At 34.2% G+C, this 576,716-nt stretch overlaps 1 pseudogene; it reads left to right on the top strand.

Annotated features, from left to right (window-relative positions):
- Window positions 1–458,294: 458,294 nt before the first annotated feature.
- Window positions 458,295–458,738, top strand: LOC124075665 (golgin subfamily A member 7-like; annotated as a pseudogene).
- Window positions 458,739–576,716: the final 117,978 nt, after the last annotated feature.

Consider the following 576,716-nt stretch of genomic DNA (forward strand, 5'->3'; position numbering starts at 1 on the left):
CTCTGGAAATGCTTAATTATTAATATCTTCCTATGGTTTGGTTTCTTTCAATGTTTCTTTCCATTATTTTATCCTATATTGGGTTTTCTGAATATCTAAATGTATTGTTTCAGAAAGGGAATTTTGAGACTCTATTTTTGTGTGCATCTCTTATAGCCATTTAGTTAAATTAGCCAGCTTTTTTTTCAGTCCAAATATTCAGGAAAACTGATAATTAATATAACAAAGTGGTGAAAAGGAGGGAGTTTTGGAGTCAGGAAGAGCTGGAGTTCGTCCCCTGATCCATTACTTAATAGCATATGTCTCATATGTTGTCAAGCATTTTAAAAGCTTTCTTGCTGGATTCTTGAAACAAATCTGTGAGTTCAGTATTCTACTTTACTGATAATGGTATAAATTCAGATAAGTTTAGTGATGTTTCCATGAGAACAATGCTAGCTATTTAATATCAAACCCATGCTTTTTGTATTATATTTTACTGCCTTTATGATTGTTAGTCTATAGATGTGATAAGCATTGAAATTTTGTCTGCTTTACCTTGCTAAATGCTTAAGATGTCTATTAGTGCAGTGGAGGGTAAAATGAAAGCAGCACCTGATTTTTTTTCATTTATGATTCTTCCATACCACCAAAGGGCTTGCCAACTTTTAAGACACTTTATTTTATTGTCTATGACACAAGCTGTATCAGTTTTTTCCATTCAAGGAAAAATTTCTCATTTTATCATTGACATTCTGAATTTTTACATTTGGTTCCCAGTGTGTTCATTGTATCACAAAAGTTTCTCAAAATGGATCAAGCTAAGAGTGGAATGTATCACACAGATGTAGGTGGCTATTGTCTGAAATAAAATGAAAATGTTTTTGAAATCATCTTCTGTTGTAATTCTGTTTCCATTACAATATTTTGGTCATTTATTTTGACTTTTCAAAGCAAATATCTCAAATTTTCAACAACAACATTTTCCTCTGGAATGTATGTACTTTAGGAAAAAGGAATGTTGAGGGAGCCCGATATCCTTAGTATGAATATTTCAATTACACTTAAGAAAAAATAAATTCTCAGGACTTCCTACAGATCAATTGATTCTACAGGTAATGTTGTACCTATTTTTTGAAACTCTTTTTAAATAATGGAGGGAAACATTGGCTAGTTTCTTTGAAAGTAGGGGAATGAATCTGAAAGCGTTCAAAATCTGTAGTAGCCTCAATAGACCATCACCATGCATTTTCCAGTGTAGGTATTTGTGGAGGAGTCTCCATAGTATGTGTACCAATTATCCAGAAGTTGTGGTGTTTCAAAAAAGCAATCTAGAATTTTAGTAGCACCAATATGAAAAGAATTCCATTTGCAGAATTAAAAACTTATGAAGATCATTATATGCACAATTTGTGAGATAAGATTTTGTTATTTCTTTCAAAAAACAAAACAGAAAAAAAACAACACTGTATTTTGTTCTGTGTTTTAGACTTACCCAAACAACTGATACCCATATATTTTCTAGAGAATTTGTATTTGATCTAAGAATATCTGAAACACTTAAATGTATTAACTGTGGTACTTGATACACAAGTTTTTATTAATATCAAACTCTCTCCTATTTTTTAAAGATTTCTTAGCGTTGTTGCACGAACATCGATGATTTCAGTCATTCCAATGTCCTTAATATCTCTAGTAACACACTTTCTAAATAACCTAATGATACTACCCATAAGTGTCCATTATTGAATTATAAATGTAAGTTCAATGACCACTTCTCCTATTTAGAATTTACTCTTTGAATTATACAAAAAATTCCACAAAATAAGAATAACTTGGAGTCATTTTCTGTGTTAGTTGCGATGCTTCATTTTCAAGAAAAAAGGAACATATCCTAGCAAAAATTTAAATAGTGATTATTTATTGGATACCTACTGTATGACAGATGCTTTCCTAATATTACATCATTTAATCTTAACAACGGACTAAAAAGTATTATTACACACATTTTACAGATAAATAAATTGAAGCTTTTGTGTTCTTGTTACATATTTAGTTCCATATGGGTAATATGTAGGAGAGTAAGAATTGAAAGGCAGTTATATCTGGCTCCAAACTTGTCTTTGAATCAAATTGAATTTATTTATTTAATTATGTTAAATGGGAAAATTCCTGAAGAATTCGTGTTCTTGATAAGGTCTGGGTTGTTTTCTTTTAATAAATTGGCTGCTTGGATCTCAAAAAGTGAACTTTCATTTCTTTTCAAAGTTAAAAATATTGTTTATTTTTCATAAACTTAATTTTTGTGTGACTATTCTCTTTTGTGGCCTCTTGATTGTGAGACTGACGGAAAGAAGGGAGGATCATGGTATTATTTCTATGAATTTTGTCATATGGCATTTGCTTTATTTGAATTAAACCTGGATATTTTGTAATCCTCAGTTCTTATGCATATTTCTATTCTAGAATGCTTAATGCAAGTTGTTTAAAGCAAGCCTGGGTATTCAAGAAGCATATCATACCAGAAAAAAAAGCCTGTTTATTTTTAGAATGATTAGACTACATTGTATAAGTCTTTATGAAGAATTCTTTATTTTTCTCAGGAATATCATTCTTTTAAAAAGAGTAAATTGAATAAGATTGGGTGAAATTTGAGTTGGTTAAATACAGGAAACTGAATAGTGAAAGTCAAGAATAAACTTTCACACAAGAACCAGCGCATTTTCATTTTATTGTAAAATATAGAAAATTTCAGACTTTAAATTTATCATCTATTAGTAATCTACTGAGAGAGGCAAAGAAGTATAAATGGCCATGGTTACCTTTATTAAAGTTTTAATTCCAAGTACACTGATAAATGCAGTTTTTGCAAAAATGGAAATTCATCTATGAATTATTCCATAAAGAAATGGTGATATTTTCTTACACACTTTGATTCCTCACATTATATATGCAGATTTTCTTCCTTGTAGCTTCCATGCACTTTCCAAAACATGAGAAAAAAATTCCAAGCAAATTTTTCTGTCTTTTGAAGTTTTCTTCCATTGACTCTTGGGTCCTCCTGTCTAACTCAACTTGATGCAGTTCAGCCAGAGGATGGTACTTCACTGTCATGATTACTTTCATTTCATTACTCACTGTGGGCAATAGTGACCCAATGTAAAAGTAACTGCTTGTCAGATGTGATTTAAAGGGGAATAAAAGATATGCTGCTCAAGATAGTTCCTACTGTCAAAGTATCTGATGTGATTTTCACCCCCTGCAATTCCTTTGGCTTGGGTCTTGAAGAAGTTTTTCAAATGCATATTTACTATGGGCGTGGGAAGTTATTACAAGCCATTAATTTTCTTCTTGATTTATTAGTCAATGTAATGTTGAAATACCTACTATAATGATAAAGTGCATGGCTTGATGAGGTAGAGAAAGACAAATTAAGAGAATAAAGATCAAGTGTCAGCCCTTAAGGAACTTCATTGGGGAGTTAAGGTAACTTGTTACGTGAATATAATCCTAACTAATAACATAAGCAAGTTTGGATTTGGCTTGAGGATAGAAAACAAATTCTTGAGAAAATGAATTATGGACAAAATTTGGACACTTCTTTGGAAGGAGCCTGAAGATAGGGAATGCAGGGGCAAAGGGAAATATAGATGTTTTGAATAGTTTGTGTGTGTGTGTCTCTGTGTGTGTGTGCATTTTGCATTCTAGGGGAGATTAAAATTTCAAAGCAAGCTTACAGTGTTTTCCTGTGCTTGCTGGTTCTAGGGTCTGTAAAATTCATCTATAATTGTATATTGCTTGTTGATACTGCCTGTCCAAGAAGGGGAATGACTTCTGCCCATCCACTAAACTCTAGAGGATGCTAGGTGGCCTTTGGAATAAAAAATATTATTTATATAACAATTTTGGTGAGAAATAAATAAGAGAATTGAATTTCCAAGAGAGTTTGCCTTCTCTTTGATGCATTTTCCATCTATTCTGCATGCCGTGGAAAGCCTGCTAAATTTTAGCAAATTTTAGACATATATTTACTTGTAAATAACACTTAAAACACATTTGTATGGGGATATAAAATGGTGCAGTTTCTGTGGGAAACAGTTTTGAAGTTCCCCCAAAGTTAAATATAAAATTTCCATGAAAGCAAGCAATTCATTTTCTTGCTATGTACCCAAAATAATAAAAAAAAATTAGAGACTTGGTCTGGTATTTGTACATAAATGTTCTTAGCAGTATTATTCAAAATAGCCAAATGTTGGTGATAATACCAGTCTTATTGAATGGGTGAATGGATAAACCAAATGTGGCATGTACATATAATAGAGCATTATTGCCTAATAAATAAATAATTTTTGACACATGCTACTACATGAATGAACTTTGAAGACACTTTGCTAAGTGAAATAAGCTAGACACAAATGACAAATATTGTGTGACTCCAGTAATGTGAGCTGTCAGGCAAGCAATGTAAAACTCATAGATACATAAATTAGAATGGTGGTGACCATGGCCTATGGAAAAAGGGGGATGAGAAGTTATTATTTTAATGGGTACAGAGTCTCAGTGTGGGATGATGAATAATTTCTGGAGATGGATGATGGTGATTGTTGCACACATGTAAATATATTTAATGCATTGCTAAGTTTTAGATTATGTACATTTTACTTCAATAGTTTTAAATTTTCAGTTATAGATGGACACAATACCTTTATTTTATTTATTTATGTTTATGTGGTGCTAGGGATGGAACCCACTGCCTCAACATGTGCTAGGCAATTGCTCTACCACTGAGCTATAAGCTAGCCCCAACCACAATATTTTTTTAATATTTATCTTTTAGTGATAGGTGGACACAATATCTTTATTTTATTTTTATGTGGTGCTGAGGATCTAACCAGGTGCCTCACGCATGGTAGGCAAGCATACCTCTGAGCCACAACCCCAGCCCCCAACCACAATATTTTTAATTAAAAATATTTTTCTAAGCTTTCCTAAAAAAGCAGAAAATTCTTTGGCATATATGCATTATAAATTTTGTATGGAGACAGAAATGTATACATTTAAAGTTATTTCCTTGAGGGCAAATCTGATAAGTTTCTTCTTTATCATTGAGTACTGTTTTGATGCCATGGAAAAATTACAGAAAGATAAGGCATATTTTTTCCTTCAAATAACTTATAAATTTTACTAGGTTGATAACAATAACATACAGAGGGTGCTATAATTTGGATGTGGTTTGTTACTTATGGTTAATATTTTGGGATCTTAGTCCTCCCTCAGTTTGTTGATAGTGGGAGGTGGGATGTAGTAGGAGGTCCTTAGATCATTGAAACTTTTATAAGGGATTAAAGTAGCTCTCATGGGTCTCCTTAGCTCTTTTGAGAGTGAGTTATTATAAGAATGAGCCGTATCCCCGATCACTCTGTGCTTACTGTTTCAAGATGTGGTCTATTTGTCCTGCATATGCTCTGCCATATGTGAATGGAGAACTTGCCAGAGTGGGCATTATATTGTTTGAATTTTTAGCCTCCCACACTGCAAACTACACAGACCTCTTTTTTCTGTAAAGTAATGCTGCCTCAGATATTTTGTCATAGTTATAAAAACAGAATAACCCAGAAGATACAAAGAAAACTGAAGACCCTACATGCTAAATATCACATATCTGAATAGCTTGAAAAGATACAGTATAGAATTTAATGTCATGGGAAGCCAGTAGAAGTGAGACTAGAGAGGTAAAGATGGATTTGGCTTATATTTAAGATAATGAGAATAAATTTTTGACAATCTAGCATAGTAAATATCAGGAAATATAATTTAATAAGTCAGTTGGGGTCAGATCATGAAACACCTTAAGATACAGGCAATTTATTGAGATTAAGTGGTATCTGGCTGATTATAACTGATCTAATCTCTCTTCAGTTCCCACTAAAATCTTTTGAAGACAGATACAAATTAAAATTCACAACTTCTTGGAAACTAGGATGATTAATCAATCAATTTTTTTTTAAATAGGGAGAAATATGTCCACCAATAGACCTTTGGAATTGGGTCTAGGAACACAATTGTCCAATAGATGCTAAATTGTTATGGATAAAACTGACCTGTTAATCTGAAAGAAAATAAGCGTACCCATTTTCCCTTTTCTTCTTTGATTCAGCATTATAATTTTTGTAACAACCATAAAATGACAAATGTATTTCATTATATAAGACATGCTTTTTCAGTCATCTACCTACCATTTTCTTTCAGCCTCTACCAATACCTGATTTCTATGTACAGTTAGAAACTACAACTTTATGCCCATTATGACAAAATCATTATGCAGAGAGAAATTTATAATTCCTCATGTCTGTAGTTCTTTGAAGTAAGACAACATGGGCCAGTATGGCATAGACAATTAATTATCTTCCAAATACTCATATATTCACAGTACTGAATAATTTGGGGAAGTAGTTATCCTGCCTCAGATATTTTTCCCTCCTGAAACTATATTCCTTATTTTTCTTGCATATAAATGGTCATTTTACTAGCCAAAAAGTGAATGAAAGTGGTATGTTTTATAACACTTATTATGAAGAGTTGATAAAGGTATTTGTTCAACATAAAAATGGATAGAGAAAAAATCAAGGGAAGTTTGCATATATTATCTGTTAGACAATTTTAGATGTAGGAAGATTCATTTTCATTCCAGAATGTATAAGAGGAGAAAAAGCAGCCTCTTTAACAAATGGTGTTGGGAAAGCTTGTTATTCATATATAGAAGAATCAGAGTAGGCCTTTATTTTTCACCCTGTGCAAAAATAAACTCAAAATGGATCAAAGACCTAGGAATTAAACTAGAAATTAGAAGAAGTTATAGGGTTAATATTACAGAATATAGGCACAGGCAGTGACTTTCTCCATTGGATCCCTAAAGCTCAGGAAAAAAAGTTGAGTTAATAAATAGAATGACATCAAATTACAAAGATTATGAGCAGCAAAGAAAACAGGATTATGAAGAATAAGGAAAATCTTTGCCAGATATTCTTCTGATACAGGGTTAATATCTGGTATATATAAAGAACTCAAAAACTTAACATCAAAAACCCCACCAAGTCACAATTAATAAATGGGCAAATAAATTAAACAGATTCTTCTCAGAAGAAGAAATACAAATGATCAATGAAAAATGTTCAATGTCATTGTCAATTAGGGAAATGCAAATCAAAACTACACTGAAATTTTACCCCACACCAGTCAGATTGGTCATCATCAAGAGTGCAAACAATAATTATTGGAGAGGATGTGAAGCAAAAGGTACAATTTTACACTTTCAGTGGGATTGTAAATTACTACAACAACTATGGAAATCACTATGGAGTTTCTTCAAAAATTTAGGCATGATACTGCCTATGCCATTCCATGATATTTATCCTAAAGAATTAAAGTCATAATACTACAGTGATACATGCATACCCTTGTTTATAGGAGCATAATTCTCATAGGCAAACAATGGGACCAGCTCACTGTCCATCAACAGATGAATGGATAAAGCAAATGTGGTATATACACAAGATGAAATTTTATGCAGTAATAAAGAAAAATGAATTGTGCCATTTTCAGGAAAATAGATCAAACTTGAGACTATTATGTTAACCAAAGTAAACTAAACTCATAAGGTCAAGGATCATGTGTTTTCTCTCATATATGCAAGAGGAAGAAAAAAGAAGAAGAAAGGTGGGGCTGATAGTATGAAAAGCAAAGGAAGATAAGTAGAATAGAGGAAAGGGACCAGGATGTAAGAGGAAAGATAAGGGGGAAATACTGGGAAATGATATTGACTAAATTATATTGTTATATTGTGTGCATATATATGTACACAATATGTAACAAATCACACCCTTATGTACAACTACAATACACCAATACAAAAAAGTGGAGGAGAAAAAGACTGTATAAGACAATTAATAGTCAACTTGGAGATAATTGCCATGCAATATATATATATATATATATATATAGATATAGATATAGATATAGATATAGATATAGATATATATAGATATATAGATATATAGAGATATAGATATAGATATATAGAGATATAGATATAGATATAGATATATAGATAGATATATAACAATCATAACTTGTGGGATATACTCAGAAAGCAGCTTTGTCTTCTTTTCCTATGATCTATTTAAGTATATCCTGTGAGATGATGTCTTTCCCTGCTCTAGGGTAAAAATCAAGGGAAGTTCCATAATTTTTGTGGTTACTTTTAAGTAATGCAAGACTCATTTCAGTAATTAAGCAGCAGGTTTCTCTACCTTGCATTTTATTCCTCTTACTATTTCTTGATAATTTTTTTTTTGTCCTTCTTCATTGTAATAGAAAGGCAGAAGCAGAGGATAAATGGGCACAGAAAGAGATACTCTATATACTATATTGTCATGAGAGGCATAGACATTTACTGAGGGTGGTGGCTGTTTAAGCTTGATACTTTCTTTCATGAAATGCCTTATTAGCTTTTTCAGAAACCATCTCATGTCTAGAAATACAACACTAGCAATTCTCCTGAAGCCTTTCAATCATTTACTCTGGCTTTTTCTTTGCAGTTCCTTTTTTATCTCACAGGAATCTGGCAATTCACCCCCTTATTAAATATGACTTTCATATGACCTATCTTGGCTGGACTCTAAGGATCTTCATGCAGGCTCTTTCTCCCTGTGTGAAATGATGTACAGCATACAATTATGTATTCTTTGTTCTAACAAGTGCAGACATTTCTCAAATACACCGACTTCCCTTTGCTCTGGTTCCTAAAAATTTATTTCTTAATTTTTCTCTTTGTTCTGTTATATGGGCAACTAACTAACATGTTTTGCCCTTTAAGTTGTCCAGAGAGTGTGAAAAATGCATCAATCCAATATCAATTAGATTCCAAGGGGCATATTTCAAATTCTCCATGTGATTGAAAGATTCTTTACTTTGACTTGTGATAAGAGGCAAGCACCCAACATTACTCACACTTTCAGAATGTGGTATTCATAGCATACCAATAGCTCTTTCAAAGTATCCCCTTCTTAATTAAAAATTGTTTTGTAAAATTCTCCAATCTTTTTTATGGGATGAAAATGAGATATTCAATGAGGATCCTTACAATAGTATTTAGTCATCTTTATAAATTGTACATGGTGGACTTCTACCATGGAATGTGGCATTTAATTTTTAGAACTTCAGCCAAAATTCAAACATAAATATTTCCATTTTATCATCATATTACAAAAATTATCAAAACAAAGCAACAAAATGGTGATAGAACAAGAGGAAGAGGATATTGCATAGTAGAAGAGTACAATTCTAAAAATAATCTAATTAAACAGTCAGAAGTCTTTTTATAAAACATCATGGTATCATGCAAAAGGATACTCCTTCAAGATACGGATATGATTTTCATTTTAGTTTTATAGACAATGAAATTCCTAAAGAGATAACCAAGAAACTTGTAGTAGACTTGATTGGCTCAAAGTTGCATTATTCATAACAATATGATTTGTAACTCTGACAAAACAGGGATAAACTGTCATTTCCAATCCAAGGAGTACAGATCAAAACCAAAGAATCAATTGTGAAGGTCCTATAGATGGGAGGGAAAGGCTCTTTTTTCATGTGTCAAAAAATGGTCCATGTAATCTCTGTTCAACAGAACAAGACTCAAAAAGGCGAGCTACTTTGGATTACCTAATTGAAGTTGTTGTTTGGAGAGATAACCTTTCCAAACTTCAAGGCTCATTGTTATCAAGAATGGAGTTAATGACACTGAAAATGGAGACAGAGTAGTCAATGACTGGAGCTGTAACACTTATATGAGGAAGGTATTATCAATAGTAGTATTATTCATATTTTGTTAGCCATCTTGGCAACAGCAGACAATGTAATCTCAGAAAAGTCTGCCTAATAGAGCAGCAGTGGTCATAATAGCAATTATAGCAGAAAAATTCAGCATTCACCAATGTTGTGTCATTCATGCATTTTCCAGGACAGAAATTTGGAGGGCTATGGACAGGATGAAAATATTATTTATTATCTAAAAATAGCACTTTTTAAGAGTGAAAGAGGGCACATTAATAATTATTCTGGTATAAAAGACATAAACTAAGACACCCTGAGAAACTGGGGTATAATGTAGTCCTGAAATGGAGTTCAAGTACTTTTTTCATAATTGGGGCTCTTAATCAACAAATGATAGCCATTAGACAGGATTACAGTAACTTAGAGCGTGAGTGGCTAAGGCATACACAAGTGAGGCCACCATATCTACTTTTAAGATGAGCAATAAGGAATCAATAAAGACCATTTTCTGTTCCTGTTCCCTCTTGTTGAATTATTTTTCAAGACATCTAGCTTTTATTTTTAGTCATGAATTATCTGTATGTGTATGCTCCTGTTCCACATAAATTTATTGTAATTTTTAATCTCAGTTTTGAATTAAAGAATATGGAGGTGTTTAACTCACTGCCTTTGAAAAACACTTAACTTTTCAGTGATTTTTTGAAGAGTTGATTGATTTCAGTAGTATGAAGGGAGATGCAGATGACTGGATCATTGGAAGAATAACAGCAAAAAATAAGTAGCTTAATTTTGATGTGGAGGATTATGAATAGCTCTTACAGAGTTTGAAAGTGTTGGAAACTTCAATTGAATTTAGTAATATTTAGTGCCTATTCTTACTATATATTATCTGACTTTGATGCATTTATAATCTCTTTGGAAACCTGTGCATGAAACAATTAGTGCACCAGGCAGGATAATCAAATATCAAAGTATGAATTTCAGATAATAACAGTATGGAATAGGCTAGACAGTGGTAGAAGAATGAAAAGGAATTTTCACCATAATATCTCACCTCATACTGACATTTCATCACTTTGTAAACATGGTTAAAGATACTGACAGAGGTGACATACTTTGCCTTAAACAATTATGCTCCTCTATTTCCATAGTTTGGAGTTGTCATCTTAAGATAGCTGTCTGGCCAATGATGACATATCCCCATAGTAACCTTTGCATTCAGTTGTGACAATGTGACCAGCTTTTCACTAATGATATGTGTGCAGAAATTATGTCTGTCACTTAGGGGATAGCTTATTTTGATGAAGCTGGTGTGCTTTTCCTTCACTTAATTCCTAGGTCTGACAGGATATGATACAAAAATTTTAAGGCTACAGTAAGGAAACTAGGTCCCTGAATCACCACATGGAAGAAAGATACATGCTGACAAATAACAACTGCATTTGATTCCAAAGAAAAATTAAATCTATTTTGTTAAAACATTGAATCTTTTAGGGTATCTTTTGATGGCAATTACTATTGCCCTAAATAACATAGGTGCTAAGTTTTATGGTAGTCCTCACAAACAAGCCATCTTACAGTTCCCTGGGATTTAATTGCTTACTGATTTATATGCCCCATTATTCAATATAATTAGAAAGTGCATTAGTTTCCTCTACATGTTTCCCTAATAATAAAGGAATCTAAATGAATAGAAAAAAATACTGATTTTTCTTTCCATCAAACCCTACAGTATCCTTACTTATTTTAAAGTAATTTGAAGCTGGCTGAATTCAACAGTTGATCTCTACACAGGTATGCAAAATGAAAGTGAAGCAGTCTAGAGAACACCCAAGAGTATGTAATCAAAATATTTTTTGAAGACTTTGAAAGAGTAATTCTTTTTATCTGAATAATTTTTTTATCTTGTCTAAAAAATGGTATATTAAAAGATGGCAAGCCAGAGGAAGGCAGCATTCTATGTTGCTCTGTGACCCAGATCTCACGTAGTTGGAATACTGAATCTCAAAGAGTGTAAGAGGACCCCTACACAGCTGATTTCCATAGAAATCACCAGCACTGTGACCCCCACACTGGGCTCTGAGCCTCAACATTCGAATAGAATTCCAGACTTCTGGCTCCCTAAACCCAAACCCCGCAGTTCTAGCCCCCACATGGCTCTCAAGCAGCCTAGCACAGTCACCTATCAGCACCTCTGCAGAACTCCAGACTGTGCTCCATTCCAATGCAGGTCACTCAGCTACTACCTGCCCACAGCACAACGCCATCGCCGGGCTCCCCCCACCTCACCAGACACCCTGGTACTGGAAGAAGACTGACTCCATCTTGGATAACCTTTCTCAACATATTTGGAGGAGGCAGCTCTCAGAATGGATCTACATCTGGCCAGGTACAAGGTATCCAACTCCCCCCCGCCCAGTGGTGATAACTCAGTACAGTGACCACCCAACTCAAAAAAAGCTCTTAGTTGGGCAGGTGTGCACTGCGACCAGGGCACCACCCACCTGGTGTGAGCCTGGGAGTGAGAGGTCCCACAGTTGGGAACTGCTAAGTGAGAGAGAGATGGGACTAAATTTTGGAAACTAACAGACCAGGAACTGGGAAATCTCCAGGCAAGAGAGGAAGATAATACTGGGCCCTCAAGTCAGACGAGCAGTCCCAAAAAGAGACCAGTGAATTACGATCTCCCTGCAGGGACTGGTGGGTGGCACTCCCTGCTTCTAGATGCCCTACACCAGGACCAGTCTTCCCACCTTGGTTACCTACACCATCCTGAGCTTAAAACAGACAACACCACATATTGGATAAGAAGTGAAACAAAAAAGATATGGATCTCTAAAACTAGCAACAACCTTGGTTTCTTCTTTGGATTATTATTTTTATTTTTTTCTCTTTCCCTCTTACCCCTCTATCCTCCATCCCTCACATCCCCAACATATGTGAAACCAAGAACTTTGTATGAAATAGGATTTTGAGAACTGAGTCTTCTGAATAATATAATATAGGGGTATTGTATATGTCCCCCCTTTTTTCTCTTTTTTCTTCTTTCATTTTTCTTTCCCCCTCCAGATTTTACTATTTTAACATCTTGTATTTTTCAAAATACATATGTCTGTTTGTTTTATATACTCTTCTATCTTCCCACATAATTGTTTACCCCAATTTACTTCCTGTCTGTTCTCTTACTACTAACCCTGTTCATTAGATTTCTCTTTCACATTTTCTAAGATATTTTAACACTATATCCTCACATCCTTCCTTCTCAGCACATTGTCCTATGTCCACTGTCAGAAACTCTAAACCTTTTTATGAAAATAATGATTATATTTTAGGTAATAATTAAATCCAACATTTCTGTACATTGAAACTAAACTGTAAACATCTTAATTACAACAAATTGTTCCTAAGTGATATATTATTGATATTGAGGTCTGTTAACATTGTCCTTCCCCACAATGGAGGGATCTTGGAACCCTACAAGAGCACTACAAACCTATAGGGTAAAAAGAATAACACCCCAGATCCACAGAGCTGGAAAGAAGACACATAAGCAACATGAAAAGACAAGGGAAGAAAGTATCCCCAAACAAATCAAGACAGCATATCATTAGAATCATTGGCAGCCACAGCTGAGAAAATGACTGAGAAGGAGTTCAAGATATACATGGTTAAAATGTTCTGTGAACTCAAGGCAGATATGAGAGCAAATACAAGCAGTGAAAGATCACTTCAACAAGGAGCTACATAAATAAATGCAAGGAGCAAAAGATCACCTCAACACGGAGATAGAGCTTCTAAAAAAACCCAACAAACAAACAAACAACAACAACAAAACAAACAGAAATCTGTGAAATGAAAGAAACAATAAACCAAATTAAAAGCTCAAATGAAATTATCACCAACAGAGTAGACCACTTGGAAGATATGATATCAGACTCTGAAGATAAAATATATAATTTTGAAAAGAACATAGATCACACAGCAATAATGGTAAGAAACTACAAGCCATACACTCAAGAAATATGGGATAGCATAAAAGACCAAATTTAAGAGTTATTGAGATAGAGGAAGGCATAGAGGTCCAAACCAAAGAAATGAACAATCTATTCAATGAAATAATGTCAGAAACTTTCCAAACATGAATAATGATTTGGAAATCCAAATTCAAGAAGCTTATAGGATGCTGAATGTAAAAAATCACAACAGATCCACACCAAGGCACATTATAATGAAAATGCCAAACCTACAGAATAAGGAAAGAATTTAAAAAGCCACAATAAAAAGGAATCAGATTACATATAGGGGAAAACCAATTAGGATAATGGCTGATTTTTCAACAAAGACCTTGAAAGCTAGAAGATCCTGGAACAACATACATCAAGCTCTGATAAAATGGGTGCCAACCAAGACTCTTGTATCCAGCAAAATTAAGCTTTATATTTGAAGATGAAATAAAAACCTTCTATGATAAACAAAAGTTAAAATAATTTATAGCTAGTAAACCAGCAATTAAAAACATCCTTGGCAAAATATTCAATGAAAGCAAATGAAAAACAACAATGAAAATTAGCAGAGGGAGGATGTAACTTAAAGGAAAAACTAATCAAGGAAGAAAATCAAGTCAAGTTAAATAAGAAAGAATAAACAAATATGCTAGGAATACAAACCATGTCTCAACAATAACCCTGAATGTTCATGGCTTAAACTCACCAATCAAAACAACAGGCTAGCAGACTCATCTGATAGAAAAAGACATACACAGACTTTAAGGTGAAAGGTTGGGGAAAATCATACCAATCACATGGACTGCAGAAGCAAGTAGGAGTTTCCATCTTCATATCAAATAAAGTAGATTTCAAGCCAAAGTTAATCAAAAGGGATAAATATGGACATTACATACTGCTCAACATAACCATACACCAATAAGATTTAACAATCATAAATATATATGCCCCAAACAATGGTACAGCTCTGTTCATCAAACAAATTCTTCTCCAGTTCAAGAATCAAATTTACCACAACACAACAGTCTTGAGTGACTTTAACACACCTCTCTCACCACTGGATAGATTTTTGAAACAAAAGTTAAATAAAGAAACTATAGAACTCAATAACACAATCAATAACTTAGACTTAACTGATATATATATATATATATATATATATATATATATATATATATATATATATATATATATATAATATTTCAAACTGCATCAAGCGGATAAATTTTCTTCTCAGCAGCACATGGATCCTTCTCTAAAATAGACCATATAATATGCCACAAAGCAATTCTTAGAAAATACAAAAAGTAGAGATACTGCCATGCATTTTATCATATCATAATGGAATAAGATTAGAAATAAACAACAAAATAAAAACTTTCTCCATCACCTAGAGACTAAACAATATGCTACTGAATGAACAATGGGAAGCAGAAGACATCAAGGAGGAGATTAAAAAATACTTAGAGGTAAATGAGAACATAGACACAATATATAGAAATATCTGGGATACTATGAAAGCAGTACTAAGAGGAAAATTTATTGCATGGAGCTCATTCCTTAAAAGAAGACAAAGTCAACAAATAAATAACCTCACATTACATATCAAAACCCTATAAAAAGAAGAATAAATCATCAGCAAAAGCAGTAGAAGGCAATAAATAATTAAAATTAGAGCTGAAATCAATGAAATTGAAACAAAAGAAAGAATTGAAAAAATTAACAAAACAAAAAATTGGTTCTTTGAAAAAAAATTAAATTGGCAGACCCTTAGCTACACTAATGAAGAGAAGGGGAGAGAAAACTAAAATTACCAGCATACGTGATGAAAATTTTAATATCCTAACAGACACTACAGAAATAAAGGGATAATTAGAAATTATTTTGAAAACTTATACCACAATAAAATAGAAGACATTGAAGGCATTGACAAATTTCTTATGTCATACGATTTGCTCAGATTGAATCAGGAAGATATACACAATTTAAACAAATCAATATTAAGTGATGAAACAGAAGATGCCATTATAAGCTTACCAACCAAGAAAAGACCACGACCAGATAGATACACAGCCGAGCTCCACAAGACTTTTAAAGAAGAATTAATACCAATACTCTACAATTTATTTCAGGAAATAGGAAAAGAGGCAGCACTTCCAAAATCATTGAATGAGGCCAGTATCCCCCTGATCCCAAAACCAAGCAAAGAAACATCAATGAAAGAAAACTTTAGACCAATTTCTCTAATGAACATAGATGCAAAAATTCTCAATTAAATTCTGGCAAATTGAATACAAAAACATATCAAAAAGATCATGCACCATGATCAAGTGGGATTCATCGCAGGAATGCAAGATTCATTCTACAGATGAAAATCAACAAATGTAATTCATCACATCAATAGACTCAAAGATAAAAATCATATGATCATCTCAATAGATACAGAAAAAACAATTGAAAAAATACATCACCTTTACATGTTCAAAACACCAGAAAAACTAGGGATAACAGGAACATACCTCAACATCGTAAAGGCTATGTATGCTAAGCCTCAGACCAACATCATTCTAAATGGAGAAAAATTGAAGGCATTCCCTCTAAAAACTAGAACAAGACAGGGATGCCCTCTTTCACCAATTCTATTCAATGTAGTTCTTGAAACACTATCCAGAGCAATAAGACAGACAAAAGAAATTAAAGGATATGTATAGGAAAAGAAGAAATTAAATTCACAATATTTGCTAATGATATGATTCTATACCTAGAAGACCCCAAAATCTCCACTAGAAAACTTCTAAAATTAGTAAATGAATTCAGCAAAGTAGCAGGATAGAAAATCAACACCCATAAATCAAAGGCATTTCTGTATATATCAGTGACAAATCCTCTGAGAAGGAAATGAGGAAAACTACGCCATTTACAATAACTTTAAAGGAAAAAATACTTGAGAATCAACTTAATGAAAAAGGTAAAAGATCTATACAAGGAAAACCACAGAACCCTAAAAAAAGAAATCAAAGAGCACCTTAGAAGATGGAAAGATCTCCATTGATCTTGGATAGGCAGAATTAATATTATCAAAATGACCATACTTCCAAAAGCACTATACATATTTAATTCAATTCCAATCAAAATACCAAAGGCATTCCTCATAGAAATAGAAAAAGCAACCATGAAATTCATCTGGAAAAATAAAAGACCCAGAATAGCTAAAGCAATCCTTATCAGGAAGAATGAAGCAGGTGACATCACTATACCAGACCTTGAACTATACTACTGAGTAACAGTAACAAAAACAGCATGGTATTGGCACCAAAACAGACTAGAAGACCAATGGTACAAAGATTCCTAGAGCACAAGAATTAAAACCAAGTATCAATAAATGAAATGAATTCAAACTAAAGAGTTTCTTCTCAGCAAAAGAAACAATCTGTGAGGTGAACAGAGAGCCTATATCCTGGGAGCAAATTTTTAACCCTCACACATCATATAGAGCACTAATCTCTAAGGTATATAAAGAACTCAAAAAGCTAAGCACCAAAAAATAACCCAATCATCAAATGGGCCAAGGACCTGAACAGACACTTCTCAGAAGAGGATATACAATCAATCAACAAATATATGAAAAAATGTTCATCATGTCTAGTAATTAGAGAAATGCAAATCAAATCTAAGATTTCACCTCACTCCAGTCAGAATGACATCTATTATGAAGACAAACAACAATAAGTGTTGGAGAAGATGCGGTGGAAAAGATACACCCATACATTGCTTGTGGGACTGCAAATTGGTGTAGCCAATATGGAAAGCAATATAGAGATTCCTTGGAAATCTGGGAATGGAACCATCATTTGATCCATCTATTCCTCTCCTCGGTATATACACAAAGGACTTAAACACAACATACTACAGGGACACAGCCACATCAATGTTTATAGCAGCACAATTCACAATGGCTAAACTGTGGAGCCAACCTAGATGCCCTTCAGTGGATGAACAGATAAAAAATGTGGCATATATACATAATGGAATTTTACTTAGCATTAAAATAGAAAAAAATCATGGCATTTGCAGGTAAATGAATGGCATTGGAGAAGATAATACTAAGTATAAAAGTTAGCCAATCCCCCTCAAAAACAAATGCCAAATGTTTTCTCTGATATAAGGAGGCTGATTCATAGTGGGGTAGGGAGGGGGAGCTTGGGAGGAGGCAGGGGGTTACCATGGATGGTGGAATGTAATAGACATCATTATCCAAAGTACATGTATGAATTGGTGTCAACATACTTTATATACTACCAAAGATATGAAAAATTGTGCTCTATATGTGTAATAAGAATTGTAATGCATTCCACTGTCATTTATTTTTTTAAAAATCAATAAAAATGGTATATTAAATTCAACATTAGGATATGTGCTTGCTCTTAACCGGCTTTTAATGTAAAAATTTAAAAATTCTTCCTTTGCTTTTAGATGTATTGACTGACAATTGTACTAGTTTTTTGTTAATTATAAGATTTTAACTAAAGACTAGACCATGGGCTAAGAAATTTTACCTTATTTGCTAAGCATTACAATAGCATCAAAAGAGTTCAAATAGTAGAAATTTTATACTGAGAGAAGATTCATATTTGGCAGATTGATCTGGAAATGTTGTCATGTCAGATTTGAATTGGTAGGAGAGTAATAGATTATTGCAATAGTCCTGGCAAGAGATAATAAGCAAACTTTACTAAGGTACATATAAGCAGATTTGAATAGAGGAAAATCTCATGTTCCTAACTTGGATGACTTGAAATATAATTCTCTCTGCATTAATCTTTAAATTTAACATAAACCCAGTAAAATTTTGAATAGGATTTTCTTATTCTTTATATATTAGAAAAATGATTCTTGAGTTTGTCTGGGATTCAAAAAAAATAACCAAATACCCTTTCAATAATAGATGGACATTTTGGAATGGAATAAGAAGAAGAACCTTATCCTATCATATATTAAAATATAAAAATATTAAGAGTCATTAGTGCTTGATTCAGTAAAAAAATAACTTAGTAATCACCAGAATGATAGAAATTGCCTCAAACATATGTTAGTTTATGACAATGGAATATATAAGAAGCAGCATTGAAATATAAAAAAAAAATTAGAGCAAATTGTTATTTGTAAACTTTAAAGATGAAAAGCAGTGATTAACAAGATGGTTCCCCATTATGTGGGAATTTATTAGGAATGCAAATTCTCAGGCACCACCCTTAAATCAGAAACTCTGGGGGGTGGGACCCTGCAATTTGTGTCTTTAAAAATGTTCCAGATGATTCCACTATATGATAAAGTTTCAGAATCACCATACTATACTATGCTGCAATACCAAATCAAATATGAAATCTCAGCTGTTTATGAAAACCAAAGCTTATTTCACACTTAAAACACATGTGCATTTGTGATTGGCGATGGATCATATATCTGTTCCACATAGTTAACTTGAGTACCCTTGCTGACAGAAATACTAATATATATTTGTACTCTGGTATATGTGGTTTCCTAAGACAAAACAAAATGGAACGAGATAGATGCAATGTTGTGAGTTGATATTTTTGTTCTTTCCTATAACCCACTAGAACTACCCATATGATGTTTCAAATAGTAAAGATTCCAGGAAATAAGGGAAAATAGCTGAAGTGTTTGGTGATCATTATTATCTCTGCCACAGATCTCTAAATCACACCTGATCCAAATATCACAGATGGAAAATATATTTAAAAGCTGAAATCATGCCATAGGAAAATACAGGTTAGTGTTTATAAAATATATGTCATGGGGAAAGCATTTAGAAGTACAGGAAAAATTCAAACAAAAAGAAATTATAAAAGTTTAGAAAGATTTATTTTCTCCATGACAGATACTTTACAAATGTTAAGTTACATTTTCTGATACTGTAGGTCTTACTTTAAATAGAGAGACCTTTCCAAACAACTCCATTCATATTAGGTACCCTGTCATTCTTCAGAGCAGCATGCTATTTATATTTTCTATGGCACCAATAATAATCCATAATTATTTTTGTTACCTGATTTTTCCAACCAGAAGTTAAGTTTGATGAGGTGTGCATTTGTTTTGTTCAAAGTATATCCCTACCAATTCACACAGTGCCTGCTGCATCATGAATATAATAAAAAAATTGAGAAGAAGAAGGAAGGAAATAATCAAGGGAAGAAAGAAGAGAGTAAAGAGGAAGAAAGAGTAGGGTAGAGAGAAAGGAAAATAATAAAGAAAAGTCTGGAAGGAGTTACACTAAAATATGAATAATCTTCTTTCTGAAAAGCAAGATGTTAAATAATTTTAATTTTTTCACATTACTTTTGTCCGTTTTCTGTTTTTTTTTTTTTTGTGTGTGTGTGTGCAATGAGATGGTTATTTTTATAAGAAGAACAAGGAGCACAAGGAATTTTGTTTTGATAAGAAAAAAGGCTATGAAAAATAATGAGGACATGATTAAGATAGTGATGGTAGGAACTGTAAAGAAATGGTTAATGTTAAGAGTCTTCAGAGTTAGAATGAATAGGATTTAGCAGATAAGTGTGGGAGAACCTGAAGAGAGGAAGAAGTCAAAGATGATACTCATATTCGAAGAAGTATAGAATTGGAGAATGCTTCACAGTTTTTCCCCCTGAACATAATTCTCCTCTTAATCTTTCTCTTCATTTCAGAATGGAATAACACTTTTTTTTCTTAAAAGGATATTTCCAATGAAAGTGACTTAGTTTGGAAACTGATATCAGAGAGATGGAATAGTCACTATTCTCCTCCGGAATAGTGACTATGGGTATAAGACAGAGAAGGATTGGTGGAGTTATGGAGAACAGAATTATCAGGTTTGATATATACAGAGAAAGAGGGAGGGGGATGGGCAGACTTACAGAGGGACAGTAAATTGAATGGGAGTCAGAGGGAGGAAGAAGAAAGAATCTTTACAGCCAAGTTTCTTGCTTGTGCCACTTTGCAGATGATGGTAATGCTTCCTAGAAAAGAAAATATCAGCTTTGAAAGGTTTTTCTGATCTATTTGGTTTGGGAAAATATCATCTCAGTTTGGGAGTTAAGTTAGAGGTAATGCTGTAGGCTTCTGGCTTGAGCAAAGGGTACTATTAACTTGGTATAGCAGTCAAAGGAGGAGAATGATACTTGGTAATTTTTTGTGTCTTTTGGGACATACAATGTAAATATCTGCTTTAGCTGGATCTGTGTATCTTGGGTCCAGGAAAAATTGGGGGCTGTAAATAGTGATTTGGGGGGTCATCAAGTTCTAGGTGTTAAATGAAACAGAGATCTTTATAAGCCATATCATTTAGCCTTGACCTTTCTTCAAAAGACTCCAATCTCCCCCACCTTAATAATATCAAGTTTCTACTATTGTCAAAGTACTCTGGTATTGAAAACACCCCAGCACAGCAACTAGGCATGTTACAGAAACTACCACCTATGCTTGTTAGAATAAATTTTGTGATTCCTGAGAATTATTTCTTTATTTTTCTCTCTGGTCTGATGATATTTTCTCACTGACCGTCACATGAAATTGGGAAAAAGAGTAATATTATAAGATCATATTTTATTGTTGTCTCAATTCTGAATTCATTCTGCTAAGTAGAAGTGAAAGAAATGTCACCAAGAGTAACACTTTTTAGTAGAGGTGAGGTGTTTGCTAAATTATTTCAATCCTATACTATTATGTTATATAAACCCTACTTCTCAGTTGTGGTGAGGGTGAAATACAGGGAATACAATAAATAATAATAAATTAATCATGAACAGGACTTTAGCAAGGAAAAGGCTGGCAAGAAGTACAGGTGATATTTTCTTTTCATGCAGCTTCTTGCTCCCTATACAACCTGATGTTTATAAGGAGAAAATTATCCCATTCATTTCCTGATTAAGAGTAATTTAGTTTAATAACATTGTCTCTTTTATTCATTGATTGTCAGAAAAATATATTAAAGCAAAGAAGTCTTTCATTTATCTTGTTGCAAAATGCTTGTATCTTTTTATTTTTGAAGGCAATTGTCTTTGCATTATTTCTCAGTCGTGACCTTAAAGGTCAAAACATTGTATTTAGCAAACAAAGGCTCTTCTACCCTTCCCCGCAACTCTACTTCTGTCTCAGGGACTGCCAGAGTGATTAAGAAGAGATATTTAGTTCCATACCTAAGAGAAGTTACATGGCTCATTGTCTGTGAGGCTTTTGCAGGAATATCATCTTAGTCCATACTTCCCAAAGATGTAACTTTTCAATTATCTTATCCCAATGAGTGGCCTTATATTGATTATATATGTTGTCTAAAAACAACTAGGAGCTTTGAAAGCAAAATATTTACTTTTTAATCTTCCTCTCTTGCAGGATCATCTTTGTTTCTTTCTTAATAGTATTATAGGATTTGGGGACCTTATTAAAGTAAAAATTTGTTATTTGGGAAATTGGATACACCATAATTAGTCAAACATTCTACCAGTCCAAGAGATCATTAATGTCATACCTGGCTATTTTCTCCTTGTAAGATTTCTTACTTATTGGCTATGACCTATGAAGTGAATGAAACAACAGATCACAATCTGTTTCCCCTCCCCCTTGAGGTCTTCAAACATTTGAACAAACTTTGACCAATACTTAGTGTTTATTTTTGTATTATTATTTATTTTGTATTTATGTTGTTAGAGTAAAATGGATTTAATTGTAAAATGATAGATTGTAAATACTAGTTGATTCATTTAGACTTATAATTTTTATAATAATATAGAATGCAATGCATTAAAATAATGCTATTAAGTAATTAAAGTGAAGGGGTATATGATATTTACCTTCTTTAAAAGCACCTAGATTTCTCTTCCTTTTAATAAATAAAGGACTTTTTAAGCTCAGTTTCCTCAGAGTAATGAAAATTTGCCTATTAAACCAAGATTTAGGGGTACTGATTTCCCATAAGTAATTCTAGTATAACACTAAGATCTTTCATTCCATTTTTTAAAAAAAAATATTTACTTTTTACTTGTAGTTGTCAATAGCTTTATTTTATTTATTTATTTTTATGTGGTGCTGAGGATCACACCCAGGGCCTCACACGTGCTATGTGAGTGCTTTACTTCTGAGCCACAACCCCAGCCCCCATGCCATATCTTAACATAGGATTCCTATTAAGTCTAGATTACATCACTTTCACATACATACAGAATCAATTTGAACAACATCTTCATTTGGAAAATGCTAAGTAATTTAATATGCATATTAGTGGTGGTCTTCATTTGCTTATATTCTTTGTGCTTTCTATAATGGTAATTCTTTTCATCAGATCATTATCTGTTACTAGATTATGCACCATTGAGTTTCTTCTATTTCTCTTCCAAAGGTTCAGGCAAATGTCTTGCTCATTCAAGGGACTCAGAATTACCACACCAAATAGATTCATTCATTTGGTCATTAATACATATTTCAAGTGTTAACACATGAAGTGAAAAATCCAGGAGAACTATAATGAAAGTTAGATTCCTATTGGTAAGCAAAGTGTATTGTCTATTGAAGACACTAATTTCACCCCAGGGTGCAGTCTTGGAGCCTTTCAGTCTAATTAGAATTCATTTCCATATTCTTTATCAATTCCTTCTTCAGCTGAAATCCTCTCAAATGACCTTTTTTCTTCACTTAAGACTCACCCAAAGACTTTATTTTTCCCCAAACAATTATTCAAATGCAACTGCATTTTTCCAGTAAACACATTCTAAGAATTAATGACCTTGTTGGCGATCATCTGCTAAGAGGGAGAAAGGCAATTGACTGTACTAAGCTTGTTTTAAGTGTTGAAAACATTTTCCACAGACTTCCAGTTTGGGAAGATCAAGTGGGAGGCATGTTTCTAGGGCTTCTGAGGGTAAGAGAATTGAGTGTGTGCTTAGGACCTTGCAGGTGAATCAACTACATTTGGTATTATTTAGAACATGTATGAACTGGATGAAAACATTCAATCCCCTATCTGAAAGAAAAAAAATAATGGGTGGTGGCGGTGGTGGTAGCAAGTAGCCATGTGCTCACATGCTTTGTACAGGGCTCTAGCAAGGAAAACTGTCTATACATAAATAAATTATTCTTTGAGATCATCAAAGCTACTTGTATGCATAGCTCCTGAAGGCTTATCTCAGCTGGTTTCACTGAGTCCTTTGGCTGTTATTATTCTGGGTCATTCAGATGACTTCTAAAACCGTCTCTGGAAAACTTTATTAATGTTTAATAGTATATGCTAATTATCAGACAAAATATTTTATTCAATCCTATTATTTGACCTGTAGGTGAAAAACTAATTTGTCATCAATTTTCAGAGGGAGCTACCTGGGTGGGTTATGGGGACCTGTGAATAATCTGAACAGAAGATCAAAGGGAACAAATATATATCCCTCTCTTGGAAGTGTTGCAGAAACAGTATTTGATCTCTTCCATAGTTCCTGTTGTGATATTGTGCCCTTCAGAAGTGGAAGGAGAAAATCAAGGTGATTAATATTGAGGAAAGAAGAAAGAACTGGTGAAATGGAAGTTCTCAGTCATTTTTTAAGTTACTTTCATATACCAAAATGGGAAATTATCTTGAAGATGAACTTGAAAGGTTTATGAATTTCTACCTACCAAATTACAACCAAATTTATAGTAAGAAGGAATTTAAAAATACTGTGTATGTCCTATCTTTCTAATATTGTAAGTTTTTTCATTGGTGTATCTTTGTGGTTGGAAATGACAGGATATTTACCTTCATGTTACCAGGAGTGATACATAATGCTTTTTTTAAAGGTCCTAACATTAGTTGTGAACTTCGTATTACTCATTTTCAAGTTAGCCATACTACCCTATTTATCTTGCCCTATTGAATAGTTTATCTTTCCCTATTGAATACATCAACAATACCAGGAAAACTATAATACAGATTATTACTGTGACATCACTTAACACTGGGGCTTATAACTCAAGATTGACTCCATTTTTCATAACCCAAACAAAGTCAAATAGTTGATTTAAGCTTAAAGTCATTGAGAAGAAGAATTCATTACCATTAAAATAAAAAAGTTAGGTTGTTAATTAAACACATTATGAAAACTAAAATATGGGTTAAAGATTTTCCCAAACTGAAACATCATCTTTAATGAGTTATGATATGCACAAGATAATAAAAAGTCTCACTTGACAAAAATCTTATCAATGATTTTCCATAGTAAATGTAGATGTCAAAAATGCTAATCCAGAGAAACTGTCAAGAACTTTAAATTTTTTTGCAGACTTGCAGATTATAATTATAGTTCAGCATTTTTCACAGGTTAAAACTCTCTTGTACTTTTGCAACTTATTGTTATTTTGCCACCTTTCACTCTAAGTACCACTTTCAAGTTAATTGGCCTAGTTGTGAAACACAAACTATTTGTATTTTTCATTATACTTTTGGGGTGCTGTACACATAGAACAAGTATTATTACAAAAAATAAAACTATGAACACTAACAATTATTGGTTGTTGAAATTTTAAACTTAAACTTGGAAATTTAATTAAGGAAGTTGAAGGGAAATTGCTCTTTAATAACAGAATATGAATTGAAAGAGATCAATATTCCCTACAGAGTATGTAGCCTTTGCTAGGAAGACTGTGTCTGAGATTTGGAAAAAGACAAAAACTATGTATTTGAAGAAAACTTGCAGCCATCAATGCAATTTGACAAATGGATATCAGATACTCATAATACAAAACTGAATAAGTCACAAAATTTGCTTTTGAGCCATAAATAATAAATAATTCATAATAAAAGTACATTCACACTCAGTATTCCTTACCACTCTACTTGGCTTTTTTGGTGGTAATTATAGCATTCTTGTATTTCATATACTTTACTTTTATGGGGTCTTTCCACACTAAAATCAAAGCTTTGTGAAAATAAGATTTTATGTCCATTTTGTTCTTGTTTAATTCTTAGAGAAGAGTCTGGCCCATAGGAAATAATAAATTTTGTTGAACTGGTGAATAGATGAATGAATAGTACATAGAAGAATGTAATGAGTATACATAACCATTGAAACTCCATATCATGTATAACCACAAGAAAGGGATTGTATGGCTGGGTTGTGGCTCAGTGGTAACAAGTGTGAGGAACTGGGTTTGATCCTCAGCACCAAATACAAATAAATGAAATAAAGGTATGCTGTCCATCTATAACTAAAAAATATTAAAAACAGAATGGGAGGGCTGGGGATGTGGCTCAAGCGGTAGCACGCTCGGTTGGCATGTGCGAGGTGCTGGGTTCAATCATCAGCACCGCATACAAACAAGATAAAGATGTTGTGTCCACCGAAAAACAAATATTAAAAAAAATTCTCTCTCTCTCTCTCTTTAAAAAAAATTATAAAACAAAAACAGAATGGGATCTAATTAGAATAAGTTATACTTCATATATATATATATATATATATATATATATAATATGTCAAAATGCACTTTACTATTATATATACCTAAAAAGAACAAATAAAAAATGTAAAAAATAGAGATTGTACAATTTTTCAATGCTACCAACTGTATGTGTTCATTTTTTTTCTGTCACATCATCCCTAGCATTTATTATTATTTGTATTCTTGGTGGCTAGCATTCTAACTGGAGTGAGTTGAATTCTCAGTGAAGTTTTGATTTGCATTTCCTCAATTGCTAAAGAGGTTGAATATTACAAATGTAATAAATTTAAATATCCTTTAAATATAAAATGTGTGTATGTGGTTCATGTCAAAACCATTGTCTTTGAAACTGTAACTTGCATGGCTCCTAATCTCTGTATTAAAACAATTATTTTGCTTTTCAAATTACCAAAAATATCTACTACATTAAAGGTGTCCTTTAATTTAAAACATTTCATTATCATTTTTTTTTACACATAAAGACCTTGGAAGCATCACTATATCTGACTGTATTACTTAAATATTCACATATTCATATGTATATACGTAATGACAGTAAAACCATGAAAACTCATAAGCAGCAATTATCTGTGTATGAAAATATACAATATATTGGTATATATCTCCAGCCCTTTTTATATTTTATTTTGAGGCAGGGTCTCACTAAATTGCTTAGAACCTCATTAAGTACCTGAGATTGGCATGGAACTTTTGTTATTTTTTTAAAAAATTAATTTTTTTTAATTATTTATACATGACAGTAGAATGCATTTTGACACATATACACAAATGGAGCACACTTCTCATTCCTCTGGATGTACATAGTGCAGTCATACTAGAAGTGTAGTCATATATGTATATAGGGTAATAATGTCTGTCTCATTCCACCATCCTTCCCAGCCCCACACTCTGTCCCCTCCCTCACTACCCTCTGCCCAATCCAAAGTCCCTCCATTCCCAGCCCCCTGACCTGGTCATTATGGATCAGTATCTGTTTATCAGAGAAAACATTCAGCCTTTGGTTTTTTGGTTTGGCTTATTTTGCTTAGCATGATATTCTATAGTTCAATCCATTTACCTGCAAATGCCATAATTTAATTCTTCCTTTTTTAAAAAAATATTTTTAAATTGTAGTTGGACACAATACCTTTTTATTTTATTTGTTTATTTTAATGTGGTGCTGAGGATCAAACCTAGCACCTCACACATGCTAGGCGAGTCTTCCAGTGCTGAGCCACAATCCCAGCCCATCTTCCTTTTTTAAACATTTTATTCATTTATGTTTATGTGGTGCTGAGGATTGAACCCAGTGCCTCATGCATGCGAGGCAAGCACTCTACCACGGAGTTACAAGCCCAGCCCAATTTCATTCTTCTTTAAGGCTGAGTAATATTTCATTGTGCATATGTACCACATTTTCTTTATCCATTCATCTGTTGAAGGTCACCTCATTGGTTCATAGTTTAGCTATTGTGAATTGAACTGCTATAAAAAACTGATGTGGCTATGTCACTGTAGTGTGCTGATTTTATGACCTTTGGGTATAAACCAAGGAGTGGGATAGTTAGGTCAAGGCCTTGAACTTTTCTTCCTCCTGTCTCAGCCTCCAGAGCTGCTGGAATCACAGGTGGATGTTGAGAGCCACAGCCGAAGGGGCCCCAGCAAACTTCCAGCTGCCAGCAAACTTCCAGCTGCCAGCTGATGATTGGCTCACAGTGGCCCCAGCAACTTCTAGCTGCCAACTGATTGGCTCCTCTGTGGTGATGCTCATTGGGCTGTTTCCCCACCCTTTCAGACCATGGAGCTGCTCATTGGGGGACTTTTTTTGGCTCCGCCCACAGAAACCAGCCAATTGGCCTCAAGAGCAGGAGGAGGGGGGAGGTTGAGAGGCTTGTGGGAAACCGGTGGTGGCAGTTGGGCTCTGAGGGTTTTTCCTGAGGAGCTGTTTTGTTTGGCGTGTGTGGTTATAAAAATAAAGTTCGTTTCTTTTGACAAGTGGCTCCTGAATTGTGCCCAGCCAGACTGCGGCAGGTGTATGTCACTGCACATGGCTAAAGGTAGATTTTTTAAAAACTTTCCTGATCATTTAATTTCTTTGGCTCTCTTTTAATGTACTTCTTGCTTTGGTAAAGGATTTAAAAGTGAAAATCACATAAATTAATTTAATGACCGAACTTTATTTATGAAAAATAACTTTCTAGGTAGTCATTGTACTTTGTGTGCTTAGTTTGTGGTATATTAAATTGTGAAGTTTGGAAGTAGAAGATGGTGGCGAGGGGAGTGCATTGCCCCCGTGTGCCGCGTCACTGTGTGGGAGAATGACGAGTCAGGACTGCTAAAGGCTATCTTGTAAGGAATTTCCAGCAATAGTGGGGTGCTCCGGAACCTGGAGGAAGGATTTCCATCGCACGAGGATCGGCTGCGGGGTCTCAAACGCGAGAGATTTGTCGCACGGAGGGTAACACTGTTTATTCAGCAAATCGCCCCGTGGCTAGAGTCTGCAGCGCGCGCTGGGAAACGAAGAGATAGCGACGCAGGGATATAGCGCTGCAGTTTCTGCCAGCCGTGCAAGCACCGTACTCAGTGCTGAATTCTGGGTTCGAGATGGGGGAAGGAAGCAGTCCAATTCGGTTCTCCACATGGGTCAGATCACAGAGGAGGCCAACGGCCACCATCTTGGAGAGCTGACGTCACCATCCCTGTTTTCGACTGACCGCAGCTCATTCAGCCATAGAACAGGCAATTTCAGGCTGCCATTCGCCTGCGGTTTGCAGACAGATTACTCAGGCTCAGTGCTAGATGACCCGCGGAGACTGCTTCTTGGAGCCTGCTCTTATCAGAGCATACACCGAGCACGGAGCAGCTGAGTTCCGGCTCCCGGAACTGCTCTGGCCCAGGGCTAAGGAGCCCGCGGAAACTGCTTCTCGGTCCAGGTCCTGCTGAGTACTGTGGAGGTAAATACCAACCGAGCCTTCGTGAGCAGTCGCAACAAGACTGAGACGGGGCCTGTGAGGGCCGGTCAGGACTCAACCGTTGCTTTGGTCACCCGGCAAAGGGAACAAAGTGCTGCCATTCGCATAGGATACCAACATGGCAGAGATCTGATGTCATCAGAAAGTGGCGGATGAGAGAACTTCATCAATACCAGCGGCGACAGAAACAGTTGGTCTCCTGGTAGGGAGGGTGAGTCACAGACACCCGAGTCTCTCTCGCTTTGTCTTCGAGCCAGAGGGGAGGAGCCGGGCCACTGCCCGCGCCTGGAGCAGGCCCAGCGGCTCGCCGGCGGGGTGGTCGTGTGACCCCAATTGGAGAGGGGGCGGAGCGGATCCACCGCCCGTGCCTGCAAGGTAAGCAGACCTGCGACAGACTGGCGGGTCAGACCCAGCGGCCTGCCAGCGTGGTACACACGTCACCCCAACTGGAGTAGGGGCAGAGCAGAGCCTTCACCTGCACCCGGATCAGGCCCCGCCAGTGTGGTGGTCACGTGACCCCAATTGGCGTGGGGGCGTAGCGGAACCGCCACCCGTGCCCGCAGGGTGGGCAGACCTGCGACCAACCTGAAGATCAGGCCCAGCGGTCCGCGGGCGTGGTATGAGGGGCAGGGCAGAGCCGCCACCCACGCCTGCAAGGTAGGCAGACCTGCGACAGACTGGCGGATCAGGCCCAGCGACCTGCCGGCGTGGTAGTCACGACACCCCAATTGGAGTAGGGGCAGAGCAGAGCAGCCACCCGTGCCCGAAAGGTGGGCAGACCTGTGACCGACCAACGGGACAGGCCCAGTGGCCTGCCGGTGCGACAGACACGTCACCCCATTTGGAGTAGGGGCAGAGCAGAGCCACTGCCAGCGCCTGCAAGGTAGGCAGACCTGTGACAGACCGGCAGAACAGGCCCAGGGGTCCGCGGGCGTGGTAGACACCTCACACCAATTGGAGGAGGGGCAGAGAAGAGCCCCCGCCCGTGCCTGCAAGGTAGGCAGACCGCTGCCCGACCCTGCAAGGGAGACTTTTCAACTATACAAGAGCAATATAAATATATAGGGGAAAAAAAACATTTCAAAAACACAACAGTTTCACCAAGCAGAAAGAAACACAAGCAGTATGAAAAGACAAGGAAAGAAAGGACCACAAGCAATGCAGGTCAACTCAACTTTAGAAGAGGTAACAGCTGCAGCAGATGGAATGTCAGATAAAGAATTCAGGATATACATGCTTCAGATGATCTGGAGTCTCAAGGAAGACATTAGACAGCAAAATCAGACAATGAAAGTTCACTTCGACAATGAATTACGCAAACAAATCCAGGAAGCAAAGGATCAAATATACAGGGAGATACAGGTTATAAAAAACAAACAAACAGAAATCCTACAAATGCAGGAAGCAATAAACCAACTTAAAAACTCAATGGAGAATACTACCAGCAGAGTAGAACACTTAGAAGATAGAACATCAGACAATGAAGACAAAGTATTTCAACTGGAAAAGAACATAGACAGCTCAGCAAGACTGTTAAGAAACCATGAGCAGAACATCCAAGAAATATGGGATAACATTAAGAGACCAAACTTAAGAGTTATTGGGATACAGGAAGGTATAGAGGTCCAAACCAAAGGAATGAGCACTCTGTTCAATGAAATAATATGAGAAAACTTCCCAGACTTGAAGAATGAGACAGAATCCCAAATCCTAGAAGCCTACAGGACGCCGAATGTGCAAAATCATAAGAGATCCACACCTAGACACATTATAATGAAGATGCCCAACATAGAGAATAAGGAGAGAATTTTAAAAGCTACAAGAGAAAGGAAGCAGATTACATTTAGGGGTAAGCCAATCAGGATAACAGCTGATCTTTCAACACAGACTCTGAAAGCTAGAAGATCCTGGAATAACATATTTCAAATACTGAAAGAAAATGGGTTCCAACCAAGAATTGTGTATCCAGCGAAATTAAGCTTCAGGATGGAAGATGAAATTAAAACCTTCCACGATAAACAAAAGTTTAAAGAATTTGCAGCTAGAAAACCATCTCTTCAAAACATCCTTGGCAAAACATTACAGGAAGAGGAAATGGAAAATAACAATGAAAACCAACAGTGGGAGGTAGGACAGTAAAGGGGGAAAATAATCAAAGAGGAAAACAAACCATGTTTAGTAACATAAATAAACAAATATGGCTGGAAGAACAACCCATATCTCAATAATAACCCTAAATGTTAATGGCTTAAACTCACCAATTAAGAGACACATGCTAGTAGAATGGATCATAAAACAAGACCCAACAATATGTTGCCTACAGGAGACGCATTTGATAGGAAAAGACATACATAGGCTGAAGGTGAAAGGTTGGGAAAAATCAGATCAGTCATATGGACTTCGGAAACAAGCAGGAGTGTCCATACTCATATAAAATAAAATAGATTTCAAGCCAAAGTTAATCAAAAGGGATAAAGGGGGACACTACATACTGCTCAAGGGAACCATACACCAACAAGACATAACAATCATAAATATATATGCCCCAAACAATGGTGCAGCTATGTTCATCAAACAAACTCTTCTCAAGTTCAAGAGTCTAATAGACCACCATACAATAATCATGGTAGACTTCTACACACCTCTCTCACCAATGGACAGATCTTCCAAACAAAAGTTGAATAAGGAAACTATAGAACTCAATAACACAATTAATAACCTAGACTTAATTGACATATATAGAATATACCACCCAACATCAAGCAGTTACACTTTTTTCTCACCAGCACACGGATCCTTCTCAAAAATAGATCATATATTATGTCACAGGGCAACTCTTAGACAATATAAAGGAGTAGAGATAATACCATGCATCTTATCTGATCATAATGGAATGGAACTGAAAATCAACGATAAAAGAAGGAAGGAAAAATCATTCATCACTTGGAGAATGAACAATAGGTTACTGAATGATCAATGGGTTATAGAAGACATCAAGGAGGAAAGTAAAAAATTCTTAGAGATAAATGAAAACACAGACACAACATATCGGAATCTATGGGACACATTGAAAGCAGTTCTAAGAGGAAAATTCATTGCTTGGAGTTCATTCCTTAAAAAAAGAGAAAAACAACAAATAAATGATCTCATACTTCATCTCAAAATCCTAGAAAAAGAAGAGCAAAGCAACAGCAAAAGAAGTAGAAGGCAAGAAATAATTAAAATCAGAGCTGAAATTAATGAAATCGAAACAAAAGAAACAATTGAAAAAATTGACAAAACTAAAAGTTGGTTCTTTGAAAAAATAAACAAAATCGACAGACCCTTAGCCATGCTAGCAAAGAGAAGAAGAGAGAGAACTCAAATTACTAGCATACGGGATGAAAAAGGCAATATCACAACAGACACTTCAGAAATACAGAAGATAATCAAAAACTATTTTGAATCCTTATACTCCAATAAATTAGAAGATAGTGAAGGCATAGATAAATTTCTTAAGTCATATGATCTGCCCAGATTGAGTCAGGAGGATATAGACAACCTAAGCAGACCAATATCAATTGAGGAAATAGAAGAAACCATCAAAAGACTACCAACTAAGAAAAGCCCAGGACCGGATGGCTATACAGCAGAGTTTTACAAAACCTTTAAAGAGGAACTAATACCAATACTTTTCAAGCTACTTCAGGAAATAGAAAAAGAGGGAGAACTTCCAAATTCATTCTATGAGGCCAACATCACCCTGATACCTAAACCAGACAAAGACACTTCAAAGAAAGAAAACTACAGACCAATATCTCTAATGAACCTAGATGAAATAATCCTCAGTAAAATTCTGGTGAATCGGATACAAAAACATATCAAAAAAATTGTGCACCATGATCAAGTAGGATTCATCCCTGGGATGCAAGGCTGGTTGAATATACGGAAATCAATAAATATTATTCACCACATCAATAGACTTAAAAATAAGAACCATATGATCATCTCGATAGATGCGGAAAAAGCGTTCGACAAAGTACAGCATCCCTTTATGTTCAAAACTCTAGAAAAACTAGGGATAATAGGAACATACCTCAATATTGTAAAAGCAATCTATGCTAAGCCTCAGGCTATCATCATTCTGAATGGAGAAAAATTGAAGGCATTCCCTCTAAAATCTGGAACAAGACAAGGATGCCCTCTCTCTCCACTTCTGTTCAACATAGTTCTCGAAACACTGGCCAGAGCAATTAGAGACACGAAAGAAATTAAAGGCATCAAAATAGGAAAAGAAGAACTTAAATTATCACTATTTGCAGGTGACATGATTCTATACCTAGCAGACCCAAAAGGGTCTAAAAAGAAACTATTAGAGCTAATAAATGAATTCAGCAAAGTGGCAGGATATAAAATCAACACGCATAAATCAAAGGCATTCCTGTATATCAGCGACAAATCCTCTGAAATGGAAATGAGGACAACCACTCCATTCACAATATCTTCAAAAAAAATAAAATACTTGGGAATCAACCTAACAAAAGAGGTGAAAGACTTATACAATGAAAACTACAGAACCCTAAAGAGAGAAATAGAAGAAGATCTTAGAAGATGGAAAAATATACCCTGTTCATGGATAGGCAGAACTAACATCATCCAAATGGCGATATTACCAAAAGTTCTCTATAGGTTTAATGCAATGCCAATCAAAATCCCAACGGCATTTCTTGTAGAAATAGAGAAAGCAATCATGAAATTCATATGGAAAAATAAAAGACCCAGAATAGCAAAAACAATGCTAAACAGGAAGTGTGAATCAGGCGGTATAACGATAACAGACTTCAAACTATACTACAGAGCAATAGTAACAAAAACAGCATGGTACTGGTACCAAAACAGGCGGGTGGACCAATGGTACAGAATAGAGGACACAGAAACCAATCCACAAAACTACAACTATCTTATATTTGATAAAGGGGCTAAAAGCATGCAATGGAGGAAGGATAGCATCTTCAACAAATGGTGCTGGGAAAACTGGAAATCCATATGCAACAAAATGAAACTGAATCCCTTTCTCTCGCCATGCACAAAAGTTAATTCAAAATGGATCAAGGAGCTTGATATCAAGTCAGAGACACACCGTCTGATAGAAGAAAAAGTTGGCTACGATCTACATACGGTGGGGTCGGGCTCCAAATTCCTCAATAGGACACCCATAGAACAAAAGTTAATAACTAGAATCAACAAATGGGACTTACTCAAACTAAAAAGTTTTTTCTCAGCAAAAGAAACAATAAGAGAAGTAAATAGGGAGCCTACATCCTGGGAACAAATCTTTACTCCTCACACTTCAGATAGAGCCCTAATATCCAGAGTATACAAAGAACTCAAAAAATTAGACAATAAGATAACAAACAACCCAATCAACAAATGGGCCAAGGACCTGAACAGACACTTCTCAGAGGAGGACATACAGTCAATCAACAAGTACATGAAAAAATGCTCACCATCTCTAGCAGTCAGAGAAATGCAAATCAAAACCACCCTAAGATACCATCTCACTCCAGTAAGATTGGCAGCCATTATGAAGTCAAACAACAACAAGTGCTGGAGAGGATGTGGGGAACCACCATTTGACCCAGCTATTGCCCTTCTCAGACTATTCCCTGAAGACCTTGAAAGAGCGTACTACATGGATACTGCTACATGGATGTTCATAGCAGCACAATTCACAATCGCTAGACTGTGGAACCAACCCAGATGCCCTTCAATAGATGAATGGATAAAAAAAAAATGTGGCATTTATGCACAATGGAGTATTACGTAGCACTAAAAATGACAAAATCATGGAATTTGCAGGGAAATGGATGGCACTAGAGCAGATTATGCTTAGTGAAGCTAGCCAATCCCTAAAAAACAAATACCAAATGTCTTCTTTGATATAATGAGAGCAACTAAGAACAAAGCAGGGAGGAAGAGCAGGAAGAAAAGATTAACATTAAACAGATGCATGAGGTGGGAAGGAAAGGGAGAGAAAAGGGAAATTGCATGGTAATGGAGGGAGATCCTCATTGTTATACAAAATTACATATAAGAGGTTGTGAGGGGAATGGGAAAATAAAAAAGGAGAGAATTGAATTACAGTAGATGGGGTAGAGAGAGAAGAGGGGAGGGGAGGGGAGATAGTAGAGGATAGGAAAGGCAGCAGAACACAACAGACACTAGTATGGCAATATGTAAATCAATGGATGTGTAACTGATGTGATTCTGCAATCTGTATATGGGGTAAAAATGGGAGTTCATAACCCACTTGAATTAAAGTGTGAAATATGATATGTCAAGAACTATGTAATGTTTTGAACAACCAACAATAAAAAATTAAAAAAAAAAAACATAAAAAATAAAAAAAGAAGTGATTTGAAGTTTCTGGCTTAAGAAAGGCCTTTTTGACCAAATTGGTTTAACAGCAGTGTGTAGGTGCAATTTGTTCTAAAACATGTTTGTTTATCTGTATTATTGCAGAATTGGTTCATCCTTTCTCAATTAAAAAGTACTTGATGTTCTAGAGAAAAAAAATTGTGAAGTTTGTCAAATAGAGCCCCCAAATTTCACATATTTAAAAATTATTTATTTATAGTGTAGATATCCTTCTATTTAGTAGAGTTTTGTGTTTCTTAAATTTATTCTACTTATTTAATATTCATTAAATAATCAGTGATATATTAGATATAGCATACATGTTAAAATTAGACTTGTGCTCAAATTACCATTTGTGAAAATTGGGACAAGTTAACCTTGTTGACTCTTCCTGGTTTTAGCTTCCCAATCGTTACTTACTTGAATAGTCATGCTGTATTTTATACTCCAACACTGGTTGAGCACCCAATATATGTATATGTTTGAAAAATTGTTACTGCTTAATTTAAATAGTACTGCCAAATGAATCATTAGGAATATGCTTATTAACTATTGCCAAGTAAAAGGGTGAAACTTATTCTGGGACTTATTGGGGTGTAGTATCCCCAGTTTGTATAACTTATGTCATATATTTGGCAGTTGTCTTCTTTGTTGCCTTCTTTCAAAGGAAAAACTATCAAAACAATAATTTAGACTGTCATAATGCCAAGGTTTGACACTAACATGAAGAATAGTCATTATGGAAAAGAATTCAAGACAAGTAAGGAAAGGAGCATTTAAATGACTGACTAAACAGCTCTTTCGCTTCGCTCCGGGCGGAGAAGCTGAATGTGTAATCAGCAGTGGATTGTAAGTACCCGAGGCAAAGAAAGCTCAGTGCGCCCCGCCTTTTTTTTTTTTCTTCTTTTTTTTTTTTGAATATTTTTTATACAGGGAGAGTTTGTGGATTGGGATTGCTGGCGGGGCTGTGGTTTCTGTGCCGAAAATCCACTCCGTGGGAGCCGCCATTGGCTTTCTGCTTGCTGTCTTGATGGCTCTGTATACACTGTCCGGCAGCCGCACCTAGAGGTTGGAGCTGGGCTGCGTGCCGAGCCCTGTCCTCCGAAGGCTGGACTGCAGCCTCGAGCGTCTCTGTGGCCTGGTCGCCGCTGCACCTTCGGGCAGAGCCTGCTCTGGGGTCGTTCGGCACCCCCCTGCCAGGGGACCCGTGCTCCGGAGGAGGGGGACGGAGAGCCGCGGCGGCAGCCGCTTGGGCCCCTGGGGCCTGGCACCGGGCTGAAGAGCTGCGGAGGCCAGGGCGGCTCTGCTACGGTCGCAGACAAGCGCGGACGCTCGTCAGCGCGGCCCAGAGTTTCATTTCTAGAAATCTGGACTGGAAACAGAAGCAGCAGTTTGTATAATCCCAAGAACTTGCTTATACCAGGAAGCTGTAAGGGCAACATGAATATTACTGAGGAGATGTAACATGGTGGCAGGCGCAGAGAGATCAAGTCTCTGACATCTTCAACTGCGCGGGCATAGGGAGCCGTAAACTGTCTAAATGCTGTTTGCTCAGGACCACTAGGCAATGCTGAGCTGACGTGGATCTGGGGTGTACAGGCTGGGCCCCTCAGAACACACACACAGAGCCCGAATCGGAGGCAATTAAGCTCCGGTTCGCCTGCTTCGTGTGACTCAGCACTAACGATCCCGCTGAAATAATTGGCCGGCCCTTAGGAACTTACAGAGGTAAAAGCCAACCGAGCCTTCATAGGCAGTGGCCACAGGACTGAAACGGAGATTGGGAGAGACAGTCAGGACCCACCCGTTGCATTGGTCATCCGGCAAAGGGAACAAACGGTCACCATTTGCATGGGATATCACCATGGCAGAGAAATGGCGTCACGGGCGGAGGAGATAACTGCATTGAAACCAGTGCGACAGGTGTGTAATCCCCTAGCCATCTCTCTCCACACAGCGGGGAAACCTTAAGGGCCACTCCCAGCTCTCCTGTGAACGCAATAACCAGACCGAGGGAATCAGGAGTGGCGCGGGACTCGCGGCGCGGAACTCCCGGCTACCGCTCCCACCAGTGCTGACAACTGAGGGCTCTTGCACCAGCTACCGGGGGCGTGGCTACAGGAGGGCAAGCAAATTCGCTGGGGGATCTCAGCCCCAAGCTCTACAAACTTAGGGTCTGAGGGAGGCAAACAGGGAGAGTGAGCCCAGGTGTTCATGAAAACAGGGCTCCCAGGAGCAGCAGACCTGGCGTGTAGACAGTATTGTGGTGAGCGCCACAGGTGAGCACGGCCTGGCTTGAGGAAACACAAGACAAGGCCCTAGACACTCAGGATTGGAGACCCGCCCAGTCTAGGAGAAAGAGCTGCTGCACAGTGAATGGTTCCCTCCTACTGAGAGGAGAAGCTTGGCCCAGTGGGCACAGCTCCACCTATTGGAAGAGAAGTTAATAGAACTCTAGGACTGCATTTATTATTATTATTATTATCATTTTTTTTTCTTTTCTTTTTCTTCTTTTTCTTTCATTTTCAATTTTTATTTGTTGTTGTTCTTTAATTTTTTTTCAATGTTTCTATTTTTTTAAATTTTTTTTATTTTATTATTATTATTTTTTTTAATTTTAATTTTCATTTTTTATTATCACTATTATTTTTGTTAAAAATTTTTTTTCGTCTTTTCTTTCTTTCTTTATTATCTGATCTTTGTTATTCTTGTTTCTTTTGTCTTTTCATTTCTTTTCAATCTTCTTATTCCCCCTTCCTTGAATTCTACCTGCCTACTCTCATTCTCTTTAGTGACTTCTTCCCTTCCCTTCTAATATCTTTCCTCTCAAGCATCAAATAAATCTATAAGAGTAAACAGTAACTCAGCAGTCAAACAGAACAAGAAGTAACATGAGCAGCATAAAAAAGCAAGGAAGAAAAGGAGTACAAACAATGAAGGACAGCCTAAATACTCAGGAGGACCTAGAGTCAGCAGAAAAATGGTCATATAAAGAACTCAAGGAATACCTTAGACAGATGGAATGGAACCTTAAAGAAGATACAAGACAGCAAATCCAAACAGTGAAAGAACACTTTGAAAATGAATTACATAGACAGATAAAAGAAGAAGTTAAGCATCTTTATCAGGAGATTGAGATTATAAAAAAAAACCAAACAATAATTCTAGAAATGAAGGAAACGATAAACCAAATTAAAAACTCAATTGAGAGTATCACTAACAGAGTGGAGCAAGTAGAAGCCAGAACATCAGATAATGAAGACAAAATATATCATCTTGAAAAGAGCCTAGCCAACTCAGAAAGGCTGGTTAAAAACCACGAGAAAAACATCCAAGAGATATGGGATAACATAAAGAAACCAAACCTACGAGTCATCGGGATAGAAGAAGGTACAGAGATTCAAGCCAAGGGAATGAGTAACCTGCTGAAAGAAATAATTACAGAAAACTTTCCAGAAATAAAAAAGGAAACGGATATACAAATTGTAGATGCATACAGGACACCGAGCACACAAAATCACAGTAGACCAACGCCAAGACACATTGTTATGAAGATATCCAATATACAGAACAAAGAGAAAATACTAAAAGCTACAAGAGAAAGGAGGCAGATTACATTCAGGGGGGTAAACCAATAAGGTTAACAACGGATTTTTCATCACAGACGCTGAAAGCGAGAAGATCCTGGAACAACGTATTTCAAACACTGAAAGACAATGGATGCCAACCAAGAATTCTGTATCCAGCAAAATTAAGCTTCAGGTACGATAACGAAATAAAAATCTTTCATGATAAACAAAAGCTAAAAGAATTTGCAGCCAGAAAACCAGCATTGCAAAGCATCTTGAGCAAAACACTACACGAGGAAGAAATGAAAAACAATAACCAAAACCATCAGTGGGAAGTGCCTCTATAAAGACAGAGGGCGGGGGGAAAGCTAACCATGGAGAAACAAACTAAATTAAAAAAAAAAAAGAAGATAAATAATCAAACATGGCTGGAAGTACAAACCATATATCAATAGTAACTCTAAACATTAATGGCTTAAACTCTCCAATAAAGCGACATAGGCTGGTAACATGGATTAAAAAAACAAATCCAACAATATGCTGCCTCCAGGAGACACATCTGATTGGAAAAGACATACACAGGCTGAAGGTGAAAGGTTGGGAAAAAATATACCATGCACACGGTCCTCGTAAGCAAGCAGGGGTGGCCATCCTCATATCGAATAAAATTGACTTCAAGACTAAATTAATCAAAAGGGATAAGGAAGGACATTATATGCTGTTAAAAGGAACCATTCACCAACAAGACATAACAATTATCAATATTTATGCACCAAATAATGGTGCTGCGACGTTCATAAAACAAATTCTCCTCAAGTTCAAGAATCAAATAGACCACAACACAATAATTATGGGTGACTTCAACACACCTCTCTCACAATTGGACAGATCCTCCAAACAAAAGCTGAATAAAGAAACTATAGAACTCAATATCACAATCAACAACCTAGACTTAACTGACATATATAGAATATATCAACCATCATCAAGTGGATATACTTTTTTCTCAGCAGCACATGGATCCTCCTCAAAACTAGACCATATATTATGCCATAGGGCAACCCTCAGTAAATATACAGGGGTGGAGATAATACCATGCATTTTATCTGATCATAATGGAATGAAACTGGAAATCAATGATAAAAGATGGAAGGAAAAATCCTACATCACATGGAAAATGAACAATATGTTACTGAATGATCAATGGGTTACAGAAGACATAAAGGAAGAAATCAAAAAATTCTTAGAGATAAATGAAAATACAGACACAACATATCGGAATCTATGGGACACAATGAAAGCAGTTTTAAGAGGGAAATTCATCGCTTGGAGGTCATTCCTCAAAAAAAGGAAAAACCAACAAATAAATGAGCTCACACTTCATCTCAAAGCCCTAGAAAAGGAAGAGCAAAACAACAGCAAATGTAGCAGAAGGCAAGAAATAATTAAAATCAGAGCGGAAATCAATGAAATTGAAACAAAAGAAACTATTGAAAAAATTAACAAAACTAAAAGTTGGTTCTTTGAAAAAATAAATAAGATCGACAGACCCTTAGCCATGCTAACGAAGAGAAGAAGAGAGAGAACTCAAATCACTAACATACGGGATGAAAAAGGCAATATCACAACAGACACTACAGAAATACAGAAGACAATTAGAAATTATTTTGAAAACCTATATTCCAATAAAATAGAAGATAGTGAAGACATTGATAAATTCCTTAAGTCATGATTTGCCCAGACTGAGTCAGGAGGATACTCACAACTTAAACAGACCAATAACTATAGATGAAATAGAAGAAGCAATCAAAAGACTTCCAACCAAGAAAAGCCCAGGACCGGATGGGTATACAGCGGAGTTTTACAAAACCTTTAAGGAAGAATTAATACCAATACTTTTCAAGTTATTTCAGGAAATAGAAAAAGAAGGAGCTCTGCCAAATTCATTCTATGAGGCCAACATCACCCTGATTCCGAAACCAGACAAAGACACCTCAAAGAAAGAAAACTACAGACCAATATCTCTGATGAACATAGATGCAAAAATCCTCAATAAAATTCTGGCGAATCGGATACAAAGGCACATCAAAAAAATTGTGCACCATGATCAAGTAGGATTCATCCCTGGGATGCAAGGATGGTTCAATATACGGAAATCAATAAATGTTATTCACCACATCAATAGACTTAAAAATAAGAACCATATGATCATCTCAATAGACGCAGAAAAAGCATTCGACAAAGTACAGCATCCCTTTATGTTCAAAACATTAGAAAAACTAGGGATAACAGGAACTTACCTCGACATTGTAAAAGCTATCTATGCTAAGCCTCAGGTTAGCATCATTCTGAATGGAGAAAAATTGAAGGCATTCCCCCTAAAATCTGGAACAAGACAGGGATGCCCTCTATCACCACTTCTATTCAATATAGTTCTCGAAACACTGGCCAGAGCAATTAGACAGACGAAAGAAATTAAAGGCATAAAAATAGGAAAGGAAGAACTTAAATTATCACTATTTGCAGATGACATGATTCTATACCTAGAAGACCCAAAAGGGTCTACAAAAAAACTACTAGAACTAATAAATGAATTCAGAAAAGTGGCAGGATATAAAATCAACACGCATAAATCAAAGGCATTTCTGTATATCAGCGACAAAACTTCTGAAACGGAAATGAGGAAAAACACTCCATTCACAATATCCTCAAAAAAAATAAAATACTTGGGAATCAACCTAACAAAAGAGGTGAAAGATTTATATAATGAAAACTACAAAACCCTAAAAAGAGAAGTAGAAGAAGATCTTAGAAGATGGAAAAATATACCCTGTTCATGGATAGGCAGAACTAACATCATCAAAATGGCGATATTACCAAAAGTTCTCTATAGGTTTAATGCAATGCCAATCAAAATCCCAACGGCATTTCTTGTAGAAATGGATAAAGCAATCATGAAATTCATATGGAAAAATAAAAGACCCAGAATAGCAAAAGCAATTCTAAGCAGGAAGTGCGAATCAGGCGGTATAGCGATACCAGACTTAAAACTATATTACAGAGCAATAGTAACAAAAACAGCATGGTACTGGTACCAAAACAGGAGGGTGGACCAATGGTACAGAATAGAGGACACAGAGACTAATCCACAAAGCTACAACTATCTTATATTTGATAAAGGAGCTAAAAGCATGCAATGGAGGGAGGATAGCATCTTCAACAAATGGTGCTGGGAAAACTGGAAATCCATATGCAACAAAATGAAACTGAATCCCCTCCTCTCGCCATGCACAAAAGTTAACTCAAAGTGGATCAAGGAGCTAGATATCAAATCAGAGACTCTGCGTCTGATAGAAGAAAAAGTTGGCTCCAATCTACATATTGTAGGGTCGGGCTCCAAATTCCTCAATAGGACACCCATAGCACAAAAGTTGATAACAAAAATCAACAAATGGGACTTACTTAAACTGAAAAGTTTTCTCTCAGCAAGAGAAACAATAAAAGAGGTAAATAGGGAGCCTACATCCTGGGAACAAATTTTTACTCCTCACACTTCAGATAGAGCCCTAATATCCAGAGTATACAAAGAACTCAAAAAATTAAACAATAAGAAAACAAATAACCCAATCAACAAATGGGCCAAAGACCTGAACAGACACTTCTCAGAGGAGGACATACAATCAATCAACAAGTACATGAAAAAATGCTCACCATCTCTAGCAGTCAGAGAAATGCAAATCAAAACCACCCTAAGATACCATCTCACTCCAGTAAGATTGGCAGCCATTATGAAGTCAAACAACAACAAGTGCTGGAGAGGATGTGGGGAAAAGGGTACTCTTGTACATTGCTGGTGGGACTGCAAACTGATGCGGCCAATCTGGAAAACAGTATGGAGACTCCTGGGAAAGCTGGGAATGGAACCACCATTTGACCCAGCTATTGCCCTTCTTGGACTTTTCCCTGAAGACCTTAAAAGAGCGTACTACAGGGATACTGCTACATGGATGTTCATAGCAGCACAATTCACAATTGCTAGACTGTGGAACCAACCCAGATGCCCTTCAATAGATGAATGGATAAAAAAAATGTGGCATTTATACACCATGGAGTATTACGCAGCACTAAAAAATGACAAAATCATAGAATTTGCAGGGAAATGGATGGCACTAGAGCAGATTATGCTTAGTGAAGCTAGCCAATCCCTAAAAAACAAATACCAAATGTCTTCTTTGATATAATGAGAGCAACTAAGAACAGAGCAGGGAGGAAGAGCAGGAAGAAAAGATTAACATTAAACAGATACATGAGGTGGGATGGAAAGGGAGAGAAAAGGGAAATTGCATGGTAATGGAGGGAGACCCTCATTGTTATACAAAATTACATATAAGAGGTTGTGAGGGGAATGGGAAAATAAACAAGGAGAGATATGAATTACAGTGGATGGGGTAGAGAGAGAAGATGGGAGGGGAGGGAGGGGGGATGGTAGAGGATAGGAAAGGTAGCAGAATACAACAGTTACTAATAGGGCATTATGTAAAAATGTGGATGTGTAACCGATGTGATTCTGCAATCTGTATTTGGGGTAAAATTGGGAGTTCATAACCAACTTGAATCTAATGTATGAAATATGATATGTCAAGAGCTTTATAATGTTTTGAACAACCAATAAAAAAAATTAAAAAAAAAAAAATGACTGACTAAACAGAAGTGAACTTTCTGAGAAATGCACGATAGAGCCATGACAATTCCAATTGTAGGAATTTCTGATTTTTGCTTGTTTCTGTTCTGCCTTACTCACTCTATTATTACTCTCAAGAAAGAAAATGGTTTAATACATATACTCATTGTCACAAAATCATTTTCTCCAAATGGGAAGATTTCTTTTCTTCTTGCTTCAGGAGAAAAATAAGCTCTACAGTAAAGATTCATTTTTGTAATATTTGCCTTTTCTGTAGAAACACAAAAGCTATCTTCTCTCTCTACAGGCAGAATATTGTACAGTAAAAACTGCCCAAATATCTGGAAACCATTTATAGCCTGATTTTTGACCATTTTGAAATTTCATCACTTAATAGACAATAAAATGATTCTGCTTACTCTACTGATATTTACTTTTAAAGACTTCCTAAAGTGAAAAATGTTAATTTTTTTTAAGTCACAAGTCCAAGTTTTCAGATTAGTGTACATGCATCTTCCCTCTCATTGCTCCATGAGTTTATGTGAAGGCAGGTCAAGTTCATTCCAGACCCTAGTACACATTTGTCACTATTGCTAAATTGACCTTAAAGGTGGTTATAATTGGTCTTTTTGTTGTTCATAAATACCTTGAGTTGAGTAGATGTAGGTATGCAACTCTATATCTCTTGTTAAAGACCTTACAGTTAAGAGTCAATTATATTCTCTTTGGTGGATTATATTTAATATTGTTTGGGATTTCTTTTAAATTGTTTTGGCTTTTTGTCATTCTTAAAATTAAATCCTTATTACTTACAATAACCTATAAAATCTAGATTATAGAGTCCCTATAACATACCTCTCCAATCCCAGCTACTACCAGTTTCCTCTTTGCTTATTGAACCTCAGCCATGTTGACTTTTCTGACTTTTAGACACACCAAACTCATTCTCACATAGTAATCCTCTCACTTTCCAATCTTCCTGCCCAGAATACTGTGCCCTCTGATCCTGAATGATGTCCTTTTTATCCAGCTCAAATTTCAATATTATTGTCATAGAGATGCCTTCCCCGACCACACAATATAAACTCATGTTTACCCAGTCATACCCACCAATGAAAGTCATTGTTGCTTATTTATTCGTATTTGGAATTTCTTAATAACATTTATACCTATTTGTATTTATATTATTTTTGTTTTCCCCCATTATAATGTAAACCCAGTAAAAGTGGAATATTTTTGTCTTGTTCACAGCTATCTTTAATACCTGGTTAGTGTATGTGTGATATAGTAGACACACATAAATTTACTGAATTCATTAAGACATTTGAAAGTTAATTATATACCCCCCACTCAATTTATAGGTTTGGAAGATGATTAATATGTTGTGAGTTCTTGAGTCAGATGCCAGAAGCAAAGACTCCTGACACTGATACAGAAGAGCCAGCTTTGATGTATTCCAATCTCATCATCTTAGAATTGTAGGTGCAGAGAGGAAGATAGCTAATGCAGCCTGTGGTGTAACTTCTATAATTCTCAATTCCATTAAAATCCCTCTGTTATTCTTTCCACCAATACTGAGTATAGACCTAGAGAACCTCTCCTTCATCATTTTCTTTTCTAATCCATTCTTTACTCTAGACAGAGTGAATTTCCAAACAAATGTAAATGCAATAACATTCACATGACTAATTCCCTTCAATGGATAACATTCAAAATCATTACCTTATTTTTAGAGTCTTTGCACAATCTGTCTTTCTACCCTCCAGACACTCTCATCTTCTTTTTGTTCCTGGAACATGCTGTGCCCTTTCTCTTAGTTTTAGGCCTTCACATATGCTATTCCTTCAACTTAAAACACTCTTTCCTCAGCCTTATAACTTTTCCTAATTTATCCTTCAAACCTCAAATGAAATGTTACTTTCCCCCAATGGCTTCCCTTATGCTCCAGACTTGTTCAAAATTGAATATATATGTCCATAGGCCCCATAATTCATAATTATGCTCAATACACTTCATTTTGATTTCAGAATAGAGAAGAGGGGATAAGTATGTTATATTTGCTGTTGAAACCTTAGCATAAAACCTGGCAAAGAATGGGTGCTCAATAATTATTTAATGACATTATTTAATAATGTGTTTGGAGTTTAATCATTCAGACCTTGATATACAAAGAGGTTTAATTTCATAACAAGAATTAGCTTTAGAAAAGGTCAGAGACTACTCTTCTTTTTCTGCTATTACATTCCACATTATTTCATTTTTCTCCTCTGATACAAGTCTTCTTTTCACTTGCTTCCTCTACTTTTTATTTTTTCAAAAAAGCTCTGAGATATTTGAAATTGCCTCTTTTTTTTCAGATGATATCATCTTTATTCATCCCTTATTTGGCATTTTAAAGAGACCTTCTTACAAGAAGACAAATATAAGAACACTTATAACATTTGCTATAATACTTCCTATTTTTTTGTGTTTTAATTTTAGAACATCAATGTAGAATCAGAATGTGTGTATGAGGCCAGGGGTATTTTCTTCTTTGTTTATAACTTTTGTCTATAGTTTGAGAACAATGCCTGGCAAACCATAGATGTTAAGCAAATATTTGTTGAGTTTTTTCTACTTACTATACAAGGATAAAAGATTCTAGAGGATAAAAGATCCACATCTTCTTGTTAGTACTAGGCTTTCTTCTGGATGTTGTTTCGGATTTCTAGAGACAGATTTTATCACTTCAGAATTAATGAAAGCAAATACTAGGCTTGGAGGACTCTGAAAATCCTCAGGGCTGATTCAAAAGTTGTCAAAACCCTATGTTCACCATGCCTCACTCACATTAATCTAGAACCATATTTCTTTGGGTTGTGTGATAAATAGTGTTTTTAAAGCGGTAGTAATGGCTTAGGTCTATATAGTATGTGACCATATCAGTTTTGATAGGTGTTGGTGTATTTCATTAATCTTACTTTTATCAAAGATAGGTTCCATTGCAGATTGATGTGTTGTACCTCTTAGAATATCCTATTTGATATGTCAGAACATTTTACATACTTTTTGAGTACTTTTGAATGAAGATTAACTCACATTTTATTGAGTGAGAACAAACTGAAAATGAAATATGAGTGGTCAAAAATCATAGGACATTATATGCCTATCTTAAATGTCAGGTATTCACTTATTCATAGGAATTTCAGCAATCTTGTATAATCCAGTGAAATAATATTCGCTTTCCCAATTTTCTCTCATCTCCTCTCTTCAAATAAAATATAAATACAGCTAAATATTGGAAATATTGTTTATCTCTTCTCTAAAAGTATCCCCCACCATATTGAAGAAGAGTGAACAGATAAATACATGACCTTTTTATTTAAATACATGAATATTAAGATGTACATATGTCATGTTGGGGTTCTGAAGTTCCTTGTTCAGGCCATTGTCTATAGATTTCCAAAAAAAAAAATATCTAGATGCAAAGAGGCTTCTAAATATTTGTTTGTCTATATGATATTAAATAACTATGGTAAACATGGTTTTGAATATCAAAACTCTTCAGAACAGTCTAAAATTTGGTGCTTTCTATTATGATATTAGGGGCTAGTTTGATTCAAAATACAAGAAAATAAACAAGTTTTTGTATGAAAAGCCAAATAATTAGTACTGAGAAAGGGAAAACACATTTTGAATGAAAGCATATTACACTACCATACATATTTATGGCATAATTTTTATCTCTTATCATGATTACAATGGGAGAAGAAAATTGAAGAAACTCATAATACTTATTTGAAATGCTAAAAAGATATCTTTATGCCTTCTCCTTGATAATATTTGGAAGCAGTTGGTCTCATTAGAAATAGTTAAGTTTTAAAAAAAATATATAGCTATATTCATAAGGATTTCTTAAAATGTAAACAGGCCTAGAGGGTTGTAATGATGCAAAGGAAAGTTTCTATCTCTACATTAGGTAGCATTCTCATTAAACCTGAGGTTAAAGACAAAGATAATAAAATGACATTAATAATTAGTATAGAGGTACAGGTTGAATAAGAAACCCCAGAAAAGTGATTGCATTTCTGTAGCTTTTATGTATGTGACATATGTTTAAATGTAATTTTCAAACAAGTGAGTAGTTAAGCCTAGGTATTTTTTGGAAAGATATCCATTATAATAATATTATGTTAAAGAATTATGACATCTATTATTTTCTTTCTCTATTAGGACTTTGACTATGACAAGTCTTGATCTTTGGGACACCAGAGTAGAATTAACACACATGTAACCACCTGATGATGACTTATCTACAATTGCAGCAAAGTACTTTAATTGATAACAGCTTGTTGAAGTCTAGTTTAATATAGAGAGAACTCAAGGATTTTTTCCCTCCCACCTCAAGTGCAGAAGTAATTATTAGGTTATTTCCAAATCATTTTTTTACTTATAGCAGGTGAGAGAAGTTGTGAATAAAAGATACAGAAAATTTAGAATTAGCACTTATGGAAAATATTTGTAACATACATAAGAATAAAAGCACTCAAAAATCTAATGCTGGTAAATTTGGAAAAAAAAAAACAAACAGAATTGATTCCAGAACAGAAAAAAGTTGACTAGTAACCATGAAGAATTTGAGAAAAGTAAATTTTAAAGGAATTTCATTTAAAAAAAAATTCTGATCCAAATGGTTTCACGATTAATTTGTGTTAAATCTTCAAAGAAATGAAAATTCCCATATATTACTATTTATATTTATAGAAAGTAAACTTTTGAAAAACATAGAAAAAGTTCATTAAAAGAAGCATAACTGCAATATATAATTTTGGTAATAATAATCCTTATCATTAGTGCACTATACATATGTATATATGATTACACTATATATTAAGCCATGACATAATATAAGTGGATATTTATATAATATTTGGAGTATGAGATAGCTTTCTGAGCATGACATCTAAAGCAGAAACCATATAAGAACATTTAAAACAATGATATATTAGGCTACAGATACTTAAAAAATATTCAATGAAACAAAGAAAAATGTGAAGCTGGGAAAATATTTGAATCATAGATAACATATAGGGATAATATCCCAAATATGAATTTTTTGGTGGAAATCAATTAAAAATTATAAAATATGTAAAAAGAAAATTGAATGAGGGGACATAAACAAAACTTGCTAATAATGACAATTAATCTATAGAAAATTGCAACCCGTAAATAATCAATTTTCAAATTTAATAATGAAATGTAGTATTTTAACTATTAATCTGGAAAAAGAATTTGAAAACATAGCTAATTCTGGCAAGAAAATTGTAAATTTGGCACTCATATACACTGATAATGAAGTGTAAATCAGTACAAACCATCCTGAGGGAAACTTGGCTACACACACACACATACACACACACATATATATATATCATATATATATACTTATTTATATATCCATATATATGATATCATATATATAATATATGATATATAATTATAATATACATTATATACCATATCACATATTTTATACATATATATTATATCATTTTTTATACATATATCATATTTTATACATATATATTATATTAAATATATTATATATATATATATATATATATATATATATATATATATATATATATATAATATCCTTAAACAGTCTTACACCCTTTGACCTAGTAATTCTACTGATTGACATTTATTTCATAGATACAACCAGATATAAGTAGAAAGACGTATTTAAAAGGCCATTGACTACAACAATATATTATTAGCAAGTATTTGAAATCATCTTAAATATCCCCAGAATAGGTATTTTTATATGAATTATTACATAGTGAAATGATGGAATATTGACAGCATTAAATAGCTTGTTTTGAAAAGTGAAACAAGATAGTTTAGTAGAAAAACACACAACCTAACCCTTCTATGAAAAAATAACCAAAACAATGAACAAATGACTACTTTCCAACTGGAGTAGGAATGAATATGCTAACTGTTGTGGGGATTCTGTGGAGTACATAGACTTTGGAGAGTCACATAGAGAAGGGAATGAAATCCTCTGACTCTACCACCCCATCTCTCTATCCTAGAAGCAAGAGGGACTTCTCTAGGGGAAAAGTTAAGGGAAATGCAATTAGCAGTCTCAATAAAAACCACAAATACATACACTCTTTGCTGCTGGAGAATCCTTCAGTTTTCACTGTCCCTGAATCTGTGAGTAGCCTTCACAAACACAGTTACTTTGATCTGAAGAAGGAGCCCATGATACGCCTCCTTCTTCTTGGCACAGGCTGCTTCTCTATGGCACCATCTTGAGACTGGATCTATTGTTGGAAGACATACTGCTCTGGAGACTAGTAAGCACAGTATTATTGCTCCATCACTGAGGCTCCTCTTCCACTGCATTATACTGAAATTGGTGTCTGCATTTTCTGGGGAGCCTAGGCCAAGCAGAGGAGCCAAGACTGCTGTGGCAGAGACTAGCCAGTCCCCTATACCTGGAAGCCCATGAGGACCAAGTACACAGCATGGCAAGGATTTCTAACCATCTAGGAGAGACTAGCTGATTATCAATATGACATCCAGTGAGGAGGTTACTCTTTATCCAGTGGAGAGCTGCCCTTACATACCTGTATCACATAACACTCCAACTTACAACAGGAAGGACATGCTGAACCTGGCAACATAGCTGCACATCTGAACCCTAGGCCACTGAGGCATTCATTGGCATTTTTGATGTGAATATGGCTAAAGTAAACCACATGAAGACTACACAACTGCATCTACCTGGATCCCAAAAGAACACACTTGATCCAACTAAAACCTTACATCTACCAGTAAAAATATTTCCCTATGGAAGACATTCCATAAAATTGAAAGTTATGACCACTCCATCATATATGCAAATATCAACATAGGGATGCCAGAAGCATGAGAACAAAAGGAAAGAATAATGCTTCAAAGATGACTCCATATAAAGGAAAATTTCTATATTATCAGAAAAAGAAGTAAAAACAATGATCCTAAGGAAACTCACTGAGATAAAAAACAATACAGATAAGAAATTCAATAAAATCAGGAAAAAATTTAGGATTTGAATGAAACAAGAAAATACACATCTAAAAAACCGAAGATTTTAATGCATGAAATAAAAAATATAGCTGAAATTTTCAAGAGAATCTAGATGAAACAGAAAGAAATGTTTCTAAACCTGAAGACAGGTCTTTTAAAATTACACAGTTGGGGGGGTGGGGGACAAAAAAGAAAGAAAAGAAAAACAAAATGAAGAAAGTCTATGGAACACCATTAAGGGAACAACTCCTTACATTATGGAGTTTTAGTGGAGAAAAGATGGAGAAGGGTACAGAAGCCCATTTAATGGAATAACAGCTGAAAAGTTTCTAAGTCTCAGGATATACATGGATGTCCAGATTCTTGAAACTTAAGGACCACAATTATATTCGACCCCAAAAGATCATGTATATAACATATTATAATTAAACTGTTAAAACTCAAAGACAAAGATAATTATTAAAGCCACTAGAGAAAAATGTGCTGTCACATACAAGGAAATCTACATTAGAATAACAGCTGATTTCTTAGCAAAATCCTTGCATACCAGGAGAGAATGGGAAAATATAGTCAGATTGTTAAAAGAAAAAAATGCCTTTCAACAATATTATATCCAGGATGGGGTTGTAGTTCAGTGGAAGAGTGCTTGCCTACCATTTGTGATGCTCTGGTTTGATTCTCAGAACCACTTATAAATACACAAACAAACAAACAAACAAATAAAATAAAGGCTCACAACTAAAAATATTTTACAAAAAGAATACTATATCCAGTATATTGGTTAATGTTGTATTATTTCAACAAAATACCTGAGACAACTAACTTATAAACTGAAAAGTTTTATTCAGCTCACATTTTTGGGGATTCAAAGGCATGGCAACTGCAATAACTCAGTTCTGGTAAGGTGATGAATGGTGGCATATTATGGTGGGAACATGTGTAGAAAAAAACAGTCATATCTTTAGAGTAAACAGTATTGATGAGCTGGTTCTTACATTCACTTTTGAGGGCTGCCTCCAATGACCAATCTACCTCCCACTAGACCCTAACTCCCAAATGTTTCTCCACTTCCCATTAGTGCAAACCTGTGTAAAAACCCTGCAATCATGGGCCTTTGGAGGACACCCAAAGGAATATATAAAGGATAGCACCCAGAAAAGTTATCTTTCAGAAATTAAGAAAAAATAAAACACAAGCAAAAGCTGAAGGAATTCATTACTACTACAGTAAGAAATGTAAGGACATGCTTAAACTAGAAGTGAAAAACATGATAATTACTATTATGAAAACATGTAAAAGTCTAAAACTCATTGGTAAAGTTCAACTAATGATCAAATTTGGAATACTCCTTTACTATAAAGGTGATATGGAAACTTTCATATCTCTAGAACAAAGAAATAACTGTATGTATATATATATACACACACACACACACACACACACACACACCTTGATTTGAAAGTTATGCAATATCCATATATCAACACATAATATGTTATCTCATAAACATAATTATTATATGTCAATTTAAAAATATATATATTTATGTATATAAAGTGGAAAAATGTAGAAATTATCAATGCTAATACAAAAGAGAAACAAAATGAAGAGTTGCTTTTTAAGTTCATAAAATTATATAACAGTAAGATTTAAACCACAAGTAAACAAAATTATAGATGTAAAAGAATACATTACAATTGATACCATAAAAATACAGAAGATCATTAAAGATTATCATAAATAATCCAACAAACTGGAAAATCTAGGAGATAAACAAATTCCTGAACATATACAACATACCAAGTCTGAATTATGAAGAAGAGAAACTGAACAGATTAATAATTAGCAACAAGCTTGAATTATTAATAATCTTCCATTTAAAGAGAAGCATAAGACCAGATAACTTCACTGTTGAATTCCACAAAATAGTTAAAAAAATTAATACCAATTTTTCTCAAACTGTTTCAAGAAATTGAAGTAGAGAAAATCCTCCCACTCTTCTTTAATGTCTGCCTCACTCTGAAACTAAACCATACAGAGATACAAAAGAAAAAAAAAAAAAAACTTTAAACCTATATCCCTGGTGAACATAAAGACAAACTACTCAACAAAATACTGGTAAACTAAATCTCATGGTGCATTTAAAAGAGATTTCCAACTGGGTGTGGTGGCATACGTCTGTAATCCTAGGGACCTGGGAAGCTGAGGCAGGAAGATTGAAAGTTTGAGACCAGCCTCAGCAACTTAGTAAGGCCCTAAGAATTGAGTGATGGCTTGTATCTAAATAAAATATTTAAAAATATAAAAAAGACATAAAAGATATCCAAATAGAAATAAGGAAGTTAAGTTGCCCTTGTTTGCAGATGGCATGACCATATATATATATATATATATATATATATATATATATATATATATATATATAATATATATATATATATATATATATAACACTAAAGATTCCACTGAAAAATCATTATAACTAATAAACGAATTTAATAAAGTGGAAGAATAAATTCAAAATATAAAAATCAGTAGCACCTCTACATGACAATTGCAAACTAGCTGAAAAAAGTGAAGAAAGCCATCCCATTTAAAATAGCTATAGAAATAAAAACCTAGGAATAAATCTAGCAAAGGAAGTGAAAGATCTGCACAATGAAAACTATAAACTATTTGTGAAAATAAATTAAAGAGGATCCAAGAAATGGAAAGTAATATTGTTGAAATGTCCATCTCATCAAGAGTGACCTACAGATTCAATGTAATCCCCATCATAGCACCAATGACATTCTTCACAGAAATGGGAAATACAATACTAAAATTTGTATGAAACCACAAAAGATCCTGGGTAGTCAAAACAATTTTAAGCAAAATGAACAAAGATCGAAGCATCATATTACTTAACCTCAAAATGTACTACTTCACAATAAAAAGCCAAATTAGAATGGTATTGATATAAACACAGACATATTGAACAGACTAGAGAACTAAGAATTAAACCCATGTATTTATAGTCAAATGATTTTTGATGAAGATGGTAATGACATACATTGCAGAAAGGTGAGCCTTTGCAACAAATGTTGCTGAGAATTGTAGATATCAACATTACAAAAATTAAATTAGACTCCTGTTTCTTAAAAGCTACAAATTCAAATGGACTAAAGAAAAATATAAGATCAGAAACCATTAAATTCCTGGAAAAAAACACATGGGAATGGAAATGTTTTATGACATTGCTCAGGGCAAGGATTTTATGGATAGAACCTCACAAGTAGGCAACAACAGCAAGAAAAATATGAAAACGTGAATATGTCAAACTTAGAAGCTTTTTCACAGCAAAAGAAAGATCAACAGAGTGAAGAGATATCCTACAGAATAGAAAAAATATTTCAAACTCCGTGTATTAGAAGGAATTAATATCCAGAATATATAAAGTATTCAAAAATGTTGGTAGCAAAAATAAAATAGAAATAATCTGATTTAAAAATGAGCAGGAGGGGTTGGGGTGGTGGCTCAGTGGTAGGGAGGGCACTCATCTAGCACATGTGAGGCACTGGGTTCGATCCTCAACACCACATAAAAATAAATAAACAAATAACATATAGGTATTGTGTCCATCTATAACTAAAAAATGTATTACAAAAAATGAGCAAGAGCTAAACAGACATTTCTCAGAATAAGACATGTAAAAGTCCAATAGGTTATGAAAAGATCATTGATCATCAGGAAAATTTAAATCAAACCATAATCAAAACCACAATGAAATATCTTCTCACCCCATTTATAAAGGTTATTATTTTTTTTAAAAAAGACAAGAAATAACAAATACTGGTGAGTATGTGGAAGAAGGTAAGCTTATTCATTGTTGGTGGGAATGTAAGTTAGTACAGATAATTTGGAAAAAAAAATTTTGGAAATTCCTGAAGAAAACTAAAAATACAACTATCATGTGATCCAGCAATCCTGTTATTAAACACAAACCCAACAGAATTGAAATCATCATTCTTAAGAAATACTTATGCATACCCATGTTTATTGCAGCAGTATACACCATAGCCAAGGTTTGGAATGAATCAAAATGTCCAACAATGAAATGGATAAAGAAAATGAGGCAACTTTTACACAATATATACACAATTGGATACTATTCAGCCATAATAAAGATGAACATCTGTCAATTGTCACAATGTTGATGGACCTGGCAAACATTATATTAAGCCAAATAAGTTTAACACAGAAAGAGAATACTGTAAGATCATATTCCTATGGAGAATCTAAAACACTAACTACCTGGAAGTAGGTATGTAGAATAATTGTTTTTCAGAGAAGTGTGAAAAAACAGAGGGAGAGGTTGTCAATGGACAAAGTTACAAGTAGAAAAGAGGAATTACTTCCAGTATTCTATTCACACAATAGGGTGTATATAGTTAACAATAATACATTGTATTTTCTAAAGTTGTAGAAAATAGGTTTTTGAGTATTTTCACTACAAATGATAAGAGGTAATGAGTAGGCTGGTTACACTGATTCGTTCATTATATAATGTACACATATACTGAATCATCACATTATATTTCATAAATATGTACAATTATTATATGCCAATTTTAAAACATAGTCACATAGAAAAAAGGGATGTCAATTATTGTAAGCATTTATTTTTAAAAAGCATGTTTTAAAATATGTAATTCTGGGGCTAGGGTTGTAGCTTAGTGGTAGAGCACTTGCCAAGCACATGTGAGGCACTGGGTTCGATCCTCATAAAAATAAATAAAATAAAGACATAAAAAATATGTAATTCTGGCGAAATATATATATGAAACAATTTAGTTAAATAAAATAAAATACAAAACATAGGATTGAACGTGTATTTATGTATACATATATATTTAGAAAATAATATAGAAATAAATTTTTAAGGCTGTCTTTCTGGTGGGGTTTTGAGTAACTTATATTTTCCTTGCATATTTTCTAAAAGTTTTTCAAAGGATTTTTGCTATTTTCTGTTTTTTGTTTGTTTTGTTTTTTAAGTGTTGATTCATGATGTTCACACTGAACAGCTGAAATCAACATCCTCTATGGAAATTCCATAATAAAGCCAAATGTGAATCTATTCTGAGCCTGCGTACAACTATTGAGCTACTCAAAATTCATTAAAACTTTATTATTCACAAAGATAATAAAACTTCAGAAAAAATCCCTCAGCAAAGGTTCAGCCCAAATAAATGTTTTTAAAATATATTGGTGAAGACTAAGTATAGTTAGGAGAAACATAAATTTAACAAGTCAGCCCATAATTGCATCTACCAGCACAGAAAGAGGTAAGTGGGAATCTTCAGATGGCAAACTTGGAGAAATCACATTTTGCTGCTTCCTAGGTCTTTTGTTTTTCATTTAGCTTTTCTTTTTCATAACACATTAATTTTTTTGATCAGATCCATTTTGCTACAAGGATGGATTTGATAGTTTAGCATTGTATTATCCGGAGTAAGTCCACTAGACCATGCATTCAAGGTAATTTCATTTTATCTAGAAGTATAATTGAAGAATTACATTTTCAATGTTAGAAGATCTCTAAAATTGTTCCTAACATGAAACCTGGTCAACGGGATACAATCCTATTTAATAGTGCTTTTGATAGCATTCATTTAAAACCCCAGCGCCAACTTCTGGGGGAAAAGGGACCTTGAATGAAATTAGTTTCTAAAGGAACAAAGAAGGTAACATGCTTTTTTCTCTCAGAATTGATGGCCATCTTAAAATGTCAGATCTGCCTGCCTTTAAATAGCACATTCATGGAAAAATGAGCTATTTTTGCATAGCATAAAAAAATACACATGAGTGGTCATAGAACTTCCACAGGACAAGTACCTATTTCATCTCATCTTTATGTTATCAGAAAGTCGGCTTTTATTAAAGGCTATTGCAATATTGGCAAAGAGAAAAAAATGGCTAAGTGATTTGATTGAAGTTTTAATAATAATGGGATTAAAATACAGTTTAGTAATCTGTATTTTAATTTTAGCCTTTTAAAAATAAAGATGCATAGCTATAGGGCATAATTGAGTTACTTTATTCCTATTATGGAGACCAAGCCATCTATATTCTATATAAGAAGTAATTGATGCAAAAACTGATTTAAAGGTATTTACTTGTCTTGACAAATTAAATGTTGTTAGAGGCTACAGTTTGGAGTGTGCATTTGGTTTTTCCTTCACAATACAGTAAGAAAATGAAAAACATGATTAGTACTGAAGTAAAATGGACAAGAAACACATTTTAAAATCATCAAAAGTTTATGTTTTCTCATTAAGAAGAAAACAAAAAGAAGGTGGTTAAGACAAATGCAGGAGCCATGCATCTTCTTCTTGTGTGAACAAACTTTTGTAGATTATGAAAATGTGTGGTGCGGGGGAGAAAGAAAGTAAACGTAGGAGAGGGAGCCAAAGTCAGCAGGATGCAAGGAATGGAATATAGATAGGGCTAAATAAAATTCAGAATCATGTTTCCTTAATGCATCTGAGTAACTGTAGCTGGATAGTTGTGTGGTCAATAGGTCAGGGCAGGGCACTGTGTTGTAGTCACTGTAACACATGGTGTAAACATTTCTTACCTCCCTTGGTTCTTATTGCATTTAATGCTGCTTGGTAAACTATAACTTTCAATAGCTGGGTTAGCCATTGTTATTCTACAGTTTCAAAATTCATTTGGCAAAGTACCATCCCAAGAGTCCTCATGTGTGATATTGTGGAAGCCATTCATTTGGAATCTAGAAAGGCCAGTGGATGGATTGAAACAAAGTTTTGAGGACAATGGAAGTCAAGTGTGAATGCCAAATTGATCTTTATACTGACCCAATTTCAGCCAATGGATTGAGCACATTGAGTGTGTTATAAGTGCTACTTAATGCTGACTTATGTGTGAGTATCTGATGTTTATGTCACAGTATAAGTGATGAATATTTGCACCAGGATTTAGGAAGCTGTCCACCACCCCCCAGACACACAGAATTTTCTTCAACTCAGCTATGTGAGAAAAGACATGATTCAAAAATGCATGGTAGTGGAGAGTTTATGTGGTGAGAATTCAAGTAGATTAAATAGAAAATGTGTCACAAATAGTTCTGGGTGGGTCAATATCTTTGTTTTTGAGTCATATCTCCATTTCCTCCATTATTTCCCCAACCCCACTCATCCCAATGGGATATATTATTTTATCCTGTGACATGATAATCAGTAACCAAAACTCACGATGGACCACAAAAAATATGGCATTGTTAATTTGTAAAATGGCATTTTTCCTTTGCAAATAAGTTCAGTTCAATAAATATGTATTGTGTGTCAATTTTATTTCAGTACAATGCTAAAAATTAAGGGTACTTATGTGAGTACACATAGCTTTGGTATTGGGGTGCATATAATCTAGAAATAGTATAAAACACTAGTGAATTTAATTTTAACCTGATAACTTACAGGATGAACCATTAGCCACATGATAATGTTGTTGCTTATGATAATATCCCAATCACCTCATTCATTGTATTATATATGGTAAATTCTCAGTAAGTATTGAATAAGTTAACATATGTATACAATGGGTATCACAGGATTAGATAGGAGGGCATATAATAATTTGGGATTTTTGGAAACTTTCTTGGAAGGGATGATGGCTAAATTGAGTCTTGAACATTAAAACTCAAAGTTAAAAATGTAAAGGGGCTCTAATTAAAAGGAATAGCATGAGAACTGGCAAGGAAGCATGAAATAAAACATTAAGTGTGAAAAGCTAAAAGCATTTTGGTAATACCAATGTATGATATATTTATACAGTCTATAATTTTTTTATGAGATTGGGAATTTTGAGTGAGAAAAGGAGGAGGCATATCTATGCATTTTTTTGATCATTGTGAAGTATAGCATTCTGTATCTTAGAATGTAAATGTTAGCAGTGATACAAATCAGGTCAAATTATTTTAAATATCTATTTTCATACAAAAATACACGGTTACAAATTGATGATAATACTGCTATGAACACAGGACTTATCCTAGAGACAAGGATGAGTTTTATCAAACTACTAACTCCAGCTTTCCATTGCTAATTGTCTTAATAGTGATTTCAGAAGTTACATAAGGGAAAATATGCTTTCATAGAGCCAGATGGACCCAAACATAGTCCAGAGTTTGACCACAGAGCCAGAAATTTTAGAATTACTCATGCAATTATATTTTCCTCTCCAGAATTTGAAGGATATTATGTCTATGTAGTGGTTATAGTTTGTTTTCAGTTCAATCAGTTCCTCTTTGAAATGAGCTTCAGTAATGGGTCAGATGTGTGATAATTCAGATACTTCCTGAGATATGAATTCCAAAGACAGCTGCAGAGTTTTTTTTAGCATGAATCATTTATTTTTTAAATACACAAATAACACATGATCATTTTAGAAAAACAAGAAAATATAGATAAGCAGAAAAATTTAAATCATCCTATATCTCAATATTCAGAGTTAACTGTCACTATCATACTGGTATATAACTATCTAGAAATATGTGTGTGAGAGAGTGAAAGAGTTTTACTAATAAAAATAAAATTATACTATCTATATTGTTCCATGAAGTGCTTTTCTACTTAATATTCTGTTTTATAGGTATTTTCACATTCTATAAGATTATGTGTTCATTTTTATGACTTCATAATATTCCATTCCTTATATGTAACAATTTATATAAAGTGTTACTTATTTCTTATCATGCACTCTTAGGTTATTTCAGTTTCTCAGAAATATGAGCATACTTCCATGAACAAATTTGGGTAAATATATTTGAATTCTTGTGCTAGTATATTATAATAAAATTTTCAAAGCAATATCTATCAATAAGGGTGAATGATCTGCATGTTTACCTTATTTACAAAGCAAACATATTAGCTTGCTCTACTTTTATGTTGATACAAAACAAGAATTACCCAGGTCAGAGACAGAGGGCAGTTCAATATTAATAACACTAACAGTAACCAAAGTGTAAGTATTCATTTATGTCTGTACACATGTACATACATGTATGTATGTGGCAATTCTTTAATTCTTCTTAAACTCTTTATACATATACCGTATCTTAGAGAGAGCCAGATGATATCACACACAGTCAGTTGCATTATAAGATTGAAACCTGAGCTTAGGGAACATGAATCTTTTATAATAGTTAGTAATAATGCTTGCCCTTTGCTCTAGATTGATATACTATCTTCATCATCCAGGGTTATAAGAAAACCTGCCTCTTTTCACTGGAGGAAAACATTATCTTTGTCTTCCACTATATAAATATTCTTGGAAAGTTAGTCAAGGACAAAGGATAATCAGGCCTCAATTTCAAAATGTATAGTAATGTGAGCAACTGATGCAGAGGAGAATTGTGCATGACATAATTATTACATTAGAATGTATGCACAATACAAGAATGGTCAAAATGGTTCTTTTAAAAAGTTTATGCTAATTCCCACCCCTACTGATGACTTGTGAAAGTTCCAAATTTTCCACGCCCAAAGTTACATTGGATTTGTCAACCTTTTAAATTTTACTTTATGATTGGGGGAAATGGCATTTCATATTATAAATTTTTAAATATCTTTTCTACCTATTGAAATTAAATATATTTTCATATTTGTTTAAAATTTGTATATATTCTATTATGAATTGCCCTTTTATGTCCATTTTCTATCTTTTCTATTGGTATTTTTATGTTTTTCTTCTTAATTCATAAGTGTCTTTAGTGTATTCAAGTATGAACATGTATATCATGTGTTGCAAATTCATGCTATAAATACCTCTGTTTTTGTCTTTTATTTTCTTAGCTGCAGAAATTTGAAGCATGATTTGTATTCATTAAAAAAACTTATGCCTCTTTTCAGAAATTGTAACTTCCTTTTCACAAATAGTTCTGTGTTTAAAAATGAGTTTGGTACCATTCTGTAGGATGATATGCATGCAGTCTTCAGATATCTGCTGAATTTATAATCAGTTCAAATACCAATATTTCCTTGAATTTATAAGTAGTTCTTTTGTTTTTTCCTCTAAAGTTTCAGGTTCAGTGTAGTCAGATATCTTGTTACATCAGTAAGAACATACAATATTATAAACTATGGGGGGTCCAAAAAGTTTAGCCCCTCAGAGTTCTTTTAATTCCAAAAAAATCCATGCTCAGTGAATTTCTTTAGCAAGTTTCATGACCTAGCCATCTGACAACATTCAACAAAATTAAATATCTTATCCTCTTCTGCTTCTTCCAAATATCTCATAAACAGACTATGGTTAGCGGCACAAACACAAAGAAAATTCAGTGTCTCGATTGCTTCTTTCACATGACTTTACCTTATGAAGCACAAGCCTGCCTGATAAATGATGGGGTGGAAAATATGTACAGAACCTTTCCTTTTTCACTTGAATGAGCTCTTGAAATGTTCTCTTTTATTGCAAGTGCTTCATCTATAGAAAGTGAATTCAACTTTTATATGTCTGGAGGAAAGTTTTTGGATTATTTGACAGGTGGCTAAATACTAGGTATATCATGCATGCTGGAAACCTTGTTAATAGATGTCAGGGAGGTCTATGATGAAAAGATGAACTATTCAATAAATAAAGCTGGAAAAAATAATTATCTAGATGAGAAAAATAAAAATGAATCCTTGCCTTAAACTATATAAGAAAACTCGAGATAAATTAAGAGTTTCAGTGTATAAAACAAGCTTAATCACTAATTGCATAAATTTCAAATAACTTTCACCTTGGGGTAGGTGAAGAATTTCATAAAGCTGAAAATATGCTAACCATTAAATAAAATATTGAACAGTTTGACTATGTTAAGATTAAAAAATTATTTTCATTAAAATATACCTTAAATATAGTGAAAAGACAACTTACTCTGAGAAGATATTTGCAGTACACAGTTGTCAAAGTTCTGATATCAACTATATACATAATACTCCTAAATACCAATCAGTACAGAATGACAGAGAGCACAAATAGAAAAAGGAGAAAAATATGTCATTTCATATAATATTAAAAATATAGATGGTTAATAAACACATACAGAGTCTTGACCTCCTTAGTAGTATAATACTATAATATGAAATATGTAATGTATATTATATAATACATATAATAATTATTAATTATTAATTATTAATTACATAATTATTATATGTATTATATATTATACATTTTATATATACTGACCAAAAAGAAATAACATATAATATTAATTTGAATGGAAAACTGCAAAGAATTCTGGTAATATTAGTATTTGGCTCTACAAGATCTTGATATGTTGCTGGGAAAAGTATAAAATGGTATAAACACTTTGGAATATTTTTGGGCCTCTTGTGAAGTTGAATATTCATGTACCCTATTATTCAGGAATTTTACTCCTAGATATACACACAAAATCATTTTTTGAACTAGCACAAAAATGTTCATTGTAGCACCACCTGTAATAGCATAGAGCAAAAGGAAAAAAAAAGAATATAAAAAAAGCCTAGAAATAATTAATTACCCATTAGTAGGAGAATAGGTGCACATTCATTGCAAAAAGCAAGACACAGTTGATCGCATAGGATGTGACCCTTTATAAATCCAACTAAAATTAAGCAATTCATATTTTGGCATGCATAAGTATGAGTTAAACCTTATTTTAAAATTCAAGGAAATGACAAAAAATTCAAGATATAATTATGTTCATTAGAGGAAGGTAGGGAACAAACTGGCAGAGAAGTACAAAGGTACTTAAGAGTTAGTATCATCATACTAGCTCTCAGATAGGGTGGTCAGCCCAGTTGAATTTGTTAGACAATAAAAAAATAAAACCAATATTTATAGAAATGAAACAATTTCCTCACATAACCTAGGCTGTGATATTAATTGTACTCAATCCTTTCTGGCCATTAGCCATGGGTACCTATACAAGGGATGAAAAGGACTCCAAATAAAGAAATAAAAGTCTTCCCCAGACTCCTAGGGCCTCACACATGCTAGGGAAGTCCTCTAACACTAAGGCACTTCCCACCTCTTTTTAAGATTGACAGGCTGACATCAAATTTGTGATCCTCCTGAGTAGCTAATATTACAAGTTCACATGACCATGTCCAACTTGGAGTAAACTTTTACCTCTAAGAGTGCAAAGTGTGATTATGGGAGGTTTGAATTAAATTATATATATACACACACACACACACACACATAAATTCCACTACTTGGAAAACTATGTGAAAATTGACAGTTTTGAGGGTATGTAACAAGAAATGGAAAGTAGAAAACAAATGTTCTAATGTTGTTTGAGTCACTGGTACCATCAGCTTAAAATTAAATTCTACTGCTAGATCTCCTTGTTAAATGAGCCAATAAACTACAGTTTTTATACAACTTTTTTTTCAACTAGGATTCCTAGCACCTGAACCCAAATATTATTCACCAATACACTCAGAGAATGTGAATGTCAAATGATCAGAATAAGAGATGTGTTGAAACATAACCCTCCTCACCATAGCTTCAGACTGTTCCCCTGTAATTGTGGAACCAGGCAATCTTGATTACCTGCATCACTTCACTTTTTATGCTAACTGTAAATCCTTACTTCTGTGTCAGCACTAACAAACTACTCAGTCAGAACAGAGCCTAAACTACATACTAACATTAAAGGAGGGAGAAGTAATAAAGGATGTACTCCTTGATATTGTGAAACCTACAATTAACCATGATATAGTTCAGATAAATATCTTGATTTATAATTTGGAAAGTCAGATCTAGTGAGGTGAAACAATTTTTCTAAATTCATACATATAGTTGTATAAATACCTGGAACTTGAATCCAGGTCTCTGCAATTCCATGCTGTTTCCACTATATTACATTGACTTCTTCCCTTCTACACTAAAACATAAACACTAATTATCTATTTGTCTATTACTATTAAAATTAATACTGAAGTATAATTTAAATAAATGAGACCAGCTAAAGTAAATGAATGGATTTTGCCTAACTTGAACTCTTTTATCTTCCACTTAATAGAGAAATAACACTAGACTGAGAATCAAGAGAGGGGTTTTTGTCTTGGCTTCAGCCATAGCTAACTGAATGTCCTATAGAAAGCACTTATCTTTGCCGACTTTCAGTTTCCTCATCTAAGGAGGGGTTGTACTATATGTTCTAAAATTTATATTGACAAGTAGTTCTTCCGTTTGTGGTCCTGAGTTTGCTAGCTTCATAATTCAGGTTTTAAATGTCTGAATACTGTCAAACTGTACTTGTTCTTAACAGTGATCTTATCTAACCCTATCTCTCCTTACCAGGGTCCCTTCTATTAATGGCAACAGTTGGAATTTTAAAATGAACAAGTGTTTTTCTATAGTAATGAAATGACCACCTATTAGAAATTACTTCATGATTTCCTCCAATTTGTAAAGGTTTTTGTGATTGTCAACTTTCTTAGCATTTATGCTTACTGTTCGTCCATTTCATCCTTCAAACAGTTAAGCTTGGATTACTAAATTTTCTCTTTCTTGGTTCTACATTCCTTTATAAAAATATTCTAAAATAACTTTCTGAAGCCAGCATATAATTTACACACACACACACACTCACACACACACACACACACACACACACACACACACACACACATATATATATATATATATATATATACACATATATATGTGTATATATAGATAGATAGATAGATAGATAGATAGAGAGATATAGATACACATGTGTATTAAGTCTGGGACTTCCTAAAGTAACGTTAATCATTCCTCCTACCCTTTGTATTCTAAAGTTTTCAAACACTTTGAACAGAAACATTAAAAATCAGTTTTATGTAACAGATTTCTCACACCTTTCCACTGAGATTTAAGTGAAAGGAAACAAACAATCAAAAAAAAAAAGAATGAAGGCAACTTATTGAAATGAAAGTTTTGATAAAATGTCACTGTACTATGTCAAAACTATGTTCATGAAAAAAACAAGAAAAAATAAGAGGAAGACACATGCCGCAGTCTGGCTGGGCACAAATAACTGAGCCGCCACACAGCCTTGTAGGTTCAAACAGCAACCTTTATTCCCTGACTCTCACCAGCCCTCTCCGCACACTTCCCGGGAGCACACTGCCTCCATCAGGCTCCGCGCCAATTCTCTCAGAATCCCGCAGAACTCCTTGGGAACTCCAAAGTAGCGGGCGCCAAGGCAGCAGGATCCGCCCTTAATACTGGAGCTGCCCTAATCCCAGAGCAGGGTCACCTTTCAACCATTCCCTCTAGCAAAATGCCAGGTGTCATTCTGACTAAACTGTGGCTCTCAACAGATACAGATGTTCAATTTGTGATAGTGAGATGTTCTATTATTTTATCTTCCAGCATTCACTCACTAAAGACTGCATTCTACAGTTCCTCCCCTTTCCCACTTTTCCTCCCTCCCCCTCAATCCTCTTCCTGTACTCTACTCTTCTCCTTTTTATTTTCATAGGATCCCCCAATTTTAAATTTCTTAGTTTCACTATCTTCTATATATGAAAGTAAACATTTGACACCTGAGCTTCTGAGTCTAGCTTATTTCAGTAATAAGTTACCATGATATTCTCCTGTTTCATCCATTTATCAACAAATTACACAATACAATGATTCTTTATGGCTGAGTAAAACTCCATTTTGTATATGTGGCATATATTATTGATACATTTGTCTGTTGATAGGCACCTGGGCTGGTTCCATAACTTGGCTATTTTGAGTGTGCTGCTATAAACATTGATGTGCATGTATTAGTAGAGTGAGCTGATTTTAGTTCTTTTGAATAAATACCAAGGAGTGGGAAACATATGTAATATTATGGTTTCCATTTCTAATCTTTTGGGGAAATCACCATACAACTTTCCAGAGTGGTTGCACTAATTTGCAGTCCCACAACAATGTTTGTACCTTTACCCCCCTCATCCTATCCAGAATGTATTGTGATTTACTTTGTTAATTATTGGCATTTTAACTGTAGTAAGATGAACCTTTTTGAGTTTAAAGTACACTTACATTATAGCAAGCTGTTAAAAATTCCATCTCACTATGGAATGGGGAACATGTCACAATGGAAAAAAAGTATCTACATTTTGACAAAATAATACAACTTTTCAATTCTTGACATTTCTGCTCAAAAGTTGTTCCTAGATTGGTTCCTTCAGTTACATGAACAAGGTTCCAAATGTAGTCATTGAACACTTTGGATTAGTTAACACATTTTATAAAATAGTTTGTCATTTGAGACATGAAAAGAAAAAAATCCAGTGAAGTACAAGAATGGACTTCATTTTTAAGAAAGAAAAAATGTATAGGGAGAGTGAGAGGTAGAGAAATGTATGGAATTAGCTCATGGAAAGAGTTATTAAAAAGATTAAAACAACAAAAATGTGCTATTATATTAATATTTAATACCACTCATCCAATTAATTCAGAATATATTACAAGCATTAGCTTAAAGCTAAATGAAACTTCACCTTAAACAGATAATGTCTAGTAACAGATATTTTCTCCAACAGACTTTTGTAAATGTGTGTAGGATAAATTGGTAGGTAAGCTGACAGTTTTTAGCCTTTGTCTTATTTGACAGTACATTGTTGGAATTTTAGTCTTTAATTATTAATTATTAACTTTACTGTGTTTAAAAAATTAACATGAGAGATATTTACTATTCTTTATAATTAGATATAGTGATTAAAGCATGTTTTATATTATGCTGGTGTTTTCCTCTTAAATAACTCATGGGCAGAAAACAGCAGCTGGATTTGATGATGTGGTTAGTGTTATAATCTTCGAAGGAAGGTAATATGTACAATCTTTCTACATTTAAAAGATCTCATTGTAACATGCTTCACAAGCTGAAAATTATGTATAAAATTGAATTATAAATGAGAACAAAATAATCTTTGCTGTGCACAATGATAGCAGTTATCTGTGTACTCTGTCCACTATATCGTGTTAAATAATCATCTTCATAAACTGGAATGCCTGTATTGTATTTTGTTTGGAGTTTTCATATATCTGAGACAAGCAAATGCATTACTTTCAATGTCTGGTTAGTCAGATGAGAGAATTTGGGTATAATAAACAGTGTAATAGATTGCAAAATTATAAAGAGAATGAAAATATCCTGTGTGATGAAGCAAATTTTGTCATTATTCTCTGATTGGAAATCTGATTTGCCTTATTAGCATTTGCAGGTAAATAAAGGGGTTTACATAAATAAGGAGTTTGGTTTGGATTATGTAGATAAAGATGACCCTCACACTCCCATGCACATAAAAAAGGATAATTATTGACTGAGCATACTGGCATAAATGTTGGATAGACTTGCACATAAAACACCAATGTGTTGTATAAATACTTATACATAGGGTTTTAGAAGTGAAAACTAAAGACAGAGTGTGATTTAGCAAAGATGCCTTCCTTGGTTTTATTTCTTTTTATTTTTGAGTTAATTCTTTTTAGATATACACAATAGTAGAGTATATTTTGACATACATACATGGAGTAAAGCTTATTCTAATTAAGATCTCATTCTTGTGGTTGTACATGATGTGGAGTTTCACTGGTTGTGTATTCATATATGGACATAGGCTACCTTGGTTTTAATTGAGAGAAAAAAGCAATTCATCATCAGAAATGTAATGTTTACTAAAGCATAAAGGCAAATACAGCAAGATTAATAGACTATTTTATAGTAGATAAAAGCTCATAAGAATAACCAAACTAGAGGCTGGGGATGGAGCTCAGCAGTAGAATGTTTGTCTAGCATATGCAAGACCCTGGGTTTGATTCCTGGTACCACATAAGGAAAAAAAAAAAACACATCAGTACCGAATATTTCCTTAACACTATGCTAGGCATTTTGTCAGAATCATGCCATATTTTATCTCAGAAAATCCTCAAATAACACTGTGAAGTAGGCACGACCATTTCTAGCATTTTATAGACCAAGAAATTGAAACCCAAAGAATATTGGGATTAAAGGATTTGCCTATGGTTGTGTGGTTATTAGACTGAAGAGCCATAGGAATATGCCTGGAAATGGCAGTGTGGATATTTGCTGGGAATTATAAATTAGAGCAGTGAAAGGGAGCCAGATGATCTAGTTTTCTCTCAATGCTAGTCAGGCCACAGATGGCTTACCAATCTGTCTTTCTTTCAATTAACCATTTGGTATAATTTGAAGGCAACTCCCCTTCCTAGTTCCATAGATGTCCCCTAGCAGAAGATTGGCTCAAATAGACAGAAGACCAATTGTGCATGACTTCTGACAATTTCTGGGCATCTTACTGATGCGCTTCTTTTTTCTAACAATACTCTCTGAGACACAAATTAAAAAAAAATGTGAGCTATCTCAAAGCATAGGTTTAAAGTGTAAGTTAAATACAATTGATAATGGCTGCAAGTGAAGAATGAATAATAAATTAGCTCATGAAAACCAAGAGTTTATTTAGGGATTATCTGAGAATGGAAATTATAAAAAAAAATTAAAAGCAAAGGATGAAAATGAAAGATCCACATTTTAAGTGTCAGTAGCAGAGCCTTCTACAAATTCCAAGCAATCACATTTCTGTTTGAAAGTAAACTATTTTTTCTTCCTGTTGATCCTCTGTAACTATCATTCTAATGGTTTCTACAGCCTGATCTGTTAGTGCTCAATGATGAGAAACCTAATCTGTTTTTAAAGGTAGAATCATTTTGCAGAGTGTAATGATGAGTTGAAAGCTATAACTAAGGTCATAGATTATGCCACCTGGGCTAAAGATTTATAATAATGCTACTCCTGTGTTTTAGCACTTTTAGTATAAGAGAGAGGTGGCTCTGATCTCAACTTTGCCATGGAATATATTGAATTAATAATTACCCTCAGTTCATCTTCTTTGATCTGGACTATTTTAGCTAGAGAGCTTTCAGATGAAACTTCTTGATATTATTAATGATATTTTAATTCCTACTCTTATGCCTCCTCCTTGCAAGTATTTTTTTTTTACAATTAATTCACCCTCAGAAGTCACTTCTGAAAGGAAAAAATGGAGGGTAGATCACTGTGAGAAAAACATTGTATCTTATGATGCAACTTAAAATGGTTCATCATTTTTGTAAAGTTAAAAAAATAAGTCTTCCCCAAACTTACTGATTGACTAGAACTTCTTTCATTTTGTTAAAAGTATCCCAGTGCAATTTCTACTACGTGGACTAAGATAGCTCAGTAGTAACAATAGTAATATCAACAGTAGCAACAGTAGCAAACTGTTATTAGAACTCACTATATGTCAAAGAGAATTCAAAAAATTCATGACGTGTACTGATTTAATAGTTAATAGGAGGCAGAGAAAAAAATGTGGCATTAGGTTATAATCCCTCACCAGTTCCTGGATACAGGTTCTTTTCAGCATTATCCACTGTTGGGAAAAGATTTAGATAACTTCCATTTCCTCATCTTACAAAGGAATTTTATTAGATATGTTTTGACACCACCCCTGATAGAAATGGGTAGGTCAAACACGGTTATATGCAGGAATAATGCAGGCCAATATGGGCCCTTAACTGCACAGCAAAGTCTTCCATGGCCTCTATTAAAGCTTTTATTGCTCCTATTTTCTCTTGTGTGGTTAGAAATGAGAAAATAACTACGTGAATGCTAAGGAAGAACATAAAAGACAGACATACTACCAGCAATAAGACAAAGAGTGTTCATTTGTAAGTAAGTGGTTTACTCAAAAAGATACGTCTTTGAAAGTTAACTTTGCTCAGGTAAATGCCTAGTTATGGATTGATTGTGCACTCAAGGAAGAAAGAAATTACCCCAGTACTGTTGACGTTCAGTCTGGAGAATTTCTTCAAGCAAGGATCATGACTTTTTCTTCACTATTATAGAACTTATCTGACCGTCATATTGCTGAGGCTGTGATTGTAAAACTCTGATTTTTCTCAATAGGAAAACTGTCCTGCACTAAGTTTTATTCCTTGAAAGAGGAAATGGGAAGAGAATAAAATAGAATTTTTCAAAAATAAAAGTAATTCCTTGAAAAACATCACTTCTCAGGTGATCTTTGAAAGTCCCCTCCACAGCCAGTTTGAGACAATATGCCAATAGGAGCTGATAGTATTACATGCACTGAGACAATATAGAACACAGAATCCACTAGATTTGTGATTTTATACAGCACAAAACACACTTTGTGTTTAGAAAAAATATCACTATGTTTAAGGCAAATTATATAATGGCACTAGTCTTTTTCCCCCATGGCACTCCAGTCATACTTTGTTAAGGCAAGCCTACTAGAACTTTGCTTAGAAGTGTTATATTCAACAGTCACTCATGTCTTCAGCTAAGAGAGAGTCTCTTCTTGCCTTAAGTCACTCTTCTCTAAGTTCCTTCAGTATGAACACTTTAATACTTTTAAACTGCTCCTCAAAGAACAGAATTTGTCAGTATCAGAAGAAGATGCATATAAAAGAAGTAAGGAATTAGGTCAGGTGAGAAGGATGCATTAAGGAGCAAAGGACCAGAATGATTAAGTTTTCTAGGAAAATAAATTTATGATATATATTCAGAATGCAGAATGTTTGTTTATACTCTTATAAGTGTTAACTATGTTCTAAGTAAACTTGAGTAAAAACTCCAGATTCTACGTGGGAAAAATATTATTCTTTTGCATAAATCAAACAATTTGCTCAAGATAAATAGTTGTAGAATATGAGTGAGAGCAATATGTATAATGTGTTTTGACAGAGGTGAGTTATCAAAAACTGGATCTAGTTTTAAGTAGTTATATGATCAGTATGGCACATTAGTCCAGAAAAGATTTTATAGGCAAAAGACTGTGTAATATTAAAATTTGGATGGAATACCATTATATACAGATGCTGATGAAAAGAAAAAAAGAAGTTGAAAGACCAGTGGTCCTGAAAGCTTACCTTTAATGAACAATAAAATAATAGTAGACCATTATCTGTTGTATTACTTTCAGAAGATTCATAAACTGATATAGGGCCCCAAAAAGAAATGAGCAGAAAACACCATGCACTCTTTGTACAGGAATTGCAGAACCATTATTATGGAAAACCTGAATGTGCAGTGGGGTAAATAATACATTTAAAAGGTGCTGACTTAGGAATGAGATTCCAACTTCTATCAAGGTAAAGCAAATGAGTGGTTGAAGGGAGGTGTGGTACAAATTTATAAGATAGCCCTGGGAATATAAAATTGAAGAAGTCTATATGAATGGAGGTGACAGACTGCTATGTACAGGAATTATAGCAGTGGCATAGAACTTTAGCTATTTTTAGTCTGAAGTAGCAAAGGGCTGCAGTGCACCTGCACCAATTCTGGGAGAAAATATTTGCACAGAAACCCACATGTGCAAATTCATGGTTGGTAATCAGTGCAGCAGATTATCTTATCTCTGGAATTGCACATTGTTCAGGGGACAAGCAAGCATTCTGAAGAGTCCTTTGAAACCTCTGGTCTGTGTTCCTCATGAGGAAAAACTAAAATTCTTCAACTGCCTCAGTGATCTAGTCTGCAACTCCCCTCTACTAAGGGATTTGTATTTCATGCTCAGAGAGCCAAGGCAGATGGGAATTATTCACAATTTGGAAAAACAAGGAAGCTTCAATTAATGGGCTGCTGGCAGGCAACCTCTGCAGTACACATTTTACTCCCACATACATTTTGTTCACTTATACACACTCATGCATATGATTTCTTTTACCTTTTAAAGAGAGGATCACACTTTAGTAATGACAGAATGTTTTTGAACAGAATTCAATATGTGTTATGTCTTAGCAGTTTAATTTAGAGGTAACAAAGTGGGGAGATATGCAAATCCAATTTCAGAAACAAAGATGAACTACTGACATATTTGGTAAAGGCAAGTCCAATTTCAAAACCACACAGTCTTTCTCTCAATGTGTGAAAGACCTAATTATATTTAAGTTTAATATTATGTAGGACCAAATAACAACTATTTATGCTTGATACATGTATTGGGGGAACGGGGAGGATATGATGGCAAATACATTCTAATTTCCACTGTTATTCAATAGGTTATATCAGAAGGAGTTGAAACTTCTGTTTCACTATTGGGATGACACTAGCTTTTGTTTTTTTTGCCAGATTACAGGGAAGCTACTGGATAAAGAGTTATAGAATACCTAATAATATAACAGTATTAAAATTCATAGTTCATCTTGGGTGGGATGCCACATGCCTATAATCCCAGCTTCTTGGAAGGCTGAGGCAGGAGGATCGCAAGTTTGAGGCTAGCCTCAGCAATTTTGTGAGACCCTCAACCCTAGAAACTTACTGAAACCCTATCTAAAAAATTTAAAAAAAGGGTCTGGGATGTAACTCCATGCTAAAGCAACCCTGAATTCAATCCCCAGTAACAACAAAAAGATTGAAAGAAAGAAAAATAATTCCTAGTTTTTCCCTACTGAATTGCTTTGCTTTATTATTTTTCTTTCTTGCAAGAGCACAATGTTTTTGGTTTTTTTTGAGAGAGAGAGAGAATTTCAATATTTCTTTTTCAGTTTTTGGCAGACACAACAACTTTGTTTGGATGTGGTGCTGAGGATCGAACCCGGGCCGCACACATGCCAGGAGAGCGCGCTACCGCTTGAGCCACATCCCCAGCCCAAGAGCATAATGTTAAAGGAGAATAAATTTCTGGGAAATAGACTTAGGAAAATATTTATTATTAGATAATATGTTTTATTATGAAAATATTAGGCAAAAGCATGGTTAATAACTGTTTGCATCTTGAGAAATAATTAAGATTTGAGAAGTTAAAAGAGACCACCTATTCAGTGGTATAATGCTGTTTATAGTGAAGTTATGCCATCTATTTCCCTGCTACGCATGCCAGTTCTGTAATGCAGCTTTCTATACTCAAATAAACTCTGCTCTAAGTTCCAAGAAGTTATATTTCAGAAGACAAAACTATAGAAATTACTAAATGCACTCAGAGCTATTTGAAATTAACACTCCAGAATTGATGAAAGAATGTAGGCCATAGGCTTCAAGACAGGCTCTTTTTTTAAAAGACATTTTTAGTTGTAGATGGACACAATACCTTTATTTTCTTTAGTTATTTTTATGTGGTGCTAAGGATAGAACACAGTGCCTCACACAGGCTAGGCAAGAGCTCTACCACTGCGCCAAAACCCCAGCCCAAGCCAAGTTATTCTTAAAGTGATGCTGACTTTATTTGGAATCCTGAAGGTGGCTCTATCTTTCAAAGAAGAAAATGTTAGCAAATGTAAAGCCAATTGGAGAAGATGGCAGAGGCAAAAGATTGCCCTCGCAAAAAGCAAAGTGATAAGCAGGAGAATTCTAAGAAAATTCAATATTAAAAGAATAGAAAGAAATATTAAGCTAGCTCAGAAAAGATCAATGGAAACAATAAGCTTTTTATTTTGTTTTTGTATTAAGGACTTTATTAAAAATGAAAAAGTAAACACACCAAGACCTGTATATCACAGAGAAAGAGGAATGAAACCTGGAGGAAGGGAAATTTCCAAATCAGTTAGCAGCTTACTACCAGGACAAATTGCCCCAATTTTTGAAAAATTTAAAAGCTTTGAAACTGATAAGCCATGGCTTGGTGACCATGATCACTGAACAATATTTGCTACTCGTTTCTGGGACTCTGATTATTCTTCCATACTGGAGTGACATATCTGCCACTGATCTTCTATTTTACATAAGTTTTTCTGGCCCTTTTGTTGTTACAGTCTTTAAATCACACAGTGCTTTTATGAAATAGGGAATGCTCTAAAAGGCAACTTGCAGGATGATTGCTATACAAAAGGAATGAGCTTGAAATAATGCTGATTAATGCCACTGATTTAGCAGGAATGTCTCCACTTTGTTCATTACACATTTGTTTTTTTAATTCACTCCACTAGGAATTTTGTCTCTGGCTTTGGTGTTATAATCTTCTATTCTCTTCTGTTATCAGTTTGACACTGAACTTTCACAAAAGAAAGTCTAAAATTCAGAGGAATGCCTTTCTTTTTGTCTGCCTTAATGGGACTATGGTTCACCAATTAGTGGGAAGAATAATTATGTTGGAAGAATGGATGGACATTTTAACTGCAGTGAGAAAATAATATTTTCCATAAAATGAGAATAATCTGAAGTTGATTTCTTTTCTTGTTTTAGGAAAAAACGTTCATCATCTTTTCCTCTATTTTCTGATTTACTGTAAATTTCTTCTCTCACTGTCAGAAGCAGGAGAACAGATACTTGTAGAAGTAGTTTCAATGATTTATCTACATTTCACATGCAAAAACAGTCTACCAAATATGTTTTTATGATCAGATACAGAAAACAGGCAATTGACTTCTCCTATGATTAAGTGTTAAGCAACATTAAATACAGTATGCAAAACACAGCTTGTTCTTTTTATCAATATTTTCAAAAGAGTCTACTTAATAGTAATTATTCAAAGGCAGACAGAGTTGTTGAGAGCCACAGCCTGAGGGGCCCCAGCAAACTTCCAGCTGCCAGCAAACTTCCAGCTGCCGGCTGATGATTGGCTCACAGCAGCCCCAGCAACATCTAGCTGATTGGCTCCTCGGCCCCAGCAACATCTAGCTGATTGGCTCCTCTGCGGTGATGCTCATTGGACTGTTTCCCTGCCCTTTCAGACCACGGAGCTGCTCATTGGGGGACTTTTTTGGCTCCGCCCACGTGACCCAGCCAATCGGCCTCAAGAGCAGGAGGATTGTGGGAGGTGGGGAGAAGCTTGGGTGGGAGAGAGAGGCTTGTGGAAAGCCGGTGGTGGCAGTTGAGGCTCTGAGGGTTTTTCCTGAGAGACTATTTTGTTTGTCGTGTGTGGTTCGAAAAATAAAGTTAGTTTCTTTTGACAAGTGGCTCCTGATTGTGCCCAGCCAGACTGCGGCATTTGGTGGCTCGCACGGGGAGCGACTGAGGGTAAGTGAAACTGCTCGCCCCTGAGGGCAGGGCGAGAGGATGGGTAGCCATTTTAAGATTCTTCTTTTGTTATTTTGTTTCACTTTTGTTTTAAGTTGCCTGTCCCTGGAGATGAGTGAGACGGAAGAAAAACCGCTCACATCTGAGGAAAAACTATTTACGTCTGAGGAACAGATAGGGAGAAAGGACGGATGCCCATGTCAGGAGGATAGAAAGGCTATAATGACTTTTTGTTGTTCCCTTTTTATTTCATTCTGTCTCGGTTTTGTTTGGCGTCATCTTGTTGGGTTGTATTATAGTAGAAATACGGGATCAGAAATTAGTAAAAAACAAACTGAAAGAGTGTTAAGTAAATTGTTAGAGGAAGGAGGCATCCCAGTAAAATCAAGAGCAGTCAGGGCATACGTTGATACAATACAAAAATGTAGCCCATGGCTTTTTAAGGAGGAGTTGTTAAATATATCACAATGGAACCATCATGGTGAAGATTTAAAAAGAATAGAAAAGAAAAGCCCAGGGACTCTGCCAGTTGGCACATTGCCATTGTGGACGTTCATATCTTGTTTGCTTAGTCCAAAGCCTTCAGTTCAGACAATGGTAGAGGAAGGAGAAGACATAATGATTCACGTAAAAGAGAAGGTCTCTCAAGTTAGTCAGACAGAGAAAGAAAGTGTAAAACAGAAAAAGCCATCAGGGGGAAAGGTACAACAGGAGACTGCTACTAACACCTTTCTATCACCAGAGGGTGTAAGTGTCCAACCAACAGCACCACCTCTACAGGAGACTGCTACTAACACCTTTCTATCACCAGAGGGCGAAAGTGTCCAACCAACAGCGCCACCTCCATATGCTGGGAGGCCCCCAACCCCCACAGTTGATAGTTGGGATCCTGAGACAAGATCTCAAATATTAACATGCCCTGTATTTGAGGCAGGAGGGCAGCGATTTTACCAAGTTTTAAATTTCAAAACAGTGAAGCAGCTAAAAGAGGCTGTAACAACCTATGGTCCTCAAGCACCCTTCACTGTAAGCTTGGTCGAATCCATTAACAACTTGAACATGACGCCAGCAGATTGGGCTAATATGTGTAAAGCTGTGCTAAATGGAGGACAATACCTGTTATGGAAGGTTGCCAATGAGGAATTTTGCAAGGAGACGGCTAGGCGAAATGCAGCAGCTGGTTATCCTCAGAGAAATCTAGATATGTTGTTAGGAAAGGGACCTTATGAGGATCAGCAGCAACAAATTGCATATGATCCTGGCGTATATGCACAAATTGCTGCAGATGCAATTAAGGCATGGAAGACTTTACAAGGACATGGAGGTTTACAAGGTCAATTATCTAAGGTAATACAAGGAGCTAATGAACCTTATGCTGAATTTGTAGATAGGCTTATTCAAACAGCTACCAGAGTTTTTGGGAATACAGAACAAGCAATGCCATTACTAAAACACCTGGCTTATGAGCAAGCAAATCGTTGGTGCAGAGATATCATTAGACCATGGAAACATGAAGATTTAAACACATATATTAAATTATGTAGAGACATTAATGAACAAGAGCAAGTCGTGGCAGCTGCAGTAAAACAGGCTTTAGATGCCAGAGACATTAATGAACAAGGGCAAATTGTGGCAGCTGCAGTAAAACAGGCTTTAGATGCCAGGCCAAGAACATGCTACAATTGTGAACAAACAGGACATTTTAAAAGGAATTGCCCCATTGGAGGAGGGTTTAACAAAACTAGGTATCAAAGGAGTAGAATACCAGGTATTTGCCCACGATGCCGTAGAGGGAGACATTGGGCTAATGAATGCCGTTCTCAAACCACCATAGAGGGTACTCCATTATCAAAAAACGAACAAGGACCAGGTGTTTATCCACGATATCGTGGAGAAAGGCATCGGGCTCCATTGCCAAAAAACGGACAGGGGGGCCCAATGCTCCGGGGCCCAAAACCACAAATATACGGAGCACTGGAGGAACCCAGCAACCCCATCAGGGTAGTGCCCAGGACACATTGTCCATCAGATCCCTCATCAGACAAACCAGAGGGAGCGCAGGGTTGGACATCTGCGCCTCCGCCAGAGCAGTACTAACTCCAGAGATGGGAGTTCAAATCATTCCCACAGGGGTGAAAGGACCTCTTCCCAAAGGAACAGTAGGCTTATTATTGGGACGCAGCTCTTCTACTCTAAAAGGACTTATGATAAGTCCTGGGGTAATTGATCCCGATTATGAAGGTGAAATAAAAATTATAGCCAGTTCTCCAAAGGGTATATCAGTAATTTCACCAGGAGATAGAATAGCACAGTTACTAATAATATCCAGCCTACATGATAAATTTTCCAGTCGTACTGTAGAAAGAGGTTCCAAGGGATTAGGCTCCACAGGTGTAGATTGGGCTATGCTTTCTTTAAATTTAGATTCTCGCCCCATGCTAAAACTAAATATTCAAGGACATGAATTTAATGGGCTACTGGATACAGGTGCAGACCTTAGCATCATCTCTCGTCAAGAATGGCCAAAACATTGGCCATTACAACAAGCCACTCAAACGCTTCGAGGCCTAGGAGTGGCGACTAATCCCCATAGAAGTGCAATGGTATTAGATTGGAAGGATCCTGAAGGATGTGAAGGAACTATACAGCCATATGTATTGGATCATCTTCCCGTAAATTTATGGGGACGAGATGTCCTAGATCAATTAGGTTTGACATTAACAAATAACATCAACCAAAATGCACCCACTATTATGACTAGACAAGGTTTTAGGAAAGGAAAAAGATTAGAAAAACAAAAACAAGGTATAGCAGCACCAATACAAATAGATCAAGGAACAGACAGACATGGGTTGGATTTTCAGAAAGGGCCACTGAGACAATAAAAATTACTTGGAAATCAGAAAGACCAGTATGGGTTCCTCAGTGGCCCCTGACTAAAGAAAAGATACAAGCAGCCCATGACCTGGTCAAACAACAATTAGCAGAAGGACATATACAACCTTCTGTATCTCCCCATAATACTCCCATTTTTGTCATCAAAAAGAAATCTGGTAAATGGAGATTATTGCAAGATTTAAGAGCCATTAATAATGAGATGGTTATTATGGGACCTGCTCAATCAGGGATTCCTCAGTTGTCTGCTTTGCCAAAAACCTGGTATGTTTTAGTTATAGATATTAAAGATTGTTTTTTTTCAATTCCAATTCATCCTGAGGATAGTCCACGTTTTGCATTTACTATCCCTGCACTGAATCATGAAGGTCCTGATCAGAGATATGAATGGAAAGTACTCCCTCAAGGGATGGCTAACAGCCCAACTATGTGTCAAATTTATGTTAACAAAGTAATCCAGCCACTTAGAAATCAAAATCCTGAACTACAAATATTTCACTATATGGATGATGTATTATTAGCACACAAAGATAAAAACACATTGCTAGAATGTTATGCCACACTTACAAACTTATTAAAAAATTATAATCTAGAGATAGCAATAGATAAAGTACAATTAAATTTTCCAATTAATTATTTAGGAGTTCTATTATCCTCAACCATGGTCCGTCCACCAAAAATTCAAATACGAGTAGATCAACTCAAATCACTTAATGACTTTCAAAAGTTATTAGGAGACATAAATTGGATAAGGCCTTATTTAGGTATACCAACAGGAGAGTTGGGACCTTTATTTGATATCCTAAAAGGTCCATCAGATCCAAATTCACCCCGAATGTTAACGCCTGAAGCAAGAAAGGCATTAAAAATCATTGAAACATATATGGAAAATATGCATTTGGATAGAATTGATATAAGTTTGCCTTTATTATTTATTGTACTACCAACAAAAAATATTCCTACAGGAGTATTTTGGCAAGAAGGTCCATTATTATGGATACATTTATCTTATTCTCCTAACACTATTCTTACTAGGTATCCTGAGGCTGTAGGACAATTAATACTCAAAGGAATAAAAGCAGCAAAGGGAGTGTTTGGAATTTCTCCCAATAAAATTATTACTCCATATACTATGAATCAAATTGATGAGTTAGCTAATGAGTTAAATACTTGGGCAATAATCATGTGTAAATCTAATGTTTCATTTGATAACCACTTACCATCTAATCCTTTATTGTCTTTTTGGTCATTGCATCCTGTAATTTTTCCAAAAATGACAAGAAAAACACCTATCATAAATGCTCCAAATATATTCACTGATGGGTCAAATAATGGTACAGCAGCAGTAGTTACCCCTGATCAAACTTTTACATTTTTAGTACCCAAACAATCAGCTCAAAAGGTAGAGCTTAATGCAGTTTTACAAGCTTTTGTGATGTTTAAAGATTCTGTATTTAATTTATTTTCTGATAGTCAGTATGTAGTTAATGCTATAGTATCTCTTGAAGATGCTGGTAGGATTTCCCCTTCTTCTACTGTTTTCTCTTTGCTTTCCACTATACAAAGTCTAATCTGGGACAGAAAAGATCCATTCTTTATAGGACATATCAGGGCACATACAGGATTGCCTGGAGCCCTTAGTTTGGGCAATGATTTAGCAGATAAAACTACACATGACATACATATTTTCTCTACACTAGAAGAAGCTATTAATTTTCATAAAAAGTTCCATGTCAATGCTAATACTTTACAAAAGCACTTTAAAATAACTAAGGAACAAGCTAGACAAATAATAAAACAATGTCAAAATTGTGTGACCTTTTTACCACAAGTTAATCTTGGAGTCAATCCTAAAGGATTGATACCTAACCATATTTGGCAGATGGACGTCACACACTTGCCAGAATTTGGAAAATTAAAATATTTGCATGTTACAGTTGATACTTCTTCTGGATTTTTGATGGGCTCCCTTCATGCCGGAGAAAAAACTAAAGATGTTATAGCTCATTGCTTACAAAATTTTGCCACTGTGGGTGTTCCAAAACAGTTAAAAACAGATAATGCCCCTGGTTATACTTCTACCTCTTTTAAACAATTTTGCTCAACATTTGGCATTACTCATATAACAGGAATCCCATACAATCCACAGGGACAAGGCATAGTTGAAAGAGCTCATCAAACTATTAAAATGTACTTATTAAAGCAAAAAGAAGGAATTGGGAAGGGGTATATATTCCCCAAAGATAAACTTAAAATAACCCTTTTTACTCTAAACTTTTTAAATTTGGATTCATCAGGACTTAGTGCTGCGGAAAGGCATATGTGTCCAAAAAATGTACATAAGCCCAAGGTACTTTGGAAGGATATTCTAACAGGACAATGGAAAGGTCCTGACCCAGTAATTGTCTGGAGTCGGGGGTCTGTTTGTGTGTTTCCACAGGGAGAACAGCAGCCGATTTGGATTCCAGAAAGATTAACTAAAGCGATTTCTACAGACCAAAAAGAAGATGATTTGGCTCAAATCCATAACAACTGATATCCAAAACTCCAGTTTGGCTATTCTTACATCTGCAACAGAACCAGGATGCTTTTTTCAATATCTATTTTATTATTGCCCTTTGCCATATCATGAAGTTCTATTTTGTTTTTTGAGCTCATACAGACCTAGGTTAATGTTTTGCTGATCAGTTCTATTTTTTGACTATAGAGTTTTTAAACATTGCAATGGAGATTTCACCTGTAAAAAGTTATAAGGCCTTTACTATATTGTTATGTGTTGTATGTATTATATTATGTGTGCACACTTGTGTTTTGTGTTATATGTTTGAATGTACGTATGTCCATATATCATATATGATGAGCGCTCATGATAAAATGGATCCAAATATTTTTTTTTTCACGTGATTTATATGGTTTAATTTAAATTGGGTAAACAACTGTTGAGGATTGTTTTAATATGTAAACACAAAAGAAGGTTAACAGATCTGTTTGTTTACTTTCACCTTTCCTTTTCATTATATTTAATAATTCTCTTAAAGACAATGTAAATTGTTAAGAAAATTGTTTTCTTTTAGTGCCTTCTGTAATGTTACATAATTTTTTCTTTAGCCATTATTGCCAGAATTCCTATCTTCATCCCAGTGCCGGTGAAGACAATGTAAATTGTTAAGAAAATTGTTTTCTTTTAGTGCCTTCTGTAGTGTTACATAATTTTTTCTTTAGCCATTATTGCCAGAATTCCTATCTTCATCCCAGTGCCGGTGAAGACAATGTAAATTGTTAAGAAAATTGTTTTCTTTTAGTGCCTTCTGGAATGTTACATAATTTTTTCTTTAGCCATTATTGCCAGAATTCCTATTTTCATCCCAGTGCTGGTGAAGTCAAAGATAAAACCAATCTACAGCTTCTACAATAGCCATCACTGAACTGCTTGCAGAACTTGCCTGGACACATTGTGAGCTCACCTGTATGCATTGTGAACTATCTGTTGGTGCAGCGACTTATGGTAGTGTTGGGGTATTTTTGCTGATGATGTCACCGGTGGTACAATTTTTCAAAGGAGCCCTCAATTGGCTTAATGTCATGGCATTTTGCATCCTCCTCTACTAGTGATGGTCTAAAATTTGGGGGCCAACAGAGGTGAGGCAAAGAACCTCACCCCCCCACAGGTGCAAAGGCCTATCCACAAGTATGGCTGTATGCTGGACCGGTAGTCAGTGACGGGTATGATCCAATTGCAGTGGTACCAACCTAAGACAGGAGGCTGACGCCTAGAGGTCAGTTCATCCGATGACGGGTAAGGACCATATGTTGAATTGGACTGCCTAACAGGCACGGTCCCTAAGCCACATGCTTGTTGTTTAAACAGAGAGGGGGAGATGTTGAGAGCCACAGCCTGAGGGGCCCCAGCAAACTTCCAGCTGCCAGCAAACTTCCAGCTGCCGGCTGATGATTGGCTCACAGCAGCCCCAGCAACATCTAGCTGATTGGCTCCTCGGCCCCAGCAACATCTAGCTGATTGGCTCCTCTGCGGTGATGCTCATTGGACTGTTTCCCTGCCCTTTCAGACCACGGAGCTGCTCATTGGGGGACTTTTTTGGCTCCGCCCACGTGACCCAGCCAATCGGCCTCAAGAGCAGGAGGATTGTGGGAGGTGGGGAGAAGCTTGGGTGGGAGAGAGAGGCTTGTGGAAAGCCGGTGGTGGCAGTTGAGGCTCTGAGGGTTTTTCCTGAGAGACTATTTTGTTTGTCGTGTGTGGTTCTAAAAATAAAGTTAGTTTCTTTTGACAAGTGGCTCCTGATTGTGCCCAGCCAGACTGCGGCACAGAGTGAACCTCAAAACCTTTAATGAGAAGAGAAAAATGTACAGAAATGTCATTGCATTGTCTATCATACAGGAGCCCCCCCTCTAGTATATTAGTATATTTTTTCAGGACCAATATCTTGGAATGCCTCCAGTCATGATTAACAACATCAGAAATCACAGCAATTGCCATCTATGTATCACAATAATGCCAAGTCCAGTCACAGTACGGATATGGGAGAAGGTAAGCAGATGCTCATAAATAACGAGGTTTCTGCAAAAAGCTATAATGGAAGGACATTTGCATTTTACAGTGAAGAAACCCTCCCATTTAAGGTTTTGCAAGTATTGTAAAAAATCACTTAATATTATGCATGAGTGTCTAAATTTATTTAACTTACAGATTGCTTTGATCTATTAAAATAGCAAATATTTTAATGTATGTGTCAAATAAAATTATAGCAGTTTTGTTTATTTGCTGGTGATACAAGAATTGTCTCCAGTTTTTAGACACAGTCTCAACAATGAAATTACATATATTTACATATTTAACAGTCATTTATTATTAGTTAATATATATTTTTTTTTAATTTCAGGAGTTATGCAAAGGCCAGAAATAAAAATATAATTTCTCACAGCACTTTTGGGTTCAAGAAGTTGTGAACATTTTAGGTGAATGTCTGATCATAACAGCATCTCAGCTTACATTTCAGAATCATGAAAGAGCTTTTCAGTTTGGAGAAGGTTTATATTCTTAGTGAACTCTCATTCTCCAGAGTCCCAGACTAAGTGGAGCTGACATTAACTCTTCAGAAGTTGTTTATACCCATAGTGTTTCCTGATCAGTAAATTTTAATCAACAATTTAATATTATGCATTTATGCATGTGCAAATGCTAACATATTCCCTTCTTAAGCCAAGCCAAAAAGTACTGCCAATAACTATTTCCTCACATTTGGGACAGATTATATATATATATTTAGTACTGGCAATTGAACCCAGGGTGATTAACTACTGAGCCATATCCTCAGAACATTGTTTTTATTTTGAAACAGGGTCTCACTAAGTTGCTCAGGGTCTTGCTATGCTGATGAAGCTGGCTTTGAACTTTTGATCCTCCTGTCTCAGCCTGCTCAGCTGCTGAGATTACAGGCATGCACCACAGCACCTGGCCCAGATCACATACCATAATTATGCATTGATTTAAATTGTTTCAAAATGCTTTTCTTTAAAGGTAAAGTTTAAATTCACTTGATAAACTTTAGGTATTAGAAATGAATGCTAGAAGTGGAGAATGTTGGGAATAAAGCAACCTAGTTTGGGGGGCCTGCCTTAGTCTTTATACACAGTTCTAGAGTATGGACTGGAATCACCATTTGAAACTGAGTAACAAGAATAGTGACTGGGGCTGGGGATGTGGCTCAAGTGGTAGCCTGCTCACCTGGCATGCGTGTGGCCCGGGTGTGATCCTCAGCACCACATACAAACAAAGATTTTGTGTCCGCCAAAAACTAAAAAATAAATATTAAAAAAATTCTCTCTCTCTCTCTCTCTCTCTCTCTTAAAAATAAAGAATAGTGGCTGTACTTTCCCTATGAATCATCAGGTGTGTGTTCTGAGAAATTTCACAATCTTTTTTTCTTCTTTTTACCTTTTTAAAATTTTATGATATATATATATATATATATATATATATATATATATATATATATATATATATACTTATATATGATAGTAAAATGCATTACAATTCTGTTCTTTTTTCTTTTTATTTATATATGACAATGAAATGCATTACAATCCTTATTACACATATAGATCACAATTTTCTTATTTCTGGTTGTATACAAAGTATATTCATACCAATTCCTGTCTTCATACAACATGTACTTTGGATAATGATGTCCATCACATTCCACCATTATTTCTTACCCCATGCCCCCTCTCTTTCCCTCCAACCCCTCTGCCCTACCTAGAGTTCCTCTATTCCTCCCATGCTCCCTCTCCCTATCCCACTATGAATCAGCCTCCTTATATCAAAGAAAACATTTGGCATTTGGATTTTTGGGATTGGCTAACTTCACTTAGCATTATCTTCTCTAACTACATCCATTTACCTGCAAATGCCATGATTTTATTCTCTTTTACTGTGGAATAATATTCCATTGCGTATATATGTCACATTTTTTTAATCCATTCATGCATTGAAGGGCATCTAGGTTGGTTCCACAGTTTATCTATTGTGAATTGTGCTGCTACAAACATTGTTGTGGCTGTGTCCCTATAGTATGCTGTTTTTAAGTCCTTTGGGTATAGACCAAGGAGAGGGGTAGCTGGGTCAAATGGTGGTTCCATTCCAAATTTTTAAAGAAATCTCCATACTACTTTGCATATTGACTGCACCAGTTTGCAGTCCCCCCAGCAGTGTATGAGTGTACCTTTTCCCCACATCCTCACCAACATTCATTTATTGTTGTTTGTCTTCATAATAGCTCCCATTCTGACTGGAGTGAGGTGAAATCTTAGAGTAGTTTTGATTAGCATTTCTGTAATTGCTAGTGATGATGAACATTTTTTCATATATTTGTTTATTGATTGCATATCATCTTCTGAGAAGTGTCTCTTCAGGTCCTTGACCCATTTATTGATTGGGTTATTTGTGGGATGTTTTTTGTGCTTAGCTTTTTGAGTTCTTTATATACCCTAGAGATTAGTGTTCTACTGATGTGCAATTAGAAAAAGTTGCTCCCAAGCTCTAGGCTCTCTATTCACAACACAGATTGTTTCTTTTGCTGAGAAAAAACTCTGTAGTTTGAATCCACCCCATTTACTGATTCTTGCTTTTAATTTTTGTGCCAAAGGAGTCTTATTAAGGATGTTGGGGCCTAATCCCCCCTGATGAAGATTAGGGCCAGTTTTTCTTCTATTAGACAGAGTATCTCTAGATTTATTCCTAGGTCCTTGATCCGTTTTGAATTGAGTTATGTGCATGGTGAGAGATAGAGGTTTAATTTCATTTTGTTACATATGGATTTCCAGTTTTCCTAGCACCATTTGTTTAAGAGGCTATCTTTTCTCCAATGCATGTTTTTGACGCCTTTGTCTAATATAAGATAATTGTACTTTTGTGGGTTAGTCTCTGTGTCCTCTATTCTGTACCATTGGTCTACCTGTCTGTTTTGGTGTTGATACCATGCTGTTTTTGTTACTATTACTCTGTAGTATAGTTTAAGTTCTGGTATAGTGATGCCACCTGCTTCACTCTTCCTGCTAAGGATTGCTTTAGCTATTCTGAGTCTCTTATTTTTCCAGATGAGTTTCATGATTGTTTTTCTATTTCTATGAGGAATGTCATTGGGATTTTGGTCAGAATTGCATTGAATCTGTATAGTGCTTTTGGTAGTATGGTCATTTTGATAATATTGATTCTGCCTATCCAAGAGCAAGTTAGACCTTTCCATCTTCTAAGGTCTTCTTTGAATTCTTTCTTTGGGGTTCTGTAGTTTTCATTCTATAGATATTTCATCTCTTTCGTTAAGTTGATTTCCAAGTATTTTGATTTTTTGAGGCTATTGTAAATGGGGTAGTTTTCCTCATTTTCCTTTCAGAGGATTTGTCACTAATATCTAGATATACATTTGATTTATGGGTGTTGACTTTTTGTCTTGCTTTTACGCTGAATTCATTTACTAGTTCTAGAAGTTTTCTGGTGGAAATTTTTTGCTCTTCTAGGTATAGAATCATGTCATCAGCAAGTAGTGTTCATTTGAGTTCTTTTTTCTTATGTATTACCCTTTAATTTATTAGTCTTTCTAATTGCACTAGCCAGTGTTTCAAGAACTATGTTAAATAGAAATGGTGAACGAGGGAATGCCTGTTTTGTTCCAGTTTTTAAAGGGAATGTTTTCAATATTTTTCCATTTTGAAAGAAGTTGGCCTGCAGCGTAGCATAGATAGCCTTTATGATATTGAGATATGTTCCTGTTATCCTTAGTTTTTCTATTGTTTTGAACATGAGGGAGTGCTGTGTTTTGTCAAATGATTTTTCTGCATCTATTGAAATCATCATATAATTCTTATCTTTGAGTCTATTGATGTGATGAATTACATTTATTGATTTCCTTCTGTGTTGAACCATCCTTGCATTCCTTGGATGAATCCCACTTGATGGGGGTGCATGATCTTTTTGATATGATATTTTGTTTGATTTGCCAGAATTTTATTGATAATTTTTGCATCTATGCTCATTAGAGATATTGGTGTGCAGTTTTATTTCTTTGATGTGTCTTTGTCTCTTTTGGGGATCAGGGAGATATTGGCTTCAAGAATGATTTTGGAAGTGCTGCCTCTTTTTCTATATCCTGAAATAAATTGAAGAGTATTGGTATTAGTTCCTCTTTAAAGGTCTTGTAGAACACAGTTGTGTATCCTTCCAGTCCTGGACTTTCCTTGGTTGGTAGATTTTGATGGTGTCTTCCTTTTTGTTGATTGAAATTGATCTGTTTATATTGTGTATATCATCCTGATTCAATTTGGGCAAATCATATGACTCTAGAAATTTGTCGATACCTTTGATATTTCCTATTTTATTGGAGTGCAAGTCTTCAAAATAATTTATAATTATTTTCTGTATTTCTGTAGTGTCTGCTTTGATATTTCCTGTTTAATCACGTGTGGTATGTATTTGAGTTTTCTCTCCCCTTTTTATCAGTAGCATGACTAATGGTCTGTGAATTATTTATTTGTTCAAAGAAACAACTTGTGGTTTTGACAATTTTTCAATTGTTTCTTTTGTTTCAATTTCAATGATTTCAGCTCTGGTTTTAATTATTTCCTGTATTCTACTGCTTTTGGTGTTGGTTTGTTCTTCTTTTTCTAGGGCTTTGAGATATAATGTTAACTAATTTATTTGTTGACCTTTTCTTCTTTTTAGAAATGAAATCCATGCATTGAACTTTCCTCTTAGAACTGCCTTGTGTCCCAGATTTCAATAATGTTGTATCAGTGTTCTCATTCACCTCTAAATTTTTAAATCTTCTCCTGATTTCTTCTGCATATTATTTAGTAGCATATTATTTAGTCTCCAGGTGTTGGAGTAGCTTTTATTTCTTATTTTATAATTGATTTCTAATTTCATTCCATTATGGTCTGATATAATGCAGGGTAGTATCTCTACCTTTTTTATTTGCTAAGAATTGCTTTGTGGCATAGTATATGGTCTTTTTTACAGAAGGACCTATATACTGCTGAAAAGAAAGTACTTTCTCTCATTGAAGGATGAAATATTCAATATATGTCAGTTAAGTCTAAGTTATTGATTATATTTTTGAGTTCTATAGTTTCTTTGTTTAGCTTTTGTTGGAAGTTCTGTCTAGTGATGAAAGAGGTGTGATAAAGTCTCCTAAAATTATTGTCTTGTGGTCTATTTGACTCTAACTTGAGAAGAGTTTGTTTGATTAACATAGATGCTCCATTTTGGGGGACATATATATTTATAATTGTTAAGTCTTGTTGGTGTATGGTTCCTTTGAGCAGAATGCATTGTCCTTCTTTATACTTCTTGATTGAGTTTAGCTTGAAGTCTACTTTATTTGATGAGGTTGAAAACCCTTGCTTTCTTCCACTGTCCATGTGAGTGGTATGATTTTTCCCAACCCTTCACCTTCAGTCTGTGGATGTCTTTTCCTATAAGATGAGTCTCTTGGAAGCAGTATATTTTGGGGTCTTTTTTTAATCCAGTCTGCTAGTCTATGTCTTCTGATTGGTGAATTTAGGCCATTAACATTCAGGGTTATTATTGAGATGTGATTTATATTCCCAGCTATTTTTGTTTATTTTGGGTATTTAACGTGACTTGTTTTCTCCTCTGAATAGATTTTTCTTTAGTGTAATACATCTCTCTGCTTATTTTCATTATTTTTTTTTATTTCCTCTCTATGGGATATTTTGCTGAGGATGTTATGTAGTGCAGGCTTTCTAGTTGTAAATTCTTTTAACTTTTGTTTATCATGGAAGGTTTTTATTTCATCATCAAATCTAAAGCTTAGTTTTTCTGGATATAAAGATCTTGGTTGGCATCCATTTTCTTTCAGAACTTGGTATGTGGTTTCCATGAATGTTCTCATGGCTTTGAGGGTCTGGCTTGAACAATCTGCTGAGATATGAATTGGTCTCCTGCTCTATGTGTTCTGATTCCTCTCTTGTGGATTTTAAGATTCTATCTTTATTCTTATAGGGTAGAATGGGCTCCCATGGTAGTCTGTGAGCCTGGGTTCTGCACACGCTGGTGTGGGTGGATCTCATATTTCACAATCTTGGTCAGTTACTGACATTAATCTTTTTTAAAGAGTCCAACATGTTGTGAACATTCTTATTTTGTCTGATCAGTTTTCTCTGAAATCCAGTGCCAGATACCATCAGATACATTGAGCTACTTAGATGTAAAACTATGATGTTTAAACATCAAAAAAGTCTAAATTTGCAAAGTAGTACTTTATCTTATTAAATGATATTTTATGTGTCTGTGTAGTACTGGAGATTGAACCCAGGGGCTTGTACAAGCAACTGCTACACTGCGGACATCTTTAGACATTTTTCACAATTTCATTTTGAGACAGATTTCTATTAAGTAGCCCAGGCTGGCCTTGAGCTTTCAATACTCCTACCTCATCCTTCTGAGTAGAAGTAGCTTGGATTTTAGGTATATGCTACTATACCTAGGTAAACTATATGCTTTCAGTGGAAGACACCAATCAGCACTCACTGAGATAATAATGTCCTAGTGCCATGAACTGCTGGTCTCTTAAAATGCACCAAATCCAACATCATTATCATCTTAATCATCACTGTCTTCATGAGCATATATTCATTGAGCATGCCATTATGTGCCTGATACCATATCAGAATGTTGGAACACACTTACTAAAGTTAGTTTTAAAATATGTCACTTCATGCAAAGTACGGCTTCATGTATGCTAAAAATATAATCAGAAACACATACACATTGAATGGTAAAAAAAATAAATATTGAGATTGAATAGTGTTGTACATATTGTGATATTGCTTCATGAATTTTTAAATTATTCTTATTAATTGTATACCTCACCAGGAAATACCCAGACATAATCACATAAGTGTGGAATAACACTAGCTCCTCTCAATATACTCTGCCTTTATTGGCAAGAGGTTACTGGTAAATGGCTTCTGTAGAGGGAAGGAAACAATCAGAAAAGGTAACATACAGCCCACTAAACAGGAAAAAAATATTTACCAACAATTTATTTAACAAAGTGTTCATGTCCATAATGTATAAAAAACTCAAAAAACTTAACAACAAATACCCCCAAATTCAATTTTTAAAATGGGCAAAAGAATTATAGACACTCTACTCAATAAAAGAAATACAAATGGACAACAAATGAAAAAATGCTTAATATCATTAGCTGATATCATTAGCTTTATATCATTAGTTATCAGGGAAATGCAAATAAAAACTACAATGAAATATCCTCTCACCCTAATTAGAATGTTCATTATAAAAAAATGACAAATACTGTTAAGGATAGGGAGGAAAAGGAAGTCTCATACAATTTTGGTGGGTATGTAAATTAGTATAGTCATTGTGGAGAACAGTATGGAGTTCCTCATAAAACTAAAAAATAGATCTACCATATGATTTCTCTATCCCCCACCTGGGTATATATCAAATTAATTGGAAATTGGTGCATCAAAGAGATACATGCATACCCATGTTTGCTGCTGCACTCTTCACAATAGCTAAGGCATGGAATCAACTGAGACACCCATCAACAGATACCTGGGTAAAGAAAATGTTCAGCGTGCACCCAATGGAGTATTGTTCATTCATAAAGAAGAATGAAATCCTGTCATTTGCAGCAACATTGAAGGGGCTGTAGAATACTATCTTAAGTGAAATAAGCCAGATAACACAGACAAATACTGCATGTTCTTTTCATACATGGAAGTTAAGGTGAAAAAAAATTAAAGCTGAATGTAGAATAGTGATTACTAGACGTTGAAAAGTATGTGCCTAACAGGGATAGTAAATATAGAGACGCTGAGTTTGACTAGTGCGTGCTATATGCATATGTTGAAATACCACACTGAAACACATTAATATGTGAACTCAATGCATATTAATAATTTATTTAGTTTTAAAAATGGAAAGAAAACTTTGTTGGCTTTTAAAAAACAGAAGAGGAAGGGAAAGGGTATAAAGCAAAAATTAAGATATGAGAGGGGTAAAGGAATAATTGGAAAAGGAGAGGACTGCTATGCAGCATGACATCATGGATTCATTTTCCTTTTTCTTCTCTGGGCATTTTTTTCTTTATCCCTTCCCAGGTGTAGACAGTTTTCCAGGTGTTGCTCCTGTGACTGCTTACTCTGATAACTATGAACCATCAAATACTCTGTGGAACCAACAGAGAGAATAGGATAGAAGAATGTTCTGATCATTATAGAAGCATTTGTCAAGGCTAAGCTCTACTTTTATTTTTATTAGGTCTGGGATAATTTTGAGATCTTAGATATTTTCTAAACAAAATTTGAGTAGTTTTTTTGGAGGGAATACAGCTTAGTTTATTGAAAAAAAAATGGCCCATCTAGTCAGTGAAAACTTGTCTAAATTCAGATTATGTGATCATGACCAAATGACTTAAACTTGTTGTACATCACTTTCTTTATCTGCAAAATGTCAAGGTATAATGAGGAAAACCACTTGCCTTAGAGAGTGATCATTAAGAATAATCATAATAACCACATACTATATTAAACCTAGTGCTTGCCAAATAGTTAAAATTAAATAAATGTTGTACTACATGCATCTTAATATTTAAGAATCTTTAGTCCATGATTAATCATTACATATTTGTGCATGTAATATGACAATGTTATTTACATTTTGGTTTCTATTGTAAATTAGTAACTTAATTGTAATTTAATAATTTGAATATGAAGAGCTATGAATCATTTCCGGTGATTTTTTTTCCTGGGGCAATCCAGAGAGGATAAAACAAATATCAGGAATATTTAATATCACAAACAAGTTTAGTCAACTGGAACAAAATTTGAGGAGAGATGCATTAGAAGATTGCACCCCAGAAAAGAAATATTGGTTTGCATTTCTATACCTGGTACTATACTCTAGGAATAAATAAAATAATAAATAAATAAATAAATAAATAAAATATCAAAATCAAAAGCCAAATGAAATCAATGTTTGTGTAATATATCTCTACAACCTTGTAGGAGAGTGTGAACAATTTAAAGATGATCCATCATTTTAAATATAGCTCTAAATATGACTTTGTGTATACTTGTAGGTAGACACAGAATATACTCATCTATATTCTAGGTCCATATTGTGCATATGCTATACACACTGACATACTTAGACTCAGGTTCATATTACATAGCAGATACAATCTGAAATAAATTTCACACTTTTTGCTGTTTTGAATTTATTTATTTTTAAACATTTATTTCTTTTAGTTGTACACAGTACCTTTTTAAGAAAAAAAACTTATTTATTTTTATGTGGTGCTGAGGATCAAACCAAGGCTCTCTCACGTGCTAGATGAGTGCTCTACCACTGAGCCACAACCCCATTCCCTTGAATTTATTTTTGCATTAAATATCATTAAGCAAGATTGGTGTATTGGCTGAACTTCAAACTATTTTATTATGATAAATTTATTGATACTTATTTTATTTTATTATTTAATTGATTTTATTTTTTTAAATACATGACAGTGGAATGTATTACAATTCTTAATACACATATATACCACAATTTTTCATACCTCTGTATATAAAGTATGTTGACACCCAATTCATGTCTTCATACATGTACTTTGTATAATGATGTCCATAACATTTCACCATCTTTGCTAATCCCCTACCTCCTCCCTTTTCCTCCCACCCCTCTTCCCTATCTAGAATTCATCTATTCCTCCCATGCTCCCCCTCCCCACCCCACTATGAGTCAGCCTCTTTATGTCAGAGAAAACATTTGGCATTTGTTTTTTTTTTTTTTTTTTTTTTGGATTCACTGAGCATTATCTTCTCCAGCACCATCCATTTACCTGCAAATGCCTTGGTTTTATTCTCTTTTATTGCTGAATAAAATTCCATTGTGTATATATGCCACATTTTTTATATCCATTCATCCACTGAAGGGCATCTAGGTTGGCTCCAGAGTTTAGCTATTGTGAAATGTGCTGCTATATACATTGATGTGGCTGAGTCACTGTAGTATGCTGTTTTTAAGTCCTTTGGGTATTGTCTGAGGAGAGGGATAGCTAAGTCAAATGGTGGTTCTACTCTCAGATTTCCAAGAATCTCCATACTTCTTTCCATATTGGCTGCACCAATTTGCAGTCCCACCAGCACTGTATGAGTGTACCTTTCCCCCCACATTCTCGCCAACACTTATTGTTGTTTGTCTTCAAAATAACTTCCATTCTGACTAGAGTGAGATGATATCTTAGAGTAGCTTTGATTTGCACTTCTTTTATTGCTAGAGATGATGAGCATTTATTCATATATTTGTTGATTTATTGTATATCCTCTTCTGAGAAGTGTCTGTTCAGATCCTAGGTCTATTTGTTGATTGGGTTATTTGATAGCTAAAGCAATCCTTAGCAGGAAGAGTGAAGCAGACCAGACCTTAAACTATACTACAGAGCAATAGTAACAAAACAGCATGGTATTGGCACCAAAATAGACTGGTAGACCAATGGTACAGAATAGAGGATACAGAGACTAACCCACAAAACTACAATTATATTATATTAGACAAAGGTACCAAAAACATGCACTGGAGAAAAGATCGCCTCTTAGAAAAATGGTGCTGGGAAAACTGGAAATCCATATGCAACAAAATGAAATTAAACCCATATCTCTCACCATGCACAAAACTCAACTCAAAATGTATCAAGGACCGAGGAATTATACCAGAGATTCTGTGTCTAATAGAAGAAAAAGTAGACCCTAATCTTCATCATCTAGAATTAGTCCCCAACTTCCTTAACCAAACTCCTATAGCACAAGAATTAAAATCAAGAATCAATAAATGGGATGAAATCAAACTAAAATGTTTCTTCTTGGCAAAAGAAACAACCTGTGAGGTAAACAGCCAGCCTACATCCTAGGAGCAAATTTTTACCCCTTACACATCTGATAGAGCACTAATCTCTAGGGTATATAAAGAACTCAAATGATACTTATTTTTATTTATGGGAGAAGTTTTAGAATTGCTACTTATTTTCTATGTGGCTTTGTTTAAGATATTTTGATCTTCATAGTTCTCTCTTTCTTACAGTGTCACAGGAAGGGCTGGGTGAAATACTTTTCCATGTCATTTCATAACTTAAAAATGCTAAATATATTGCTGCACTTGCCTCAAAATAATCTTTAGTCAGGATGATAGATCAAAAGATAGTTGAAAACAATTCAAATTGTTTTGAAAGGTCTTTAAAAATCCAAAGTGGGTATATCAACACAAGATATTGTGAAACTTTAATCACTTAATTAGTTAAATAAATGAAGAGCTTAAACATGGAGATTGAATATTTGTTGATCCAAATTTAACTGCTCCTTCTGGTCATACCACCATTGCTTTCCTTACTACTTACTCTCTACCAAGTATAACAGGCTGTGATAATAATAAAAGTAGTAGTAAGTAGTAGTAGTATTATCAGCAGAAGCAATAATAGTAGGAATATCTACTATTAATTGAACATACTGGGTATCAATAAGTGTGTGATTTTATATATATATATATATATATATATATATATATATATATATATATATTTGAGTCAATATACATTTATATCTCAAATTACAAAGTACACATCACAGCCCCTAATATACCAATGAAGAGAAATCTGAGGGTATGTAGGTAAACATCTTGTTTAAGTTTTAAGTGTAGTCAATATGAGATTTGAGGTTCTGTCCAGGACAATTTTATTCAAAATGTGTTTCTAGTCACTCTGACTTAAGGCCATTGAACATCTTCTCTACTTTCCTTATTTATTATTTCCCCTCCTACTTCTGTAAGTTTTCGCTTGTTTGTTTTAGATTACTAGTCTTAAAAACTACTGACATAAACAAAGCTTGAGGGTAAAATAACTAGCAGATGTTTTCCTCTGGTCAAATGCTGAGTTATGAAAATATGGTTTGCAAGACATTCACAGATTATGTTTTCTTACATATTTATAACTTTTGCAATCCTCTCTTTCCCTGATAACTTTTATATAATTAAGAAAAAGTATCTTAAAATACACTTAGTATTTTTAGAAAAAACTGACAAGCTATAGGTTCAGTAAGTGTAATTTAAAAGGAGATGTTTTTAATTCCAAATATGAGCACATAGACACATCCACATTTTGTATTTCTTTTGCTTCTGGGAAGTCCTGAGCCAGATTCACTGATTGAAGTTTTATGTTTTCCAATTTATAAAATATTTACCAAAGGCATAATGGACTTTTTACAGAGGATATGTCAAGCTAGTTGAGACATTGGTTTATGGCAGATAGCTACCACCTGTCATAACTGAGATGGTGGTTATTGGCTTTGTTTTCTGCCAAAAACTTGAATTTAAATTTCAAGTGAAAAAGTTAAATTAGATATGCAGATCCTTTATCATCCTGACACTGAAGTTAATCTTTAAGACTAACACAGAGGGAGGATTAGAGATTTTAATTGATTAAATAATAAACAGTAGACATTTATTATAATTGGATAAATGCTAATATTTTATGGAGAAATTTGAATATTCCTTGAATATTCCATATTCTAATATGTAAGAGAAGGAAAACTATCTGCTTTTTAGTTAAAAAAGAGTATAATTTGGGGGATTAAATGGTAAAAATACTGTGTCATAGTCCTGGAAATATGAAGGCCCAAGTGTCTGCTTTCATTGTTCTTGATGGGCTTAATGTTCCACTCCCCCTTTTTCTTTCTCGACCATTATCACTTACCATTACAATTCTCATCCATTCATCCAAAAGCCCTTTATTGAGCACCTGCTAAGTTTGTGGTGAGGGTTTTGAAATGAAAACAAGACAGAAAAAAGGAAAAAAAAAACTGCCTTTAATTGGTTTTCTCAATATTATGCACCACCTCATTCATTCATTAATGAATATGCCAATCATACTGTCCACTCTGTTAACAAATTCTAAGTCGTAAACTCAGAATTTCCTTGCCTAAGAATTTTCAAAATATCATATTGCAATGAGTCAACCAAGCTTGCCATTTTTCTATAAATTATCATTCATTGGTACTGAACAATAGTTGCCATCTATGACTTCATTTCCTCTTTCTTTTCCACAATCTCTGATCATTGATGCTCTTTCTTTCCCTTTCCTCAACTTGAGTCACCAAAGGTCTGAGAAACCAATCGGGGGATGTTTGTCAAGGCAGAACATAAAATTTTTGTGGGAAAAGTATGTATTTGTGTGTGACTGACTACATTTCATTACTTTCAGCCATGACCATCTGTCTGTAATCTAAGGAGGGCAGTTGATATATTTTACTTGCTATTAAATAACAAATTTGTTCTAATTTAGATGGAAAGCCTTGATTATAAGACTGACTCCTTTTTAACATATCACTAATCACCATATTGGCTGTTAATTTTTAAGTATAGTTAAATCCCATTAATTTGAAACATGGGGGACTAAAAAGATGGACTCTGAATTAAGCAGAATATCTATTGTTTCATTCAAGAATAGAGCATGTGGTTAGCTAAGAAATCACATTTGCCCAATGGTTACTATTTACTAACTGGAATGATACTTTGTTCCACAATAAAGTCTGCAGCAATGAATGGAATTAAGACATTAGATGTCTTATAGTTTCAAATATAACTGTGCCACAGTCATGAATCATATTTGAAAGTTAAGAAATCTGTAGATTTAAAAGTAATTCACTTTATGGTGGTTACAGGGGCTGGGGAGAAAAGGATAAGAAAATGTTCATCAATGGGTACTAAAGTTGTGGTCAGATAAAAGAAGTTCTGCTGTGCTATTGCACAATAGGGTTACTACAGATAGTGATTTTGTGTCTTGTATCTCAAAAAGCTAGAATAAAAGATTTTGAATATATTTTCTGTAGATAAGTGATAAATGTTTGAGTAAATAGGTATATTTAACCTGATTACACAATGTATATATGTATAAAACCTTATCTAGTACCCCATTAATATGTACAATTTTGGTGTTTTTAATATATCAGTTAAAAATAAATGTAATTTAACACAATCAGTGAAACTCCATATCATGTACGACCACAAGAATGGAATCTTGATTAGAATAAGTTATGCTCCATGTAAGAATAATGGGTCAAAATATGTTCTTCTCTCCTGTATATCTAAAAAGAATAAAAATGTAATTAAAAATGACATTAAAATTATTTCACTTTAAAAAACCTATGCAAATCATTGTATTCCAATAATTTCTGGGTAATAATAATGGTGGTGTGTTTTGTTGAAATGGGATTACCACACTAACCAGAAGTTCATTTAACAGAAAAAAGTGCACTATATTTAGAAGCTTAGAAACATGACTCAGGGATGTGATCTCAGGATAGAAGTTGATGGTCAGGAGACTGAATATCTAGGAATTATGCTATTGGTTGCACAGTCTTCTACAATTTTTCTTGTAAAGGGTAGTCTTTCAAGGTCAAGAGAAGTACCAAAATATGACAGTTTCTTATTTGGCCACAGATGGTATAGCTGAAAGACCTAGAGTACAAGTGTATTTTCCCCTCTCTATAGAAATCAGTATTTAAAACAATTTTCAAAGGATAACTTGTTTTCTTTTCTACTTAGGTTGACCTGTGAATACCATGAACTGTTATTTATTAGAATATTTGTTGTATAGAGGATTCAACAAAAGCTGTTTATTGAGATTAAAAAAAATTAGTTCAGCTTTTTGTACAGGCAAGACCTCTCTGTTTAACAGATGGCTCAGCAGTTGTAAGAAAATTATTCACAACCCAAAAGTAGCATAAACAATAATTTTAAAACACTGTTTGTTCTCAATTTACATATTTTGAAAAGAGAAAGTGATTCTGTACTGTCTTCCTTTCTTCCTTTGAGTAAACAATGCATTTTTGAACTTGACAGTAGGCCAATCATGTGTCTTGATGGACACTGGGCTGATGCAGTCTTATTAACATTCTATGAACTATGAACCCTTTGACAAAAATTAGCTTCTGAAATAATGCCAAACTATACTTATTGTCATTAAATTACCAAACAGGAAAATAGAAATTAGTTGGGGAAACTATCTATTTTATCATGGAGTTCTATTGCTCATTTGATGTGTGTGTGTGTGTGTGTGTGTCTGCATATGTATGCATGCACATGGGCAGTGGGTGTGGGAAGGTTCTTCCAATAAATACCAGTGGCAAATTCTCTTAGATGAAGTGCACATTAGATCTTTTAATTTCACTTGAGATGTACATTAGATGGAATTATAAAGACTTTCAGTGGGAATATCACTTTATAAAAATACTATTTCCTGTTTTGCTTGAAAGAGAAAAATCTGCTTCCTGTATTTTCACTTTCTAATCATAGTACCACATGAAAGTCTTATTTTCTCTTATGTAAGTAGAACTTTGTGTTTCTATGTATAGTTACCTGTCCTGAGCAGTAAGTCCCAAGACCATTTGTGACCCAGCAATAGATTTTCTTTTATTTTTTGTATCTTTTTGACTTTTTTGATTTTTCCCAGTGACTCCTGTTCCAGGAGGAATTGACCATGAACAGGAATAGAATTTTTCTGCATGTGAAGCAAACTAGTCATAATTGGCATATGTCCAACTCTAGTTTACTCTGTCCTAATCAAATCATCTACCATCAGGATTTTTCATCTTTTAAAAGTTATGCTTTTTCTTACTTTGACTAGAGTATGCATATTCAACCATAAACCAAATGTATAGTTCATTTATATTACATCAAATAGTATCATAGTTATATAGATTTCCTACTTGAATTAATCTTAAAAAATTTTATCCAGGGTATTGCTTTCAATCATGATAATGCTCATAGTATCTCAGACATAGAAGAGAAATCCAGAATATATTTCTGCAAACTATTCTGTTTCTGAAACCTCAAACTTTTATCCTAGATCAGTGGAATAGAGGCAGTGTATAAAGGGGTGGGAGAGGAATGGGAAAATGAGAGAAGCTTCAGAATTAAATTGACCAAATTACACTATGCACATAAATGAATATAACATAATGAATTCCACCTTGATGTATATTTATAAAACACCAATTAAAAGTGATAAATAGATACAAGGAAAACCAGCAGAGTAGGAGAAGGAGAACAGTGGGAGAGATGGGGGGAGAGACAAGAAGAAGGAGGAAGGGAAATGAAATGCAACAAATTATATTTCATACATATATAATTATGTCAAAATGAACTTGTCATTATCTATAATGCACTACTCAAAACATGTAGAAAGTTTCTTCTTATTGTCATAAATACCAGGCAGACCTTGTATTTGTCAACTTAGAGTGTTGCTTTCATTTGTCGTCATTTTCCTTTTGGAGGAGGTACCCAAATCACTTATCAATATATCTTCAGGAAATCTCTTTTTTCAGAAGTTAGAAAGATAAAATACACACACCAGTTAGGGATCTATTCTCTTCATTGCTGAATGATACTCTCAATCTCTTTTGAACTTTTTCTTAACTGTAGACACTTAGAAATATCATGAATACTGTTAATACCAAGGGTTTGCTCCCTTCACAATACATTAGCTCTATTGTGATCCTGGCCATAGACTGCAACTGCAATCTTCGTCAACTATTAAAATGCACATTATGAACTTCAGGGGGGATCTTGGAAGAAATGTAAATGGATTGCATGCTGACTCTTTTACTTCAAGAAACATGTGCTTAACTGATAGATTCAGTTGTACTATTTCCTTATAAAAGACAGCCCATGCAATTACTGCAGTGGAAGAGGACTTCTGTAATATATGTATTTATTTGGCATGTGTTCCTTATATATACACAATATTTAAACATCATGAGTACTAAAAAAGCCCCTTTCTCATATATAACATACAGGGCTAATGAAGTTACTTGCTACTCAATCATGTTCTCAAAACATCTCCAAGGATAAGCATTCAGGCTAATTCCTGTGATGACTTTGAAATTGCTATTTGTGTCAGCAATGAACCTAAGTTAGCAGGGCTCAGCAAAAGAAAGGCATATTTTCCTGCCAAATCAATGCCAGGCATTGTGTTTTACATCTCTCCCAAACTGGTACTTTGGGAAAAGAGTTATAGTGGCTATCAATCACTAGCAGCAGCCACCAAATCAGATTGATTCTCATAGTTAAAACTACCTTACCAATTGAAGACCTGTGAACACTGTTGTTTTCCAAATTATCTGCAGTTTAGATATTTCCTTACCTCTATTCCTATCCTAAGATGCTACAGTAACCTATTGATTTTTCTACAAGCCATGTTTCTTTGCTAGGATATTTCCTCTGCTTTTGTTAATTGGTGCATTGGTTGTCAGTCATAAATAGATCCACAGGTAAAGAAGTAGTGCTCTACCAACTCATGCAACAACTTGAAACCTACATAATTTTTCTCTGATACCAATAAGAGGTAAAAATATCTATTATTTTGCCTTATTTCCTCATTTTTAGTTAAAAATTGAAAGGCAGTATTGATATAGTAGAAAAAGAAACATTCACCATAACTTTTAGTGTACTGCCTTTATTGCTATCTAGTTTAAAGACCTTAAACATAAGAGTCATATAAATTCTCATAGCCTCAGTTTCCTTCTTTTTCAGATAATAGCACAACCTTGATGGTGCTTTGAAGAAACAATATATTATCATAAACAACAGGCAATATTGGTAATATTATTTTTAAAAAATCCTCTGCATGATACATTTGTGCATTCTTTAAAGAAGATTTAATTACTTATGCGTCATTTTCCTTTCTATTTCTTTTCCCCCATTATGAAGAAACTGCTAATACTGTATCTTACATTCTCTTAATTCTTTCCAAAGAGGTCATAATTCTGAAAAGTTTTTATTTTGGAGAGAGTTCATTATTATGCTTAGATTTGAAATACAGGTATTCTCTAAGAACCATTCCTGTCTTATCAAATATATCTTGCAAAATAAAGCAATAGAAAGGACTATATTCTGAGCCTTTTACTACAATGGAATACAATTTTCTGAAAGTGACAAGCATTTTTATTCTGCTGTTTCTATTCCATTTAGGCTGGCAAATGCCTGAGGGAGATGGCATTTTGTTCTCTGCTTGTGCTCCACTTCTTGTCTTGCTTCATAGTCTCTGATGGAAAAGGCTCAGGAAGGATCAGCAGTAGGAGGTTTTGCAATGTAAGCACGTGTGTCATTCTCTGCAGTTTGGTGGAATCAAGCCTCTAACACATTCAGAATGGATACATTGAGCTAAGACTCTCTAATTTGATGGAATTAACCAAATTGTATTTGGGAGACTGGAGATGTATAGAAAATTTTGGGAAAGTGGTGAACACAGGCATTCATAAGAATGCTTGCTCCCTTGTTTGTTTTCCAAATTGATTGGACTTAAAATAATCCACCTTGCTATATGTGGCATAGATAGGGGAGTAAGGATTTTTAATGCACTGTTTTTATGCACTTACTTCCAGTTTGTTCCACTCTGGGCACAAATATCCTAACTATCCTTGTCAATTAGGAGCTAATTTAGGAATCATTTGGATGCAAAGAACAAACATCTATTCACATTAAGATTATGATAGGCAGTCTCATGAACATCCATCCTTCTAACTTATCAGGTCAGAAAGAGTAAGTGGTAAGTGAGAAATACATATGGATAATTATAAGAACAGGAAATAAGTGAGAGAAGGACTATGCAGGGATTGACTTTGGAAGTGGGGAATTGAAAAGAAAAACTTCTCTCCCTTATTAGACAATATGATCTTTTCTTCCCTGCTTCTCTATGTATATTTTTTCCATCATCCACTTAAAGGTATTTTTTACCTTTTAGTGTATAAATCTTGCATTTATTTTATTAGGCTTATTTCTACATATTTTATTATATTGATGCTATTAAAAGGTAGTTTTATTTGCTTATATTTAATTTTCAGATAATTCATTCTAGATACACAATAGATGTGCTATCTTCATCTTGTATACTGTACTTTTGCTGAACATATTTAGTAGCTCAAAATATTTTATAGATTCCCTAGGAGTTTCTATATATAAGATCATGTCATCTGTGACTGGAAGGAGATTTATTTCTTATTTTTCAGTCTGGATACCTGTGACTTCATTTCATTTCCTAATTGTCTGGCTATAACTTTCAGTACAATGTGGAGTAGCAGTGGTAAATTGGGCATCCTAGTCTTGTCATTCTTATTTTTTTTAAATTGACCTATACAATTGTACTTGTTATGTATATTATGTTTGGAAATACACACAATGGAAAGACTAAATTTAACTAATTTACATATACATAATCTCACATAGTTATAATTTTTTGTGATGAAAACACTTAACATCCAATCTCTTAGTTTTCAAGAATGTAAACTATTGTGATTAACTTTATTCACTATATTATACAATAAATATCTTGAATTTATTCCTCCTAACTGAATTTTTGTCCCTTCTGTCAATATCTCCCTAATCCTCTCCTTTATTCTCCAGATCACTACAATGTTAGTCTCTACTTCTGTGAGATCAACTTTTTCAGTTTCCACATAGGAGATTATGTTATTTGTCTTTGTGTTGCTACAATAGGTCTCTTAACATCATCTCTTCCAGATTCACTCATTTTATTAAAAATGGCAATATTTTCTTCTTTTTTATAACCATAAAATATTTCATTCTCTCTCTCTCTCTCTCTCTCTCTCTCTCTCTCTCTCTCTGTGTGTGTGTGTGTGTGTGTGTGTGTGTGTGTGTGACTGTGTATGTATTATATATTCTTCTTCTCTTTATTTGTTAATGGAACTTATCTTGTTCTTGATCCTAAGGGAAAGTCCAATAATTTATGATTAGATATGATGTTAGCTGTGAGTTTTTCCTAGATTCTTCGTATCAGGCCTAGGAAGTTCCCTTCTAAGATTTTTGAGTGTTTTATCATCAAAGGGTGTTGGATTTTGTCAAATATTTTCTAGCAAACAATTATTTGGTTTTGATTTTTATACTGCTGATGTGACAAAAAGTACATTTTGGATATTTTGTCTTCTCCAAAATTCACATTGGAACTTTATCCTCAATGCAGCAGTACTAAGTGGTGTAGTTTTTAGGGTAGTCATTCAGTCATAATGCCTAAACACTGATGAATGATATTAGAACCCTTTATAAAAGGGTTCAAGTTTGAAGGAAGCACTTTCTTGTCCTTCCATTCTTCTCATCTCTTCCACTATACAAATATACTATTTTCATCCTCTCCAGAGTATGTAGAAACAAATCACCATCTTGGAAGCAAAGGTCAGCCCTCATCAGATTCCATATGCTAATGCCTTGATCTTGGACTCCCAGCCTTTAGAAGTGTGAAAAATATATTTCTGTTTTTCATGAATTAATTTTGTAACAGCACTACAAACACACTGAATCGGTGTATTAGATTGATTTGATTTTTAATTGTTAGATAACCTTGCATTTCGAGAATAAATCCCATTTGCTCATAAGGTATAATCTTCTATAATCCATTTTATATATTCAATTTTATATATTTGGATTGCTAGTATTTGGTTGAGAATTTTTGCATATGTATTGATAGGGTATGTTGGTTTCTATTTTACTTTTTTAGTAGTATACTTATTTAGTTTGGGTATCTGGGTAATATTGGCTTCATAGAATGAATTAGAGGTGATACCTCCACTTCTAATTTTTGGAAGGGTTTGAGAAGGATTAGTGCTAATTCTTGTAATGGTTGGAAAAATTGTTAGTGAATTTATCTGGGCTTGGGACTTTTGGAGTTACTCAATTTCTAATTAAATATTTTCAATTATTATATATCTATTTGATTTTCCATTTCTTCTTGAGTCAGTTTCAATTGCTTGTGCCTTTCTAGGAATTTGTCCACTTTATTCAAATGATCTAATTTATTGATGTAGTTTCTTATTTTATTCCTTTATAATGCTTTTTATTTCATAAGATTCGTAGTAATAGTCCCTCTTTAATTTTTTATTATTTTATTTATTTCACTCTCAACTTACTTTCTTCATTGTGCTTCCATTGTGTTTGTTTTCCTTGGCTCTTAGAATGGAAGTATGAAAAATTGATTTAAGACCTTTTGCAGCACTACATGATTTGTATGTATGTGTGTGTGTCTCATTGTATATGTCTATCACTTCTAGGAATTCTGGTGTTTCAGATTTTCTAAGAAGATTGTAAGACAATAACTGAAATATCTGTCCATTCCATCTACACATGTTCATGGGAGGTTTTGTTTGAAATTCATTAATTTATTTAAAACATGTAAGAATAACTTTAAAATGATTAAATTCACAATATAGCTGTAGAATATTATATAATTTAATGAATTCAAATTAAACATGAATGCTCACATGCAGACACATTATATACATGTGAAAACCTCGAATCTTACAGAATGTTATTTTGATATGGAGTAACAATTTGTCTTCATTAGGGATTGAATCACTTCATAGCCATGTAAGTCCATAAAATTTAATATTCTGTGCCAATTTTAGACCTCAAATTTATAATTCCTCAATACTCCATTATAACCCTTTTCAATTTGTATTCCATAGCAGATTACTTGGAGTGGCCACTTCCTTATAATTTAAGTATTTATTATCAATATAGAGAATCTTATCCCTCTGCTTTTAACAGTGCAAGGTGTTCTCCTAAATATTGTGTTTACTAATTTTGTTTCTAAGGAGATTATTATACTTTCACATACAGTTTGTAGCTCCTTAGAACCAGGATAATGTTTTTTTTTTTTTTTTTGCTATGGTTATATGGCCATTTGAAGTGGTTTCTATTTTTAATTCTATATGCCATATGTACCATTTTAAGAGTCTCTCTATATACCCATCTATGTATCTATGTCTATATCTATATAATTCTTTCTATATGTCTATATATCCATCTATCTATCTGCATATATATATATATATATATATATATATGCATATAGATACAGATGTAGATGTAAATGGATGAATTGATAGACAAATAGATGGATGGATGGATATATATATATATATATATATATATATATAGAGAGAGAGAGAGAGAGAGAGAGAATATATATATATATATATATATATATATATATATATATAGAGAGAGAGAGAGAGAGAGAGAGAGAGAGACTACTAAAACCTGCAGTGTATTTCTTCTTAATCACATTCTCTTTCAGATGTGAATAAAACTAAATTTTTAATAAGCACAAATTTTGTAATCATTGTTACCTTATTTTTCTATATAGTCTGGGACAATTGCTTGGGTCAATAAATGATGTATTATGCAGTTTAATTTTAAATTTATATAAATGGAACTATATAATTTATATTGTTTTGTATCCAGCTTCTTTGGATCAACTTTATCTTGTAAGGCCTATTAATATTGTTAGTGTTTCATCATTGAAATACCTGTTCATGTTTGTTTTTTAATTTTCTGTCTTCTTGTTCATCTTATTTTTATTGATTTTCAGTATATACACACATTTTGGATTCTAATCATTATTTGTTTTGATATTATATGGTAACTTTTATTATATATACTTTTATGACTGGCTTATATAACTTGGTATAATGCTATATACATCAGTTTTTATCACTATAACAAAATAACTGAGTTAGGCTAATTTGATAAATAAAAAATATTTTCTTCTCTCAGAGTTCTAGGGGTTCAAAGTCCAAGATTGGGCTATGCCATTGACTCAGGGTTTTTTCCTCTATTTTTAAATTTGATCTAATTAGTTCTGTGTGACAGTAGAAAGCACTTTGACACATTACACATAAAGGGAGTATAATTTATCATTCTTCTGGTTGTACATGATGTAGAATCACAGTAGTGGGTAGTCATATAGGTACATAGGTAATAATGTCGGATTCATTCTATGATCCTTCCTACCCCCATACTCTATGCCTCTCTCACTCCCTTCTACCTTCTTCAAAATAACTTTATTTTTCCATAGCCCCCTTTATTGTTTAGTATCTGCATATCAGAGAAAACATTCAACCTTTGGTTTGGGGGAATTGGCTTATTTTATTTAGCATGATAGTCTCCTACTCCATTCACTTACTGACAAATGCCATAATTTCACTCTTTAAGGCTAAGTAATATTCCATTGTGTGTGTGTGTGTGTGTGTGTATATATATATACACACACAACAACAACATTTTAAAACTGAACACCAAAAAAAAAATAACCAATCAATAAGTGGGCTAAGGAACTGAAAAGACACTTCACAGAAGAAGGAATACGGAATACTGTTCATCAACAAATATATATACATTTTCTTTATCCTATCCATTCATTAGTTGAAGGAAACTTAGGTTATTTCCTTAGTTTAGCTACTGTAAGTTGAGTTGAGCTGCTGTAAACATTGATGTGGCTACATCCCTGTAGTATGCTAATTTTAAGTCCTTTGGGTATAAACTGAGCAGTGGGATAGCTGGGTCAAATGGTGGTTCCATTCCAAGTTATCTAAAGAATCTGCATACCATTTCCATAATGGTTGCATCAAATTACAGTTGCACCAGCAATGTATGAATGTACCTTTCCCCCCACATCTTTGCCAAGATTTTTTGTTACATGTATTCTTGATAATTGCCATTCTGAATGCAGTGACATAAAATTTTAGAGTAGTTTTGATTTGCATTTCTCTAATTTCTAGAGATTTTGAACATTTGTTTCATATATTTGTTGATGAATAGTATTCCTTCTTCTGTGAAGTGTCTTTTCAGTTCCTTAGCCCACTTATTGATTGGGTTATTTTTTTTTTTTTGGTGTTCAGTTTTAAAATGTTGATGTATGTTTCTGTTATCCCTAGATTTTCTAGTATTTTGAACATAAAGGGGTGCTGCATTTTGTCAAATGCTTTTTCTGCATCTATTGAGATGATCATAGGATTATTGATTTTATGTCTTTTGATGAGTTGAATTATATTTACTGGTTTCTGTATGTTGAACCAAAATTGCATCCCTGGGATGAACCCCACTAGATCACAGTGCACTGTCTTTTTAATATGTTTTATATGCAATTTATCAGAACGTTATTGAGAATTTTTGCATCTATATTCTTCAGGGATATTGGTAGGAAGTTTTCTTTCCTTGATGTGTCTTTGTCTGGTTTTGGTATTAGGGTAATATTAACCTCATAGAATGAGTTTTGAGGGGTTCCTTCCTTTTCTATTTTATGGAATAATTTGAGAAGTATTTAGTGTTAATTTAGAGCTCAGCTGAGAATTCATCTTGTTCTCAGATTTTCTTGATTGGGAAGCTTTAAATGGTGTTTTCTATTTCATTCCTTGAAATTGATCTGTTTAAATTGTGTATTTCCTCCTGATTCAGTTGGATAGTTCATATGTTTCTAGAAATTTCTCAATCTATCAATGTCTTTTAGATTTTCTATTTTATTGTCATATACATTTTCAAAATATTTTCTAATTATCTACCATATTTCAGTAGTGTCCATTGTGATATTTCCTTTTTCATCATATATGTAAGTAATTTGACTTTTCTCTGCTTTTCTTTTTATTAGCATGCCTAGATGTTTATCAATTTTATTTATTTTTTCAAAGAACCAACCTTTTATTTGTCAATTTTTATAATTGTTGTTTTTTGTTTGTTTCAATTTCATTGATTTGAGCTCTGATTTTAATTATTTTCTGTCTTCTACTGCTTTTGGTGTTGATTTGCCCTTCTTTTTTGAGGGATTTTAGATGTAATGTTAAGTCATTTACTGGTTGACTTTTTATTATTTTCATTCCTCTCAGTACTGTCTTCATAGTGTCACAGAGATTTGGATATGTTGAATCTCTATACTCATTTACCTCTAAGTATTTTTTTTAAAGTTTCATCCTTGATTTCTTCTGCTCTCCATACATAATTCAATAGTGTATTATTTAGTCTCCAGATGTTATATTAGCTTTTATTTTTTTGGGGGGTACTGAAGATTGACTTCAGGGGCATTCGACTATGGGGCCACATCTGCAGCCCAATTTTTAAAATTTTATCTAGAGACAGAGTCTCACTGAGTTGCTTAGCACCTTGCTTTTGCTGAGGCTGGAATTGAACTTGTGATCTTCCTGACGCAGCCTCCCAAGCCACTGGGATTACAGGCATTCACCAAGGCAACCATGATCTATTTTTAATCTTATCATTGAATTCTAATTTCATTCCATTATTGTTCTATAGAATACAGGGTATTATCTCCACGTTTTTTGTATTTACTAAGAGTTGCTTTGTGACATATGATACAGTCTATTTTAGAGAAGGATCTGTGTGCTGCTGAGAAGAAAGTTTATTTGCTCATTGATGGATGAAATATTCCATATATGTCTGTTGAGACTAAATTATTGATTTTTTATTTTGTTCTATAGTTTATTTATTTATTTTGTTAGAAGATCTGTCCAGTAGTGAGAGATGTTTATTAAAGTCTCCTAGTAATATTTTGTTGTGGTCTATTTGATTCTTAAAATTGAGGTTTGTTTGATGTACATAGATGTTCCATGGTTTGGGACATACAGTTTTTATGTCTTCCTGATGTATAATTCCCTTACATAGTATGAAATATTCTTCTTTATTGCTTCTGATTAACATTAGCTTAATGTCCACTTTATCTGATATGATATTTGAAACCCCTGCTTGTGTACTTGATCCATGTGAGTGGTATGTTTTTTCCCATTCTTTCACTGCTTCAGTCAGTGGATTTCTCTATGAGGTGAGTCTCTTGGAGACAGCATATTGTTGGGTCTTGTTGTTTAATAAACAATACCAGTATATGTCTTCTTATTGAACAGTTTAGGCTATTAACATTCAAGGTTGTTATTAAGGGTTGATTTATACCAGTCATTTCGGTTTATTTCTGGCTTTTAATTTCACTTAGTTTCTCCTTTGATTAATTATTCCTTTAGTGTATTTTCTCCTTTTGCTGGTTTTCCTTTTTCATTTTATCCTCATACAATATTTTGCTGAGAATATTCAGTAGTGCAGACTTTCTAGTTGTGAATTCTTTTAACTTTTATTTATCATGGAAAACCTTCATTTCATTCTCATATCCAAAGCTTAAATTTGCTGCATATAAAATTCTTGGTTGGCATTGATTTTATTTCAGAGCTTGAAATATATTATTTCAGGAACTCCTGACTTTGAGGGTCTGCATTGAGAAATCAGCTGAGATCCTAATTGGTTCCCCCATATATAATTTGATTTTTTTCTCTTGTGGCCTTTACCATTCTATCCTTATTCTATATGTTTTTCATTTTATTTATAATGTGACTTGGTGTGAGTCTGCTGTAATTTTGTATATTTGGGGTTCTGTAAGCCTCTTGTAGTTAATTTTCCATTTAATTCTTTGGGAGTTGAGAAATTTTCTGATATTATCTCATTGAAAAAATTGTGCATTCCTTTGGGTTGTATCTCTGCTCCTTTTTCTATTTGGATAAATCTTAAATTTGTTCTTTTCACATTATGCATAATTATTGGAAGTTCTGTTCATGGTTTCTTATCATCTTCTTTGCATGGCCAACTTTATTTCTAAGATTATATATTTTGTCTTCATTGCCTGAGGGTCTGTCTTCCAAGTGGTCTAGTCTGTTGGTGATGTTTTTCATTTAATTTTAATTTTGTATTTGGTTCAGTGATTCTTCATTTCAAGGATTCATGCTTTTATTTCAGAATCTCTTTCTCTTTATTGAAGTAATATTTCATTGCTTATATTTTTGAATTACATTCCTTATATCATCCTTTATTTCACAGATCAGTTTATTTTTTAAAATATTTATTTTAGTGATAGTTGGACACAATACCTTTCTTTTATTTATTAATCTTTATATGGTGCTGAGGATTGAACCCAGGACCTCGCACATGTGAGAGGAACGCTCTACCACTGAGCCAAAACCCCAGTTCCTCACAGATCAGTTTAACTATGTACATTCTTAACTCCATCTCTGACATTTATTATACTGTGTTGTCAATTGATTCTGTTATTGAAACATCTTGGTTCATTTGGAATGTTTTTTCCCTTGTTTTTTCATGTTGTTTGTGTGTTTTCCTATCTAGCACTCGGGATCTGATGTAATATAGTTTTTACACTGTAGGCTTATAGTGTCCCTGAGGTTTTCCAGTAAGGGAGAGGTGAATATTAACAGCACCCAATGTGAACAATATACAGCCTTAACCCTAATAGCTCCTATTAAAATATTTACTGTTCTGTCACAATAATTAGAAATGATGTGTTCAATTATTGTCTACAATATAAACAGTAAATTTTCTTAAAAGGTGATTTTAAATGTTGGATAAAGATAAAACAGAAGTGATGTAGGATGTGATGTTCATTAGGGAGGAGGAAAGAAGATAGAAGTAAACATTTATATGAAGAATAAAAGAGAAATTGATAGAGATTGGCTGTTATCAGGAGAAAGGGAAGAAAGAGAATTGAAACAGATAAGTGAGAGGAAAAATATATACAGAATAAAAAATTAAAAATAAAAGAATAAAGTAAAAATATAAGAATACACAACAAAATTGTAAAATATTATTCATGCATCCCAGACTTCAATAAACTGGTGCATGAAAAATACTTGGTTCAAATATGCTAGATATGTTAGAAAGGAGAAAAAAAATCTCAATGGAAAATTGAATAATTGTTTCTGTTGGTGTTCAAAAGTTTCTCAGCTTCCTTTCTCTGTTAATTTATACAGTTGTCTGGAGCTTGAGGTGGCTCCTGTCCAGTGGGTGGCTGACTGATTGGCTGGGTGAGCTTATAACAAGATGTCCTCAAACCTGTTTTCAACCTTAGAACCCATTGTAGCCAGCCCCTTTCACCCTGCATACTTCTGGACTCGCAGAGCTAGTGATAGCCTGGCTCTCACCAGCCCTTTCCAACTTGTGCTCCCCTGGGGCAAGATGCACCCATTCTCCAACTTTTCATGGGATTGTCAGACCCAGTCTAGCCCACACAGACCCAGTCATTATCTGATGGATCTGTGCTTCAGATACCCCAGCCAGGCTCAGCCACCTTGCAGTCCCAAGATCTCAATGCCTTTCCAACTTGCAGAGAGACCATTAAGGATGTGCTAACACAGAGAAGTGACCCTGAGCAAAGGCAGCAAGATGTCAACCACCAGCACTCACAGCAGGAAGCCCCAGGTGCAGCCAAATCCACAGGTACCCCGACACTGTACCTCCAGGTCCTGGCCAGTGTCAGCAACATAGGTGGCTGTGCTCTGAGATGGCAGAGGTGGCAAACCTGCAGGCACCCTGGCAATGGATTTCCTGATGGTGGCAGCACCCTGAGGCTGGACCTCTGGGCAAGGGCAGTGGCATCAGTGGCAGCAGTAGCAGCAGAGGCTCTAATCATTATTAGTTATATTGTTTATTGAAGGATTTTTTCTATTTTGTAGCTATCCTATTCCTTCCTTTTTTATGTTTTGATAAGTGCAAGTTTTAATTTAATTGAATTTGTCCATCTTTTCTTTTACACCTTATAGGGTTTTTGTTTTTATTTAAAAGTTTGTCTATATTTTCTTCTAAAAGTCAATAGTTTTTCTTTTATATTTAAGTTTCAAATGCATATGGAATTAATTTTTGTGTATAATAAGTAAATATCTATTTTTATTACTTTTTCTACTATGAATTAATATGTTTCTCCAAAACCTTATTGAATGCCCAGTGATTTCCATACTTTTCAACCATGGGTAATGTTTAGAAATGCATTTCTCATTGTAATCCAGCACTAATCATTATTTATACACACAGAGGCACTATCTATATTTTCATTAACTATCACTTACTCATATGCTTTAGTCAGCTTTGTATCATTGTGTACAGAAGTCCTCACAAGAACAGCTTAGAGGAGTTAAATGTAATTTCGGCCTATGGTCTCAGAGATTTAGTTCAGTTTGGGCTGACTCCATTGCTGTGGGCTCTAGGTAAGGTAGAGCAATATGGCAGAAGGGTATATCAGAGGAAGGCTGCTCAATAACCTACCAGAAGAAAGCAGAGAGAAGTAAGGGAATAAGCGTCACAGGAAACACCAGTGACGTACCTCCTCCAGCAAAGCCCACATACCTGCAGTCAACAACACCCTGCTAGACTATTCAAGGTAGGATGGACTGAACAGTTATAGTTCTCATAGCCTATGGTTTCACTTTTTGAACATTTCTGCATTAATTCAGGAGCTTTAGAGGAACACCTCATATCAAAACACCATACTTACATAAGTATTATCTTCTACTTTTAATTAAAACTTTTATTGAGACAATTGTAGGTTCATATGCAGTTTTAAGCAATACTTCACAGAAACTCTATGTACACTTAGTTTCCTCTTTGGTATACTTTTGCAGTTATGTCTGACTGAATAATTTTATTGTAATTAAATGGTGAGTCGGTCTTGGAAAATACCTTTCCTACTAATCTCTAATGCCAAATATATCTTATAAAGCTTACAGACATGCATGCATATTTTTGGCAGTATAGTCTATCCAATTATGTATTGGACTATCACTGCATCTTTGAAATGATGTCTGATAGCACACTGTCACCCTACAGTTATCTTTTTAAAAATAAACATGGCTTTCAATGTCCTAAGTTTGTTCATATGAATTTTAGAATAACTGCCAAGTTTCATGATGAAATCACAGTGAATTATGAATAATTTTTTTGAGAATTTACATGTACATTATAGCATATTTTCCTATACAAAAATAGTGTAACCACTTCCATTTATTAATAATTTTATAATAACTTTCCAAAATAATATGTTCCTACATAAATTTTTTAAAAAATTATTTAATTTATTTCCAGGTACTATATTGTTGTACTTATCTTTATTTATATTAATTTTATTATTGCTACAATAGCTTTAAAAATAACATGATATGGGGCTGAATTTTATGGTTTAGTGGTAGAGTGCTTGCCTAGCACATGTGATGCATGGGGTTCAATCCTCAGTACAACACAAAGTTAAAATGAATAAAATAAAGATATTGTGTACATTTACAACTAAAAATTTTCCTTGTGCATGGAGCTATTCATATTTTTCCATTAATTTTTTAAGATACTGAAGCATATTAATAAGCTTTAATATATTAACAGATTTTCTTATATTGACTCAATCTTACAATCTGATAATAAATATAGTATGGTTACAGCTTATCATCTTTTTGTTATATTGATGGTTTTGTTAACATTTTAAGATGTTTCCATTTATATTATTAAGTGAAATTGGCTTTAATTTTCCTTTCTCATATTGCCTTTACACTGATATAATGGTTCTATTTTATAAAATGAGTAGTGGAAATTTTTCTTTTTTTTTCATTTTGAAAGATCTTAGCTAATATTATAATTATTTGGTACTGCAATGTTTGTAAAACTTGCTAGTAAAGCCATCTGGACTGGAAGTTCTTATTGTGGGAATACCTTTAACTTGTTGTTTTTAAGTAAATGAGTGTAAACCTATTCCAGTTTTCTATTTCTTTCATGGGGGGATTTTTAAGGATATGCTACCTTTATTGAATAAACAAGTTATTTTTCTTCCTAGAAAGTTGTGCCTACTCCTTGACAGTGAGAAACACTTATCTAGTATTTACTATTTCTATTAACAAGTCTATCTTTACCCTTATATTGAGGGAAATTGAAACATTAACAATAAGAGAATGGTGCAGGAGCAGGTTACATGTTTCTTGACTTCTACTCTGTTTTTCTATATCTTAGTGATATTTTTAATCTTATGTAGTGTTTCTTTGATTAAGGTAGGTTCAGACTGGATGTATTTAGTCACATAATACAAAGTGATGACATATTGGAGGAAATTATGATGTAGATTATAAAGAAATTCTTTTTTTCATTTACTGTTATTAGGTGAGGGCACTCTTTAATTTTCCTTCATAGTGGAGACAACTACAATTATCTGTAATCTGACTTATTCCTTTCTAGAGAAGGACAAATAGCTTAATTCTGTTATTAAATTTTAATACACAGAACTTACAGATCCCTGGTATTTCCTCTAATCTTACCTTAGGAGTGAGCATGTATACAGAAAGCAGGTTTTCTCTTTTGGCCCTCTATAAATTATAAAGTGGTCTGCTCCTTTAAGGGGAGAGTATGGTCTTCTGGCAAAGCCATAACTGAGTATGGAAGTCTAACTACTTTATGCATCCAGTAACAGAAATTTTTGTATATAAACTATAATAATAATAATTAAAGTAATATTTTGAGTGTCATCTGTTTTACGATTTCTCTTCTAATATGTTCAAAAAATGATGGGAAAATATGGAAAAGGGCTCTGTCAAACACTAATACTTGAATGTTAGCTATTCCCCCCTCTCTCTTTATTTTCTCTCTCTCTCCTTCTCTTTCTCCTGTTGATCAGACACCACTGCAATAAAAATCTCTTGGTCACTCCGAATGTTGTGGTCACTTTCCTTTAATCTGGTGCTGAAACCCAGGAAGAGGGTGAAACCCATCTTTTGGGTCCCTCTTCCTTTGGAAGTGACACTCACTGGGTGGCCTGAACACATTTTCTCAACCGTTAGAACTACATCCACCACCAGCCTTTGATTGGTATGTTTCCCCTTCTTGGAGTCCTAAACCCAATAGTGGTCTCAGGAAGATTTGACACTTGATTATCCAGAAAACCTCTTCACCCACTTGTGGGGAGGAAAACACCCTACCACAGCCTTCAAGGCCATGGTGGTCCTCAGGGACTCCATTCTCCTTCAGATTCGACTCTTGCGTCCAAAATTATTTTCCTTCCCCTTCCCTGGCATAGACTTTATATGTCACTCTCAAAGGACTATATAACACATAATGGGAACACATAATGAAGAACTAAAAATCACACCCCACCCAGGCCTTCATGGTCACGGTGTCCCTCATAAAGTCCTCCCACATTTAAGACTCGGCCACTAGAGATATGTTTACCCTCCCCTTCCTCTCTCCTTTCTCTGGCCCCTCCAGGAGGGGTCCCACAAAACCTTAGCCAAGGTCTCCCATGGCTCTGGCCCTGTCCAGGATGGCAGCTTCCACTGTCAGAAATTGGTGATGACCAATCTCTGCAGCTTGAACCTGCCACTGGGCACTGTCTGATTTTGGCTCTAGAGGGGATGCAACTTTTCCAATAAATCAACTCCTTCCCCCTCCTCTTATACTATGTTTGTGACATGACTAATATGTCCTGTCTGCCAGCCAACTCTCCCTTACAATTTATTTTAGCCAACCTCAAAACCCTCTCCTTGACACCAGATATTAAACCCCCAAATTGATCAAATATAGCACCCAGTTTTGGTCCACTTATCCACTAGACAGTCAAAGCAAATAGCCCCCTTTTGTAAGGGATGCCCTCTATTCTAAGGGATCTTTACAACTACTGTGAGCATTTAAAAAAATGGGTAGAGATCCAATATATCCAAGCTTTCTTCTTGCTCTGATCCAATCCTGCTCTCTCCACCTCTTGCAAACCTCTACAAATTCTTCTAGCTTGCAAATCCCCCCCCCAACCACTGATCTCCAACTTTCTTCTCCTCCGGACTTACACACTACTTTTGACCCTGCTGATGAACCCCCACTCTATCGCCCAGCTCAAATAGGTTCTCACTCTCAATCTTCTGCCTGAGCCCCTCTACCATCTCCCCCACCTCCACAACCTCCATTATCTCCTCCAACAACTAGATCCAAAACCGTACACCACTGCCCTTCCTCAGAACATTGCCCCCCTTGCATGAAATAGCAGGTACTGAAGGTAACCATCCACCCACTCACTCCTCTCTTCTTCTGTCAGTGCCCACACCCAGTCCCATCAGGCCCTCTGACAAGCTAACCCAAAGCTCAAAGGAGCTGAGGAGGGCCCTCAGACCCCTATGTGAGATCTGGTGAAAATGGCCTCTAAAGTTTCTTTGTCACAATTGAAAACAAGGTTACTAAGAATTTAAAGTCCCTTACAGGCTTCCTAGGATATTCACTCCCATCCTCTCCTCTGCTCTACCTGTCATACTGCTCAAGATTTCCTTGCTAGGGAAAAATCCCAAACCCCTTTTCCATTATTCTTTTACATCTCCTTCCTTATTCTAAATCCACCTGAGCTGCTCTCAGCCCCACATTATGGTCTTACCCCTCCCTATCCAGGCCCACAGAAAAGACTTAACTGACCTTCTCCAGAAATCTTCACCATGGATGATTTTAGGACTTTCAGCAAAAGAGTCTCTGCAAAAGAATTCAATGTAGATAAACTTCCTATTTTTCTGTTGCCCTGTTTTACTTGGCCACTGGCTAGAAAAAATAAGCACTCCAGATGCTAGACACTCCCTTTCTAGTTTTCCACAAATATATGTAAACAAGGACTCTGGCCTTGAGTTAGGGCTTCACAGTGTTGTTGACATTTCTAAGATAAGATACCAACTGGGTTCCATGGTAATAGCTGGCAGGGGGAGGAAAGGAAGGGGGAAAGAAAAGCTCTCCCCTTCTAAGGTGTTGTCCTTGAAGGGTTAACTTGTCCAAAACAGTGAAAAAAACCCTGCTTTTATGTGAACTTCTGCAGACTGTGAACCTCTGAGCCCCCTCCCCTTACATGCTGGGTATAAAATTCCGAAACTACCTGAACTCAGAGTTCAGGGGATTGATTGATTACAGCAGAAACTGTGCCCTCTGAGCCTGCCTGCAGCTAAATAAAACTGTTTCCTGCTATCTACAGTGCCTTGCCTTGTCTGTCCCTACAAAAGTATAATTATATATACTTAAATATTGTTTATGTTTTCATGAAATGGTAAATGTATGTGATTAATTGTGTACTGTAAATAACAAAATATTTCTTATTAAAATGAAATAATTTGCCTAAATTTAAAAATTTACAAGGATTGTTTCAAAATGTGAATAAACAAGGGGTTAACATATGGGAAAGAGAAATTAGAACGTTCTAGGTATGGAAACCATATTTAATAGAAGAAAAAAAAGTGTTTTGGGATAAAAGTCTATATGATTAAGTAAATATTAGAGTCTAAGTAAGTGATAAAGAAAGTCTGTGTAATTTGGCTATGTATGAAAGTTTTTTGAGAAAGTAATCTTGAAGGAATTAAGAATTATACAACTATGGTTAAACACTAACTATTATTTTGAAATATTGTAATATGTTATTTCTTTAATGCTGGGGTTTTTAGCCCCCCCACCTGTTCCCTCCTGACCTACAGGAGAGATTGGGAGAGCACTCCCCAACCAGGACGAACCAAGAAAGTAAAGTGTTGACTGACCTCCTGCACCCAGCCCTCCCTCCCTTGCCGGAGGACAATCAGACACATCAGGGAGACCAGTCAAAGCAGGATCTCAGTTTATTGAGAAAACACACACACAGCTAATATAATGTACAGGATCCAATTAGGATAAAGGTCAGCAGGGTGGAGAGAGTTCACGTGTACACCCATCCTACAGGCAGTAATAGGAGACATGAGCTGTCCACAAGGGCGGAAGGGTTCTGAGACTATCCTAGAGATGGTCTGATTTTTTTTCACCCCATGGCAACACTTCTGGCAGATTGCCAGGTGCTATCTTAGTCACATCTATCTTGCTACTCAGGAAGTGGGTAGCAAGTTAGGTTTCCTCTTTTCTGATGCAACATGCCCCACATGTTGCATACCCTACATCAAGCTAGGTTTCCTCCTTTCTGATGCAACATGCCCCACATGTTACATCATGCCCTACATTTTAAGAGCTAAACTTGATTAACATAAAAACATCAATGTAATTGTGGTACTATTAATCTTCTTTGTATATTAAATGTGCTCATATTTTCTAGGTATACAAGTCTTTAAGGTAGAAGCTTTAAAACAGAATTATATAAAGCTGGTGTTATCCAAAAGGTTGAAAGGTGATTTTACTTTTATAAAAACAACATATTGGAGATTTATTTATATCATTTAATGTTCTATAAATGTACCTGTTATCAATAAGATTAATATAAAGTACTATACACTGGGGTACAATTTAAATGGAATATCATATTTTGTTAGCTAATATTCATGTGACCTTGAGAAAAAATATATGTAAATTTATAAAATTATATTTAAGAAACAAAGATCAGCTTCAATACTAGAACACTTTACCTAAGATTTATAAAGAACCCTACCTTACCTGAGATAAGGCTCTACCTCCTATCTTACTACATGTCAGAATGACTCCAAAGTAGGCCAGACTTTAATTAAAGCCCATTACTCTTAATTTAAGACTGGTGAGACTGACTTGCTGGATGCTTAAGATCAAAATTTAAATTAAAGTTAAATTAAAAGGCCAAGAAAACCAATATTTGGCTCTTACCCTCTGAGTCAATTGGAATCCAGTGAACATGGAACTTCTCTAGAGTTTTGCAGCTCTGGGCCACACAATCTTCCAATTAGGAAGATTAATGAGACCACTGGAGAATGAAAAGCCAATCAGTACACTTGCTGTGAATAGGAGGGTCATTGGAAAAAGGAGACATCCCTGATGTTTCCAAGGGAAGCCACATGGTCAAGCAAGACCTGGACCCATCCTAGCATAAATGGCACTAGCAGAACTAAGAAGCTGCTCTCAAGTTCCTCCATGAGTGACCCCTATGGGAACACGGCTGACTCTTAACAATAGACAGAAGCAAAGTCAATTTGACCAGCCTCATCTTTAACACCTACCAAGAACAGTTAAACCAAAGCACAGTCATTCTTGGAGGTAATGAAGGACAATAACAGCTAGAAAAGAGGAGACAGCAACTAGCTAACAGTATTCATGTGGAATATTCAGTCAAGTATGGTCTTGGCTTCTCCCCCTCACAGGACTCCTATGTCTTCTTTATGTTTCTCCTAATAGGGCCATGTCTATTAAATTGCCCACAAAAGTTCCAGCAAGATCAGATACACAGGGCTGGGGATGTGGCTCAAGCGGTAGCGCGCTCGCCTGGCATGCGTTCGGCCCGGGTTCGATCCTCAGCACCACATACAAAAAACGAAGATGTTGTATCCGCCGATAACTAAAAAATAAATATTAAAATTTAAAAAAAAAAAAAAAAAAAAAAAAAAGATCAGATACACAAATTCACCAACCATTTGGTCAATCAACTATTTCTTCAAGATTACCAGCAGCTGATTCCCAAGACGGAGACATATGACTCATGACCAACTCCTCCAGCTCCAGAGACTCTCCCCCCACCTAAAACCCTCTCTGACCCCTTTTCTAGTTTTTATAACCCCTCTTTTACTTACTAGCAGAACTCCACTTGTTCTGTCAGCTCTATAGTATCCCCACAAAGAGGCATCAAAACTAAACTCCTCACACATCAGATGAAGAGCCACCAGCCAGGTGGCAGTTCGACTTCACTTACATGCCTAGGCACAAAAAGATTCACTTCCTACTTACTTTGATTGGTACATTTTCAGATTAAATAGATGCCTTTCCTACCTCCATGGAAATCGCTACCACTATCGCCTCCATCCTCATTGAACAGATTATTCCCAGGTTCGGACTTCCCGCCTCCATCCAATCAGACAACAGTCAGTCCTTCACTTGTCAGGTTGTTCAACTAGTCTCCAAAGGCCTCAACATTATTTGGGGGCTCCACATCCCCTACCAACCCCAATCCTTGGGTAAGGTTCAGAGGGCTAACAGCATTCTCAAGGATCATCTCACTAAACTTACTATTGAACTCAGGCTCTCTTAGCCCAGTCTCCTGTCATTGACCCTCACCTGAATTTGGGCAACCCCGAGAGCTCCCTTAGGCTGTAACCACTTTGAGCAACTCTATGGGTGCCCTTTCTTAATCAACCAAAGATTTCCAATTACTCCTCCTCCCCCTGTGTCCTACCTGCCCTCATACGTCTATGAAAAATCCTAAGGGACACACAGACCAGTGCCTTCCTGTGCCATTGATTGCCTCAATCCCAGCACAACCAGAAACTGAATTGGACCCTTTTCAAGTGGGTGATGCAGTATTACTTCAGGAACTGTATCCTCAATCATTGTAAGCTTGCTGGAAAGTATCCCATACAGTCATATTTACTACCTCAATGGCAGCCAAGCTTTTGGGCCACTTCCCCTAGTACCGTGTCTTCAGCCTTAAAAAAGCACCTGTTCCAAATGTCCAGTCCTGACTTCCACCACACTGGGGCCCACCAAACTCAAGATTTCTCACCAACCCTCTCCTTCTTTTACTAATTATTAATCTCTCTCAAGCTTCTATCCCAACTCACAGATGGAACGTCTACATCCAAGTGATATGGCACCAGAATGGCACCACTCTCAGTTTGTGGGTCAAGGTGATTGCTCCTCCATTGGCTGCAATCAGGCCGTCACCCTTAACATTACTGGATTCAACCAAGCTGCTTTCAATATTTCCTAGAGTCCCTACAACAGGACCAGTGGCTGATACAAAGAATCTCCATGGCTCAGGAATGTTTTGATGCCATTGACAACCTATGGCTTCAAGGAACCTTTATGGACTTTGCCCCTTCAGAGATAACTATCTATAGCCACTGGATTTTATCTCTAGCTTACCTTGGTATACCCAAGCCTGTCGCCAAACATTCCCCTGCTCTCCCAGGTAGGCCCCATGTTGCTACCCTCTCAGCAGGAAGAAGCCAGATATAATTACACTGTCCCCATGCCACTTAGAAAAATAAAAAGGGAGGAATGTTAGTTGTGGAGCATACTGAACAATTGTTAGCTGCAGGGTGGTATGAACACTCGACCCTCACCCATCTCATTCCTTATTGCTTGTTTACCTCAAGTCTGAACACTGAACCCCACTCAAGACTGAACACTGGAACCCCACCCATCTGATGAAATGGAAACCCACATCTGGCCCCTGCCCGGTCTGCCTGAGGGCAGAAGATGACACCCTTAGCAACTACTTTATGACCCAATTGCTGTACACCAACAAGGCAGCTTGCAGACCCAGAGGCCCCATTAGATTTTTGGCTATAAAAACTCTCCTCTGCTGGGCTACCCTCTCTCTCTCTCTCTCTCTCTCTCTCTCTCTCTCTCTCTCTCTCTTCTCCTCTTTCTCCTGTCTATTAGACACTGCCACAATAAAGATCTATTAGTCCCTCTGAGTGTCCTGGTCACTTTTTACTAGTTTCTCAAGACAATACAATGATCTTGATATATCATACATTTGATTTAAATAGTGTATGAATTCTCATTTTTCCACATGTACAAATTGCAGGATCACATTGGTTATACATCCATGTGTATACATTCAGCAATCCTAGTGTCAGTTGTATTCTACTGCCCTCCCTATCCCCCCTCCCCTCCCCTCCCATCACTATTGTCTACCCATTCTACTGTAACACTTATCTCTCTCTTTTTTTCCCTTCCCCCTCACACCATTGTATATGTATTTTTTGAACTCATGAGGGTCTCCTTCCGTCTTCTGTGCAATTCCCCTTCTCCCTCCCTTTCCCTCCTACCTCTTTTCCTTGTTTTGTGGTAATCTTCTTCTCATGCTCTTCCTTCCTACTCTGTTTTGAGTCACCTCCCTTATATCAGAGAAGACATTCAGCATTTGTTTTTAGGGACTGGCTAACTTCGCTTAGCATAATCTGCTCTAGTGCCATCCATTTCCCTGCAAATGCCATGATTTTGTTATTTTTTAGTGCTGAATAATATTCAATTGTGTATAAATGCCACATTTTTTTATCCATTCATCTGTTGAAGGGCATTTGGGTTGGTTCCACAGTCTAGCTATTGTGAATTGTGCTGCTATGAACATCGATGTAGCAGTATCCCTATAGTATGCTCTTTTAAGGTCTTTAGGGAATAGTCAGAGAAGGGGGATACTGGATCAAATGGTGGTTCCATTCCCAGCTTTCCAAGGAATCTCCATACTGCTTTCCAAATTGGCCACACCAATTTGCAGTCCCACCAGCAATGTACAAGTGTACACTTTCCCCCACATCCTCGCCAGCACTTGTTGTTGTTTGACTTCATAATGGCTGCCAATCTTACTGGAGTGAGATGGTATCTTAGGGTGGTTTTGATTTGCATTTCTCTGACTGCTAGTGATGGTGAGCATTTTTTCATGTACTTGTTGATTGATTGTATGTCCTCCTCTGAGAAGTGTCTGTTCAAGTCCTTGGCCCATTTGTTGATTGGGTCATTTTTTTTTTTTGTTGTTGTTGTTGTTTAACTTTTTGAGTTCTTTGTATACTCTGGAGATTAGTGCTCTATCTGAAGTATGAGGGGTAAAAATTTGGTCCCAGGATGTGGGCTCCCTATTTACGTCTCTTATTGTTTCTCTTGCTGAGAAAAGACTTTTTAGTTTGAGTAAGTCCCATTTGTTGATTCTTGTTTTTAACTCTTGTGCTATGGGTGTCCTATTAAGGAATTTGGAGCCTGACCCTACAAGATGTAGATTAGGGCCAACTTTTTACTTCCAATTTGAAAAAATAAATTTCAATTTTAATGTCAGTATAAAAGCAATAGGGGAATAAACATAATTAAGAGATTAACTTAGAAGATAGCCAAAGCTCTTTGACATAGTAGACCCTATTTTTGTAAAAGGAAGTTCTAGAAGGCAAAAATAGAATGATATAAAAAGGAAATTAAATTAATCCATGTTATGGTTTGGATATGAGGTTTCTCCCTAAAGCTTACATGTGAGAATGCGAAGATGTATCAGAGGAGAAATAATTGGATTTTGAGAGTCTTAACCCAATCAGTGAATTGATCACTAATGGGATTAATTGAGTGGTAACTAGAGGCAGGTGGGGTGATGCTGGAGGAAGTGGTTAATTAGGGGCATGGCTATGGGATATATATTTTATATCTGGAGTTGGAATCTCTCACTTTGCTTCTTGATCACCATTATGTGAGATGCTTTCCTTAGCCACCTTCTCCTGCCATTATGTTCAGCCTCACCCAGAGTCCAGGAATTGAGCGGCCTTCTCTGGACTAATACCTTTGATCCTATGAGGCCTTAAATAAACTTTTCCTCCCCTACAATTGTGCTGTTCAGATCATTTAGTCACAGCAGTGAAAAAGCTGACTAAAACATATCTTACTTCTCTGGAAAGGAGTTAATTAAAGTGGGAATTATTCAAATTTCAACCAGATCAGAAAATGACTAAAGCCCAGTATAATCTATCAGAGCCCAAAATGAATGTTCTTAACAATTATCAGGTATGATTCTCCAGTACAATGCCAGTATCCAGGAGATTATTGAATGATTGTAGATAAATAATGCAGGGGGCAAAAAGAGCAATAAAAAAGCAACTTATAGTTAGGAATAAATACACCACATTATTATAGAAAATATGGAAAGACGTGATGGGACAAAAGTGCAACGTTAGTTGTACAAGAGGGTGAAAGAATTATTAGGTTAGTTTCAAGGAAATACATTTATTTAAGTGGGAATTTAATGATATCCTGTACCACAAGGGAACAAGTGTGAAAAATTTAATGAATTAGAACTGAAAAGGAATGCACACTAAAAGTCAGACATTATAAAGTTGTGTGAAACAGGATAATGATAGAACAAGTCCAGACTTTGGTTAAATATTTGGTCTGATGGGAGTATATCTCTTGGGTACTATTATCCAACTCTAGGTGGACATGATTTGTTTGAAGAACAGATTCTTTTGACAAGCCCAACTTTTATTGATTTCCTTTTTTTTCAATCTGGGATCCCACAAGATAAAATCTAGAGAAATGTTAAGAAAACAAATATCTCTGTGAGAAATCTGATAGAAAACAAAAGGAAAGAAAGCACCCAAATTCAGTAAAGAGTATTAACTCCATCTATATTAGAGAAGAAAAGGGATCAACCTAGATACAAGTTAAAATTAGTCCTACTGAAATACATAGAGGAACAACAGAGGGGTATATAATTTATTCATATTTCACACCAAAGGAGAAACAGAAAATAGATGTAAATGCACTGTGTTTCAGAATATTCAAAAGCAGAGGAAAGGCATCAGCTTAAAGAGCACAAGAGAGAATTATTTATTAATACTCTGTTTTGGGAGGATAAGCTTCAAAAACATCTACATGAACTTGATTTCAGAAATCTGTACTGAGTGATCCTCCAGGAGAGGCAAATATTGGAATAAGGTGAATTCTTCTTTAAAAGAAATGTTTCATAAAATGTGATGTTTCCTTATTAGGAGATGGTGGATGAAGCCACTGTTATATAGGCCTTATGTTTATTTTCAGAACATAACGAAAGCTACGTCACCAGGCTGAGATCACTATCAATATAGTGTTGGGATGTTGCAGACATACAGCTTAAAGCGAAAATGAAAATTAATAATTCTTGAAATCACAAATAGATAAATAAATACATGTAGATAAATACTGGTCTATACATATGCACTCCTAGGGCATCTGGAAGAAAAAACACTAAATTAGTATAAAATTTCTAAAAAGAAAAAAACTCCTAAAGAAAATAATTTAATCACAAAGAAACAAAACATTATACAAACACACATAACAATGATACATCTTTAGTGATACTCAGCTGTCACAATAGGAGGATAAACATAAGAACAGGACTTAATACAATAATATGAAAAATCCTTAAACAAGTACATTTTAATAAAAATTTAAGAAAGTAAACAATAAAGAAGAATCATAATAAAGAAGTATCATGAACAATGATAGATTAAAAAAAATACTACATAGAATGTTTAAAAGGAAGTTAAGCAGACTAGCTAAAAAGCAGGTTAAACAAACCTGAGGAGATAATTATTGACCCAGAAGGTCAATAATAGACAATGACCCAGAAAACTCTATATAAAGATAAAATTATGTAAAATATGAAAGATAATTAACAGACAGTGAACATACATTAGGAAACTACAACATATCTAATAGCTTCAGAAGAACATAGAAACTAGAATGGGTTAAAGGAGGGCTCTTATCAGAATTAACTAGTTTTAAAAGGCATATATTATTGTGAAAAATATAAATGTTTCAACACCTTTAATTTTTCAGTTAATGTATGTGTGTTAAAAGTTTAAGGTGAACAACAAAAAGATTTGGAGGATTTCAAAACGGTTATAAACTGAGGGAAGAGGAAAGAAGGGCTGAACAAAGATTCTTCTATCCAATAGTAAGCATGGGGAAGTATTAGGACAAAATCAGATTGGAAAATAAATAAAAATAGGTCATTCATGAATATGTCTGAAAGAATATATATTAGCATGTAAAAGACAAGATCATCAGGTGTATAAAAAAACAAGATGAACTTATATGTCATTTATTAAAACATGGTTGGGCATGATGGCACACACCTGTAATCCCATTGGCTTGGGAGGCTGAGGCAGGAGGATCATGAGTTCAAAGCCAGCCTCAGCAATTTAGAGAGCTGCTAAGCAACTCAGTGAGACCCTGTGCCTAGTAAAATACAAAACAGGGCTGGGGATGTGGCTCAGTGGTTTATCTTTATTTTATTTTTATGTGGTGCTGAGTATGTAACCCAGTGCCTCACACATGGTAGGTGAGTGGTCTAACTCTGAGCCACTACCCCAGCCCACATATGAAGCTCTTATAAATATTAACCATATATTAGGCCATAAATCAAGTCTCAACTAGTAATAAATATCATTTTTGATCATAATGCAATAAACATTATAAATCAAAAATAAAAATATAAGAAAGTCATTGTTATTCATTAGGAAACAAAACACCTATAAAAGAAATATACAAGAAATAAGGAAAATATAGTATCAAAATAGCAAAAACAGTATCAAAATTTGTAGAAATTAAAATCATGCTTAGAAGGGCATACATTATCTTTAATGATGCAATTGCAATAAAAACTAAGTTTTAGAATAAAGGGACTTAATCACTCAAATTATGGAGTTAGGGAAATATCATGGTAAACTGGATGAAAGAGAAAATACAAAGTGATTAAAGTGAGAACAGGCATCCATAAAATGATTTACAAAAACAAAACAAAACAAAGCAAACAACAACAAAAATATGTACAAGGACCTGTGTTTGGTCCCCAGCACCACAAAGAAAAAAATATTAATAAAGTAGATACACATTTTGAAATATTGATTAAAAAGGAGAATCACCAAATACCAAAATAAATATAAGCAACAAGCATAGATATAAATAGATCATAGATATTTAAATTAATAGGATAAGACTATGAGACCTTTCGCCAATATGTTTGAAACTACACATGAGATGTATGAATTTTTTTAAAGAGAGAGAGAGAGAGAGAGAGAGAGAGAGAGAGAGAGATAAGAGAGAGAGAGAGAGGGAGGGAGAGTTTTTTAATATTTATTTTTCAGTTTTAGGTGGACACAACATCTTTATTTTATTTTTATGTGGTTCTGAGGATCGAACCCAGCACCCAGCGCATGCCAGGCAAGCGTGTTACCGCTTGAGCCACATCCCCAGCCCAAGAGATGTATGAATATTATGAAGTTTTATATATATATATATATATATATATATATATATATATATATATATATATATATATATTAGTGTAATCAAAGAAAAAAGTGAATAAACTTTCTTTTAATAAAGGTTAATAAAGGAGCTTAACAAACAAAACCCTCTAGGTTTACCAAATTTTAAAGACCATTGTATTATTCAGATTTCCATTACTGTAACAATTACCTGAGATTATTGGTTTATAAAGAGAAAGGTTTATTTTGGCTCACAGTTTTAGAGGTTTCAGGAAATAGTCATTTGGCTCTAATGCTTTGGACCTATGCTGTGGAATCATCATGGAAACACATGATTGAGCAAAGTTGCTCATATCATGATTGATGAGGAAAAAAAAAAGACAAAAGGGACTGGGATTCTACAATCTCCTTTGAAAACACTCCCTGAATGACCTGAAGACCTTTTACTAGTCCCTCCCTCTTAGTTTTCAGCTCCTCTCAACAGGACCCATCTAGGAACAAAGCCTTAACACAAGGGTGTTTGGGGGACATTCTAGATTGAGCAACCTTGATCCCTAAAGTTTGTATCAATTTTAGAACACAAAATTCATCTACTCCATCTCCAGAAGTCCCCAAATTCTTAACTCTTTCAGCATTGCTTGAAAGATCACATCCTAACTTTTCTTTGTTTATCTTTCTATCTATATCTATTTATTATAATTAGTTATACGTGACCATAGAATGCATTTTGACACATTGTACACAAATGGAGCACAACTTATCTTCCTGCTGCCTATACACGATGCTGTATAAACTCAGTTCATAGCTGAGTTTACAGTCTTTTGAGACTCAAGGCAAACTCAGCTATGAACTTCTGTAAAAGTAAATACAACTAAACAGTATAATTTATAAATTTCCCAGGTATAATTGTGGAATAGGCTCAGAGTAAACATTGCTATTTCAAAAAAGAGGAACAAAATAATATCACAGATGGATCATACCAAGACAAGCCCCAAATCCAACAGGATAAATCCTACAGCTACATGTCTAGCATCCAGGGTAAAATATAGTGGGATGTGAGCTCCCAAGGACTTGAGCAGCCCCATACCTATGGTTTTGCTGGTTGCAGCCCATATGGCTTCTCTCTTGGGCTAGCTTTGCATATTGCTTATAGCTTTTTATAAACAGTGTTCCATATTGTTGGCATCTCTTCCATCCTGGCCATTACACTGCAGCTTTCTGAGATCCCAGTTTCATTACTACAGCTTCACGTACTGCCCTTTCCTAAACATTTTAGAAGTACTGTTCATAATTGTTTGGTCCCATTGCTTTGGGCTTATGATGAGATATTTGGATAGGAATGTGTAGTGGAGCAAAAGTGCACAACTCATGGTGAAGAAGTGAAAAAATGAGAGAAAGAGACTAGGACCCCACAATCCTTTCAAGGATATACCCCCAATGATCTGAAGCCTCTCACTAGGCACTACCTCTTAAAGGTCCCCTCACCTCCTAAACACACTAAACTGAGGACTAAACATTTGACACATGGGCCATTGGAGGTCATTCTAGATCCAACCTATACCAACCACATAATTTCTATCTTTGGTACATAGTTCTAAATATATAAAAAGACATGGCATTTTGTAATTCATTTATGAAACTATTATAATACAGAGATGAAAAATGAAGAATATAATATACCAATCTAATTCATGGAAATAGAAATGATAATCCTAATAAAACATTAATAATCTAGCTCCATTAATATATTTTAAAATATATCTTGACCAAATTGTGTGTGTTCTAGGAATATAGACATTTGTTAACATCAAAATAAATGTTATTCTAAGTCTTCCAATTTTATCAATATGACATGCTGTACATATAAGAAACAGCCCCAATATAGAACATCTAAAATTTGTGGAAACAATATAAAGTTAATTTGTAAGTATATGGATTAATGGATAAGAAATTCAAATGTATCCTTGAAGGCTATTAAAAATGAAAAAGTATAAATTTGTGAAGAAAAAGAAGCATTGGAGTAGCCATTTGTTTCTGAAATGTCTGATATCTAGAAATAGAATTTCAGATAACTCGTTTTAGGCAGATTCAAAAACTTCATTTATGAAATTAACATGTGTATAATACAAAATGCATATAAGTATTATTTTTAAAGAAACAGAAAGATATAAAAAGTATAACAAAGGAATAGGGTCTCTAAAAGTTACAGGTGAATTTGAGAAATCAGAAATCCACAAATATATCCATATGCAAAAGATTATATGCCTATGGTGTGAGTGTGTGTATATTATATATATACACACACATATATATATATATATATATATATATATATATATATATGTGTATATATGTATATATATATATATATATATATATAGAGAGAGAGAGAGAGAGAGAGAGAGAGAGAGAGAGAGAGAGAAAGAGAGATTGAGTGATCAAGTTAAATAGTTTATTGGGCACAAAAATACGAAGGCTCCAAAATAAATATGAAAAATATGAAAGAGTTCAGTAGAGAGGAATAGGGATAGGAAATATGAAAGACAGATTGAGGGTCAGAAAACATAGAATAAGAAGATTTAACATAAATCTAATTTGAGAAACAGATAATTATGAAATTGGGGAGAGGCAATATTTGAAAAATAACTGACATTTTGTAGATTGATGAGAACCATGAATCTTCAATTTCAAAGTGTTAAGAAAACTAATTGATTCTCAAAAAAAGAAAAAGAACAAAAGAAATTTAAATTTTACATTCTAAAGCAAAACCTCAGAATTAGAAAGATAGCAATTAAGCATCTAGTAAGAAAGATTAACTTAAAAGAAAGAAAAGAAAAGTGTGTAACCCCAGTGACTTGATAGGTAGAGGCAGGAGGATCACATGTTTGAGGCCAGCCTTGGCAACTTAATGATGTTTTAATTTAAAATAGTAAGAACTTGGGGCTGGGGATGTGGCTCAAGTGGAGTGTGCTCGCCTGGCATGAGCGAGGCACTGGGTTCGATCCTCAACACCACATAAAAATAAAAGATATTGTGTCCACCTAAAAAGAAACTAAAAAATAAATATTAAAAAAATAGTAAGAACTGGGATGTATCTCAGTGGTAAAACACCTTTGGGTTCAATTTCCAGTACTACAATGAAGAAAAGAAAAAGAAAAAAAAATATTGTTACCTGACTTCTCAACAGCAGCAATGGAAGCTAGAAAAATAGTGAAATGATATTTCAAGAGTCAAAAAACATGTAACTGTGAAACTTAGATTTGTATATCTAAGCAAAAAGAATTACAACAGAATGAAGATTTATTCTGACAAACATAAACTTTGATGTTTTCTACAACTGTTGCTCATGAAAGAAAATTCTAAAACTTTCTTTTTATGAAGAAGAAAAGTGCTCTCAGAATGAAGATCAGATATACAAAAACCATTGTAAGAGAATAATAAATGTAGGAATAAAGTGGAATATTCTTTGACCATATGAAACAGTTTTAAGCATTAATATTCATAAACTATTCTGGCATTAAACAAAACTCCTAAATATATGTGTCTTACAATATAAAATGATTATTTCTCCCTATTATTCAATGTATTATTTGAAGCTATGCTTGGCGTGTGTTCATTTTCTTGAATACCAACTGAAAAAAAACAGGCCCATTGTGAACATATTACTCTCATGACAAGGGAAAGAGGGAAAATCAAACAATGTGGTAGCATATAGAAGATCTGCATCAACTGGCACCCTTACCCTCCTATTTAAATCTCATTGACTAAAGAAAATAACATGACCAAACCTGACAGTGGAGCAGGGAAGAAAATTCATACCATTTTATTTACTTTTTACTGTTTTAATCATTATATAATTTAAAAATAGAATATGTATTTTCTTGTTTTATTAATGGATTTACTTTGTCCTGTGAAAACTGGAACCAAATTGAATCACGCTATGAGTACAATAATAGAGCTCAAGAAGCCTGATTATCATCTAAGTATTATTACAGTACAACTTGTATAAGGGTTTTAATCTTTCTGTACCTGAAACAAGTTGTTATTCTTGGCATTGCTCAGAGTAAAGTTTATCAATTAAAGAAAACTAAAGCTATGTTATCTAGTCCTGAGAATTTATAAAAGCAAATCAACAAACAGTTTGAAAAGTCAAATAAAGACAAAAAATATTACCAGTCAATATAAATGTTAATTGGCCAAGCACTCAAAATGTAGCTAGAACTATTTTACTGGATGGGCAACAAAGAATACAGAGCAGATAAACTATTTCATAACACAATCATGCTTGTAAAATAATTTACACTTTGTTGTCATGTTAACAGAGAATTTTACACTTCACTGAAAAGTCATTAAGACAATTACCAGGTCATTAGTGTACATTATAAGTCTTAGTCTTGAAACTCTATTCTATAAAGAATTCTTTTTGACAAGACAGTTTAGCTCCTAGCATATGCTGAGTCAGAATGTAATCTACTCCAATCATTTCTACTCACCTAACAGCTAGCCTTCAGAGAATGCTAACGGAGTGTTTGAGAATGTTCAGTAAACCCACAAAATTTATTTAATGATGCCTAAGAGATTCATTCAAATTTCTTAAAAGGAAATCCCCATAAGCTGACACATGGGATTTCTAGCATAGTGAGACTCCTGAGTGTTTATGTCTTTAAAAAATATCAGTTATTAATGTTCTTTTAAATGCATACAACTATAAAAGAAATGCTTTATAATTTGATTGACCATTTAACTCATATTAACATTTTTAAAAGCAATAAAACAAATAGTGAAAATTCCATTAGAGAAACTGTGTATAATATTTTTTAAAATTTAGTAAAACTATACATATACATAGTATTTTATGAACTGATTTGTACATTGCACAACATATCATAATGATCTTGGGAATTGCTCTATATCAAGTATACACATATATTTACTATCTGGTTATCATTCTATTTTATGATTTGATAATGCCATAATTTATTTAATGATTAATATTTGGGTGGCTTACCTTTATGATCAGTGACACAATAAAAGTCTATATACATATAAATTTTGATGTGCTTTCATAAGTACGTGTATGTATTCCCCAGGTTTTGATATGTCCTCTAGGTTCAACATATGTCAAGAAGTTATGTCATGTATAAAGGAGTTACAAAAACACATTTGAAGCAGTGCAAAAGTAAGGATGACATTCTTTATAAAGAAAGATGCACATACATTCAGACCACAAAAATATTAAGCAAGAGTTTTCTGATACCAGTATGTCATCTTCACAAGATTCCTTAGAGATGTGCAAGAAAGGTGACACGTTATGACCACTTTCTACTGAAATATAAAACTTTCCTAACCAAAGATATAGTACTTGCTAACCTATGTGAAACATGAGTTTTGTATTTATATAATACTGTTATTTATTTTTTCAAAGACTATAACCAATAGTTGCATAGTCAGTATTTTTGAAGGGATTACTTTGTTTAAAGTATAGTAGCTTTCAGAGGGAAAACGTTCAGAAAAGTTTCTAAATACACATCACATATTCTCTCAGCTTCCCAAGTAAACCAAAGTATCCAAAGTAATTGTTTTTCAGTTCCCAATTTAAAAGAATGGTTATTTTAGTAATAAGAAAAAAAAATAAAGAATATTCTACCAGCTACCAGGAAAAGGAGGTTAGAAATTAGTGACTGTTTATAAGTATATTTTGGGTATCTGCAACTTATCTCATTGTAGTATGTACCTGAATGGGAATAGATTTCAGTTAGAAGATATTAAATTGGCTCTGGAGGAAGGCCCCCAGAACTTCTGATTTATGTCACTCCTTTCTAGCCACTCATTGAGCCAAACATGACCTTGCTTGTTGTGCACAGCCAGTCCTGTATGACTTGTGTGGTTATAAGAAGCTGCCCATAGTTTAGCATCTAGTGGATCATGAAAACACTGGCTCCTGTTAGGAAAGACTTGCTCAGCCTTGCAAAAACCCAGGGAAGCCTGGGGATTCAGTACTCCTCAAAATGTGTATATACTTTTTTTTTCTTTTTTTTGTGGCTATAGTACAATCCCAGATATTTTTTTCTGACATAGCTACAGACATATATATATATATATATATATATATATATATATATATATATATATATATATATATATATATATATAGTTATAAATTAGGTAACGAGGCCAAAATCACAAGTATATACCATCTTGTTACTTACCTTGTTATTGCTCTATATCAAGACACAATGCTCTGTTTCTCTTGCCTTTTCAACTTTCAGAGTCTCTAGTTGTTCTCTTTGTATTATGGTCATATGGATCTGCAGAACAATGTGGTATTAATGTATAGGTGAGTTTGTTATACAACACATTTATTTCTCATGGTTTTTGGTAAGTATTACCACCAACATCTTCAGTCAGTGTTCCATGCTGGATTATTGGAAGGAACCCATACTCCAAATTTCCAAGGCCTTTTCTTCATTTAAAGTAAAAAATCAAGTGTCAAGAGACTAACATTGCAACACAATTGGCTGAGGCATCTCTGACTCCTGACACAGATTATCCTACTGTAAGTCTGTAATTTTAAATGACCTGAAGATGAGGCTGAACAAAGGAAAGTGCTATTTTATCTGAGTGCTGTAACAAAAATACGCCTTTTTTCCAAAAGTCTGACATGCTAAACCAATTCATGTACATGAATTCATGAAATTCATTCAATAATCAGTCACCAAAAGAGGTTTCTTCTGTACTAGAGTAGTTCATCATTGACAGATGAACTTAGTCACACTATGCAGAACTCAAGAGTAAAGTGAAGTATTGATCATGTGAAAGATAAAATCCTTCTAATTTTTTGATAAATAAGTTCATATATTTAATTTTATTCTGTTATTAAATTCTATGTTTGCTTATTAATTTATTTAATTGATTTTATAATCATGTCCATATGCCTGTTAAGTAATTTTTAAAATCAATTAGGTATTTATTGCCTCAGGGTATAAAGAAGTTAACAGTTAAACATAGCCAACTCAATAAAAATGCTGCAGTGGTTAAGTATGTACTATAATTCTGTATGCAACCCCTGCTGTTCTTAGCATTGAGTTAGAAGTAAAGATTATATAACACCTGGTCTTTGAACAGTAAAAATACCAAAAAGAGCAGTGACTATGATTTTCACATATATTTTACAGTTTATGAAGCTCTTTATCGTAGTTCTCATTTTTACTGTGTATTAACTTGAAGATAGTTTTGTCTCTTATCATCTCATGAAGGAATAGTTTAAAAGTAAGGTACATCCTGTACTATAATATGAATAAAATAAAATTCCATATTATCTGAGGAGGTTAATGGGTCTAATATGTGGAAAATCATCAACTGTTCATTTCCTGACATATAAATCTGGTACATTATAGTGTGAGCCCTCACTTAACCAAATTATAAAAACACATGAGGAAAGAACGTTATCTCATTTATGCAATGAAAATTATTTTAAAATATTTTAAATATAGTTCCATTTCAATCTAATTAGGTTTAAATTTCTACTATGACATAGTTTATAAAACATATTTATATCTTGGTAAACATTTAGAGCATTTCAACTGGATCCACTGGGGTATAGGGGTCTGATATGTAGTGCAAAACTAGCTGAATCTTATGATCCTAGCTTCAAGTACTATTTTTTTGTCTTCCAGCAATAAAATTTTGTTTCAAAATATAGTACTTTCATATTTTTATGGAAGGACCTATGTTGGAATTTGTTGAAAGGGAATAAAATGTTCCTTGAATATATAGCAAGTTTAAGCAAAAACATAATTATAAATATTACATTTTATCAATATACTAACTTTAAACATCCTGCTAGCAAATGGAATGCCATTCACAGATAAGAGCTTCAATCAGAAGTTAATAGCTATTCTTTGTTTTAAAGATATTTCTCAAAAGCACACTCAACCAAATTTGTTTCCCCAGGGTGTACATATTGTGGGTAGTGGTGAAGAGAAAGAAAAACTATGGAAAAATTTAAAAAAAAAACATAGAGGAAACACAGCACCACTTGGTTTGTCACAGGATATGGTACTAGTGTCATTTGTATGGGAAGTTAATGTTGAATTGACTCTTCAAGAGCTTAAGAAGTAGCTGAGCACAGTGGCACAAAACTGTAATCCTATCTAGTTGGGAGACTGAAGAAAAAGGCAAGTTCAAGTCTAGCCTCAACAACTGAGTGAGACCCTGTCTCAAAATTAAAAATAAAAAGTACTGGCATAGTATATCTGTGGTGGAGCACCCCTGGGTTCAATCCCCAGAACAAAAAAAGGGGTGAGTAATAGGTGACTAGAAGTGTTGTCCACATGGAGAGATGTCTTACAGTTCTGTGATAGAATCAATATCAAATTATCGATAGGTATTTAAAAATTGGGGAAGTACCTCAGTGTTAAGTGCCCCTCTGTTCAATTTCCAGTACCAAAATGAGGGGAAAAAAAGTAAGAATTAATTGGGTACTTGTTGCTCTGGGGAAGCAATTTTACACATTTTGGGAATTCTTGCCTTTCTTCGTACAGACATATTGTTTAGGCAAATCCTCCTTGTGCTAGGCTTAAGTAATTTATTAAGTTGTTGTAGATACCTGCAGCTAAGGTCTTTCAGCACTATCTCTGTACCATTCTTATAATCCTATTCATTGTTAGCTTCTTCTGATTATTCTACAAAAGATTGCATAATTTTTACCCTTGTGTGCAGAATATATATATATATATATATATATATATATATATATATATAGAGAGAGAGAGAGAGAGAGAGAGAGAGACCGTATTTTGTGTGGTAAAGCATGCTTTAGTAAAATTAAGAGAACTGAAATAATATTTGATATGTGTTCTGGTTACAGAGGACTTTAAAAATATTAAGGAAACATGAAAATATTTGGCAATGAAACTACACAACTCAATGCCCTGTGATTAAAAAAAAATCACCAAAAGGGTGGGTGGGTGTTCGGAGAGATTGGACGGAGCCCGGTGGAGGGAGTGTGTGTTCCCGTGTGTGTGCAAGGCTTTGTGGCGGCTCGGTTATTTGTGCCCAGCCAGACTGCAGCAATTTACCAAACACCGAAGGAAAAAAACAATTGCAATTCTACCCAGATTTTTCCAAAGTATGGAAAAGGTAGCAATACTTCTTAATTCACTATCCTGATAAAAGAAGCAGAAAAACATATGCCTGAAGAAAACACCAATGAATATCTCCCATGAAATGATGGAATTCTTCAAAAAGTTTCAGGAGGGGGTCAAGATATTAGACCCCATTATATATATATATATATATATATATATATATATATATATATATATATATATAAAATTATATATATATTTATATATATATTTATAAATATATATATAATTGTATATATATAATTATATATCAATATGTATGTGTATATATGTATTATATGAATATATATTAAAATATGTAAAATGTTGTTCATGGGAATGCAAAGTTGTACCAATATACACAAAATAATTTGTTCAATTCTATACATAAGAGTCAAAAGGCTTGTGATAATCTCAACAAATGTAAAAGAAGCATTTGTTATAAATTAGCTCCTAGAGTTAATTTTAATATATTCTTGTATGCAATTTGACATTAGTAATAAATTTTCAATCTATGTTCATTAGAAATATTGTTCTTATGTTTTTCTTTCCCTGATGTGTCTTTGTCTGTTTCGGTATCAGGGTGATACTAGCTTCATAGAATGAATTTAGAAGGGTTTCTACCTTTTCTAATTCAAGAAATAATATGAGAAGTATTGGTGAAAGTTTTTCTTTGAAGGTCTCATAGAACTCAGCTGAGAATCCATACAATCCTAGGCATTCCTTTGTTAGTAGGCTTTTGATGGTGTCTTTAATTTAATTGCTTGAAACTGATCTATTTATATTTTCTATGCCTTGCTGATTCAACTTGGGTAGGACATATGTCTCTAGAAATGTGGTGATGTCTTCAAGATTTTCTATTTTATTGGAGTTTAGATTTTCAAAATAGTTTCTGATTATAGTCTGCATTTCTGTAGTGTCCATGGTGATATTTCCTTTCTCATCTCAACTTTTAGCAATTAGAGTTTTTTCTCTCTTTTTCTTTGTTAGCTTTGTTAAGAGTTTATCAATTTTATTCATTTTTTCAAAGAACCATTTTTTGTTTTGTTGACTTTTTAAATTGTTTTTTGATTCAATTTCATTGATTTTGGCTCTAATATTTATTTTTTGTGTTCTACTGCTTTTGGTATTGATTTGTCCTTCTTTTTCTAGGGCTTTGCAATGTAATGTTAGTTTATTATTTTGTGACTTTTTATTCTTTAATGAATGAGCTCAATATAATGAACTTTCCTCCTAGAACTGCCTTCATATTGTCCCAGAAGTTTTGATATGTTGTATTGTATTACTGATCTCATTTACAGGTAAGTATTTTTTTTAATTTCATCCTTGATTTCTTCAGATATCCATACATCATTCAATAATGTATTGCTTAGTCTCCAGGTGTTTTGGTAGCTTCTATTTTTAGTGGGTTGTTGGGATTGAATTCAGGGGCAGACAACCACTGAATACATACTTATCCAATTAAAAAATATTTAGAGATAGAGTCTCACTGAGTTGTTTAGTGCCTCACTTTTGCTAAGGCTGGCTTTGAACTTGAAATTCTCCTGCCTCAGCCTCCCGAACTGCTGGAATTACAGGCATGCACCACTACTATTGTTAATTTTATCATTGATTTCTAATTTCATTCCATTATGTTCTGATAGAATTCAGGGTATTATCTCCATTTTTTTATTTACTAAGAGTTGCTTTGTGGCATAAGATATGGTCTATTTTAGAGAAGAATTGTATATTTGGGGTCCCGTATGCCTCCTGTGTGACATGATTTGTTTGAAGAACATGTGAGGCTGAAAAGAAAGTTTATTTGCTCATTGATGGATGGAATGTTCTATATATACCCATTAAGTATAAATTATTGATTTCATTATTTAGTTCTATAGTTTATTTATTTTTTGTTTGAAAAATCTGTACAGTAATGTGAGAGTTTTGTTAATGTTGCCCAGTATTATTGTGTTGTGGTGTATTTATTCTTGAAATTGAGAAGGAATTGTTTGATGTACATAGATGATCCATTGTTTGGGGCATAAATATTTAAAATTTTTATGTCTTTATGATGTATAATTCCCTTACATAGTATGAAATATCCTTCTTTGTCTGGCTTGATGTCAACTTTATCTGATATGAGGATCAACTCCCTTTCCCTGCTTGTTTACATGATCCATGTGAGTGATATGTTTTTCCCATCCTTTTATATCTGTCTGTGGATATCTTTGCACATGAGGTGAGTCTCATGGAGACAGGTTATGATTGGGTCTGGTTTTGTATTTTTTTATTTTTGTAGTTATATTGAACAGAATGCCTTTATTTAATTTGATTAGTTTTATATGATACTGAAGATTGAACCCAGTGCCTCATGCATGCTAGACAAGTGCTCTGTCACTGAACTACAGACATATCCCTGGATTTTTGTTTTTTTTGTTTTTAATCCAATATGAAAAGTCTATCTTTAAATTGATGATTTTAGGCCACCTGCAGTCAATAATATTATTGATAAATCTTTTTTATTCCCTATCACTTTGATTTATTTTTGGTTTTAAGTTAGTTTATCCTTTGATTGACTATTATTCTAGTGTCATTTCTTCCGATGCTAGTTTAAAGTTTATTTTTTTCATTTCTTCTTCATAAATTATTTTATTGAGTATGTTTTCTAGTACACTGTTTCTAGTTGTGAATTCTTTTAACTTTTATCATGGAGGAATTTTATTTCATCTTCAATCTTGAAGTTTAATTTTTCAGGTATAGTACTTTTGTTTGGTATCCATTTTCTTTCAGGGCTTGCTGTACATTATTCCAAGACCTCCTAGCTTTGAGGGTCTGGTTGATAAATCAGCTGAGATCTTGACTGATTTCCATCTAAGAGTAACCTGCATTTTTCTCTGATAGCATTTAAAATTCTATTTTTATTCTCTATGTTAGGCATTTTCATAATAATGTGCCTTGTTGTACATTTTTTGTAATTTTGTATGTTTGGGGTCCTGTATGTCTCCTGTTTTTGACTTTTTCATTGCAGGCTTAAGATTTGGGAATTTTCATATATTATTTCACTGAAAATATTGTGTATTTGGTTTTTATCTCTGAGCCTTTATCTATCCTGATAAATCATGATTGGTCTTTCCATGTTATCCCATATTTCTTGGAATTTCTGCTCATGGTCTCATAATATCTTTTCTCTATGGTCAACTTTATTTTGAAGATTATATGTTTTGTTTTCATTGCTTGAAACTTTCTTCCCAAGTGGTCTATTTTGCTAGTGATGCTTTCCAATGAAAGTTTAATTTAGTTTATACTTTCCTTTATTTGGAGGGTTTCTTCTTTTTTTCTTTTTTTTCAGAATCTATATTTATTGAAGTGGTTTTTTTCATTCCTGTATTACTGCCTATTGTCACTCCTTACATCATCCTTTACCTTGCAGATCAGTCTCACTATGAACATTCTAAACTCCTTCTCTGACATTTCTTCAACTGCTTTGTGAATGATTTTCTGAAGTATTTTGGTTTGTTTGGGGTGATTTTTTTTTCTCTTGCCTTTTCATATTGTATGTATGTCCACCCATCTAAAAGTATACTTTTGAGGCAGTAAAATTCTAGCATTTGGACTAAATATTGCCACTAAACGTTTCCAGTGCCCCATAGTTTAGGGGGATGACAGAGAGTAACAACAACTAATTCATACAATTTAGAGCATTAAACCAAATAATTTCTTCTATGTCATGTATAATATTAATTCACCAATAAACAAAAATGATATGATCCATTATTGCCCTAGGTAAAAACAGTAACTTTAAAAAGGTTTTATAATTTCATGTGTTGAAGAATGATAGAACAGAAATAATGTAGAATGTGATGATCATCAGAGAGGATGTGATAAAATAGAAGTAAAACAAGTAAGGAAGAGTGATGGAAATCAATATAGATTGACTCTTCCTGGAAGAAAAGAGAAAGAGTCAAGGGAAACCAATAAGTGAGGGAATAAATGTAGAAAATAAAACTTAAAAAAACAAAAAATAAAAGAATATAAGAACAAAACCAATATATACTAATCAAACATCTCATTCCTCAAAATACTGATATATGAAAAATAACTGCCTTTTAAAATACTAGAAATGAGAAAAAAAGAAACATATGAATATGTATAAGTGCCATGAACCAGTCAGGTCATACTTGAACAGAGAAAATAATAAAGAAAAAAAAAAGATAGTGATGAAAAGTTAAAGAACGTTTCTGTTGGAGTTTAAAATATTATCAGCTTCTCTTCTCAGCTGTGTTAGGTGAGGTTTCTGGAGTATGAGAAAAAAAATCCATTAGGTGGTGGCTGCTGGAGCTGGGATTTAGGCATAGGTAGGTTCCAGGCTATTAATTGAATTTCATTTGGTCTGAAGATTTTAAAGCAGTGCACTTTCCAGTCACAGTGGTTGCCAGCCCACGCTGGAAGATTTTCTCCCAGGAAGATTCCCTTGTGCAGTGAAACAACCAATCCTTGATTCCATCAATCACTGATGGACCTGAGGTTTTATGTTCTCTCAGGTTCAGTCTCCAAACTCAATCAAATCATCCCTTGACATTTCAAATTCCTGGCCAGGCTTATCACTCCTAACCAAAACTCAAGTGACCAGTCTGGGGGGATGGGCTGCTTTGGTTTCCCTTACCTGTATTCTCCTCAGTAAACTCATCTCCAGGTATGATTTTCTTCTGGTTACTTAGGCACAGTCTATGTTGTGTGTTGTGGGTTTGTCCGGCCTGTATTTTAGGCAATGCTCAGTTGCCAAGAATTGTTTTCCCCCAGTTACCAGCCTCTACACTGAACCTACAAAATGTTTCCTTCCTCTGTTCCCCTTGGCAGCTGAGAGAGAAGAGTCTTCTTTCCTGCATAAGAATATGATGCAGCAGAGTTTTCAGGTTAGTTGGTCAGTGTCTTTGATCTCTGATCTCTTCGTACCCATACATACCTTAGGCCTCCTGAAACTCTGGGTTCATTTAATTGGTTTATTCCTCCACTATTTTTCTATGGGGTGGGGGTATCACAACAGTAGACAGTGCCAGAAACCCTGGGGATTTGCTCCTTATTTTGTTACATCCAAATTCCTGAGTCCCCAATCTGCTTTGAATGTCCAGTATCAATTCCCAGGAAAAGTTCCCATTTCTCAACTTTCTGAGAAGCTGTTTGCTTTCTGGTTTTCACACCATGGAGAATCCAGGAAAGTGACCTTCTCTATTCTGCCATTTTGTTTTTCATCCAAAAGTGTTACTTTCAATGGGAGCATTCTCTAGCCCTTTCCATTTCTTCCATGTGAGGAGACAGCAACAAAGTGTTATCCTCAAAACAGAAAACATACTCACCAGACTTCATTACTAACACTTTGGTCTTGGACTTCTTAGTTGCCAGAAATGTAATAAAATGTATTTCCTTTGTTTATACATTATCTTCTCTGTGGCATTTTGTTATAATAGCACAAACAGACTGAGACAACATTTAATATAAAAATATAAAAAGTATGGGGCTGGGGTTGTGGCTCAGTGGAAGAGTACCTCCCTAGCATGTGCAAGGCTTTGGGTCGAACCTCAGCACCATATAAATAAATAAAGGTATTGTGTCCAACTACAACTAAAAAAATATTAAAAAATTACATTTGTTTTAATATATATATATATATATATATATATATATATATATAACAAGTATGACTTTAATTACATAAAATGTAGGGTTAGTGTAGAGTAAAATTATAGTTTGCAATGATAAATACTTCATGTTCTCAGTTATATTTCAAAGATAAAAAATTGATTACAAAGAAATAAAGAATATTGGTTAGCAGAGCCTGAAAAGGGTATAGTAGAAGAGGGATGGTGAGAAGATGGTTAATGGGTAGAGGGTCACAGTTATGTAGGAGAAACAATTTCTCATATTCTATATCATAGAGGATAATTATGGTGAAAATATTATTTCAATGTTTCTAAATAGTGGAGATAATTTTTAATGTTTCTACCACGAAGAAATGATAAAAGTCTGAGGTTACAGGTATTCCAATTATGCTTATCTGATTATTATGTATGGATGTATTGAAATGTCACACTATAGCTCATAAATATGAGAAATTAAAAAAAATGAATCTAAATGAGTATACAGTGGAATATAAGTCAATTGAGTTAGGAAGGAAGAGAGAATTTTTTGGTAGAAAATTTGAGGTGCATATTTAAACTGTGTTTGTAAGTCAGGAAGAAATCCTGGTTGGAAATGGAATTTGGAATCATCATGATTTAAATTGTGTTGAAGTCTGTGGTTTCAGATAAGTTCACCCACAAAAAATTATTGAAAAGAAATAAAAACAGGGATGTATATGAGTATTTAAGAGACTGTCAGAGAGTGATAAGTACAGAAATCTTACTGAGAAATATTGTTCTGGGGGGGAAGAGAACCAAGAGGAATATTACAAAATCTCGGTGAATCTGAGAGTGAAGAATGTAAGACTTACTATTGAGTATATATAAGGAGTCAAAAATAAGGAGAAATACAAGGTGACTTACAGTTTTGGAAACTGATAGACTGAGATATTTGTGGTGTCACAAACTATACTGAAAATATTAGAGAGGAAAATGTCTTAAGAGTTTTGGTTTGGTATGTAACATTTAACATAAAGAGAATTAAAATGACATTCAAACAATGTAGTCTCATTGGCAATGATAGGTACAGACTTGACAAAGAGGTCCTTAATACTTGAATAGCTCTGGGGATGGGTGCTAGAACTAATCGGATTAAATAATGAGACTTTGTTACATCTGATTTAAGCTTAGGGACATAACCAGAGATCATAATTAGACTGCTTATGAATAGCTTCTATTACTATTCTCTGACACTTCTGATTCAGCTCATGGATAAATGTCTGAAGTGCAGAAATATAAAAATGAAAATAACAAGCATGTGTAGGTGTGTGTGTTTCAGATAAACTTGGACTTATAACTGAATACATAATTATTGCCATGCATATATCCAGCTCTGAAATATAAATATATGCATGCATAATCATATATACGAGTAAGTTTTCAAAATAATTGTAATAATTATTTTCAGTTATTTAAGATTTCGATGATATTTTCTCCAAATGGCTTAATTCACTCATAAGTTCACTGGGTACTAAAGGCAATTACAGAGCTCTATGCTAAAGAGACTCATAGTTCTTCAGTTGTAATTGCAAATATATTTGCAAGCAACCTGTGCAGTACCTGCAATTCTCATGACCTGTGTCATAAAGTTTTATTTTATATTTTATGTAAGAATCCAAAAGGACTTAGAGTTTTCTGTTTGTTTGTTTGTTTGTATTTTTACTGGTGATTGAACGCAGGGCACTTTCTTATGGAGCCACATCCCTAGACATTTTAATTTTTTAACTTTTTATTCCTTTTTATTTAATTTATTTTATTATTTTTATGTGGTGTTGAGGATTGAACTCAGTGCTTCACATGTGCAAGGCAAGTGCTCCACCAATGAACTACAACCACAGCCCCTTCATTTTCTTATTTTGAGACAGGGTCTTGCTAAGCTGCTGAGGGCCTCGCTAAGTTGCTGAGGCTGGGTTTGAATTTATGATCCTCCTTCCTTAGCCTTCAGAGCCACTGGGATTATAGACCATCATGCCTGACTGATTTAGAAGTACTTAAATCCACTCTGGAAATCAGCAAATTATCTTCTAAATTAATATTCTTTATGTATTTGTTTTCTCATTTAATCCTTATTTCTATAAATTTCATAGAATATGAAGAAAAGAAGATTTCAGTATGTGTGCATGTGTTTGTGTGTGTGTGAGTGTGTTGGGGGTGATGTGACATGGGGAAGAAAGTCTTCTCTTTGTTTACCTGTCAAATTACTATCTTAATGATATTAAATTTGAATTCCATTTTATGAACATTCCAGACCTCCAAAGGGTTCCTTTAAGGATCTCCTGTAGCATGTGGTGACGGGACAATATAGTTTGATTTTTCATCATATTCTGGCTGGTGTTATGATTTGCTTTACTTTTATTTATTTTATTTCCTGAATAAACACTGTATCTTTTGATTTTAAAGGACGATGCTGGGCTGGGGTTGTAGCTTAGTGGTAGAGCACTCGCCTAGCACATGTGAGGCCCTGGGTTCAATCCTCAGCAGCACATAAAAATAAATAAAATAAAGGTATTAGAAAAAAAAGGATGATGCCATAAACTCTTCAATCTTCTCTATAAACGCACATTGTACTGAATATCTAAGGTGATACATTAATTTGTGAACAAGCAATTCATTCAATAGTTAAGCCCTTTAAGCATAAATAATTTATTTATTTCTTTTATTTTTACATGAGAACAATGTCTCTATATTGGTTTTCTAGATTAAAACCTTCCTAACCTTTGAAATCAAATTTTTGATGTCAGATATCATTGTGACATTTATCCAAATAAGTCTTCTTTATTGGATATTTAGACCTTTCTATTTTTTTTCTCATAGTAAAATAAGCTAAAACCTTTTTAGGAGTTCACCCCATTAAGTCATTTCTTTGTTTCTGTCAAATTCAGTTTTTATAACTTTATTTGTATATATTAAACTACACATGATGACATTTCTGGTATTCTGCACTTTTCTCTTGATATATGTTGCCCTGACCCTCTGAAATGTAATCTGTTGTTAAGGTAAACTTTTAACAAAATTTCCAAGGGATGCTTCTGAGGCCAGTGTTATTTATGAAAGCTTTTGAAAACATAGCTAAGTTTCTCAGAAGAAGAAATGAAAACATTTAAATATTGTCATTGTTACAAAGAGAGTAAAGTAAGAAAAAATTGAACTTAAAATCAGTAGTAATTTTAGTGAACTTATTTGGAGTACTAAATTTTAGAATGGAAGACTAATGTTTTGATACTTAGGTTAAAAGACACATTTGAAATATCTTTTATCCTTCCTTCATGTATAAAAACAGCTAGGTAAGTTCCTACATAAATGAAGAATGCATATAGTATTTGGATATTATTAAGCTTGCTGTAGCACATAGTTATTTTAAAACTATGGTATGTATTGTTTGTAGAAAATTTTTGCATTATGTTAATTTTAATCTTCAGTTGATGTCAACAGTTCAAATAATAGATTTTCTGTTTAATTTCTTGTATACTTACCATTAATTTTAATATATGAGGGATGTTCATGAAAATTCTTTTTTTTTAAAGAGAGAGACAGAGAATTTTAATATTTATTTTTTAGTTATTGGCGGACACAACATCTTTGTATGTGGTGCTGAGGATCGAACCCGGGCCGCACGCATGCCAGGCGAGCATGCTACCGCTTGAGCCACATCCCCAGCCCCCTCATGAAAATTCTTAAAGGTAGTATTTCAACTTTTCTCCCATAAATACTTTCCAAAACTCCACATAGTTTTATTTTTTTAATTTTCAGAGTGTTGGGTATGTGGATTTAGTGTTTCATATGTAAAGTCAGTAAAAGACTAAAAAAAAATTGAATAGAAAATCATGGCAAGAAAAGATTTCATAAGAACAACAAATTGGCATTCTATCAACATTACTTAAGATCAGATTTGATACATACAGGTTTAGTAACTAGCATAGTGGCTGAGATGTATACCATCAATAAATTTTTATTACATAAATGAAAAACAAAACTTATCATTAATGAAAGGGGCATTTATTAATTTGCCAAAACTTTAAGGAAGGAGAGCAGCTGTTTTTTTATTTGTCTGTATAAGATTTTTCTATAATTTCAAAGTCATCTTATTTCCAAGAGAATACAAGTACTTTTATAGATAACAAAACAAAAACAATGTTTAATAAGCACAAATATTTAGTGGCTGAATGGATTATCAGTTTCTTAATGAGAGCTACATACTGTTTTATGAATTATAAATGGTAGCAAATATTGGTCATGGAATTGAGTCTTACTCTTTTTTATTATTTTTATATTACTATTTTTGCTTTTTAAATATTTTTAATTACACATGTACATTGGTGAAAATTTTATATAGAATTAAAGGGTATATGAATAAAGGAAATCTCCTCCCCATCTAAAACACCTCCTTCAACTTTGTCAACAATTCTTGGATTGCTTTTCAGGAATGCCCCATGCATTCACACAAGGATCCTCTCAGTATTGCTCTGCTAATCAAAAATTTTCATTTAATGGTATTGTAGATCATCTCATGTCAGTACAGAGCTACATCATTATTTTTACTAGTTGCTTAATGTTTTATTACAAGAGAGCTGACAAATACTTAGATTATTTTCTGAACATAAGTCTTTGTTCACATGTGCAAAGATATCTAGAGGATAAGTTGATAAAATTAGAATTGCTATATGCATTTTGAATGTTGATAAATTTTGTCACATTGCCATTAAAGAGATGCTAATGCCTTGCCTAGCACCAAGTAGTATATGAGAGTTGTTGCCATGTTCCTAAAACTGACATATCATTGGAGGTTTGATATGTTGTCATTTAAAGAAAAATTTTGACCATATCAAGGCTTGCAGTAACTGACATTTTATTATAATAAAACTGTAGATGGCCTTACCTACTATACCTTTGGCAAAAAAGAAATGACTTTATAAGAATTAACAGTTTAGTATTGCACAACTATTACTTAAAGTCAGGTTTGATACACATTTTAAATGGTTAGCATAGTGACTGGGATATATAGACTATCAGTCAATATATATTATATTAATGGAATTAGCTTATTTTAAAAGGTTAAGTCTTATGTTTTTAATTTTATAAAATAAATTAAAATTCAAGTTTATATTTTAGAACAGAGAGGTTATTGACTTGCAAATATGGTTAAGGTTGCATAGTGTTTAGAGGGTAGAAAAGATCTTGTATATTTTCGTTGTATACTTTTAGGAATATTTTTCATATTATGCAAAACAAATGTTTTTTTTTTTTTCCACTTTGGTCAAGAACAATCTCTATTTTCTGTGGGTAAAGTTTATTTCCATCCAATTTACTATTTCCTTTAGTATCCTTTTACTACATGTTTCTTTTTTTTTTTCATTGTAAATAAGTGTTACATTTAAGGAAATACCAGAGAAGTGTCAGTCTGCCAACTGCATAGAATTTGCTGAACCCAGGGCCTTGCACATGCTAGGGGAGTGCTCTACTGCTGAGCCACAACCCCAGCCCCTAGAAATTTTTATAACAAATTTATGGAGTAAATTTAGGTCCACTGATTCTACAATATAAAAGGTAGGGGCATCTTGTGTGCACCTTTACTTTCTCCCTTCCATTTTACTTCTTATATTTACTATACTAAACAAAAATTTTTCTGGAACTAATGGGGATTTTTAAAAAACTGACTTCTTTTTCACCACAGATACTTCAAAAAGCACTGATTTAGATGATATTTATAAGGGATTTAGCTGTAATCATATTTTGGGGAGATTTTTCTGATAAAATTCCAATTGCCTTTGTTTTTTATTAAAATATATGTCAAAGAAGCAACAATTCCAGGTAACATTTTTCCCAGTTTGATAAGATTTAGTGTCTAATGTGTTCCTATTATGTTATTTCAAAGTTTTATTTCTATGTTAGGTTCTTTTCAGTTCTAAACATTGGATGTATTACAGAAATATTTTAATGTAATTATAATTTTTAAATGTAAACAAACAATCCAACTTAAACATCAATTTGTTTTAAAGCAATATGATTTCTCAAAGCTGTTGACAGTCATGATAACTCTGTGTTATTTCAGTACAAGTGATTTCCCTCATTTGTACCAGCTTGTTTTTTTTTTTTCCTAAACTAAAAATAGTTTTAACTTTTTTTTTTTTGTATTTTTACATTGAGTTGCTTGAATGCCTTATTTTGAACTCCCTGTTTTGATTGGTGTTTTATAGTCTATTACTGTTGTTGTTTTTGCTGTTGTTCTTTCAAATATCAAGTTTCCCCAGTGTACTATTTGTAGTTTGGCAAGAGAAAGGTTTTATTGGATGCATTTATGCTTTCTCCCCCTTTCATTCCATAATCAAGCACCCTGAATCCATTGGAAAACTTATTCTGTGTTGGAAACTGTACTTATGAATCACTTTTTGCCATTTTAGGCTGCTTACTTTAAAGTATGAATGACAATTTTCCACTAAATCTGCTCTTATAATAATAAAAAAATCTTGCAATCAAATAGTAACTCTAACAAATATCTCAAATTATGTAGAAATTTATATATTAAATTCCCACATTAATATAATAGGTAAAGCTTATTATTATGTATGTGCATTAGCATTCCACAGTGAAATAACTGTCTTAGCAATCTGGGGGACTTTTATTTGCAACCTAAGCACTAGACATTGGCTACTTCAGAGATTCTTTTTAAACTTTAAACATAAATTCAGATTATGTATTGATATTATTTCATAACTTAGGGAAGTAAAATTTAGAATCCATTGATTGGGTTCTCATTAAGTTACAATCAGTGTACTAGGCACAATGGGTTTAGGAATAATTCAAATATGAATAAATGACTTTTGCCAGTGTATTTACATCAGTCCTCAGCAAATGAAACCCATAAAATGCCAAACATTGACCACATGTCTTCATTTGTAAACTAACAAATTTTTATGCTGAGCCCATCTCAAAGTCTGTAATCAATGATTAAAATAGCTATAGGTAAGTTAATGCTGGAAAAGCTAAAGATTACTTGTTATGTTCCTTGCTTTCTAGTTGGCAGAGTTGATAGGGAAACATGAGCTGACTCACACAGTGTAAAGTTGAAGAAAAAGCTAAGAAATATATTATTAACACTAGAAAATGATATTCGGAAAAAAATCTAAGGGTGAAATGTTGGTTCCTATGAGATTTTGATGTATCGAATAGCATTTTAAAGACAAAAGTATTTGAATAAAAGAAAGAAATGTAGGTTGACTGATAAGAAACTTGCAAAGCTATGAATAATAGATCAGAGAACAGTGATTAGAGCAATTTGACAAATTGTTGCAGATAGAAATTAGATAAATATTTGTCTTAGTCACTAAAGATGAATGTCAAAAAGTAAGTTCAATCTGAAATCTATTTCTTTTTTTAAGTACTCTATGTTATAGTGGTGATTATTTAAAAATGGCCATTTAGGTTTAATTATACATATAAGGATATGTGTAAAAGAGTTTAGGAAACTATAAATGCTATGTATGTGCTTGGAATTTGATATATAATATCTTACAAATTTATAGGAGGAATACTAGGTTATTTGACAAGATTAGAGACAAGTTACAAGAGGAAATTGGTGACCACTTTAACTTGTAAAAACCAGTACTGATTTCTGTAGATTAATAAAATGAAGAGACATAATTATGTAAACCACAAAATAGTAAAGATGACATTTTTCTAAATGTCTGGATATAAATAACATACTATTGAACAAAGGTCATTAGGCAACCCGTTTAAATACTCAATTTCAATTTGTGGTTTTCTATTTTGGATCTATAGAATCACACAATGTGTTCTTCATAATCTCATCAGAATATTTTTTATTCTTCATATTTCATCATTTGTCTTCTAGGGGAAATGTTAGGACTGAAAAAAGGGAGCCTTCAGTGTTTTAATAACTTTATACACCAATGATTCTGAGAGGTTCTACATCCTGAATTTGGAGTAGTAGAGGAGCAATAAATTTGAATTTTTTCCCTTTCATTTTCCTTAGATTAGATTATATATTTTCTATTTACAGAACCCCAAAGAAAATAATATTAATTTTTTTTCTGGGCAGCAATTTAATACTTGTGGGCTCATATCAAACCAAACTGGCTTATTAATGAAGTAGACTCAGTAATTCTATTCTCTTCAGTCTTCTTCACTATATCCTGTTTTATCATTGAAGTTTGGGGAGGAGAAGGAAAGAAATATTTTTACCTTCTTAGGAATAAATGATGACAGACATGATGCACATTGACATTTCTCTGTGTGATATGTGATAACACATAGGGGGATAAAAGCAGCTTACACTGGGCAATTGCTGGAATTAGGTTCTATTCTATTTAAACTTGATCAATATGATTTTACTTGTTTTCAGCCATGCTTTGTATGAACATTTAGGGATTTGAGTTTGAGATTTATGTAGTTTATTTGGAATATCATGAAATATGATCAATCTTACTACAGGCAATTATAGCTATCTCAGCTGGTAGAATCAATAACAATAATAATACCTTACATTCACATAGAGTTTACAGAGCAATTTCTTACAAAGAGTACATACAGAATCATCACAATAGTAAAGGAAATAGGTATACTACACTAAAATGAAGTTAAAAGATCATTGGAATCAGAGATACTAGCACTGAATCTTGGTTCTGGATGCTTAAATATGCTACTTTGAGTAGGTTACTTAATCTCTGTGAACTCCCCTTTCTTGTATTGTGTAAAATAAGAATGATAATGAAAACCCCATCTGGCCCAGTTGTTATGAAGAACACATTATCTCATATATTTATAGCACCTGATTCCAAAACAGTTGGTATATACTGCTATGTAAGCAGAGCAAACTGTAGTTAATCTTTATTTACAAATGAAACATTGGAGGCCCCAAAAAGTTGTGACTTGCCCAGTGTGTGGACAGAACTTGCAATCATGTTCATACTTCAATTCCAGAGCTTTACATTATAGCACACTGCATGTATAGAGTTTCTGTAGTTTGGAATGTGGTGAATGAATTGTTGTAATAATATAATTTGATGCAATTTACTTTTTTCATGCTCCATTGTTTGATTTCAATCAGTCACCTTTTTCTTTCATTTGACTATTATCAATCATGGCTTTTTCCTGCAATTCTCAACAACAAATAGAATGTGATGGAAGTGGTCCTGACTTCTGAGACTAGGTCATAAGAGGTAATGAGGCTTTTGCTTTGTTTACACTTTGAATTCTGAGTTTTCAGGTAAGTGATCTGAGGGCACTGAGATCCTATGTTGTATAGCTTAATCTACATGGAGAGATCATGAGTAGACACTTTGGTTGAAAGTGCCTGTTGAACTCAGCCCTACAGCTATTTTTGCCAAGGCACCAGACATATGAGTCATCTTGGACCCTCCAGGCCAACCTGTCTGCCATCTAAATACAAGTGAATAAATTTGGTTAAAGCCAAGAAAGCAGAAAAATAAAAAGACTTGTTAAACTTGGCCTTGCCAGAATTTCTGACTTACAGAATCTATAAGATATAATAAAGATGTTGTTTAAGCCTCTAAATTTGGGGGTAGTTAGATATACAGCAATCAGTTATTGAAACAGGGTCTTTATATATGCAATTCTATCTTTGTGGGATGCTTTTCTTTCTCTGTTACTTGTAGCACATTCCTTTTCTTACTTTGACAGTGATATGAGGTCATAGAAATATCTTTATCATCATCAAGGAAAAAAACAGAAGGCAAGGAAATATCCTACTGAAACAATAAGAAGTACAAAGGAATAGAGACATAATGGCAAGATGTGGATGATATCATAGACATCTACAACAGAAGAAGAAAAGAATATGATGAGTAAAAAGAAGGTTTAAATTACAAAGTTATTTGGCAATAATACTAGTGAGTGTGAGTGTTGTAAATGACAAAATGAAGCAATTTTATAGTTTAAAGTTTTCCCTCTTTTAGGTGATTAGAACACTGAGAGCATTTGATTTAGGTATGATACTGTGGCCATTATATAGGTTCATCTTTGTTTTCCCACAGCCTAATTAGACACCATAAGGCACTAGTAAAAATAATAATGATAAATAATATTTATTGAGGATATTTACCAAACTATCTAATTTAATCATCCTCCCATACCTGCAAGGTAAGCATATTGTTGGCTTCATCTCCACTTGAAAAAATAAGAAAGCTAAATATGAACAAAATCAATGCACATACTTAAAATCTCAAATTCTGACTCCAAAGCTTAAGCCTTTTCCAGTAAAACCTACAACTGCCATATCCACAGAATAGGTAGTCCAGCTCTGGATTTATTTCATTTTAATATTTATTTTTCTTCCATAACCACAGATAGTATCATCAAGCTAGAGAGATGATTTTCAAAGTCATATGAATGACCTCATGAGGCAGGGACAGGGTTGAGAACAACTGGCAAAACATAAGTAGCTAAAAGTAAACCTATGAACATTATTGGAGGTATGAGGAGTCATAAATATTTCATTTTTAATTCCAGATATCTAAAAAATGTCCCTCAAAGATTCTATTAACATAATTCAGTTTGATTTCAATCTTCTGGAAATAAAAGCCATTTAACATGCTACACTTCTAGGGAGTTTCTGTAGTGATTTGCAACCTGAGGTCTGTAAGTTTGCTGTGTTGATGTTTTCAATTTGCAGTCTATGCATCTGCAAGTTGCCATTGGGGATGTTTTCATTTATACTATACTTCTACTATGCTGAAGTTGAAGTTTGCTCTGTATATATTTCTAAATTTCATGTATATTTGCAAATTTCCTATTTTTCTGGATCAAAGCCTATAACTGTAGTTGGCTTGCAGATGGAGTCATTGGCTGGTGGAGAAAGTTGAAATAAGGAATCAATGAAATTTGGTGTGCAGCATGCTTTCTTTTGAAGGTTCACTGCTGTAATCCTCAGTACATATGTGTTTTCCAATGGAAATGTGAGTACAGGAAAGAACTACCACTAAATGAAATGCCACATTTTTCTAAGCTCAAGCATCTTTAATAGCAAAATATTTTAAAATTGTTTCTATAGCAGAAGAAGTAAGAGTACTTCATTTTGTTGGCCAAAATATCTTTCCTGCTTTTAATTTATCCTTAGATATAGTGGCTTTCAAGCACTTTTGATCATGATCCATTTAATGAAATATATTTTAAAATAAGACTCAACACATAAATGTATACATAATTTCAGTGCATATTTTGGGAAAAATAATTCCCTTACTGATGTGTTCTGTTCTGTTCTATTATTCTATTATTTTCTATTTTTATATTTATTTCACTATTGTCTAAAATATTGAATTTCAAGAAGAAATGCTACTCCAAGCAACTAAAATAATTTAATGATCTCTCTCCAACCGTAATACCAGAAAGTTTTGTTTTATTTATGAAAGAGCTCATGAAGTGGCATCTAATTTGTAAAAGAGGATGAATCTAAATAAAATCAGAATAAAATAGGAACAGTAGAAGGACACCCGAAGATTCTCTTTTATAAATGAGAGAAAATATTTAAAATTTAAGAAAGACAAACACTATAGTATAGTTGTATATGGAAGGACTCATTTTTGGATTTCAGAATTTTCCCTTGTGAACCAGGTGAAAGGAAACATTATAACACCCATAATATACTTATATAATAAGATCACAAATTTTGTGGTCAATTAGCAGTTTACTTCTGTTTTTCAAGGTATTATACATTCACAGATAATTTGGAAAATGCAAAATATTATAAAGGGGAAAATTCAAAACCACCTTTAATTTTACCTCCTATTAATAATAAGATTTAATAACTTTAATATATCTCTTCCCCAGACCTCTCATTCTTTATATATGTATGTGTATATATATATATATATATATATATATATATATATATATATATATATATTCTTTCTTTCTTTAATGAAAATTGAAGGCATACCCATATGTTATCTACATTTTACTCAAAATTGTATCATAATGGTTTTCATGGCATTAAACTTTCTTTGGAATGTTTGGTGATTTTTATGTTTTTGTTTATTTTTTGTATTTATTGCAGTGCTGGGGAACAAACTGAAAAATAATTTGAATGTGAACATTATATTACAGTAGAGAATTGTAATACATTCATTTCTATGTTGATATGTGCCCTATACATCTATTTCTATGTTGTTAAACATAAGTTGTTTTTATTTGCTCACTCAAATTCATATCTCATTTTTTAATATTTATTTTTTAGTTGTAGTTGGAAACAATACCTTTTATTTATTGTTTTATATGGTGCTGAGGATGGAACCCAGGGCCTCAAACCTGCTGGGCAAACCTCTCTATTGCTGAACACTACCCCAGCCCCAAATTCATATCTCATTTTAAATAATGCTGCACTGAACATTACTATACATATATACTAGAAGATTCCTCTGATTTTTAAACTCATGTTTTCAAGGATTTAGAATTAATGCACCAATAAGTACAATTATTTGAACGTCTGTAAGTATCTACCAAATTTATTCCAGAGAAGGTATACCAATTTATGTTCCCACAAATGGTATGAGATTACTTTGACTTTTTGTCTTTTTAAATGAGTAAAACATTATTATTGAGAAAATGGCCAATTTCATGCCCACTTACTTTTACTTTTGATTTTCTACAAAATTTTACAAACATAAACTATATTTTCTATATTCATAAATTTGAGTAAACTATATTTGATTTCTTTTCATATACATTAAAATATTAAGAGACTGAACTGTGACCACCCACAGAACAGGCCCAGCGGCCTGCTGAGGGGCATAGCCTCCCCCCACCCCCCCGCACCTGCCAGGTAGGCGGAACTGTGACCACCGACAGAAAAGGCCCAGTGGCCCGCGGAAGGGCAGAGCTTCCAATCACTCCTGCAAGGTAGGCGGGCCTGTGACCCACCGGCAGAACAGGAGCAGCGGCCTGCTGAGAGGCAGAGCCGCCCTCTCCCCCTGTGCCGGCAAGGTAGATGGAACTGTGACCACCCACAGAACAGGCCCAGCGGCCTGCTGAGGGGCAGAGCCGCCCCCCACCCCCCGCGCCTGCCAGGTAGGCGGAACTGTGACCACCGACAGAAAACGCCCAGTGGCCCGCGGAGGGGCAGAGCTGCCAACCACTCCTCCAAGGTAGGCGGGCCTGCGACCCACCGGCAGAACAGGCGCAGCGGCCTGCTGAGAGGCAGAGACGCCCCCTCCCCCCGCGCCTGTCGCGACCCCTTGCCCGCAAGGAAGACGCAACTCGGGAATCTTCTTTCAACAGTTTATTCAGGCCCTTGATATTTCTTCTTCTCTCTCTCTGATGCCCCTCCCAGCCTTAATAAAGCATCCCAAGCCCCAATGCAAAGCTGCCGCGTGGAGCTTTCTCACAGGGTGGTGAAAAATCATGTGCCAACTCTCCCAGATAAGGAGTTGTTTGTCACAGACCACAGCGGAGCCAGCGTCATCTTGTAATGGCGACCATAATCTGCAGAAACGGCAGAAGCGGCTCACCACACGCGCCTGCAAGGTAAACGGAACTGTGACCACCAACAGAACAGGCCAGACCTGCAACTGACAGACAGAACAGGCCCAGTGGCCTGAGGAAGGGTAGAGCCGAACCCCCCCCGCGCCTGCAAGGTAGGTGGACCTGTGACCCACTGGCAGAACAGCCCCAGAGGCCTGCAGAGGGGCAGTGCCGCTGCCTGCGCCTGCAAAGTAGGCAGAACTGCGACCACCGACAGAAAAAGCCTAGCGGCCCGCAGAGGGACAGAGCCGCCGCCCGCACCTGCAAGGTAGGCGGACCTGCTACCTACCAGCAGAGCAGGCCCAGCGGCATGCCGGTGTGGTAGGCACATTGCCTCAATTGGAGGAGGGGCAAAGCCGCCGCCCTCGCCTGCGAGGGAGACTTTGCAACTATACAAGACCAATATAAATATATAGGGGGAAAATTCAATAGCACAACAGTTTCACAAAGTAGAAAGAAATGCGAACAGTATGAAGAGACAAGGAAAGAAAGGACCACAAGTAATGCAGGTCAACTCAACATTAGAAGAGGTAACAGCTGCAGCAGATGGAATGTCAGATAAAGAATTCAGGATATACATGCTTCAGATGATCTGGAGTCTCAAGGAAGACATCAGACAGCAAAATCAGACAATGAAAGATCACTTCAACAATGAATTACATAAACAAATCCAAGAAGCAAAAGATCAACTATACAGGGAGATAGAGGTTATAAAAAACAAACAAACAGAAATCCTTGAAATGCAGGAAGCAATAAACGAACTTAAAAACTCAATTGAGAATACTACCAGCAGAGTAGAACACTTAGAAGATAGAACATCAGACAATGAAGATAAAGTATTTCAACTTGAAAAGAACATAGACAGCTCAGCAAGACTGTTAAGAAACCATGAGCAGAACATCCAAGAAATATGGGATAACATCAAGAGACCAAATTTAAGAGTCATTGGGATACAGGAAGGGACAGAGTTTCAAACCAAAGGAATGAGCAATCTATTCAATGAAAAAATACGAGAAAACTTCCCAGACTTGAAGAACGAGACAGAATCCCAAATCCTAGAAGCCTACAGGACGCCGAATGTGCAAAATCATAAGAGACCCACACCTAGACACATTATAATGAAGATGCCCAACATAGAGAATAAGGAGAGAATTTTAAAAGCTACAAGAGAAAGGAAGCATATCACATTTAGGGGTAAGCCAATTAGGATAACAGCTGATCTTTCAACACAGACTCTGAAAGCTAGAAGATCCTGGAATAACATATTTCAAACACTGAAAGAAAATGGGTTCCAACCAAGAATTGTGTTTCCAGCGAAATTAAGCTTCAGGATGGAAGATGAAATTAAAACCTTCCACGATAAAAGTTTAAAGAATTTGCAGCTAGAAAACCATCTCTTCAAAACATCCTTGGCAAAACATTACAGGAAGAGGAAATGGAAAATAACAATGAAAACCAACAGTGGGAGGTAGGACAGTAAAGGGGGGAAAAATAATCAAAGAGGAAAACAAACCATGTTTAGTAACATAAATAAACAAATATGGCTGGAAGAACAACCCATATCTCAATAATAACCCTAAATGTTAATGGCTTAAACTCACCAATTAAGAGACACAGGGTAGTAGAATGGATCACAAAACAAGACCCAACAATATGCTGCCTACAGGAGATGCATTTGATAGGAAAAGACATACATAGGCTGAAGGTGAAAGGTTGGGAAAAATCATATCACTCATATGGACTTCTGAAACAAGCAGGAGTGTCCATACTCATATCAAATAAAATAGATTTCAAGCCAAAGTTAATCAAAAGGGATAAAGAGGGACACTACACACTGCTTAAGGGAACCATACACCAACAAGACATAACAATCATAAATATATATGCCCCAAACAATGGTGCAGCTATGTTCATCAAACAAACTCTTCTCAAGTTCAAGAGTCTAATAGAACACCATACAATAATCATGGGAGACTTCAACACACCTCTCTCGCCACTGGACAGATCTTCCAAACAAAAGTTGAATAAGGAAACTATAGAACTCAATAACACAATTAATAACCTAGACTTAATTGACATATATAGAATATACCACCCAACATCAAGCAGTTACACTTTTTTCTCACCAGCACACGGATCCTTCTCAAAAATAGGTCATATATTATGTCACAGGGCAACTCTTAGACAATATAAAGGAGTAGAGATAATACCATGCATCCTATCTGATCATAATGGAATGGAACTGAAAATCAACGATAAAAGAAGGAAGGAAAAAGCATACATCACTTGGAGAATGAACAATAGGTTACTGAATGATCAATGGGTTATAGAAGACATCAAGGAGGAAATTAAAAAATTCTTAGAGATTAATGAAAACACAGACACAACATATCGGAATCTATGGGACACATTGAAAGCAGTTCTAAGAGGAAAATTCATTGCTTGGAGTTCATTCCTTAAAAAAAGAAAAAAACCAACAAATAAATGATCTCATACTTCATCTCAAAATCCTAGAAAAAGAAGAGCAAAGCAACAGCAAAAGAAGTAGAAGGCAAGAAATAATTAAAATCAGAGCTGAAATTAATGAAATCGAAACAAAAGAAACAATTGAAAAAATTGACAAAACTAAAAATTGGTTCTTTGAAAAAATAAACAAAATCGACAGACCCTTAGCCATGCTAGCGAAGAGAAGAAGAGAGAGAACTCAAATTACTAGCATACGGGATGAAAAAGGCAATATCACAACAGACACTTCAGATATACAGAAGATAATCAAAAATTATTTTGAATCCTTATACTCCAATAAATTAGAAGATATTGAAGGCATCGATAAATTTCTTAAGTCATATGATCTGCCCAGATTGAGTCAGGAGGATATAGACAACCTAAACAGACCAATATCAATTGAGGAAATAGAAGAAACCATCAAAAGACTACCAACTAAGAAAAGCCCAGGACCAGATGGGTATACAGCAGAGTTTTACAAAACCTTTAAAGAGGAACTAATACCAATACTTTTCAAGCTACTTCAGGAAATAGAAAAAGAGGGAGAACTTCCAAATTCATTCTACGAGGCCAACATCACCCTGATACCTAAACCAGACAAAGACACTTCAAAGAAAGAAAACTACAGACCAATATCTCTAATGAACCTAGATGCAAAAATCCTCAATAAAATTCTGGCGAATCGGATACAAAAACATATCAAAAAAATTGTGCACCATGATCAAGTAGGATTCATCCCTGGGATGCAAGGCTGGTTCAATATATGGAAATCAATAAATGTTATTCACCACATCAATAGACTTAAAAATAAGAACCATATGATCATCTCAATAGATGCGGAAAAAGCATTCGACAAAGTATAGCATCCCTTTATGTTCAAAACTGTAGAAAAACTAGGGATAACAGGAACATACCTCAATATTGTAAAAGCAATCTATGCTAAGCCTCAGGCTAGCATCATTCTGAATGGAGAAAAATTGAAGGCATTCCCTCTAAAATCTGGAACAAGACAGGGATGCCCTCTCTCACCACTTCTGTTCAACATAGTTCTCGAAACACTGGCCAGAGCAATTAGACAGACGAAAGAAATTAAAGGCATCAAAATAGGAAAAGAAAAACTTAAATTATCACTATTTGCAGGTGACATGATTCTATACCTAGCAGACCCAAAAGGGTCTAAAAAGAAACTATTAGAGCTAATAAATGAATTCAGCAAAGTGGCAGGATATAAAATCAACACGCATAAATCAAAGGCATTCCTGTATATCAGCAACAAATCCTCTGAAATGGAAATGAGGACAACCACTCCATTCACAATATCTTCAAAAGAAATAAAATACTTGGGAATCAACCTAACAAAAGAGGTGAAAGACTTATACAATGAAAACTACAGAACCCTAAAGAGAGAAATAGAAGAAGATCTTAGAAGATGGAAAAATATACCCTGTTCATGGATAGGCAGAACTAACATCATCAAAATGGTGATATTACCAAAAGTTCTCTATAGGTTTAATGCAATGCCAATCAAAATCCCAACGGCATTTCTTGTAGAAATAGAGAAAGCAATCATGAAATTCATATGGAAAAATAAACGACCCAGAATAGCAAAAACAATGCTAAGCAGGAAGTGTGAATCAGGCGGTATAGCGATACCAGACTTCAAACTATACTACAGAGCAATAGTAACAAAAACAGCATGGTACTGGTACCAAAACAGGCGGGTGGACCAATGGTACAGAATAGAGGACACAGAAACCAATCCACAAAACTACAACTATCTTATATTTGATAAAGGGGCTAAAAGCATGCAATGGAGGAAGGATAGCATCTTCAACAAATGGTGCTGGGAAAATTGGAAATTCATATGCAACAAAATGAAACTGAATCCCTTTCTCTCGCCATGCACAAAAGTTAATTCAAAATGGATCAAGGAGCTTGATATCAAATCAGAGACACACCGTTTGATAGAAGAAAAAGTTGGCTAAGATCTACATACTGTGGGGACGGGCTCCAAATTCCTCAATAGGACACCCATAGCACAAAAGTTAATAACTAGAATCAACAAATGGGACTTACTCAAACTAAAAAGTTTTTTCTCAGCAAAAGAAACAATAAGAGAGGTAAATAGAGAGCCTACATCCTGGGAACAAATCTTTACTCCTCACACTTCAGATAGAGCCCTAATATCCAGAGTATACAAAGAACTCAAAAAATTAGACAATAAGAGAACAAACAACACAATCAACAAATGGGCCAAGGACCTGAACAGACACTTCTCAGAGGAGGACATACAATCAATCAACAAGTACATGAAAAAATGCTCACCATCTCTAGCAGTCAGAGAAATGCAAATCAAAACTACCCTAAGATACCATCCCACTCCAGTTAGATTGGCAGCCATTATGAAGTCAAACAACAACAAGTGCTGGCGAGGATGTGGGGAAAAGGGTACACTTGTACATTGCTGGTGGGACTGCAAATTGGTGCAGCCAATTTGGAAAGCAGTATGGAGATTTCTTGGAAAGCTGGGAATGGAGCCACCATTTGACCCAGCTATTCCCCTTCTCGGTCTATTCCCTAAAGACCTAAAAAGAGCATGCTACAGGTACACTGCTACATCGATGTTCATAGCAGCACAATTCACAATAGCAAGACTGTGGAACCAACCTAGATGCCCTTCAATAGATGAATGGATAAAAAAATGTGGCATTTATACATAATGGAGTATTACTCTGCATTAAAAAATGACAAAATCATAGAATTTGCAGGGAAATGGATGGCATTAGAGCAGATTATGCTAAGTGAAGCTAGCCAATCCCTAAAAAACAAATGCCAAATGTCTTCTTTGATATAAGGAGAGTAACTAAGAACAGAGTAGGGTCGAAGAGCATGAGAAGAAGATTAACATTAAACAGGGATGAGAGGTGGGAGGGAAAGGGAGAGAGAAGGGAAATTGCATGGAAATGGAAGGAGACCCTCAGAGTTATACAAAGTACATACAAGAGGAAGTGAGGGGAAAGGGAAAAATAATACAAGGGGGACAAATGAATGTCAGTAGAGGGGGCAGAGAGAGAAGAGGGGAGGGGAGAGGGGATAGTAGAGGATAGGAAAGGCAGCAGAACACAACAGACACTAGTATGGCAATATGAAAACCAATGGATGTGTAACTGATGTGATTCTGCAATCTGTATATGGGGTAAAAATGGGAGTTCATAACCCACTTGAGTCAAATGTATGAAATATGATATGTCAAGAACTATGTAATGTTTTGAACAGCCAACAATAAAAAATTAAAAAAAAATAAATAAAATAAAATATTAAGCATTTTATCCTCTCAGCACTTCCCAATATATGCCAATATATTTTTGGATTTTAGACGTGGATTTACATATTTATATTATATTATGTTATATTTATATATTTATATTATAGTATATTATAATATATTATATAATTTATATTTGCATATTTATATTACTCTATATTATAATTATTTTATTATTACACTATTTTTAATCTTTATATATTTTTCTTTTCATGTTTTTATAAGGATATTATATTTATACCTAGTAGTGTGGTTCATTTTGACATATCCATAAATTCATATAATATAATTAGTTCCATATTATTATTATTATTTTTTGTTTTTTGTGGGGTATCAGTTATTGAACTCAGGAGCATTTGACCACTGAGCCATATATCCAGCTCTATTTTGTATTTTATTTAGAGACAGGGTCTCACTGAGTTGCCTAGCACCTTGCTACTTTTGAGGCTGGCTTTGAACTTGTTATCCTCCTGCTTCAGCCTCTGGAGCCACTGGGATTACAAGCATGCACCACTGTGCATGCTCAATGTTATGTTTTATATATCTCTTAGAATTAATTTTATTTAAGCATATTAATATATTTTCATACACTTAATTGCTATAAATGAAGATCAAAAAACTGATCTTGAGACTCTACTTTTATCCAGTACTTTTTATTATACACACACACACACACACACACACACTTAGATGCTGATCTCTGGTGTATTAGAGAGTTCTTGGAATAAAATTTGGATACTGATTATTCCCTTTCACCCCTTGTAATGTTGCATCACTGAAAACCATAATTTACATAAGGAATTAAACAGGAGGTACTTAAGAGGATTAGATGGAAGTTACCATCTATGACTTTAAAACTTCTATGATGGTAGATACTTAGATACTGAAAATATATTTTCTGATCTATCATCCCACCTTTGAGTCACTAATGTAGTGTTATACAATTATAATAAGCCAACACCTTGCATATCTATATTTTACTTGGCCACATCATTATTATAGATATTTAACATCTTTATTATTATTTTTATTTGTTGTACTTAATTGTACATTACAACAGAATGCATTTGAATTCATCATACACAAATGGAGTGCATATTTCAATTCTCTGGTTATACACAGTGTGGAGACGCACAATTTGTGCAATCACACATATACCTAGGGTAATAATGTCCACCTCATCTACCATCTTTCCTACCCCATAGCCCCTCCTCTTCCTCCCTTTTGCCAAATCCAAAGTCCCTTTGAACTTCCTATGCCCCCCCATAAAAGATTATCATCCACTAATCAGAGAAAACATTTGGCTTTTATCTATTGGGATTGGCTTACTTCGCTTAGCATGATATTCTCCAACTCCATCCATTTAACTGCAAACGTCATAATTTTATTTTTTTAATGCTGAGTAATATTCCATTGTGTATATTTACCTCCGTTTCTTTATCCATTCTTCTATTGGTGGGCATCTAGGTTTGTTCCACAGTTTAGCTATTGTGCATCCAGCTGCTATAAAATTAGTGTGGCTATGTCACTATAGGGTGCTAAATCAAATGTATTTCTATACATAAGAGATGATTCAACTGAAAGAGAAATTAGGAAAACATATTGCCTAAAGCAATTATTCCAACATGATGACCTTCTAACTTCTTTTTTTTTAATTTTTTATTGTTGGTTCTTCAAAACATTACAAATTTCTTGATATATCATATTTCACACTTTGATTCAAGTGGGTTATGAACTCCCATTTTTACCCCATATACAGATTGCAGAATCACAACTGTTACACATCCATTGATTTACATATTGCCATACTAGTGTCTGTTGTGTTCTGCTGCCTTTCCTATCCTCTACTATCCCCCCTCCCCTCCCCTCCCCTCCCCTCTTCTCTCTCTACCCCCTCTACTGTCATTCATTTCTCCCCCTTGTATTATTTTCCCTTTCCCCTCACTTCCTCTTGTATGTACTTTTTTATAACCCTGAGGGTCTCCTTCCATTTCCATGCAATTTCACTTCTCTCTCCCTTTCCCTCCCACCTCTCATCCCTGTTTAATGTTAATCTTCTTCTCATGCTCTTCATCCCTACTCTGTTCTTAGTTACTCCCCTTATATCAAAGAAGACATTTGGCATTTGTTTTTTAGGGATTGGCTAGCTTCACTTAGCATAATCTGCTCTAATGCCATCCATTTCCCTGCAAATTCTATGATTTTGTCATTTTTTAATGCAGAGTAATACTCCATTGAGTATAAATGCCACATTTTTTTTTTATCCATTCGTCTATTGAAGGACATCTAGGTTGGTTCCACAGTCTTGCTATTGTGAATTGAGCTGCTATGAACATGGATGTAGCAGTGTCCCTGTAGCATGCTCTTTTTAGGTCTTTAGGGAATAGCCCGAGAAGGGGAATAGCTGGGTTTCACTTAGCATGGTATTTTCCATTTTATACATGTACTGGAAAATGCCATAATTTTATGGCTGAATAAAAGTTCATTTTATATACATATATACCACAATTTCTTAATTCACTCATCTAGTAATGGGCATCTGGGTTGATGCCATAATTGAGCTATCGTGAATTGTGCTACTCTAAACATTGGGGTGGCTGTATCACTATAGTATAATGATTTTAGTTCTTTTGGGACAATACCACATAGTTGGATAGCTGGGTCATATGGTGGTTCATTTTTTGAGAGATCTCCATACTGTTATCTAGAGGGGTTATACTAATCTGCAGTTCCACCAACAATGTACACGTGCACCTTTTTCCCCAATAAAACTCACCAGTAATTTTCATTGTTTGTATTCTTGATCATTGCCATTCAGATGAAATATTTGTGCAGTTTTGATTCGCATTTCCCTGACTACTAGAGATGATGAAAATTTTTTCAAGTAAATTTTGGTCATTTGTGTTTCTTCTTTTGAGAAGTTTCTGTTAGTTATTTTGCCCATTTATTGGTTGCATTATATTTTTTGATTTTATTTGAGTTCTTTGTATATTCTGGTTATTAATCCTCTATTGGATGATTAGCTGGCCAAGATTTTCTACATAATGTAGGCTCAGTTTTCACACTCTTAATCATTTACTTTGCTGTGAAGAAGCAGTTTTAGTTTGATGGCATCCCACTTATTGATCCTTGATTTTATTTCTTGTGCTGTGGAAGTCTTGTTAAAGAAGACAAGTGCTAGGACCTATATGTTGAAATGTTGAGTCCATGTTTTTTAAAGCACTTATAAAGTTTTTGATCTATTTCCTAAGTCTCTGGTCTATTTTTTTTGAGTTTTGTGCAAGGTGGATAGAGAGGTCTAATTTCATTTTTCTACATATAAGTATCCAGGTTTTTCAGCATGATTGTTAAAAAGGCTTTTTTTTTTGTCCAAGATGAATTTTTGCACCTTTGTGAAATATAAGATGACTATATGTATTTAAATTTGTCTCTGTGTCTTCTATTATATACCATTGATCTCATATCATTTTTAAAGCCAACATAATAGTGTTTTTGGTACTATAACTCTGGGGTATAATTTCAGATCAGGTATTTGATCTGAAATTATACCCCAGATATAATTTATATACCCAACAACCTCCTGATTTGATTTTCTTTCTTAGTGTTGTTTTGACTATTCTGGGTCTCTTATTCTTCTAAAGGAATTGAAAATGATTTATTTTTTTCTAATTCTCTGAAGAAAATTATTGATAATTTTATGGGGATTGCATTGAATCTTTATGTTGATTTTGGTGGTATGGTCATTTTGACAATATTGATTCTGCATATCCAAGAATATTGGAGGTTTTTCTTTCTTCTAAGATCTTCTTCAGTTTATTTCTTCAGTGTTCTATAACTTGCATTGTAGAGCTCTTTTATCTCCTGATTATATTAATTTCCTATTTTTTAGACTATTGTGAATTGTGTGGTTTCACTGATTTCTTCCTTGGCCAAAAAGCTGTTGGATTATAGGAAAACTATTGATTTATGAGTGTTGATCTTATATTTTGTTATTTTATTAAATTCATTTATAAGCTTTAGAACTCTTCAGGTGAAGTTTTTTGGGACTTTCAAATATAGGATTATATATTCAGCAAACAGAGATAGTTTCACTTCCTCTTTTCCTACATGTATCCATTTGGTTTCCTTATCTTGCCTGATAGGACTGGCCAATGTTTTGCTGGCTATCTTGAATAAGAATGGTGAGAGTGGACAGCTTTATCTTGTCCCCAACTTTACAGGAAATTCTTTTAGTTTTTCTTCACTTAATATACTATTGGATTTTGTTTTATCATAAATGGCCTTTATGATATTCAGGTAAGTTCCTTCGATCCCTAACTTCTCCAGTGTTTTTAATATGAAAGGGTATTGAATTTCATTGAAGACCTTTTCTGTATCTATTGAGATGATCATGTGATTTTGGTTCTTAATTGTGCTTAAGTGGTAAATTACATTTATTTTATTTAAAAAAAATTGTTGTAGATGGACACAATATCTTTGTTTTATTTATTTATTTTTATGCGGTATTAAGCTTGATCCCAGTGCCTCATATGTGCTAGGCAAGCACTCTACCACTGAGTCACAACCCCAGCCCACCTTTTTTGATTTTTGTATGTTGAACCAACCTTGCATTCCTGGAATGAAACCCACTTTATCATTGTGTATTATTGTTCTGATGTATTTTTGGATGTGGTTTGCTAAATCTAAGCCAGGAAATAATAAAGTAGCTTGGAATCAACACAGAAGAAAGTCAATGTGTGAGCACATTAACTAAGGACTTGAGGATTCCCATTATGATGCATGCAAGAACATTGATCAAAGAGCAATTTGACAAACTGGGAATAATCTATTTTCTTCCCCTTTAAGATTCCAGAATTCTGGCAGGCATGTTTGTGCCTCCAAGCAAGGTATTAGATGACTTTCCTGTGGGGAAAGTAAATAACCTAAGAAAAGAGATCTACAGATGCTGACTTTTCAGAGTTCCCCAAACAACTCAGTCATATTGCCACAAATGAAACCAAACATTTATTTATTCATCCATGAACAAAGTTTCTAATTAGTTTTCGTTGTGTTTTACTCTTAAATATGAGGGTACAGTGATAATCACCAGGTATTTGTGGAGCATATATGACAAAAAGGTTTATTTTCTTTCTTTTTTTTTGTTATATAGACAAAATAGAAAATAAAGAAAATGTAGAATATAGAAAAAAGGCTTTTAAAAAATGATTACTATTCTCACAGAAATAGGGATAAATAACAGAAGTCTATGAAAATAAAAGATTCAGGCAACTCAAAGGGGTTCTTGTAATATAAACAATGAGATATCAGATATTAAAAATTCAATAGAAGGGTTAGGAGGTAAAGTTGCAACTTTTCTATCAAAGTGCTACATGCTATGATACAATAACTGGTCAATGTCATCAAATTCTGAGTTATATTTTTTTTAAATAATTTGAGTTCTATACACCATCAGCCTAATAATTAAATGCCTGAAGGGAGTATAAATCTTTTCATATATGCAAGATCTCACAGTTTTACCTACCATGTACACTTATAAGAATCTACTGAATGTTGTGATAGTACTTGAAAAAGAGACAATTGTTTGTAAAAAGAGATACAGGAAAGCCAACAAATAAAATCAGAATGGAAATTCCTAGAATGATATGAAAGGGGGAAAGGTAGTATATTCAATAGACTTATTATACCACTTGCCCAAACTGGAGCAGGAAAATGAAGTGTTCTTTAAAAAGCTGCCTTCAAGAAAAGTGATTAAATTTTGGATCACTTCATGAGCTGAAAAAATTAAGAGGAGAATTGCACGTCTTGTGGAGAGTTTGAGGATATGTGAAAAATATGTAGAAAATCTTTGCAAATAAACAAATGCAAGTATTAACTCGGGGGATAACAAGTGTTATACATGAAAGGAAATGTAATATTATTTTACAATTTTCTAGCTTATAATAGTATAAACAATGAAAGTTGGTTTTTTACCAATAAACCTAGACAGAGAATATAAAAAAGTAAGAGTGCATGTGAGTCTTGTATGCATTTGTTCATAAGCACACACATGCATATATATGCAAAAGAGGTTAATGTCTTCCATGGTAGAAAGTCAATGCATAATTTTTAGAAATGAAAATAGTAGAAATAGCAGTCTGAATGTTATTCAGAAATATGGCAATAAATGCTAAAAGACACAGCTCAAAAAAGAGACTTTTATAGATTTTGGTCCCAAAAAAGATGAAGTAGAAGTTGCTGAAGTAGAAAGTGGTGCTTTCATAAGTTTTATGCAACATTTAGTTTTTAAAATATGTACATAGAATATGTTAATAATATCAATTAAGAGGAAGAAAACACATAGTATAGTACGTTTGCCAATCTTGAAGTGAACTAACCTCATTCATACCAAATTATTGTCTTTAGTATTCATTCTTTTTTAACATATATTTTTGAGAATATTAGATGCATATTAATCACTTTCCTAAATGTCAAAAAGTGTTACAACTTCAATTGACATAGACATCATTGATGGAGTCTCACCCAAACTCCTCTATTACTCTTCTCTACAACAGGTGTTCTGAATATTGTAGCATTTGGAGCACTTCATACTAAAATATCATGTAAATGGATAGGTAATGAAGTGAGAATCACACAAGATTTACCGTCTTAATAGTACAGGATAAATTGAAATGTAAGAAATTATTTGAAATAAAAGTAACTTAAATATTACTTTATTCTCATGGTTTATTGGCAAGACAGTTTTATCATGGCACTTCATATGAAACCTTAAGGGAGCCCAAATAGCCAAAATAGTTTTGAAAATGATGAACAAAGTTGTAGAGCTCACAATTCCTAATTTCAAACCATATAGCAGAGGTATAGTAATCAAAACAGTATGGTACTGCCATAATGACAAGTACATCAATGGAGTAGAATAGGCAGCCAGAAATAAGTCCCATGCATATGGTTAAAATTTTTCCAAAAAGTGCAATACCATTAAATGGAAAAGGTACAGTTTCTTTAGCAGGTGGTATTGAGAACACTGGCTACTTATATACAATAATGTGAAATTGGATCCTTATCTTACCTGTATACAAAAACTAACACAAATGAATTAAAGATTTACATAAAGACTATTAAATATCTTTTTGGAGATAGCTTTTAGAAAAAATACTTTTAGAAGATGATAGTGGAAAGTCTTCTGATATTGAACTTGCCAGTGATTTCTTGGAAATGACATCAAAAGCAACAAAAGCGAAAACAGATGAATAGAAAAACAAAATTTAAAAATCTGTACATCAAAGGACAAAATCATGAGTAAAATGGAAATGACACCTAAAATGGAATATAATATTTTCAAATAATATATGTATCTCATTAGTTAATGTTCAGAATATATAAATAACTCCTCTACATCAGTAACAAAATTTCAAATAACTAGATATAAATATATGTAAAGGACTTGAATGAGAATTTATCCAGTGATGATAGATACACAAATGATCACAAACATAAAAAAAAAGATGCTCAATATCATTAGATAAATTCTCAGCAAAATTACAATGAGATCTTACCCCAACCCATCAGAATGGCTGCTAAGAAAATGAAAGAAAAAAAATCAAGTGGTGATGTGAATATGAAGATATTATACTTTTCAGCATCCTACTTATGGGTATAAACCCAAAATAACTGAAAGAAAGGCATTTGTGCACCTATGTTCAAAGCTACTCATGAGTCAAGAGGTTTAAGGAACCAAAATATCTGCCAAAGTGTGCTTGGTTGAAGAAATAGTGATACATACACACAGTGGATCATTATTCACCTTCAAAAATGCAAAATCTGTCATATGCTACACCATGGATAAACCCTGAGAACCTTCTGAAATGGAAATAAACCAACCACATAAAGACAAAAGGTCTATAATTTCACTAGTACAAGGTATTTAAAGTAGTCAAATTCATAGAAAAAAAAAGTAGGAAATGATTACCAGGGACTGGGGAGAATGAGGAGAAGGGTTTTTAAATGTATATAGAATTTAAGATTTACAATAAGAAAAAGTTCTGGAAGGCTTTTTTTATTTTTTTTATTTATTTTTTTTTAATATTTATTTATTTATTTATTTTAGTTTTCAGCTGACACAACATCTTTGTGTGTATGCGGTGCTGAGGATTGAACCCGGGCCGCACGCATGCCAGGCCAGCGCGCTACCGCTTCAGCCACATCCCCAGCCCAAGGAAGGCTTTTTTTAAAAAAACGTGAATGTATTTAACACTACTTATCTATATGTTAAGAATGGATAAGATGGTAAATTTTTATGTGTTTTTGGTACAATAAAAATTTAGTATAGCTAAAGAATTGTTTTCATGGCCCCCCAAAGTGATAATACTTGGGTTTTTACATGGACTTTAAAAAATATCATTGCATAAACTACATATGTATAGATGTGTGCTCATAGCTGCCCTCTGTTGAGAACATTTACCTTTACTTTGGAAAAACAGTTTGCCCTTTGTGACTTCATTAAGTCATATGGAATCATACAGAATAATATTCAAGCTGTTAGTAAATAATCAACCAAGCATGTCTGCCTTTGTTACTGATCTAGCAGCTGTGCAGTGGAGATGAGATGCAAGAGCTTGACTTGTATCTTAGTAAGAAAGAGTAAGGTCTTTTTTCTTATGTCTTCAGGACAGAGTCCTAATAGCACAGAGCAAATCTCATGAGAATTTTCCTTGTTGGTTCTAAAATCAATATAGACAATTTTCTTATAAAAATCGTATCATCCTTATTTCCTCCAAAGTTGCTTATTCTGCAGAATATATAATATTCAAACATCATATATTCAGACATTCGTATCTTCTTCACTGTCTCATGCATGAAAGGTGCCCAATAAATATTTATTTTATACATGAATGCATGAATTATTAGTTTTGTTTTTTTTAAATGCAGAACAAGTTTTATTCTAAACAGAACACTGGATTAAAAGTCAGGTAGTCACGATATTAGTCCAGGACTTTTAAGATCTAGCCATGACAGTTATTTTAATTTTTGAAAGTCAAAAATGCCTTAAATGGAATAGTCATCATTTGTAATATATGAATAGTGTTAATGAAGAAGCAACAAAAATGTCATATTCCAATTAGAGATTTGATTTATATGTATTCATAAACCATAGGGTAATATAAAATATAGTGTGATATTATTTTTGAGAATTTGTGACATGCACTGTTTTCTACAAAGTTGCTCTGGGAAATAAAAAGAAAGCATGATGCTTTGCCATTCATTCAAATACCAATGGACTCATCTAATTTTGAAGGTTATCTTTTTTGTTTTTGAAAAAGAGGTTAGTGACAGGAAATTAGATAGATAGCCACATATATTAAAACATTAAGCTATATTGTTTTGCTCAATCCTGGAAAATTTATTTTGTTTTGTCTAGGAAAATAAAAAGTGCTATCAATTTCAACTACCTTCTATAAGATGGTAACTATCACATATGATAATTGTGGAGTCTGACCAAACTGTTCTATAAGATTTAGAAAGGGGGTCAAAGACTGGTAATTAAAATCCTGAAACATGTATGATACATCTTTGGTGAGTTGATATAATATGCTACTGATTTTTTTGAATTTATTTTTATGTTATTTTTTATTTATATATGACAGAAAATGCATTACAATTCTTATTACATAAATAGAGCACAATTTTTCATATATTTGGTAAATGTGTCTTTGCATGACAATGTAAATCCTTTAGATCATAGCCTATTTCCAGTTCATCAGCAATACAGAGTTTATAAGATTTTCTATGAACATATTCCATGGGCATACTCCACTATCTGAGGATTCATGAAGCATATGAGTGGGAATAATACTTTGAACCAAAATATCTGGAGAACTATTATAGGTCAATGGGAAAGAACATAAGTGCATGATGAACAGATGATGGTGCATTACTTAATTTATTATTGCTCTTATTCTTCAGTAATAGCAGTATTTAGATTTTAATATTCTTTCAGTCTATTTGCAGAATATCTTGGTTAACACTTAAAGATTTGTAAATTACTTTCAACTAACCAAACAAAACATAACCACAAAAATATTAATGACATAAAAGTACATTTATATTATATGTACATATATTACAGAACAGGGACAAGCAACAAAATCAAATATTTTAATATGACTTATTTCTTTGTAGAACATTTTTCTAGTAGGTATCTGTCAATTGAGCTGATGAGTAAAGAAATGTGAAGAGATAGTTGTCATCAATGAGGAAAAATTTCAGGTAAAGGCATAGTAAGTGTTATTAAGATCAGCAGTTATCAAGCTGATTAGTAAAGGAAGAATTGTAGAGGGAGTCTAATGAAAGGGTAACCAAGGGCTTCACAAAATCTATACAAAAAAATCCCACAGTCTGAAAACTAAGATAAAAAATGAAGGAGACTGGGTGGAAGACTGAGAAGTGATGTTTAGGTAAATCCAGTTTTTGCAGAACTCAGGTCCTAAATAAGTTCAAATAAGGGAAACCATAAAATTTCATGTACATTGACTAAATCATTGCTTAAGATGTGGTGTATTTTAATATTATTATCTCAGCTTATCTCCATACAAAATAAAATAACAACCCCTCATGTAGGACCCCATTCTAAATAAAATCCTTGTTTGTTTATTTGGTGTTTTTTTTTCTATAGTAATATCTCTGAAAATATGGTCTACCTCATTACTCTGTCCTACTGTCAAAGACAAATACAGAATAACTTTGAGAGACTATTTGATGAAAAACCGCCCTCTTTTTCAGTTTGTCACTGATTGGGACTAAGAGTTCAATTTTTACTTTAATTTTTAGGAAGTTTAGAATTAAACCACAGACTCAAAGATAGCAATGATATGAGTCTTTAGAGCCTAAAATTTGACTTTTATATTGTGTTTTCATGTTGGGCTCTTTCCCATTATTTGAAATACCTATTTTCTTCCTTTATTCTTTTCTGCCTACTTTTCTTCCTGCCTTCCTTCCTTCCTTTCTATTGGGCAGTGCTGGGGATCAAACCAGGATTCCATGCATGTTAGGCAAGTGCTTTACCATTGAGCTACATTCCCTGCATGAAATAATTTTTTAATTCTTTATGCATAATTCATGTTTTAAAATATTTTATTGTATATCTTTATGTTAAGGATGTTTAAATATTTTTTCAAACTGATTGCATGTATATATTAATACTTTTTAAAATGTCAAATTATTAGGGCATTTTGTAATGAGAGTAGGATTAAAAACAGCAGATTGTGATAGACTTGCTATTCTTCAAATTATTACATGATCTCCCCAACTCCCCCTAAAATTAAGCAACCCAGCTTTGAAGCCCAAACCACATATCAAATCAGTGATTTAATACTATTTTTCTAATTCTTATTTTTATTTTAGTATTTAAAATCAGATTTTATGTTGTATATTCACTTTATAAAAATTTAAGAAAATAAAGATATATTGTGTTTCTTCCTATATCAATTATTTGTTCATATCTTTCACTTTTTTATGAGGTAAGGTCATTGTATTTTTCTTATATTGTTAATATTTTAAGAAATCAAGTTTATCATTTTTCAATATCTGAGGTGATATATGTGCCAATATCCATAATATCATCATTACACATTATATAGATGTATTCAAATGTCATACTGTACCCCATACATTTATAAAATTACTGTGTCCACTTGAAATAAAAATATAGTTTAACAAATTTTTTTTATTAAAAATATTGAAAATTATACACTTTGGGGTATTCTGTTTGCAGAAAATATTACAATAGTCATTTATTTACCTCTTTTTTAACCATATTTTTGGCACATATTTTTCTCAATATGCAAATAATTGTGTATTTTCATTCATTTATCCATTCATTCACTCAAAACACCATTCTACCAATATCATGGATCACAAAAAAGAATAAGAATCTAATTATAACAACATCAGAGCATGTTATAATCCGAGGTAATTGATTTTGAACATAGTCATTTAACCTGAGAATTTCTAAGGCATAGCATTTAAAAATCATAAAGTCATAAAATATTGAAGTCATTGAGTGGTAGTCCCTCAAATGTCTGTGGTGAATTTTCTCTTTCATTGTTATATAATTTCTTTTTTGTCTCTTTGTAGTGGCACCCCCTTCTCCACAAAACATCTTAACTAAGCTTCTCCAGAAATCTTCATCACAACTGATTTTAAGACTATAAGCAGAAGAGTCTCTACAAAAAAAAGTTCAATATAGTTAAACTTCCTATTTTCCTGTTGCTCTAATTTACTCACCCACTGGCCAGGAAGAAATCAACACTCCAGGTGCTGAATGCCCCTTTACTTGTTTTTCACAAATTTGTATCCAGTATCTAGTTTGTAGAAGTGTGTTTGCAAAAGCAAAATGTGATTAAAAAAAAAAAAAAGCCAAATTCTTTAACAAGGCCTCTGGCCTTCAGCTGGGCTTCACAGAGTTGTGTACATTTCTAAGATAAGACAAGTTACCAATTGGGCTCCATGGTAACAGCTGGCAGGGGGAGGAAAGAAAGGGGAGAAGAAGCTCTCTCCTTCTCAGGTATTGTCCTTGAAAGGTTAACTTGTCCTGAACAGTGAAAGAAAAAATCTGCTTTTGTGTGAATTTTTGCAGACTGTGAAATTCTTAGTCCCTCCCCTTACATGCTGGGTATAAATTAAAAAAAAAATATTATCTTTTTTTTAGTTGTAGTTGAACACAATACCTTTATTTTATTTGGTGCTGAGGATGGAACCCAGTGCCTCACATGTGAAAGGCACCGCTGAGCCACAACCCCAGCCCCATTGGGTATAAAATTTTGAAACTACCTGAACTCGGGATTCAGGGGATTGATTGATTACAGCAAAATCTGTGCCCTCGGAGCCTGGCTGCAGCCAAATAAAACTGTTTCCTGCTATCTTTGGTGCCTTGCCTTGTCTGTCCCTACAACATCTTTAGCAGTTTTGGTTAAACATCTGACATTTGCTGATATAAACATTGCTACCCCTGCTTTTTTGTACATCATTTACATGGAATATCTTTTTAAATTCTTTCACTATTGGCCTATGTGTTTATTTCTAAAATGAGTCTATTGTAAATAGTATATAGTTGAATCCTGTTTCTTTATTCATTCAACCACTCTATGTCCTTTGATTGGAGAGTAAAGCCCTTAACATTTAAAGCAATCTTTGATAGAGAAGGATTTAATATTACTATTTTGACAATTATTTTCTGTTCTATAGTTTTTTGGCACCATTTATCCAAATTCTATATTCTTCTGTTGTATTTCAATGATTTCATAGTGTCATGCTGTGATTAATTTCTTGTTTTCAATTCTAAGTATTCTATAGGGTCTCCATAAAATATCTCATGGTTATAATATTCTATTTTTAGCTAATAATAGCTTAAATTCAACTGAATATAAAACCTTTGTATTTCTCCATTTGACACTTTGTTACATTCATTCATTAATTAATTTTATTGTATATAACCTATCATATTTTATATTTATCCTTTGTCTTTTAAATTGTATATCAGAATTAAAAGTTATTTATGCACCACTGCTATAGTATTAACACTATTCTGATTTTGTCTATATATTCACCTTTACCAGACAACTGTATACTTTCTTATTATTTTGTGTTTTTATTTAGTGTCTAATTGTTTCAACTTGAGAATCTTTTTAGCATCTATTATAGGGCATATCTATCTTGTGGTGGTCAAATTCTCAGTTGGTTTATCTTTGAAAGTATTTATCTATCTTTTATTTTAATATATATATATATATATATATATATATATATATATATATCCACCCTTTTTTTTATATATATATATATATATATATATATATATATATATATATATATATATATATATATATATATATTTATATGTGGTGCTGAGAATCAAATTTAGTGCCTCATACATGGTAGGTATTCATATCAAACTTGGAGTTTCTGCCAAATTTTGTGATGATTTCAGGGAGGAATCTATGGTGTGAGGGTATAAATTTTCCTAAAACAAAATTTTTCTTTGTCAAATCAATGTTTCCACAACTCCGGGCTCCATCCTTTAGTTTTGGAGAATAATTTTGCAAGGTATTCTTAGTTCATTGCCCTCCCCCCCCCCCATTTCACCACTTGCTAACTGTTTCTAATCTGCAAGTTTTCTGCTAAGAAATCTACTGATAGTCTTACAAAACTTCCCTTGTTCTCCTTCACTTTGTCAAATTTTATTATAATATGTCTCTTTGTAGACTTCTTTTGTTTCACTGTATTTCCAGCCTTCTGAACCTTAATCTGGTATCCATGTCCTTCAGATTTGGGAAGTTTTGTCCTTGATATCTTTAAATAGGTTGGACCTGTTTTCCCCCTTTTGTTTCCTGCTAATTCCTTAATGCATGTACTTTTTAGCCTTATGGTGTTTTTAAGTCTGTCTGTTTCCTTTGATTTCTTGTACTTTGAATGAATAATTTCAAATATCTTGTCTTCAAGTTCTCCGATTTTCATTTACTTGGTTAAATCTGATATTGAACCCTTCTAGTAAACTTGTCATTTCAGTTGTATTCTTCAATTTCAAAGTTCTCTTTTTAATATATATTCTATCTCTTGTTTTACTGTCATTTTGCTCATGGTTGATTTTTCTGAGCTTAATAAGTTTATTTCTAAAGGTTACATGAATTCTTTATTGGTTAACTCTTACAAAACTATTTTTTTAGTGTTGGTTTTGAAGATTTATTTTGTTCCTTTAATTGGGTCATTTCTTCCTATTTCATAATGTTCTTTAGAATATCGTGTTAGTATTTGTGCACTTGAAAAATAGCCACCTCATCATTCTTTATGGCCTGACTTTCTTCAGTGAAAGTCTTATAAATTTGACAAGGGATTTTGAGGGCCTCTCAACATTTTGTATGGATGTGTACTCCTTGAACACATGTATGTAGATTGATATGTTGATTTATTTTTAAAAAAATATTTAGTTGTATATGGACACAATACCTTTATTTTATTTATTTATTTTTTATGTGGTTGTGGGGATGGAACCCAGTGCCTCATGTGTGATAGGTAAGCACTCTAACGCTGAGTCACAACCCTGGCTCATGATGTGTTGAGTTATTTTTAAGATCGTATAATTTCTGATTCCCTCTGGTGTATGTTTGCTGTACTATGAATCCTCCAAAGGCTCCTTAACTATTATACATCTTGTCAGTGCTCGGAGTTAATTTTGACATAAACAGCTCCTAGTACAGTCTGCTGAAAGACCAGAACATCAATAACATGATCCACTCTTTTCTGTTCCTCCTAAGAGACAGCCTACTGGGGTAGAACTGGATCTGCCTCCTGTTCTGTATATCCTCTGAAATAGAAGTACATCATCACCCACTTTATTTTGGTGGCAGCAGTTGCTCATATGTCTAGATTATTTCAGGTCCCATCAGTGTTGCTCCAGGATAGGTGAGACTAAAAAAATTCCCTTGGGCTTCTTTCCTTTCCTCAAAAGTCAGAATATTGAATGTATGGTCTGGTTTCTCTTTTCCTGTCTAGGGAAAGCCAATAACTTGGAGTTTCTGCCAAACTTTGTGATGATTTCAGGGAGGAATCTATGGTATGAGGGTGGTATAAATTTTCCTAAAACAAATTTTTCTTTGTCAAATCCATGTGTCCATGAGAGGAAGGGGAATGTGGAGTTTTTTATTTGAAAATCTTGTTGACCTATTTGAAGCTCTTTTTCCTTAAAAGCAGCAAAAAGTTTATTTGTGATACTAAACCTGAGTCATCAACTTTTAATATATTTTGTATTTCTCAGTTTTCCTTTACATATTTACTGTTACATTTTCTGGAAGAGTAAAATTTATTGTTCAATTGACATGTTAACTGTATAAAATTGTCCTTTTGTCTTATCTAGTTAGATCTCATTTTTAATTTCATCAACTATTAATACTGGAAATATTTTTTTCTTTTCATTATTGCTTATTATATATTTGCATATTTATTCATTTTTTAATCTTCTTGAATTATTTCACTTTCAGGATTTATCTTATAAGTAGCCAAGATTAATAATACATTTTTAAACTTAGAGTAGTTACCTTTCAATAGAGGGTAAATTTCATGTTTATATTTACAACTGATATGCCTGATCTTTGCATTTATCAATCAAAATCAGTCTTTATATCATATGCATTTTTATAGTTTCTAGTTCCTGAATTTTAATTCCTTTTTCTTCTCTCTAGTGTTTGTCTTTGATATATTTATCATATATTCTCTGAAATGTATCATAATGAAGATGATTTTGGTGCCTTTTTTCACATTTGGCTTGGTACAGTGCAATTTATTATTGGTTTTTCCTTTTAAGACTTTGTAAAGTATTAGCATTCACATATCAGTGAGAACAGTCAACCTTTGATTTTTTTGAAATTGGCTTATTTTCTTAACATAATAGTCTCCAGATCCGTCCATTTTCTAGTATATGTCATAAAGTCATTTTTTTGGTTGAGTAGTCCATTTAAAAAACTGTTGTAGTTGTAGATGGACAGCAAGCCTTTATTTTATTTGTGTACTTTTTTATGTAGTACTTTTTTATGTGGTGTCTCCCATGTGCAAGGCAAGCACTCTGCCCTCTGAGCCTGGCTGCGGCCAAATAAAACTGTTTCCTGCTATCTTCAGTGCCTTGCCTTTTCTGTCCCTACAACATCTTTAGCAGTTTTGGTTAAACATCTGACATTTGCTGATATAAACATTGCTACCCCACCCCCAATATTTTATTTTTATATGGACCACATTTTTTTATTTGTTCATCTGTTGTAGGGCACCTAAGTTGATTCCGTAGCTTAGCTATTGTGGTTTTTGCTGCTATAAACACTGACATGGCTGTGTCACTGTGTGTCGGGGATGGGGGAAAGAATAGAAATTCAGTGGATTAGAAAAAGGGGAATGAAGGGAAGTGAGGTGGTGTGGGAATAGGAAAGACAGTGAAATGAACCTAACATAATTTTGTGTGTCCATATATGAATACACCACAGTGAAACTGAACATCATATGCAACCACAAGACTAGGATCCTAATTAGAATAAGATGTACTCCATAACTGTATAAATAAGTCAAATTATACTCTATTGCCATGTATAACTTAAAAGAACAAAGTTTAAAATCATTAAAAAAACTTTGTAAAGTTTCTTATGGTCTCATATATGAATTCTATGGAACCACAGTTTGACTTCATAGAAATCTTTCAGTCCCTTGAAATTACTTGCACATAGTTCAGTTTTTATTAGCATATTTAAAAATTTTTTTTAAAAAATATATTTTAGTTTTTTTAATAGTTGGACATAATACTTTTATTTTATTTATTTATTTTTATGCGGTGCTGAAGGTTGAACTCATTGCCTCACATGTACTAGATAAGCACTCTACTGCTGAGCCACAACCCCAGCCCCTTTATTAGAATATTTTTCATGGAGAGTTCTTTTATTGAATCATGGAAAGTGCAAAGTGCCAGTAATTCCCTAAATGTTAAGAAAAACTACTTGAGATATTGTGATAATTTCTTCTTTGGAAAATAATGTTTTATAACATTATTGGTTTCATATTCTGCTGTGTTTGTTGTGTTCTTATTGCATCCATTTGTTGCCTAAAATATCAATTTTAAATTTTATATAATAATGTGTGTTTCCTAAATTCTTTTCTTATTTTATCCATATTGTGTTTTTTTTTTTCTAGATTCATTCTGGTCCATTCTCTTCCTAGGGCTTTCTGGTACTGTTTCACATATGCTCTACCTTATAGTCTATCATTGATGATAATAAGTACATATATTTTATACTATCATCTGATTGTTATTGCAAAAAATACTTTAAGATGTATGTCTTTCTCTAAGTTGTCATGGTAATGTTCATTTTTACTCTTGTTTATGCATTTTTTTCAGATGCTCCATATCAGATTTAAAAATTAATGCTTTATTCAGTAGATATTTCTTGAACATAGAGGAATACAGTTTCTTTCACCTTTCTCACTGTATAATATTATTGTCATTCTCTACTCAAAGCTAGAATTGAAGTTCACTTCACAGAGACATTAGCTGAATTTGAATTACATTTATTTATTTGGTTTCTATTAAAACCATTAGGATATTATCTAATTATGGCTCCCATAGGTTTTGGTTTTTGTTAAACTTAAGAATTAGATGTCATTTTAAATTGTATTTTCATCAGTGTCTGTGAACATGTACACCAACAATTAGTTCTCCAAATGTTCCTTCAATCTTCAACTTTGTTTACAATATTTCTTGTAAGCTTGGCATACCTATACACTTGCTTTAATCCATCTGTGCTCTATATCTTGCCAAGCAAGATTCTGGTGGATGTGGGTTAGAAATGGAATTGTAAAATAATTGTGACATGGTACAGCTGAACTCTAGATCTGGTTGGGTAAAAATATACTTTTTAAACATTTGGAAGGTAGCCACCTGCTTTTCCTGGTCAGTATAGTACTTCTGTACCAGGTCTAAAGGTGAATGAAATTCCATGTGTGTGCGTGCATGTGTGTGATATCTTCTGATCTGTTTCAGATGTTTGAGGGTGAGGTACTGCCGCAGTCTGGCTGGGCACAAATGCCGCAGTCTGGCTGGGCACACAATCACGAGCCACCACACAGCTTGTAGATTCAAACAGCAACTCTTTATTCCAGAACTCACACCAGCCGTCTACAATCACGTTCTGGGGAAATCCACGTTCTCTGCCCAAATCCACGTTCTCTGCCCAAATCCACCTTCTCTCCCAAATTCACCTCCACTGGGCTTCTATCTCCAAAATATATTGTCTGAATCCCGTGAGAACTCAAGGGGAACTCAGGCAGCAGGATACGCCCTATTCCCAGCAGGAATAATCTTAAACCTTAAACCTGGAACCTAAACTGGGAACGCCCTAAACAAGATTATCTTAAAACCGGGAACACCCTAATCTGCCTTGGTCCTTGAGCAAGGTCACTTACATTCAATGTCACTGCAACATGTCAGCAACATGGGGTACGCTGGCAAGGAAATTGTCATACCTACTTGGCTAATGGCTCCCAGCAAGGTACTTTTTAATTCTTTCCTATCAATAATGTAGTATGTTAGTCTGTGACCACTGGTCTTTTTAAAATTTTCTTATTATCATTAGGGTTTCTTCTGCTTGTGTTAGAGATGCTTTCATGGTAAAACTAGGTATAATTAACTATTGTCTCACTTTTTCCTGATATGTCTGTTATTATCATTACATTTTTTTATATTTAATTTCTTTCTGTCATTTTGTTTTAAATATATGAATGTCAAGTCTCATGTCTTTATGTTAGAATTCATTTAAGTCATTATTGATGTATTGCAGCTTTTAAAATCTTTTTAAAATATTGTACAAATTTAAAGTCTTGTCCCAGGTTTATTGAGATGTTTCAGAATATTTATATGTTTCCTTGTGAAATTATACTTAATACCTAGTTTTCTGAATTGCTGGAATTCTACAACATTTTGAATACCCATGGAAAGACTATATATATATTTGTAAATTGCTAGCTGATTTATTGATCCTTGTGAACCACTCCATCCACTCTAATAAATAAAAGAAGAAGCCAGGTGCAGTGGTGCATGCCTGTAATCCCAGCAGCTCTGGAGGCTGAAACAGGACAATCATGAGTTCAAAGACAGCCTCAGCAAATGTGAGGCACTAAGTAACTTAGTGAGTTGTGGTGTCTAAATAAAATACAAAAAGGGGCTGGGAATGTGGCTCATTGGTTGAGTGCCTCTGAGTTCAATCCCTGGTACCAAAATAATAATAATGATAATAATAATAATAATAATAATAATAATAATAATAATAATAATAATTAAAAAAATAAAATCTATGCACCAATCATATAATAGTAACAAAGCACCAAACTGGGTGACATTAAAGATACAATAATGGCAATTTAGAGAGTATTTGCTTCTGGCCAAATAATAGACCTTATTTTATCATCATTGAAATCATTTGAGGTAAGTCCTATCATTATTTTATTGTTAAAAATATATATAATAAGCTGGGGCTGTGGATCAGCAATAGTGCATTTGCCTGGCAAGTGTGAAGCACTGGATTTTATTCTCAACACCACATATAAATAAATAAAGGAAGGTCTAGGGCTGGGGTTGTGGCTCAGTGGTAAAGCATTCACCTAGCACATGTGAGGCCCAGTGTTTGATCCTCAGCACCTTATAAAAATAGATAAATGAAATCAAGATATTGTGTCCAAATGCAACCAAAAAATACACATTTTAAAAAACAGAAATATGACAATTTCAAGTATCTTGCCTTAGTTACACAAGAGGTACAGAGGCAGGATTTAAATCCAATTTGCCTGGCACTTAAATCTATGTTCTAATTGACTACAGTATACAGAGTCTCATTACATTTTATTTCATCTCAGACATTTTTTAATGTATTTTTTAGTAGTAGGTGGACACAGTAACTTTATATTATTGTTATGTGGTGCTGAGGATCGAACCCAGTGCCTCACACATTCCAGGTGAGTGCTCTACCACTGAGTCACAGCCCCAGCCCTCATCTCAGACATTTGAAACCAGAAATCTTAAAACTTATAACTACATACATACATAAAATTTTAAATAATTTTCTTCCTTTAATGGTTCATACACGTAGATTTGAGAAGTGATTCTCTTTTTGCTACAGTTTTGTGGTGTGGGGGCAGAGCAGGGTTGATATTAGCTGGTGTTCTTTGATCTTATGGAGAGTTTAGTAAACTGTAAACAAATTATAAAGTGAGTCCAAAGACACAAAGTCATTAGAAGAGAAGTGTTGGGTCTAGAAGGAAGAAAAATTAACAATAAACAAACAAACAACAGTCAAACAAAGGACTACTTATGTGAGGGCTCAGAAAAAAATATTTGAAGAAATAAAGTCAGTGGTAAAAAATAAGTTGGAGTTAAGAGAAGAATGATGAAATTTCAAGTAAAAGGAACAGAATGTTCAAAGTTCATGTGTCTAGAAAAAGCACGTCATATTCAAAAGACCATATGAAGCTTACTATATGGCTCGAAAAGAAAGCAAGATGGAGAGAGGCCTGAAATAAAATTTTAAAGATAAGAATCATAAGGTTCTGGGCAATGTATACCATGTTAAGGAGTTTGACTTTACCCAGAGGGCAATGAAAAACATAATAAAGCTGTAGAGAAGGAAATGGCATGTTAACATTTGTCTTTTAGAAAAAAAAATGGTCCTAAAAGATACAGCAAGCATCATTATTGAGGAAAATGAGAAGTACTACAGGAACTGCTTGAGTACTAGGCAAGTACAAGATAGACTATAAACCATGGTTCAGTTTTGGAGAAAAATGAGAAACATATTGATGCCAGATAGAAATTTTCATGTAGAACTCTTATTCTGCATATAGATTTCAGACAATGATACCAGTGTCATATGGAAAAAAATAAGCTAAAGATATCCTGTTTGGGGTTTAAGTAGATTTATGCCATATTTTCTTCAATGGTAAAGATTAATGTTCATGGAATTGCCACCTAAATATTGAAGAGGAGTCATGCTATGCCATTATGTAATATCTTATATGTCATTTATTTTGATGCAGTGGGTTTAAAAAACAAAAATTTAAATGTTGGTTAGTGAAAGTTAACTACACCTAGAACACATATAGATTATTGTTAGTCTTTGATGATTTTATTCTTGTATTAAAGAGGCCAGAAGGTCAGTGCCCTAAAATCAGTATTCTGCATTAGCAACCTAGCTGCATTTAGAACAGAGAAACCTTAAAGCTTAAAATGCTGCCTTCTACAGGTTCTCAAGGGATTTCATTACTAGAATGATGTAATCATTCAGTCAAGCCTTTAGGGCCTCAGAGTGATGGAGAAAAATACTCAACTAACCCATTGAGTCCTTTAGCTGCCACTGATAGACTGGCACCACATAATATTCCAGGTACAGAAACTGCCTTACAACCACAGAAGCCTTACCACATTAACATTGCAGATTCAGCCAGTTTGAAGACTGAAAGAAATGGTTGTACTTAATGTGTGGCAGTGGAACCTTTCAGTTTTACTCTTGAAACTCCTCAATAATAATAATAATAATAATAATAATAATAATAATATGAAACTAACAACTATACATATAATTTTCTTCTGAGCAAAACTATAGATTTATGTAAAATTACTCCTTGTCTTTTAACCATGTATGAGACAGCAATGTTTGTCTATAATGATTTCTTATTGACATAATGACAACTTTTAGCTAAGCAGTTAAGACTACATATTTCCCAATGGCTTCCCTATATACTGTAAATTGAAATGTACATTAAAGCAGTCAATCTTAGGTTTTCAGCATCAGCAAAGGGTAATTGACTGTATTTATTTTTAAATTTTGATATCTTGCAGAGTTTAGACTACAGTGAGTATGAGTGTCATTAAAATGTGTTGGCCATAGACTGGGCACATGAATATATGTACACATGTTGAATACAAAATACAGGAGGTCTGCAGTTGCTGAATTATGATTATATATTTTTAATTTCATCTTTGTATTTTTAGTATCTAGCATAGTGTCAGGCAAACAGAAGGTGCTAACCAAATTTTTGATGGGGTAATAAATAATCAAATAAATTAACAAATAGATAAACTTAAGAGTGACCAAAATACCTGAAATAATTTTCTGCATTATATAATGTCATTTTTAAACCAAGATATAAAGAAACATGTTATTGGAAGTTGGGTGTAGCCGGACAAATAAGTTCTTTTTTTTTTTTTTCACTTTGGTATCGTCTAAAGATACTGCTACAGCATAAATTCATATGGAGGTTTGGGATTTGTTTGGGGCTTGCAGAAAACAGAGAAACAGGGACATAGTGATATTTTTCTGCCTTTTGACATTATGTGACCACAACAATATGTGAATTCATTCTAATTTTTTGTACATCAGCTGGAGCATGTTTTTGGAAATTGAAAACAGCACTGGTTCTCTCTTCTCCAATAAATCTACTTAGCTATGTGGGATGATTGTGTATCATTTCTATAAACTTGTAATCATTGTAAGTGAAACTTCCCATATTTATTTTCAGCCAGGGATTGCCCTTTGCATTGGAAGGAAATTTTAAGCAGTTGATTCTATAATGTTTAAAGTTATTTGAGCAAGTACAACTATCTGAAATCAGCAGAGATGAGAGAAAAAGATTAACAAGTTTGCAGATTTTTCTGGAGCACATTCTTAAAACGTGTGATTTTTTTTTAGATAAAACATACTAATATTTGGGTGGCTACACCAGTTACTACATTTTGCACATGTATTAGGCCTAAGCTAATATTTGTTGTTGAAAGTATTGGAATTCTCTGTTCATGCTATAATAGCATGATAATGGAAAAGATGAAGAGTTACAGGTTTTAGAATATAACTAAATGTGGTAACCTCAAAGTGATTATATACAGTGAATTCCAGAAGTTTCAATTTATGATGGAGTCTCTTACCATTGTCACTTCCCTCAGCTTAAAATAGATTAGCCTAGGCAGGTCCCCAAATAATATATATGGGTTACTTTTTTAAATATTTATTTTTTATTTGTACACAATACATTTATTTTTTTTTAATTTTTATGTGGTGCTAAGGATCAAATCCAGGGCCTCACACATGTTAGGCGAGTGCCCTACCGCTGAGCCGCAACCCCAGCCCCATGGGTTACTTTTAATCAGACAGAACTTGAAGATTATTACAAACCTAGTTGGAAAACTCATTTATGGGCAAATTAGACTTCTTAGCCTTCTGGGTGCTCATGTACCCAATCAGATTAAAAATGGAGGCCATTAATTAGTATCTGTCATCCTCATTTCCCACACAATATTCATAATTTCAATACCTCATAAAATTTTGCACCAGCTGCAACAAGATTCTGTGATTCAGGCACCTTACCATCATAATAGTAAAAATTAACATTTGTTTAGCACTTAAAATGTTAAAAATTGTGCTTAGAACTTCTTGTGCATTATTTAGTTAATTCACAAAATGGTGTTAGGATATATCTACTATTATTATTCCCTGTGGTACATGGATTGTCATGCACTAACTGTTCCTTGATTCCTATGTCTACATCATTTGTAAAATGTATTTGTTGTTCTTCCCATCAAGTGGTAGAGTACAGTCTATATTCACATTCTTTAAATATGAGTTTTCTTTTTTATCCAATATGGTCAATATAATGTATCAGACATGATACTGCTCCAGTTTAGAGTCTAAGACTCACGAAACATCTTTTACCTTCCTCCACTGTTTTTATGTGATCAAGGTTGGGCTTAACCCATACTCAGAGATTTAAGGTTCATATATTTTGTTTCATATGTGGAAGATAGAGTGAAAAAGGTGTGAAGGGTTCTAAGAAAATAGAAAAGAGGCCAGTAGGTAAACAAAGAGATAAAGGGGATAGAGAAGAGAAGGACCAGTGGAGGTACTAAAGAAATAACTTAATCAAATTATATGAATAAGTCACAATAAATCCCACTATTATGTATATTATGCACCAATAAAAATAGAAAACAAACAATCAAAAGTCTGGGCTTACTAACTGGAGGATAAGAGGCCATGAGGCAGACAGCCCACTAAGATTTCCTACCTGGGTAACATCAGCCCCAGAAGAACACCCTCCTAGCTAACCCATACCTGAATGTAGTTGCCTAAAATATCTACTTGAGATAAGAAGGAGCACTAAGCAGAGCCCAATCTAAATTACCATGACTGTTTAGTTTAATAGTTGCTTAAACCACTAAGACTTGGGATGCTTTATTACACAAAACCGAGTAACCAATTCAACTCCATTTTACCAAGTAGGAAATTGAACTCAGAAAAGCTCAATAATTTTCCTGGGATCGCATAATTAACAAATATGAGCTGGGACTTGATTCTGGGTCTGCTTAACAACAAAGACTGAGCTCTAAATTATCTCAGCACATCATGGCATTGGGGTGTTTGCATGATTAATCATAATATTTTAAGTGATGCCATGTAATGTTGTTTCAATGCTTATATGTCTGATCTATGCTGAAGACAAAGTGCTATGAAGAAGAATGTGTGCATAAGTACATATTTGTGTGTGCATGAGTGTAAAGTGACCCATTGCATAAAACTACTTTGAACCAAAAAGTAGTATAGACATTTGGAAATACAGAAACCCCAAAAGAAAAGCACTGCGTGTACACACACACACACACACACATACACACACAGATATTTTTGTTGTCAGTGCAGCACTAAGAACGTCTATCTATTTAGAAACAGTTTTTAAAAAATCCTTTAGAAATATGAATTCTGGACAGCTGCTCTTATTGCGATGATGGTGCTAAATTAAAATGACATCCTGAACACCCATTCACAAGACTTAGACAAAAATAGCATTGCAATACAGAAACAGGAATGATTTAATGTTAGAGAAGATGATTTTTCAAATTTTGAGAAGAAAAAGTTCATTATTCAGACACCATTTTCTCATTCCAGACTATGCTTCCTGAATCTTTTCTCTAAGGAGCATTCAAAGACTTCGCAAAAGATATCATGGGCCTTACTTAGGTTAGAGTGACAGACAAACTCCAAGAAATGTAAGGAATATAAATATTTATAAGTTTGAATTGGAACTGGCATGAAAATCCATGAACCTGAGGATTGAAGACTCATAGATAGCAGCTGAAAAGAGGTAACTGGAGAGAATAGATGTGATATAAAAATGGGCAGAAGGGGCTGGAGTTGTAGCTTAGTGGTAAAGTGCTTGCCTATCATGTGTGAGACACTGGGTTTGATGCTCAGCACCACATAAACATAAATAAACAAAACAAAGGTATTATGTCCATCAACAACTACAACAACTAAAAAATATTTTAAAAAATGGGCAGGGACTTCAAGTCATCAGTCCAGATGAAGAACATGCATGATATATAGCTAATGAGGATGACAAAGCTAGCAAGAAGATGTATTGTGGGGGGCTTCATTAATTGTCTTCATCTAAAGGAAACCTTCATGACTAAACTTGGAGTATTGTAAAGTATGCTACAGTTTCCAAAAACAAAAAGGTACAAATTTCTCTCTTCATCATTCTACCAAGAAGTCGGCATGATAACCCATTCATGTAGGAATTTATTTTGATATTTAAACAGATGAAACAACACACTCACTGATGAATATAAATAAAGTATATTTAATACTTAAAACAAGCTGTGGATTTCCAAGAGCAGAATCACTTAATCAGGGATCCAGTGAAAAGACAGGCAAAGAGAGGGGGTTGGAGATGGCTTTAGGCTTTTGTTATCTTTAGAGAGTAGAGCTGTGGTGACAGATTATCCATATTCAGGTAGAAGTTGTGCTATTTGTAGTTCCTGCTGGCTTGAAGAGTCTAAGTGGATTTTTTTTTATTTGAATTGCCCCAGATCCACATATAGCAGGACAGATGTGTGGGGACCTAAAACCTAATGGCCAAACATCACCAATGGAGCAAACCTCTTTATCATATCCCAAAACACTTTTTTATAAATTATGGTTAAGGGGGTGAACTTTAATGCATTCTCTCTCTCTCTCTCTCTCTCTCTCTCTCTATCTCTCTCTCTCTCTCTCTCTCTATATATATATATATATATATATATAATTTTATTTTATTTATTTTTATGTGGTTCTGGGGATCGAACCTAGTACCTCACAAGTGCGAGGCAAGCACTCTACCACTGAGCTATAACCCCAGCCCCCTTTTCTGCATTTTGATAAACCTCAAGGATGTTGGATTTGTTAGCATGGAAATTTTCAAAATAGGATAAAGAAACACTCATCCTATTTAAGGTTGAAGAAATTGAGTCTATAGTAGGAAGAAAACACTCATTGACTGAAAGATACCTCTTTAAAAATATTTAGAGGAGTATCCTTTGAAAAGGGAGTAAACTTACTCTGTCATTATTAGAAAATTGGCTTTGGACCAATGAGTCTGCAAGTAGATTAAGGGTTATCATGAGAAAGTTCAATAATAATAACTAGAATGGAGATGGAATTGGATGTCTCAGGGGAAAAAGTGTTCTTCATTCCAAAAGATACTCAAGTTGAGGCTGGCTGATCACTTGAGAGGGATGTTTTAGAAAGAATCAAAGCATCGCTTGGGTAGTTGAGCAAACTGAGTTCTACATCTAGCTAAGATAATTTTGCTTTATTCTCTCTTCCCTGGTAGGTTCCCTCATAGATTTAGTGACTTTTTAATAATGCTTTGTATTATTATTATTTCCATAATAATAACACTAATGGATAAGTAAAAGCCATACAGTTCAATATCCTTGTTCCTCTACTTTTGAGGAATCTTTCACTATAAGCTTTGAAAGCAAATCAAAGATGGCTTTGATTCTAGATGGATATTTTGAGCTGTGATTTAGTGATTGGAGAGAAGAATAAGCTGCATACTAGGCTGCAGTTCTCATTTATACTTCATTGTGAATGAATCACAGAAACAATTTTTATGTGAGAACTTATTTCAATGGGAGAAATGGACAAGCATTTAAGAAAACTAAATGCTTAATGTTGGGAGCAAACAAGAACAAAAAGAAGATTCTGAAAAAAACAGAGGCAGAATATACTTACCCATTGGCCAGAGGTATGTGGGTAGTAGCTCTCATGTTTGATTTCCTTTTAGAAAACCACATCTTCTGCAAATTCCAGAGCCTTGATTGTCTTTAATCTAATACTTGAAATCTCCTGCTTTTTTTCCATTCTATTCACTATAAAGACACCATGTGCATCCCTGACCATTAAACTTCTGAGATTTGGCTCTGATTTGTTATAACTCTTTCATGAAAAAAATTATCAAAAGTTTTCCCTTTTTTACTGAACAAAATATGAAACTCATATCTTGATTTGTGATACCATTTATGGTTTGGTTCCTTTTTCCATTCTATTCTTACATCCCATGGCTTAACTTCATATTTATGCTGCTCATTCTGGCTGAACTATCTATCAGTTGTTTACTAAAAATACTATGTACTTCAGTGAGTGTAATTTAATTACTAATATCCTATCTACTCCTGTCCCTGTTTATAAAAATATTACCTATATCTTGTAAAACTGAAATAAAACAATACCTTGCCAATTTTGCCTTGTTTAACTTGTAAACCCCTATCATACCTCCCTGCCCACAGAGCTACCAATATTTTCTTTTTCTAATAAATTAGGTTACTATATTTTCATTTCTTTTATGTTAGTTATGTTTTCTTTTTTGTGTCTTTGTATTTCAGAACTAGGCTGAAATCTACAAAATCGGTAATAATCATTTTTGACTCACAGAAATAGCACTTATATGGTTCAAATTAACATATGATTTTTTTCTTCTATTAGACTCTAAGCTCCTTAAATCTCCCCAAAGCAACTACCAAATCTCCCCTCTAATCCTCTTCTCTGGCATAAAAATTGTTTGTTAAAGTAAATGTCTATATTATGTGCAAATTGGATCCCAATATTTAAGAATTGTCAGTTGATCACATGTAAGTAGATGTTTTTTTTTCTCTTCAAGGTCATTAAATATAATGGTTTGTATATATTTGATAAAATTTGAGTAAAAATAAAATTTGATTGAATCAGAAGATACAATTTTATGCATCACTCACCATTAAAGGTAACTTTATTTTAGGATTTTATTATTTTAATTGCCAAATCTTCTTGGTGTATAATTTGTTTGATGCCTCTTAAGAATATTTCAATTTGCATCATATCCCATACAATGTTCATACTCTTTCAGGTTTTGTAAAATATAGATATCTCCTGGAGCTTCACCTTAATTGTAAGCACAGAGCAGCAATTCCTTTATCTGTATTCCCTTTTTATTTTCTCTGGTGACCAGCATTCATTTCCTAGTACTCTTCCTCACCCTTGCTCCTAACCCTGATTGTATTTCACTTTCAAGTAGTTTTGCCAGTGTGTCTAGGCACAAGGGTTTCCAATTCTTTGTTGTTTGTCTTTTCCATGTCTACCATAGTGCCATGCATATCATACACCCTGAGTTATTAATGTTTGCTAAATAGGGGAAGAAAAGAAGGAAGAAAGTTAGGGAAGGAGACACTGAGCAAAGGAGAAGAGGAGGGCAGGCAGAAAGGAAAGGAACAGGAAATAAGGAGATAGGAAGGAGCCATGCCATTCCAAAAGGAAAGTCGTCATCTAGTAAGTTCTATCTCTTCTTGCCAGTCTGCAGTTTTGCTTTGGTTCCTCAGTTTAGGTTGAAAATCTCAGTAAGACAGAATAAAACGTAAACTTCTCTTGGGAAATAGAAGCAACAGAATAGAATATTTTTCATTTGGATGCCAGGATTTAAAGTTTTAAAGATGATTTTATAGCATCGCCCCTATTATGAACAGATCACTAAGGAAATCAACTCTTAGGACTTAGGACAAAAGCAGAGATGCTACTGAGAAACATCACATAATTGAAAGCTGAAAAGACTTTGGTGCATGAACTGAGTAACAGAAGATTGACAATAGGATTTTTTTACAGGAATATAAACAAAATCTTAACTATAAAACAAAGCAACCAGATTGCTGACCCTAAAGCTTTACGCCTCTAGGGCCATGGTTACTACAGATTTCTTCCCTTCTCCAGCTTCAACAGTCCCAAGAATACAGGAAATAATGTCTTCAAATGCTATTAGCAATGTATTCAGAACTTATGAGTGTGAAAGGCAGAAGATTCTTTTTTCAAGCTAAATACCGCTCAGAAAGTTCTTCCCAGTAGACAGTTTAGCAAAATGCTGGCTCTGGCAGGCAGTTCTCCAGGTGACACACCTTTTATTTGGGCATTCAGTCATCCATTGGCCTCTTGGTCTGGGGGTTAATAACACATGATTAAGTAGAAAAAAATCTCCCTTTGGAGAAAAAAATTGAATTTCTGTCAATCAATCCCTTTTACTTCAGGTTAAAAGAACTTTCTCAAAAAGGGCATACCCTAGCCACAGGACTGGCAATCCCCACAATGTTGATTAAGCACAAAGGTTTCAGCTTTTTAACTTGGCACCTTTAGTTTGCTTCAAATGGAACTCTGCGGGTAGAAAAGATGCACAGCATCTATGTATATAGGAAAACGAAACTCTCCTACGGAGATTTTATTGCTCAGTGGCACTACTTATCTTACATTATAAGATTAGTAAAGATATTATAGGCTGCAAAACAGGATTCTTCCATTTTCCTCTTTATGAAATTACAAATTATTACTTTTTAAAAGTTACTCCATCACTGATAGGTAAAATTATTTTCATCCTTTTCAAGCTAGATAAGATGGGCCTGATGCATCTAACAATGAAGAAACCGCTAGATTATATGGACATGATGGAACTTTGTTCTTTGCACCAAGAGATACAATATTTTTTTTTAATGAAGTAGACCCTGAGCTTATAGATCAGGTCTGATTCTTCAGGTTTTCTCATGATGCTGTCTATGCATCTGTATTTCATTTGATGGATTGTATTGTTTCCTGCTTTTCAAGGTAAGTGCATGTCACACAAGCCTAAATATATTAATGGAAACCAGAAATAGGGACATAAACCAGAAATGGGAGGCATTGCACTTCCAGGACCAGAATAAATAGATATTAAGAGTGTTAGAACCCAGAGTTTGAAATTAGGTCAAATGTCAATACTAGATAGAGCCAGAAGTATGAACAACATTGAAGGCAGAGATCATATCCAGGCAATGGGGTAAAGCACTGTGAGTGATCTGTGGAACATTCATACAGTATCAAAAATAGAAATTGAGGGCTGGGGGTTCTGACTCAGTGGTACACTGCTTGCCTGTCATGTGTGAGGCCTTGGGTTTGATCCTCAGCAGCAATTATAAATAAATAAATTAAATTAAAAATCCATTGACAACTAAAAAAAAAACCAAAATAAAACATAAATTCACACAGACTTGTCTCCAGAACTAAGTTTTACTACCATAGATAATAATAACTAATTTATCTACAATGAAAAGGACTAAGAAGTCTCAAGTGTGCAGTAATGTGTCATACTTGGAAGAGATTTAGTGTTATGATTTTGATATGGGATGTTCCCCCAAAGCTCATGAGATACAACAGAGGAATGCTCAGAAGTGAAATTATTATGAAAAATGTAACTTAATCATTGGATTAATCTATTTGATTAATTAATAATTTGAAGAGATTACTGTGTGGTAGGTGTAGGTAGGTATGGCATTGCTAGAGGAAGTAGGTCACTGAGGACATGCCCTTGAGGATTCTATTTTGTTTCTGGTTACTCATGCTTTCTGTTTCTTTTTGTCTCTTCTATCTGTCTGTCATGAGATGAGAAGCTCTTATCTGCCACACACTTCCACCATGATATTCTGCTTCACCTTGTGCCCAGAGCAATTCAGCTGACAAAGCAATAATTAAACCTCTGAAACCATGGGCTCAAAATTTACTTTCATCTTCTAAGTTGTTTTTCTCAGTTGTTTTAATCCCAGTGATGAAAGTTGACTAACACATTGAATTTCATCATAAAGCTAGACATTCATAGATTCATTGATCAATATATAGCAGCTAGCTCAGACAGTTCCCTTTAATTTCTAATATAGAGAATGACTGTAGCTAGGACCCAGAGATAGCTATTCCCTGCCTTACCTCAATTCAAGACTGCCCAGGAAATAGCAGTGTTTAGTTATCATAGTTTAGGAGTGAAATTAAATAGTTTATAAAGAGCTGGTGTGTTCCAAAAAAGTAACAGAAATGTTTCCTTTATCCACATCAACTTTCAAAAGATTAATACTAGCCTAGGCTCCATCTCAGAGACTGAAGTAAGAAAGTAAACTCAATATTTTGACCTGCATCTTGTGCTAGGCACTGTCAGGCTCCTTCAATTACATTATCTCATTCAATCTTCACAAACAGCCCTTCAAGCGCTGTATTTTTATGAATTAAACATATTGTTTCATAATTGCTTTCATAGTGCTTATAGTCCCTAAGTCACTATGCAATGGGCAATTTTTGCAGATCTTTAAAAAACAACAACAAGATGCAGATTAGCCTTTGGAACATGAAATGACGCCTGCAAACACAACAACATTGTTGCATTCCTTTAATGTTCTCATAAAAGCTGTTAAGTGTAACAGAAGTTTGGGATAATTATTGTAGTAGGCTATTTCCAATAATGTTAGAGGATTTCACAAATTCAGTTACTGCCAGTAAATGTTTGCAGTCATTTTTTTGCATTGCATAGTCATTTGCTTGGAATTAAATATTTTTGACATGGTATACCGTAGATAGAGATGAGTGCTTTGAAAAAAATGTATCTGTGTGTCCATTGGTATATATAATTGCATGCATTAACAAACATGCATAGTATCCCTTTCCCAGAGCAAATGAAGGATAAATTTCTTTGCCCCATTCTCCCTAACCCAACACATACACCAAATAAAAAACCCAGATGTGCAATCACTTCAAATTTCAAACTCATTTTAGATTCTACACAATGTTTAGTACACAGCAATCCCTTATGGTTGATGTATTGCAGTCAGCCTTGATACGTATTATCTAAATTGTTATTAAATATCTTTTTTAGCTTGTAAGAAAGACAAAACCAGGGCTGGAAATGAAGTTGCTACTAAATATATTAAGTGTGCAAAGGTGCAGAAAATTAGGTCTAACCTAAGCTTCCTTGGTCCAATTTCCTGGGTGCCAGTGACTTGTTAGGTAACAGTGTCTTTCAGATTATCCATCCATAAACTGCATGTGAAAATACTATTTAAAGTATGAGTGTGTGCATTACTTGACATTTGTAATATGTTTTCATATCCTGGTATAAAAGGCACAAGCTATGTACTTTTTTGTTCCTTTTGTTTTGGCATAATTGCTTATCTAATTCTGTTGGATTAAACACAGAAGGTAATGGTTTGTGGAAAGTATTGAAAAAGAATAGTGCTAAATAATTGTTAAATTGTTCTTCTATCTTAAATTGACTGAGTATAAAGATTGCCTTTGGGCTGGGTTTTGCCTGTGTTGGTTATCTTGAACACAATATGGCTCTGGATGAATTGAAGGGAGAATACAGCATTTCAGGTTTCTTCTGGTAGGAGCCCTAACTAGATGCTTATTCTATAAAGGTTTTTGTTCATCTCATAATCAACCCTGTGATTGGTGACTGGTTTCATTTTTAAGAATTTATAACTTGTTTTAAAAATGTTCTATAGCACTTCAGCCAATCAATGTCTAAATCCTTTGAACCAGTACTCGCTACTAGGAAGTGAAGCATTGACAAATAATGGCTGAGAGTTCAAACTGTGAATAAATTTGGAGTTGATTTTCTGCTAGATCATTTGCCAGCTGTGTGACCTCAGAGAAGATTTTGAAGCTCTGGATGCTTCCATTTCCTTATCTGTAAAATGGGATAAAAATAATACAGAGTTATGATGATTAAACAAGAGAATCCATACAAACTGTTTAACATAATGATTGACAATCACTTTTACATACATGATAATACTTATTGTTATGCATCTATAGTCGCCTTCTTCTCAGAGTAAAAGATCCCTTATATATAAGGGGGAAATCTCCAAAATGTTATTTCAAGTGTTTGATGTTGTGTTAGTTATGTCACTGCTCTCATCTCAGTTTCTCTGTAAAACAAATATACACTTATTTCAAAATTTTGTTATTAAACGCAAACAATTCATGTTTTATATTGCTTAGAACAGTACTGGAAACATAGATAGAATATAATTTTTAGCTATTCTTTAGGCTAAATTTAAAGTTTTGGGAACAAACCAAACCAAATAAAAAGCTTTCTCCAATAACACAAGAAATTATTTTTCTAGGCTATGCATATTCCCTCACTTCCTGAATTATTCCATTTTTTACTCAACATGTTTAGTAGGAAAATTTTTATCCTCAATTCCAGAGTCTTTTTCGCAGTTCCTAGTTTTATTCATATCATTTGCCTGCCATCTTTGGTCTGGTATATATTGGGCGACTGTTGGTACACTTAATGACCCTTGGTGATTTTCCAAAGAATGGGTAGATAGATTAGTACAATTTTCACTAGAATCTTTAAAATATTTCATTTTCCATTGTAGACTTATTCCTGCCACATAAAGTCTGCTAAGTGGAATTCTTATAAGATACTTCACTTCATCATTGCATCATCTTCAATTTTCTAAAAATCTATCTTAAAATCCACCCTTTTTGGAAACTTTTCTTGATTAGAAATTATAGTCTATAGGCTAAGTATTCAAATTCTTCAGTAGGACAAACCTCTTTTTCATTTCTACTGCTACTGCTTTAGTTCAGTCCTCAATCTTCTTTTTATATAAGACTCATGCCATAGCTAGCATCTTAATGGTTTCTTACATACTAATATTTCTCCACTTCTATCTGTTATATAACACCATTGCTAGAGTGATGGTTAAACAAATCAGGCACTGTCATTTTTTTGTTGTTACATTTATATTTCATTTTTATTTTTTGATGCATAATAAGCAGGTAAAATATTGGAATTCATTATGCCATATTTATACATACAATTTAATCATTCTCATGTCCCACTTTTCTCTCCTCATCACTCCTATTGATCCCCTTGCTCTACTCTACTGGTCTTCATTCTATTATGAATTTTATTATTATTATTATTTTAATTATTGTACTATAATTACATATAAATGCAGGATTCATATTGGTGTATTTGTATATGGACCTATCATAATTTGGTCAACTTCATTCCCTAGTAGTCTCCATGACCTCTCCTCCTCCTTCCCTCTCAATTCCCCATCCTGTACTCTATTGGTGTCCCTTCTGTTTTCATGAGCTACTAATTTTTGTCTTTTTTTCCTGTCTCTCTCTGGATTCTGCATATGAGAGAAAACATTTGACCCTTCACTTTCTGTGTCTGCTTATTTCACTTAGCATAACAATCTTGGATGTGTGGAGAAAAGGTACACTTATACATTTTTAGTGGGACTGTAAATTAATAAAACCGCTGTGGAAATCAATATGAAGATTCCTCAAAAGACTAGGAATAGAACCATCATATGACCCAGGTATTCCACTCCTTGGTATTTATTCAAAAGAACTACCATTCTTCTATAATCTTTCAGTAGCTCTCCATCTACTACAGGATAAGAACTAACCTGAGATAGAATCTGAATTCTTAAACTTAACTGCTAGACAATTATATTGTCATTAAAAGAAATGAAATAGAAAACATTGTAGAAAGGATAGATTTGGCAGTAGATGGGGAATAATGATTGAGAAATGATTTAAGTGATTTAGAGTGCCTCTAAAATTTCAACTTTAAATATTTTGTTTTTTATTTCTGACTCCACCACACAATCTAATATGGCTCCTTTTACCTGCAGTAGATAAATACTTAGAGGATCATTTTCAAGCATGTTTGGTAAATATATTTGATAGAACTATTTGATTGGTTGATAATATAAAATTGAAGATAATGCTCAGATTATGACTTAGAAAATTGAGTGTATAAAAACAACTGGACTATCCAGTTATCTAGTTGCCTGCTGAAAATAAAAGTTTTGAGTTCATTGAAGAAAGGTACACATAAAATTAGAAATACAGGTTTGTGAGTCAATGATACATTTGCTGTATTAAATATATGGGTGTGGATGACCTCATCCAACTAAAAAAGTGCTGCATATAATTTCTTTGAAAATATGTGCTTCCTTAACTCCTACTATAGTGTCCCAGTTAATTAAATTGTTTTCCCTTAGATACCCGAGTGGGAAAGCAGATTTGAATTGAATTAATCTATGTTTATTTCTACCTCTTTGGTTTTTAGTATGGTATTATGCTGTGGACATTCAGTAAACAATATGACACCAAAGGGAAATTTGCAGATGAGTACTTTGGTGTACTTTGAGAAATAACTCCTCATACATGACCAATAATTCATTTTGAGATTTTATAACTTTGAAGCCATCATAAGTGTATTATACTAAAATAAGTTTACTCTGAAGGAAAAGATGTACCTTTGCTCTGAATGGGGACACATCTTTCATTCTCTGAATGACAGTATGCCTTAGTAAAAAAATTATGTGATTTTTATTGATGAATTGGAACAAGACCCAAAGAGTCATTTATTATCCATGTCTAATAATCTTTAGTTTTAGGGAAAAAATGCAATGAGAACTTAAAACAAGTTTGTGTGTTTAATTTTTTTCTGCACACATATCTTTTGATCCTTTTTTTCCTTTGGAATACATCCAGTAAGGACTATTAGTGGCAAAAAAAAAAGTATTTACTAATGATATACCTTAAAAGAAAAAAAAATTATAGCTGCCTAGTTGGAAAAGACCCTTCTACAGCTCACTTATAGATTTTCAAAGTGAAAGGTTCCAGAAATGGAAAAATAAATGACAGTTCTATATTAGCAACACAGTCAGCCCTAGGGAAATGTATGCATATGTTAAGTGAAAGAAAACTCTGAATAATTTGTCTAGTTTACAATGTGAGACCTGTTTCAGCTTGTAATCACTCACAATGCTTATATTACATATATTATTCTTCTATCAATAGGAAAAAAATAAGTGTGATACCTATATATTCAAATGTGATCCATGTTTTGTAGCTTCCATAACTCTAAAATGGAAGTTCTATCACACATTAAGTATTACTACAAATAAATGTTTTCAGCTTGATTTCTGATTCTGGGAAAATAACCAATCATTATTCAGTTACCATGATGACCCATTCAAATATCCCTATGAATTAGAGAGATAGACTCTCTTCTATAGACCTAGTCTAAATGTAGGCATAGTTAATGACTTTTAAAGTTTGTTTATTTATTTATTTATTTATTTATTTATATTTGCCTTTTTGTTGGTTATTTTTAGTTATACATGATGGTAGAATATATCCTGTCATAATTATAAAAATATGGAGCTACACAGATACTTGTCAAAAGAAGAACTATGAACAGTCCACAAATATATGAAAAATACTCAATATTTCTAGCAATTAGAGAAGCACAAATTAAAACTGCCTTCACTTACTTGTTAATTCAATAATTATTTATTGATCACTGCTGATGTTGAAAGCGTATTTTATGTAAACAAATACTCTAATGCAAGTCAGAATGTTCTCATTGCTGTAAAACTGGTACAAATAAAATGCTTCTGGAGTATACAGAGAGTAGTAATCCCATTAATAAAGGCATAAATGAGAGTAGCTATTGAGTATATTCCTAAATTTCCTTTGAAGAAAATGTATAAGTATTGCAAAATGGTTATCAATTATTCATTAATTTGAATTAATTAGAAGTAACATCCTGTAAAAGATAGTATAGACAGATAACAAAGGACAACATTATTGGAAGTTTTGACAAAATAATACATAGACTCAAATTAGTGACAGGGAGTTATTGAGTATTTCTGAGTATAAGAATGTCATAATAAGGTTGGTTTTCTAGTTGTGTTTCTTGGGAAACAATATCAGCAATGAACTCCAATGAGAAGAAATTGGAGTTAGGGTGATTATTGCAATGAAAGTAGGGACCAAGATTCTGGTGATAGACATAAAATGTCAGGGAAATTGAAAGTGTCATTAGGACTATGGACAACAGAAAAGGTTGGGATTAAGAAATAATACCCATATCTCACACATCCCCAGATTCCCAGCCCCCTGCTTTTACTACTACTATTCCCCCTCCCCCTCTCCCTGCCTCCCTCTCCTCCTCCTCCTCCTCCTCCTCCTCCTCCTCCTTCTTCTTCTTCTCCTCCTTCTTCTCCTTCTTCTCCTTTCTTCTTCTTCTTCTTCTTCTTCTTCTTCTTCGAGACAACTTCTCACTATATTCCTTAGGGTCTTGCTAAATTGCTGAGGCTGGACTTGAAATTGCTATCTCAGCTTCCTGAGTCATTGAGATTACAGGCATGCACCACCATGCCCAACTCACATATAACTCTTTAAAGATCACCTCCCCTTCCCCTAGTGTCTTGGAATCCCTAGTAAATTCTCTTCACTCCAGTATATTACAATATCCAGTGTTACACTGTGAACATAGGTAAGAAACAGTGCCCAAAGTGTTTGACTATTAGTTTAACAAGAGCAACAAATGATCACCACCTGGGAAAGTCAAACTTTCTTCCAGATATTCTGATTATCTTATTTAATGGTGCTTTTTAAAAGTTTTTTTTTTATTTGTTCATTATATATATATATAACAGTAGAGTGTTTTTTAACACAGTATACTTACATGGCATATAACTTATTCTAATTAGGATCCCATTCTTGTTGTTGTACAGGATGGTGAAATTCACTGTCCTATGTTCATATACAAACATAATACTTTTTAATAGTAACTTGTAGGCTAAGTTTGTTTGTTTATTGCTGTACTGTGTAACAAATGGATAGAAACATTTTAGGATCCATAATCTTTATGGAGAACCAAGCAACAAGAAATATTAGGTAATGCCACTTTTTTCATCCATAAAGACTAAAATAGCGGGAATATAATAAAATCCATCACCATGCCTTCAAATTATGTGGCTCAATTTTATGTCCTTCTTCCTTCAAGAGCGTATCGTGTATCTTCTGTTCCTTTCACTTCTTTTCCTGCCAGAAAAATCTCTCAACTTGTAGACAAATAGAAGCTTTTTGTTTCAGAGATTCTTTAAAAGGTGAGATTTTTAGGGATTATTTATGCCTCTGGACATAATTATATCATTCCTTCTACTCTCTCTCATTGTTTAGTTATGGAGTAAGTTTATATGTTTGAAAAATCAAGGTATAGTTGAGGACTACCTAGTTCTCAAAGGTGGGCCATGAGTGCCCTATGGCCCCAGGCTCTTTTGAGGGCTTTAAATATTTTTAGTTATTAAAGTCAACTTCTGTTAGCAATAGGACATGGGTGCACAACAGCCCAGTAGTTATACTGTATTTCTTACTACTGAAGTACTAAACGACTGATTAAAAGGCCTGCTGTGTGTTGTCTCCAAGTTGCATTTTCCCTTGTGTGCATTCAGCAGCACCAAGAGACCAGTATCTATTTCACACTCCAGTTCAAAGCAGCTTACCACATCCTACTCCTTCCACCTGTGAAATGTGTTGTTTTGGTTGGTGCTTTGTGATTATGACCCATGAATTACTTATGCTCATATTGGGTGTTGCCTATAGTTACTACCAAGGTGCCCTTAAACCTTTTGCTCCTTTTCCTTATATTATTACCTTGACTTCTAGTGAAAGGGCTATAATTCACTTAGCTAATAAACTTGTTAAGCTACTGTACAATATTTATCCATCTTCATTAATGAAAGAAAAATAATAGGCTTTTTTTAATGGGAAAGTTCATTGCTGCCACTGTCTCAGGCAAAATGCATTTCTTTATCCTTGTGTCAGTGGATTAGACATATAAAACAATACAGAATGTAGAGATTTAGAGATGAAAGAGGGTAAGATATGAGTTAAGGAGGAAAGAAATTGTCAGTATAATCTCAGCCTATGGCTATTGAGTGGGGTGGGAGATATTATCAGAGGGAGAGTGATTTCAGACAAAACCAATGTAGGCATTAGGAATAAACATTCAAAATGACCTGATAGAACTCTAGTATGAGAACAACTAATTACTTTTTAGCTGCCATCATCTGAACCAATACACTACTTAGTGGTTTATGGGTAGTGTCCAGTTTCCAGAATTATTGACATCAGTGGCAGGCTGTGGTACCTATGCCCAGTGACGGCAACAGTGGTACCTGCATAGGACTAGCCATGCATCATGATTTTTGGTAGTCTTTCTAGGTGGCTAGCCTCCAAACTTAGCACTCTATTTTGTTCTTAATCATAGTTGGCTTCTGTTATTCTATAGTGGAAAAACAAGTATAATGGTACCTTATGCATTGTTTGCTCCATGTGATACAGGGTCATGAGGAAGAATTTCTCCAATTCATGAAGAAATATTTCTTCATCAGTCACTCATATTTTTAAAACTTTAATAATTCAAAATAATATTTACTTCCGTGTTTTAATTCTCTATTTTATACCCTAACAATTAGTGGGGAGGGGTTAGGAAAGATGTAACAGAGATACAAGCACTGTCTCTAAGAGATCAGATAAAAAGAGACAAAAACATTGTTTTTTCATCCATAGCCTGAAGTTAGGACATTGATCTAGAATAATATTAATTAGTCATAATAGTAATTTATTAATATAAACAAGAGTTGTAGTCTAAAAAACAATATTTATTGTGCACTTCCCACTATCAGGGCAGTCAGTGTTCTTTATTTGCTTATTCAAGTTAAAAACAACTTTAAGAGACAGGTGCTATTATCATTTCCATTTATAGATGATGAAACTGCAGTTAAAAAAGATAAGGAACCAATTCAAGGTCATACAAATAAGTGAAGAAACTAAAATTAGAAATTAGATTTGTATGTTTTAAAAACACAATCTCTAACAACTCTACCACTTGGAAATAAGAATATGTATCATAACGCTTAAAAAAATCAGGTAGATATTAAAAAATAAGGAGAAGTTGAAAAGAAACTACTGTTTCTTATGTGCCAGTTACTGTACCTGTTACTTCCCATTTACAACTATATATGTATAATTTATATTGAAGTCATTGGTTCAGAGATAGTAAATATCTTGTGTAATATCACAGAACTATTAAGTAATCAAGGCAGAACACAAACTCAACGTCTGAATAAAATTAAAAATGTGATTATTATTAGTATCAATAAATCTTTTCTCTTTTATTTATCTTTTTTGGAAATTACTCAGAGTGCTAAGAAAGCCATCATTGCCAATGCATACAATTTCTTGTTTTTTGCCTTTAATGAGTTATTGGAGAGAGAGACACACACAACATGCCAGCTCTATGTGGAGACATTCCAAATTGTGGTCTCTCAATAAAAAGAGACCTTAGGTTTAGATAACACATTATATTTCATTTATTTCAACTCTCAGTCAAATTTTATTTCTCTTTAATAAGGAGACATTAATCTGAATAATTTTCTAGGTGTTTTATTCCCCTACAAAACATCTGTTATATCTGAGGGATCAAGTAGTGAAATACAATGTTGGAAAATAATCTTGAGAGCATTTATAGAGTTTTGAGTTTAGAAATTTTTCCTCCATATTTCCAAGGTTTGATGTAGCATTGTATATGCCACACTAAATTAACTTCTTTAAACTCTTTGGTCTTTTGAGTGTGACATTAAAATTCTTCTACATACTGTGATAAAACAGCAAATAGGAGTTCAGAAGGTTACTCCCCATCTGCTCTGTTTTCTCCAAACTCCTCAATTCAGAACCTGTTATTGAATGGCTTCTTTTCTTTTCTGTTATTGTTGTATTATTACAGAAACAACAATATTTTAATGTGTAAGAATTGAATGCACTTATGGTAAAGTACAAAATACTTGGGGAGTGTGAGCCAAGGAAAGTAGATGTGAGGTCAGCACAGAGTAGAAAAATGCAGGCTTATAAGTCAGTTGCCTGGGTCAGTATTATTACTTCCACACATTAGACTATTAAAATAATTCATGGGTACTAGTATTTTCTTTTTATTTCATTGTTATTTAGATTGTGAATTGTGAAACTTCCTTGTTATTCTCTGTATCTGTAAATAACATTGTTTTGATATTGAGAATAAAAGAGCCTACAAGTGATTCTGTCTAGGAGCTATATATGGCAATATGTGCTCAGTAAATTTTGCCTGACTTTTAAACTCCAGATATGTAGTGTATTAAATGATATAAATATTTAAGTTTCTGAGAAGTCCCCCTAAACTAGTAAAAACTTGGAAAGTGGGTTCAATAGACATGGATGCCTCCACTTGTATAAAGCTTGGTTATGCCTTAGTGTTAAGCTTCAATAACAACAAAATATATGAGAAAGTAGAAAGAACAAATTTGAAGAACTACTATGGTATGAAGAGATATATAAGTGAGAGGATTAATGATCTAGAGAATTTCTTATTTAATCAAACAATTTTGAATATCAGAAAATGTAAATTTCTAATGATTCATTAAATAGACATTTACTTATCATATATTATACATTGGACATAAATTAAGTTTCAGGTTTGCAACACAATGATCTTGTGAACAGAACAATCTTGATGTATCCTCTTTTGGAGCGCACATTTCAGTGGAGGAGATAGATGATAAATTAATAATTATATACATAATAAAATAATAGGACATGATAACTGGCATGAAGAAAAATAAAGCAGTCAAAGAGAATAAAGAATAGGGAGAGACATCACGTGGGGGCAGGCCCAATTCCTTAATAAGACTCCTATAGCACAAGAGTTAAAACTAAGAATCAACAAATAGGATAAATTCAAACTAAACAGTTTTTTTTTTCTCAGCAAGAGAAATAATATGTGAGGTGAATAGGGAGCCTACATCCTGGGAACAAATTTTTACCCCTCACACATCAGATAGAGATCTAATCTCTAGGGTATACAAAGAACTCAAAAAGATAAACAGCAAAAAATAAATAACCCAATCAACAAATGGGCCAAGGACCTGAACAGACACTTCTCAGAAGAGGATATACAATCAATCAACAAATACATGAAAAAATGCTGACCATATCTAGCAATCAGAGAAATGCAAATTAAAACTACTCTAAGATACCATCTCAATCCAGTAAGAATGGCAGCTATTATGAAGTCAAACAACAATAAGTGTCAGCGAGGATGCGGGGAAAAGGGTACACTCATACATTGCTGGTGGGACTGCAAATTGGTGCAGCCAATATGGAAAGCAGTAGGGAGATTCCTTGGAAAGCTGGGAATCAAACCAACATTTGACTTAGCTATTCCTCTTCTCAGACTATACCCAAAAGAACTAAAAAGAGCATACTACAGGGACAAAGGAGCATCAATGTTCATAGCAGCACAATTCACAATAGCTAGACTGTGGAACCAACCTAGATGCCCTTCAATGGATGAATGGAATATTCAAATGTGGCATTTATACACAATGGAATATTACTCAGCACTAAAAAATAACAAGATCATGGCATTTGCAGGGAAATGGATGGCATTAGAGCATATTATGCTAAGTGAAGTTAGCAAATCCCTAAAAATAAATGCTGACTGTCTTCTCTGATATAAGGGGGTTGATTCAAAATGGGATAGGAAGGAAGAGCATGAGAAGAAGATTACCACTAAATAGGGAAGAGAGGTGGGAGGGAAAAGGAGGGAGAAGGGGAATTGCATGGAAGATGGGAGGAGACCCTCATCGTTATACAGAATACATGTATGATGATGTGAGGAGACAAAGAAAAAAAAGTGTGTCACATTAGATTGTGTAGAGAGAAGTGATGGGAGGGGAGGGGAAGGGGGGATAGGAAGGACAGCAGAATAAAATAGACATTATTATTACTGTATGTATATACGTGAAAGTGTGACCAATGTGATTCTGCAACCTGTACAATCAGAAAAATGAGAAATTATACCCCATTTGATTCAAATGTATGAAATGTCAAGATCATTGTAAGGTCATGTGTAGCTAATAAAAAAAAGAATAGGGAGAGAAAGGGAAGAATACGTTTTGGAGGTAATTTTCTGAGGGAGCAGCGTAATGAGCAAGTCATATGTGATCTGCAACACAAATGATCTAAAGGGAATGGCTATAGGAAGAACTAAGGGAAGAGCTTTATGGCCAGAGGTAGAAATAATTTTGTGTTGATTGGTGGGCAGATAGATGACCAGTATGGCTGGACACAGTAAGAGAGACAGTGAAAAAAGATAAAGTTAGATAGTAAGGGAGTGTCAGATCCTACATAGATTATAATAACACTTTAGAAAATCTAGAAAAATTTTCGTAAATATTATGGGAAACATATTACGAATCCATATATCAAACCTGTGTAACTTGATTAGCTTGTTATAAAGGCTACCTGACCAGATTTTTGCTGATCAATCTATATTAGTTTTTCTCCCACTCCTTTATTGATTTATTTTACTAGGTGTTTAATTAATATGCATAAAGGTGAGATTCACTGTGGTATACTTATTCATGTACATAGTGCTATTTTGTGAAATTAATTGTGCATTTCTTCCCTTTCCCATCCCTCCTCTCTCCCTCTCAATCTCCTTCTACTCCATGTATCTTCCCTTGTCTATTTCTTTAAAAAACATTTTATTAGAGCATTATAATTATACATAATATTTGTGTCCATTTTGACAAAATAATGTGTGCAAGGAATGTGATTTCAATTCCTCTCCCTCCCCTTTCCCTTACCTCCTTCCTCCCCTATTCTCTTTCCTTTTCTCTATTTCTCTTCCTTTCACTCCTTTATTTATCTTTATGATATATGACACTATAGTTTACCCCTTTACTTTGCTGTAGCTTCCTCATATGAGGAAAAAAAACATTCAAAATATGATTTTCTGGTTCTGGCTTATTTCATTTAGCATGATGTTCTCCAGTTCTGTCCATTTACCAGCAAATGCCAAAATGTTATTCTTCTTCTTTTATTTATTTTATCGGTTCTTTTTATAGTTATTCATAACAGTAGAATTCATTTTGACATAATTATACAAACATGGAATATACTTATTATAATTAGAACCCATTTTAATAAATGTACATGATGCTGAGATTCACTATCATGTATTCATATATGTACATAGGAAAATTATTTCAGATTCTTTCCATTGTCTTTCCTTTTCCCATTTCCCTCTCTAGTCTTCATTCCCCTTTTTCAAATCTGCTCAATATCTATTCTGACATTCTTCCCCTTATTGTTGGTTAACTTCCCCTTATCAGTGAAAACATTTGACCTTTGGCTTTTTGGGACTGGCTTACTTCACTTAGAATGATAGTCTCCAGATTCATACATTTACTTGCAGATTTCATAAAGTCATTTTGTTTATGGATACGCAATCCTCCACTGTTTACATTATACCACATTTTCTTTATCAATTTATCTATTGATGGGCATCCCTAGTTTGGATCCCTAACTTGGCTATTGTGAGTCGCACTGCTCTAGATACTGAAATGATTATATCACTATAATATGCTGATTTTAGTTCTTTTGCAAAAATACAAGGCAGTGGAATAGTTGAGTCATATGGTGGTTCCACTCCTAGTTTTTTCAGGACTCTCCAGATTGCTTTTCAGAGTAGTTGTATAAACTTTCAGTCCTATCAACAATGTATGATTGTGGGCAAAAAGTTATGAGTGTATCTGTTTCTCCAAATCATCAATAGCATTTATTATTATTTGTATTCTTGATAATTGTCATTTACATTGGAGTAACATGAAATGTCAGTATAGTCTCTGTTTGTATTTCCTTGTTTGAAAGGGATGTCTAACATTTTGTTATATATTTGTTGGCCAGTATGTTTCTTCTTTTGAGAAATATCCATTTAGTACCTTTAGTACCTTTGTTTACTTTTAAAATTAGCTTTTTTTCCCTTACAATTGAGTTGTTTGTGTTCCTCATATATTTTGGACATTAACACTATATCAGATGTATAATTTGAAAATACTTTTCCCTTTCCATAGGTTTTAGCTTCACTCTGTGAACTCGTTGCTTTTCTGACAATAGCTTTTTAGTTTGATGTAATACCATTTTTCTATTTCTGCCTCGTTTGCCTGTGCTGTTGGGACCATATAAAAAAAAATCATTGCCCAGAACAATGTTATGAGATTTCCCCAATGATCTGTTTTAGTAATTTTGTAGTTTCAGATTTTATTTTTAAGTATTTATTCTTTCTGGAGCTTTTTGCTTGTGTGTGTGTGATGTGAAATGAATAGTTCTTTGTTAATGAATAGAAACACTATTATCTTAGTCAATATTTTTGTATTTTGGAATTGTATTCTACAACTTTACTGAATTTGTTTATTATTTTAATACCATTTTGGTAGATTTTTTAGGGATATATATATATATATATATATATATATATATATATATATATTCATCTCCAAAGACATTTGAATTTCTTCCCTTTTAATTTACATGATTTTTATTTATTTATGTTACTTAATTTCTCTGGTTACGATCTACAGAAACTGTGGTAGTCGGCATCCATTCTTTTTGTTAATTTTTTTGTTCCACTTTTTCTCATCATCTATGATGTTATCTATGCATTTATCATATATATATATATATATATATATATATATATATATATATATATATATATCTCCTTAATTTTGTTTAGGAACATTCATCTTGAGGACATGGATTTAGGTCAGATATTTTTATTTTCTGTGAATATTTTAATAGTTTTATGGTTATTTTAGACCCTTTGTTCATTTTTTGCTTTCTTCTTTTGTCATTAGGAGATTTATTTTGGTAATATACCTTGGTTTTTTACATTTTATCCCTTGATTTTTGACAGTTTGATCATGGATTGGTATAGTTTTGTTTGTACTGAGTATAACTGGTGAATTTTAGCCTTTCTGTACCTGGATATTTATCTTTTTTTTCTGGTTTTAAAATTTGATGCCATTATTTTTTCTTTCTAGTTATTTGTTTCTCTCTTAAACATCCAAAATTTCAACATTTGCCCTTTTCATATTGTACCATAAATCTTTTATTCTTTTCTGATTTCTTTATATTTTTGTTTCTTTTTTCAACTGACTATGTATTTTCAAATAACTTGTTTCTCAATTCAAAGTTTCTTTCTTTTTTTGATAAATTCTGTTGTTGATGCCCTCTATTTTAATTGTTTTGTATTCTTCATCTCCAGAACTTGTATGATTTTTTAAAAAAATTTCAATATCTCTATTTATTTAGAAATTTGGGGAATTTTTAGTTTTCTTGAAATTTTTCTTTGTGTTTTTTGAAGTATCCTGATATTTCTGAAAGCAAGTATTTTGATTTTTTTGTCAGGTAGTTCATATATCTCCATTCTACTGGGTCCATTACTGGTGCTTTATTTATTTATTTTTTGTAATGTCATATTTCCCTCATTGTTCTTTATCATTTTGGTCATGTGATCATATCTGCACATTTAGTAAAATAAGGACTTATTATATTATTTGGTTCCTGAAATCATCCAGGTAAACCTTTTACCAGTAAGCTTGTGCAGAGATTTCTGATAGGGTACCTGACATGGTCTTTAGTTGGGTTTCCTGCCAGAGCACTTGGCAGTCCTGGTTGGTACTTGAGTAAACAGGGCAGTAGTCCATTAATCCAATCAGCTGGTACCATTCAGTTCATTAATCCCCCTGATTTGGGATTAACTGAGTGGTAACTGAAGGCTGCTAGGTTGAGGCAGGAGGAGGTGGGTATTGGGGGCCAGCTTTGGGGGTATATATTATATATTTTGTGAGCTGAGCTTAATATCTCTCTCTCTCTCTCTCTCCTTCTTGGCATGATGTCCTCTACTTCTTTTGTCCACTATATTCTTCCACTATAGTGTTCTGCCTCTCCTTGACCCCCAAGGAATGGAGCCAACTGTCTATGGCCTGAGATCTCTGAAACCATGAGCACCCAAATGGACTGAGGTCTCTGAAACCGCGAGCCCTGCAATAAACTTTTCCTCCTATAAATTTGTTCTTGTCATGTCTTTTAGTCACAACAGTGAAAACTCTGATTTAAGTACCCGACTTAAGCCTGGACCCACAAGGACTGGCAATGAACCTGAGTCTAGAAGAATGGGCCTGAAGTTGACTTCTGAGGTGTGGAGCATTGGTCCTGGATTCATACAGCATGTGGGTTAGTGGTGCCTGAGTATGTGGCAGCTTTCCTAAATCCTGGGTTCACAGGGTCTGACCTGGCAGTAGGATTGGCCTTGAGCCTGATTGCAGGGTTGGCCTGAAATTGAGGTAAAACTGGACTCTGATCCATGGAAACAAGTCTTGGTCCTGAATTCATGGGAGCTGACCTAGAGCCAAGGTATATAGGGATAATCCTAGAAACTCAGTCAGTGGGGGCTGGTACATTCAGTTCAGCCTGGAGCCTGAAGCCTGACTGATGCTAGGGAATGTGTGGATTCTGAAATAGCAAGGGTTGATATGGAGCCTAAAGTTATAGTTTTGGGCCTGATGCCTTGAGTCACAGGGTTGACTATAGGCTGTGTGTACGGATGCTATTGTAGAGACCTGGTCTAGCAGGACTGACCTGGGTTCTGATTCTGCATGGGATAGACATTAACCTGCATCCACAGACTCAGCACTACAATATTGACTTTTAGGGGAAATCTTCAAGCTTGTTTCAATGTATACTGGCCTGAAAGTTCAGTATATAGGAGCTATCTTGAAGCTGGGGTGGGCCCAAAGTCTCGGGCCACTAGGGTTGACTTGGCAAAAGGAAAATCATGAATGCTCAGTCCACAGGTACTGTTCTAGAGTCTGAATCCCTGGGGATATTCTCGGCGCTGATTTTGGTGGCGAAGCCCTGGTGTTAAGGTTTAAGGCAAAGTACATTGCTTACATCCTTCTCTTTCTCCCAAGTATATGATACTTCTGTCCATACTGTACCTGGTGTTGAGAAAGAGTTAACATAGGTAATATTGGACTGTTCTTATATCATGGTCAATGTGTATTTTCTTTCTGTGCTACACTCTGGCATTATAATCTCTCATTTGATTTTCTCAGCTCTTGAGATAGTATTCTCATACATGGGTAATTGTTCAAATTGATGTTTCTATGGAGTACATGTATTGGTGTTATGGTTTTACATGGCATCACTGTGTTCTCTGAGGCTTCATATGTTGAAATTTAATCTCCATTGTAAGGAATTAAAAGGGTGGAAACCTAATCTGACTGTAGTATTTAGAGGAGAGGTTTTGAGAGATTATTTGGACCAGAAAAGGTCAGTAGGGTAGAGCTCCCATGCATGAATCCAGGTGGCTTCATCAGGAGAGAGAGAAAGACAAGAGACTCACATACACATGCATGCACTTTATTGCTTGACATGTGTATCCCTGTGTCAACTTAGTATGCCACTCACAGGAAGGTCATCACCAGATGTTGGAGCTTTATCTTGGATATGAAGAACTGTGAACAAAAATAAAATTCTGTTATTTGTAATTTATCCATTCTGTGGCATTGTCTTATAGGCAACATAAAATGGACTAATACAGCTGAACTGTCCTATTCACCACCTTCTGACATTTGCCTACAAATAAGGGTCCCTAAATTTTAGAAGTAGCAAATTCAATAATTTTTAAGTCCAAGGAATGAATTTTAAAAGACTGTTTACATCCTCTCTCTCTCTCTCTCTCTCTCTCATTCTTTTCTCCATTTGACTCACTATCTAAAATGGAAGACTATAATCCCATCTTTTTGTTTGGTGTGGGCTCTGTTTTGGCATCTGATGTTGCTTTAGGTAATTAGAGAAGAAAAGCTGCATGATGATTTAAAGTGTTGGTTCCTTGATTGGGCCTTTCTTAAGTATGGAAAAGAGAGAGAGAGAGAGAAAAAAAAAAACAGACACATGAAGTTCCTGGGGAAAACAATCATTATAAAGGTTTACAAATTTGGAAATTTTACTATTGTATTTCAACTCACCACTCTGGCTATCTCACCTTCTAGAATGAGAACTAGCATCACTTAACCACCCACAAGTTAATGTTGAGAAATATCTCATGTAATTGCTGAATAGCTTTCAAATCTGCTGGGTTTTGAAAGGTATAATTAAAACTTATTATTCTCCCTTTCTTGGTCTACCAGCTGTCGGATCATAGGAAGAAAGAAAACAAGATTTTTTCTTCAACCAGTGAAAGCATTTACTAGATTTAAAGAGAAATTGTTCCTTTATGTATTAAAAACCTCATATCTCTTTTGATAAAGAGATGATTGAGTTGCACTCAGATGAAACTTTAAACACTTAAACTGAGAAAGCCAATGAAAAGATTTTCAGTGATATCATTTTCTATAAATAGCTTTTCATAAAACAAGAAGGCTCAAAATTGAAGTGGAAACCTATGAGATTCTTTTCCTCTTTATACCATCATGCTTACTATGTATCCATATTAGTATATCTTTGTTATCATTTTTTTGTGGTGCTGGGGATTGAACCCAGGGCCTTTTGCATGCAAGCCAAGTATCCTGACAACTGAGCTATATCCCTAGCTCTCTCCTTTTCCCTTCTTTATCATTGTTAAACTCTTTTCTATTTTTTGGAATTTTTCCACTTTTTTCCTACCAATAGTGGGAAGTATTAAAATGATTTAGAGTTACTGATTAACATACATGTTTTTCTTTTTCCTACCAGTAAAGATGGGTTGAGGTTTCCTCAATACAATGCAATCCTAAATCAAGGTAGCAATGTCATTCTTCAAGACCTAGAAGAAGCAATCCTAACATTATCAAGGTAAAATAGACAAAGTAGTCTTGAAAAAAAGGCTGGAGGCATCAAAATACCAAATCTCAAGTTATACTTCAGACCTATAGCAACAGAAATAGCATGACATTGACATAAAAACAGACAAGTGGATAAGTGAAAGAGAATAAAAGACACAGAAATAAACCCACACACCTAGAGTCAACAGATTCTTGACAAAGGCATCAAAAACATACATTGAAGAAATATAGCCTCTTCAATATATTGTGCTGAGAAAACTGAATATCCACATGCAGAAGATTGAAATTTGACCCTTATGTCTTATGTTGTTTGATAATCAACTCAGAATGTGTTAAACACGCATATGTAAGACCTGCAACAACTTAAAGGAAGCATAGGGGAAACACTTCGAAACACTGGAACAGGCAATAAGTTTCTGAATAAGATCCCCAAATGACCTAAGTTTTCTAAAGGTACTGCAATCTTACATAAACTTCTAATTTTTCTGTGAGTTACATGAGCATCTGTAATAAATATTCCCTATCTTCTCATTCTTGGTATACAGTAGGATTGCACTTCCCAGCCACCTTGAAGTTAAGCATGGACATGTAATTGATTCTAACTAATGAAATGTGAGAATAACCAACAAGGGTCTCTTCAAGATAGGAAACCATAATAGCTAGTGTATAATTTTTTATTTCCTTTCTTGTTTTTCTGTTGACATAGTCTCTCTGTTATTGTGAGTTCCTGGATGATTCTAAATTTGAAACACCTTCTGAATTGTGATAAACAAAAACATTGAGTGAAAAAATAAAAATAAAAACCCAACATTTATTGTGTTTTTTTTTTTTATTTTTATAAGCCACAGAGCTTTAAGGTTGGAGGTTTTCTTGCTATTCATGCTGCCTGATAGAGTATCGTCCTCTCTGAATGTAGAGGAGACCATACATTGATTTTAGAAATTTTGGTATGTTATTTTATATTACTATATCTCTTTAAATCACTGCTACAGTGATTATTCATACTGTCTTTTCCCCACAGCTTGGGAAATCACTAGTCTAAGCTATTCAAACCATTTCCATGTATGTTTCAAACAAAGAACACTGGAATATTGCTAGCATGAATGAATATTTTCTCAATCACTGTGAAATAGGTTTTTAAACTGCTCTGTATTCCTTGACAAATCATTGACATTAAAACCTCCATTAAAAGTAAAACTCAAAATTAGATTGTTTTTGGGCATGTCTTGATTTCCAATCGAAAGAAAAATTATATGATAAAAGCACATGTAATAAAAAACAATTTCTTCAGAAGATGAAACTGTCAGATAGATCTCATGAGTGCATTCAGATGAGTGAAAGTCATTTATGCTGACAATGAAATGAATAAAAAGCTGCCTTCAGTGGGAGAATTGGTCCCACTTAAAATCTTATAAAAGGCTCAAAGAATCTGAAATAAGATTTAATATCTTTATTTAGCTAACACATGTCTTACCCTATAGTCATTGTTGCTGATATTAATTTTCGTCTTACCTATAATTAATCAGATTTATGCTTTTTTTTCCCTTTGGTCCCCTCTGTCCCCTCTGGCACCATCCTTTTAGCCTACAGGCAGTTCAAGAGAACCCTATTTAAAAGAAAAGTAATAACGAGCACACAATACTCTATGATCATGACAATATCCTATCCACTCTTTAATCCTCAAAGCAATCCATAAGTTGGATATTAATATTATTTTCGTCCTCATTTTATTTTTTGAAAACTGGGACTCAGTAATTTTGAGTTTCTTGTCAAATTTTCTATAAATAATAAGTGACAAAGTCGGTTTGAAACTCACATCATGTATTCTGGATTCATACCCATAGTCCTCCAAAGGTCCCAAATGGAATATCCAGAGGGGCTACAATATATGACCGTAATGTGGTAAATGCATTTATTCCCAAGAATCCAGCTACATGCTTTAATGCTAGAAATATACTACACATATACGAAGCCTAGTTGCAAGTGGTAGGGAGCAGTTGGAGTTGTGTTGATTTGGAGATGACATATCTTGCTTAAGTTTAGCCAAAGGAAAAAATAATTTTCAAACCAGGCTTTTTTGTCTTCCAAGAATCTTTTTATCCCCTGAATGCCAACATTTTAAGTGTATTCCATCTACTTAAAAAGAAAGGAGAATCAAAGGCCACAATTCTGAAATGTTGTGGTTTATTTCCTTCAGGGTGGCCTAAAGATGTATTGAAACTTAAGTTAGAATCTGTGAGTAATAGTCTCTCAAAGAATTAATTTTATCCCCTACCTGCTGCATGCATGTGTGCATGTGTGCACATATGTATGTATTATTCCACAGATAAAAAGCAAGTTTCTGTTCTTTTGTTTCTGCATGGTATGTATATATGTCTGATTGTTCTTTTTATTGTTCTTGACTCTGATAATAGTTAACAATTGCACTCACAAGTTTCTGTCTATAGTTGAATAGAATTTTAATTAATGATTCTTAATCATCCACAGGTGGCAGATAGAGCATTGATTAGCATTATTGTCTTTCCTTTATGTCCCTCTGTAAAGTTTTCCCGAGTTCATTTGAGAAAGGAGGAAATACATTATTCATTCCTAAGTGCACTAATTTGATAAACATTTTCAGATAACCCTGGGTCAATTGAAATTTGACATATGGGGCAACTGCCTATAGAAAGTCACACAGAGGCATTTGCATTGCAATTTTCTTCTCTGTCATGTCAATGGGCCATAACCCCATTGGAAAAGGTAGATCCCTAGAGGTGAGTAGGTTGTTAAGTACCTATGCTCATTCATTCCAAAAAAAAAAAACAGTGCCAATAAATGTACATTAGGAAGTAGAGAGATTTATTTATCATAGGTTAAAACACATCATCACTTAGTAATAGCTTTTGGTTAATACTGATCTGACTTGGATTTGAAGAAATGACTCAGAGTTTAATGAGTCTATTACCATTATCCATTCTTTCTTCTTTTGTTTTCTTTAGAAACACAACCCAGTATCTTTCTGTTCAAATCTTATGTCATATTTATCCACTTAGTCCTTATATAGTAGTCTCCCAAGAAAGAATTGCTGCAACTTTTCTATACTGAATATTGAGTAAGAGGATTTTTTTTGCTCAGGTTGTAATATGGAACTAAAGCTTCCTTTTTACAAAAGCACTGACTCTTCACTTGTTCCTGCAACTGTGATGGGTTATTGAAAGCTGGATAAAAGCTTGGCATCTCTGCCTTAATTTTGTATCTGTCTCTTTCTACCTCTAACTTTGGGTCATATCCCTGATCAAGTTTGCACATAGATATGTTAATCATATAAGAAGGGGTTGGGGATGTGGCTCAAGCAGTAATGCGCTCCTCTGGCATGCGCAGGGTGCTGGGTTCCATACTCAGCACCACATAAAAATAAAATAAAGATGTGTCCACCAAAAACTGAAAATAAATATTTAAAAAATTCTCTCTCTCTCTCTCTCTCTCTCTCTCTCTCTCTCTCTCTCTCTTTTAAAAGAAATATAAGAAGTGTTCATGTAAAGCTGATAACCCCCCCCCCTTAAAGACTGAACATACCAATATAAAACCAACTGAGAGATTTTTAAGCTTCTGGTAAGGTGAGTCTTGCAGGCTGTTTTCCCAATGATGGGACTACCCCATGACTGGAACTGAAGCTACCCTCCTAAGCAGAAATAATCATCTTATAATTGGAACAGTATTGATTTTCTCCTATATCAGTGATTTTTTTGGACTACCAAAACCTCACAGAACAAGATTTGAGATAATGATCAACTAGGTCACAGTTCCACCAAGGATGCTTAACTATGCATACTTCTTGAACACCTTCTTGATTTTGTTTCTTCCCCTATTTAAACCTGAAAGTATTTCTGGTACCCCTAAAGCCAGGGCTGAGGTTGCTAGTCTCCTTTCTTGGTATAGCCTTACTGAATAAATTCATTTCTTACTTCAACATTACTATTTCCTTTTGATTTGGGGGGTTAGTGGTCATACCTAGTCTGTTGGGAATCTCCAAAGTGAGACCCCCTCCACACAGGCCTGAGATTCTGCTAAAAAGGTCAGTCAGTAGTTCAACATACCCAAGAAATAAGACTAGGATTGGCTTAAATTGTGACAAACTATGTTCCATAGCAAAAGATAATCTTGTAACAAACAGACTAGAAAATATTAAATATGCTCTATATGAATGTTTTCTCTATGAAGCACCTCAAGTCATGAATGTAAATCTTTTAGAGTAACAGCAATTTCTGCCAAATAGTACAACAGTACTTGAAATGCCTTTCCTCAAAAGGTGGTGGTGTGTTATGAACTGTCAGCTAAAATTATCAAGGAAAATATAATCATTGGCAATTGGATTATGTGATGCTTTCTAGAACAAGTTTTAATTTTTTCTGCATCTGAATCCTAATTTAAAGATCCCAGGGAGCCAATAATTTATAACTATCAATCATCAATGGAGACCAAAAAACAACTGTTCTCAAATTGATTTTCACTATATTTCAATTGTTATCTTAAGTGATTTTTCAACTGATTATTTGATATTGGTTAAAATAATAATGTGTTCAATGCATCTATTCATAGTTTTTTCCTCTTATCATCAGACTGATTAAGAAGTATTAGTAAAAACAAGGACTCGTGAAAACAATCTGCACAGATGTAATAACTAAAATGAGTAAAGTTCTCATATACATTCTCGTGTCACTGGTGATTTAATGGTGCTGTGAAAGCTAATATTCAAGGCTATTGATTCTTAGCATTGTTCCCTGTAAGATTACTTCCTCTATCACAAATACCATATATTGGGGGGATTCAAGATGGCAGGCTAGAGAAAGGCTGCATTCTGTGTCACTCCATGAACTGGGATTCAAGTAGTAGGAATGCTGTTTCTCTGTGAACCTCAGACAGCTGCTCCTGCACAGGAATCAAGGCTGCCATGTTGCATGGGTCTCCAGGCCTCAGCATCAGTGCACAACTCCCAACTACTAGTCCATGCAGGACTTCTGGGTGCCCAAGTAAGATCATCAGCATTAGCCCCTGAGAAAGACTCCTGGCCACCCACCTGTACAAGAATCACAGCTGCCTCTGCCATGTAGAACATCTGACCACAGCCCATATGAAAGAACTCCAGGCACCATTCCCATGTGGACCCCATCTACCAATGTGAGGCTCCCCCAGCTGCTTCCATCTTGGGGCACTGCAACCACTGCCATAGTTCCCTACATGCAGTAGCCTGCACCTGTGGACACTGCCCTGGGTATGGAGACAGCCAACCAGCCACAATACTGCATGCCACAGAGCTGCATCTCTGAACCCACTACTCAACAACACCACCTGGACCCACCCAACCCTACACCTCATTGCTGAAAGCAGCCATCTCTATCTTGGGATACCTTCATTGCTATCTTTAGTTGGGGCAACTTCCAGCTTGGAACACTGGCTGAGGATTAGAAGCAATATTAAGGTACCAAAAGTCATCAACTCCCACCTCTCCCTGGCAGCCACTAACTTGACATAGTGCTTGAGGCTACACAGCTGGTCCATAGCTTGCAAAACTGGGTCATGAAATGTCCAATACACAACAGCTCTCTACAACAGGTGCATATCCTCCAGAGCCCACAAGACCTTCATAGAGAAAGGTTCCTGATGGGGAATTAGAAAGGGAAGGGATGAGGGAGATATAGTTTAGAGATGAAATTAGAAACCAGTAATTGCAAGGTCTACAGGTGATGTAAGGAGATAAGACCAGGTGCCCGCATCACATAAGCGGGACTCAGAGGAGACCCTTGGGGTGCAGTCTCACATCAGGGACCGGCAAGTGCTATACCCCACATCCAGGATCTCTGCCCCCAAGATATGACAGAGAAGGAGTTCAGGATATACAAAATTAAAATGTTCTGTGAATAAAGGATGATATAAGAGAGCAAATATAGGCAGCAAAAAATATTATGATAAAGAGTTACATAAGCAATAATGACACCCTAATAATGTTCACCATCCTGAGGGTGGAGATATCAGAAAACAACAGACAAACCCCACCTATTGAAGGAGAAGGGAAGCAGGAAAGATACTGAACTGCAACAAAAACAATCCATATATTTTTCTTTGATTTTTTTTCACTCTCTTCTCCTGAATTCACATCCCCAACATTTATGAAACCAAGTACTTCTCATGAATTAGGCTATTGAGGATTGGGACTTCTTAATAGTATATTACAGTTGTTTTGTGTATTCTTTTGTCTCTTATTTTATTTTTTTTATTTTTCATAATATTTATGTTGTGTTTTTTACTCCACTGTCTTCCCAATTACTAGTCTTACAAAAATGACTTTCTCTCTCTTCTCATGCTACCAACCATCTTCTTTAGATTCCTCTTTCACACTTCCTAGGATCTAATAACACTATATCCTCATCTCCTACTGCCTCAATATCTCGTTGAACAATTCAATCCTGGTTATTTGTCCACCATCAGAAACTGTAGACCCTTTTGCAAACCTACTTTTATATTGTAGATAATAATCAAACTCACCATTTCTGTGTATTGTGATAAAAACATAAACTTCTTAATAGCAGATATTTGGTTTAAGGCTGTATATTGTTTGTATTGGTATGTGTTCACATTGTTCTCCTCCTTGAAGGAGAGGTATTGGTAACACTGCAAGGACACTATAAACCTATAGTGAAAAAATTGCAATGCCTGGGATCCACACTGCTGGAAGGGAAGACACACATACAACATGAAAAAAAAACAAGGGAAGAAAGTACCCCCAGCAAACCAAGATATTTCATTATTAGAATCCCTATCCAGCACAAGAGAAGAAATGACAGAGAAAGAGTTCAGGATATACAAAATTAAAATGTTCTGTGAATTAAAGGATGATATAAGAGAGCAAATATAGGTAGCAAAAAATTATTATGATAAAGAGCTACATAAGCAAATACAGAAAGCAAAAGATTATGTCAATAAGGTGACAGAGGTTCTGAAACAAAACATACAAACAGAAATACTTGAAATGAAAGAAAACAATGAACCAAATTAAAAACTCGATAGAAAACACCACAAAAGATTAGATCACTTGGAAGACAGGACCTCAGACAATGAAGAAAATATATATAATCTTGAAAAGAATTTAGACCACAAAGTGAAAATGGTAAGAAACCATGAGCAGAATATTTAAGAATTATGAGATAACATAAAATAAATAAATTTAAGGATTATTGGGATAGAGGAAGACATAGAGCTCCAAACTGAAAGAATGAACAAAATATTCAATGAAATAATATCAGAAAAATTTTCAAACATGAAGAATAAATTGGAAGATCAAATGCAAGGGGCTTACAGGAGAGCAAATGTACAAAATTACAACAGATCCACACCAAGATACATTATAATAAAAATGCCTAGCATACAGAAGAAGGAGAGAATTTTAAAAGCCACAAGAGACAGCAATCAGATTACATATAGGAAGAAAACAACTAGGATATCTGCAGATTGTTAAATGCAGACCCTAAAAGATAGAAGATCCTGGAACAATATATATCAAGCTCTAAAAGAAAATGAATGCCAACCAAGAATCTTATATCCAAGAGAATAAAGCTTTAGAGTTGATGATGAAATAAAAACCTTCCATGATTAACAAAAGATGAAAGAATTTACAACTAAGCCTGCACTACAGAACATCCTCAGCAAAATATTCCATGAGGAGGAAGTGAGAAACAACAATGAAAATTAGCAGAGGGAGGTATTACACTAAATGAAAAAAACAATCATTAGGCTGGGGTTGTGGCTCAGTGGTAGAGTGCTTGCTTAGCATGCATGAGGCACTGGGATCTATCCCCAGCACCATATAGAAATAAAAACAAATAAAATTATAAAAAAGGTATTGTGTCCATCTACTAAAAAAATTAAAAAGTAATCAAAGGAGAAACCAAGTCAAGTTAAAAATAAAAAATAAAATAAACAGCAATGGCTGGAAATAGAAATCATGTCTCAATAATTACTCTGAATGTTAATTGCCTAAACTCACCAATCAAAAGACATAGACTGGCATATTGAATTTTAAAAAAAGACCAAACAAGATGATACCTTAAAGAGACTCCTCTCATAGGAAAAGATACCCATAGTTTGAAGGTGAAAGCTTAGGAAAAACCATACCACTCACATGGACTGTTGAAACATGTCGGGGTCTATATCCTCATATTGAATAAAGTAGATTTCAAGCCAAAATTAATCAAAAGGGATTAAAAAAGGACATTTTATACTGCTATATAGAACCATAGAGAATCAAAACATAACAATTATAAATATATATACCCAAAACAATGGAGCTTCTGCATTCAAGAAACAAACTCTTCTCAAGTTAAAGAGTAAAATAGACCACAGCACAATTCTGGTCTATTTTAGCAACTTTAATACACCTCTTTCACCACTGGATAAATCTTCCAAACAAAAGCTAAACAAAGAAACTACAGAACTCATTAATACATTCAATAACTTAGACTTAACAGAAATATATAGAATATTCCATCCATCTACAAGTGAATACACATTTTTAGAAGAAAATGGATCCTTCTCTAAAATAGACTATATATTATTCCACTAAGAAACTCTTAGAAAATACAAAAAATAGATATTCTACCCTGCATTTTATCAGATCATAATGTAATGAAATTAGAAATCACTGATAAGGGCTGGGGTTGTGGCTCAGCGACAGAGCACTTGCCTAGCATGTGCCAGGCCCTGGGTTCAATCGACAGCATCACATAAAAATAAAAAAAATAAAATAATGGTATAGTGTCCAACTATAAGAAATCACTGATAAAATAAACGATAGAAGCTACTCCAACACTTGGAGACTAAATAATATGCTATTGAATGAACACTGAGTTGCAAAAGATATCAAAGAGAAGATTAAAAAATTCTTAGAAATAAATGAGAACACTGATAAAACATATCAAAATCTCTGGGACACTATGAAGGCAGTACTAAGAGGAAAGTTCATTGCATGGAGTTCATTCCTTAAAAGAAGAAAAAGACACTAATACATGACATAACATTACATCTCAAAGCCCTAGAAAAAGAAGAACAAACCAACATCCAAAGCAGTAGAAGACAGAAATAATTAAAACCAGAGCTGAAATCAATGAAATTAAAACAGAAGAAACAATTTTAAAAATTGAGAAAAAAGTAGTTTCTTTGAAAAATAAATAAAATTAATAACACCTTAGCCACACTAATGAAGAGGAGAGAGAAAAATCAAATTAATAACATCCCTAATAAAAAAGGAAATATTATGACAGACAATATAGAAATACAGAAGATAATTATAAATTATTTTGAAAATTTATATTCCAATAAAATAGAAAATATTAAAGGCAGTTAAAAATTTCTAGTTATATGATTTTCCTCAATGGAATCAGATGATATACACAAGTTAAACAGATGAATTTCAAGCAAAGAAATAGAAGATGCTATCAGAAGCCTACCAACCAAGGAAAGTCCAGCACCAGATCACTACAGAGCTGGGTTCTACAAGATCTTCAAAGAAGATCTAATACCAATACTCATCAAATTATTTCATGAAATATAAAAAGAGGGAACACTTACAAACCCATTCTATGAGGCCAATATAATTCTGATTCCAAAATCAGACACAGACACATCAAATAAACAAAACTTCAGTCTAATATCTCTAATGAACATAGATGCACAAATTCTCAATAAAATTCTGGCAAATTGAATACAAAAATATATCAAGAAGATAGTGCACCATGATCAAGTGGGGTTCACCCCAGGGATGCAAGTTTTGTTCAAATCAATAAATGTAATTCATCACATCAATAGACTTAAACATATAAATCATATGATCATCTCGATAGATGCAGAAAGAGCATTGGACAAATACAGCACCCTTTCATGTTTGAATACTAGAAAATCTAGGGATAACAGGAACATATCTCAACACATAAAAGCTGTCTATGCTAAGCCCCAGGCCAACAACATTCTAAATGGAGAAAAATTGAAAGCATTCCTTCCAAAAATTGGAACAAGTCACAGATTCCCTCTTTCACCAATTCTATTTAAGATTGTTCTTGAAATTCTAGCCAGAGCAATTATACAGTTGAAAATAATAAAATGGATATGGATAGAAAAAGAAAACCTCAAATTATGACTTTTTGCTGATGATATAATTCTATACCCAGAAGATCCAGCACATTCTACCTCAAAACTTCTAAAACTTATAAATGAATTCATCAAAGTAGCAAGATACAACATCAACACTGATAAATAAAAGGCGTTTCTGTATATCAGTGACAAATCCTCTGAAAGAAAAATGAGGAAAACTACCCCATTTACAATACCATAAAACTATGCAGGATTCACCTTAACAAAAGAGGTTAAAGAAATTTTACATTGAAAATTACAGAATTCTAAAGAAAGAAATCAAAGAAGACCTTAGAAGATGGAAATCTCTCCCTTGTTCTAGGATAGGCAGAATTAAGATTGTCAAAATGACCCTACTACTAAAAGCACTATACAGATATAATGCTATTTATTTAATGCTATTCTAATCAAAATCTCAATGGATTCCTCATAGAAATAGAAAAAGCAGCCATGAAATTCATCTGAAAACATAAGAGATCAAGAATAGCTAAAGTACTCCTTAGCAAGAAGAGTGAAGCAGGTTGCATCACTATACCAGAACTTAACCAATGCTATAGAGCACAGTAACAAAAACATCATGGCATTGGTGCCAAAATAGATTTGTAAATTAATTGGTGCCAAAATAGATTTGTAATTAGTTTCCCACTATGGGAACAACAAATACTGGGAGACCCCAACACTAACCATAGTGGGAAGCTAATACCACCTTTAGGGCAGAGGAAAATAATGTCAATAACAAAAGACTGAAAGGTGGAGGCAGAGTGAAATAAAGGGTTCCCCTCTCTCTCCCTGCCTCAGCTTTACTCTAGTTCCATCTCCCAATCCCTTGTGATTGACCCCCAATTGACTGAAATCCATAGAAAACTGATCAAGAGATCCAAGAGGATAGTGATTTGGCGTCAGTCTCGTAAGGCACACACCAGGACAAAGATAAGAGGCAAGTGCACCAGGAAGGCAAGTAGATAAAAAGTAACACAGAATGATTTTACTCAGGAAGAAAAAAATATCCCAACAATTTAGAAAATGCATTTGTCGTCAATATAAATTTTATGAATTATTTTTTATAGTCATATGCTTAAAATGTCTTTATTCCAGCCCTGTCACTCAGACAAGCTTTGCCTAATCTGATCCAGGCAGATAGCTATTTAGTCAATTTCTCCATAAATGTCACTAGAACGAAATACTACCATTTTCCATAGTACAACATTTGCAACCATTTTCAACTAATTTAATAGGTGATCAATTTTTTTATGTCCTATTAGATTATGTAGTATGCTTTTAAATACTTATTCTAAGTAATTTCACCAATAAAATGTGTATTGGATTTCTATACCTGCATAATAAATTTCCCCACACTTAGCAGCTTCAAACAATGCAAAGTTATTATCTCACAGTTTCTGTAGATCAGGATTCCATCAGGGTATAGCCAGTTTTTCTTCTCAGGGCAACACCGGCCAGACATTTAGGTTTGTCTTGGCTAAGTTTTTATCTGGAAGGCTGTGTGAGAAAATACTTTATCAAATTCATTTCTCTTCTTGGAAGAATTGGTTTCTGGCAATCATAGGACTGTGATTGTAGTTTGGATTTGAAATGACCCACAAATGCTTATGTGTTGAAGGCTTGTTTCCTAATGCATCAATGACCAAAGTTGTGTCTTTGGGGAAGTAATTAGATTATGAGATCTTTCATCTCATCAAATTATTAAACCTTGGAGGCATTCACAGTTGAATGGATTGTTTGGAGGTTGTGGAAACTGTAGTATGTAGGATCTATTTGAAGGGAGTGGGTACTCAGGGGTGTGCCCTTGAGGATTTTATCATGTCCCTAGCCCCTTCCCTTCTTTCTTAGTTTCCTGGCTACAATGAGGTGTTCTACCGCATCTGCTACATGCTACCACAACCATGATATTCTGCCTTGCCTCAGGTCCAAAGCATTGGAACCAGTGAATCGTAGACTGAAACCTCTGAAAATATCCGTGAGCAAAAATAAATATTTCTTCCTTTAAGCTGATTTTCTTAGGTATCTAATCACAGCTTTGGAAAGCTGACTTACACAGATGAAGGTTTGTTTTCTTATTGGCTTTTAGTCAGGGGCACCTCGGCCGCTAACTATTTTCCACATACCTCATTACATGGCCTCCTGTATCTTCAAGTCATCAACAGTACACCGAATTTTTCTCATGGTTTTAATTTCTGATTTCACCATTCTAAACTATGGGTCCACATTTAAAGAACTCATGTGACTAAATCAGGCCCACTTTAGTAATCTCCCTATTTAAATGTCAAATAATTTGGGATCTTAATTTTATCTGCAAAATCCATTTTGCCTTATAGTGTAATATTATCAAGAGACTGATATTGCATCACTTTCAAGAGTTCTACCCACACTTGTGGGAGGGGATAATACAGGTAATGCACAGCAGGTGCCGGAAATTTGGAGAGACATTTTAGACATGTGAATCTCAAATTATGAGAAGTCAAAATTTCTTATTTATATAATATAATAACCTCCTCCCTTAAGTCATAATTTCCCTGTTTTGCAGCCTTCAGATAAAAAAATCTATTAGATGGTGCTCATTTTTGATATGCAGTATACTGTTTTTCTAATTTCTGAGTAAATAATTTCAACTGTCTTAACTCTTTTTCATAGATTTACTTTTCAAGGCCTTTCACATTTCCATTCATTTTCTTGCAATATTCTTTGATTTTTATATATCTCTCTTATATTGGTGATTCCAGGGTTTTTTTTAAAGTTACCCACACTATAATAATTGTTAAATAGATTTGCAATTTTTCTTAAGCAGCTTATTAATGTTCTGGTTCTTTATGTATAACCATTAGAAAACTGCATTTAATTATTAAGGATAACTTTTTTATCAATTTATTGAAAATGTTGATGAATATGATAATTTTGTTTTGTTTTTTTGCCTACAAAAAAACCCACTTTATTTTATTTATTTATTTATTCTATATTTTATATATGACAGCAAAATGCATTTCAATTCATAGTACACATAGAGAGCACAGTTTTTCATATCTCTGATTATTCACAAAGTAGAATCATAACATTCATATTTTCATACATGTACTTAGGGTAATTATGTCCATTTCATTCCAAATTTACCAAATAAATGCAACCAACAGAGGAATGAGTGAGAGGACAAAGAGAAAATCAGGAATTATATAATTAGTGAGAATTCTCCATGGAGGGAGAAAAGGCATTCCTGCCTCATAGCATCCCCAATTAGTCTTTGAAAAGTAGCCTTGCCAACTAAAACCTAGAAAAAAATAATGTCTATCCATACTTTGCTGCTTACCCAAGGATGCATGTGGAAAACCAAACCAGCATCTTCATGTGTTTTAACTGTAAGCTTTCAGAGAACAACCAAGTACCATCTTTTAAAATAATCTGCATTCTCCAAATTAGTATTTAAGAGTAATTAAGTTGTTGAACAAAGATACTATTTATTTGGGCCACACATTGGTGTCAACAGTCCCTTTGCCTGATCAATGACATTAGATAAAGCTTCCTAGACCAAATGGTGTTTTATATTCTTATGTATTTCCCATAATTTCTAGTCAAAATCATCATACGTATTTATTTGAGGAGCTGTATGTGTAGATAACTACAAGAATGGATTTCTCAGATGCCTTTAAAAGTTTTTTTTAAATACCAGAGATGTGATATTTAGTTAATGAATCTGAAGCAATGCCCTGTTAAATCAAGAAATAAAATAATACAAAGATATCAGTGTAATTAGTTAACTTTCATTCTAAACTTTAAAAAAATACATTTCAGTAGATCACATTTAGGTTTTTAATGACAAAATCCAGTTACTTCAAATAGAACGTTAAAGGTCTGGCAAGTAGTAGAACAAATGGGGAAGAAACATTGAGAGAGGTGATTCTTCTTCAGCACTATTTCCCAGTTGCTGGCCTGGTAATTGTTTTAATTTATTCAAGGTATAATTTTGGGGAAACTCTAGAGTAGGTAAGTTATGTTTATTTTTACTTTTATAGTGCCAGAAATGATTTTCTTGCTTATTTCCAGCAATCACATCTTTTATTATAATCCAATTTTATGGAGTCATCACTTGCTTCTTGAAGGCTGGTGACATTCTCCTGCCCTTCTATAGACTTTCTGATTTTTGACACTCTGTACACTTCTGACCTAGTTAGTTATAACTTTCTCTGATGTCTAATTTTCTGTAATGTTTCCTTTAAACTTTTGACCCTGTTTGGTGATGGTAGTGCTCATATTAAGTAGAGAATTTGATAATCACAGTGTAGCATTTAGATATTTTTGTTACCACTCATCCCATCAGTCTATTGCTTGAGGCTCTTTTTTCCTCTAATGGGGATCATCTGAAGTCTGTGCCATATTGTATCTCGTTTTGAACTGCAGAACTGAGAGTGTATCATTACATACTGGATTTCTTGGACTCTTCTCCTGAAACCTATTTCACTTCATCTCAAAACTGCATTTATTATACAGTAATGTAATTACATACATCAATCATAAGAGTATTTGAAATGCTCACTTCAAATGTCTGAAAGAGTAGGTATTTTCACCAAGGTTTTAAATATAGCCAATACTATCTGTATCTACATGTTGTATACCTAGTTAGTACACAGATTTTATATCTTAAAAGGTGTAAGTGTTTACAAGAAGGAGAAACAAAAACTGAATTTTGTTGTATTGCCTATAGCACAGGGTTTGCATGGCTTACTGCAATTTTTATTATGAGTAATGTTTATGTCCTTAGAGACTTGTAGCATTTGGAAGGACTTTTATCCTTCCTCTTTCTCTAATAATCAAAGAACATCTGACAATTACAGTGCCCTTTGCATCCCAGGGAGTTTTACAAACTATGCATATCCTGGAATTACTCATTCCAACACTGAAAGTCATATATCTCTGGTGATCTGGTGATTGAGTCTAGGGAATCTTTCACAACCACAACTACCCAGACTTTTAAGTTGGCTTATTCTGAAAACAACACATACTTCAATTTTTCAACAATTTTACTGTATGGTATGAAGAAAGGACAAGGTCCTGTGTTCAAACTTGATACCATTACCTAGAAGGTATTTTTTTTGAGATTGAATATCAACTTTCTCTTTGTGTAAAAGAGTTTGATTACATCTATTAATTTTTGACTAATGTATTAGCTAAGGTAACACTAACTGATGTAATAAATGTAATAATTCCAATGGCTTTGTACAATAGAATATAAAGTCTAATGTTGATGAAAGCAAGGTATACTTGATATGATAATTTAAAAACTCAGGTTGTTAGAGGCTCTTCAGCCTTCAACAAGTGGCAATGACCTCCATCTAACAACTAGAGGGATGGTGAAATATTTTATAGGAGATTTTTAAAAGGCCAAGACTGGAATTGGCATATATCACATCCACCTACATTACAGTGGCCATTCTTCCATAAAATTATCATCCTTAACTATAATTGAGACTGAAAAGTGTAGACAAGCTGTGTACCTAGGAAGATAGGAATATGGGTTTTGTGAACAGAAATTTTATCTCTGTCATACCTAGTATGTACTTGACATGATAAATAGTGATTTTACTAACATGGTATTGTTTATTCCCACAGGAACTCTGCAGGACTGGTTTATTACCTTTTTAATAGATTGGAAAACTATGGCTCAAACTGTGATGTAACTCATTTAATATAATTTAACCAGTAACTGGCAAAGCCATGTATGGTGTCAAAGTCCATACAAATCATAAGGTTCAAGTTTCTTTCACTCACATAAGAACATGTGTCATAATCTATGATCTTCTTCATCTTACCTTTCCTCAAGATGGAAACTTTAGAACTTTTTTTAATTGGCTATTCAACTGTTTCATGATTTAATGAATAAAATGTCATTCTTTGCATGCTACATGAGCACATTTGTAATTAATTATTTTAGAATGTGTGGAAAAACTCTATGTAAATGCAAATCTCTCACAATATCACTGCCTAGCATAAGTACTGCTAACCTACAGTCATATTCCTAGGTACCTAAATATATATTTGCCACAGTCTGGCTGGGCACAATTCAGGAGACACTTGTCAAAAGAAACGAACTTTATTTTTAGAACCATACACGCCAAACCACACAGCTCCTAAGGAAAAACCCTCAGAGCCCAACTGCCACCACCAGCTTCCCACAAGCCTCTCAACCTCCCCCACTCCTCCTGCTCTTGAGGCTGATTGGCTGGGTCGCGTGGGCAGAGCCAAAAAAAGTCCCCCAATGAGCAGCTCCGTGGTCTGAAAGGGCGGGGAAACAGCACAATGAGCATCACCGCAGAGGAGCCAATCAGTTGGCAGCTAGAAGTTTGCTGGGGCCGCTGTGAGCCAATCATCAGCTGGCAGCTGGAAGTTTGCTGGCAGCTGGAAGTTCGCTGGGGCCCCTTCTGCTGTGGCTCTCAACATCTACCCCTATCTGTTTAAACAACAAGTGTGTGGCTTAGGGACCGTACCTGCCTTAGGTTGTCCAATAGTACATATGGTCCTTACCATTCATCGGATGAGCTGACCTCAAGGCCTCAGCCTCCTGTCTTAGGTTGGTACCACTTAAATTGGATCTTACTCATCATTGACTACTGGTCCAGCACATAGTCACACCTGTGGATAGGTCTTTGTACCAGCGGGGGGGTGAGGTTCTTTGCCTCACCTCTGTTGGCCCCCAAATTTTAGTTGAACGACCATGAGAAGCAGAAGGGAGGAAGATACACCAAGCCAATTGATGGCTCCTTTTAGAAAAATTGTACCACCGATGACACCATCAGCAAAAATACCCCAACACTACCACAAGTCGCTGCACCAAAAGATAGTTCACAATTCAGACAAGTGAGTTCACAATGCATACAAGTGATACATAGTCCAGGCAAGTTCTGCAAGCAGTTCAGTGATGGCTATTGCAGAAGCTATAGATTGGTTTTATCTTTGTCTTCACCGGCACTGGGATGAAGATAGGAATTCTGGCAATAATGGCTAAAGAAAAAATTATGTAACATTCCAGAAGGCACTAAAAGAAAACAATTTTCTTAACAATTTACATTATCTTGAACAGAATTATTAAAAATAATGAAAAGGAAAGGTGAAAGTAAACAGATCTGTTAATCTCCTTTTTTGTTCACATATTAAAAAAATCCTCAACAGCTGTTTACCCAATTTAAATTAAACCATTTAAATCACGTGAATAAAAGAAAAATTTGGATCCATTTTTTCATGAGCGCTCATCATATATGATATATGGACATACGTACATACAAACACACAACATAAAACACAAGTGTGCACACATAATATAATACAACAGATAACATAATAGTAAAGGCCTTATAACTTTTTACAGGTGAAATCTCCGTTGCAATGTTTAAAAACTCTATAGTCAAAAAATAGAACTGATCAGCAAAGCATTAACCTAGGTCTGTATGAGCTCAAAAAACAAAATAGAACTTCATGATGTGGGAAAGGGTAATAATAAAATAGATATTGAAAAAAGCATCCTGGTTCTGTCAAAGATGTAAGGATAGCCAAACTGGAATTTTGGATATCAGCTGTTACGGATTTGAGCCAAATCATCTTCTTTTTGGTCTGTAGAAATTGCTTTAGTTAATCTCTCTGGAATCCAAATTGGCTGCTGTTCTCCCTGTGGAAACACACAAACAGAACCCCGACTCCAGACAATTACTGGGTCAGGACCTTTCCATTGTCCTGTTAGAAAATCCTTCCAAAGTACCTTGGGCTTATGTACATTTTTTGGACACATATGCCTTTCCGCAGCACTAAGCCCTGATGAATGCAAATTTAAAAAGTTTAGAGTAAAAAGGGTTATTTTAAGTTTATCTTTGGGGAATATATACCCCTTCCCAATTCCCTCTTTTTGCTTTAATATGTACATTTTAATAGTTTGATGAGCTCTTTCAACTATGCCTTGTCCCTGTGGATTGCATGGGATTCCTGTTACATGAGTAATGCCAAATGATAAGCAAAATTGTTTAAAAGAGGTAGAAGTATAACCAGGGGCATTATCTGTTTTTAACTGTTTTGGAACGTCCACAGTGGCAAAATATTGTAAGCAATGAGCTATAATATCTTTAGTTTTTTCTCCGGCATGAAGGGAGCCCATCAAAAATCCAGAAGAAGTATCAACTGTAACGTGCAAATATTTCAATTTTCCAAATTCTGGCAAGTGTGTGATGTCCATCTGCCAAAAATGGTTTGGTATCAGTCCTCTAGGATTGATTCCAAGATTAACTTGTGGTAAAAAGGTCACACAATTTTGACATTGTTTTATTATTTGTCTAGCTTTTTCCTTAGTTATTTTAAAACGCTTTTGTAAAGTATTAGCATTGACATGGAACTTTTTATGAAAATTTGTAGCTTCTTCTAGTGTAGAGAAAATATGTATGTCATGTGTAGTTTTATCTGCTAAATCATTGCCCGAACTAAGGGCTCCAGGCAACCCTGTATGTGCCCTGATATGTCCTATAAAGAATGGATCTTTTCTGTCCCAGATTAGACTTTGTATAGTGGAAAGCAAAGAGAAAATAGTAGAGGAAGGGGAAATTCTACCAGCATCTTCAAGGGATATTATAGCATTAACTATATACTGACTATCAGAAAATAAATTAAATATACAATCTTTAAACATCACAAAAGCTTATAATACTGCATTAAGCTCTACCTTTTGAGCTGATTTTTTGGGTACTAAAAATGTAAAAGTTTGATCAGGTGTAACTATTGCTGCTGTACCATTATTTGACCCATCAGTGAATATATTTGGAGCATTCATGATAGGTGTTTTTCTTGTCATATTTGGAAAAATTACAGGATGCAATGAACAAAAAGACCATAAAGGATTAGATGGTAAGTGGTTATCAAATGAAACATTAGATTTGCACATGATTATTGCCCAAGTATTTAACTCATTAGCTAACTCATCAATTTGATTCATAGTATATGGAGTAATAATTTTATTGGGAGAAATTCCAAACACTCCCTTTGCTGCTTTTATTCCTTTGAGTATTAATTGTCCTACAGCCTCAGGATATCTAGTAAGAATAGTGTTAGGAGAATAAGATAAATGTATCCATAATAATGGACCTTCTTGCCAAAATACTCCTGTAGGAATATGTTTTGTTGGTAGTACAATAAATAATAAAGGCAAACTTATATCAATTCTATCCAAATGCATATTTTCCATATATGTTTCAATGATTTTTAATGCCTTTCTTGCTTCAGGCGTTAACATTTGGGGTGAATTTGGATCTGATGGACCTTTTAGGATATCAAATAAAGGTCCCAACTCTCCTGTTGGTATACCTAGATAAGGCCTTATCCAATTTATGTCTCCTAATAACTTTTGAAAGTCATTAAGTGATTTGAGTTGATCTACTCGTATTTGAATTTTTGGTGGATGGACCATGGTTGAGGATAATAGAACTCCTAAATAATTAATTGGAAAATTTAATTGTACTTTATCTATTGCTATCTCTAGATTATAATTTTTAATAAGTTTGTAAGTGTGGCATAACATTCAAGCAATGTGTTTTTATCTTTGTGTGCTAACAATACATCATCCATATAGTGAAATATTTGTAGTTCAGGATTTTGATTTCTAAGTGGTTGGATTACTTTGTTAACATAAATTTGACACATAGTTGGGCTGTTAGCCATCCCTTGAAGGAGTACTTTTCATTCATTTCTCTGATCAGGACCTTCATGATTCAGTGCAGGGATAGCAAATGCAAAACTTGGACTATGCTCAGGATGAATTGGAATTGAAAAAAATCTTTAATATCTATAACTAAAACATACCAGGTTTTTGGCAAAGCAGACAATTAAGGAATCCCTGATTGAGCAGGTCCCATAATAACCATCTCATTATTAATGGCTCTTAAATCTTGCAATAATCTCCATGTACCAGATTTCTTTTTGATGACAAAAATGGGAGTATTATGGGGAGATACAGAAGGTTGTATATGTCCTTCCACTATTTGTTGTTTGAACAGGTCATGGGTTGCTTGTATCTTTTCTTTAGTCAGGGGCCACTGAGGAACCCATACTGGTCTTTCTGATTTCCAAGTAATTTTTATTGTCTCAGTGGCCCTTTCTGAAAATCCAACCCATGTCTGTCTGTTCCTTGATCTATTTGTATTGGTGCTGCTATACCTTGTTCTTGTTTTTCTAATCTTTTTCCTTTCCTAAAACCTCATCTAGTCATAATAGTAGGTGCATTTTGATTGATGTTATTTGTTAATGTCAAACCTAATTGATCTAGGACATCTCGTCCCCATAAATTTACGGGAAGATGATCCAATACATATGGCTGTATAGTTCCTTCACATCCTTCAGGATCCTTCCAATCTAATACCATTGCACTTCTATGGGGATTAGTCGCCACTCCTAGGCCTCGAAGCGTTTGAGTGGCTTGTTGTAATGGCCAATGTTTTGGCCATTCTTGATGAGAGATGATGCTAAGGTCTGCATCTGTATCCAGTAGCCCATTAAATTCATGTCCTTGAATATTTAGTTTTAGCATGGGCCGAGAATCTAAATTTAAAGAAAGCATAGCCCAATCTATACCTGTGGAGCCTAATCCCTTGGAACCTCTTTCTACAGTATGACTGGAAAATTTATCATGTAGGCTGGGTATTATTAGTAACTGTGCTATTCTATCTCCTGGTGAAATTACTGATATACCCTTTGGAGAACTGGCTATAATTTTTATTTCACCTTCATAATCGGGATCAATTACCCCAGGACTTATCATAAGTCCTTTTAGAGTAGAAGAACTGCGTCCCAATAATAAGCCTACTGTTCCTTTAGGAAGAGGTCCTTTTACCCCTGTGGGAATGTTTTGAACTCCCATCTCTGGAGTTAGTACTGTTCTGGCAGAGGAGCAGATGTCCAACCCTGCGCTCCCTCTGGTTTGTCTGATGAGGGATCTAATGGACAATGTGTCCTGGGCACTACCCTGATGAGAATTCTGGGTTCCTCCAGTGCTCTGTATATTTGTGGTTTTGGGCCCTGGAGCATTCGACCCTCCTGTCCATTTTTTGGCAATGGAGCCAATTAAAATTAAAAGCTACTTGTCTACATTGCATTTTAAGAAGCCTCCTTTGTAAACTAAAATGCTTATGATGAATAGGTCCCATTTCATACTTTTCCAAAATATTACATTTAGTAAATACTACTGCAAAATATACCATTCTTGCTGGGCATGGTGGCACACATCTGTAATCTGAACAGCTTAGGACATTGTGGAAAAAGGATTGCAAGATCAAAGCCAGTCTCAGCAACATATTGAGGCCCTAAACAAAGTAGCAAGATTGTATCTCAAAATTTATATATATATATATATATATATATATATATATATATATATATATATGTAATTTTAAAAAGGGCTGGTGATGTGGCACATTGATTAAAATGCCTCTGGGTTCAATGTCTGGTACCTCAAAAATTAAAAATAAAAATAAAACATGTATATGTTTTATTTTTAATTTTTTAAAACCACCATGGGATCAAGGTTGACAGTACACGCAGGTCAATCCGGCCACCTGCAGACACCTGCCAAAACACAGCCTCTGGCACAGACTGTCCCTAACAACCAACTGACTACTGATGGAGGTCAGGCCCTGACCAGATTTGCCCACACCAGCCTGCATGGGACTCAGGCTCCCAGTAGGCCCCGTTCCATCCTGTTATCAGCAGACACCTGCCAGATCCCAGCCTTTGGCAAAGGACCAACCCTTCAGACCAACAGACTACCACAGGAGTTCAGGCCCAGCCCAGACCTGCCCTCGCCAATTTGCACAGGACATAGATCCAGGGTAGATCCGAGTTTGCCCCCCACCACCACCTGGGAGCCTAAGCCTAACCCACTTCCATCTTGGGACAATGCATTGATCTTCATAGCCTTCTCCATGCAGTAGCCCCCTACATTCTTGACAGTAGACAGGGTCTAAAAGCAGGTGCATCTCAAACCAGGCATCTCAAAGAGAGTGTAAGGCCCACCCTTACAGCCCCATCTCTGTAAGACATTGTATCTATCTTGGGGCACCTTAACTATTATCTCAAGTTACCTTGGCTATTGCTGCCACTACCTTTAGTTGATGAAATGTCAGAGAAGGAGTTCAGAAGGTTCATAATTAAAATGATCTGTGAGTTAAAGAGTGACCTAAATTAGCAAAAAAGGCAAAAATTGATCACTCCAGCAAAAATATAAGAGCAAATACAGGTAGCAAAACAATACTTAAAGAAAGAGATAGAGACTCTGATAAAAAAAAAGTAACAAATTCTTGAAATGAAGGATACAATAAACCAAATAAAAAACTCAATGGAAAGCATAACCAACAGACTAGATCACTTGGAAGAAAGAACATCAGATAATGAAGACAAAGTATACAATCTGGAAAAGAAAGTTGATCACACAGTGAAGAAAGTTAGAAACCATGAACAGAACATCCAAGAATTATGGGACTGCATCAAAAGACCAAATCTAAGAGTTATTGTGAAAGAAGGCCAGAGTTTCAAACCAAAGGAATGCACGATCTCTTCAATGAGACAATATAAGAAAGTTTCTCAAGCATGAATAATGAATTGGAAAACCAAATACAAGAGGCTTACAGGACACAAAATGTACAAAATTACAACAGATCTACCACACTATAATGAAAATGCCTAGCATACAGAATAATGATAGAATTTTAAAAGCCACAAGAAGGAGGAATCAGATCACATATAAGGGGAGACCAATTTGTACCTCAGCAGATTATTCAACCCAGACCCTTAAAGCCAGGAGATCGTGGAACAACATACACCAAGCTCTGAACGAAAATCGATGCCAACCAATAATCTTATATCCAACAAAATTAAGCTTTAGATTTTATGATGAAATAAAAGCCTTCCATGATAAGCAAAAGTTAAAAGAATATACAACTAAAAACCCTGCATGACAAAACATCCTCAGCAAAATACTCCAAAAAGGGGAAATGAAAAACAATAATGAAAATCAGCAAATGGAGATATTACACTAAAGAAAAATGTAACCAGAGGAGAAACCAAGTCACGTTAAATACCAAAAGTAGAAAAAAATGTTTGGGAATACAAATCATGTCTCAATAATAACCCTGAATGTTAATGGCCTAAACTCACCAATCAAAAGACAGACTAGAAGATTGTATCAAAAAAAAAATCCCAACAATATGCTGCCTCTAAGAGACTCATCCCATAGGAAGACATCCACAGACTGAAGGTAAAGGGGTGGGAGACATCATACTACTCACATGGACTGCAGAAACAAGCAGGGATTTCCATACTCATATCAAATAAAGTAGACTACAAGATAAACTTAATCAAAAGGGATAAACAAGGAATCTAAATACTGCTCAAGGGAACCATACACCAACCAGACTTAACAATTATAAATATATATGCCCCCAAACAACGGAGCATCTAAGCTCATCAAACAAACTCTTCTCAAGTTTAAGAGTCACATAGATCACAACACAATAATTTTGGGTGACCTTAACAAACTTTTTTCACCACTTGATAGATCTTCCAAACAAAAATTGAACAAAGAAACTGTAGAACTCAATAATATGTTCAATAATTTAGACTTAACTGATATAAATAGAATATTTCATTCTTCAATGAGTGCATACACTTTCTTCTCAGCAGCACATGTATCCTTCTCCAAAATAGACCACAAATTATGCACAAAGCAACTCTTAGCGAATATAAAACTGTAGAGATATTACCCTGCATGGTATCAGATCATAATGGAATTAAATTAGAAATTAATGATAAAATAAGAAATAAAAGCTACTCCAACAATTGGAGACTAAGTAATATGCAGAAGACATCAAGAGAGAGATTAAAAAACTCTTAGAGGTGAATGAGTACACAGATTTAACTTATTGAAATCTCTGGGACAGTATAAAAATAGTTCTAAGAGGAAAGCTTCATTGCATGGAGTTTATTGCTTAAAAGAAGAAAAAGTCAACAAATAAATGACTTAATATTACATCTTGAAGCCCTAGAAAAGGAGAACAAATAAACACCAAAAACAGTAGAAGACAAGAAGTAATTAAAATCCGAGTTAAAATCAATAAAATTGAATAAAAAGAAACAATTGAAAAATTGACAGAACAAAAAGTTGGTTCTTTGAAAAAAAATGAGAAACCCTTAGCCATGCTAATGAAGAGAAGGAGAGAGAAAGTTCAAATTACTGACCCACAGGATGAAAAAGTAAATATCATGACAGACACTACAGAAATACAGAAGATAATTAAAAATATTGTGATATATTGTACAAAAATAAAATACAAAATATCGAAGGCATCAAAAAAATTTTAGAGTCATGTTATTTGCCCAAATTGAATCAGCACGATATTCACAACTTCAACAGATCAATTTCAAGCGATGAAATAGAAGACACCATCAGAAATCTACCAACCAAGAGAAGCCCAGGACCCCATGGATACACAGCCGAGTTTTAAATACCTTCAAAGAAGAAGTAATACCAATAATCTTTAATCTGTTTCAGGACATAGAAAAAGAGGCAGCACTTCCGAACTCATTCTATGAGTCCAATATCACCCTGATCCCAAAACCAGGCAAAGACACATCAAAGAAAGAAAACTTCACACCAATATCTCCAATGAACATAGATGCAAAATTTATCAATAAAATTCTGGCAAATTGAATAAAAATGTCATGCACCACAATCAAGTGGGATTCATCCCAAGGATGTTGGTTCAACATATGGAAATCAATCACATAAATAGATTTAAAGATAAGAATCATAATGATCATCTCAATAGATACAAAAAAAGCATTTGACAAAACACAGCACTCCTTCATGTTCAAAATACTAGAAAAATTAGGGATAACAGGAACATATATCTTCTAATTAACTCTTGTTCTATGGGTGTCCTACTAAGGAATTTGGAGCCCGACCCCATAATATGTAGATCAGAGCCAACTTTTTCTTCTATCAGACGCAGAGTCTCTGATTTGATATCAAGCTCCTTGATCCATTTTGAGTTAACTTTTGTGCATGGCGAGAGAAGGGGATTCAGTTTCATTTTGTTGCATATGGATTTCCAGTTTTCCTAGCACCATTTGTTGAAGATGTTATCCTTCCTCCATTGCATGCTTTTAGCACCTTTATCAAATATAAGATAGTTGTAATTTTGTGGATTAGTCTCTGTGTCCTCTATTCTGTACCATTGGTCCACCCGCCTGTTTTGGTACCAGTACCATGCTGTTTTTGTTGCTATTGCTCTGTAGTATAGTTTGAAATCTGGTATCGCTATGCCGCCCGATTCACACTTCCTGTTTAGAGTTGCTTTTGCTATTCTGAGTCTTATATTTTTCCATATGAATTTCATGATTGCTTTCTCTATTTCTACAAGAAATGCCATTGGGATTTTGATTGGCATTGCATTAAACCTACAGAGAACTTTTGGTAATATCGCCATTTTGATGATGTTAGTTCTGCCTATCCATGAACAGGGTATATTATTCCATCTTCTAAGATCTTCTTCTATTTCTCTCTTTAGGGTTCTGTAGTTTTCATTGTATAGATCTTTCACCTCTTTTGTTAGGTTGATTCCCAAATATTTTATTTTTTTTGAGGATATTGTGAATGGGGTGTTTTTCCTCATTTCCGTTTCAGAAGTTTTGTCGCTGATATACAGAAATGCCTTTGATTTATGCGTGTTGATTTTATATTCTGCCACTTTGCTGAATTCATTTATTAGTTCTAGTAGTTTCATTGTAGACCCTTTTGGGTCTGTTAGATATAGTATCATATCATCCGCAAATAGTGATAATTTAAGTTCTTCTTTTCATATTTTTATGCCTTTAATTTTGTTCGTCTGTCTAATTGCTCTGGCCAGTGTTTCGAGAACTATATTGAATAGAAGTGGTGATAGAATCAACAAAAAGGACTTACTTAAACTAAATTTTTTTTCTCAGCAAGAGAAACAATAAGAGAGGTAAATAGGGAGCCTACATCATGGGGACAAATTTTTACTCCTCACACTTCAGATAGAGCCCTAATATCCAGAGTATACAAAGAACTAAAAAAAATAAACAATAAGATAACAAATAACCCAATCAACAAATGGGCCAAGGACTTGAACAGACACTTCTCAGAGGAGGACATACAATCAATCAACAAGTACATGAAAAAATGCTCACCATCTCTAGCAGTCAGAGAAATGCAAATCAAAACCACCCTAAGATACCATCTCACTCCAGTAAGATTGGCAGCCATTATGAAGTCAAACAACAACAAGTGCTGGCGAGGATGTGGGGAAAAGGGTACTCTTGTACATTGCTGGTGGGACTGCAAATTGGTGCCGCCAATTTGGAAAGCAGTATGGAGATTCCTGTGAAAGCTGGGAATGGAACCACCATTTGACCCAGCTATTCCCCTTCTAGGTCTATTCCCTAAAGACCTAAAAAGAGCGTGCTACTGGGACACTGCTACATCCATGTTCAGAGCAGTACAATTCACAGTAGCAAGACTGTGGAACCAACCTAGATGCCCTTCAATAGACGAATGGATAAAAAAAATGTGGCATGTATACACAATGGAGTATTACTCTGCATTAAAAAAATGACAAAATCATAGAATTTGCAGGGAAATGGATGGCATTAGAGCAGATTATGCTAAGTGAAGCTAGCCAATCCCTAAAAAACAAATGCCAAATGTCTTCTTTGATATAATGAGAGCAACTAAGAACAGAGCAGGGTGGAAGAGCAGGAGGAAAAGATTAACATTAAACATAGACATGAGGTGGGAGGGAAAGGGAGAGAAAAGGGAAATTGCATGGAAATGGAAGGAGACCCTCATTGTTACACAAAATTACATATAATAGATTGTGAGGGGAATGGGGGAAAAAACAAGGAGAGAAATGAATTACAGTAGATGGGGTAGAGAGAGAAGATGGGAGGGGCGGGGAGGGGGGATAGTAGAGGATAGGAAAGGTAGCAGAATACAACAGTTACTAATATGGCATTATGTAAAAATGTGGATGTGTAACCAATGTGATTCTGCAATCTGTATTTGGGGTAAAAATGGGAGTTCATAACCCACTTGAATCTAATGTATGAAATATGATATGTCAGGAGCTTTGTAATGTTTTGAACAATCAATAAAAAAATAAAAAAAAACAGGAACATATATCAACATCATAAAGGCTGTCTATGCTAAGCCCCAGAACATCTTCATTCTAAATGAAAAAAAAATGAAAACATTCCCTCTAAAAACTGGAACAAGATAGGGATGCCCTCTTTCACTCCTTCTATCTAACATTTTTTAAACACTGGCCAGAGCAATTAGACAGATGAAAGAAATTAAAGGGATACACATAGGAAAAGAAGACGACAAATTGACACTATTTGCTGGTGACAGATTCTATACCCAGAAGACCATAAAATTTCCACCAGAAATCTTCTAAAACTAGTAAATGAATTCAGCAAAATTTGATCAGATTTAACACAATTCTGATCAAAATCCCAATGACATTCCTCAGAAATAGAAAAGGCAATCATGAAATTCATCTGGAAAAATAAGAGACCCAGAATAGCTAAAGCAATCATAGCAGGAAGAGTGAAGCAGGTGGCATCACTATATCAGACCTTAAACTATATTACAGAGCAATAGTAACAAAAACAACATGGTATTAGCACCAAAGCAGACTGGTATACCAATGGTACAGAATAGAGGACACAGAGACTAACCATAGAAGTAAAATTATCTTATATTACACAAAGGCATCAAAAATATGCATTGTAGAAAAGAGAGCCTCTTGAAAAAATGGTGCTGGGAAAACTGGAAATCCTTATACAACAAAATGAAATTAAACCCCTATCTCTCACCATGCAAAAACTCAACACAAAATGGATCCAGGACCTGGGAATAAAACCAGAGACCCTCATCTAATAGAAGAAAAATTAGGACCTAATCGCCCTAATGTGGGATTAGGCTCCAACTTCCTTAATAAGACTCCTTTGGTGCAAGAATTAAAATCAAGAAACAATAAATGGGATGGATTCAAACTAAAAAGTTTATTCTCAGAAAAAGAAACAATTTGTGAGGTGAATAGTGAGCCTACATCTTGGGAGCAAATCTTTACCCCTCACACATCAAATAGAGCACAATTACTAGGGTATATAAAGAATTTAAAAAGCTAAAAATCAAAATAAATAAATAGATAGATAGATAGATAGATAGATAACCAATCAATAAATGGACCAAAGGAACTGAACAGACACTTCTCAGGAGATGATATACAATCAATCAATAAATATATGAAAAAATGTTCATCAGCGCTAGCAATTAGAGAAATGCAAATGAAAAACACTCTAAGATTTCATCTCACTCCAGTCAGAATGGCAGCTATTATGAAGACAAACAACAACAAGTGTTGGCGAGGTTGTGGGGAAAAAGGTACACTCATACACTGCTGTTGGGACTGCAAATTTTTGCAGACAATATGGAAAGCAGTATAGAGATTTCTTTGAAAATCAGGAATGGAACCGCCATTTGACCCAACTATGCCTCTCCTTAGTTTATACCCAAAGGACTTAAAACCAGCATACTACAGTGATGCAGCCCCATCATTAGTTTACAGCAGCACAATTCACAATAGCTAAACTATGGAATGAGCCTATATGTTCTACAGTATATGAATGTATAAAAATGTGGCATATATACACAGTGGAATATTACTCAGCAATAAGAGAGAATAAAATGATGGCATTTGCAGGTAAATGGATGGACTTAGAGAAGATAATGCTAAGTGAAGTTAGCCAATCCCCCAAAATCAAATGCCAAATGTTTTCTATGATATAAGGAGGCTGATTCATAGTGGGGTGGGGAAGGGAAGCATCGGAGAATAGACAAACTCTAGATAGGGCAAAGAGGTGGGAGGGGAAGGAAGGGGGCATGGGGTAAGTAATGATGGTAGGATGTGATGGACATTATTATCCGAAGTTCATGTATGAAGACATGAATTGGTGTGAATATACTTTGTATGCAACCAGAGATATGAAAAATTTGTACTCTATATGTATAATATGAATTGTAATGTATTACATTGTCATATATAAATAAAACAATGCAAAAATAAAAATATATATTATATATAAAAATTCTTATGTATATTATATTTTATATTACTCTTTTGATATTATATATATATATATATATATATATATATATTTATATATATAACCATTCTTATCCTGTGTCATTATTTATTCAATCAAGAATTAACTTTTGAGAACTTCTGTATTTTCTGTATTTTTAAAAATTATGCTGGTACAAAGTTATTAAATTATACTCAATTCCATCATATTTATTTTGCCTTATTTTGAAAATGAACTCCTGGTTCATTTTAATCTTATATGACTTCTTCTAGATCAGCAAATTATTTGTGTATGGACTTCAGGGGTGGTGAGGCCTGAGATAGTTTTCATAAGTCTTTTGGTCACTTCAGAGAAATGTTGGCTATTAACAAGAATTTCTTTTATTACAATGAAGCATTGAGAATTGGATTTATGTAAGAATTTCTATGGACATTTTAGGATGAAAGATGTCCCCTTTTTAAAGCCAATTTAAAATCATGTAGCTTTATAAAGTACATCGATATCACTAACTTGCCATAGGTAGAAGAAGCTAATTGATTTTGCTGCCACCTGTGAGACAAGTAAGCAGCAAGTCTCATATTGCTTACTGGTTGCCTTGACAGGGTACGTGTTTAGCAATAGCAAACTGAGGAAAAATTATCTTAGTTTCATATTGCTTGATTACTCCTAATGGCTTATTTCAACAAACAGTTCTGCCCTGTGGAACAGACTGAATGACTAATGTCTGTTAGTACAGACTCCAGCAGAATGCTATTCTCAACATCAAGAAAAACAGTTGCTGAGCTGTCCACAGAATGCATGACACCACAGAATGCTTGCCACCATGGGTTTTACACAATTTGTGTTAGACATAGAGCATACTCGCAACACATTTAAAATATTACCAAACCTTCATAGTATATAAATATGGAAGTGAAGCAACACACATATGCGCATGTGTGTGTAAACACATACACACTGATATAATTCATGTACAGAGAGAACATCCTTACCAATGCAAGAGAGTGTTTTCTAATTCAGTTAAGCACAGTAACACAAGTAATAAGGTACTCTTATATATCGTTGGTAGGGAAGGAATGTAACTTGTTGCAAGCCTTTTGGAAAGCAACTGGGAGGTAGTATCAAACTTTAAAATTTACTATGCAATGACTTAGCACACACTTATTCTTAGATAAAGTAATAGATAACAGTGAGTAAAAATACTTAACATAAAAGAAGAGATGTTGGAGTATTATTTACAATAGCAAAACCAAACCAGGCAAATCCTGGTAGGAAATTAAAATGTCTATTAATAAGGGAATTATCTAGTTATTCAGTGGAATATTGTGTAGCTATTAGAAAAGAATGGAGTAGAGCTATATGTGCTGATCTGACTATTGTCTATATCTTATTGATGGTGAAAAATTACAACTCGATCTCATTTTAATATAAAACACATAGTTGCAAATCTGTATCTAAACATCTCTATATTGATGTTAATTCCAATATAAACTTATGTTATATCCACAAAATCATAAGAAAGTTTAGGAAGGACAAAAACCAAATTTCTAATAGTACTGTCCTTTTGTGAGTAGGAATAGAAGAGCTTGAGTTTTGGAGTTCAGAGTTTTACACACATACACACACAAACATGCATATGTATGGACATAATAGCTGCATTTGTACATTCAAGCATATTATATATTAAAGACCTGAAGGTATTTTTTATTAACTCTTTAAATTTCTCACTATAATTGACATTCATTTATTCATTCATGCTACGGTTGTCAGAGACCTGCTTTTCACTTAAAATTTGTCAAAATATAAAGCCATGTGGAGACTGCTATTACTAAATCATTATGAGTATTTAGATAAGATTGTTTAAAATTCAGTTTAGAATTTATAATTTTGGGTATTGAGAAAGAATGACATGGGTGAATAAAATCAACATAAATCCCACACATTTAATTTTACTTAATGTTTACCATCTCCTAATATATCATATCATTTACCAAGACTATAAAAAAAGTAGTCCACTACTAGATTGGTTAGTATTTCATTCCACTCCTTTTACTTGCATGCTCTCTGACACCAGTGTTAATGAGCATCACAGTGGCTAAGCACATTGAAAGAGAAGGATTTGCAATTCTTAATAAGCTACAAATCAAATAATAAGATGAGAGTAATCAGTCCTCTTGCGTAAATAAGAATTGATTCTCCCTTGCAAGCAGTGGACAGAAATCTGGTAGTTGTACTTTAAACCTAAAAGGGATTAGATATGAGCTCTGTAAAATACTGAGTATATTTTAAAGGGAGAGAAAGAGAGAGGAGAGAGAGAGAGAGAGAGAGAGAGAGAGAGAGAGAGAGAGAGAGAGAGAATTTTTTAAATATTTATTTTTCAGTTTTCGGTGGACACAAAATCTTTATTTTTATGTGGTGCTGAGGATTGAACCCAGCGCCCCGCACATGCCAGACAAGCACGTTACCACTTGAGCCACATCCCCAGCCCAATACTGAGTATTAAAGATTGCTTTTTTTTATATCACTAAGTAGAATTCACTTTGTGGTGATAATGAGTATAAACAACTACAAAAAAAGTTCTTCAATATTTTGCTGGTATTAATGAAACACATCCATGCAATAGGAAAAATAAAAAAAAATATAAATAAAATAGAAACATTTTCATTTACAATAAAAATGTTTAAAAGTGAAACACCACATGCAAAAAGATACTTTTTGTGACAAAGTGTCCATATTCTAGGTGGCCCATCCTGTGTTGGCCAAAAGTTTGACAAAATTATCCTTTTTCCTTGCCATGTTATAGAGATGTGTTGACTTCGTTTTCATTGTTAGTATAGACATATTTTGAGTAATAGAGAGTTGACTTAGAAATAAACCACAAGTTCACTTATGGCCATGTGATGGAGAATCTCAATATGGATCTGCCAGTCCTAATAAAATCAATATTTGGGAAGGAATTTCCCTAGGGAGATTCCATCTCTCATTTAGATGTATGAAGCGATTACATATACTTGAGTTACCATTAATAATGCAACTGACAGTTAAACATGACTGTGAGCACTTTATGCACTGAAAATTCATCTTAAGTAACTTATTTAATTATCACATCTCTGTGAAATAGTTACTATCATTATCTCTAATTCATAGATATGAAAATGGAGTTTAGTGTAGTTGGGTAACTTGCTGAAAATTACATGATAATTTAGAGGTTATGTAAGATTACAAACTCAGGTCTGTTGAACTCCAAATCATATACTTTTAATTACGGAGTACCTTACTTTGCCTCAATAGCAGATATATTATTTAAGGATATTATGGGTTAAATAGACTTTGATAACTGGCATAAATGGGTTAAAGGCAATTTATAGCCACTCCATCTCAAGGTTGCAGTCACCATCAAATTCTATGGCCCATTTAGACCTAAATGTGACTCACCTCACTCTTTACCAGCCTTAAGGTTTTGCCTTATCCTTTCTTGTGATATTCCCACACACCATCAATATCCTTAAAAATATTAAAAAAAAAACTTTCCTCAAAATGCCCAATTTATTTGAGTTGTGTTTGTGCCTAGATACTGATCAATATAAATATATATATATCTGAAAATAACGTGCTTAGTTGAAGAAGGTGATCTTCTCAGGAAACAAAAAATCAACTGTTTTAGGTTATGATTTATGTTATGGTTTAGATCGAACAAATATCAAAGGCCCATGTGTGAAAGGCCTGTGGCACTACTAGGTTTTTGAACCTTTAAGATTTAGAGCATAGTAGAAGGTATTATGGCCAATAGCAGTATGCTCTTGAGGGAGATGGGGACCCTGGAACATACGTGTACCCATACATTTTCTTTCTGACCATGAGATGAGTGGTTTTTGCTCAGCCATATACTCCCCTTATGGTGTCTGAACTTAAAATAGGCCCAAAAGCAGTGGGCTTAACTGACCATGGACTGAAAACTTCAAAAATGGGAGCTGAATTAAACCTTTCCTCTTTATAAGTCAATCAGCTTAGGTATTTTGTTACAGCAATGGAAGATAGACTAAAACTTAAGTGTTTAGAATTAAGAGATATTTCTTGATAGTATTTCTAAGCAAATGTTTAAGATTCAAATTTTTACTTTACTTGGAACTTCTTTTCCTCCCATTGCATCTGTTTAAATCCATGGAATAATCCTAAAACATCAACATAAGTGAAGAAGCATGTTGCTTCTGGAGGTAGCTGTCAGTTAAAAGGCTCAGTAAAAAATTGGGCCTCTATGTGTTTTTTTTTAATAGAAAATTGAAATTTCCCTTTGTCAAAAGCATATAATTTATCTATGTTGTGACTAGACAAATGAGGCTGATCTCTTTTGTTTTCATGAACTGTCTATCATATTACACATGGGCACAAAGCTCTGACTTGATTTTTTCCCACTGTACTTTTTAAATTAATGTATTTGTTTTTCTATACTTATTTATGAGAAGCAACATGGTGGGGAAAATTGCTGGATTTTCTTTTCTTCTCTGTCAGATCCTTGCTCCTAAAATTTCACAAGGGTAATCCCAATCCTTTTAATTCTTAAGGTTTGGGGAAGCTTAATATATATCATGATATGAATTTTCTAAGTAAACTTTATAGTGCTATGCAGGTGTTTTTGATGCTACTGCTGCAGCTGCAATTGATGATGTTAAGGGAAATGTCTCCATTATGCTTCCCTTTTACATTTTAAGTTCTAGTTGGGGAGGTAACAATCAGCAATAATAGGCTATGTACCCTGCTGTCATTTTAAATACTTCATTAACTTCTTACTAAATCAAATATAGCATTAGGCAAAGTTTATATCTTTTTAAAAGACCAAAAGTATCATAAAACTAGTTCAAAACTAATTAGGAAGAGAAGTAAGTTATGGTCCATCCTATTTCCAGGAGTGATTATCTACATATTAGATGTAATTACTGGAAAGAAATATATTTTCTTTCTTTCCTTAGGCATGAATGAATGAGAATTGAGGTTGGGACATGGCTGTTGAAACTTCCAAGTAAGCTGTCATTTGGAAGTTAACCTCCAGTGCCCAGAGTGAAGATGGTGAAAGAACACTTTTTGTTAGTTTCATATAACCCAGAGTGTTACTGGAATGGCCCAGCCTTTCCTGTGAAAGGGCTTCTCTTCTTATTGTCATTTTGCTTTCTTTTATTCAATATTCCCTCAATCTCATGGTTTTTATGCATGTTGCCCATTAAGTGGGTAGTTCTAAGACAACAGCAGTTATATAAGAAAATTAAAGTAGCAACACATATAACCCAGTTTAATTCTTTCATTATAATAATCAAGAAAAGCATAGACCATTATTTTGTGTGGGTTTTACATGCTTTTTTACATGCTGTTTTACATGCTTTAAATTTTATGTGCATAATAAGTTTCATTCTTTTTTCAATGGTAGAGAATATGACAATTGAACCTAAGCTGACTTTCATTAAAGATATGTCCTAAAAGTTTTTAAAAGATACTTCACACCTGCAGGTACTAGTCTAGATGTGAAATGAATTATTGAGAGCAAAAAATAATTATGAAACCAAAATTATGTTGTTTAATAACAAGAGCCAGCTCTGATTATTATAGGTAGATAGACATTTGAGAGTGGTTTGTTCAAAGAAAATTTAACATGATGAGGTGTCAATGAACTTTATAATGATGAGGTGTTATTTTAGTATAACTGCAAAATTTTATGTGAAATTAAGAAAAGTAATATAAGAAAACCATATGTAGAAAATGTTTACATTTCTAAGATCTAATACTAGGAAGGAGAGGAGAATATGTGTGAATGATACAAAAATGTGCTGGGCATGCAGGTGGCAGAAACATTCTTAAGAATTTCTTCCAGGGAGTCAGGGGAGGCAAAGCTATGAAGAAGTAAGATTGCATTTCTTTGAAATCTGCATATTCTGCAGCCCTTAAGCCATTACCTGCAGCTGAGGAGTTCCAATAAAAGTGATTTAAAAACTCATTCTGGCTGCCTCCAGATGCCAGCCCCCTGGGGTTGCCACCACACATTATTTAATATGAGCTTGATGGTTTCCATCCCCTTCCTGATGCCTGATTCAGCTCTTCTAAAGGCAGTTCCTTCTGTCTGTAACCAACAAGGAGTTGCTAATGATTGGAATTTAAAAAAATTCTATTAGTTTTTGTCATCTATATCTTCTATATTATCCCTGATTTGTTTTTATTTCTCAATTATATTTACATATATGTTTTTCTAAAGTTATACCAGAATCTTGGTTCATTGGGTTCTATTTTAGCATGCCACTTGACAAAATATTCTGTCAAGTGAATAAAAGATGAAAAAATGACCATGATAGTAGACATGTCTTGCCTTGGAATAAGAAAAGATACTTTAATTTGTAAAATAGAATTTTTACCAGTAAATATTAGATGTGATTTTTTTTTCTTTTAAAATAGACTATTACTATGCATGTGACTACAAATAATATACTGTATTACACATGATGTTTCTGATATTCTTTACCAATACATTATCAGTGCAGGATTAATTTAACTGTGATTGGTGGAGAAGGAATAATTCCTCAAGCTGTGCTCTAAGTATTGGTTTACATGTATGCCTCTCTCACCATGAGTTCTGGGATTATGGATGACTTTTATTTACCTTTGTGTTCCCACATTGCCTTGTCTATCAAAGACATACATTCAATAACACTGGATGAATAAATGAGTGGTTTGGGTAAAATATTCCTTATTGTAAGCTTGGTACTATATTACTGAGTTTTGCAATTGATAAATGACAATGATGGCCATGCCATTTCACATTTCCTACCAAACTGGAAAACTCTTCATGTTTTGGTTGATATTAATTCAATAACTGTAGAGATATTTCTGTTTTATATCCACAATTCTTCACATTCCATCTTTGGAATACATCACAATCATATCAACCACATTTTAAAATCTATATTTTTTGTGTTTCTGTTAGACACTGCACAAATACATATAATAAGGAAAAGCCAGGTGCACAGTTCCCTTCCAATGTGATTTTGCTCTGCCAATGACCTTTTAAAAAATTCCTATGCATCTGTGATGGGAATCAGATCTGTAAAGCTTCTTGATTTTAGGCAGGAAAAAACTTAAGTTTTTGGTTGAGCGGTATCTAAAAGCTCCATAATTTAAAAGCCCCTGTGTCCTGTCTTGTACAGTCATATATTTTCACAAATACAACATGTGTGCTTTTCATTTGCTGCTTTCCTGGTTCTTTTATGTTTCATTACCCTTATAGGTGGGCTGCAATAGTATCTTTTGGCTTTAGATATACTACTTTTAAGAAATCAATGAATACAATTTCTGTGACTTTTGGTAAAGTCAACTTTTACATTGTAAAGGAAATGAATAAATAAGACTAAATTAAATAAATAGTTACCATAATATTTTTCAGAAATGTATAATTAACATTTTAAGAAATACTGATCATCATCTTTTCTAAAATGTTACTTTTCTTATCAAACTGAAAAAGCTGCCCTATATTTAACTTCTTTGCTTCCTCTTCTTCCCTTTTAAGCTTCTTTAGTGAGGAGATGCTTGTGGGTCTAGAGCAGAGAAAAATAAAACCTCTAAGTATCTGGTTTTCTATCAGGGATATTATAGGACTCTTTAAGTTACTTCCTGTGAGTCTAATTGAATAGCTATCAGTGTGCACAGAGTGATTTATTTCTATTATACTTAGAAGTAAGTCTGCATTGCTCTGAAAAAGTGTGCCTTGATAGTTTTATATATCTCCATTTTATTAATATCATTCATTTTTAAAAAGAAGAATGCAGACAATCTGTCATCTAAGTTGATCTTGGGCCTCTTAATGATTCTGAATGCAAACACCAGATTGAAATATCTTTGATGCTTTGCTTTTCAATGGCTCTGGGCAAAGCAAGAGCAAAGGGTTGTACAGTGAAGCCAGTTCCAAGCCCTTGTGTGTGTTCTCTCTCCTCAGTATTCCTCTTTGCCAATTTGGCACTTCATCTGCGCTAATCGAATCCGTCAGGGATTGACAGGTGGTGAGTGGGTAGTACTATTCCAATGTAGTTAGCATAATTGTAGCATTTAGCGTAATTCTTAGGAAATTGTATGGTATTATTTTAATAAGTGAATTAACAAAAGTGAGACAGTCATTTTGTAGTTCCCCCATTCATTATTTAAAGCAATACTCATCCTGGTTGACCATGCTGGTGTCAGGACATGCATTACTTATAATGCAAGCATATTATTAAGAAACAATGCCATATAAAAATTAGATAATTTCTTGATTTTTAGATCCAGTGAAAGAGGAAACGTTACAAAATGTGCATGTTTTAAGACATTTCAAAACATACACCTAAATCTTTTTAAATACAAAATTCATATTCTGTGTGCTATATTATCTATGTCCTAAGATTCCATGTATGTCTTTAGATAAATTACTTTTATTCTTTCTTATTTTATACTATTTATGTGGTAAAATTATGGTAAAAATGAAAAGGTGGTTGTGTGGTTTAGTGTTGTCTGTAATAGACTTTAAAAGCTCTTACAAACACATAAATAATTCCTTATTTTTGAGACATAGACTGATGGAAGTGGTAGGTCGTTTAATATGTTCAATTTATAGAAAAAGAACAATTGAAAACACATAAAAAAGAGGTTTGGGATACACATACACTTCAAATGCTATCTTTTGGCTTTTTTTTTACAAGAGTATGTCTTGGCATAAAGTGTCATTGATCCATATGCCTATATAAGAGGAATGTCTTTGATTAACAAGAAGTTCCAGGAAATCGTTGCAGAAAGCAGTATAAAGTTGTATATCTTCACTTTTTAAATTATTCCTAGAAGCCTATGGAGCAACCAACTCTTTCATATAAAGGCCACTAGGAAAAAGGATACAGAACACCTGAATGAGTATAGAGATAATTTGCTACATTTTTGTTTGTTCATCATCCAACTAATTATTATGTAATGTCCTAATTGGATACAACATTCCCATCTTCTGTTCAGAATCAAAGTCTGTAGATTCCTTTCATTGCCTCCTGGCACCCAGATAACGTGTACATAAGCTAGGGTAAGCTAATTGGAAGTTATATTACCAGATTGTGAATCTAAAGTGAGTAACAAGGATGAAAAGACTGAATTAATTTAGAGCATCTTCTACTATGTCTGGCAGTAGTTGTAGTGGTGTTCAGAGGAGGCAGAGGACTAGAATTCTGAGTGCTTTTATACAGGCCAGATTACTATGGCTAAAAGATTAAAGATTATTGTGGATTATTTATGTTTATCCCTCCAAATCTCATTTCATTCCTACCAGTCTTAGAAGTATGTTATCCCAGACACTATAGAAGTATCCAATGAATAATTTTTATAAAATTTCCTAAAATTTTAAAACTTTGAATTCTTTAGTGTTCATCACTATTATTATAAATAAGTTATGAGTAATAACACATATCATGTACTGCTTCCCAATGTTCTCACACTATTGAGGTTTAACAAGCTATAGATGACATTTTTTTGTAGATTTCAGGAACCCATTAAGGCCAAGTTAGCACTTAAGAGGAAATTGATACATTTGGCATAACTAAAGTAAAGTGTGAGTTTACCACATATATATTATTACTTATATTGTGAGGAAATGGTTCATTTTCTTTTATAGAATAAATAGTTGAAAGAAAAGATTTTTGTAATAATAGATATAGCTTAATCTATAGGGTACAAGCTTAAGAAATCTGATCCTGCCAATATACTAGAGGAGTAGGGTCAAAGGGAGAGGACTGGAGGCCTAAAGAAGTACTGGGAAATGAAGTCTATGACATTATTCTGAATACATTTCTAGAACCAATAAATGAATTCAGCAAAGTACTAGGATACAAAATCAACACCCATAAATCAAACGCATTCCTACACATCAGCAATGAATCCACTGAAAGAGAAATTAGAAAAACTACTCCATCCACAATAGCTTCAAAAAAATACCTGGGAATCAATCTAACAAAAAAGGTGAAAGACCTCTACAATGAAAACTACAGAACACTGAAGAAAGACATTAAAAAAAAACCTCAGAAGATGGAAAGATCTCTCATGTTCCTGGATAGACAGAATTAATATTGTCAAAATGGCCATACTACCAAAATTGTTATACAAATTAATGCAATTCCTATTAAAATCCCAATGAAATTCTTCATAGAAATAGAAAAAGTAATCTAGAAATTTATTTGGAAAAATAAGAGACCCAGAATATCTAAAGTAATGCTTAGCAAGAAAAGTGAAGCAGGAGGCATCACAATACCAGACCTTAAACTATACTACAGAGCTATAGTAATAAAAACTGCATGGTATTGGCACCAAAATAGACTTATAGACCAATGGTACAGAATAGAGGACACAGAGATAAATCTACATAAATATGGTTATGTCATACTAGACAAAGGTGCCAAAAACATTCATTGGAGTAAAGATAGCCTATTAAACAAATGGTGCTGGCAACAATGGAAATCCATATGCAGCAAAATAAAATTAAACCACTATCTCTCACTCTGCAAAAACATGAACTCAAAGTGGATCAAAGACATGCACTAGAATGAAGACCCTGCACCTAATAGAAGAGAAAAGTAGGCCCAAATCTTCACCATGTTGGTCTAGGATCTGACTTCCTTAACAAGACTCCTAAAACACAAGAAGTAAAATCAAAAAATTAATAAATGGTATGGATTCAAATTAAAAACCTCCTTCTCAGCAAAGGAAACAATTAATAAAGTGAGCAGAGAGCTTACAGATTGGGAGAAAATCTTTACCACGTGAACCTCTGATAAAGTATTAATCTCCAGGATATATATAAAAAATTAACACCAATAAAACAAATAACCCAGTCAATAAATGGGCTAAGGAACTGAACAGACACTTCACAGAAGAAGAAACACATCAACAGATATATGAAAAAGTGTCCAACATCTCTAGCAATTAGAGAAATGAAAATCAAGACTACTCTGAGATTTCATCTCACTCCTGTCAAAATGGCAATCATCAAGAAGACAGGCAACAATAAATGTTGGCGGGAATGTGGTGAAAAAAGGTCCCCTAATACATTGCTGGTGGGACTTCAAATTGGTGCAAACACTATGGAAAGCATTCTGAAGATTCCTCAGAAAATTGTGAATGGAACCACCATTTGATCCAGCTATCCCACTCCTTGATTTATACCCAAATGACTTAGGTTTCCCTCAGTAGATGAATGAATAAAGAAAATGTGGTATATATACTCAATGGAATATTACTCACCTTTAAAGAAGAGTAAAATTAAGGTATTTGCCAATCAATGGTTGGAGTTGAAGAATATAATGTTAAGCAAAATAAGCCAATCCCACAAAGCCAAAGGCTAAATGTATTCTTTAATATGCAGATGCTAATTCAAAATAAGTCAGCAGGCACTAGGGAAGAATAGCATTACCTTAGATTAGGTATAAGAAAATGATGGGAGGGAAGAGGAGGGGATGTGGGGATAGAAAAAATAGTAGAATGAAACAAACATTATTACTGTATGTATATATGTGACTACATGACCAATATGATTCTACAACATGTACACTCAGAACAATCAGAAATTATATCCCATGTATGTATGGTATATCAAAGTGCATAAATGCATTCTACTGTCATATATAACTAATTAAAACAAATAAAAAATTTAAAAAAGAAACATATTAGAAAAAAGATATAGAAAGACTAATGAAAGATTTACTAATAATAAGACTGGAGAAAATTGTAATATCAGAAAAAATTACAATTTAAGACATAAATATTAGAAAGGAAAATGAGGATGTTATATATTGGCTAAACAGATAACATATTGAGAAAAATAGTGATTATGAACATGTATAACTCTGACAATATAACATCAAAATACATAAAGTAACAACTGTCAGAGCTAAGAAGTAAATTAAAAAATCATAGTCTTAAAAATATATAGCACAATGAATTCCAATTTACATACAATACTAATGCACCAACTAAAAATATAAGAACTATAGATGAACACCTTTGGAGGAATACCTGTGAGAAGGTGCACAAATGAACACACACAGACACAGAAAGTGCAAGCAGACAGACAGGAGGAGCAGAAAGAAGTGAAGTGGTGAAGAAGTGCAGAAGTTAAGCGTCCGCTCCTCCCTGCCTGAGAGTTTATTAACTCAAAGAACATGTACCTCCTGTTACCATGACTATATTCTAATTAGTACTTCTATAACCCTGAGTGCTAGCTAACTGAGATAAGGTCCAGATTAGAACGAACATGGGGCCCCCATTCTCCAGGTGCATCACCATGGAGACCAGATAGTGCCTGCATAGTTCTCTTATTACCTCAGAGGGAGGCGGCTGGGCATCCCAGGTCTAGGAAGCAGGGGACACTTGTGAAGGACAATGCTAGGGCAGCCAGGCATCCCGTGCTTTGGCACAGAAGTTTCCTAGTTGCCAGGTATTAGCAGATAGTGCTGGCATAGCTGTCTCATTAACTCAAGGGGAAACAGCTAGGCATTCCAGTCGTGGGAATCAGGGCGCCAGCCAAACCCTCCCCTGCAGTTTGCTATTTTCACAGTCATAATACGTACAAATAACAGAAGGGATTCTAGTAGAGAAGAGCAAGGGGATCAGAGGGAAGGAGGAAAGGTGATAGGATGTTCTTAGGAATGGGGTTGATAAAACTATGGTATGTGTATGAATAAATATTGCATAATTAATTCCACTATTATGTATAAGTATAGTGCACTAATACAAAACAAATGTGGTTCTGGTTTTTAATCTCAACTCTGTTCTTTACCATTCATGTCCTAAGCAAGTTATTTAAGTTCCCTTATTTTAAAAAAGAGGATCATTGGGCTGGGGATGTGGCTCAAGCAGTAGCACGCTTGCCTGGCATGCGTGCGGTCCCGGGTTCGATCCTCAGCACCACATGCAAACAAAGATGTTGTGTCCGCCGAAAACTAAAAAATAAAATATTAAAAGTTCTCTCTCTCTCTTTAAAAAAAATTTTTAAAAAAGAGGATCATAAGAAATGTTGTGAAGGCTACATGATATAATGCAATAAAGTACATAGCAACAAGTAGAACTTGGCACATAATTATTATTTAATTAATAATCATTACAACTAAACATGTGATGAGTGTATAGAATGAGGCAGGAACTGTATCACTCTATTTTTGTTCTAAGCGCAAACAATCTTCAAGGTAAAATTATGAAGTAAATACTGGTTATATCCCAATTTATAGATAAGTCATAAGTAAAGTGAATTGCAGAAAGGTTACAAAACAGCTTCAAAGTCATACAACAATTCTGTCCTTACAAATGCCAGGAAATGAGAACTCCTAAATGTCCAAAAAATAATGACTAAACAAAGGAAATATGATATATAAATACAATGGAATACTATTCAGCCATAAAGAGAATGAAATCTTGTCATTTGTCAACACAGATGGAACTGGACATCATTATGTTAAGTGAATTACATCAGGGACAGAAAAAGTAATGTTAGATGACCTTCATATGTGGAATTTATAAAAGGTGATGTCATAGAAGTTGAGAGTAGAGTAGTGGTTACTAGAGGCTATGGGAAAAAGTTGATCAATAAATACTAAATTATGGGAGCAAGAAATTCTGGTGTGCTATTTTGCAGTAGGGTTACTATGGATAAAAGTAATGTCTAGTACATTTCAAAAAGCTAAAATAAAGGATTTTGAATGTTTCACTACAAATAAATGATAAATTTTTGGTGAAATAGATTTGTTTAAATTGATTTGAAGATTATAGAATTTATGTGTGTACTGAAACATCACATGGTATCTAATTAATACATACAATTTATGTTTTTATGTACTAGTTATAAAACATTTAATTATTTTTTAAATATCAATTTTAAAAAGATCTTCAGCTGATCAGTAAGCACATTAAAGCTTGAGAAGCACAATCTAAAACACGACAGTGAGGATTCAGCATCTACTTTCACTATAATATTGTCAGAGAATATTTAAAATATCTCATGCCTAGGTACTGATTCATTGTCATCAATGCCTTATATGAGTATTTGTCTATGTATTTGAGAAATGAAATAAATTAATGGTAAATGATTCTATGAAGGACAGCATAGGGTTAGCAGAACAATCATTAAGCTTAGAGTTATTCTTAATCCCGAACACACCACTAGCTATATGAATTTGAACAAATTGCCTTATCTCTCTCGTTGTCATTTCTTTCACTTTTGAAACTGGATTACTACTACCTGCGTCATAGTTGGTTAAGAAATTGGACTTACATTATTGTACCAGAATGCTTAAGTAAATCTAAGTTTGATCAAAAATAGTTGCATCCTTCCTATTTTTCTGCTTAAATTTGTGTCTCTGGTTTTTCATCCCTTTGTATTTGGTAGCTCTAGTTGCAATTATTTCATTTTTTATCCTCTGTGAATTACATAGTCATTGTCCAAAAACTTACAAACAATTCCAAGGTAATTTGTGAATAAAACCATAAATATATTATCCTGCTCTCAGTGTCAAGGACTTAAATAGAAACCTCCACGTGCATCCCTTCATTGTGGAAATTACCCTATGGATCTGAGACATTTTGAGACCACTCAAATTATCTTTTGATAAATCATATGTATGCTATTTGGAAAATGCATTACCCTCAGGTTAGGAGAAAATAGAAAAGGACTCCTTTGGAAAAGGTATATGATGATGATGTTAATGAAACCAAGATGATGTGTTCTACCACTGTTTGTAAGTGAGGAACTGTTTTGTGAGATGGAAAGTCATATTATCTCTGGTCTCATGTTAGACTTAGGCAGAATGAAGAATTCCAAAGATTATTTATCCTCATTAGATTTTTAAGCATGTAGCCATGGGCACTGCTGACACACCTGGATAAATATCCCTGTGGCAAAGGCAGACAGGCAAGTCATCAGTACTGTCAGTCATCAGCATCTAATTCACTACCATTTCATAAAATGATAAAAAAATTAAAAGCTTTTCTAAAAGGAGAGGGATTTGAAGTTGGCTTTGTACCAGGCCCTGTAGCTATGCTTATGAATCAGTGTTGCTTCTTCTCTTGGGTGCTAGCCCATTCCGGAATCCATGCCACCTGTTGTTGCTTCTGTTTTTTATTAAAGCTTCTCTTTTTGTAAAGGGTGTGAGTAGTTCTGATTGACAAGCGATTTTTTAAAGTTGTTTAGAGTGATTTCAGATGAGGAACAAATACAGCTCTTTTTCAGTGTTGTAGACATGTCATTAGGCCACACAGCCTGATAGGTGGCTGAATATAACTCTAAACCTAAGTGCAGGCTGGAACTTGGGTTAGGCAAGAATGACCTGTAAGAGATGACTATCCTAAACCCTTTAGTCATTTTTTCAGACCTCTTTAGGAAATGCCTTCAAATGTGTTTGAAAAATGCACAAAACTTGAGAAACAAAATTGACTATTTCTTGATTGTATTGTTTATTTTTAAAATTTAATGACTAATCTCATGTTTCTAACACATAGTATGAATTGTATTTGGTGGATGGGGATTCTGTTCAATATTTAGTCTAAATAAAAAGTCTTGTGATAAGAAAAAAAATATCTGGGATATATATCTCATCTGCACAAATCAGATCCTCCAGTTTCAAATTTATTGGTCATCATATGAAAATATGCAATTAAAAAGCAGCTATTGCTAAGACATGAAAGTTTGTAGGAACAATTTATGTAGCTGAAATATCTAACTCTATAGAGGATCACAAACTAAAATTTCACTCTAAGCCAAAAAAATACATATTAAATTCAGTGGATTTCTTGAAATACATTCTATAGTTTCCTTTTTACCAGACGGAACCTTTAGGATGAGCACATGATGGCTATAAATTATTGTTAATATGTTCCTGACTCTGCTATCCATTTCATACCCATGCATCATTTTATTGAGCTCTTTATCCATGTACAAATATGAAATATTATTCCCCACTATAAGGAACAATGGTATGCTTTCAAGACAAACGTACTCTTTTTCATATCCATATGATTTTTATGCAATAATAATGTGTATGTAAGATCAAAGATAGAAACTACTGTTATTTTCTTCTGTAATACTTTTATATAGGAAACAAAGAGACTATTAATCTTGAAATATTACTGTCTAATTATCATAAATTATTACTGTTCATCATCATTCATTCCCATTTACAGATAAAATATCTCTTGTATAGATACTTTAATATTTCCTGATCTAGACACATCTCCAGTCTTTGTAGCTGGATTCTACCAAATTTGTGAAGCTATTAACTAAAATTGAATCTTTTCAAACATTCATGGAGATGAGAAAGAAAAAGCAAATAATTATATAGAACTCTTTAGTCTTATATATCACTCACGTATAAATAGTACTGTTTTTCTTTAAATACAATATATGATGAATAGTTATGCATGCACAAGTGTTTCTCTCTCTTCTCTCTCTCTCTCTGTCTCTCTCTCTCTCTCTCTCTCTCTCTCTCTCTCTCTCTCTCTCTCTCTCTCTCTCTCCCCACACACACATATGCATGGAAAACATTAGTCATTTAATATTTGTATTGAGTGGCTTCAGTGCTAAAACAATATTTCTTCTAAAAACCTCTGAATCTATCGTTCCATTCCTCACCAGTAGTTAGTATTGGAAGTTTTTCAGGGGTCTCCTCTGTTTTAAACTCCCTTGTTCTTTTCACCTACATGTCAGAAAAAGGAGAGAGAGAATACTGAGTTACTGGCATAGTATAACTTGTTACCAGGACCAACTAGTGTTACTTTGTAACTCAAAATCATTGTGCATGGGACACTAAAACTCAATAACGAGAATTTACATTATTAAACAAAATGCATTGCACCCCAGGAGATTTTTTTGTGACTTGTTGTGAGGAAGTAGGTAATGTATCAGCAATAGTTCTAAGGTCTAGTACCAACACACTCAAAATGAAGACATAAGGAGAGCAGAACAGAGACAATACAACAGTGAAACCTCAAACCACTGAACATATTTTCCTTAAATTGCAATGGGGCTGTCTAAAAACCCACATAAAGGAGTTCTTTCTACTTTCTCTTTTTATTGTAATCAGTTAACATCTTAGCCATTGTATTTAATACAGATTCAAAATAATTTATTGTCATTCAAGTTCCACTGGGAACATTTGGACTTTTGTTTTCTGTCTCCTCAAAAACAGTCCTAAAGTGTAAAAAAATTAAAAATAAGAGAGCTCATTCTATGAATATCTTTCACTAGATTTTACCCGGCAATATTTCTGGGTCTCAGCTTGTTCATCTGGGAAATGAAGAGATGAAAATATTGAATGACATTATTTCTTTATTCTATTTCTAATATTCTGTGAGAGTCACAATTCTACTTTCAAGTTTTGTATCCTTTTATTATAATAATAAATATGGATAATAATTGAATATGTGTATCATTGTTTTTTCTGTCCTTAATAACATTTCTTGGCAATCCCAGCAGGGCATAGCGTTAAGTGTAATCTGACTTTTGTAAAATTTCACTTATTTTGCAGTGATGTTAAAAATCTCTTCCCAACTTAAATAGCAGTTTCCTGGTGCTTCATGCTAATAAACCACTCTCTGTTACCCTTATGTTACCAAGGTGCCCAACTAGTGGTAGATCTCATCGTGTTGGCTATGATGAAGTTTGTAAACATAAGGGAATGTGAGAAAAATGGTCACAGTCGCTCTTTTCCCACTTCATATAACTTGGGTTAGAGTTCAAGAATGAAGTAATCTTTTAAGCATCAGGAATAGAAATGACAAAAAAATAAGAAATTTTATTCTTTGAGATTGATAGAAATGAAGGTGAGAACAAGCTTATTCCTAGAATCTTAGAAATCTATGTGTGTGTATAAAGTTGCATTTTGGGGAAAGGAGTTCATTTCACATCATTGATAGGAGGATGTAGCCTATATATGGTCTCTCTAAACATTTAATCCTGTTCTAAAGTTGAATGTCCTTAATATGGCTTATAAGCTGTTACAGATCTATCCTCTGTCTTTATCTCCAGCCTTGTTCTCAACCATTATTCTTTCCTTATTCCTAAGAGCCCCACTTCTTATAGTCTATGATGTTGCCAGTATCAACTTCTTTTTCACTTTCTCCCACTGCACCATAATATGCATTGTCTCTAGGCTTGGACATTCCTGTAGAACTCTTTTCACAATCTTTTCATCTAGTTGAATATATTTGTTCTCAGTAGTGAGGTCAACATTTCCTCCGAAGTTTTACCCAACTTTTCTCTAAAACTGGGTACCATTCTGAAGGGGATACTGTTTGTTTACATTTTCATGTTTCCCATTCTTTTTCTATAGCAATTATATTCCTTTCTATTAGTTTAATCCATATGAACATCCAATATTATGGTTTTAAATGCTTTCTACATAACAATGGATCTCAATTCACTCTCCTATCCTGACTTCTACCTTAAATTCTAGTTTCATATTATCTAATTGCTTATTCAACATCTCTTTTGGGGGGATATTAAAAGATGGCTCAATAGTAAGTAGCATGTCCAAATAAAAATTAGAATTTTTTATTTACTTTGAATCTGTTTTATTCTTCCCAATGCTAATTAATAACAAATCAATTTCTTTCAGTTTTTTCAGGACAGAAACCTTGAAATCATCCTTGGCTTCTCTCTTTCCCTTAGACTGACAATCAATTCACCTGCAAAACCTCTTGGCTCTATCTTCAAATATGTACAAACACTAATAACTTGTTGTATCTATTAATAATTGTTAGATTTTTATTTTTTAAATACTATTGATTCGTATTAATTATACATAGTAGTGGTATTCATTATGATATGTTTATATATGCACTTACATAATTTTATCACTTTCATTCCCCAATAGTTTCCCTTTCCCTTCTCTCCTCCCTCTCATCCCCTCCTCTATTCTACTAGTCTCCCTTCTCTCTTTACAAGATCCTTTTTTTCTGTATCTTACACATATGGAGGAAAACATGTGACCTCTGAGTCTGGTTTATTTCATTCAACATGATGCTCTCCAGTTCCATCCATTTTCTCACAAATGACTTTATTTGGTTTTACTTTATGGATGAATAATGAATAACTCCATTGTGTATGTATACCACAGTTTCATTAATCATCTATTGATGGACACCTAGTTTAGTTCCATAACTTGGCTCTTGTGTGTTGCACTGCTATAAAACTTGGCATGCATGTATTTCTAAAGTAAGTTGACTTTAATTCCTTTAAATACTTTAACTCAGTATTTACTACTGAGTGGTGGTATATATGGGTCATATAATGGTTCCATTCCTAGTCTTTTGAGGGAAAAATAAACCCTGATTTTCATAGTGGCTGTACTACTTTGTATCCCCACCAACAGCAAACACTTATTATTTCTTACTGCCTCCATTGTTACTACATGACTTAGACCATCATCTTTTCTCATGGGGGTTATTGTAACAACATTTTAACTCACCTCCCTGCTTCCACTCATTGACCACTTCAAAAAATCCTCAATGCAGAAACCTGAGTAATAAGTTAAAATCCAGTTTCTATTAGACCAATGCTCTTTTTTTCTAAACAGTAGTTAGAATAAAACATGATGCCCTAAAAATGGTCCATAAAACCCTGTTATCTTCTCCTCTGATTTAACATTTTACTAAAGGCACTTTTTCATTGCTATTCTAGAACTACTAACTTAAAGGTTGACTTGTTCTTTAAGTATGGCAGACACCTTTTTTTTTTTCCTTCAGGGTTTTGTACTTTCTGTTTCATCTGACTCAAGGTAGTCTTCATCCAATAGTTGCATGGCTCACATATTAACCTACTTTAAGTCTCTGGACTAGTGATCCCTTATAAGATAAGGAATTGTGTCTTTTTATTACTGTCATATTCTTGTGTCTGAGGATATAGTAGCTGTCATGGCAGCTGAATGAATTAAAAAACAACTTTAATGCTTCCTGGAGTCAATTTCAGAATGCTATGGCTGGTTTTAGTGGCATGAAGTTACATGAATATCTTTATTCCATGCAGTGGAAGTAGATGAGTTCCTAAAGAATTAAGTTATTTTAAAAAATAATTTCTGCAGAAACATTAACATATGTGATGGTTAGGCTGGAAAGAATAATTTGAATTTAACTTTATGTATGAAAGAAAATAAGTGATTTTTTTTTGTTTAACTTGAAGCTCATCTGGGAATTTCATGTTTACCATGGATAACACTGTAACTAGTATAAATTAATTCCTGATACTCAACAAGCAACATTTTGAAATACAATCCATTCATAAAGTGGGGATTGATACTCTCTAAAGGATAAAATTTGGAATTTCAGGTGTTATTACCCAACTTAATCTTTTAGGGAATTTGGATTTTCATTTACTAGAAAATATAGCATATAAATTTTGAACAGTGCCCATATTTTCTTCTAGCTATCCTTCCATATATCTTTTATTTCTAAAATAATATATGTAAAGCAAAATATCTCTAAAAAATTGCTCTTTTCATTAACAATGATACAACCCATAGGAATAGGGAAGTGAAATTAAGAGAACAGATTTTGGCTTCAAGATGAAAAACAAGGAAAAAATATTTGAAAAAATCATACAATTAATGGAAAGTCAATGGTTCTAATATGATATTCAAAAACAAAAATGCAACTGTGAAGGCAAAATAGGCAATATTTCTAATACTTTAAAGTTTGACAGTAAGTTAAGGTTTAATGGGAGACTTACTTGTTATGAAAACCCAAAGGATAGAAAATCACCTAACTTTTATCAAGTTACCACTTGAATTTTCTACAGAAAAAAAAATAATAATGAACCCCTTTTACATGTTTAAACTATGTTTCCAAGGACTTTGTGGGTTTTACTGACTTTGAGTAGTGAATGAGCTTATAGGGTCTGAAGAGAAGTGAAATACAAACCCAGCAAAAGCAGAAAACTATTTCAAGATCTCTCAATATGTAGTAGGCATTGAATAAAAGGAGAATGCATCCATATATGTATAGAGAAGAAGAAGAAGAAGAAGAAGAAGAAGAAGAAGAGGAGGAGGAAGAAGAAGAAGAAGAAGAATGATGTAGTATATTCCCTGAGGCCTTAGAATGACCAGTATTATACATTTTTTTCTCTTTCTTTTTTTTTTAAATCAAAGAAGTAAAACCTGAATATATGTCTTGGAAAAGTTTTAAAAGTATAGATATATTTAGAATGAAACTTAAAAGAAATTAAATAGAAATTGATTCTATTGTCAATCTCACTCCCTTCTCTTGAGTTGATTACTTTTATTTTATACATAATACCTTTATTTTACTTATTTGAGTGGTACTGAGGATCGAACCCAGTGCCCCACACATGTGAGGCAAACTCTCTACCACTGAGCCACAACCCAAGCCTGAGGTGATGACTTTTTATGATTTTAAGTGAGTATCCTTCATATCTATTTCCTATGTATTTATATGAAGATACATTTTTCTGTTTCTGGGTATATTAGGCAATCCATCCTGATAGCACAATAATTTCTGTGCCTTTCTTCTCTTTTGAAAAATATGATTAAAATATTATAATTATGAATATTTATTAACATAAGAAGGATGTTCATATATAATAAATAGTATTGTAGAAAATTTCAAGACATTAAAATCATATATTGGAGTCTTTCAAGAAGCATTAATTACCCATCATGCCAGGTTTATGTGGGAGAAGATTAATGAGAATTAAAATCTAGGTGTTTCTTTTTTTTCTTTTCTTCTTCTACTCCTTCTCCTTCTCCTTCTCCTTCTCCTTCTCCTTCTCCTTCTTCTTCTTCATAACAGGGATTGAACTCAGGGGCACTCAACCACTGAGCCACAACCTCAGCTCTATTTTGTATATTTTTTTAGAGATGGGGTCTCACTGAGTTGCTTAGCTCCTTGTCTTTGCTGAGACTGGTTTTGAACTTGTGGATCCTCCTGTCTCAGCCTCCCCAGCCAATGGGATTAAAGGCATGCGCCATGCACCACTGTGCCAGCCCCAGCCACTTTTATTTTAATAGCTTTTAAAAAATGTGTAGTTGTAGATGGAAAGAATGCCTTTATTTTGTTTGTTTATTTTTATGTGGTGCTAAGGATCAAACCCAGTGCCTCATGCATGCTAGGCAAATGCTCTACCACTGAGCTACAGCTCCAGCACCCCTAGCCACTTTTTGATAGTGAGAATTCATTAAACGTAAGAAGGTGGAGGGTAAGACTCATGATATTTCAGTTGAGGATAGCAGAATGAAAAAAAGAGGAATAAGGTTGATGAGTATAAAGGAAAGATAAAGCTCAGAAAAATGGAAAGCAATAAGTTTGGACAGATAAGTAGGAATGATATTTTAGAGGATATTCATAATCCGGTAAATCCATTTTGTCTTCATGTAGATGTCAATGTGGAGCATATTCATGCTTGTAGGTATATCAGGGAATTAATCCTGATAGCACTAAATATAGTGGATTGAAGGTCTCAGGTGAGAGAGCCTGATTCTAGAAAAATAGTGAAGTGGCAGTGGCAATCATTCAGATATGGGTTGTGGGACATTTTGGACTAATATGGTGGGAATGGAGAGGGAAAATTGAAAGGATTTAGTGACAAGTTTTAGTGTGAGATGAAGGAAAAGAACAACTCAAAGATGACACCAGAGTTCTACATTTCAAAGTTGTGGTCATCTTAGAAGTAGAAAAGCTGGAAGGGAAATTGGCAATGGGCAAGGACAGAAAGGAAGGAAAGTTTGATTGACTTATAGAGAAACATGACTGAAGTACTCAGCTTAAAAAAAAAAAAAAACAACATATAGTTTACTTTGCTAAATTACAAAAAAGCCCTCTGTCTTTATTATCTTCCTTACTGTTCTCTAGATACTCAAATAGCAAAAAATCCATATTTAATGACAAGACAATTATTGGGGAGTTTTAAAAAAGCGCTGGGTCTTGTGGGGTTTTTGAAATCCCACAATGGTTCTAACTATGCCTTACTAGACCAGATTCAGCATTAAATATCATAGAGGCCTCTAAAGAGTATCTTATGTCATTGTATCTCAAGTCTTTTCCTAGTCCTAGAGACATTTCATATTTCTAGTATATAAAAGAACACTAGAGAAGATAGGTAGCCAGATGGCATAATACCTAGCTGAAGAGAGACAAGAACTTCATAGAGGAGTCTTCATTATGTTGTGAAATTTGAAAAGAGACCTTCAGACCCAGGCCTCTGGGGATATTACATCCCAGAATGTATCAGATGAAAAAAATGTTGTTTATATCCCTTTCTCTCTCTCTCTCTCTCTCTCTCTCTCTCTCTCTCTCTCTCTCTCTCTCTCTCTCTCACCCACACACACACACACACACACACACACACACACACACACACACAGATTTCTATCAGCCAAGAGACAAACATATTGGATGAAGATCTTTAGTTAAAATCCAGAAGTATATAAGACATGGCTATTTTTAAATTCCAGTGTTGTTTCTGTGGTAAAATAAGACAATTTGTCATTGAATTGAAGTGAAGTGCTTCTGACCTTTGAGCAGACAAGACACACAAGCAAAATCTCCCCCAACCCCCAACACACAGTTTCATTTCCAAAATACTGGAAACTATGTCCAGAATATTGTTTTGGAAAAATCACATTCAGCTTTTTAAGCAAAGAACATCTCAATGGTAACAAAAATAATCTAACCAAAATACATGACCAAACCATTACATTGTTCTAATTTTAGTGATGTTAAAAACATGTGAACTCTGAACTGCAGGTGGCTGAGTGATGTTGCTAGGCAACTTTTATTTGTATATATGAGACTGGTTCATTTGAGTCAATTCTGCATTTTGCTTAAATTTGTCATTTAAAGCAAATAGAAGGTTGGACATACTGAATCCAATCCAATATTGATAGGTGGGTGAGACATTTACAGGTGTACACATTGTTTGGTATTCTTTTTTAAGAATCCACATAGGTATACAACTACATTGTTACAGATAAAAAATGACAACATGAAATATAGAAGCCATTTTTCTCTGAAGAAGAGGAGCTTATAAATTTACTTGGTCCAACGTATCTCCTACTTCAGCAATACATCAACCTGTGCAGTCCCATCAGTCTGAATCAATTAGAAATTACTCACAAAGTAAATTACATTGAAAAGCTTTGATTTGTTACCAGAGTTTGTTACCATTCTCTTCAATCTTAAGAGACTGAAAGTAAAAAAAGTAATAATGTGACAGTGATAGTGAAATGTAACTTTTATTGAGATTGATGATAACCTATTTGCTACAATATTTGCTTTTAATAATTTAATTTTTCAAACACTGTAGAGAGAGCCATAAATATTTGATTATGAAGCTTCTACAATTTATATAACTTTGGTTTGCACAGTTTCTTGATGTTTTGAACATACCTATATCACTTTTAAAATAATCTCATTGACAATATGGCTTTAGTTTTAAATTAGTTCCTTAATTGCTTCCTTCCATTGGAGCAGCACATGCCTTATGCACTACATGCACCAAGTAGTGCTGAATTAAATTGAAGAATAACAACTTTTGCAAAACTTAATGGAATGACTTGAGGGGCTACATATTAGCTTTCATTTTCACAAAAAGATTTTAGAGTTTCCTTTTACTAGCAGCATTCAACAATATTTCAAGTTATCTGTAAGAAATGAGTACTGAAAAAATATACTTAGTGAATGGCATCATAAATATGCTTAAATTTATGTTTAACTACATCACTTAAACATCAAAATGTTTAAGAAGAACACAGTGTCATCTAAATATGAATAGGATTTTTGTACTTAGATAACACAATTTTGAGGTTTTAAAAAATAACCAAATGAGGGCTGGGGTTGTGCCTCAGTGGTAGACCGCTTGCCTAGCATGTCTGAGGCAATAGATTCAATTCTCAGCACCACATATAAGTAAATAAAATTAAGTTCCATGACAACTAAGAACAATTATAAAAAAATTACCAAATGATGGCTCTACATTTTAAATCATACACCTATTATACCTGTAAAATATACTGGTTGCATTTGTAATTGATTCTGAAAATGTGAATGTCAAAATCTCATGCATTTATAAAATCTGTCATACAAACAAGGGAAATAAATAAATAAGAAAGTTTACTGGTAATTTTTGCCTCATTAGGGTCCTGTAGGGATCCTTCTTGCGTCAGAAAGCTTTGCTTGCTTGAGGGTGAAAGTCTGAAGAATGGAGACCATCACAAGATATCTTGCAAGGCTTAGATTAATTTGCATAGCTACTGTAGATAGTTCTTGTTGCCAATTGGTAAATTTCTGAGCAGAAAACAGGACAATCCTTAAGGAAGTCAACTTAATAATTGGCTATAATTATTTTTGCTGATTCTCACTTCTATCTCTAGATTGATAGACTACTATTTTCACTATGCTTCTTTTTATTATGATTTTTATTTCTTGCTTTTCAGCATCTGAGTGCCCTTTTGTAAGAAAGTCTTGAGCTTAGAGGAAGATTAGTAATCTACTACTAAAAATAAAATGTTGTCTGAAGAACATAAAGGAATGAAGTTTTGAGTTGAGAAGAGAAATTTTGAGAAGAGAGTATAGCTGGTTCCCAGAATTCAAATCACTACCATTTAGACTTATTCTACATCGAAAAAAAGAGAGGAACTTAAACAGATAGAAAGTTGGAAATTACAGGGAAGCATATCTCAGTTGAGCAAAAGAAGAACTTTCTAAAACTTAGCATTGAAATATTCTGCTTTTCATAGAATGTGACTTTCCTCATCCTGGTAAATGATTTAACTAAGGTTCAATAATTTTCTGACTGGAATGTTAAATAAAGGATTTTGATGCTGGGTGGGTAGGTATTTAGTTTGGATCAAATCTGAGTTCAATTTTGTTTCTCAGATTCAACTAAATTAGACCCCATTTATTTCAAAATGTGCCCTGACATTCTTGACCCCTAATTTCATATTAATTCTTGAAAATAATAAGTATTGTAGTAGGATGAAATATCAATATAAGAGACTGCTCATGTGCAGAGTGCTTTTGTTTTGTTTTGAGCAAGGCATGTATCCTGGACAAATGTTGAAGTTCTGTCTTTCATAAAGAGAAAATAATAGGAAATGAAAGACAACAAACAAGGGAAATTAATAAGTTAAGGTCCTAAAGGTATGTAAGTATCAAATACATTTCCAAAATAGCACATGAATAATAAGTCATGAGTGACTTAAGGGCATTAACTTGGTACAGTTTGATAGAAAATGTGTCAGAATTCATTTGAATTCCATTGCTCATTTATAGAAAACAAAAGGATTCCATTTTGCTTTAAAGGACATTCTTGTCACTAAAATCCACTGTAGAGTGCAGCACACAAATTAGAAGTCATGCTGCTATCTGTGCTTTTCTAATTAGCAAAACATTTCAATTGAAGTTTTACTTGTTTGCTAATTTGAGTCCATAAAGGGGACAGGGGTCTGAAATTCCATTTGGAGAATCAGCCAAAGGCTTAAATAAAGGTTACAACTGGATCATATCTTATTTAATATAAGAAGGTTCATCACCACAACTCATGAAGTTAACTATATGTTTGAAACAACGATATTTTTTCTCTCTTTATTATTCCTGTACTTCTTAAATTTTAGTACATCTCCAGGTAAAGTAGCTGGTCAAAAACTTAGTAAGGTTTTAGTGTGGGACAGTTACCCAATGATATTATTTACTATAACTGTTGAAAAGAATATGTTAAAGTTATAAAATGTGAGACTGAAAAGAATGCATTTGCTGAAATCTCAGGGAAATTATGAGTTAAAATAAACTAAGTAAAACAAAAAACAAAAACGAATGGCCCGTATACTTTAATAATGCTATTTCCATTAAATCATTTTTACATTTCCTCTGAATCATCTTCAAGGATGACAAATTATTGTATGAAGAACATTAAGTATGCATTTACTTTTTTGCAATGTAGAATCACCTCATGAATATACAATATTCAAGTGGAACTTTAGAAAGGGCACTATAAAAATAATTGAGGAATTGCTTAAATTACTAAATGATTTTAATGTTACAATTTCATTGCTTGTAAATATTATATGGAAAATGAATCAGAACTACTTTCTGACAGAAAATTCTTGGGATTGTACTACTTCAGTTACTTCCATTATAATGTTTAAAAGCTGAGATTTTTATTCTGACTGTCATGGCTTGAATCTGCAATCAAATAAGGAATTAAACCTTTGTATGCCTCCACTTCTTTATCTTTAAAATGGATATAATAATACTAATTAACTCAAAGACTTTAATCAAAGTCAAATGAGTTAATCTATGAAGAGCATTTATTAGTGTCTGAAGCAAAGTAAAAACTCAGTAAATGCTCATTGTTTTCATTCATGAATATATCTTTTTACCTTTGCCTTTGTGGGGCAATTCTGCCTCCCTGACTTTCCAGCTACCCTGTCTGTACTTGCAAACCAAATAAAATTCATGTTCTAGAAGGCAAAATTTAAAGTTTTCCATATCTGGGCTCTCTTGAGCACTTTAGATTTATCTAAAAAATAGTATACAACTCAGAGATTGCAAACACTTTCTTAATTAAATGGAAAGTTATCCACACTAAAGATTTTTCAATTATCATCATGAAAGGTAAAATTTTGCAAGTATACAGAAGAACACCCCCATACACATATATTTACCATACTTTTTAAAGAAGAACAAAAATTACCCTAGATTTAAATAGTCCTGGACTCCATTACCTACATATAAAATTCAGTATAAAATGTACACAAAGGTTTTCCTATCACATAAATTTTATTTCTAGATATGTGAGATATTTGTATTCTACTCCTAGACTCTCAATTTTCTCCTATTGCTCAAGGAATTTTCTATAGAACTATACTCTGTAATTGGTTCCATCAAAATTGTCTTGGATTCATTCTCTCAGAACCTTGATTATTACTGATAAATTAAGTTCTGCTAATTGGTTAATGACTGCCAAATTGTTAATTTGTATATTTTCCTGTGGCAACACGCCTCATTGTACTCGAGGCCTTTAGGACACAATGAGAAACATTATCTCTGAATCACAATTTTGATATCTATAAAAGTTTAGAATTAAATTCTGTTTTCTTATATCACAGGATTGCTAAAGATTCATTGAAATATTTATAAAAATTTGATAGCTATAAATTTCTATGTAAGTACAAGGATCACTCTCTCCCTTACTCATTCAGTCACCCAGTATTTATTGTATGTTCATAAAATATGCTAGGTACTATTCTGTGGCCTTGGGTTATTTCAGTGAACAAAGGAATCTACCCTTACGGAGTTTCTGTGGAGTACAACTCTCAAACAACACACAGAATTAAATCATATTGTGCTTTAGAAAGAAATAGCTGCTATAGAAAAGAAAGTATAACATTGTTAAAGGGATAGGGACTATGAAATATAGAGCAAATACCAGCACCATATCAAAGAAGTGATCTGATCTGACTTTGTCAAAAGTACATTATAAGGGACTGGGATTGTGGCTCAGTTTTAGAGTGCTCACCTAGCATGTGTGAGGCACAAGTTTCCATTCTCAGCATCACATAAAAATAATTAAGTAAAATAAAGGTATTGTGCCCATCTACAAATAAAAATATTTTTAAAAAGTATATTATAGAAGGCAACAAAGGGAAGTAACAGAAAAGTCAGTTCAGAGGTTGCACACTAATCTAGATGAGCGATAATAGTGGTATTAGTGAAAATAGTGAAAGTGGTCAAGTTCTGGATATAATTTTAAAGATTTTGCTAAATGGCCATTCTGGCTAATTACACAATGAGGTATGAGAAAAGCACAGGATTAAAAACTCCTCTAAAGATTTTGACCTAATGATAGGAAGTTGTAATTACTGAATGGTGGAAGGTTGACAGTGGAGAACAAGAAAGGGAGAATCAAATCAAAAGTTTAGTTTTGAAGGTGAATTGCCTACTAGACAATGAAGTGGAGATGTTATATTGTCAGTTGGATAAATGAGTTTTGACTTTGGGAGAGATATCAGGACTTTAAGATGTTATTTAAAACTTTAAGAGTAGATGACATCACCAAATCAAACCGATCCCTGAGCAATTCCAACAGTAAGTAGTTGAGAAAGAGGAAAAATTAGCAAAGGACACCAGGAGGCAATAAACGAGCAGCTAAGAGGTAAATCATGATACTGCGGATCCTTGGAAGCTAAGTGAAGAAAATATCAAGAAGGGTATGATCAACTGTCAAACACTGCTGATAAGTGAAGTTACATAAGAACTGAGAACTGAATAGATGAATTGTAGATAGGGAAGAGGGGTGGGAGGAAAAGGGAGGGGGCAGGGAGTTAGTAAGGGTGGTGGAATGTGATGGTCATCATTATACAAAGCACATGTACAAAGAATTGAATTGGGTGTCAACATACTTTATATATATACAGAGATATGAAAAATTGTGGTATATTTGTGTAATAAGAAGTGTAATGCAAAAAAACAAAGTACATTTATAAAGGCATGAATTGGTGTGAACATACTCTATATACAAAGATATGAAAAATTGTACTGTATATGTTTAATAAGAATTGTAATGCATTCTGCTTTGTGTATTTAAAAAAAAATAAAATCAATAAAACTTAAAAAAAGAACTGAGAACTGAAGATTTCAACTAAAGCAGTTTAGGCACAATAGTTGAAAAGTGTGATCTTGTCTGAGAGAATGCAAAGAGAGGAATTAAAGAACAACATTTTCAGGGAATTTTGCTATTAAATGGAACATAGAATTTGGATTGCTACTAGCAATGAATATGATGTCACGAGAGAATTTTACAATATACTTTTAGGAAGAGCAAAATAAGGAAATAACAAAAACATGTTGATGGTAATTATTTATAAGAAGAAGAAAATTTTATTACATAGAAAAGTGATGAATAATTGCTGGAGCAAAGTTCCTTAGTACATGAAAGGGAAGAGATCTAGTGCACAAGTGGAGGGATTGACCTTCAATAAAAGTGTGGATAGTTCATCCATGATAACATTTGGGACAGGAGAATATTAATAATTCTGATGAAAGATTCTGATCTTTGGAATTTCTAATCCTGTGGAAGTCTGTGCAGGAAATATTTCACAACACTGAGTCTTGAAGCAATTTACCATGTAGTAACAGTAAGCCAGTTCTTCCACTAAGTAGTTGAGTAATTTTAGATTTTTGTACTTAATATGTTTTAGTATCATCCAGAAATGAAGGAATGGATCTCTAAGGTACTTTTCATCTATAATAGTTTGTGATGTTATGATGTGTACTAGTCTAGATGTAATTGGTGGAAAGTTTTCTCTCTGGAAACTTTATATTATTATGTTAATTTGGTACATGGCTTTGGGTAGGGCACAGCAAAACCAACCTCAGTTACTTGTTGAAAGGAGACCTACATTTTAGAAAGAGATGGAGATAGAGATAGTTTATAGAGGAAAGGTGGATGGGTAGATAGATGGATAAATAGATGGCAGATAGATTAATGGAGACAGAGAGAAAATTTCCTTCAGTTCTCCATGTGTTAAAAAGACACAGTACCAATAGTATTCCTCTTTTTCTCATAGAAATATTGTTGGGTAGATGAGAGAAATTTTTAAGAGATGGATGAAATATATTCAGAGATATTTAATAGAACTTCCAAACACTGGAAATAGTTAATTATATGGAATATTTCCAGGTCATCTGGTCTTTTATCCCTACAAACAGATTTTAATCTTCAGAATTTCTTCTTTTTTACGTATTTCTGGACACTAAATTTTCCTCATGAAATTGACCTACTTATATTCATGCTTAATTGCTGTCTTAAAGAATTTATTCAAAACTTGATTACGCTTTTCATAAAATAGTTCAGCTTTTGTTTGTTTATTCCAAGATTTCTAATTTTAGATGTAGTCCTGGGAGACAGTGAATACCCTCAATTCAGCACAGTATAGCTCCAAGCTACTTTTATAATTCTTTCCATAATTTCAGACTCCTACTAAGGGGTTATTGAGGCATGCTCCCTTCTGTTGAAAACAAATTTATTGGTTCAAATTCTCATCCTAAATATATGGGAAAATTGTTAGGATGTGATCTTGTCTGTTTTATTTTAACCTTTACTTTGAACCCAAGCTTGATATGTTAACATCAAGAGCTATCATTTTTCTGGGACTGGAATTGTTTTGCTTCACATATAATACTGAAAAGGAGGGAAAAGGAGAGGAAATCTTGGTTAACTGCAGGCAGAGTGGAGACAGATGCTGCATGCACTTGAAGGGTTTCTCAGATCTATTGCTGGGTCCCTCTCAAAGTAAACACTGCTGACCTTGAGATTCCTCACCATTACTCTTCTTTCAGAAAATTCATTAAATAGTACCATTGAAACCTGACCACTGTGCTTCTTGCCCTCCTTGTTTTTTTGTGATGGTAGTGGGATTTAGTATCTTTCTGTTTGAAACAAAGGGCAAGTAGCAGACTCCCTGAAATTTCAGAAAAATTTGAGTTAGTCTGGTTTTCTGACAAAATGAAGTGGGAGAATTGATGCTGGTTGAAAGGAATAACTGGTTAAGGAGAGACATAAAGTCACATTTATTACCTAATCTTTGGAAACCAGTACTGGTATAGCTAGTTTCTAAAGGAGAAAATTTATATCCCAAACCAGAATGAAAAATTTGTAGATCATTCCAATTCTAAATTTCTATTATTTTATTTTACAAGAAATATAGTCATATCCACTTAATAGTCTTATAATATCTAAAAGAATAAGATGCTAGCCAAAAGTCATTTGTTTATTTTTTAAATAACATTACTTATTTATTTTTATGTGGTGCTGAGGATGGAAACCAGTGCCTCACATGTGTTAAGCAAACACTCTACACTAAACCACAAACCTAGTCCTCATTTGTTTATTAATCATATAATTAATTCATACGTTCAGAATTGCTTATTGAATACTATGCAACTGTTAAATTGACATGGTTTTAGAATATCTGCATATATTAACTTAAAAATATTAATGTATTTAAGCTAGTGAAAAAGGTTCTGTGCAACACAAAAATAGTACAATCTTACTTAACAAAAGCTGATATAGATATGTGTGTGTATATGTAAACATTTAAATGTAGATAAAAATAGAAACAAAAAGATACTCTATTGTTAACAATGGCCATCTCTTGAGAACCGGATAGGAGTCAAAGTAAGGAAGAATTAATTTTGAGTTTATATATTTTAGCCAGGCACAGTATCACATGCCTGCAATCACAAGGACTGGGAAAGCTGAGGATCATATGTTCAAGATTAGTCTCAGCAACTTTAGCACCAAGATTAAAGAACTTTAGCACCAAAATTAAAAGAACAAGGTGTGGGATATAAAAATGAATAGGTGTATCATTGCTATGTAGAAATTTACTATACAGAAACCTTAGTGGCATGGGAGAAGTGTGAATTCAGCCAACAAAAAACAGATTGGAAATTTGAAGCCTCAGCATATTGATAGATTAAAGGAAAAATTAGAGATAATGGCATCTTTCTGTGGGGAAATAGCACAATCTTCTTGTACATCAGTTCTTACATCAATAAGATGTAAAAGGTAATTAAAATTAAATTATAAATCTGTGAAAGTGTCATGAAGAAAATTATAATACATAAAATTATTATTTCTGAAGTTCTACTCTGGCATAGATTTAGATCTTAAACTGGTATCCTTGGATAAATATTAGTATTCCAGAAAACTGAAATTGTACACAAAATATTGTTTTAAATGATGAAAAGTTAACCAGCTTTGATCATGTTCTCAAAGATCCCTGAAAAAGTGCTTGTCATCATGTGGACTACTGACCACCTGCAATTGAATCTGTTGCAAACACAGATTTTCTACAAATGAATTAAAATCTCTAGAGATGGAAATTGGAAATATCTATGTATTGGCAGTGAGATGAAAAATCACTTATCCAGAGGCATTGAGGGCTACACATTCTTTACAACCTCCTTTGAATGTTCAGGGTTTTTTTTTTTTTTGTCAGACTTTTAACCAGAGGTGGGAAAGAAATAATTTAAAATATTAGATTCCTGGCAAACACTATATTAACATGGGTCAAATGTTTATTTTGGCACAGGATGTAAACCTATATTACAATTGACCACAACTGATTGGTAAAATGTGTGGAAAACTGGCTCCTTTTGGAATGCATCTCTAAACACAACCCTGAGAAATGAATTTAGTAGTCACAGAGTCTGAATAACTTAGAGATTCTACATGATGTAAACTGAGAAATTATGATATATGGCTAATCTTAATTTTTAATTAGTTTAAGAACCATTACCCCAAAATTGTCTTCTAATATTCTACCTGTGATGTTAATTTAACCTACAATTTTGAAGAATTCCTAGAACCCTGCACTAAGTACTAGATTGTCAGAGCATTTCCTCCTTTCATCTTCCTTTTTCAACGAGGGGCATGCCTGATACTTTGCACAAGATTATACTGAGAACATGTATACATTGCACTAATGACTCTTATTAAGGATTACTCTTCTTAAAGTTATTTGATTTTACCATTAGAATGGGGATGTTTTAAAAAGAAAACATCATCCTCGTGTATCAAGGAAATGTTTCTATTTTATAGCGACTTTATAGCAGTGGGGTATATAATTTTGAATGATATATTTTATATATTATAAGGATAACAGGGTAAGATTCAAATGAATGAGGCCATTTGAGTTGTTAACGTCTAACCCCTTGCTCAAGCAAGAATTACTTTTTGAGTGGATGACATATCTAACCTTGTTTTCAATCCTGTATCAAATATCTGAGTGGTCTGAGTCTTAACAATGACCAAGTTATAATATCAATATACTTAACTCATGGTAATATTGAAGCTTCTTTGTGTTGTTGTCATTGTTAGTAGCAGTAGTAGTATTAATATTAGGAAGCCTAAGTGTTTAGCATGGTATTACAGTACTGAAGTGAGAAAAAGTTTTACATAGTCATACCAGCATCATTAGTATTTCAGATGAATATATTGTGTCTTCAGTGTCCTATGGTTGGCTAAGAGATGTGTATATTAATTCCCTAACTTATAAAACAGTTGATAATATATTGAAAGATATTTCAAGTCTTTTTGCCTTTAGTGAACAGAATCCTCTTTACTTCATTACTGATAAACTTAGAATTGTAACTATTTGGATCAAGCTATTTCTATCTATCCTTCCTTCATCTAAGATCAACATATTCATTTTCCAAAATCATGTTGGTGCTGGGAGATGGGAGATAAATATACTTTTGTTGGTGATTATGGGTAAGGAGGTGATTCTAATAGATATTAAAGTACTTTTCAGTTGAATCATATGACTCCATTTCATTTAAAGGTTTCTGCCTTTTGGAGTATTTAAAATAATGTGTTAAACATAAAATCAACACTTTATCATTTGAATTTTGTATGTGAATTTGAATATTAGCATAGATTATTTTTCTAAATTTGCTCCAGCTTTTGTTAACTGATAGTTTAAGACATTTTAATTCTAAAGTTGGAAGAAATACAGCTAAATATCACCCAAGGTGAAAAAAAATGTGCCAAGATTTAAAGAGATATATTTACAGAAGTCATGTACAAGAGATGAGGAAATCAAATTTTTCTCTCTACCATCTTCTTATTTATAATATTAATATTATAACCTCAAAGTTGATAAAGTTTCAGTCAATTGTGTAACCACCTGTGTTTAATATGTGTTAAATATATATAACAAAAACTTATTACCATTCATAAAAATTGAATATTTTCTATGAATATATTTTCTTAATGTATTCCTACATCTTCAAATATTATTATTGTGTGTTGGGACACTTTGGGGAGCAGAGAAGGAAGTCTGTAAGTTTACAATGAAAGTCAATATAAAATATTATTTGATGTACATAAATTAACTTTTCAGGAAAATGTTTAAATATTGCCTTATTTTAAGGAAAATACTAATCCAATATGTTAACCATGGAATCTGAATACCCAATAACTTTAAATTTCTGTTTGGAATTTTATCAAATATTTTGTTTATGTATTTCAGATGGGGAGTCAGAACGTGAATAACACTGTTTTACAGTACTTATAATTGACTAATTCAATTTTACTATATTTAGGGCTAGGAAAAAAATTTGTAAGAACATATAAACACAAGCAAAAATTACTTTATGACTGGAAAGAAAATGGACAATAGAGCTCTCACATTCAGTGGACTTAAAATTGGCTGATTGGGATTCAAAATGTAATGTCAGTTGAGTCATTACTTCATAAGCTGCAATGCCATTCTCTAATAATGCTCATTAATGTTGGAATGGACCTTTTAAACTCCAAAGTGTTTGTCAATATTAACCCATCTTCCTACTACAATGAAATCATAATTGAGTTGGTGCTTGTATTCCCATTTTACAGAGAATGGGAGGGAGCCCAAATGCACATGGCCATACAGAACTGGTAAATAATTTGAATGAAAAAGTTCACTAATAGCATGAAAAGACTAATGGACAAGGTTAAAATATCTCCATTTAGTAGTCCATTCAAACCCCCATGATATTAGGGCACTGAGAAAGCTTTGTGTGTCAGGTTTCTGTGGATGTTTACCCTTCCTAAACATATGTTAGGGAACAGGGATTTAGGAACAGAGCCTAAGTCAAGGCAGAGTTAGGCTCATTTGTATGTCCCTGCACCCTCCTGGAAGAATTCCACATGGTAATAATGCTATCTCACACTTGCATAGTATGGAGTGTGTGTGTGTGTGTGAGTGTGTGTATGTGTGTGTGTGCATTTGTTATGCTATTATCTGGGTCTGAAATGTTCCTATGTTAAAGGATTGATCCTCAGTTTGGCATTCTTAAGAGGTAGTGGAATCTTTAAGAGCTGAGGCCTATTAGGAGGAAGTTAGGTCAACAGGGACATGCCCTTGGGAGGGATATTGGGACCCTGGTCCCTTTCTGTTTCTCCTTTTGCTTCCTATATGCATAAGGTGAACAGCTCATCTACCATATCCTCTCACAGTAATGTACTTTCTTCCATCTCAGGCCCAAAGGAACCGGGACAACCAAACATGGACTAAAGGCTTTGAAACCTTAAGCCAAAATAAACCTTTCCTCCTTTAAGTGTATTTATCTCAGGTATTTTGTTATAGTAATTGAAATCTAGCTAACCCATTATATTTATTATATTATTACATTGTGTTTTTCTACATGTCATTTTATTTCCTTCCCAGAGTTAATAAGTACTGGAATACTTCCTAAATATAGTCAGAAAGTTCCGTTAGGAAGTACTACTTATATACTCAAAATACTTTAGAGAGAAGTAAAATTTTTTCAACTCAGTGGTTGAAAACAATCTATCAATTACTGGCTTCTAATAAGGTTTATTGTGTAATGTAACCATATAAAATTAATTTATGAGTGTAGATATAACTTGAGAAATATTTTTCTGCACATAGGTGGTAACTCTCCTCCTACAGACCAGCTCAAAGAGACAAAATCTACAGTGTACCTGGTAATACTCAATACTGATATTTTCTTGTATAGGTTTAATTTTCAGGTGTGTTAATTTAGTTCATTATGCTAAATAGTCGATATTTCTTGCTTGATAGCAAATCTATACGTTAACTTAGCCAAATTAACCATAACTAGGATTGCATGTTGAAACAGGTGATTTTTTTAGCCAATCCTTTCTAAAAGAAATGCAGGATGTAATAAGGTGTAGCAAATGTATGACACACACAGAAGGGACAACAGCTGTAAAAGGGAGACCTGGAGGCCTTGATAGATAGTTGGAAAAGAGAATAAACCGTTAATTTTCATTGTTATTACAATGGAAGTAAAAAATTTAACAACTCCTTTATTTTGTCAATTTTTTTTGTACAGAGTATCAAGTTTGGACCCTTTTAAAGTTTGACTAAAGCAAGAGTCTACTTCTGTAAAGAAAGGAAACTCTTGTTTTAAAGTGTAGAATTTTTATTTTTAAACAATAAAAAATTATTTATTTTTTTAAATATGCAAACTGCTGGTTCCTCTGAATGGGTAAGATAGTGTAAGTGTTCAGTCATGTCTGACCATCTGAGTTCTTTTGGTTTTAAAAACTGAATTGAAATACAAATAAAGAAGATTTCTCAGCATTTATTTTTAGAGTAGAAAATAAATTCTCTCTCTTGCTTTCTTTCTCACTTTCCACATGTATACACATGTATATCCCTATGTTCCTATGTAAATCCTTTTGTTTGAATCAGATATTCTTTATCTTTATCATAGTAATCAACACATGCCAGCCCAACACATTACAGAATTTCCTTTTAGACAAGGCTATAACCATTGGTCAAAATGAGTAAAGTCACTCACATTTGACTCTCTTCAAAAATCATCTCTGCATCACTATAGTCATACCCAGATATAAGAAGACTTCTAAGGAGCAAGATACGTCATCTAGAGTTGAACTAACTGGTTGGAAGAAATGAAGATCTTTTGTTATAAGATTAGTTGAAGCCTGGTTATACCTTCATTGCCCAGGACAAGGTTTGGTGGGTACTTTTGTTAGTGATAAAGTCATTACGATGTCCCTGATTATCCCCATTATCTAGCAACCTGGCCCCAGATTCTTTTTGGTAGGAAATAATAGCAAATACTTATAAGGATTTTACTAAAGACCAGATGGTATTATAAGCATATACTATACATTTACTTATTGAATGTTTACAAGTCTTGAAATGGGGGACTGTATGCATCCACATTTTCATGATAAGGAAACTATGGCATAGAAGGGTAATTGTGTTATCACTAAGATTGCCCTCATACCATGTGGCTCTTTAATGATGTATGCTTTTTAAACCTGTGCAGTTACACCATTTTTAGCCATCTCAATAAGTCAGCTAAGCAAAAGAAAGAAAGTGAGGGAGAGAGAAAGTGGTGTGGCCTGAAGTTTTAGCACACTGTCTGCTTCCATTTAGACTAGGCTTATCAGAGCAGCTTCCACGAATGATCATAGCTTAGATGCATGTGGTTCAAACAATTGAATAGGGAAAAGAATTAAAGTAGGTAGCAAAAGAAGGAACTAAAAGGAAAAAGAAATGAACCCTCCATCCTAGTAGACTCAAAGACATTATAAAAGAATAAAATAAAGGTATGGGTAGTCATAGATGGTTTTATGTGTGAACCCATAATCATGCCTTTTGGCATACCTTCATGATACTGTTCCTTAAACCAGTTAAAATTTTAAAACCTAGTGTACCTCAGGTAGAGCTCTCCACAATGATAAATAGACAGGAATTTAAGTTAGCATCTTCTTGACATGGACAATTCAATATCACAGCCACTCCATGATTTCCCTTAGGTAATCTCAGTATGTCTGGCAATGCAGTACTCCCAAGAGCAGCATTATAGTCTATAACTGTCTGGCATTGCTGTTAGCATCACATGCAATTAATCTCTTTTCTGCCCACCCACTCCAACTCATATTTTAGATACAAAATACTTCATTAAATTCCCAAGTCAGTTATTGAGCTACTATTGCATGTCTAGTGCTCTGGTAAGCATAGAGATATCACTAAGTAGCATAGGCTTGTTGGAATTTCAACTGTGAAACCTTTTAGTCCATGGAGCAAATAATCAGAAAAGATTGTATACATTGAAAAAATCTCTATTCAAGTTCAAATGTATATTGGTACACTTCCAAGGTCTCTGACTTCAAGCTTTATTTTTTTTGTATTCACTTTTCTCAAGTTGATTGTGACTGCTGGAGACAAGTTGTTTCAGTCCAAGTACAGTGTTTTAGGACGTTAAAGTGGTATTTTCATAGTGAATTATCAACCACCAAAAGTGTCCTGCAGCCAAATGCCACAGTGATCCCATTAGTTTGGTTCCTTCTTTGCCCCATCCCCAGAGTCTTGTGTACTTTGATTATAAGATGTTCACTTGGAGAGTTACACAACATAACATATTCCATGGCTTGGTGAAGAGAAATGTTTTAAAGCACTTTTTAAAAGCCTTTATCCAGTGACCCGAAAATACTGGTTTGTTAACATTTGGATTTTGGTATGAAGAATACAGATCTGGTTTGTTCTATGGATTTGTGACTTTGATTTCTCCCAAGATTAGGAATGAGTCTAGATTGTGATTAAACAACAACAACTAAACTAAAACAAAATTTTAAAAGTTAATTTAAATTTTGTATTAATCATTCAAACAATAAAGACTTATTGGGTTTTCAAAGGTATACTTTCATAATTATAAGTACAGTTTATCTAATAAATTTTCTTCAACAATACCATGAATAATAAACACATACATTCACATACACGCACAAAGTGTGTTTCAAAAGTGACAAACACATACATTCAATACTTATTTTCAGTCTGTTGAGAAATTATTCAGTGATTGTAATGAAAATTGTCAATGTATTGCTTTTCTGCATTATTCAAGGTGAAATATCAGTTCACTTTCGAGAAAATGTGATCTTTTCTGTACTTTTCCTCATTTAGTGTGACTGAGAAATATAGTTTGCACTACATTTTGCATAATGAACATGGCAACTTTATAGAAAACTAAGTGTTTTGATCAAGCCTCTCTTGTTGCATAATTCTTTTGGAACTACATATTATATCAATATGAATTCAGAAAACTTTGGGTTTATTGTTTTAATGAAAGAGTATTTATTTATCACTTTTGTAATGAGGATTTTCTGATTAGGACTAACCAAGAAGAGGCAAGGGTATTTCATAAAGATGACAAGTCTAACAAATATATTTGCAAATATAATGTTAGCTATCAGAAGATATCTATTAATTGCTGAGTCAAGAGCAGTCAGTCAAGGTTCATGGGCAATCAGATATTCTACTCTAACTAAATAATTAAAAGTTTATTGGCATGTAAGATACTCTTTGATTTCTCATTCTACAAATGCAGCCCAAGAGGACTAGTTTCATGGCAAATATTCAAGACTCATATATAAGAACTTTAGTGGTCATTATTTAATAGCAGATATTAAAGACAATTATGTCCAGTGATAATGAAGCAATAATTAGTTTGGGATTGTTCAGTTTCTCAATGACATTTCCCATCACAAACAAAAAAATGATAATAAAAAAAGAAAATTGGCATCAGGATTGCAAGATAGAAATGAATGGGAGTAGAGCAAGTGCAAAAAGTTGAAATATCTCAATCTCTCTCTCTCTCTCTCTCTCTCTCTCTCTCTCTCTCTCTCTCTCTCTCTCACACACACACACACACACACACACTTTAATATCTATGTATCTCTATCTATCTATCTATCTATCTATGTATCTATCTACCTATCTTCTATCTATATCCTGCACTGCACAATAGAATTGCCAGACAGACCTATACTGAGATGTTTAAATGGGAAATTTTGGTAGAGGTGGTTCGGAGGGAAGAAAAAGTGTTAGAGTCAGGTTGTAATGTTTTTAACACTCTTCTATATGTATTTTAACAGTGATCCAGAGTTGAAAGAATCTTATAGAGCAGTATTCATCAAACTTTAATATGCATATTAATCACTTCGTAATCTTATTAAAATTCACATACTGATTTGGTAGTTCTGAGGGCAGAATCAGAGACTCTACAATTTTTAAGCAACTTTTAGATGATGATGATCATGTTAGTGTACAAAATTTAGAGAATATCATCCACCAGTGGGTGAGCATGTGAAACTGTAGGTGAAGAGGATAACAGGGACATTTCATGTGTAAGTGACAGGGGAAGAATGTTGGATGAATCCAAGCACACTGTTTTGGGTTCATCTTGATACGAATTAATGATAGAAGACCTTTATGATTTGGGTACATTTTAGCTTTTGTTCAAAATGCAAGGGCATGCAAAGAGTCTATTAAATTCTTGAGCAGCTATTTTAAACTGCTGTATATTATAAAGTCTTCTTTAGTTAGAGCTCTGCAGGATTCCTTCCTGAAAATAAGATTTCAAACTTTCATTATCACAAAAATAGCAAACAATCACCACCAGAACATGTGAACAACTGATTTCCTCATTGGTCAGAAACACATCTATTTCAAAGTCAGTGACCACTAATTTTTTTTAATGGTTTCTAAAATTTGGTATAAAAATAAATACCATGCTCTGAAAAAAAGAAAAAGCAAACTCATTTTTAACGAGGTATCCAAATTTAATACAAAAACATATCTCTGAAAAATGACCATTCCTGGCACACATTCCCCTTGCTCTGCGACTTTAGGTAAATTACTTAAACTACTGAGAGAGAGAGAGAGAGAGAGAGAGAGAGAGAGAAGAGATATTTTTGGCATTAGGTCGTAAATGTGCAAAACTATTAATATTTTATAGAAACTCTTTATAATCTTTGTCTCTGGAGACATGACTAAAACCTACATTACTGGGCTAGACATGTTCTAGCCTTCCTTTACTGTATGTAGCTATATTTTGGGAAACATGATTTGGCCATCAGTCAGTGTCTTTTTTGAGCTACGTGCCTACTTGGCTCAGAAATACAGTCTATCAAACACGGAGCTATGGTTTCATGTACACCACATTGATGATTCCTAAACATATTTTGAGATTCTACTTGCTGGTTCAGGAACTGTCAGCATTCATTCGATCAGTTTGACCAAAGAAAAGGAGAAGGAAGTTCTCTGAGAATAAAATTTGCTTATTTCACAATTTTATCTATTCATAAAACTTTTTTCCAGCAAGTAAACAGTCAGGAACTACCATTCTTATCCATTGTGATAGATTATTTATATGCTTCTCCTGAATATCTATCAGATGTAAATGAGACAATTTTTGTGAATTGCCTAGATCAATAACCAGCACATAGTATGTTAAAAATAGTAGACCCTATGCATTCCCCTTGCCATCAACACCCAGCCCTACAACTGTTATATGATTTTTTGGAAAGTTACTTTTTTAGTCTAAATTTTCTGTCTTATACAATAAGAACATTCTTCTTATTATACTTTGTTACATTTTTTGTAAAACTTAAAGAAAACAATTTAGGCATATGTACATAGTACCTAAGTCATTGTAGGAATTGAATAACTTTCAAGAATCAGTGTCATCATTTCAAGTTAGTTAAGATAGAATTTGTACAATTACATTTTATTTGAAGTCTATATTACAAACTTATGATCACAGTATGTGAGATTTTCAAATGATTTATATACAACTAACAGTCACTTTCATAAGATGTGTATACCTATAATATTTGAATTAAGGTTCTAGCTGCTATTGGCAGTAAGATTTTTTTTTTTGCAGTTCTGCCCCTTTCCTTTGTATTTTTCTTAGTGCTTTAGACAAAAAGCAGCATAAATGAAAGTCTGTTTGATCATGAAACAATTAGAATGGAGTGGTACTCTGTTTGAGCAATTACTTTTGTATGAATATGTTGATATACTGTTAACACCTTTCTTTGTTCAGTTTGTTTATAACTGATCCATTTTTGTTCATGGTGGGGCAGCTGCATATGATGTCTTTCTGACATACAAAATATGTAGCTATGTCCAGCCCAAGGGAAATATGTAAGTGCAAGTATTATTTTAATATTCAAGTTTAAATAGTTCTAGGTTACTGATATTTGTAATCTCATCTGCCATTTTTAGTTTTAGAAGAAGATATAGTATAGGAGTTCAAAAGACAGTCTATGAAATCAGACTGTCTTAGTTAAGAGTGCCTTATCTGAAGTTGCTGCCTTTGTGACCAAAGGCAAGTAATTTAATCTCTAATTACCACTGTCCATTCAAGATAAATTGGTCCTAATATTGGAAATTGTCATCTAGAGCCAGGTGTGGTGGTCCATGCTTGTGATTCCAGTGATTTGAAAGGATGAGGCAGGAAGAACACAAGTTTGAGGCCAGCCTCAATAACTTACTGATATCCTCAGCAATTTGGCAAGAACTTATCTCAAAATAAAAATTAAAAGGACTGGGGATGTAGCTCAGTGGTAAACCACCCCTGGGATCAATCTGCAATACACACACTGCACAAAAAAAGAAAGAAGGAAGGAAAGAAGGAAGAGGAGAGAGGGAGAGGGAGAGGGAGAGGGAGGAGGGGGGGAGGGAGGGAGGAAGGAAGGAAAAGAAGGAAGGAAACATTATATAGTATTTTGAGGAGATTAAATAAATTATTGTACATATGCAGTTCAACATATGGTAAGTAATACATTTCATTTATGATGGTGATGACAATGAGAAAAAAATCAAACAATTGCAGTGGCCCAGGAGAAGTCAAAGGTTTTCTTTACAATACTGAGTTTTTATAGTCCTATAGAAAGCAATCATAGCTTATACTTTATAAATATTTTAGGTTTGAGATTTGATGCTTTTATATTAAAGCAAAACTCTATCCTTCAGCTTTCCTAAAAGACACAGTGAGTGGCCTTTTTAATTCAGGGCTCCATTTCTTTGACAATCAGTACATTCTAGGCTAGTATATTCCCTGTGTAACAGAACATTATGACAAATTTCAGTACTTTGTTGCCAGTGGGAATCACTGTGGTTCATGAGAATATGGCCTTTGCTGGCCTTTTCTCCTTTCCTAGCACTCATGGGAATATATAACATGTGAAAGCTGCTTTCTTACCACAGAGTTAACTTTTAAAAAATATAATTAGCACATTAAAAAAATCCACTGAGATTGTATTTTCACACAGAAACTAATATTCCTGTAAGTTACAAAAGGAACTTGGAGATACATACATATACATATGAGCAGATACACCTTACCAACCTATCTGGCAGAAGTTACGCATTATCTTGTGCTTAACTCAGGGACTGAGTTATGAGTTATCCTCCTTATTCTCACAGGAAATTCATCAATGTAATGCAGTTGTTAAAAGTCCTTCACAAAATCTATAATTTTGGACAGGCTTCACTCAGACACATCTGAATAAAAATATGTTCTGTCATATTGCTGAATATTCTTAGTGTGGTAACCCTCATTAAACTTCATTTTCTTTATACTGGGGAGTAATTATATTTTCCATGTAACAAATTTAACACGACACCTGTTACATAATGAGTACTCAGTGAATGGTTGTTACTCTTTTTACTGTAATCTTCATATGTTTTGCTTCCTGGATTGCTTTTCATTTCACATACTCTTTAGCATAGCAAACAGGGGGGAGAGAGATCCATTCCCTCTCTCTGTTTAATGTCAGTTATACCCTCTTTTTTTAAAAAAAATAGAGCTTTATATTTACACACAGTAGTGGGGATCATCCTGACAAACTCATATATGTATAGAATTGTATTTCAGTTCATGATGCCCTGCTTTTCCCTCCTGTCCTCCCTCCCCTCTCCCATTCTCCTTTCTCTACTCTTACTAGAGTTTGGTCTTCTATTTATATTTGATTGGTTCTTTTTACTGATGTGTAAAAATGAAGTTCTCTGATAATGACTTTTTAAGGAATTCATTCTGCATTGCTTCACCTTACCAGTCTTTCCATTCTGCCTATGGATCCCCTTCTTTTACATTCCTGATCTTCCCTTTATCTTTATGATATTCTATCCTGCCCTCTCCCTTTCAATTATTTTACTCCAGCTTCTGCCTATGAGAGAAAACATTCAATCTTTGAGTTTGCATAATTTCACTTAGCATAATGATCTCCATTTACATCCATTTACTGCCAAATGCCATAATTTTATTCTTTTTTCTGCCTGAGTATATATATATATATATATTATATATATATAATTCTATATATATCCTAGAATGTTTTACTTATCAACAGGCATCCTAGATGATTCCATAATTTAGATATTGTAAATTGTGCTGTTATGAAAATTTAGGTGGCTGTATCATTGTGGTATAATCAATTTTAGATCTTTTAGGAAAATACCAAAGAGTGGAATAGCCAGGTTTTATGGTGGTTCTATCCCTATTTTGTTGAGGAATCTCCATACATCTTTTCAGAGTGCCTCTGCTAGTCTGCAGGCTTACCAGCAATGATTTGAGTTTGCCTTTCCCCCCTCATCCTCACTAGCTTTTATTATTGTTTGTGTTCTTGATCATTGCTATTCTGAATGGAATAAGATGAAATTTTAGTGTAGTTTTTATTTGCATTTCCATGATTGCTTGAAATGTTGAAATACAACTGTGTTTCTTCTTTTCAGAAGTTTCTATTTAGTTCTTTTGCTTATTTATTGATTAGATTAATTGTTTTTTCAGGGTTAAGTTTTTTGAGTTCTTTATATATTCTGGATATTAATTCCCTATTAGCGTATTTGCTGGCCAAGATTTTCTTCTATTCTGCTGGCTGCCTTCACACTCTTAATCATTTACTTTGCTCTGCAAAAGCTTTTTAGTTTGATGGCATCACACTTATTGATTTTTTGTTTTATTTCTTATGCTTTGGTGGTCTTGTTAAGGAAGTCAGTACCAGCACCTGTATGATGGAGTGTTGACCCTATGTTTTCTTCTATCAGTTGCAACGTTTCTAGTTTAATTCTGAAGTCTTTGAACTATTTAGATTTGAGTTTTGTGCTGGCTGAGAGATAGGGTTCTAGTTTCCATTTTTCTGCATATAGCTATCAAGATTCTCTGGTACCACTTGTTAAAAGGTTGTCTTTTCTCCAAAATATATTTTGGCACTTTTGCCCAGTATCATATGTCTATAGGTACGTGAATTTGTTTCTGTGTCTTATATTATCTTTCATTGGTCTTCAAGTCAAGTTTGCCAAACCTTTTTTGTTACCTTATTTTCCCTTTTTAGATGGCCAGAGAATTGCCTCTACTGGTTTTCTGTGATGCCTTTTCCATTCTACAGCTTATTTGCATATAAAGGGGCAAACACATTCTATGGTTCCTGACATGCATTTGCATTGCAAAATATTTTATTTACTATGATTATATCTATTATTATTACTGATTGTGATTTGATGAGTGAAGTTCAGTTTTCTTTCCAGAAAAGCTAGAAACATGTTACAACACCCTCTAAAATAATTCTTACTACTGTATCAAATATATATATATATATACATACATATATGTGTGTGTATATATATATATATATATATATATATATATATATATATACACATATGAGCAGTCCTACCCAAGGCTCTTCATATGTGTATATATTTGGTACATATGTACATATATGTATATATGTATGTGCCTGTGTGTATGTATACACACACACACACACACACATACACACACACACCATGTGGGTTAAAGACTGAATTGAGATTATGAGATTACATGAAATTTATTTCCTTTTAGACTTTAAACTTGAAGAAAAAAGGGATCCTGATATTAGTAAAGGATCTAGAATGGTAGTTACCCAGTGCAATTATTTATCCATTTTCCCAGTATCTTATCTTAAGCAAAAACCAAACCTACTCTTTAAATTAGGAGCACAAAACCCTACTGTGATTAGGTGAGGGCAGAGAAAATTAGGCAGTCCAGGAAGTTTCAGAATAGAATATTAAAATACCTTTCGCTCATTTACTTTCATGCTGAAAATGTAGAATACTTGAATGGCAACTAAGTAAAATTGGACAGGACCATTCAGAAGGTTCAAGAGAACATTCTCTTTAACACTTGACTGTCTTTCTAATCTGTATAGAGAGGATGTTCTAATCATTAATAAATGGTGTAAATATTGGCCAAGCCAAACCACTAGTATTATATCACAGAAACAAATGTTCTATGTTTTTTTGCCTTGATTTAGTTTTGCTTTGAGTGTATTTAATTAATCAATTAAAGTAGTGAATCAGATTGCTTATCTATTTGGCTCATATATGCTCAAGGTCAGGCTCTATCACCAGATGCCATCTTGCCTGCAGTATCTCTATTGACTTCAAAGATGCCACCAAAGTGACAAAGAGTTTTTAAAGACTGTTTTAAGTATTTCCCAAAAAACTTGATGCCTTTTCCCTTAACTTAAACAATAACTAACTGCACCTGTGGAGCACTGCCCCTCCTGATGGCTATAATTTCTTGCCTGAAAAGCCCTGTCTAACTTCACATAACAAGAAGAATAAAATAGACAGAAAGCAAATAACCAGAGTTCTAGTTTCAGAGCTTACCTCGGGTCTTCCACTCCTGCTAGTTCCCAGCACAGATTCTTAATTTTTAATGTTATATTTGGCATTCCTGAATTAAATTGCTTGTTTTCATTTGATGCCAGTACCATTCACATGACGGTGTCACTGGTGTTGACAATGGGGTCAAGTCCTGTTCCCTTGGTGTTGAAGATTGCCAAGGTAAGAGTAAAACGTTTTATTTAAAGAATAGAACAGAGACAGAGAAGGGCAGAGGCTCCTCTGCAGAGGAGGGAGTCCAAGTAGCTGCCCAAGGAAGCAGGGGTATACTGCCCCTTTCATGCACTTTAGGTTTCTTTTCTTCTTATGTCCCTTCTCCTCCCATCCTTCCTATGTGACCCACAAGGTAGAGTGATCCAAAGGCAGAAATGAAGCTGCCTAGGGGTAAAGGCAGGAAGGGAGTCCTACCCAGGGTTGTTCATTAACAACTCCTTGTTGGGTGGAACAATTCCTTGGAGGCAGGTAACTTTGGCAACAGGTTGGAGGAGGAGAAGTTGTATGTATTAACATTTTATTTCCTTTCCTTTCAAACTAGCCTCCAACTTCTGGATCATATTTTTTTAGGTACCATTTTTCAGAGAACAGACATGTCACCATACAAAAATTGTTGACTATCCACAGAAGATCTATCTGTTCTCTGAAAAAAAATGAGTACTGTAGGACACAACCAAACTATTTATTTACATGTCTTCTGTATAATGGAATAGTACTCCAGAATTTTTAATTTGCTATATATTTTATTCTTGATTTTATTTGAAAATATCTGTCTACAATGTAAATCTTATAAAAGTATAAACTATAAGCAAAATCAATTTGTGCAATGCATACAACTTTAAGATCTAGTTCTAATAATAGTTCTTTGTTCTGAGGTATGTGATAGTTTTAATCCATTCATGAAGGAAAGAGCTGGATGATGTGCCCATGTTCCCTCTCAAATAAAAATAAACTTAATCTTAATTATCTTATCATTTGTCTCTGGCTCAGAAATAGGTTCTATGGTACCTGCAACAGTGAAAATAGGCTAGGAAGTTATATTGTGGCAACAAACCATACTAACATTTACATAGCTTAAAGTATCAACGTTTATTTCCCATTTTCCCAGACTAGTGGAGGTCCTGCAATTCAGAGTATTGCCAGTTTACTATGGTAGAGAAAATGAAATAAATCAATAAATCACACTTTGTCTATTAAATCTTCTATCTCAAAATGACATGAGTTATTTTTCTCATATTTCCATAAATAAACAAGCCACATAGTAAAATTTAATTACTAGGAGACAGAATTCAGTAATTTTACTATTAGTGTGGAGGAAGAACTAGAAATTGTTGATGAAAAGTACTAATGACTGACAAAATTCCCTTCTCCTAACCCACCCATGCTAGAAGAGAAATCTATGATGTTTCTCAAATTATCTGTATTTAATTGAAGTGACATATTTTTAGTGCTGACCACTCTCAAAGTTTGACATTGAGTCATGGTTCATAGTATCATCTGATTTCTCCTTTTTCCTATGATCAGGGTAACTTATTAAATAACTTCTTTAGAGTATTTTAGTTCCCATTCCCACCTCCTCCCACCCAAGTCTTGTAATCAGACATCTGCTTAGTAAGTGATAACATCAAGGGCTCAATTTTCAAAATTAGGTGCTTAATTAGATTGCTAACCAACTGGGTAGGGACTGCTTTGAACTGCTTCATATTCTATAGAGTACCTCAAGAAATTGCTTGCAGTGCTGTTGTTATTCACCAAATCCTTAATTTGATAACCCAGATATGGATTTGACTATTTATATGCTTTACTGCCTATTTGAGGGCTTCAAAGTGGGCTGTGACTATCTGGAGGACATAGAGGTACAGATTGGCCATCTTCAATGAAATACTAATCTTCACGTATATCACACTAGTGTGTTGTGAGTTGTTGTGTTTATTCCATTTTATGGGAGCATCTTCTTTCATAGATTTTTGCCTGCTTCGAACCTCTATGGGCTACAAACCAACTTCAATGAAATTAGAAACTGTTTATTGGATGTAAATGTATTCAATCAATAATTTAACACTGTAATAGGTCCTTTGTCATCAAATAAAAACTGCAGATAGTCCCTCATTATAACCTCACTCTAAGCAAAATTATCATGAAAATGAGGATAACATGATCCATACATTCTTGTTAACATCATTTTTTTTTCAATGAGATGATAAACACCCTGCATTGTTAAATTGATATACATATATGAAAGATCATCCTTCCCAGATTCTCCTGTAACTGTATTTTAGTTAAAGGCATATGTGAAAGATTTGTTTTGGGAGTTGAAATTGTCACAAATGGTTGCTGGTCAATCTATGTAAAGATGGTAAATGAGTGTAAGTATGAATTTGAAGTTAAACTAATTCTTAATTAGGGAAATATCTGCAATTTTATTGCTCATCCATATCTTTTGTATATTTCCTTATAGTTTGTCAAATTTGAACTTGGTTGGATTTATTTTCCAGTAAATTTGTTTTCCTATGGAGTGAAATTGGCGATTGGTAAAATGTATTAAAACTTTTGTAATATGTCAGTTAAAACAACAGATAGTAGGATTATTTAGTAATGTGGTTATATTCCCATTACTTCTTCTTTGTTCTTGAGGCACTAATATGTTGAGTAGAGTGAGCTGTGTGCATGTATTTATGTGTGTGTATGTGTGTGTATATGTGTGTGTCTTTTCTAATTTCTATTATATTAAGAGGAAAGATGATCCTTCAGAGACCATTTTGCTGAAGAAAAGTTGAACTGCGATCATCCAAGCACAGAGTTGCCGTTCTCTCTGGATAAAGGTTCAGCAATATTGACCTTAGTTAATGGTAAGCTTGATGTGTATTACAGTAACTGCTACTTGAGGGTGTTGCCATAGACACAGATATCAGTGTATCTTCAGGAGGACTTATACAATGAAAGAAATACTTAGAGAACATAAAGTATATAGCACTGGATATTTTAAAACCTATCATTCCATGTTCACATAGACATGTGTTTCAAAAGTTGTGCTATATTGTATGGACTCCCATTTATTGAATGATTGATATAAGTAAAAATTGTGCTAAATATTTTGAAGACATTATCTCCCTTAATTTTCCTAAGAAACATGTGAAATCAATACCAGTATGACTCTCATATTTTGCATGAAGAAACTGAAACTCATGGAAATAACTTATCCATGATTATGCAGCCAGTAATGATATAAGTGGAATTCATCTCTAGTCTGCATTATCACAAAGTTGTTTTATAAACCACTCCAATATACTGTTATAGGTTGAAAATCTATAGTAATTTCTAATCTCCTGTTAAAAATAAGAAGTCCCCAAATACAACAATGCCAGACACATAGTGCTTACAACTATTAAAATAATTAATAAGTTTTATTTTCCTAAATGGGGTATATATAATTCTAAGATGGCCCTCATGATTTGCCATTGCTACCCAACAAATATGCTTCCTGTTCAGTACCTGGGATTGGGAATATTATGGAACTTTGGTTCTTATTTCCATTCTTAGGTTATATTTCATGACACAGTTGACCTGAAGATAGGGAAATTACCTGGATACACCTGACCTAATCACATAAACCTTTTAAAAACTGAGTTTTCTCTGGATAATTAAAGAAGAGGGCATAAAGTTTGAAATATGAGAATTTGACACCTTGTTAATAAGAATATGAAGGAGAACTTAATGTAAGGAATGTAGGTGAGCTTTACTAGTTCTAAGTGGCATCTAGTTTACAACCAGTAAGGCAATAGGTACATCAATTCTACAATTGCAAAGAACTGAATTCTGCAAACAAGAATAAGCTTGAAAGGGGATTTTTCTCTAGAGCCTCAGAATAAAAAAATCTCAGTCCAATACTACTCAGATTTCAGCCTTGTGAGACCCTGAGCTAAGAACTTGGTGATATGATACCAGGCTTCTAACCTACAAAATCATGAGCTAATAAATGATTGCTGTTTTAAGAAATCATTTAATTTATTACAATAAATTATACACTATGTAACTGTATAATATATGGTCTTTATTTATTGTTTGTTTTTATTTTTCACGATTACATGTTAGCTTTTTCTATGAAATGACTCTGTCAACATTTTATAATTCCATACATTGAAACTATCAGAGATTAAGGAGAGTTTTTATTAGAAGTCTTTATACATTTGTGAAAATAGCCCAATATTCCTAGGATCAACAATAAATTGAAAGAATCATATGTACTTTTTCCTTTTAACTCACAGCATTTTACTAACCTGTGTTAATCACCCTGGTCTACCATGTTTTGTATAGGTCTTTTGAGAAGTTGTAATCACACATCCAGCTATAACACTATTAACTGAATCTTTGGTAGCTATTACTACAATATATAATACACAACATAAGTACTGTCTAGAAATACTTATGTCTAAGAATTCAATCTGATAATTATACTGAGTGTTAGGAGTTATGGAACATATGATCTATGGTGTCACAGTTTGGCTGTTTATTATAATTTTAAATACACATACACATATATGCTAAAGGGGCAAGGTGGGGATTTCAACAGGGATAGAAGACAACAAATGTATCAGGAATAGTGTAGAAGTTGGTAAAACTGGTGCAGCTTTTGGGTTTTGCTTCAACATGACTTGGTTTGAAACTTAGATTCCAGAAATGTCATTCCAAGTGATAGTGTCAGAGGTTGAGTGAATATAGCTTTGTTTTTATCCTAATGGGAATTTTCTGGGCTGAGAGCTAGAAAGTAAATCTTCTTTTAACTTGTAAACTGAGCAAATTTGATCTGGAAATCATTGAAAGAGAATAAATATGGATCCCCAGGATGCCATTTTTATAGAGTTATTTTTCTGTCCATAAATACACTTTGTGAAAAGCGAAAAAAAGTGGCAGCTTTACTGAATACCATACCTGCAGTTTGGTTGAAAGTCTAGTTACAACGTTGTCAATACCCGGTGACTTTCTCCCATGGCACCAGTATTGCTTAAAATCTAGGATGGATTCTTGTAATTGTAAGACTAATTCATTCAAAGGTCCTGACTCTGTATAGAAAGAAAATAAAAGTGATAATAGAATAGCATGGGTTGAGTTATCACATGATCTGGAAACTGTTAAGAAAATATGAAAATGTATATTGTTGGTATTATTTAGTTTTAGCCAGAGAACTTAGAATTATCTTTTCCTCTGGGAAATTCAGTATTATTTTTTTCACTGTGTGTGTGCTATATTAGTCAGGATTTCCTATATTTAAGCTGAACCAGAAGATAGTAGTCTGGTCATATGATCAATATTTTTTAGCCTAAAGGTCACCACATGATTTCAGTCACATAAATTATTCAGAAAACAGTTTAAGGCTCTCTGAGTATTCTCAGTTTCTGCTTTCATTTACTGACCTATGTCTTTTGACCTGCATTACTCAAAACTTCAAAATAAGAAGTAACCTTAATTTTCCATGAGAACATTTTCCTACTTACACAGTAGGCTAAAAGGACTAGGTAATAGTTATATTGCAAAGAATTTATAGGCAAAAGTTATGCTGTATATTTCAGGTAGGATTTTGTTTAGTTGTAGTCATAAAAGTAAAGTAAGGAAAGACAGATACTTGAAAATAGGAGGTTAAATACAAGTAGACACTGATATGATTTTTGGTTACTAGTTCAATTATTTTATTAGATAATTGTGGCCTGGATTTAATAATAGTATTATAAGCATTACATAAATGAACAGATAAATTCAACTAGTGAGTCTCATCAGAGGACTTGGTGAGCAATCCTTTGATATCTAGGAAGGGATATGGTAAAAAGAAGGCTGACCCTAGTCCTAAACCAAATTCATTTTTTAAAATGAGAAAAGTATTTAGCTCAGATCTTCTTCTGATTTTGTTACACTTGTATTTCCCTTCACCTGACATCATTAAATATCAATATACCTCTAAAATTGGGATTCATAAACTATAACCAATTGACCTAATTAGATACACAACCAATTTTTAGCATAGTCAGAACAGTCCATTCACATCTATGGCTATTTCCCATTATTACATAAGAGTAGTTGAAACTGTATTTTCCTCAAATCTAAAATACTTTCCTTGTAATCCCTTACCAAAAAAAGCTTGCTAAATTCTGTACTAAAATATTACCTTTCCTTGACCTTCATTCTCATCAGCCTCGCTAGGACTAATTATGTCCAGAAGATAATGTCTTTAAATAGCTGATTTTCAGTACTCTGAAACTTACTACTATATTACCCTTACTTCAAGTGAAATTCCTCCACTTTACTTAATTTTTAGGTATATGATTTAGTTTATATACTTGTCTTTAAATAATTTGGCTTTGTAGTCTGTCTCGACTCCTCTACCTAGATGTTGCCTTGCTTTGTTCTCCATCCCCCTGCCCTACATCCTGTTACTGAAACCAAGCATGGTAACTGGACTTCTGCTATCCACTGAGTAACATTTTTTGGCTCTTGCTTACCTAGAGTCCAGTATCACTACTTCACAGATGTTTTGTATTCATTAATTGATGCATATGGTCACTCATATCCTTGTCTCTGTTCCAAGATATGGCTACCATTTACTTTTAATATTGTGTATTGGATAATGGATTGGGCTCATAGCACCACTGACTGAGTTGATTAAAATGAACGTTTCTCATCTAGGTGTATAGTTCTAATTTCACATCCCTGTCCTCCATGTTTACTGCATCCTGTCCAATCGCAAGTTTCAGGCTAAGTAAGAAACAATGATAAATGCTGTGTTCACAATTTCATGAGAGAAAGAATGATTTGCATATAGGCACAGACTTATGCAAAGACAGCATATACATGTAGAGAGCAAAACAATTTCATTATTTCTTACTGGTAATGGAGTTTAACCTTGTCACATTATTTATTATTTCAACATTGATGATAATAGTTGAATGTCATAATCAGTTACTTTCACTAGCAGGAAAAGTAAGTAACTTAAAATATTTTGTTAGAGAGCCTTGTTCCTCAAGGGGAAACAGTTTTAGGTTAATTTAGAGAGTGAGCATTCTCTGGTGGTGATGTTGTACCAGGTTAAAAAAAATAGATTGGGTTGGAAAGCACATGAATTGTTTGCAACAAAGTGGAAAATCTCACTAAAACGCAAGAGGAAAAACTTCCAGGTAATTTAAATGACTGTCTACCAGTCCTTCCTGAGATGCATGTATACCTGACTATTCAAAAGTTCCAAATGGCATATGGGTATTCATAGAATATATTATTATGTATATATTTCAAAAGATAAGGCTCCCCTTGTGTGCAAGTGGTAGTAATAACTAGTCAATAAGAAATCTCTTTCTGTGGGATGGCTGATAGACTTTTTCAAAGGAAGTAGCTACTTTAACTTTGTAGAAAAAACAAACAAACAGTATACTATATAATGAGAGAACCTCTGGGTATGTTCTCAATGTCATTCATCTCTGTTGCTTTAGAGGCACTCTTATGAGAGAAATAGTTTTCATCTCATTTATAGGAGGTAAGAGAGAAACATTGCCACTGCTTTCTGAAACTTAAGAGTTTCACTGAGAATTCTTTTTGGTATGTGAATAGAATATCTGATTTAATCTGTTTGTTCAACTCATTATGTGTTATTTCATTATATTTCTTGGAGTAAAACTGTTTAAACAAGTCTTAAATTAAGCCTACCTTGATAGAAACTAATAAACAAAATATTCATGATTTTGGTATCAAATCTTAGAATCTGGTATGGGAGCAACTTCCTTTCCTCCAGTGGAATATTGAAATATGTGCCAGAGGAATCTTGAAGTCTTGACCCATTCTTGTAGAGGTAAAGACATGCTCTGTAGGAGCTGCTGGGATGAGCCTAAATAAGCAGACCTTGGGTCTTCTTCTATAAGTATATTCTCATGTTAATTCAGACATCATTTCAAAACCTAAAAAAATAGCTATTTAGTATACAACTTAACTTTCCAAGAAATCTTCAACAGGAAACCCTGGAGTAAACAGCATAGAAAACAATGGCAAATTCTTGGCCAAAGGCAAATCAAGAAAAATTAAGACACACACATACACAAAAATGGTATTTATGAAAAGTATACTCCTACTTTGTATAGAAAACCCACTCTTGGAGTTCAGTTGAGTAGTTGAAGGGAATAGAAGGGAAGGGAGAAGGGACAGGAAAAGGGAAGAATGGTGGAGTGAAATGAGCAAATTACTATGTACATATATAACACAATCGTTTTAACCTTTATGTCTATCAATAAAGCAACAATTAAAATAAACTGTAAGTCAAAGGAAGGCCAGTGGAATAAAGGTAGGAGAACAGGGGGAGGGAGGAGGACAGGGAAAGACTAAGTACTGGGGACTAAATTAGGGCAAATTTTATTCTATGCATGTATGTTTATGTCAAAATGAACATCAATATTATGCATAACTACAATGAACTAATAAAAAGGTATACCAACATATGGCTAATCACTTCAAATTCTGTATGTATAAAAATGACAATCTTTTCAAAAAATACCTACCATTTTCTACCTTTGTATAAATAATACAACCATTCTAACAAGCTAGGACCCACAGGATCACTGTGAAAGTTTTCATCTCTCATTCTTTCAATCTACATTTTCAAGGAATTCTGTTTATTTTTCCTCCAAATGTGTACTTTTCATGCCATTGTATGTATATATATATATATATATATATATATATATATATATTTTTTTTTTTTTTTTTTTTTTTTCCTTAGAATGTGTCTTTTGGTGGGTGATAGTTCTTTCACACTTGTATTGGAATCTTGATGAACAGTATTTCTAGATCATAATTTAGCCAGTTTACTAATTACTGTTTATTATTTCCTCATTTTATTTTTGCATTTTATTTATATGTATTGATGGAATTTGTTGTTACATGTTCATACATGTACACAACATAACAATATAATTTGGCAATATCAATTTCCAGCAATTTTCCCCTACCTCTTTGCCTCCTGCCCCTTGGTCCATGTCCTCTACTAATCTCACTTTTATTTTTAGCAGATTCCCCTCACCCTTGTTTTCCTTTTTCCTCTCTAGCTTCCACATATGAAAGAAAACATACCACACTTAATCTTCTGAATTTGACCTATTTCACTCAACATTGTCTTCTCTAATTCCATACATTTTCCTGAAAATGCCATATTTCATTTTTCTGTATTTATTTCTTTTAGTTGTACACAATGCCTTTGTTTTTATTTATTTATTTTTTATGTTGTATTGAGGATCTAACCCAAGGCCTCGCACGCGCTAGACGAGCATTCTTCTCCTGAACCACAACCCCAGTCACATAATTTCATTTATCTTTATGGCCAAATAAAACTCCATTATGCATATATACCACATTTTATTTATTTATTTATCCATTTATAGATACCTAGTCTGTTTCTATAGTTTTTCTCTCGTGAAATATGCTGCTATAAACATGCTTATGCATGTGTCACTATAGGAAGATGCCTTTAATTTTTGAAGATTAAATTCTAAGAAGTGGTATAACTGGTTCATATGGTGTTTCCATGCCTAGTCTTTTGAGGAATCTCCATACTATTTTACATATGGGTTGTACCAATTTACATTCCCACTAACAGTGTAAAAGTGTTCTTTTTTCCCACATCCTCTCCAGCATTTATTATTATTGATGGCTGCCATTCTGACTGGTGTAAGATGATATTTCAGTGTAGATTTGATTTGTATTTCTGTAACTTCTAATGATGTTGAACATTTTTATGACTGGTAATTCTCAAGTTCTATATGAAAGTATGCACCTACTCAAAGGTCATGAAAATATTTTCTCCTACTTTCCTGTAAATTTCTTATTGTTTTCTCTTTTATATTTAACTATTCTGTTTATCTGACCCCTTTTGTTTATAATGATAATTAACAAAAATTTTCCCCATTTTGAATATCAAATTGATCCAGTTCCATTCACAAAAAAAAATCAGACTTTCCAATGTAGTTTCATTTTCAGCGTATACTAGGCAGTTCATGTAGGCATATTTCAATTGCTGGACCCTCTTATATGTTGCAGTAGTCTACTTGCCCATTTTTGTTTCAGTATCATCCTTTCTTTATTTATACAGAGGTCAAGTCTTTGGTAGCATAAACCCTTCAGTTTCTTTTATATCTCTTGACTGTCCTTTGCTACTTACATTTCTATGTGAATTTTAAAAACACTTCATCAGACACAGCAAAAAGGTTGTTGGGGTTGTAATTGGTTTGCTTTGAATCTATAGATCATTTATTTTTGAGAAATGACATTGTAACAATGTGAAGTTCTCTCATCCATTACCTTTAATTTATGCATATTGTTACTCAATGGTTATCAGTGATGTTTTACAGTTTTCAATGTAGAAGTTTTATACATCTTTGTCTTGAAGTATTTATGTTACTTGACATTATAATGTTGTTTTAAATAATATTATATTTAAAGTATACTTTTGTTACAAGCATGTGGAAAATTTGACATTTTGTGTTGATATTTTTAATTAACTAACCTTTGTGAATTATTTTATTAATTCTAAGTTTCCAGAATTTTTTTTTAGATTTTGTATATACACTGACAAGTTCTCTTGTTAGTCTTATTATTTTACCAATGTTTATGTCTTTGAGTATAATTCTATTTAATAATAAATGAAGCAATAATGGTGGACATCCTTGATTGGCAGTAACTTCAGGGGTAATGTTTAAATAAATAACCATTGAATGTGTAATATCTATAAATTTTAGTGGACATTATTTATCACAATAGAGAAACTACCTTCTTTTCCTAATTTTCTGGGAGTTTTACCATAAATCAGTGTTCAATGTTGACAGATATTTCGTCTGAATCTATCAAGATGATCATGTTTTTATCTTCATTTATTATGTTAATATACAGAAGTATACTGGTTCATTTTCCAATGTAAAACCAACCTTGAATTCTTTCAATAAATGAGTCAATCATGATGTATTATGCCTTGTAATTTTCAGTGGATTACATTTGCTAATGTTGTGTTAAGGTACTTTTCCCTTTAAGTTTAATATGGCCAATATCCTTTGTCTTATGATATCATTGTCAGGTTTTGGTGTTATGATTTTGCTAGCTTCATGTAAATAATTGTAAAATGTTTCATTATTCCCATTCTTCTTAAAGAATATATTAGTATTATTTATTTCTTAAATATTTATAAGAATTTAGCAGTGAAAGATCCAGGATAAGCACTTTTTTGGGCTAGTTTTTCAACTGTTTATTCAATTTTTTAATAAATCATCTTTCGGGGAGGGAAGATGGCGGCGAGGGGAGTGCATTGCACCCGTGTGCCGCATCAATGTGCGGGAGAATGACGAGTTAGAACGGCTAAAGGCTATCTTGTTAGGAATTTCCAGCAAAAGTGGGTGCTCTGGAACCTGGAGGAAGGATTTCCATAGCATGAGGATCGGCTACGGGGGCTCAAACACGAGAGATTTGTCCGCACGGAGGGTCACACTGCTTGTTCGGCAAATTGCTCCGCGGCTAGAGTCTGTGGTGCGCGCTGGGAAACAAGGAGATAGTGACGCAGGGATACAGTGCTGCAGTTTCTGCGGGCTTCTGCCAGCTGTGCAAGCACCGTACTCAGTGCTGAATAGTGGGTTTGAGACGGGGGAAGGAAGTGGTCCAATTCGGTTCTCCACACCAGTCAGAACAAAGAGGAGGCCAGAGGCCACCATCTTGGAGAGCTGACTTCACCATCCCTGTTTTCGACTGATCGCAGCTCATTCAGCCATAGAACAGGGAATTTCAGGCTGCCATTCACCTGCGGCTTGCAGACAAATTACTCAGGCTAAGTGCTAAATAACCCGCAGAAACTGCTTCTTGGAGCCTGCTCTTATCAGAGCATGCACCGAGCACGGAGCGGCCGAGTTCCGGCTCCCGGAACTGCTCTGGCCCAGGGCTAAGGAGCCCACAGAAACTGCTTCTCGGTCCGGGTCCTGCTGAGTACTGTGGACGTAAATACCAACTGAGCCTTCATGGGCAGTGGCAACGGGACTGAGACGGGGCTTGTGAGGGCCGGTAAGGACTCACCTGTTGCTTTGGTCACCCGGCAACGGGAACGAAATGCTGCCATTTGCATGGGATACCAACATGGCAGAGATCTGATGTCATCAGAAAGTGGCGGAGGAGAGAACTTCATCAATACCAGCGGTGACAGAAACAGTTGGTCTCCTGGTAGGGAGGGTGAGTCACAGACACCCGAGTCTCTCTTGCTTTGTAGTCGAGCCAGAAGGGTGGAGCGGGGCCGCCACCTGTGCCCGGAGCAGGCCCAGCGGCTCGCCAGCGTGGTGGTCGCGTGACCCCAATTGGAGTGGGGGCGGAGCGGAGCTGCCACCCGCACCCGCCAGGTGGGCAGACCTGCGACTGACCAGCAACACAGGCCCAGCGGTCCACGGGCGTGGTAGGAGGGGCAGGGCAGAGCCGCCACCCGTGCCTACAAGGTAGGCAGACCTGCGAAAGACCGGCGGATAAGGCCCAGCAGCCTGCCAGTGTGGTACACACGTCACCCCAACTGGAGTAGGGGCAGAGCAGAGCCTTCGCCCGTGCCCGGATCAGTCCCAGCGGCCCGCTGGTGTGGTGGTCACGTGACCCCAATTGGAGTGGGGGTGGAGCGGAGCTGCCACCCGTGCCCGCAGGGTGGGCAGACCTGCGACCAACCTGAAAAACAGGCCCAGCGGTCTGCGGGCGTGGTAGGAGGGGCAGGGCAGAGCCGCCGCCCGCACCTGCAAGGTAGAGAGACCTGCGACAGACCAGCGGATCAGGCCCAGCGGCCTGCCAGCGTGGTACACACGTCACCCCAATTGGAGTAGGGGCAGAGCAGAGCCGCCGCCTGCTCCCGGAACAGGCCCAGTGACATGCCTGCGTGGTAGTCACGACACCCCAATTGGAGTAGGGGCAGAGTAGAGCCGCCACCTGAGCCCGAAAGGTGGGCAGACCTGCGACCGACCAGCGGAAGAGGCCCAGTGGCCTGCCGGCGCGACAGACACGTCACCCCATTTGGAGTAGGGGCAGAGCAGAGCCGCCGCCCGTTCCCGCAATGTAGGCAGACCTGCGACCGACTGGTGGAACAGGCCCAGCGGCCGGCCGGGGTGGTAGGCACGTCACTCCAGTTGGAGTAGGAGGAGAGCAGAGCCTTCGCCCGCGCCCAGAACAGGCCCAGAGGTCCGCGGGTGTGGTAGACAAGTCACACCAATTGGAGGAGGGGCAGAGCAGAGCCGCCGCCCGCGCCTGCAAGGTTGGCAGACCTGCAACTGACCCATGGATCAGGCCCGGTGGCCTGCCAGCGTGGTACACACGTCACCCCAGTTGGAGTAGAGGCAGAGCAGAGCTTTCGCCCGCGCCCGGGACAGGCCCAGCGGCCTGCCAGGGAGGTAGTCACATCACCCCAATTGGAGTAAGGGCAGAGCAGAGCTGCCTCCCGCGCCTGCAAGGTAGGCAGAACTGCGACCGACCGGCAGGACAGGCCCAGGGGTCCGCGGGCGTGGTAGACACATCACACAAATTGGAGGAGGGGCAGAGCAGAGCTGCCGCCCGCGCCTGTAAGGTAGGCAGACCGCCTCCCGACCCTGCAAGGGAGACTTTTCAACTATACAAGAGCAATATAAATATATAGGGTGAAAAAATTTTCAAAAACACAACAGTTTCACCAAGCAGAAAGAAACGCAAGCAGTATGAAAAGACAAGGAAAGAAAGGACCACAAGCAATGCAGGTCAACTGAACTTTAGAAGACGTAACAGCTGCAGCAGATGGAATGTCAGATAAAGAATTCAGGATATACATGCTTCAGATGATCTGGAGTCTCAAGGAAGACATTAGACAGCAAAATCAGACAATGAAAGATCACTTTGACAATGAATTACGCAAACAAATTCAGGAAGCAAAAGATCAACTACACAGGGAGATAGAGGTTATAAAAAACAAACAAACACAAATCCTAGAAATGCAGGAAGCAATAAACCAACTTAAAAACTCAATGGAGAATACTATCAGCAGAGTAGAACACTTAGAAGACAGAACATCAGACAATGAAGACAAAGTATTTCAACTTGAAAAGAACATAGACAGCTCAGCAAGACTGTTAAGAAACAATGAGGAGAACATCCAAGAAATACGTGATAACATAAAGACACCAAACTTAAGAGTCATTGGGATACAGGAAGGGACAGAGTTTCAAACCAAAGGAATGAGCAATCTATTCAATGAAAAAATACGAGAAAACTTCCCAGACTTGAAGAACGAGACAGAATCCCAAATCCTAGAAGCCTACAGGACGCCGAATGTGCAAAATCATAAGAGACCCACACCTAGACACATTATAATGAAGATGCCCAACATAGAGAATAAGGAGAGAATTTTAAAAGCTACAAGAGAAAGGAAGCAGATTACATTTAGGGGTAAGCCGATCAGGATAACAGCTGATCTTTCAACACAGACTCCGAAAGCTAGAAGATCCTGGAATAACATATTTCAAACACTGAAAGAAAATGGGTTCCAACCAAGAATTGTGTATCCAGCGAAATTAAGCTTCAGGATGGAAGATGAAATAAAAACCTTACATGATAAACAAAAGTTAAAAGAATTCGCAGCTAGAAAACCATCTCTTCAAAACATCCTTGGCAAAACATTACAGGAAGAGGAAATGGAAAATAACAATGAAAACCAACAGTTCGAGGTAGGACACTAAAGGGGGGAAAATAATCAAAGAGGAAAACAAACCATGTTTAGTAACATAAATAAACAAATATGGCTGGAAGAACAATCCATATCTCAATAATAACCCTAAATGTTAATGGCTTAAACTCACCAATTAAGAGACACAGGCTAGTAGAATGGATCATAAATAAGACCCAACAATATGCTACCTACAGGAGACGCATTTGATAGGAAAAGACATACATAGGCTGAAGGTGAAAGGTTGGGAAAAATCATATCACTCATATGGACTTCGGAAACAAGCAGGAGTGTCCATACTCATATCAAATAAAATGGATTACAAGCCAAAGTTAATCAAAAGGGATAAAGGGGGACACTACATACTGCTCAAGGGAACCATACACCAACAAGACATAACAATCATAAATATATATGCCCCAAACAATGGTGCAGCTATGTTCATCAAACAAACTCTTCTCAAGTTCAAGAGTCTAATAGACCACCATACAATAATCATGGGAGACTTCAACACACCTCTCTCACCACTGGACAGATCTTCCAAACAAAAGTTGAATAAGGAAACTATAGAACTCAATAACACAATTAATAACCTAGACTTCATTGACATATATAGAATATACCACCCAACATCAAGCAGTTACACTTTTTTCTCACCAGCACACGGATCCTTCTCAAAATTAGATCATATATTATGTCACAGGGCAACTCTTAGACAATATAAAGGAGTAGAGATAATACCATGCATCTTATCTGATCATAATGGAATGAAACTGAAAATCAACGATAAAAGAAGGAAGGAAAAATCATTCATCACTTGGAGAATGAACAATAGGTTACTGAATGATCAATGGGTTATAGAAGACATCAAGGAGGAAATTAAAAAATTCTTAGAGATAAATGAAAACACAGACACAACATATCGGAATCTATGGGACATATTGAAAGCAGTTCTAAGAGGAAAATTCATTGCTTGGAGTTCATTCCTTAAAAAAAGAAAAAACCAACACATAAATGATCTCATACTTCATCTCAAAATCCTAGAAAAAGAAGAGCAAAACAACAGCAAAAGAAGTAGAAGGCAAGAAATAATTAAAATCAGAGCTGAAATTAATGAAATCGAAACAAAAGAAACAATTGAAAAAATTGACAAAACTAAAAGTTGGTTCTTTGAAAAAATAAATAAAATTGACAGAACCTTAGCCATGCTAGCGAAGAGAAAAAGAGAGAGAACTCAAATTACTAGCATACGGGATGAAAAAGGCAATATCACAAGAGACACTTCAGAAATACAGAAGATAATCAAAAATTATTTTGAATCCTTATACTCCAATAAATTAGAAGATAGTGAATGCATCGATAAACTTCTTAAGTCATATGATCTGCCCAGATTGAGTCAAGAGGATATAGACAACCTAAGCAGACCAATATCAATTGAGGAAATAGAAGAAACCATCAAAAGACTACCAACTAAGAAAAGCCCAGGACCGGATGGGTATACAGCAGAGTTTTACAAAAACTTTAAAGAGGAACTAATACCAATACTTTTCAAGCTACTTCAGGAAATAAAAAAAAGAGGGAGAACTTCCAAATTCATTCTATGAGGCCAACATCACCCTGATACCTAAACCAGACGAAGACACTTCAAAGAAAGAAAACTACAGACCAATATCTCTAATGAACCTAGATGCAAAAGTCCTCAATAAAATTCTGGTGAATCGGATACAAAAACATATCAAAAAAATTGTGCACCATGATCAAGTAGGATTCATCCCTGGGATGCAAGGCTGGTTCAATATACGGAAATCAATAAATGTTATTCACCACATCAATCGACTTAAAAATAAGAACCATATGATCATCTGGATAGATGCAGAAAAAGCATTCGACAAAGTACAGCATCCCTTTATGTTCAAAACTCTAGAAAAACTAGGGATAACAGGAACATACCTCAATATTGTAAAAGCAATCTATGCTAAGCCTCAGGCTAGCATCATTCTGAATGGAGAAAAACTGAAGGCATTCCCTCTAAAATCTGGAACAAGACAGGGATGCTCTCTCTCACAACTTCTGTTCAACATAGTTCTCGAAACACTGGCCAGAGCAATTAGACAGACGAAAGAAATTAAAGGCATAAAAATAGGAAAAGAAGAACTTAAATTATCACTATTTGCAGTTGATATGATTCTATACCTAGCAGACCCAAAAGTGTCTACAAAGAAACTACTAGAGCTAATAAATGAATTCAGCAAAGTGGCAGGCTAAAAAATCAACACGCATAAATCAAAGGCATTCCTGTATATCAGCGACAAATCCTCGGAAATGGAAATGAGGACAACCACTCCATTCACAATATCCTCAAAAATAAAATAAAATACTTGGGAATCAACCTAACAAAATAGGTGAAAGACTTATACAATGAAAACTACAGAATCCTAAAGAGAGAAATAGAAGAAGATCTTGGAAGATGGAAAAATATACCCTGTTCATGGATAGGCAGAACTAACATCATCAAAATGGCGATATTACCAAAAGTCCTCTATAGGTTTAATGCAATTCCAATCAAAATCCCAACGGCATTTCTTGTAGAAATAGAGAAAGCAATCATGAAATTCATATGGAAAAATAAAAGACCCAGAATAGCAAAAACAATGCTAAGCAGGAAGTGTGAATCAGGCGGTATAGCGATACCAGACTTCAAACTGTACTACAGAGCAATAGTAACAAAAACAGCATGGTACTGGTACCAAAACAGGCGGGTGGAACAATGGTACAGAATAGAGGACACAGAAACCAATCCACAAAACTGCAACTATCTTATATTTGATAAAGGGGCTAAAAGCATGCAATGGAGGAAGGATAGCATCTTCAACAAATGGTGCTGGGAAAATTAGAAATCCATATGCAACAAAATGAAACTGAATCCCTTTCTCTCGCCATGCACAAAAGTTAATTCAAAATGGATCAAGGAGCTTGATAGCAAATCAGAGACATGGCGTCTGTTAGAAGAAAAAGTTGGCTACGATCTACATACTGTGGGGTCGGGCTCCAAATTCCTCAATAGGACACCCATAGCACAAAAGTTAATAACTAGAGTTAACAAATGGGACTTACTCAAACTAAAAAGTTTTTTTCTCAGCAAAAGAAACAATAAGAGAGGTAAATAGGGAGCCTACATCCTGGGAACAAATCTTTACTCCTCACACTTCAGATAGAGCCCTAATATCTAGAGTATACAAAGAACTCAAAAAATTAGACAATAAGATAACAAGTAACCCAGTCAACAAGTGGGCCAAGGACCTGAACAGACACTTCTCAGAGGAGGACATACAATCAATCAACAAGTACATGAAAAAATGCTCACCATCTCTAGCAGTCAGAGAAATGCAAATCAAAACCACCCTAAGATACCATCTCACTCCAGCAAGTTTGGCAGCCATTATGAAGTCAAACAACAACAAGTGCTGGCGAGGATGTGGGGAAAAGGGTGCACTTGTACATTGCTGGTGGGACTGCAAATTGGTGCAGCCAATTTGGAAAGCAGTATAGAGATTTCTTGGAAAGCTGGAAATGGAACCACCATTTGACCCAGCTCTTCCCCTTTTCGGTCTATTCCCTAAAGACCTAAAAAGAGCATGCTACTGGGACACTGCTACATCCATGTTCATAGCAGCACAATTCACAATAGCAAGACTGTGGAACCAACCTTGATGCCCTTCAATAGACGAATGGATAAAAAAATGTGGCATTTATACACAATGGAGTATTACTGTGCATTAAAAAATGACAAAATCATAGAATTTGCAGGGAAATGGATGGCATTAGAGCAGATTATGCTAAGTGAAGCTAGCCAATCCCTAAAAAACAAATGCCAAATGTCTTCTTTGATGTAAGGAGAGTAACTAAGAACAGAGTAGGGACGAAGAGCATGAGAAGAAGATTAACAATAAACAGGGATGAGAGGTGGGAGGGAAAGGGAGAGAGAAGGGAAATTGCATGGAAATGGAAGGAGACCCTCATGGTTATACAAAATTACATACAAGAGGAAGTGAGGGGAAAGGGAAAAATAATACAAGGAGGAGAAATGAATGACAGTAGAGGGGGTAGAGAGAGAAGAGGGGAGGGGAGGGGAGGGGGGATAGTAGAGGATAGGAAAGGCAGCAGAATACAACAGACACTAGTATGGCAATATGTAAATCAATGGATGTGTAACTGATGTGATTCTGCAATCTGTATATGGGGTAAAAATGGGAGTTCATAACCCACTTGAATCAAAGTGTGAAATATGATATATCAAGAACTATGTAATGTTTTGAACAACCAACAATAAAAAATTCTAAAAAAATAAATCATCTTTCATATTTTATGTTACCCTTTGTGTAAGTCTTAGCAAATTGTGTTTTACAAGGAATTTTCCATCTAATTTTATATGTTGAATTTATTAATATAAATTTGCTTGTAATATTCTATCAACCTGTAATGTATGCAGGATCTTAAACTAGAATCCTTCTGCATATTCCTATATGAATGTTTTTGAACTCTGTATTTCTTGATCAATATTTCTATGGGTTTATCAGCTTGGTAATATAATAAAAGAAATGTTTGGTGTTATTATTTTTTTCATATATATCTATTTAAATTTCTGATATATTTGCATGTACCTTCCCTATAATATCCTTGTTTTATTTGCCTTGGTTTTTTTATCTTTGTGAGTTAGAAACTGAAATATTTTTTTTAATTTTTTCCCTTTATAATGTATGTATTTAAAACTATAAATTATCTTTGTTAATTTTTTGCATTGCACGAAATTGCTATTAAATTTAAAATTAAACATATATTGTTTAGATATGTTACTTAGTTTTCATATATTTGCACATTTTTAGTTGTACTTTGTTGTTTAAATCTTATTTAAGGACAGTCATATTCTGTGAAATATCAAATCCTTGCAATTTTAAATTTTTAAAGTGCCCAGTCCATGACTGTAAGTATATTCACATTGTTGTGCAGCCAACAACATCTGTCAATAGAAGCTTTCCATCTTCCCATACTGAAATTCTGTATCCATTAAAATAATAAATCCCCATTGCCTTTCCTCAAGCTCCTTTTAACTTCATTCCATGTAAACACATGGTATTTATCCTTTTATGTCTGGCTTATTTCACATAGCATAATGTTTTCAAGTTTCATCTATGTTGAAGCATGTGTCCAAATTTTCCCCCTTTTAAAGTTTTAATAATATTCCATTATATGGGTATTCCATAAGTTAACTGATAACCCATTGGTGAACATTTGATTTGACTCTATCATTTGGCTATTATGAACAATATTATGAAAATGGGTGTAGAAATAATCGTTCAAGTCCTTGCTTTCATTTCTTTCAGGTATATAATCAGAAATGAAATTGTTCATTTCTATGTTACTTTTGGTTTCTTTTTAAAAATATTGATTGAGCTACAATGGTTCTTTGGGTAATTTTTTGAAAATATATTTTACCATATATTTACTTTGGACCTTTCTCTTATTATATTAAAATAGGGTTAATTGAAAATGATAGTGTCTTTTTTATTCATTATAACAATTATTAGGCCATTTATCTTGTAAATAATTATTTACATAATTAATATTTACTATAATTTGTTTTTTTTCTTTGGCTCATTTATTTCTTTATTCTTCCTTTCTTGTTTTTCTTGGGTAAAGTATTTGCTACTTTGTGTGTGTGTTTATTTGTTCAACTTTAGTTATGCCTTTTCATTATTTAGAAGTGGTTACCTTAGGGAGTACAATAGCCATCCATTATTATTTTCTTTCAATTAGCAATTTTTACTATCCCAAATAATACAGTATTTTCACAACATTTTAACTCCTTTCAACTCTTATGCTATTATTACATAATTTGTCTCTACATATGTTACAAATCTAGTTAGACATTATTATCAAGGTGTTTTATTTAAATGTATTTCCATTTAGCAACACATTTACCATTCTTGATTCTATTTCTTTGTTTTCATGGTTTCTTTTCCCATTAGAATTGTTGTTCTTAAGCCTAAGGAGTTTTTCTAATTCATATACCCTAATAATGAATGAATGGACTTTTAAAAAATCTGTAAATTTCTGTATTCACCTTCTTTATTGAAGATTACTTTTTTACAAATTTTGTCCTTACATTTTCAACATATTATTATGGTCATATTTACTGGTTTTTTGAATTCTGTAAGTAGAGGTATTTTGTCAGATTTCAAAATGTTACAGTAATTAATTCTCATGTGTTTATTCTGTCTCATCAACTTTCTCATTATCTTGCACTCTGATTATATGCATTTTAGACATTTTAGTAATTTCTTAATTTTGGATTAATGTTTTTTCCCTCCCTGTTTCAGTTTAAACCTTTTTCCTTTTCTTTTCTTTTTAAAATATTCAACAGTAATACAGGTTTATTCAAGACAAACCTGAGGAGGTGAGCAGTAGAGGCTGAGACCCATCTTCTATTTACAGTCTGGCATAGATATAGGAGATGAAGGAGGCGGGGATTAGGTCTTTGCTAGGGGGTTGTCAGGGAAGGGCCCTTGTGGTGTTACTTTCATAAGAAACTAGGTGTTTTTAGAATTTCAGTACTAGATAACTATTTCCTTTTGCATGATGATGGAGTGTTTGGGTTTTCTTTGCATGATGAAGGAATATTATCTGGGGTTTAGGTCAGGCTGAGTCAGAGTGACCCGGAGGTGATTCTTGTTTCAAGATAGATGATGTGTTTCAAAATGGCATTGTCATGTTCTATCTAACATTCCTGCCTTTTCTTTTTATTTGGTAAGAAAAATGTGAAAGGAGGAGGGGTGATGATGTCTCTCATATTGCTTTCTGCTAAAAAGAGGCCTTGGTTGAGGACTCTTGTAGGCGCTGGTATTGAAGAGTTCTAATGGAGCTAGCACTAGCAGGAGGATGTTCTGGAACTTCTGATCAGTAGTGGAGTTGATGGTTCTCTGTAAGAAGAGGTGAGTAGTTTAAACAAAGAGGAGCCAATAACAAGGTCAATAATTATACAAAGAATTAGGAAGAGGCTAAGCAAATTCAAGTTTTTAAAGCCTTGAATGGCTTCCGCTTACAAATAAATGACATGTCAGACCACAACTTTAGCTCTAATAACTTACTGTCTTTGTAGTCTTCAGAGCCTGGCTGATAACACTGATTGCCTTTGTGCTAATTGTTTACAGAAAATAATTCTTTGCTTTATTGTTTACTGTTGTCCTAGCTTGATGCCTTCCTCATGTACAATTTGTCCAATCACCTGCCAGATGCCATTATGGACCTTAGCACTGCCTGGATGCACAAGATGCCCAGAGTCCATTAAATTCTAAATGGTCATGGAAATTTGACCATCATGGAGCTGCCTTGCAACTTCTACCAAGGCCCCCAAGATAGACCCTCTGAAGGTTTTCCCTGACTGCCTCAGACAATACTGACCATAAGCTCAAAGAAATCAGAGTGGTTATCACCCATTTTTCTGACAGCAATCAAGGACCTCTTCAGAGGTGTGATTGAGTCAGGAGACAGATTACCTGTAGGCAGATAGAAATGGGAACCTCAGAGAATGAGATCTTATCACTCCAGATTAAAATCCTAGGCTAAAGCCTTTTTCATTTCTTTCTTTCTTTCTTTCTTTCTTTCTTTCTTTCTTTCTTTCTTTCTTTCTTTCTTTCTTTCTTTCTTTCTTTCTTTCTTTCTTTCTTTCGGCTGCCTAAATGTAAGACCATAGTCAAACTTGAATGTCTAACTTCTATTCTTGGCATGGACCGCCTACCAAATTCAAATCCTCTATGCATATTAATTCCCATCATACCTCCTCACATTCCTTTGCCTTGGTTATCTTCTTATATTGACCAGAAGCTTTCTCTTTCCCTCTAACATCCCTATCAGCTCTCCTCCCTGAGGTGTCAACCACTGTGTGGGATGCCTCCAAGCCCACAATGGCAACCCACCACACTCCAACTAAAATTTTCTTATAAGACCCTTCCTCCAACTAAAGTGAATTGTCTCATATCACTTCTCTGGCTGCCTCAACTGTAATCAGAGAATCTTCTTCCTATGAAAAATTAAGACTTACATCTGTTTACCCACTAATTGGGCAATTTAACCCTTTCTTGTTGACATTTCATTACTATTAATAATCTTGTCTTTTTGTTATGTTCTATTTAATGTTAAAATAATCCCATATGTTATTTGTTTTAAGTATTGCCTTTCAAAGTTAGAGACAACCTATTTGATACATTTCTATATATTTTAATTTTATTTTCCTATAATATGTCTCTCCTTATATTCACCTTTACCTGATATTTCCTGTATTATATTAATCATAGTTATTTTGAGATCTTTTTGTGCTAGTTCTAATATTTGTATCGTATCTGGGTCTGCTTTTATAGAGTACCTTTGTCAGTACTGGTTACTATTTTCTACATTTTTACATTTCTAATAATTTGTTTCTTCATTTCATTCATTGTTCCTTATATAGTGAGAAGGATCTTGATTATGAAAATTTTCTCTATAGAGTATTTCTTTTGCCTCAGCCTGCAGTTAAATTATCAGAGGATCTCCTTAATCATGCTTATCTTTGTTTTTTACATTTTCTAGCCTATACTTCACTTTTACCTTTCCTTGTTTTCCTGATGTAACCAATGTAGTAAAGTATGTTCCTTATTTTTGTGGAATTGTTGTTAGGGACTCTAAAGATAGTCAGGGGTGTTGAAAAAGTATCTGAACTCTAAATATTTTTTGGATCTCAGTGCCTCATCTCCAATGTGTGATCTCTTTAATCTCTGCTCTACTCTTTTTTAAAGTTTTATTTTATTTATTCTGTATTAATTTTATTTTTTACATAAATGGAACACAAGTTTTTTATTTCTATGGTTGTACATGATATAGAGTCACACTATTTGTGCAATCATACTCATACATAGCGGTAATAATGTCCATCTCATTCTACCATCTTCCCCCACAAACACTTCCCTCCCTGCCCTTCCCTCCCTGCCTTCTGCTCAACCCAAAGTTCCTCCATTCTTTTCTTGACCCCCACCTATTGTGGATCAGCATCAACTTGTCAGAGAAAACATTTGACTTTTGTTTTTTTAGGATTGACTTATTTTGCTTAGCATGATATTCTCCAAATGCATCCATTTACCCATAAATGCCATAATTTCATTCTTCTTTAAGACTTAGTAGTATTCTGTTGTATATATATGCCACATTTTCTTTATTCATTTATCTGTTGAAGGGCATCTAGGCTGTTTTCACAGTTTAGCCATTGTAAATTGACCTGCTGTAAACATTGAGATGACTGCATCACTATAGTGTGGTGATTGTAAGTCCTTTGGGTATAGATAGAGGAGTGGGCTAGATGAGTCAAATGGTGGTTCCATTCCAAATTTTCTAAGGAATCTCCATACTGCTTTTCAAAGTGGTTATATCATTTTGCAATCCCACCAGGAATGAATCAGTTACATTTTCTCCCACATCCTCATGAGCACTTATTGTTGCTTGATTTTTGATAATTGCCATTCTGACTGGAATGACATGAAATCTTAGAGTAGTTTTGATTTGCATTTCTCTAATTGCTAGAGATATTAAACATTTTTTTCACAAATTTGTTGATCATTTGTATATCTTCTTCTATAAATTGTCTGTTCATTTCCTTAGCCCATTTATTGATTAGGTTATTTATTTTTTTGGCATTAAGTGTTTTGAGTTCTTTATATATCCTGGAGATTAGTGCTCTATCTGAGATGCGTGTGGTAAAGGTTCTCAGCCATTCTATAGGCTGTCTCTTCATGTTATTGATTATTTTGTTTGCTGAGAAGAAGCTTTTTAGTATGAATCCATCATATTTTTTGACTCTTGATTTTACTTCTTGCACTTTGGAGTCGTATTAAGGAAGTCAGGTCCTAAGCCAACATGATGAAGATTTGGGCCTGTTTTTTTTTCTATTAGATGCTGAGTCTCTGGGCCTAATTCCTAAGTTCTTGATCCCTTTTGAGTTGAGTTTTGTGCATTGTGTGACATAGAGTTTTAATTTCATTTTGTTGCATATGGATTTCCAGTTTTCCCAGCACCATTTGTTGGAGAGACTATCTTTTCTCCAATGTATGTTTTTCGTACCTTTGTTTAGTATGAGATAATTGCATTTATGTGGGTTTGTCACTGTGTCTTATTTTCTGTACCATTGATCTACTTGTCTGTTTTGGTGCCAATACTATACCATTTTTGTTACTATAGCTCTGTAATAGAGTTTAATGGCTAAATTTGTGATGCCACCCACTTCACTCTTCTTGCTAAGAATTGCTTTGGCTATTCTGGGTCTCTTATTTTTCCAAATAAATTTAATGATTGATTTTCTAGTTCTATAAGGAATGTCATTGGTATTTTTATTAGAGTTGTATTAAATCTGTATGATGTTTTTGGTAGTATGGTCATTTTGACAATATTAATTCCTCCTATCCAAGAGCAAGGGGGATCCTTCCATCTTCTAATGTCTTCTTAAATTGCTTTTTTTAGTGTTCTGTAGTTTTCATTCTAGAGGTTTTTCACTTCTTTTGTCAGTTTGATTCCCCAGCATTTTATGTATGTATGTATGTATGTATGTATGTATGTATTTTTTGGCGTGTGTAAATGGGGTAGATTTTCTAATTTCTCTTTCAGAGGATTTGTCTCTGATGCACAGAAATACATTTGATTTATGGGTGTTGATTTTATATCCTTCTACGTTGTTGAATGCATTTATTAGTTCTAGAAGTTTTATGGTAGATTTTTTATACTATAAATATAGAATTATACTGTCAACAAATAGTGATAGTTTGAGTTCTTTTTTTCCTATTCATATCCCATTTATTTCTTTCATCTGTATAATTACACTGGCTAGAGTTTCCAGGACTATGTTGAATAGAAGTGGTGAAGAGAGCATCCCTGTCTTGTCTCAGTTTTTAGGGGTAATTCTTTAAATTTATCTACATTTAGAATGATGTTGGCCTTGGACCATAGATAGCTTTTACAATGTTTTAATATGTTCCTAGTATCCCTAGTTTTTCTAGTATTTTGAACATGAAGCAGTGCTGTTTTTTGTCAAATGCTTTTTCTGCATCTATTGAAATGACCATGTTATTTTTATCTTTAAGTCTATTGATGTGATGAATTACATTTTTTGATTTCTGTATGTTGCACCAACCTTGCATCCCTGGGATGAACCTCATTTAAATCATGGTGCTCTGTCATTTTGATATGTTTTTACATTCAATTTGCCAAAATTTTATAGAGAATTTTTGCATATATGTTCATTATATATGTTAGTCTGAATTTTAGGAAAAAATTAAAATCAAAGATGAAATCAATGACATTGAAACAAATGAAAAAAATTTTAAAATTTGACAATGAAAAGTTGGTTCTTTGAAAAAAATGAATAAAATTGATAAATCCTTGGACATGCTAATGAAGATAGGGAGAGAGAAAATTCAAATTACTAAAATTTGTGGTGAAAAATGAAATATAACAATGGACACTATTGAAATATAGAAGGTAATTGTAACTATTTTAAAATTCATATTCCAGTAAAATAGAAAATCTTGAAAAATTGGCAAATTTCTAGAGTCATTTTATCTACCCAACCTCAATCAGGAGGATATACACAATCTAACCTGACCAATTTCAAAGAGTGAAATAGAAGATGCCATCAAAACCCAACCAACAAAGAGAAGCCCATGACTAGATGGTTTTACAGCCACATTCTACAAGACCTTCCAATAAGAAGTAATATCAATACTCCTCAAATTATTCCATAAAATAGAAAAGGATAGAATCCTTCCAAACTCTATGAGGCCAATACTACTCTGATAACAAAATCTACTCTACTCTTCATTCTGTCGGTGTCTGTTCTCTGCAGAACCTCCAAGAGCCTTACTCAAACTTGTATATGTTATTTCCCAAGGTTTTTAGCCAAATATTTATGCAGAGAACTGTACCTTCTTCTTTGTGGCTCTCTCTCATCTTTTCTACCCTTACCTCTAAACCTCAACCATTTTGGTAGACCCAAAATTTAATTTATCTCGATATCTTCTTCCTAATAAACAATGTTGTTATCTCTTTGGGTTCTATTTGCCTATGACACATTTTGGAAAATATTTCAGAAAAAAATGCAAGGGTGCATGTGTCTCTTAACTCACACGCTTTATTTTTTCAAGGAATAGAAGTTATTTCGGGATATATATATATATATATATATATATATATATATATATATATATAGTGATGATATAACAAATTTCTACAAACTGGATGGATTAAACTACAGAAATTTATTTTCTCAGAGATTCTGAAGCTAAAACTCTGAAATCAAGATGTAGGCATAGCCATGCTCCCTCTGAAGAATCTAAGGAAGAATCTTTCCTTGTTTCTTCCTAGCTTCTCTTTCTAGCTTAAGTGCTGGAAATCCTTGACATTCTTTGTATTATAACTGCATTACTTCAATTTCTTCCTCTGTCTCCTTCTGGTCATCTTCCCTCTCTGTGCATCTGTGTCTCTCCATTTTGGGATCCATTCTTTTGATTTAGAAACAACCTTAATCCAATATTAATTCATCTTAACTTGATTACATATGTGAATTTCGTATTGTCAAGTAAAGTCACAATCACACATACTGGGATTTTATATTCGAACATGTCTTTTTTCAGGGACACAGTTCAACCTACTACAATGTGTATATATGATTTTATTATACATGTGTACAAATTCATGTTTTAATTTGTTTATATTAAAAGTATAACCCCATATCAAATCAAATGTAAAGAATTTATCTGTTAGTTCAAATGCCAGGCTTATATATGATTTATTTTTATTTCCTATTTTGTTTCTTCTAGGTTATTTTTCATCAGTAATTACCTCTATTTTTAAATTGGATTCTGCTTATTGTACATAAAATATTTGTGTAGACTCCTTATGATTTAATATTTTACTGGAGATGGTGTAATTATTTACATACTAGGTATCCCCTAAAAGATCAGGTGAGACAGCACAAGAAGGTTTAGATGATAAATGATTGAATTATGTCCTTAACCTAATCGGTGAATTGATCTGTAAGGGGATTAACTGAGTGGTAACTGGAGGAAGGTGGGTGTGGATGGAGGATCTGTGTCATTGAGGGAGTGTGACTTTGGGGTATATATTTTGTATCTGACCATTGGAGTCTCTCTCTGCCTCTTGATCATCTTGCGAGCTGCTTTTCTTCACTACACTCTTCTATCACGATGTTCAGCTTCACCTTTAGCCCTGAGGAATGGGCTCCGCTGTCTATGGACTGAGACTGTGAAACCATGAGCCCCCAAAAAAACTTTTCTTCCTTTAAAGTTTTTCTTATGAGCTCTTTTAGTCACAGCAGTGAAAAAGCTGACTAAAACAGGGTTTAACATTTTAATGGCTAGGCTTATATTAGAATAAGAGTTTATCACTTTAATCAAATCAGAAACAAAATTCAGTTGAGGCTGAACTGCCATTTTGGTAGATTGTGTATACCTTACATTTATTCCTGTTGTGAGGATGTTTCCATCCAGGGATTTTAACTGAAAATCCACAAGGATATTCTTTTGTCAGCACTTGCAATTTGTGAGAATTTTCACTTTGGTTTTCAAAGTTATTTTTTTGTTGTTGTTTTTATTTTTTATATTCATTTTATTTATTTTTAAATTTTATTTGAAGCTTTTCTCATTTTAGCTTTATAATTGAACAGATGTTTCCAGGATGATAATGGTTGTGTTTGAAGTACCTCAAGTCTCCAATTTTACCATAAAAGTGGCAAAACAAATACCAAAATGTCTGCTGGTTTTTCTATCTTTCAGCAATGACCCTCTGCCAGAGTAAAGAGTGTGTCTTCAGTATTTTTACCATGTTCTAAATGGTAAATTATCCTAAAGTAAAACAGATTCCAGGGGTTTTATTTTTATTGATTGTATTTTTAGGATTTCTATCTAGGTAGTTTTTTCCCAGGCATTAGGAACTAGAAAAATTTCTACTTTATTTTTCATAGGTTTTGGCTTATTTTAAAAATCTCCTATTCTGTTTAGATTCAGAATAAAAAAATAACTTGTGTGTATATTTGAGACCATAAAGTCTCCAATTTTACTACTTCAACTCCATGGAACTATCATAGAACCTGGGTTATTTGTTGTTCTAAGCAATAACCCTCTGTTTAAGCCAATTAGATTTTTAATTCTGTCCTATCTGAGAATTTTCTAATTCTGGCAAGGAAGAGGTAGCAGAATATATTTAGTTCCCTTCTAAAAGATTTTATTCTTTATGGGATGTTGTTCATTGCCTCTGCATCTTTCTGATGCCTTAAAATTTTAATTTTTCTTTTTTATCCTAGCAAGATTATTGACAAACTGCAAACTACATCCTATCTGAAAGAAAAAAAACATGTTAATATCATATATATATATATATATATATATATATATATATATATATATATATTTGATATCAATTCCTATAATGCTTTTGTAGATTTTGAGATTCTGTAATTTAGGAAAATGTCACATGTTTATCTGTCTCATATAATCTTAGATATTTTTTATCATCTTATTTTTTCCCTAACTCACTTTCATGGAAATTAGATGGTGGCCATCTAACAGTTTTTCAAAACTGATCATTCTGTGATTTTATGTCAATATATGAATTTGAGAACCTATATTCTACTTGTTTTAATACTTGTATACTCATTGATGATGTAATATTGATTGTTGCTTCTTTAATGCTAAATGAGTCACATTTGATATTTTCTATTCAAACACACTTGTTTCCTGAATTTTTCCAATAATTCATGAACGTGTCTATACCAAGCCAACATCCATTCTTCCTTTCAAATTGTTTACATATTCTTCCCTAAACACTGCAGATATACATGGTACACACTTATTTTTACTTTGCTTTGCCCATGTTTATTTCTTCTTTTATCAAAACATGGGACAACAACTTTTTCATCTGTTATATTTCACTTACAAGCTCCTTCATGTTACAATAATCATCACTCCTTTATTCTTATAAATCTCTACTCTGACCCCCAATTCAATTGATATATGCCTACCATGTTGAAGGTAGGACATTGAACATTATAATTTATACAAAGACAACTAATGTCAGTTTCTGACATTAAGAACATTATAAATTAGTGTAGATAATATCCAAATAAAAATAAGAATAAAGAATCAGATGAGGGCTTGACAAGATAGCACACACCTATAATCCTACAGAGACTGAGACAGGAGGATCACAAGTTTCAGGTCAGTCTCAGCAATTTAGCAAGGCCTGAAGCAACTTAATGGGACCATGTCTCAAAATTTAAAAAAATAATAATTATGTTTGGAGATGTAGCTTAGTGGTTGAGCATCACTGAGCTCAATCCCCAGGACAATAAATAAATAAATAAATAAATAAATAAATAAATAAATAAAGTAAGCCACGTAGCAACAACAATAACAACAGAAGACATGTAGTTTTAAGCACAATTGAAAGGAGGTGGAAACCACATTAGATTTGGTATTAATAAGATGCTGTATGAAAGTATTATTTTGGATGGACCTTGAAAATATAATATCTTGCTGGCAGACATGAGTAAAATGAGACCATTTCAAATGATTTTTATATTTTTTATTATATATGCCTGCAGCTTGCTATTACCTCTTTTCATTGACTAGTGTGAAAGGTCTCAGATCTTCAGATATTTTTGATTGAACATGTTAAAGTTCAGGGGTGGTTTCAGAGAACATTGAATTTAGTGAAATTTAAATAGCATATAGATGTTATGTATAAGTTTGAAAAGGATATCCAAAATTTCTTGAACACCTATTATGTCTTAAACATCTCATGATTTTTCATATTTTCCTATCCCCAGTCTTGTAAGACAACACTATTATTAGTATTTTTAAGTTGAAAGAAAACTAAGACTCAATGGAGTTCAGAAATATGTTAAAAATACTCTACTGATGTCAGGGTTGCAATTTTACTGCATCTACTTTTTGCTAAGCACATCCACTTTGGCCATATGAGGCTGTCTCCTTACTACACTATGGTACATAAGTCTTGAAACAATGGTTTGAGTTATATTGTATAGCAAGTTAAATGTCAATCTTTTAGAAGTCAAAGCCATAATAGAAGTTTAAATGAAGTGATATGAGGATTCAGCAGATTGGCATTTCAAACTAGTCAACAAAAAGTGATGAAAAAGCAACTGTCGAGTACAGTCAGTAAAGATACAAAAACCCTTAAAGCTATCATAGTTAGTACAGTCTTCTGAAACAAAAAACAGAAAAAAATATAGTCCTAGAAATACATAATCAAACTGTGTTCTCCAACAAAATATAGGTAAAACTGGCTTTGGAAATTATTGTGACTCACTTTCTGAATACAATTAATATAATTTCTATCTGAGAATAAAATCACCCCCTTGCTTTATAATTTTGTTGCTTATCATATGCATTTATGTTATGTAAGTAATCATACCTCTTGTTGAAAAGATTATATATACACAAAGGGCAATTATAATAATCTGAATTTACAACATCCAGGATAAATAATAATTACAATTTTGTGCATATACTTTCAGATATATAAAATGCAAAAATAAGTGTTTTCTATACTTTCACAGACATGAAATACAGTATTTTTTTTATAATTCCACATGAATCTTATATCCAGCAAAAGTAAGCTTTAGATATGATGATGAAGTAAAAACCTTCCATGAAAAACAAAAGTTAAAAAGCTTTACAATTAGAAATCCTGCACTAGAGAACATCCTTGGCAAAATATTCCATGAAGAGGAAATTAAAATCAGCAAAGGAGGAATGATACTAAAGGAAAAGTCAATCAAATGACAAACCAAGTCAAGTTAAAAATGAAAAAAAAAAAAAATAAACCAAAATGACCAGGAATACAAACCATGTCTCAATAATAACCCTGAATTTTAATGGCCAAAGGTCATCAATCCAGACATAGATTGGCAGACTGGATTTTAAAAAGACCCAACAACATGCTGCCTTCTAGAGACTCACCTCATATGAAAAGACATCCACAGACTAAAGGTGAAAGGATGGGGAAAAAAAAAAAAAAACATATCACTCACATGGACTGTATCTTAAATAAGCAGGGGTTTCCATCCTCATATCAAATAAAGTAGACTTCAAGCCAAAGTTAGTCAGAAAGGATAAAGAAGGACATTTCATAGTGCTTACAGAAACCATACATCAGCAAGACACAGCAATTTTAAATACATATGCCCCAAATAATAAAGCATCTACGTTCAGCAAACAAACTCTTCTCACTTTCAAGAGTCAAATAGACCACAGCACAATAATTCTGGTGACTTTAACACACCTCTTTCACCACTGGATAGATCTTTCTAATGAAAGCTGAACAAAGTAACTATAGAACTCAATAATGCAATCAATAACTTAGACTTAACTGATATATACAGAATATTTCATCCTTCAATGAGTGAATACACTTTCTTCCCAGCAGCAATGGATCCTTCACTAAAATAGACCACATATTATGCCACAAAACAACTCTTAGCAAATACATAAAAACAGAAGCTCTATCTTGCATTCTATCAGATCCTAGTGGAATGAAATTAGAAATTTATAATGAAATAAAAAAAAAATAGAAGCTACTCCAACACCTGGGAGACTAAATAATATGCTACTGAATGAACAATGGGTTGAAAAAGACAGCAGAGTGAAGATTAAATAATTCTTAGAGTTAAATGAGAATACTGATACAACATATAAAAAGTTCTGGGACACTACAAAGGCAGTACTAAGAGGGAAATTCATTGCATTGAGCTCATTCATTAAAAGACTAAAATGTCAACAAATCAATGACCTAATTTTACATCTCAAAGCCTTATTAAAATGAGCAAATTCACACCAAAAATAGAAGACATGAAATAATTAAAATCAGAGCTGAAATCAATGAAATTGAAACAAAAGAAACAATTGAAAAAATTGACAAAACAAAACTTGGTTCTTTGAAAAAATAAATGAAACTGATAAATTCTTAGCCATGTTAATGAAGGAGAGAGAAACCTCAAATTACTAAAATTCATGATGAAAAAAAGAAATATCACAATGTATACTATATAGAAGATAATTAGAAACTATTTTGAAAATTTATACTCCAATATAATAGAAAATCTCAAAGACATCAATGAATTTCTAGGGTCATATGATGTATCCAAACTGAATCAGGAGAATATACATGATATCAAAAAATCCAAGTTTTCTAAGGAATCTCCATGTTGCTTTGTAGATTGGTTGCACGAATTTGCAGTCCCACAAGCTATGTAAGAGTGTACCTTTTTCTCCACATCCTTGCCAACACTAGCAATGAAATAGAAGATTTCATCAAAAGTCTGACCCATAATGGGGGGGAGGAGAAGGGGAGAATAGAGGAACTTTGGATTGAGCAGAGGGGGAGCAGGAAGTGGGGTGAGAACAGGGAGTGGGGGGGAATATGGTGAAATGAGAAGGACATTATTACCCTATGTACGGGTATGATTGCATGAATAGTGTGATTCTACATCATGTACAACCAGAGAAATGAAAAGTTGTGTTTCATTTGTATTAAAAAATAAAATAAAATAATAAGTTCTAAAAATAAATACAGAATAATACCACATGATATTGAATAATTCAAAATTTTTATACTGAAATTTTCAACTACATGGGAAAGTAAAAATTATAGTAACATGAAGTCTCTTTAATTTTTAATTGCAGTGCTTACACATTTTGAGTTAATGTAGATTTCAATATGGTTAGGTTTCAATCTTTTTAAAATTTTTTTTTAGTTGTAGATGGACACAATATCTTTTATTTTTATTTATTTATTTTTATGTGGTGCTGAGGATCGAACCTAGGGCTTCACATTTGCCAGGTGAGTAGCCCTACCACTGACCCACAACCTCAACCCAGGTTTCAATATTTTTATCTTGAACTATTTTCTTATCATCTTTTGATTCTACCCATATTTCCACCAAATCTCTTGGTTTTACTGAATATTTTCAGTATTTTCTCTTATCTCATTTATTGGCTTATTAACTACATTTTGAGTTTACTTCAATATATGATTTATCTTGTCTTCTTTTTGTTTTCTATAAGTATTATTATCTTTTGCTTGTAGGAAAACCCAGACTATTCCTTTAGAATTTCCATATTCAAAATTTTGCTGAATATATATGTATAATATGTATGTTAAAAATATATACATATATTCTTATAAAGTTAGAGGCTTCATCAGAAAAAGATTGAATTTTTATGGCTTTATTACTACAGAGGTTGTTTATGTGCTTCCTTTCACACCAAATCAGGAAACATATAAGGCAAATAAGATCTTTTTGTTATAATTATTCATTGAGTTCAGTGCTAACATCATTGTATACCCATTATAAAATTTTCCCTCACCTTTTGATATAATTATTTTTGTAACAGCTAGAGACATTTATATAGATTATCTTCGTAACAGAGCTTTCCCATCAAAATTATTTATTTACCTTGATGTAGTCTTTGTAAAGGAAAAACAGAACATAGTTTTGTTTCTTTTATTTGATAATAAAAAGTTGATTTCCTGACATTACTCACATATGGCCAAAATGTTATTTAGGGTGAATATCATTTTTAACTCATTATTTAATAAGTACTTTAAATTTAAAATTGTACCATTTTTGGTCAGCTCTGTAATTTGCTTCCTGGTTCTTTTGTTGAGACTCCAATAATATTTTGATAGCATCCAAGTTTTCTTATATGAAAAGATTTACCAGGAACACGTTTCCATTTTCTACACTAAATCTGGAATCAGTTATTCCTTTAAAAAGCCATGGTTCTGTTTAATTGAAAATGATAGAGCCGCCCCCTCCGCCCGCGCCTGCAAGGTAGGCGGAACTGTGACCACCGGCAGAACAGGCCCAGTAGCCCGTGGAGGGGCAGAGCTGCCAACCAAGCCTGCAAGGTAGGCGAGCCTTCAACCCACCAGCAGAACAGGCGCAGCGGCCTGCTGAGGGGCAGAGCCGCCCCCTCCCCCCAAGCCTGCAAGGTAGGCAGAACTGTGACCACCGAAAGAACAGGCCCAGGAGCCTGCGGAGGGGCAGAGCTGCCCCACGCGCCTGCAAGGTAGGCGGACCACCAACAGAACAGGCCAGACCTGCAACCGACAGACAGAACAGGACCAGCGGCCTGCAGAAGGGCAAAGCCGCCCCCCCCCGCCTGCAAGGTAGGCGGACCTGCGACCCACCAGCAGCACAGTCCCAGCGACCTGCAGAGGGGCAGTGCCGCTGCCCTCGCCTGCAAAGTAGGCAGAACTGCGACCACGGACAGAACAAGCACAGCTGCCCGCAGAGGGGCAGAGCTGCCGCCCGTGCCTGCAAGGTAGGCAGACCTGCTACTGACCGGCAGAAAAGGCCTAGTGGCCTGCCGGCATGGTAGGCACATTGCCCCAATTGTTGGAGGGGCAGAGCCACCGCTCGCGCCTGCGAGGGAGACTTTGCAACTAAACAAGAGCAATATAAATATATAGGGGGAAAATTCAATAGCACAACAGTTTCACCAAGCAGAAAGAAACACAAACAGTATGAAGAGACAAGGAAAGAAAGGACCACAAGCAATGCAGGTCAACTCAACGTTAGAAGAGGTAATATCTGCAGCAGATGGAATGTCAGATAAAGAATTCAGGATATACATGCTTCAGATGATCTGGAATCTCAAGGAAGACATCAGACAGCAAAATCAGACAATGAAAGATCAGCTAAACAATGAATTACATAAACAAATCCAAGAAGCAAAAGATCAACTATACAGGGAGATAGAGGTTATAAAAAACAAACAAACAGAAATCCTAGAAATGCAGGAAGCAATAAACCAACTTAAAAACTCAATTGAGAATACTACCAGCAGAGTAGAACACTTAGAAGATAGAACATCAGACAATGAAGACAAAGTATTTCAACTGGAAAAGAACATAGACAGCTCAGCAAGACTGTTAAGAAACCATGAGCAGAACATCCAAGAAATATGGGATAACATAAAGAGACCAAACTTAAGAGTCATTGGGATACAGGAAGGGATAGAGGTTCAAACCAAAGGAATGAGCAATCTATTCAATGAAATAATACGAGAAAACTTCCGAGACTTGAAGAATGAGACAGAATCCCAAATCCTAGAAGCCTACAGGACGCCGAATGTGCAAAATCATAAGAGATCCACACCTAGACACATTATAATGAAGATGCCAACATACAGAATAAGGAGAGAATTTTAAAAGCTACAAGAGAAAGGAAGAGGATTACATTTAGGGGTAAGTCAATCAGGATAACAGCTGATCTTTCAACACAGACTCTGAAAGCTAGAAGATCCTGGAATAACATATTTCAAACACTGAAAGAAAATGGGTTCCAACCAAGAATTGTGTATCCAGTGAAATTAAGCTTCAGGATGGAAGACGAAATTAAAACCTTCCACGATAAACAAAAGTTAAAAGAATTTGGAGCTAGAAAAACATCTCTTCAAAACATGCTCGGCAAAACATTACAGGAAGAGGAAATGGAAAATAAGAATGAAAACCAACAGTTGGAGGTAGGACAGTAAAGGGGGGAAAATAATCAAAGAGGAAAACAAACCATGTTTAGTAACATAAATAAACAAATATGGCTGGAAGAACAATCCATATCTCAATAATAACCCTAAATGTTAATGGCTTAAACTCACCAATTAAGAGACACAGGCTAGTAGAATGGATCACAAAACAAGATCCAACAATATGCTGCCTACAGGAGACACATTTGATAGGAAAAGACATACATAGGCTGAAGGTGAAAGGTTGGGAAAAATCATATCACTCATATGGACTTCAGAAACAAGCAGGAGTGTTCATACTCATATCAAATAAAATAGATTTCAAGCCCAAGTTAATCAAAAGGGATAAAGAGGGACCCTACATACTGCTCAAGGGAACCATACACCAACAAGACATAACAATCATAAATATATACGCCCCAAACAATGGTGCAGCTATGTTCATCAAAATCTTCTCAAGTTCAAGAGTCTAATAGACCACCATACAATAATCATGGGAGACTTCAACACACCTTTCTCACCTCTGGACAGATCTTCCAAACAAAAGTTGAATAAGGAAACTATAGAACTCAATAACACAATTAATAACCTAGACTTAATTGACATATATAGAATATACCACCCAACATCAAGCAGTTACACTTTTTTCTCAGCAGCACATGGATCCTTCTCAAAAATAGATCATATATTATATCACAGGGCAACTCTTAGACAATATAAAGGAGTAGAGATAATACCATGCATCTTATCTGATCATAATGGAATGAAACTGAAAATCAATGATAAAAGAAGGAAGGAAAAATCATGCATCACTTGGAGAATGAACAATAGGTTACTGAATGATCAATGGGTTATAGAAGACATCAAGGAGGAAATTAAAAAAATTCTTAGAGATAAATGAAAACACAGACACAACATATCGGAATCTATGGGACACATTGAAAGCAGTTCTAAGAGGAAAATTCATTGCTTGGAGTTCATTCCTTTAAAAAAGAGAAAAACAACAAATAAATGATCTCATACTTCATCTCAAAATACTAGAAAAAGAAGAGCAAAACAACAGCAAAAGAAGTAGAAGGCAAGAAATAATTAAAATCAGAGCTGAAATTAATGAAATCGAAACAAAAGAAACAATTGAAAAAATTGACAAAACTAAAAGTTGGTTCTTTGAAAAAATAAATAAAATCGACAGACCCTTAGCCATGCTAATGAAGAGAAGAAGAGAGAGAACTCAAATTACTAGCATACGGGATGAGAAAGGCAATATCACAACAGACACTTCAGAAATACAGAAGATAATTAGAAATTATTTTGAATCCTTATACTCCAATAAATTAGAAGATAGTGAAGGCATAGATAAATTTCTTAAGTCATATGATCTGCCCAGATTGAGTCAGGAGGATATAGACAACCTAAACAGACCAATATCAATTGAGGAAATAGAAGAAACCATCAAAAGACTACCAACTAAGAAAAGCCCAGGACCGGATGTGTATACAGCAGAGTTTTACAAAAACTTTAAAGAGGAACTAATACCAATACTTTTCAAGCTACTTCAGGAAATAGAAAAAGAGGGAGAACTTCCAAATTCATTCTACGAGGCCAACATCACCCTGATTCCTAAACCAGACAAAGACACTTCAAAGAAAGAAAACTACAGACCAATATCTCTAATGAACCTAGATGCAAAAATCCTCAATAAAATTCTGGCCACTCGGATACAAAAACTTATCAAAAAAATTGTGCACCATGATCAAGTAGGATTCATCCCTGGGATGCAAGGCTGGTTCAATATACGGAAATCAATAAATGTTATTCACCACATCAATAGACTTAAAAATAAGAACCATATGATCATCTGGATAGATGCAGAAAAAGCGTTCGACAAAGTACAGCAACCCTTTATGTTCAAAACTCTAGAAAAACTAGGGATAACAGGAACATACCTCAATATTGTAAAAGCAATCTATGCTAAGCCTCAGGCTAGCATCATTCTGAATGGAGAAAAACTGAAGGCATTCACTCTAAAATCTGGAACAAGACAGGGATGCCTTCTCTCACCACTTCTGTTCAACATAGTTCTCGAAACACTGGCCAGAGCAATTAGACAGATGGAAGAAATTAAAGGCACAAAAATAGGAAAAGAAGAACTTAAATTATCACTATTTGCAGTTGACATGATTCTATAACTAGCAGACCTAAAAGGGTCTACAAAGAAGCTATTAGAGCTAATAAATGAATTCAGCAAAGTGGCAGGCTGTAAAATCAACACGCATAAATCAAAGGCATTCCTGTATATCAGCGACAAATCCTCTGAAATGGAAATGAGGACAACCACTCCATTCACAATATCTTCAAAAGAAATAAAATACTTGGGAATCAACCTAACAAAAGAGGTGAAAGACTTATACAATGAAAACTACAGAACCCTAAGGAGAGAAATAGAAGAAGATCTTAGAAGATGGAAAAATATACCCTGTACATGGATAGGCAGAACTAACATCATCAAAATGGTGATATTACCAAAAGTTCTCTATAGGTTTAATGCAATGCCAATCAAAATCCCAACGGCATTTCTTGTAGAAATAGAGAAAGCAATCATGAAATTCATATGGAAAAATAAAAGACCCAGAATAGCAAAAACAATGCTAAGCAGGAAGTGTGAATCAGGCGGTATAGCGATACCAGACTTCAAACTATACTACAGTGCAATAGTAACAAAAACAGCATGGTACTGGTACCAAAACAGGTGGTTGGACCAATGGTACAGAATAGAGGACACAGAAACCAATCCACAAATCTACAACTATCTTATATTTGATAAAGGGGCTAAAAGCATGCAATGGAGGACGGATAGCATCTTCAACAAATGGTGCTGGGAAAACTGGAAATCCATATGCAAAAAATGAAACTGAATCCCTTTCTCTCACCATGCACAAAAGTTAATTCAAAATGGATCAAGGAGCTTGATAGCAAATCAGAGACATGGTGTCTGATAGAAGAGAAAGTTGGCTACGATCTACATACTGTGGGGTCGGGCTCCAAATTCCTCAATAGGACACCCATAGCACAAAAGTTAATAACTTGAATTAACAAATGGGACTTAGTCAAACTAAAACTTTTTTCTCAGCAAAAGAAACAATAAGAGAGGTAAATAGGGAGCCTACATCCTGGGAACAAATCTTTGCTCCTCACACTTCAGATAGAGCCCTAATATCTAGAGTATACAAAGAACTCAAAAAATTAGACAATAAGATAACAAATAACCCAATCAACAAATGGGCCAAGGACCTGAACAGACACTTCTCAGAGGAGGACATACAATCAATCAACAAGTACATGAAAAAATGCTCACCATCTCTAGCAGTCAGAGAATTGCAAATCAAAACCACCCTAAGATACCATCTCACTGCAGTAAGATTGGTAGCCATTATGAAGTCAAACAACAAGTGCTGGCGAGGATGTGGGGAAAAGGGTATACTTGTACATTGCTGGTGGGACTGCAAATTGGTGCAGCCAATTTGGAAAGCATTATAGAGATTTCTTGGAAAGCTGGGAATGGAACCACCATTTGACCCAGCTATTCCCCTTCTAGGTCTATTCCCTAAAGACCTAAAAAGAGCATGCTACTGGGACGCTGCTACATCCATGTTCATAGCATTACAATTCACAATAGCAAGACTGTGGAACCAACCTAGATGCCCTTCAATAGACGAATGGATAAAAAAAATGTGGCATTTATACACAATGGAGTATTACTCTGCATTAAAAAAAATGACAAAATCATAGAATTTGCAGGGAAATGGATGGCATTAGAGCAGATTATGCTAAGTGAAGCTAGCCAATCCCTAAAAAACAAATGCCAAATGTCTTCTTTGATATAAGGAGAGTAACTAAGAACAGAGTAGGGACGAAGAGCATGAGAAGAAGATTAACATTAAACTGGGAGGAGAGGTTGGAGGGAAAGGGAGAGAGAAGGGAAATTGCATGGAAATGGAAGGAGAATCTCAGGGTTATACAAAATTTCATACAAGAGGAAGTGAGGGGAAAGGGGAAAATAATACAAGGGGGAGAAATGAATGACAGTAGAGGGGGTAGAGAGAGAAGAGGGGAGGGGAGGGGGATAGTAGAGGATAGGAAAGGCATCAGAATACAACAGACACTAGTATGGCAATATGTAAATCAATGAATGTGTAACTGATGTGATTCTACAATTTGTATACGGGGTAAAAATTGGAGTTCATAACCCATTTGAATCAAATTGTGAAATATGATATATCAAGAACTATGTAATGTTTTGAACAACCAACAATAAAAAATTAAAAAAAAGAAAATGATACTTAGCAACCACAATCTCTGAGCAATGAACATGGCATTAATTATTTTCCAGGCCTATTTATTAAATAGAGATATGATAAAATATTTAAAGATAAAATATATTTGAGGTTTATAATATTTCAAATCAAACTTAAGATTGTATGATTTTGAAGACTTTGCTTTTATATTTATACATATTTTCTTTTATGCTGAAAACATATCTATGGCGTGTTCCTGGGCTGCACTGTTTGCCAGGTTCCGCTCAAGGAGCGACTTGGATTTTCTCATGTTCTGGACTGCGCTTATAACCAACCGCTGTTTAAAACCCTATCACAGGATCCATGAAGCTTAAATTCATGAATCAGGGCTCCTATGAGGGAGAGAGTCTGACCAATCACTGGGAGTCATGCCAGCAGCAAGTTGTGAAAATACTGTATTATTTGGGATAGTAAAAATTGCTAATTGAAAGAAAATAATAATGGATGGCTATTGTACTCCCTAAGGTAACCACTTCTAAATAATGAAAAGGCATAACTAAAGTTGAACAAATAAACACACACACAAAGTAGCAAATACTTTACCCAAGAGAAACAAGAAAGGAAGAATAAAGAAATAAATGAGCCAAAGAAAAAAAAAAACAAACGATAGTAAATATTAATTATGTAATTAATTATTTACAAGATTAATGGCCTAATAATTGTTATAATGAATAAAAAAGACACTATCATTTTCAATTAACCCTATTTTAATATAATAAGAGAAAGGTCCAAAGTAAATATATGGTAAAATATATTTTCAAAAAATTACCCAAAGAACCATTGTAGCTCAATCAATATTTTTAAAAAGAAACCAAAAGTAACATAGAAATGAACAATTTCATTTCTGATTATATACCTGAAAGAAATGAAAGCAAGGACTTGAATGATTATTTCTACACCCATTTTCATAATATTGTTCATAATAGCCAAATGATAGAGTCAAATCAACGAGTTCTCCTCTACTCTGCCATCTTGGAATCTAGCTACTATATTTTACCTTGCTTTGTTATTTAAGAAGTTTTGAGACTATTTCAGGATAGTTATAATCATTCATTGTTTAGGTAACAAAATATTTGTGATGGGAAAGCTCTGTTAAGTAATTAATCTAAATAATTGTCTCTAGCTGTTACTAAAATAATTAAATCGAAAGGTAAGGGAAAACTTTATAATGGGTATACAATGATGTTAGCACTGAACTCAATTGATTATAACATGTATGGATTTCTTATTTACTTTCATTCATATATGAGGATTTTAACCTGTAGACCATCATAACTTTGTAATCCTGTTTTAAATATTGCATTTTACACCTTGTATGTCAGTAAGCATAATTTACTATCAATACATAGTATTCTTTTATGTGATAGGAGAGAATTTATTTAGCAAATCTCATTTTGTTGGACATTTAAGTTTCTTTATAAATATGTATTACTATGAAAATATTAACATGAACATACATGAACACATATCTTTGTGCAATTTCTTAGGCCCATGATGCTAGACCAAAATTGGATTGATGACTCAAATTTCACCCAAGAATATGTCTATTTATATTCATATCAACTGTGTATGACAATAACTATTTCTCATGCAAACATTGTGTAGTAAATTCCTTTTTTAACTTTGCATTTCTGATAGATAATTTTATTAGGTATCTGATAGAAAATAATATCATATATCAAGCTTGTCTTTTATTATAGTTACCGAGCTTAAACATTTTCTTCATATTTTTTCTGAACAGCATGTTTTTCAGTTTTTAAATAATTTGTTGGAGTCTGTATGCCACTTTTAGGGATCTAAATCTTTGTTATTTGTTTGTAGATTACTTTAGGTATTATTTTACTTTATTTTTTCTGCTGTTTTACATTTTTTTATTGTTGTAGCTTTCTATATATTTAATAAAGAAATCCCTGTTCCATGTTCTCAGTTTTATCCACTTTTGGCTATTCTCACGTGTTTGTTCTTACAGATGAAGTTTAGAATCATTTTATTAATCATCAAATATTTTGTCTTTCTGTTAAAAAAAAACACATTGCCCTAAATCTGTACTATTTCAATGAGCATTAACATAATTATAATATTGAATCTTTTCATTCATTTGCCTTCTTTCTAAAAATACAGGAACTGGAGGTTAATGTCTGTAGTTTGTATTAAGAATAAATGAAATGAGGCTTGGCTAGGGACTTTTTGTCAGTGAATTTGGGTTGAATATTTTTAAAGAGCTGTGTGAGATAATGGAGTGTGGGTGGAAGTGCAGCTGCATAATAATGTAGGAGAAGAATGAAATTAGAGCCCATTAAGGCTAGGAACACTCAGGTGTCCATGGACCACACAGATTTTAGAACAGTTATCAAATGAAATCAGAAATCAAAGGAAATCCTATCCTCCTATTCTTAGCAGGATGTTGAATTATGTCATATGTTTCTTAAACATGTTTGAAATCTGTTATTGGATCTGTGTTTTTTTTTTTTTTACTTACAAATGCATGCCCATTCTTCCAAAGTAATTTTTTCCTAGACTAAATGATGCACTTTTCCAAATTAGTTCATTTTAAAGTAAGGAGCTGTTTTTCCCTTGGGCAGCCATGAGGAAAAAGAATTGAGTGATCTCTGATTATGACAAGTAAAAATGAAATGTATAGAATAAATATTGTTCAGCATCACACCAAGAGAAATAAGATTTAAACTGTTTTGATTTTATCTAGCAACAGTCCAACATAAGTTTTAAGTGTGGAAAACATGCTTGGGAAAGGAACATAACATATCTTTGTTGATAAATTCCATCAAGTTTCGTAGCTGTATTTCCTATTAGCAAATTTTATACTCCAGGTTTCCAAGATCATATTATACAGATATAAAATTCTGTGATTTTTGCCTCACAAAATATGTATATGTGTGGAGGAGGAACATCTCACTTTCTCTCTCTCTCTCTCTCTCTCTCTCTCTCTCTCTCTCACACACACACACACACACACACACTACAGAGAACTACACATACACAGAGATGAAGCAGTTTACTATCACTATTTTCATGTCAATCCAAGTCAAAAGTTTACACTTTGAAGATATAACCTTCTACTTTTTAACCATATTTGTTTTCCCTTTTCTTTAGACAGTATCTGATGAACCACTTTGTTCTGTGCCAATTGAAAGCAGCAAACTCTTAGCATATTACAAAGAGTATATGTAGGATATGATCAGGCAAAGCAAAATTTTATGTTCTTAAAGAAACTACAGGAAAAAAGGTATTGAGTATTTAATAATCATAAGAAACAGCTGAGAACTACTGTAGAGAAAAGAACCAAAAATATTACTAAAAAGTGAAATTTTAAGAAAAAAATTGGAAATAAAAATATTTCTGAATTTAAGCTCTTTAATAAATGGCTATTTTCATTAATAATTGAGAATAACTGATTTATGTTTGACCAAATAAATCCACTTCATAGGGCTGGGATTGTGACTCAGTGGTAGAACACTTGCCTAGAATTTGTGAGGCATTGGGTTTGATCCTCAGCACCATATTAAAAAAAATTGATAAGTAAAATAAAGTTATAAATAAGTAATCAAATTCACTTTACAAATTTGGGGGAGCAAAAATCCATTAACTCAATTCAAATTAGCTTCAAAATTTGTATGCAAATAGTAAAATGTGTCATTTTTGTGATGAGGCTGACTCATCAAATTTTAGCACTGTCTCAGTTCCCTCCCAGATTTGCATAATAGCCAGTGATGTTTTTACAGTGGTTGGCCTGGGTAGTATTTTGATGTTTTTAGCCTTGGTATCTTAGACCAGAATTATATAATGTGCTTGAGATGTTAATTGACATAGACATGAAATGGGATTTTTGTCATATTCTCTGAAGGATATGGCAAAGGATAATTTATTATATCTAGCACTGAATTAAATGTGCAGTGCCTCATAAAATCTAATATGAAAATATGATTTCACGATCTAGTCTTTAGGAGTGATATCAAGATTTATCAGAAATAAATCCGGAATTTGGGAAAAAACATTTAAGAACAAGTGCTACTCAGAGTATAGGACCATATCTTAAGATTCCTCTGGGAATAACCTATAATACCCAGATCAAAGTGATGTTTCAAAAAGTTGAACTATGGGGCTAGGATTGTGGCTCAGCAGTAGAATGCTCACCTCACATATGCAAGGTCCTGGGTTCCATCCTCAGCACCACATAAAAACAAATAAATAAAATAAAGCCATTGTGTCCAACTACCACTAAAAACATTAAAAATATTTTAAAAATGTTGAACTACCTTGCAATATAAAATAAGATCCCATTGTAACACCAAATTTTCACAAAAAGAACAGGAGGGTTTATTAATATATTTTTACATTATCTAGAAATAGAATTTAAAAACACTTTTGAATAATAGGCTATGAGTAGCAGCTTTTTATCTGGTGATCAAGGATTCCTACCAAAAGCAGTGGATATAAACAATTTCCCCTGTTTATTTAATTTACCTTTGTTATAGTTTGGATATTATGTGTCCCCACAAAGCTCATGTTTTTGACAGTGCAAGAAGGCTTAGAGGTAAAATTTTTGGATTACAAAAGCCTTAATGCAATCAGTGAATTATCCCCTAATAGGTAATTATGGGCTGGTAGGGTATGGCTGAAGGAGGTGGGGCATGTCTTTAAGGTATATTCTGTTTGCATTTCTCTCTCTCTCTCTCTCTCTCTCTCTCTCTCTCTCTCTCTCTCTCTTTCTCTCTCTCCATCTCTGCTTCATGGTGTGATCTCTTCAGCTGTTTCCCTCCACCACACTTTTCAGCCAGGATGTTCTACCTCACCTCCAGACCTGAGGAATAGAACAGGCTATCTATGGACTAATGCTTCTGAATTCTGATCTCCAAATAAACTTTTCCTCCTCTAATTGTTCTTTTTTGTGTCTTTTGATCACAGCAGTTAAAAATCTGACTAAACAAGCTTTCACAGAAAAAGGAGGGACAATACCCAATATAAAACCTGTAGTCATTTGACCTTGAACCAAAGTATATATAAACATGTCACACTTTTCTCTCAATCTTTCATTCTTAAAACATTTTAATAGGTGTTTCATATTTTTATACAAAACTCAAAAGTTATAAAAAGTCTATAATGAAAGTCATTTTTTTCTTTTTTATTCTGTTCTCCTCTACTTTTCCACCTTAGAAGTAATCATTGTTATCAATTTTTTGTAGATCCTTCTGGTGGGCATTTTACACTTAGGGACATTTTATGTGTAGTACTTTTCCCTTCTTTTTTACTCAAATATTTATTTGGGTATGTAAATACTCCTTTACACATGGACAAATATAATTATATATTTCAACTCTCCTATAGGTTGGTTTAGGCAAGAAGAAATATATTATATACACTTTTTCATTTTTATAAATTCTTTGTAGTTATATTTAGCATTAGGATACATTTTGATATAATCACAATAGAATGAGATATAATTCAGTTCAGTCAGCTGCACTTCCCCCTCCTCCATCTCTCTTTCACTGCTCCCCTTTCTCTACTCTACTGGTCTTTCTGCTATTTATCTATAGCTTCTTTTTTAAGTAGTGTCTTGTGTATATACTTGATGTTTAGATTCACTGTGGTATATTCATCTCTTCCTTTATCTTGTCCCGCCTTCCTCCCCCTCAATCCCCCATATCTACTGATCTTTCCTCTAGTTTTATAGACCCCCTCTTCATTTTTTGTCCTTTCTCTCTCTTTTTTCCACCATTTATTTTGGAATAGCTTGTGCCTATCAGAGAAAGCATTTAATCTTTAACTTTTGGGGATTGACTTGTATCGTTTAGCATGATAGTCTCCAGTTGCATCCATTTACTGGCAAATGTCATGATTTCATTTTTCCTTACGAATTATTAAAGTATTATTCATACTCTATTGAGTATATATGTCACATTTTCTTTATATGCATAAAAACCAATAGGGATATACATTTCTCCCTTTCTATATAAGTGAGAATTTGGGAAAATAATGATCTCTACATTGCTTTTTTTTTTGTACCAGCGATTGAACCCAAGGGCAGTAAACCACTGAGCCACATCCCCAGGCATTGAATATTTTATTTTCAGACAGAATCTTGCTAGGTTGCTTACTGCCTTGCTGAGTTGCTGAGGCTGAGTTCAAACCTACAATCCTCCTGCCTCTGCCTCCTGAGCCAGTCTTATCACAGGCATGTACTCCCATGCCTGGCTACCTTGCTCTTTTTACATAGCAATATATTTAGTATATAATTTTATATCAATACTTATAGAAGATCTTTATATTTTTATTTCTTGGTATCCCAGTTACAGATACACCATGGACAATCAGGTTGCTTCTAATATTTTTCTTTAATGAATATTGTGTACACATTTAATTTTCACATTTTTATTCTTTGGTGCATATGTGTGAAAGGTTATGTATAAAACTGTGTAGGAACACTTAAAATTTTAAACATATTTAAAATTAGTGTATTTTTCTATTTCAGTATAAAAGTATAACACATATAGGAAAGTGTACTAATCAAAGTGTGCAATGAATTATAACAAAGGAAAATCAATGAATTATAACAAAGAAAATACACTCATGGAAGTACAAGTCAATAAATGGAAGGTTATCAACCCTCAAAAAGCACTCTTCCTGCTTTCATCCAGTCATACCGCCTGCATTTACCCCAAATGCAGTTATTATACTTTCTAATACCACTGATTATACTTGCCTATTTTTGAAAATTATATTAATAGAATACTTCTATAGGAATTATTTTGTTGTTGGACTTTTGCACTAAATATTATATAATATTTACCATTGATGTTCTGCTTAACAGAAGTTTGTACATTTTATGATTTTATATGAGTATATTTATTTATGTATATTTGTATTTTCCATTGTGAAAAATGCTGGTGTATATGTTCTTGTACACATTCTTTGGTGCACATACACATTTTCAACTTATGTGTACACTTGAGAATGGAATTGCTGGAGAATAAGATATATGTATACCCATGTTTGGTATATACTAATAAACAGTTTTTCACATTGCTATGACAATTTAAACACTCCTTCAGTGTAGAACAGTTTAGACTATATCTTTACCACCACTAGTCATTGGGAGTATTTTTTGTTATACAGGAATGGCGTTGTATTCATCTTCATATACTTACTAAGAATTAGAGTCTTCCTTTCTTATTTATTTTTTTAGTACTTAAGATGAAACAAAGCCCTTGTGTAAGGTAGGCAATGTGTACCACTAATACACATTCCAAGCTCAAAATATCCTTTATTTGATTTTTCTAATCAACTACTAATTATTCAAATCAAATTTTTATCTTTTACATAATGATTTATATATATATATATATATATATATATATATATATATATATATTCTGGAAATAAGTACTTGGATGGTTATAAATTTGGCCAATAATCCTTCCTTATTCTAAAGGTTTTAATTTTTGTTCTCTTTTAATGGCAGATTTAGAGGATGGAAGTTTCTAACTTTTTTTATTCCAATTTATTTTTTATTCCCTTTCTAATAAATAACTTCATGTCTTCAGCTAGTGAAACTATTGGCTGAGACAAAAACTGTGAATGCATTTTCTACTTTGTATCTGCAAACTTTTATTTTTCCTTTCCATTTATATCTGCAATTCCTCTGAAACTGATTTTTGTGTATTGATGAAGTAGGTGTCTAGTAATATCTAGTTCTACATGAATGCACAGTTGACCTAGAATTGCTATGGATATATACACTGTATATGTGACTCTGTGTCTGGATTCTCTGTTTTTGTCAATATGTTTATTAGTCCTCATTTCATTATTGCCCTATAAGTCATTATCACTCTTACAATCTCTTGGTGTAGTAACCTAGATTTATTCTTTAAGATTTCCTTGACTTGATCCTATATATGGAAGACCCCAAAACTTCTAAGATTGAAAAGTAAATTTAGTCAGCAGCAGAATTCAAGATCAGCTAGAGAGGGAAGAGGGGAGGGAAGGGGAGGGGGGATAGTAGGGGATAGGAAAGGTAGCAGAATACAACAGTCACTAATAGGGCATTATGGAAAAATGTGGATGTGTAACCGATGTGATTCTGCAACTTGTATTTGGGGTAAAAATGGGAGTTCATAACCCACTTGAATCAAATGTATGAAAGATGATATGTCATGAGTTTTGTAATATTTTGAACAACCAATAAAAAATTAAAAAAAAAGAAAAAAGTATTAGTTATTCTTTCTCAACAGCAATCTTTCTTCTTTTTTAATATCAGAAAGTTTGAATAAAAGATTTAACATTAAAAAAAAGATCAGCATTCATAAATCAATAACCTTCCTTTAATCCAACAGTGATTCAGTTGAGACAAAAATCAGGAAAACTATCCCATTCACAATAACCTCAAAAATAAAATGCTTTTTGAATTAATATACACATGGATGAAAAAGATATCTACAATGAAAATTATAGAACACTGAGGAAAGAAATTGAAGAACACACTAGAACAATGCACAACCCCCCCATATTCTTGGAATGCAGAATTAATATTATCAAAATGGACATGTTAACCAAAATGATATACAGATTCAACAAAATTCTCATCAAAATGCCAATAATATTTTTCACAGAACTAGAAAAACTGTCTGAAGACTCATTTGGAACAATAAATGACCCAGAATAACCCAAACAATCTTGAGCAGGAAAAGCAAGGCTGGACTTCAATGTATAATATAGAGCTATATTAACAAAAAAGTATGGTATTGACATCAAACTAGATATGAACAAAATAGAATGGAAGACACAGAGGCAAACCCATATAGATATGGTTATCTGATTCTAGACAGAGATGCCAAAAACAGACATTGGATAAAAGCTTGCTTTTTTAAAGAAATGGAGTAAGGAAAACTGGAGATCCGTCTATAGAAGAATGAAACTAGATCCTTATCTTTCACCATGTACAAAAGTCAAATCAAAGTGGATCAAAGACTTAAGAATTAGACCAGAAACATTGCAGTTGCCAGAAAAAAAAAATAGGTTCAACATTCCAAGACATGGATCAGGCACCAGTCTCCTTAAGATCCTAAAAACTGAAGAAATAAAAACAAGTATCAATAAGTTGGATGGGATCATATTACAAAGCTTCTGCCCAGCAGAGGAAACAGTAAAGAATGTGAATAGAAAATCTATAGAATGGGAGAAAACTTTTGCCAGCTACACCTTTGACAGGAGATTAATATCCAGATTAAATAAAGAACTAAAAAAAGTTTAACACCAACAAAACAAATAACCTAATCAAGAAACTGGAAAAAAACTACACATACATTTCTCAAAAGCATAAACACAAATGTGCAACAAATGTATAAAAAAAAGTTCATCCCTAGAAATCAGGGTAAAGCAAATCAAAACTGCACTGAGATTGCATCTCATTCCAGTCAGAATGGTAGTTATCAAGAACAAAAATAATGATAAATGATGGTAAGGATTGGGGGAAAAGTTACACTGATACATTATTGGTGGGAATGCAAATGAGTCCAACCACTCTGGAAAGTAGTATGGAGATTCCTCAAAAACTAGGAATAGCACCATCATATGACCCAGGTATCACACTCCTTGGTATTTATATATAAGAACTAAAGTTAGCATACTATAGTGACATAGTCACTTCAATGATTATAGCAGAACAACTCAAAATGGCCAAGTTATGAAACCAGCTCAGGTACCTGTCAACAAATGAATGGATAAAGAAAATGTGATATACATACACAGTGGAATTTTACTCATCAATTAAAAACATGGTATTGACATCAAACTAGATATGTAGAAAAAATATATCATTTGTTGTTAAATGGATAATGCAAGAGAGCATAATGCTAAATGAAATATGCCAGATTCATAAAATAATGGGTAGAATTTCTTTTCATATGCAAAAGCTAGACCAAAGATAAGGAAAACAAAATACATAATGGTGGGGGAAATCAGAGGAGAGAGAAGTGGAGAATAGGAAGTGGATAGAGTAGGAGGAAGGAGAAATGGGAAAATGGAAGAATAAAATTTACCAAATCATGCTATTTATATATGAATATACCACAGTGAATTTCACACACACACACACACACACATATATATCACTAATTTTTAAAAGTATACATTAATAGAAGATAGACCAGTAGAGTAAAGTAAAAAGGAAAAGTGGATGTATTGAGAGCTGAGTTATATTACATGCTTGTATGAATATGTCAAAATGAACTTTGGTGTTATGCATAACTACAATTCACTAATAAAAAATAAAAAAAAAATAGAAATACAACATCAACTTGAAGAAAAATACGATAGAGTAGATGAAAACTTTGATCACATATTTCCATGAAGCATAAAAGGAAACATTTAATAAAGAAACTACTTAAGTTAAGAGCACTTATAGATGTTAAAAAGCCTAGAAAAGACAGAACAATTGTGCGAAATGCAAGTTCATGTGAGAAATGAGGGGAAACATAAAACCATATGTATGAGAATATTTCATATCCCTTTAGAATACTTGTTTTTTGTTTCAGCCCTTAATTTAGCAACCATCCCTTCTTGGACTGTGAGCAACATCTGACAAACCTGATTTTATCAGAACCTGCATATCTTTACCTTCTGCCAACCACATTGTGTAATTTGAAAATGTAAAGGAATTAATAGTTTAGGATTATTATTTTAACAGCAGGAGTCATGAAGCAGTGGAGAAATTTTGTTCTACCTTTCTCTTCTGGAAAGAAGATATAGAGAATTATTTCACAGATAATGGTAGCTGGTTTGATAAATTATTTTATACTATATCTTCCTTCCATCCCCTGTCTTACTTCTGTCATTTCTCACTCCTGTTGTCTAGAATTACACTGCTTAATAGAGTAGTATCATATAAGTCTTTTCCTAGCCTTCTGCTTTTTAGGGAAACCAAGTTGATAGTTTATGCCATAGCTGTTCCAAGGAAGAAGATTCTCAGGATGGCATTTAAACATGGATTACTTTCCAAGGAACATGATAAAACTCATTGCTGATATTACATGAAGAGGAGATAATACCTGTGTTGTAGCCTCATAGCAAATTTTAACCCCTTCACATATGCATTATTTAGATGAGGTACAATTGGAAGATGAGTTACTATGACATATGGTACCAGTGGCACTTGAGTACAAGGGCAATGATAGTTATAGGAATAGTGAAGTGGACTAACTTCTGTCAACAGCATTTCAAAATATGATAATCATCTCATCATACTCAACTGCCAATTCAACACTTTCAGTGCAATTCAGATGGCACTTACTGTGGATAATAAAACAAGATTTCATCTCCTGCAGCTGTGGAATAAATTGTGCTAAATATTGGATTATGGCTGACTTACAAATTATGAGTGTTCAAAGGAGTGTATAAGTACAGCTTCAACAGGTCATTTATAGCAAATTCAGGATTCTTACTGAAAAAGTGTTATTCTGAGATATGGGATGTAAACATGTGGGTTTGAAAAGACTAATGCATCTTAATCTATCTGGACTTTCCTAAACCTTCCTAAAGTTTGTTAAATGAGAGTAGCTTACTACTCTTGCCTCGCAATCATGCAGTGACCTCACATCTATAAGATGGTGCTTTATATCCTCAAAACCTTTCATTATCACTCTTTATTATTTTTAGTCCAGTAACCAGTGTCAGTCTTAAGGACACTCAAGTGGGGTTATAGTGTTCCAGGCAAAGGAGGTTAAGCTTTTAGACAGACACCACCAGTTTTAGATATCAAGTCCTAGCAGAAACTGAAGGTCTCATGGAGAAGACCTTGAGTATGGTGAACTAAAGTGAGCAGAATGTAAGATGAGGTAAGAAAGAATATTGATTCAGAGCACGTGAGGCATTCAGTCATTAACTGGGATTAAATGTTTTATCAAGGACACTCTAAATCAGTGATAAAAGTCTTCTGGGGTTGCTCCTTGAATGTTGGACATGATGATGACCAGCAGTAAATAATTGAATGTGCTAAAAATTCCTTGGCATAGCATTGAGGAATGAATTCTAAGTTCTGAAGATATAGAAATGTTAGAATAGATGTATTATGTGAAAAATGTGACCATGTCCATCATTTTATGAAGGCCAGAAGAACACATACATTTATAAGATAATAAGAAAAGCACTTATTAAAGAGACACTGGCATCTTTGGAACTAGAAATGGTGTCAGTCATCTAAGACTCTAATCAACATTGGGAGATTATGCCATAGCATTAGGTTTCATGGTCACAGTAAAGGTCATGGAATTCTGGAATAACAGATAAGTAGAATTAGAAGCAAGGTGCATATAATGGCCATAAAATGGGCAGAAAGGCTTCAGTAATAATCAAGATGCCTTAATCCACTGTGATCTTTGGCAATGACTAATAGAGATTATGGTGTTTTTAGAGGCAAGATAGATTGGTAGCTGTGGTAATTTTAGAGGCAAGATAGATTTGCAGCTGACAACATTAATCAATTTAGAGAGGAGAAAGGGAATGGGGGGAAGAGAAATAGAGGAAGAAGGAAGGAAGGGACTGAGAGAAGAGAATGCCAAGAATAACCACTGCATTGAAAATAACTATCCCATATTCCCTCACTGTTGAAAAGCTAAGTCAGATCACAGATCCAGGGTGTATTAATTGACAGGGAAGCTGGTTCCTGTACTATCACAATAATTAAATATAGAAAACATGCCCAAAATCTCCAAATATACCTTTAGGCATTTTTTCAGGAAATCCACATACTGGTGAAGGTGAATACCCAGACCTTTCATGAATAATTACTTATAGGCTCTGAAGTGACCCTCTTACCAGAAATTTTAGAACTCTATCAATAGTATGTAGTTAAAATGAGGACATATAGAGGAAGATAATGAATGGAATATTTTCCCAAATCTGTCTCAGTGTATCCAATGCATTCAGAAAACTACCCTGTGTTTACGTATGTCTGCAAGTGCATAATTGGAATATTTTCCTTTGACCATTAGGGGATGAAAAACTAGATGGACATTGCCAAAACTCTTCCCATCCCCCCAGGCAAAATAGTAGATAAGAAGTAATACTGCATCCTAAAAGGGATTGCAGAGATTAGTACCAACATTTAAGATTGGAGGGATATAGAGATAGCAGTCACTATCATAACTACATTCAATTCACTCATCTAACTCTGAAAAAGAACCAGATAGAGCTTGAAAAATGCTAACCGATTGCCATAAACTTAAGCTGGTGATAGCTCCAGCTGAAGCTCTGTGCCAGATATAGTAACTTTACTGGAGAAGATCAATGCAGCCTCTGGTACTTATTTTCAGCCTATCAAACTGTAGAATATCTTTTCCTTGATCTTCATAAGTAGAAAGAATCTAAAAAGTTCACCATCACATGTCAGGCACGGCACTACACAATAATTGTATTACCCCAAGGCTATGTTAACTTTCCTCCTTTCTGTCATACATAGTACATAGAAACTTCAGTTGTGTTGACATTCTGCAGCACCATCTCATTTGTCCACTATTTTGATGATATTATACTGATTATGTATAGTGAGCATGAAATGGAAAGTAATGTGGATGGCCTGATACAATGGCTTGCGAAAGGGTAGAAGATAAAACTATGAAAAGTTGAGGCATTCCACAAAAGTGAGGTATTTATGGGTCAAATGGTTTAAGACTAGCTAGAATATCTATTATAAATAAAGAATGGTGCTACGCTTGTACCACTAAGGAAATACCACAGGTATTGATAAACATCTTCAGCATTTGAAGAGACTTTATACTGCATTTAGTAATATTGCTTCTGCCATCTATATGGTTACTTGAAAGGATACAGGTTTATGTAAAGTTTGGAGCCCATGAGTGTTCCACAATAAATCATACATGATCAAATTCATGGTTGCTGGTGTCATTGACGCTTCTAGCAATCTGAAGGAGTCACAAGGCAGAACCCAATGATTATGGAGTATACATTTTATACCATAGAACACTTATTAATTTAAAAAGTAACACACAGGTACAGTGTCACACACTTATAATCACAGAGGCTCAGGAGGCTGAGGCAGGAGGATCACAAGTTCAAACCAGCCTTAGCAAAAGCAAGGTACTAAGGAACTCAGTGAGACCCTGTCTCTAAATAAAATAAAAATAAGGCTAGGGATGTGGCTCAGTGTTCAAGTGCCCCTGAGTTTAATCCGTGGTATCTCCCCCAAAATTAACCACTAGTATGCTCTTGGGCTCTGGAAGATATACAAAATCCCTGACCTTTAAACACCTCCAATGCACATATCTATACTATACCAGTGTTCTACACTCAATACACATCTATGTCTTTGGGGGGAATACTAACTAACAGAAGAGTAGGCTAGATTTTCAGGTAGATCAGTGTACTATGTTAGTGCTAGCTTAAAATAAAATACTCTTCCCACTGTAGGTGGTTTTAAAATTCTGAGATGAAAGGAAAACTTCTCAGTAGTGAGCAGCACTGTCTGCAGCACACTTGATAATCCACTTTGTATTAAGAAGAATATAGTCTTACATGTAGGATATATGGAATCTTTGGGAAGTGGCAAATAGCTATATTTGTTTTTCAGAAGCTTAGAAAGATACATTATATCAATGGTATAGTTTTCCTCTAATCAAGGCTAGATGCCAAACCTTCTGTCAGGAGAGACCAATGTTCAGTGCTTCATATGCAATGATTCATTAGTGATTCTGGATGTGTATTTTATGGCAGATGAACTAGGTTAACAACATTGAAACCCTTCAACTTTGAAGGGGTAGCAATTGGTCATTCCTGAAAGACAACAGTTATCCTGGGTATTGATTTGACTTTTCAGTTTGTGGTGCTTTTCTAGTACCATCATATGAGGGATCATATAATTTTTTATCCATTGATGTTGTCCTGTACTCTACTGCCTCAAATTATATATATTAGTTTTTCATTGCTGCAATAACAAATTGCCATAAATTGAATGAGTTAACCAATACAAATTTATTGTCTTACAGCTCTGTAGGTTAGAATTCTAACTTGGTCTCACCAGGACAAATTAAGGTGTTGGCAGGGCTGAATTCATTTCTGAATTCTCTAGGGAAGAATCTGTTCCCTGACTTATTTCAGCTTTTAGATACTGCCAAATTTCTCTTATCTTCAATGCCAACAATGCTATGTGTTTCTGACCATTCTTCAACTGTCACATCTACTTCTTTGATTATATCTACAATGTGTCTACTTTTTTATTTTTATTTATAGATGGAAACAATACATTTATTATTTATTTATTTATTTATTTATTTATATGTGGTGCTGAGGATTGAACCCAGTGCCTCACATATGCTAGGCAAGTGCTCTACCACTGAGCCATAATCCCAGCCCAAGTGTCTATATTTTTAAGAACATATGGTCAGAATGAGCCCTCCTAGATAAGCCCAGACAATCTCTGCATTTCACAAATTTCAACTTAATCATATCTTCAAAATCCCTTTAGTTTGTAAGGCAGCATATTAATAGGTTCTGTGGATACAGAACTGTTCATCTTTGGAGATCATTATGTTGCCAGTAGGACACTTTATAAAAGGACACATTATGATAAAATAGATTAAACAATTGTTATATGAATACATGATCAACTATTCTGAATGTCAATATTATGAATTTAAAAAACTGGCCAAAACAGTAGCAGAAAGATTTATTAAGGACTCAGTTAAGATTCAACTTGGGGACAACAGTCTACAATGTTAAGGCAGTGACTTTCAGGATTTAGTATGCATGTTTAACTGATAGCTGATTGCTAGGACTCTGGAACTAGTAACTAGATTACATGAGTATGTAAAACAGGAGATATAACTTTCAATTTACATTTCACCATTCTCTGAGACTCACTCATGGAATTGTGCTACCCAGAATCCTAGAAAATGTATGTTTCTCTAGGTAAGAGACCCTGGTTCACTGCAGAGAATGCTTCTACCAAGATATACAATAGCATTTCATTGATCTGTGTCTGCCATTTGGCCACCTTCCAACCTTCGGCCAGTGAGTCATCAGTCAGTGTTGAACTGGTATAAGTTATAAGCACTGATAATGATTAGGAAACTTTTACTGAGGACTTAAAGTATATACCACACAATGGCTTTTTAAATTGTTTCTTTTTAATTATACATGACAGTAGAATCCATTTTGACAAAAAAAATGAAAGCATGGAATATATCATGTTGTAGTTCAGACCTCAGTACCTCTCCTTCCCCTTCCTTTTCCCCACACCCTGCTCCCTTCCCTCTATTGATCTTTTCGACATTTACCTATAATTATTTTTTTCAACTAATTTCTTGTTGATGCACTTGATGATGAGATTCATTGTCGTATATTCATGTGTATAAATAGGAAAGTTATGTCAGATTCATTCCACTGTCTTTCCTTTTTTTATTCCCCTTCCTTCCCTTCATTCCCCTTTGTTTACTCCACTGAACTTCTATTCTCTCCATTCCTTATTGTGGGTTAGCTTCCACATATCAGTGAACACAGCTGACCTTTGGAGTTTTGGGATTGGATTATTTCACTCAGCATGAAATAATCCAGGCCATCCTATTTATTGGAAAATGTTATAAAGTCAGTCTTCTTTATGATTCATTAATACTGCATCCTATTTATATCAGTTTCCTCATCCATTCATCTGTAGAAGGGCACCTAGTTTGGCTCGATTATTTAGCTATTGTGAATTGTGCTGCTGTAAACATTGATGTGTCTGCATCACTGTAGTATGCTGATTTTAAACCATTTGGATAAATACTGAGGAGTGGGATAATTGGTGGTTCCATTCCTAAGTTCTTGAGGACTCTCCACACTGCTTCCCAGAATAATTTTACCAATTTGCAATCCCACCAACAATGTCTGAGTGTACTCTATTCCCCACATCCTCCCCAATATTTATGGTTACTTTTATTTTTGATAATTGCCATTCTGAACAGAGGAAAAGTCTCAATGTAGTTTTAATTTACATTTCTCTAATTGCTAGAGATAGTCAACATTTTTTTCATGTATTTGTTGATCACTCATGTTTCTCCTTTCAATAAGAGTTTGTTTAGTTTTTTGACCATTTATTGATTGGGTTATTTGATTTATTAAAAGTGTTTTTAGTTGTAGATGGACAAAATACATTTATCTTTTTATTTTTCAAACTCAAACTTGTTTCTATTTAATAAAACAGAAAAGCTTGAAGGGAGAATACATTCACATCATTCAAGAAGCAAAAATAGAAAGATGTACAGTGAAGACTTTTGATCCCTGCCCCAAGTTAATTCTGCTTCATATTCTTTCTCTTAACAGGAAAGCGCTTTCAGCATTTTCTTGAGAATCTTTCAACACTTTCTCTGAACAAATGCAAGTGCATATGAATAAATACAAGAGCACAGGTGGGCAGTCATACTCCACACCTAGCTGACTTCACTTCATACTGTATCTTGGAGCTCTCACACATCCATTCATTGAGAGATTCCTGGTACATTTTTCTATTTATTTATTTATTCATTCATTTATTTATTTTTATGTGGTGCTGAGGATCAAACCTATGATTCATATGTGCTAGGCAAGCACTCTACCACTGAGCTACCACCACAGCCCACTTTTTTTTTTGATGTTAAGTTTTCTGAGTTTCTTATATATCCTGGATATTAACACTTATCTGAAGTCCAGGTGGCAAAGGTTTTCTCCTATTCTGTTAGCTCTTTCTCACTCTTATTTCCTTTGCTGTGAAGAAGCTTTGTATTGATACTATCCCCTGCATTGATTTTTTTTTAATTTTTAATTTTTTTTTCTTTTTCCTTTTTAGATATAGATGATAATAGAGTATATTTTTACATACTGTACATACAAAGAGTTTAACTTATTCTAATTAGAATACTATTCTTCCGGTTGTATATGGTATGGCATTTCACTGGTCATGTATTCATTTATGAATGTAGGAAAGATGATTAATTTGTTCTCCTATCTTTCCAATCCTTATCTCTCCGCTGTCCCCTTCATTCCCCTTCGTGGAATCCATTGAAATTTTATTCTCCTCCCCTAACTTGCTTTGTGTTAGCATCCACATATCAGAGAGGACATTCAGCCTTTGATTTTTGGTACTGTCTTGTTTCATTTAGCATGATATTTTCCAGTTCCATTTATTTATTGGCAAATGCCATAATTTTATCGATTTTTAAATTTTACTTCTTGTGCTTTAGGAGTCTCATTAAGGATGGCAGTTCCGGTGCCAATATGTTGGAGGGTTGGGCTTACATTTTCTTCAATATCGTACACAATGGAAGCAAGAAAAAGCATGTCTGGATTCTAGAAGATATACTGAAACAACACAGCAGCCATATACCATTAAGCAACCATGTCCCAACCAGGACAAAATCACCAAACAGGCAATAGGTCAGGGAAGCTAAGGGTTCTTGCTCCCCGCTTGAACAAGTTACCAGGCATGAAAAGAAACTCAGAAAGTTAAGATGCTGTCCAAACGCAGGAAAAATATAAGTATGGAGAAAATAGATACTAAATATTAATATAGGTTCATGTTTTGAGAGCTAATATTCAGCTACCTTGAAAATGACTCTGTGACTGGGAAGATTTTACCTTTGCTCTCAAAAGAAGTGGAACAACTTATTCACACAAAATTTCACATGTTAATCCACAAAATCTTTCAGTCATACGCAATGTAGTCTTTTCAGTCTTTTTTCATTATATTAGGGTTACAGTGTTTAATGGAAGGTGAAAACAAGACGTGAGTTGTACACTGGTTTGACTGTATCCTACATTCCCTATTCTCTACTTTGAATTTCTTATTCTTTGCTTTAGTCACTGTTGTGGTGACCAGGTCTATATGAACCTTGATTAATCAGATTCAAGTATGACTAGACAGTATCTTTCATCTCATGTCTTCACACTGTGCTTCTCAGCTTCCTGTTTGGAGCTTCCCTATTGGTACAGATATGCGTAATGCTGTAGTACCATGCTAGAAGCCTATGAAAGTTCAATATGGAAATGTGGGAAAATAAATACTTTATATAAAATTTTGACCTACATTAGATAGAAACCAGTGAATGAATTCAATTCCTAATCTCTCCCAAAGACTCTGGTCCCAGAACACAATTTAGCAATTCTGGAACTACATTGCCATGTTATCAAGTAATCTGTTTCAGTGGTGGCCAGCTTGATAATATATTAATATCCCTGTATCTCACTCTCACTTTTCCTGTTCTTTGAAGTTATATTTTCAGTAAGTTTGTATTTTGAAATGCCTTTCCTCAGACACATTTCCTGTGAAACCCATGCTAAAACACCATAAGAGAAGTTATTAGTTCATTTGGAAGCAGCAAAATGTAGGCATTCCAAAGACAGATCACAAGCTTTAGACAACAGAGTTTAAATAAATATGTAAATTTAAATGGCAATAAAAGGAATTTAAAAATATTAGGGAGAAAATAATTGACGTAAAAGGCAGGTGGAATGAGTCAATATAAAAGATTATACTATATGAAGGAAACTAAAATAATAAAATGAGAAATGTGTCATTCAAAAATATTTTCAGAAACAAAAAAGACTTAATCCTATATAGTGAAATAGCATACTTTTCATTGTAGTGAAAATCAACATAGTACAAGATATATCCTAACAAAACTTTTGCGCCTCAAAAATAAAGAAAAGAATATCTTTGCATTGAGAAAAATAAAATCACATTTAAGAGAAATAAAAGAAGAAATTTCATAGTTGTCACTGAAAGCTACAAAATATTAATGATAAAAATTATAGACTAAAATCAATTACATTTCATGAGTAGAAGATCCACTACCCTAAATATGTCAATTTTCTTCAAAATGATTTATATATTCAGAGAAACTATGGAAAAAGTCCCAGAAAAAATATTCTTAAAGACATTAATATGCTGATCCTAAATGCTCAGGGAAATTCAAAGTGCCAATAATAAGGCAAAGAAATCCTTATTTTTTATTTATTTTATTTTAGTTTAGTTTGCTTTTAAAAAATCAGTTTCCCATGTGAGAGCCTTGTTGGTTGCAGTTTGTACAACTAGGCCTTAGAACACAATCCTGGTTAAAATATCCCATAAAAGGTATACTGTAAACACCTTCATAGTCACTCTGATACTGAAACCCTAATTTAGCTGTGGCCTCTCAGAACACCTCCCATCACCAAACCTCTAACAATGAGTAGTCTTTTTTATAATCTTTATAACTTTGTCTTTCACAGAATGTCATACATTGAATATGTTGCCTTTTCACATGTCAATCTTACAATCTTTCAGTCCTGTGATATATAGTCTTTTCAGTCTGTCTTTTTTTTACAACTCAAAATGTCTTTACATTTACTTTTTTTGCTCAGTAGCTTATTTTTTCTTATCATTAAATGATATTTCATTATGCAGATGCCATACAGTTTGTTTATACATTCACCTATTGAAGAGAAACTTTGGTTTCTTTTGTTTCAAGGATTATGAATAAACCTTCTAGAAATATTTAAATACAGGTTTTTGAGTGGACACATTTTCAAATCAGATGGTTTTATACTGAGAAGTGTGATTGACAGATTGTGTGGACAAAGTTTTACTTTGTAAGAAACTGACAAACTCTCCGAAGGTGGCTACACCATTTTGCATTCCAATTTGCAAAGAATGAGAGCTCTACCTGTTATTCCATAATGTTGTCAGCAAATTATTTTGTCCAGTTTTAGAATTTTAGCCATTCTAAGAGGTTTGTTGTGGTATCTTGCTGTAGTTTTATAAAATTTTTCTAATAAGTTATACATGATAGTAGAATGTATCTTGACATAATACACGTATACGGAACATAACTTCTCATTCATTTGATTGTACATGATATAGAATTACACTAGTTTTATAATAATATATGCACATAGAATAGTAATATCCAATTCATTCTGCTATCTTTCCTATTCCTATTCCCCCTTCCCTACCCTTCATTCCCCTTTTTTTAAATCCAAAATACTTTTCTTCTTAACCAACTCCCTTATTGTAAAATAGCATCCACATGTCAGAGAAAACATTCACACTTTAGTTTTTTGGGGGCTTGGCTTATTTAACTTAGCATGATATTCTCCAGTTGCATCCATTTATCAACAAATGCCATAATTTCATTTTTCTTTATGGCTGAGTAATATACCATTGTGTATTTGTGCCTCATAATTTTTTACACATTCTTCTGTTGAAGGGCATCTAGGTTTGTTCCATCATTTAACTATTATAAATTGAGCTGCTGTGAAGATTGATGTGACTGCATCACTATAATATGCTAATTTTAAGTCCTTTGGGTATGAACAGAGAAGTAGGTCAAATGGTGTGTCCATTCCAAGTTTTCTGAGGACTCTTCATACTGATTTCCATAGTGGTTGCACCAATTTGCAGTCCCACCAAAATGCATAAGTATACATTTTCCTCCATATCCTTGCCAACATTTATTATTGCTTGTATTCTTGATAATAGCCATCCTAGTTTTAATTTGCATTTCTCTTTGGTTAAAAATGCTGAAAATTTGTATTTCTTCTTCTGTGGAGTGTTTGTTCAGTTCTTTTGCCCATTTAGTGATTGGATTATTTGTTTTTAAGGGGTTATGCTTTTTGAGTTCTTTATATATCTGGAGATTAATGCTGTATCTGAGGAGCAAGTGGCAAATACATTCTCCAATTTTGTTTGCTCTCCCTTCACAATGTTGAGTGTTTCTGTTGCTGTGAAGAAGAATTTTAGTTTGATACCATCCAATTTATTGATTCTTCATTTTATTTCTTGTGCTTTATGAGTCTTGTTGAAGATATTTGTACTAAGCTGAGATGGTGGCGTGTTGGGCCAAATTTTTCTTGTAGTAGGTGCAGGATTTCTGTTCTAATGACTAAGTCCTTGATCCACATTCAGTTGAGGTTTGTGCAGGGATGGATTCAAACTAAAAAGCTTCTTCTCAGCAAAAGAATCAATCAGTAAGGTGAATAGAAAGTCTACATTTTGGGAGCAAATTTTTACCATATACACATCATATAGAGCACTAATCCCTAGGATATATGAAGAACTCAAATATCTTAACACCAACAAAACAAATAACCCAATCAATAAATGGGCCAAGAACATGAACAGAGACTTATCAGAAGGTGATATATAATTAATTAACAAATATATGAAAAAAATATTCAACATCTCTAGTGATTAGAGAAATGCAAATCAAAATTACTCTAAAATTTCATCTCTCTCCACTCAGAATAGCAGCTATTATGAATACAAACATCAAGTGTTGTTGAGAATGTGGTAGAAAGGCACATTTATATATTGCTGGTGGGACTTCAAACTGGATGCAGCCAATATGGAAAACACTATGGAGATTCCTTGGAAAACTTTGAATGGAAGTACATTTGACCCAGCTATCCCACTCCTCTGTCTATACCCAAAGGACTTAAAAACATCATACTATAGGGAAACAGCCACATCAATGTTTATAGCAGCACAATTCACAATAGCAAGACTGTGAAACCAACCTAGATGTCCTTCAGTAGATGAATGGATAAAGCAAACATGGTATATAAACACAATGGGATATTATTCAGCATTAAAAGAGAAAAAATCATGGCAGTTGCTGGTAAATGGATGCAGTTGGAGAATATAATGCTAAGTGAAGTCATCCAGTCCCAAAAAAACAAATGCCAAGTATTTTCTCTGATATAAGAATGCTGATTCATAACGGGGTTAGTGGAGAGCATGGGAGGATTAGACAAACTGTAGATAGAGCAAAGGGGAGGGAGGGAAAAGAGGGAGCATGGAGTTAGGGTAGGCGGTGGAATGAGATGGACATCATCACCCTAAGTACATATATGAAGACATGAGTGTTTTGACTCTAATTGTACATCCAGAGATATGAAAAATGGTGCTATATATATATATATATATATATATATAATAAATTATAATGCATTCTGCTGTCATATATAACAAATTAAAAGAAAAATAATAATTACATTTCAGTAAATCTATAGAGCTATGCTACATTTTTCTTCTGTACTTACTATTGGTCACATTTTTCATATGCACTAATAAATAATAAGTTATTTAATAAGTGAGCACTTGCAAATTATCTGTACTGCATCCTAAGGGGCTCGGCTGTAGCTCAGTGGTACAGTGCTTGCCTGGCATGTGTGAGGCACTGGGTTTGGTCCTCATCACCACATTTAAATAAACAAAGGTCCATCACAACTAAAAATAAAAATAAGAAAAAAACAAGGATGCTTGAAAATATGGGTAGGTCTTACAGAAAAAAAAAAGTTAATAAAGAGTCAATAGAATTAGACTCTGAGTAATATCCACTAAGATTATTGCAGATCATACATTTGTGTGATAAAAATGGTATAAGGACTAGCATGTGTACATTCAGGAAAGTTTTTTAAGTGTGAATAAAATCCATGAAATTATACATTGATGTGTTTATTTTTTGTTCATAAATTAGTTGTAGCTGAATAAATTTGTTGTAATATTCTCTCAATATGTGAAACTACAAAGGATCCATCTTTTTAAGGGCTTACCAGACAAAGAATGGAAGTATTATTCCTTTATTTTCACAGTAAATATATGTGCATATATATTTAAATAAATGTGTAAATATATATTTATAAATATAAGGTAGATTTATATTAATATGTAATAAATTTTTATAAATGTATATATTTGTATTAATTTATATAATTTATTATATATTTGCATTGTATATTTATATGTAGGAAAATCCTGCATAAAGAATTAATTTCGGGGGCCCACCATAGCAGAGAGCTGACGTCACCAGAGTTTGGTGGACGGGATCCCTTCCCAGCCAAATCTGCTTTAGCGGGTGTGTGACTCCCATCCCCACCAGATACATACAGCTGGGAAACCTCAAAAACCTCGGCCCAGAGCTCCGTGGGCGTGACTGTAGGGGCCGAGGGAAGCAGAGGGGACTCCCGACCCCCAACTCCCCCTACCACCAGCGGCGACACCCAAGGCCTAGCCGCCAGTTCCTGGGGGCGTGGCCACCTAAGGGGTCCAGACAAATTAAAGTGATGGTGTGAGTGGGGCCTGGCTGGCTGGCAGGAGGAAGGGGGAGAGGGGCCGGAGAAGAGAAATGGCTCTGGACTAACAGGATTGAAGAGACGCCCAGTAGGGGAAGAGGAGCCGCCTTATAGGGATTGCTGCCAGCATATGGAGGGCAGAAGCTTGGTTCGGAGGGCACAGCTCCGCCTATTGGAAGAGAAGAAAATAGAACTCTAAGACTTCATTTATCTTTTTTTTCCCTTTTCAAATTTTTATTGTTCTTTCCATTCTCCTTTATTCTACCTATCTTTCTATCCCTCTTTCTCTCTAAGGACTCCTTCATTCCCCTTCCCCCTAACTTTCATCCCAAGCATTACAACTTTCATTACGTGTAATTTTCTAAATGCAAATAGGTGAATGTTCCGAGACTGTCTATAGGGCTCCTAAGTACCTAGCTATTACCAAATACCCTAATCCATTCACCTGTTAATATCCCCCTTCAATAGAGCAATCTTCCAAAGTAGCCAAGACATACTAACCTTCATACCATCATAGCACCCAACCTAAATATAAAGTCCTAAGACCAAACAACAGATCACTATATGCCTACAGAATCCGTAAGCCATTTATGAATTGAATGAATCAGCTTTAAATTACAATAAAGCCCAACATCTCTAGGCATAGTCTCCCACTACAAAGGAGAGATCACAGAGGTATACAAACCAAAACAAATTTATAGGAGAAAACAGAAACACAACAGTTATACAGAGTTGGAAAGTAACGTGAACACCATGAAAAAACAAGGGAAAAGGATTACAAACAAAGCAGGACAACTTAAATTTACAGGAGAACCTAGAGGCATCAGAAAAATGGACAGAGAAAGAACTCAAGGCATACCTGACTCAGATGGAATGGAATCTTAAAGAAGTCATTAGACAGCAAGTCCAAACAATGAAAGAATACTTTGATAATGAATTACATAAGCAGATTCAAGAAACAAAAAATGAACTCTACCAGGAGATAGAGATTTAAAAAAAAATCAAACAGTAATCCTAGAAATGCAGGAAACCATAAACCAAATCAAAAACTCAAATGAGAGTATTACAAATCGACTAGATGAAATAGAAGTCAGAACATCAGATAATGAAGACAAAGTTTATCAACTCAAAAAGAGTATAGTCAACGCAGAAAGGCTGGTAAGAAACCACGAGCAAAATATCCAAGAGATATGGGATGTCATAAAAAAAACAAATTTAAGAGTCTTTGGGACAGAAGAAGATATAGAAGTCCAAACCAAAGGAATGAGCAATCTGTTGAATGAAATAATCTTAAAAAATTTTCCAGAAATGAAAAATGGAATGGATTGCCAAATTCTGGAATCCTACAGGACCCCAAACATACAAAACCGCAATAGACCAACTCCAAGACACATTATTATGAAGATATCCAACATACAGAACAAGGAGAGAATATTAAAAGCTACAAGAGAAAGGAGGCAGATTACATTCAGGGGTAAACCAATTAGGTTAATGGCTGATTTTTCATCACAGACATTAAAAGCGAGAAGATCCTGAACAACGTATTTAAAACGCTGAAAAATAATGGATTCCAACCAAGAATATTGTATCCAGCAAAATTAAGCTTCAGGTTTAACAATGAAATTAAAATATTTCACGAAAAAGAAAGTTAAAAGAATTCGCAGCCAGAAAACCAGCACTGCAAAGCATTTTGAGCAAAACACTACAAGAAGAGGAAATGAAAAACAGCACCCAAAACTAACATTGGGAGGTAACTCAGTAAAGGGGGGGGATAACCAAAGAGGAAAAACAAGCCAAATTAAAATAAATAAATAAATAAACATGACTGGAAGTACAAATCATATATCAATAGTAACCCTAAATGTTAATGGCTTAAACTTACCAATCAAGCGACATAGGCTAGTAACTTGGATTACAAAAACAGATCCAACACTATGCTGCCTTCAGGAGACACATCTGACAGGAAAAGAGATACACAGGCTGAAGGTGAAAGGTTGGGAAAAATCATACCACTCATATGGTCCTCTGAAGCAAGCAGGAGTGGCCATACTCAAATCGAATAAAATCAACTTCAAACCTAAGTCAATCAAAAGGGATAAAGAAGGACACTATATACTGTTAAAAGGAACCATTCACCAACAAGACATAACAATTATCAATATGTATGCACCAAATAATGGGGCTGCAACATTCATAAAACAAACTCTCCTCAAGTTCAAGAATCAAATAGACCACAACACAATAATTATGGGTGACTTCAACACACCACTCTCACCATTGGACAGATCCTCCAAACAAAAGTTGAATAAAGAAACTATAGAACTCAATAACACAATCAATAACCTAGACTTAACCGACATATATAGAATACATCCACCATCATCAAGTGGATATACGTTCTCAGCAGCACATGGATCCTTCTCAAAGACAGACCATATATTATGCCATAGGGCAACTCTTAGTAAATATAAAAGTGTGGAGATAATGCCATGCATCTTATCTGATCATAATGGAATGAAACTGGAAATCAATGATAAATGAAGGAAGGAAAAATCCTGCATCACCTGGAAAATGAACAATATGTTACTGAATGATCAATGGGTTGCAGAAGACATAAAGGAGGAAATAAAAAAATTCTTAGAGATAAATGAAAATACAGACACAACATATTGGAATCTATGGGACACAATGAAAGCAGTTTTAAGAGGGAAATTCATTGCCTGGAGTTCATTCCTCAAAAAAAAAAAGGAAAAACCAACAAATAAATGAGCTCACACTTCATCTCAAAACCCTAGAAAAGGAAAAGCAAAACAACAGCAAATGTAGCAGAAGGCAAGAAATAATTAAAATCAGAATGGAAATCAACGACATTGAAACAAAAGAAACCATGGAAAAATTGACAAACTTCAGACTTCAAAGTCTACTACAGAGCAATAGTAACAAAAACAGCATGGTACTGGTACCAAAACAGGCGGGTGGACCAATGGTACAGAATAGAGGACACAGAGACCAATCCACAAAATTACAACTATCTTATATTTGAAAAAGGTGCTAAAAGCATGCAATGGAGAAAAGATAGCATGTTCAACAAATGGTGCTGGGAAAACTGGAAATCCATATGCAACAAAATGAATCGCAATCCCTTTCTCTTGCCATGCACAAAAGTTATCTCAAAATGGATCAAGGAGCTTGATATCAAAACAGAGACTCTGCGTCTGATAGAAGAAAAAGTTGGCTCCAATCGACATACTGTGGGGTCGGGCTCCAAATTCCTTAATAGGACATCCCTAGCACAAGAGTTAAAACCAAGAATCAACAAATGGGACTCACTCAAACTAAAATTTTTTTTTCTCAGCAAGAGAAATAATAAGAGAGGTAAATAAGGATCCTACATCCTGGGAACAAATTTTTACTCCTCTCACTTCAGATAAACCCTAATATCCAGAGTATACAAAGAACTCAAAAAATTAAACAATAAGAAAACAAATAACCAATCAATAAATGGGCCAAGGTCCTGAACAGACACTTCTCAGAGGAGGACATACAATCAATCAAAAAGTACATGAAAAAATGCTCACCATCTCTAGCAGTCAGAGAAATGCAAATCAAAACCACCCTAAGATTCCATCTCATTCTAGTAAGATTGGCAGCCATTATGAAGTCAAACAACAACAAGTGCTGGCGAGGATGTGGGGAAAAGGGTACACTTGTTCCTTGCTGGTGGGACTGCAAAATGGTACAGCCAATTTGGAAAGCAGTATGGAGATTCCTGTGAAAGCTGGGAATGGAACCACCATTTGACCCAGTATCCCCCTTCTCTGACTATTCCCTAAAGACCTTAAAAGAGCGTACTATAGGGATACTGCTACATCCATGTTCATAGCAGCACAATTTACAATAGCTAGACTGTGGAACCAACTAGATGCCCTTCAATAGATGAATGGATAAAAAATTGTGGCTTTTATACACAATGGAGTATTACTCAGCACTAAAAAATGACAAAATCATGGCATTTGCAGGGAAATGGATGGCGCTAGAGCAGATTATGCTAAGTGAAGCTAGCCATTCCCTAAAAAACAAATGTCAAATGTCATCTTTGATATAAGGAGAGCAACTAAGAACAGAGCAGGGAGGAAGAGCTTGAGAAGAAGATTAACATTAAACAGGGATGAGAGGTGGGAGGGAAAGGGAGAGAGAAGGGAAATTGCATGGAAGTGGAAGGAGACCCTCATTGTTATACAAAATTACATATAAGAAGAAGTGAGGGTAAAGGAAAAACAAAACAAGAGAGAGAAATTAATTACAGTAGATGGGGTAGAGAGAGAAGATGGGAGGGGAGGGGAGGGGAGGGGAGGGGGAATAGTAGAGGACTGGAAAGGCAATAGAATACAACAGACACTATGGCAGTATGTAAAAACGTGGATGTCAATAGCTATGTAATGTTTTGAACAACTAATAATAAAAAAATTTAAAAAAAAAGAATTAATTTCATTAACATTTTTTTGCAGTGATGGGGATTGAAACCAGAGCCTTGTGCATTCTAGTCAAGAACTTTGCAACTGAGCCACATCCAGAGTCTCAAAAATTAATTTTAATAATGATTATTTTAAGCATGTGTTTTCTGACATCCAACAGAGTTCTAGTTCTAATTCTGGGTGATTCAGTGTAGTTATTGTTCACTTGATTCATCTATTATTTTAACAAATACTTTTGAGCACCTACATGCTCCTGTATATGGAAATTCAACATCAAATGAAATAGACAAGGTTCTTGTCTTCTCATAATGTATATTTTAACACTGAGGGAACACAGTCAATAAACAAATACCCTAAGAAATCAACAAAGTACAAGAAAAGTAGCAGAAAATAGTCTGTATTGTGCAAGAAATTTTTCATGTGTTATAATAGTGTCTTAGCTACTTGAGATTTACTGGTTAGAACAAACATCTTTGAGGAAGTGATATTTAGGTAGAGATCTGAAGAACAAGAAGGATCCAGCTTTAGAAATGCTGGAGGTCAAGAAGTAGAGGAAGTTGATATATTCTAGGCAGAAGTAAACAAGTACTGCAAAGTCCTTCAGCTATTAAAATAATAGGAAAATCAAACCAGTGTTTCTGGACCACAGTGAATGGTAGCAAAAAATGATGTGAGATTAACTCATGGAAATGGTCAGTGAAAAGATCATATTGGACCATGTAAGCTAAAGGAAGGACTTTGAATTTTAAATTTGATAGCAAGTTCTTAGGAAACATTAAGCTCGAAATTGACATGGACAGAGAACAGAGATGGGAAGTCTTGATGGACTGACATCAGAAAGTTCTTTGGAGAAGAAAGAACAAATGATGTAGCTTACATACACTCTGGAAATAGGCTTAAGGTTCAATATGGTAAACAGTTTGAAATGAGGAAATGCGACTGCATCATAAGAAAATTCCTTCATATAAGCATCCCTGCCTACAACCAAATTTCTATTTTTTTTTCTTTTTTGGTACTAAGGATTGAACTAGGGTTGATTAACCACTGAAGAATATCCAAATTTGTTTATTTAATATTTTTAATTTTGACACAGAATCTCACTAATATTATCAGGGCCTCATTAAATTGTTGAGGCTGGCTTTGACTTGCCATCCTCCTGCCTCAGCCTCCAGAACCTCTGGTATTACACATGCATTTGAAAACCTAACTTCTTAAATCTTCTTCTTATACTGCGATTGGAAAAAAAAAAAACTTAAATTAATTTGAACATGCCACTTCCCTGCCTTATTCTGTTGCTTTCATAATTTTCAAGTTTCATAATGATCTAGTCTCAGCATGCCTTTTAATCCTTTTTTTCCCCATCCCTTATCTCCTTTCTACTTCTCAAAAACTGGCCTACTTGAAATTTTCTGAATTTTGAGCAAGCCTTGGAATCCCTTGGGGTGTTATTTCCTCTTCCTGAAATACTTTTCAATATTCCTGCTCTTACCTCAGTACAGATGAAAGCCTTCTCTCACCATCCTTGCTCCCAAGGATGAAATTCACTCTATTTAACAAGCAGTATGGCAAAGGCCCAAGCAATCAAAATGAATTCTGGTTATAGAGATATTTTTAAAGCTTCTATATTAGAGACTGAAACCTTACAGCACTGTCTCAATCAGTTCAGGCTACCATGTCATATTATACCACAACACTATAGGTTGGGTGGATTAAGCAACAGAAATAGTTTCTCACAGTTCTGGAAGTTGGGGAGTCCAACATCAAGGCATTAGCCAATCCAGCATCTGATAGAGACCTGTTTTCATTTTAAAAATAGCCATATTTTTTGTTGTAAATTTACCTAGTGGAGAACAGAGGCAGGTGGAGATCCTATGTCTTCTTATAGAAGCCCAATCATGAAGGCTCCACCGTCACAACCTAATTACCTCCCCAAATCCCCATCTCCTAATATCACTACATTGGGCATTCAGATTTCAACATATGAGCTTTAATGGGGGCACAAATATTTAATTCATAAATAGAACTGCATCACTAATTTGTTATTATTATTATTATTATTAGACCAAAAGACAAAATAATTTTTTGATATGTATGCATGAAAAAGTTTGTCTTAGATATCTGTTTTTCTTATTTTAATCTGATACTCATTTGCAACATAGATGAATAGAAAAATCATAAAAATGTGTCATTACTTTTGTGGAAGTGAAAATGTGATTAAAAATAATAGTGACATGGCCAGAACTGAAGATCAATGTTGGTGGCTATTGAGGGGGTGTGTTGTGTTAGATTATGGGGCTTAAATTGTCAAATGATGATTTTGGGATTTGATCCATTAGAAAACATGTTACCTTGTGAGAACTTTGACATAGAAGATTATAAGTTGTAATCAAAGTTGTAAAAAGTTGAATTTAGAAGCTACATGAAGAGTGGTTTTGAAGGCAAAGAAATTTGAGACTAGGGGATTAGTTTGGAGATTGAGAGGGTATTGCAAACAAGGGAGCCTGGATTATAGTTGTAACGACCAAGGTGGATACAATGGACTAAATCAGACTGCTATTAGAAACTATGCTCCCTTAGTAGAGATTGAGAATATAAATGTGGATGTGTAACCAATGTGATTCTGCAATCTGTATATGGGGTAAAAATGGGAGTTCATAACCCACTTGAATCAAATATATGAAATATGATATGTCAAGAGCTTTGTAATGTTTTGAACAACTAATAAAATATAGAAAATTAAAAAAAGAGAATAGAAGAAAGTTAAAAGGCAAATAAAGTTAAATCCAAATAGCATATGTAATTTTTAGGCACGTGTATATACTGAATAGTTACCCAGTCAAAATCACAAAATTTCTTTCCCAGAGCCAAATAATTGTATTGAGGTTGACTCAAAGATTAAGAGGAGAGAGGTCATATAATCATGTAAATAAAGCTACAAGGATCATCACTGTTGAAGAGTCTACACTTTCCTTTTTTTTTCTCTATGGAGTTTTTTTTTTTTTTAATTGATTTTTTTTTAAATAAATGACAGCAGAATGCATTACAGTTCTTATTATTTGTATACAGCACAGTTTTTTAATATCTCTGATTGTATATAAAGTATATTTACACCAATTTATTTCATCATACATATACTTTGGATAGTGATATCCATCACATTCCACCACCCTTGCTAATTCCCTGCCCCCTCCCTTTCCCTCCCACCCCTCTGCCCTATCTAGAATTCATCTATAATGTGGCATATATATACAATGGAATTTTACTCAGCAATAAAAGAGAATAAAATCAAGGCATTTCAAGGTAAATGGATGGCATTGGAGAAGATAATGCTAAGTGAAATTAGCCAATCCCAAAAAAACAAATGCCGAATTTTTCTCTGATATAAGGAGGATGACTCATAGTCTGCTAGGGTGGGGGAGCATGGGAGGAATAGATGTATTCTACACTTTTCCATGTACATATCTATAAGAGATATTGCAATCACCTTTGATCACACATACACATATATAAATTACATGCTGTGTTCTTTGATGAAGTCTGCAGATGAGATGAATCTAAATGTCTGAAAAGACCTCAAAATATATAATTTCTGGGAAAGTAATAGAGGCTTATGAAGTTTGTTATAATTAATCTTTATGAATGCTTTATGTTATTTTTAAACCCTAACTGCATTGGTTCAATAAATCCAGATTTCCTGTTTTATAAAGTTGACAGTTTCTCTGGGAAACTAGGTCCTGGAATTTACAACAGCCAGATGAAATAGTCTAAGCCAGTGTGCATACATTGTCTAGATCAGATAGTAGAGAAGAAATACCCCTAAACATAGACAGAAGAAAAGAAAAGAAACATCCCTAATCATAATAAATGTATGTGATAACCGAAGTTGAATCAACTGCTAGAAAGAAATACCTTCTTTAAGATACTGGAATGTTAAACTATTGTTGTCATTAAATGAATGCATATAATAGTCTGTTTGGACAAGGTCCATAAAGGAATGAAGAGACTTAGTGAAACAATTCTTCAAAATTTGTCAGGGTTAAAATATAGATTGACAGGTGGTGGACTCACCAAAGTTAAAAGAAAATCTCATCTGCTAGTATTTCTCAGATTGAAGGACGTTGAAATTCAATCTCAGTTGCCAATAAAAAAGACAAGTTGAGGAGCATTTGGCTTCTGCATGAGTTTATCAAATACTGGATGATTTTGTCTATTTCTGTTTGTTTTCTTTTTAAATTTGATGATTTTCTCTCTAGTAAATATTCCTAGTAAACACTCTTGGCCAGTTGGTGGTGATATGATGCCAATATGAAAGTGTTGCTTTGCATTTTCTTTAGGAAACAACTGGGGAATGTAGCAATATAATTATCAACCATTATAATTTGACGAATATTCTATTTCTAAGCAGTCTGTGTTTCCTTTGAGGCCCCCTGTATTTAACAGTGTGAACATTGGCAGTAGCCATGAAACAGTGCTCTTTGATATACTTAAACATTCTGAATGGAGCATTTTTCTTTATTTTTAAGGCCTAAAGGGACATTTGCATATGGTGGAATTAGCAGTCTGAAATGACTCTCTAGGTTTTGCATTAACAGTTCAGTTTTACCCCCATTGTAGGCACTTCTATGCATCTGGGACGGATTCCAGCATCACCAAGTATGTCAAAATATGTTTTACTAAGATACAGTGAAGCATATACTGCAGAATACTGTGACGTGTATTAAATCCTTGTCCTCTTTCTTACTATGTGCTTCTTGAAATAAATCATCTTAAAGTTCTGAAAAATGAAAAAAAAAGAACTTCTCAGGTTTGGGGTGTTTAAAAGGCCTACAATGCCAAGAGCTCAGGATGGTGAAGGATTGTCTTGCTGATGTTTGCTTACTGGTTAAACTAGATAGCTCAAGAGATTCTTCTTACACAGGATAAAAATCAATACAGAACCCCATTAGATCAGAAATGTTTGGGATGAAGCAACAAAATATTACCACCTTATATACAGAAGAAGACTTTAGGAAAAGAAATGGGAAGAGAGGCAGATAATAAATATTCATATGAAAAAGAAAACGTCTGACACTGAAATAAAAACTGAATGCCATTTTGAGAGGAATTGTTTAGGTCTCTTAATATTTGGAAGAAATGTCTTGAACTGATGACAAAACCTATGTAAAGTAGAAGGGGAAGTCATTTATAATAACTGGGTGTCTAAGGAGTATCTTTTTATGCAACAGAATTTATTCCAAATAGAGGAGAAAGAAAGAAGTTCAAACTAGAATCAGATAATAAAAAAGAACAATGGTCATTGATCTATTTTTAACATAGACAAAAGCAATACAAAGTATTGCATTTCAGTGCCAAGAACTCCAGGAAACAATCCCTAAAGAATCTGAAAACATATATTCTATTGTGAGAGGAACTGTTCCTAATTATTTCTCCTTGGGATTTCCATATTTAAATGCTTTAAATAATCATTATTTAAATAATGCTTTAAATAGTAATAAATGAATAAAAAATAGACAATTGCCTTGGTTTTGGTTTTTCATTGAGGAGAAACATTTTAATGGAAAGAAAATGAAGTGCATAACAAATATATATCAGGTTTTTATCTCAGAAAGTCTTATTTTCATTTTGAGTTTATTTCCCTTAAAATATTCAATGTAGTGGACCAAGAAGATAGTAACAGTGTTAACAAACTGCAATTTTAAATATTCTATTCAGTGCCATATTTATTATTCTATAATTATTCTATTATCATTAAGATACCATGTTTGTTGAATTTAGGTGGGAGTGTAAAACAAAATTTGAAGGAGAGAAAAGAAAAATTTATGCTAATTATACATGTTTGAAATTTAAATTATGCTTATTCTGCAAGCACTGCTACTTTACCCTCTGTTACCTGCAATGAGTTCTGTATCATCCAATTGAGATTATAGTGTATTTACTAATTGACACATATAGTACATGAGACAAAGAACCCTGAAAATATTATTTTTATTTTCTCTCACTAGTATTTATTTGTTTTTGTACAATGTGTGGGATATGACCCAAGAGAAAAAATAAGATATTGGTCCACTGTTTCTATGGTTTTCACATAAAGCATCTGACTATAGTCACATTTCTTGTCAATTCTTCGTTACAAACATTATATCACAAAAGATCAGGAACATACTTCATATCAAGGTTCTCTGTAATTCGACTTTCATTACATATGGGCCATATAGGGGTCTAGTTGAGACATTTTACTTTTTTACATATATATTTAGTTATACATAAACATAATACTTTGATTTATTTAATGTGGTGCTGAGGATCGAACCCAGTGGTTCACACATGCTAGGCAAGTGCTCCAAACCTGAGCCACAACTCCAGCCTGAGAGATTTTACCTTTTGCTAGTAAAGTGACAAACTATTTTTAGGTTTTCCAGGACTGAGGGTTAGCTCTGGGGATATGGAACTTCCAGTGCTAAAACTCTGGAAGATATAGGAAAATTGAGACAGCTGTGTGATAGACTGACTTCTAACATTGTCCTTGGGATTTTGATGTAAACACCCAATCTTACCACTTCGTGAGTGTGAGCAGGAACTTTGGGTGTGAGATCACTTTTGTGTTTAAGTTATTACTCAGTTGATGTAGACATATTTGCAAGGATGATTATCTTGGGTATGGATGGACTAATCAGGTGAACCCTCAATAAAAGAAATGAGCCAATCATAAAGATATATTTTTTTCCTGATCTTGAAGTTAGCCACCCTGAGTTACACTGTCACAAAGAATTGAACTAAGCCAACAACCTGTGAACTTCTAGTAAGACCTTAGATATAAGATGAGATCACAAACCCAGCCAGCAACTAGATTTCAGCTTGATGAGACCTTGAGCAGAGAATCAAGCTAATCTGTTTCTGGATGCTTTACCCATAGAAATTCTGTTGTTTCAAACCTGTAGATTTATTGTAATTTTTACACACCATATAGAAAACTAATGTAATTGCTTATTCTATTCTAAAATGGAATAAAATTTATGGACTTGTCATCATTTCTTGAACATAAAAAAGAATTCCTGTGCTTGAATTATGGAACTACTTTTTTAAAGAATCATACTTGAAGAAAGAGTGTCAAAATCAGTTGGCACAGATAGGCAAGATGTTATAAGAAGATACAGAATGAGCAGAGTGCACCAAGAAGGCACTGAAAGAAAGATCCTCAGCACTCATGGAACAAATGGTGTCCAATGTAGAGAAGGAGTCTCAAATAGAATATACAGAAGGGAAAAATAGAGAAATGAAGTACATTTTTATTAACAATTATATTTAGCAGTGCTTTTCAAACTGTTTCTGGTAACCAAATAGTGTATTATAAAATCAAATGAGAAGGCTTCAGTTAGCAATGCAATATACAGTAGATTTAACTAGCATAGAAAATAAGCAAATGCTTACTGGTAGTCAACATAAATATTTTTATGAAACTTTTGTATCAGTTTTATATCTCTCTGCGTATATATATACTTGGTTGTGTTATAAAATTTGTCCCTTACTGGGAGTTTCAATCAAACAATTTTGGAAAATGCAGATATTGAGTATGAGCTTAGGATAGGGCTTCTTATATTTAAGTGTTCATTAGACAAGTTTGGGGATGTTTCTTTTGGTTTCTGGTTTATTATATAGGTTTCAGCCCCACCAAAACCTTAATTCAAATCACTGGAGATTGGATCTGATAATGTGTATTTTTTTTCAAAGTTCCTTTGGTGGCTCTGATTGTAGTAAAGTTTGAGAGTTACTGGAGATGAGCATGGGACTTTGGAAGTTTATAATAGAGGAAAGTGAATAGTCTTAAAAATTTTCAGTTTATATATTTTAAAATTAAGCTAAAAATTATACTTACCTCATAGAAATATTCAGAAAATGAAATAGGATACTGCAAATAGAACACATAGCTTAGTTCATGAAAGTAAATGATAACAGTAAATGGTAAAGAGATTCAGTAAAAGGGCATTTGTTATTAATCTATACAGTGTTTTAAGAATAATTACAAACTTGGAGAAGATACCATAGAATAATAGGGCTACAACTATACAGTACCTTATTTGGATGCATAAATTTGTCACAAATAGTGACTCCATAGCATAGAACAGATGCAGCAAATCTTGGCACAGCTTTCTCCTGGTTCCAATTCCTTTATGGAATATGGAGTTACATGTGATATTGTCTACATATGATAGGACACTATGAGATCTGAGAAAATAGCTGGATCTGACAAAATAGCAAAAAATGTTCCAAACCCAAAGTATTTTATCTTCAGCACTTACTGAAATGATTTACATTGGAAATTTATGCATATTTTCTTAAAAGAAATGTTTACATATTTTATGCTTTCTTAGATCTTGAAAATATACAAAACTAAGGACAGTCATGTTCTCATCTTAGAAATAGTCAGAGCTTCCCATTTACAGGTACTCCATCAAACTCATTTTCTGAGAGCTTCCTAAGTGCCAAATATTCTACTAAGGCAACTTATAGGTTTTACCTAATTCAATTTGCCGAGCAATCAAGTGAGGTAGGCATTGTTATTTGATTGGGGAAGAAAATAATGTAAATGTAGTAATTGGAAGAAGGTCACAGAGACTAGGTAGTAAGTTGCAGAACTTTGGTGTTTTATTAGGCATGGAACTGCAAAGAAACTAACAATAAGATGTGTGTCTTTATAGATGGAGATGTATTATAAGAAATTAGTTCACATTATTTTGGGACTATCAAGTACAAATTTAAAGTGCAGGCCATAGGCTTGAGACCCAGGAGAGACAATGGTGAAGATAAAGTCCCAAAAGAAGGTCTCATGAAAAATTCCTTATATTGCTAAGGGAGAGTGATCTCTTTATTTATTTTTAGATCTTCACCTGATTGTATAAGGCCCATCCACATTATACAAGGTAATCTGTTACTTAAAATTTACTGATTTAAATGCTAAACTCATTCAAAAACCGTGCACATTGATATATAAAATTAACCATCATAGATGTGAACCCCAAAGTCTGCTTTATGTGAGCATTTAATATGTAAACATCCATTATTGAGTAATTCCAATGTGTCATTGAATCAAAACAAAAGCACTAAGTTGATAATATTATTATCCTTATTTTAAAGAGAAAAGTATGAGGCTAATACAAGGTAAGAAACTTGTGTATAGTCACACAGTAAGCAAATGTTAGAGCTAAAATTTGAATAGAGATTTTACAAATACAAAACTAATTTTTGCTTTTTACTATATTGCCTAAAAGTCAGTTTGAAATCATTGGGGACATTTTTATTTTTATTGAAGAGTAGTTGAAAAATATCAGTTAAATATTTTTTATCTAGGTAATTTTATTAAAACCTGATATTTTTTTGTAATTTATGTATGTGTGTTTGTGTGTTTATACATATATATTGTGGGGCAGCCAGCACCCCACAAAGGTATATTTCTGCTAAGAAGTTGTGAGCTGCCTGATAAATAGAAAGTCTGAAATAATTAGTAAGAAATAGAGACAGAACAAGAAATTAGATAAAACGGATGTGGAGTACCTGATAGGTCCTCAAGTCTTGGTAGGACCTGGAACTCAACAACTAAAAAATGGCTGGGGTTCTTTATTTAAGGGGGAGTACATCAAAGTCAGGGATAAGGTATCATCTGAAGGAGTTTTGCTTCTTGGTGTGGCAGGGGTCTTGCAGCAAACAGGTTGATTGGCATCTCGGCAAGCCATACCCCTCTCTGAGAGGCTGTGTGGCTGTGGCTCCAATGGGTCACCCCATCTCTGGTGCAGTGCTGAGCTTAGACGGAGCTAAGGTGGAAGTCACATATAGTGGACAGTCTCAAACCAGCTAGGAGTTCCGGGATACCAGACTTTCCTACCTAATGGCTTCCATGTAGATTTTAGTTCATGCACAGTTTATGGATGTCTCCCGGCACGTGTGCACAAACACACACGCACACACATACATCTATATGACTGAAATATGAGAAGTCCCATGTTCTTTGTTACACATTTTGAAGATCATAATAAAAATTAATATGTAATGAGTATGTATATGTAAAGTAATCTCCTAAGGACTTCATATGTGCTGATTATGCTCATTTTCTAGATGACTAACTAAGACCCAAAATGCATGTGGAATACTCAGGATTGAAACCCAGGCAGTCTGATTCTGGAGTCTTGACTTTTTTTTTACCTTTATAATATACTACCTCTGCTGATAACACAGAACTATGAAGAAGTACTACTAATATTAAACATGAAAGGTGAGATACACTTAATTTCATCACAACTTTGAAAGGTAGAGAAGCATAAACACAGTAAAAAATAAAGGCAGTTTGTAAAGCTTCAAATTATAACTAAGGCTCAAAGGCAAAAATAGGGAGAAAATTTAGGGTAGAAATAATTTTAGGTAAATATTTCATATTTTTGATTAATGGTGGAAAAGTGAATTTTCAGCTCTAAATGTTTTTAAAGGATGGTACCTTTGAAAATATCCCTTAAGAAGTAATCCTTAACAGTAAAGCTTCTGAAAAGAATGTTATTTACAAAATTAAAAGATCTGAATTTTATTTTATAATTCTATTTGGACACTTATATGATTAAAAAATAGTGATCCCCTTTTAATGATTCATGTTTGGGACGTATTCATAGAAAACTACGGAAGCACTTTGCATTTATGCTCTTCTGTAGATTATTTATATTGATATATTAGTTTATGTCAGGGATTTATTTAAATACAGTAATTTTAGTGCCAGAAGGGAAGTAGGAGAACAGATGGAAAGTATGAAGTCCATCACAATCAAATTCTGTTTCTCTGTGCACTTCTTAATTCCTGTGGTCTTGAATGATAGCATTATAGTATCTGTAATCATTAATTGTTCTTACCTGTTCATAAACTCTATGAAAAAGCAATGTACTTTGGATCCATAAAGGATTTCTATCTCCTTGTTTTAATATATTAATGGATAAATTACTTCTTTTTTCCATCTTATTTGCATATTATTTTGAATCTGTGTACCCTAATGTATCTCTCTCTCTCTCTCTCTCTCTCACACACACACACACACACACACACACAGAGAGAGAGAGAGAGAGAGAGAGAGAGAGAGAGAGAGAGAGAGAGAGAGAGAGATTCATTCAGAGTGGTAGGAGGAGATTACCTCTAGGTAGGTAAGAACAATTATGGATTACAGATACTATAATGTTATCATTCAAGACCACAGGAGTTAAGAAGTGCACAGAGAAACAGTATGGGAAAGATAACATTTTGGAATTAAGTTATCTTTTTCAGTATAGGCTGCTCTGATTATAAGGAATTTGCCTCAGATATTTGTGTGAATCTTCACTCTGTTGGCCTTTTAAAGATTTCTGCCAATCATTCTTGTGTAATAGAAAGGATCAGAATGATGCAATAACATTATACCCTTAAAAACAATACTGTCACCAGCATTCCATTGAGGAAAGAGAGCTATTGACCTACAAAACAAAACAAAAAGCTTGAAATAAGTACTATAGACAGAAAGGAAAGAAACATATTATTAGAAAATATCCTGGAGTAGCAGCAGGAGTAATAGTTGATTTGATAGTCTCTTTAAGCTTCTAACCCTTAGAAAGAGGTGACAATTATTGTCTTCCACAATCCTAAACTATAACATTTCTTGCTACTCCAGCTCTTAGGGACTCATGGCCTTTAATCTTCCAAGCATGCACTTATGTGTCTGCTATTATGTCTGATTTCCTTCATTATTACCTTCATGTTTTCATAAGCAGGTTTTCACTTGAGGGAAAAAAAAGATACAAAACTACAGAAAGGAGAGTAAGGGAGAGAGGGAGAGAAGAGGGGAACCGATAGAAACAAACCAAAAAAAAGAGTTCAATAAGTAATATTGTAAGTTAGATGAATGAAATAGTGCCTATCCTGATAAAATGTTCTAACACCTCCAGAATTGATAGCAGAGAATGAAATCACAGGGCATGCAAACATTTCATGAAGGACCACTAATGTGGGGATTCTTGCTATTAAGAAAGTACCAGCATTTGTTTTATTCTTTGTAACTTGAAGGGGTTTATTTTGCTTTGCTTTTTTTTTTTCTTTTAGGGAAGGGGATATTACCCATAAAGTATTACATATTTGGGGAGACTATTAATGTGACTTTACAAGCATGTCTTCAAATAGGAAAAGGCATTGGATTTTACATGACAATTAATTTCTTCCTCACTCCTTTCTTTCCCAAGAAAGCAACAAGCATAAGGTACATTTTTTTTTTACTATTTTAGATCTGATTATATAGGTAATTGTAGAAACTAAATATTTTGTGCTTTTAAATACTAAAAGGTAATGATATCCTTCTGGGCTGCCCTTTGTTAAGCGGGCACACATAAAGGATAAATATACCATTGTTTAAGTTGTGAAGTATTCCAGAGATTGCAATTCAAACTATAGCCAGCCCCAAGTATTTACTATAAAAAAAAAAACTAACTTGGGATCATCCAGGCTAAAGAAGAGCACTTATTTCTTTTCTACCATATTGAGTTGTTAGCTCTCTTCATCTTTAGCAAATAGAAGCGAACTGACAGTAAAAGGTCTCTCACAGTCTGGATTCATGGCTTTGCAATTGTTTTCCACCCTTTTTGGGTGCTTTTGAATATAGGATTTCTCATGTTTGGCACTCCTGCTTCAGGAATTTTTATCACATTACTGGAGGTTCCCAATTATTCTTTGCAGTCGGAGGGAAAAGAAACAGCTAATTGTATGCCATCAATCCTTCCATCCTTCCAAATGTGGTGCAAAGTTCTCATATATTATTTTGAAAAGCATATGTAATTGATCAACCATCACCATCTCAACTATTATTCACACTTTCCACACTACTTTAAGGAATAGGTATTAACTCTATGAGTTTTCAAGCTCAGAGCCATAGTGGTATTTGATAAATTCTTAATAACCTAATGATACAGTAAATAAACATGCCCAGTATAAAATACAACTTTGGTCTGGAAAATAATCATTTCATGTACAATCAGACTGAATCCAAAATACTGCAGTATGCAGTGTGCTATGCTTTCAGCTGAAAAGGAAACATGATGATTTCCTTATGACATATCCTGCATGATAAACAACTCTATTAATAAAAGCATTAAAGAAATTCTTTTACAGTCTATGTGGAGATCCTATACTGAAGTGCTACAGAAAAAAAAAAGTCTTTTGTTCTTTTACCAAAACAGAGACCAGTTAAATTTATCATAAAATGGGAAGTTTATGCTTAGTTGAAGTATCATGTATTTGTGAGAATGTCCAATGAGACCTGATGAATACAAAAACATTCTTACCCATAGTAACCTGGACTGGAAGAATAAAGTACTGGAATCTGAGCAAGACTACTAAAATGAACACCTGAAATTCTACTTCAGGAAAACTTTAATCTTTTTGAGGTTTCAGGAAGATAAAGATATTAGTAAGTGGCCAGATGCTGGTATTGAAATCCAGATTGTTTTTTCTATCCTAGTAATCTATCTTTATTTGAATAGCTGGCATATACTTCCCTGACAACTATCAAGGCACTTCTGGAAGTGTTTATGAATGACATATTTTTTCTCAAGAAATTAATGGATGATATTATGATTACCAGACTAAGACTACACTGAGAAAATTGCAATGAAGGGAAGGAATTTGTTCCCTCTGTAAACATTTTCTTTTCAGTTTTACTTTGTCTTGCCCCACATGATTTTCTTTTGTTGTGGTAATGCAGAACTCAACATGCCTTGTAAAAAGACCTGTGAAGGGGATTGGGGATTAGTTCTCATAAAGAAAAAAATGCAGAGAAACCCACAGGTGGCAAAGTAAGTAATAAGACATTCAAAGTTCTATTATTTCTCCTTCCTCAAACACTTAAACTATATATTGTGAACATTTGCAGTTAAAAAATAACTTTTCAATTTTCCATGCATTCATTGATGGTTGGAGAATTAAATGCTTATAGAGTTTTGGAAAAGGAAAAAATACAATTAATAAATTTTGTGTAAGGTGGTTGCATTTTACAATATTATTTCATATTTATGTAATGAAATGTTTGGAAAATTGATAAGTATTCTGATTTTTAAATTAAGTTTTTCATTTTCTTAAACTCCCTTAAATACTTATTACTTCAGGAAGGTGTAAGCTCTTCTTTTCCAATAGTAATGAGTGGTTTATTATAAGTAAAATTATTTACTACAAGGAAAAAAGACTTAGTAAGAATGACTGATTGTGGGTTTAGATCAAGGAAAGCAAAACATAGAAAATAGCCTCATATATTTTAGCTGTGTGAGAAAGTAAGGAAATACTCAGAAACTGATAGGAACTTATTGAAATAACATAGGATCCAACTTGAATGACATTCCAATAGTCAACTTTGGAGCCATTAAAGCAAGAAAATGAATAAGAGTATTAATGGATTATAACATGTAGAATAAATAAATATCCAGATATCCACATTTTGTAAATGTAAATGATAGAAATAAATTGGAAAGAAAGCTCTGTATTATATACTAAACCAATTGACCCATAGTAAAAGAATTATATAACTAGAAAATTGTCATTTAGTATATAATAAATTTCAGAGGAACAATTATCAGTGGAATCTAAAACTAGTAGAGAAAAATGTGTTGAGAGAAAATATTTTCATAGTATCAAAGTTAAAATCACCATATAATCCTATATATTAATATATGTATATATATATATATATATATATATATATATAACTTTATGCATACATATAATTATATATACATATAATCATACATAATTATAGACATATACATAATTATATAATTACATATATGCATAATACATACATATATATATATATATAAATTGTATATATAATTATGTACAAATATATATTGTGTTTCTTGTTACAATGTGCTGAGGATAGCACAACCTCAATATCTGTGGTATTACTGTAAAAAACTCATGACCTGGATATAATAATGGGAAACATTAGAGAAGCTGAAATTAATAACTATTTCACAGAATAACTAGTGAATTTTCTTCAAAAATGTCAATGTCACTGAGTTAGGTATCACACACCTGCAATCCCAAGGCATTTTGGAGGCAGAGGTATGAGGATCCCAAGTTCAAAGCTAGCTTCAGCAATATAGTGAGGCCCTAAGCAAATTAGGGAGACCCTGTCTCAACAACAAAAAAAAATTGGTTGGGGGATGTGGCTCAGTGTTTAAATACCTTCGGTTTAATTGTAATGCCCCCCCCCAAAAAAAAAAAGAAAATTGTTAAGGTCAATTATTATTATTCCTTAAGTGTATATGCTGAATTTCTAAAGATTACTACCTCAAAATGTGACTATATTTTGGAAATATTAACCTTTAAAGAGGATACTAAGGTAAAATGTGCTCAGATATGTGGGGCCTAATTCTTTATGACTAATTTCTTTATAAGCAGAGGAGATTAGGACACAGAGCATAGAGGAAAGGAGATGAATATGTTGAAAAAAGGCGACCTTCTGCAAGCCAAAGAAATAGACCTCAGAAGAAATCAAACCTGCAGACACATTAATCTTAGAGTTCTAGCCTCCAGAACTTGTTGTTGTTATTTGAGCTACCTAGTTTGTAGTACTTTGTTATGGAAATCTAATAAAACTAATACAGTTATGGAAAACAAGATGCAATCATTATATATTGGAGGAAACAAAAAAGACATGACCACTAAATGCAATGTGAGAGCCTGGATTTGATCCTAGAATATAAAAAAAGAACATTTAGTATCACAAATGGAAATATTTAAATAAGGTCATAGATAAGTTAATAGTATTGTATCACTATTAATATTCTGATATGACAATTTTGTTGTGGTTGTATAATATGGCAAACATGTTTAAGTTGGGTGCAGAGTATACAGGAACATTTTATTACTTTGATAGTATTATAAAATAAAAAGTTAAAACTAAAATGTAAATGATGCTTGAATGTTTTATGTTGGAATAATATATTTTGGTAAATTTTGGCACTTGGCTATGGTTTTGTTCATGAAAAACAAATTAGTTTTCCTATTCAAATTCTCTTTGAATTCTCTTTATTTTTCAGACCTGAATGAATATTTAAAATATCTTCTATAGAAGAGTAATTACCATAACTAACATATAAATGTAATTCCATTAAGTTTCTTGAAATAATCTAATTGATGTCAAAGGAATATAGTCTCATGAGTAAATTTTATTTAAAAAATTATTATAGTGTATTGTTTGCCTTTGAAAGATTCAATTCAGCAAATAGTTATTAAACATTTAGTATGTGCAGGACCTTGTGGATACAGAGAAAAACAAGAGGTTATACTTGCCTTATAGAAATTTGCAATGTACAAGGTGAGACAATTTGCAGGTGAGACAAAGGAAAGAAAGGATAAGATAACTGCTGTTGCATATCTAAGAGCATCTATTATGGACAGATATTACTAAATTCAAGTCCACAGTTATGGACACTAAAACTTAGGGAATTCTTCCCCAAAGGGATTAAAATCTGAGTGTACTGAAAAGAAATGCATAAATTGGGGACAAGTTTATGGGATAAACAGTCTTAGATAAAACGTATACAAAGACATGGAGTCATTGATGTCACGCTGTACTTACAGTTCAGTGGACTGTACAAAGGGTAATAAAGGGAACAAAGAGGAATAGTGATATAAAGGATAGTGGAATAAATCTGACATATATTTCCTGTGTTCATATGTGAATACACCATAATGAATCTCAACATTCTGTACATCCACAAGACTTGGATCCTAATTAGAATAAGTAATATTCCATGTATGGGTAATATGTCAAAATACATTGTACTGTCATGCATACTTAAAAAGAATCAAAACATTTTTAAGAATTTTAATATGGCAGTATGTAAAATATTTACAGGTTAGTGGTAGGACATGAGGCTGCTTTAGTAAGTTGAATTGAGATTATATAGGGCTGTATGTTCCTCAAAGAAGTGTAAAATTTGCTTTGAAATGATAGAGATTATAAATTTTATGCTAGAAAAAGTGGATACTAGTTTTGTAAGCATGAATTTTTAAATAAATTCTATAAAACAATGTTTTCCTTTTAAATTTCTTTACTAAATCTCTTGATATTTACCTTCAAATTGATATTTTCTCCCTGAATCTTAAGTTTCATTAACTTACCAACAAGAGTTTCAACTGAAAGCAACAGAAGGAGAGTTAAGAAACATATCACTTAATACAAGTGTTCTATTTCATCTCCCTTTGGACAATGTTGAAATGAGCTCATTTGTGCCTGCTCCCTCAAATCTGGGGGTGCCTCAGTCAGACTTAATATAAGTTTTGAAGTAACTCACATCAGTTAGCAATAAAACCATGGACACCAGTACTTTCTGGTGTGAGATGTTTCTGAAACCCTAAAAAGTGATGCATATTTTTTGTATAATATAGGTACATTTTTTTCTTGGTAAGTCTTTTTATAACTTGAAGAGATTTAAAAATTTGTAATTTCAAGAGTTACCAAGAACGAGTATTAAGGTGATTTTAAATTCCTTTTGTATTAAAATCCTGCTGTACAAATTCCATTTATCTTCTTAATGTATTAGTAATTTCTTCTTTTTAATAAGTACATAATAATTGTACGTATTTATGGAGTAAGTGTGATAATTCAGTATGTGTATATAATGTGCAATGATGAAATTAGGGAATTAGCTTTTCAATTGCCTTAAACATTTATCATTTCTTCATGTTGGTAGATTCAAACTCTTCACTTCCAGTTCTTTATAAAATATATAATAAATCATTATTGAATATAGCTAACTATGCTGTAGAACACAAAACTTATTCCTCCTCTGTAACTGTATTTCGGTATTATTATTCAACCTTCTTCTTTCCAAACCCTGCCTTTCCTAATATATAGTGATCACCATTCTATTCATTATTTTTATAAAATAGATTTTTAAGTTTCCAAATATAGAGAACAAAATATGATATTTGACTTTCTGAGCCTGGATTATTTTTCTTAATGTTAGGTCTCCTAGTATCATCTATGTTGCCACAAATGACAGGATTTCATTTCTATAGCCAAATAATATTCTGTTATGTGCACATATCATATTTTCTTTATCCATTTATCTCTTGATGGATAGCTAGGTTGATTCCACACATTGGCTATTGTGAATTGTGTTAGAAGAAATATGAAAGTGCAGCTATCTCTTTGATATCTCATAGCTTACATTCCCACCAACAATGAATAAAGTTTTCCCATTCTCTGCACCCTAACCAGCATTTGTTATTTTTGTCTTGTTTATTGAAACTATTCTAATGAGGGTAAGATGAGATCTCATTTTGGTCTTTATTTTCATTTACCTGATGATTAGTGATGTTAAGTATATTTATTTTATGTGTATTGGCCATTTGTATGTAATATTTTGAGAAATGTCTATTCAGATCATGTGTCCATTTTAAAGTATTTGTTTTTGTTTTTGTTTCTTTTTACGTTTTTGAGTTCCTTATATATTTTGGACTTTAATCTTTTGTCAGATGAAAGTTACCAAATATTTCCTCCCATTTTGAGGATGATCTCTTCATTCTTTTGATTGTTTCCTTTAGTGTTTCAGTTTGATATAATCCCATTTGTATATTTCTGCTTTTGTTGCCTATGTTTTGGAGGCCTTACCCAGCAAAAGTCATTGACCATATTGATATCTTCAAGTGGTTCCTATATGTTTTCTTCTAGCATTTTCACAGGGTTGGGTCTTATATTTAGATTTTGATCCATTTTGAGTTGTTTTTTGCATATACTGAGATATGGATTAGAAACAGGGGTTTTCTTTGGGGTATAGACCTCATAGCTTTATTATTCTTCACTTGAATATCCATTTCTCCCAGCACCATTTTTTTGCAGACACCATCAAATCTCCATAATATGTTTCTGTTAGCTATGGACATATGACTTTATTTCTGTTTTCTCTTTTGTTTTATTTGTCTGTGTGTTCATTATTTTGGTACTATCATGCTATTTTTGTTTCTATGACTTTGTGTTATCTTTTGAGGTAAGGTATTGTGATTTCTCCATGTTGTTCTTTTTCCTAAAGATTGCTTCAGATATTTAGAATTTTTTGTGGTTCCTTATGAGTTTTTCATATTTCTGTGAAAATGTCATTGATATATTGAAGGACATTGAATTGAATTTGTAAATCACTTAGTGTAGTATAGACCTTTGAACAACTGAATTCTTCTAATCCACGAACATAATCTTTATATTTTTTAGGTTTTTTTTTTATCTATTTCTTTCAGCAGTGGTTTTTTTTGTTTGTTTTGTTTTGTTTTTTAATTATCATTGTAGAGCTCATCCAGTTTTTTGGTTCAATTTATTCACAGATATTTAATTTTGTAGCTATTGTGAATAGAATTTTTTATATTTAATTATCAACAATTCATTATCAGTGTAAAAAATATTAATTATTATTAAATTTTTTTAGAGAGGGAGAAAAGAGAGAGAGAAGAGAGAATTTTTTAATATTTATTTTTCAGTTTTCGGCAGACACAACATCTTTATTTTATTTTATGTGGTGCTGGGGATGGAACCCAGCGCCCCGAGCATGCCAGGCGAGCGCGTTACCACTTGAGCCACATCCCCAGCCCTGTTAATTATTTTTGAATGTTACTTTGTATACTGCAACTTTTCTGAATTTGTCAGTTCTAATGCTTTATATAGTAGAATCTCTTTTTTTTGTTTTTAAAATATCTTTAATTAGAGGATTACAGTTATGCATAGTATGTTGGTTGATCCAACAAAATCTTACGTGCATGAAATTTTATTTTGGTTCACAATTTTTCCTTTTCCCTCCCATCCTCCCTGCCCTCCCTTTTCTCCTTTCTCTAATCTGCTAGACTTCTATTTTCTTGTCTAAGTTTTTTGATTGGTTCTTTTTACTTGCATATAAAGGTGAAATTCCCTATGGTATATTTATATGTGCATATAACATGATTTTTAAAGAATTTATTCTGCATGACTTCCCTTTACCTATCCCTTCATTCTGCCTTTCAATCTCGTTCTTCTATACTACTTATTTATATCTTTATGATATCCTATACTTCTTTCTTCCTTTCCTTTACTCTAACTTCCACATATGAGACAAAACATTTGTCCTATGTGTCTCTGAGTCTGGCTTATTTCCTTTAGCATGATGTTCTCCATTTTCATCCATTTACCAGCAAATGTTATAATTTCATTCTTTTTTTATGACTGAATGTATACCAAAATTTCTTAATCCATTCATTTACTCAAGGGCACCTGGCTCTTACATAACTTAGCTATTATGAGTTGTGTTGCTATAAATATTGATGTGACTATATCAACTTAGTATGCTGATTTTAGAAATTTTGGGAAAATACCAAGGTGTAGGACAGCTGGGTCATATGGTGGTTTCATTCTTAGTTTTTTTGAGGAATCTCCACACTGCTTTCCAGAGTGGTTGTACAAATGTACCTTTTTCCAACATTCTCACCAGCATTTATCATTGTTTGTATTCTTGATCATTGCCATTATGACTTCTAACTGGAGTGAGATGAAATCTTAGTGCAGTTTTGATTAACATTTACCTGATTGCTAGAGATGTTGAACATTTTTCCATATGTTTGTTGGTCATTTGTGTTTCTTCTGAGAAATTTCTGTTTAATTCTTTTACCTATTTATTGATTGGGTTAATTGTTTTTCTTTTGGTGTTAAGTTTTTTGAGTGCTTTATATATTCTGGATATTAATTCCCTGTCAGAGGAGTAGCTGGCAAAGATTTTATCACATTGTATAGGTCTTCTCTTAATGCTTTTAATTATTTACTTCACTGTGCAAGAAAATTTTAATTTGATGGCATCCCACTTACTGATTCTTGGTTTTATTTCTTGAACTTTGGAGGCTTTGTTAAGGAAAACAGTACCAGAACCAATATGATGGATCATTGACCCTGTTTTCTTCTACCAGTTGCAAGATTTCTTATCTAATTCCTAAGAATTTGTTCCGGTTTGATTTTCCCTTTGTGCAGAGTGAGAGATTGGCATCTAGTTTCATTTTTTTCTACATATAGCTATCCTGTTTTATCCCGGACCTAAATAGTAGAATGTTTATGTTTGTCTATATTTAAAATGTTCTTGTCTAAAGTCAGGAATAATTTTCCTTCTTATTTTGATGCTTTCTATTACTTTCTGTTAATTTATGGTACTGGTTAAAACTTTCAGTAAAATGCTGACTATGGGTTCAGAATATATAGCCTTTATCATATAGAAGTGAATTTCTTCTGCATCTAATTTGTTGAGGGATTTGATCACAAAGAGATATTAAATTTTACATAATGCTTTTTCTTCTTCTATTCAGATGATATTATGTTTTTCTCCTTCATTCTTTTGGTATGATATATTACATTTATTGATTCATATATGTTGAACCATCCTTGTATCTCTGGAGTGAATCTCACTCAGTCATAGTCTATAATCTTCTTATGTGTTATTTAATTCAGTATGCCCAAATTTTAGTGAGAATTTTTCATATTTATTCATCAGGAATATTGATCTTTTTTTTATGTTGTATCTTTGCAAGTTTTGGTACCAGGGAAATGATGGCCTGTGAAAATGATTTGGGAATGTTTCCCTCAATTTCCATTTTTTTGAATAGTTTTAGAATTATTGGAATTAGTTCATTCAAACTTTAGTAATATTCAGTGGGGAAACCATGTACTCCTGTGTTTTCTTTGTTGAAAGATTTTTTAAATTATTGATTTAATTTACTCATTATTGGTCTATTCAGATATTCAATTCTTTCAATATTTTCCAGTAATTTATCCATTTCTTCTAGGTTTTCTAATTTGTCAGTCTGTAGTTGTTCTTCAGAGTCAGGATTAATCTACTATATCACTTGTAACATCTCCTTTTTCATCTTTGATTGTACCTTTTCAGGTCTTTGATCTTTTTTGTTGGTTAGGTTAGCTAAAAATTTGTTGGTTTTGTTTCTCATTTTAAAACTATTTTTTAGTTGTAAGTGGACAAAATATCTTTATTTTAATGTGGTGCTGAGGATCGAACCCAGTGCCTCATGTGTGCTAGGCAAACACTCTACCACTGAGCCACAACCCCAGACCCTTGTTTCTCACTTTTAAAATGTCTTTTTTATTAACATTTTGTGTTTTTAGTCTCCTTCTATTTATTTTGTCTCTAACTTTTGTTATTTTCTTCCTTCTGCTAATCTTGGATTTTTTTTTTCTTGCTTCCCTACTTATTTGAGTTGCATAGTTACATTGTCTAATTTGATACTTATTTTATATAGGTACTCCTAGCTGTAAACTTATCTTTTGCTATATCTCCTAGGTTTTGGTATGTTATATTTGCATTTTCTTTTATTTAAAGATACTTTTTAATATCTATTTTATGTATTCTTTGACTCATTAGTTTTTTTAAAACATTCTGTATATTTGTCCAATTTCCAAATTTTCCTCTTGGTATTGATTTCCAATTTTATTTCATTGTGGTCTGAGAAGACATATTACATTATTTGATATTTTGGAGTTGCAAAGGCTTGGTTTGTGGCCTAACATATGGCCTGTTCTAGAGAATGTTCCACATGTTGATGAGAAGAATGCTTGTTCTGTAACTGTTGGGTGAGATGTGTAAATGTCTATTAGGTCTATTTTGTTGATAGTATAGTTTAAATCCAATATTTAGTTTCATTAGCTTTTTGTCTGAATGATCTGACCATTGGAGTAAGTGCAGTTTTAAAGTTTCCAACTAAGATTTTACTGAAATATGTCTCTCCTTTTAAATGTCTCTCCCTTATAATGCTTGCTTTATATAACTATATGCTCTATCATTGAACACAAAAATATTAACAATTTTCATTTCCTTGTTTTCCCCTTTATCATTATATAGTGGCCTTCTTTTTCTTTTACTAGAGTTTGTAACTTAGTCTATTTTATTTGATGTAACTGAGGCCAGGTTTTGGTTTCCATTTTGCTTTTGATTTCTATTTGCATAGAATATTGTTTTCCATATCTTCACTCAAATCTCTATATATTGTTACTGACTTATAAAGACAAAATATTTATTTTCTTTTATAGTTTAAGAGGTTTAAGTCCAAGGTTGTTGGCCCCTCTGCTTTTGGACCTATGGTGAGGCAGCATATCGTGTCAGTATGCATGTGGTGGAACAAAAAAGCTGTTCACATCTTTGCCTGGTTGCAAAAAGAGAAAGGGAAGAAACCAGTGTCCCAAAATCCTCTTTAGGGAATGCCCACAATGACCTTAAACATCCTACTAGGCCCCATATCTTATTGATCTTAATATTTTCATAACCTTTCAATATTACCCCAAGATAAAAGCAAGTCTTTAACATATGAACCTTCTGGAGATATTTTAGGTTCATACTATAGCATTCTTCCTATGCCCCACAAAGCTCATTTCCAAATTCAAAATATAGTCCATCTCCAAGAGTCCCCAAAGTATTAACTGTTTCAGCATTATGAAAACTCCAGGTCCAAAGTCTCTTCCAAGATTCCAGCAAACTCAATTGGGAGAGCCTTTAACAAATTTTTAAAAACATGTTAATAAATACAAGATAAAATGGCAAAGGGTAAATATCCTATGCCCAAAGGAAGGGATAGGGAAATAGAAAGTGAAATCAGACCAAGCAAAACTGACATAGCAGGGCAAGCATTAAATCTTAAATCTCTATGTTCAGCATCTGGGGCACATTGTGATAAAATGTGGACTCCACAGGGTTTAGGAAGCATTACTTCTATAGATTTTGCTGTTACAGCAATTTGTCCAGTCTCTTGGGCAGTTCCCTTCAGCATCTCTTGGCAGTTTTTTCTTTTTTTTTTTTTTTAAATTCCTGGCCTTTATATCATTTTGGGGTCTCCATTTCAGCTTCAGCTTTACTTTTACAAATTAACACACTGTCCTATTTAAAGGCTGATTGCAGGGATTCTGATACTATCACACACTGGCCTTCCAGGATTTTCTTTGAAAGCTCCCTTGATACAACTCTTACATTCTGCATGCCTACCAAACCAGCATCATGTGAATGACAACCAAAGTTCACTATCATCATGGAATTTACATAAGCCCACTTAAATCACAGCTTCAGTAGCCACTGACCTTGCTACATGAATATGGAGAAATGACTCCCTAAGTTATACTGGGAGTACAGGATGTCACGAGGCTGTATTCTCAAAAGACTGCACTGAAAAATCTTTGAAATAAATTTGCATTTCTACATCTCTGAGCCTATGATTGCTATGTCCTTGCCAATTACTGAGATTCACTCTAGCCAACTTTTGGATGGTTTAGGTGCAAATAATTGGCTTCTTTTTCTTAATATATTTTTTAGTTGTTTATGGATACAATAAGTTTATTTTATTTACTTATTTTTATGTGGTGCTGAGGATCAAACACAGTACCCCCTGCATGCTAGGCAAGCAGTCACCACTAGCTACAATCACAGCTATTGGCTTCTTTTTAGTTGTACAAAGAACCTCAACAACACCTTCTGACTAGAACTTTACAAGCATTTCATTTCTGACCAAATTACAAGTATTCCACTCTCTCAGCTTTGCTTCCTTTTGCTCTCAATTCTTACTGTAAAGTTGGATCAAAGCAGCTGGAAATAATCATGCAACTGACTGAATACTCTGCTGCCATGAAATTCGCTTTACCAGATAAACTTCAAACTCAGCCTCTGGTGAAATCTCAATGCATGGACAAAATGCACTCAAGTTCTTTGCCAAGTCATAACACAAGTGACCTGTACTCTAATTATCAATATAACCCTCATTTCTGTCTGAAATTTCGTCAGTATAGTCTTTATTGTCTTCACTTCTATCATAATCCTGGCATTGTGAACCCCACTAGAATCAAGTATTAAGCTCTGCTTACAGCATTCTAGGCTTTTTATAGCCTGTTCCTCCAAACTTTTCCAAACTTCTCCTGCAAACCAATTCAAAAAACTTGTACACATCATTAGATATAGTCATAGCTCACTTCTTGGTACCATTTTTTTTGTGTTAGCTGTCATTGTAAAACTCACCTAAAATAATCAAATTATTAAAATTATTATTTGGGCTCATGATTTCAGAGGTCAGTATAGATTTGGTTGGTTCTGTTGCTTTTGGGCCTGTGGCAAATCTGCACAGTATGACAGGGGGCATATGGCAGAGCAAAAACATCTTATATCATATCTGGGACAGGATAAGAAGAGAAGGAGGAAGAGACTAGTGTCCTGCATGACTTTTGAGGGCATGCCCCTAGTGACCTACAACCTACCACTAGGCCCACTTCTTAAAGCCTCCATAACCTTCCAATAGGGTCAATGTGTATAGAAGTTTGTTATACAAGGAGATCACAAGGAAGTATGAATAATGAAGTAACATAAGGTGGCTCATTGTCTTAAGGTAGTTCTTCTCAAACTGTGAGTTATTGAGTATTGTAATCTGGAAGGATTAGGAATATGTATGAAAGACATTAAATGAAAACAAGATGACTCTAGCACACTCAAAGGAGTTGCTGTTGTGGGAAGTCTAGACAAATCCTTTGGCAACTTCACTCCCCAACTAGGTCATAAGCTCTTGGCTACCTTGTGTTTCAGAACAGACTTGCAAATGAAATTGTAAATTACTCAATGCTGCTACCTGCCCTAGTACTTCAGACAGATATGGTGAAATTTGTAACCCTGGCTTGGCAATTGGAACACAAGACTATCAAAAAGGCCTCCTGTAGTTTCACTTGCATACATCCCTTTCCCCTGTTTGGATATCCAAATTTCCAGTTGTTTTTCAGTCTGAAGTATGTGTGGCTCAAAAACTTGGCCTTTAATTTACATCTCAACTGAGTGGACTGTGATAGGAGCAGCTAAGAGCCCTGGGTGTCTGCCAAATCTGCTGCTGTGTGTGCACACTGCAGCTGATTGGGTCAACCCAAATTTCTGTGAATGCAATATTTCTGTTGAGTGTGTAGGCACATTCCAAATATACAAAGTAGATATCAATACCTATAATCCAGAGCGGTCTTATTCCTTCAGCATTAGAAAGGCAACAGCCAATAAATTTAAACCAGGGGTGAAAACATGGCATTATTCTAAGAGCTCTAATACTTTTTGTGCCAAATTGAAGCCTCAAGTAATTTGCCACTTTGCCCTGATGCTGTTATCTTAATATCCTGGGAAGAATTCTCATAAGAAAATTCCTCAGATTTGCCTGGTTAGGCAAATTACCAATAGAGAAAAGAAGCATATTATTACATTAGAAATAAGTTCATTTTTTTTTCCTTAACATTTTACTGTAGGGTGAGATTTTGATGACATTACAGTAACTAATTTGTTATCTTTTGTATACAAGAAGTGAACAGATGAAACAAGCTAGCTTGCTATCTACCAGATAACAGAGAAATGTATTTTCATTTTTCCTGATTACTATCTATGCAGGTAATTATGCTTCTTCTTTACACATAATTAAAGTGAAGGTTGATTTCAGTTCATTCTTCTCACTGGTAAATTTATCAAGTTAGTTCTCAACTAATTATTTTCTGTAGTATAGCACTGTTTCAAATCACTGTCACATTCCATTTAGCAAACACAAAATAGCTATGAATTAGAGTTATCACAGCCTGGGACTTTTATACTATTAATTTGTAGGAGAAAATCTTTAGATGGATGTTATCCTAGCTGAAAATGAATTATTTTGAAAGAATCCAATTGGTTTTTGTTTTTCTTCATCTGTTCCTAAAATCTCTTGCTCTTTCACAATCTCCATTGTTGGGGTTTCCTCTTTTTAATTTAAGATTGCTTAATTTGTTCTAGTCGAACACACACTTTTCTCACCAAACAGTGCAGTTGAAAAATTTACCATTACTTTTTGTGTGTGCCATATAGTTTTTCAAGCTCACAGGTGTAAGGTGCTTATTTTGGGAAATATGGAAAGTTTGCTGAAATTGCACAGTAGAAATATGTGCATATTTGTAAAATGTTTTTAATCATGAAGAATTAGTGAACCCACTTTGAAGAAAAGCCTTATGTTCTAATTATGCCCATGAGGTAGGAGGTCCATTAATAAAGAATTATTTGCCTTACAACAGGAACCAGTCCCACTAAAGTTTCCATAAGTGATACATTTCCATGGTCCACTGTGAATACTCTTTTTTTTAAAAAAAAAATATTTACTTTTTAGTTATAGTTGGAAACAATGACTTTATTTTATTTGTTTATTTTTATCTGGTGCTGAGGATCAAACCGAGGCCTCACACTGAGCAAAAACCCCAGCCCATGAATAGTTGGGTTCCCACATCACCCTCCTGAAAGAAGGAGAGAGAAAGATGCACCTCAGACAGATGTGGGGTGCATGGAGAGGCGCTTATCTGGGTGTAGATCTTGGTGGGGAACATCCAACCTGTTACTGCTGTTTACTGGTGACAGTCCTTACTTCCATGATGCTGAAGTATAACACCAGAGAAGCACTCCAAGGCAAGTGTAGAGTGGAAAGTAGAAGCTTTACTAAAGTATAGCAGAAAAGACTTCTCCCTGGAGGAAGAAGGGGACCCAGGAGGTGGAATCCATGGAAGGGGGATGTCTTCCCTCTTTTATAGCTAAGGTCTTCTTTCAGCTTTCCTGCATTCCTGTCCTCTGTTCTGTTATCTTGCAGTGATGGAATGTAGGTGGGAAGGCCCAAAGGGTGGGGGACAGGTGGGCCAAAGGAGTAATCTGGGCAGGAAGGACATTTGGATTAGCATCTCCTTGTTTGCTGGGAGCTGCTTCATTAACATTTCCTTGGGATGGGCTCAGGGCCTTGGGGACATGTTCAATTCCTCTTTTCCTGGACTCCATTCTCAATATGGCCTTCATTCTTGATATTAGACCCAATTTACCTAACTACACTAACTACCAGTCTTTAAATCTGGCTTCATTTTTTGATAATAAAAATCTAGCATACAAACTCTTTTTAATACTAGATGTCCCTGTATACCTGGGAAACTGCAAAATTAGACCATAAGTTAAACTCTAAGATAATTGATTTGGGGAATAAATTTGCTATATACTAATTATATTGGACACTCTTGATATTATTAATTCACCACAGTGCACTGATTGCTTTATTCTCTAAAATGACTTATTTGTAGTAGATGTTCAAAATGTTTGCTTAAATTAGTATTTCATATTGTTTGCTCTGCATGTGATGTATTGCTATTATTATTGTTTGTTTGTTTATTTATTTGTTTGGTATATCTGTGCTATGGCCCTCATGAGCTGCTGCTGCAAAAAATGCATGGTGGAATGGTCTTCCTTTCTTCCAGGTCCTATACTTCATAGTGGCCAATCACTATATGTTTTTAAATTCCATTCTCATTCCTTAAGCATCCTTTAAATTCTATTCAAATAAATCTCCTTCCTCCACTTTCTAATGCTGTTAGAAATGGACTTGTGCTCCCCTTTATTCTCCTTTCTTTTATCCAAACTTGCTGCTACAACTTGTTGAGTACCTCTGATGTTTACTAATTTTAATTGATTTAATATTTTTATAAAGATAATACATACATGTGGTGAAGAATTCAAGTAGCACAGAAGGCATAATATGTCTTTACTCTTTGCTTTCATAGGCATAATATGACTTTCCTCTGTGACTTTCAGTTGTTTGATCCTGAAGGGCTAATGCTAATTCTAAACACTTAAATACTATACAAAAGAAAGTCCATCATTAATGACCATATATGGATACCTGTAATATGTTAGGGAGATGAAATACACATATAATAAATTAACCATTTTAAAGTGAACACTTTTGTGGCATTTAGTATACTCACATTGTTAGGCAACCTCATAATCAATCTACTTCTGAAACATTATCTTCATCATTCTAAAATACACCACACTCATTAAACAGTTACTGCCCATTCTCTTCTCCCCTCAAAACCTACCCATCTGTCTTCTAATTATTTATGTATTTTGGATATTTCATATAAATAAAATTGTATAATATGTGCTCTTTTGTTTCTTTTTTTTTTTTTTGAGACTGTCTTTATTTATATGACAGTAGAATCTGTTTTGACCTTATAATAAAAGCATGGTATATATCTTATTCTAATTCAGACCTCAGTACCTCTCTTTCTGCTTCCTATTCCCCTCCCCCGAATTCATTGTTATATATGGATTTAAAGCTTCCTGTTTGTCTCTTATTTCTCTTTGAATAGAAATAGCAAATGTTGGCATTTGTGCCTTTCTCTTGATCTTAGGTTAAGAGTGTTCAGTCTTTAAGCGGTGGTACATATGATGTTGGCTCTGAGTTTTCATAGATGTCACTTAAAATTTTGAAAAGTTCATATGTCTTACTAGTTTAATAAGTGTTTTTATTATGAGAGATGTTTGATTTTGTCAAGTATTACTTGTGTATCAACTGGAATAGGTTATGATTTTCCTTTCATTTTATTATGTTAATAGGTTTTCTGGAACTCTGTAGAGTACATAGTGAAACAGTGCTCCATTTCTATATATATATATATATATATATATATATATATATATATATATATATATACCTTTATTTTATTCGTTTAGTTATATATGGTGCTGAGAATTGAACCCAGTGCCTCACGCATGCTAGGCAAGCTCTCTATCACTGAGCCACATCCCAAGCTCCTCCCTATCACTCTTTTCCAGTGCTACAGTCCAATTAATCTTTGAGTTTAATACTTTTTAAGATGCCATTGATTTTGGTTTGATAGTATTGTGTTGAGAACTTCTATATGTATTTTCTTAAGGGCAATTAATATATAAGTTTCTTGTTATGTCTTCCCTTTTGGTATTAAGGCAAACAAAAGACTGTTCACACATCCCTGCTTATTATTAGATAATTCTAGTAATTTGCTTATTTCTAGGAGTTTTCCCATTTCTTTTAGGTTGCTTTACTTAGTCAATACAGCCATGGGTTTTTAATTGATATTTTACATTGGTTAATGACTAGTCTTTGCCCTTAAATTGGTGGATTTAAGTCCACCAATTTTAAAAATAAATTTATGGATTTCCTGGATTATTAACAAATGTTAATTATATGAACATTGTTTTGAAATCATATTGGAGATGAAACAGGAGTTACAAACCAAAAATACTGGTTTTTATATTAACATATGTAGTCACTTTTATCAGTGCTCCTTTTTTCCTTATATGTTTTTTCAGTTATTATCATGTATAATTGTATTTCAATCTCAACTTCTTTCTTTCTGAACATGCCTCATATCTTTAGGTGTATGATTTCCACTCCAGTTTTCCTAGTTATATATAGTATCTTTTCAAAGCCCTATTTCCCCAAAAATCATACATCTCAGCTTTTTTTTCAATCCATTCAGCTTGTTTTTTCTTCTATGGCTTGCCAGAGGGATATAGAAAATTTATGTGTCTTTAAATATTTTCATCAGAGAGATGTGTACAAAGTTCAGTTCTAAATCCTTCCCACAGGGAACCTCCAAATAAATCAACATGTAAGACATATATTTTGTGAACAGTGTCCATATTAACCCTCTGCTACCCCCAAATCCCATCAGGAATGTATTTTGCCAAACTAGAGAATGAAGAACAGTAGGCAGATAAGCAAAATATTAGTTTCATTTTTAACTGAAACATAATATTTCTACATCATTATGGAGTACGCTATGGTATGTGAATACATAAATACAATGTGTATTAATCAAACCAAGTTACAAACATTTACATTTCTTCAAACATCAGTTATTTTATGGTATAATTTGTATAATTTCCTAGTCATTTTGTATAATGCTATAGATTATTTGAACCAATAGTAAACTTACTATGCTATAAAAAACACAGAACTAATTCTTTCTTTTTGTTTTATTCCATAGATTGTTATAGAATTTTTGCTACCTCTTTCTGCATTAGCATTCCCCATGATTTCTCTGTTTGTTTTAATTGTAGAGTTATGAAAATACTGATTTCGTGAGTTTTTGTCAGCTTCAGTAGTGTGGCTAATTCTTGATTGTGTCCTACTTTGTCATTTTCATGATGCCACTCTCTAAATTTCTTTTTGTAGGTACATTGATTGTTAATGGCATATGTTATATTTGAATCCATTCTCATTATTAAAATATTAGAGCATGACAAATACATTTAAAATATCTTTTCTTCCAATATTAATCTGAGTATCTTTCACCAATGTACTGCCCTTTTTTCAAAGAAGCCACTGTTATTACTATGACCTTGTCCCAGACTCTTATGGAATTTATGAATATGTGTGTGCTTTACATTGTGTCATATTGTGTGCATTATTCTAACAGTGCTTTTATTTAATATTAAGGTTTTAAAATGTATCTATAGTATTATTTATAGGTCTGTTTCATCATACCTATTCTTCATAGAGATTGCTCATTGCTAAACAACTTCAATCTTACCACTACAGGTTTTTCAAGTCTTGGAGAGAGCAATATAATGAGACCTGGGATTAACATCTAGTAATAAAATGATTCCAGGAATACAAAGCTGAAAAAAAACTATAATGAAATGTTTTCAAGATGATTCATTTTTCTTTTGGGAAAAAGGTTAAAACTAATTCTCCTGAACTGGCTTCTTTTATTTTTTTCAGTTTCTGATTTAGTTCTCTAAATCCTTTTCCAGGTAAAATTAATCTCTTTTTTTTGGATCAATTTTATAACTATTATCTTTCCTCATTTAGAGAAATGCATGTATCTAACAAAGGACTCATATGCAGAATAAAGAACAGGAAAATAATCTGTATCACCAATCAGCATGAAAAAAACTAGTACAATGTAATATTATAATTCACTGAATAAAATATGAACTAATAAATATATACTGATAAAACTGATAGGTAAGCAAATATATTACTAAAAGATTAAAGAAATATTATTTATAGCAAAATGCCAACTGATATGCTTAATTGTGCTAGTTATACTATCCTACCTTAAAGCTATAAGCTTTGAGTCAAATAATATTCTCATTCTTGAATTTGAATTCTTTATTGAAAGTTGCAGCTAGGTACTTTGTTGTGCAAATATAAAGAATATCAACAGACAATGTCAGTAAAATGAATATGTTCACAAATTAAGAATATGCATTTTTTTCCTTCTGTGCCATTCCATTTGAAGTGATTATTTAACATTATTTGCAGAATTCAATTAGACTTGAATATTTTTATGAAGACTTATTAGTTTATAGGAAAATAATAATTGTTTTCTTGTTTATATATAATAACACAACAATCACTATTTAACTAGAACAGTTTTAAAAATTGCACATTTATGTTTTCATATCTCATTCCTATAAAATGTGATCATATTGATATTTTTCTGTTTTGCATTAATTTTTTCTTTTACCTAATTTGTCTACTTTATTCATATACCTCATTAAAATGTTTTCTTGAATTTTGACAATTGCACTAAAATATTTCAAATTCCAGTTACAATCTATGATTCATTCCTTTTCATTGAAATAGAATGACTTTATTGAAATACAGTTGACTATAGTAAACCACACAAAATTAAATTATATAACTAGATAAATTTGACACATGAAAAAAATAACCAAGTTAAGATAACAAACATGCACATAATCTCTCAAATTTCCTTGTGTTCCTTTGAAGTCTCTTCAGACCTTCCCTTCCCATCACCCATGCCTTCAGGCAAGCACTGATAGGAGTTTTGTCAGTTTTACTTCATTTGCATTTTCTAAAATTTCATATAAATGGGGTCACACATTATATATTTTATTTTTACTGGCTTCTTTCACTCAGCATAAATATTTTGAGATTCATTTATTTTGTAGATTTTATGAATAGTTGATTTTTTTATGGTTCACCTATTGAAGAACATGTGAGTTTGTTACACCTTTGGGCTATTATAAGTAAATCTGCTAGAATATTCATATTCAAGTCTTTGTATGGATATATGCTTTCCTTTCTCTTGTGTAAACACCTTGGAGTGTAATGGTTAGTTCATATGTAAGTTCATGTTTAACTTCCGAAGAAACTGCCAAACTCTTTTCTAAAAATTCTGTGCCATGTTATATTCTCAGAAGTGATCAATAAAAATTGTAATATTTTCTACATCCTCAACAATAGTTAGTATCATCAGTCTGTTTAATTTTAACCATTCTGATGTATGTAAAATGCTAACTCATTACAATTTTTTCTTTGCACTTTCATAAAGGCAAAGTTCAAGAAACATTTCATGTGGGTCTGTTATAATTTTGATCTGGAATCTCCCTGGAAGTTTCATGTATTGAAGGCTTGGTCCCCAGCTGGAAACACTATGGGGAGTTGTTAGAAACTTTAAGCGGTGGGGTGTGCCTGGGGGTGTGACTGGAATGGTCTATCTAATTCCTGTTCCTTTCCTCTTTTTCTCTTTGATTCTTGGCTGCCATGATGTTTGCAGCTTTGCTCTGCCACAGCCTCCTCACCATGATGCTTTACCTAACCACAAGCTTATGTTAATGGGGCCAACCAAAGATGAACTTAAACTATGAATCAAAATAAATCTTTCCCAATTTAAAGTCTTTTTTTCCAGATATTTTCTCACACTGAAGAAAACCTGGTTAACACAGTGTATTAGACAATTGTATAACTTCTTTGATGTGTAATCATTTCATTTAAAATCCATAGCATGGATTTGATAAGTGTCTTCCAGAAGCTCATGTGTTGAAAGCATGGTGTCCAGCCCACGGTGCAATTAGGAGGTGATAAAACCTTAAATATGTAGAGATAGTGGGAAGTCTTTAGGTCATCAAGGAATGCCCTCTAAGGAAATTGTAGCAATCCATTATTTCCTCTTTTTTTCTCTCTCTGATCATGAGGTGATCATATTTGCTCAACCCCACACTCGAATTATGATGTGCTATCTTGCCACAGGTCTAAAAACATTAGGTCCAACTGATCATATACTGGAATCTCTGAAACTGTGGACAAAAATAAACCTTTTTCCTTCATAAGTTTATTATTTCAATTACAATTTCAGACATTTTGAATTTTACATTGTTGGATGCTAAATATGTTTTATATGTTTCTCAATACCCTTTGGCTTTGTTCTAGAATACAGTTGTTACTTGTAAATAATTTCTTTTTAACTTTTTTGGTTTTGGTTCTTACTCTATGCATTTGTGATACTGAATTTAGTAGTACACAATGTATTGCTATTCTCTATTTATGAAGCAAAATTCTTCAGAGAATATACCAATTGTTGCATAAATTTTTAGATTTTTCAGACTATGCAAGGAGCAGGCGTTATTACTATTCCTATTTGATCTCCAAACAGTACCACTTTTCACTGTTTCCCCTGGCATTGAATAGTTTCCTAACATGAGTACTGGTGAGTACTCAGCTGAAGACTTGAATAGGAAACTTCTACAGTTCTTTGGAATTCTTTGTGCCTCTCTCCTCTCTGAACTCTGGCTCAAGAATACTAGATGCCTGGTCCTATGAGAATCTCAGTTCTGTTTCCTTAACATAGAGTGGACACAGCACTCTTCCTGGATCCTTCCTTCTTGGATATATAACCTGGAAATTTTCTAGGATGTAAATTGGGACAATCAGATTGACCTCATTTCCCATCACTCAGGTGTCATATTTCCTTGCAACCTGATTTCCAGGGTCTTGAAAAACATTATTTCATATATTTTCCATATTTTTGTCCCCTAATCCTAGAAGGAAATTCTGATCTCTGTTATTTTATCTTGATCACAAAAGAAGACTCCACCTTCCTTTGTGTGTGTGTGTATGTGTGTGTGTGTGTTTTCAAACAAATGTATTTATGTCTTTGTCATGTGGTTTAGCTATATTGCCCTGTTTTTCCTCTGGATATTTCATAAAATATAATCCGTTTATTGTACTTAATTAAAAATTATCTTTTCAGAACCGTGTATTTGGGAAACTATTTTGAAATAGCATTATTTAGTTTCTATTCTCAATAATTTTTCAGTTACTATCACTTCCTATCTTATAGATGAGGAATGTGCCTCAGGTACAACACTTGCTTAGCATGAATGGCAACCAGGGAGAGGGAGAGGGAGAGGGAGAGAGAGAGAGAGGGAGAGAGGAAGAAGGAGGAGGAGGAAGGGGAAGGGGAGAAATTTATCTCTATAAATGACCACTTTTACTATGTGATAAACTGCTGGCATTTCCTTAAATATCACTTGCTACTCACTGTGATAACCAAATATTTTTATAAAGCAATTTCTCTCTCTGAACTCTTCAGAGCAATATCTATTAGATCTAGAGACGTCTGTAAGTCCATAAAAATACAACATATTTGACAATTAACAAATTGCATTTTACGAATACATGTGTCACAAACTTCTGGTCATAAGTTATTACAAAGCTTTTTTTTAAAAAAATTGAAATTGGCATTTATTCTGTTGGTAGAACACTCCCTGGTTTCATAAGTTTTATTTATGTTCACCATTCTTTATTCTTTCTGTTTTTTCATTTACTGTCAAAAGTTTTATTATAAAGTGTTCACAAATTTTTGGAATTAATTTAAAATTGTTCATGAGAAATTGAATTTGAGAGGTTTTCTGTAGGTGTAAGTGATGTATTAAGTTTTTTCAGATAGAAGATATTTATGAACTGATACCATGAAAGAAGAAAGGAAAGAAAAGAAAGAGACACAGAAGGAATTTATTTAGAGAACTGGTAAGTATGTAGGCTGATAAGTCCCCTGACAGATTGTCTGCAATCTGGTGATTTTGAGATGTCAGCAGTATGTCCCAGTGCAATTCCAAAAGCCTCTACATCAGGGATTGTGTAACTCTCATTCCAAGCCTAAATGTCTAATGAAATACCTAGAGTACAAAGACTGGAGAACCTGAAGTTCTGATGTGCAATAGCAGGAGAAGAAGGATATATCAACTGAGACAGAGAGGGAGGGTCCAGTGGCTCTAGGTGGCGGGGGCGGGGCAGGTTTGTGTGTGAGGGCACTAGGGCAATCTTTTGTTCCTCTGTGTTTTTGTGCTACCTAAGCCTTGGCCAATTTGGTTGTGCCCAACCATAATGAGAATAAAACTTTTTTACCTAATCTACTGACTGTGAATCATAGGACAATATTCTCTTAAAACACCCTTGTCAACATACACAGAAATAGCTTTACCATCTATCCAGGTATCACTCAAGTCAGTCAAGTTTACTTGGAAAAAAATCATCACAGAGGGCATTTCAGATATCTGTTATTCATAACTTTACTGACTTTTCTTTTCAAGTGTCCTGAAACAGATTTACATTCTTCACATATTTTTGTGGTTTCCTGGATTATAAGGAAGACAAAACTTTCTGTTATCTTTCAAGCTCTCATCGTTCAAACTCTCCAGTCTGTTTCTTTTGATCCAGTAACGAAGACTAAAGTCCCCTGCATCAGAATATTTGTGATGTTTGCTAAAAATGTACATCTCTATTGACCTGAAATCAGACCTACTAAGTAGAATTGGTAACAGTAAGGCTTTTGTGTCTCAGATAATTCTGATGGACACTAATATTTGAAACTTGTACCTATAACTTGCTATAAACTATCATTATATTAAGATAGTAATACAAATTTTGAAAACCAAGGAGAAATAATTTTCAACATTACCCTAATCTCAATGTTTCTTTAAGGTATTTTGGCTAATTTGTTCTGAGTGAAACTAAAAGAATTGATGTTTTACTTTTTGCTAATTTATTCAATTTATAAATTCTCTATTTGTATTATTTTCTGTTATTCACATGTTACAAGAAGCATAAAGGAAATAGCACTTGATTGAGAGTCAGAAGACCTGGGATAATAAAGTACTCAAAGTTGGAATTGTGCATAAACTTCTGACTTGAAGTCCAGGGCATTTACCACTTTTTAATTAAAAATATGCACATAATTTTCATCTTCTTTGGAAATAACTAAAATTTAGTGATAGATATATTTCTCTCTCTCTCTCACTATATCACACATATTTATGCACATAAATCTAAGAATTTAAAATAAAATTTGAAGACTTTTCATGTCCATCATATATTTCATCATCTTATATTCCAGTGTTTTAACTTCTTTTTTTTTCTCATTGGGTAAGAACATTTAAAATGAAATCTACCTTCCTAACAAAGCTTTAGTTTTGTAATAGAGTACTATTAACTATAGGTACAATGCTGTAACACAGATATGCATAACTTATTTACATGTGTAATTGAAATTTTATTCCCATTGAACTGCAACTTCCCATTTCTCCTTCCCTAAGTCCTTGGAAACTACCCTTCTACTCACCATGTCCATAAGTTTCACTATTTTACATACTTCAAATAATTGGAATCATTTAGTATTTGTCCTTCTGTGACTATGTTATTTTAATTCATGTATATCTTCTAGGTTCACCATGTTGTCACATATGACAGGATTTCCTTCTTTCTTAATGTTTAATAGCATTCCGTTGCATAGGGTGAGTACACATCTATCTATGTATCACCATTGTTTTTACCATTCAACTATGAATGGACATTTAAGTTGTTTCCATATTTTGGCTCTTGTAGCAAATGCTGCAAAGTATGTAGAAGTACAGATTTTTCTTAAAAATACGATTTGAAATGTTTTAGATAAATAATCAGAAGTGGAATGACTGAATCATATGACAGTATTAGTTTTAATTTTATGAGGAACTTTCATACTATTAACCCTGGTGGCTACACCACTTTACATTACCACAAATAGTGCACAAGGGTTCCATCTTTTGTATGCCCTAACAACATTTTGTTTTGTCTTGTTTTTCGTAATAGCTGTACTAACAGGTGTGATGTGATATCTCCTTGCAGTTTTGATTTGCATTTTCACAATTATTAGTACTATTGAGAATCTTTGTGAATGCCTTATTGAGAAAATATCAAAGTCTTTCCCCCTTTTTTTCCAATCACATTATTGAACTTTTCATTTTTGCTATTGATTTATAGGAATTTCTTTTATATTCTGAATATTAGCCTCTTATCAGATATATGGTTTGAAAACGTTTTCTACAATTCCATGATTTTGCACTTCATTGATTTTATTCTTTGGCGTGCATAGTCTTTTTGTCTGATATAGTCTCATTGGTAGACATTTTATTTAGTTGCCTATGTTTTTTGTGTCATATGTAAGAAGTAATTGCCTAGGCCAATGTCAGAAATCTTTTCTATATTTCCTTCTAAGAGTTTTACAGTTTCAGGTCTCACATTTAAATAGTTAATCAATTTTAAATACACTATTGTGTAGCTTCAAAAAGAATACAATACTTAGGAATAAACTTAATCAAGGAGGCAAAAGACTTACCCACTGAAAACTATAAAATACTGATAAAAAGATTTAAAAGGGCAAAATAAGTGGAAAGATATGCAGCATGCATGGACTGAAAAGACTTAATATTGTTAAAATAATATCCAAACATGATCTACAGATTCAATACTATACCTATCAAATCCCAATGCAATTTTTTATACAAAAGTATCCTAAAATTTATTTGGAACCACAACAGACCTGAGTAGCCAAAGTAATTTTGAGAAAGAACAAATCTGGATTCATTGAATGTCCTTATTTCAAAATATATTACAAACCTTTAGTAATTTAAATGGTATGGTGCTAGCATAAAATCAGACATATATTCAGGCATGGTGGTGCACAACTGTAATCCCAACTACTTGGGTGGCTAGGGAAGATCTTTCTTACAACTTTGAGGTCTGCCTGGGAAACATAGCGAGAACTTGTCTGAAAATACATTTTTTAAAAATGTCTGGGGATGTATTTCAGTGGTACAGCACATTTCTAATTTCTAGCATGCATTAAGCCATGAGTTCAATTTCTAGTACAAAAAAAAAAGACCTATAGACCAATGAAAGAGGATAGATAGTTCAGAAGTAGACTCAAGTATATATATAATCAAGTGACCTTCAATAAGGGTGTCAAGAATACCCAGAAGGGAAATAATTGTTTCATCAACAATGGTGTTTAAAAAATTAAAAATCCAAATAGGAAAGATGCAATTTTATTTAAGTAATATTATTTTCTTAATGCTGTATTTTCTAAAGTTAGACTCCTAGCTCATCTGTGAAAAATTTCTATATTTATAAATATTTTATTGTACTGTACCCAATTGGAGGAAAACAAACATTCTGGAAAAAAAATGTATATATGTCATTCTTTCATTAATCATTATTTAAAACTAAATTCTTGCTTGGGAATGGTGTGAGTTGTACATGTTGGCTATTACCTCAGAACAGAGGTTCTCAACTGAAGATAATTTTTATTCTCAGGGAAATATTGTAAAATTGTCATTATTTCACTGTCATTCTTGGGGAAGTTTCCCTCACATATCTAGTGGATAGAATCTGAGGATACTGCTAAACATACTAAAATGCACAGGATATCCCATCTAACAAAGAATTATGTAACTGAATATAACAATAATACCGAGGTTATGAGACCCTGTTTCAGAGGAATCGAGTAAAATTTAAGGTTGATATATCCTTGTTGGGATTTCCATCACTTGAGAACATTTCTGAATACTAAAAGTTGTATGCCCTTACATACATGTCTTTTATATCACATTTTTGGATATAATTGCAGAGGAGATAAATTACAACTGGGTAGCTACTAAAACTGATTAAAAAATGAGTTAGAATCTTCAGAAACACCCTGAAGCAATAAATTGAGAATATATATCTGTGTTTTTACTTTTTAGGATTTCAGTTATCCATGTCAATTATGATTTGAAAATAGTAAACAGAAATTTCTGGAAATAAATCTTATTTTAAATTGCATGCTGTTCTGAGTAGCATGATGAAATCTTGCCCCATGCTGTTCTATCTCACCCAGGACAGGAATCAACCATTTGTCTAGCGTATCTACATTGCATATGCTATCTCTCCATTACTTAGTAGCCATCTTGGTCATCAGATTTACTGTCAGAGTACTAGAGTAGTGTTTGTGTTTAAGTAATCTTTACATGGTAGTCTGATACTCTATCAAAATTGGTATATCTCTCACCTCATTTTATCTCATCATACAGATATTGTATCATTATACATCATCATAAGAAGAAAAGGATGAGTACACTACAATAATATATTAAGAGAAACATACCATATTCACATAACTTTTGTTACAATATACTGTTATAATTGTTCTATTTTATTAATGATTTTTAATCTTATACTGTACATAGTATATAAATTAATTTTTTATCATAATTATGCATGTGTAGGGAAAAGCACATTTAAGATTTAATATTGTCTGCTAGGGGTCTTAAAATATATTTCCCGTTAATAAGATGGTGGGGGGACTCCTGTGCTGCACAGGAGGAATTTTTGGGTAGATCAGTATACCTATGGAATTTGGAGATGGCTAGGGTAGAGGTTAACCCTAATGTAACCATTATCTCCAGTGGCTTACCATGTAGAGAATAATAGCATCTTTTGCCAGGGAGATAACAATAGATTTTTCCACTCTGGATCTCTCAAGGATACTTTTTCATTGTCCCTAAAATAAGGAGACACTCTTTTGTTACCCCAGAATTTGATCCATTTTCCTCCTCCGACACTACACTCGACCCAGGTCATGGAGCTGAATCTGTTACACATATACCTCAGCTCCAGGCTCCAGGTCCAGACTTTCACCATACATGTCTGTGCTTCAGACACTGGAGTTACCACCACTGTTAACATAGTACTTGTCCAGGCCTTGGATCAATTTCTGCATATAACCATGCTTCAGATCCTAGCTCTGCTGCTCCTCTGTGAAGATCCATGCCTCCAATATCTAATCCAATACCATAGTATATTATTAGTTTCTGCCATGGAAAAAATGAGGCATTACTTTTGCACATGTGACTATATTTCAGATCTTGGTACTACAGCCACTTTGTAAGTGCCCATACTGTGAACCTCAGAAACATTAATGGAATAGGCATGTGTTCAGAGAAGTAGTAGAATGTAGCAAACCATGGTCTTTACCCTGGCTCCCTGTCCATTCTGCAAGAAGCTATGTCTCGCACACTGATACAAACTTAATAATGATGTGCCACTGCAACCCCAGACCTCATAGTCACAGACAGAGATCCTAGCATCATGGCTGTCCTTAAAGTACTCTGCATGGGATGTTGGTGACATCACTATGCAAGTATGCAAACTGAATAAAGTAACAAAAAGGATCCCTTTGGCCACAACATCCCTTATGAAAGAAAAATCAGTCAGGGGAATCTCAGCAGATGTTACTCCTGAAGCCCCTAATAACCTTTATTGTCATTGCAGACACTGGAAGTATTGGCCGCTGAGGACCCTGCAATCTTCAAGGATACTGATATTTACCTGACAGAGCTGCATGAAGACTATGCTGTTACATCCTCAACAGTGCTGTAACTTCTGCACCCTACCTGGCCAATGCCCTTAAACCCACTTGTAGAGGTCGATCTTTTCCCACTGAAGACAGCCCATAAAGTAACTGCTATATCATATGTGGATACAATAAAAGGCAACAGAATATATTTAAAATTAAAAAATGCATATTGTCTCTAAGGAACTCATTGATTTTCTAATAATGACCCTAGTCATGGAGATCTGTGAATTATTTGACAAAGAATTCAAAATATTTTTAAGAAGTCTCACCAAGCTAGAAGAGAACTAGAAGAGAATGCAGTTGAACAAATGAATTAAATCAGGAAAACCATGCAGTCAGTTTGCAGAATAATGTTTTGATCAATAATGAACCACATATGTTATGGTGGTACCTTTAGATTATGTCATCTGGTAATATACTAACCATCTTATGTACACAATTTCTGAAGAAACATATGTTTGCATAAGTACAATCTATTATTCTTGCACAATGACAAAATAACCCCAAAATGCACTTCATCATTAAGTAACACATGATTGTACATGAAGAATTGAGATCAGAATGGAGAAAAAATAATAAAAAATATCAAAAAGAAATTATTGAGCTAAAGAATGTAATAAAGGAAATGAAAAATGCTTTACTGCTGCAACATGCAACTAAAGAAGTCAGGGTCATTCCAGGTGAATTGGCTTGGCATTGAATAATCACACAGAGACAGAGAAGATACATTTTTCTTGGAGTTCATCAGTGCCTCCTTGGCCCCAGCTACCACAAAGGAAGCTAGAGAGGCAGACAAAAAAGTGAGAGAGAGAGAGAGAGAGAGAGAGAGAGAGAGAGAGAGAGAGAGAACATATAAACTTGATTTATTGAGGGGAAGACCCTCAAAAAAATTCCACCCAAGGACTATAGAACATTTTTGAATACTAAAAGTTGTATGCCCTTACATACATGTCTTTTATATCACATTTTTGGATATAATTTCAGAGAAGATAAATTACAATTGGGTAACCCTTCCTGCTAAGGATTGCTTTAACTATTCTGGGTCTCGTATTTTCCTAGATGAATTTCTTGATTGCTTTTACTATTTCTATGAGGAATGTTATTGGGATTTTGATAGGAATTGCATTAAATCTGTATAGTGCTTTAGGTAGTATGGTCATTTTGATAATATTAATTCTGCCTAATAACCCAATCAATTAATGGGACAAGGACCTGAACAGACACTTCTCAGAAGAAGATATACAATCAATCAACAAATTTATGATAAAATGTTCATTACTGCTAGCAATTAGAGAAATGCAAATCAAAACCACTCTAAGATTTCATCTCATTCCAGTCAAAATGGCAGCTATTATGAAGACAACAATAAGTGTTGGTGAGGGTGGGGCAGAAAAGTTACACTCATTCACTGCTGGTGGAATTGCCAATATGGAAAATAGTATGGATATTTCTGGGAAAATTGGGAATGGAACCACCACTTGACCCAGCTAACCTTCTCCTAATTCTATACACAAAGAACTTAAAAACTGCATACTTCAGGGAAGTAGCCACATCAATGTTTATAGCAGCTCAATTCACAATAGAAAAACTATGGAACCAACCTAAATGTGCTTCAATAGATGAATGGCTAAAAAAATGTGGCATATATACACCATTACTCGGCAATAAAAGAGAATAAAGTCATAGAATTTGCAGGTAAGTGGATGGAGTTAGAGAAGATAAAACTAAGTGAAGTTAACCAATCCCCAAAATCCAAATGCCAAATGTTTTCTCTGATATAAGGATGCTGATTCATAGTGGGGTAGGGAGGGGGATCATGGGAAGAATAGATGAACTCTATATAGGGCAGAGGGGTGGGAAGGGAAGGGAGGGGGCATGAGGTTAGAAATAATGGTGGAATATGATGGACATTATTATCCAAAGTACATGTATGAAGACACAAATTGGTGTAAATATACTTTGCATACATCCAGAGATATGAAAATTGTGCTCTATATGTGTTATAAGAATTGTAATGCTTTCCACAGCCATATATAAATAAATAAAAGAAATTTTAAAAAAGTTCCACACAAATGAGGCAAGGAATTGGGTTTCAGGGGGGTGTAGCTCAGTCTCACTGGGTGACGCACCCTCCCATAGCTTCATTCCTCTTCAGAACGGAAGTGAGATCTACCTGCTTCCACATGCAGTGGAAACCAGTATAACACCTCCATCACTCAAGAATAAGGGTCCAGGCTCACTAGTATCTGCAGCTCCCAACACTTTACAAAGCATCAGAAGCAGTACTGACCAAGCAGAGGAAAGAATTTGTGAAGTCAAATACAGGTCTTTTGAAAATATCCAGTCAGAGGAGAAAACAGGAAAACAAAATGAAAATGAAAAAAGAAATCATAGGGAATTTATAGGACACTAACAAGAGACCCAATCTTGCTTTATAGGGATTCATGAGGAAACTAGAAAGAGAAAGCTAAAGAAAGCTTATTTGAAGAAACAATGTCTAAAAACAACTCAAATATGGGGAAGAAGATAGACATCCAATACATGAAATTCAGAGATCTACAATCTGTTTCAACTGAAACAAGAGGACATAAAGACATAATCAAAGTGTCAAAAGTAAAAGACAAAGAGATAATCTTGAAAGAAGCAAGGATAATGAGTTTCCTCATATACTAGGGTATTCTATTTAGTTTCCAGTATATTTCCCCACAAATAATTTTTAAGTCAGGAAAATGATATATTCAAGTGATGAAAGGGAAAAAAAGGTGACAAAAAAGAATAATTTTCATGGGAAAAAATCAACCTCCAGAAATAAGGGAGAAAAAAAAAAGATTTTTCCAGACAAACAGAAGTGAGTTGAGCTCATCACCACTAGAACTTGCCTTACAAGAAATACAAAAGGAAGTTCTTCAAGCAAAAATGAAAGACTGTTAACTAGAGACATGAAAACTAATGAAAATTTAAAAAAAAACCTCACTGGTAAAAGTAAGTACAAAAGAATAGTCAAATACCAATTACCATGATCAAGAGGGATTATCCTTGGGCTACATGGATGATTCAACAAATGTAATTCAATAATTGTGATATATAATATTATATAGATTCCTTAAGATTTTGAAAACAAAATGTACTTAAGATGATGTCTTTCTAAATATAACTAAAATTTATTATATATTTATTAATGGAAAATATATGCTTCCATGTTGGTAGTGGTGAAATGGTGACATGACTCTCTCATGAAGCTTACAGGGAATATTGACATAAGCAAATAATTTAATGTATGAAAAATTGAAAGAGGAACAAAGAGCAGTGGCACTGAACAAAGGAGAACATAGGGCTAAGGTTTCATTATTTGAAGACAAATTACTGACATGGGGAATAGTTCATGCATGATAAATTCAATGAAATATGTAAAAGTGTAAACCTTTATATATAACATACTATAAATGTTGTCAAGTTTTTTATAAATATTATCCAAATTTGTAATCAATACACACATATGTAAATATATATATATATATATATATATATATATATATATATATATATATATATAAAATGATAATGAGAGCAATAGAAGTAAAAAAGCGGCTAGTTGGGAGAGAGGAAAAAAAGAATAATAGTAAATCAATGAAAAGTCACAATATTTTAATAATTATCTGTGGATATGCATGGTGTTTTACAGGGAAATTTTCTTTTCTCTTTAAAATATATTTTTCTATTTTTCAATTTTCCAATGAAGATGCATTGCAATAAGTTTGGAAAACAGTTTGACAGTTTGATGTATATTCACTTGAAAATTTACCATATAATCCAATAATTCTACTTCCAGATATTTACATAAGAGCAATAAAAGCATACTGTCCACTCAGAGATTCATATGCATGTCTTAACAACAACCCCAAACTGTACACAATCCAAATGTACATAAGCAGACAAATGAATAAAGATACTATAGTATATCAATAGAATGCAAATCTTATATGTTTATTTTCACCAGTTAAAACACAGATCTGGGACTGGGGCTATAGTTCAGTGGAAGAACACTTGCCTGGCATGTGTGAGGCACTGGGTTCAAGCCTAGCACCACTTAAAAATAAATAAAATAACGGTATTCTGTTCATCTACAACTACAAAAAATTAAACACACACACACACACACACAGATCTGGCTGTGCATGTTGGGCAAATACCTGTAAGACCAGCAGCTTGGGAGCCTGAGGCAGGAGTATCACCAGTTCAAAAGCCAGGCTCAGCAACTAATTGAGGCCCTAAGCAATTTAGCAAGCACTTGATTAAATACAGAATACAAAATGGGCTGGGGATATATATAGCTAAGTGTTTAGGTGCACCTGCATTCAATCTCCAGAACAAAAACCCAAACAAACACTCACATCTGATATATGCCACTCTGCATGCATAAAGGCCATGGACATTGTTAGAAAATGAATACTAACACACAGAAAAAATACATATTGTCTGGCTCCACTTGTATGAAGTCAAATAATTAGAAATTATCATCAATGATCTTAGAAGTCAGAACTAAGTCTTTCTCTGTGCAAGAATATGAGAGAGAGTGAATGAGAAGGGACATTATGGAATCTGTTCTGTATGGAAATATTAAAATTTTGGTGGTGTTTATATAAGTATATGCATTTTTCAACTCATCCAGCACCACATTTAAAAAAATACATGTTTAAATGTTGGTATATTGTATTCTAACTAAATATTATTCATATTTTAAAAAAATCTATCTCAATATTCGGAATAAAACTTGGCTCATAGTACATACTTAATGCATATTTGATAAACAAGTATATTAATATATTTTCCATGAGCACTGCTTTTGATGGAGCCCAACCCAAATATTTTGGTATGTATAAATTTCATGATGCTTTATTGACAAAAGAAAATGTAAGCTAACTTTTGATTTACATTTATTGAAGGAACCACTTAGAATAATTATTTTTGTCACTAATTTTTTATTGGATTATGGAAATTTTCAGGTTGCTGTTTGTTTATAGTTTATTGTATTGTTATAGGTGGTGTATCCTTTGTATTCTGTTATTAAAATTCAGAGTTTGTGGTAATATAATAGAATATCATTAAATTTATTTCAATGTTTGGAAATACACATTTGCCATTTCTTATATTTTGAAAAGGGTATTATTATATATTTTAAAGATATTTGTTCTGAATATAAAGATTCATTTTCCTTATACATTTTAATGAAATGGCTTTCATTTATATATGTGTTTTGTTTTAACAATTTGACCTTGGTTCTCTGTTTTGATATTAATTTATCCATTATTTTATTTTGCTTTCTCCATCTTTGCTATTCAAATTATTTTAATTATTTTAAGTATGAAATGTTACCTCAATTTGTTTGACATGCTTTGTTATGGATAGGAAAGCAACTGTATGGCTCTATTTTTAGAATATTATCTGCCAATATGAAGTTTTCTTAATTGTGTTTTTAGCCTTCTTACATATTGTTTGTTTTTAAGGTCTTTCTCTTTGAATGTGTGCAGCGTATACACACACACACACACACACACATTCACAGGTGAAACATTTTAATAAGTGTATTTTTAGGTAATTTTATCATTGTGTGGAGAATCATAAAGTGTACTTACATATACTTCAATGTTGCAGGTATAGGTCAGTCATTTGACAGGACTTCTTAATGCAATTTCAAGACACACAGTAAACACAAAGTATGTGACACTGCTGTGAAAATAACAAGGTATATTATTTTACTGTAATTTTTTATAATTGCTAATATATAAACAATCAGCAAGCATTTTTTATCATCATCAAATATGATGTACTGCATATAATTGCACTGATATATTTTTGTGTGACTGACAGTATAGTAGGTTTATTTACAAAAGCATCATCATAAACATGTAAATAATGTGTTACTCTATGATACTACAGAATTTACAATGTCATTAGAGGATTTGAAATTTTTTGGTTTTGTTATGATCTTAAGGGACCACATATTATGGTCCATCATTGATCAAAATATCATTATGTGCCTCATGATTGTATGTGTGCCTATTAACACCCATATATTTCTGATTTTGTAGAGGTTATTTTATTTAATTTAATTCTGATATACTTGTGCCTGGTATTTATTATTTATATTTACTATATCTTCCAGATACTTTTTTCCTGTTCTAATTTCTTTGTCTGTCTCTCTCTGTTTCTGTTTCTGTTTCTCTTTCTTCCCCATCCCTTCCTCTCTAGAGCCTATTTTCCTCTTTCCTACTCCTTCATACCCACCTACCTCTTTCCACTTTTTGTTTGAATTCACTGAATTTTCATTGCTGTACTTTGTTTCTTTTAGTGTTTTCAAAGCTAGACAGGATATTTGTAGAATACAAATATCATTTCTTATCACCTCCAGTAAAAAAAAAAGTATTCATTTTTGTGCCTTATTATGTCTTCAAAATATGCAATATCAGTGATTCCCTATGTCTGGTATGATCTTGAGGCTTTTGTTCATATGATGAAAAAATGGTAGAGACCAGGTAGAAAGCTGAGATAGTATGGAGGGCCTTATTTTTATTACTTTTATTCATCTACTATGATAGACAAATTGGTAGGCAAAAACACAAAGTAGAACTAAGTGGAGGATTTTAATCATTTAGTTGTGGAGCCTTTTCTGGTAAATTGTACCAAGGCTCTAGTGTAAAGTGAGTTTTATGGATCAGTTTTAGCTCTGCAGTAATTCCATAAACCACCCTCAAATAACAATATGGCCTAACTGAAAATCTTCTATGTGTCAGATATTGATTTAATAATTTGTATTTCAATCAAAATGACCATATGTCATATACTTTCCAAATTTTGTACACTCAAAGTTTGATTTTGCTCCTACAGTTTTATATGAATCTAGTTTTGTATGACACTATATTTTTGCAAGATTTTCCCACAGAACTTTGAAGATATGGCATCAAAGGTTGACAATAAAAGGACAGATGTCAATATGGGTGTCATACTTTGATGGAAATTATTCCTGTTGCATATTTTTGTATTGAGATAGAATTTACATAACATAAAATGAATAATTTTAAATAATTCTGTGGCATTTGTTTAGTATATTAATAATGTATTTAAACTTTATCCAGTTTCAAAATATTTTCATTGTCTTCAAAAGGAAACTGTCAAATACTTTAAGCAGGCATTCTCCTTTATCCTTTCTCCACAGTCCCAGACAACTACCAATCTGATTTCTCTCTCTATGGATTTACTTATTCTAGGTATTTAATATAAATGATGCATATAATATATGTGACAATTTGTATATGGCTTGTTTTATTTAGCATGTTCTTAAGGGTTTACCACATTGTATCATCATTGTTAAAATAATTAATTGGGAGATCATTAGCCTGATGCAGCTCCAGTGCCTTGCATTTCTTTGTAAGCAAACCAAAACACAACTTACTACAAAGGGTAAAATGAAACTTTTAACTAATCAGAAATGCCAAACAACACTGGAAACTTTCCACTGAGATGATACAAATGAGGATACTGCTCCACTTTAACCAAATATTTTCCTTACCTTTGCTTCCACATTCAGCCAATAAAAGCCTTCCTCTGCTCCCATTGGGACCTCCCAACTGCCTATGGGCTGAAGTTTCCTTTCTTTGATGTGTCTTTGCCTGGTTTTGGGATCAGGGTGATATTGGCTTCATAAAATGAGTTTGGAAGTGTTCCCTCTTTTTCTATTTCATAATTTGTAGAGTATAGGTATTAGTTATTCTTTATAGGCCTTTTAGAACTCAGCTATATATCTATCTGGTCCTGGGCTTTTCTTTGGTAGACTTCTGATGGTTTCTTCTATTTCATCACTTGAAATTGATCTGTTTAAATTGTGTATATCATCCTGATTCAATGTGGACAAATCACATGCCTCTAGAAAGTTGTCAATGCTTTTGATATTCTCTATTTTATTAGAGTGCAAGTTTTCAAAATAATTTCTAATTACCTTCTGTAATTCTGTAATGTCTGTTGTGATATTTCCTTTTTATCATGTATGTTAATAATTTAAGTTTTCTCTCTCCTTTTCTTTGTTAGCATGGGTAAGGGTTTGTAAATTTTATTTATTTTTTTAAGAACCAACTTTTTCTTTTGTCATTTTGTTTCAAATATTTCTTTTGTTTCAATTTCATTGATTTTACCTTTGATTTTAATTATTTCTTCTCTTCTACTGCTTTTGGTATTGATTTGTTCTTCTTTTTCTAGGGCTTTGAGATATAATATTAAGTCATTTATTTGGTGACTTTTTCTTCTTTTAAGGAATGAACTGCATGCAATGAACTTTCCTCATAGTACTGCCTTCATAGTGTCCCAGAGATTTTGATATGTTGTACCAGTATTCTCATTTGCCTCTAAGAATTCTTTAATCTCCTTCTTGATGTCTTTTGCAACCCATTTTTCATTCAGTAGCATATTATTTAGTCTCCAGGTATTGGAGTAATTTTTTGTTTTTTACTTTATTATTGATTTCTCATTATATTCCATTGTGATCTGATAGAACGCAGGGTAGTATCTCTACTTTTTGTATTTGCTAAGAGTTGCTTTGTGGCATGTTATATGGTCTATTTTGGAGGAGGATACATGTGCAATTGAGAAGAAAGTGTTTCTCTTTTTGAAGGATGAAGTATTCTATATATGTCAGTTAAGTCTAAGTTATTGATTGTATTTTTGAGTTCTATAGTTTTTTTTTTCCAGCTTTTGTTTGGAAGATCTATTCAGTGGTGAATAAGGTGTGCTAAAGTCACCCAGAATCATTGTGTTGTAATCAATTTGATTCTTGAACTTGAGAAGTGTATGTTTGATGAATATAGATGCTCCATTGTATGGGACATATATATTTATGATTGTTATGTCTTCTTTGTGTATGTTTCCCTTGAGCAGTATGAAATGTCCCTTTTGATTAACTTTGGCTTAAAATCTACTTTATTTGATATAAGGATGGAAACCCCTGCTTGCTTCCATAGTCCATGTCAGTGGGTATGATTTTTCTGAAACTTTCACCTTCAGTCTGTGTATATCTTTTCCTATGAGATGAGACTCTTGGAGGCAGCATATTTTTTTTTAAATCCAATCAGCTAGTCTATGTCTTTTGATTGGTAAGTTTAGGCCATTAACATTCAGGGTTATTATTGAGACATGATTTGTATTCCCAGCCACTTTTGTTATTTGACTTGACTTGGTTTTTCCTTTGATTAACTTTCCCTTTAGTTTATCACCTCCTTTTGCTGATTTTCACTATTGTTTTTCATTTCCTCTTTGTAGAATATTTTTCAAAGAATGTTCTCTAATGCAGGTTTTCCAGCTATAAATTCAATTCTTTTAACTTTTGTTTATCATGGAAGCTTTTTATTTCATCATCAAATCTAAAGCTTAATTTGCTGGATATAAAATTCTTGATTGGCATCATTTTGTTTAAGATCTTGATATATGTTGTTCCAGGATATTCTATTTTTCATAGCCAATTAGGTTATGTGCAGATTTTTCAACCCAGACCCTGAAATCTAGAAGATCCTGGAAAAACATTCCCAAATGTTCTACCCATTATTCAAAGTGAGATATTAAAGTGTCTGCTATTATTATAGACCTATCTATTCCTCTTTTGATTCTATTTTGATTCATATTTGTATTAGCCAGATTTCTTCATTTTCAAACATGGAGGCGGGTGCTGAGAGATCAAGTCTCTGACCTCTTCAGCTGCACGGGTATAGGGAGTCATAAACCATCTAAATGCTGTTTGCTCAGGATCACTAGGCAATGCTGAGCTGACATGGATCTGGGGCAAACAGTCTGGGCCTCTCAGAACACACACCGAGCCCGGATCAGCTGAATTCAAGCTCCCGTTTGCCTGCTTCTCGCAGACAAACTGCTGTGACTCAGCACTAAATGATCCCGCTGAAACAACTGGTCAGCCCTTCTGAAGCTACGGAGGTTAATGCCAACCGAGCCTTCATAGGCAGTGGCCACAGGATTGAAACAGGGCTTGAGAGAGCCAGTCAGGACCCACCCATTGCATTGGTCACCTGGCAAAGGGAATGAACTGTCGCCATTTGCATGGGGTACCACCATGGCAGAGAACTGACGTCACCAGAATACTGCGGAGGAGATAACTCCATTGAAACCGGTGGCGACAGTGACTTCTTCCCTTCCCTTCTAATACCTTTCCTCCCAAGCATCAAATAAATTTATAGGAGTAAACAGTAACTCAGCAGTCAAACAGAACAAGAAGTAAAATGAGCAGCATGAAAAAGCAAGGAAGAAAAGGAGTACAAACAATGCAGGACAGCCTAAATATTCAGGAGGACCTAGAGGCATCAGAAAAATGGTCAAATAAAGAACTCAAGTAATACCTTAGACAGATGGAATTTCTTCATTTTCATTTAACTTTTTATCTATTACATTTTTTAATATTAAAAACATTTATTACAGTAGACAAAATATATTTTGATTGTGGTTGAAAACCTCCATGCTACCTATTTCTGCCCTTTGATTTCAGAGTATAATTCATTTACATCAAAATAAATTACTGATAAGAAGTATATGTGTCACTTGCCTGCATTTTTTAGCATCCATGAGTATATATTTATTGTGGAAAGAATAATTTACACAAGATCAAATTCCTAAAATATTTTAAGTGTAAAAAATAGCATAAGTATCTATAGACATAATATCATAACATAGATATACAGAATTTATTAATATTGTATAATAAATTTTATACTCATTTCAATTTCCCCTGGTAGGATATGGGGATATGACTCATTTGGTCAAATGCTTGCTTCCTCACATGCACAAGGAAATGGGTTTAATTCCTGCACCAAAAAGAAAAAAAAGAATTGCTTTTGCTATTCTGGGTCTTTTATTTTTCCATATGAATTTCATGATTGCTTTTTCTATTTCTACAAGAAATGCCATTGGGATTTTGATTGGCATTGCTTTAAACCTATAGAGAACTTTTGGTAATATCGCCATTTTGATGATGTTAGTTCTGCCTATCCATGAAGAGGGTATATTTTTCCATCTTCTAAGATCTTCTTCTATTTCTCTCTTTAGGGTTCTGTAGTTTTCATTGTATAAATCTTTCACCTCTTTTGTTAGGTTGATTCCCAAGTATTTTATTTTTTTTGAGGATGTTGTGAATGGGGTGGTTTTCCTCATTTCCATTTCAGAAATTTTGTCGCTGATATACAGAAATGCCTTTGATTCATGCATGTTGATTTTATATCCTGCCAATTTGCTGAATTCATTTATTAGTTCTAGTAGTTTTTGTAGACCATTTTGGGTCTTCTAGGTATAGAATCATGTCGCCGCAAATAGTGATAATTTAAGTTCTTCTTTTCCTATTTTTATGCCTTTAATTTCTTTCGTCGGTCTAATTGCTCTGGCCAGTGTTTCGAGAACTATATTGAATAGAAGTGGTGATAGAGGGCATCCCTGTCTTGTTCCAGATTTTAGAAGGAATGCCTTCAATTTTTCTCCATTCAGAATGATGCTAGCCTGAGGCTTAGCATAGATAGCTTTTACAATGTTGTTGTAAGTTTCTGTTATCCCTAGTTTTTCTAGTGTTTTGAACATAAAGGGATGCTGTACTTTGTCGAATGCTTTTTCTGCATCTATCGAGATGATCATATGGTTCTTATCTTTAAGTCTATTGATGTGGTGAATAATATTTATTGATTTCCATATATTGAACCATCCTTGCATCCCAGGGATGAATCCTACTTGATCATGGTGCACAATTTTTTGATGTGTTTTTGCATCCGATTTGCCAGAATTTTATTGAGGATTTTTGCATCTAGGTTCATTAGAGATATTGGTCTGTAGTTTTCTTTCTTTGAGGTGTCTTTGTCTGGTTTCGGAATCAGGGAGATGTTGCCCTCATAGAATGAAATTGGAAGAGCTCCCTCTTTTTCTATTTCCTGAAATAACTTGAAAAGTATTGGTATTAATTCTTCTTTAAAGGTTTTGTAAAACTCTGCTGTATACCCATCCGGTCCTGGGCTTTTCTTGGTTGGTAGTCTTTTGATTGCTTCTTCTATATCATCCATTGATATTGGTCTGTTCAAATTGTGTGTATCCTCCTGACTCAGTCTGGGCAAATCATATGACTTAAGAAATTTATCGATGTCTTCACTATCTTCTATTTTATTGGAATATGGGGTTTCAAAATAATTACTAATTATCTTCTGTATTTCTGTAGTATCTGTTGTGATGTTGCCTTTTTCATCCCGTATGTTAGTAATTTGAGTTCTCACTCTTCTTCTCTTCGTTAGCATGGCTAAGGGTCTGATGATATTATTTATTTTTTCGAAGAACCAACTTTTAGTTTTGTCAATTTTTTCAATAGTTTCTTTTGTTTCCATTTCATTTATTTCCGCTCTGATTTTAATTATTTCTTGCCTTCTGCTTCATTTGCTGTTGTTTTGCTCTTCCTTTTCTAGGGCTTTGAAATGAAGTGTGAGCTCATTTATTTGTTTTTTTTTTTTCTTTTTTTGAGGAATGACCTCCAGGCGATGAATTTCCCTCTTAAAACTGCTTTCATTGTGTCCCATAGATTCCGATATGTTGTGTCTGTATTTTCATTTATCTCTAAGAATTTTTTGATTTCTTCCTTTATGTCTTTTGTAACCCATTGATCATTCAGTAACATATTGTTCATTTTCCATGTGATGTAGGATTTTTCCTTCCTTCTTTTATCATTGATTTCCAGTTTCATTCCATTATGATCAGATAAAATGCATGGTACTATCTCCACCCCTTTATATTTACTGAGGGTTGCCCTATGGCATAATATATGGTCTATTTTTGAGAAGGATCCATGTGCTGCTGAGAAAAAAAGTATACCCACTTAATGATGGTTGATATATTCTATATATGTCAGTTAAGTCTAGGTTATTGATTGTGATATTGAGTTCTATAGTTTCTTTATTCAACTTTTGTTTGGAGGATCTGTCCAATGGTGAGAGTGGTGTGTGGAAGTCACCCATAATTATTGTGTTGTGGTCTATTTGATTCTTGAACTTGAGGAGAATTTGTTTTATGAACGTCGCAGCACCATTATTTGGTGCATAAATATTGATAATTGTTATGTCTTGTTGGTGAATGGTTCCTTTTAACAGTATATAATGTCCTTCCTTATCCCTTTTGATTAACTTAGTCTTGAAGTCTATTTTATTCAATATGAGGATGGCCACCCCTGCTTGCTTACGAGGACCGTGTGCGTGGTATATTTTTTCCCAACCTTTCACCTTCAGCCTGTGTATGTCTTTTCCAATCAGATGTATCTCCTGGAGGAAGCATATTGTTGGATTTGTTTTTTTTAATCCATGTTACCAGCCTATGTCGCTTTATTGGAAAGTTTAGGCCATTATCGTTTAGAGTTACTATTGATAGATGGTTTGCACTTCCAGCCATGTTTGATTATTTATCTTTTTGTTTAATTTAGTTTGTTTCTCCATGATTAGCTTTCCCCCTGCCCTCTGTCTTTACTGAGGCACTTCCCAATAATGGTTTTGGTTATTGTTTTTCATTTCTTCCTTATGTAGTGTTTTGCTCAAGATGCTTTGCAATGCTGGTTTTCAGGCTGCAAATTCTTTTAACTTTTGTTTATCATGAAAGATTTTTTTTTCGTTGTCGTACCTGAAGCTTAATTTTGCTGGATACAAAATTCTTGGTTGGCATCCATTGTCTTTCAGTGTTTGAAATACGTTGTTCCAGGATCTTCTCGCTTTCAGCGTCTGTGATGAAAAATCCGTTGTTAACCTTATTGGTTTACCCCTGAATGTAATCTGCCTCCTTTCTCTTGTAGCTTTTAATATTTTCTCTTTGTTCTGTATATTGGATATTTTCATAACAATGTGTCTTGGCGTTGGTCTACTGTGATTTTGTGTGCTCGGTGTCCTGTATGCATCTACAATTTGTATATCTGTTTCCTTTTTTTATTTCTGGAAAGTTTTCTATAATTATATCATTCAGCAGGTTGCTCATTCCCTTGGTTTGAACCTCTATACCTTCCTCTAACCCAATGACTCTTAAGTTTGTTTTTTTTATGTTATCCCATATCTCTTGGATGTTTTTCTCGTGATTTTTTACCAGCCTTTCTGAGTTAGCTCGACTCTTTTCAAGATGATATTTTTTCTCTTCATTATCTGACGTTCTGGCTTCTACTTGCTCCACTCTGTTAGTGATACTCTCATTTGAGTATTTAATTTGGTTTATACTTTCCTTCATTTCTAGAATTATTGTTTGATTTTTTTTATAATCTCTATCTCCTGATAAAGATGCTTAATTTCTTCTTTTATCTGTTTATGTAATTCATTTTTAATGTGTTCTTTCAATGTTTGAATTTGCTGTCTCAAGCAACTCTAAGCAGGAAGTGTGAATCAGGCGGTATAGCGATACCAGATTTCAAACAATATTACAGACCAATAGTAACAAAAACAGCATGGTACTGGTACCAAAACAGGCGGGTGGACCAATGGTACAGAATAGAGGACACAGAGACTAATCCACAAAGTTACAACTATCTTATATTTGATAAAGGGGCTAAAAGCATGCAATGGAGGAAGGATAGCATCTTCAACAAATGGTGCTGGGAAAACTGGAAATCCATATGCAACAAAATGAAACTGAATCCCCTCCTCTCGCCATGCACAAAAGTTAACTCAAAATGGATCAAGGAGCTTGATATCAAATCAGAGACTCTGCGTCTGATAGAAGAAAAAGTTGCCTCTGATCTACATATTGTGGGGTCGGGCTCCAAATTCCTTAATAGGACACCCATAGCACAAGAGTTAATAACAAGAATAAACAAATGGGACTTACTTAAACTAAAAAGTTTTTTTCTCAGCAAGAGAAACAATAAGAGAAGTAAATAGGGAGCCCACATCCTGGGAACAAATTTTTACTCCTCATACTTCAGGTAGAGCCCTAATATCTAGAGTATACAAAGAACTCAAAAAATTAGACAATAAGAAAACAAATAACCCAATCAACAAATGGGCCAAGGAACTGAACAGACACTTCTCAGAGGAGGACATACAATCAATCAACAAGTACATGAAAAAATACTCACCATCTCTAGCAGTCAGAGAATTGCAAATCAAAACCACCCTAAGATACCATCTCACTCCAGTAAGATTGGCAGCCATTATGAAGTCAAACAACAACAAGTGCTGGCGAGGATGTGGGGAAAAGGGTACACTTGTACATTGCTGGTGGGACTGCAGATTGGTGCAGCCAATTTGGAAAGCAGTATGGAGATTTCTTGGAAAGCTGGGAATGGAGCCACCATTTGACCCAGCTATTCCCCTTCTTGGTCTATTCCCTAAAGACCTAAAAAGAGCATGCTACAGGGACACTGCTACATCGATGTTCATAGCAGCACAATTCACAATAGCAAGACTGTGGAGCCAACCTAGATGCCCTTCAATAGACGAATGGATAAAAAAATATGGCATTTATACACAGTGGAGTATTATGCAGCACTAAAGAATGACAAAATCATGGAATTTGCAGGGAAATGGATGGCACTAGAGCAGATTATGCTAAGTGAAGCTAGCCAATCCCTAAAAAACAAATACCAAATGTCTTCTTTGATATAATGAGAGCAACTAAGAACAGAGCAGGAAGGAAAAGCAGGAGGAAGAGATTAACATTAAACAGAGACATGAGGTGGTAGGGAAAGGTAGAGAAAAGGGAAATTGCATGCAAATGGAGGGAGACCCTCATTGTTATACAAAATTACATATAAGAGGTTATGAGGGGAATGGGAAAAAAAAACAAGGAGAGAAATGAATTACAGAAGATGGGGTAGAGAAAGAAGATGGGAGGGGAGGGGAGTGGGGATAGTAGAGGATACGAAATGTAGTAGAATACAACAGTTACTAATATGGCATTATGTAAAAATGTGGATGTGTAACCGATGTGATTCTGCAATCTGTATATGGGGTAAAAATGGGAGTTCATAACCCACTTGAATCTAATGTATGAAATATGATATGTCAAGAGTTTTGTAATGTTTTGAACAACCAATAAAAATAAAGTAAAAAAAAATTAAAAAATTAAAAAAAAGAAACACAAAAAGAAAAAAAAAAGAACCCATTTCCCCTGGTACTAAGAAACCATCATTCCATTTTTATTTATATGGGTTACACTTAGCAACCTCATGTCTAAGTAAAACATTGCATGTGGAATCATATAGTATTTAAGTATTTATCATTTCATAAATGGTTTAGTTCATTTAGTGTAATTTCAATGAAGTTAATCTATGTTGTTGAATATTGCAAGATTCCGTTCTTTTAAAACTAAGTAATATTTTGTTATAATCCATTTTATCAATTCACCTGCAAACTGGCATTTAAATTTTTTCCAAAAGTTGGTTATGGTGAATAGAGCTGCAATGAACATAGAAATGCAGATACCTTTTTTGTGGGGAGGGGTATTATTAGGGATTGAACTCAGGGGCACTCTACCACTAAGCCACATTCCCAGCCCTATTTTGAATTTTATTTAGAGAAAGGGTCACACTGAGTTGCTTAATGTCTTACTTTTGCTGACGGTGGCTTTGAACTCATGATCCTTGTGCTCCAGTCTCCTGAACCTCTGGGATCACAGGTGTGCACCACCATGCCCAGCAAGAATGCAGATATATTTTTATGATCCCAATTTCAATTGTTTTGGATAAATATCCAGAAGTTGGACAGATGAGTCATATGGTATTTGTACTTTCAAATTCTGAGAAAACTCAGTCCTCTTTACCACAGTGACTGTAATATTTTGCATTCCAACCACCAAAGGACAAGGGTTCCATTTTATACACAACCTCATCAACACTTCTTGTCTTATGTTTTTTTTTTTTTTTTACAGCCATTATAATAGGTGTGAGGTGATATATCACTGTGCTTTTAATATGCATTTCCTGGATAATTACTTATTTGGAGCAATTTTTTATATAGTGTTGGCTATTTATATATCTTCTTTGGAGAAATGTATGTTTAAGGCATTTAAGTACTTTTAAATCTGGCTTTAAAATCCTCATATATGTGGGTATTAACCCATTATCAGATACATGGCTTACAAAAGTTTTCTTGCATTCCATGGATTACTTTTTCAGTGTATTATTTTCTTTGCTTTACAGAAAATTTTTAGTTTGATGTAGTCCCAATTATCTATTTTTGCTTAGTTTTAGTGCTTTTGGTGTCATATTAATATAATCATTTGCCAAGACCAATGTCTTAAATATTTTTCTCTATGTTTTCTTTAATTTCAGGTCTTTAAATATTTTATTAATTTTAAATTGATTTTTATTTAATATCAAAAATACTTTGGAATAAACATAACAAAGGGGATAAAAAATAATGGTCTTAAAACTATAAAACATTGATGAAAAAATATGTTTAAGGAATTTAAGGTGTTAAAGAAGGCACATATAAATGGAAATATTTCCCATGCTAGTGCATTGGTAAAATAATATGAAAGTGTACATACTACCCAAAGTGATCTATCATTTTGATGCAAATGCCACTTATTCCTAATTTATTTTCATTATGATCAGAAAATATACTTGGTATGATTTCTTTCCTTTTAAGTTTGCTAAACTTGTTTTGTTATGGCTTGGACTATTTTCTATTTTTTTCCTGTGGATGAATCATGTTTTCCCTCCAATGTGTTAAAATTTTTATCTTAAATTGAGGCATTTTAAAGTGTATTCTGGAAATTGAATCTCTCTTTCCATAGGGTTTGCTATTCTTGAATTTTGAGGCCTGCAGTTATCCATTTGGAACTGACTTTTCCAAATTACTTTTTCAAACATTACTCATTGTTGTGCATATATACTAGAATCTGTTTTGTGTTAGCAGTTGACCAGTGATTTTATGTGTGTGTGTGTGTGTGTGTGTAGACACACTCACTCACTCTTTGTGGCTTTGTTCTGAGCTAGAACTTTTCTTCACCACTAAATAGTTATCACAACTTTGCTTGGCTTTCATCTACATATGCAGATTTCACAGCTTTTCCACAGATATAAGCCTAGGGTCTTCTTAGGTAATTTCTAACCATGTGTCTGGTCTATAGCATGAATTTTACACTATCTTCTTTTTGCTTCATATGCAGCTTATTGTCCTGGTGATTATGGGTTAATAAAGTTTTTAAACATGTTGACAGGGGCTGGGGTTGTGGCTCAGTGGTAGAGCATTCACGTAGCATGTGCAAGGTGCTGGGTTCAATCCTCAGCACCCATATAAAAAATAAATGAATAAAATAAAGGTAATAAAAATATATTGACAGATACCTCCACTACTTATAAATTAACTGTATATCTGAGACAAAGGTAAAATGAATGTTAGATTCTCTGATGATCCTTCAGGTAACCACCAGACAGGTCAAACCATGTGACAACAGTATTGTAAGAACGGATTATCTGTTAGCTTCCTGTCTTCAGCCAGCCACATCTGGAATATAAGCCACTATTCCCGTGGCCACAGTCACCATACTGGAGAATGGGGGATATGGAATTGTTTGCAAAACCAATTTCACTGAAATTCAGCATTCATTTTCTTTATTCATCAGAAACCTAGTTTCTGTAGGTGTTGGATTAGACTTCAGAGTTCTGAAAATTTTTCAGTCATATTTTTCCAACTCATGGTTAATGTGCTGTCTTACTTTTAAATATGCTCTATTTATCCTTTGAATTATAAAATACCACCATAACTAACTTTGTAAATAAAGGCACACATCACTTTTAATGAGTTGTTTTGGATTCTTAATGTGCTTTTCCAAATGGTGTAATTCATTTATTCATTTAACAAATATACTGAATACTTATATCATGCTACTCTAGGCTCTATGATAAATGCTGGAGATACAATACAGAATTAGGAATCAGATATAAAACACCACTATTTTCCTAGAAATTTTATTCCCCCATCTACATGACAATAATCATTTAAAATATTTAAATTGTACATCCTGATAAGTTAATAAAAAATACACAGTGAGCTATGGTGAAGAAGAGCCAGAGGAGTTAAACAATTACTACAATAAATGTATGTGTCCCTGAGAAGATTGTATATGATATTAGTTTGAAAAATGACTAGGAAGAATATTTTTGAAAATCTTGCATAAGTTAGGAAGAGCATTCCAGGCAAGAGGAACAGAGAGTGGACATAGAGACTGGAAGTATCTTGAGGGTTTCTAAGAAATAACAAAATGTTAGTATACAATGGTTGTGTAATAAGGAAAGGAAGAGTATATTAATTGGAGGTTTGGAATTAGATTATTTCTTCCGACATAGAATGGGAAGCATGGGATGGTTTAATCAAGGATCAATTTTTTTTTTTTTACACTTAATCAATTCACTCTGGTTGCTAGAGGGAAATAGGACAGGAGATTCATTGGTGAACTTGACATGAGAAATGAGTGAAAGTAAACTGACTTCTGCATGTCCATAGAATGGCAAATTGCCAGCTGTTATTTTAAATTTTTCTCCTTTTCATACTTTGTTTACAGAATTCTTACTTCAGAATAGGAGTTTTCCTGATTTCTTACTAAATTTGTCCTTTTGTAGTATGTTCTGGGAGAACACTTCTGTTCTGTTTTCTAGATAATGTTAACATCTTTTATTCATCAACATCTATTGAGGTTTTTTTTTTTAATCTCATCAATTGTATTTCTAATTTTTATAGTTTTTATATTTTATTTCATAGTAGCCTTCTTATGTGAATACAATATGTTCCTGAATTTTTCTATGAATATAAGCTATACTTATTCTAAGCTTTCTTCCAGTTCCTCTAACTCTACTTCCTGCATGTTAATTCTTATTTTTTTTAAATCAAGGTTAGAATACTCTCTCATGGTGTTGACTTTCTACAAATGCTTGCCAATTTCTTGTTTTCTGTTCATATTCATTAACCCTTATAATCTTTTGAGTAAAGTTTGATTTTGGTTTCTGGATACTTTTTCCTAATGCTTTGGGATAAGTGGGATATAAGTTAGATGAGGTGTGAGAAATAACAAGTTACCTGGTGCACATATTTTCTTGTCTGTCCTTATTGCGCACTATGGGACTCTCATATGTCAGAAGTTTGATTTGATAGATTAGAATGTAAGGTTTTCTTTTTGATACATGCTCCAAAATAACAAACTATTCACAAAGAAGTATTAGGGATCTGATGCATCTGGATATTAAAAAGGTGTTTCATTAATTATGCGATTAGCTGGATGATAACCTTTACTGACATATTACTGCTTTACTCTTTACTGTTGAATACTACATTATCTCATTTTGAGAAAGAAATATCGAGAGACTTCCTTGTACAGAATTGATCTTAATTTGACATTTATATAAGCCTGCAGTTTTGAATGTAGTATTCACCTTCCTTGATTTGATTCTAACTTCCCCCAGTAGTTACCATAATTTTTCCAAAATAAAGTTCAATTATTAGTTCTTCCTCTGAATTTCTATTTCATGCATGGTTTGATTATTGGGAAAACACTGCATTTTTTTCCTTCTTACTTTTTGTTTGCTTGTGATTTCTAAATCTTCTTTAGTCCTTCATCAGTTTAAACATACTAGATTTATAATCTGTTTTTAGATTGCAGTTCCATTGTATCAAGTTCTTACTTAGTGCTACAATCTCTTGTTAGATGTGAGAACCTATTCTATTGATTTTTGTAACTTTCACTGTGATTTCATTTTAATCATATTATCATACAACAACTTCCTTTTCCTTGTACCAGGAATTGACCCCAGGGGTGCTTAATCACTGAACCATATCCCCAGCCTTTTTAATTTTTTTTTTATTTAGAGACAGGGTCTCAATAGGTTGTTTATAGTCTCAGTCAGTTGCTGAGGCTGGCTTCAAACCTGCAATCCTCCTGCCTCAGCCTCCAAAACTGCTCAACTTCTTCATGCAGGTGGAACAGATATATTTTGTGTGGTCTGCTGCTTTAATCCAATTTGTATTTTTTTGTTATTATTATTTTTTAATTAATTTATTTGTTCTAATCAGTTATACATAACAGCAGAATGCTCTTTGATTCCTTATACACAAATGGAGCACATTTTTGATTTCTCTGTTTGTACCCTGTTTTTTTTTTTTTAATTTTGTGGGAGAAAGTACTGAATTTTAGATTTCTGTTAGCATTCTTAAAACTTAAAATATTGAAAAGATATAAGATTCCATTTTTATAATATATGGTATAAATACAGGTGATGCACAAATTGTCTGTTTATTTTTCTTTATGGATGGTCCAGTTGTAGCAGTTGGAGTGATGGTTAAGCACTTACACCTACCAATTGCTTGGCTCTTTTGGAGAAATTGAACACAAGTGATGGGTATATTGTTGGGAGGAAATACATACAAATATGTGTGTCAATTGAGTGGCTTAAGAATTTGATAGCACTTGTTCCAATTCTGAAATCATTTTCTAGACATTTAAAAAGAATCATTAAGAGCAATAGTAAATTGTAGACTTGAAAGTCCTTTCAAATTGCATGGTAACATTGTACAGCATAAGAGATGGCTTTTCACTGTTAAGTTCACAGTTTTGAAGTGAACTACTACTAAAAAAAATAATATTTTGTAAGCCTGGCACAGATGACAAGTGCAGCATGTTCTCTCTCAATCATAGTTTGTAAAAATATTGATCTCCTGGCAGATAAGAGTAGAAGAGTGGTCACCAGAGACTAAGAAGAGTAGCGGAAATGGGGTTAGACAGAGGTAATATGGACTAAAGGTCAGTTAAAAAGGGAAATGAATTACACTTTTCTAAAGTACAATAGGGTAACTTTAAACTACAAAAAATTATAATATGTTTCAAAATAGCTAGAAAAAAGGATTCAGATATTTACCAATGCATAAAAATATTAAAATAAAATTCCCAAAAATTAGAAACAAAAAAGCTAGTATTTTTTAATGACAAAATTTCCAGATTTTTTTTCTTTTTTTTTCATCATGCTATCAATTATCCTTGGAAACATTACAAGGAGTTTATAGAGATGAAAATGTAAACTTTGAAGAACTAAAATTTGAGTAACTGCAATAAAAAAAATAATAAAAACATTGTACTGTAATTAGGCATAAATTTTTCCTCAGATCTATGCATAATTCCAAATATTAGGACGGTAACCATGTTAGTGATGAGTTATCTGATATTCATTTATATATTTCTCAATTTTGTTGTTTGAACTTCAATATAGTTTAACAAATCAGTATTTAAAATTCAAAAATCATATAAAACTGCATATTCCATTTAAATATGAAATATGGACTAGATAAAATAAAATTCCTATATACAATTAATCACATCATAATTTTTAAATTAAGGAAATAGTTCACCATATTATCCTAATTCTCTCAAGAAGAATCATTTCTTTGATTGTAAAATGTTAATTTGTTTTAAAAGAGCATCTTGTATAATATATGACATGTAATCTTGGTGATTTTATCCTATTCTCCAAGCTTCCTATCTAGCACTTCTAATTTCCAAATGAATTAGAAGTTTTCTGCTTTTCAACTTCATTAATACGGCTCATATTTTATTCTATTAGAAGTATACATTAGGTTCAACAATACAGAATTGTTCTTTGATGGTTGAATCAGCAATTGTATATTTCTTTCTTTAACAAATTTGCAAATACATGAACTTTGCAATTCAAAATTGAATGTTTTGCATGTTTTCTCAAAGATTTACACATTCAAATATATATAGTTGTTCATACACTCTAATTGTGAATATGTGGATCATATCAATTTGGAAACAACTTTTCTTATGTCTATGTAATGAAGATTAGTTTTCAGACTCATAATGAAAAACAGTTGAAGACCATTAATAAATTTTTATTTATTCTATTAAAATAGAATATTTATACTCATCATTAAAGGAATTGTTGATAATTATATATTATAATTAATAATATATTTAATTAAACAATTATTCAAGGAATTTTACTCTTTTTCTGGGGGGGTACCAGGAATTGAACTCAGAGGCACTTAAAAACTAAGATACATCTCCATTTCTTTTTATCTTTTTGTTTTGAGACAAGATCTTGCTTTGGGCCTCCCTAAATTGCCGAGGCTGGATTTGAACTTGATATCCTCTTGCTTCAGCCTCCTGAACTATACTGGGATTATAGGTGCACACTACTGTGACGGGTAGAATTTTATTTTTAATACTTAATATCTTTTTATTTCCTTTCTGACTGATATAACTATATTAAACAGTTTTTAACCAGTACATAGCAGCTCTTGAAAGATGCACTATATTACCAATTAAAATAAATATGAAGGTTTGGGACTGTAGCTCAGTGGCAAAGTGCTTGCCTAACATGCATGAGGCACTGGGTTCAATCCTCAGCATAACAATTAACCAATAAAATAAAGATATTCTGCTCATCTATAGCTCTAATTTTTTAAATAAATAAATAAATATGAAGACATAGATAAACAAATTATCACCATCAAATAATATCTAATAAACAGAATTGAGATAAAATTTACACTAACTGTAATCATGCTAAATAAAAATGTTTAAAATTTTTAAAATGTTAAAGACATTTTTAAAATGTTAAAATTCACTTCAAAAAACCATAACCTACCTGAAATAATGTTTAATGGTCTTTATTTCTATGCTTGTTTTGTGATATAGAGATTTGACTTCTACAACAACATAACACTGAGCAGGCATAGGAATATAATTTTGAATTTTTTAAAATAATAACTATGTATGCAGGTTATTGTTGTGGCTTGGATGTAGGTAAAGTTCATGTATGAACTAAAAGTTCATGTAAGAGTCAATGTAAGCAGCTTTAGAGGATAAATGATTGGGTTACCAAAACCTTAATCAAATCAGTGACAGGGACTGATTTACTGATTAGGTTAAGACTATGACCACATAATTTATCCTCCAAACCTCCTTGCATTATCTCATACATGAGCTCTTGGGGGACACCTTGCATCTATGCCATAAAAAACACTGATGGAAAAATGTGATATAAATCAGACTACTTTATATGATAAATGTAGGAGTAAGCATATATTTAATAAAATGCAAAAATTCATGATCATTTTTTTGTGTAAAAAATAAAACCAGGAACAGTGACTGCACACCTGTAATCCCAGTGGTTCAGGAGGCTGAAGAAGAAGGATCATGAGTTGAAAGCTAGCCTCAGCAATAAGTGAGGCCCTAAGCAATTCTGTGAGATTCCACCTGTAATTAAAATACATAAAAGGGCTAAGGTTATGTCTCAGTGGTTAAGCATCTTTGAGTTCAATCTCTGGGTTCAATCCCTGGTACCAAACATAAAAAAGGAAGCTAAAATTCAGCAAGTATATATAAAAAATTATGGATAAAATTACACACATAGTGTTTAATCCCTGTATTCAATCCTCCTTAATGAACTGTAACCCTAGAGAAATTACTTGACTCTTCAATCATCAACTATAAAATAAGGATTGCAATGTTAGTAAATTGCAGTGTTGTTGCTACTGTTTTATGAAACATTTCATGTATTATTTTATTTATCTCCTGGCAATATGTATTTAATACATTTTTGTAGATACTGATGATATTTCAGTTTTGAAGGCCAAAATAAATATTGGACTACATGTAAAGAGAAAAGATTAGAGGGAAATACAGTAAAGTATGGAAAGTCACTCATGAGTTAGTATCTTCACTTGGCCTTGAGCCAAGGAGATTTTGGTCTGACATTGCATGCTATTTTGTTGCCCCTCCAACTTAATGAATTATGCAATGCATGTGACTTCAGTCTTCACTCTGCTAGGAAGGCTGCTCTCATAGCACCTAGAATTGGGCGTGACCCAATGTGCCTGGACATCCCACTTCCTGCCTTATTTGGTAAGGAACATTCTGTATAAAACCATTGAAGTTCCCTTGTATAAACCCAAGATGGGCTCATTTGTTTTCTTTCCATTGTGGATGCTGGACCCCTAAAGTCATACAGCCATTCTGCCCTGGATTTTCAAAATTTATTTCTTCCTTCCTTCCTTCCTTCCTTCCTTCCTTTCTTTCTTTCTTTCTTATTTCTTTCTTTCTTTCTTTTTCTTAGCTTATTTTTGCAGCAAACCTGATTCACACAGATGAGACTCAAATTCCATTGCCTGCATGGGTCATGGGCAAGAGAAAAGTGCAAATAGTTGGAGTTATAGATGATTTTAACATTTTTTTCTCTACAGAAATCATGTATGGAAAATGATCTTAGTCAACTGTCACTAAACCTTTTGCTATATTAATAATCACTCTTCATCACTTCTATAAATCATATTCACTAGTTCCCAGTAGAAAGTAATTTCATTTTTACCCATGTTACCAACCACTGAAATGCATATTTTGCAAAAGGGAGTTAGGATCATTCTTAAGCTTGATTAGCAATTTCATTGATTTAATTATCTGATTTAAAGTATTGTCATGAATAGCAATAAAATATGATATAAAGTATAAGTGGTTAGTATGAAAATATTTTGCATGTTTTAGAAAGGTCAGATAAAAGTGTGGCTCCCAACACTGACTTATTTTAAAACTTCTGAAGAATGAAAATAAAAGAAGAATAAAAACATTCTGTTCTCATATTGATTCAAAATATCTTTAAGTTTTTGCTCCACTTTTAAAAAGGCTTTCTCCCTGTTTAAATATTGGTGAAGAAATTCATATCAATAATTTAGTGGCATAGGTGTATCTGTTTCTATATGTACATTTCCACACTTCAATTCACTTTTAATATTAATCAACAAATTTCTGGTCACAATTTTGTTGAATTATATGATCTGCCTGTTTCTTTCCCCATCCATTTTCTACCTACCTACCTAAATTTAAATATGTATGTTTTAAAAATGAACATGTCATTCATAACATGATAAACAACTTTTATTTCACATCATTTTTGCATAAATAGTGAAGTAACTAGGATTAAGAAAGTATAAAATGTCCAAGCCTCAGGGAAAGAATATGATAGCAATGGTCATTACCTGACAAAACCACTGATGATGAATGGCTCGTTTCTAATCCAATCACATCCTAGCTACCTCACAGAAGTAGAGCTTGATTATAAGAAAATGTGTGAACTTTACACTCGTTTGCAAGTTGACATATATGAAGATGAGGCAGCCCTATCTATGAATTTGAACAACCCAAGTAATTATATTTCTTTCTACTTAATTTCCTTTGATCACCAGAAGCAATGTTGTAGGGCAGTCTCTTATTAATGATCCCATATATTTCCATAATAATTTCCAGATCCCACAATTCTTATAATAATACATCAAATTGATTTAATTACTCAGATATTAAGTTTCTTTGAATCATTTACATGACAAACTCCTTCAGGGCAATAACTGTATCTGCAATAATGCTACAACACTTATCATATATTGAGATATACAAATATTTATTTATAATCAATCAATTATTTTAAAGTTTATCCTGTACTTGCTTGATCTCTTTTTTATTCTAATGCAACTATGATCCTCATCTATCCTTGCTCCATATGCCATTACATTACACCATGTAATGTAAACTAATTTGGTTCATAAGTAAAAGATTAGGTTCATGTTGTGGGTTTGTGTTTTTTTACTGTGTGTTGTCTGCTATCAATATACTGATTGGTCCATTATTATAGATCACTTTAAACACCTGTTAAGGCAGTTTCCATATGAAAATTCAAAGCACTATAATTCAGTTCAATATTTTTATTCCTTAAATAGATATATTGGATGTCCACCATTTTATCAAGGAAATTATGTGTGAAAATCTTTCAACTTAAAAATTGATCACCAGAAGCATAAAATAGTTTGTGTCATTGTAAATAACACCTTAAATATGGTTATAAGGATCTTGTAATAAAACTGATTAAACAAATGCTTTGAACTATTGAGAAAGGTGTTGGTTACACAGGTATTTCAGTACCCCAAGTGACTGGGTAAAAAAGTGAGATAATATTTATTATTAGAGAAAATAAATGATAGATAAATCAGTTAAAAATTAAGAACTAAATTACTATTTGCAAATATCATGATTGTTTATATAAACATTCCTAGAAAATCTATAGATACATTTTCAGAACAAATAATTGAATAATTGAACAAGCAAGAAAGGTGGAAAGATAAATTTTAAAAATCAACAAGTTTTTTATATTTCAACTATAGTCATATGGGAAATAGTACATTAAAAAAGATCCAAAATCCCACTCACAATAGCAGTAGCATAATAGAAGTAGTAGATAACAGGTAAAAACTGGTAAAAGTAGTATGTGAGAAAAGAATAAAGGTCATGGAAAGAAGAAGGCAGTAGCTCAGAAAAGCATTACAAATAATACCACGATGTAGAGAAGTATGAACACATCTCTTTGAGAATATAACATTTGAGCAAAGATTTGAAGAAGGTGATATAATTATTCAAGAAGAAGAGTATCATTTGCAAAGGGAACAACCTGTTCAATGGACTTAAGGTGTGTATATATATATATATATATATATATATATATATGGCATATATATATATATATATATATATATATATATATATACTGCATATCCATATACACATATATGCATATATTGTATATGTGAACATGTGGACATTTCAATGATATACTACCATATTAACTTTCATTTGATGCCTCAACATTAAAACAGTTTCCTATATAAATTATTTATATTCCACCAATAAGAACAAAGAAAATCTGATGGACATATGTACACTGGGCATAAATTTAGGAGGTCAGTAAGGTACTTGCTCACAACTTCTGAGTGACTGATAACTTCCTATACAGATTAAAGTAACATTATGCTGAATAAATTAGTACTGCATTGCTTAAAGCAGTTTCAATTGGTTTTTCTACTGAGGCAATATGAAGTTGAGGCACAGAGGCACAGAGTCATTGGTGAGTCCCATTTTACTTGTGTGGAAACAGAATCAGAGATGTTAAATAACTTACTAAAGAACATACAGGTAGCAAGAAGGGAGCTAATAAATAGTGGAAGTGACACTATTCTCAAAAACAAAATCTATATTGGATAATTAGAAATTTCCTTTTGTGGAATACAAAAGTAAGTCTAGCCATATAGACTTAATATATCTAAGTTAAAGTTGCACTCTCTTCTTGGATTATATTTACAAGTGAGACATAGAAAACAACACGCCAAGACTTTTTGAATCCATGTAGAAAATAAATGACAAAACTTGTAGAAATCTGGAAAAGTCATGCATTAGTAATTTTAAAATCCTAGACAGACAATTTAAGAATTTGGAATGTAGATGATTATAATTACTCCTTTCCTTACTCAAACTTTTACTTTCAAAGAATGAGGTTGATTTTAAACACAAAGTCAAGTTTATAGGGTATGTCAAATATATAGTTCTTTTAAAAATCTGCCTCAAAGGTGGACTCTTAAGAAAGGGGTACATATGAGATTAAAACAAAACAAAACAAAAATGTTTACCAAGAGAGTGGATAATTTTTCAGAAATTATTTCAAAATGAAATTTATAAACTAAGGATATTGTGGAGTATAAGGGTAAAATTACTTTAATACCTTCAAATGCTGTTTTAGCCAGCTTTTTTCCTGCTGTAAGTAAAAGACCTGAAAAGAAAAATTAGAGAAGGAAGAGTTTGATTTGAAGCTCATGGTTTCAGAGGTCTCAGTCCAATTCCATTTCTTGGGGCCTAAGGTGAGATGGAACATCAAAGTTGAAGGGAAGAAATCAGCTGATGTCATGGCACCAGGAAGCAGAGAGCGAGACAGCTTCACTTTCCAGGGAAAAAATATATTCCCAAAAGGCATGCCCCCCAATAACCCACCTCTACCAGACACACCCTGCCTGCCTATAGTTACTATCCAGTTAATCCTTATAAGGAATTAATGCACTGATAAGATTAAGGCCTTTGTAACCCAATCATTTCACCTCCAAACTTTCTTGCATTGTCTCACACATGAGTGTGTAGGGGACACCTCATATCTAAACCATAACACATGCAAAAATAATTTTCCACATATTGCCATAATCCTTTTCTTGTCTATTAAAAATTATATTTGGCACACTAAAGCAACAACTGTACCTTTGTTTTTAACCCCTGGTCTTTTTAGTCATTTTCTTTCTTTTTTTGTTAACCTGTTATTTTCTTTCTCTCATCAAGGTTATCAGGGTTATATTATTTCCCTTAGATTAGTTTATCATTTTTCAGCACCATTCTTAGATATTTTAAAGCCACCAAATTATGTGAAAAATAAGTTTCTGCACCTACTACTCATAAATATATGTCATATTAGATAATATTATAAAGCAGTGAATGAAACAAATTTTTTCAGGTTAAACTTTAGGAAGTGACTATGTTCTCATACTAGAATATAGATATGTTTAGTGTTCAAAGAATTCAAACAATTTAAAGTAATATAATAGAACACAAATATTTTGTTCTAACTATTTAAAATTGAAAGGATTTGCCTTTAAATTTGCATCTTTTACTTGAGAAATTTCCAGATATATTTCTGAAGTGCATAGTATTCAGTACAGTTTTTCCACATGTGAGTTGAAATGTGTTTCCTTTTTTCCCTCTTCAAAGACAGCAATACTACTTATCAATTCTAAGAGGAGTGTGAAATGATAAATGTAAATATTCTAAAATACTTTTTTCATTGCACTTTCTTAATAATTACCACTTGATATTGTGATGTTAGTCCATTTTTATAGTAGATGAAAAAATGGTTAGAAGCTATATGTTAATAGTCATAAATATGTAGCATAAAATATCCTCAGTCTATGGCATAGGCATCCAATCAACCAACAAATCAATTTATGTAGACTTAATAAACATTTGTTAATAATGCTAAATAATAAGTTCATCATGTCATGCTTTTGAGATAAAAATGATCATGGAATATGTTTTTCATAAACTTTGGAAATAAAGCAGAATCAATAAATTAGGACAGCAATTTAAGGACAGTACCTACTTTCATGGAGCTTACTGCCTACAAGGCATAGAATGTGAAAAATAAGTTTTATACATTTGAAAACATAGAGATCTTTCAGTAATAGTAGGTTTTGTAATCTGACTTGAAAATTCAGGTTTAGCCAGAGAGATTAGAAGTAGAGGAGCAGGAGGAGTGAAAGTGCTGAAATGGGGTATGCAGTGTTCTATTTAGGTGATCTTTGAAAGTCTAGCTAAGAAAATTAGACTGTATCTTGTAAGTATTTAAAAAGGCACAACATAGTGAAAACAATGTTTTAGAAAGATCATTCTGTTAGCTACATAAGGTCTGCATCAATAACTCACCACTCTAATGCATAGTGTCTCTGAAGAAGTCACCTTTTTATTTCCTGTGACCTCTGCCATCAAAATTCAGTGAGGAAAACATAGAAAACACTTGAGGTGTTACCAAAGGGAGAACAAAGCAACGTGCCTTGCATCCCCAAATCTCAGATAATACATTCAAAGAAAAATAATTGGAAATTGGAGGCTGTGGCTGTGACTCAGCAGTAGAGCACTTGCCTGGCATGTATGAGGCACTGGGCTCAATTCTCAGCACCACGTAAAATAAATAAAGGACTATCAACAACTAAAAAAAAATTTTAAAAATTATTGGAAATTGGGCTTGAGAAGAAACACATTGATAAACAGCAATGTAAAATGTATTCTGAAGAGAAACAATACTTTTGATAATAGTAAACATATTTTCAGGATATGACAAACCCTTTCAATGGAGGAAGAAAAATGTTTTTCCAATCGTGGGTGGAAAAATGAAAACCGTACCAGAAAATGGGCAAACCTAACTTGTTCCCCAATATAGATCAAAGAAAGATATTTCCTCCATTTTAAGCAGAATGTGGGTACAACCAAATAATATGTAGTACAGGGATTGTATAATAGTAGCTTTTTAAATTAAAGAGTAGAAAGAAAATAGTGTCATAATAATATTATAAAACAACATGGCATCTGTGAAAAACACATTTGATTTCCTAAAGATCTGAAGAATGAAAATTATCAATTTGCTAAATAAATTCCCAGTAGAAGCAGAAAAAATCTAACATTGTTACCATCCCCTTCAAAATAAAATTTATTCAAGATCTCAGAAATGAGAGCATAAAATCAAAAGAAGAGAAAAGTCTGGGACACACAGATAACTGACTACAAGATGAAAATAGGAAAGATTTCAGGAAAACAGAAAACTAAATGAGTACTGAGATCTATATTTGAGGAAGTAAAAGTTATAATTTTATAAAATTAGAATAACTGATATTGATAGCTAACTTGAGAAGCACAATAATACAGTCCTTGAGGCCCAGGACAGGACCACCAACCTGCGTTGAGTACTGCTGGCCTGTATATAAGACTGTGCTGTAGCTCCCCATTTACAAATGCATGCCCCCTGTCCCTTGCTTGCCTCCATCATGGAACACTGCAGCTATTGCCATAGCCCTTCCCATGTAGTAGCCTCCACCTGAGGGTGACGGACAGGGCTTGGAGGCAGTTGCCCACCTCAGTACTGCATGCCACAATGCTGCTTCTCCAAAAAGGTCACCCAATACCTTTGCACGACCTGCACTTTCAACTTCATCTATGAAAGTGATTGCCTTCATCTTGGGGCACATCCACCACTATCTCTGGTTTCCTATGCTGCCAGCAACACGATCTTTAGATTTGGCAGATTCCATCTTAGGACACTGGCCGGGGACTGGAACCCAACACCAAGGTACTTACATATTTGACAATACAGCCACCACCAACAATGGATGTGAACTCTTTTATCTAGGAACAACAGCTAAGACCCAGAAGACCATCACCAAGATCCCTGCAGACTTGGTTACACCAGAGGTATCCCTGCAAAGTGTGCTAATAGCCACCATCCTATTGCAGAGGCAGGTGAGAGCCTTGCATGGGGTTGCCTCTTTCTCTCTTTTCTCCTGTTAGAAGCCAATTTCTTTTGATTCCTCTTTCACCCTTCATGTGATCAAATACCTCAATATTCTTTCCTCCTACCTCATAAACATCACACCCACACTCCCCGCTTCTGTCTTTGTCCACTAGTAGAAACTGTAGACATTTTACATAGTATATTGCATACACTACTTATATTGAACACATCATTTTTATTGATTATGACAAAACTGTAATTGTCTAAATAGGAACTATGATTTAAGGCTGTATATTGTTTGCATAAAGTGCTGTTAATATTGATCTCACCCTTAGAGGTGAGACATTGGAAACCTGCAGAGACACAATAAGATTATAGGGTAGAAACTGTAACACATTGGATCTGCACTGTTAGTGGAGAAGACACACAGAAAGCATGAAAAGACAAAGGAAGAAAGTGCCCAAACAAACAAAGATGTTACAACAATAGAATCCACTCATGACACATTAGAAGAAATATCAGAAAATGCCGCAGTCTGGCTGGGCACAATCAGGAGCCACTTGTCAAAAGAAACTAACTTTATTTTTAGAACCACACACGCCAAACAAAATAGCCTCTCAGGAAAAACCCTCAGAGCCTCAACTGCCACCACCGGCTTTCCACAAGCCTCTCTCTCCCACACAAGCTTCTCTCCACCTCCCACAATCCTCCTCTCTTGAGGCCGATTGGCTGGGTCACGTGGGCGGAGCCAAAAAAGTCCCCCAATGAGCAGCTCCGTGGTCTGAAAGGGCAGGGAAACAGCCCAATGAGCATCACCGCAGAGGAGCCAATCAGCTAGATGTTGCTGGGGCCGAGGAGCCAATCAGCTACATGTTGCTGGGGCCGCTGTGAGCCAATCATCAGCCAGCAGCTGGAAGTTTGCTGGCAGCTGGAAGTTTGCTGGGGCCCCTTTGGCTGTGGCTCTCAACATCTCCCCCTCTCTGTTTAAACAACAAGCATATGGCTTAGGGACCGTGCCTGTTAGGCAGTCCAATTCAACATATGGTCCTTACCCGTCATCGGATGAACTGACCTCTAGGCGTCAGCCTCCTGTCTTAGGTTGGTACCACTGCAATTGGATCATACCCGTCACTGACTACCGGTCCAGCATACAGCCATACTTGTGGATAGGCCTTTGCACCTGTGGGGGGGTGAGGTTCTTTGCCTCACCTCTGTTGGCCCCCAAATTTTAGACCATCACTAGTAGAGGAGGATGCAAAATGCCATGACATTAAGCCAATTGAGGGCTCCTTTGAAAAATTGTACCACCGGTGACACCATCAGCAAAAATACTCCAGCACTACCACAATTCGCTGTACCAACAGATAGTTCACAATGCATACAGGTGAGCTCACAATGTGTCCAGGCAAGTTCTGCAAGCAGTTCAGTGATGGCTATTGTAGAAGCTGTAGATTGGTTTTATCTTTGACTTCACTAGCACTGGGATGAAGATAGGAATTCTGGCAATAATGGCTAAAGAAAAAATTATGTAACATTACAGAAGGCACTAAAAGAAAACAATTTTCTTAACAATTTACATTATCTTTAAGAGAATTATTAAATACAATGAAAAGGAAAGGTGAAAGTAAACAAACAGATCTGTTAACCTTCTTTTTTGTTTACATGTAAAAACAATCCTCAACAGTTGTTTACCCAATTTAAATTAAACCATATAAATCACGTGAAAAAAAATTGGATCCATTTTATCATGAGCGCTCATCATATATGATATATGGACATACGTACATTCAAACATATAACACAAAACACAAGTGTGCACACATAATAGAATACATACAACACATAACATTATAGTAAAGGCCTTATAACTTTTTACAGGTGAAATCTCCATTGCAATGTTTAAAAACTCTATAGTCAAAAAATAGAACTGATCAGCAAAACATTAACCTAGGTCTGTATGAGCTCAAAAAACAAAATAGAACTTTATGATATGGCAAAGGGCAATAATAAAATAGATATTGAAAAAAGCATCCTGGTTCTGTTGCAGATGTAAGAATAGCCAAACTGGAGTTTTGGATATCAGTTGTTATGGATTTGAGCCAAATCATCTTCTGTTTGGTCTGTAGAAATCGCTTTAGTTAATCTTTCTGGAATCCAAATCGGCTGCTGTTCTCCCTGTGGAAACACATAAACAGACCCCCGACTCCAGACAATCACTGGGTCAGGACCTTGGTTAATCTCTCTGGAATCCAAATCGGCTGCTGTTCTCCCTGTGGAAACACACAAACAGACCCCCGACTCCAGACAATTACTGGGTCAGGACCTTTCCATTGTACTGTTAGAATATCCTTCCAAAGTACCTTGGGCTTATGTACATTTTTTGGACACATATGCCTTTCCGCAGCACTAAGTCCTGATGAATCCAAATTTAAAAAGTTTAGAGTAAAAAGGGTTATTTTAAGTTTATCTTTGGGGAATATATACCCCTTCCCAATTCCTTCTTTTTGCTTTAATAAGTACATTTTAATAGTTTGATGAGCTCTTTCAACTATGCCTTGTCCCTGTGGATTGTATGGGATTCCTGTTATATGAGTAATGCCAAATGTTGAGCAAAATTGTTTAAAAGAGGTAGAAGTATAACCAGGGGCATTATCTGTTTTTAACTGTTTTGGAACACCCACAGTGGCAAAATTTTGTAAGCAATGAGCTATAACATCTTTAGTTTTTTCTCCGGCATGAAGGGAGCCCATCAAAAATCCAGAAGAAGTATCAACTGTAACATGCAAATATTTTAATTTTCCAAATTCTGGCAAGTGTGTGACGTCCATCTGCCAAATATGGTTAGGTATCAATCCTCTAGGATTGACTCCAAGATTAACTTGTGGTAAAAAGGTCACACAATTTTGACATTGTTTTATTATTTGTCTAGCTTGTTCCTTAGTTATTTTAAAATGCTTTTGTAAAGTATTAGCATTGACATGGAACTTTTTATGAAAATTTATAGCTTCTTCTAGTGTAGAGAAAATATGTATGTCATGTGTAGTTTTATCTGCAAAATCATTGCCCAAACTAAGGGCTCCAGGCAATCCTGTATGTGCCCTGATATGTCCTATAAAGAATGGATCTTTTCTGTCCCAGATTAGACTTTGTATAGTGGAAAGCAAAGAGAAAACAGTAGAAGAAGGGGAAATCCTACCAGCGTCTTCAAGAGATACTATAGCATTAACTACATACTGACTATCAGAAAATAAATTAAATACAGAATCTTTAAACATCACAAAAGCTTGTAAAACTGCATTAAGCTCTACCTTTTGAGCTGATTGTTTGGGTACTAAAAATGTAAAAGTTTGATCAGGGGTAACTACTGCTGCTGTACCATTATTTGACCCATCAGTGAATATATTTGGAGCATTCATGATAGGTGTTTTTCTTGTCATTTTTGGAAAAATTACAGGATGCAATGACCAAAAAGACAATAAAGGATTAGATGGTAAGTGGTTATCAAATGAAACATTAGATTTGCACATGATTATTGCCCAAGTATTTAACTCATTAGCTAACTCATCAATTTGATTCATAGTATATGGAGTAATAATTTTATTGGGAGAAATTCCAAACACTCCCTTTGCTGCTTTTATTCCTTTGAGTATTAATTGTCCTACAGCCTCAGGATATCTAGTAAGAATAGTGTTAGGAGAATAAGATAAATGTATCCATAATAATGGACCTTCTTGCCAAAATACTCCTGTAGGAATATTTTTTGTTGGTAGTACAATAAATAATAAAGGCAAACTTATATCAATTCTATCCAAATGCATATTTTCCATATATGTTTCAATGATTTTTAATGCCTTTCTTGCTTCAGGTGTTAACATTCGGGGTGAATTTGGATCTGATGGACCTTTTAGGATATCAAATAAAGGTCCCAACTCTCCTGTTGGTATACCTAAATAAGGCCTTATCCAATTTATGTCTCCTAATAACTTTTGAAAGTCATTAAGTGATTTGAGTTGATCTACTCGTATTTGAATTTTTGGTGGACGGACCATGGTTGAGGATAATAGAACTCCTAAATAATTAATTGGAAAATTTAATTGTACTTTATCTATTGCTATCTCTAGATTATAATTTTTTAATAAGTTTGTAAGTGTGGCATAACATTCTAGCAATGTGTTTTTATCTTTGTGTGCTAATAATACATCATCCATATAGTGAAATATTTGTAGTTCAGGATTTTGATTTCTAAGTGGCTGGATTACTTTGTTAACATAAATTTGACACATAGTTGGGCTGTTAGCCATCCCTTGAGGGAGTACTTTCCATTCATATCTCTGATCAGGACCTTCATGATTCAGTGCAGGGATAGTAAATGCAAAACGTGGACTATCCTCAGGATGAATTGGAATTGAAAAAAAAACAATCTTTAATATCTATAACTAAAACATACCAGGTTTTTGGCAAAGCAGACAACTGAGGAATCCCTGATTGAGCAGGTCCCATAATAACCATCTCATTATTAATGGCTCTTAAATCTTGCAATAATCTCCATTTACCAGATTTCTTTTTGATGACAAAAATGGGAGTATTATGGGGAGATACAGAAGGTTGTATATGTCCTTCTGCTAATTGTTGTTTGACCAGGTCATGGGCTGCTTGTATCTTTTCTTTAGTCAGGGGCCACTGAGGAACCCATACTGGTCTTTCTGATTTCCAAGTAATTTTTATTGTCTCAGTGGCCCTTTCTGAAAATCCAACCCATGTCTGTCTGTTCCTTGATCTATTTGTATTGGTGCTGCTATACCTTATTCTTGTTTTTCTAATCTTTTTCCTTTCCTAAAACCTCATCTAGTCATAATAGTGGGTGCATTTTGGTTGATGTTATTTGTTAATGTCAAACCTAATTGATCTAGGACATCTCGTCCCCATAAATTTACGGGAAGATGATCCAATACATATGGCTGTATAGTTCCTTCACATCCTTCAGGATCCTTCCAATCTAATACCATTGCAATTCTATGGAGATTAGTCGCCACTCCTAGGCCTCGAAGCGTTTGAGTGGCTTGTTGTAATGGCCAATGTTTTGGCCATTCTTGATGAGAGATGATGCTAAGGTCTGCACCTGTATCCAGTAGCCCATTAAATTCATGTCCTTGAATATTTAGTTTTAGCATGGGGCGAGAATCTAAATTTAAAGAAAGCATAGCCCAATCTACACCTGTGGAGCCTAATCCCTTGGAACCTCTTTCTACTGTACGACTGGAAAATTTATCATGTAGGCTGGGTATTATTAGTAACTGTGCTATTCTATCTCCTGGTGAAATTACTGATATACCCTTTGGAGAACTGGCTATAATTTTTATTTCACCTTCATAATTGGGATCAATTACCCCAGGACTTATCATAAGTCCTTTTAGAGTAGAAGAGCTGCGTCCCAATAATAAGCCTACTGTTCCTTTGGGAAGAGGTCCTTTCACCCCTGTGGGAATGATTTGAACTCCCATCTCTGGAGTTAGTACTGCTCTGGTGGAGGCGCAGATGTCCAACCCTGCGCTCCCTCTGGTTTGTCTGATGAGGGATCTGATGGACAATGTGTCCTGGGAACTACCCTGATGGGGTTGCTGGGTTCCTCCAGTGCTCCGTATATTTGTGGTTTTGGGCCCCGGAGCATTGGGCCCCCCTGTCCATTTTTTGGCAATGGAGCCCGATGCCTTTCTCCACGATATCGTGGATAAACACCTGGTCCTTGTTCGTTTTTTGATAATGGAGTACCCTCTATGGTGGTTTGAGAACGGCATTCATTAGCCCAATGTCTCCCTCTACGGCATCGTGGGCAAATACCTGGTATTCTACTCCTTTGATACCTAGTTTTGTTAAACCCTCCTCCAATGGGGAAATTCCTTTTAAAATGTCCTGTTTGTTCACAATTGTAGCATGTTCTTGGCCTGGCATCTAAAGCCTGTTTTACTGCAGCTGCCACAATTTGCCCTTGTTCATTAATGTCTCTGGCATCTAAAGCCTGTTTTACTGCAGCTGCCACGACTTGCTCTTGTTCATTAATGTCTCTACATAATTTAATATATGTGTTTAAATCTTCATGTTTCCATGGTCTAATGATATCTCTGCACCAACGATTCGCTTGCTCATAAGCCAGGTGTTTTAGTAATGGCATTGCTTGTTCTGTATTCCCAAAAACTCTGGTAGCTGTTTGAATAAGCCTATCTACAAATTCAGCATAAGGTTCATTAGCTCCTTGTATTACCTTAGATAATTGACCTTGTAAACCTCCATGTCCTTGTAAAGTCTTCCATGCCTTAATTGCATCTGCAGCAATTTGTGCGTATATGCCAGGATCATATGCAATTTGTTGCTGCTGATCCTCATAAGGTCCCTTTCCTAACAACATATCTAGATTTCTCTGAGGATAACCAGCTGCTGCATTTCGCCTAGCCGTCTCCTTGCAAAATTCCTCATTGGCAACCTTCCATAACAGGTATTGTCCTCCATTTAGCAAAGCTTTACACATATTAGCCCAATCTGCTGGCGTCATGTTCAAGTTGTTAATGGATTTGACCATGCTTACAGTGAAGGGTGCTTGAGGACCATAGGTTGTTACAGCCTCTTTTAGCTGCTTCACTGTTTTGAAATTTAAAACTTGGTAAAATCGCTGCCCTCCTGCCTCAACAACAGGGCATGTTAATATTTGAGACCTTGTCTCAGGATCCCAACTATCAACTGCGGGGGTTGGGGGCCTCCCAGCATATGGAGGTGGCGCTGTTGGTTGGACACTTACGCCCTCTGGTGATAGAAAGGTGTTAGTAGCAGTCTCCTGTAGAGGTGGTGCTGTTGGTTGGACACTTACACCCTCTGGTGATAGAAAGGTGTTAGTAGCAGTCTCCTGTTGTAACTTTCCCCCTGATGGCTTTTTCTGTTTTACACTTTCTTTCTCTGTCTGACTAGCTTGAGAGGCCTTCTCTTTTACTTGAATCTTTTCCTCTTTCTGACTAACTTGAGAGACCTTCTCTTTTACTTGAATCATTATGTCTTCTCCTTCCTCTACCATTGTCTGAACTGAAGGCTTTGGACTAAGCAAACAAGATACGAAAGTCCACAATGGCAATGTGCCAACTGGCAGAGTCCCTGGGCTTTTCTTTTCTATTCTTTTTAAATCTTCACCATGATGGTTCCATTGTGATATATTTAACAACTCCTCCTTAAAAAGCCATGGGCTACATTTTTGTATTGTATCAACGTATGCCCTGACTGCTCTTGATTTTACTGGGATGCCTCCTTCCTCTAACAATTTACTTAACACTCTTTCAGTTTGTTTTTTACTAATTTCTGATCCCATATTTCTACTATAACGCCAAGGTCGCGGGTTCGATCCCCGTACGGGCCACCAAATGCCGCAGTCTGGCTGGGCACAATCAGGAGCCACTTGTCAAAAGAAACTAACTTTATTTTTAGAACCACACACGCCAAACAAAATAGCCTCTCAGGAAAAACCCTCAGAGCCTCAACTGCCACCACTGGCTTTCCACAAGCCTCTCTCTCCCACACAAGCTTCTCTCCACCTCCCACAATCCTCCTCTCTTGAGGCCGATTGGCTGGGTCACGTGGGCGGAGCCAAAAAAGTCCCCCAATGAGCAGCTCCGTGGTCTGAAAGGGCAGGGAAACAGCCCAATGAGCATCACCGCAGAGGAGCCAATCAGCTAGATGTTGCTGGGGCCGAGGAGCCAATCAGCTAGATGTTGCTGGGGCCGCTGTGAAGTAAAGAATGATATAAGAGAGCAAATACAGGCAACAAAATATTACTTCAAGAAAGAGAGATTCTAGAAACAGTAAACCAACTAGAAAACATCACCAACAGACTAGATCACTTGTAAGACAGAATCTCAGACAATGAAGACAAAATATATAAATTTGAAAATAAAGTTGACCACACAGTGAGATGCTAAGAAACTGTAAAAGGAACCTTCAAGAATTATGGGATAGCACGAAAGATGAAATTTAATATTTATTGGAATAGAGGAAGGCAAAAAGATTCAAACCATAGTAATACACAATCTTTTTAATAAAATAATATAATTTTTTTCTCAACCTGAAGAATCAACTGGAAAATCAAACACAAGAGGCTTAGAGTATATCAAATATAAAAAATTACAACAGACCCCTACCAAGGCACATTATAATGAAAACACCTAGCATACAGATTAATGACAAAAACTTAAAAGCTACAAGATAAAAGTATAATATTATATACTGGGGAAGCCAATCTGGATCTCAGCATATTTCTCAACCCAGACTGCCAAAGCTAGATGGTCCTAGAAAAGCATATACCAAGCTGTGAAAGAAAATGGATGTCAACCAAGAATCTTTTATACAGCAAAATTAAAATTCATATTTGGTGATGAAATAAAAACCTTCCATGATAAGAAAAGTTATAAGGATTTGCAGTGAGAAATCCTACACTACAGAACATTCTCAGCAAAATAATCCATGAGGAGGAAAGGAGAAATAACAATGAAAATCAGCAAAAGGAGGAACTACACTAAAGTAATGGCCAATAAAATGAGAAACCAACTCAAGTAAAAAACCAAAATCAAACCAAAATAACTGGAAATAAAAACCATGTTTCAATAATAACTCTGAATATTAATGGCTTAAACTCATCAAATAGAATGCCAGATTGGATTTTTTAAAAAGACCCAGTAATATGATGCCTCCAAGCAACTCATATGAAAAGATATCCACAGACTGAAGGTGAAAAGATGGGAAAAAAATCATACCACTCACTTGGACTATGTAAACAAATAGGGGTTTCCATTCTCATATCAGATAAAGTAGACTTCAACCCAAAATTAGTATGAAGAAATAAAGAAGAACATTTCATACTGCTTAAAGGAATCATACATCAACAAGATATAACAGAGACCTGGCTCACTGACCTATGCAATAAGACCTAGTGTAGGCCCAAGTCCATCCTGCCACCAGCAGACCCCTGACAAAGCTCAGGCTAGGCCCAGGACCATCTCTGCCCACTGACAGACCCCTGCCAGAGCTCAGGCTCAGCCCATACCCACTTCATTGACCTGTATGTGAGCTCAGGTCAAGGGTAGGCCCAAATACATCCAGACATGGGCAGAAACCCACCAGAACTCAAACCCGACCCAGATCCACCTCACTGACCTGCAGAGGAGTCAGGGCTTAGGGTAGGCCCAGGTCCATCCAGTGACCAACAGATACCCACCAGAACTCAGGTTTCACTTAGACCTGCCTTGTTGACCTGTGCCAAAGCTAGAGCCCAGGATAAACTTGGGTCCTACCTCCCACCACCTAGGAGCCCAGGAATAATCCACTTCAATCTTGAGACACTGCAGCCATCCCTGTACCCTTCCCCATGTAATAGCAAGAGATAGGGCCTAGAAGCAGCTGCATCTTGGAGTAGGCATACCAAAGCCATTGTAAGGCTCACCCTTTCAGCCCCATCTCTAAAAGATGTTGCATCCATCTAGGGGAACCTCCACTGCTATCTCAAGTTAGCTCCTTCTATTGCTGCAACCAACTATAGTTGCAGTAGCATCCATCCAGGTACACCGGCAGAGTCTGGAAGCCCAACACCAAGGTGAGATATAGATAATCTGCACAGATTCTACAAGGATATAGGGTAGAAACTGTAATACCATAGTTCCACAAGGAAAGTAAGGAAATCACATAGAAAACATGAAGAAAACAAAAGGGAAGAAAGGGCCCCCAAACAAACCAGGACACTATAGTAATGAAACCCATGGATGGACAGCACAATTAAGGAAATGTCAGTGAATGATTTCAGAATGTTCATAATTATAATGATCTGTGAATTAAAAAAAATGACTTAATTGAGAAAAACAGGCAAAAACTGATCACTCCAAACAAGGGATAAGAGAGCAAATACAGGCAACCATTGATAACAGGAATAAACAGATAAGGGAGTGACACAGGCATCTATTGCTCACATCAACAAAGAAATCAGGAAGTAAATAAAAGTAGCAAAAGATTACTTCAAGAAACAGAGATCCTGAAAAAATTTGAAATCCTTGAATTGAAGAAAACAATAAACCAAATAAAAAACTCAATAGAAAACATCATCAACAAACTAGATCACATGGAAGACAGAAAGCCAGAAGGTGAAGGGTTGGGAAAAATCAAAGCACTGACCTGGACTGTGAAAGCAAGCAAGGGTTTTCATTCTCATATCAAATAGACTTCAAGCCAAAGTTAATCAAAAGGGATAAAGAAAGATAGTATATACGGCTTAAGGGAACCATTCATCAACAAGATATTATATATATCTCAAACAATGGAGCATCTATATTCATCATACAAACTCTTCTCAAGTTCAAGAGTCGAATAAACAACAACGCAATAATTCTGGTGATTTTAACACACCTCTTTAGTCACTAGATAGATCTTCCAAACAAAAGCTGAACAAAGAAACTACATAACTCAATAATACAATCAATAACTTAGAATTAACTGACATACATAGAATATTTAAACCATCAATGACAGAATATACTTTTTTTATCAGCAGCATATGGATCCTTCTCTAAAATAGACCATATACTATGCCACAAAGCACCTCTTACCAAATATAAAAATGTAGAGATACTACCCTGCATTCTGTCAGATCATAATGGAATGAAATTAGACATCAATTATAAAATAAGAAATAAAATCCAATTCAAAACCTGGAGACTAAATAATATGCTACTGAATCAACAATGGGTTACAAAAGACATAAAGGAGGAGATTAAAATGTTTTTAAAGGTGAATGAGAACACAGATACAACTGATTGAAATCTCTGGGACACTATGAAAGCAGTTTGAAGAGGAATGTTCATTGCATGAAGTTCATTCCTCAAATCAAGAAAAAATCAACAAATAAATTACTTAACACTACAGCTCAAAGCCCTAGAAAAAAACCAAATCAACACCAAAAGCAACAGAAGACAGAAAATAATTAAAATCAGAGCTGAAATCAATGAAATTGAAACAAAAGAAACAATTGAAAAAATTGACAGAATAAAATGTTGGTTCTTTGAAAAAATAAATAAAATTGACAGACCCTTAGCCATGCAAACAAAGGAGAGAGAAAACTCAAATCACTAACATACATGACACATAATTAGAAATTATTTTGACAACCTGTATTCCAATAAAATAGAAAATATCGAAGGCATTGACAAATTTCTAGAGTCATATAATTTGCCCAAATTGAATCAGGATAATATACACAATTTAAACAGATCAATTTCAAGTGAGGAAATAGCATATGCCATCAAAAGTCTATGAAACCAAGAAAATCCCAGGACACATGGATACACAGCCAAATTCTACAAGAACATTAAAGAAGATCTAATACCATTACTCTCCAATTTATTTCAGAAAATAGAAAAAGAGGCAGCACTTCCAAACTCATTCTATGAGGCCAATATCACTCTGATTCCGAAATCAGGCAAAGACACATAAAAATAAGAAAATTTCAGACCAATATCTCTAATGAACATAAATGCAAAAATTCTCAATAAAATTCTGGCAAATCGAATACAAAAGTATATTTAAAAGACTGTGCACCATGATTAATTAGGATTCATTCCAGGGATGGAAGTTTGGTTCAACATACAGAAATCAATAAATGTAATTCATCATATCAAAAGACTTAAAGATAAGAATCATATGATCATCTTTTTTTTTCTTTTTTTTATTGGTTGTTCAAAACATTATAAAGCTCTTGACATATCATATTTCATACATTAGATTCAAGTTGGTTATGAACTCCCAATTTTACCCCAAATACAGATTGCAGAATCACATGGGTTACACATCCACATTTTTACATAATGCCCTATTAGTAACTGTTGTATTCTGCTACCTTTCCTATCCTCTACCATCCCCCCTCCCTCCCCTCCCATCTTCTCTCTCTACCCCATCCACTGTAATTCATATCTCTCCTTGTTTATTTTCCCATTCCCCTCACAACCTCTTATATGTAATTTTGTATAACAATGAGGGTCTCCCTCCATTACCATGCAATTTCCCTTTTCTCTCCCTTTCCATCCCACCTCATGTATCTGTTTAATGTTAATCTTTTCTTCCTGCTCTTCCTCCCTGCTCTGTTCTTAGTTGCTCTCATTATATCAAAGAAGACATTTGGTATTTGTTTTTTAGGGATTGGATAGCTTCACTAAGCATAATCTGCTCTAGTGCCATCCATTTCCCTGCAAATTCTATGATTTTGTCATTTTTTAGTGCTGCGTAATACTCCATGGTGTATAAATGCCACATTTTTTTTATCCATTCATCTATTGAAGGGCATCTGGGTTGGTTCCACAGTCTAGCAATTGTGAATTGTGCTGCTATGAACATCGATGTAGCAGTATCCCTGTAGTACGCTCTTTTAAGGTCTTCAGAGAAAAGTCCAAGAAGGGCAATAGCTGGGTCAAATGGTGGTTCCATTCCCAGCTTTCCCAGGAGTCTCCATACTGTTTTCCAGATTGGCCGCACCAGTTTGCAGTCCCACCAGCAATGTACAAGGGTACCCTTTTCCCCACATCCTCTCCAGCACTTGTTGTTGTTTGACTTCATAATGGCTGCCAATCTTACTGGAGTGAGATGGTATCTTAGGGTGGTTTTGATTTGCATTTATCTGACTGCTAGAGATGGTGAGCATTTTTTCATGTACTTGTTGATTGATTGTATGTCCTCCTCTGAGAAGTGTCTGTTCAGGTCTTTGGCCCATTTGTTGATTGGGTTATTTGTTTTCTTATTGTTTAATTTTTTGAGTTCTTTGTATACTCTGGATATTAGGGCTCTATCTGAAGTGTGAGGAGTAAAAATTTGTTCCCATGATGTAGGCTCCCTATTTACCTCTTTTATTGTTTCTCTTGCTGAGAGAAAACTTTTCAGTTTAAGTAAGTCCCATTTGTTGATTTTTGTTATCAACTTTTGTGCTATGGGTGTCCTATTAAGGAATTTGGAGCCCGACCCTACAATATGTAGATCGGAGCCAACTTTTTCTTCTATCAGACGCAGAGTCTCTGATTTGATAGCTCCTTGATCCACTTTGAGTTAACTTTTGTGCATGGCGAGAGGAGGGGATTCAGTTTCATTTTGTTGCATATGGATTTCCAGTTTTCCCAGCACCATTTGTTGAAGATGCTATCCTCCCTCCCTTGCATGCTTTTAGCTCCTTTATCAAATATAAGATAGTTGTAGCTTTGTGGATTAGTCTCTGTGTCCTCTATTCTGTACCATTGGTCCACCCTCCTGTTTTGGTACCAGTACCATGCTGTTTTTGTTACTATTGCTCTGTAATATAGTTTTAAGTCTGGTATCGCTATACCGCCTGATTCGCACTTCCTGCTTAGAATTGCTTTTGCTATTCTGGGTCTTTTATTTTTCCATATGAATTTCATGATGGCTTTATCCATTTCTACAAGAAATGCCGTTGGGATTTTGATTGGCATTGCATTAAACCTATAGAGAACTTTTGGTAATATCGCCATTTTGATGATGTTAGTTCTGCCTATCCATGAACAGGGTATATTTTTCCATCTTCTAAGATCTTCTTCTATTTCTCTCTTTAGGGTTTTAGGTTCTGATCATCTTAATAGATGCAGAAAAAGCATTTGACAAAATACAGCACCCGTTTAAGTTCAAAACAGTAGAAAAAACTTGTGATAACAAGAACATATCTCAACATCATAAAGGCTATCTATGCTAAACCCCAAGCGAACATCATTCTAAATGGAGAAAAATTGAAGGCATTCCCTTTAAAAACTGGAACAAGACAGGGAAGCCCTCTTTCACCACTTCTATTTAACATAGTTCTTGAAACACTGGCCAGAGCAATTAGACAGACAAAAGAAACTAAAAGGATACACATAGGAAAAGAAGAACTCAAATCAGTACTATTTGCTGATGATATGATTCTATATCTGGAACACCCTAAAAGTTCCACCAAAAAACTCCTTGAACTAGTAAATGAATTCAGCTAAGTAGCAGGATATAAAATCAACACCCATAAATCAAAGTCATTTCTGTATATCAATGACAAGTTCTCAGAAAGGGAAACAAGAAAAACTACTCCATTCTCAATAGCCTCAAAAAAATTTGAATCAACTTAACGAAAGAGGTGAAAGACTTATATAATAAAAATTACAGAACCCTAAAGAAAGAAATCAAAGGAGACTTTAAAAGATGGAAAGATCTACCTTGCTCTTGGATAGGCAGAATTAATATTATAAAAATGAGCATACTTCCAAAAGCACTATACAGATTCAATAAAATTTTGATCAAAATTCCAGTGACATCCCTCAAAAAAAAAAAAAAAAAAAAAAAAAACCAGAAAAGGCAATCATGAAATTCATCTGGAAAAATAAGAGACCCAGAATAGCTAAGCAATTCTTAGCAGGAAGAGTGAAGCAGGTGGCATCACTATACCAGACCTTAAACTATACTACATAGTAAAAAAAAAAAAAAAAAAAAAAAAAAAAAAAACAAAAAAAAAAAAAAAAGAAAACATGGAAACATGGATGGTTTGGCATCAAAACATACTGGTAGACCAATGGTACAGAATAGAGGACACAGAGACTAAACCACATATGTCCAATTATCTTATATTAGATAAAGTTGCCAAGAACATGCATTGGAGAAAAGATAGCCTCTTTAACAAATGGTGCTGGGAAAACTGAAAGTACATATGCAACAAAATTAAATTAAACCCATATCTCTTACCACACACAAATCTCAACTCAAAATGGATCATGGACTTAGGAATACAACCAGAGACCCTGCGTATAATAGAAGAAAAAGTAGGCCCTAATCTTCGTCATGTGGGATTAGGCCCTAACTTCTTTAATAAGAATTCTGTGACATAAGAATTAAAATCAAGAATCAATAAATGGGATGAACTCCAACTAAAAACTTTCTTCTCAGCAAAAGAAATAATCTGTGAGGTGAATAGAGAGCCTACATCTTGGGAGGAAATCTTTACCCCTCAAACATCAGAATGAGCACTAATCACTAGAGTATATAAAGAACACAAGAAAACTAGACACCAAAAAAACAAATAACCCAATCAACAAATGGGCCAAGGACCTGAACAGACACTTCTCAGAAGAGGATATACAATCAATCAACAAACACATGAAAAAATGTTCATCATCACTAGCAATTAGAGAAATGCAAATGAAAACCACTCTAAGATTTCACCTCACTCCAGTCAGAATGGCAGCTATTATGAGGACAAACAACAATATGTATTGGCGAGATTATGGGGAAAAAGGTACACTCATACACTGTTGGTGGGACTGCAAATTGGTGCAGCCAATATGGAAAGCAGTATGGGTATTTCTTAGAAAATTGGGAATGGAACCACCATTTGACCCAGTAATCCCTCTCCTTGGGCTATACCCAAAGGACTTAAAAACGGCATAGTATAGGGACACAGCCACATCAATGTTTGTAGCAGCACAATTCACAATAGCTAAACTGTGGAGCCAAACTAAATGCCCTTCAGTGGATGAGTGGATAAAAAAAATGTGGCATATATACACAATGGAATATTACTCAGCAATAAAAGAGAATAAAATCATGGCATTTACAGGTAAATGGATGGAGTTAGAGAGATAATGCTAAGTGAAGTTAGGTAATCCCAGAAAAAACAAATGCTGGATGTTTTCTTTGATATAAGGAGACTCATTCATAGTGGAATAGGGAGGGGTAGCATGAGAGGAATAGAGGAACTCTAGATAGGGCAGAGGAGTGGAAGGTGAAGAGAGGTGGTATGGGGTAATTAATGATGGTTGAATGTGATGTTCATTACTATCCAAAGTATATGTATGAGGGCACAAATTGGTGTTAATATACTATGTATACAACCAGAGATATGAAAAATTGAGCTCTATATATGTAATAAAAGTTGTAATTCATTCTGCTGTTATATATAAATAAATAAAGTAAAAAATAAACAATAAAGCATATTTCCTTAATAGAACATGATGTAGAAAAAAGTCTCCACTGGGAATTTCAGTACAATTCTACTACCTTAGAGGATAGAAAAAATTAGGGGGAGGTAGGTAGAAAAGATTTTTAATGATACAGTCAAAATCTTCTAGTTGGCAAATAATTGACAAGGCACATCAATCTTTCACAAATAGTACATATAAATAGCACTGGTAGAAGAAAATTAAAGGAATTCTTATGTGGTATACCCAATATTGTCACTGAAGAAGAAGTAAACATATCTGTTGATTCATAAAGCAATGAAAAAGTTGGAATGTAAAGAAAAATTGAGTGAAGCATTCATTAGACAAAAGGAAAAGTCTAAAATAAGTTTGTAGTGTATGGATTTATAGTGGTTCTCCTCATGTTATTTTCTCTTATCCCGATAAGGAGCCTAGATACAGCAGTTAGATTTCAGGAATAAAGTTCTGTGATAAGATAGACTAGACACAATGTAATTTAATATATAGGCACAAAATGATAGAATTATTAGGATTCTATGTGAAATATGAAAACAAAGTAAAGGAGGATGAAAGTTTGATAGATGGGAGGAATGTAGAGAGATTTAGTGACACTAGTTAGAGAATAAGGTATATTGGAGTGACTAAATGAGAAGATAAGAGAGCACATCATTGTGATCACACAAGTGAACACATGAGTTTGGGATATCAGAGGCAATTCCATTATAAAACTTCAATAGGTGCACAGTATATCAGTTAGATTTGGTGACTGTATTGCCAAAATCAGATAATGAAATTCTGTGAAGATGAAGAAATCAAGGAAGGTATACAGATGCATAGTAAATACTGGGTTAGTAAGAAATATTATAAAACATTGCAAAAGCTTCAATAAATTATTAGGAGCTTTGTATAAGACAGTAATATAACTATTCATAGGTTAATATAGCTGTGTGTTATAAACACTAAAAGAACATGGATTTGGCCTGCAGCTCTTGCTCAGGGGTAGAGCACATGTCTAACATCATCCTAGGTTCAATACCAAGTATTATCAAAAACAATCATGAATTGCACCTGATGGTGAAAAGCTACTGATTTGGAATTGTTATCATGGGACTGATACAGTAGAGTTTTGAAGTTCAGAGTATGCAATCTCAAGCCAAATTATGTAGGTTTCACTTTCCTTCCATATCTTTGTAATCTTGAAAAATTTGCATACATTATGTCCCTATATTTCTTAATTTTAAAATGAAGATAATAGTTAACTTACCTTATAATGTTTTGTGTTTAATTATTTGACTGATGTAAATATGCTATTTCAGTTAATAATAGGTCAGACTACACCTAACACAAAACCTAATTTAAAGAAATATTACCTTGCCATTGTTTAATTTCTAATATGAATAGAACCCTATAGGTAGACAATTCAGGGCTAGTGGAGTTACTCCACGCTGCAATCAGAATTCTCAATCTCCAACTCCTTTTTGTTTTTGCATGGGGAGGGCCCACTAGTGTTTGAAAGTCAATCTATTCTTAATGATTACAAGATTGTATCTATCTTCCAAACCTCCTCTCCAAAAGGCAATGTAAATGAGTTAAAGATGAAAAAAAGATAAAGACAAGTAGCAAAAAGCATGCCAGTTGAATCCATTTCATTCCTAAAGAGATTTCCAGAAAGTCGAAACCAAATTTCTCTTATACCTCATTGACCAGAACTCTGTTATATAGATCTCTGTCTGCAAGGTGGTCTGGGAAATGTAGTGTTTGGATATAAACTTTGTTCTCCTAAAAATATTTGGAATATTTTCATAAGCATGCTAGACAGAATTAGTATTTGGTAGGTTAAATTTGCTGCCACAGGACCTTAAAACAGTACCTAACACAAACATACAGAAAATGTTCTCTACTATTGCTATTATTCTCAACTCCTGACCCTGAGGTTCACAAAATATGGTAGAAATGTGTATCCTTCCCATGATAAGACTATAAGTAGAATTGTGTCCACTGGAAAGAGCCTGATTCATCTAAAGCAAGAAACAAAACATTTCAGTAAATATATTGAAATAAATGGATTTGACAGTCAAACATAGATCTGATTTTCAAGAGAACTCAGTGTAAGAGTCAGAAAGAGAAGGGAGGATTATGAACTTTGATCAGGGAATGTAATAATAAAGAATTAGAAAAAGAAGGACATGGAAGATGATAAATAACAGGAATGTTTTAGGTCTTAGATTGTGTATTTATTTTCTGTTTCTGTGTAACAAAATACCACAAACTTAACAACTTAAAACCACACACGTTTTTTTCTTTATCTGACAGTTTGTATAGGGCACAACTCAGTTGTGATTTTCTGCTCAGATTTGACAGGCTGAAATCAAATATCAACTGGGCTACAGTTCTTATATTGGCTGAGTTTTCTCCTAAGCTCATTTGTCTGATATTTACTGCCTTGATATTTTAGGACTAAGATGCCTGTTTTCTTTCTACTTTTTTGTCAGGACTGTGTTAGACTCCTAGATGTCTCCCACAGTTTCTTGTCACATGCCCTCAGTAAGCAGAAAGCAACATGGATATTTGCCTAACTCCCAGCAGCCTGGAATTCATCCTTTCCTGTCATCAACTGGAGATTTCCTTTACTCTTAGCAGCTATAGAGTGTGCTGTTTTTAATGGGCTGATATGGTTAGGATAGGCCCACTTGGATAATCTCCCTTGTTAAGGTCAACTGAATCATGACCTTAAATACACCTAAAACATCTCTTTATATTGGTATTTAGATTTGTATTTTATTAAGTAAAAGGGACAAAGTGTGTGTATATCAGGTGATGCATATCTTCCAGGACCATCTTAGAATTCTTTTGCCTACAAAAGAAGGTGATGAAAGAAATCAGAATTTTCAGCATGGTGTGTTAAGCTGATCGTAAAATTACCAAGAGTAGAGTAGCTTTTTCCTTAAACTGGGTATGGGAATTTGGAATTTTCAGTAGTCACCTGTGGCCTAGACTGATTTTCTATTTTCTTGGTATCTCAGTTATTTGATCTCAAATATTTACCCACCTAACATTGGACTCTCTTCATAGGTTTTTGACTACTGAAAACAAACAAACTAACAAACAAAAAACTAATACTACCTTTTGGAGACATTTCATCAGATAAATTTGTAAGCAAAAAATTTTTTTTTAAATTTTTTATTGTTGGTTGTTCAAAACATTACAAATTTCTTGACATATCATATTCCACACTTTGATTCAAGTGGGTTATGAACTTCCACCTTCACCCCATACACAGATTGCAGAATCACATCAGTTACACATCCATTGATTTACATATTGCCTTACTAGTGTCTGTTGTGCTCCGCTGCCTTTCCCATCCTCCACCATCCCCCCTCCCCACCTCTCCCCTCCCCTCCCCTCCTCTCTCTCTACCCCCTCCACTGTATAACCCTGAGGGTCTCCTTCCATTTCCATGCAATTTCCCTTCTCTCTCCCTTTCCCTCCAACCTCTCATCCCTGTTAAATGTTAATCTTCTTCTCCTGCTCTTCGTCCCTACTCTGATCTTAGTTACTCTCCTTATATCAAAGAAGACATTTGGCATTTGTTTTTTAGGGATTGGCTAGCTTCACTTAGCATAATCTGCTCTAATGCCATCCATTTCCCTGCAAATTCTATGATTTTGTCATTTTTTAATGCAGAGTAATACTCCATTGTGTATAAATGCCACATTTTTTTTTTATCCATTCGTCTATTGAAGGGCATCTAGGTTGGTTCCACAGCCTTGCTATTGTGAATTGTGCTGCTATGAACATGGATGTAGCAGTGTCCCTGTAGCATGCTCTTTTTAGGTCTTTAGGGAATAGACCGAGAAGGGGAATAGCTGGGTCAAATGGTGGCTCCATTCCCAGCTTTCCAAGAAATCTCCATATTGCTTTCCAAATTGGCTGCACCAATCTGCAGTCCCACCAGCAATGTACAAGTGTACCCTTTTCCCCACATCCTCGCCAGCACTTGTTGTTGTTTGACTTCATAATGGCTGCCAATCTTACTGGAGTGAGATGGTATCTTAGGGTGGTTTTGATTTGCATTTTTCTGACAGCTAGAGATGGTGAGCATTTTTTCATGTACTTGTTGATTGACTGTATGTCCTCCTCTGAGAAGTGTCTGTTCAGGTCCTTGGCGCATGTGTTGATTGGGTTGTTTGTTCTCTTATTGTCTAATTTTTTGAGTTCTTTGTATACTCTGGATATTAGGGCTCTATCTGAAGTGTGAGGAGTAAAGATTTGTTCCCAGGGTATAGGCTCCCTATTTGCCTCTCTTATTGTTTCTTTTGCTGAGAAAAACTTTTTAGTTTGAGTAAGTCCCATTTGTTGATTCTAGTTATTAACTTTTGTGCTATGGGTGTCCTATTGAGGAATTTGGAGCCTGACCCCACCGAATGTAGATCGTAGCCAACTTTTTCTTCTATCAGACGGCGTGTCTCTGATTTGATATCAAGCTCCTTGATCCATTTTGAATTAACTTTTGTGCATGGCGAGAGAAAGGGATTCAGTTTCATTTTGTTGCATATGGATTTCCAGTTTTCCCAGCACCATTTGTTGAAGATGCTATCCTTCCTCCATTGCATGCTTTTAGCCCCTTTATCAAATATAAGATAGTTGTAGTTTTGTGGATTGGTTTCTGTGTCCTCTATTCTGTACCATTGGTCCACCCGCCTGTTTTGGTACCAGTACCATGCTGTTTTTGTTACTATTGCTCTGTAGTATAGTTTGAAGTCTCGTATCACTATACCGCCTGATTCACACTTCCTGCTTAGCATTGTTTTTGCTATTCTGGGTCTTTTATTTTTCCATATGAATTTCATGATTGCTTTCTCTATTTCTACAAGAAATGCCGTTGGTATTTTGATTGGCATTGCATTAAACCTATAGAGAACTTTTGGTAATATCACCATTTTGATGATGTTAGTTCTGCCTATCCATGTACAGGGTATATTTTTCCATCTTCTAAGATCTTCTTCTATTTCTCTCTTTAGGGTTCTGTAGTTTTCATTGTATAAGTCTTTCACCTCTTTTGTTATGTTGATTCCCAAGTATTTTATTTTTTTTTGAAGATATTGTGAATGGAGTGGTTGTCCTCATTTCCATTTCCGAGGATTTGTCGCTGATATACAGGAATGCCTTTGATTTATGCGTGTTGATTTTATAGCCTGCCACTTTGCTGAATTCATTTATTAGCTCTAATAGTTTCTTTGTAGAGCCTTTTGGGTCTGCTAGGTATAGAATCATATCATCTGCAAATAGTGATAATTTAAGTTCTTCTTTTCCTATTTTTATGCCTTTAATTTCTTTCGTCTGTCTAATTGCTCTGGCCAGTGTTTCGAGAACTATGTTGAACAGAAGTGGAGAGAGAGGGCATCCCTGTCTTGTTCCAGATTTTAGAGGGAATGCCTTCAATTTTTCTCCATTCAGAATGATGCTATCCTGAGGCTTAGCATAGATTGCTTTTACAATATTGGGGTATGTTCCTGTTATCCCTAGTTTTTCTAGAGTTTTGAACATAAAGGGATGCTGTACTTTGTCGAATGCTTTTTCCGCATCTATCGAGATGATCATATGGTTCTTATTTTTAAGTCTATTGATGTGGTGAATAACATTTATTGATTTCCATATATTGAACCAGCCTTGCATCCCAGGGATGAATCCTACTTGATCATGGTATTTTTTAATAATGCAAAAAAGTAACATTGTCTAACAATACAGTAACAATTTTTATTGTAAAAATTGTTAAGAAATTATGGTCTGTATCTTATAAATGCATAATAAATGACTTTTTTCTTTAATTGGACAAGATGAATTATTTAATATTTGTAACAAACTTACATAACAAGCCTCTTTTTACCATTTTTCATTAAATACCTTTGAATGTTCATGTTTACTATTTTTAAGTATGTGTATGTATAATTTAGCCTCACTTATGTTAATGCATTTTTATGTTATGCATATTTAAATGACTAAAAATAACCACTAACCAGAAATAAATGCTTTTAACATTTTTGTGCATTTTCCCAAAACCTTTGTAGTGTACGTAACATAATTGAAGCTGTATTTTTTCTTTATAAAAATATTCTTCCTTTTAATGTATTTTTCTTTGTTTTATATACTAAGAATGTACTACTTATTATTTGAAGTATATTAAATATGAGTAGCAAAAATAAGTAAAATATAAAGATAAAATGGCAAAGAAAAATATAAGAAAATTTACAAGAAAACAAATTGAAATGCTAACAGTGGTTTTCTGTGGATGAAGGCTAGCTGATTTACTTTCCTTTCACATTTCTGAAAGTGTAACATTTTCTATAATGATCATAGAATTAAGTTTATATTGAAGTAACATACTAACATTTCTTTTAAGAAAGAAAGACAATGTTTTGATTATTTTCTTGAAAGACAATAAAAATTGTTAATATTTAAACTTTTGAAACTAAAATTTCTCTTACAGAAAAATTATAGTGATTAACATTGTATAATATTCTTCATTTCTAATTGTGTTCTACTGTTTCACTTCTCATATTTTTAGGTAATTTACATAAACAAGATAGCTTGGTAAATTGTTTGGTGCTCTTTTATTACTTATAAATTCAGGTTTTCCCGAAGTTGCTTAGTGACTTAGAGAATGAAAAGCCAGTCTTCATTATCTTGTCATACATCTATACACATTGCTATTATACTGTGAATGAGATGGACTAATGACCTAACTTTGTTTTTACTTTTCAACCAACTGATGCATTTTCTAATCCAGAATAAGCTATTATATTCAGAGAGCAGAAGTTAAATCCATCTGAGGCTTTATGAGTTCCATATGATTGAGTTGCTCAGATATATGCACTAGTGCACAGGTAAACAGCCTTTCTAATGGAAGGAGCTCAAATTTGTGAAATTTTGTAGTATAAATGCCTCTTCTATTAGGACAATTTTAAGCTACTAATAATTTAAAAATCAACCTACAATAATCCTGAAATTTTAATAATCAGAGCATGTATATTTGAGTTGAGAATTTGTATCAATGTGACTTGAATAATGCTCTTGATGCACTCCTAAACAGATAAAAATATTAATTCTATTTCATTCTGAGCACAGCCTTTTATCTGTTCCAGTAGTCCATGCTAAATTAGAAGTACTGTAACTATTAAGACTGCAAAACTAGTAGTTTTCTTATTTTAAGTCTCTACTTTTTCCCCTTAGATTTATTAGCAAAATCAGTAATATAAGATATACACTCTTATAAGCAATGTGAAGAGATTAAACTGGACTTTTGTAGATAGTACTAAATTTTTGGCATTGCAAACAACCTTTAGTAAGTGAGCATTCAAGACCTTAATAACGTTATTTGCACTTGCATTACTATTTCAATAAACATCATATATAGTAAAATAACAAAATTTAGTAAATCCTTGAGGCATACCAAGCATATAAGCTATTGTTTTTCACTTTGAAAAATGAATAGATAAATGAATAGATTTGGGAAAATAAGAACCCACATAGGAAAAATAGACTATTCTATTACTTTGGATATTGCTGTTGGTTAGATAGATGATGACATCCAGAAAGAACAAATATATGAAACTTATTGATAATTGTTTCCTTAGAAACAGAAAAAGATATGTTTGCATAAGGAAAAACTTAGGCACATCTGATTGAACTTTGGAAGCAATGAACCTTCACATGTTAGGATAAAATTAGAAATGGCAATTCTAGTTTTCACTTGGAGTTAAAAGTTGGAAATAACATTGCTCAAAATCTTATAATGATAAAAATCTGAACCAACATGAAGTTCAAATTTTTTTGAACCCATCATAGAACAGACATCTCAAGACATTTAAGTGGCCAGAATATAAGGAGATATAGACACTTAGTGGGAGAAGTAATAACTGAGCATTGTGTTACCTGGGCAAGATATAACTGGACATGCATAAGAGCTCAACTGGGGTGATTGGCAAATTGATGGAGGTCAGTAAACTGCATATTTGTGAAAAAGGGTGAAGCCTCTGATGGTTGCATATAAACAGGAAGTCTACATCCTCTTTCATGTCTTTTCTTCACAGATATCATAGGTGGTCACAGAAAAGATTAAGAAAATCATGAGAAATTCTCCCTCTTATTTCATAAATGGAGGATGTGAAGAGTAGATATTGTAAGAGGGAGGAGAAACTCCTGGACACCTCTTCCCTATCTCATCCAGCAAACAATACCTTATGTAAAAAAGGACAAAAATCACTGTCATCCTTATAAGTAGTACTGAAATATGATTGTAGCCATGGGAAAGGGATAAGTGTAAGGAAAAATAGAGAGAGTCAGAAATAGGTTCTGCACTTACAATGATCCTAGAAGAAGAACACCACTGTCATCTCCAAAAGTACAATTGAATAGTACCTTCTTCATGCCAAAACGGAGCACAGCCTTTTACCTGTTACAGTAGTCCATGCTAAATTGGAAGTACTGTAACTATTCAATCAAAACAACTATTCAATTAAAACAAAATATAATGTGCCTCACTCCATACCTACAGCTGACTAAAAATCATGAAGGAACAAGTAATTTGCAAGGCCAACACCCATTCCTAGGTAGACTTAATGCCAAGTTAGAGCTGATATTTGAAAATGAAATCTACTGTCATACAAACACTTAGTGTAAATGAAAGCAATTACTGCAGGATCAAACAAAAAATCATATAAATGGAAAAAAAAACAACTCTGATAAATATTGATTGTGAGAAATGCATTAGTAACCTCAAAGCAACCAATAAAATGATTATAATATAGACTGTCTATAAAAGAAATAATAACTGAAATAGGGTGAAAAAATTAAAAAAAGAAAGAACAAATAATCCCACAACCATATGTATGTGTACGTATATATTTATGTATCCACCAAGCATACACCGTGTATATATACATATCAAGTGACAATAGTAGTAATAAAGATGGGAATGAAGATTTGGAAATACTGTGCATTGTTTTTCAGGTCATTTTATTATTTAACAAGTATTAAAATATTTGCTCTTACACAGGAAATTTTTAAATTTTATTTGCAGATAGACCTTGAATAATTAAAGGTAAACTGCATTGCAATAGTGGAGTTATAAAAAGAGGTATAAATAGTTAATTAATATATAAAATAGAATCATAAAATGCTCAGTTACTTTAAGACAGAAGAGGGAAAGTAAAACAATGGGCATATGGAACCTAAATTTGTGAAACTTAATTATATAATATTAATCATCACAATAAAAGTGAAAATTTTTAAGCTGGTGAGTTTAAAGACATAAGTGGTCATATTGAATACAAATTAAAAGGAGAAACAATATAGAAAACAATGTAGGTGTATGTAGACCCTTAGAAAGATGAATAAAAACGCATGAACCTCTAATTAGACTGAGTTACCAAAAATACATACATCAACATCTGAAATGGAAGAACAGACTTCACTACTAACCATAAAGACAATAAAATATTAGAAAATTCTACCTTATTCCCTTAAATGTGACAACCTAGAGGAAATTCAATTCAGGAAATCACAGCTACAAAAATGTCACTCAAGGGAAACTATGTGAATAGCTTTATGTATATTAAAGGAGTTGAATTTATGGTTTAAAATATTCTAAAAAAACCCTCCAGGCTCAGGTAGTATCATTGTCAAAGGCTACATCAAGGATGAATCTCATTCAGAAAAAACAAAACAAAAAAAAAAAAAAACAAGAGAAAGATGGAGGAAGGAAGGGATACATTTCAATTAATTTTTGAAGGTGACCATTACTTTGATAGTTTTCAATGCTATAGAAATGTAACATAAACATCAAAACAATGAGCCAGTGTCTCTCTTTAAGCATATCCTCAATTACATATTACTAAAAGAAATCCAGAATCAAATAAACAGAATAAAGCATCAAATTAAGGGTTATTGATTAAAAGAATGGAAGAATTGATTGAAAAAATTGGTTTATCATTTGAAAAATAATCAATGTCATTTACCATATTACATAATTAAAGAAGAAAAGCTTACATAATCATCTCATTAGATGTAGAGAAATAATTTGGAAAAAATTCAACATCCATTCATAATCAAAAAAATTCTCAAAAGTTAGGTAGAAGGGAACTTTTGAAAAACCTGATAAGGGTAATCTACAAGGTACTCAAGGACTACAGTCAATTTCATACTTAATGTTCAAGGAGAGAAGGCTGTACCCTTCCATTAAAAATAGAAATCAAAAGCATAATTAGATTGGCATTTATACACAATGGAATATTACTGAGCACTAAAAAACTAACAAAATCATGGCATTTGCAGGGAAATGGATGGCATTAGAGCAGATTATGCTAAGTGAAGCTAGCCAATCCCTTAAAAATAAATGACGAATGGAATGTCTTCTTTGATATAAGGAGGGCGTCTCAAAACAGAGCAGGGAGGAAGAGCATGAGAAGAAAATTACCATTAAACGGGGATGAGAGGTGGGAGGGAAAGGGAGAGAGAAGGGTAATTGCATGGAAATGGAAGGAGACCTGCATTGGTATACAAAATTACATATAAGAGGAGGTGAGGGGAAAAAACAGGAGAGAGAAATGAATTACAGTAGATGGGGTAGAAAGAGAAGAAGGGAGGGGAGGGGAGGGGAGAGGAGGGGAGATAGTAGGGGATAGGAAAGGCAGCAAAATACAACAAACACTAGTATGGCAGTATGTATAAATGGATGTGTAACCCATGTGATTCTGCAATCTGTACTTGTGGTAAAATAGGAGTTCATAACCTACTTAAATCAAAAGTATGAAATTTGATGTGTCAAGATCATTGTAATGTTTGGACAATAATAAAAAATAAAATAAAGAAAAAAAAATCTTACTACAGTTATAATTGCTATTATCATGAAAACAAACAAAAATGCAAATTTTCATGAAGAAGTATAGCAAAGGGAAGTTTTATACACTATTGGTGGGAATGTTTATTATAATATCCACTATTGGTAATAGTGTGGAAGTTTTTCATAAACTGAAATCACACATAATATATGATCCAGCTATCAATCATTTGAATATATAGCCAAAGGAAATTATAGCAACATATCAAATACATAGCTGTGTACCCATGCCTATTGCTGTATTACTCACAATAGCTAAGATGTGGAATCAACCCAGATGTTCATCAATTAATAAAGGGATGAAGAAAATGTGGTATATAAACACAATGTAATCCTATTCAGTCTTAAAAAACCACAATATTTTGTCCTTTATAGCAAACTAAATGGAGCTGGATGACTTTATACTAAATGATATAAGTTAGACACAAGAAGATTTCACATGTTCTCTCTCCTATGTGAATGCTAAAAATATCAAACAAAATGTAGATTCATGGTTACTAAAAGGTGGGAAGGGTGGAGGGGAGCATGAATAGAGGAAAATTGGAAAATGAGTTTAAAAATACCTTTAAAGAAATCAGTTTTGATGTTCTGAAGTACAATGAGATGACTATAATCCACAAAAAGCATGCTAAATTTTATAAATAACTAGGAGACGGGAGCTTGAAGACTCTAACTGCAAAGTAATTTTAATGAAATGGAAACATTAATATCCCATATTTGATCAGTGCATGTATGAAAACATCACATTATATGCCATATATAATTATGTTAAACAAAAAATACAAAACATGTTTCATGAGATATAAAAGCTAAATAACCTGTTTTGATCATTACACATTGTACACATGTATTGAATTATCACATTGCACCTCATCAATATGTATAATTAAAACAATGACAATATAGTTTTCAAATAAAACTTAAAGATAAATAAAAAAGCACAAAATATGAAATAAGCAGTTTTTTATGTTCACAGATGACATGATTTGGAATGATTATTGTGAAAATTGAGTAATGTGGTTCACCAATGAAGAGCTGAATTATTGTTTTTTTAATCAGAATTTTGGAGTTCTCAACACATAGATTTTCCACACATTTTACTGCTTTTAGACCTAAGTGTTTTAGTTCAAATTTATTATAAGTACATAGAAACATAAATGCACAAATAGAAAACTCAGAAACATTTCTCTAAGATATATTGCTAACTTCAATGAAATACCAATCAAAATCCCAAACACATTTGTAGTGCATATAAAACAAAAACTGATTCTGAAATTGATACAAAAATACAAGTGAATTACAATAAAGAAAACAGGTTTGGAAAAGAACAAAGTTCTTATTTCATTTCAAGTTTCTGTATAAAGTCACAATAATCAGAATGCCTGCTATTGGCAAAAGTGGAGAAATATAAAAAATGAACAGGTTTAAGATTATAAAATAGTTTCTCACAAAAATAATCAACTGATTCCTGATGGAAAGAATTGCAAGGAGAATTCAATAGATAAAGGATAATGTATTTTTTTAAAATGTACTAGAAATATTAATTGGATGTCCATAAGCAAAATAATGAACTTGAATGCATTCTATATATTGCATACAAAACCTACTCTGAATGTCTTATGTAAATAAATAAAAACATAAAGCCACAAACTTTGTAGTAAAGAAAAAAATCAAAAAACGTCCATGACCTAGTTTTAAAAAAAATATTTAGACAAGACAGCAAAGTCCCATTTTCTTAAAATAAAATCATAAAATTAGATTTTATCAAAATTAAAATTTTTTTCTTTAGAAAGATATTACTAGGAAAATGGAAAGACAAAACACTGGGAAAAATCTTTGCAAGTTATATTTCCAAAACAAACTTGTAACCAAAATATATTTAAAAACTCACAGTGCACACTATATCCATGTATGGGATATTACAGTGAAGCCTATTAATATGTATAATTGAATCATGTAATTAAAATTTTAACTCTATGAGACAGACACTATTACCCTATATGCATGTATGATTACACTACTGGTGTGACTCTGCACCATGTACAGCCAGAAGAATGAGAAGTTGTGTTCCATTTGTGTACAAAATGCATTCTAGCATCATGTATAACTAATTAGAACAAATTTAAAAATATTTTTAAAACTGAAAAAAAATAAGCTCTTATGAACATAAAGAAAAAAGTGAAACAACCCAATTTGAAAAACCTTTAAATGGGGGTTGGGGTTGTGGCTCAGTAGTAGAGTGCTTGCCTAGTATTTTTGAGGCACTGGGTTCCATCCTCAACACAAAATTAAATATAAATAAATAAATAAATAAATAAATAAATAAATAAATAAATAGGTTGGTGTTTCCCCAGGGTAGCCATTATGTGAGGGGCATGGGGCCTGAGCAGGCATGACAGCTGAAGGCCCACTCCACAGCATGGCGTGGCCAGTCCTGTCCTTGCAGATGTCCAGGAAGGTGTTGATTCAAGACGACTATAGCAGTGGCACACGCTGCCAATTCCAGATCAAGTTCCCCATGTAATTGGAGGACTGGATGGATAGGCAGCATTTTAAAGAGAGAGTTGGAACTCTAAATAATCTTTATCCAGAAGCAGAGAAGCTTGGCGGCAGGTCATGTCTTGAAGGTTGTTTGGCTTGTTTAACAAGATATACCATCTTCTTATGCATGAAAACTCATGAGAATATTTGGAAAAAAGGCTCCAAATATATTCAATAACAGAATGAGATGATATATGCTACCCAACACCTCCTCCTGACACACCCTACTGAGAAAGGACTTTGAGTTTTTGAAATTACCATTTATGAAGACAGAGGCATGAGCAGTGAAAGGTAAACTATGAGATTAAAGATCCCATCTTCAGCTGAGACTCTCATATATCCACTGGCTGACCATAGAATGCCCTTATCTTCTCTCCAGAGCACCATTTCTTTGTATCTGCTGCCAGAGTGGGTGCGTTTACTTCAAGGACTAAATTTCTAAAACCCCACAACTGGAGTGACTTCTAGTTGCTGAGCATCCACTTTGTGTTTCTAAATTGGGTAGGACTCTTTAGTCTTTTGATTTGTTTACAATAAAACACAATGACACATTTCTTATTTTTTTTTAATTCAAAGTGATTTAATAAAATATGCAGTTGGTCATCCCAATGCAAATTTTAATTTCCTTCATTCCTTGGGTCAGTTTTCCAGATGGCTTTAGACCTCAATGAGTTTATATTAGCCAATGTTCAGTTTTATCCCACAAAATTAATAAAAGGCTTTTTTTCCAAGTGAGGGATAGACTATGTCTGTGATTATAATAATGCATTTACCAGATTTCAAAGAATACCAGATTTGCCATGATTCAAATATTAAGATTGATTTCTGTTGTTCAGTTTTCAAACTGAAATTCAGTGAAAAATGAACAGCATAATGTTATTTGTTTTATTGTAGTAGTTTTACCTAATTAAAGCAGTATTGAGTGCAATTTCCAGTTATATACTTTGGAGACTTTTATGTTATTATTACATTACCTTGAATGTTGGAAAGATGTGGTAAATTGCTTGTTCATTACACAAATAAGTAACCACAATAAAGTGGATGCTAAGCCATCAAAAAATGTAAATCAACAAAATAAAAGAGTTGTGTCCATCTACAATTAAAAATAAGATATTAAAAAGATTTAAATGTACATTTTATCAAAGAAAGGATACAGATGGAAAATGAACATAGGGAAATATGTTCAACATCATCATTTACAATGAAATGCAAAGTGGAACTGCAGTGAGGGAATTACATACCTATTGTGATGACCAAAAAGAAAACTGATAATACAAAGTGAAATGGGAATAGCTGGAACTCTTCTTTGCTTATAAAAGAAAAAAATGATACAAGCACTTGGAAAAATAGTTTAGCAATCTCTTAAAAACTCAACAAAACTCCAAGAAGTCCCACTCTTCTATATTAATCAAGTCTATTTAAAAATGATAGCATAAAGACAAAACTTTGTATAATGGTCAAGGGATGTAGCTCAGTGAAGAGTGCTTGCCTACTATGTACAAGAATCTGGTTTTAATCCCCAGTATAACAAAAAACATAAAAAATATTTTAACAACCCCATATGCTACCATTTTCAGCAGATTTATGCATAGTAGTGAAACACAGAAAACGTTTTCAACAGGTGAATGGAAAAACAAATCTCTTTACATACCACTCAGCAACAAAAAGTGAAGTATGGGTTCATGCAACATAGATGAATTTATTTATTTTGCTTAACAAAAGAAGCTTGAGCAAAAAACTAAATATTGTATGATTCTATTTATATAGAATTCTAGTAAATGTATAATATAGAGATATGGAACAGATGACTGGTTGCCAGAAGCTGGAGTTGGAGAGGGAATAATTACAAAGAGAGAATTTGTGAGAAATTTTTTTACTGATGGAACTCTCTGTACTGTGGCAGTATATACATTGCTCTATGCATTTGTTAAATTCCATATAACTGTACCTTACAAAGGGTAGATTTTGTTAAGTGAAAATTTAGAAAAAATAAATTTGGTTTATCAAGAGATCTCAAAATCAAATGTAAACTGTTTCAAATATGTATCTATGAAAACTATGTATTTAATATCTTAATTGAAGAGCATGGGGAATAAAATGAACTAAGTAGCTTTGGAACATTTGCCTTAATATTGTAGGACTAAAGACAAGAAGAATTGCATAAAATTACTATTCTATAGTTGGTAGGTTTGTTTCTCACTGGAGTAGGTATCAGAAATTCTCAAAGTAATTTTATCAAAAAAGCAAATACACTAGGCTTGAACACATAAATAAGAATGTTGAAGATATTCAGAGGTTCCTCATCATTAGAGAAGAAAGTTACAAATAAGCAAGGAAGATGCTAGAATGAACTCTGGTTGAATTTTGAAGACTGTTGTATCAATATAAATCATATTTTAAAATATAAAAATATTGAAATTAACATAGATATGTGTGTATATTTCACTTAAAGTACGTATCTTGTGGTGCCAGAATGTAAGAAACTGTTGGATAAATTAAGGGATTGAGGTATATCAAAAGGACACAGCTGATTTTCAAAGGCCAAAACTAGAAATACTTGATCAACATTAATCGTGTCAATAAAACAGAACCCAAAGAGTAAAATAAATATACATGTGTTCACTAGTGTAAATGAATAATTGAATAAATAACTAAATGGAGAAAGTATGAAAACTCTTACAGAAGAATTCTAATTGAGAAATGTAGAAGAAAGGGGAAATAGAAAATTGCCATTAGAATACTTCAGTTACAATCACGACAGGCAAGATTCAATGACAAATGCTAAAATTATTAAAAGAAACTATGGGTAGAAAAATAATTTTGGCATAGTGTCAAAGTGTCTCATTCAATGTAGGGCTAACTTAACAAGTGAGATAATAGAAACATTACAAAGCATTACCTTGGCTTATATTAATTCAACAAAAGGTAACATGACTACTAGTAGTAGTAAGACATATTAATATCATGTATTCCTAATATGATATGCTAAGTGGGACAAAAGACCTTTGTGGTATTCTTCCTCATAAGGAATGACTTCAATAAAAAAAAAATATCAGAATACTCAATTAAGGGAAATTCTAAAATGTAACTTGACCTGTACTCTTTAAACCTTCAAGATCATGAATGACAATGGTAAATTATTAAAGGAATCTATTAGAGGAATCCAAAGATATATAATCACAAAAAACCAGTATGAGACTCTTGATTGGATTCTACAATAGAAATTAAAAACAGAAACAAAAACAAGCCAACAATAAAAAATTAATGGAAAAACTGGTGGTATCTGAAAATGTCTGATATTTAGCTAATATTATTATTTTAATTTCTTAAGTTTGATAAATTTAGTATGAATATATAAAATACTAATGATAAAAAGCACTTGTTTCAAGGGTATATGGAAATTCTTTATTACTTTTGCAAATTTTCACTGTCTAAAATATTTTAATGAAAAAGTTAAAATTTATAAAAACAAATATAAATATAATCCACTATTCTGTATTGAGACTAATTTATGCACTCAAAACCTGTGTTATAAGTCTAATTATTTATGAAATAAGAATGGAAATACTGGACTGGGGTTGTGGCTCAGAGGTAAAGTGCTTGCCTAACATGTATGAGGCCCTGAGTTCAATCCTCAGCACCACATAACATAAATAAATAAAATAAAGATATTGTGTCCAACTACCACTAAAGTATAAATATGTGAAAAAAGGAATGGAAATACTTAAAAATAGAAAGTAAAATATAAAAAAACAGGTTATTTATATAGTACCTTGTAGTTTTCAAACAGTAGTTATTTCTTTTTGAATTAAAATATCCTTCCTAAAATCTTTTGAGTATGTATAATTTCCTTCATTATACAAATGAAAACACTATGGATAATAGAAAGTTTATTAGATCCTCAAAATTTATTCATCTTATATCCTAAAAATTTTACATTTGGTCCAATATCTCCCCAATTCCTTTACAAACCAGTACTTGGAAACTACCACTCTACTCACTGTGTCTATGAGTCTGACATTTTTGTACACATATCACATCATCACATTTTTACTTTAAAATATACAATTTTATTTGTTAATTATAACTCAATAAAACTGAAAAAATTAAAAATTTATTGAAGACAACCTTAACAAATGAGACAGAAAGTTCACTTATCTAAATAACACAGCTACTTAGTGATTCAATCATGACTTTAACACAAACATTCTAACCTGATATTTTGTGCATGTTATGCTAATAAATTATTGACGTGAATTTACTCTATTGTTGGTTTAATATGCTTCAAGTATTGTGGAATAGTAGTTCTCGGCCAAGGTCTCCATACACAGTAACCCATAGTACTTTATTTTTCTACATGTTTACAAGTGTAAGAAAATAACTTTTCCCCAATTAAAGAAACAATTAAAGTTGATAAAAAATAAACTGCTTCAGTTATAAGTCCCTAAAATCACCTTTTAATAAATTATTTTGCCTTGCTTAAAATTTTAGATATTTTTTTCAGTGAGTATCTGATATCAATTTATTCATAATATTTTTCTTCCATATAATGGCTTACATTTTAATATTCAAACCTATAGACTCCTTCACCAGGGTTGTGCATTGGGGCATAGATCTGTTTATATTTATTCATTAGTGCATTGCTAATTAAAAATGTGTTTCATTAAATGTGTAAAAAATACTTAGGGGGAGACTGAACATGCTGAAATTAAGGACCCCTAGGCTATAAAACAACTTTAGCAGTTAAACTGTTAAAACTAATGTGGGCAGCAATGTGTCAAAAGTATCTATCACTTCACAATATATAAAATGCAAAATAAAATGCACATGTCAGGTATGGCAGGTAACATAAAATATTATTTTTCTAACTTAGACTATATATAGGGATCTGAGTCACTTGGCTTGTGGGTAATTCCTTGGACTTAACATCATAACTACCTATGATGCACTTTTGATAACCTAGTGGAGTTCTTGATTATACAATTGGGTCAAACCTGTCATTAGTAATAGAAACATGTTGATATTCAATTTCTTAGTACTACATGCTAAAGTTAGCAATGGTTATATTATGTTCCTTTTTGAATCACTATACTTCAAGAATCAGTTAATAGAATATCTCTATTCCTGATGTAGCCCTTGGGTAAATTGTTCAATAGGCAGTTTTTACCTCTGGCACCTTTGTGTCCTCTTTGTGCATTTGGAGCCCCTCTGTTTCCATTATTTCTCAGCTACCCAGTGCTCTTATGCTGTCCTTACTTTCTCTCAACATTAGTGACTCCCTGATGAGTATATATGTCTGGTATAGTCTATGTTCCAATGTTGTATATCCACATTTTTACATCTGCCATTTGAAACTCTTAATTCTTCAGCTTGTGAGAATTAAATTAGGTCCTTCTCTGTATGTCATTCAATTATATGACTCACAATAAGATAAATTATTATCCCTTAAAATTCTGCTTAGTAGAAGGTAGTATCTAATCCAAAGTTCTGTTGGGATATAATGATGAAAAATAAAGCTGTAGAAGTATCTGTGATCCAAACATATCTAAATATGGGCTGCTGAGAAAGTTAGAATCAATTTTCTAGGCCAAAGGAAGCGCAAGATCCAAAAGTAAGGCCAGAGATAAAAGAAAAGCTATATGCAAGGGGCATTGGATATCATCAATGAACAAGTAGAAAAAAATCAAGGAAATACTCAAAATCAATGACCAATTAATGAAGAGTTGAAAAGTAAATATAAGATGACAGTGTGTGGCTGGGGATGTAGCTCAGTGGTAGAGCATTTGCCTCACATACGTGAGACCCTGGGTTTGATCTTCAACACCACATGAAATAAAATAAAGTTATTGTGTCCATCTACAACTAAAAATATATTTTAAAAAGATGACAGAGTGGGTCTAAGCTGGAACTCTCAAATTCTTAACTGCATTGAAATGAAGCAGTGAAAGAATAGCTGACTAGAGAAGTGGATGACAGAATTAATAGTCAAAATTTTAATATTGGATAGCTTGAGAATTGGAGAGATTAGGAATTTGATTATTGGAGTAGAAAATAAAGACAGAATTCATTCACCCAACCCTCATCAGGGTGGGGCCAAAGGGAAGGGATGGCAGAGAGAAAGAAGAAGAGAAAAAGTCAATAAGCTTGCTTCCTTAACAATAGTTGAAAAGAAAAGCAGAACAATTTGAAATGAGACAAGAGTAGCAAAGACCATGAAGGAAATCACATAGCTAAGCCAAAATTATGGACTGAATGAACTCTGTGCCAGGAAGGATAGACATTTTGTAGAATCCACAACTATCCAGTCTTCCTAGAAGAAATTTAATCAATACAACTTTTCCCTACCCATAGATAGTAAAAAATAAAAACACAGGAAACCCCATTGAAATGGGCAGTCTCAGTACATCTAGGAGGAAATTGTAAAGGAATCACTGCCAGCTGAATTTTACCAAAATCACTTTCCCATCACCTCAGACAAGAAAAATGGGTTGGAGCTAACTAGACAGCCAATCACTTGCAGGGAGGGCTAACCTAACCCAGCACTCCCTACAGGCTCTGAAGGAAGTTAAATGAACACAGGTCAACTGAAACCCAAACTCCATCATGGTAATGTGTAAAACTCCTGTGACCTGTAGAATCAAGAGTGGAGGCTTCTGTGCTACAATCTGCCCACAGAGAGCATACATTCACAGTGTCCACAGTTGAACATATTCACCAAGCTTTATGCCACTATAAAGAAGTCCCAGTAGAGAGAATCAGGGGCTTCATGTCCGACAGCAGTCAGTGACAGCTCTGAGCTCTGATACCTACACTCTTGCACCCAAGAGAAATAGCAGATTTAGCACATTACAAGCATGGAGATTCAGGTCTCTGGGCTGACTAATAACCACCAGTTTGTAAGAAAACCACATCAACCACTGAGATGGCTCCTGTGTCCCAGCACCTCTAAAAGGGTCCAAGGGTATGAGTTCCAGAGTATCCAGTTAACTCAATTCTCATTCAGATACATGGACCCATAGAAGGCGATACCTAATTATAACACCATGCAGCCATCAGGGAACTTCACTCATACACAAGGGCATCAACTACATCCTACAAAGGGGCTTATAAAGGAGCATACCACAGACATCAGACACCACATACTATGCCCAGACACAAGCCCACTGACCTCCAACCCATGCACTCCAGAAGCAGCAGCAGCCCTACACCAACCCTCCTAACATGGACCACCCAGTACCACATGAAACAGACTACAATATCTCTAAATTAAACTAGCACACACTGCATATTCCAAAATATACACGGAGGAGGCCAATATGAATTTGATAATATTAGATACACCAAATTTCCCACAAAGAGGGTTCACAAGTCTGCACTCCCTTACAAGGAAGAACCTGTCTGATAAGAAACAATTAGGGACTATCTGCTCTGACCTAACAGTAAGTTAGTAGTTATCCTGAACACATTGAAGGTCAGAGGGCATCTCGTAAATTTGTATCAGAGGTAAGCTGGTATGATCACTACCTGCATGCCAACAGAAACTTAGAGGTAACCCTGAGAGGTGGTAGACATATTCCTTTTAAAGTTCCTAAATTCTGATGAAATCCAAATCATGAAGACTCAATAAGAAATCTCCCTACCTATGCATGTATTACCATAAATAGCTCTAATGTTAATTTTGATTTTACAGAGATCACTTTTCTTATTTAATTGATAGATGTTCCCCTATTGTTTGATATTAGCTATTTGCTAATTAACTGGAATTGTTTTTTTATTTGTTTCCTAGCTCAGGGTTGTACTTACTCCTCTTAGTTGTTCTTTTACCTCTTGAATTACTTGCTCCTGACTCAAATATTTCCCCATTTTTCTTCTTTTTGTCTTAGTTTGTATATATTTTTTTCTTTTTTCATTTGCCCAGTTTTTCTCTTCTTCCTTTTTCAAGCCCCATATAGTTTAATAGAACTTATACTATCTTTAATAACTAATTTTTCAGCTTATTTATTTAAAAGCATTACCACAATTTTATATTCAGATTAGAGGAACTCTGGAGAAAATTTACCTTTTTTTTTCTTTTTTTGTTTGATACTGGAAATTGAACTTAGGGTCACTTAGCCACTGAGCCACATCTCCAGACTTTTTGTATTTTATTTAGAGAAAAGGTTTCACTAAGTTGCTTATTGCCTAATCTTTGCTGAGTCTAGCTTTGAACTCAGGATCCTCCTGTCTCAGCCTCCAGAGCTGCTGGGATTACAGACAGGCACCATGTCTGGCTGGAGAATATTTTCAATAAGATTTTTTTCCCTAATATTTATTAGTATATGACTTTTCTGTGAAGTGATTACCATTGATAGGGTTTAATATCTTCTTTCAAGGTGGTACTCACATTAAGCATAGCAGAGGATATACATTGAGAGTGAGTATCAATACTTGGATATTTGCCTTGCTTATTCTACTTAGGAAGCATAATAAATAGTTCCCTGAAGTATGTTAGAAGATAAAATGCATCCCAACAGATGGTTTTACATAAAACCAATATGAAAAAGGAAGGGAGCAAGCCACCCCAAACTGTCAAAAACCCTTCAAACATTGATTCTATTGACTTCACAGTGGGGAAAATGTCAAAGAAAGTATGTAGACAGCTCATGGATAAAATATTCAATGAAGTAAAAGAAGTTAGAAGAAATGAACAAAGAGAAAATACAGAGAGGGAAAGATCATTTCAATAAAGATAAAGAGATTATAAAACATAAATCCTGGAAAATAAGATCTACATAAAGTAAGTTAAAAATTCACGAGAAAACACAATCAATAGATTAGGCTACATAAAAAAAGAGATTATCAGCCATCAAAAACAAAGTATATTTTTTAAATTGCTTTAGTTTTTAAATACATGACAGCTGAATGCATCACAATTCTTATTACACACATAGAACACAATTTTTCATATCTCTGTATATAAAGTATGTTCACACCAATTCATGTCTTCATACATGTATTTTGGATAATTATGTCCATTACATTCCACCATCATTGCTAACCTCCTTCCTCCTCCTTTCCTCTCCCACCCCTCTGCCCTATCTAGAGTTCCTTTATTCCTCCCATTCTCCCTCTCTCTCTACCCTACTATGAGTCAGTTACCTTATATCAGAGGAAACATTCACCATTTGTTTCTTTGGAATTGCCTAACTTCACTTAGCATTATCTTCTCCAACTGCATCCATTTACTTGCAAATACCATGATTTTATTCTCTTATTGCTGAGTAATATTCCATTGTTTATATAAGCCACATTTTTAAATCCATTCATCTACCAAAGGGTATTTAGGTTGGTTACACAGTTTAGTTATTCTGAATTGTGCTGCTATAAACATCCATGTGGCTGTGTCCCTGTAGTATGATGTTTTTAAGTCCATTGGGTATAGACTGAGGAGAGGGACAGCTGGGTCAAATAGTGGTTCCATTCTAAATTTTCCAAGGAATCTCCATACTGCTTTCCATATTGGCTGCACCAATTTGCAATCCCACCAGCAATGTGTAGTGTGAGTGTGCCTTTTTCCCCACATCCTTACCCATATTTGTTGTTGTTTGTAAGCATAATAGCTACCATTCTGACTGGAGTGAGATGGTATCTTAGAGTAGTTTTGATTTGCATTTCTTTATTTGCTAGAGATGATGAACATTTTTTCATATATTTGTTGATTGATTGAATATTCTCTTCTGAGAATTGTCTGTTCATGTCCTTGGCCCATTTATTGATTGGATTATTTGGGTTTTATTTATTTATTTTTTTTAGTGTTTAGCTTTTTGGCGTCTTTATATACCTTAGAGATTAGTGTTCTATCTGATGTGTGAAGGGTAAAAGTTTGCTCCCAAGTTGTAGGCTCTCTATATACCTCACAGATTGTTCAGGAAGAGTGAAAGCAAGTGGTATCACTATTCCAGACCTTAAACTACACTACAAAGCAATAGTAACAAAAACAGCATGGTATTGACATGAAAACAGACTGGTAGACCAATGGTTCAGAATAGAGGAAACAGAGACTAACCCACAAACATCCAATTACCTTATATTAAACAAAGGTGCCAAGAACATGCATTGGAGAAAAAAATAGCCTTTTCAACAAATGGTACTAGGAAAACTGGAAATCCTTATGCAACAAAATGAAATTAAACCCCTATCTCTCAACATGCACAAAACTCAACTCAAAATAGATCAAGGACCTAGGAATTAAGTCAGAAACTCTCCATCTAATGGAGAAAAAAGTAGGCCCTAATATTCATCATGTGGGATTAGACCCCTACTTCCCTAATAAGACTCCTATAGTTCAAGAATTACAACCAATAATCAATAAATTGAATGGACTCAAACTAAAAACAAAGTATATAATCTTTAAAATAAAGTAAAAAATAAAAAAAATTGTTGGTATGGTCATCATGACTAGAATATTCAAGAAGTTTGGGATAATAAAAGATCAAATCTAAGCATCTCTGGCCTAGATTAAGACACTGAAATATAAACTAAAGAAATGCAGAATATTTTCAATGAAATAATATCACAAAAATCTAAACCTTACAAAATAAATGTCAATCCAAATACAAGAGTAAAATAGAATCCCAAATGGGCGAGACCAAAAAAAGATCCTTTCCAAGGTTATTATAATTAAATTGCCTATTATGGAGAACATGGATAGAATTTTAAAATACATAATACAAAAACAGCAGGTCACATGTACAGTTAAGCCAATTTTAATTTCTACTGATTTTATAGCACAAATGCAAAATCCAGAAGAGCTTGGAATAATACATACTGACCCCAGAATGGTAATGGGTGCCAACCAAACTTGTTTTGGCCAGGAAAAATATCCTTAAAAATTGAATATGAACCAAAAGCCTTCCATTGTAGAAGAAACTAAGAATTCATAAAAACTAAGCCAGAGCTGAAAGAAATTAAAAATAAATATCAGAGTCAACATATGAATGAATACCACTCTAGGAATAGTTAATCAAGGAAGTCTCAAGTATAAATTAAATGTTAGAAATAAACCAAAATGGCAAAAAATAAAAATCATATCTTAATAATAATAATAATAATAATAATGAAAATAAATGTTTTAAACTCTCCAGTAAAAAAATACATAGATTGGCTAAGTGGATTAAAAATCAAGATACAAACATATGTTGACTACCAACATGAGAGACAAAGACATCCATCCACAGGTTAGAAGTGAAAGGATGGAAAAACATAAACCATGCAAATGGAGACTGTATGCAAACAGGGATAGCTACTCTCTATTCTGATGAAGTAGACTTCAAGCCAAAATTTATCAGAGGAAATAATCAAGGCCATTCATAATGGTCAAGGGAATCATCCAACAAGATTCTATGATTGTAAATATGTAATCCCCAAACATTAGTGCACTTATGTACATAAAACAAACCCTACTTGGGATAAAAAAGTCACATAAAAACCCAATACAATAAAACTGGTTGACTTTTTTTATTTATATATGACAGTAGAATGCATTACAATTCTTATTACACTTATACAGCACATTTTTTTATATCTCTGGTTGTATACAAAGTATATTCACACCAATTATTGTGTTCATACATGTATTTTGAATAGTAAGGATCATCATATTTCACCATCATTTATAACTCCATGCCCTCTCCCTTCCCGTCCAACCCCTCTGCCCTATCTAGAGTTCGTCTATTCCTCCCATGCTCCCTCTTCCTATCCCACTATGAATCAGCCTCCTTATATCAAAGAAAATATTAAGAATTTGTGTCTTTGGGGGATTGGCTAACATGACTTAGCAGTATCTTCTCTAACTCCAAACATTTACCTGCAAATGTTATGATTTTACTCTCTTTTATTGGTGAGTAATATTCCATTGTGTATATATGCCACTTTTTTTATCCATTCATCTACTGAAGGGCATCTAGGTTGGTTACACAGTTTAGCTATTGTGAGTAGTGCTTCGATAAACATTGATGTGTCTTTGTCCCTGTAGTATGCAGTTTTTAAATGCTTTGGGTATAGACCGAGGAGAGGAATAGCTGGGTCAAATGGTGGTTCCATTCCCAATTTCCCAAGAAATCTTTATACTGCTTTCCATATTGGCTGTACGAGTTTGCAGTCACACCAGCAGTGTATGAGGGTGCTTTTTTCCCCACATCCTCACCAACACTTATTGTTGTTTGTCTTCATAATAGCTGCCATTCCTACTGGAGTCAGATGATATCTTAGAATAGTTTTGATTTGCATTTCTCTAATTGCAAGTGGTGATGAACATTTTTTCATGTATTTGTTGCTTGATTGTATATTATCTTCTGAGAAGTGTCTGTTCAGGTCCTTGGCCCATTTATTGATGGGGTTATTTGGTTTTTCAGTGTTTACATTTTTGAGTTCTTTATATACCCTAGAAATTAGTGCTCTATCTGATGTGTGAGGGGTGAAGATTTATTTCCAAGTTGTAGGCTCTCTCTTTACATCACATATTATCTCTTTTTTTTGAAAAGAAACTTTTTAGTCTGAGTCTATACCATTTATTGATTCTCAATTTCAATTCTTGCACCACAGGAGTCTAATTAAGGAAGGTGGGGCCTGATCTCACATGATGGAGATTAGGACCTACTTTTTCTTCTATTAGATGTAGGGTCTCTGGTTGTGTTCCTAAGTCCTTGATCCATTTTGAGTTGAGTTTTGTGAATGGTAAAAGATGGGGATTTAATTTTATTTTGTTGCATATGGATTTCCAGTTTTCCCAACACCATTTCTTGAAGAGGCTATCATTTCTTCATTGTATGTTCTTGGCACCTTTTGTCTAATATAAGATAATTTTAGTATTGTGGGTTAGTCTCTGTGTCCTCTATTTTGTACCATTGGTCTGCCAGTCTATTTTGGTGCCAATACCATGCCATTTTGTTACTATTGCTCTGTAGTATAGTTTAAGGTCTGCTATAGTGATGCCACCTGATTCACTCTTCCTGCTAAGGATTGCTTTAGCTATTCTGGGTCTCTTATTTTTTCAGATGAATTTCATGATTTCTTTTTCTATTTCTATGAGGAATGTAATTGGAATTTTGATTGGAATTGCATTAAATCTGTATAGTGCTTTTGGAAGTATAGTCATTTTGATACTATTAATTTTGCCTCTCCAAGAGCAAGTTAGGTCTTTCCATCTTCTAAGGTCTTCTTTGATTTCTTTCTTTAGGGTTCTGTAATCTTCATTATATAGATCTTTCACCTCTTTTGTTAACTTGATTCCCAAGGATTTGTCACTGAAATACAGAAATGCCTTTGATTTATGGGTGTTGAATTTATATCCTGCTACTTTTCTGAATTCATTTACTAGTTCTGGAATTTTTCTGGTGGAACTTTTAGGGTTGTCTAGGTATAGAATCACATTAGCACCAAATAGTGCCAATTTGAGTTCTTCTTTTCTTATATGTGTATCCCTTTAATTTCGTTCATCTGTCTAATTACTCTGACCAGTGTTTCAAGAACTATGTTAAATAGAAGTGGTGAAAGAGGGCATCCCTATCTTGTTCCAGTTTTTATTGGAAATGCCTTCATTTTTTCTCCATTAGAATGATGTTGGCCTGGGATTTAGCACAGGCAGCGTTTATGATGTTGAGATATGTTCCTAGAATTTTTAGTGTTCTGAGCATAAAGGGGTGCTGAGTTTTGTCAAATGCTTTCTCTGCATCTAATGAGATGATCATATGACTCTTATCTTTAAGTCTATTAATGTGATGGATTACATTTATTGATTTCTTTATGTGGAACTACCCTTGGATCCCTGTGATGAGTCCCACTTGATTGTGGTGTATGATTTTTTGGTATGTTTTTGTATTTGACTTGCCAGAATTTTATTGAGAATTTTTGCATTTATGTTCATTAGAGATATTGGTCTGAAATTTTCTTACTTTTATGTATCTTTGCCTGGTTTTGGAATTAGAGTGATATTGTCCTCAAAGAATGAGTTATGAAATTCTGCCTTTTTTCCATTTCCTGAAATAAATTGAATAGTATTGGTATCATTTCTTCTTTAAAGGTCTTGTAGAACTCGGCTTTGTATTTGTCAGGTCCTGGGCTTTTCTTGGTTGGTATACTTTTGATCGCATCTGCTATTTCCTCACTTAAAATGTAACTGTCTAAATTGTGTATATCATCCTGATTCAATTTGGGCAAATTATATTAATCTAGAAATTTATTGATGCCTTCAATATTTCCTATTTTATTGGAGTACAAGTTTTCAAAATAATTTCTAATTACCTTCTGTATTTCTTTAGTGTCTGTTGTGATATTTCCTTTTTCATCATATATGTTAGTGATTTGAGTTTTCTTTCTCCTTCTCTTCATTACATGACTAAGGGTCTGTCAACTTTACTTATTTTTTCAAGGAAACAACTGTTTTTTTCCATCAATTTTTTCAATTGTTTATTTTGTTTCAATTTCATTGATTTCAGTTCTGATTTTAATTATTTCGTGTCTTCTGCTGATTTGTTCTTCTTTTTCTAGGACTTTGAGATGTAATTTTAATTCATTTATTTGTTGACTTTTTCTTCTTTTAAGTAATGAACTCCATGCAATAAACTTTTCTCTTAGTACTGCCTTCATAGTGTCGCAGAGATTTTAATATATTGTGTCTGTGTTCTCATTCAACTCTAAGAATTTTTAAATCTCCTCCTTGATGTCCCATTGCCATTCAATAGCATATTATTTAGACTCTGGGTGTTGGAGTAGCTTCTATTTTTTATTTTATCATTGATTTTTAATTTCATTCCATTATGAATTGATAGAATGCAGTTTAGTATGTTTACTTTTTATATTTGCTAAGAGTTGCTTTGTGGCATAATATATAGTCTATTTTAGAGATGGATCCTTGCTGTTGAGAAGAAACTGTACTCTCTCATTGCAGGAAGAGATAGTCTATATATGTCAACTAAGTTTAAGTTATTGATTATATTATTGAATTCTATAGTTTTTTTGTTCAGTTTTTGTTTGGAAGATCTATCTTTTGAAGAAAGAGGTGTGTTAAAGTCACTCAAAATTATTGTGTTGTGGTCTATTTGACTCTTGTATTTGAGAAGAGTTTGTTTGATGAACATAGATGCTCCATTGTTTGGGGATGTATATTTATAATTGTTAAGTCTTGTTGGTGTATGGTTCCCTTGAGCAGTATATAGTGTCCTTCTTTATCCTTTTTGGTTGACTTTAGCTTCAAGTCTGCTTGATTTCATATGAAAATGGAAACCCCTGCTTGCTTCCACAGTCCGTTTGCGTGGTATCATTTTTCACAACTCTTCACTTTCAGTCTGCAGATGTCTTTTTCTATGAGCTGAGTCTCTTGGAGGCAGCATATTGTTGGTTTTTGGGGGTTTTGTTGTTGTTGTTGTTTTCTTTGAATCAATTCTGCTACTCTATGTCTTTTGACATAGGCCATTAATATTCAAGGTTATTATTGAGACATGATTTGTATTCCCAGCCATTTTTGTTTATTTTTGGTATTTAATGTTACTTGGTTTCTCCTATGATTAGATTTTCCTTTAGTGTGATCCCTCCCTCTGCTGATTTTCATCATTTTTTTTTCATTTCCTCTTTATGCAATATTTTGCTGAGGATGTTCTGTAGTGCACGCTTTCTAGTTGTAAATTCTTTAAACTTTTGTTTATTATGAAAGGTTTTTATTTAACCCTCAAATCTAACGCTTAGTTTTGCTGGTTATAAGATTTTTGGCTGGTATCCCTTTTCTTTCAGAGCTTGGTATATGTTATTCCATGATCTCCTGGCTTTGAGGGTCTGGGTTGAAAAATCTTCTGAGATACTAATTGGTCTCCCTCAATATGTGTTCTGATTCCTCTCTCTTGAAGCTTTTAAGATTCTGTCCTTATTCTGTATGCTAGACATTTTCATTATAACGTGCCTTGATGTATGTCTGTTGTAATTTTGTACATTTGGTGTCCTGTAAGCCTCTTGTATTTGGTTTTCCAATTCATTCTTCATGTTTGGGAAATTTTCTGAAATTATCTCATTGAAGAGATTGTGCATTCCTTTGGTTTGAAACTCTGTGCCTTCCTCTATGCCAATAACTCTTAGATTTGGTCTTTAGATCCTGTCCCATAATTCTTGGATGTTCTGTTCATGGTTTCTAACTATCTTCACTGTGTGATTCACTTTATTTTCCAGATTGTATACATCGTCTTCAATATCTGACATTCTTTCTTCCAAGTGATCTAGTCTATTAGTTATGTTTTTTATTGAGTATTTTATTTGATTTATTGTATCCTTCATTTCAAGGATTTCTCTCTTAAAGTAAGCTTTTGCTACCTGAATTTGCTCTTATCTCACTGTTAGAGTGATCAGTTTTTGCCTGTATTTGCTCATTTCGATCATTCTTTAATTAACAGATTATTTTTAATTATGAACCTTCTGAACTCCTTCTCTGACATTTCATCAACTTTGCTGTCTGTGGGTTCTATTATTATAGTGTTCTGGTTTGTTTGTGGCACTTTCTTCCCTTTTTTAATGTTGTCTATGTGTCTTCCTTTCTTGCATTGTGCATCTGAGATATTACAGTTTCTTCCCTATATTCTTGTAGTATCCATGTAGATTGTCTGTACCTCACCTTGATGTTGAGCTTCCAGACCCTTTTGGTTTTCCTCATTGAATCCTACTGCTTTCTTGATCTAGGTCCTGGTGCTGTACCATTATTTGACCCATCAGTGAATATACTTGAAGCATTCATGATAGGTGTTTTTCTTGTCATTTTTGGAAAAACTACAGGATAAGAAGACCAAAAAGACAACAAAGGGTTAGATGGTAAGTGGTTATGAAATGAAACATTAGAGTCACACATGATTATTGCCCAAGTATTTAACTCATTAGCTAACTCATAAATTTGATCCATAGTATATGGAGTAATAATTTTATTGGGAGAAATTCCAAATACTCCCTTTGCTGCTTTTATTCCTTTGAGTATTAATTGTCCTACAGCCTCAGGATACCTTGTAAGAATAGTGTTAGGAGAATAAGATAAATGTATGCACAATAATGGACCTTCTTGCCAAAATACTCCTGTAGGAATATTTGTTGGTATTACAATAAATAATGAAGGCAAACTTATATCAATTCTATCCAAATGCATATTTTCCATATAAGTTTCAATCATTTTTAACGCCTTTCTTGCTTCAGGCCTTAACATGCGGGGTGAATCTGGATCTGATGGACCTTTTAGGATATCAAATAAAGGTCCCAACTCTCCTGTTGGTATGCCTAGATAAGGCCTTATCCAATTTATGTCTCCTAATAACTTTTGAAAGTCGTTAAGTGATTTGAGTTGATCTACTCGTATTTGAATTTTTGGTGGACGGACCATGGTTGAGGATAATAGAACTCCTAAATAATTAATTGGAAAATTTAATTGTAATTTATCTATTGCTATCTCTAGATTATAATTTTTTAATAAATTTGTAAGTGTGGCATAACATTCTAGCAATGTGTTTTTATCTTTATGTGCTAATAATACATCATCCATATAGTGAAATATTTGTAGTTGAGGATTTTGATTTCTAAGTGGCTGGATTGCTTTGTTAACATAAATTTGACACACAGTTGGGCTGTTAGCCATCCCTTGAGGGAGTACTTTCCATTCATATCTCTGATCGGGACCTTCATGATTAAGTGCGGGGATAGTAAATGCAAAACGTGGACTATCCTCAGGATGAATTGGAATTGAAAAAAAAAAAAAAAAAACACAATCTTTAATATCTATAGCTAAAACATACCAGGTTTTTGGCAAAGCAGAAAATTGAGATATCCCTGATTGAGCAGGTCCCATAATAACCATCTCATTATTAATGGCTCTTAAATCTGGCAATAATCTCCATTTACCAGATTTATTTTTAATGACAAAAATGGGAGTATTATAGGGAGATATGGAAGGTTGTATATGTCCCTCCACTAATTGTTGTTTGACCAGGTCATGGGCTGCTTGTATCTTTTCTTTACTCAGGGGCCACTGAGGAACCCATTCTGGTCTTTCTGATTTCCAAGTAATTTTTATTGCTTCAGTGACCCCTTCTGAAAACCCAATCCATGTCTATTTATTCCTTGATCTATTTGAATTGGTGCTGCTAAACCTTGTTCTCTTTCTCCTAATATTTTTTTCTTTCCTGAAACCTTGTCTAGCCCTAATAGTGGGCGCATTTGGATCGATGATATTTGTTAATGTCAAACCTAATTGATCTAGGACATCTTGTCCCCATAAATTTATAGGAAGATGATCCAATACATAGGGCTGTATAGTTCCTTCACATCCTTCAGGATCCTTCCAATCTAATACCATTGCACTTCTATGGGGATTAGTTGCCACCCCTAGGCCTTGAAGCGTTTGAGTGGCTTGTTGTAACAGCCAATGTTTTGGCCATTCTTGACGAGATATGATGCTAAGGTCTGCACCTGTATCCAGTAGCCCATTAAATTCATGTCCTTGAATATTTAGTTTTAGCATTGGGCGAGGATCTAAATTTAAAGACAGCATAGCCCAATCTACACCTGTGGAGCCTTATCCCTTGGAATCTCTTTCTATACAACTACTGGAAAATTTATCATGTAGGCTGGGTATTATTAATAACTGTGCTATTCTATCTCCTGGTAAAATTACTGATATACCCTTTGTAGAACTAGCTATAATTTTTATTTCACCTTCATAATCGGGATCAATTACCCCAGGACTTATCATAAGTCCTTTTAGAGTAGAAGAACTGCGTCCCAATAATAAGCCTACTGTTCCTTGGGGTAGAGGTCCTTTTACTCCTGTGGGAATGATTGAACTCCCATCTCTGGAGTTAGTACTGCTCTGGCGGAGGCGCAGATGTTCAACCCTGTGCTCCGTCTGGTTCGTCTGAGGAGAGATCTGATGGATAATGTGTCCTGGGCACTACCCTGATGGTGTTGGTGGGTTCCTCCAGTGCCCCGTATATTTGTGGTCATGGGCCCCGGAGTATTGGGCCCCCCTGTCCATTTTTTGGCAATGGAGCCCGATGCTTTTCTCCTTGATATCGTGGGTAAACATCTGGTCCTTGTCCATTTTTTGATAACGGAGTACACTCTATGGTGGTTTGAGAATGGCATTCATTAGCCCAATGTCTCCCTCTACGGCATCATGGGCAAATACCCGGTATTCTACTCCTTTGATACCTAGCTTTGTTAAACCCTCCTCCTATGGGGCAAGTCTTTTTAAAATGTCCTGTTTGTTCACAATTGTAGCATGTTTTTGGCCTGGCATCTAAAGCCTGTTGTACTGCAGCTGCCAAGACTTGCCCTTGTTCATTAATGTCTCTACATAATTTAATATATGTGATTAAATCTCCATGTTTCCATGGTCTAATGACCTCTCTGCATCAAAGATTTACTTTTGGTAAAATCACCATTTTGCTGATGTTAGTTCTGCCTAACCATGAACAGGGTATATTTTTCCATCTTCTAAGATCTTCTTCTATTTCTCTCTTTAGGGTTCTGTAGTTTTCATTGTATAAATCTTTCACCTATTTTGTTAGGTTGATTCCCAAGTATTTTTTTCTGAGGATATTGTGAATGGGGTGGTTGTCCTCATTTCTATTTCAGAAGATTTGTTGCTGATATACAGAAATGCCTTTGATTTTTGCGTGTTGATTTTATATCCTGCCACTTTGCTGAATTCATTTATTAGCTCTAATAGTTTCTTTGTAGACCCTTTTGGGTCTGCTAGCCATAGAATCATGTCAGCTGCAAATAGTGATAATTTAAGTTCTTCTTTTCCTATTTTTAGGCCTTTAGTTTCTTTCGTCTGTCTAATTGCTCTTGCCAGTGTTTCGAGAATTATCTTGAACAGAAGTCGTGAGAGAGGGCATCCTTGTCTTGTTCCGGATTTTAGAGATAATGCCTTCAATTTTTCTCTGTTCAGAATGATGCTAGCCTGAGGCTTAGCATAGATAGTTTTTACAATATTGAGGTATGTTCCTGTTATCCCTAGATTTTCTAGTGTTTTGAACATAAAGGGTGGCTGTACTTTGTCGAATCCTTTCTCTGCATCTATCGAGATGATCATATGGTTCTTATCTTTAAATCTATTGATGTGGTTAATAACATTTATTGATTTCCATATAGTGAATCAGCCTTGCATCCCAGGGCTGAATCCTACTTGATCATGATGCACGATCTTTTTGATATGTTTCTGTATCCGATTTGCCAGAATTTTATTGAGGATTTTTGCATCTATTTTCATTAGAGATATTGGTCTTTAGTCTTCTTTCTTTGAAGTGTCTTTGTCTCGTTTCGGAATCAGGGTGATGTTGGCCTTGTAGAATGCATTTAGAAGTTCTCCCTCTTTTTCTATTTCCTGAAATAGCTTGAAAAGTATTGGTATTAGTTTTTCTATAAAGGTTTTGTAAAACTCTGCTGTATACCCATCCGGTCCTGGCCTTTTCTTAGTTGGTAGTGTTTTGATGGTTTCTTCTATTTCCTCAATTGATATTGGTCTATTTAGGTTGTGTGTATCCCCCTGCTCAATCTGGGCAGATCATATGACTTATGAAATTTATCGATGCCTTCACTATCTTCTATTTTATTGGAGTATAAGGATTCAAAATAATTTCTAATTATCTTCTGTATTTCTGTAGTGTCTGTTTTGATATTGCCTTTTTCATCCCGTATACTAGTAATTTTAGTTCGCTCTCTTCTTCTCTTCATTAGCATGGCTAAGGGTCTGTCCATCTTATTTATTTTTTCAAAGAACCAACTTCTAGTTGTGTCAATTTTTTTCAATTGTTTCTTTTGTTTCAATTTCTTTGATTTCTGCTCTGATTTTAATTATTTCTTGCCTTCTACTACTTTTGCTGTTGTTTTGCTCTTCTTTTTCTAGGGTTTTGAAAAGAAGTGTGAGATCATTTATTTGTTATTTTTTTTCTTTTTTTTAAGGAATGAACTCCAAGCAATGAATTTTCCTCTTAGAACTGCTTTCATTGTGTCCCATAGATTCCAATATGTTGTGTCTGTGTTTTCATTTATCTCTAAGAAATTTTTAATTTCCTCCTTGAAGTCTTCTATAACCCATTGATAATTCAGTAACATATTGTTCATTCTCCAAGTGATGCAGGATTTTTTCTTCCTTCTTTTATCATTGATTTCCAGTTTCATTCCATTATGATCAGATAGAATGCATGGTATTATCTCTACTCCTTTATTATTTGTAAGAGTTGCCCTGTGACATAATATATGGTCTATTTTTGAGAAGGATCCATGTGCTGCTGAGAGAAAAGTGTAACTGCTTGATGTTGGGTGGTATATTCTATATATGTCAATTAAGTCTAGGTTATTAATTGTATTATTGAGTTCTTTAGATTCTTTATCCAACTTTTGTTTGGAAGATCTGTTCAGTGGTAAGAGAGGTGTGTTGAAGTCTCCCATAATTATTGTATTGTGGTCTATTTCAGTCTTGAACTTGAAAAGAGTTTGTTTGATGAACATAGCTGCACCATTGTTTGGGGCATATATATTTATGATTGTTATGTCTTGTTGGTGTATGGTTCCCTTGAGCAGTATGTAGTGTCCTTCTTTATCCCTTTTGATTAACTTTGGCTTGAATTCTATTTTATTTGATATGAGTATGGACACTCCTGCTTGTTTCCGAAGTCCATATGAGTGATATGATTTTTCCCAGCCTTTCCCCTTCAGGCTATCTATGTCTTTTCCTATCAAATGCATCTCCTGTAGGCAGCATATTGTTGGATCTTTTTTTTTTCTTGATGCATTCTACTAGCCTGTGTCTCTTGATTCGTGAGTTTAAGACATTAACATTTAGGGTTACTATTGAGATATGGTTTGTACTCCCACCCATATTGGTTTATTTATGTTACTTAACATGATTTGTTATTCCACGTTGATTATTTTTTCCCTTTACTGTACCACCTCCCGCTGTTGGTTTTCATTGTTATTTTTCATTTGCTCTTCCTGTATTGTTTTGCCAAGGATGTTTTGAAGAGCTGGTTTTCTAGCTGCAAATTCTTTTAACTTTTGTTTATCGTGGAAGGTTTTAATTTCATCTTCCATTCTGAAGCTTAATTTTGCTGGATACATGATTCTTGGTTGGAACCCAATTTATTTCAGCATTTGAAATATGTTATTCCAGGATCTTCTAGCTTTCAGAGTCTGTGTTGAAAGATCAGCTGTTATCCTGATTGGCTTACCCCTAAATGTAATCTGCTTCCTTTCTCTTGTAGCTTTTAAAATTCTCTCATTATTTTGTATGTTGGGCATCTTCATTATAATGTGTCTTGGTGTGGATCTCTTATGATTTTGCACATTTGGCGTCCTGTAGGCTTCTAGGATTTGGAATTCTGTTTCATTCTTCAAGTCTGGGAAGTTTTCTCATATTATTTCATTGAACAGATTGCTCATTCCTTTGGTTTGGACCTCTATACCTTCCTGTATCCCAATAACTCTTATTTTGGTCTCTTTATGTTATCCCACATTTCTTGGATGTTCTGTTCATGGTTTCTTAATAGTCTTGCTGAGCTGTCTATGTTCTTTTCAAGTGGAAATACTTTGTCTTCATTGTCTGATGTTCTATCTTCTAAGTGTTCTACTCTGCTGGTAGTATTCTCCATTGAGTTTTTAATTTGGTTTATTGTTTCCTGCATTTCTAGGATTTCTGTTTTTTTTTTAACCTCTATCTCCCAATAGTTGATCTTTTGCTTCTTGGATTTGTTTATGTAATTCCTTTTCAAAATGATCTTTCATTGTCTGATTTTGCTGTCTAATATCTTCCAAGAGACTCCAGATCATCTGAAGCATGTATATCCTGAATTCTTTATCTGACATTCCATCTCCTGCAGATATTACCTTTTCTAAAGTTGAGTTGTCCTGCATTGCTTGTGGTCCTTTCTTTCCTTGTCTTTTCATACTGCTCACGTTTCTTTCTGCTTTGTGAAACTGTTGTGTTATTGATTTCCCCCCATATATTCATATTGCTCTTGTATAGTTGTAAAGTCTCTCTTTTGTGGAGAAAGATAATGTTAACAGTTCCCAATATCAATAGTACATCCTCTAAGCACACATTTTCCTTATTACTACATTTATAGCTAGACTCTATGTCTATAAATGTTGTTTTTGATTATCATTTATAAATATAGTCATTAGTTTCATGAAAGGCATTCTGTTTCTGGTAGTTTGAAGAAAACTGAATTTCAGGTGTAGGATGTTATGTTTAGGGGGAAAGGAGTAAGGGCATGGGGTTAATCTAACTTAGTAACTTTGTAGAGCTCTAACCAATAGATGGGTAATTTGTGGAAGAATGTCTAGATTCAAACTCCTATCTGTATTTATAAGATTACCCTACTTATAAATAGTAAAATTTTGGGGGTTGCAAGTGGGATAAAGGGAGCAAGTAGGAGAAAAACAAATAACAAGGAAAGAAAGAGAAAAAAGAGTGTGGGAAAAAGAAAATAAGAGAAAAAAGAAAAGAAATAAATGGGGAGGGAGGTGGGGCATATGCAATTCCTCTATATTATATTATTCTTATGATTCAGTTGTTAAAGACCTTTTTCATGCACAATTCTTGGTTTCACATATGGTGAGGTTGCGAGGACCAGAGGGGGAAGGGTAGAGAAGACTGGATGAATGGATGAAAAGAGTGAGAGAAGAGCAAAAAAGAAAGAAAGAAAAATGTCTCTCAGAACTCTGTTTTCTTTTCTTCCAGTCGGTAGCGTTGTCAATTCCTAGCTTGAGTCTCTGGGTTCAGGGTGGTGGTGGTAGTCAGTGTGAGAGGACTTGAGCTTCCACCTGTGGCCTCTCTACTCTTATTCTCTGAGATGTAAACCAGGTTCCTGATACGCTGCAGAACCGAGCTGGTAGCCACGCCCACCAATTGGTGGGTTTTAAGGGTTGGTGGGATTTTCCAAGATGAGTTCCATCAGTTTTTCTCATAAGGTGTTTGATGAGGTGGGGGGTGTTGGGGAGACCTTATGTTTGTCCAGAGCTTGGTCAGGTGACTGCCCGGGTGGGAGGCTGGGCTCCTCCTCCCTCAGTTAATCTATATAAGCAGATTAATCTACTGGTCTGAAGCTTTTATAATTCAATTATTTCACCTCTGAATTGTCTTGCATTGTATCACAATCTGAGCTTTTGTGGGGACACTTCACATCCAAACCACAATAGACAAAAATGTATAGATTCAGGGAACTCAGACAACATCAAGCATGATAAATTTTTAAAAGACAGAAGAAGGGAGGTAGGGAATGGGAGAGAGGAGTAGGAGAAGGAGGAAAGAAAGAAAATAAGAAAAACTAAGGCATATCACATACCTAGGCATATCATATTCAAATATAAAAAAGAAAATCTTAAAAGAAGCCAGAGATGAGGCAAATATAAAAACAAAACAAAGCAGGAATCCTATTTTTAGAGTAGTGTGGAATTAATATGTAGAACCATTTAGCCCGCTGCCCAAGAGAGGCCTGACCCATACTGCACCCTGCCACCACAGGGAAACACCGCACCCCTTCAGAACATGATGCAGCTCCCATTCAAAAATGCAGGGCTCCACCCAAATTGCCTCCATTTGGGGACATTGTAGCCACCATCATATCCCTCTTCACATGATAATCTCTATTGTGGCACACCGGGCAGGGCCAGAAAGCAGCTTCCCATTGCAGCATCACCTAATTGGTCACCCAATTCCATTGTACAGCCCATCATTCCAGTCCCATTTCTGAAAGCAGTTGCTGTCATCTTGGGACACTTCCATAGCCATTTTGGGGTACCTCTGCTGCCGCCTCTGAAAACTTTAGCTGGGGCAGCTTCCATTTTGGGACACTGACTGGGTTGTGGAAGCCCAACATCAAGGTACCTACAGGATTGACACTACTGCTGCCACCAACTAGGGACATAGCCGCTTCTATCTAGGGACAATCATCAGGACCTCATAAACCATCATCAAGGTCTGTGTGGGCCTGGTTGAACCAGAGGAAAATCTACCAGGTGTATTAATAGACACCATCCTGTTGCAGAGGTAACAGGGAGCTTTGCATGGGATTGCCTCTCCATTTTCTCCTGCTAACAGCCAACTTCTTTTGATTACCTTTCACAAGTCCTATAATCTAAAACATCTATATTCTCACATCCTACCTCAGACATCACAGCCTACCCTTCCTCTGTCTACTATTATAAACTGTAAACTATCATGCAAACCTACTGGATAGATGGTAGAAGATAAATGAACTCATCATTTCTGTTTATAGTGACAAGACCATAAATGATAAAATAGAAGTTAATTGATCTATGACTGCATTGGTTTCATTGGGTGCTGTAAACATGGATGTTCCCCCCTAAAGGTGATGTATTGGTCACCTGCAGGGAGACTAAAAGACTATACAGTAGAGGCTGAATTACTATAGATGTTAAACATTTTTTATGTATTTGTAGATTAATTGTATTTCTTCTTCTGAGAAGTGTCTGTTCAGTTCCTTAGCCTATTTATTGATTAGTTTTTTTGTTTGTTTGTTTGTATTTGGTATAAAGTATTTGAGTTCTTTATATATTCTGGAGATTACTGCTCTACCTGATGTGTGTGTGGCAAAAATTTGCTCCCAACATAATGGCTCTCTATTCACCACATTGGTTGTTTCTTTTGACTTCTTGCACTTAAGGAGTCTTGTTAAGGAAGTTAGGGCCTAACCTGACATAATAAAGACTTGAGCCTACTTTTCCTTCCATTATATGTAGGGTCGCTGGTTAAATTCCTAAGTCCTTGATCCACTTTAGTTGAGTTTTGAACATGGAAAGAGATAAGGGTTTAGTTTTATTTGCTGCATATGGATTTCCAGTTTTCCCAGCACCATTTCTCAAAGAGGCTCTCTTTTCACCAATGTATTTTTTGGCACCTTTGTTTAGTATGAGGTAATTCTATTCATGTGGGTTTGTCTCTGTGTCTTCTACTCTGTACCATTGGTCTACATCTCTATTTTGGTTCAAATACCATGCAGTTGTTATTATACCATTGTAGTATAGTTTAAGGTCTGGTATTGTGATGCCTCCAGCTTCACTCTTCTTGCTAAGAATTGTTTTAGCTATTCTGGTTCTCTTATTTTTCCAAATGAATTTCATGATCGCTTTTTCTATATCTATAAGGAATGAGGTTGGGATTTTAATTGAAATTGCATTGAATCTGTATAGTACTTTGGGTAGTAAGGCCATTTTGACAATATTGATTCTGCTTATCAAAGAGCATGGGAGACATTTTGATCTTCTAAGGTCCTCTTCAATCTCCTTCTTCAGTATTGCAAAGTTTTCATTGTAGAGGTCTTTCATCTATTTTCTTAGATTGATTCCCACGTATTTTTTTTTCCCTGAGGCTATCGTGAATTGAGTAGGTTTTCTAATTTCTCTTTAAAAAGATTCATCATTGATGATAGAAATGCCTTTGATCTATGAGTATTGATCTTATATTCTGCTAATTTGCTGAATTCATTTATTAATTTTAGAAGTTTTCTGGTGGAATTTTTTGGATCTCCAAGTATAGAAAAATGTCTTTGGCAAATAATGTTATTATGAGATCTTCTTGTCCTATTCATATCCTTTAATTTATTTTGTCTGTCTAATTGCTCTAGCCAGAGTTTCAAGGACTATGTTGAATAGGAATGGTGAAAGAGGACATTTATGTCTTGTTTTAGTTTTAGAGGGAATACTTTCCATTTTTCTCTATTTAGAATGATGTTAGCCTGGGTCTTAGCTGTGTTCATAGTCAGGGGTTCTGTCTTCCAAGTGATCTAGTCTGTTGGTAATGTTTTCTATTGAGTATTTATTTTGGTTTATGGTTTCCTTCATTTCAGGGATTTCCTCTCTCTCTCTCTCTCTCTTTTCCCAGAATCTGTCTTTCTTGAAGTAATCTTTTGCTCTCTGTATTTGCTCTATTATCTCTTTGTTGGAGTGTTCAATTTTTGCTTGTATTTCTTCACTTAAGTCATTCTTTAATTCCCAGATCATTTTAATTATGCAGATTCTGAACTCCTTCTCTAACATTTCATCTACTGAACTTCTAATGAATTCTATTTTTGTAGTATCTTGTTTTCTGTTTGGGGCACTTTTTTCTCTTTTTTTTTTTTTTTTGCATTGTTTATGTGTCTTTCTCTCTTCCAGTGCAGATCTGAGGTATTTCAGCCTCTACAGTTAAAATGTAAGTTTTAATTCCTGACTTACTGAAAAGTAAACAATTTGGTTAAAGCAATGAGAGTAACACAATTTAAAATGTCAAATAAAGACCATTTGATGTCAGTAAGTTTTCAGAGCAGGAGATACCCGCATTCTCCTCCCCAAAGGGAGAAAAAAAATCTCCAAAACAGCAGACTTCAGAGGTCTCAAGTGTCAATTAATATATATATATATATATATATATATATATATATATATATATATATACATATCAACACAGTGCAGCAAAAGAAAAACAAACAAACAATAGAGAATAACTGCATAGGTATAATTGCTGAGAAAATTTGCATACCTGAGACTTTTGGGATAATTAGGAACAAATAAAAAGGGTAGGAGTTATCACTGTCAGTCACATGGTAGGCTCCACTGAGGTCATTAGTATCTTGTTTTGTAGGGAACTCCTGTATCTTTTGTTACTAACTAACAACAATTCTTCTATGTAACCCATGAAGATGAACATATTGCTATGACACCCTCAAGAATGAGCCACTATCACATCTCCCTGGGACTAAAAGAGTCACCTATCCTAACCCTATGAACAACCATGGCCCTAGATTGTAACCATTTTGCATTAGCTATTGCTCCAAACCTGGATCTGCAGCTGGATTATGCCCAGTCATACCCCAAATCACCACTGTTCCAAGCTATACCCTGCCCTGGGACCTAAAATCTCAATCACCCTCTTCATGTCTGTGCAATGGGCCATAGCCAAGTAGATTCTCTATGAATACCTGTACTTCTGATATTGGAGTCATATCCCAGCAATGTGAACTATTCCCTGGGCTCCAGAGCCGCTGCAGCTCTTTGTAGCCTTACATGCCAGACTTTAGCTCTGTGCTGCATTGTAGATGCCCATACATTAGGACAAAATATCACTTTGCAAACATGAGTGTCCCAGAATCTTGTTTTTTTTTTTTCTTGTTGTTGTTGTTGTCTTGTTTTTGCACATCATCTTCCCTACAGATCTTGGCTATCCAGATTTTCTACAAGAAATCACACATTGTACACATTACCAATAAAACAACAGGGGTGTTGTTGCCAGTACTAGCTTAGACTTGCAGCTTTGTTCCTTTCTTGCATACCTGTGTTTTAGAACCTGATTCTGTGGCCATTCCACATTCTGTTTATCAGATGCTACTGCCACCATGAATGTAACTACAAGCCAGATATGGTGTCAAGAAGGATTTCCTTGACTGTGACTTCCCTAGTAGGATAAAGAGATTGAGAAGACTGCATTACCATCAATCAGAAACTAAGCTGCCCTCATTAGGCACAGTCTTGGCTGCTGACACCTTGCAATCTCCACCAAATTTGACCTCATGTGACAAAGATGTACGAAAAATATGCTTTTGCATTCACACCAAATCAGTAATTAATCTAATAGACCTGGTGCCCTTAAATATACTAATAGGGTAAGGTAATTTCCTCCCAAAACAAGCCAATGAGTTTGAAGAGATTACAAATACATCAAAAGCACATACATTAATACAAGCTAACAAAAGACATATAAAACCAGAGAAACATATCTCCACCAAAAGATTGAAACGTTTTTCAGTTACAGTCCCCAAGGAAATGAAAATATGCAAATTTCATTACAAAGAACATAAAATAATTGCTTGAAAGGAATTCAGGGAACTTCAGAAACAAGCCAAATATATCAGAAAAATAATATGTGAATAAAACTAAAAATTTAATATAGACACTCCTTCCTAAAAAGCACAAAATTTAAACAAAAAACTTAAAAATCAACTCAGATCCTTAAGAAACATAAGGTATATAGGGTAAATCACTGCCTTGTTAACAATGGTAAAGTAAGTTCTATAGAGAGAATGAACCTGATATAGGGCAGAAGCACACATCTCTATATATTCAGTTCAAAGAAAGGAAATGCATTAGAGACATAATAAGAAAGTAAAATCAAAACTTTTAATTTCTTCAGTCTTAATTCACCTGAGAGATACTATTTTGTTCAAAAATAATAATATCGGCAATGTAGTTGATTATGTGAAAGAGGAAATAAGGATTACTTTATTATTATAATATATTCACACTACACATATAGTGGTATAGCAATATTTGAAAATGGACTTGGATTAGTTGTGTGAACTCCAAAGTGTAGGGTAACCACTAACAACAACAACAAAAATAGACATAATAATTGATAGGGTAAGACAAGGAAAAGCAATGATAGAAAAATCTTAGTTAAAACACAAAAGCTAATAATTAATGTAAGAAAAAGTAGAAATGAAAAGCAGATTAGGCAAAAGGAAATGGTAATAAACTTCATCTATATTAAACCAACTATATCATTAATCATTTTGAAAAGTATTGATCTAAGTATAGCATCAAAGGACAGATTGTGAGGGCTGGAGTTGTGGCTAAGAAGTAGAGCACTTGCCGGGCGTGTTAGGCCCTAGGTTCAGTCCTCAGCACCATAAATAAATAAAAAAATAAATTTGGAATAGTGGGGTGCTCTGGAACCTGGAGGAAGGATTTCCATCGCACGAGGATCGGCTATGGGGACTCAAACGCGAGAGATTTCTCGCAAGGAGGGTAACACTGCTTATTCAGCAAATCGCCCCGCGGCTAGAGTCTGCAGCGAGTGCTGGGAAACGACGAGATAGCGGCGAAGGGATACAGCGCTGCAGTTTCTGCCAGCCATGCAAGCACCGTACTCAGTGCTGAATTCTGGGTTCAAGACGGAGGAAGGAAGCGGTCCATTTCGGTTCTCCACACCGGTCAGACCACAGAGGAGGCCAGCGGCCACCATCTCGGAGAGCTGACGTCACCATCCCTGTTTTCGACTGACTGCAGCTCATTCAGCCATAGAACAGGTAATTTCAGGCTGCCATTTGCCTGCGGCGTGCAGACAGATTACTCAGGCTCAGTGCCTGAGTGCTTCTTGGAGCCTGCTCTTATCAGAGCATACACCGAGCACGGAGCGGCCGAGTTCCGGCTCCCAGAACTGCCCTGGCCCAGGGCTAAGGAGCCCGCGGAAACTGCTTCTCCTTCCGGGTCCTGCTGAGGGCCGGTCAAGACTCACCCGTTGCTTTGGTTACCCGGCAAAGGGAACGAAATGCTGCCATCCGCATAGGATACCAACATGGCAGAGATCTGATGTCATCAGAAAGCGGCGGAGGAGAGAACTTCATCAATACCAGTGGCGACAGAAACAGTTGGTCTCCTGGTAGGGAGGGTGAGGCACAGACACCCGAGTCTCTCTAGATTTGTCGTCGAGCCAGAGGGGAGGAGCCGGGGAGCCGCCCGTGCCCGGAGCAGGCCCAGCGGCTTGCCGGCTTGGTGGTCACGTGACCCCAATTGGAGAGGGGGCGGAGCGGAGCCGCCACCCTCGCCCGCAAGGTGGGCAGACCAGCGACCCATTGGTACATGGGCGTGGTAGGAGGGGCAGGGCAGAGCCGCCTCCCGCGCCCGGATCAGGTCCCGCCGGTGTGGTGGTCACATGACCCCAATTAGAGTGGGGGCGGAGCGGAACCGCCACCCGTGCCTGCAGGGTGAGCAGACCTGCGACCAACCTGCAGGTCAGGCCCAGCGGTCCGCAGGCATGGTAGGAGGGGCAGGGCAGAGCCGCTGCCCGCTCCTGCAAGGTAGGCAGACCTGCGACAGACCGGCGGATCAGGCCCAGGAGCCTGCCGGCATGGTACACATGTCACCCCAATTGGAGTAGGGGCAGAGCAGAGTCGCTGCCCGTGCCAGGAACAGGCCCAGCGACCTGCCGGCATGGTAGTCACGACACCCCAATTGGAGTAGGGGCAGAGCAGAGCCGCCGCCCGTGCCCGCAAGGTAGGCAGACCTGCGACCGACCGGTGGAACAGGCCCAGCGGCCGGCCGAGTTGGTAGGCACGTCACCCCAATTGGAGTAGGAACAGAACAGAGCCTTCGCCCGCGCCCGGAACAGGCCCAGGGGTCCGCGGGTTTGGTAGACAAGTCTCACCAATTGGAGGGGGTGCAGAGCAGAGCCGCCGCCCGCGCCTGCAGGGTAGGCAGACCTGCAACTGACCGGCGGATCAGGCCCGGTGCCCTGCGGGCGTGATACACTCGTCACCCCAATTGGAGTAGGGGCAGAACAGAGCCGCCACCCGCGCCCGGAACAGGCCCAGTGACCTGCTGGTGTGGTAGACACGACACCCCAATTGGAGTAAGGAGAGAGCAGAGCCACCGCCCGCGCCTGCAAGGTAGGCAGACCGCCGCCCGACCCTGCAAGGGAGACTTTTCAACTATACAAGAGCAATATAAATATATAGGGGGAAAAACATTTCAAAAACACAACAGTTTCATCAAACAGAAAGAAACGAAAGCAGTATGAAAACACAAGGAAAGAAAGGACCACAAGCAATGCAGGTCAACTCAACTTTAGAAGAGGTAACAGCTGCAGCAGATGGAATGTCAGATAAAGAATTCAGGATATACGTGCTTCAGATGATCTGGAGTATCAAGGAAGACATTAGACAGCAAAATCAGACAATGAAAGATCACTTCGACAAGGAATTACGCAAACAAATCCAGGAAGCAAAGGATCAACTATACAGGGAGATAGAGGTTATAAAAAACAAACAAACAGAAATCCTAGAAATGCAGGAAGCAATAAACCAACTTAAAAACTCAATGGAGAATACTACCAGCAGAGTAGAACACTTAGAAGATAGAACATCAGACAATGAAGACAAAGTATTTCAACTGGAAAAGAACATAGACAGCTCAGCAAGACTGTTAAGAAACCATGAGCAGAACATCCAAGAAATATGGGATAACATTAAGAGACCAAACTTAAGAGTCATTGGGATACAGGAAGGTACAGAACTCCAAACCAAAGGAATGAGCAATCTATTCAATGAAATAATACGAGAAAACTTCCCAAACTTGAAGAATGAGACAGAATCCCAAATCTTAGAAGCCTACAGGACGCCGAATGTGCAAAATCATAAGAGATCCACACCTAGACACATTATAATGAAGATGCCCAACATACAGAATAAGGAGAGAATTTTAAAAGCTACAAGAGAAAGGAAGCAGATCACATTTAGGGGTAAGCCAATCAGGATAACAGCTGATCTTTCAACACAGACTCTGAAAGCTAGAAGATCCTGGAATAACATATTTCAAACACTGAAAGAAAATGGGTTCCAACCAAGAATTGTGTATCCAGTGAAATTAAGCTTCAGGATGGAAGATGAAATTAAACCCTTCCACGATAAACAAAGTTAAAAGAATTTGCAGCTAGAAAACCAGCTCTTCAAAACATCCTTGGCAAAACAATACAGGAAGAGCAAATGAAAAATAACAATGAAAACCAACAGCGGGAGGTGGTACAGTAAAGGGAAAAAATAATCAACGTGGAATAACAAATCATGTTAAGTAACATAAATAAACCAATATGGGTGGGAGTACAAACCATATCTCAATAGTAACCCTAAATGTTAATGTCTTAAACTCACGAATCAAGAGACACAGGCTAGTAGAATGCATCAAGAAAAAAAAAAGATCCAACAATATGCTGCCTACAGGAGATGCATTTGATAGGAAAAGACATAGATAGCCTGAAGGGGAAAGGCTGGGAAAAATCATATCACTCATATGGACTTCGGAAACAAGCAGGAGTGTCCATACTCGTATCAAAGTTAATCAAAAGGGATAAAGAGGGACACTACATACTGCTTAAGGGAACCATACACCAACAAGACATAACAATCATAAATATATATGCCCCAAACAATGGTGCAGCTGTGGAACCAACCTAGATGCCCTTCAATAAACGAATGGATAAAAAAATGTGGCATTTATACACAATGGAGTATTACTCTGCATTAAAAAATGACAAAATCATAAAATTTGCAGGGAAATGAATGGCATTAGAGCAGATTATGCTAAGTGAAGCTAGCCAATCCCTAAAAAACAAATGCCAAATGTCTACTTTGATATAAGGAGAGTAACTAAGAACAGAGTAGGGACAAAGAGCAGGAGAAGAAGATTAACATTAAACAGGGATGATAGGTGGGAGGGAAAGGGTGAGAGAAGGGAAATTGCATGGAAATGGAAGGAGAACCTCAGGGTTATACAAAAGTACATACAAGAGGAAGTGAGGGGAAAGGGAAAAATAATACAAGGGGGAGAAATGAATGACAGTAGAGGGGGTAGAGAGAGAAGAGGGCAGGGGAGGGGAGGGGAGGGGGGATAGTAGAGGATAGGAAAGGCAGCAGAACACAACAGACCCTAGTATGGCAATATGTAAATCAATGGATGTGTAACTGATGTAATTCTGCAGTCTGTATATGGGGTAAAAATGGGAGTTCATAACCCACTTGAATCAAAGTGTGAAATATGATATATCAAGAAATTTGTAATGTTTTGAACAACCAACAATAAAAAATTAAAAAAAAATAAAATAAATTTGAATATATATATATAAATATATATATATATATATATATATATATATATATATATATATATATATATATATGAGATATTAAAAGTAGAGTGTCAAAATATGTGAGGCAAAAACTGATAGAAACAGAATAAGAAAAAGTTGAGTCTACAATTGTAGGTGAAGACTTCATTAATCTTCATATAAATCACAGGCAACAGAGATAGAAAATCATGAAAGACATAGTTAAACTCAACAGAATTAAATATAATAGATATCTTGACCATTTTATTCAACAACAGAAATATACATACTCTTCTGAAATTCATATGGAAGATTCACAAAGATAGACCACATTCTGGGTCATACAACATATGTTAACAAATTTCAAAAAAATAAAAGTCATGTAACCACTGCTTTTAGAAAAAATATTAAATGAGAAACCAATCATAGATATCTAGCCAGAAAAAAATCCAAAATACCTGGAGATTAGACAACACACGGCAGATAACTCATGGATCAATGAAGAAATCTCAAGCAAAACATAAAAATACTGTGATATAAATGAAACTGAAATAAAACTTATTAACATGTATGGTATTCAGTGAAAACAGTGTTTAGAGGACATATATAGCATTGAATTCATACTGTTATGGCTTGTATCTGTAGTATCCCCTGAGAGCTCTTATGTTATAGGCTTGGTTGCCAATGCACTAATGTTCAGAGTTAGGCTCTTGGGAAGTAATGGGGTCATAAGGGCTCTGAGCTAATCAACTTTTAGTCACAGAGTAATAATTTTATTGCATTATTGGAAGATAGTGTAAGCTGAAGGAGATGGGCCTAACTGGAGGAGGTAGGTCACTGGGTATATGCCCTAGGAAGGTACATTTCATCTCTACCTGACTCCTTTCTCTCTCTCTCTGCTTATTGGCCACCCTAAGTTGAGGTGTTTTGCTCCACCAGATCTTTCTACCATTTTGTTCTTCCTCACCTTAGGCCCAAAGCAATGGAACCTTCTGACCATCAACTAAAGCTTCTGAAACCATTAGCCAAGATATATCTTTCCTCCTTTAAGATGTTTCTGTAAGATATTTGGTCACAGCAGCAAATGATCAAATAGGATTTATTTTTTATGACTTTTTCTACTCCAACATCTCTAAGAAAACACTGAGTATTTATGACAGAAATTTATTTCTCAGCTATGGAGGCTGGGAAGTCTAATCAAGTCACAAGCAGATCCAGTGCATACTAACAGTTCATCATCCAAAGATGATGTCTTCTTGCTGTGTCATCACATGGAAGAAGGGGAAAACAAGTTTCCTTGGGCCAATTATTGGACACAAATCCCATTATGAAGGTGGACTTCTCAAAACTGGATCATCTCCCAAAGATCCAATTTCTTAATTCATTGCATTGAGGCTTACATCCAACATATAAAATGGTTGAGCACAAACATTCATACCTTAGTATTCTTACCTTGGATCCCCAAAATTCATATTCTTCTCATATACAAAAACACATTAATTTTATCCCAGTAAGCACCAAGCATTTAGATTGTTCAAAAGTCTAATATCCAGAGTTCAAACCAGCCTCCATCTAAATCAGATATCACTGGGATTCAAAGGTATGTTTTATCCTGAGGAACATATTCTGAAGCTGAGAGTCTGGAAAATTTTTAAAAAGTTATGTTTATGCGCTTCCAAAATACAATGGTGAGATACACATAGGTTAGGTATTTCCATTGCAAAACAAAGAAGTAAGAAAGAATTGCAGGGGAAGTGGTCTCAAGTAAATGCAAAATTCACCATAACTAACCAAATTTAGGATTGAGAAAAATTTTCTTTGATTGATTTTCAGGCTTCTAGACACATTGGAGTGGGGGATGGGCCTCCATTGCTCCATAAAACATTATTTTTATAGCTTTGTGGGGTGCTCTATGATACAGTTGTGGTTTGGGATTTTCATGATTAGAAAGCTGCAGTACCAATGTGCTGCAGCTCCCATTATGTTTTTTAGTCTTTTGTGTAGCCCCATTCTCATGGCTTCAGTACAAATTGTTCTTTAGGGATTCTCTATGGTGACCTTACCTGTGGAAATTCTATTTTTGTGTTCTGTAGAACATATTTTGAAATCTAGGTAGAGGTATCTATGCCCCCATGACTTGTGCATGCTTTGTATATGTGGAGAGAGCATCGCACAGATGTTGACAAAATGAATGCTTGGGCCTTCCAGAGGTGTATCCTGAACCATACTTGAGTCCACTTAACCTTCAGATGTGTTGACCAAGAAGGACTGTGCCAGCCTGAGAGGAGTAAAGTCTTTATGCCTTAACTTCTATTCATACTAATTTTCTTATTAGAATTTTGCCTGGCTTGGTGTTTGGCGTTCTGTATAGATCACATTTTCTTTTTATTCTTTACAACAGAAAAAATGTTGTGAAGAACAAATGGATAGTCCAATAATTTTCAAAATCTAAGTATCTCTTCCATCTTAATTACAAATTCTATCTTAAATCATTCCTTCATGCATTTTACTATAAGCCATCAAGAAAAGACTTGCTGCTAAATTAAACTTTGCTTATATATTTCTTCTGCCAAATATCAGGTTTTATTATTATTCATTATATCTTTAATGAAATACTAGAACAAAAAAATAAAACTTGCTAATTTCTATGTCATTTTATAACAAGTGTTTTGGTTTGGATGTGAAGTATTCCCCAAAAGCTCATGTGTGAGACAATGCAAGAAGGTTTGGAGGAGGAATTATTGGGTTATAGCCTTAACTCAATCAGCAAATAAATCCCTAATCGGATTATCTGAGTGGTAACTGGAGGCAGGTGGGGTGTACCTAGAGGACATGATTCATTGAGGCTAAGGGGTATTTATATTTGTATCTGGTGAGTGATGTCTCTCTGCTTTCTGGCCATATGTGAATTGGTTCCCTCTGCCACACTCTTCCACCATGATACCCTGCCTCACTGTGAGCCCTGAGGAATGGAGCCTATTGTTTATGGATTCAGACCTCTGAAACCAACCGTGACCCCCTAAATAAATTTTCTTCCACTATAGTTGTGCTGGTTGGATCTTTTAGTCACAGTATCAAAAAAGCTGACTAAAAAAGAACAAGCATCAACTTTCTTCCACTTACCAATAACATGTTCCTCATTTCCATATGAAACTCCAAGAGAATGGCCTTTATCATCTATATTTCTACCAAAAATTTAGGTAATCTCAAAAGAGTAAGGCTTTCTGTACATCTTTTCTCATCTTTTGAGCCTGAACTAGAATTGCCTTCCACAGTTCATTCATGGCAATATGGACATTTTCTAACGTATATTTAAAACTCTTTCAATCTCTACCTATTGTTCAGTTCTAGAGATGCTTTCACATTTTTAAGCTTTTTTAAACAGCAATTTCTGTTTTATTCCATATAAGATTCTATAACATATGTCTTATACTGGGTAATTTATAAGTAATGGTAATTTACTAATCGAAGTTCTAGAAGCTGGATCATATAAGATAAAGTCACATGTAGATTCAGTATCTGGAGAGGAGTTGCTTTCTTCTTAATATATGGCCAGGGATGGTGGTACATACAAGTAATTCCCAGTGACTCCAAAATAAGAGGTAGAAGAATTACAAGGCTCAGTCTGCCTCAGCAACTTAGACCTTGCCTCAAAACTTAAAAAGTAAATAAATAAATGACCGGAGATGTATCTCAGTAGTTTCAATCCTCAGTACCAAAAACACACATTGTGTCTTCTTACTAAATTTTACATTTCAGAAGGGGCAAACAATTTTTCTTAGATATGTTATGAGAGTACTGATGTCATTTATGTGTATGTAGCCTTCTGAACTTGCCTATTTTCCATGAGTAATACCATTAAATCAGGGATACCATTGAATTAATATCATTTAATTTGGGTTAATATTTAAACATGGATTTGTGGATGGGCCACACATATACAGACTATTGCACCAAGTAAAAAATGCTCATTCAACATTCAAAACCAATTACAATAATCCATCACATTATGAAACTAAAGAATATTAAACACGACAACATCAAATGGTGCATAAAAAGAATTTTATAAATTTGCACTTATTTATAATCAAAAGTCTCAGTAAACTAGTAATAGAGAGAGACTTCCTCATCTTGATAATAACATCAGCACAATACATAGAGCTAACATTAAACATTGTGGTGAGAAAATTGAAAATTTCTGATTGAGTTCAGAAACAAGTCAAGTCTGTTCCTTCTTATCACAGATTTTCAACAAAGTTCTACTTAATGGAATAAGACAAGTTTAGGAAATAAAAGGCATATATATTGTATTAGAAGAAATAAAATTTGTTTAAATAGACTGTTCACAGGCAACATGATAATTTGTAAGAAAAATCTAAAACAATAAACAAAAACCTTCATGGAACTTCAAAGTTACTCTAGTAAGGCTTCAGATTCTAAGATTATTTACAATAGAAAATCAAGTTTTTTTTTCTATATAATGGTAGTGGATAAGTTTAAGAAATGGTTTACTACTATATGATTCAAAGTATATGACATTTTTGAAAAGGCAAATTATGAAGATAGTAAAAAGATCAGATAATAGGGTAAGGGGAAAATGTGAATAGGATAGATGCAGAGATGTTTTAGAGTAACAAAACTACCCTGGATGATACTATGATGGTGAATAAATTTCATTATAAATTTTTCTAATTACACACAATATACAATACCACATTCATATATAGTATGTTGGCAATTTACTATATATAACATGTTGTACTTGATGTGTGTAGCATGCTCCATCCAAGAACAGGAGAGTACACATCTTCTACATTCAATTTCATTGATATATGAAATAATTTCTATCATTTCTTTTCTTCTCACTGTTTAGGTCTATTTTTCTTTCTCCAGTTTTAAAAGGTGGAAACATAGGTAATTTATTTTATATCTCTCTTACTTTCTATTATGTGAATTTAATGTGTGAAATTTTATCCAAACAATTTTTCATTGCATTTTACAAATGTTGATAAACTGTATTTTTATTTAGAATAAAATATTTTCGTATTAAGAGTATGTTTCAATACCTAAATATTTGGATTATTTTCCAGCTATCTTCTTTTGTGGGGACAAGTACATAGAGTACTGGATATATGGCATTTTTAAGAGCATCTGAATGGCAGGCCACTCCCCTCCTATGAAGTGCTTGAGCAGCAGGCCACTTACCCCATAGGCACAACCGTGGGCATGAGGCCATGTGTTGCAGTCCCTGTGCTTGCTCCAGGGCCCACTCCTGGATTGCAAGGACAGCTAGTAGAAATTGCATTGATGGCTGCCTGTGATCTTCTTAGCTACTGCCTGAGTATATATACATAGTAACTGCACAATGAAATTAGACCTGCTTTCAGCTTGGTCTCCGGAGGTCTATATTAGTGACTCTGTAGCCACATTCTCCTCCACCCTGTTCAGGGGACCTCCTCACTGGATGAGACAGAGCCCACACACTTTTAAAAAAATTATTAATTTTTAGTTGTAGTTAGACACATTATCTTTATTTTATATATTTATTTTTATGTGGTGTTGAGGATTTAACCCAGGGCCTCACACATGCTAGGCGAGCACTTTACCAATGAGCCATAACCCCAGCCCTCAGCTACCTTTATGTGACTAATTTTTCACTTGTATTGTGCGATGAGAACACACATTTTATTACTTTAGTTTTAAAATGCTGTTAAAGTATGTTTTATGAACCACAATTTTATCTGTCTTGCAGTGGGTTCCAGACCAGGTGAGAATAAGAAGTGTAGAGAGAAAGTTTGTTTATTCACTTGATAAAGGACATCCTTAAAAAAATATAGAGTTCACATTATACTTAATGATGAAAGACTGGATTCTTTTCCCTTAAGATTGGAAAAAAAAATGCAAGGATGTTGTCTATCAACACTCTCATTCAACATTATACTGGAACTCCTAAATAGCATAGTAGGATAATAGTTTTTAAGAAGCAAGCAAACTGGAAAGAAAAAAATTAAAATGCTTTTACTCACAGATGACATGATTATCTATCTACAAAAAAAAGAAAGAAATGTCAGGAAATAAACAGCACTATTATCAAGGCTATAGGATGAAAATCCAAAATATTTAAGTGAATTATTTGCCCATATGCAAGCAATGAACTATTATATACTAAAATTTAATAGTAAAATCACCCATAAATTTTATGATTAAAATACGAACCTTAATACATGAAAAATTTAAAATTAAATTTAGGAGATCAAGGGATCTCAAGATAGAATACAGAATATGAAAAAAACAATTTAACTATAGCTTCATTGGAAAGTATTGGGAAGTGAAGCAGCCATAAATAACTTTGGAATGAGTGGAATATCTAAGACTAATGGCAAAAAAAACTATACATAAGCACCATACCCTTTCTGAGAAATTTTTCCCCAGGAAAGTATAGCTTAATGATGTTGATCTCTCTCTCTCTCTCTCTCTCTCTCTCTCTCTCTCTCTCTCTCTCTCTCTCTCTCTCTCCTTTTCTATCTCCTTCTTTATCTCTCTATTTATCCTGGATTTGAACAATTTAGCAAATGGATGGAAGGTAGTGTGAGCTAAGTCTATCACTGTTGGAGTAGGTGTAGTAATGGATGAGATTTGGAGGCATTAATAAGAACTCGAGTTTGCTTAGTATTGATGTAGATAGTTACATATAAGAATAAGTATTGTGCTGGTATTCTTATGCTATAATAGCCACATACGTTTATTTACTCTGTACACTCAGTGTACATAAAATAAATGACACTCAGGTAGTAATGAGCATAGACAGAATACAAATCTTGGTTTCTAATATCATTATATTATTTTCTAATAAAAGACACCCGTAAATCCTTGGAATCCCTTTTAGTTTTAAAGACTAGGGATATAAATCCACAAGACGAACATGGAGAATATTATCATTCCCAAAATAATGAATTTCTCAAAGTAAAACATACACACACACACACACACAAAGAGAGAGAGAGAGAGAGAGAGAGAGAGAGAGAGAGAGAGAGAGAGAGAGAGATTGATTTACCGATTTTTCTGTTTTCCATTTTGTTGGCATATAGCTGTTCAAAATAGTCACTAATAATTATTTGTATTTGTTTGGTATCAGTTGTAATAATGCCTTATTTTAAACCATGAAAATGTAGAAAATCTAAACAGACAACACATAGAAAATTGAATCAGTAATAGAGTCTCCCAACAAAGAAAATTCCAGGAAGGTTTCACTGCAAAATTCTATCAAATTATAAAGGAGAAATAATACAAATTCTCAAACTTTTCCAAAAAAGTGAAAGGATTGGAATTTTTCCAAATATTTTATGAGTCTAGCATTATCTTGATACGGAAAGCAGATAGGGACAAAGAGAAAAAGAAAGAGAAGAAGGAGGAGGAGAACGAATGAAGAAAGGAAGAGAAAAAATAAGAGAAAGATATAAAGAGAGAAAGAAAGAAAGGAAAGCTGTAGACAGATATTTCTAGACTAAATATAGATGTAAATGTTCTCCATAAAATACTAGCAAATTGAATTCAGCAACATACCAAGATCATTAATTATGATCAAGTGTGATTTATGCTAGGGATGCAAGGATAATTCAACTTACACAAATCAAGAAAATTAACACTTTGTATTAATAAAATGAAGGATAATAATGATGATTATCTTGATAGATGTAGAAAAAGCATTTGATAAAATTCAAATTTTTCATGATAAAATCTCTGAACCAGTTAGGTGTAAAAGGAATGTACCTTAACCCAAGAAATGCTATATGTAACAAACTCATAGTCAACAATGTACCCAATAAGAGAAAAAGCTAAAAGCTTTTCTTATTTCTAAGATCTGGAATAATTCAAAAATGAGCATTCTAACAAATTTGTGCAGCATAATATTTGAAACTGTAGCCAGAACAATTGGGTCAGAGAAAAATTAAAAGACATATGAATAGAAAAGAAATGATTCTGATTTTTCCTTCTTGCACATGATATGATATTTAGATAGAAAAACACAAAAATATAAAATACTTTTAGAAATAATAAAGAAATCTACTGGAGTTGTACAATACAAAGTCAAGATACAAAATTATTATTCAATAGTAAAGAGTTTTCTGAGAAAGAATTTATGAAAGGAATTTCAATCACAATAGCAACAACAACAACTGAAACCATTGAACAAATTTTAACAAGGAAGTAAAAAAAATACAATAAATATCTAAAACTATTATGAAAGTAATTAAAAAGGAGACACAAAAACTCAGAATTTCCATGTTCACAGATTGAAAGAATTAATATTGTGAAATGTCCATAAAACTCACAGCAATCTACAAACTCAGTCAAGGTACTTTCAAAATATTAATAATGTTCTTCAAAGAACTAGAAAAAATATCTTAATATGTATGGTAGCACAAACATTGTGAATAGCCTAACTATCTTAAGCAAAAACAATAATGCTGGAAGTATCATTCTACTTGACTTCAAAATTTATAACAAAGTAGTAGGAATCAAAACAGAATTGCGTTGATACAAAAACAGATGTACATATCAATTGAAAAGAACAGAGTTCCCAGAAATAACCCTATGTTTTCAAAGCCATATAATTTTCAAAAATTGTACCAAAGCATACATTGGAGAAAGGAAAACCACTTAAAAAGTGGTAATGGAAAAATTGTATATTTACATGTGAAAAATTGAAACTTGACTGTTTTCTCTCACTCTATGCAAAAAAAAAATTAAAAATTAAAAAATGGATAACAGACCTAAATGAAAGACCAGAAGCTATGAAACTACTAGAAGAAAACAGGGAAAACACAAGACATCAATATAGGTAATAATTTTCAGATAATACCACAAATTACAGGTAACAAAAACAAAAATAGACAAATGCGGTTATATCAAACTAAGAAATTTTTACATAGGAAAGGAAGTAATCAACAAAGTTAAGGGACAATCTATATGATGGAGAAACATTTTGGAAATTATTCACATAGAAAGAGATTAATATTTATAATATAAGGAATTTAATATAACTCAATAACAAAACATCCAAAATAATCTAATTAAAATAGGCAATAGATTTGAATAGATACTTCTCATAAGAAGAAATAAAAACAGCAAAAATGTTCTGAAATAATGCTTAATTTCATTAACCATCAGGAAAATACAAATAAAAACTACAAAAATATTATCTCACTCCTCACAGAATGGCTATTATAAAAAATGCTGGTAAAGACATGCAGAAAATGGAACTCTCACAATTTCTGGTGAGAATGTAAATTACTATAGCCTTTATGGAAAATTGTATGGATGTGCCTCAATAAATTAAGATAGGGAGCTGGGCCTGTAGCTCCTTGGCAGAGAGCTTGCCTAGCATGTGTGAGGCACTAGTTCAATCCTCAGCACCACATAAAAAAGAAATTCATAAACAAATATATTGTGTGTCCATCTATAACTAAAATATTTTTTAAAATAAATTAAAATAGATCTACTGCTTATCCATTTATCCCACTTCTGAGTATACATAGAAAAACAAATGGTATTTGAATATCAAAGAGATTCCTGTACCTCCATGTTTGCTACCCAATAGGTAAGATATATAATCAATATAGATGCTCATCAATGCAAAACTGAAAAAGAAATTTGTGATATTATACAAACACAGTGGAATATTATCAGTCATAAAAAGAATATCCTATCATCTATAGCAAAATACATAGAATTGTAGGACATTACAATAAGTGATTTATCAAACACAAAGACAAATTTTGCCTTTTCACTCATATATGGATGTCAAAAAAGGTTCTGAATGTGTAATAGTGATTATGAAAGTCTGGGGAGGATAGAGAAAAAAAAATGAATAAATGGGAGCTTAGATTACAAGTACCAATAAAAAAAAATACAAGGAATACGTTTTAGTGTTCTATAGTAAAGTAATGGGATTATAACTCACAAAAAATGGTTTTATATTTTATGAATATCTGGAAGAGGGGAACTTAAAGGGTCTGAACACAAATTAATGATAAGAAAATAATAATGTTAATTATCCTGATTTGAAACTTATGTACTCTATACATATATTGAATTATCACATGATCTCCCATCAATGTGTTCAACCAAAATAATTAAATATATATTAAAATAAATTATGTGAACATACACACACACACACACACACACACATATTCAACCTTAAGTATGGAATAGAAAAACAAACTTAGGTAAATCCAGGGAAATATGAATTAACTGAAAGCCTTTCCAATGGGCAGAATTGGAAACATATGAGCAAAAAATTTAATGAGTACTATTTTATTATAACCCAAATTATAAAATAGATGGCTATGAATCCATACTCATATAAAAAATGTTTGAATAAATACATAAAATAAATTTGGTTCAAAAATTTTTAATCATCATATATATTTATATGAATATAAATAGTATAATGAAAATATTAAATTAATATTAAATATTAATCACATTTTAAAGATGTTAAACTGAATTAGAAACTGAAAAAAATGATACAAGAATTATATGGGTGATTTTCATAATCTCTATGAGGGAAAGTTATTTCTAAGAAATACTTGACTCCAAGAAATTATGAAAGACTAACAGATTTTTAGCACCTAATAATCTAAAAAAATGTATTATGGAGGACATCAAAATAAATTTAAAACAGAAATAACAGTGCTGGAGAAAAAATTTGCAATTAATTTAAAACATAGGCTATTATTTTCTTTTTTTTGTATTTATTAACTTTATTTATTTTTTTTAAATATTATTTTTTTTAATTGGTTGTTCAAAACATTACAAAGCTCATGACATATCATCTTCCATACATTTGATTCAAGTGGGTTATGAACTCCCATTTTTTACCCCAAATACAAGTTGCAGAATCACATCGGTTACACATCCACATTTTTACATAATACCATATTAGTGACTGTTGTATTCTGCTACCTTTCCTATCCCCTACTATCCCCCCTCCCCTTCCCTCTCATCTTCCCTCTCTACCCCATCTGCTGTTGTTTAATTCTCTCCCTTGTTTTTTTTTCCCCTTTCCCCTCACAAACTCTTATATGAAATTTTGTGTAACAATGAGGGTCTCCTTCCATTTCCATAGTTTCCCTTCTCTCTCCCTTTCTCTCCCCCCACTCATCTCTGTTTAATGTTAATCTTTTCCTCATGCTATTCTTCCCTGTTCTGATCTTAGTTGCTCTCTTTATATCAAAGAAGACATTTGGCATTTGTTTTTTAAGGATTGGCTAGCTTCACTTAGCATAATCTGCTCTAATGCCATCCATTTCCCTGCAAAATCCATGATTTTGTCATTTTTTAGTGCTGCGTAATACTCCATTGTGTATAAATGCCACAGTTTTTTAATCCATTCATCTATTGAAGGGCATCTGGGTTGATTCCAAAGTCTAGCTATTGTGAATTGTGCTGCCATGATCATTGATGTGGCAGTATCCCTATAGTATGCTCTTTTAAGGTCCTCAGGGAATAGACCGAGAAGGGAGATAGCTGGGTCAAATGGTGGTTCCATTCCCAGCTTTCCTAGGAATCTCCATACTGCTTTCCATATTGGTCGCACCAGTTTGCAGTTCCACCAGCAATGTACAAGTGTACCCTTTTCCCCACATCCTCGCCAGCACTTATTGTTGCTTGACTTCATAATGGCTGCCAATCTTACTGGAGTGAGATGGTATCTTAGGGTGGTTTTGATTTGCATTTCTCTGACTGCTAGAGATGGTGAGCATTTTTTCATGTACTTATTGATAGATTGTATGTCCTCCTCTGAGAAGTGTCTGTTCAGGTCCTTGGCCCATTTGTTGATAGGGTTGTTTGTTATCTTGTTGTTTAATTTTTTGAGTTCTTTGTATATTCTGGATATTAGGGCTCTATCTGAAGTGTGAGGAGTAAAGATTTGTTCCCAGGATGTAGGTTCCCTATTTACCTCTCTTATTGTTTCTCTTGCTGAGAAAAAACTTTTTAGTTTGAGTAAGTCCCATTTGTTGATTCTAGTTATTAACTTTTGTGCTATGGGCGTCCTATTAAGGAATTTGGAGCCCGACCCCACAATGTGTAGATCGGAGCCAACTTTTTCTTCTATCAGGTGCAGAGTCTCTGATTTGATATCTAGGTCCTTGATCCATTTTGAATTTACTTTTGTGCATGGCGAGAGAAAGGGGTTCAGCTTCATTTTGTTGCATATGGATTTCCAGTTTTCCCAGCACCATTTGTTGAAGATGCTATCCTTTCTCCATTGCATGCTTTTAGCGCCTTTATCAAATATAAGAAAGTTGTAATTTTGTGGATTGGTCTCTGTGTCCTCTATTCTGTACCATTGATCCACCTGCCTGTTTTGGTACCAGTACCATGCTGTTTTTGTTACTATTGCTCTGTAGTACAGTTTGAAATCTGGTATCACTATACCTCCCAATTCACACTTCCTGCTTAGAATTGCTTTTGCTATTCTGGGTCTTTTGTTTTTCCATATGAATTTCATGATTGCTTTATCTATTTCTACCAGAAATGCCGTTGGGATTTTGATTGGCATTGCGTTGAACCTGTAGAGAACTTTGGGTAATATCGCCATTTTGATGATGTTGGTTCTGCCTATCCATGAACAGGGTACATTTTTCCATCTTCTAAGATCTTCTTCTATCTCTCTCTTTAGGGTTCTGTAGTTTTCATTGTATAAATCTTTCACCTATTTTGTTAGGTTGATTCCCAAGTATTTTATTTTTTTTGAGGATATTGTGAATGGGGTGGTTTTCCTCATTTTATGAAAACCTCCCACAAAAATAAAAATAGTGAAATAAGAGAAGTATATAAATATGCTCTTCAAAGAAGAAAAGTATAACTAGCATATGAAAACAATATAATCAAATTAATTATAAGAGGTAAAAATGAAGACAAAAATTAAGTAGGATTTTTAGAGTTCAAAATCTAGCAGGAACAAAATATTTGGCATTAATGAGATTATGTGGAGAACAACAACCATATACTCTAGGCCATTACATTTTTAGAGATAATTTTGTGGGATGTTTATGAAAAAAATATATATACACATAATGTTTGACCCAGTTGTTCTTCTTTAAGAATCAATCAATGCTATAAATATTTTCCATATGCAAATATATTCATACTATCAGCTTGAAAAAAAAGTATAAAACCCAAATGTCCTTGAATAAAGGTTTGTTTAAATAATTAAAATACATAACAAGTTTTTTAAATTTATTACAAAGGTGATTTTTGTCTACATGTACTGAGATTATAATATCTCTGAAAGATAAATGAGGAAAACTCCCCATTTACAATTCAAAAAAACAACAACAACAAGAAAAAAACCCTTGGGAAACAATCTAACCAAAGGGATGAAAGACCTCTATAATGAAAACTATAGAACACTGAAGACAGAAATTGAAGAAGACTTAGAACATGGAAAGATCTCCCTTGTTCTTGGATAGGCATAATTAATATTGTCAAGATGACCATACTACAGAAAGCACTATACAGATTTAATGTAATTCTAACAAAAACCCCAATGACGTTCCTCAGAGAATTATGAAAAGCAGTCATGATATTCATCTGGAAAATTAAGAGACCCAGAATAGCTAAAGCAATCCTTAGCAAAAAGAATCAAGCAGGCGGCATCACTATACAAGTCCTTAAACTATACTACAGAGTTATAGTAACAAAAACGGAATCATATTGGCACCAAAATAGACTTGTAGACCAATGATACAGAATAGAGGACACAGAGATAAATGCATATAATTACAGTTATCTTATATTAGACAAATGGGCCAAAAATATATATTGGAGAAAAGATAGTCTCTTCAACAAACATTGCTGGGAAAATTGGAAGTCGATAAGCAGTAAAATGAAAATAAACTCCTCTCCCTCACCATGCACAAAACTCAACTCAAAGTGGATCAAGAACTTAGGAATTAGACCAGAGACTCTGTGCCTAATAGAAGAAGAAGTAGGCCCAAATCTCCATCATGTCAGATTAGTCCCCAACTTCCTTAACAAGACTTTTAAAGTACAAGAAGTAAAATCAAGAATCAATAAATGGGTTGCATTCAAACTAAAAAGCTTCTTCTCAGCAAAATATACAATAAGTGAGCTGAATAGAGTGCCTACATTTTGGGAGAAAATTTTTTCCACACACACATCAGATAGAGTGCTGATCTCTGGAATATATAAAGAACTCAAAAATCATAACATAATAATAATAATAATAATAATAATAATAATAATAATAATACATCCATAATTGGCCAAGGAACTGAATAGACACTTCTCAAAAGTTGATATATATCCAATCAACAAATGCATGTGAAAAATAAATAAATAAAATCAATAAAAGTTAAAAAAAATAAAAAGAAAATGCTGAACATCTCCAGCAGTTAGAGAAATGCAAATCAAGAGTACTATAAGATTTCATGTCACTCCAGTCAGAATGGCAGCTATTATGAAGACAAACAACAATAATTGTTTGTGAGGATGTGGGGAAAAGGGCACACTCTTACATTACTGGTGGGACTGCAATTGGTGCAACCAATCTGGAAAGCAGTATGGAGATTTCTTGTTAAACTGGGAATGAAACCACCATTTGACCCACTATCCCTCTCCTGGGTCTATACCCAAAGGATGTAAAAACAGCATACTTCAGGGACACAGCCACATCAATGTTTATAGCAGCACAATTCACCATAGCTTAATTGTGGATCCACTTCAGATACTCTTCAGTAGATAAATGGATAAAGGAAATTATATACATATATATATATATATATATATATATATATATATATATATATATATATTATAAATGATATATATATAAATTTGATATATATATATATATATATAATATTATTCAGCATTAAAATAACATAAAATCATGGCATTTGCATTTAGATGGATGGAGTTGGAGAATATAATGCTAAGTGAAATAAGCTAATTCCCCCAAACCAAATGCTGAATGTTCCCTCTGATAAGTGGATCCTGATATATAAAGGTGTGTGTGGGGGGTCATGAGAAAAATGGAGAAACTTTGATTGGGCAAAGGGGAGGGAGGAATGGGGAGAGGGATTTGGGCAGGAAATATGGTGGAATAAGATGGACATCATTACCCTATGTACAAACCCAGGGCCTCACACATGCCAGGTGAGTGATCTACTCCTGAGCCACAATCCCAGGCCAAGTTTTTTTTTGTTTGTTTGTTTTTTTTGTTTTAATACTCATTTTTAAATTGAAGGTGGACACACAATATCTTTATTTCATTTTTTTTTCTTTTAATGTGGTGCTGAGGATCGAACCCAGTGCTAGGTGAGCACTCTATCACTGAGCCACAACCCCAGCCAATACCTTAACTTTCTTTTAATAATTATTTTCAGTTTTAGGTGGAAACAATATCTTTATTTTTTTTAATGTGGTGCCGAGAATCAAACCCAGTGCCTCATGCACGCTGGGCAAGCACACTACCACTTGAGCCACATCTCCAGCCCCATCTTAACTTTTTGATAGAGCGAATTCATTTAAAAATTCATGTTTATTGTTGTATTTAATTAGAATTACTAAGAATGAAAATAGATTTTTTTCTGGTATATATTTATTTTCATATATATATATATATATATATATATATATATATATATATATATATAAAGATGAAATATAGAAATTAAATTTATTTTCAGTAAGTATTTGAAAATTCTGAGGTTTGACCATTGCTTATTCTTTTTATAAAAATTGTGCATATTTGTGTATATTTGACTTACATATACACAGTAAACTGATTACTAAAGTTAAACAAATTTACCTGTCAGTCTCTTTGCAATTATATTTTTGCATGTGATGAGAACACTTAAGAGCTCTGCTCCTTTCAAGTATATAACATATTATCAAATATAGTCATTATACTTTACATCAGATCTTTAGAATTTATTCATCCTACATAACTTTAACTTTGTATCTTCTGGACAACATACCCCCAGTTTCCACCCTATTTCATACATCATAGCCATCACTCTACAATCTGTTCAAATGATTTCATTTTTTAAGATTCTACCTTTAAGTGAGATTATGCAGTACATTTGTTTTTTTGCATCCAGCTTATTTCACTTAACATTTTCTTCTATGGTTCATTTGTCTTGCTAAAAGTGGCAATTTTTCTACATTTTTCAAGCTAAGTAATGTTGACTACACACACACACACACACACACACTCACAAACATACTTTCGGTTTTCATTCATCTATTGATGAAACAATTTAAGCTTAGTTGAGTTCCAAAACTTTGCCATTGTAATGCTGAAATGAATATGGAAGTGGATAGATCTCCTTGAGATATTTAGTTCAGTTCCCTTAGATATCTCAAGGGAGATTGCTGAATAAAATTGAACTCCTTGAAAAAAACTTTTTAAAAAATCCTGTTTATAACATCAAAAAGAATAAAATACTTAGGACAAATGTTTAATCATGGAGGTGAAAATCTGTACATTTAAAACTATGAAAATAATAGAAAAAAATAAAGAAGATTCAAATAAACAAGAAGATATCACATGTTTATGGATTACCAAAAAAAACTTGTCACATGTGCATGATTTTCTTAGCAATTTACATATTACATGAAATCCTGTTCAAAATTCCAATAGAGATCTACACAGAAATAGAAAAAATTCTAATATTTGTGCAGAGCCACAAAAAATGCTTACAGACCAAAGCAATCTTGAGAAAAAATTAAACTGGAAGTGTTATACTTCTGATTTTAATTTATACTATAAAGCTATAGTAATCAAAAGATAATTGTATCTTACCTAAATAAAATGAACAAAGACATAGCCCAATGGAACAGAATGAATAGTTGAGAAATAAAACCCATGCATATTTGCTCAAATTATTTTTGATGAAAGTGTCAAGAATATACAATGGGAGAAGGATAAAATCATCAATACATTATTTGAGAAAAATGGATACCTATATGTAAAAAAATGACATCTTACATCACATCCAAAAATTAACACAAAATGAATTAAATAAGTCCTGTAAACATAAACCCCTAGAATAAAACATATGGTAAAGCTCCTTAATATTTGCTTGGGGAATAATTTTTATGATTTTTTAATATTACACAAAAATTTTAAAAAGTGAAAATAAGTCGATCAGTTCCTTCACCTATTTACTGATTGGGTTTTATTTATTTGTTTATTTATTTTGATGTTAAGTTTTTTGAGTTCTTTATATACCACAGAATTTAATGTCCTATCTGAGGTGCAGGATGCAAAGGTTTTCTCTCATTCCATAAGCTCTCTGTCATGCTCTTGATTGTTTTATTTGTGAAGAAGCTTTTTAGTTTGGTGCCATCCCATTTTTTATTATTGATTTTAATTCATGCAATTTAGGAATCTTATTTAGGAAATCAGTTCCTGAGCCAATGTGTCAGAGTAGGTTGGATCTACTTTTTCTCCAAGTATATATAGAGTTTATGGACTTATACCTAGGTTACTGATCCACTTTGAGTTGAGATTTGTGCAAAATGACAGATAGGGGTTAAATGTCATTCTACTACATAGGGATTTCTAGTTTTCCCAGTGTTATTGGTACCTTTGTCTAGTACAAAATAACTGTATATTTGTGGGTTTGTCTCTGTGTCTTCTATTCTGTTCAATTGGTCTTTTTGCCTATATTGGTGCTAATACCATGCTGTTTTTGTTACTATAGTGCTATAGTGTAATTTTAGGTCTGGTATTATGATGCCTCCTGCTTTAGTTTTCTCACCGAGAATTGCTTTGGCTATTTTGCAACTCTTATTAATCCAAATAAATTTCATGACTGTTGTTTTTCCAATTTTCATGTAGAATATCATTGGGATTTTGATAGGAACTGCATTGAATCTGTATAGCACTTTCAGTAAAATGGTCATTTTGACAATATTAATTCTGCCTATCTAAGAACATGGGAGGGCTTTCCATCTTCTAAGATCTTCCTCAATTTCTTTATTTAGTGTTCTGTTGTTTTCATTGTAGAGGTTTTTCATCTCTTTGGTAAGATTGTTTCCCAATTTCTTGAGGCTATTGTGAATGGGGTGGGTTTTATAATTTCTCTTTTAGCTGATTTACCATTGGAGTATAGGAATGCAATTGATTTATGATATTAGTTTTCTATTCTGCTCCTTTGATGGATTTATTTATGGGTTCTAGAAGTTTTCTAGTGGACTTTTTTGGTCTTCTACATATAGATTCATGTTATTAGAAAACAGATAATTTGAGTTCTTCTTTTCCTATTCATATCCTTTTAATTTCATTCTTTGCCTACTTGCTTTGACTAGAGATACTAGAACAGATGAAAAAAAGAAATACCAATTGTCAACAAATATATAAAAATTCAACATCTCTAACAATTAGGAAAATGCAAATTAAAACTACACTGTGATTCCATATCATTCCAGTCAGAATGACAGTTATCAAGAATGTAAGTAACAATAAATGTTGGCAAGGATGGGTGAAAAGGTTACACTCATACATTGCTTGTGGCTGTATAAATTGGTATAACCATTTTGGAAACAGTATGGTGATTCCTCAGAAAACTTTGAATAGAACCACCATTTGACCCACTTATCCCACTCTTTGGTATATATCCAAAGGATTTACAATCAGCATACTACAGTGATGCAACCACATCAGTGTTTATTAGCAGCTCAATTCAGAATAGTCAAACTATGAAACCAATTTATATCCCCTTAAACATATGGATGGATAAAACAATGTGATATATATATATATATATATATATATATATATATATATATATATATATACAATGGAGTATTATTCAGACATAAAGAAAAATGACTTTGTTACATTTGCCAGCAAATGTGTGGATCTGGATATCATGCTAAACAAAATAAGCCATTCCCACAAAGCCAAAGATCTAAAGCTTTCTCTGAGATGTGGAAGCTAACCCACAATAAAAGGAGAGGATAAGGGGAAGAAGAGAAGTACAGTAGATTAGAAAAATGAATGGAGGGAAGGAAGGGGGATAAGAAATGGAAAGAGAGTGGAATAAATCTGACATAATTTTCCTATGTACATATATGAAAACAACACAGTAATTCCCACCATCATGTACATACATAAGAATGAGATACTAATCAGAATGAGATATCCTCTATTTTTCAAAATTATGTCAAAATGGATTTTGTGGTCAAGCATGACCAAAAAGAACCAATAACAAAAAGAAATGAAACTACATTAAGTTTAAAGTGTCTGCACAACAAAGGATAAAAGGATAAAACCATCAAAATGAAAAGGCAAACCTATAGATTTGTTGAAAATTATTGCAAATCATATATTGATATGTGTTTATTATGTGAAATGAAAAAGGAAATAACCCAATGCAATAATAAAATATAAGAAAATAAACAACCAATTTTAAATCTGTAAAATCCTGAGTAGATGTTTTCTTAAGGAATAGCTAACAGTATATAATATAAAAAATGTTCTATATCACTAATTATCAGGGAAATTCAAATTACAATGAGATATCAACTCACTATAGTGAGAATATCTATGATTAAAAATATAAAAAAAGAAAAAGAAAAGAAAAGAAAACCCACGAACACTGTTAATGGGGATGTAAATGAGTACAACAGTTAGAGAAAGCAGTATAGATATCCCTAAAACAGAAATAGAACTGCCTTATTACTTTTTCTTATTAAAGCCTATCAAACTCAGTCCTGAATTACTTCTGTAGTTAAGAAATCAAATTATACTTTTATTAACCATCTTTTGAAATTACCAGCTAGGTCTCTAATTAATGCTACTTGTGTTTGTGATGTTGGGGGGATTTTAATACTTCACTAGTATGTAAAATACAAAACAGACCACTGACTCATTCCATTTTTTTTCTCCAAAGTAGTTTGAGAATAGAAATGATCCATGGAACCTACTTCCCCAACTGATATTTGATTTAATGACCTAGAAAAAGCAAAAGGCTATATTTCTAATTGGCAATTCCCACTCAGTTTTATCAGTGATTTATATCATGTTTAATTCAAGTATGATTTAAATCTGTCCACACAGTGTACTTTGAAGAAATGTGGCTATATTTTTATACAAAATTTTTAAAAATCAAGGATAAGATATTAATTTTGACACACTTTACATTATGGAATAGTAATGAGATTCTTCCTTATTTAAATGAATCATATTCCACTATAAAAAATTGAGGCCAATCATTTCTTTGTGTGTGAAAACAGTATGCCAAATATTGAATATATTACCATTTTGTTGGGGGGGGACATTTTCTCAATTTTCCTGTAAAATGAATTTTCAGGGAAAGAGGAGGAGGATCACAATTTTTTGTGCTTCAGTTTTTGTTCTAATGACATTATCAGGTTCTAAAAATGAATTCAAGAATTTTACACAGACATTGCTGTACCAAATCAAATATAACACTGGGCTTATGTACCCATAGCCAAAATTTTTTATTGTTGAATATGATTTTTGTTCTGAATTCCATTGATAAATTTCATGCAGAGGAACTCAATCTTCATTACTGACATAAAGTGTTTTCGGAAAAAGACACGGTTTTGTATCTGCCACTTTTTATATCCACCCCCAAATAATTGATAGTTGGAAAACACAAAATTTTGAGAGTAACATTAAAGTACATTCAAAGATTTATTTAAACATTACTTCTGAACAAAGAGTTCAATCAATCTCTTCTCCCCATTAAGCTGAATAGTTTCACCCATTTTCATCATCTTTACAACATATGAATTGCACTCAGTTCTCATATCCAGGTGCTACTACAGATGGGGATGTTTTTTTCTTTCCAATTGTTATCATGCTTACTTAGTTTCTTTCTTGGATCCTTATATGCTGGTTTCTGTATGGGGATTGTGGTATTTTTGTTTGTTTGTTTTAGTGGAGGAGGAATTTTGCAAGATTTTGACCAGAATTTTTAAATCATGTATCATAAAAGTTATTTTATATGTCTTTTTAATTTTATTTTATATAATCAGTCTTTTTAAAAAGATTTCTTTTGAAAAGTATGGCAAACCAGATTGAATATGGAGTCAACCAAGAAATTTAGTCAAAGCCCTATTTCTCCACTGAATAATGCTTCAATCAGGAAAAACTATAGAGCAATAAGAAATTGTAGGCTGAGGACATTCCTAATGTGTGTATGGGACTTGAAACAACAGCAGAAACAAGAAATGACTCAAAAACAAATAGTGACATGTTCCAAAATACTTTTCAATTTGGAGTTTAGTTTACTATACTTTAACTCTTTGTTTTTATATCCTGCAATTTCCTGTAACTTGCTCACCCTGGGCTGTTAGATGGTTGAAGAATTTTGTCTGAATTGAGAAAGATTAAATTTCGATAAAAATAAGAAAATCCATATTTGTCTTCTTCCCAATTTCCACCACATGTGCACAAAATTTGTACACCTCTCTCTCTCTCTCTCTCTCTCTCTCTCTCTATATATATATATATATATATATATATATTTACTATTACACACACATCAATTATTTCATGAATATCCAACATTCCTAAGAGTATTGATTTCTAGTTCAATGTCTTTTTCTGTATTTAAAGACCGAGCACAATTAAATAAAATGTGATGTAGTATCTTATACCATAAAAAATATTTCCCTACCCATCTACTCTGCCTCTCCTAATCCTGCACAAACACTATCTTTTGCAAATAACTTTGCACAATCAATACAAATATTAGCCATATTTGTACAAGTAGAATTATTATGTAAAAACTGTATCACGCCTCTAAATGGCCCTTGATGTAACAGCAGTTATTACTAGGAGTGGAGCAACAGAGGTAGAAGTACTGAGTAAATGGTAAATTTAATAGAGAAGGAAGAGGAAAAAATTGGAAAATTATGAGAACATTATGAGAAGTGGTAAAAATGGAGAATGACTGCAGAAGACATACAAAGAAAATTATGACAATGAAAGTTCAAAGCATTCTAAAACAACCTAATCATTTCATCATAAGGCAACTTCTAATAGGAAAAAAATAATATTTATTAGTGTCTGCTCAGACCTTGAAAATACAAGTAAATTGTTACTGAGAAAGACAATTATATTCTCTATGGTAGATAGATAAGACTAATATATCAATAGACAGATAAAGAATATGTATATACATATATATGTATATATTTCTCTTGATTATAGTTGTGCTTCACATCTATTGTTTGTGTTGCCCACACAGTAGATATATGAAGTCTAATTACTCATTTTATGTTTTCTTGTTATTTTTGAAAAACAGAGTTGGGATCTTTGTTAAGAAGAAACATTTGAACCAATCACTGTGTCTCTGGGCTAAATAATACTTAATTTAGGAGTCTCTATGATTGGTTGGTTTTCTGTTGTGATTCATCCTGTTTGTTAGCTTGATCAACTTGGAGTAATTTCTGCTTATGTCCAATGCTCTCTGCCTCACCCTACCCATTTAGATTTAATTTGGCCTCCCTAATATTGAAAGTGTGGCCATAGCTGAAAGTCAAGAAAAAAACAATAAAAAATATTACTGATGTGAGAGTCCTTGGTTTCAGATCCAAGTATAAGCCTTAGATTTCGCAAAATACTAAGCTAGAAATCTTTTCTGATATAGAAAGCAGAACAATGAGCAGTTTGGGTTAGAGCAGAGGTAATAAGTATTGGGAGAAAAAAAAAACAATTTAGAAACAATGTAACATTAAATTTATATTTTTGGAGAGAGACAAAAAAACCTAACAAACCCTCCTTAAATCTGTTTTTTTTTCCAGGTGAAAAAATATATGAACATCTTTTTCTGAGGAAACAAAAAGTCTGAACCTTCATGAAAAATCTTGCCTTGATATTATATTACAATAACTTATAGTATGGCATGTCTAATAACTGGAGTACTAACATTACCCCTCTATTTCCTAAAACCCTGGAGTGGCTAAGCAGAATCCAAAAATTTTCCTTGTCCCCAGGATTCAGGTCCAAGAACTAGCTAATGATTTGTCAATGGGATTCTGTGAATGTCATGAGGGAAAGTTATAGCAGAAGATTGAATCATTCAACATGGAGTCAGAAAAGGTTGATTACATCAAAATGATGTCAGACAATTAGGGAAAGTATCCCAATATTAGAATTAATTACATCTCAGAAAACCAAAACAAACCATGATCATACTGATAGCAATGTAACGTTTGTATATGCACCATTGTTGGCTTAGAATATATCAAAGAAAGACAGAAGAGGAAAACCATTAATTTGATTATATTTAAATTGAAATGACGGAGAAAATAATGAGATTGTTTCTCTGGAAGTAATTTGATTACTTTTTCTGTCTCAAACAAAACAGGGCTCAAATAGAAATTAATATTAGGAAATATGTTACATACTTACATATATAAGTTCACGAGTATTGTGAAATTTTAGCATGGTGTCAATGTAACAGCTTTCCATGTGAAATTTTATTTTTACATATAATAGAATGAAGCTAGAAAAAAAGAAAGCATGTTTGAAATCCCTGCAACATCCCTGTCTGTTGCCTGAAGGTTAGAGGAGTAAAACACAATAGTGAGAAAATAACAGTCTAAGTACATTTCTCTCAGAATTACACATGTGATAGACTATTATTAAAGGTTGAGACTAGAACAATTTAACATTAAAATAAGGTTAATGAGGTTAATGATCACAGTAAGCTAGATTCAAAACTTTATGTAATATCAGAGCTTCTCCATTTTACAGATGAATAAACTGACATCCGCAGCAAGGAAATTACTTAGCCTCGTTTACCCTGTACTCTGAATTTATTCATTGGTAGTGGTATAATGTAGCTGAGATCTGGGCAATGTCTGACCTGGATTATACTCATGCTAAAGAGAAAATTGACAAAAAATAGAAATAATATCCTATAGAATTGTTATCAATTTGGGGGTTTGTGCTGTCATTTGGATTTAGTTTGCTTTCCCAAGGGAACAAGTTTGGAGATGTTAAAAGGTGGTGGGACCTTTAAATTTAGGACCATTGCAGAGGTCATTAGGTTACTGAGGGCACTATCATCAGAAGGAATTCATTTATCTCTGTATGATCCTGATTTGTTCCTGTGAGAGAGTTGTTATAGAAGTGCAACACTGGCCCCTACCCACTCTTTGGCTTCTTGTCTCATTGTGTGATTCCTCTTACACATGTTCTCACCGTGATGCCATCTGTCCTGAGGCCCCCATCACAACTGGCACCATGGTTCTTGGACTTTTAAGCTTCCAAAACTGTGAGCTAAATAAAATTTCTTTCATTTGAAACCATCCCTACTCACATATTTTGTTATAGCATGGGAAAGAGACCAATTAATACATGACTGCCATGAGAAGTAAATGGATAAAATGTATATAACATATTTTGAAAAGTGTTAGTTGCTACAGAAATCTTTATTAAGGCTACTAATGAATTCATAAGATAACTAGGTGCACCACAATTCTTAGGCTAGACTCTCCAAGTTGAAGAAAATAATCATTTTGTCTGAGTTAATAGTACAAGGTGAAAATGAAATTATTTCTTTGACATATGGGGGCTGAGTATTTTAAATACTGTTGCATGACTTTGACTTCCCTTTTCATTAGCTTAGCTTGTATGAAATCCACAAACATTATTAGTGGTCATAAAATTACCAAGCCCTTCTCGGAACTGGCTACAGAATTGGCCTCTCTGACCTTCATCAGTCCTGTAGCCTGCTTCACACTGACCATAGCAATAGTAATTTTTTTATTATATCCAAATTTGTCAGCCATTAATTTCTAATGACGCTTTGATTTTCATGTTACTGCACAGAACTAAAAGGAGAGCCTGACAAGGTTTTATTACCACCCTTTGTAACTTTGAAGATGTCAATCAAATCTTTTATAAGTCTTCATTGCCAGCAAAATTCCTATGCTCTGCAAAAACAATGTTCCTCATGGGGTAAAAAATGGCACTAAATTCCACTATTTAAAAAATGGAAAACTTTAACTTAGCTGTCACACATGCTGTTGATTTGGGTATTTTTCCACTTTTTATTTACGTTCATTTTATTTTGTTTTCTAAATGAAATAATCATTGTAATCTCAAAAGTCTTGGTGTTTCTGAGGGAAAATGCAAAACAGACAAAATAATACAGCTACTAGTAAACTTTTCTTTCTATGTAAAGGATTTTCTTTGAGTTGTGTCCAGATGTTATGACCACCCGCTTATTTCACAGGAGTAGTTTGCTGAGAGCTGCACTTGATTGGTCCTGGTCCTGACAAATGGGATCTTACTCTACAGTTTCAAGTATTAGCAGAGGTCCCAAGATTTTATCATCACCTCTTGGTTTTGATGATATTGCACCTCTATGGTAGTTGAAAATGTGAAACTTCAGGGCTCATTTGATCTTCACCTTTTTCCTCCTTCAAGGACCTTATATTAAAACAACTTTGCATCGTGTACCTTAATGTCTTCAGTCCTATCTTGAAACCTGGTTAAAACTTCACCACTTTAGAAATACTTATTTACCCTATAGTGTATCATAGATCAGACTTTTTAAAATAATATTTCATGTGGTAGTTTTCCTAAGCTTTGAAGAAGAAATCATGGATTGTCCAAGAGTCTGCTGCTTTGCTAATTCTTAATTTGGAGAAAATATTTATTTCCATTTTACCATATTGGTTGCATTAGTAACACATGCATGTTGACCTCAAATATTTTACCATGACATGTAAATATTTTTTAAAAAGATAGAGTCTTGCAATAGCAATAAAGAAAAAAACAAAATTTCTGCTACTCTCTTCTCTCTGAGAGATCCTTAGATTCAAGGATTGCTATAGATAAATATATCAAGAATTCATGAAGTCATTTAATAAATATTCTAACAACAATACCTTTGTGAATAAGGTTCAAGGTAAAGTAAGAGTGCATGCAATTCCCCCTTGACAGTGAAGGCAAAAGAGGTTCAAATCCCACTTGTTAGATAAAATGATGACTATTAAATAAAGATATGCATTTTATCTCTCAAATTTGATTATTATCATCTGAGGATAATGTGCTAAGTGTGTTCTTTAATGTATCAGATAGGAGTAGTGAATATTAATAATGTTCTCATGGAAAACTTGAGGAAATGGATGCAGAATGTTCAAATGCCTTGTCTGAGTGTGATAGGTGAAAAGATTTCATTCCATTTCCATTTTTTCACTTTCTCACCAATGCTTTCTAACCTGGTTTTCAAATCCCCTCATCACTTTGCAAAACTAACCTTGCTAAAATCATAGATAATTTCTATATCCTCCAAGACAAGAACTACTTATGAATTTTTGACTTAGGTTACCTTCTTCAAATACGTTGTTATTTTAGCTCCTGTGACTCCATGCTCATCTAGATGTAATGTGGTACACCAACTTAATGTCATTTAGAAGTGCCAGCTCCTCAAGAGTTCCCAAACAATGGTGTATGGCTTCACATTATGTTTCTGCATGCATTCAAAGTATAATTATAACCTCATGGTTCATGCACTCTATTTGATTTTCTCTACATTTTCATTACACAAGAACTCAATTTTTCTGTGAATGAATATCATGGTAGAATTTACATGAATAGGCATTGATTTTGCAATTGAAGATTGCTTTTTGTTGATTTTGTTAAAGCAATTCAAGAGACCTGATATTATATCCTAACTCAGGTCTCATACCACATAGGAAATTGGCCATTGCTTACTAACTGAGTAGATCTTTATATTCATGTGCAATTTAAAACAAATTGGAGACACAGTCTCTCCCTGTGCCCTGAGGGATATATGGACCATCCTGATTAATTTTACTTTTTGAACAACAGATCAAACTCAAGCAAACACATTTGAGTTAAGAAAATTCTATGACAATGATCAAATCTGAATTACTGATTGCAATTTTTTTTTACTTAGAGTTCCTCTATTAAAGGTTGATGTATGATCTCAATGCTTTTCAGGTTAATAGTCCACCTTAATATTCTTAAACCATTTCTGAAGTATTAGAGATTTTAGATAAAGACAAGTTATTTCATTACAAAAAAAAAAACTTTCAAAAGATTTGTAAAAGACCTAGATTTCAAATCAGGAACCTAGCTACATCAATATGGTTCTACCATTATTCCCAATGAGAAAAACATGTTGGAGAAATTAATTATTGAAGTCAAGATGTCCTAGTACCTGGCACTACTATGACTTTACTCAGTATATAAAACTTATTGACTATAAATTCTATCTTTGCTGTCATGCAATTTTTAAAAATATCTTTATTTACTCATATTTATGTGTTGCTGAGGATTGAACATAGGGCCTCACAAGTGCGATGCAATCGCTCTACCACTGAGCCACAATCCCGGCCCCTGACATAAAGATTTTTAATGCCCAATTGAGAATCACATTTTCAAAAGTCTTGATTTTTAAATTTATAATATTGTCAATCAGTATGCAAATTCAATAACAAAATCTTTAGAAGTCTCAGGGAAATCTGAAACAGCCTAATTTTAAGAGAATTGTATTTTATTGTAAATGTTGGTTCATTGTACACAACCTAACATATGTTGCCAAAATGTGTTTTTTTTTCCCTAGGTAACTCTTGATTAAAATCTGTCATGTTTTATGAGAATTGTGACTATTTTACTCTAAATTTGATTTCAACATCTAATTCTGATATTAATGTATTTTATATCTTTCTATATAATCCTAGGTATTTTCTATGTCACATTTTGTACTCCAAAAAGGAGGACACCAAATCTATTTGAATTATATTTTATTCTTCTTATTATATACTCATGTTTTTTTTATTTATTAAAAATGTTACCACTTACTCTTTCTTCTGATATTCTGGTCCATTCTTATTGTCAAATTTTCTCTCCTCTTCTTGAATCCATAAATATTTTATTTGCTTGTTTTGTTTTTACCATTAGTTTAAAGGCAACTCTGAATAGTGCCTAAGAACAATGATTTTGGAATCAGGTGACATAGTGGTTAAAGTTTTATACATGGTTTTGGACTGACACCTGGTCTTCTACTTATCAGTTGTTTGCTGATGTAGTTATTTAAACTCACTAAGACTTGGTTTTCATATCTCTAATATGGAGATTAATTTCATAGAGTTGAGGTTTTAATTAAAACATTTATTGGTGTACATAGTATTAAGCATATTGTATGGCTCATAATAAGCACTTGACACATAGTAGCATTCATTATTATTATTAATTTTGGTATTATCAAAATGAATACAAGGACTGATGTAGAGTTTATTATAATGAAAGTTGTACCTTAAATAATTAAGTATTAACCCAATTGAGCTAAACTAAGGAAAGGAAATGAATGAGATTAATAAATAAATTTCACTTTCAAAAATCCATAAAATACAGATGTAATGAGCATTTAAAAATCTTAACCCCACTTCTTTTCAAATATAGCATATCTTAAAATCCTAGAATTTAAGGTACCACAGAAAGTAAGGTAACATATCACAAATTTTGGAAATTTTTTATAATGAATTTTATATTATATTTTATTTAGTATAATAATGAGTGTTTTATTCTGAAAAAAATAAAGGTGAGAAAATCAAATGGAGACAGAAGCAAAGGGCAGAGGAAAAATGGCCAAACAGGAGGATGTCAGAATGGCATAAAGGCAAAAGCTCTTATCCAAGCTACCAGCCTTATTTATATCAATAGACTACATTAGTCACTGTCATCAGTAGTACCTTATTGTTCATTGGGTCATGAGGCAGGTTATAGAATTAACAATATTAAGCAGCTTATTTCTTATAGTTGCAATGTGCAATGTTAGGAGCTTTGTGTAGCTCTAAAGTCCATTGTTTAAAGTTACTGTTATATGCCAGGTTCAGGCTCAGCAGGGCTGGGTGAAACATTGTGGTTGTCTAACAAGAGAGTTCCTTTATTCCCAGGAGCTGAGTGCCTGAGACCAAGGTTGAGACTGATAAGACTCTAGCATAGAGCCTCCTCATGAAGGGCATTGCCACAGCAGCTAGCAGCTAGGCATTGTACATGTATTATTTATTTTACTAATTCCTGGGAGAAACTTCAAAATATTCCAAGTGTGGAAGTGGAAAACAGTGTGCCTGTTACTTCCCCCCACCCCGGGAGTTTGCTCACCAGAGGAACACTGTCCTGTACATTTCCACAGCCAATATCCTTACAGAAATATTGTAGTTTTAAGTATCAGATACACCACATAATGTATTAAAGAAAAAATATTAAAATATATATATATATATATATATATATATATATTTTTTTTTTTTTTGCTTTGCTTTGTATCTTGGCAGTGCTATGGTTTGAGCGCAGGGCCTTGCACATACTCTAGCCATACCACTCAGCTCTCCCTAATCCATGTGGTTTGTTTAACAAATGAGAAAGTGAAAAATCTAGGACTAGAACTATTGTCGGGAACAAATATAATAATGGTCAAATGATGTCATCAAGATCAGTTAATCTGTATACCTTGGTCTTTTCTTCAGCTTAATTGGATTTGTATCCAAATGTCTATGAAATGAGAATGTCATGGCCACTGTTTCCTATCCCTATATCATCTCAAGTTTCTGGCTAGGTCAAAAATAATAACAATCTTGATCTCAGAAATGACAACAAATATTTGATTACATATTATTTACTCCAATAGGTCTGATGCCCTCTTTAAAACCATCACGAAACAGAGAAATGGTTAGGCTAATCATAGTTTATACTTGGAATTTTGAAGTGATTTCAATCCTGCACAGAGCACATGGATTAAAAGTGATGAAGCAGATATTTATCAAAAGAAATACTAGATGCTTTTTTAACAGATAAAAATGTCATTCAAAAACCAATAAGTATCAATTTCATAAGGTAAGATGTTTTTCAAGCTGAGAAATTAAAAAGATATGCCCAAAGATGACCCTGACACCTAAGAATTATTCAGCTTGAAAAATTTCCTTTGCTATGCCACAATGAAGTAATCCATGACTTGATTTTATTTGGTCAGTATGATATTATAAATGATCATAATGTATCACAAATTGTTGTCATACTTGACTTTTTTTGTATCATGTATGTTGGACTTGTGCCTGATTCCCTGTGATAGTTTGGATCTGGAATGTCCCCAAAGGCCCATGTGTTACAGGCTTGATCCTCAGTGTGGTACTTTTGGGAGGTGAGACCTTGTGGGAAGTTTTCAGGTTATTTAGGATATACTGTAGGAGGGGAGAGTGGGACACTAGTCATTTGATTTCACATTTGTCTTGGTCATTAGATGAACAATTTTGCTCCACCACACAATCCCACCATAAGAAGCTGGCACAGGTCCAAAACAATGGGAACAATTAGTCCTGGAAGAAACTTTTAAACTCATCAGCAAAAATAAGTATTTTCTATAAACCTCTAAAATCATGAACAAAAATAATATTTCTCTTTACAATTCTGAAGTAAAACATACTTTATATAATTGTTGGAAAGAGTTGCCACACATAGGTCTGATCCATTCTTTGGCTTGTAGTAGAAACTGGTATAATCAAGAAACTAAGATTGGTAGTGTTAGTTGTGCACACTAAAATTTGTTATAATAAAACACAATCATTTCTACAAAACCAAATTTAATATATAACAAGCACTCACCATATAAACACATCTTTTAAAAATCTGATAATTCCAAGGATAACTTATATGCTTTTAAAAAATAACTTTGTATCAAAAACCTCAATACAGAATGATTTCTATGTGAAAATACATTTACACTGTAAATTCTTGAAAGAGAGTGAGAACAAGAGGTGGGGGGAGAGAGAGAAAAAAAAGACACAAAGAAATAGTTTGCTGGCATTAAATTCAATAGCAGCAATTGCCCCTGATATTTTTCGGATAGCACTAGGGAAAGAAAATTCATGGCAAAGTTGTGTCTTGGGGTATACTATCTAGCATGGGTAGTTTAGTGTGTGAAACAGTGTATGTTACTGTATCAAATTTGTAAAAAAAAATAAGCATTATGTACTAAATACTCTGAGGTTTTTTTTTTTGTTGTTGTTGTTTTGGGGGGGTACTTCAGTCGAACCAGCTTCTTGACTGCCCTACTTGGTATGCAATGTTAATGTTCAGGGTTGAAAATAGTACACTCCAATGCCTCTTTTGCAAGAGTTTTTCACAGAAACATGTTTTTAATCAGAAGCATCATAAAAGAATGAAGGCAAAATAAAAAGGGGAGATAAAGTTGTCCCTACAAAAGCATGATTACTGAGTTTAAGAATTTGGTCTCCATTACCTTGAACAAAAATTCTAGAACCAGTGTTGTCACAAGTTCAGTTTTATTTTGTTATCTGTAAAAATTCATTCTGCTATGGAAACTACTGGCCATCTCTCATAAGAAAATAATTCTTTTACTTTTCAAATTTTTTTTCAATTTAGAGCAATGTTTAAAATTTTAACAATGATTCTAAAAATACATATCTTTAGGGTTGGGGTATAGCTCAGGGATAGAACACTTGCCTGACATATAAAAGGCTCTGGGTTCAATCTCCAGTACTAAAAAACAAAAATAAAAACATATATATATATATATATATATATATATATATATATATATATATATATATATATATATATATATACACACACACATACATATATATATACACATATATATATATACATACATATATATAATTTTTCAGAGATATAAGCATTTATTAGTCAATAAACTTACAATAAAGATACTGCCATGCATTTGTTAGCATCAATAATATTGCTTAGCCACATAACACTAGAGCAATAGAAGTAACACTATACAGGACTGTCCAGTTTTTCTCACAATGTTAATTCTTTTATAATTTTATCTGTTCTTTTTAGTTACAGATGACAGTATGGCATATTTTGAAATACTTACAAAAACATAAAGTATAATTTACCTCCAAATTTGTAACATTATAAAATGGAACTATAGTCTGTGCTTTAGTGGACATAGAAAGGAAATGCTTATAATATGTAGAAGACTCAAACATTTACAAAATGTGTTATATGAAAAAATATGGAAAACAAAATACTTATTAATAAAGGTCAATTTAACATGAAACTGACACAGTTATTAGAATGAAAAATGTCAAGGACAATATATTTTTAAGTAATACAGTTTTATGCTCAATTTTCTAATTCTTTTCCACTTTTTGTCTCATGATAACACTAAAAATAATAGACATGATACATATAATAGAATCTTTCCCATGTATAACTATAAAAGTAGTAATGTATGAACTTATAAAATAGATGCATTAAGTGTTCATTATTATGTTAAGAAATCTCTCAAGTTCCATAACCAACTACTATGATTTTTCTTATCTTTTCTGGAAAAAAGTGATATTGCAGGAGAAAATATATAGTAGAGACTAAGAACTTTTAAGACCATACTTCAGTTCTTCCTATTTGCATCCAGAACCCCAAGTCTATTCCTCAGCATTCATATCTACCTTTCACTTCACAAGTATCTCAACGTTATTTCATTTTGGCTATTTTGTTTGAGAACTCATTCCAATTTCTCTTTACTTACATATATTTTTCTATTTACCTTCAAAACTTATGTTCCCTAATTTGCCATTACCTACTCTCTTTTCCTTGTAGGTTTCCTTTTCTTATATATTTCTTTCTTTTTGCAAATGTACATCAAATATACCTGTATTGACACACCAATTATATCTCCATAATTATTTTCTTTGTTATATACATAAATAAAATACTCAAAAGAAGAGAGATCTGGGAAGAACACTAAATCTGTGGCTGTAAGTTCAAGAGCAAGTATTTAATAATTAAGCTAAATATTTCAATTTTTAAGCATTTTTCTATGAACTTCCATTAATGTTTACCAGTTAACAATACCAAAACCTATATTTTAAGGATCAAATAGTAGGACTGTTCATCATCAAAGACAGAAAATTTGCTACCTTCTGAATTAACATATTACCTAGAGAAAAATTATAGAAAATAAGATCAACATTGTTTTGCTCTATGACCTACAATGAAGAACTGATAAAATGAGTGATGAAGGATTTAGATTATGGCAATATGTTAGATTATAAGTTTTGCAGAATATCTTATTTTACAAAAGAACTAAAAACTGGAGAAATATGATTTAAAAGTTAAATGTAAGTGTAAATGTCAGGAAAGTAAGAGACCTCATTAGAGGGTAAAAATAACAAGAAAGCATGAATCACAAAAGTATATTTTATCCACAACAGTTTTGGTATTATCTTCCAATCCCTGGTTTTAGTGGATCAGAAATAAGGGGAAAGAGACAGAGCCTACGACCCATGCAAGGAAGCAAGTTGAATGGAAGTCTGTACATGAAGCATTTGCATCTAAAGGACCACATATTTAGCATCTGACTGAATAAGGAAAAAATTATTATGAACTTAGGGAAGTAGTTTAAGACAGCTGCTTATCTTGAACTTGACTCTTGGTGAAAAATGGAAAAAAGTCTCCTGAGGACTTTCAAACACAAGCTAGACTTCATGTGAATTTGAGGATTAAATCAATCTATCTATGTGGCATACAAATATCAAAGCAGAGAGACTAGAGCAATATTAGAAAATAGTGGACCACAAAAGTCCAGGCGCTTCTTCTCCCATAGAAGCATACTCAAAAACCCCTAGAAACCATGTAAAGTAACATTATTGTAAATCTGGTAAAGAGTCAAATGTCTATAACAACCAAGTACATGCCCAATTTAAAAACTTTACATAGCAAATTTCATTATGTTTTTACTCATCCATGCTCCATACCCTTCCCAATGTGAAATGCTTTTGTTCAGGAAGGGGCTGGGACACAGTTCACAATTAACTAACTCAAGTGGATGGGAGCAAAGAAGATCATATTTGCTACCCTCTGGCCTGAGGTATGCATTAAGGACTGTTTATTTTTTCCTAATTCAGATCTCAGATGTATAGAACTAGAAGGCACTATTTTTGAGTACTAAGTTGAGAAATAGACCCTTGGATGCCTGGGACAAAAGATTGAAGGTATAGACCTACAATGGAGGACCAAAATATCAATAAAAAGCTAGAATGAGATTTTGGGAAGTTAAAGCATTTAAAAGCTACCATGCATTCAAGTAAATCAGATGGAAAATCTCAAAATCAAAGGAAAACAGATGCAAAATACATGCTCAGAAAAATCCTGAGAAGATTTAAGCTTTTACCACTTGCTGATGGAAGCATCACACTACACTAATTAGTGAAGTACAATACCATTCTGCAAAGAACTGAGGAAAGGAGCTTTTTTCTACTCAATTTTCAAATTTCAACGATGAAAACATATTTAATTTAAAGAAAGAAAATAACTAGTCATCCACCTTCTTGAAATACATGCAGGCATCAGACTTACTGGAATTTAAAGCAGCACTCATAAACAGGCTTAAAGTTCTAAATATAGTCACAAATATGGAAAAAATTAAAGTAATCAGCAAAATGGTAAATAAGAAAAATGATATAAATTAAGAGACAGAAGTTAGTTTTTAAAATAATGGAATGGAAATTCTGGAGCTCCAAACAAAATGTAACTACTTTGAAAAAAAATAATTACAAGAAAGTGTAGACTCAAATGATGGAAGAAATAGCAAACTTAAAAATCAGGTTAAATTTGATGCTATCAAGTCTGAGAAACAAAAAGTAAACTGAAGGACAATGAGCAAATCTTAAGAAATTTAAATAGAATACTATTATATTAATGAATATATGCTTCATAGGAGATCCAGAAGAAGAAGGGAGAGAGAAAAATATTCTATGTAAACATCAAGTGTCACTTTCAAGAGAGTAGAGAGGCAACCAGCAGAATATATGGAAACATATTTGTAATAATTTATCTTATAAGAAATAAATATTAAAATGTATAAAAATTATGTCACCTAATTACAACAACTAAATTAAAAAGAATTAAAAGGACTTGAGTAATTCTATTTGAAGTAGAGTATTATTGCCCAGTAAACACATTAAAAGATGTCCAACATCACTAATCATCAATGAAATAGAATCAAACCAACAGGCTATGCAGGGGCCTGAGGCAGGAGAATCACAAATTCAAGGCTAGCCTCAGCAACTGAAGGAGACCTGATCTTAAATTAAAAATAAATAAATAAATAAATAAATGAGCTGAAGATGTCACTCAGTAGTAGAGTGCCTCTGGGTTAAATCCCCAGTACTGCAAAAATAAAATAATAATAATAAAAATTTTCATAGACATATACCACTTCATACTTATTAATGTAAAGCTATTATTAAAAATCAATTAAGTGTTTCTTCAAGAGTGGAACAATTGCTCTTTTGGATTGCTGATTGGACTGTAAAGTGATGCAGTTTTTGTAAAAGACATTAAATCAGCTCTTAAAAAATTAGGCATAGGGTGCTGGGGCTGTCCCTCAGTGATAGAGCACTTGCCTCACCTGTGTGAGGCATTGGGTTTGATCCTCAGCACCACATAAAGATAAATATATAAAAATATACTTTTTTTTTTCATTTACAACTAAAAGAATTGAAAAAGTTAGACATAGGGTGTCCATATCTCATAAGCCCTTTTCTAGATATATACTTAAAAGAAATAAGAGCAATAACTAGAACATGTATCTGCAGACGAAAGTTCATACCAACATTCTTTTTTAAATAATGTTTTAGTTGTAGGTGGACACAATGCCTTTATTTTTATTTATTTATTTTTATGTGTTGCTGAGAATCTAACTCAGTGCCTCACCCACACTAGGCGATCACTCTACCACTAAGCCACAACCCCAGCCCCAGCAACATTCTTTATAGTAGAAAAAAACTTGGCAAAACACTAATGTCTATCAGCACATTAATAGGTAAACACAAAACATGGACACATACAATGGATAATTATTCAGTCATAAATGAATAAAATTATGATATATATTACAATCTGGAGAGTCTTAAAATAAACTGTGTGAAATGAAATATCAGACACCAAAGTACACAAATGTGTATGATTCTATTTATATGAAGTGCATAGAATCATCAAATTTTTAGAAAGAGAAATAGAATAGTCATTAAGGGTGGAGGCAAAGAAGAATGGGATTTTTAGTGTTTAGTAAGCACAGATTTTGATTTTCAGATGATGAATCTAATTCCCATGTGATTAAATTTTCCTTCAAGAAAGCAATTTTATCAAAATAGACCACATGTTAGGTCTGTAAAACAGATCTCAATTAATTTATGAAAAATAAAATTTTACAAAGTATTTTCTCTGAGAACAAAATAATTAAATTACAAATCAAGAAAACAAAGATATTTAGAGAAACTACAGTAAATTCCAAACTCTATAAGTCAAATAAAAAAATCATAACTGTTATCAAATTTACTTTAAACATAAATATTAAGAAAATACATATGAAATTTCTGGTTATAGGTAAATAAGTACTTACAGGGAATTACAACTTAGAAACTTATATCCATAAAGAAAACTTTTTTTAAAAAAATTGATATGTTTCTTTCTTAAATTGGTAAAAAGATGAAAATGAATCCAAAATAAGTAAAAGAAAGCAAGTAATAAAACTGGGTAGAAATCAATTAAAATATAAACAGAATATAGGTATTTGAAATAATTAACAGATTTTATAAACCCCTTAACTTGTCTAATCAACAATAAGAAATGAGCTGAGTGTGGTGGTGCATGCCTATAATACCAGAGGCTCTGGAGGCTGAAGCAGGAGAATCTCGAGTTCAAAGTCAGCCTCAGCAAAAGCAAAGCACTAATCATCTCAGTGAGATCCTGTCTCAAACTAAAATACAAAAGGTGTATGGAGCCCAGGCAGGACTAGCACAGTCTTTCCAAACACTGTGGAGCCCAGGCAGGCTCAGGAACAGGACTGCCCACCATGCTCAGGACCACACCCACACTTCACATTGCTGTATCTCCCAACAGGCTGACCAAAGCCATCCTTAGGCTTGCCCATTCAGCCCCATCTCTAAACATGGTCACTGCCACCTTGGGACACCTCCAATGCCATCTCAGGTTACCCCTGATGCTTCCAACAACATCTTTAATTGTGGAAGCTCCTATCTTGGGGCACAGGACAGTGGTTGGAAGCCCAACACCAAGGTACTTACAGGATTGACAATACCCCACCACCAACAAGAGGTGTGGCCACTTCCATCTAGAGACAAAATCCAGGACCTGGAAAATCATCACCAGTATCCCTACAGGCTTGACTACACCAGAAGTATCCCTGCTAGGTGTGCTAATAGACACCACCTTGTTGCAGTGGCAGGAGAGAGCCTTGCAATATGTCACCTCATTGTCTCTTTACTCCTGTTAAGAGCCAACTTCTTTTGATTCATCTTTCACTCTTCCTATGATCTAATACCCCTGTATTCTCACCGCCTACCTCATAAACATCATACCCCACACCCTCCATTTCTTTCTTTGTCCACCATTATAATCTGTAGACCCTAATGTAAACCTACTCTTTATATTGCAGATTAAAACTGAACACATCATTCTTGTCTATTGTGAAAAAATTGTAATAATCTAGATAGAAACTATTTGACTTAAGGATATATATATATCATTTGCATTGGGTGCTCATAATATTGATCTCCCTCTTAAAAGTGAGACATTTGTAACTTGCAGGGACACTCTAAGATTATAGGGTAAAAACTGTAATACCTAGGATCCACACTGCTAAAAGGGTAGACACATGGAAAGCATGAAAAGACAAGAGAATAAAGTGCCCCAAACAAACCAGGATGATGTAACAATAGAATGCATTGACAACACAGTAGATAAAATGTCAAAGAAAGCATTCAGAATGTAAATAATTAAAATGATCTGCAAATTGAAAAATGACATAAGTGAAGAAAGACAGGCAACAATTTATCACTCCAAAAAAGAGATAAGAGAAAATACAGGTAGCAAAAGATTACTTCAAGAAAGAGATAATATATTCTGGGAAAAAAAGAAAGAAATCCCTGAAATGAAGAGAAATAAATAAAAAAAAAACCTCAATAGAAAGCATAACCAACAGACTAGAGCACTTGGAAGACAGAACCACAGACAATGAACACAAAATATATAAACCTGAAAATAAAGTTGACCACAAGTGAACAAGTGAATATGGTGAGAAACCATGAACAGAACATCCAAGAATTATGGGATAACATCAAAAGACCAAATCTAAGATATATCAGAACAGAGGAAGGCAGAGAGATACAAACCAAGAAATGTACAATCTCTTCAAATAAATAATACCAGAAAATTTCCCAAACATTAAGAATGAATTGTAAAGTCAAATAAATAAGGAAATGTTTTCATCCTAATATCAGATAAACTGGACTACAAATGAAAGTTAGTCAGAAGGGATAAATAAGGGCATTTCATACTGCTGAAGGGAATCATACTTCAAGAGGACATAACAATTGTACATATTTATGACCCAAACAATTGAGCATCTGTGTACATCAAACAAACTCTTCTAAATTTCAAGAATAAAATAGACGAAAACAAGATAATACTGGGTGACTTTAATACACCATTCTCACCATAGGTAGATCTTCCAAATAAAAACAAAACAAAAACAAAATCGAAATTATAGAACTAATAATTTAGAGTTAACAGACATATATAGTATATTTCACCTATCAATGAGTGAATTCACTTTTTTTCTCACATGGATCCTTCTCTAAAATAGACCATTTGTTAAGTCACAAACCCAACTCTTAGCAAATACAAAAAAGTACAGATAGGAATCTGCATTCAATCAGACCATAATGGAATAAAATTAGAAATCAATGATAAAATTAAAAAAAAAATAGAAGTGATTCCAACACCTAGAGACTAAATAATATGTTATTGAATGACCCACGGATACCAGAAAATATCAGGGAGTAAATGAAAAAAAAATAGAGATAATTGAGAATTCTGATACAACACACTAAAATCTCAGGGACACTATGAAAGCAGTGCTAAGAGGAAAGTTTATTGCACTGAGCTCATTTATTAAAAGAAGAAAAAATCAAGAAATAAATGACCTGACATTACATCTCAAAGCCCGAGAAAAAGAAGAACAAATCAACACCCAAAGTAAAATAAGACAGGAAATAATTAAAATCAGGTCTGAAGTCAATGAAATTGGAATAAAAGAAACCTTTAAAAATTGTCCAAACAAAAAGCTGGTTCTTTGAAAAAAATAAATAAAATTGATAAACCCTTAGCTTCCTAGTGAAAACGAGACAGAAAACTCAAATTACTAAAATTTGTGGTGAAAATGAAATTATCATGAAATCATCACTGAATTATAAATGATAATTAGAAACTGTTTTGAAAATTTATACTGCAATAAAATAGAAAATATTAAAGATACCAACACTTTTTTAGAGAAATATGATCTGCCCAAAATGAATTGGGAGGACATACACACAATTTAAACAGATAATTTTCAAATAATGAAATTGAAGACACCATGAAATGTCTATCAACCAAGAAAAGCCCAGTACCAGAGAATTCTCAGCTGAGTTCTACAAGATCTACAAAGAGTATACATTTTTAAAATAGTTTCTAATTATCTCCTGTCTTTCAATAGTGCCCAATGTGATATTTCTTTTTTCATCATGAATTTTAGTAATTTTATTTTTTTCTCTCCTTCTCTTTATTAGTGAGGTCAGGGGTTTAACAATTTTATTAATTGTTTCAAAGAACAAAGTTTTCTTCTCAATTTTTACTTTTTTCCTTTGTTTTATTTTCATTGATTTCAGCTCTGATTTTAATTATGTTCTATCTTCTACTAATTTTGATGTTGATTTGTTCTTCATTTTCTAGAGCTTTGAAGTTTAATGTGAGGTGATTTATTTGTTGAATTTTTATTCTTTTCAGGGATGAACTCAATGCAATGAATTTTTCTCTTAGCCCTGCCTTCATAATACCTAGGGAATTTTGATATGGTGTAAAATTATTCTCATTACCTCTAAGAATTTTTAAATCTAAACTTTGATGTCTTATGCTATCCATTATTCATTCAATAGCATCCTATTTAGTCTCCAATTGTTGGAGTAGATTCTATTATTTATTGTATCATTGATTTCTAATTTTATTCCATTATGATCTGATAGAATGCAGAGTACTATCTCTATTTTTTTTGTATTTGCTAATAGTATGTTTGTGGCATAATACACGATCTATTTTAGAGCAGGATCCATGTGCTGCTGAAAAGAAAGTATATTCACACATTGATGCATGAAATATTCTATTTCTGTCTATCAAGTCTAAATTATTGAGTGTATTATACACTCAATAATTTAGACTTGATAGACATATATAGAATATCTATAGTTTCTTTGTTTAGTTCTATTCAGAAGATCTGTTCAATGGTGAGTCATGTGTTACAGTCACCCAGTATTACTGTATTCTGGTCTATTTGGTTCTCAAAATTGAGTAGAGTTTGTTTGATGTATGTAGATGCTCCAAAATTTGTAGCATATGTATTTACAATTGTTATGTCTTGCTGATGTATGATTCTCCTAAGCAGTATGAAATATCCTTCTTTATCACTTTTGATTAACATTGGCTTGAAGTCAACTTAATCTAATATGAGGATGGAAAACCCTGCTTGTTTACACAGTACATATGAGTCGAATGTTTTTTCCCAACCTTTTACCTTTTGTCTGTGGATGTCTTTTCCTAAAAGAGGAGTCTATTGAAGGCAGCATATTGTTGTGTCTTTTTTTTTTAAATCCAATCTATCAGTCTATATCCTTTGATTGATGAGTTTAGGGCATTAACACTCAGGGTTATTACTAAGACATGATTTTTGTTCCCAGTCATTTTGTTTTTTAACTTCACTTGGTTTTTCTTTGATTGATTTTCCTTTAGTGTCATTCTTCCGTTTGCTGATTTTCATTGTTATTTTTCATTTCCTCCTCATGGAATATTTTTCTGAGGGTGTTCCATAGTGCAGGGATTCTAGTTGTAAAATCTTTTAAATTTGTTTATCATAGAAGGTTTTTATTTTGTCATTAAATATAAAGCTTAATTTTGCTGGATATAAAATTCTTGGTTGGGGGACTAGGGTTGTGGCTTAATGGTAGAGCACTCACCTAGTACATGTGAGGCCCTGAGTTCGATCCTGTACACCATGTATAAATAAATAAAATAAAGGCATTGTGTCCACATACAACTATAAATAAATAAATATATAAATAAATAAAAAAATCTTGGTTGGCATCCATTTTTTTTTTCAGAGCTTGGTATATGTTATTCCAAGCACTCATAGCTTTGAATGTCTGTGATGAAAAATCTGCTGAGATATGAAATGGTCTCCCCCTATAGGTAATATGTTTTCTTTCTCCTGTGGCCTTTATTTTGTATGTGAGGTAAATTCATTATAATTTGCCTTGGTGTAGATGTGTTGGGATTTTATACATTTGGTTTCCTGTAAGCCTCTTATACTTGATTTTCCAATTTATTCTTCATGTTTAGGAAATTTTCTGATATTATTTCATTGAATAGATTGTTCGTTCCTTGGGTTTGTTTCTCTATTTTTTTCTGTACAGATAATTATTAAACTTGGTCTTTTTTTTTAATTTTTTTTATTGGTTGTTCAAAACATTATAAAGCTCTTGACATATCATATTTCATACATTAGATTCAAGTTGGTTATGAACTCCCAATTTTACCCCAAATACAGATTGCAGAATCACATGGGTTACACATCCACATTTTTACATAATGCCCTATTAGTAACTGTTGTATTCTGCTACCTTTCCTATCCTCTACCATCCCCCCTCCCTCCCCTCCCATCTTCTCTCTCTACCCCATCCACTGTAATTCATATCTCTCCTTGTTTATTTTCCCATTCCCCTCACAACCTCTTATATGTAATTTTGTATAACAATGAGGGTCTCCCTCCATTACCATGCAATTTCCCTTTTCTCTCCCTTTCCATCCCACCTCATGTATCTGTTTAATATTAATCTTTTCTTCCTGCTCTTCCTCCCTGCTCTGTTCTTAGTTGCTCTCATTATATCAAAGAAGACATTTGGTATTTGTTTTTTAGGGATTGGATAGCTTCACTAAGCATAATCTGCTCTAGTGCCATCCATTTCCCTGCAAATTCTATGATTTTGTCATTTTTTAGTGCTGCGTAATACTCCATGGTGTATAAATGCCACATTTTTTTAATCCATTCATCTACTGAAGGGCATCTGGGTTGGTTCCACAGTCTAGCAATTGTGAATTGTGCTGCTATGAACATCGATGTAGCAGTATCCCTGTAGCACGCTCTTTTAAGGTCTTCAGGGAAAAGTCCAAGAAGGGCAATAGCTGGGTCAAATGGTGGTTCCATTCCCAGCTTTCCCAGGAGTCTCCATACTGTTTTCCAGATTGGCCGCACCAGTTTGCAGTCCCACCAGCAATGTACAAGAGTACCCTTTTCCCCACATCCTCTCCAGCACTTGTTGTTGTTTGACTTCATAATGGCTGCCAATCTTACTGGAGTGAGATGGTATCTTAGGGTGGTTTTGATTTGCATTTCTCTGACTGCTAGAGATGGTGAGCATTTTTTCATGTACTTGTTGATTGACTGTATGTCCTCCTCTGAGAAGTGTCTGTTCAGGTCTTTGGCCCATTTGTTGATTGGGTTATTTGTTTTCTTATTGTTTAATTTTTTGAGTTCTTTGTATACTCTGGATATTAGGGCTCTATCTGAAGTGTGAGGAGTAAAAATTTGTTCCCATGATGTAGGCTCCCTATTTACCTCTTTTATTGTTTCTCTTGCTGAGAGAAAACTTTTCAGTTTAAGTAAGTCCCATTTGTTGATTTTTGTTATCAACTTTTGTGCTATGGGTGTCCTATTAAGGAATTTGGAGCCCGACCCTACAATATGTAGATCGGAGCCAACTTTTTCTTCTATCAGACGCAGAGTCTCTGATTTGATATCTAGCTCCTTGATCCACTTTGAGTTAACTTTTGTGCATGGCGAGAGGAGGGGATTCAGTTTCATTTTGTTGCATATGGATTTCCAATTTTCCCAGCACCATTTGTTGAAGATGCTATCCTCCCTCCCTTGCATGCTTTTAGCTCCTTTATCAAATATAAGATAGTTGTAGCTTTGTGGATTAGTCTCTGTGTCCTCTATTCTGTACCATTGGTCCACCCTCCTGTTTTGGTACCAGTACCATGCTGTTTTTGTTACTATTGCTCTGTAATATAGTTTTAAGTCTGGTATCGCTATACCGCCTGATTCGCACTTCCTGCTTAGAATTGCTTTTGCTATTCTGGGTCTTTTATTTTTCCATATGAATTTCATGATTGCTTTATCCATTTCTGCAAGAAATGCCGTTGGGATTTTGATTGGCATTGCATTAAACCTATAGAGAACTTTTGGTAATATCGCCATTTTGATGATGTTAGTTCTGCCTATCCATGAACAGGGTATATTTTTCCATCTTCTAAGATCTTCTTCTACTTCTCTTTTTAGAGTTTTGTAGTTTTCATTATATAAATCTTTCACCTCTTTTGTTAGGTTGATTCCCAAGTATTTTATTTTTTTTGAGGATATTGTGAATGGAGTGTTTTTCCTCATTTCCGTTTCAGAAGTTTTGTCGCTGATATACAGAAATGCGTTTGATTTATGCGTGTTGATTTTATATCCTGCCACTTTGCTGAATTCATTTATTAGTTCTAGTAGTTTTTTTGTAGACCCTTTTGGGTCTTCTAGGTATAGAATCATGTCATCTGCAAATAGTGATAATTTAAGTTCTTCCTTTCCTATTTTTATGCCTTTAATTTCTTTCGTCTGTCTAATTGCTCTGGCCAGTGTTTCGAGAACTATATTGAATAGAAGTGGTGATAGAGGGCATCCCTGTCTTGTTCCAGATTTTAGGGGGAATGCCTTCAATTTTTCTCCATTGAGAATGATGCTAGCCTGAGGCTTAGCATAGATAGCTTTTACAATGTCGAGGTAAGTTCCTGTTATCCCTAGTTTTTCTAATGTTTTGAACATAAAGGGATGCTGTACTTTGTCGAATGCTTTTTCTGCGTCTATTGAGATGATCATATGGTTCTTATTTTTAAGTCTATTGATGTGGTGAATAACATTTATTGATTTCCGTATATTGAACCATCCTTGCATCCCAGGGATGAATCCTACTTGATCAAGGTGCACAATTTTTTTGATGTGCCTTTGTATCCGATTCGCCAGAATTTTATTGAGGATTTTTGCATCTATGTTCATCAGAGATATTGGTCTGTAGTTTTCTTTCTTTGAGGTGTCTTTGTCTGGTTTCGGAATCAGGGTGATGATGGCCTCATAGAATGAATTTGGCAGAGCTCCTTCTTTTTCTATTTCCTGAAATAACTTGAAAAGTATTGGTATTAATTCTTCCTTAAAGGTTTTGTAAAACTCCGCTGTATACCCATCCGGTCCTGGGCTTTTCTTGGTTGGAAGTCTTTTGATTGCTTCTTCTATTTCATCTATTGTTATTGGTCTGTTTAAGTTGTGAGATCCTCCTGACTCAGTCTGGGCAAATCATATGACTTAAGGAATTTATCAATGTCTTCACTATCTTCTATTTTATTGGAATATAGGTTTTCAAAATAATTTCTAATTGTCTTCTGTATTTCTGTAGTGTCTGTTGTGATATTGCCTTTTTCATCCCGTATGTTAGTGATTTGAGTTCTCTCTCTTCTTCTCTTCGTTAGCATGGCTAAGGGTCTGTCGATCTTATTTATTTTTTCAAAGAACCAACTTTTAGTTTTGTTAATTTTTTCAATAGTTTCTTTTGTTTCAATTTCATTGATTTCCGCTCTGATTTTAATTATTTCTTGCCTTCTGCTACATTTGCTGTTGTTTTGCTCTTCCTTTTCTAGGGCTTTGAGATGAAGTGTGAGCTCATTTATTTGTTGGTTTTTCCTTTTTTTGAGGAATGACCTCCAAGAGATGAATTTCCCTCTTAAAACTGCTTTCATTGTGTCCCATAGATTCCGATATGTTGTGTCTGTATTTTCATTTATCTCTAAGAATTTTTTGATTTCTTCCTTTATGTCTTCTGTAACCCATTGATCATTCAGTAACATATTGTTCATTTTCCATGTGATGTAGTGGATATACTTTTTTCTCAGCAGCACATGGATCCTCCTCAAAAATAGACCATATATTATGCCATAGGGCAACCCTCAGTAAATATACAGGGGTGGAGATAATACCATGCATTTTATCTGATCATAATGGAATGAAACTGGAAATCAATGATAAAAGACGGAAGGAAAAATCCTAAACTTGGTCTTTTGATGTTAACCCATAATTCTTGGAAGTTCTTTTCATGGTTTCTTACCATCTTTACTGATTGGTCAACATATTTTCAAGATTATACTTTGTATTATATACTTTGTGTTCATTGTTTGGGGTTCTGTATTACAAGTAATCTAGTCTATTGGTGATGCTTTCTATTGTGTTTTTTATTTGATTTATTATTTCCTTCATTTCAAGGAGTTCTGTTTGTTTGTTTTTTTCAGAATCTCAATCTCATTCTTGATGTAATCTTTTGTTTCCTGTATTTGATCATGTAGATTTTTATTGAAGTGATCTTTTGTTTCCTGTGTTTGTTTTCTTATATCATCATTTAGTTCACAGAACATTTTAGTCATGTACATCCTGAACTCCTTCTCTGCCATTTCTTCTATTGTGCTGTCCATGGATTCTAATAACATAGTAACTTGGCTTGTCAAGGTACTTTCTTCCCTTGCATTTCATGTTGTTCATGTGTCTTCCCTTCCAGCAGTGCAGACCCAAGTTTTTACAGTTTCTACCCTATAGACTTATAGTATCTCTACAGATTTCCAATAGCTTTCCTTTAGGGGGAGGTGAATAGTAACAGGTCTCAATGCAAACAATATGCAACCTTAAACCAAATAGTTCCTATTAAGATGTTTATAGTTTTGTCACAATAGACAAAATGATGTATTTGAGTATCATCTACAATACATACAATAGGTTTGTGAAAGATAGTATAGTTTCTAACGGTGAACAAACAGAGAATCATGGTGCATAGGATGAGCTGTTAAGAAGTAGGATGTGAGGATATAGAAGTATTAGACCTAAGGAGGTATGGATGAGGAATCAAAATAAGTTGGCTGGTAGTAGTAGAATAGAGAGAAAGAGATTTTTTGAAGACAGAAAAGTGAGAAGAGTATAAATAGAGTTCAAAAAAAACCATAAAAATAAATAAACTAATAAGAAAAAGAAAAAAAATATATTGATAAAAGATAAAAGAATATACAACAAAACTGAAATATACTATTCAGACATCCCAGTCCTCAGTAGCTGAATGCATGAAAAAGTACATGGTTTCAGTGTATAGAGTTCAGTGTCTTTCCTGCTTCCCTTCTCATCCAGTAGGTGGGGTTGTCTGTTGTTTGCAGGTATCTCCACCCATAGGGTGGTTACGGTTTTTAGTGTGGGAGGGTTGTTCTTGGAGACAGAACTCCTGGTGGTGGGGCATAGCAATTGCTGGCCCCCATTGGAAGACTGCACCTCAAAGATCTCCTCTGGTGCCCACTCATGTGATGTGGGCACCTGCTCTTAGCCCCTTATATTGCTTGTGGAACCCAGAATTTCTGGTCTCTAAGTTAGTCTCTAAATTGTATCTCTCATGTCCCCCCTCCTTTTCTACTTCCCAATCAGGAACCTTTCTCTCTGGAGGTCATGCAGGCTGAGCTCTGGGTATTGCACACCTGATGTGGAGAGAGACTCTGTATCAGGCAAATCAGGACCTAGCTTTTAGAGTTAAGGGCTCACCACATAGCTTCTGGTGCTGTGCCAGGTCAGTGGCTTGGGGATGCAGTGTTAGGGGGCAAAGGGTACCTTGATATTTATTCCAGGCCCTAGCCAGTGTCCCAAGATGGGAGTTGTCCCACCTAAAGATGGTGATGGCAGCAGGAGAGGTAACCTAATTTGGTGATGAAGTTGTTCCAAGATGGAGGCAACCATTTTCAGAGATGGGGCTGCAAGGATGAAACATGTAGTGGCATATTGTGTTGCATCAGGAGTTGCATCAATGTGATGTGTGGTGGGTGACTGTCTAGAGACCTTGACCAGTGTCCCCAGGTGAAGGATATTACTTGGAGGGGAATATGGCAGTAGTAGCTATGTCCCAAGATGAGGGCATCATGGGATCATGGGCAACATGGGGAGCACTGTGTTGCTTGATGGGGAGCCCGTATGCAACAGGGTCTATGTGGGCATGGACTGAAGTCAGAAGTGGCGAGAACACGTAATTTTACAGCTAGTGTTTCAATTCTATTAATAAGATATCATAGGATGAGTGCTTTATAAAGAAAAAAAAGCTTTGTTTGGGTCAGAGATTTGGGAATTTAAAGATATAGCACAGCCAGACACAGTGCCTAAAATTCTAGCAGCTCATGAGGCTGAGACAGGGGAATCAAGAATTCAAAGTCAGCTTCAGCAAAAGCAAGACATTAAGCAACTCAGTGAGACCCTGTCTCTAAATAAAATACAAAATAATGCTGGGGATATGGCTTAGTGCGTGAGTGCTCCCGAGTTCAATCCCTGGTACCACCCTCCACAAAATAGCAGAATATCACCTCAGCTCTGGTGAAGTCTATTAAGTGATGACAACCCAGTGGTATAGAGAGTGACAGGGATTGCTCAAAAACTATGTTAATCCATTCTGAGTACATGTCCCCAGTGATGTAATGGCATCCCACTAAGTCTCATATCTTAAAGGTCCTAACAATTCTTAATACCATCACACTAGGATCAAGATTCAAACACATGACCCTTTGGGTAAGACTCTCAAACCATATCTAGACCTTAATATTCTGCCCTGGCCTCAAAGTTTCTGTCTCACAATGTAAAATGCATTAATTTCATCCAAAATTGTCCCAAAGTCTTATGGAAGTTTCTATATCTCCCCTGTTTTCACACAAGCACAACCAATGTCTTCTCTGTGAGTCAAGGCAAACTCTCCTAGTTGTGTGTACATGTAAAAAGACCAAGTTGCATACTTGCAAGATAGAGTGGTGAAATAGGAATAAGATAAATCTTTGTATTCCAAGAGAGAGAAATAGGGAGAAGGGAAGAATTTGCACAAAGCAAGACCAAAACCAACTAGGGTAGACTCTGCATACTGCATTAGCGGGGTGAATCCCCAAGTCCTTGAGCAATTCCACTCTTGTGATTTGCAAACTCCATGTAGTTTATGGGCTCAGGTTGATGTCTGAAGCTTTTATGGGAAAGTTGACAAGCTTCAAGTTGTTCTGCATTTCAGTTCCCTCTTGTTCCTCCACTCCCATTGCTTTCATTGGTAGTTCCCTTCCAGGGCTACAATCTTGCAGCAAATTTCTGGGTAACCTCCCTGGCTTTCCTTTGAAATCTTGGTGGAAGCTGACATAACCAAACAATTTCTGCATTCTGCACACCTCAAAACTAACATTATATGGATGATGAGTTCTGATGCTTCCACAACTAGTACCTGGGTCCACTTGAATTATGTCTACAGTCATGGTCTACTTAGACAGAATGCAGAGAGACAAATGCTGAGTTTTCCCTGGGCAGCGAATGCATTCACAGTACCCTCAAGCTAAATCCTCCAAATAATTCTGATCTTGAAGTCCTGTGGGCCTGTAATAGTTGAATTAGGCTTGAAGATTTCTAAAATGCACTTGGAGCCTTTTCTCAAGTGTTCTGACAACTGGAATTTATACTAATTTGTTTAGCAAGTGGCAAATATACTTTGTTCATTAATAGGAAGACAATATTTTAATAATATGGATACTATTCAAATTGATTTATAGATTTAATGTAATTGGAATCAATTCCCAATAAAGAGCAGTTTGCACAAATTGAAAAGATGATTTTAATGCATACCAAAGTACAAAGGGCCAAAATAGCTCGCACTTTTATGAAGAAAATATATGTGTATTACCCTACCAGTAATAAAGACTTACTATAAAAAAAAGTGACTTGGGCTGGGAATATGGCTCAGGTAGGGCACTCACTTAGCACTTGCGAGGCCCTGGGTTCAATCATCAGCACCACATAAAATTAAATAAAATAAAGGTATTGTGTCTAACTACAACTAATATATATATATAAAGAAAGAAAGAAATAAAGTGACAATATCATGTGATTTAGGAAAAATAAATAAGATAATTATTTTCTCTCACTGTCACATTTTGCAATAAGTATTTTTAAAATTTCTGAAAGAACAAATACTCAGTTCATAATCACAATAACAGAAAAAATACTACTCTTTATCTTATGGTCATAGTACTTACATGTCTTTTCTAATCAGTTGAATATTTCTAATCAATTTAATTTTCTAGTATCTGAAACTCTGGGATCTTTGTGAAGGCTATCTGACCTTGAAATCTGTGATATTATCTAGATAATAGACTGATTCACTTACTTAATCTTAGAATTTATTTCAAGTTAATAAAATTTTATTTCTGGACAATTTTTTAATTCATGGTCATTGGAGCAGAAAGTACAGAGAGTTTTCATAACTTCCCTGTCCTCACACAAGCAGAACCTTTCTTATTATTAAACTTATGCACCAGAGTGTTGATTTGTTATAGTCAGTGAAACTACATTGACATGCTACTCTCAAAAAGTCCATAGTTTACATCTGGGTTCACTCTTGGGACTGTAAATTCTTTGGGTTTGGACAAATATATGATGACAGGTATCCATCTTCGTGGTATGTTTCAAAGAAGTGTGACTGCCTTTAAACTTCTCATTGCTCTATTCTTCCATAACCTGAAACCTAAATCATGGGCAAACACTGTAATTTTGTTTTCTCCAAAGTTTTGCTTATTCAAAATGTCATATAAGTGGAATCAAACATTATTCAAATTAATTAATTTCAAATTATTTATTTCACATATTATTATTAATTTAGGTATTCTCTAATTTTCATAGTGCTTGATAACATTTCTATTCAGGACTTAATAATGTTTTATCTGTTCACCTACTAAAGGACATCTTGATCACTTCCTCATTTTTATAATTATGAATTGAAGCTATCATAAAAATTTTTTGTTGGCATTTAATTGTTAAAAAACAATACATATGCATGGGCTGTTTTGTGTACAAAGTGTTATGATCAATTCAGAGTAGTTAGCATTTTTTTCTCTTTAAACATTTATCTTTTTTTCTGTGTGTGTGTGTGTGTTTGTGTGTGTGTGCTGGAAATTTTCCCATTCTTTTCATCTAGTTCTTTATAAAGAATATAATAAATTATAGAAAACTGTGGTCACCCTACTATATTTCATAACTATAAAACTTTTTCTTCTATGTAACTGTAATTTTATTCTGACTCCCATAGCATTTCCTAGCCTCTGAGAAAGATTATTCTGTTTTCTATTTCTATGAAATTAAGTTTTTTAGATCCTACGTATGATGAAAACATGTGATATTATCTTTATGTGTCTGCATTTTTTACCATATTCTCAAATTTATCATATTTAGTTTCATCCATGTTGCCAGAAAAGTAAGGATTTTATTCCTTTATTGCTAAACAATATTCTACAGATTGGACTAAATGAAAGACCCAACAATATGTTGCCTCCAAGAGACACATCTCATAGAAAAAGACATTCACAGACTGAAGGTGAAGGGTTGGGAAAAATGATACCCTTACATTGACTGTGCAAGCAAGTAGGAGTTTCCATCCTCTTATCAAATAAAATAGACTTCAATCTAAAGTTGATCAAAAGGATAAAGAAGGACACTACATACTGCTCAAGGGAACCATACACCAATAAGTCTTAATAATTATATATGCCCTAAACAATTGTGCATCTATGTTCATCAAACACACTCTTCTCAAGTTTAAGAGTCAAATAGACCACAACACAATAATTTTGGGGGACTTTAACACACCATTGTCACCATAGACAGATCTTCCAAACAAAATCAAAACAAAACAAAAAAAACTATAGAATTCAATAATAAAACCAATAACTTAGAGTCTACTGACATATACAGAATATTCCAACCTTCAACGAGAGAATATACTTTCTTCTCAGCAGCACATGGATCCTTCTTTAAAATACACCATATACTGTGCCACAAAGCAACTCTTAGCAAATATGAAAAATTAGAGATACTACCCTGTATTCTATCAGATCAAAATTAAATGAAATTAGAAATCAATAATAAAATAAGAAATATAATACACTCCAACACCTGGAGACTAAATAATACACTACTGAATGAACAATGGGTTACAGAAGACATCAAGGAGGAGATTAAAAAGTTTTTAGAGATGAATGAGAACACAGATACAACATGTCACAATTTTGGAGACTCTATGAAAGCATTTCTAAGAGGAAAGTTCATTGCATGGAGTTCATTCCTTAAAAGAAGAAAAACTAAAAAAAATGACTTAGCATTACATCTCAATTCCCTAGAAAAAGAGCAAATCAACACCAAAAGCAGCAGAAGACAGGAAATAATTAAAATCAGAGCTGAAATCAGTGAAATTGAAACAAAAGAAACAATTAAAAAAAAGACAGAACCAAAAGTTGGTTGTTTGAAAAATTAAACAAAATTGACAAACCCTTAGCCATGCTAACAAAGAGAAAGAGAAAACTCAAATCACTTAACATACATGATGAAAACGAAAATATCAACAGACACTACAGAAATACAGAAGATAATTAGGAATTATTTTGACAACCTGTACTCCAATAAAATAGAATATATTGAAGTTATCAACAAATTTCTAGAGTCAAATAATTTGCCCAAATTGAATCAGGATGATATAAACAATTTAAAAAGATCAGTTTCAAGTGACGAAATAGCAGATGCCATCAAAAGTCTACCAACCTAGAAAATCCCAGGACCAGAAGCATACACCATGGAGTTCTACAAGACCTTTAAAGAAGAATTAATACCAATACTCATCAATTTATTTCAGGAAATAGAAAAAGAAGCAGCAATTCCAAACTCATTCTATGAGGCCAATATCACTCTGATTCCAAAACAGGCAAAGACACAAAAAAGTAAGAAAACTTCAGACCAATATCTTTAATGAACATAGATGCAAAAATTGTCAATAAAATTCTGGCAACTTGAATACAAAAACATATCAAAAAGATTATGCATCATGGTCAAGTGGGATTAATCCCAGGGATGCAAGGTTGGTTCAACATGCAGAAATCAATAAGTTTAAATCATCACATCAATAGACTTAAAGTTAAGAATCATGTGATAATCTCAACAGACACAGAAAAAGCATTTGACAAAATACAACACCCCTTTATATTCAAAACACCAGAAAAACTTGTGATAACAGGAATATATCTCAACATCATAAAGGCTATCTATGATAAGCCCCAGGCCAACATCATTCTAAAAGGAGAAAATTGAAGGCATTCCCTCTGGAACAACACAGGGATGCCCTCTTTCACCACTTCTATTTAACATAGTTCTTGAAACACTGGCCAGAGCAATTAGACAGATGAAAAAAAAAATAAATGAATACATATAGGAAAAGAAGAACTCAAATTGGCACTATTTGCTGATGATATGGTTCTATAACTGGAAGATCCTAAAAGTTCCACCAGAAAACTCCTTTAACTAGTAAATGAATTCTTATATATATCACTTTGATTTCTTTCATCTGTCTAATTGCTCTGGCCACTGTTTCAAGAACTATGTTGAATAGAAGTGGTGAAAGAGGGCATCCCTGCCTTGTTCAAGCTTTTAGAGGGAATGCCTTCATTTTTTTTTTCCATTTAGAATGATGTTGACCTGAGGCTTAGTGTAGATAGCCTTTACAATGTTGAGATATGGTGCACCTGTAATCCCAAAAACTCGAGAGGCTGAGTCAGGTGTATTCAAGTTCAAAGCCAGCCTCAGCAACTTAGTGAGGCTCTAAACAACTAAGAGAGACCCTTGGTATCAAAACCAAACAAAATTTGCCAGGTGGTGAGTGTCCCTGGGTTCATTTCTTGCCCCCCCCATGCTATTGATTTATTATGTTTATTTTTTAAATATTTTTTTAGTTGTAGATTAACACAATATTTTTATTTTTGTTTATTTTTATGTGGTGCTAGGAACCAAATCCAGGGCCTCATGCATGCAAGGCAAGCACTCTACCACTGAGCTACAATCCCAGCCCTGTTATGTTGATTTTTTTTATCCTACTATTTTATTAGATTGATTTTACAGTCAGTTTTTATTATTGTGAGACATTGTGTGTTTATGTCTGTGGTGTATTTAAGTTTTTCTATAATGGAAATTCCCTATGACTTGAACTTTATCTTGTTGGTTTCAGAGTTCCCTCATTTGACAGTTTAACTATAATATACCTGACAGAGGACCTTTAATGTTTAAACCAACTGAGGTCCCATGAGTTTCTTGGACATGGATGTCCATACCCTTTCTGAGATTTGAAAAGTTTTGCTTATTATTTAATTAGATAAGATTTTTAAGAATTTTTTTCTTCCTCGCCACCTTTGATAACACATAACACACATAATGAAAATCTGTTTTATTAATAAATTCCCACAAGTCTTACAGTCTTTCTGCATTCTTTTGTTATGGCTATTTTATTTTCTGACTTAGTTATTTCAAAAGTCCTGTCTTTAGGCTGAGAAATTCTTTCTTCTGCTTGACCTATTTTATTGTTGGATTCTCAAGTGTGTTTTATATTTCCTTATTGGGGTCTTCAGCTCAAGATTATACTTGGTTATTTTTTATTGTCTCTATTTTTTCCTCTATTTTTCATGCAGATCAAGAATCATTTTTCTGAGTTTATTGGGTTGTCCACTCTTTTGTAATTCATTGAGATTCTTTAAAATACTTAAAATTCTTTAAAATACTTTATTATCTCTATTTTTTCCTCTATTTTTCATGCAGATCAAGAATCATTTTTCTGAGTTTATTGGGTTGTCCACTCTTTTGTAATTCATTGAGATTCTTTAAAATACTTAAAATTCTTTAAAATACTTTATTATCTCTATTTTTTCCTCTATTTTTCATGCAGATCAAGAATCATTTTTCTGAGTTTATTGGGTTGTCCACTCTTTTGTAATTCATTGAGATTCTTTAAAATACTTAACTTGAATTTTTCCTGGCAATTTGTTAAATTCAAATTCATATATCTTAGGGTATATTGTTAGATACTTATTGTGGTCCTTTAGAATTGTCATGTTATTTTGCTTTTTTATGCTTTGTGTTTCCTTATGTTGATATTTGTACTTCTAGTGAAACAATAATCTATTTCAAGTTTATAAAGTGGTTTTCACAGTATAAGACTGTCTCCTGGTGACACTTCCTACAATATTTTTAAGTGCGCTATATTAGCTTATTTTTTTTAGGTTGGTAGTATAGTATAGCCTCCATGTTTCTTATTTAGCTATAATAAATTTGTCAATGGCACCATGTGTCTCATCAGACTGTGCTTACGGAGTTTGTGATACTGCTTCATCATCTGGTTTGCAGGATTCTTGAGTCTATAGAAGGATGGGTAGGACCAATTGGCTTTTTTCCATGGTTATAGGCAGGTGGGTTGGGGAATCTATTTTGTAGAGCTGAGGGTCAATGGGTAGGGTCATGTGGTTGTTTCCCAAGTACCAATAAGACAATCTTCTAAGTTAAGTCCACATAGATTCTTACTGTGATGTACATTGGTATACAGGGGTGCCAAACTGCACTGTAACATTATATACAGGTGGCCAGTCTCTAGATATGAAGGAGCATATGTTTTCGGGAAGAGCACAATATCAATTGAACACATTTTTTTTTCTGGCAATGTAGTGATATGAATTCCTTTGCAGCTCCCCAAACTTAATTCAAGGCCTGTTGGGTCTGCAAGCTTCTTATGTTTTGGGTGTACATATAATTCATGGGGAATGCTGGAACCTCCAGCTTATCCATTTCCTATTGCAAGATCCCACTTGGTTCAGGGTTGATATTGTCTGGAGAGCACATGGGCGATGCTATATACTTTATTCTCTCCTGTAGAAAAACAATATAATTTGTAGTTTCTTTGTTTTGGTAATTTTTTTGTAGTGGAAAGCATATTAGACAACTTTTAGTCATATTACTGATGTCAACTTTGAGTAATTTGTGTGTGTTTGTTGATGCGACTTTTCAATCCATCTGAGTAAATCCAAAACAGTGTAATTGATGGATCATGTAGTAGGGATATATTTAGTTTTGTAGAACCATCCCAAATTTTCTTCTAAAACGACTAAAACATTTTGCATTTCTATTGGAAATGAACTAAATGTTCTATGGGTACACATCCTTCCCAGGATTTAGAATTCTCAGTGTTTTTTTTTTGCCATTCTAATATGTGTATAGTGGTATATTCATTGCTTTAATTTGCAATTAATTAATTACATTTGATGTTGATGATATTTTCATACACTGTGGTTTGATTGTTAGCATCTCCAACCAAATCACGTATGAAATTGTGATTTCAGTGTTTTAGCATTAAGTGTGGGACATTCTGGCAAGTAATTAAGTCATGAGCTCTGCCCTCATGAATGGATTTAGTGCTGTCTTCAACTGACTGAGAGGAGTTTGTCCTTTATTCTATGTGATAGTCTGGAATGAATCCATTCTGTTTTGTGAGGACACACAAAAAGTGTCATCTATGATGAACAGACCCACCAGAAATCAAATCTATTGTAGCTTTATCTTTTACTTCCCAGGTCCCAAAACTGTGAGCAATATAATTCTGTTGTTCATAAATTACCTAGTCAAAGGTAGTTTTGTTACAGTAGTAGGAATAGGCTAAGACAGCTTACTTTCTACCTGTATGTCTTCTTTGAGGTGTCTGTCCTTGTCTTTTGCCCATTTTTAAATTACTTTTTATATTTGAGTTTTAATGGTTCTTTATTGATATAATGAGAAGACAAGTCACTGATTGAGCAAAGGGAATTGTGATAAAATATTACTATACAAAATATACAGAAAGCTCAAAGGGTTTTTTTTTTCCTTAACCGGTTGCCTTATTAATACTTAGAATTCTTACACTTATAACCTTGCATGGAAATGATTTTACTTTTTAACTACTAGATCTTGAATGCAAAACAGCCATATAATTTCACTTAACTGCTAGATCTATTGTACTTATGATTCGGTCAGTTCTTGGACTTGCATTTGAATTTAATATTGAAGGTTCCAATTACCCTTTTGTGATTTTCTTGAAATGATTATCGTTACTTCAGGAACATCACTGCGACCCTGGTATCTCTTTTCTTAGAGGTCACCAAAGAACTATTGAAAATGAGAACTGTGGGCTTAAGCCAAACCACATCTCTAAATGATTCCAAGCTTAATAACAATCTCAAGAGCTCTTCAGAGCCTACTGAAATATATGTCTGTAGAATTAGTCTGAAACATCTTTGAAAATAAAAATATTAAGTTTCAGGGAACTGTGAGAAACATTTTATGTGAATGAGAACATTTAAAAATAATTACACATGCCATCATGATGGGGCATGTCATCTAGGAGTCATGCATGGCATACCGTGAATAGGACAACAGAATTGAATTTCTGCATCCCAAACTTTACTGTCACTACATAAAAATAACTACTACTGCTGTTCAAAATTGCTTTAAGCAAAAGCTCTAACATTCCAAATGATCCTGCAAATCCCATTTCTATATGCTTTTTAAGTTGTTTAGTTCTGAATCAGCACTCTAAAAGTGTGTTTAAACACTGCAGGTAACCATTTCCCATGGAACAAATAGGAAGGAAATCAGGTTATGGTGAGGGCACCCAGCAGGACTCTTCCACTGTCTACTCTGTGTCAATGTAAACTGATTTCTTTAAGAAAGACACTCAGGGAAAAGAGAACAGATTGCAGGAAACATGTTCTGCATGCAAGAAAGAGCAAAGTGATAGGATACAGGATCCTTTGTGATAATTATGTAAAAGGATAAAAAGCTGCAAAAGAATATAGCTATAGAGTAACAATATTGCAGCAGGTGGAAGTTGTACAAACTAGGTTTTCTTGCAACAGCACAGAACAGATAACACATGAATGTTCTGGCCTGTTCTCTTATTTTATGCAAAATAATTGCTAGCTTATAAATTTGTGATGGTTTCTTTATCATGGTTCATGTTACTCACCTTGCCATTTGCTAAACACAAGGTTTGAGCTAAATGAATAAAAAGTCCACCATGTAGCAACTGCATCGGACTGTGTGCATTACGAGTAATCAAAAAAAAAAAAAAAAACATAAAATTCTGAGCATGTAGCTGGAAGTATTATAAAGAGCTAAGAAAATTGAGATATATTTGTGCTTACAAACTTAATGAGTTGCATGCTAGTTTAGCACAGTAGTATACAGAAGGGAACATTTCACAAAGGGTAGAATCTCCCAGCCCAAACTTGAACACCAAAAGGCAGCTATTTCAGTGAAAAAAAGCTAAGTATTCTTCTACTTTGAGATATGACAATTGCATTGCTAACAATATAAGCACTTTTTCTGAAAAAATTAAACATTTTATTTTGAGATAATATGAAATTCATATGCAGTTTTTGGAATAGCACAGAGATTCCTGGGAGCCTTCCAAAGGTTCCCACATGGTAGTATCTTATAAATTTGCTATAGTTCAGTATCAGAATTAGGGTACTGACATTGGACAAATTACATCACAAGAGTGTATCTTACTCCTTTTTATCCACAAGCATTACTATTATTACCACCATTTCTCCTTAACCATTGACAATCATTTATGTGTTCTCTATTTCTATAATTTTGTCAACTTGAGAATTTTTTTATAAATAAAATCACATAAAAATGTGACCTTTGTGATTGGCTTTTATTTCTTGTAAGTGTGACTCCTAGGAGATTTGTCCCAATTATCTTGTGTACAATAATTTATTACTTTTTATTGTTGAAATCATGGAACAATGGTTTGTTTAACCATTTACACGTTGAAGGACATCTGGTTCTTCTCAGTTTGGGGTTACTATGAATAAAGTTCCTATTAAAATTCTTATATGTATTTGTGTATGAACATAAGTTTTCAGGTCCCTGATTAAATTACCCAAGAGTGAAATTACTTGGTCTTATGGTAGTTGCACACTTAGTTTTTTCACATTTAGTTTTATAAGAAATTCTACACTATTTTTCAGAATATACATTTAAATTCCCAATATAAATGTATGAATCATGATACATTACTGTACTCTTGCCAGAATTTGATGCTTGCATTATATTTTTAGTTTAGTCATTCTGATAGTTTCATAGTGATAGCTAATTAGGGTTTTAAATTGCATTTCCCCAATGATTAATGAATCTAATATTTTATATCATTTTGGAAATTTTATTAACACATTAATTGTGTATGTAAACACATTTCAGAGTGATATTTCTATATATTCATACAGTATGCACTGATTGGATTCAAAGACTTCTCCTATTCTCCCTCCACCTCATACCCTTCATAATCCCTAATAATCTGTATTCTACCCTCAGATAATTCTTTTAATTTTCTGCATATGAAATAAAATATGCAGTACTTGTTTTTCTTTTTGCCCTTAATGTCCTCCAGATCCATCCATTTTGTTGCAAATTACAGCATTTCCTTCTTCTTCGTGGCTGAATAATACTACATTCTAGTTGAATATTTTTTCATGTGATTATTTGTCATCTGTATATCCTATTTCATTAAATGTCTTCTCATGTCTTTTGTTCATTTCTAACTGAATTGTCTGGATTAATTTTACTGTTGGACTTTGGGAGTTCTTTACACATTCAAGGTACAAGTTTTTGTTGTTGGATATGGTTTTTTTTAAATAAATACTTGTTCCCCTTCAGGAGTTTTTTGTTCATGTTCTTAACAGAATATTTTGTACAGAATTTTTAAAAATTATAAGAACCAGTTTATCAATTCTCCTTTCATATATCATATTTGGGATTCCAGGTCAACAATACTTTTCAAGTTAATTTTTGTATAAGGTGTGAAGTTTAGGGAAGGATATTTTGTTTTGTTAATTTTTTCGGGTTTCCTTTTTGCTGTTACTATTTATCTATCGGTGTTTCATTAATCTAGCACCAATTTTGGGGAAAATATTTTCCAGTAGTTCATTGGTATGTTAATAGAGGGGTTAGCAATAAGAGACCATGGTTCAATAGTCAATGCTACAGAAAAAAATTAAAAGAAAAATAAATAAAAGATATCCATCGTTCATTAAATTGCTTTTGCACTTTTTTTAAAAAATCAGGTGAGCGTAGGGGATGTAGCTTAGTGGTAGAGTGCTTGCCTAGTATGCATGAGGCTCTGGGTTCAAATATCAGAATTGAAATTAAAAAATTGTCATGACATATTTGGATGACTTTTATATTTCTAGGGTATCATTTTTATTTCATTGGTCTACATGTCTGTCCACTTGTGTTACTCTAGCTAAATAAAATGTCATAGTATCAAGTATTTTTTCTCAATTATATTTTTCTTATTTAAAGAATCAAATTTTACCTCATATATACTTTGTGTCTTTCCATAAAATTTTAAAATACGATTGTCTATGCTATGAAAAGCCTTTATGGCATTTAACATGAATTACTTAAACTTATAGATAAATTTGTGGAGATTTGATACTTTTACCATGTTGAGTCTTCCCATTAATGAACATAGCCTGTGCCTCCATTTATTTAGGTCACCTTTGAGTTCTATTATCAAATTTTGTACTTATCACCATAAAGACATTGGATTTATTTAATAAAGTTTTTTTTTTTTAAATCAAGTACACCAGTGTTTATGGAAAGTTATACATTTTATTTTTTTTTTCAATTACCATGTTTTATTTTTAAAAATATTTTTCTTTTAAAATTGGTTTATTTTTGACTGATAGGTATTAATTATATACACTAATGGAGTTTGGTGTATTATTTGAACAATGTATATATGTGCACACTATATATATAGTGTGTACCAATCAAATCAAAATTTCCTTTTTTCACTCTCCTTCACTACATAACTCACATGCCTTACCAAACCACTAGTCATCACTACACTACATACATTAATGCCTGCATATTTTAGCTTTTACATGTAGGACAGAAAATGCAGTATTTGTCTTTCTGTGCATGACTTGTTTCACTTAAAATAATTTTCTCTAAGTACATCAATTTTGTTGAGAATATTTCATTATATTTATATATTCATATGGTAATTCTAATAAACATGTGATTGAATTTTTGTGTTGATCATAAATTGTAACATTGCTGAATATATTAGTTCTAGTAATTATTTTTATAGAGTATTTGGAATTTTCTACATAGAAAATTATTTCATCTACAAATATTGGGAGATGTACTTGATTTACGTTTTCCTTGCCTAAATTCCCTGGCCTATAAAGCTCTACTAGAAGTAAACTACTAGTTTAATAGAAGTAGTGAGACCAAAGAACATTTCATTGTCCAAAAACTGAAGGAACATGCATGTAGTCTTTTTTCATTTGTTCAAATTTGTTATACATAACAGTGGAATTCATTTTGACACATCATATATAAATGGAGTATAACTTCTCATTCTTCTGTTTGTACATGATGTAGAATTGCACTGGTCATGTAATCATACATGAACATAGGGTAATAATGCCTGATTCTTTCTACTATCTTTCTTACACCAGTACTCCCTCCCCTCCTTTTACTCCCCTTTGTCTAATCCAAAGTACCTCTATTCTTCCATAGACCTCCCTTATTGTGAATTAGCATCTGCATATCAGAGAAAATATTCAGCCTTTGGTTCTTTGGGATTGGCTTATTTTGCTTAGCACTATGGTCTTCAGTTCCATTCATTTACTGGCAAATGCCATAATGTCATTATTCTGCTATAAACATTGATATGGCTGCATCAGTATAGTATTGTGATTTTAAGTCCTTGGGTATAAACTGAGGAATTGGATAATTGGTTCAAATCTGTTTCCATTCCAAGTTTTCTGAGGAATCTTCATACTACTTTTCATAGTGGTTGCACCAATTTTCTATCCTGCCAGCAATGTTTGAGTGTACCTTTTCCCCAACACCCTTGCTGACACTTATTATTGCTTGAATTCATGATAATTGTCTTTCTGAATAAAGTGAGAAGAAATCTCTGTTATTTTGATTTGCATTTCTATAATTGCTAGAGATGTTCAACATTTTTTCATATATGTCTTCTGTAAAGTGTCTTTTCAGTTCCTTTGCCAATTTATTATTTGGGATATTATTATTGTTTTTTTTGTGTGTGTGTGTGTGTGTTAAGTTTTGAGTTCTTTATATATCCTAGAGACTAGTACTCTGAGCTGTGTGTGGTAAAGATTTTCTTCCATTCTGTAGGCTCTCTCTTCATAACCTTGACTGTTTTCTTTTCTGTGAAGATGCTTTTTAGTTTGATTCCATCCCATTTATTGATTCTTGATTTTACTTTTTGCACTTTAGGAGTCTCATTCAGGAAGTCAGTTCCTAAGCCAACAAGGGGGAGATTTGGGCCTAATTTCTCATCTATTAGACACAGGGCCTCTGTTCTAGTGCCTAAGTTTTTGACTCACTTTAAGTTGATTTTTGTGCATTGTGAGAGATAGAGGTTTAATTTCATTTTGCTACAAATAGATTTCCAGTTTTCCCAGGAGTATTTGTTGAAGGGTCTGTCTTTTTATCAATGTATGTTTTTGGTGCCTTTGTCTAGGATTAGATAATTGTATTTCTGTGAGTTTGTCTCTGTGCCTTCTATTCTAAGCCATTGGTCTATGTGTCTGTTTTGGTGCCAATACTATGCTGCTTTTTGTTACTATAGCTATGTTGTATAATTTAAGGTCTGGTATTGTGATGCCTATGGCATAATTTTCCTCACTAAAAATTGCTTTGGCTATTCAGGGTATCTTATTTTTCAAATGAATTTAATGTTTTTTTTTCTTTTTCTAGGAAGAATTTCATTGGAATTTTAATAGCAATTGCATTAAATCTGTATAGTGTTTTCAGTAGTATGGCCATTTTGACAATGTTGATTCTACATATCCAATAGCATGGAAGAACTTTTCATCTTCCAAGGTCTTCTTCAATTTCTTTATTTAGTGTTCTGTAATTTTCATTGTAGAGGTCTTTCACCTCTTTTGTTAGATTGATTCCCAGATATTCTAGTTTTTGAAGATATCGTGAATGGGGTAGTATTCCTAATTTCTCTTTCAGTGGACCACTGATATATTGAAATGTGTTTGATTTATGAGTGTTAATTTTATATCCTGCTACTTTGCTGAATTCATTTCTGAGTTCCAGAAGATTTCTGGTGGAATTTTTTGAATCTTTTAAATATATAATAATGTCATTGGAAAACAATGATACTTTTAGTTATTCCTTTTCCTATTCATATCTGTTTGATTTCTTTCTTCTGTGTAATTTTCTGGCTAGAGTTTTAAGGATGACATTGAATAAAAGTGATGACAGAGTGCATCCTTTTTGTGGTCTAGTTCTTAAAGGGAATGCTTTCAATTTTTCTCCATTTAAAATGATGTTGGCCTTGGGTTTAGCATATATAGCTTTTACGATGTTGAGGTATGTTCCTACTATCCCTAGTTGATTTGAACATGAAGGCATGCTGTATTTTGTCATTGCTTTTTATGCATCTATGGAGATAATTGTGTATTGCTTATCTTTAAGTCTATTGATGTGATGAATTATATTTATTGATTTCTGTATGTTCAACCAACCTTGCATCCCTGGGATGAATCTCATTTGATCATGGTGCACTAACTTTTAAATATGTTTTTGTGTGATTTGCCATTATTTTAATAAGAATTTTTGCATCTATGCTCAACAGGGATATTGGTCTTAAGTTTTATTTTCTTCATGTGTCTTTGTCTGATTTTGGTATCAGGGTGATACTAGCTATATAGAAAGAGTTTTGAAGTGTCCCCACAAATTATATTTCATTAAATAATTTGTGGAGTATTTGGGTTAATTCTTCTTTGAAGGTCTTGTAGAACATGGCCGAGAATCCGTTTGGTCCTGGGGTTTTCTTTGTTGATAGGCTTTTGATGGTGTCTTCTACTTTGTTGCTTGAAATTGATCTGTTTAAATTTTTTATGACCTCCTGAATCAGTTTGGGTAGGTTATATATCTCTAGCAATTTGTTGATATTTTTAAGATTTTCTGTTTTATTGGAGTATAGATTTTCATAATTGTTTCTGGCTGTCTTCTGTATTTCATTAGTGTCCATCATGAATTTTAGTAATTTGAGTTTTCTCTCTCTTTCTCTTCATTAGTGTGTCTAAGGGATTATCAATTTTATTTTTTTTCAAGAACCAAATTTTTGTTTGGTCAATTTTTTGAATTGTTTCTTTTGTTTCAATTTCATTGGTTTAAGCTCTGATTTTAAATATTTCCTATCTTCTATTTCAAATGATATATTATATCTCTGGTGATTATACCACAGATTCCTGAATCCCTGTTCAGCTTTGTTTTTCAGTTTATTTTCTTTTTATATTAAAATTATGTCAACTTTTTCTCAAGTCAACTGATCTTATATCCTATGATCTCGACTCCACAATTGTGATTTTCCAGAAATTTTTAAAATTATATTGGTTAGTTTTTTTTTTTTCATTCAACAGTTTGTATTCAGTTTACAATGCTTAATTTTGTGTGTCAATTAGACAAGGCCATAGATGCTCAAATTAAATATTATTTCTGGATGTGCCTTTTCTGTAGAAATTTTTCATTTTAATCAATAACCTCAACAAAGTAGATGTTCTCCCAAATGCAAATAGATGCTACCCAGTGTGGTGAGCCGTACTAATAGACCGTGGCCGCCATTAGAAGATGGCGCCGGCTTCCACTGTGGCCTGTGATAAACAACTCCTTTTTTGGAGAGTTGGCGCGCAATCCCTTACCACCCTATGAGAGAGATCCACGTGGCAGCTTGGGATTGGTATGCGGGAGGCTTTATTAGGCTGTGCTTGGGCGCTCGGCGGGGGATTACTAGAAGATGATACTTGAATCAAGGCCTGAATAAACTGCTGAAAGAAGAATCCTGTGTCGTGTTTTCCCTTGCCGGCGAGGGGTCGCGACAATTGGTGGCCCGTACGGGGAATTATATTCCTTGAACCCAGGATCCAGAACTTTCAGCAGTCAGGGTGGTGCACCGGTAAGTTCCCAGGTAAAGTGGGACTCCGCAAGCAAATAGCGGGGCGCTCTCTCTGTAAATAGAGAGAGAGCGGGAAAAAGGACGCTCCCCTGTAAAAGGAAGAGAGCGGGGAATTCATAGAACGGAACGCTCCCCTGTAAAAGGAAGAGAGCGGGGATTTTTGTACTTTCACTTTCTTTATAGCTCTAAAAACATTATGGGCGCTACCTCTTCAAGCCCAATTTTGTTGGCCCTAGATGGGTTGTTACGTTCAAAAGGACTTAAAGTAAAGCAGAGCACTTTGCAGATGTTTTTGAGAGAAGCTGCCTGGGCCGCGGCCGCGGTCTGGGCATGAGGATGGCGGTGGGCTCAGTCAAGATGCAGCTGCCGTGCGAGAACCCGGCCCTGGCCACGGTGGTGGCGGCGGCAGACAGCGCTCTGCGCCGCAGTCCCAGCGCCCGCGAGCCAGAGCGCAAGCAGCCGCCGGCGTCGCTGCAGCCGCGGATGAAGGACCTGCCTGCACTGCTGCAGAGCGGGCTCACGCTGCGGAGAAAGCGGAGCGCCACCGGGGGCCGGGACCGGACGGAGCCGGTGTGGGTTCCAGAACGCCTGACAAGAAGAGTCCTGACAAATACATCTGAGTTAAATATAACCACTTTGGCCATTACTTCCCAGGTGTTGATTCTGTTGTCTCCTTCTAATCAGACCTCTAATGCCACTCATTTTAAGGCTTCTCCTTATTGCACTCCTGAGTGTGGCTTCCCCCCAACATTCACACCTTGCCAAGATCATTCTTGGGAGAAACATCAGGTCGCTAAAGGTTTCTCCCTTTCCCCCTCTCTTAAAAGATACTTGTATAATTCTTCCAACAATAATTCCACTACAGGAACAGGCTGGTCTTGGTTTCAATGGTTGATTTCCAATGAAAAGGGGGCCACAGCCGATGTCTCTGCTCTGGCTCAATTGAGAGGAGTCCAAAGTTGGCTGTTTAATGTGTCTGGCTCTGTACAGGACACTGATAATGGTAGGAGGCTTAAAAACATTTCATTCAATTCTCTGATGTCCAATGCTACACTGCCCTCTGCAGCAGTCTGTCTTCATTCTCCGTTTCTGTTCCTTTTGATCAATGATACCAATACTACAGAATCAGAAATGATTGACTGTTCTAATTGTACATGTGTCTTGTCTGAGTGTTGGAATGGATCCTGGAGCACGGCAGTTGTTATGAAGGTCCCGACTTTTGTCCCGATCCCGGTTACTGCGGATCCAGAGTCATTTCCTATTGTTGAACTGATTAGAGCCCATAGAGATTTTGGAATTACGGCAGCTATAGTGACAGCTGTGGCAGTGTCTGCTGCTGCAGCAGTTACAGCTGGAGTAGCCATGGCCAGTCAGGTTCAAACTGCTGCCACTATTAATCAGGTTATTCAACAAACATCCACCATACTTGAATCTCAAAGTAGAATTAATCAACACATTCTATCTGGGATTTTGGCTGCTAATCAAAGGATAGATCTGCTTCAAGCTCAAGTTGAGGAATTGTCAGACCTAGTACATTTGGGTTGTGTTGATCATCGTGCACATCTATGTATAACATCTCTCAGATTTAATGATTCCAGAAATACCTCTCAAATCATCGGACAGTACCTGGCCGAAAACTGGTCCATGGAAGCAGAGAAGTTGATCCAGACCCAACTGACACAAATTGCCATGTTGAACAACACTCGTGTGGACCCTGTGACATTGGGCCAATTTACGAATTGGCTGTCTTCTGCCTTTTCTTTCTTTAAGGAATGGGTGGGAGTAGGCATTTTTGGAGCGATATGTTGTTTTGGGATTGTCCTTTGTCTGTGGCTTTTCTGTCGCCTAAGAGCTCGCCATAGCCAAGAAAAGGCTATGATCGTCCAGGCTTTTGCAGCCCTAGAGAATGGTATCTCTCCACAAGTTTGGCTTGCGCAACTTAAGCAATAATTTCCTGGGTTTTGGCCATTGCACCCCAAGTCATCTTTGACATTGCACTGGGTTTGGCATGCCCTCCTCTTCCTGCCTTCCAAGTTTTGGAAGGCCCATGCACTCTGCAGGCCTTGATGCCATTGCACGCAGGTGGGCTTCCATGCTGGTGCTGCACTTTATGCTTTGGACCCTTCGTTTTCTCAGGGGCTGAGGGATGGTGTTGCCACTTCCAACCTCATAGTCACTGACCGGCTACTTGTAAAATCCCCTTTCTTTTTCACCGTCGTCACGATGCAGGATGCGAGGCAAAGCATTGCACTTGAGTGATCCCTCAACGGACCTCAAGGAAAGCATGTCCTATTGCATGCGGGTTTGATGTCCACGCCCCGCCCTATGAAAAAAGGAGTCGGCTGATATGGGACCAGGTCTAGGGAAGGGCCCTCCTTAGGACTGAACCATACACTGCAGCCACTTCTGCACAGTGGGATAGGACCTCTACTTTCACCTGCATTGTTTTATAAAACAGAAGGGGGAACTGTGGTGAGCCGTACTAATAGACCGTGGCCGCCATTAGAAGATGGCGCCGGCTTCCACTGTGGCCTGTGATAAACAACTCCTTTTTTGGAGAGTTGGCGTGCAATCCCTTACCACCCTATGAGAGAGATCCACGTGGCAGCTTGGGATTGGTATGCGGGAGGCTTTATTAGGCTGTGCTTGGGCGCTCGGCGGGGGGTCACTAGAAGATGATACTTGAATCAAGGCCTGAATAAACTGCTGAAAGAAGAATCCTGTGTCGTGTTTTCCCTTGCCGGCGAGGGGTCGCGACAACCCAGCATACTGATGGCCTGAATGTAATAAAAGGAAGAGAAGAGGAATTAGGATTTCTGTTCTGCCTCAATATATTATTTGGGACCTCACATTTCTCCTCCTACCCTTGGACTGAAATATATACCAATGGCACCCAATTTGTTCTCAGGTGTTCAGATTTGGAGTAAATTACAACAAGTGGATTTCCTGGGTCTTCAGGTTGTAGACTGCAGATCATGGAACTTTCCAGACTCCATGATCACATAAGCCAATTCTTGGTAATATCTATCATCTATAATTTCTGTTTCTATAGAGAACTCTTGACTAATAGATATTCTAGTATAAAGAATAATTCTATAATCTCAGAATGTTAAGTATAATTTTTGTGAAGTTGTTCAAGGGTTTGTGTAACTGAAATTCTGATTAGATTTAAGTATGGTTATACACTTTTCCAGTAGTAAACACTGATAGTACATGGCATGATCTAAAAACAGCTATGAACAAAACATCTATTTTTATTACATGTAAAAATCAATAATCCAGTGGGCTCTGTATATAAAACTTTCAAAGGCTGGGGTTGGGCTCAGTGGTATAACATTTGCTTCCCAAGTGTGAGGTACTGGGTTCATTTTAAAGCACCACATAAAATAAATAAATAAAATAATGGTATAATGTCCATTTACAACTAAAAATATATAAAAAACTTTCAAAAAATGTTTAAACCTATTGAATATTATTATGTTGGCTGGTTGCTCATAACGTAACAGGTCATAGTGGTGCAATGCACAATGAGCTTCTGAATTTTAAATATCAGCTCAAGCATTCCATACGTGACTAAAGATCTTCCATTTGTACCTTGATTGAGAATCATATCTCCTATAATCAGAGAAGTGATATATTTCTCCATTATAATGATGTTGCCTTGGGTTTAGCATATGTAGCTTTTATGATGTTGAGGTATGTTCCTACTATCCCTGAAAATCAAACAGAAAATCTCATTTGATAATTGGCTAAATTACACCACATGGAAACTCTCAGCTTCCAAAATGTCTCAGGCTAAAGTGAGATCATTAATTGGGAAAGAATAGAACCTTCAAGGATGGGATAGACACATTGGGGAAAATCATGAAGAACCTGAGAACACTGAAACATTAAATTTTAATGTGTCTAATTTTATTGTTTTCTATAATAAGTTATACATGACATTTCAACTCATTGTACACAAATGGAGCACAAGTTTTTATTTCTCTGGTTGTACACAATGCAGAGTCACACCATTTGTGCAATCATACATGTACGTAGGATAATAATGTCCATCTCATTCCACCATCCTTCCAACCCCCATACCCTCTCCCCTCGCCTCACTCCCCTCTTCCAAATCCAAAGTTCATCATTCTTCCCACCAACATCCACATATCAGGGAAAACAATTGTCCTTTGGTTTGGGGGGATTGGCTTATTTTGTTTAGCATAATATTGTCTAACTCCATCCATTTAACCTGAAAATGCCATAATTTCATTCTTTTTTAAGGATGAGTAATATCCCACTGTGTATATATACCATGGTTTCTTTATCCATTCATCTATTGAAGGGCATCTAGTTTGGTTTCACAGTTTGGCTATTGTGAATACTGCTGTTATGAACATTGATGTGGCTGTGTCACTGTAGTATGTTGATTTCAAGTCCTTTGGGTATAGACTGAGGAGTGGAATAGCTTGGTCAAATTGTGGTTCTATTCCAAGTTTTCTAAGGAATCACTATAATGCTTTCCAGAGTGGTTAAACCAATTTGCAGTCCCACCAGCAATGTATGAGTGTGTCTTTCCTCCTCGTCATTCAATAGCATATTATTTAGTCTCTACGTGTTTGAGTAGCTTCTATTTTTTATTTTATCATTGACTTCTTTTTAAAAATATTTATTTTTTTTAGTTATAGGTGAACACAGTATCTTTATTTTAGTTTTCTGTGGTGGTGAGGAGCAAACCCAGTGCCTCACACATGGTAGGCAAGTGCTCTAACTCTGAGCCACAACCCCAGCTCTTATCATTGATTTATAATTCCATTCTGTTATGGAATTAGATAGAATGCAGCATAGTATTTCTATATTTTTGTGTGTTTGCTAATAGCTGCTTTGTGGCATAATATGGAATATTTTAGAGAAGGATCTATGTACTGCTGAGAAGAAAGTGTATTTGCTCATTGATGGATGAAATATTCTATAAGTGTCTGTTAAGTCTAAATTATTGATTGTATTATTGAGTTCTATAGCTTATTTTTTAGTTTCAGTTTTGAACATCTATACAGTTGTGACAGAGGTGTGTTAATGTCACCCAGTACTCTTGTGTCTCTTTGATTCTTGAAATTGAGAAGGGTTTGTTTGACATACATAGATGTTCCATTATTTGATGTGTCTTCTTTTCCAGTGAAAGAGATCTCCTCACTTCTAGTGAAAGCTGTTTGCCCACACCAAAGGAATTTATTCTCCACCCCAATAGGACTGTTCTCCCAAGTTCAGGTAAAAGAGGTCACTACATCACCATATCAGTAGCAACCTAAGTCCCTGTGTATTAGCCTTCATACCTCCATTTGAGATCAATTCTGTATTGCCATAGAAAACTCTAATGCTATCTCTTGAGATAGTTACCATGCAAAACAATGTTGATTTTACTTAGAATGCACAGATGCTTGCTCTCTTTGCTTCTTAAACTTTTAACTGGATTGAAGGACCAGAAAATGCTTAATGATAAATATATGTCTCTGAAGCCATGCATTATATACCTAAACTCTACTTGAATTTTCTAAAATATACAGATGGAACTCCAAGAAGCATTTATAAGAGTTAAATATGAAATAATGTTTGAGGAAGCATGAAGTTGGATAATGTAATACTTATTAATATGGGATCACCAAACAAAGATTATGCATTTAATGTTGCATTTCAGGAAACTAAAAGGACTACATCAGTATATTTGATTGGTTGGTCCAAAAATTTCCCACAGAGAACAAATTGGAAATACTGGATATGCCTTGGCTTAATGGAGATGGAAGTACTTGAAAGTTTAGAGACTTTATTTTGATAGTTTATAGGCCATGTAACTTACCCTAAGAAGGTACAGAAGACCAACATTTGACAAATGCTGTAAGAATAAATTTATGTGTATTTATAAAGGGAACCTCAGAATCCTTGAAGAGTTCTGTGATTGCTGTGAGCTTCAGACTCCATCTTGAGAACTCTTAACACTGAATTGGGAAAACTAAATTCAATGGGAATATATGGATCTTAGTGTGATAGAAGCCAAATTAATGGTTCTCAACTGCCAAAGGCAAAGTTGGCATGCTTTCTGTAATGGACATCAGAGTCAAAGTAGCAATAAAAATAATCTGACCTGTATAGAACAATGATATTGGCTAATCAATCATGGTGGTCCTAGGAGTGAAACAGAAAGTCTATTCAATTTGTACTTAACATGAATAAGCAGAAAAGTTATTGGTCAAGAGCATCAGAGTATAACACAAATTAAAAACAGAATTATGTCCCCACAATCAACTCCCAAGTTTCAAGAAGTATACAGACCCAGAATTCCTTGAGTCAAAGGTAGAATCCTAGTACTATTAAAAAAAATTCACTATTCACTATTCTCCTAGGATTCAAATGATGAACCTGTGAATTTTTACCATAGTAACTGTGCCTTGGGGAAAAGAAAAATAATCTGCCCTTGTAAGAAATACTGGATGCTAACTGTGAATTGACACTTTCTCCCCAAACCAAAACATAACTGTGATGTTCTGGACAAAGTAGGGCCTAAAGGAAGTCAGGAGATCAATGGAATTTTATGCAAGATATATTTATTAATTAGTCCAATAGCTCTACAAACCCATACTATGGTAATTTCCCAAGGTTCAGAATGCAGTTGGGAGAATCTCCACATCAGTTCCAGATCTTCAGATTAGGGTATTATTATAAAAAAAAAAGCTAAGTGAAAATCATTACAACAGCTTTTATCTATGAAAATATGAGTGATTGCAACCTTGAACCAATAGAGGATTGAAGAAATTAGTGCTACCATAAAGTCTTTGAAAGATTACAATGGTAATGATCCCCAAAATATCTCCATTCAATATATATATATATATATATATATATATATATATATATATATATATATATATAAAATAAAAATGAATTTTGGAGAATGACAGTAAGCTATTGTAAGCTTAACCAAATGGCAACTTCAGTTGTAACTGCTATACCAGAGGTTGTTTTGTTGCTTGAGAAAATTAACACATTTTCTGGTCTCTGACATGCAGCTATTGATCTAACAAACGTCTTTTTCTCCATACCTGTACATAAGGCCTACAAAAAACAATTTGCTTTCAGCTGCCAGGACAAGTAATACATGTTCACTGTCTTACCTCAAGAGTATATAAACTCTCCAGCCTTATGGCATAATTTAGTTTGCAAGTATCTGGATTAACACTCTTTTTCAAAAGATATCACAATGGTCCATTGTGTTGCTAACTGTATATTGATTGGAATTAGTGAGCAAGAAGTGGTAACTACTCTGGATTTATTGGTAACATATTTACTTTACAGAGTGGAAAATAAATCAAATAAAAATTCAGGGTCATTCTATCACCATGAAATTTCTAATAGTTCAGAGGTGTTGGGCATTCTGATATATCCTACAAGATGAATAATAAAGATTTTGCTTCTGGCCCCTTCTTCAAAAAATTTCTAAGTTCTTTGGATTTGGGAAGTAATAATTTTTTTTTTTAATTTAGGTGCTACTCTTGTTCAGTTACTGATTTCCCTCAGAACTACTAGTTTTTTAGAGTGTCCCAGGAAAAAAATAAATCTCAGCAACACGTATAGGTTGATATGGAAGATTTTTGCCAATAGAGCCATATGATGCTGCAAATTTTATGATTTTTGAAGTATCTGTGGCATATAGAACGCTCTGTGAAGTCTTTGTCAGGTTTTTATATTTAAATAAGAGCACAGGCCTTTAGAATTTTGAAGCAAGACCATGCCATCAATTTTAGGTGGTTAACTTCTTTTTGAGAAACATCCCTTAATCTGTTACTGCATTCTAACAGTGAATGGCCATTTAACCAAGGAACACCATGTGACCTGAGAAGTCCATTATAAGCTGGTTGCTATCTGATCTTAAAGCTATAAGTTTGGGCACATATAACAAAATTACATCATCAGATGTATGTGGTATACACAAAATAAGTCTGGGAATATTCTGAACATACACGTAAAATATGTGGGTAGAAATGGCCAAAATGGCCATAACCCCAATTTTTGTGACACCTTCATTTCACTTTCATTCTGCACTTGTAACATCATGGGTTCTCGCATAGAATTTATTAAATAGAAAAGGATAATACTTGAGCCTTTTTCACAGAAAGTTCTGCATGTTGTATATATACACAAAAATGTGAATATCTGTATTTTCATAACACTTTTTGGAATATTCTTGAGGTATATTAATAAATAAAATTCCTTCTAGTGGCCAGAACAGTAGAGAAGTGTACTTTGTTGTTCTTTTTTCTTGGAAGTAGAAATTGTCAGATGTATGATAATAAACTGATTCATGGACCATCCAATGGTTTGGATGGTCAGAGACTTGGTTGGAATATTGAGTCAGTCTTTGGTATATATTCACATAGAACAAAAATATACTAAAGGTTAATGTCAGCCTTTAGTGAATATTCACATAGACCATAAAGATTAATATTGATGCAGATAGGATGCCTTGTTTTGTGATATCACATGAGCAACCCCAGTCATCAATTGATTGAATCATGAAAATGTGTCCAAGTTTGTGGAGATATAGATTAGGCTTGGACTGAGAAACATGAACTTCCACTAATCATTATCAAATATTCTATAACTACCGCTCAGTGTTCAGTGTTCCAGCAGTTGGGACCAGCACTGACCCCTCAATGTGGAACTACTTTTTGTTGATGAACATTATTAATTTCTTGATAGCATGGTGATTTTAGTAGGTCAATTCCATCATGGAAAGGACAGACTTTTTCCTTGATGGAATAGACACTTTGGTTACAAACGTTTTTTCCCCAAATATGCTTATGGCAATATTACCATCTATGAACTCACAGGATGCATCATACACACAACATATCATGGTATTTCAAATAGATTTTATTATGGTCAAGGAACTGAACTTCACAACCAAAGAAATATGGCCATTTTTCTGTCTATGAAATTCAGTTGTCTTACCATATGCCCCACTATTTGAAGCAGCTGGCTTAAAAGAATAGTGGAATGCTATTTTAGACTTAGTTACCATTCTGTGTAGGTAGAAACATTTTTCAGGACAGGAGAAAGCTTCCATGAAGCACTGTGTATGATCTTAATGTATGGCCAATATATGGTGCTATTCCACCAATTTACTGGATGTAAGGGTTCGGAAATCAAGGTGTGGAAATCGAAATGACCTTATTTACTACTTCCTGCAAATGACACAATTAATTACTTTCAGTTTCTACAACGTTATGCTTTTAATCTATTAAAGTAAGCATAGAGGAAGGTCTTTTGTTTTAGTCCATTCAGTAACTCTGTCTTTTGGGAAATTTAATATATTTCAGCTCATGGCAATTATTGATTAGGTATTTATCAGTTAGTAAGGACATAGTGTTATTCTTTTGTTAATTATTTTCTATTTCATTAACACTTTGACACTTTCTTCTTCTTTTGTCTATGTGATTCAATAGTTTTCTGTAGTCACATGCTTTGATTCCTATCTCTTCAACTTTTGAGTGTCTACTGTTGGTTTTTCTCTATATGGTTACCATAAGACTTACATAAAATAAAACTTGTTTGCAAAAGATTAATTTAGACTGTGAGCTTTAATCAAATACAAAATTACCTTCCCACAAACTTCTTCCCATATTTTCTTCTTTAACTTCAACACTTATATCTTTTTAGTGTAGCATATCGATTAAAATATTATAGCTATAGTTGGTCTTAATATTCTTTACTTTAACTTTTATACTGGAGTAATAAATGATTTTAAAACTATCATTATATTGTTAAGTATTCTCGGTTTTAATATCTATGTCTTTTTACAGTGAGTTTTATACAGCTATATAGATAGGAATGTATTTTAAACTAATAACAACTTAATTATATCTCATACAAAATCCTACAGATTAACTTCTCCATTCTTTATGTTGTATGCTGTTGATATCATAATTTGTTTTATTATTTTATATCTATTAAAGTATTATTTAGTAATAGTTATTTTAGTATCTTGTCATTTAACTTTGTGATGTTAAACTTACTGCTGCCTGTTTATTACACAGAACAGTGGGCTTCATTATGGCATAATTGTATATGCATGTAACATAAGACATAATTTGATAAATTTAAATACCCAAATCTTCCCTTTACCCTCTCCTCCCCTGAACTCTTTCTCTACCCTAATGACATCCATTGTACTTTCCCAGTGTCATTTTTTTTTCTCCTCTAGTTCCACATATGAGAGAAACACATGATACTTTTTTTCCTGTGTATTTTTTCACTTAAAATGATACTGTTCAAGGCCAGACCTGCAACCGAGAGACAGAACAGGCCCAGTGGCCTGAGGAAGGGTAGAGCCGCCCCCCCCCCCCGCGCCTGCAAGGTAGGCGGACCTGCGACCCACTGGCAGTACAGCCCCAGAGGCCTGCAGAGGGGCAGTGCCGCTGCCTGCGCCTGCAAAGTAGACAGAACTGTGACCACCGACAGAACAAGCCTAGCGGCCCGCAGAGGGACAGAGCCGCCGCCCGCACCTGCGAGGGAGACTTTGCAACTATACAAGACCAATATAAATATATAGGGGGAAAATTCAATAGCACAACAGTTTCACCAAGTAGAAAGGAACGCGAACAGTATGAAGAGACAAGGAAAGAAAGGACCACAAGCATTGCAGGTCAACTCAACGTTAGAAGAGGTAATAGCTGCAGCAGATGGAATGTCAGATAAAGAATTCAGGATATACATGCTTCAGATGATCTGGAGTCTCAAGGAAGACATCAGACAGCAAAATCAGACAATGAAAGATCACTTCAACAATGAATTACATAAACAACTCCAAGAAGCAAAAGATCAACTATACAGGGAAATAGAGGTTATAAAAAACAAACAAACAGAAATCCTAGAAATGCAGGAAGCAATAAGCCAACTTAAAAACTCAATTGAGAATACTACCAGCAGAGTAGAACACTTAGAAGACAGAACATCAGACAATGAAGATAAAGTATTTCAACTTGAAAAGAACATAGACAGCTCAGCAAGACTGTTAAGAAACCATGAGCAGAACATCCAAGAAATATGGGATAACATCAAGAGACCAAATTTAAGAGTCATTGGGATACAGGAAGGGACAGAGTTTCAAACCAAAGGAATGAGCAATCTATTCAATGAAATAATACGAGAAAACTTCCCAGACTTGAAGAATGAGACAGAACCCCAAATCCTAGAAGCCTACAGGACGCCGAATGTGCAAAATCATAAGAGACCCACACCTAGACACATTATAATGAAGATGTCCAACATATAGAATAAGGAGAGAATTTTAAAAGCTACAAAAAAAGGAAGCAGATCACATTTAGGGGTAAGCCAATCAGGATAACAGCTGATCTTTCAACACAGACTCTGAAAGCTAGAAGATCCTGGAATAACATATTTCAAACACTGAAAGAAAATGGGTTCCAACCAAGAATTGTGTTTCCAGTGAAATTAAGCTTCAGGATGGAAGATGAAATTAAAACCTTCCACGATAAACAAAAGTTAAAAGAATTTGCAGCTAGAAAACCAGCTCTTCAAAACATCCTTGGCAAAACATTACAGGAAGAGGAAATGGAAAATAACAATGAAAACCAACAGTGGGAGGTAGGACACTAAAGGGGGGAAAATAATCAAAGAGGAAAACAAACCATGTTTAGTAACATAAATAAACAAATATGGCTGGAAGAACAACCCATATCTGAATAATAACCCTAAATGTTAATGGCATAAACTCACCAATCAAGAGACACAGGCTAGTAGAATGGATCACAAAACAAGACCCAACAATATGCTGCCTACAGGAGACGCATTTGATAGGAAAAGACATACATAGGCTGAAGGTGAAAGGTTGGGAAAAATCATATCACTCATATGGACTTCGGAAACAAGCAGGAGTATCAATACTCATATCAAATAAAATAGATTTCAAGCCAAAGTTAATCAAAAGGGATAAGGAGGGACACTACATACTGCTCAAGGGAACCATACACCAACAAGACATAACAATCATAAATATATATGCCCCAAACAATGGTGCAGCTATGTTCATCAAGCAAACTCTTCTCAAGTTCAAGAGTCTAATAGACCACCATACAATAATCATGGGAGATTTCAACACACCTCTCTCACCACTGGACAGATCTTCCAAACAAAAGTTGAATAAGGAAACTATAGAACTCAATAACACAATTAATAACCTAGACTTCATTGACATATATAGAATATACCACCCAACATCAAGCAGTTACACTTTTTTCTCAGCAGCACACGGATCCTTCTCAAAAATAGATCATATATTATGTCACAGGGAAACTCTTAGACAATATAAAGGAGTAGAGATAATACCATGCATCCTATCTGATCATAATGGAATGGAACTGGAAATCAACGATAAAAGAAGGAAGGAAAAAGAATACATCACTTGGAGAATGAACAATAGGTTACTGAATGATCAATGGGTTATAGAAGACATCAAGGAAGAAATTAAAAAATTCTTAGAGATTAATGAAAACACAGACACAACCTATCGGAATCTATGGGACACATTGAAAGCAGTTCTAAGAGGAAAATTCATTGCTTGGAGTTCATTCCTTAAAAAAAGAAAAAACCAACAAATAAATGATCTCATACTTCATCTCAAAATCCTAGAAAAAGAAGAGCAAAACAACAGCAAAAGAAGTAGAAGGCAAGAAATAATTAAAATCAGAGCTGAAATTAATGAAATCGAAACAAAAGAAACAATTGAAAAAATTGACAAAACTAAAAGTTGGTTCTTTGAAAAAATAAATAAAATCGACAGACCCTTAGCCATGCTAGCAAAGAGAAGAAGAGAGAGAACTCAAATTACTAACATAAGGGATGAAAGAGGCAATATCACAACAGACACTTCAGAAATACAGAAGATAATCAAAAATTATTTTGAATCCTTATACTCCAATAAATTAGAAGATAGTGAAGGCATAGATAAATTTCTTAAGTCATATGATCTGCCCAGATTGAGTCAGGAGGATATAGACAACCTAAACAGACCAATATCAATTGAGGAAATAGAAGAAACCATCGAAAGACTACCAACTAAGAAAAGCCCAGGACCGGATGGGTATACAGCAGAGTTTTACAAAACCTTTAAAGAGGAACTAATACCAATACTTTTCAAGCTACTTCGGGAAATAGAAAAAGAGGGAGAACTTCAAAATTCATTCTACGAGGCCAACATCACCCTGATACCTAAACCAGACAAAGACACTTCAAAGAAAGAAAACTACAGACCAATATCTCTAATGAACCTAGATGCAAAAATCCTCAATAAAATTCTGGCCACTTGGATACAAAAACTTATCAAAAAAATTGTGCACCATGATCAAGTAGGATTCATCCCTGGGATGCAAGGCTGGTTCAATATACGGAAATCAATAAATGTTATTCACCACATCAATAGACTTAAAAATAAGAATCATATGATCATCTCGATAGATGCGGAAAAAGCATTTGACAAAGTACAGCATCCCTTTATGTTCAAAACTCTAGAAAAACTAGGGATAACAGGAACATACCTCAATATTGTAAAAGCAATCTATGCTAAGCCTCAGGCTAGCATCATTCTGAATGGAGAAAAATTGAAGGCATTCCCTCTAAAATCTGGAACAAGACAGGGATGCCCTCTCTCACCACTTCTGTTCAACATAGTTCTCGAAACACTGGCCAGAGCAATTAGATAGACGAAAGAAATTAAAGGCATCAAAATAGGAAAAGAAGAACTTAAATTATCACTATTTGCAGATGACATGATTCTATACCTAGCAGACCCAAAAGGGTCTACAAAGAAACTATTAGAGCTAATAAATGAATTCAGCAAAGTGGCAGGATATAAAATCAACACGCATAAATCAAAGGCATTCCTGTATATCAGCGACAAATCCTCTGAAATGGAAATGAGGACAACCACTCCATTCACAATATCTTCAAAAAAAAATAAAATACTTGGGAATCAACCTAACAAAAGAGGTGAAAGTCTTATACAATGAAAACTACAGAACCCTAAAGAGAGAAATAGAAGAAGATCTTAGAAGATGGAAAAATATACCCTCTTCATGGATAGGCAGAACTAACATCATCAAAATGGCAATATTACCAAAAGTTCTCTATAGGTTTAATGCAATGCCAATCAAAATCCCAACGGCATTTCTTGTAGAAATAGAGAAAGCAATCATGAAATTCATATAGAAAAACAAAAGACCCAGAATAGCAAAAACAATGCTAAGCAGGAAGTGTGAATCAGGCGGTATAGCGATACCAGACTTCAAACTATACTACAGAGCAATAGTAACAAAAACAGCATGGTACTGGTACCAAAACAGGCGGGTGGACCAATGGTACAGAATAGAGGACACAGAAACCAATCCACAATACTACAACTACCTTATATTTGATAAAGGGGCTAAAAGCATGCAATGGAGGAAGGATAGCATCTTCAACAAATGGTGCTGGGAAAACTGGAAATCCATATGCAACAAAATGAAACTGAATCCCTTTCTCTCGCCATGCACAAAAGTTAATTCAAAATGGATCAAGGAGCTTGATGTCAAATCAGAGACACACCGTCTGATAGAAGAAAAAGTTGGCTACGATCTACATACTGTGGGGTCGGGCTCCAAATTCCTCAATAGGACACCCATAGCACAAAAGTTAATAACTAGAATCAACAAATGGGACTTACTCAAACTAAAAAGTTTTTTCTCAGCAAAAGATACAATAAGAGAGGTAAATGGAGAGCCTACATCCTGGGAACAAATCTTTACTCCTCATACTTCAGATAGAGCCCTAATATCCAGAGTATACAAAGAACTCAAAAAATTAGACAATAAGAGAACAAACAACCCAATCAACAAATGGGCCAAGGACCTGAACAGACACTTCTCAGAGGAGGACATACAATCAATCAACAAGTACATGAAAAAATGCTCACCATCTCTAGCAGTCAGAGAAATGCAAATCAAAACCACCCTAAGATACCATCTCACTCCAGTAAGATTGGCAGCCATTATGAAGTCAAACAACAACAAGTGCTGGCGAGGATGTGGGGAAAAGGGTACACTTGTACATTGCTGGTGGGACTGCAAATTGGTGCAGCCAATTTGGAAAGCAGTATGGAGATTTCTTGGAAAGCTGGGAATGGAGCCACCATTTGACCCAGCTATTCCCCTTCTCGGTCTATTCCCTGAAGACCTAAAAAGAGCATGCTACAGGGACACTGCTACATCGATGTTCATAGCAGCACAATTCACAATAGCTAGACTGTGGAACCAACCTAGATGCCCTTCAATGGATGAATGGATAAAAAGATTTGGCATTTATACACAATGGAGTATTACTCTGCATTAAAAAATGACAAAATCATAGAATTTACAGGGAAATGGATGGCATTAGAGCAGGTTATGCTAAGTGAAGCTAGCCAATCCCTAAAAAACAAATGCCAAATGTCTTCTTTGATATAAGGAGAGTAACTAAGAACAGAGTAGGGTCGAAGAGCATGAGAAGAAGATTAACATTAAACAGGGATGAGAGGTGGGAGGGAAAGGGAGAGAGAAGGGAAAATGCATGGAAATGGAAGGAGACCCTCAGAGTTATACAAAAGTACATACAAGAGGAAGTGAGGGGAAGGGGAAAATAATATAAGGGGGACAAACGAATGTCAGTAGAGGGAACAGAGAGAGAAGAGGGGAGGGAAGGGGAGGGGAGGGGAGGGGAGGGGGGATAGTAGAGGATAGGAAAGGCAGCAGAATACAACAGACACTAGTATGGCAATATGTAAATCAATGGATGTGTAACTGATGTGATTCTGCAATCTGTATATGGGGTAAAATGGGAGCTCATAACCCACTTGAATCAAATTGTGAAATATGATATATCAAGAACTATGTAATGTTTTGAACAGCCAACAATAAAAAATTAAAAAAAAAATGATGCTGTTCAGTTTCATTCATTTTAATGTAAATTACATGTTCTCATTCTTCTTTATTGATGAATAAAACTTAATTGTGCACATATAATATATTTTCTTTATCCTCTCATCTACTGATGGACATCTAGGCTGATTTCATAGTTTGACTGTTTTGTATTTTGATTCATTAAACATAGGTATCATGTAGCTCTGAAGTATGCTTAATTTCATTTTTTTAAAATAAATATCAAAGAGTAATATGACTGGATCCTATGGCAGTTCAATTTTAACTATTTTGAGGAACCTCCATACTTGTTTCCTCAGAGGCTATAGCAATTTAAATTCCAATTAAGAGTGTAAACAAATTACTTTTTCCCATAATCTTCCTAATATTTATTGCTATTAGAAATCTTTCTGCTTGCCACTCTGACTGTGAAGATATGTAGTCTAAATTGAGCCCTGATCTGCATTTCCATGATGGCTACAGGTGTTGGAATGTTTTAAAATAATTGTTGGCCATTTATACTTCTTTTGAGAATTGTTTATTCAGTTCATCTGCCCATTTTTTTAAATGGGTTATTTATATTTTCTTAATGTTGAGTTTTTTGAGTTCTTTATATATTCTGGTTATTAATTCTGTCATATTATTAGCTGGCAAACTTTTTCTCCAATTCTGGAAGTGGTTTTGATACATTGTACATTGTTTCTTTCTCTGTGCACAAGCTTTTAAATTCCATGCCATCCCAGTTATTGATTCTTGGTTTTATTTCTTGATCTTTATCACTCTTGAACTTGGCAGCTTCCAGATATGTTGAAGTATCAAACTTGGTTTTAATCTAGAATTTTCACTGCCTTTAGTTTTATTCCTAGGTCTGTGATATACTTTGATTTGATTTTTGTACAGTGAGAGATAGCGATCTTGTTTTATTCTTTTACATTTTGATACTCAGTTTTCAAGCACCATTTGTAAGAAAGGTTCTCTTTTCTTCAGTGTATATTTTTGGTGTCTTTATCAAGAATAAGATGACTATGTGTGGATTTCGGCAATGTCTTCTATTCTAATTCATTGGTCTACATATTTGTTTCTATGCCAGTACCATTCTGTTTTTATTAATATTTCTCAATAGTATAATTTGCAATCAGGTATTGTGTTGCCTCCAGCATTGCTCAATTTGTTCAGGATTGCATTGGTTTTTCTGGGTCTTTTGTTGTTCCATATGACTTTTTTGATATATGTTTTACTCCTTTAAAAATATTATTGGTATTTTGATGGAGATAGCATTAGATCTGCGCATTACTTGTAATACAGTCATTTTGACACTATTAATTCTTCTTATCAGTAAGCATGAGAGATGAGGCTGAAGTTGTGGATCAGTGGTAGAGCACTTTTATAGCATGTGTGAGGCATTGTGTTTGAGCCTCAAGAACACATTAAAATAAACAAATCAATAAATAAAATTATTATGTCCATTTACAATTAAATAAATATTTTAAAAATATTTATGGGAGTTATTTTCATTTTCTAGTGTCCTCTTATTTTTTTCAACATTCTGTAATTTTCAATGTAGAGGTTTATGCCTTCCTTGTTAGTTTTTCCATGGGCACTTTTTTCAAGGTTATTGTGAATGGAATTGATTTTCTATTTTTCAGCAGTTTCATTATTGATTTTGGAAAGTTATTGATTTTTGTATGTCAATCCTGTATTCCATGATTTTGTTGAATTTGTTTATCAGTAGAAGTCTTCTGGTGGAAAATTTTGGGTATTCTAAATATAGGGCCATATAATTTTCAAATGGTCCTATATGCCTTCTGCATACAGATTCCTCCCTGACCACCACCTACTACCTACCAATTGTGCATTTGCCCACCTTTAGCCTTCCCATTGCCTGTTGCCCGATGTCCACCCACCAAGTGCCTGCCATTTGCCTGCAGACTGCCTACACATAACCCACAGAGTGCCCACTACTCATTGCTGCTTGGAAGCTCATTGTCAGGTTACCTGCAGGTTTGGTTACACATGGCTGCCAACATCCTGGGAAATTGCCCAGGGCCAAGAGGCCTGCAAGTTTGCTTCCATTACCACTGCCATCTTGAGGTTTGGGTGTCTCAGGCTGGGGACACTGGCCAGTGCCTGGAGACATATTCTTGGGGTACCTGAAGGTCTGGTTGCACCTGAGGTCTTTCTGTTGGGTGTGCTAGTGGCCACCATCTGGCTGCCTCTTTGTAGGATCACTCCTTTGTGTGACTGCATCCCTGGTGAGCTCTCTGCAAGTTTGAAGGTTAATGAGATCATGGGACTGCAGCAAGGCAATCTGGGGAATTTGAAGCCATGGTCTGTCATATTGCAGCTGAGACTGCTTGGGCAAATCTGGGTCCCTGGAAGCCTATGAAAAGCTGGAGACTTTGGGCAGTTCCCCAGGGGTAACACAGTTTGCAGAAATTGGAGAAAATTGGGCTTTCTCCAGCTCAGTAAGTCCTAAAGTGCACAGGGACAGAAGAGGCTGGCTACAATGTGTGTTAAGACTGGAAGAGGGCATGAGGGCATCTTGCTATTGGCCTGCCCAGCCAAATGGCACAGCACCCACTCAACTTGAGCTACCATTAAACTTCAGACAACTGCACATATTGGTGGAGAATGGAAGCTGAGAAAAATTTTGAAATCCAATGGAATCACTCAGTCAATTTTCCATAGAGCTTTTCCTTTTCTTTTTTCCCTTTCTCTCTCCCCACAAATCTTTACCATCTTTGGCTCCAAATATTTTTTAGACATCAATTTATAGAAAAGTGGGATGCCTGAATAATATAATACAGTTTGGTTTTGTATTCTTATATTTTAAATTTTCTTTTAAAATCTGTATATATATATTTTTCTCTCACTTATCTGGCTCCCTGGATTCTCCTTATCACTTCTCTCATGCTAACAGCCAACCTCTATTAATTCTTCCTTCACTCTTAGTATAAATTTTGATGATTACTTCTCTCCTTCTCCCTCATAAACATGACTCCCTGCATTTGTTCACTCTTTGTCCATTATTTTAAATGCTAAAACCCTTAAAGAATCTTACAGTTAATATTGTAGACAATAATTTAACACATCATTATGTTTATTATGACAAAACTGTAGATGCCTTAATATGAGCATTTTGGTATAAGGTTGTATATTGTTTGGGTTGGGTGCTGAAATATTGATCATCCCCTTAAAGATGAAGTACTGGATGTCTTCAGGGGCACTATAAGACTACTGGGTAGAAACTGTATTGCCTCAGATCCATTCCACTAGATAAGAAGACACACAAAAAACATGAAAAAACCCAAGGGAACAAATTTTCTCAAATAAACCAAGATGTTCCAACAATAGAATTTGTAGACAACACAGTAGAATAAATGTCAGAGAAACAGTTTAGAATGTACATAGTTCAACTGATCTGTGAAGCAAAGTTTAATATAAGAAGTGAAATCAAAGAGAATATACAAGAAGTGAAAATAACTTCAATAAAGAGTTAGAGATTTAAAAAAGCAGAAATCCTCAAAATGAAAGAATCAATAAACCAAATGATAAATTTAGTAGTAAGCATCACTAACAGTCTAGACCACTTGGAAGAGAGTACCCATGACAAAGAAGACAAAAGGTATACTTTTGAAATAAAGTCAACCATACAGAGAAGATGGTAACAAACCACAAACACAACTTACAAGAAATATGAGATAAAATGAAATGACCAAATTAAGATTTATTGGAAATGATGGAAGCATGTGGATACAAAACAAAGGACTGCACTATCTTTTCAAAGACATAGTATCAGAAAATTTCCCAAATCTAAAGAATGAAATAAAAAATCAACTACAAGAGGCTTAGAAGAACCCAAATGTACAAAATTACAGATGACCCACATCAAAGTACATAACAATGAGAATGACTAACATACTGAATAAGTATAAATTTTAAAAGCTTTGAGAGAAAAATAATGAAATTACATATAGGGGGAGACCTATTTGTATTTCAGCTAATGTCTCAACCCACACTCTCATTGCCAGAAGGTGCTAGAATAATATATATCAAGCTTTGAAAGAACATGGAGGCTGACTTAGAATTTTATATCCAGCAAAACTAAGCTTCAGATTTGAAGATGAAATAGAAAACTTCAATGATAAACAAAAGTTAAAAGACTTCACAACTAGAAAGCCTGCACTACAGAACATTCTCAGCAATATATTCTATGAGAAGAAAAAAAAAGAAACAAGAAACAAGAAAACAAGCAAAGGGAAGAACTAAGCTAAAGAAAAAGTCAATCAAAGGAGAAACTAAGTCAAGTTAAAAACCAAAAATAAACCAAAATGATCAGGAAGTAATACAAATGATATCCCAATAATAACCCTGAATGTTAATGGATTAAATTGATCAATCAGAAGTCATAGACTGGCAGATTGGATTTTTTAATTGCTTTTATTTTTTAAATACATGACAGGATAATGCATCACAATTCTTATTACACATATAG

This window comes from Marmota monax, unplaced genomic scaffold, assembly GCF_021218885.2.
Source record: "Marmota monax isolate L192 unplaced genomic scaffold, Marmota_monax_Labrador192_F-V1.1 WCK01_AAM20220418_F8-fsc00206, whole genome shotgun sequence".
NCBI classification, from domain to species: domain Eukaryota; kingdom Metazoa; phylum Chordata; class Mammalia; order Rodentia; family Sciuridae; genus Marmota; species Marmota monax.